Here is a 506,235-nt window from a genome sequence, read left to right as displayed (position 1 = left end):
GGTTCTCTGTACGTGGAGAAGGAAGTTTAATTCCTAGTGATCAAAGTTTGGCAGAGATACGAGGAATGAAGATATCAGAGAAGGTGCCAAGGAAAATCTTTCCTCGTGGATGCTGCTCCTCGCAGTGTCTGTATCAACTCCTCTTCTGCATCCGCAGCCCCATTAACCCAGCGTCAGCCTGTGCCAGCGCTGCGGGGCCCGATCCTGCCCAAAGCCCAGCGGCACATTCCTGCCGTCTCCCTCGCGCCGTCCCCAGCATCTGCCCGTCTGTCTGGTGGGTAAACCAGTTCAGGAACTGATGAGCCAAAATCATTTGACTGCTCTGGTTTCAGCCAGGCTGATCATCCGCCAGCTCCACTCCCCAGTGCTGCTCACCCTGGGGGCTGGCACAGCACAGGGACAGTGAGGGGGACAGGGACAACAAGGGGACAGATGGCCATTGGCAAAGCTCTCTACAGCCAATTTGGTGCTGCTACAGTGGTGTCTGCCGTGCAGCTCCATCCCAGCGCTATCCCTCTCCTGCTGCCACCGGTGCTCAGTGCATCCCTGCTTTCCCCATCCTCACCGCAGAGCTGAAGGGTGGCTTGTCCACCCTGGGGACACCCCTGTCCCTTGCATGGAGGACAGAGCCCCACTATGCAGCCCAGGACACCCTGTAACGAGAGCAGACGGGGTGTCAGCTCACAATGGGCTCACCAATGTCCCTGAGACCTGCTGCAGGTGAGCTGGGGACAGCAACTCCCCTGTGCTCGGAGGGGACGGTGAGACCCACTGGTGCAGCCTGTGCTGTGCTGGGAACCCGGGCTGGCAAAGGCTGGACCTGTGCCTGCCCTGAGCTGGGACCACGGGTGAGCCCCCAGCCCGGCCCTTCACAGCATGTGGTGCCCAAAGGACGTGCACACCCCGAAACTCAGCTGTGCGGTGCATCCCCCTGGTTCCTGGGCCATCACCGTGGCATCCAGCCTGCCCTCCAGCCCTACCCTCCTTGCCCGCGAGCACTGGTTGGGTGTGGGTGGGAAGGGAAGGAAATGCCTTTCCTGGGTTTCGCCGGCCCCTGTGGCTGTGGGGAGAGGCCGGGAGGATGGGGAAGCGCCGGGGACGCTGCTCCCAGCGCTGCCACGGCCACGGGACGCTGTGACAGGGTTGGGCCACGAAGGATGTCCCAGACCCAGACCACTGGCGGGACTGGCCAGAGCGGCACAGCCAGTGGGGACAGCGTGGTGGGGTCATGGCCGGGGGACCCCTCTGCCTCTCCCAGCACCCCACCCTGTTTGGGATGTGGGTGCAGCAGTCTCCGTCTGAGCACCCCAGATCCACCTCCATCCCCTCCCCACCCAAAAAGCCTTGATCCCCACTTGGAGCCACCTCACTGTGCCAGAGGGCTGTGGGGGCTGAGCTCCCACCCGGGACCAGGGCTGCTGCCAGCCATGGGGGATGTCGGGAAAGCCTCCCAGGAAAGCGGGTTGTCCCACTCCTCAGTACCTCTTTCAGGGGCTCCTAACAGCCTCTTGGGGTTCCTGCACCTGAGCTGGTTTAGACCCCCACCCCAAAAACCCCTCTGTGGGACCCCATCTGCGGATGCACCAAGGATGCACTGCAGCAGCCCCGGGCAGGGACATGCCCCCTCAAACCCTGCTGCTCCCATTGGAGTGTAAAATTAACGTGTCCCCCCAAAAAAGGGACATTTTCCCCCGGGGCTGCTGGCAGGGTGATGCCGGGAGCCGGGCGGGGCAGTGGAGCTGACGCGGGGTTTGGCATCTGTCTTGATTAAAGGCTTCGCTTAATGCCTGGCCGTGCCTGCTGGAACCCCGCAGCACCCCAAAGCCGGGGGGCTCCCCATTCCTGAGCCGGGGAGCCCCACCCTAATCACTGGCTGCAGCCCAGCGTGGCCGGTGATGCTGAAATTTGCCGGCACGTGGCTGGCCCCTGTGCTCAGAGCTGTCACCCCAAAGCACAACCCACCTCCCTGATCCCAGCGGCTGCTTGGGAAGGCTTTCAAAAAAATGGGGAGAAAAGCTCCTTTCTTGTCGTTCTCTGTGATTTATTTGTCTGTGATTTTCTGGGGGGTTTGAGGCTGCTTGGCCCTGTCCCCTGCTGCAGGGCTGCCTGCTGGGCTAATTACATGCGAGAAATTTAATTAAATATTGAAATAGATCTGCAAACAACCAGGGGGTAGGTAGTGCCTCGCAGCAAGTAATGCTGGGTCAGGGTGGCCCCAGGAGAGAGCCCCTCTCTCCTGGGGGGTTTCTGAGCAGGGACTGGGGTTCTCTCTGTTTTGGCCACCATGGAAGTGTGATACCACTGGGGGTGCCCTGTACCCCTCCCTAACTCCCTGGGGTTGCCCTATATCGCCCAACTACACCCCTGGGGTGCCTCCCAACCTCCCCAAATCCTCTGGATGCTCCCACACCCCCATCCCTCTCCCAGGGATGTCCATACTCCAGTCCCCCACTTCGGGGTGCCCCAGTGCCCCCCCATAACCCATACAGGGTTGCTCAGACCCCCCACCCTTGCCCCCCACCTCGAGTGTGCCCATGTGCCCCTCTCCCCTCCCTGGGGTACTCAATCCCCTCCCCCCCGGAATGCCCCATACCCCCCATCACCCACCCATGGGTGCCCCTTGCTGCTCCATCCCCCTGGGGTGTCCCATCTTCTCCCTTCTCTCCCCACCTTTGCCCCGACTGCCCCCATCACCCACCCGTGGGTTCCCCTTACTCCTTCATCACCCACCCATGGTGCCCCTTACTCCTCCATCACCCACCCGTGGTGCCCCGTGCCCTCCCATGCCCCCTGTTCCCCACCCCTCCTTTGCCCCGACTGCCCCCATCACCCACCCGTGGGTGCCCCTTACTCCTCCATCGCCCACCCGTGGGTGCCCCTTACTCCTCCATCACCCACCCGTGGTGCCCCTTACTCCTTCCTCGCCCACCCGTGGTGCCTCTTACTCCTCCATCACCCACCCGTGGGTGCCCCGTGCCCTCCCATGCCCCCCGTTCCCCGCCCCTCCTTTGCCCCGACTGCCCCCATCACCCACCCGTGGTGCCCGTTACTCCTCCATCACCCACCCGTGGTGCCCGTTACTCCTTCATCACCCACCCGTGGGTGCCCCTTACTCCTCCATCACCCACCCGTGGTGTCCCTTGCTCCTCCATCACCCACCCGTGGGTGCCCCGTGCCCTCCCATGCCCCCCGTTCCCCGCCCCTCCTTTGCCTCGACTGCCCCCATCGCCCACCCGTGAGTGCCCGTTACTCCTCCATCACCCACCCGTGGTGCCCCTTACTCCTCCATCGCCCACCCGTGAGTGCCCGTTACTCCTCCATCACCCACCCGTGGGTGCCCGTTACTCCTCCATCACCCACCCGTGGTGCCCCTTACTCCTCCATCGCCCACCCGTGGTGCCCCTTACTCCTCCATCACCCACCCGTGGGTGCCCCGTGCCCTCCCATGCCCCCCGTTCCCCGCCCCTCCTTTGCCTCGACTGCCCCCATCGCCCACCCGTGAGTGCCCCGTGCCCCCCCCCGAGCAGAGCACCTGCCGCGGGGCGGAGCCTCCCCCACCCAAGCCCCGCCCCCTACCCGGCGCCGTCCAATGGGCGGCGAGTGGGGGGCGTGTCCGGGCGGCACATGCATGTATGCAGATGAGCAGGTGCGGGCAGAGCGCGGCGGCCGCGGGCAGCGGGACGCGCAGCGCGGGCCGTGGCCATGGCGGCTCCGCGCTCCTTCAGCGCCGCCGAGGTGCGGGCGCGCTGCGCGGAGGGCGCCTGCCTGGTCCGCTGCCGCCGCCGCCTCTACGACCTGAGCGGCTTCGTGCGGCTGCACCCGGGCGGGGAGCAGCTGCTCCGGCGGCGGGCCGGTACCGACGTGAGCGCTGCGCTGGACGGGCCGCCCCACCGGCACTCGGCCAACGCCCGCCGCTGGCTGGAGCAGTACTACGTGGGGGAGATGGAGCCCGGCGAGGAGCAGGTACCGCCGGCTGCCCCGGGGGCCGGGCTGTGCGGGGTCTGTGGGGCTGCACCGGGTCTGGGATGTACAGAGTCTCTATAGGGTGGTCCAAGCCCGGAGTGTCCTGGGGCTGGGATGTACAGAGTTTATAGGGTGCCTTAGGTCCGGAGTGTTCAGGATGTATGGAGTCTGTACGGTGCCTCGAGTCTGAAGTGACTCAGGTCTCGGATGTAAAGGGTCTGTAGGGTGCCCCAGGTCCAGGCTGTGTGTGATCTGGACAGTGGGGGGTCTATAGAGCACCCCAAGTCCGGGGTGCACAGCGTTTGAACTGTACAAGGTCTATATGGCACTCCGGATCTAGGCTGCGCAGGATCTGAGCCATACGGGGTCTATAGGGAACCCCAGGTCTAGGCTGTGCAGGATCTGAGCCATATGGGGTCTATAGGGCACCCTGAGTTCAGGCTGCACAGGGTCTGAGCCATACACGGTCTATAGGGTACCCTGGGTCTGGGCTGTGCAGGGTCCAAGCCCTATGGGGTCCATAGGGCACCCCAAGTCCAGGCTCCAAGCCACACAGGGCATACAGAGGCTGTATAGGGTTTGGGGTGTATGGGGCATGTAGTCTTTGGGGCGTATGTTGCATATAGGGTGTATAGGGCACCCAGGTCCAAGTCTGAGCTGTATGGGATGTGATGTGTGTTGGGTCTGAGTGGCACAGGATGTTCGGGGTCCAGGCTGTGGGTGTGGGGTGTGTGGGGCAGGGGATGTTTGAGGCCCCCAGGGTCTTGCATGGGTGGTGCCTGCACTGTACAGGGTGCAAAGGTCCCACACATGTGGGGCACACTGGCTCTGGGGAGCTCTGTGAGGCTGTCAGTGTCTATGGGGCTCAGGTCTGTGGGGCCTGAGGTGCAGAGGATCACGAGACACGTAGGGTCCAGGCTCCTCAGAGCCTGAGACGGACCGTGTGCCAGGTGCGCAGAGCCTGGTATCTGTGGGGTCCCACCCCACCGTCACATCCTGCCCTGGCCATGCTGGGAGGCAGGGCTGATGGGTGGCCCTGGTGTGCTAGTGCAGTGAGGAGGTGTTGGGATATTTGGAGGGGTGTGGGAGATGGGGACATGCAGCTCAGCGTTGGTTTTAGCAGAGCCATGTGGCACAGGGTTGGCGATGGGTCGGGGCACCGTTCCTGGCACTTCCAGCGCTCGGCCAGGGCGCTGGGCACCAGGACTTGCCGGAGATGAGCAGCCGCTGCTGGGGAAGGAGCCCAGCCACGTCCTGAACTGTCTGAGCGTGGGGTGAAGTTGACGATGACTCAGTGCCGTCCTCACCACGCCAGCCTCGTGCTCGCAGGAAAACACCCCAGGGAAGTGCCGCTGCCGCCGGGTGAACTTCCAGGAGGCAGCGTGGCACCGGGCGCTGCCGCCCCGATTACCAGCCCTCACCGGCACACCGCGGGCAGGATTCCTGAGCAGCAGGGCCAGCTCAGCCCCCTTTGGCAGCCCAGCGGCTGCTTTTCCCTGCCGCACATCCCGGCAGGGTCGGTGACCCGTCGGTCCCTCTGGGCTGGTTGTTTGCTCTTGCTGGTTCTGCTCCCTGTGGCGCAGGCTCGGCCCCGATCAGCGGCAGCGCCACAGACAAGGCTTTGTTCAGCCTGGGTGCGATGCCTGCTCTTTCTCCAGATCCCAGCGATGGCACCTCCTCTGTTGGGACACTTGTTGCTGCCGCCTCCTCACAGGCGTGACGAGCCCGACGGGTTGGGGCAAAGGAAGGTACCGGACAAACGAGTTCTCGCGCTGAGGGGAATTGCCGCCATCCCAATGCAAATACACGGCATGATAACGTCAGGGTGCAGGGAGATCAGACCCTGCCTGGCACTAGATAAACCATCCTGGGTTGTAACACGAAGGGGAGGGAAAAAAGCTGACTGCTGCACAGCCAGGCTGGCCGTGCTGTGTCCGGCACACACGTGATGTGTGAGCTGTTCTGCTGGTCTCGCCACCCCCCAAAAATCCCCTTTGGAGGGAGACAGGGAGAGCAAACACCCTCAGTGGCGCTTGGGTTCTTGCTTTGGCTGCTTTCGGGCAGGCGTACCCCAAGCAGCAATTTGAAGGAGGTGTTGCATGGGCCCAGTCTGTGTTTGGAACCCCACAGCTTTGCTGGTGCCTCTTCTCACTCGTTGGAGGTCCCAGGGCTGCACCATCTCCGTGCCAAGGGATGCAGGAGCATGTGGTCCCGCAGGCATCAGCATCCTCTCTGCTTACACCCAGGGACTTCGAGGATTTTGGAAAGTGGGAGAAAAATGCATTAATGCAGAAGGGGTGAAGAGGAAGATGAGAGCCAGCCTTCATCCCGCCAGCACGTCTCTGTGCCCCTTCGTGCAGCCCTCGGGAGCTCGGCTCCATCCTTCAGCCACAGATCCCCCTTCTGTGTCACCCAGCCCTGTTTGGTTAAGGACAAATTAACCCCCAAACCTTTTATCAATGCAAAGAGAATGCATAGGGGAGATCAAAGTGAGAAGCAATAATTACCCAAACTAGACAGTGGATTTTTAAGAGCCCTACTAGAGGGAAACTGGATCATCTAATTACCTCACCAATTTAAGCAATGAGAGACTTTCATCACAGCCTCTTTGGTGTGTGTGACGTGGCCATGAGTCACAGTAAAACCCCCATCTCTCTTGGGTTGGTGTCCTCCCCTTCCTCTTGCCAGCATTACCGCATGTTGGGCTTGCCCTGGCTCTCCATCCCAGCCTGAGCTCGTTTGGACGTGGGCACTCGTGCGTTATTTGGAGGCGTCGTAAAAAGAAGTGGCTTTGTTTTATTATTATTACCATCAGGACAAGTTACCTTCAACCTCTTTTTAATAGTCCTGCTGCACCCAGTGCTTAATGGGCTGAGACGCGGCCCTGTGGGGCTCTGCCAGCTGCCGCCCAGGCATGGTGATGCTGGTGGGATGGTGATGTTGGGATCATGCCAGCATGGGCGGGGACCTTGCTGGGGCTCCCTGAGCCTCATGGGGTGTCCTCCTGCTACGTGCCTGAGCCTGCATTGCCGGCACAGCTTATCCTGCGTGGACATCGGCAATTCAAGCTGTTTCGGAGCTTAGTGAAGGTGCTGGAGGCTCCGGCGTGATGCTGCAGCACAGCAGGGCTCCTGTGGGGTTTGGCTCACTGGGCAAACGGGCACAGGTGGAAAAACCAGGTCTGGGCTGCTGGTGGAGCAACTGTCTGTGGGCAGCATCACACTGCTTGGGACAGAGGGACGTTTCCAGCTTCTCTTGCCTGTGTCTCGGGCACATCGGACCCTGCACTGGACTGTCTCTCCTGCAGTACCTGCTCCTGTCACGGTTGGTTTTTTTTTTTTTCTTTTATCACCCTGGGCTCTGATGCAGCACGTCATCGGGGTGGTGTAGCTGGCACAACACCCGTGCTGAGCTCCCCACAGCCCTGCCTGTCCCGCACAGGGCAGTGGGACGCTTGGAGGCAGATACCAGGTCACCCGGTCACCGCATCACGCCGTGCCGTGGGTGTCTGGTCCCGTTGCTTCACAGCAGGAGAGCCGACACCTCACCGGAGCTGCTACTTGCCAGGGTGGTGTTGTGGGAAGATGTCACTTCATAGGCGTTCAGTTTCCCTTCGTTACATCAGGCCTCTTGCACACCCTTCCCTGCAGGACCTGTTTGCCTGGGGACGGCTTGGATGCATCAGCATCACCCACAGGCAACAGGCAGAGCCCAGCGCTCGCAAAGACCCTTCAGCCTCCTTCAAACCCACCTTTTTATTTTGAGGAGGACGGGCAGAAACCCCAGCGCTGGTGCGGGTGCTGGTGGGGGTCAGTCCCTGAGGGTCCCCGTGTGCTCAGGGCAGGCAGGAGTGTGCTGCCACGCCGGGGAGTGAGCCGAGGCATGCAGATGTGGCTTGCGCCCCGGTTGCGCCCCGGTTGCGCCATGGCTGCAGGTCCTTTCAGTTCACCCCTTTGCCCCAGGGTGAACAAGAGGAGAGCCTTCCTCCTCAGCCGAGGAACATGAGGAGGTGACTCAGGTGAGGCTGGGTGCTGGAAGGGAGCTGTCGTAGCACGCAGAGCGATGGCATTTCTCTGGTGACACCCATCCTCCCCAGCCCAGGTGCTGCCGGTAAGGTGGGGTCTGAGCCCCTATCTGCCTCCCTGAACTGGGAGGATGGGGAAAGCTCCAGCCATGACATGGTGCTTGGGCGTCCATGGGTAGGACACTTGGAGGCATGTGGATGTTTTGGAAAGGGGATGAGAAGTGACAGGCTGTTGCGTCAGCCCGGCTTTCTTAAGCATCCTTCCTGCTGCTGGCGAGGCTGCAATGCAAGTGTTGAGGTGGAAGAGTACAGGCTCATTTCTCAGGGGACAGAAAAGCTGCTTCTATTGCTTAAAGCCAGACTTTTTTCCAAAACACCTGTGGGGAGGAGGCAAAACCATAACTTGACTATCCTCAGCTGGATTTCAAGGCATCCCACCTTCCCCAGGGTTTCAGGATATCTGGCTGAAGGGCAGAGTGTGCAATGCTGAAAATCATATCATCACAGAATGGTTTGGGTTGGAAGAGCCCTTCAAAGCTCATCCAGTGCCCCCCCTGCCGTGAGCAGGGACATCTTCACCCACATCAGGTTGCTCAGAGCCCTGTCCAGCCTGGCCTGGGATGTCTCCAGGGATGGGGCATCCACCACCTCTCTGGCCAACCTGGGACAGTGTTTCATCACCCTCACTGTAAAAAATTTCTTCCTCATGTCCAGCCTGATCTCCCCTCCTTTAGTTTAAAACCATCACCTCTTATCCTATCACAACAGGCCCTGCTAAAAAGTCTGTCCTCATCTTTCTTACAGGCCCCTTTTAAGTACTGAAAGGCTGCAATAAGGTCTCCCCGGAGCCTTGTCCAGGCTGAACACCCCAACTCTCTCAGTCTTTCAAAACAGCGGTGGGGACCAGTGCAGAGGGAGACGTGGTGGCCCACAGCATCGGCTCACACTGCGCTCTGCCTGCAGTAAAACTGCTGCCCACTGAAGTCCAACCTGGCTGGAAATACCCCCAGCCCTGCCCGCCCCCCCCAGGGTGAGGAGCTGCCTCGGGGCTGGGTACTGCAGCTCTCATACCAATGGGATGAGGTTTGAAATCCAGTTATTATTAGAAAGGGGGTGGGAACCCAGCAAGCAAAGAGTGTCTGCTGTGGGCAAACAGCACCTGGCTCTGCCTTGGCGTCACCAACGGAGTAAAGTCCTGTCCGCCCCAGGAGGTGACACTGGTCCTCCTGCATCCGGGCTCCTCCTCGGCTGCTAGGAGAGGGTTTGTTCCCAACAGGGATGCAACATCCCTTGAGGGAATCGCATCCCTCTTGGAGCGGCGGGGCAAGCATCCATCGAGGAGCCCTGCTTGCCAGGGGAATGTCGCTCACTGCCAGGGACACAGCTGGAAACCCCGGCAGGCCTTGCTGTGCCGGGGCTGCTGGGTTAATGGCTAACTCCAGGTGACAAAGCGGGAGAAAAGGCACGTTTGGCACGTCATGCCTGGGGAGCCACCGGGCTGCTGTAGGGTATGGCCGGACTGGGGCTTGCATGGACACGCTGTGGCCTCGCCAAGCCCCCCGCCAGCGGCAGGGCCAGCGCTGGAGCTGGCAGGGCCGTGGGAAGGAGGCCGGTGCTGGCAGCCGGTGGTGCGTTTGCTTCCAAGCATCAGAAGATGCAAGTTTCTCCTGTTTCTCAGCCAGACCTGGCAGCAGGACCGCAGCCTGCGCTTTGTCCTGCCACCGCCGCACCAGCACATCCCCCGAACCCAAGCGTGCCCTCTGTAGCCAAACCCAACCTTCCACCCCACCTTGCACTGAAGGTGCCCATCCCAGCATTGCCCTGCAAAGGGCACTTGGTCCTTTTCCCCGGCGCAAGTTCCCTCTTGCTGCATTTTTTCCCCCGTGCCTGGAGCCAGGGTGGTGGCAGCAGCCATGCCACACTCCCTGCTCCGGCAGCCTGTCTTCCTTGGGGACCAAAACGCTGAGCTGGGCTTTTGCTGGAGAGCAGCGGGGTGGGGAGGCGGGGGCCTGGTTGTGAGCACTGCCCGGCGATGCTCCTGGCTTTGCTTGCAGCAGGGCTGGCTCAGGCTGGTTCTCGCCAGGCTGCAGCACTGCCCGTTTGCAAGGGCTATCGCTGGCCAAGGGCCCCGGAGCCTCCGCTTTGCAACGCCCGAGAACCAGCACCCAGTGCCCTCCCAGCAGTATGGTGGGGTGGCCTGAAAAGCCGGCTTGGGGGGAGGTTTCCAAAAAGGTGGGAGCGGGAGATGCTCAGTGCATGGTTCAAAGGGCAGCCCAGCCCAGCTCGGCAGCAGCCGCATCCCTCAGGAACCTGCTCTGCAGGAACTGACTGACTTAAATTCATTAGATTTTTTTCCCCCTTATTTATTTATTTAGCAGGCAGGCACAAGCTTGCCACCCCACCACTGTCCCCAACTGCGTCTGCCACTGGTGCTTCACTGGTGATTTTCCTTCCCTTTCTAGATCCAGCCCGAGCTGGCGAATGAGCAGGAGGTGGATGCTGCAGCTCAGACCCCAGCACGGATGGATCCCCGCTGTAAAACGGTGGATGTGGAGAAGGTAAGAGCTGGGGTTTCTCCAGAACGCTGTTTGCTGGAGGGGTCCCAGAGGAGACTGGGTCTCCTCTTTCCCGTGAGAGCTCTGGCTCTCTGCTGACCCCTGGGATGGGAGGGATGCCGGGAAAGAGCTGATCCGGCTGCTCCTGCCCTTTCTCCGGGCACAGGTGAGATGGCTCATGCTTTATGGCCCAGGCGCGGCCACACTGGCAGGCTCCTGCGGTGGCGGTGTGGGCGGAGATGGCTTTCTCTGACAGCGGCTGCGCCTTTTGAGCAGGGATGTCCTGCCAAGCTGCACCTTGCTTGCTTTATTTTCTTTATTTATTTTTTTCAATTTGTCGTCGGGACTGAGCACCTGTAATGAGCATTAAGGGGTCCCCCAGCCTGAGCAGGGCAATCCCCATGCACGCAGGCTGCTCCCTGCCCTGCCTGCTCCTGTCTGAGCATGCCACAGGAGCGGGGATTTGTCCCCAAGGTCCCTTTGGACATTCCTGCTGTTTGTGGCACCATCTTGCACAGCCCCTGCTCCTTGCCAAGCATACTTTTATCATGCAAAAGGACTTTTTTTTTATTTGAGCAGGAGAACACCTTTCACCCACCCATCTTAATATTTTGCAGCTGATCGTGATTAAAAGAGGAATCTGCCATCCCAAAGTGACCTTTTTGCTTTAAGTTTTCCCCTACCTCCCCAGTGGAGGGTGACTCCATCCCTGTCCCATGCACCTGCTGCAGGCTGGGGTCGTTTCCCCCTCTGGGTGATCACATCTATCCCTGCCTGCAGCAGAGCCCCAAAAATACCCATGGCCACCACAGCTTTTTGCCCTGAAATGTCCCAAGCTGAGCTGCCCCCCCCACCCCCCACACACACCCCAATGCCAAATGACCAGCGGCACAGCCCTGGGCCCTGGGTTGCCTGTGCGGTGCAGGACGGCCGGTGCAGAGCTGCCAGGCTGGGGCATGGCCGGGCGAGCAGGATTTCTGTCCTGGGGTAAGGGTGGGACCAACAAACCACCTTATCTGGCCAAGCCAGCAGAAGATGTGTCCGAGGATGCTGAGCAGCAGCGGAGATGGTGCTACTGGTTCGGTCTATCTATTTTTGGCCTGTGCAGACATGTGTGCCTGCATGGATCCCTTCTTGCTTTTGCAGCTGTCTGAATGCAGCCATGCATTTGAGGGCTACAGAAATGATCCGAGGCTGGAACAGCTCTGCTGGGAGGACAGGCTGAGAGAGTTGGTGTGTTCAGCTGGAGAAGAGAAGGTTCTGGGGAGACCTTATTGCGGCCTTTCAGTGCTTAAAAGGGGCCAATAAGAAAGATGGGGACAGACTTTTTAGCGGCGCCTGCTGTGACAGGGCAAGGGGTGATGGTTTTAAACTAAAGGAGGGGAGATTCATATATGAGGAAGAAATTGTTTACAATGAGGTTGATGAAACACTGGCCCATGTTACCCAGAGAGGTGGTGGATGCCCCATCCCTGGAGACATCCCAGGCCAGGCTGGACAGGGCTCTGAGCAACCCGAGCTGGTGAAGATGTCCCTGCTCATGGCAGGGGGGGCACTGGGCAAGCTTTGAAGGTCCCTTCCAGCACAAACTATTCTACAATTCTATGCACTGGAGCAGTGACTGGCATTTGCATTCCCATCCTGCATCCTGCTCCCCCATCCCTTTCTGCTTTGCTCCTCGCTGCCAAAGGGCTTGAATGCCTGCAGCCATCCCGCACATCCTCTCTGCAAGGAGAAAAGCCCTTGGCCAGAGCAATGCCACAGGGACAGACTCTGTGTCCTACCAGTGGTTTGCTGGCACAGCTAGCAAGTGGGAGTATTGCCGCTCGCTATCTAATCTTGGCAGGTCCCGGGGGGGTACAGAGCCTTGGTTATCAGGGCCTGATGCTGAGCCACGTCCTGGTACAGTTGCCCTCACCTTGAACCACGGGCAGGTACCTGGTGGCACGGCAGTGAGCCCAGCCCCACGTTCCTGGGTCGATGGGGCTGATGCGTGTCTGGCTCTGCTTGTCTGCCCCACACTGGTGCTTGTGGGGAGCTCAGGGCTGCTGGGAGCAAGAAGTGGCTGCTCCTGGGGAATGGGAAGGGGTTTGCAGCTTGAAATCCCGCGCTGTGGCACAGCTTTGTGCCGGGTATAGGGATACAACCGCTGTCTGCTCCCCCAGGACCTGGTGGACTGGCAGAAGCCCTTGCTGTGGCAGGTGGGCTACTTGGGGGAGAAGTATGACGAGTGGGTGCACCAGCCCGTGGATCGGCCCATCCGCCTCTTCCACTCGGATTTCCTCGAGTCGCTCTCCAAGACAGCATGGTGAGCCCCCGGGGTCTGCGCCGTGCCCCGGCCGGTGCCTCCATGGGGAGGGGGATGGCTCACCACCCCCTGGGAGGGTCCCTCTGACATGTCCCTCTACCCTGTAGGTACGTGGTGATCGTGGTGTGGGTTCCCGTGGTGCTGTATCTCAGCTGGGTCAGCTACACCTCTCTTGCCCAGGGCAACACCAGGCTCTTCTCCTCCTTCACCACAGGTACGTCTGGTGGCAAAGCCTTTGGGTTCGGCTCACTGCCCCCGCTCCGTGTCCAGGGGCATGACAGCCATGGGTAGGGGCAGACACCTGCATCCCTTCCCCATCCCTCCTTCTGTGCATGCAAGCTGCATGCAAGAGCAGCAGGTGAGCCCCTGTCCCCACCGCCACCAGCATGTCCCCTGCACGAAACCGTCTGCGCTTCTGTAAAGCCTGAGCTTGCCCACCTCCATCCCCTTCTCTCACCCCGCGATTCGGTCCCTCCAGGGGAATGGATAGAGACACAGAGCCCACTGGCCTGGGCTGCAGCCTGTTCCCTCTTGCCTCCCTTCCCTCCACCCGAAAAACCGAGCCGCACCGGCGCTGCGGTACGTGCCACCCCCCACTGACACCCACCCCAGGCCGTGGCTGAATGCCGGCGTGGCGGGTGAACAAACCCGGCTCTCAGCATCGCCAGCATCGCACAGTGCAGGGCTTGTTTGCCCGAAGCGCCTGCCCTTGAATCTCCCACTGTCTGCTCCCCCGGGAATAACAAGCGTGGCCAGGGCAGGCTGTCTTCTTTGTTGTGCCTTTTTTTTTTTTTTTTTTTTTTTTCCTCTGGGCTCCCTGTGTTTTTTGCAAGATGCCACCCGGTGCCAGCTGTGCCCGGCTGCAGGGCGGAGCGCCCGCTGCACCGACACCCCCCTTGCTCCTGGTGGCATTCAGCACCTTGCTGCCAAAGGGTTATTTATTTATTTTATTTCCCCAAAATGAACAGATTTTGGAGGGGGATCCGAATTCTGCTAGCAAGGATGCAGGGCTGGCAGCTGGTCCTGAAAGGAGGAGGTGGCTGAAAAATGCTCTGCGGGGGAAAGTGCCCAACAAACCGATTCTTCATCTCAAAAATAAAAAAAACAACAACAACAACAACAATGCCAGCAACACTGTTTAACTGTTATGAGTGTTGCCTGCGCAGATAAAGCCCCTCCTGCATTTTTCTGGTGGGCGAAGCAGCTTTGTAAGGACAGGGCTGTCCCTGGAGTGCATGTCCAAGCCCACATTGGCATCTGGGATGAAGGGAACCCCCCCTTGCCAGCTCCTTGCTGCAGCGAGAAGCCGACTGTTTCCCTAGAGAGTGTAAATTAATGGGAATCAAAGGAAAATGTAGCTCCCTGGAGAAGCTCAAGGCAGGATGTAGGTGAGAGGGAGGATGAGGATGGCGATGGATCAGAGCACCCATGTGTCACCTGCCCTGCTGACCGCTGCATGTCTTGTTGTGTAGAGTACTCCATACCCATCCACAAATACTTCTTCCCCTTCATCTTCCTCATGGGGATGTTCCTGTGGTCCCTGCTCGAGTACCTCATCCATCGCTTTGTCTTCCACATGAAGCCACCTGCTAGTAACTACTATCTCATCACGCTGCATTTCTTGCTGCATGGGCAGCATCACAAGGTGAGTCACAGCTCCCGCCGGCGCCCGCCGGGCCATGGGAACGGTGGCTTTTGCTCAGGCGGAGCCTGTTTGTGCGTGTTGGACGTGACTTGTGGCATCTTCACCCAAAGCCAGGCCCTTACCTAATACCTGCGAGGGCTGTAAGACAGGCTCAGAGGAGCTGGAATTAAACCTGCAAGCACTGGTTGGGCGAGGGGAAGACCTAAAAAGCCATGGGCTCCCTCTAGCTTCGCTGGAGGAAATGTCCCTGTGGCACTTGGGGACCTGCCAGCCAAAGCCACCAGCTGCCTGGCCACCTTGGTGTGGGCAAGGGGCTGCTCTTGCTGGGTGCATCTTTTGGGGAGGGTTTCTGGGGGCTGCTTTGGTGTTGGCTTTTCCCAAGTAGCAGGGATGTTCTGGGGGCTGGGGGACATGGGGTGAGCTGAGAGTTGCCTGTCCCACTGTCCTTCTCCGCTTCCAGTCTCCCTTCGACAGCTCCCGTCTCGTCTTCCCTCCCGTGCCGGCCTCACTGGTGATCGGCTTCTTCTACGGCGTGCTGCAGCTCCTGCTGCCCGAGGTGCTGGGGCTCTCGGTGTTCGTCGGGGGGCTCTGTGGCTACGTCATCTATGACATGATGCACTATTACCTCCACTACGGCTCACCAAAGAAAGGCACCTACCTGTACGGGCTGAAGGCTTATCACGTCAAGCATCACTTTGAACACCAAAAATCAGGTAGCACCACCTTTCCCACGTGTGCCAGTGGGGCCAAGGGCTGTCAAAGCCCAGCCTGCCTGCACGTGTGCAGCTGATGCTCTGAAATATTTGGGATTTGGGGTGGGGAAGCCCAAGAGCTGTGTCACTGGGGAAGCGATGTACAAAGTGCTGCAGGCCCATGGATAGACATGAGGAAGAAATTCTGTACACTGAGGGTGGTGAAACACTGGCCCAGGTTGCCCAGAGAGGTGGTGGATGAACCACCCCTGGAGACATCCCAGGCCAGGCTGGACGGGGCTCTGAGCAACCTGAGCTGGGTGAAGATGTCCCTGCTCATGGCAGGGGTGGGACTGGATGAGCTTTGAAGGTCCTTTCCAACCCAAACTATTCTGCGATTCTATGATTCCTCAGCCCTCAGGTTGAGTTTGGGGAGCCAGAGCAGCACAGGGACGAAGGCAGCAGTCTGTCTCGCCGACGGGCACCAATGCCAGCCGGGGATGTGGGTGCCTTTCCCCACCCAGGACAGCATCTCCTCCTCCCGGGAGGCATTGGCAGGTGCAGGGAGAGGCCCTGGGCTTTCCCGGGTCCACCCCACACCTTCCCCAGCCTGGCACTTGCTCAACCTGCCCTTTGCCCGGTTTCCTAGGAGAAAACACCCTATCCAGATAAGCTATCATCAGTGGGGCTGGTGGCATGGCCCAGCCAGCTCCTGCTCCCTCCTCACCCTCACCTTGCCTTCTTCCCTCCCCAAAACATGGACACACCTCCCTCACCAGTCTCTTTGAAGGCACTGCCTGGCCCTGGCACCACTGTCAGCTGTTGTCACCATTGCACCCAGCTGGGTGACGTCCCGTCCTGGCCACGTGCACCTCGTACCGGCTGCTCCCAGCCCTGCCAGTCTCGGCAACAGTGGCACTGGCACAGTTAACATCGAGCGAGCTGCGCCCCGTCCCCAGCAGCATCCTGGTGACGGCGGCACCGCGGGCTGAGCGCTCTCTCCTCTACCCACAGGCTTCGGCATCAGCACCCGCTTCTGGGATCGCCCCTTCCGGACGCTCATCCCTGAGGAGACCTTTGAGAAAGAGGACTGATGGCTCCAGCACAACTCCCAGCTGCCAGCTCCATCCTTCCTGGGCTGGGGCTGCCATCTGTCCCGGGGGCTGTGCCACAGCAGTGGCCCCACGCCGGAGCATCCCCACGGTGTGCTGTGGTCCTGCTGCGGCACTGCCAAGGGGGGCGAGGATGCGGGGAAAGGGGAGGAGGAGGTTGTGGGGCTCCCTGGGGGACTCCCACCCCTTCCTCGCCGCCCTCCCGCTCCAGGTCACGGATGCATGGGCAGGTCTGCTGCCCAAGAGATGAAGTGCCTGATGCCGCCCTCCCTCCTCCACCCCAGCACCTCCCCGGGGTGCCCAACACACTGCAGTTAACCCCATCCCCTAACTCATGCCGAGGGGCTTCTGTACCCTGGGTCCTTCTCCCGGCCTGATCCCAGCACGGGGCTTTCTTGACCTGCAGCCCTTGGGGTGAGGATCCCGCAGGTCTGGATTTTGCCTTTTTCTAACCAGTGCACCCGTATCTGTCTGCCAGATTTATCAGGTTCATGTTTTTTGTAGACATTGGCTACTTGAAACTCAAACTCCAGTGAACAGAATTGCTACAAGATGCCTTTTTTTGCTGATCCTGTGATTTTTTTTTTTTTTTTTCCTAATATTTACTGCAGCTATTTAAAGGTTTGGGATACATTTATATGTAAAACTGTAGACACTACAATTGTAAATAAACTGTATATTTTGAAAAATAAAGACTTTTAAAAAGGGTCTGGCAAATGTATTCCTTGGGGCTGCTCCCACGTCCTGCCACCCTTGGTGCATCCCTTCCTGGGCACCGATGGCCCCCGGTGCTGTCATACCCTGCGGTCACTTTTCTCAGCTCTGCATGCTGATGAAATATGTGCTGTTGACCACGGCGGTGGTGGGAAAAACGCTCTTTGTAGAAGGGAACCACAGTGAATCTGCGTGACCCCAGGCGCTCAGCAAGCGGAAGCTGGTTGGAGTAACCGCTCACTTCTCCGAAGTTGGGCAACAGCATCACGTGCTGCCCTGTGCTTCCCAAAATCAGCCTGGTGCTCTGACGAAGCCAGCTGCAAAGCTTCCTGTGCTCCAGGCAGAGGTCAAGCGTAGTTTCCAGCACTTTTTTTTTGGTGCCATCGGGTACTGGGGCTGCAGAGATGAGGAGGGGAGCGGAAGGTTCCAAAGGACCAGCATCCTTTGTGTGGGATGGGTGCGCTCCAGAGGGTCCTGCTGCCCAGCGCTGAGCTGATGCCGAGGGTGTCACTGTGCCCTGGACAAGCCTCACTGCAGCCGGTGGCACAGCAGAAGGGGTTGAGATCCTTGAAATATCAATATGGGGAGCACAGCCTGCCCTGTCCCCTTCTTCCCAATGCACTTCCTGCAGGCAATTTCTTCTTCCAACGGGCAAAACCCAGCATGGGGAGACGTGGCTCACCTGGGCCCTTCCTCCGCCACCCCGAGCAGTTTCCTGGAATAGGGGCTGGGTGGCAGGGGAACCCGGGCGCGTTGCACAATGTCCCTTCCGCTTGCTGGGGAACCACAGCCAGAGAAAGAACCCTATAAACTCACACTCATCCTGCTGTGCTGCTCCAGTCTGCGGAGACAGCCAAAGCGGAGACGAGCAAAGCAGAACCAAGTAAACCCAGCGGATTTCTCTTAGCAAGCGGACAAGCTTCTTCCTTGGGGGCCATGCTGGAGACAGCCTAAAGAAGAAGGGAGCGTGTCTGCAGCCTGTTTCTGGGTGCGTTTCTCTCTTGTTTCCAGCTGGCAGAGCCCAGCATGCCTCTCTCAGTGCTGGCTGTGCCAATGGCATGGGTGGCTGCTGCTCATTTCCCTGCAACCGGGGCAGTTTTCTACCCCTGCTGCCTGGATGCGGGCTGAGGAGTGGGGACCGTCTCTGCGGGGATGCTGAGCACATAGTAAGAGTTCGATTTAAAATCTTCAGTGGGCAATACAGGGCTACAGGGAGAAAATATGGAGCCACACTGTGGCTGTGAAGGGGTGAAAGCTCTTGTTACATGGGTGATAATAGAGATGTTGACAATAGATCTTTATGGTCAAGAACATTGGGTCTGCAGGCGGGACCCCAGGGTGGCATGGGGTCGGTGCCGTGGAGGATGCTCCTTGGGCCATTGCTGACCCTGCTTGTCTGCGTGTGAGCTCTCTGGTATGGCTAACACTAAACTAGCTTACATAAATCAAGCCAAAACATTTCTTGCTAATGCAGACTGAGATGTGCCAATACCGCTGCTACTGATGTCTCTGTGAGTGCCCGCTCCAGTCTGCATGAGTAGCTGCAGTGCTGGGTGAAGTGGAGAAAGCAAAAAAGCTGGAGGAGATCTCAGGGGCTATAGGAGACCTGGGGGGTGGCATGCCACATAAAGGCTTTTCTTTAGGGTGGAAGGTGTGGAAGAGCCGCAGCCAGCTGATCTTAGATTGGTACCCAAGGCTCACCTCCACCAGCCGCCGCCAGCCCACGTCCCCAGAGACAAAGCTCTTTGCTGCAAGTATGGACATCGTGGAGAGGGTCCTCTCTGTGGCCCAGGCCATCCACAGCCAATTCGAGCAGGTGAAGTGCTGTAAACACCAGTGCCAGCGCCTCGTGGAGCGCATCCAGATCCTGCTGGAGCCCGTGAGGATCCTCAGGGCTCAGCCGCCAAAGCACATCTCCTGCCATGAAGAGGAGCTGTTGAAAAAGCTGCTCTGGGTGCTGGGGGAAGCTCAGAAGCTGGTGATGAAATACAGCCAGACCAGCTGGATACAGAAGTTCCTGAGAGCCCACAGCACCAGCGAGGAGTTCATCTGGGTGAACGAGAGCCTGGAGGACATCGCCCAGGGGCTCTCGCTCCTGCTGCAGGCAGAGCAGAAACAAGCTTTCCTGGAAGCTTTCCAGGCAAAGACCTGTCGCAGGCAGGACGCTGAGGACCTGAGGGACGACAGGGCTTTCTTGAGCCAGGTGATCGCAAGTAAGTGTGCATTTGGCAAACCCTTTTTCCTTGGGACGGGTGGTTGGCACCTCCCTCCCAGCTGCTGCCCAGCTTTGGCTTCATGGCCATGGCCAAACAGAGCCAAAGAGACATTTGAACCACAAGAAAAGCCAGCCATGCCAGTCCTGCATGTTCAACCAGTGGCCCCACCTCTGCATGTTTCTCTTCCCAGGTACCGAGGAGCCCAAAGATGTGGCTGGGGAGATCTACATTGACAGGGAATGTGTGGAGAGCAAGGTGGACTGGATGCAAAGCGAGCTGAACAAAATCGTGCGCGTGATGGAGTGTAAGTTGCCATTACACCTCTAGGCACTCCGTGCACTGTGTCCTTTCCCCGTGAGCCCTGCCTAACCTGTCCCTCGTTCTCTCCTGGCACATGGCGGGCGCAGGCTTGAAGAAAGTCAACGTTGATAAAAGAGAAGATATCACTGAGATCGAGCGGGACCACCTCACCTTCTACAGACACCTGCAGGACACCGAGAGCTATGACCTCTACGAGGGCGAGTACCTCAAGTACCCCGTTGCCATCAAAACCTTCAAGAGGCCACTGACCACTGACCCAGCGTGAGTTGTCCATGGGGCAGCCAGGAGGCAAGGGTGGCATGGTGCCATGTCACGTGGACCTCACTGTGCTGTCCCTTTCTGTAGGAAGGTGAGAGACATCTTCGAGAAGGAGATTCAGACCCTGAAGAAGTTTGAGTCTCCAAACATCCTGCGCATGTACGGGATCTGCATTGAGGAGAAAGGTAGGGGGTGGCAGAGGGGTTGTCATGGTCCCCTCCCAAGAGGTTGCACAAGGTGGGATGCTCAAGGTTTTGCCTTGCAGATGGGAGCCCCTGCTTCTCCATTGTCATGGAGTACTGCAAGCACGGGACACTGCGGGATGTGCTGACCAAGCAACGGCATCTCTCCTGGGACATCCGCATTCGGATGGCCCTGGGAGCCGCCAGAGGCCTTTACAGGTGAGCTCCTGCCTAAATCAGTGACTAAGTCCACCTGATGTTCCACATGCCATGCTCAGCTTCCTGGTATCTCTCAGTAAGCAGTGGTAACCTGTTAGACACTGTTTCCACCACCTTGGGACACTGGGATAGTAGGCTGGTGGAGATGTGGGCAGTGGGTTTGGATGGAGTAGTGCCTGTTTCCCCTGGTCACTGGCCCCTACATCTGGCTTCATGCCTGCAAAGGCCCAGAAGGGAGAACACCCCCTTGCCTGCATCCATAGGGCACGTCCAGGAACACCCTACAGCATGGCTGTTCTCCTGATGGGTCTGCTCATCCACAAGGCTCGTTATTTTGCCCACAGTGACTCTTCCAGCAGCTGCTGAAAAGGTTGGCTTGGCAGGGTTGGTCCACCAAGACACGCAGAGAGATGCTGGCTTCTCTGGGTTCATGTCGGTCCATCCCCTACACAGCACGAGGAAGCCCCAAGGTGGGGATGGGTCCGTCACCAGCATGTGTTGCCCTTGGTTCTGTCTGACTGCAGGTTACACCAGACAGAGGAGAAGTCCCGACTCCACGGCTGCATCTGCAGTAGCAAGTTTCTTGTGGCCGGGGATTACTGTGTGAAGGTAAGGACCACGACTAGAGAAGCTTTTGGGCATCTTGCAAGTTGTCGTGGCTGTCTTTCACCAATACCGAAGGGAATTATGATGGTCCAGAATAACACCTGGGGTGGAGTCATCTCCCCTGTCACCTTAGACAACAGCTCAGTTCATCACCATCTCTGTTTTATTAGCAGCAAAGCAGAGCATTTCTGAGCCATCCATCCTGGATGAGCTGGAGCCAGGGCAGTTCACCTGCCCCCACCTATTGGTTTTGCTTGCAGAAGGAGCCTCGTGCCAGGCAGCACACGAGGCTGCACGCCAGCCTTTGCTGCCCTGGGCACCGCGCTCTGTTTTCTCCAGCTTGGGGCAGTCCCCAGCCATGCTATAGGTTCCTGCAGACTGTGTTTCAACCACTTCTTCTCTCTCTCATTCTCTCAATCAGCTGTCGGGATTCGAGCTCTGTGAAACGGAGTCATCCATCAAGAGGAAAGCCAAGAAGAACTGGAAACAAGTCTCTATGCTGGCTTATATCGCTCCTGAGAACCTGAAAGACATCAACTACCCCTACAAGAGACCCTGTGAAATATACAGGTGTGTCTGTCCCTGCCGGGAGAGATGCCCACAAGCGGGCAGATGTCTGGCAGGGTAGTTGTTGAGTTACGGAAGAAGGCCAGGTTTAATCAGACACATAAGCAGCCAGTTGTGGTTGGCGTAGCCTGACAGTCCCCTCCATTAGAAGGGAGGACGACATGGTGGGATGAATGCTGAGACTCTTGCTTGTCTCCTTCCAGCTTCGGGATCGTGCTGTGGGAGATTGCGACCTCCAAAATCCCATTTGAAGGTAAGACAGAAGTTGGGTCGGCTGTGTAAAAGCCACACATGTCCCAGTGTGGCTGCTGTCTGGCGTTGGCTGCTCCCTGCTCCTTCCCGGAGCATCCCACAGCATGCAAGTCCCAGCGGTAGTGCCTGGTGTGCCTGGCTCTGCACAACGGCTTCATAGCTTCTCCTGGGACTCCAATACAGCAAAGTGTTTCAGTGACATGCTTAAACCACAAACTTGCAAGTAATTTTTGTCACTATTTGATGTTCCTATGCATTGAAGCATGAACACATCTCCTTGCTCCACTGGAGCCCAACGGTGTCATCCAAACATGGGAGGGTTCATTGCAGACACAGTTTGGGTGGCTTCTCTGCTGGCTCCTCCATGCTACAGGCTGCAGGAAGGCTCTTGGCCGGGCTTTGCACTGGGTTTCCTCCCCAGCACCCTCCTGTGGCAGCAGAGCTCTGTCCTGACGCTCCTGTTTCCACACGTGTTGTTTAGGCTGCACTCCCCAGGAGATCACGGAGAAAATCTGCAGCCACCATTACCGGGACCCTGTTGGGGAAGATTGTCCTGCAGAGCTGCGGGAAGTCATCGACCAGTGCCGGGCCTTCGACCCTTCCCAGCGCCCGTCTGCCGAGGGTAAGTGTCCTGGACACCCGCTCCACAGCCCTTTGTGTCCCCCAGTCAGCTGTTTCAGGGGGCAGTTTGCCCCTTATTTTACTTATGCATTTGTCTGACTTTGTGTTTCGGGATCTTTCCTTGTCCTGCCTTCTCATGCTAACGAGTCCCCTAATCCTAGACCTCTCTTTCTCCTGTAGCGTGATGGTTCATACTGTTAATGTTTATCCATGGCAATAATCACCAGGCTGCTCATTTGGCATCACGTAAAAGTAAGCTGTTTCTGTCAGACAACTGCCGGACGGGGAGCAGGGGTGTGGGGGTTAATCCCCACTCGGGTCCTGCTGACCCTGCAAGCCGGAGGAGCAGCCACAATGTGGTGCAAGGATATTTCCTACCTCGGGCTTTGAGCAATAAATTGCAACCTCGGGAAATTGCTCCACAGTGGGGAAGATTACTGTGTCTGAAGCTGATTTGGGTCTGATCAGATAAATAATTGGTCTCCATTGGAAGATTTAACAGAAACAGCTGGAAAAGATAGAGGAACCCTTCCGGTGTGCTTGAAGGCACAGGGATGGTACCCTGCCCTCAGTTCACCTCCCCAAGGGGAGAAAGCTTCTTTCAGACTCACCTGCCCCATCCTACGGGGCTGGTTTCCGCACAAGAGATGTGGAGACCGTGCGTAAGAAACCCCCTGGCTCCTGCTGTGTGCTGTGCTCTCTGTGCCTCCCTCTCCCAACAGCAGCTCCCCCAGCAGACCCTGCTGCAGAGAATCACTCGGCCAATGCCAAGACACCAAAAAAATGATCAGAGACGTTGGCAAAGCCTCACTGAGGATACAGCATGTCTTTATTAATATTACCCTAATCCTGGTGCTGAGCTGGGAGGACGTGTTCTCACGGCTGCTTCCAGGCACTTCTCCGTGTACATGGCTGCTTCTCCTTGGGCTGCTCACCCATGTCTGCTCGGGGCTGTCCCCTGCTAATGGCCTGGGGAGAGCGGGACTGCGTGTCCCTGTTGTTATCAGTGAGGGAGAAAAAGCCTACAACCGCTATTCTGTTTTGATTAACATCATCCTTGTTTTTTACAGAGATTGTGGACTTGCTGGCCGACCTGGAGAAAAGCAGGAACCAAGGCAGTTAACTGTGGAAAGCAGGGCCGGGTGACCGAGAGCAGCCAAGGGCCGCCAGCCAACCGAAACCAGCGGGCTTCCCTCCCGCAGGACGAAGCGTTCGGCTTACCCCTCTCCCCTGCCTCGCAGAGACTGATGGTTCAATACATGTTAATTTGTTCCTGTGTGCCCAGGCTGCCATGTCACCTCTCCAAGGGGCCTGGGTTCGCCTTGGAGATGGCTGGCGGGCAAGGTCACCCTGTCACAGGCTTGCCCCCAGGGGACACAAGGGGAGGCTGGCAGGAACCCCGGTGCCCGGGGGGACCAAGAGGAGGCGACAGGCCCAGCTCCTGATCAGCCCCACTCCCCCATGGCGAAGCGGACCCCGTCGCCATGGCAACGCCCCGCCCACCTCCACCTCTATTTGAATCGTCTCGCGCTCCCGCTCATTTCGCCGCAGCGGCGGCTCACCCAATGGAAATGCGCTCCCCGACGTTTTCCCCGCCCCTTGCCTCCGTTGGAAGTCTCGCCGCCCAATCAAGCGGGCGCTCCCTACGGCGCTCTGACCAATCAGAGCAGGCTCTACCTCCCCTCCCCTTGCCCCTTCACCCTCTGTTCCCCCGGACAGACGGACGGCGTAGTTGGCCAATGACAAGGCGGGCCTGGCTCCGGCTCGTCCAATAGAACCGGGGGCACAGGTCGTGACTGGCCAGTAGGGCGGCGGGGGCGGGGCGGCGCGGAGCTCGAGCGGGGCGGTTGGGCCCGCAGGCAGGTGAGCGGGAGGCGGCGGGGCCGGTTCCCCCCGGGCTGCGCGGGCACGGCCGGGCCTCCGCCGCCGATGGGGGGTGCGGGGTCCTGCCGCGGACCGGCCTCTCGGGGACCGGGAGGCCTGTGCGATGGCGGGCCCTGCCTGAGGGCTGCGAGGCGCCCCCGGGGAGCTGGGTGCCCGCGGCTGTCGGAGGAGAAATCTCCCCCGGCCCGCGCCGTGTGTGTGGTCGGTTCTAAGTTAAAATAAGCGAGCTCTGTAAAAAGCCAGAAATAAACGCGTGCTTGTGGAGCGTGCGCGCTTAATTTTAGTCGTGTGTGGTGTTGTGGTTTTGTTTGGGTTTTTTTGTTTGCTTTGGTTTCTTTGTGTGTGGGTGGGTTTTTTTGTTTTGGTTTGGTTTTTTTCGTTAACTCTGTGTTAAAGCGGGTGCAGTGTAATAACTCGTGGAGATGCAGAGCAGGGCCCAGGGCAGCGGGCAGGAGCCGCTCCGCAAGGGGAGGCTTGTGCTTCATCATTCAGCTTCTGCTTAGTGCTGCTGAGGCTTCTGAGCAGCTGCTCAAGCCCTGTCCTGGGGCAGCGCTCTGGTTTTTCTCCTCCGAGCCCAAGACGCTTATTTACAGAGACCTTCCATCTGTGGGCTCCTCCAGTGACTGCTGGGGACAGCTGCTGCCCTTTGCCCCTTGCAGGAAGACTCCACGGTTTAATGGTGAAAATGCCAGTATTAACATATTTGTTTTAATCAACAAATGTGTAGGTTTAGTTAATGCCCAATAGTGGCTGTTTTATTAAGTTTCACAGTTAATTTATGTGGAAGATAAAGGGTCTGTTATAGGTGGCAATTTAATCGTGAACATGAGTTTAGGGCTACAGAAGTAGTAATTGATCATTGAATATTATTATATCTTGACTGTACGACTGTTCTAGTGGGAGGTGGCATTTAAAACCTATTTTTGGCCTAACTGGGGCTGAATTGGTAATTAGGAGCAGAATTATAAGATGCTGTGTGAGTTAGAATTTCTGAAAAGGTCTATAAAAATATTTGAGCCTTTGTATATTCTCCTCTAGTAATTCTTGTGTACACTTTCTAGTTAGTCTTTGTCCTAAAAGCAGCCTCTGCTCTGTTTGCACAACGCCTAGCTTAGTAAGCTTTGGTGTGTGCTTTTTGCTCTGAAGTAATGCTAAAGGTCTATAATTCCCAAGGTCTTTCAGGTTTATGATTGCCTGAGTGTTTTTTGAGAATGTAAATGGCCTTCAGCAGCTTGCAGAATTTAAACCACACCACCCTGCAAAAGAAGGATGATTTTTTTTTTATGGGGGAGGGTACACTTATTTATTCCGTTAATGACATCCTTTTGAACTTTTTTTGTGTTGTAAGACTACCTGTAGAACAGCGTGACTAAAGTGCTCTAATTAGGTGGCTGACAGCTGTGTAATAATTAGCACTGCACCGACTGTTGCCTCCTGTGTTTTTTCTTCCAAATCTAAGGTAGTACTTCTATTTAGGAGATAACGTGAAATCTTTAACCTAATATGTTTGCAGGGCAACCATCCGTAAATAATACCTGTGAGGTTTTACTGCCAGTTTCATGTTTATCTAGTCTTGGGCTGAATATGGATCCACAGAAGCTGCTGCTGTAGGTAACTCGCTACACATAACATTCCATGATACCCTTTCTGGATTTGCGTGGTGTTGGTAAATATGAAGTACCTGCAAGGCCTGTTAAGCAAGCAGTGGGTAAGGGTCAGAGTGATCTGTTACCGTAATGGAATTTGATTTGAATAAACTTGAAAATAAGCCTACCTTCTGAGAGCAATGCAGCAGACAAAGGGCTGTATTGTCGAGCTTGTTTCTGGCTGTATTTATGGGTGTTTGTGAAGTGCTGCTCACCATGGAGAATCTCTCAAATATTTCCAGACTCTGTTCTCCAAGATCCGCATGAGTTTACTGGCAAGTTAATGATGGCAGCAAGAAATGCCTAACTTTGTATATTTGTGTGAAGGCTTGCTTAAATCGATTTTTTGCAATGTGCCTTTGGTGCTTGCTGCTGGTGAAACAAAGACTTGGAGCCAAGGACTCTGGGAGGCTGCTGCCTGCTGTGCCAGCTCACATACTTGTATTGACTTGAGAGGGTTTAGCCCTGCTGCAAAAGGACAATTTTCTCTCGAGTCTGAATTCTAAAGGCTTTTGTAGTCACTGACTGCTGCACCTGATTCTTGCCACTGTCAGACTAGAAGGAGAGTGCAGACTTGAAGAAAACTAGTATTTATTTTCATCTCTTTGCAGAAATGGCTCAAGAAGAGATGGAAATTGATCTCCAACCAGTGGCTGGTTACTCTGTAGAGAACTTCGGGACGCTTCCCACAGAGCCCTCTGTTCACGCTGTTCCAGTGCTCAGTGAAGGAAGAGGCAGCATTACAGTTCTTCCTGCTGATGACGCTGTTGTCACACTGAATGCTGGTGCAACAAGGGAAGCAGCTGCTGAACCTGACCTGCAGTCGGGTCCTGCCTCTGCTCTCAACGGGCTTCAAAGGCTACAAGGGGCGTTTGATCCGCATCGACCATTGCCACAGGCCACGCAGCGTCCTGGAGTGCGTCGAGCTCGCAGGCAACAGAGAATTGGTGGCTCCCAGAGAACAATCAGTGCCAGGTAAAGCAGAAATGAAATTGGCTCTGAGCTGCACTCTTATCAAGCCTGGCATCAGTTTAAAACTGCCCGGTTTCTTTTCTTACAGAGCCCAGCTCAGTCCAGGTGTGTGGTTGTGGCCAAATTCTGGGCAGCTCACATAACCTTTTAAGCTCAATAACAGCACAGCGCTTTCTGAACTCTTCTGGCAGGATCTTTGCCCTTGTGAATTGAATCCCCCTGTTTTTTACGTTGGCAGTGGCTGTGTTGACTTCTGAGCCCTTCTGTGCTTTCCACCTTGCCTGCAGCTGCTCGCACCGTTCCCTCTGCTCTGCCAGATTCCCGTCGGTGCTCCCTGCAGCAGCGCTGACTCTCGGCAGTTCCAGCCAGCATTTAGCTCAGTGGAGCTTGTGCTCTGTTTTGCATTTTGCCTTTGATTTTTGGGACTGTCTGATTAAGTTTTGTGGTGACAATTGCTGCAGAAACTTTGACAAACATAAAACTTAATATTTTTCTGTAGGGGGGAGGATTGTTACCTCCAGGCAAAGAAAATAAAAATTCTGTGTTTAATACCATTTGTAATACCATTTGTGATGGGTTTAAAGCGTGATGAGTGAAAATGCTCTCTAGACAGAAAGAAATCCCCATTTCTGGTTTGTTTGGTTTTTGTCTCATCTCTGTAACTTTTGTAAATGCCAAGGGTGAAATTTTAATTAACTGGAGCATTGCCTTTAAATTCAGCATGACCAAGAACTCCTTTCCTCCCAGATGATTAAACATAACTGTACTGTTTGCCTTTGGATTGCATGCGAAGGTCACTGTAGTTCTTAGGGCTAGAAGGCAACCCAAAAAACTTCTCATTTGAATATGAAGGATAATTGAGATGATACCTGAACTGATGGGAGAAGAGGGGAGGATGTTTCTAGGTAGGGATGAAATTCCAGTAGAGAAGGAGGGAAAGCAGAAAAACTAGGCACAAAGTAGTGAATGGAGTGAGACTGATACAAGCCTTGGGCATCTAATTTCACCAGTGGTTTTGGGAACCAGGTCTGAGTTAGGGTTGGAGGTATCGGTTAGGAGTTCCATAGGCTATTAGTGAGCAATACCCCCCAATATCATTGTTGTAATGAGAAGGAGATTTTCTTTGTGCTGAGCAAGGTAAATGGCTGCTATATGATACCGCTGATTGTTCACGAAGTGAGCAGGTTTGGGACTGCCCTTCTACCAGAGCCAGTCTGTCTTTAACTTTGATACCTTGCTACTGCAGGAATTTTACTGCAAACAAGCTTAGGGAAACATTCTGAGTCTTTAGCTTACCTGAAATAACTGTGGCTTTTATTGCTTGCTTTTCTGGATTTAGGGCAGCGTTGGACAGTTACTTTCAAGTCAGCAGGACCCAAGAGCCAGCTGCTGCACCAGTTCCACATCTGGAGCCTTCGCATATTGCAAGGGATAACCAGGAACACAGCTCAGACGAAACAATAGAAGTGAGCGACTCTGACAGCAGCTCCTCTGCTGAGGAGGAGGTGGCGGTGGAGGCTGCAGCACCACTGCTACCGTCATCCCAGGAGACACCTCCAGCAGCTAGTTCAGGAGGTTTGTCCTGTGTTTGAGCTTTGTAGAGCCTTAATTCAGAAACTCATCTTGGTCCTTCAAAACTCAGTGGGGAAATCCTTTCCAGCTTCACAACAGACGGTGCTAAGAGATCGTTATGCCCACAGCTGACAGGAGCAGGTTGCTACCACAAGGCTTTCTGGCAAGTGGTTCCTAAGAGCAGTAACAGCAATAGGTGATTTGTACTGTAACGTTAAATACAATATTTTTACTATGTGCAGGCTGCTACTTATAAGTAATCCTGGAAATGGTCAGAATAACTTCAAGTTTAGAGATTAGTGGTTAGAATGCTTCCTCTGTTTATATTATCAAGGAATATTACTGAAGACATCAAGTCACATCTCTGGAGATCAGCAGTGCTTTCAATTTTCAGAAAAGGATCTGATTCAGTATTTTTTCATTGTTTGGGATTTCAGTCTGCTTCAGTTTAGAGTTTTATTTTTATTCCTGTAACTTCTTGTGACACTTAGCTGAGGGGGTAGAGATACTTAGGACAGCGGGGTTTTTGTTTGTATTTTTCTTTCCTCAGCTTTTTCTGGCTTGCAATCTTTTATCCAGACTCATGTTCACAGGCTGCCATGCACTTCAGTGACATTGTTTGTGATGAGCATACACAGTTTATGTAAGAGTGACAAATAGTTAACTTGCTAGTCAAGGTTATTGATGCCCAGAGAATACAAGAACAAGATTTTTTTTTTTTTTTTTTTTTTTTTTTTCTTCAGCCTCTAAGCAATATCCTTACGCTTCACTCTCTGTACTTAGTTTTGTTTTCGACTGGCCAGCACACCTTGACACCTTTTTTTGAGGGTATATCTATGAGGTGTCTTTTGAACAGGTTTATTCTGCTTCCTCTGAGCTAGTCTTACATGTGACAGGAGCTCAAGCTGTTAAGTGCTGTCTAATACTGTGTGAACATATGCTCTCTGTAGGGTTTTCTGGAATTCCCTTGTCTTTTTTTTTTTTTTTTTTTACTTATATAAGCCACTAGTCTCTGTTCAGCCCAGGACCATAGAGGCTGAAAATGTTATTAACATTAGCCAGGGTTAGCTGATACCTCTCTACTGCACTGAGAATATCTGCCTCGAATACTAAATGTGAATAATAACTCTTTTGTTTTGTCAGGAGGTGGGGGGAGGCAGTGATTTCTGCTCCTTTTTTTTTTTTTTTTTTTTTTAAAGTATGCTAGTGGTGGTAATCCAAACACAGCGTTTCTGTGTGCCCATGCTTCAACAGAAGGGCTAACAGAGGCCCAGCACAAAAACATATGGCCCAGCAGAACTGATACTTTGGATAACTACCAGCTGGAAAACTGCTTAAGTCAGGGTGAACGGACAGATAGCATACGGTAAACTCTTTCTTGGCGCATGAAATATGCATGCTTAGATTCCTTGGCAAAATAACTTGTGCATATTAGTGTCTATCTTCAGGCATAACGATGCAGGGTTCTGTCTTTAAATCAGCCTAACTCTAGACCTGTACGCAGATATATTTGTTTCCAGCAGGTCAGAAAATCCTGATAATTGCTTCCTTTAAAAGACCTCTCCTTTTTCATGGAATATGCTTAAATTCTACAGCTTTCTATAAAAGAAAGCATAAAGTTCTTCAGCGCTCTGGTTGGTGAACAGAAGGACTTGCACACAGACTGCCTGACCTTCAGTGTCGAGGACACCAACCTGAAGCTTTGTATGTAACCTGTGTTGTGTTTGCACTGCTCACCTTATGCCCCAATGATTTCAGATCAAGTCAAGGAGAACTCCTTTTCCCCCATTATGTGTCAGTTAATTTAAGCAATGCTCTCTTTAGTTTCCAGTCAGGTTGAAACGGAGCCACCGCAAGCTTCTGCAGAACATGGCAGTCATGAAGGTGAAGAGGCTGAAGTCCAGCAAAGGAAGGTAAAGTGGCCTAAATGCTTTTGGAGAGAGATTAAATATGGTCAGTGCTGCATTTGTCTAAAAAAGTTGTGGGTTATTTTTGTGTGTGTTTGCTTTTGGTTTTTTTTAATTTTAATCCTAGAGAACTCCACTAAAGAACCCAGAGGCATCAGTTCCTGTTGCTCCGCTGGATGAGGAGGAAGGGGATACCTGCACCATCTGCTTTGAGCAGTGGACCAATGCCGGGGACCACCGTCTCTCAGCATTGCGATGTGGACACCTGTTTGGTTACATGTGCATTGAAAGGTGGCTCAAGGGACAGGCAGGGAAGTGCCCCCAGGTAAAATGGACGTTTATGTGCACTGGAGGGGACTGGCTATCAGGTAGCTTCTGCTGCAGGTGTGGTCACAATCATCATTAGCTGTTACAACTACTTGTTGTGTGAAGAATTCACCTTTGTGTGCTGTCAGAGATATCAAAATAATGGTGAATTTTGTTATAACTAGGCCAGGAACAGCTAGCACTGCTTTAAAGGGAAAATTCTGACTTGGGTTTTCTCGCTGAAGTAGAGCATTTGTGAGCAGCAGGCTCAGAAGTTTGAGAGTTCCAACGCTAAACCCGTAAATGGTTTCAGAACACTGCACTGTGGTCCTGGAGTGTGGGAATGGCAGACGGATTCCTAGAAGCAATTATCTAAGCATAAAGGACATGTTATTAGACAATAAATCTGTTTGAGAACTATTTTCGGTCAGTTAATCTTCCATTTTGAACTATGTCTGCTTTTGCAGCCTTTAAGCAGACCACATTGTTTAGGAAACTTGCAGAGTGAACCAAGAAACAAGTTGTATCCTTTAATGTCCGTTTGCAAGTGGTAGATCTGCTTTTTAAGGCGCTCCTTTCAGTTTTCTTTCCATGGCTAATACTGATCTCTTTCGATGAGATCTGTGCTTCTCTGATGTGCTTCCATTCCTTATTCCTTTTCTCCAGAAAGGAATGTTGACAAAAAATAGGTCAACGAGTACCTTGTAAATAGGATACAGTTCTGCTGCTTTCTGGGTCAGCACCTGGAAGCCCAGGATTTCTTTGGCTTTGTCATTTTGAGAGCCTCCATGGTCCTGCTTGACTTTATGCAGCATTCTGTCCTCTCAACAATAAACTTCCCATTGACGTGCACTGTGATTAAACCTAAAGAATCACCGTTACCATAGCAAAGGCCCAAACCTTATTTCTTCTATCCCTGTCAAGTTTGTGTGAGCTTTTCTTCACCCGGTTCAGGCCCAGACAGAATTCTCAGAGACTTTCCCAGCATCTTTGCTCTTTGGAAATTTGTGACTGCTCTCTTCTTGCACCCTACCAACTCATAAGGGCTGCTTGCTCCTGGCTTTTCTTCCAGTGCTGTAATTACTGAAAATTCCTGGGAGAACTCCTTGTTCTGGAGAGAACCTTGCAGCTAAATCATCTTCCCTTCATTTTCAGTTGCTATCCTTTGCAAATGGGCATTCTCTGATTGAATAGCACAGGGTAGCTGTGTGTGGTGCTCTGTATACTAAGTGGCTTCAGTGCAAGTTACTGTGAAATTGCAGCATTCCTGATCCTGCCAGTGACGGCTGCTGGCTGCCAGGAAAGCTGTCTTAGCCATTTGCTGCTCTGCAAGGCAGTTCTTTACAAAGTGAGGGGGGTTGTCTGGTCTGAAACTGTTGCCTGTGATATCTTCGTGCTACTAAATAATAGAAAAGTCTGCTTTTTAAGTGCACATAATAATTTAATGTTCAGCGGAGGTTACTTGATCTGAGTATTCACCACCTTCTTTCTGATCAACAAAGAGTATTTGCAAAACAGCTTGCAGATGCCATAATTTCTTCCAAGTCCCAACTCAGGGAGGTGTTATCCCTTCTATTTAAGATGAATCTAAAGTACTAAATGGTCACAGCCAGATGCACAAAATTATTGAAATATCTGACTCCCTGTGTATCACTGGAATCAGTGTGATGTTGGTATTTCGTACTGACACTGGAATGCCTTTATGGATTTGGGCCTATAAGATTTGATCAAAGGAACATAGTATGTAAATAAGAGTTGGGTGTATACTTGGGTTCTCAAAGCACCCAGTCTGGATGTTTGCAGAGCAGAAGTTGGGCCAATGTTTTGGTTTAGATACTTTTTTCACCCCTTTGTCTGATGTGGTGGTTTTTTGTGTGGTTTTTTTTTTTTTTTTGGTCCCTGGAGTTTAGTTATATATATATATATATAGAGAGAGAGAGAGAGTTATATGTAGTTACATATAGTTATATATAGGGGTTTTTTATATATATATACAGTTTTTAAATATATATATATATAACTATATATATTTTTATATATAGTTTATATATATAAAAACCTATATCCTGATTACGCTCTGTTACTGGTGCTGTTGCAGAAGAAAGTTAGTGGGAAGCAAGGAGACGCATTATTAACGGTGCAATAGGACACACAACCTAAACTGTTGTAGCCATGACTAGAGCTCTGGTGTCCGTACGAGAGACTGTCTTGCAAACACGCTGGGTTACATTTGTGGTTTTGTGGATTTGTTTTCAAGCAGACCACTCCACCCTTCAAAGCGATAAGGGTTTTTCAAAATAATACCTAGCAACTTGTAGAGATGTGTAATTTGGATAGTTAAATTCTTGTAGATGAACTGAACTTGTCTTTTATTTCAGTGCAACAAGAAAGCGAAACGTTCTGATATTGTGATCCTGTATGCTCGCACCTTGAAAGCGCTGGATACCAGCGAACAGGAGCGCATGAAAAGGTAGAGTCTCCACAGAAAGATACGCTGTCACTGACTGTGTGCCACTGAAAGCTGCAGTCGGGCTTCATCTTCTTCCTTTCATTTCCCATATTCTCTAAAGCAATTTGTGCATTCTCTTGGGGATTACTGTGAGTATGGCTGGCTTAACAAACCAAGGCCTTGCATGTGGCTTACCTGGAAGGAGAATTTTTCTTTTGGAAACACAATTCTTGAGTTTGTCTTTGCAGCACTGAAATAGCAAAAGCTGTCTTGGGCTGTATCCTGAAATCACATGAGAACATGCAGAGTTGTTGCCAGAAAACTGTATATTGCTAATTCATCATTAGATAAGAAAAGCAAGGCGTGGTTAGAAATGCGAGGGAGGAGAATAGCTGACCTTTTCTGCCATCTTTTCTGCATGCATTAAACAGAGTAATCTCTCATATGAATCACTTTCCATCTTGCTTTGTCAAACTCTTCACGTAGCTGTACTTACAAAAGGTCAGAAAGCATTACTATGACTCTACTTCCCCCTCCACCTTAAATGTAGACTTTTTATTGAACAAAGGAAAAGCAGGTATGAAAATGGGGACTAATTTCTTTTCAGTAAGATGCTGTCAAAGATACTATTCTGAAATGAAAAGGCTGCAGATACCAGAGTTCTCCTGAATCTTGTAGTGAATAGAATTTAATTGGGGTCTTCTTCACATATCTCTAACTATGCTGCTGTTCTTTTAATGCAGTCTTTCAACAGAAACCTTGCTATCTGGGTAATTATTAATCAGAAATGATTGAGGAGTAACTCATGAAGAGAAAAATCTTCTGTCCAGATTGCCACTGCCTGATGGTGTTTGAACCGTACCTTTAGAAGGACCATGCTTCTTTTACTAGATTGATACTACAAAACAAACAATAAATGAGTTTGTTTGTTTTTTCAAAAGCATAAAAGGTATTTGGGTGTTTAAACCTTGTTATCTCTCATGGAGAGGTAGTTGTCCAACTGCTGCTTGTCTTAGAATCTTGCTGCAGCCCTTCCCCACTTGCCCTGCACCTCCTTTGCCTCCTGTTCTTGTTGGGAGGCAGACAGCAGCGCCTGCTTGTCAGTCCGGTGGAGCTGCTGGCAGCGGCTGCTCTGTGGCACACAGCCACAAGTGGAGGACAAATGTCAACACTGATGCATACATCAATATTATTTGCACATAGCCTTGAATTGGGTATAAGATCATGGTGTTTGTTTTTCACATCCAAAAAAGCCAGCCTTCAGGCTCTGGGTACTAGTGTAAAGAATGTGTTTGCAACTGTTAAATACAGCATTTCACCCGTTTCTTCTGCAGAAAAACAAAAAAATTCTATGAAGAAGCTATAGGGAAATGACAGAATTTTGTGCTTGGTGAACATGCGAGGATAGGTCTTCATATTAAGAAGAAACTTAGGCAAGCTAGATTTCCCTGCACCTGAACTACTGAAATAATGGAATATTGTAGCTTTTGAAGTGCAGAATGCAGTGGTCGACATCATAGACCAAACATGCTGATAATTTTAAAGAATGCTGTTGTTTCTTTCCCTTCTTTAACTATTCCTTCATATGTAAAGCATATATGAAAGAGAAACTGAAGTATATTATCAAAATTGCTGCTGCTAAATTGTGTGTATCCACTTTTAGGCCCAAGGCAAGGTAGTAAGTATGGCATTCACAGATAATTTATCTCTGTCTGATACAGCTATATTTTCCTGAAATACAAAATTAGTTACTGGTGGTAGAAACAAGCTTGAAGATCTTGTTGTGTTATGACTTGCTGTATTACTGACATGGTATATTACATGGACATGGATGGTATAGAATTTACTAAACTGTTTCTGTAGGATAAAACCCTGATTTCTCTTTCACTGTCCTCTACTAAATTCGCACATTTGGAGAGGGTGAGGAGAAAGGCTGTTGTTTCTATGGAACAATACTTGAGTGAGTCATTCAGTACGATTGCATAACCAAAAATGTCCTGACGTACATGTACTGGATGAGAGTGGTACCAGATTTTCTGTTACTTTTGCATTTACCTGAAGAGGACCTGTGTTGGGATGAAGCCTGGGGATAGAGGCAGGCAGCCCAGAGAAGCATCTTGGGTAATACCTAGTCCTAAGAATTGCTTTTCTCTCATTCCTCCAGCTCTTTAGAAAAGGAGCAAATGTTGCGGAGACAGGCAGAGCTGGAATCTGCACAGAGTCGTCTCCAGCTGCAGGTTTTGACAGACGAATGCAGCAAACTCCGCAAGCAGGTTCAGGTGAGTCTCATGCTACTAATACACAGAGGATCCTCTTTATTTTCAACCTGTCTCTTGCATGTTCCCGTAGAGAAGATAGGCTTCCAGTTTTAATAAGCAGCAAGATATAGTAAACTCAACTGGTAGATCATCAGGAGTAACCCAAACATCTCAGGCTGGCATATTCCTGTATATGACAACACTGACTTTTTTTTTGATGCTTCTAAGATTTAATCAAAGTTGCAAGTACAGCTTAGCAGTAGTGTGTTTTGGCTGCTGATGTTGCAGGTTCCTCTGCAGGTTCTGTGGTATCTGGCAAGGCCTTGTAATACAGCAGCAAACTTATTCTGCTCCTCTTTCTCCTAACTGCATCAAAATAAGCTTTGAAAGTCTCTATAGTAAACCTGTAATGAGACCTATTATCACTTGTTAGTCAAGAGCCTTTGAGAAGTAGTTTGTGAAGAGGTATGGCTATTTGCAAGATAAAAACAAAAAACCCCTAATATTTTGGTGAAGGTCAGGCAACATTGTCCTTAAGCACCTTCTGGTACCATGAGGCCTGGCCTGTCATTAGGTTGGCTATACGCATGGGCCAACAGCTGCTAAGAGGCACCTCTGGCCCCTTAGAATAAAGTACAGAATATAAATGACTGGTTGCTAAACAACTGCTTCCTTTCTGGCTTATGCAATACTGTGATATTTTGTAACCCATCACAGCTGCTTTTGCAGGATTCTTATAAATTGTGGACTCTACTGGTGCTTCCAACTGTGAATTATCTGGCATGTTCCACCAGTGCTAGCTTTTCTAAGAGCCTGTTTCATAGCCAGTTTGCTACTTTTTTGTTGTATGAAGTAGATGACATCTAATCTCTCACTGTCTAGTAACACAATTTTATGCATTTCTCTACTTCTGCATTTTTTTTAATAGCCTTGGCTATTCATGTCTGCACATTAAGCAACATTCTCTTTGCTGAAGTCTTCCTGTGTGATGTAAGATAAGGCTTTATAAACTGCTTGCCTCGGTTCCTGCATGAAACTGTATGCTCATCAGAGCTAATAAGAAAATTGGTCTGCTTTAAACTTTGTCTTAAAGAAAATGTGAATAAGATAAAACTGCAGGTCCATAACATCTTCCTGCACTTCTTTTCATGTTAAATGATAAAGGATCCAGTCTAACTGAATTGAAGTCCCATGTTATAAAGATTAAGTACCCTGTGTTCTTTAAGCTCTGTTTCAGTATTTATACTGCATTCATCACTGTCCCATAGTGGTTAATGTGAATGCTGGAAGCAATTTTAAAGTGCTTGTTTATACTATGAATAAACTAAAAAATAAAACAATTTGCTAGGGAGCAGAAAATCAGCAGGAAGTCTGGAATAAGTCTCTGAAGTTGTTTGATTATATTTTGAGTATATATGTCTAACTATTTCCTTATCTTACAAGCAGTAACAGTAAAGAAACTACTTGCATAGAATCATTTAGATTGGAAGGGACCCTACTTGGGTGACTTCAGCATTGGATTGGGCTGTTCAGGGCACTGTCACACCAGGTTTTGAGTGTATGCAAGCAGATCACACAGCCTCTCTGGGCATCCCATCGTCTGACCATCCTCAATGAGAATTTTTTTTTCCTAATACGTAATCTGAATTTGCCTTGTTGCATCTTGAGCCTGTTGCCCTGGTTCTTTCAGCAATCAAAAGTACTCACGGCACAACAAAACATGTTTAACTGGCTTACAAAGCTGTAAGTCAATGTAGAAAACAAAGTGCTGTGGGACTATAAATGAAATGTGTGAAGTGTCCGTACACCCTGAGGAACATTCATTATGGCACAGTTCAGCTGCATATAACTTTACGGGAATAGTTATTATGTTCGTTGCTCGCATGCAAAGCTTTGTGTCTGAAGCTTTACAGAAAGCAAATGCTATCGGTTTTCTCCCAAAAGTCATTGTGTGAACCCTTTTTTGTTGCTAATGAGCTTGAGAGCTGCTCCTCATCAGCAGTCATGTCACTAGTTATGACCTTTTTTTAGGTTTGTATGCATTTTTCTGTGCTCTTGCGCATTAACAATCTTGTCCATTGTACTTTGTTGGAGTATTTAAAATGTTTGAGGCTGGAAAAGGGATGGTTTTTAAGTGTTTAGCTAAATGAAATATATGAGGGAAGGAATGTGAAACTGAGGGGAGAGAGGGTAGCTAACTAAAACTCTAGAAGAAAACTCTCAACAGCTTTTCTATACGTAAACCTGCAGTGTGTGCTGTGCTGAGCTATATGCTGCACACTGCCAGACAGGTTCAGACTTGCACTTTAGAAGCAGGGCTACCGAAGCCTTGCTTTTGCATAAAGTTTTTCCTTTGTGAGCACAAAGAACTCAGAAATCGGATGTGAGCTACTGCTGTACTCCTGAATCTGGCAAAATGTTCAGTAGAAGTTGGCTAGTGATAAGCAAACCATCTCTGGCTTCTGGCATTAATACCACTCATTAGCTGGGATAGGAGATTCATTTTTGCCAGTGGGAAACAGTAGCTCTGTTGGCATATGGAGCAGGAAAGGGAGGACTGGCAGGGAAATGACAGGAGGTTGCATGCTGCTGTGGAGAGGAAAGCAAGTGTAATGGTGAGCCTTGTGGATGTCAGTTTGTATTGCTTGAGGTATTGAAAAAGCTTTTTTAAAATAGGATTTTTCAGAGCATCCAAAAATAATTGGATGGCAAAATATCAATAAAAATTTTTGAACCCAACAACTTTAGAAAAATGTTAGGCTAATGATTTTATTGCATGAAAATCTGACATCTTTGTGTTCACCTCCAGTTGATTTCTAGGGAAGATCCATAAGGAGTAAATACAAGCTGGTATTTCATTCAGCTGTTACTTGCAGTGAGGCCAATTAAAAATGCTCTGTGGCCGTTTGACTGAATTGGAACCTGCAGCAAAGGAAGGTGGAAAGCCTGCAGTGCTGCACCGCAGCTCCAGGTTGCAGAGTCTTGTGTTGATCTCCATTAACTGCAGGGCTGGGGCTGCGTCGTGTGAGACAGACGTGGCTTCTGCAAGAGTCTGTGGGAGTGCAGCCGCAGAGTGACAGTCATCTGATAACCACATTTGTCTTTAAAGCCTCATATTAGCTATTAAGACTGTAACCTAATACTCAAAAGAAAACTATTCTGAATTTCCTGTAGCTGGTTGCTTTGCTTTCTTATTCATGCTGCTCTCCTCAGATTTCTCATGCATGCGCCTCAGGAAGACTTCTTTCTGTATGTCCTCCTCTTTCCCCAACCTGTGTTCATTCAAGCTGAAATCCAGGAGGTGGCCATAGAGTATGCAGAGAGATAAGTGTGCCCTCGAGGCCCTGAGTCAACACCAGGCATCAGGAAAACTCTGCAGAGCATCTCAAAGGAAGGTACAGGCCTACATTACCAGAAGAGTGTTCTTTGGAGCACAGTTAGTGGAATTTGTTCTGCAGTGCAACATTTTTAATCACCTTGGTAGCGTGTCTCCAGTAAGACTTGCTGATTCTGCTGGGTTTGTCCATTGTGTTTAAATGTAAGCATTGTACTAATAGTCCTTGTGGTTTTAATTGCCTGGTTTCCTTTTTAATAAATTGTGTAAAAGTTGAATGTGGAGTGCAGGTGATGAGGAGAGTTCGTAAACTCCTCAGAGCAACAAATAATTTTGGTTTTTGATCCTTGGTGGTGGTAACTTTCTGCCTTTCAGAAGTAATGAGTTTATTAATTTTTTTTATTAAAAGACATTTTCTTTTAAGTTACCTGTGATTTCACTGACTGCTTACTCTAAGCCTGAAGATACATTGTAAGCATCCTGGCACCCCCCCACACCCCTTTTTCCTCCCCAGGTTGTTTTGTCTTCGCTTACTCTAATGGGATCATCTTGAGTCTTCAGCTTTGACTTTTGTTCCCTTGGGGAATTTGCAATGAGCTTGATGCAAAGCAGATCAGACCTCTGTAAAATAACAGAATAGCTCTCCTCTTGAGCAGTTTTCAAATGTTATAGGTCTTGCTGATAACTATTAATGTGGAGCTTGATCTTTGATCTTGCCTCTTTGAGAGCTGCTGCTTTCGCTTAGATGTGAGTTAAGTGGTAGTGGCTGGTTCAATATTGAAGCTAGCTTGCAGTCTACTAGTATATTCATAGCACTCTTGCGGGCCTTCATTGTTTAAAAATTACATAGTATTTGAAGCATAATCCATGTTGCTCAGACAACAGAATGCAAGTAGCAATTTTCTTTATTACGTTCCCTCTAATATCCCTGGAGTTCTGTACTGTCCAGTTTTGCCCTTGGATTACAACAAGTTGGTCAACATGCTTTTTTGAGGGGCATTTCTAGTTGAGTCACAATGTGCCAGTACTTGCATGCCCACCTCACCCTTGATGATCTCTGCAGAAAGAGGAATTTTAGGAATGCTTTGTTGCTGATGGAAGCTGTCCTTGGCTGTGTCTCTGTGAGCATCCTTGAACATTCATCAGTTGAGGTGGGGGAGGCAGTGGTGGAAAACAGGGCTGGAGCTCTTGAGAGTTGTCTTGTTCCTGGAATTTGCTGCTCACAGTTTACAAGAACAGGGTCATCTTCATTAAATAGACTGACTTGTTTCCTGCAACACCCTTTGTGTTGAAACTTGGGCTTTTATTTTTTTTATGGGGTATTCTGGAAATTCTGGAAAATGGTTCTAATTGACTGTCTCTTGTGGTTTAGCTGCATGTAATACTTGGCAGTTCATTCTCTTCTAAACAGCATTGATCTGGTAATAATTGTTATTGGCTTTTTTGTGTTGCCCAAGAGCCCTCTCATTCACAGGGTCTAATACATACAATAACAGACTTTGAGTACTTTCTGCCAGAACTTGCATAGCCTTTTGAATGCTTTTGTTGCTCACTGTCATAATCAGTGGACTTGGAAATTCAGCATTTCAGGAACAGCATGGAAATGGGACCATATTTTCTCTTTTTATGTGAGAACAAGTACAATTGGAGCATCTGGAACAGATGGTACAGAAGGTTACATCGCCAGTGATGCATTAAAGCTCTATTGGGTCTTTTTCTTTGCAGGAGCTGAAGGCCCTGGTGGCCCAGCACAACACGAGTGCTTCTCAGCAACCTGGCAGCTCCCGTACCTGCCCCCCAGGCAGCCTCCCCTCCAGCCAAAGCCAGCGCAAGTACCACTTGGAGAAGGTTTTTGTAGTGTCTCCGACTGGGAACTGCAGAGTAATGGCATACTGTGACTCGCTGAGTTGTCTCGTGGTATCGCAGCCTTCTCCACAATCTACTTTTATTCCTGGTAATTAAGCAAGTCAAGATTTGGGAGTTCATAGGTAGAAGTTAAATGTGTTTTCTTCTTGGCTTCCCCTTTCTCTTGCTTGACTTTTGCATGTGCCCTGTAAACTAGGAATACTCGTAAGACTGCCTCTGGTTCATCTGGCCCCTGCACTGGGAGCTTCTGCCTAGCGAAGTAGCTTGTTTCCCCCATCGCTTCTAGGGCAGAGTCCTAGCAGAGGGTCTCTGGCTCTTTTGCTGCAAACTGCCCCATCCACAAGAAGGTAAATGGTGGTTCTGGTACTCTGCAATGAAGATGACCCTGTGCAAAAAGGTGGTTCTCCTGAAAGAGCAAGGAGCCAGCGCACTAGGGCACATGGTGAAGCTTCCAGTGCTTGAGTGAGAAACATTGCTCTCCAAATTGGAGGTGGATTGATTCACACGCAGCTGAATTGTCAATACTCTTAAAAGGAGGGGGTAGGGAGGGCAAATACCTTTCAATATGAATGACAGAAGCACTGTTTCCTCAAGAAGTCCTGGGCAGCCTTCTTTCTGTCTCACTGTTACTGTCAGGCACAAGTGACCTGACATCTGGACCAGCACCAATGTACTTTTTCACTGACATAGATGTAGCATCAGGAGTCAAAGAGAGTTTATTTGCAAAGTACTTCAATGCTTTCTGAATGATGAAACTTTATTTGGTTAATGGTTTGGAGATTAATATGCCTTGTCTGGGCATAACAAAATTGTTTTCTGCATTCAAGTGACCTTATTTTTCTGGCTTGTGGAGCCAGGGAATGAATCTCTGAATAGAGGCTTTGTGATGACTCTTGTAGCACACAGGTCAAGTTCACCTGTAAGCGTTCTTTGCAGTGACACTTGTTCTCTTAAATAGCCATGTAATCCTACTGTGTGTGTTTTTATCTAGGCAAGAATGTCTTTGAAGAAAGTGGCTAAAGAGCAGCAGGCTCTTGTAACAAGAATTGTAACAGTGATATTGAATTTTCTCTTGCTGGCTGGGATCCTTAGGGATTCGGCCCTGTTGCCATTTGAACTAAAGAATGTTTTGTGGCTGTTCTTACCCAGAACAGGAAATAACTTTTATGTGTGCATCCCACCACAGGCTTCAGTACCGACACTGTAGCTCTGGCATAAAACTGCTAGTTCTGTGTGTATGCTGCTTCATGATAACTGGCTTTATCCTTCTCCTGTGACAGGTTGTGGTGTTAAGATGATGAGTGTGGCCAACCTGAAGAGCAGTCAGTACATCCCCATCCACAGCAAACAGATTCGGGGACTGGCTTTCGGCAGCCGAGCAGACGGCTTGCTGCTCTCTGCTGCTCTGGACAACACTCTCAAACTCACCAGGTGAGCCTACTGGTTTGGGTTGCACCTCTCTGTGTACTACTCTATTCTTCCTTCCACAAACTGAGCTTCTAAAGAATTAACACTACAAATATGCTTTTAACTGTCTTTACCCCACTCACTGTCTCACTCTTGCTTAAACTGGATTCTCTTGAGGAGTAAGCACTGTTCCTCTCATGTAAAAAGAGGGAAATAAATAATGAGAGATGTAATCTGGAGAGGTGAACCCTGTGATCTCTGGAATATGCGATATTACAGGATTACACCAGAGTCACTTCTCCTAATTGTTTCTGGAAAAGTAACTTAGCTTTCTCTTTCCAGTAAGGCAGCTGAGCCCCTGTTCTGAGATTTCCTTTCCTGGTCTCCAAAGATCAAGCTGGAAAAGGAAGCATTGGCCTGGAAGAATTATAAAGCACTTGACAATATCCAAGTGATTATTCTGTCTAGATTTTCCAAATTCATGTCTGGAGTACAGGAGGAGTTAATTCAGAATTCAGTCTAGAGGGAGATCCTTCTCTTTAAGACTTTAAAAAGCTAGATTTGCTTACCTTAATTATGCTATTTTCTCATCAGTAGATGCTTGTACAGTGGGCCAACACTTTGCTTTTCTTGTGCAGCTTAGCAACAAATACTGTGGTGCAGACGTACAATGCTGGCCGTCCTGTCTGGAGCTGCTGCTGGTGTCTTGACAATACAAACTACATCTATGCTGGATTGGTCAATGGCTCTATCATGATATATGATTTGAGAGACACGAACTCTCACGTCCAGGAACTGGTCCCTCAGAAGTCCAGGTATGGCATAAGGATCTTTCATTCCTCTCAACTTCACTAATGTACATTAAACTAAACGTAGCTTCTTCCATAAGTCACACAGCAATTGTAGTATTTGAAATTGTTCTATGTGAATCTGTTCTTCAAAAATTCAAATGTAGCACAGATATGAGAAGTCTCTCATGGCTGCATGGTATATGTGTAACTTGGTATGAGTGCTTGTCCCCTGCACATTTTTAAGGCACACAGTAAGCAGAAATGGACCCACTAGTGCAGCCTAAGCAGGAGAACTGACTTTGTTTTGGAGCTGGGTTTAGTATTTAAAGGACAAATTACAAAGAGGTGTGCGATGCTGGCATCTCTCTTACTCGGGGAATCAAATGCTGATTTATAGACATCTGATCTGTGCTGTCTGATGCTCCTTTAAAACATGAGCTCAGTAGTTAAGTTGAATTTCATTTATTCTTGACAAACCCATTGAGGTTCCTTGCTTGAAGGATCATTTTGTAGCTTAGCCCCTCGCTTTGCAGTGTGGCTGGAGAGACCACAGCTCAGAAGCGGTGAGGCAGAATGCCTGTGCTGACTCTCACCAATCATACTTCCAGGTGCCCCATGGTATCGCTGTCCTATCTGCCCCGGATGGCTTCAGCGTCACTGCCCTATGGTGGAATATTAGCTGGGACCTTGGAAGGCGCTTGCTTTTGGGAACAGAAAGCTGGTAACTCCTACCGGCCTCATCACCTGCCACTGGAACCTGGAGGATGCATCGACATTCAAACGGAGATCAATACCCGGCACTGCCTTGCGACGTACAGGCCTAGTACGTAACAGCGTGCATCTGCAACGTGCTTTTTGGTGCCACTCTGGCCTCCTGTTTGAGTTCAACAGCAGCTTTGGTGCTGAGGGCACAGCAGAAATGCAGTACCTGTCCTAGCCAGAGCAGTGGGTGTCTGTACACAGATAAGAATTGGGCGAGGACAAAAGGAGGCAGATGCAGGGTGGTGTTGCTTGTGTTCCTACAGTTAAAAAGTTGTTTGCGATTAAATTTTCCAAAGGTTACCTTTTATTTTCTGCCACGCAGGTAAAAATAACCCATGTGTGCGTTGTGTGATGATGGAACTGACTTGCAGCCCACTGACAGAGGCCTCTGAAGATGTGGTGTGTTCTTCTAACCCGGTTCAGACCTTCAGTGCTGGGCCCACCTGCAAGCTGCTGACCAAGAATGCCATTTTTCAGAGCCCGGAGGAGGACGGCAGTGTCTTTGTGTGCGCTGGTGATGAGGCATCCAACTCTGCCCTGGTATCTCTCATTCCTTTCTGTGTGGTGGAGGGGTTTATTGCAATTCTTAGGTGAAGGTTTTATTGCAGTTCTTCAGCGAGAAACCTTATCAGTCACAGCATCAGTGTGTTTTGGTGGGAATTGTCTTGTCATGCACATTACCCTGTGCAGATTGGCCTGTTGTACTTGCTAGAGCAGGTGTAACTTTGATAGCATGGGACACTCGATATTAGCCAAGGCCTGTGATCCATGTCCATTGGCAGGAACATGGGCAGCAATCCTGTTGTCCACCAGAGGAACGCAGTTGAGCACACTGGCACAACTGGGCACTGCAAGTGGTGCAACAGGCTCGGTGGGAGAGCTGATGGTGGTACATGCTGTACAGGATGGATGCAGGCTCTTCAGGAGTGACAGGGAAGATGAGCAGAAAGGTTGCCCTTTATATGAAAAAGCAGCTCAGATGCAGAGGATGGACAAGAGCCTGCATGAGAGCTCATGAGTCAGGGTCCGAGAAGAGGGCAGTTGGAGTGACATCATGCTGTGAGTCAAAGACCACCCAGGCAACATGGGACAGCAGAGAAAGGGTCCTGTAAATACCTCAAGGAAAGTCTTTTCTCTAGAGAGAGGAAGCTGGTTTGGATGGGAGGGGAGAACCCTGCAGTCTGTGACCTTGTCTGTCCCACAGCTCTGGGATGCTGGAAGTGGCTCCTTGCTGCAGAAGCTGCAGGCTGACCTGCCTGTGCTGGATATCTGCCCTTTGGAAGTGAACCAAACCCACCTCCTGGCGACTCTGACGGAGAAGATGGTGAAGATCTACAAGTGGCAGTGAAGAGCAGTCCCTGCGCCTGCCACAGAGAGACTTTCCAAAGATGCTGCTGATTAACCCTGCACAACTGCTCAGTCCCAGGCTCTACTGTCCTGCACATGCTGCTCCCAGGAGGTGGGAACCACTCCAGCACCTTCCTGGCACTATTGGGAATGGGGATGTGCTGGTGCCTGGAGCAATTCCCTTCTTCCTCCATCTTCCTTTATTAGGTCTGCCCTTTATTTCTTCTTTGGTCAGTTTTCTTCAGTCAGACTCTGCAAGCTGCCTCAGCACAGCAATAATTCTTGGACTGTCTCCAGCATGTGTTGCTGCACTTTTTTTTCCAGTGTGAATACAGCACAGGGACTTGCAAATCTCTTCTATGAATCAACAAAATTAGAGGAACTTGAAGACCTAAGACTCCCACTGCACTTTCTCCTGGAGTCCTGCTGTGATTGCTGGATGATGAAAGGGTGGCAATACTGGCATGGCTGATACTCAGTGTAAAAGCAAATTCATTGCTTTAGGGAATGTACTCCCGTGTTCTTTTGAAGGTCTAAGGTCAATTGGCAGTTATTCCCTGATGAGGACAGACCCTGTTTTGTGGCCATGGAGAGAACAGGCTTGGAAAATCTACAGAGAATTTTTTTTTTTTTCTCCACGAGCATATACTTTGCACTGTAATTCCTTAATTCTCTGTCCCCATTTCCTTCCCCTTCTCCCTTCCCTGCTTTACCCACAAGCAAACTTGGACAGTTTGGTCGTGGAAAATGAAACTCTAGTACTGGAGAAGTACAGGTAAAGAGCTTGGAGATGATTCTTGTCCTGTTGGCTGCTGCAATCCATGGTGTCCTTTAAAGACAGCAATGGACTGAAACAGCCAGTACCTTGGAAAAGAATGCTGGCTGCTTTTGTGGGTTGGAGTTTAGTTTTGGTTTTGTTTTGGTTTTGTTTCCCCCCCAACACCTTTTGAGGAGCTGATGGAAACTCAGGGATTTCATCAGCTTGCTTTCACTGACCTTTTGCCTTCCTTGAATCATAGTTGCCAGTTCACTGGCTAGTCACAGCTCACTTCCAGTTGTATTTGTATGGAAGCGTGCTGCAGGCTTGCTGGTTTATGTCAATCTGAGCCCCTGGGGTGGGATCACAGCTTGGGGGATGTGCGCTGGTCTGGTGGACGCTGAGCACCCTTACCATAAAAATGCTGAGGGGTGCGAGAACGTTTATCTCCAGGTCAGATCATGAAACAGGACTTTGGTTTCATTTTATGTTTAATGAAAGCAAACTTGCAAGGATGTTGGAAGCTGCAAGACCAGTTCCCTGGGCTGGAAAAGCATCCCTTGGCTCACCTCTGGCTGTGGAATGCAGCTTCCGTCCTGTTGGGATTCAGTGTGCCACCTCTTAAACTGCCAGAACAATTTTATTTTCTGAAGTCTGGGGCTTGCACAGTATGATCCTGTTTGTTTTACCTCTTAAATGAGATTGAGAAGATCTCTTCTTAAGTTTATGCTTTTCTGTATAGTATTTTGTTGCTCTATTTTTATATACTGTAAAAAATAAAGCGTTTATAGTTACCAAATATAACTGGTGCTGCTGTTCTTTAAAAATACATCTCAGCAGTGTACACTGCGTGTCTTGTGAACATAAACAGGCATCCACGTATGCAGGTAAGGTTTCTCATGCTTTGTAGTATTTCCAAGTCACGCTGAGCTTCAGACTAAAATAGTGGAGGCTTTTAGTGAGCGAGTCCTCACTGAGCCACGCTGCTCTGACCAGGTGAGGGGAAAGGACGGGGTTGAGTATGGTCAGGCCGTGCACCTGGGACATCCTTTTAACTGGAAATAGACTCACTGGTGTGAGACTTTATGGCATTTCAGCAATGATCAGGAACAAAGCATAACACTGTGAGACGGTCTCTGGTAACACCAGCTAAACCAGAAGAAGCAGGCTCTTCTCTGCCAACTCAGTGCAATGAGCTGCTTGTTCTCAGCCGTTTTGGGGCATTGTTTATGCTCAATCAACTCCAACTCTTTATTCCCCACAAGAAATTTGGAAAATTTTAAACATAGGAATAGCAATTAAAAGACCTCTTACCTTTGGTTTCCTAGGTAGCACTTGTTTTCTACTTCATACTGCCCTACAGGAATAGAGGTACAAACTTAAAAGCTATTAAAATAATAATGGAAGATGATACTTGCATATTCTCTGTTTTCAAAGCCAGATTTTAAGAAAATTTTCAGAGAGTTGAGATGTGAAGAACGTTGTCATACTATCCTAGTCACAGGTTTGCAGCAGGCTCTGGGAAAGAGCACCTAAATTGTGTGCAGAAAGCCACAGCATCAAGGGCTGATAAAAGGTCAAATGTGTTAATGAAATATTTGCTCATCTCTGCCTGGAGTCAAAAGGGCAGATTCTGGGATGGAAGGAATTAAAAAAATCCCTGTCTCTGCACTTGTGCAGGGTAGCTGTCATTGGAGGCTGAGCTGTTTCGCTGGTGTTTTAGGCAATAAGCCACAATGTGGCTATTTCTGCCTCTGTCTCTGGGAGGATTTTGTTATTGTGGAGCAGGGCGGCCCCTTGGCAGTTCCTGTAGTAAATCTGATGTGAGGTGATAGGTAAAGCCAGGCAGTGCTGTGGCTCCTGCAGATGGGGCCTTGCTTTTAGATGTGCACAGGCATTTTTAAATATTTTTTTTCCAGGCTGTTGTGAGGAAACACCTTTCCTAATTTTAATTCTCATAAAAGCAGACCTGAGGGACAGCACCGTGTTGGCCATCGCTGGCTGCGGTGGCAGCTTGGCAGGAAATCCAGGGGCCAAACACAATTCAGCCTGGGCAGCCCTCACTGCTCCCTGTGGAGGCGTTGGGGGCTGGCAGGGTTTGTAATGACTCGGGGGTGAGACTTCAACAAACCTAACCAAAAACGTTGCAGATGACAAAGGGTAGCGCTAAAGAAGTTGGAGCAAAGACATGAGCACAGCTTGGTGTGCAAGGCAGGACCTGCCAGCAAGTCGCTTGGCTCTGGTTGCGCTGACTGCTTCCTGGAGGACAGAAAAGCGCTTATTTTATGTGTCCTGAACCAAATTGGATTAAAACCAGGTGATGCAGCAAGTGAAACAAGCAGCTTAAGCTGAACCTTGTTATGGTGAGGTAGCCAGAGCATCCCTGTAGGATTTCCCTTAGTTCTCCTTTTTGGTTTGCAAGGAGAGGTGGCAAGATTTTTCTGCTAATATAGATGAGCAGGTTTTCTACCAAGGCAGTAAAATCCTTAGCCGACCTGGCTTTCTGCTGGTTTATGAAGGAGAGAGAATGAGGAAAAGGAGTTCAGGGAGAAGAAAGTGGGGGGGGGGGGGGGGGGCGGAACACAGGAACGAGCAAGCAAAAACTAGTTTTCTGTTGGGTTTGACTTGCATCACATACCAGAACTAGTAACTGTGAAATAACAGATTTTGCTGCTAAGACAGGGAGGGAGAAAGGGGCAAGGTCTCCCCTGCTGGGCTGCACTTTCAACTTTCTAGTAGCAAATCTGAAGTAAAGGCTTTTCCCAACTAAAATGTGATTAGTTGAGAGCTCAGACACTCTGTGAGTCCAGCTGCATCCCTAAGTGTTGTGGAGTTGCCCGCAAAATCGAGCAGAGGGGTCACAGCACTTTGGCAGCAGGACTGACCCTCTGCTGAGCAGCTGTTGTCTCCTGCGAGCGCTCTTGGCCTGCAAGGTCAAGCATGTTGGTGTGAACAGTCTCCATCGCTCAAGATAACAATATTTATCATCATTTATTTGCATTTGTGATAGTTAAAGATATTTAGAGATGCTGTTGAGAGGCAGAAACACCTCGTGTTCGCGGTACTTCTCTTCGCTAAAGAAGATGGGCTGTGTCAGAGCTGCGGGTGCCCTGGCGTGACACAGTGCTGGGTGCTGCAGGGTGGGTGCCCATAGGAAACCTGTGCTCTGGTACAGGGGAGTTCACTGATACAGTCTCAGAGCCTCAGCAGCACCCCTTGAGAACACCAAGGGGATGTGGGATGTTGCTCCTATCCCATCTCTTGCAAAATAGTGCCTCTAAGTAGCAAAAAAAATGAGGGAGCTTGGGCAACTACGCTTTAGACTTCTCATCTAATCCTTGGGACAAATTTAGCAGGTAAGAGGCAACATACAGCCTGTGCTGATTAAGAGGAAAAAATGCCTTGAACTAATTTCAGTGATTATCCCACCAAACGAAGTGTAATTAATTTGAGAATCCAGGGGGTTTAGTCTCACATCAAGTCCAATTTGGAGCTTGCACTACTGTCAGAGGGGGTAGAAGGGGGAGTGAGCCTCCCACACTTCCGATAGTGTCATGCTGGGAGCAACTATGTGTGCTTGGGAAGGCAGAAGCAGGATTGGGAAAGAATTGTGGCAGGTTGGAGGAAGGGTTGGAAAATTGCCCTTTTTTTTGTAAAGGTAGGTGCTAACTGTAACACAGAGCTGCATAAACATTTGCAGAGCAGCAGGCTCTGCAGGAATGACCTGGGGCTTCTGATGCTTCACGAAGCAAAGATGTGTCAACGGCATGGCTCTTTTGTGAAAAACACAAATGTCACATCAGGCTGGATGAAGAGTTGTGTGTAAGAGGCACCAAGTTCCCCTTGTGCTTGACACTGACAAGGTTCTAGCTGGAACATAGTCTCCTGTTTGTCCACAGCTTCCTCGGAAGCTAAATACTGCTGTGGCCCTGTGGTTACTTCCCAACATGGATGAGCAATGGTGCTGCAGGACTCTGACCTACGAGAGAAACTGAAACAAAGTGGGGCTGAACTTGTGCAGGTTGTGCAAATAAAAGATGGAACTCCAGGCTAGTGCTGCTGCCTTAGCCATCAAGAGAAAGCACTGAATGGTGATGGTAACGAAGCACGGGACTAAGCTCTCTGCAACAGCATTTGTTGGTGGAGATGCTTATCAGTTGGGAAAGGCGGTGCTGAATTTTGGGGGACCCATAGCATTGGAGCGGGGCAGCTGAGCCAGTCTGCGTGCAAGAGGGCCTCAGCGCGCTGCCTGGGGGCTGTGCTGAGATTTGGAGCTGTGCCTGTGGCCACATGGGAGCCGAGCAGTTTGTATCCAATTAAAAGCTGGAGCAGCTCCTCTGCCTGGACTGAGGAAGAGCTTTTCTTCTCCCTGAAGCAGTGAGCTTGAGGGTGAGGATGCTGCAAGAAGGAGCAAGGGTGTCCCAGCAGCTCAGCTCACCCCTCCCTCGGCCTGCAGAGCTGGGGCTACATAAATGCATTTTATTGCTTGAAATGGTGAGACTAAAATGTGCTGCCTGCTACAAAAGCAGACAACTGCAAGCACTTAATGCAGCACCCAGGGTCTGAGAGCCTTCCTGGTAAAGAGCCTTCCTGGTAAAACGCTTAAAATGTGGCAATAAGGGAATTTCCACCAAGCCTGTGCCAAGGGAGAGAGGCCACAGTTGCCATGAGTCCCTGGGGTTATTGCACAGGAAAGATGTCGCTATGTGCGAAGAAATACCTCTTCCTTGTTTAACTTGCTGCACGGTGAGTGTCGGGCTCTTTTTGTGAAATGCTTATTTAATGGCGGGTGCCACAGGATGGTAAAATCCAAGGTTGGGAGGTTTCCCGTGAGTGCAGGATGCTTGACAGAAGGATGTGGGCTGCTTGTCAAAAAATGAGTCTCCGGAGAGCTCCCAAGGGTGTGGGAAGGAGAAGGGACTTGCAGCCAAGCTCTGCTGCTCCCGTCCATCCTCGTCCTGCGCCGGATGGATGAGCGGAGCCAGCTCTTGCACTGGGCAAGCTCTTCAAATAACTTCCACCAAGCCAAACGGGCTGCCAAGCGCGGGCTGGATTTTGCTGGCTTTTGTTCTTAAGTGTTCCCAGATGCGCAGCCCCTGGGTGCCAGCACAAAGCGACTTCGCCAAGTGCCGTGTCCCAGCGTGACACTCGAATGCAAGAAGCACGGGGCCTTTGCCAGCTGAGCCCTCTCCTGCCCTTGTCTCCACCTGGATGACGTGGGCTCCAACTTGCTCACAGTGTCCCACCACTGCCACCCACCCAGCACCCACACAGCCAGTGTTTTTACTGTGAAATTCAGAAGTCTGGCTGCCAGGGTGGAGGGCTCACGGCATTACCCAAACGCTGTTCCGATGGAGGCTGCGCAGTTGCAGACCTCGCTTTTACACGATCTGTCCCCAAATTCAGCATCCGGCTCCCCCTTGGTGGCCTAGGAGGAGCTTGGATAGCCCATGTACAACGGGATCAGCTGTTGTAGATCCTGCTGTAGGGACAAGATCACTCTTACAGAGTGCCCCTCTCCCTCCATGCCCACGCAGACAGCCCAGAGCCACAGCGGAGCACGGCGAGCCGAATCCCGGCCCCAAACAGCGACCCCCGCTCTGGCCACCACTTCCTCGTAGCTTTTCATATATCCCCCATCATCGGGTCAGCCAAGAGCTTCTCAGGCTTTTAATGACTCTCCCCAATGCCCCTTTGAGGAGGGCGGCACCACACGCTCCATTTCACGAGTGGGAAATGAGAGATTTAGGGCAAAAAGGGCAAAAACTGGCCACAGTTTCTGGATACCCAGGGAGGTGCGGAGCCAGGCTGAGCGTGTCCCGGGGCACAGCTCCTTCAGTCCCCTGCCACCAGTGCGGGCTCAGCAGTTTGGTAAGTGCCGCCCTGAGTGACTGACAGTGTGGGGCACTGCGGGGCTGTGATGGCGCCGGGGTCTCTAATGGCGCCTCAGGCTCCTGAGGCGACGACAGGCGGGGCGGGGCCACAGCGCGCGCTGGGGGCGGGATCAGAGCAAAAGGGGCGCGGCCCAACGGGGGTGGGGGGGTGGGGTGCGGCGCGGTGACGTCACCGGAGCGCTGCTTTGCATACGGCGTGCGTGCCGCTGGGTGGGCGGGCGGTCGCGCCGGAGGTGGCGGATTCAAGATGGCGCCGTGCGGACGTGTCCGGAGCCGCTGCCCGGGCCCGGCGCTCCTCCTGCTCCTGGCGCTGGCGGTGCGGCCGGCGGCGGGCGGCCCTCCTCCCGCGGGCCCCGCCGGTGGCGCCAGCCTGGGCTTAGTGGGGCAGCAGGCGGTTGGGCCGGGCGCGGCGGGCCCGCGGAGTCCCCGCGGCGGCGGCGGCGGCGGCGGCTCGGGCAGCGGGTGGAAGCTGTCGGAGGAGGCGGTGTGCCGGGAGGACGTGGTGCGGCTCTGCTCCAAGCACAGCTGGGCCAACAACCTCGCCGTTCTCGAGTGCCTGCAGGACGTCCGCGAGGTGAGGGCCGGGCGCCCCGCCGGGCCGGGCCTACCCGGCGGCGAACAAAGAGCGGGGCCCCGCGCCCCTGGGCCCCGCCGCTCCTCAGGGCAGCGAGCGTGGCCCGGGCCGCCGCTCCTTCGTTACCTCACGATTTTTTATTTTAAACCCGGGGTTCGTGTGCAGGCCGGCGCCGGCCGCGCTTCCCGCGCTGCGCCCCCGCCGCTGTGGAGCTCGGGGTGAGGGGGACGGGCCGGGCGGGGCCCCGGGAAAGGAGCCGCTTCTCCTGCCGACACCCCCTGTTTGCACCTCGGGCTCTGAGCTGCCACCCCTCGCATCGCCCTCCGGGGAGAGAGAGCTCTCGGTGGGGTGGCTTTGGTGCATTACACGGTCATTATTTCTGGGGAGAGGTGCTTTGCTGGTAGCAGCAGCGACCTGGGAAGACTCTTACTTTTCAGGTTCAGATCCTTACCTTTGCATAGAGCTCAGCCGCAGAGGTGGCTGGTTTCCAGTGCTTGCTTTTATCAAACTAGATACACAATCTTTAGACCTGGTTTAGTTTATGTTAGGAGGTTGGCTGGGCAATCTGCTGTTCCCAAACATCTGTTGTGAGTGGTTTAAGTCTAGCTCAAGAAAAAAACTGAGGTGCTATCTCAGAGTCTTTTCTAGCCTGATCTTTTCATTCATTCCTTGATGTTTCATGCTCAGTTTGAAGAAGGAGGAAGTGTCTTTGGTGTTGAGGTCTGTTTAGTTCTTGGCTTTTCTGCTGTGAAGCCCAGGAATGTCAGGCTGGGTCAGTTTTAATGTTGTTTTATCAAGTGGAAATGCAGTCAGGGAAAACCTGTGCTCATTTCTCATCCGCTATTGCAGAGACAGCAGATGGCAGTGACTTAATGGTTACTCTCATCAAGGGGAGTCTTGGACCAATAAGTGTCAGTGATTACTTCCTGGCTTAAAATCCAAAAATAATTTAGGGGTTTTTTAGTCTAGCTTTATGTTTTAATTTTGGACAGGTAGCTTAGTTCTGGCAGAAGGTGGCTCACAAGCTACCAACCTGCCAAAAAGGCAAGCTCTTGTTGTTCCTTTCTTTCCAGTTGTGTGGCCCCTCCCTTCTCTTTTCATAGTTCCAGTGCTTATTGGTTTTCTGCCATTTTAGCGAAGTGAACCTTTTTATCAGCTAGTTTATCGGCTTTCTACTGAAATAGTTTTATTGTTTTACTGGGAGAGGGGGTGAGCGCAGGGCTAGGACACAGGGGTGTGCAGGGAGAAGCAAAATATGAAGGGATACCTCGCATCGCACTTCATTTTCAGCAAGTACAAGCCATGCAGTTGGTTCTGCATATTTCATGAAAACTCCACTCTCTTTTGAATATTATGTTTTGCTTGTGGTTTCCTATGATTTTCCTTTTCCCCTTTCAAAGCCAGTTTTGTTGTCAGTAGCTTGCTGGCTGTTAGTCTTGTCTACCTGTAATGCTGATTGATATCCTGTGCCAAAGGTGAATCTTCTCCTGGGTGACATCCCAGGCATTGGTAGGACATCTTGGGGTTGTTTTGGATTGAGTTTTCTTTCTGAAGGTGTCTTGTCCTTATTTGTCTGTCAGCCTATAAAGAGGACTGTCAGCTGATCTTAGGCTCAACAGTTCTCATGCTGTAATGCAGATGTGATGGGCTGGATCCTGACGTAAAAGTGACTTCCCAGAGTACTGCTCTGAGAAATGAATTAAAATAACTGACTTGTGTGTATCCCTGCTGTTTAACTCTTGATATTTAGACTGAGTAAAAGTCATAAGTTGTAAACATTGAGTGGCACATTGGGTGACAGGGAAAGGGTCAGACCTTGTCTCAGATGTTACCTTTGCATTGGAGGTGGCAGCAGAGGAAATAAGTGACATATTTGCCGTTACTGTTGTTGATATATAACTTCTCATTTTGATCCTAGAGCATTTGACAGCTTGTTTGGACAATATCAGAAAAGTGACAATTACATTGTCAAATGGGTGGGGAACTAGTCTAAGTCATATGAGTCCATTTAAAAAAAAAAAAAAAAAGTCAGGCTACAGTAAATGAAAGATTTGGGGGAGTTGCTGTGTGTGTGATAGCGTTGGTGAGGACAGTATTTGGACATTGCTTTACTACGAGTACCAGGTAAGATTTTTAGATGCAGTTAGGCTGCAGAAGCAGACTTTTTTCCATAGATGTTTCAGATTATTTTACTCTTCTCATAAGAAATATTCCTCTAAAGCGGAGAAACTTTCAGTTTGAAACTGAGAGCATTACTGTTAAGAAGAAAAGTCAATGGATAATCTTAATGTGAGACAGAAAAGCTAGGGCACTTTTCAATTAGAATAACCAAGGGAAACAACTACTTGAAACCTCCCTTTTGAGTCCATAAAGCACAGAGAAAAGCAAAGATGTGCCTGTTTGGTTAGGCAGTGTGAATGCGATCACATTGAGTATCTGCTGTTTTGTTACCATGGACGTCTTTTAAGTCTTTAATTGCTTTTGCAGGTAGTTCTCTTGAATCTAAAGAAACAGGAGTATTGAGTCTGTGGTTGACTGGTACAGGAGCCTAGAAATGTTGAGAAAAGCTGTTTAACACAAATATTCAGCAAAGAATAGCTTGAAGCAAAATAAAACAGTTAAAGAAAAAAAACCACCAAACATGAAAACCCCAACCAACCAAAATCCACCAATTCAGACCTCCCTGCTCCCCCCGCCCTAAAACCCAGAATCATAAATTTAAAAGTTTTGCTTCTGAGAGGTTACTTGTAGACTGTCAACTTAAAGTATTATCAACATAGATATTTAAATACTGCATATTTTTAGAATTCTTTTTTAGAAAAATCAGGCCCCCAGACTGATATCAAATACTTCACCACTGATTTTCCACTAAGTCAATGAAGTGCTTGATTGACATAGTGCAGACTCGACTTCTGCAGGTGCAGAACTCTGCTGCATTTCAGATTGTTGAAACGTTTGAAAGATAGAAATCAAGGGACAATTGTGTTTTCTGCTTTCCTTTTGTAGTAGGAGAATGGGAAGGATGCTCCTTAATTGGAAGAGGTAGTGGTCAGAGCTAGTCAGCTTCAACGTCTTTAACTGTAATCAGAAAATCAGAATCAAAGGCATGTTTTGGTGTGTTTTCCAGGTGAATTAGTTTCATTCTAGTTAAAACCATTTCTGCACCGGATACATTGCTGTTTTGAGGGACTTAAGTTTTGTCATCAACTCTTTAATTGTTATCCAAATAACTTTGTGCCAAGATATAAAAAGGGTAGAATGGAGTGGTGTTTGCTTTTGTTTTTCAAAAATATGTTTTAGAGTTCTTTTTTTTTTTTTTTAAAATATTCTGGTTACTAGCCTGTTTCTAGAGAGACTTCAGAGTTTGCATTTCACTCAGCATAGACTGCAGCCTTTAAGCCCTTTTTTATGGACTACCTATTAAACTAATTTTCATGGTTATAGTATAAATAAACCCATGAAATATTAATATGTTCGCTAGGTAAAAATTTTGCATGATTAATGATGATTTGCATTTAAAGCACGACTGAGTTGTTGAATTTGAGGTAGGAAACATTAGGAGGTATGAGAATAACTTAACCAGTGTAGCTCTGTTAGCTGGCTTATTAGTGAAGCATAATTTTGCTATTAAAACATACGTTAATTCATGGATTAATCAGATCTAACTTGATGTTGCAATTGTTAAACTTCACTTGCATTGCCCTTGTAAAGATTATGTAATATTTAAAACATTATATCCATTATATAAAGCTAATGCTGCAGAAGGCTGAAGATCAAATTATCATGGTTAGGTTGGGATTAGAGATCAAAGTTTTGGCCTCCTGCTGTTTTCTTTACCCTGAATGGTTCTGTTTCTTTGGTAGCACCTTTATGGCAGGAACAGTATAATTGAGTCTGAATGCTCTGCTCTCTGGGAAGAGTAAGACTCTTAATGTTGAGGGTTGGGTTAGGAACAAAATGAGTTAATCTTAAAAGCTGTGTATTTTAAGAATAGTATTTTTTTTCCCAGATGCATAGTCACTGTAAAAGGCCAGAAAATTCATTTGTTTTGACTTACAGACTAGGAAGCTTGTCACATTCAGCAGGTTTGGAACTGGCATGTTTTTTCCATATAAATGTTTTATTCCTCACCGTGTATATACCTGAACTCCTTAAGTGGTCTGATAAAATAGTACCAGTGAAATTACCTACGTTTTAATCTTATAGATGGAAAAGAGAAACCAGACGGTAATGAATGCTTGGAGTCTTCATCTCTTTTGGTAATGCTGTAGTTGCAGGAGAGGTCAGATGTGCTCAGTCCCTCTACTAGTTCTCTAGTTTTTCTACTTTCTTGATGCATGAATTGGACCTGTGAAAGCCTCCCTGGAGTTTTTTGGTTGCACTGAGGTGCATAAGTGTGATCTGTCACAGTAGCTCGATTTATTTTATTTTTTTCCATTTTTATCTCTGCAATTTATTGAGTTGAAGGGTGAAGGTTTTGTTTTGACTCAACATGTGACGTTATCTCATATTTGAGCAGCTCCTCTGTGTTATTTCCGTCTCTCACAGCTTTCCGTGCACAAGTGGAGCCTGGCATTTAAAGTGCCTTTTTTGAGATGTCTGGGGTGTGGCAGCAAATGACTGTCCAGAGCTGTAAGTAATTGAGGTCTGTGGATTAAACATAGCACAGGAGTAGGCTAGTTTTTAGGAAATACAAATAGTGAAGACACTCTACTAAGTTGACCATCTCCTTCAGTGTTTATAGTTTGTTTTTGTCACATGAAACCTCCAGGCATTCTCCTCAGCTTTCAGGCAAGCTCTTTTGAATGGGAACGGCCTGTTTCTCAGGGTAGTAAGTATGTAGTTGTGGGATGGAGGCTGTTCTGGTTCTCTAATCATCACTCTTGCCATGGAGTAGGCAGTTAGTATTCCAGTGATGCTCTTACAGTGCCTACAGCATTATCATCTCGTTCAGATATCAACACACAAAGGGATTTTTTTAAAATGCGATGATCAGAAACCTGGAAAATGTACCTTAAGCCTTGCCAAAGGCTTTGCTTACACCCTCCTTTTTTTCTAAGGGATATTGACTTGGTGAGGAGTCAAAGCCATCTGTACGGGGCAATGGAGTTAAGGAACTCTTACATCCTTAAGGAAATAAAAAAAAAAAAGATAATTCTTACCTGTAGTTGAAGTTGAGCTAACTTAAAGTAAAAATGTGCTGCAATTTTAAGGGATTGAGTTAATTATTGGGCTGTAACTGGATGCTAGACTCCGTGTGAGTTGAAGGCTCTGCATCTGTGTTACGAATCTCCAGATACCATTCTGTCTGAAACAGAATTTAATGAAGAATTTACAGTGGTTTGTGGCAGATGCAAATTAATTCGAATGGTCAAGACTGGTCCTTCCTGCTTCCAAAATTCATAAAATGGGAGATGGAGCCACCCCAGTCAATGGAAGGGAATGGCCAGACCTAGGAGGAAGCGACTGAGAAGATTAAGGTTTGAAAAAAAACATGAGCAACAACAAATGCAAATGATGGAGACAAGGCTGAAGCTTTTTCTCCTGAGGCTTGGCTTCTTAACTGAGATTAGTCACATTTTTATTCTGAAGTTCTTGTTTTTCCTTGTATTCAGATAGCGTAAGCCAAATTTCATCCTGACTTTTGTAGTTGTCTTAAAGTAAAATTCTAAATAGACTTAAATCTGATTTGTGCGTGGGTTATTTACTTTGGCATCAGCCTTTGGCTTCATCTTAGGATGTAGCACTATTTACAAGTACCCTTTTTGTCTTCCTGAAGCCTTGTGTGAGCTGACTAGAGGGTGAGATGGTCTCTCTCCTGCTAGTTCTTGGACTTAGTGTCTTGTGAACAGAGCTTTAAGCACAGGTTCTTAGTTCTCCATATCCTTAGTGATCTTAACAGTCACTGAACTTCTTATCAGAGAGTGTTATTTTTGTGGGGTGAGGGGTTTTTTTAGTTTTGTGCTGTTCTCGGCATGCTGATACTTGCGGTAGCTGGTTATGCATCAGTTGGGCCTGTGCTGTTTGGTTTAATAAAAGGGATTATGTTACAAGTCTGTTTACTCTAGCGAGCTGGCGCTGCTGGCCTGCTGTGGCTCGGAATACCGAGGAGAAAAGCATCGGAAATACAAGGGGCCAGGTGAAGTTTGATGCAGGCTGTCCAGGCTGAGCTTGGCTCAGGATGAACAGAGCAAGCTGTGTTGTGCACAGGTCTGGTTCTGGGGAGGTGATTTGCTGAGCCAAACAGCTGACTGTTTTGAAAAGCAGAGACTCGGTCTGCGTGACAGCAGAGACAGGTACAGCTAGATTGTGTTTTCTCCACTTGCATCTGTTCCTCATACTGGAGGAAAGGAGATCTCTCCAGCTCTGATGCTGCTCTGGGTTGTCATGTTTGAAACAGAATGATTTGAGGAAAGATTAGGCGAATTATGTTCTGTCTTTATTCTCTAGTATAATGTCTAGACATTATGGTGTAGCTTTCACGCATGCGAGCACCACTTTCTCTGTGGACTCTTGTTTTGGTCTTTGGAAAATGTATGCTTACTTTTGAAAAAGCTTTGCAGTTATTCTTCCTAATAATAAATCCCAAATAATTGGAAGAATGAAAGGTTTAGATAATTTTTTTTTTATTTGAAATATTGTGCCCAAATAGCTTTTTTTAATCTTCTGACAAATTTAGTTCTAAGGTCTGTGAAGTTGATTGCTATGGCACTAAAAAATTAATTTCTCTTACTTGGTCATTTTTTGTCGTCATGGGATACTTTCATTTTCTGGTTGTTCAGTTTATCCATATCCATAGCAGTGTGCTAGGTGAGGAGCAGAGATCCTCCCTTCCCCAGGTGCCAACATAATTGCAACCTTTCTTCATCAAGACAGTAGATGAAAACCCAAACTGTTCTACTCCTGAGCAGAGGTGGCATTTATACAAACTGTCTCCTGGCACGCTGGTGTCTCAGTGTTTGCACTTCAGACCTGAGTAATTTCCTTCAGTACTTAGAGAGAGGAGTCTGTTGTGTCAATGCGGTCGTTTTGGGAGTGTAGTGCCTGAGTTTATTTTATTTTGTCCTTTGGATTAGTGTATCTTGTAGTTCTTTCAGCGTTGTGAGCTCAGATTTCACACGTTTGCATTAGAGGGCGTAACTTGGATTTTGATGTCTAAAATTTTGCCGTAACTCAAACTGTACATTTGACGTCTTTGCTATTGTCAGTGCTGTGGCTTAAGACTAAAGGTACACATCTAATACCTCTTTTGCCAGGTAACAACGTACGGGCAAACAAACATAAGTCATGCAGAACACGAATGTTCATTTGCTGCATTTGTTGTTAATTGCATCTTTTCTGAAACAGTGCATAAGAACTGCTGTGGTGACAAAAAGGTAATATTTAATGTAATAAGTATTTGTGATTTCTCTACATGCCTGGAGTATTTTCCTCTTTTGAAGTTAGTGGTAGAACTGGGTTCTTCTGTGAAAAACTTCTAGTTTCCTTATTTGATTCTCTGGAGTTTTGAGTTTCTTCTAGAGAACCCAGCTGGTTATGTTGATAATTAAGAACTTACATGTAACAGGGTAGGTTAATAACAAATAGCTACTGCAGCCCTGCTATGCGAAATCATTCAGGCATGTGCGCTGCCTTTTGTTCAGATAATAATGCCTGGTTTAATCTGGTGGCAAGTTTGCTGTCTAGATCTCTTAAATCTTAATAAGATGCTCACCAGTCCTCATCATGCTCAGTAGCTTTTTAATTGGGACTTTCTTTTCTAATGTGTCCTGTTAGTGCAGGGTAAAATACTTTCCACCAAATGAACTGTAAAACAAACTTGGCAGACTGTGCATTCTTTTAAGTGTTGGAGTAATTGCCCTACAGAAAGTTTTGATAGAATTAAAAAACCAAACAAACCAAAACCCAACCTGCTTGGCTTGTAGACTTTCTGTAACAGTCCAGGCTTGATTTCATCTGAGTCAACTTTTGTTACACTGTTCTCAGCTGAGTTGAAATAAGATCTGGAAGAAGCTTACAGTAATCTCATTCATTATCAAATTAATTTGTTGCTTTTGTTGGTGTCTGTGTGGCCTATCCACATATGTCAGAAAATCAGAAAAGCTAACAATCCTCAAGTAGAATCACTGCAACACCACAGCTGTCATAATTTACAACATGAATTGTTTATGAGTGCAATTTTTAACCATGTTCATGGTGATTTAAACAAATCTATATTAATGTGATCCTCTTATTGTTGAATTCAGACAGGCTAGTCGAAATCTGATATGAGGTCCTGAGTAAATGCAGGTGGAGAGAACTGTTGCGCCAGTTTTATTTGTCAAGCGTTTTGTATTGCTATTCATGTGTGACACTGTGGTGACCCTGCTGCTTTTTTATTGTTACTTTTGAACTGGTGTTATCTATGAGCACTGTATTTTTGGTGCTTTGGTACTTGAGACATGGGAGTTGCTGGCTCTCTTGCCATAGCACAGCTATTCAAACTCACAATGACGTCTGTCTTATCTTACTGAAGCCTGTAGAGTCGACTCTGTGAAAGCAGCAAGTGTGCTGATGCCGCCTTTCCTGCAGCCAGTCTTCTGTCCGAAGGTTCAGCCTGCTTTTCAGTAACATACATATGTTGCACCTAGCGTCATTAAAGTGTGGAAAAGTCTTTGAGTTGCACGTTCTAGTTGGCAACCGGAACTGCATTCTTAATGAGGAGTGTAGAACAACACACAGGAGAGTCTTTTTAGTCAGCATGTAACTGGAGAAACTCAGTGTGCTGTAAAGCCTGGTTTGAAAGGGAGATTTCTTACGGCAACCGGAACGATCCATTTTTTCTGCTTAAAACAGTGAGGTGAATTTTCTGAACTGCTTTTCAGGCAGGGATTCAGTGGGATACCAGGTCAATGCTTGCCAGAGGGAAGTACAGGTTAGAAAATGCTTGACAGTGGTCGCTGTTGGAAAACACAGAGCTGTTTGAGTCACTGTCTGCAGCAGAAGTCAAAGATCTTTTGAATGTAGTAACATTGCTTATTTTTTTAACTGAAGGCTTCCAGGCAGCAATCAGCAGCCATCTTTCCTTGTTTTGTTTCTGATAAGTCACATGAAGCAACATTATTTTTTAAAGCTGAAACACTAGTTCATGGTTTAAGTCTTCCCTGCATTTTTATTAAACTGAGCGCTGGAATGGACTCTTGTGGTGAATGCTTGTACTGTCTCTAGGAGTCCCAATGATAACAGCTAATAGCATCATCTGGGAAGGTGCGGTACTGGGGAACATACTTTTCCATCGGCTGAATCTCAGCTCTAAAGGTGTATGCTCATTCTAATGTTATTGTTAATAGCCTTAATTAGAAGTACATGTGCAAAATAATAGTTGTAGGAGGGATGTTCCTTGCAGAACACAAGCAAAGCATTGCTGTGTTTCATATTTTTGCTTCATGACCCTTTACCTATGCTTTAGCAGGCACTGAACACACAGCAAACCATCACTGATAATAGTCTCACCTCTGACTGCAGATGTAACAGCAGTGTATAGGGCAGACTTCCCTGGAAGAATGCAGAGTTTGTTCTAGCTCAGGTACTCAGCAGTGTGGCTTGAGGTTGTCCACATCAAACCTCCTTCACCTGCTATGTTGGCTTCCTTTTGATGAGCAGCTCACAGGTGAGGCTTACACAGGAGGGAAAGGTGTACAACAAGCCACAAGCGACAGGGTTTTGTTTCTTTCCCCTCCTCCAGCCATTTGTGAACTCTTCCAGCCTCCTGTTGTACAAAAGCATTGTCTAAACTTGTTCTGCTAGGGAGAGTGTTGATGGAATGTAAATTCTTCTCTTTTTATGTAATCTTTTCCCAAAGTAATTTCCCTGAATACTTTCCTCCCTTGAGATATTCCAGTGAAATCCATCATGACTTTATGATGCCCTCAAAGATTATTTAATAAATGTTGTCTTCTAATGTCTAATTTACTCATTAGGGTTCACAGTGTCTTAAACTTAGAATACTTGAAAAAGGCATTTTCTGAAAACTTTCTGGGAATACTGGAGAGCTCAGGTAGGCTTTGTGGTTTGGGGTACAATTGGGAGGAGTATTGAACCTGAATTTGTTGTGTAACTACAAGAGAAGATGAGAACCAGTGTTCCAGTCACTTTACTGGCTGTTAGCTCACCACAGCTGTATTGTCCAGTCTGGTGTCTGAAGTGGCTTAGGGCAAATGGAAAAAGGCAAAAGCCTTCCTATGGCTTAGTGCTGTACATCGTGAGTAACTTTAAACAATATGGCAGCATATTGTTTCCATCTTAAAGTGATCTCTGGCCTGTTGAGAGATGGAGTTTGATCTCTGACTGTAATCACTTCTGCATTGCCTAGTGGGATAATTAATTTGGAATTGAGATCTGTTTCAGAGATCAAAGTTTTGCCTTAAAAAAGGAAAAGCCCCTCTGTTAACCTAGTATAGAGACACTCAAGTAGAATGGTAAAAAAGGAAGATGTTAAAGCAAGGTAGTAGAGTAGCTTATAGCCTGTTAAATATTGAAATGTTTGAAAATACCTGTATATCTTAAAAGCTTTATTGCCTCAAGTTTAAGGCAGAGTATTATTTCGTATGCTTTGATTGTTCTGATCTTAAATTGAGCCATAAGAGTCTTTCCCAAGTGAACTTTTCTTTTCAGGAACCACCTAAAATAAACTTGTAGAGGCTGGCTGATAATAGAGTTCACTACCTTGGGAAACCATGTTGCTGAAAGTACTTCTGAACAACCCTTTGGTGGTTTGGCATGGTTTTCTGTAAGTTGTTTGTATGTTGCACACTTTTTGTAGCATTAAAAGCCATAAAATAAAGTGAATCAAGAGGTCATCTTTGAAAAGTATCTAAAATTGAGCCTTAGAGCTGTTGAAACATTGCATATCAGTAAAATTTGGGCAGTGCAAGTACAGTGTCATTTGCTTCCATATTTGTAGAGCTTATTATTATTTTGTTTTGCCTTTCATAATAAGCTCATCAGTTTGAGTTCTATGCTTTGGTAGCACTATTTTGGGTATGTTTTACTGTACATTCAGGCCTGGATCCAGGACGTTAGTAAGATTCCTTCTGTGTACACTGGTGAATCTGAAACCATGTGGACAGGTGAGCCGCATGGGTTGTCAGTAGGTCAGCATCATTATAGGAAGAGATCGGTGTAGGTGAAGAACTGAACAGCACAGCTGTCTTCCCAGTCGTGAAGCTACCTGGAGATGAAGGGCAGGACAATGACATCAGGGTTATTCTCCTCTCTGCGTCTAGAAGCTGAGGTGCTGAAGCTGAGAGGATCCAGTCTCAGGCAGGCAGTGCACTTTGCCACTGTTTTCCTGCTAGAACTGACTTCTCCTGGGGTACTAGAGCAGTAAGTAGGCTTGTGCTGAGCATCTGGGCATGTAGCCATTCTTAACAGTCAAGGTAGACACTCTTGCTGTTTTTTCGTGTGTGTTTTTTTCTTTTTTTTTTAGCATGGAATTTTTAATATCCCTTATTATTCAATTGTGAAACCAAAACTATGCTAGCTAGATCACCTTAACTAACTCTTTCCAGGTCAAGGTACAGGAACTATTATTCTAGCTTGCCCTTGTGTGGAAAGAACTTGTTTTCCTAGAAACAGACTGTAATATTCCATGATGCTGATAAAATTACAGTATTGGCCTGATGACAGCAGATACAGTAGCTGTGTATTCAAATGATTGATTTCATAGAGAAGCAAATAAGAGGTTTCTATTAGAATCTCTCCTTGGATCACATGGCATATTGCTGGGATTTTGACAATGGAAGTATTTATCTTGAAGTTCAGATGTTTTTGGTTGGATGCAATAACAGTAGAAAGATGCTGCCTTTTCCTGGCAGAGGTACACAATCAGGTGAATCTTTTAGAATAACAGTGACTTGAAAAGGATGGAAATCTTTCCTATCCTGATGTTCCAGGTAGCAGCAGTTGTTAGCGGTCACTTCAGTAAAGCACATCTCGCATCTTGTTCTGAGGACTGCTGCAGCTCTGGTGCAAGGGGAAGAACAACTTCTTCCACATCAATTGCCATTCCTGTAGTGTTATCCCTGTGGATAAGCTCTTAATTTGCAGCTTTGTCTGGTGTGTTTTTTTTTTTTTTTGTCTTACTGGGTTGCTCACATTTGTTCTTTTCTGGGTATGGCTGTCCAAGCTGAAAAAGGTACTGTAAATCTGACAGGTGTCTGAGGTTGGTATTTTGGGCTGGACCTGGATGAGAATTGGTCCTGCGTCACTTTGGCAGCTGCTGGTTAAAATAACTCTGCTTTGGTTTCCTCAGCTACAGTACTTGGCAACAGTAGAATAGTATACAGGCTGAAAGCGTGGGCCAAACAGCGAGTCTGTCTCGGTGCCATGAACAGAGGTGAGGCGTGGTGGTGGTTTTGTGTGTGGCTTTTTTTTTGTTGGTGTGGTTTGTTTGTTTATTTGTGGTGTGTGGTTTGGTGGTTTTTTTGTTGGTTTTTTTTTTCAGCATTATGTGTTCCAGAACAGTTGAACTTTGCCTGTATAATCTTGGGAATTAGTAGCATCTCTTAATGGTCAGCAAATTGTATTTTTTTTTTTTTTTTAGTCTCTCAACTGAATGAGACATAGCTGTGTTTGTTCTTTCTTAAAAAAAGTGAACATGCTTAATATTTACTGGCCAGACTTGCTGAATTGAAAGGTAACAGTGCATGGGGCACAGATCAGAATTACTTGGTGTTTTGCATCCTTTAATACTGTCTGTTGCTAGGTCTAATCCATGGAAAGTGCTTTGTGAAAAATACAGAAGAATTTCTTTTGCCTGTAGTATCTGAGTCTTAAAAACATTGTGTGGGATTGAAACGTTGCTTCATCCTTCTCAAGCAAATCTGCAACTTGTTTTAGTCCAAAAGGAATTCTAGGACTACAGGAACACCAATATGCTATTTTTGTACCAAAATGCATGAGAGTCTCGTAAAAGAGAAGTGTGCCCTGAGGAGCTTTTTTGTTCTTAGATTCACTATTCCCGTGCCTGGTAAATATTTGGTATTGGGTTGCCCTAGGCATTCATCCTTCAGAAACCTGGAACTCCTCCTTTTAATGTGATGGAGACCCTGGGAGCAGCTGTGGAGGAGGGAAGGGACATGGGCAGTTTGTCCGCAAATTCTCTAGACGAGGAGTCTTGTGAAGTTTCTCGCACATGGTTATGAAGTTGCATGTAATGTGCAACAAGCTGTGGATCCATTTGCGAGTGTAAGAGCCTGAGGTACGTGTGTGATGGACGCTGTGACTTTGGGAATATTGCAATGCTCCCTCTTACCCTTGCCTGCAAGACCGTGGACACAGGTGCTTTTATCAATGAAACTCACAGCTTGCTGTTGAGAAGAAAGTGCTCATTGAGGAAAACAACAGATAAAAGTTATCAAAATAACCTTTGGTCCCTGGAGAGCTGCCAGCAGAGCGGAGAGGGAGGCCTGTCTGTCACACTTGTGTTAGAATAACATGACATGAAACAGTTTAGGATGAAGGGAGCAGGAGGACTGCACTTCCAGCCCCTCAGGCTTGCTGTGTGTTAGAGCTTGGTTGCCTGGCTAGGGAGTATGGGATCTAAATGTAAACCAAAGCATGTGTCAGGCTTGTCCAAGCTTAAGTAAATTAAGTGTTGAACTAAAATTATGTACATCTCTTATGTGGATGTGTTGTAGTTGACTCCTTGTTACGTATGTGTTCAGGGCCTTATTTTTTATAAGGTGTTGGAACTTTTACAAAATGTCCTAGTGAACCTATGCTGAAATTTCCTTTCTGAAATGTTTAACAAATTGTGAGTAATCTATTATTGGTTTTGTTTATTTGTTGCCTTTGTTGTTGTTGTTTAAAAAGACTCCCCAGTTGACTTCATTTTGACTGACCATTTACTTACTGTTGAGGTACCCATGTCCTCTTCCTTTCTTAACCAAGCATTTTGTTTATTGTGTGTCAGGGGAAGATGATTGAAAGGTTCTAATGAACTTTTCCTGGAGAGTTTTTGTGCTTTTAGAAATGCCTTTTCTGTAAGGTCAGTGTTCCCTGGAGGTTTTCATGCATCAGCCAACCCCTGACACCCAGCTTGTGTCCTACTTTTTATGCTGTCTTTGTGTTAAAACCTCAGCAGAGTAGTTCAAGGGAGAGCATGCTCTCAAAAGCCACGTCTTGCTTTATTCTGTTATGCTTTGTGATAACTCCTAGGAAGAGTGGTTTTGGGAGAGGCTTGCTGGCTAGATAAGTTTGCTTCAGGTGCTCAGTGCTCTGAGAGTCTCGGAACTGATGGGAGAGAGGATGCTCTAAAAGAGCATGTTAGCATGATCATCCATACATAGGGAGGTAAAACTGAGGCATGATCTTGTGATTGTGCCCTGCAATTTATTAACATGAATCGCAGTGATGGTTAATAGTTGGAGGTCTAGGCAATTGATGAAGTGAGCCCTGATTTTATTTGCAGAAGCAAATCAAATCCAGGAGTACTAAGTTTTTAACAATTGTCTGCTTCACTGGTGAAGGTTGCTGCTCCTGTGGCAGAAAATAATGCAGCAGTTTTTGTACAGGGAAAATGGGACCTAGTTTTGGTGTGTTTCAGTGGTCCCTGCTCCAGATATCCTCATCCTTGGAGAGACTTGGACAGTGTCAGCTCATCCAGGTAAAACCTTGGTGGCTGAAGGTGTGGGTCAAGTCCCTTTAGAGAAGCTCGATAGTAAAGTCAGGAGGAGGAAAAACTTTGATTCCATGTAATAGAAATAAGGCAAAGACGTGGTGAGGCCTTGATGGGAAAAGATGTCCATAGTATGGGAAACTGGGCTGAACAGGGTTAAAGTTTTGCACCTGTGGCACATGGCTGTGTAAATGAATTCGGATTAGATATCTAGGGAGGCTAATGGAAGCATGTTTTAATGAATCCTGGCTAATTACTCTATTAAGTTCTTGATCAATACCCAGGAGACCTCAAACTACTTGCAGATTGTTTTTTAAAAAAACTCTGTTCTCTCTCTATATATTTTAAATCTTCTGCATATAATCAAAACAACTGGAGGCAGTTGGTTTGCAGAGCTCTAGTTCACCAGGGCTTTATGTATTCAGAGGCTCTTTGTGAATTAAAGCTGAAGACTTGAGCCCTTCCAAATGTATTAACTAAATTTTTGATGGGAAGTGCAGATGAATAAGTGGGCTTAAGAGACCAGATAGTAGGCAAGAACAGGAATTTTTGAAATAATTTTTGGAATAATTGTATTGAAATGTGTGGGACAATTAGTTGGGTTGCTTTAATGTGGTCTTTTTTTTTTTTTGCATTAGGGTTGGAACCCATTTCACATGCTGGTGTAGATCAGACAAGGCAGATGTATATGGTTTTATAAAAGAGGAAAGTGTTCTCATGAATACTTGCTGGTGTATATATGTTCTTAAAACGACCTCTATCAGAGTGACCTCTTATGTTCAGAAACTTGGTTTTCTCTAGAATATTGTGTATGAATTTCAGTGGACTCAACATTAATATTAAATAAAGATGTCAAGCAGGCAGCCTTACCCTTAAGGGATAAAGTACTGTCTTTAAATTGGCTTGTTTTAAGGAAGTAGGAGTATGTTTAGTCGTTTCTCCTTGAGCTAATTAGCAAAACTGTATTGCGTGTTCATAGTTAATATTTCACTGTGTGTGTGCAAATGGATAATGAATGCAAAACCGAAATCAGGCAAAGTAACTCTTCAGCAAACAGCCTGCAACACCATCTCCTTGAGTTTTGCTCATGAATTCTTTGCAGCATTCAGTGAGAAATGCCACGTCTGTCAGATGGCTTTTATTCTTGTGTATATTCAGCCCATTGCAGCTTCTGGTCTCTGTTGGTAGCAGCACTGATTGTATCAATGGAAAAGTAGCTGTGCAGCCTCCTTTGACTTGCATAGTGAGGGAATGGGGATGCACATGAAGGCTTTAGGCAGCACACATTAATGCCGTTCCACTTGAAGGGTTGCTCTCTTCCTGTACTTTGGTGGCAAAGGGGTATGAGAAGAACCATGTGCCTTGTAAAAATAAAGTGAGGAGCCTAGTGGTCTCATAAAAGAAATCTCAAGTAGAGCATTCTCTGTATAAATGAACATCAGGTGGTGCTAACTTAAAAACACCCGCAAACCCCAAGTTGTAGGTCTTGCTGAAGATATAAACCTTTGCTGACTCCCACTGAAATGATTAAAGTGGTTAATGGGCTGACTGAACAGATCCTTTGCCCAGGAGCTTTTCTGAGCTGAAACTGGTAGGCAGTCTGGGAAGCTGGTTCCTGAGGTATGAGCAATCTGCTTAAAAAGCTTTTTTATTAGACCTCAAACATTTGTTAACTTGGTAGAAGTCTTGAGAGGGATATTGTCACAGCCAGAGAAACCAGAGCCCAGCTGGGTCTTGGACTTAGTAAGAGAGAAGTCCCTGGAGGAGCAGTTAACAAGTAGGGTCAAGAGATAATATGGAAATCATGGGACTTTCTGGGGCAGAATCCAGCTCTTCCCCCTCTTACAGAAAACTGAACACACCCTTTTCATAAATTTGAGATTCTCCATCCTGTGCTATCTGAAAGCAGCAGTTGTGTAATGTGTTAGTGGCCAGTTTCCTTGAAGTTTTCGGGAAGATGACAAGATTCAAAAATAGCCAACAAACTTCGTTCTCCATATTCCTTCAGAAATGAGCAAGCAAGTTGGAATTTTATGTTTTAGTGTAATTTTAGAGTTTGCTTTCTGTGTTCTCTTATCTTCCATTTAATGCTGTTGCTTTTGTGCCTAACCCTTGTCTGCTTTGGTTCATTGTTGATACAGCTTTTGTTTAAAAAGGGAAAAAAATCCCTGTTACATTATCAAGAGATTGTTCAAGCATGACTAGAGATAAAATTAACTAGCAAGTCAGTGCTATGTGCTCTGAGGAGTGGCTTCAGATGATGGCCGCATTCCTGTACTAAAAATGACCCTAGGCAGTGATATGAAAAGACAGGGGTGGGCAAGGGTTATCATTTGGAGTGAAACTTTTCATCCAGTGGTGGATATAAAAGGACAAGATCTAACCTTAACAGAGGGGTCAGTTGAAGACTACTTTTTTTTTTTAATGTGCAGAAGTTGTAACAAATAATTATTCAACGTTTGTCACTTTTCAGTGCTTTCTGTGCTCATATAGGGCATAGCTGATCTGGCCCGTGGCCTTTACAGAGCCTTTACTGAGCAGCTTCAGTAGATGATTGTAATCACAGTGACTCTTTCTTGCAGTCTTGTAATTAGTCTCTGGCAAGAAGGTGAGGATGAAATATGAACAGGATTTTTGACTGCTGAGTTTACTGATTTATTTTTTTTTTCCCTACCCTTTTCACCTAGATTCTGCTGGCTATGCTAGAGGAGGGAAGTAGCTGCTGTAAAGCTGTGGATCGTATCAAAGGCTTAAAATACACTGGCAAATCTTTTGAGAACAGGCAAACACATTCTGTAGCTTTACTGCAGTGAATTCCTAGTGCAGATCCCATGTACAGGATTTTTTGCCTGTGTGATTTGGTATCTGCTTAGATTTCCAACAGCACAGCTGTGCTGGTGAAAAATCATGTGTCTGGTTCACATCATCCTAGGAAACATGTAGAAGAGACCATAGCCATTTAGACAGACTTCATAGGAGCATAAGTGGTGAATTAATACAGTAATAGTAGCAGGTTTTCATCCCTTACTCCTTAATTTTGTGTAGTTCCCTGGCTAATAACGTAATTGAATTTTAAGTTTTCCTCAGCCTCTCAGGTACTTGAAACAAATGCAGAGGGTTTTTTTAATGGGTCAGCTACTGGCAATTTTATTCATTGATGTAAGTATTATTAAAGAGGCAACACGGCTGGTGGTCCACAGCTTGGTATATTGATGGTTGCGTTCAGAAATCTGCTTAACTCTGTGTTAAAATTGGATGTCTGGATGTGTTGCTGTATGTAGACTCCTTTACAGACTGCCTGCAAGTAGTTCAAAAGCTGTTCCTTCTTAAAAATCAAAGAGAACCTTGCAGCCAGCTGAGCTGATATAAAACCCTTTTCTTGATCTCACAGCAGATTTACATTCTCCTGCAAGGGTGTCCTGGACCATGTCTTTGGAGCTTTAGTTAATTCAACTAGAATGTGTTTATATGAAATGCTCTCTTTGCTGGTTTCTGAGGAGCCTTCTGTGCCACAGCTTGTTGCTGTGTGCTGAGTTATACCAGTTGAGTTCCTTGCAGGACCAAGCTGTGAGCTGAATTCCCAATTGAGCTGGAGGTTGTGGGGTGGACCCAAACCTTTGAACAATGCAACTCCTCAAACGGTTGCATTTGGAATGGCATTCAGGGTGTCAGCATGAACAAAGAGCTGGAGGTGACGGGATGTGTGAAGAGTGGAGCAGGGTGAATCCTTAAGCCTGGTTTGAACAGCAGCGCTTCAGTGTGTTTGGTCTCCAGAGTGGCACGTGAGATGTAGCAAGTCCCACAGGCAAAATGTTTAAGAAGTCTTGCCCAGCTCCTTGAACAAGTCTGTCTCATTTAAAAGAGGTACGTGAAGCTCGAGATCTGGAAGTCTTAAATCAAGTCCATTGGCTGTGACTTTGCAATAACAACTGAAAACTGAAAATACAATATAGTGTTAAACTGAGGTGCAGGCTGTAATAGTATTGCTCTCTGTTTTGAAACCATGCAGTTATTGTCTGATAACTCCCAGGTGATCAATCTTGGAGGTTCTGGAGAAAATGAAATGAATTCTCAGAAGCTGAGGTGCCTATGAGTCTCATGTATGAGAAACAGCAGCAATAATTTAGTTTTATTAGACTTGGCAATGTAAGACCCTAAAACTAAGCTGAAGGGACATTTGATTTAAGCATAATGCTATAAATATTAGCATATAAAAGAAGCCTCAAAGATAAAGGATGCTACAGAGTGCGTCTCCATGTAGTTAAAATGGCTGTAGCACCTTCTTTCCTCACCACCTCCTCTCTTTTTAATCCTGCCATTGCCAGTGAATGTGACCACAGAGCAGAACTAGGTGAACATGCAGACTTGAGAGCTGCACACATTTAACCAGTTGCTAAGCCTTCCCTCTGGCATAATTGTTTAATTTTGTACTGTGGTAAAAGGAGGCTTTCTGGTTAGACTAATTTGCCATTATTTTCTCTGGCGTTGCTCGGACTTGCTGATTTGTTTTGCAAGTCTCAAAAGATGTCTGATCTGAAACCAGCTTTAGTCATCTGAGATATGCATGTGTTGAAACGGATGCTCTCAGTCAACAAAGGAGCACCTTGATAGACAGGGAACTTCTGCGTGGCTGACAGACAGATGGAAATGTGCTTAAAAGGGATATAGACTTTATGGAAATGCTTCCTTGTCCTTTCTAGTCAATACAGAGAGGTTGTCTGGTGCAATTTTCTGGTGACCTGTTTCTAATTAACATGCAAATTAACTGCTTGGTGCTGGAGATCAGGATTGCAAATATGAAATGCTAATAACTGTTAGGCTGGGAAATCCCCGGCATCTGTTAAAGCTCCAGCTCTGTCTACCTGCGGAGTGGTTCCCTTTGGAGGAAGAGAGCTACTGCAACCTGCTATCAAATGGATCCTTTGTTTCACTTTAAAGGGAATGTTTTTTAATTTTGTGATGTGATGCTTGCTGCCCCTCATAGGGTGTCACAGAAGTTTATTTACAGCCAGGTTCACCAAAACTGGCTGTTGTGAAATGAGCAAAATGGAGGAGTGGCAGTGTTCTGTGAAGTAACTTACTTCTTCATACTAGTGTTACAGATGCCAACTAAATGAAGAAATTAGCATATTTATTAATGCTTGTCATAACTTAAAATTTAGTTTTTCATTAAATGCTGCTGTACAATTTATATTTAGAAAGCGTCTTTGATCTTAACAGGTACAGATGATTAATTTAGTACAGGTCTGGTCAAAAAGTGAGGTTGTACCTTTGTCCTTGAGGCGTCTGGTTATTTTGATGTCATGAAACATCTTGTCTTTCCTCTTCAGTGTTTTTGTGCCAACATTCCCCATTACCAACAATTGTAACAGCTGATTTAGTAGCACATTTTGGCACAAGGTATATAAGGTACAATAAAACTGCTCTTGATTTTTCAGATCGCAGCTTGTTTCTAGTGCTGGCAATTAAGAGAAGGATCTTTTGTGCAAACTGAGCAAACTTGAAACGGAAAAAATGAAGCCAATAAGTGCTCAAAAGCCCTTTTCTTCTCCAAAATGCAACAAAGACTTAAGCTTTTTAAGAGAATTATGTTGAAAGATCAGACAGTCAACAAAATTGCATCTGTTTTAAAGTGGAGGGAAAATGACTTAAAGTTGTGTATGTTGGTTCAAAGAATTAATAACCAAATGGTTTGGTTGCAGATGGTATCAGCTCTTGGAAGCATCTTGTCACCTGGTCCCCTGTGAGGTGGCTCCAGTGAAGACAGTAGGACCATGTGTGGTTAGTGGCAGTAACTGCTCCCTCCTAAATGGCCCTAAACTGCACCAGCAAAGGGGGCTGGAAGTGAATCTGCTGGAAATTTTGTGCTAACTAGGTTGAGGCACTGAAGTAACAAAATTAGTTTTGTAAAAAACTGTAGCTCAAATAAGCATGGAGGCTATTAATAAGCCTAATTAAAAGGAATGACTTCTGAAAAACCAACATGAATGTCTTTGAAATCCAGGGGTTTTCTTGCATAGATTGTACTTCATTTTTTCAGAAGAGATTGTGAATCTTCCGTACAAGAATTAAAGCATTTCAGCAAACTGCATATTGGTGCCTTACATGATGGTGATGCTGTGTAAAACCTGAACGCTGCGCACCTTTCCTGGCTCTCCTGTCTTTACAGTGTAGAGCCTCGCTCTGCTAATCTCTTCCACTGAAACTTTAAATAGAAGATGAGGAAGAAGGATCAAGTCTTCCCATTCGAATAATTGATGGATTAACTCTGATTTGCTTATCTCGAAGGGCAGTAAGAACTGGCTTTCAGTGCTGAGCCCCACCTGTGTTAGTAACATCTTGCTTGTTCTGACAAGGTTTCCCACTGCACCGCAGAGTCATTGAAGGGGGCAGTCTTCCAGAAATGTGTGGGAAACTACCTGGCTGTATTAGAGTGCATCTTACTGCAGAAATTCGGCAAACTCAGTGCCAAGTCTGCGCAACTGTCTGCTCTGTTTTTGAATCAATGGGTAGGGAAATTGGCTATTCCAGATGTTTGGTACTTCTATCCAGAAACTCTTCCTCCAGTTCCAAAGCTGAACTGAGCACTTGTGATAACTTGCTGAGCTGAAAATAGCAGAGTTAGTGTTTTTCTCCTTAGACTGGACAAATCGTGTTGCACCCACCTCCCCTTTCCCTAAAAGGAAACCACAATTAGTCTCCACAGAAGCAATTTTTATTTATGTAGCTGCAGAGCTCTCATCCGCCTGCTACTGCAAGTGCTGTGTTCAGCAGCTTATCCTCGTTTTGTTTGCTCTTTAGGAATGGGGAGGCTGGGATCAGTCAAGAACAGTTCACTGTTAAGCATGAGAGAAGAATATATGCTTTAATAATATGTTTTCTTCCTGGTTTTGCAAGAACAAGTGGAACAACTTAGTTTTCTGAAGGCCATTGTCTCCTTGTGCAGTAGCAATTGGTTACTTGAGGATGTAGGACCGTCATTGCTGAAACGGGGTAGTATCGCTTATACTCTGAGAAGCAGCTTTGTAAGTTCAAATGGGCAGAAGCCTTCTATCTCTTAAATTACTTGCAAATGTGTGGATCTGTGGGAAACTACAGTGTTAGTACTTGTGGTAACAAGCCTGGGAGCTCAGTCAGAGCAAAACAGCCTTTCTCACAGCGGTTTGAGTTGGGTTTGGTGTAGGGGCTCCAGTGAGGTCATTGCATGTCTCGAACAACTTGGTTGCCTGTAAAATGCTAGGTTTGCAAGGTTTGGGCTCTAAAATATAATCACAAATATAACAGATAAGGAACAAATTAGGTTTTTTGCTTGTGCCTTTTTTTTTTTTTTTTTAAGAGAAACCCTAGTGCATCTAGCACAGTATGGTGAAGACTTCAGAGTAAGTCCTGAGACTTCCTGATTCTAATACATAATTCTCTCTCATTTCTCATCCAATTTGCCTGAAGAATTGGCAGCCACTCTGGCACGGTGTGAGTTTTTTTATTTACAAAAATTACCCTTTTGAGAGTCAGCCAAGTTGTTCTGTCAGCCTGCAAGCATAACTTCTTTGCAGGTTCATGCCCTTCTTTGGCCTCTTGTGGTAAGAGCTACTCCCAAGACTTTTTTTTTTTTTTTTTTTTGCTAGCTTCTGGCCTGTTCTCGGGTTGAGCTGAGCCTGGGGATTGGTTTTGAGGAAGCAGGTCTGTGATGTGTCAGGTTGACCTATATTAATTTTGTACTTATCCTGTGTCATCTTTATCCTTCCCCACAGCCGCACTGGCTCTGGAGGTTGTTTTGAGTGGCTTCAGCTCAGCAGAAAGCAGGAAACTAGCAGAAAACTCTCTACACAGGTTGCTAAGCAGGAGCAAGAAGGGAGGTTTGGGTTTTGTTGGTTTTTTGTTGGGTTTTTTTTGTTAGGTTTTTTAAATTTTTTTTTTCCCCTCCCTGCTCACATGGTCAACTGGTGCATGTTATATTTCACCAACTATTCACCTGCTTCTTGAGTTTTGATAGACTTCACTTAAGTACACCTAAAAGGTACCCAAAACCTTTTGCTTTGTAATACAGATGCAATGCAGAGCTCTTTATCGCTGAGAAGGGTTAGATGGATACTTGATTGTATTGCCCCTCTATAGTGATCCTTCTGTTGCTTCCTTTTAAATGCAGGTGACAGTGAAATGTCAGTGTTTCAGCAGCTTGAGAGCTGTGAGGATGAAGTGAGGATTCCTTGCAGTACAGCTACACTGATGTAGTTATGTGTAATACTTCATTAGTGTTTTATTTTGGAGTTAATTGTTTAAACTCATCTGTTTCCTAAGACAAAACCTAAATTAGAAATTTTCTTGTGCAGAAACTGGTTAAAATTAAAGGTATTCCACAGTACCTTTGTGACCTCAGTGTTAAGGCTAGTTTGGTAATTTGCTAGATTGTCCATTATAAAAATATCCTTGTTAATCTGGTTGGCTCAGGTCATCTAGTAGATGCTGTGTTACAGCTAGAAATGTAAACATGAATTTACTAAATTCAATTTTGCAGGCTTCAGGAAGCCTAAAAATGTTGCTTTTGGAATGCCTGGCCTGTGATTAAATGAAAATTATTTGAATGTGGCAGTTCTTAATTTGCTCTAAGGCTTTGCTGTCCTTGCTGCTTGTTTTCGAGGGCAATGAGGATGGAGGTAAAATATTACTCTGTCCTCTAGATCGTCTGGGTGAACAGCAGTGAACCGCTCTTGTTGGTGCCAAGCCTAGCATTCACCGTGAGCTACGTATTTTCCAAATGCAGCTGATAACAATGCACACAAAAGAAAAATATCTTGTTCTCACTGTGTAAAGTCATGTCTCTTCCTTACCACGCCATCTGAGTTCAAATGTAGTTTATAGAAAACTGTGTACAATAACTTTCCATTTATTACAAAACCCCTAAGGATTGCATCTGAATGCTGCATAGTCACGGGAGAAGATTTTGCTCTCGAGTTCTTTATCTGCTCCTTTTTTTAGATGCCTCAAAGTCTTGTCGTGTCACACTTGGGCTCTTACCCAAACGGTTGCCAGTGGAGCTTTGAATGCTCACTTTTAGTATATATTTTGCTAAGATTTAATTTTCACTAAAAAAGAAAAAAAAAAAAGCTAGTATGTGTCTCATAAGAAGCAGTTGCTACTGTGCCAGGTATTCTTTCTCCATGCACACCTACCAGGAGTGCTCCTACCTCTCAGTGTTACTTGGAAATATCTGACTTGTTTCTGAACATCTATTTGCATGTAATACCTCTGGTCTTCTGGATTTTATATTTCTTTAAAAATTGTTGTGGGAGAATCATATCTGCAGCCTCTTCTCTACTCTGTATTGTACGGTAATCAAAAAATGGACAGATAAATTATTTGGTAACTTAGTGGGTACATTTTAAAGTTTTCTTGTTTTGTTTGAGGATGGACAAGTTTGTTTACCCAGCAGTGTTAATTCTCACCCTGAGCAGAACTCTTCAAGGCTAGTCAAAGTCATTGTGGGAGACCAAAATAGGTGAGTTTTTGTTGCAATGTTGACCTGTGCTTAAAGCATTCAGAGCTCACCTTGCTGTTGCAAAAATTGCACTACCTGGACTTTTTTTTCTTATCATTCAGATAGAAATCTGCATGCAAGGGATTTAACTGCTTGCACTGGGCGGAAAACTGCTTACCTGAGGGTACTGCTGTCAGCTTTTCCCCTGCACATCCCCAGAACTACGCCACTGCCTTATTGTGGCCGCACAAACCGCATTGTGTTCGCACGCCACTTGGATAAGAAGAGATCAGACTCTTCAAATCCTGTTCTCAGGTGTTACCTGCTGGGGAAAATATGTTTATTCTGCTTATTGGTTGGGACAAAATAATCTCCCTGTGTTACCAGGTTCTGCAGCGAGGGCGGTCTGGGCTTTGCCATCAGCAATACTAGAAGTAATCCTGCAAACTAGGTATTATCTGTTGGGCATTTCCATGCCTGTAGAGACCAGAGATTTATAACTATTTTTTCAGCCACAACTGGGCTTCAGATGGTAGGAAAACCTTGCTTTAGTGTGTACCTTCAAAAAGGTTAATAATGCATAACTATATACAGACCACTACCATTAGCCAGAGACTAGAATAAAGTATTTTCTATCAAGTGGCAATTATTGCCTACTATGTACTTAAACTCTGAAGTTTTTTTAGGTGTAATTGAAAACGCAGGTTACAGCAGGAACGTGGTGCAGTGCTGCCTGCGTCCTTGCCTGCAGCCCAGCCTGGTGCAGGTGGCTGGCTTGTAGCTCTGTATTCCTAAGCCTTGCAATTGATTTTGCTGTTTGTCAGAAATAATCAGGAGGAAGAATAACCAGCCGTTTGTAGAGCAGTTGAATTGTTGATTAAATTCCTATATTTTGGCAGGTGAAAATGGTTAAGCAGTGAACTGGTAGTGGTACCACGTGTGTGTTGGTACGGAGCTGTCTGCAGCGGCCCTGTAGCATGGCAGTGACTGGCTTATTGCTTTTCTCCCCTCTGCCTCCCTCCCCTGCTATTTTTCTCTCTGTCCTTATTAGCAGAGAAGCTGTAGGTGTGCTCAGTCTTTTTAATTGCAGCTTGTCTTTATTCATAGCTTTTTAAGTAGGAGTTATGGAAACAGTAATTGAAAGGATTTGCAGGCAGGTGTCTGGCTCTCCGTCATACCAGTAAGACATCTTTCTACCGATGTTGCTCTCCAGAAAGCTCTTCAAGCTCTCTTTTAAAATCCAGCATCAAACTTTTTTTTAAAAGTTGCTCATCTATGCAGAACTACTCATCTGTAATTTCTTCATTTGGCTTAAGGGAAACTGTTACTGATCTGGCTGCTTACCGTGGTATCAATTTAAATCCTCCATATTACCATTACGGTCAGAATTTTCAAGCAAAATGCTTGGCTTAACAGCTCTGTATAGCTATTGAGTTGAGCAGTTCAAGCTGAAAAACGCTAGTGCTTTTTGGAAAGGAGCTCTCAAAAATACAAAATGCATTAAAAGCCAAGCTTCTATGGCAGAGAAGACAAGTATCTATGGAGAAGTGTGCTGCAGCTCAGCACCTCGGGCTTCTCCTGGGAACAAGGTTAATTTAAACCCATATCTGACCACATGAGGAAGTGCAGAGCTTAAATAAGATGTATGTACAGTCATCTTTGTTTTAATCATTTAATCAGTGTGGTGAACTGAAGAAAGGTACATGGTTTCGTCCTGTAACGAGGCTTTTGTTTGCATGTTCTGAAGGCAAGCAGAATTTTTATTTGGTAGTTTGTTACTAATCCCTTGGAAACCTTGCATTAGCAGTGACTGTAAAGACTTTTGTTCAACAGGAAAATCAACATAATCCAAGTGATTTTATCCAGGGTTAAAATAAACATTAGAATATGCTCTTCTTCCAGTTACACAAAGAAAACACTATGATTCATCCAGGTGAAAAGTTCTGTGGCTGTGTAGAATACCATGCTTGTCCTGTGCTTTTGAAGAAATTGTGCTCAAGCAAAGGAGGAAAAGAATGCATTTAAATTAGTTTGTGTTTTATATCTAGTCTCTTAAAATGACTTGTGGCTTCCATCTGCCTTTCCCCTATATTCTGTATACAGATTCCTAAATAGCCTGAGCGTGTGCGTGCTGTGAATCAGGCCTGCCAGAGGGTTGGTGACTCATTTCCTTATTGGTGCAGATGTGTATAGTACATGTTTCTGGAGAACTCCTTTCATATGAAATGCAGCTCACCTGTGGGAAACTAAAACACAGCAATCACTTTCATTTGGTGGACACAAATACTCAGTCCTGAAGAGAAGCCCAAGTGGCTTTTCTCTCTGAAGACTGTGCTGTTAGCTCGTGGCAAAGGGTAAGTCTTGGAAACTGCTGTGTGATGTGGCTTTAGGGTTGTTTTTATTTATTTTTTAAATTTTCCTTCTCTTTCAAGCTTAGAAACAAGCTGCCATGTATACCAGCACAATTCTTTAGGTAAATGCTCTAAGAGTTTATTTAGTCAAGTATGTTGTGCTTTTCAGTTAGACTTACAAGAAGGAATGATGTGCTCTACCTTTTGGCCAAGCAGGAATGAAGTGCTACTATATTTCTCACATCAATAAGGGCATGAACACTGTAAGTTTGCTGAAAATCTGCGTCATACACTTGCGCATGTAAAATCTAGGCGTGCATTGCTGAAGTATAGCTGAGATGAAGGTAGTAAAGGAAAATAACGTGTGTTAGCTGTGCTGCGTTGCATGAGACTCCAAGAGGAAAAATGGTGTTTGTGATGGTGATGCTGCTGCTGTGGTCTGGGACTGGGCACTGTGCCCAGCGGCTTCCGCGTGAGTCACTCTGCCTGACTACCTTTACTTGCCGAGACATTTATAACTTGGTTTAGTGTTGTGATGTATAATCTGTCTGAATGCAGAGTGCCTAACGATGTTGTGAATCAGATGATTTCATCTTGTCTTTCTGGTGTTCTCTCTTCTCTTGTCGTGGCTCTTACGAAAGGAGAACCAGACGCTAGGGAAATCAATTTACCACAATTTGTGTGGCTCCCAGGCAGATTGATTTAAACAAGCAAGAAGCTTAGATTTGAATAATTTCAGTCTTGCTTGAACACTCCAGTAATTTTTCTAGAGTTTTCTAGTCTGGTGATATTATTTTGCAGCTAATTTTAGCTTTTATTGCCAGGCTTGGTATATTTCCTGACTAAATTGATATGATCTGTAATTATTTAAATGCCTGCAACTTAATGTTTCTATCTTTTTTTAATAATGTTTAAAAATGGCAAGACGTTATCAACTGAATTAGTTTTCCATGCATCAAGCTGCTTTTGGATAGAAATGGAAACTTAATTAAAATGCGGAAGATGAGTATTGTTAAAGTAGAACTGAAATACTGAACTTAAATACTGGAACAGAACAGTTGTTTTACGTGGAAAAATTGTTAATGCATCAGTCTAGCTTTCCTGATCATTATGACCTTTGAGACTTGAGAATAAATGTTTGGGTTTTTTTCTTTCTAATGATTAGAAAAAATTATTCGTTGTCAGTTCCTATTCAGCTCCTTAGCTTTGAGATATTGAAGTGAATGCAGTTGTAACTGAGACCCCGTTTTGTTCACATGTGTGGAAAAGGCTCCTCTGTCAGCAGTCGATGATGAGTTCCCAAAGAGGAAAGGAATGGGAAGGTTTGCCATGGCAGTGTGCTGGCAGAAGCACCCACCGCGAGTCCCCCGTCACACAGCAGTCCTGTGGTGTGGTTTCACCTGCATCCTCGAGAATGTTGAATCTGGTGCATCTTGCCCAGTCTTGTTGCTGGTGGTACCATCCGTCAGATGGACTTGAGGGTTTTTTTTGGTCCTCCAGTGTGTGAGGAGAGGGGACTCGACTTCTTCTGGCTGCTTGCGCTCTTCTGAATTTCTTCAATTTCTTGGTCAGGGAAGCTGGTGGTGTGTACCTCTTTGTAAGCGAGGCTTTGGTTGGTTTATCCTGATCAGTGTTTTTTGGCTGGCCCAGATTGTATTTAACCATAATTCATGTTTCTGAGGAGAAATGCAAAAGAGATAACTAGTGCTGTTTAATTGTGCGTGTAACAGGACGGATGCCCTACCTGGCCACCCTAAAAAGTTTTGAAACTTACTGTTGAATGCCTTCTAATTGTTTTTCTTTATAAAGAACATAAAATTGGTGGTAGATTATTGTTGGCTGTTATTTGAGAAATGCAACTCAGTCCTGCCTTGTGAAGCACAGGGTCGTGTAGGGAGCAGGGGGTATTTTGGACCTGCATCTTCCAGGCCGCGCTTCGCGTATGGGAGGGACTGGAAATGGAAGCAGGGTACCGTGCTCGTTCTAGGACTCCCTAAAAATAGTCTAGAGGCTTTTCCTGCTGAGTTCAGCAGGTGATGGGGAGAATCCAGCAAGACAGATCTTGTGGGAGAAGCTTCTACAGGGCTGGAGAAGTCCTGGCGTGTTGGGGCAGTGTCCTAATTCTCTGTAGCAGAGCGATGCTGCTTGCAAGCTGCCGTTGTGGGCTGTGCTGTAGACCTTAATATGCATTAACACTTTGCTTATTTGCACGTATTCCCACTGTGTACAAAGGCAGTGCTGTTCTTCAAGTGAATTTATAACAGCCTCTCTCTGTGACTTTTGCCTCTCTAGTGTAACGGGATGTGCTATTTTGAATAACCAGGAAGTTTTCGACAGAGAAGTTTCTTTGGGAGAATTGGGGAATTAATTAATGTAGCAAGTCCAGCTTTTTTCTAACATAGGTTGATCTCTTAAAGTATTTTAAAATCTGGACTTCTGGGCCCTGTAGGTGGTGTCAAGTCAAGAGCTTGTGCGCAGCGTGGCTCTTCTCAGCTCTTGTGTTTGACATAATGAACTTAAGTTGGAATGTGTTCTAACAGTGTTTTAAATTGCTGTCACCCTAGCATTGGGGAGCCCCAGGTCACCATTGCGTTTTTCCAGCAGCCATGTAGTACCTACATCTTTTTCAGTGAGCTCGTGAGTGTTGTAATGAAGAGAGGATGGACGCAGCCAAGGAGAGGGCATGGTTGTTAAGCATTTGTGGTATAGGTTTTTTCATGTCTTGACTGGTACTGTGATAAAATTGATGCATACGGGGTGATAAAGTCAGTGATTGTGGTTAACGCTGAAGTGTGAGAAGAACTGGAAGAGTTTATTTTAACAGCAGGAAGTTGCCCAGCTCAGAGCTCTTGTTCTTCACCTGCCTATTACTGCGGGGAAGAAGCAAGAGATGTGTTGGGGCCCTGCAGATCTTCTGAAGAAAATTCCAGGGTTTTATTTCAAATCCAGCTGTTAGAAGTGGCTGAACACTACCTATGCTAAGGCTGCTCCGGCTTTTCAGGGAGAAATCCCCATCACACTTCATCTCTCAGGAAGGCAACCGGACTGACAGCCAAGGTCACAGAATCATAGAATCATTTAGGCTGGAAAAGACCTGTGAGATCATTGAGTCCAACCATAAACTTAACGCTGCCAAGTCCACCACTAAACCATGGCACTATGCACCTTGTCAACATGTCTTTGAAATAATTCCAGGGATGATAACTCAACCACTTCCCTGGACAGCCTGTCCAGGAGACTTTGTGCTTTCAAGTAATCTCTTGTGGAGTAATAGTACTACAAACCTGGCACGTGGGGTCCTTTAGTTTATCTTGCCCTCCTTTGGCATTGCAAGGTAACAGAAGAGGTGCTGAATATTGTGTGCGAATTCAGGAGGACCTAAGCCACACAGAAAGCTAAAATAGTTCTTTTCTTGTAACAGCAAGGGACTAGTGCTGGTATTGCACAATAACTTTCGCAGGCCTCTTTATCCATGTGTAATGTCCAGCACTTCTTGGCTGTACTGCTGTGAAAGGTAGTTGTGCCTCCATTGCTCTGGTCTGAAATACTGACAACTGTGCTGGAGGTAACTCAAGGTTTATTTTGTCTCAAAGAATTCAGGCAGGTAGTGGGGGAAGGATAGAGCTCTCACTGCTGTCCTGAAGGAAAGCTTCAAAATAAAACTGCTGTTCTTGTGGTTTGTGGTTAAGGCTGGAGTGACTTCTTTGAGGTATTTGCTTTTTATTGCCTCTAAGTAGAATAGCTGGCGGGAGTTAAAAATAGCTGAATTGGCTTCCCACCTGTTTGGATGCTCGTCTTATTTTGGTTCGGAGGTGGAATGTATGAATGTAAATCACCAGGATTAAAGCAGCACTGCTCGTGCCTCTGAATGATGGGCACAAGATGCTCATTGCTCCTTCGTGAGGACAGACTCTGATTGATGTGAGACACGTGCCTTGTTGAAAGAGCGGGAGGAAAATGCTCCTGGGGAGGGATCTTTAAACTTTCAGTCTGGAAAATATGAGTCATGAGCCCACATGTTGAATAACAAAAATATGAATATTGGCTGGTTGAGAGTTTAGAGTGTTGTTCTCCGGTTATGCTGAGTGAAGCAAGAGCCCTTGGTTGGGGAGCCTGGTTGTGATTAGAGATCCTCTCCAGCACACGAGTGACGGTAGCAGAAACATCCCAGAATAACTGAAGAGTATTCTAGTATAGAGGCGTAGCGTCATGAAGCCCCCTGCAAGTGGGGAATGTTGGAGCTTGGTTGCTTTGCTTTGCAGAATAACACTTCATTAAGTTGTGGGAGTGGAGAGATGAGTAAGCAGTGTTTGCTCTGGAACCCGCGCTTACATGCTGCACTTTCCCTGTGCCTTGGGACACAGAGTTTGTGGTAAGAACGTTTTTCTTAGTTTCTGTACAAAGTTAATTTAGAAAGGATTTCTCTAGTTCCAGGCCATTTACATCCAAACCATCGTTTTCTGAGGAGCAGAGTTTGTTTAGGACAACATGCTCCTCTTGGGAGACAGGCACTTGTCCATGCCATGTACAAGAATCTTGTATTTTGTGTAAAACTGAATCTTGCTTATGAACTCCTTATGGCTTTTTGGAAGCTTTCTGTCAAGTTAAGCTCAACCTGGAGCACTGTAGGGCACATACAGTCAAAAGAGATAAAGTCTCTCTATCAAGAATAAGTGATTAAATTTGACTTATGAAGAGATGGTGAACACATTTAATAAAAGTGTTTTCATTAGCCATTGCACTGAAATTATTTGTTGGGATGTCCGTTCCTTTCTTCACTTATTTCTCCTTGGTATCTCCCAGCAGACACTGTGCAGTACTGCCGAAACCTGTGCTGTCGGTTTTTGCCTCTATACTGGAATACTCTTCAGTTATTCTGGGATGTTTATGCTTGGGGTTAAGTCATCCAGGAAGGTAGTTCCAGAGGTAGGTTATCTCAGCACAGCTTAAACAGGCGTATGGACCGGCTGATGCTGCAGAGGGAGATGCCACTGTGCCTTCCCAGTAATGTGACTGGTGCTGGTGGGACTCCTTGTAAGCCCATTTGTACTAGCCTGGCAGAAAACTCTCAAACGGTGAACAGCTTTTCTGTTATTTGCTGAGTTTCGACCTCTGCCATGAGCAGGAGCCAGCGGCAGGAGTGAGGAAGGGCAGCAGACTCCCTGCCATCGGTGGGAGATCACGTTGGTTAAGCAGCCTTCTGTGGTTTCACCCTGCTCTTTCTAACAGCTCTCTTTCTCCTTTCCTCTGCTTTTGTGACACTACCAGCATCCCTGCATTCCTTTCAGTCTCTGAAGTTTTTTGCCAGTGTTGTAAGAGAGCTTTCCAGGAGCAAATCCTGAAACTTCCTGGCTGGATCAGCAGCTCGTTGTCAGTGCTATGGTTAGTAGCAGAGCTCTGTTGTGGAGGAGTGTTATGGGAAACATTATATCTGCTAAGGGTGCTGCCAAACTTCTGTGGCAAACACGTAATTTCAGGGTCTGTCTTCCTCCACAATGCATTGGGACCGGCTGGAAAATCTCCAGGAGGAGGAAGACGGGACTAAGGGAAGAACAAACACACATCTGGGACGAGTTTGCTTTGATCGTGCCAGCTCTTAGAACATGCTGTGATGCGTGGATCAGCATTGAAATGAGAAAGGTCCCTGCTAAGAGGGCCTAGGGGCTTGAGAGTCCCCCATGCAGGGGGACAGAAGCAGCAGGGGTGAGAACAGGTCGTGCGAGAGGCTGTTTGCAGAGCAAGGTGCATGCAGCATGGAGCTGCCACGCAGCCCCAAGCCTCCCAGCACCCGCCTTGCAGCTTTGCACAGGATCAGCCAGCGGGGAGAGAGTGATCTGCTGGTAAGAAATAACCAGCAAAGGTATTTGGCTTATGTGAATGGAATTGGTGTGTTTCCTTTAATTGCAGCGTGATCTGTGGTTGCTTTTGATGCATCAGAATTAAAACTTGAGTGTGTTCTGTCATTTTACTACCTCTGGTATTTGCACAGGGAGGGATCTCTGCTGTGGAGGAAAGGCATACAGCCTGCTGAAGACTGCAAGCAAACGTGGAACAAGCATAATGTGACAATTACTAAAATTCTGTTGACTTCTTATCAAAGCTACATAGCAAAGGATAAAACTTGCTGAACTTTTTCTTGGTGTTTGAAGCAGATGCTGAACACAGGATTGTTAAAGTACGAGTGGACACAGCCCAGTTCATCCTTGGCCCCTTTTTTCCTGGCTGCTGGTCAGCAGAACAGGCAACATGTTATGCTGGGTTTTCTGATCTTGCTTTGTGATCTCTTTTCTGAATGAACATACTTGTCTTCAGGGTGTCATACCCATGGAGGATATAAAATGTCAGCATAGATGGAAAAGTTTGTGGAATCTAGAATTCAGTTAAACCAGTGAAAAACATTTGCAGAATTTGGTGTCTGGGGTGATTTGCTACTTGTGCTTTTGTGGGGGGGGGGTGGCTAAAGAAATTGCTGTGTGTCCTGATAATTTAACTTTCACAGGCAAAGTTCTGTGTATGTTTTGGAGGTGGTGGTTAGGCGTTTGTGTATAACTTGTTAAGTTTGCATAAACTGGGAGTGCCTAACCAATCTGGAAATCGTTTGGTCGAATGATTTTCAGCATTGCAGACTTTGGCTGTTTGTAAGTGGGGGAAAATTATTTACGTAAAATAAAAAAAGTATATGGAAGCTAGGATCTTGATAACTTTGCATGATAAACCTGGCTTTTTTCAAAGAACGAAAAGTGTAGGGGTTTTTTGCTGACATGACAGCATTGGGTTTGTTTTTAGTACCAACAGTTCACTGGCGTTAGATAATATTTCAAGCTCAGCTTAACAAGTTTAACTTTCATTGCTCACTGAATGTGTAATTAAATTACGAAGTCTTCTCATCTGTTTTGAACTTAAATTATCACTGGTTTTAACTTTTTTATCACACATGACTTTTCCAGGATTGCAGGATGTGTGAAAACGCATTACTGTAGCCATATGCTTGTTGGCACATATCTCCAGGATGTTTCAGTAGGTTTGAAGCATGGATGGCTGTGTTATGTGTGTTTTTTCTTTTACAAAAGCTGTGTTAATTCTTGCCTAGACTACTGTATCTGCTCTTGTTTTCACAGATTCTTCTGCAGCATCATTTCTAGTGGTTGCCTTGGGAAGGGATCAGGATAGCTTGATAAACCTGCAGATTGAATTGCTTTATTGTGAGTTTGTCCTGGCTGGGTGTGTTTGGTGCGAAGGGATCCCTGTGACCGGTGCGAAGGACACAGCTAAGAAGTCAGTTTTCCCTTTATCAGCTTAATAGGCTCCTTGTTAGCTCTCCGGTCAGCAGGCCTGCTCTACCATTTCTCAACAGATATTAGTAATAAGTGTGTTTGTTTAGGTCGGAGTGGAAAACCTCAATGCTGTGGCTGGGAACCATGAGGTGCCTGTACTGCGTATCCATATGTACTATCCCCTGTAGTATATTGCACATATGACAGTGTAATAAACTGGGGAACACTCACAGTCTAGGCTTCTGCCTACCCTCTCTTTCATCAGAAGGTAGCTGCTTTAATTAACATGCTTTCCTAATTGTCCTGCCTGATGTTTTTGCGATCTGTTCCTGAGTTTATGGAGAGAACGTCTACTGGGTTCCTCCCATCCACAGGCCAATTGCCTTTGTGTTTTGCTCGTTTGCTCCATGCTGATTCTTGGTGTTTTTTACTTGAGCGGGTCCAAAGTCTTGTCTTCAATACCTGAAGATTATCCATAGTTAGAATCAGAGATATACCTAGTCCTTACTTTTCAGCAAGTGAACTGTTACACTTGCCTGAGAAGAATAGTGGAAATGTCCGCTGTCTTCCTCTGTTCTGCTGTGAGGAGGGATTAAAATCTGGCAATAAAGGCACTTGTGTGGTTGACTTCAAACTCTTCTGTTTGCATGATGCTTGCAAGGGAGCAAAAGAAAGTAAAGCCAAGCAGCTGCTGGTGATTAAAATAATCCCTGCAGAGAGTTCTCCCAAGACCTTGAGTTTCATCCACAGTAGTTGATTAGGATTCTTACCTTGGTTTTCAAAATACAATGGTGTGGATTATTTTTTTTAGGATGTGGTGAAATGACACTGAATCAAGTCTATTTTGTATACACAGCTGAAAGGGGCTCTGATTCAGCTGTGGGAGTGACAGTAATTGCACCCCAGGCAGTGTTCTCTTCTCTAGATGGTGACACATGACACCAGTTCCTGATACAGCTACGACTAGAGAAGTATTGCTGGGAACCAGCACGATGATGGTCCATTTCTGAAGCTAAAACACCAATGCCTTGTGCCTCCTCGAGCCTGAGTACTGGTGGTGGGTTGCTCATTTGCTGTATAGTTTTGACCTAGTTTTATGTCTCTGCTGAAGCACAGAGAGATTTAGAAAGGGGTGGCTGTCGCAGCTTGTTTTGGTGAGTTGAGATCTGGTGGATGAGAAAAAGCACTTTTAAACATAGTGATGTTGACGACCTCGTAGTCTGGTGGTGATATCACTTCACACAAACCTTTGAATTTCTCTTTAGAGTTCACAATGGTAACGCAGTATGATTTATGCCTGTTATATGTTATTGAATGGAAGGAAATGTTTTTTCTGTTCAGGTTTTCTTATAGCTGGTACTTGTTCTAAACTTTGCTTTTCCTGGGAGGTAGGAAGTGGTGTTCATACTCTGGAATGTGAGTGTTAGTGCTCGAAGGAGTTTGGAGAGCTTTTTAGAGAACTGCAAAGGGAGGCAATATATTCTCACCAAAGCTGCTAAACAGCAAAAACTGCTGTGAGCCCAGAGGCACACGTACTTTCTGTAAAGTCTATTTTTAATCCTTCAATTAGGAGATGTAAGAGGAGTCCTTCTCCCTCACTAATCGGTGGAACATCCTGCTTGCCATCAGCTTTGTCATAAAAATCCTTGACTAGCACGTGGTGCCGGTCTGGGCTGTTCTCCTCCTTCCCCCTGTCCCAGGGGTCTCTGAACATCCGTATTCCTCAAGCTCACCATGTGGGAATGGCACAGTGCAGCTTTTCTTGCTGCTCAACTTCTCTTGGTGATAATTTGAAATTTACCCTTTTTGCATGACTCTTACAAGCGTATTGTTCTGAAACTGCTCTTCTTTGGAAGGTTTCTTGGGAGGGATGTAGTGGATAAAGGGCCACAGGCCACCTCCTTAGAAAGGCAGAACTAGTGTGGGTTGCACTGGGGAGATTTTGTTCCCTGTCATCAAACTCAGCCCTTCATTTTACCAGACACAAAATAAAGAGGATTGTTTTTCTCTTTTGGCTTCACTTCAATGGGGGGAAGCAGGTCAGTGTTGCCACTGAACCCACCTCTCTAACACTTGCAATGGTAAGAGGGAAGAAGGATCACAACTTCTAGCTAGCAGGTGGTCATCTTGTTCCACATTTAAAGGATTATTGGCTAGATCTTGTACTTTTCCATATTTAAGTACTGAACTGTGAATGGATGCTGTACTAAAGCTTAGTTAAGGTCCTATTTAGCTTCCATGGCTCTTCTCAGAAGAGTGAGGTTTGGTTTCTCAGAGCTCAGGTTTGCTACAGAGCACAGGGAAGGCTGGTATTTCAATGTGCAGTATTTTAATGTCGTGTATTTCAAGAAAAGCTTGTTTAAGCTTCCCAAGTCAGTGAGAACCAGTCAGTTATCTTCTTGGGCTCATCTTTCCAGAAAACCTGAGCTTTAACCTTTGGTGGATGCAAAAATAACTGAAACAACCAGGAAGGGTTTTGGTAGAGTGCTCTCTGGCTCTTACAAATTCTTCTGCTTGCAGATGTGTTAGTGAGTCCTGTCCTCTAGAGAATTACAGTGCTAGCCTATATATTTTCATAAAGAAACTATCCTTGACTAAAAGACTGAGACAGCAACTTTAGCAGAGGGCATTCTGACTCTTCAGCTTTTAAAATTAGCTTAGTATTAAACCTCAGTCTGTTGCTGAATGATTAGGATGGGTCCATAAAATTAAGGAAAAAACACCTTGTAAGTCATTATAGGGTCAGACTTAGAGGCTGCTTTAAAATAGTGTAATTTGCATGTCATCTTAATTTTCGGTTGTGAGCATCAGTTCTGCAGTCTGAGGATAATGAGCAGGCATCTGCTAGCCTTCAAAAAAAAAGTTGATATCCTAATTTTCAAATTTATGATGACTTTGGGAGATATGGTTTTAGATGGTCGCAGTCTAACCAAACTGCAATTAATTACCGTGGTCCTTCAGGTACCGTTTTCTTTTTTATGTTCTAAGTGGGGAGGTAATTTCCGCCACTTCCTGCTATACAAAATAAAAGTGCTTTAGTTAATAATGACTGTAATTAAGGACTTGGAAACATTTGCTATGCTCTTTTTTTTTCCCTCCCCCCCATAAACTTGTGTTCGTGCTCTCCAAAGCAGTGCTGCACTGAAGAACTCATTGCGATGTAGATTGCTTACATCCCAAACTGATGAAATGCCAGTTCTCTTATGTCAAACATCTGAGATCTAACATGTTAGTGTCAATGATGTGTTTAAGCTTTGAGTGGTTTTGAGTGTCTGTGGCTCTCGGAGCACATCTGGCATCTTAAATATCAGTGGAAGCAGAGACTTTGTGAATCAGGGTTGATTTTTCTGTGGGTATGATGGGCAGGTGATTTTGTCCTGCGTTTGTGCCGTTTTGTTACGGAGATGAGATAGGGGTTTGTATGATTAACCTCTTTTAAGGAGTTCTCCGTTGCGAGAGCTGCTAGGGCTGGAAGGACAGGATGGTTTGCAGCTGAGTTCTTTCCAAAGCAGCTCCTGGGTGAGCATGGGTGTTTAATACGCTGCCTGGTCTGGTGCAGACTGTGTGTTGGGACTTGTCGGCTGGATTGTCGTGAGGACGTAGCAGAACTTGCATTACTATAAAACAAAGAATATAGCAAATATTTTGAAGTGACGTATGAATATCAAATGTTACCAGTTTCTCGGGGTTCAAGGTGTAAGTCTTAGGGCTGCTTTGGACCGGCCCATTTATGGCACAGCTGAAAGATAAGACATTGCTTCTAAAATGGGGAATGTGAACACTTCGATCTGGGGGAGTGAAGCGAGTCCTACCTTTGTCTGACAGTTGTATGCATAAAACTTATTTTTCTTAAAAACTTTACATCTTTGGGGGGTTTTTTTGCCTTAGTTTGGGCAATTGGGCCAGGCACAAGCACATTCATTATGTTTTTGCAGAGTCTACATAAATGCTGTTACTCTTGTCCCGTTTGTGTTCTGTAGCATTCAGACAGCATTGTTTGTAAAGTACCTGTTATTTTGATCTTTTTGGTACTTAGATGTCATCACTCTTATTTTGCAGGTTTTAAAATTTTCTATTGCTTCTGTCAAATTGGTTTTTACAATGAAAATGTGTTGACAGTATGTTAGTTTCTGTAAGTTTATACTCTTCTGTGTGTTAAATGCATCACATCAGTAGTGAACTGACATTCTTGTTTTCTCTTTTCAGCCAGATAATGAAATCTCTTCAGACTGCAATCATGTAAGTATCGCTTTGTTTTATTCAGTTTCAGTAGGAATAGTTACATTTATACAGCCCTAAAATTACATTTGGCCCTTTGAAGGCAACTGCGAGGCTGATGTGGCTGCTGGTGAAAACGAGTCTGGCACCCCTGCTCTGTGGTCTTACTGGAGACTTCAGACTGGAACATATCTAAGAGCTGTATAAACTGTACTTATATATCAGAGGAGGACAGCAGACATCTTTCCTATTTTGTAGTTGGGAGGTGATTCCTGTGAGTTACTGGGAGCAATATGATGTGCTCCTTTTGGGAAAGATGTGAGCAGCACTGAATTTAAACTCTTAATTTCAGCTGTTAAAGCATTCTGTATTACTTTCACAGCTGCTAAATCTAGATTCCTAGGCTCGCTTGGAAAATGCTGTGGGGGTGTGATATTTAGAGGCAGTTTGAACCACTTGGCTGGTTTTAGAACAGATTTCCTCTCGGCACTGTGTTTAACGGTGAATGAACTGTTAGCCAGTCAAGCTGACTCTTCAAATCCCGATACTCTAAAAAAAATATATATATATTATATATTCAGAGCTAGGGTTGGTATTAGGTTTCCTTTGTCTTCTCTCATTTGCATTCTGTTAGAATACACCTTATCAAGATCCTGAATTGTTTGGTTAGCCTTGGACACAGACAGACAGGTGCATGCCTTAATGATGGTCTTGGTTTCAGATGCTTGAGAAGCTGTATTTTGGTTTATTATTGGAAGATATGTTCCAGAAAAGAAATCCAGCCATGCCGTACAACTAGTAATTTCCAACTGTGTTTATAGATTAATGTTTAGCACTGTGCTGCCTGACTGCATGGCAGCTGTAATTCTCTGTTGTGCTGGGTTGGATCAGATGAGGGGCAAATCATGTTTCTGTTTAAGTCTTTTCTTGTTTAGCAAAAAGAGAGAAGTTTAGTAATTAAAAAGTGTCTACGTGATATTTAAATGTGCCAATGGAAATTACCTGAATGAAAAAGAAATGGAGAATTCTAGAAATCAAAGTCTGACCTTTCCTCTGCTGGATTAAATGACAGCATCTCTGCCACCAGGCAGATGTTGGGCTGCTGTGGATTGTAGGAAACATCCAGGAATAGGACATGTGGGCAAAGTCTCATTTTCCCAGGCAGAAATTGGAGGAGAGTGATCAAAAGCTGAACTGCAGAGGGGCATCTCACATCCAAATGCTTTCTTTGCCTGTCTCTGCAGTCTTTGGTAGTACAAGTGCTGATCATCTTCTGGGAAAACACTACCTAGTGCTAAAATTTGGATTTTTAAGCTGCAAGTTTAACCTTCCTCCTTTCCTTTGGAGACCATCTCTATTTCAACTCAAGTTCAAGATCACAAATGCATAGGGGTATTCTTACAGTGTCGGACCTTATTCTTGTCCTTCCGATCCTGCCTGGCAGAAGTCTAGAGCACTCTTTATGAGGATGGGTTCCCTTTTTATTCGCATGTATCTATGAAACCCGAATATATAAAGCAACTCCTTGCTCTCTCTGAATTACACTGCAATCTCATCTCCTTTTTTAAACTTTTCACAATTCCGTGATATGAGGTGTGGAAGGCAGTGGAGCTGTGCTGGTTCCATTTTTAGTTCCCTTTGTGTGCTTCCACCCTCTTGGAGATGATGTAAAACTGCTTTCCTCATGTATGAGCATGTTAGTGTTTTCTTAGCATTTTGTGTACAATTGAAACTCCAGAATAAAATTTGACCAAACTGTCGTCTTGATACTGATTTGATTTTTTTTTTCTTCACAAAGGCAGAGTGTTTGAAATGAGATTTTAAAACTATTTAATCTTTTTGTTAATGAAAAATGTTTAAAAGCAATTTAAGTTTCTAGAGAAAAACAGATGAGCTAATAGAGCTTTTCTCGGGCAACACCTCAGCTATTAATTTGCTGAGTTTTTGCCATCTTGCCCTGTATTTTTACTTTATGGTGCCTCAGGAGGATATCTGGGATGCGCATATATCTGCAGAGTGAGACTTGCCCAAGATTGATTCTTGCACGATGACCCAACACATCCAGGCTCCTACATGAGCTAATCGCTGGCTCCTGGAAGAACCGTCATCCTTACCCTCTAATGTATCATTGTGCTTAGCAAGAGAGAGAACCTCCTATAGGTTTGAAATATACTTGCATCCAAAAAGTTGTCTGGTCACAGCCCCTCACAGAAGGAAGCGAATAAGGGACCAGCTGCATTGTCCCCCTTCCGTTTTTGCTAGGCTTTTATTAGTTTTTCAGCATAAAATCTGCTCAAATAGAGGACTTCGTTTCTGTTAGATCATCTGCATCTGGCAGATGAGCCATGGCACAGAAAGGTGCAGTGGGCTAAAGATGTTGCTAAATATGCTGCAGGTCACAAGTTACAGTTTTCATTGTTTTATCCTTTCAGTTATGAAATTGTCTTCATTAGATATATTTCCTTTTAATGAGTTGGCTCATGACCTTATGGAGAGATTGTTAACGTTCTGAGTTTGTTCAAGGTGAGAAAATTACTGCAGAAATGAAGGGACAAAGTTGTTGTCTAGGAGACTTTGCATTGATTGTTGCACTGTAGAAAGATGACAATACAGATTGGGAATAAACGATGTTTCATTCTTTTCTGAAGCAAAACATTTGCCATTCTCCATGGCAAGCAATTAAACTCCCTTTCTATAAATGCTCTCTCTATAGCTCTTGTGGAACTACAAACTGAACCTGACTACAGATCCGAAGTTTGAATCCGTGGCCAGAGAAGTCTGCAAGTCCACTATTGCAGAGGTAAGCCAGGAGAAAGGCATAGCAGCTATTGTGGAACTAAGGGATTTTTTTCATTTCTTTGTGATAGTGAATTACTGTGCAAGTGATTTGGGGTTTGGGGAAGCTCTAGTCTTACATGCCAAATTAGTAGGCATATGTATTTTGCCATTTGGTGGGTGATTTTTATTTAAAGAAAAAAAGAAGATGCATTAGTAACAATAGCCTCCTGTTTTATCTTCTGATACTTAATACTGAGGCAGGTGCATAAACTATTCCACTGATTTTAAAAAATATTTCTAAGCTGCTCTTTAAAACTAACATTTGTAGTGGGAATATATTGCTAACATACAGTATTAGCCTATTAATATTTTTCTTTAGTTCATACTAACAGGTAGGTGTTTTCTTGTTAGTGACTGGGCTCTAATTTTAAGTATTGCTTTGTATTAAGAACAAAATACAGCTAGAAGAGTAATTTCTAGTAAAAGTCTTTGGTGAATTGGTGACTGTCCCAACTGGGTACACTCTGAAAAGTCCACCTTTTAATTTTATCAGCTAAATGTAGATTTAAATACCTTTTTTTTTTTTCCTCAGCTGTTGTGATTTTATAAGTTCTGGCAAGAATTTTCATCTAGAATTATAGTTGGCTACCAGATAATGGTGGTTGTTTCAGAAGCAGCCAGGCAATAATGTGATTGCTTGGTCTTTTACGTAGGTCACTGGCTCAGGCCATAGAGCTCTGGGGCTCTTTCCAAAGCTAGGCTCTTCTAAAAAACACATGTTGCCGTTGTGTACTAGTTTGGCTCGCGGTGCTTGAGCTGAAATAAAGCCAAACCTAAGATGCAGCTTTCTCAGAGGAAGCTTGCTCAACTCTCTCCCTTTCACCTTGTAATGAATCAAATGTGTTTTCATTTCAAAATGTATTTTATGCTTTATCTGTAACAATTATGTTGACCTTAGTAGCTATGTTTTTCTAATAGCTATATAGATTAAATATAAAACGTTCTACTAGCCTACATCTGCCTTCAAATAATGGTCTTTAAAATGTTGCATGTTTTTATTATATAGAAAGTGGTGGCTTCATCAGCTGAGGCAGAGAGAGATCTATTTTATTCGTCTAGTCTGACCTATGTGAGTTTGTCACAGGATGCCCTGGCTTAATTTGTGTTTGAGTTAGAATATATCTTTCTAGAGATGGCTCTCCATTTAAAATTTTCTATATAAAGATTCCAGCTTGTTGTTTGAGAACTGATGAAATGGTTCCCTGCCTGTTCCCTTAGCGCTGCCCTTGCTTGGCACCTGAACCCTCCTGGATTATTGATTGTCATGGATCTCCCGTTAGATTGATGAGCCCTTCAATATTTGTACAGGAACGAATCTTTGATGTGATTCAAGTCAACCCACGTATCTGTTGCTTGAAAACTGTCACCACTGAACTTTAGTGTCTGGCTATCAAGCCTGCTTTCTGTGTTATTGTGGCTGCAGGTTTCAGTGTTTTCCTGAACAGGGGACACCAGAACTGGGCAGATATTTCAACATGGGCTTCCCAGGGTTAAAAAGAGTCTGTAATCTCAGTAGTCCTTGGAGCAAGGCACTGCACTGCTCCTGTCACAACATTCCAAGGGGGAGCATCCTTAACTGATAAGCAACCATGTTTTCCACTTCCTTCGGAAAGATGCTGTCAAAACTGCCTGCGTCTTGTACTTCAAAAGGTGACGGTTTTGGCCTTACTGTCTGCTTCCCTGAGCAGTGCAGGCTTTGATTTATACTGGGGACCTGTCTGTTCGTGTACACTGCTTTTCCAATCCCTGCAGAGCTTTCAGCTTTTGTTAGCCAAGATTTTTATTTTTGTTGGACCACTGAGTGAAATAGTTTGGTATCAACAATCAGTCTCTATAAGAGCCTGATAAAAATCATTTGATGAGGATTTTCCTTTATAATGATTTTCAGCTTCCAGCAAGTTATAAACAGTTCAATATATATTGTGTTGACTTTTGAATCAGTCTCACTTCTAGCCAAAATGTTATATTGTACGAGGTCAGGTGGCTAATGGGGTCCAAGTATGATTTAGTGATGTTGTAACACGCTCAGCTTTCTAAATAAAGGTTTGTCAAACTAGCGTTTTTCCTACAAATCCACTTGATTGCAAGGGTTCAATGTGATGATTATGAAAGATGATTATTAAGCAAGAGGGTTTATAATCCCCAAGGTTGCTGTGTTTGCTTTCTTCAGATATCGGCACGCATGAGGCATTTCTCGTTTCTGAAATATTTTCAAGTATTTTGACTTACTGAAAATCAAACTAAAGCCTAGAGGGTTTCTTCACCAGCAGATTTTGAAGCTACACATGCAAGCTACTTTGAGGACTTTTTTTCTTTAAAGGTTAAATTCAGTAGCTGCAGCCACTGCACTTTTATTCTTTTTTTTTTTTTTTTTAAACAGATCAAGGAATGTGCAGATGAACCAGTTGGTAAAGGCTTCTTGGTGTCGTGTTTGGTGGATCACAGAGGCAACATCACTGAATACCAGTGCCATCAGTACATCACTAAAATGACAGCCATTATCTTCAGCGATTATCGTTTGATCTGTGGCTTCATGGATGACTGCAAGGCTGACATCAATCTCCTGAAATGTGGCAGCATTCGACCTGGAGAAAAGGTATCCAGAGAACATGTAGATTGTCAATAAGCTTGTAGAAGTCCTTCACTTACAGAAACTTATGTGAAGACTCTGCGATAGTATTACTGCCTTTCTTGCAACTGAGAAAATACATGGCGTATTTTATCTGTCTGAAAAGGGTGATGTCCTGATTCTGTGTATTTCCTTTTTAATAAATATGCATTCGTTCCTCTATGAGGGACTGCTGTTCAGAGACAACTTTAATTTGTCTTTCCTTCCCACACCACAGGTCACCTCGCAGGTAGTTGTCTTTTTGATCACGCTCTGTCAGGCTTGGCTCAATACGATGAATCCAAACAATAGATTTAAGCAGACCTATTGCTAGGCTTATTTCACAGTCTAGTCAGATCTGATGCAGGAAGGTCAAGGTGATGTGGTCTCTGCATTAACCCCTTCTGCTTTCTCAAGCTGTATTTGATAGACGGGACCAAGAGCTTTTATGTGTTTGCTTCCCCTTTCCCCTGCCTGTCTGAAAATGGCTGAAGGGCACAGGTACCTAGTGTCACATTTTAGTAGTACAGACTTACTAATACCATACTGGTTTTAGTAAATCAATGTTCTTTTGCCACATGAGACTTAAGCAGAGGTTGATGCAAAGAACAGTTTGAAAATAACCCACATCTAGTCAGCACAATGTGCTTTCCCCATCTTATTCAGCACAGCTAATGTGGGTGCAGTGATGTAGTGCTGCAGGAATGAGTGGCTGCTTTTATGGTAAGTTTTTTTTGTTTAGAGATAAAGCCTATCAGCTATTAATGAGGTGAAAAGATTTTTTTAAAAAAACCACACCAACTTTTTTGTCGTTTTGAAAAAAAGTTTTCCTGGTTGTTTGAGATGTTAGCTGCCATAAGCAGCTTCACATCTGTAGTATGTGAAACTGAAGTGTTAGTGTATTCCAGAAGACTTAGCTGAACAATGGAAAGCACAAAAAGTACTCGCTTTCGAGAACAAGAGTGGAAGGAACTTGCAGGCACCACATGTACAGACTAGTAACAGCTGAGTAACTTGCTTTCTCCATAAAGTAAAGGTTCTCTTCTAATCCTGGCCTGAAGGACCTCATGAAATGAGAAATTACTTTTAACAGTCAGTATAGAATCAGAAGAATAATATGGGAGTCCTGGTTGTCAGGTCTACATATTACTTGTGGCCTGACCAAATTAAAATACATTAAAATACTGATGGTAGCCCTGAAGGGAACAGAAGCATGGATTTAATGAGCCATATCCAAATCTCATCTTGTAGAAGTGAACCCAGTGCTGGCAGCTTGTATGTGTGACTGCGTGTTGGTCGCAGAAGTTCAGATGGGCTGGATGGGGATGGCTGAGGGGGTTCAGGTCACCAGGTGTATGGGGGAGGAAAGCAAACACGAACTTTGGGTCACCGTGTTTCTGTGGGATAGCAAAGCGAGCTGCTAACCAGCCTTTTACGGGGGTTAGTGTGGTTTATGCATATTCCTCACATTCTTGGTACCCAACCCAGAATATTTTGCCTTGGTTTGTAAAAGCGTTGCAGCCTGTTGTATGATGTCTTTTGTTATACTGTCATCCTTGGCACTTAAAGCAATTGAAGTATTTTATACTGCTATGGAAACAGCTATAAATGGCTATGCAAGCGTTTCTTTTGTTGTTCTGTTCTATCCATTTTGTGCTTTGGAGAAATCTCATCTAATATACTCCCATCAGCTGCTGGTTCAGATTTCATTTCCATGCTGTAGCTTCTGAGAGTTGCCTGTAGAGAAGCAGTCATTACCCTTTTATATGAGTGAATGTAACTGTGAATTTAATAAATAGGACTTGGACACCTGAGGAGGAAGATGGGGGAAGAGATTCATCTCTTTTTTTTTTTTTTTTTTTTTAATGGAGATAAGCACTGCTGGACCACTGACTCCATCTACATCAGACTGCTAGTAGATTGCAGTGTGACGGCTTCATTGTAGTAATTGGGATAAACTGGCTTTTTTAACTGTAAAAGGCACTTCAGTAGGTATTCTGGAATTACGTTGCTTCTTGAAGCCCCTCTGTTAGCTAACAATTTTCATTTTTCTATACTTCCTTTTTTTGTTTTAGTTTGCTTTCTACCCTAACTGAATTCTATTCATGCTGGGTTTGTTGCTTCTGATGTGGTGTTTTCTGTGCTTTCTTTTCCACGTTTCTTGCTGGTTTTCTGCTCTGTAAGAGCAATAAAATACAGCTTAGAAGTCTCGATCTGACTGGAGACTTGATTTTGCTCTGTAACGCAGAAAGGCTGTAGATGTGTCCTTTGAAAGCATCAAGTTTTGTAACATGTCTGTAGGGTTGATGTGTGTGGTGTGTGGTTGTGTGGTTTTTTTTTTTTTCTCCTCCTTCAGTTAATGGAGAAATATTTAATAGTAGTTTCAGTCACCTTTCCAATTGGCTGTTGTGCTTTATAGTGAATTCAGTCTCCTGGTAGTTCAAGCTTGCTTTGTCTTCATGCAGTAGGGATCTAATTTTAAATTGAAATTGGTAGTTACAACAGAGCTTTTCTTCTTGGGCCGTCTATCAGAATGAGCTACTTTCCCCATCCTGGTCATGTCCGGGATTGTATCAAACTAGTGGGTGGCTCACAGGTACCCAGGTGATGGATTTAGCTGGGATGTCTGAACGGGTGTTGATTATTTGCCATATTGAAGGCTGTGCAAGCATCAGCTGCTCATCTGTTGTAGTACTTTACCAGATAATAGTACTTTTCAGATTCCTAAAAAACGTCACAATATGAGACAATTGTTTTCTTGATGGTTTCTTTTTTCGCCCCCCCCCACTCCTAAGTGCTTCCAGTACAGTCATTCTCACTCTTTCCCTAGTTTCATAGAAGTACTGGACACAGAGGGGAAACAAGTCTAAATGGGAAGAGAGATCATTCAGCTGAGTCTTTTTTTACTTAGTGTTGTATTATAGCAGCGTACTATCAGGTGGAGTGCTGGGTATTACCTAATGTAAGAGCCGTCCCTGTAACCCCAGTGTCCGGGTTAGCCAGCTGGAATGCCAACCTGGAACTCACGACACATCTGCTGCCTGGTTTTCCACAGCACGGCTGCTCAGCGCAAGGTGCTCTGCTGTTAAGACAGGTTGTGTTTTACCTGCCGCCTGCTGCTCCTTTCCGTTCTTGACTCTTTTTCTCGTCACTTTTGTAGCTTCTCTCTGCAGGTCTGCAGCTAGGAAAGTCATGAACTTTAGGCATGTCAGGTTTCAGACAGAATAAAGTCTTTTCAGGGAGAGCTTCTGAAAATGTAAAAAAAATAAACAAGAATTACAAAACCTTAACTATATTGGGGGGGATGTCTGGAAAATGGATAGTAAGGACAAGACTTTCTAAATTGTCTTGACCTAAAACTGTGTGACTGGAGTTTGAATTTTAGTGATAGGAACCCAAGTCTCCCGAAGCGTTGTGCTGAAGGGAGTTTGCTTGGGCACATTTAGAACTTAGTTCCATTTCTCTGTGGCTCAGAGTGCCGTGTGACAGTATTGGAAAGCTGCTTTTATCCTTTGTGGATCTAAATTTATCCTTTCACAAAACTACACAGAGTTTCAAGGCACTACAGACTAGATAACAGTTTAACATGTTAAAAATGTTTGCAACCTTCAGTTAAAATTCTCCGTTGAAGACTGATAGTGGGGGTGAGGCAACAATTCCAAGAAGTGTGTGTGGTTTTTAGATTCGATCTCTTGTATTTCAGCGTGTTGCACTGGAGAAACTAGGCTTAGACTCTGTCAGCCCCCACAGCAATTTTGGGGAGTCTTGACTTGTGGAATGAACTTAGAGGTTCTTCAACTCTATAAGGTAGAGACTTTTTGACAACAGGGTGCTGGATGGAGGAAGAACTTTGGGATTCATTCCACAGCAGAGCTGCAGCTGGTGTTTATACCTTCGTACGCCAGTGCTGTAGCACAACTGGGAGAGCTCAGGCCCTGGGATGCTGACCCTCAGCTTTGGTGCCTCCAGAGCTGAGCTGACCCCACAAAACTGGTGGCACGTGGAGTGATCCAGGTACTGCAAATGTGTGTCAAAGCTGTCCTGCCATCCTTCTTAGGACAAGCCTGTCAGACTTTTGATTGCCAGCTGCTTTAGCAGCTTCCATACACACATTTGTTTTCCCCTCCAGTCTGCAATAAGAGGTTGTACAATCTTAAATATAAAAGGTGTTAGCCTATCGTTAAAGCTTGAAGTGATGTTTCTCTAAACCACATTAGTAAAGTCCCAGCTATACTCTGTTTGCTCAGGAGGATGGCTAGTTTTGTGCACTTTTGAATAAACGAAGAGTTAAGACCTCCTTAAACTGGCTAAACTAGTCAGCACTAGCACTCAGGGACATGATCTGCCTGAAAATAAAACCCAGATTAGGTCATGATAAATCTCCCAAATAGTGTCAAATGGGCACAGGAGCACTAATGGCACCACAAGACGACCTATAAATGCTTGGAGGTAGGAGGAAAGGGCAGGACTGCGTCTTTCAGGAGACAGCTGTGTTGAGTTGCGTGTGTTTCTATTTCTGTTAAGTCTGATATGTTTTAAAATTGCTCTTATACAGGGCAACAAAGTAGACAGTGCTGGAAGATGATCTACCCAAATGTAAAAACTGTATTTGCGAAGTAATGCAATAAATTAATCATTTTGTGTCGTGTCCCTTAAATGCAACAGCATTCAGCATCCAGCATATGGAAATCTGCTCTCACTATACTATTAAAAATAGGTTTACTTTCATATATAGTATGACTCTGACCCATGCTCCAAGAAACGAGGAAACTTTATTTTCCGAGCAAGAAAAGCTTTCCTGGTGCCATCCTTGCTGTCTTGAGGGTGAAGGCTTCAAACAAGTGAGAGTAATCTTGGCCTGTCTTGCCTCCCAGCTGGAGCAAAAAACTGCCAGAGGAGCTTAAAATGGTTATTTTCAATCATTTAGGCTTACCAGCTCCTCAGTTGTAATTACTGCCTGTGACTGACCTCAAGGATTTGCAGAACAGTGTGTGTGTTTGGTGTGGTTATGGATAAATAGCAATTTTAAGTAATGTGGGGAACGTACTACTAACTGGTATTCCACAGATCCCTTTTGGGTTCAGTTCTAAAGGAACTGTTGGTATATAACTATTTCTTCAACGATGCTGATACTTGGTCAACATGTTGGGTTGGCCAGTTCCCACTCAAAGAAAAGACCAAGACGAAATATGGAGGTTTAGGTTGTGTGGTTTTGGGTTTTTTTGCCTTTTTTAAGGGCAAGACTAGTTTTAGCCTTTTTAAACTGATGATACTTCTGGGTTGTGTTTACAACTTTGCAGTCAGCCAAATTCCGCTTGTGCTCCAAGTGTAGCTGAGTTAAAACAGGAGAGAAAGGCTGCCTGCCTGAGGAGGCATGTCAGAACAAAAAGATTTGGAAGAGTTGCATGGCTTTGAATAGCGATGGTTGTGTTTTCTGGAGCCTACTCTCTTACTCATGCTACTGCAACAGCAATGGATGAACCTACTTGACAGAGCGAGCGGAAGGGATATTTCCTAATGCCATGTTGAGTGATTGAGGTGTGTGCAAATCTTCATGACCTGTTGTTTACTCCAGGTAGTCTGATATAAGTTGGTAGCAATATCCTTTCACAGCAGAGCAGTGTAGATTAAGGTGATCTTCACAGGAAAAACTTGCAGAAGCCTTGAGAGATCTGTTCCAGAAGAGTTCTTGTTTATTGGAGGAGTCAGACCTTCTACAGAGGAACATGTAAAAAGGATGTAGGAAACTAAATGGAGCTTTGCTCTGCCTCTTCTGGGCTTTCATAAAAAGCACAGGCTCTCTGTGTTTATTGGCAGTCACTGGTCATATTCCAAAATCATCTTCAGGTTTGCAGGACAGTGGATGTGGTGTACAATAATGGGCAGAACGGCTTTGATTTTTTTTTTTTTTTTTTTTTAATTCTCTAAGTGGGGGAATTAGCATTGAGAAGGCTACATTGGTCAAAGCTCCTTTGTGGCCTTTCTAGCATCACTAATTATCACCACCCAAACTGAAGGCTTGTCTCAGCATGGAGGAACTATGATTTTTTTTTTTTTCCTCCTGCCAAGTGTGTTCTTAATGTGATGCTGTTGCCATGGTGTGAAGAGAGCGATGTCAGATTAAAGATAATTTGGCTGTTTTCGTAAACTGCTCTGAGCAGTGTGACTAAGTAGTGATAATCTCATTAAATCACATTAAAACAAACTCAGAGCATTAGACAGGGGGATTTCATGGTGACCATCAGCAGGATGGTGTTGTATAAAGTGTGTGGATGGTACAGATATTAACTGTTGCCTCTTCTGAATCTAAATGCAGTTTAGGCTGAACTTTTGCAAGTCTATACGTAGACTGCTTGTTAATTTACATGGTTCTTATCCAGAATCACAGATCACTTAATTAGGTAAGTAGTCGATTACAGATGTCTTGCTCTTCTCATGCAGGATGCCCACTCGCAAGGAGAGGTGGTGGCATGCCTGGAAAAAGGCCTGGTAAAAGAGGCGGAGGAGACCGATCCTCGAATTCAGGTTTCTGATCAGTGTAAGAAGGCAATTCTTCGTGTAGCTGAGCTCTCTTCAGACGACTTCCACTTGGACCGGCACCTCTACTTCGCCTGCCGAGATGATAGAGAACGATTTTGTGAAAATGTGAGTAATTTCCTCTTGCCTTCTGTTTTACAGTAATACATTTAAAAACAAACAAAAAAACACACAGTGGAAGGAGGAGTGGAATGGTAGAGTGGAGCCTGAGTGCGATAGTGTAATACTGAAAACACACACCATGTAGCTGTCATTTTGCAATAAATCTAGTATTAAATTCACTCACCCAACAAACAAGCATTATTTCCAGTGGGTTAATGAACTGAATTGGCATAAATGGTTTAATGGGCATTGGAGCTGATGCGACAGGGAGTGGAGCTGCTCGCGTGGGGAGGGGGCAGTGAAGGTAAGTGACTGCTCCCTCTGCAGCGGTAAAGCTGCTGCACAAGGTCAGCCTGGGCTGGCTCTGCTCACAGCGCTCCTTAGCCCTGGCACGATGAGCTGGAAAGCTGCATTGTTCAGTCTGAAATGGCTTGTATCAGCTGAGCGTCATCTTACTGAAAGGGTGATGAACAAGACCAGATTTTTGTATTAATGCAATAAAATTTAAAATATTTTTGTAGTATAGAAGCTATCACTGTCATTTGAAGTATTAACTTTAAAATATTTCTGGTTTAAAAAATAAATCTCTTTAGGTGTATTTTAACCTGCTCGTTAAGCATTACAAGTCTTATCTTTAATGGCAAATGTTACTGTTCTGTTTCACAGACTCAGGCTGGGGAAGGCCGAGTCTACAAGTGCCTCTTTAATCACAAGTTTGAAGAATCAATGAGTGAAAAGGTAGGTATCTGTCTTAGCAAGACAAATCCTTAATGCAGAAATCATCGGATAATTCATCAGTCCAGGCTACCTTATTCTTTTCCAGTGTGAGGAAAATCCATCACCCACATAGTCAGATAACCGACTGCTTTAACAGATGCTTTTGCTTTGATATGTTTGTATTTCCAGCTACGTGCTGATGGCTTGAATGAATTGTACTCAAGTTACAGCCTTTAAAGTGGAAGATTTAAATAAATCAAAGCTTTTGGGTGGCTAATTTGGGAAGGTAGACTTGGAGCTCAAGTGGTAGCACTGTGGCTGAGCGTTTAAAGTAGAAGTTGCACCATACGGGGTAAGCTGTGGATAAATGCTGTCGTAATGTACAGATGAGAAACAAAATGCCCAAATGCCTCTGTGCAGGAAGCTGTGTGTGTTTAACTTTTGCTTTCAAGACTATGAGTGTTGGACTGTGAAGCAGAAAATCCTGTGGGAAAGATGCACAGTTCAGTTACTGACATTTTCCTTAACTTTTTCCCTGAAGACGTGTTTTTTAACAACAACAAGAAAGTTTTTCTGCAAAGCCAGTCCAGAAAAGAGTTTGTACTGGTGTAGGTGTTTTGGGAAGGCAGCAAGACCTTCAGTGATTTCAGAAGCAGCATCATAGTGTTTGGGATTATATGGAACTATATAATCTGTCTGAAGGGATAGAAAGATGGATATCTGTAAAGCCCTCCTTGGAGAAGCTCTGCTGAAGGAGCCAGATTCAGAGGCCTGGAGGGATCAGACTCATTCCCTTTTCTTTAAATGCATTAGCTATCTGAAAGCTTAGTTCCAATTAACAAATTCAAAACTGGGAGTGTGATCCCTGGGGGCTTGAAACAAAGCTTCATTTTGTACAAGCACATTACTGAAACGGACTGCTATTTTTGATTAACCTGTTTTTTGTTGTACAGGGAACAGTGGTGGTTTCTGAGGGGTCTTTTCTACGGTCAGCTGTCTGAGATACGAATGTAAGATGCTGAGGGGTTAGACAAAACTGTAGCAGATGACTTGGTATGGAGAGAGGTGGATGCTCTGGGGGTGCAGTTTGCAGAGCAGGAGGAACATGAAATCTGGTTCTCACTCTTGTGGCTGCTGAGGTTGGACCATATGCAGAGTCACTAGTTTTGTAGAAACTGCTACCCAGTAAAAAGTCCACCACATAGCTGACAATAGGTGCCCAGTGGGTGGCTCGCTTTGTGTAATCCAAAACTGCTCACCCTCTTTCAGGGGAAGGAAAGTCAGAACCCTGGTGTAAGGAAGGGGAGAAGGATATAGGGCTTCTCTCTTCCTTGTGCCAAGATTGCTCCCTGTTCTCTCCACCCTACACTTGCACAATTTTCCTTCCTTTCAAATAGTCCAAGAATGGACAAATTTGCCTGAGCTATTCTGAATTATCTGCCACCCTCACAATTTTTATATAATTTAAACCAAAAGCTATGAAGCATAGCAGTGTTTTTACAGGCCCTTTTTTGGATGAAATTAAGAAAGTTGTTCTTGCAGCTGCTGGATTTGGGTTTGATCATACTGCATCCTCGTGAGCCTCACCCATTGTGTAAAATGGCTAGAAATTCCTGTGGTTGGACTCTCTTATCTGCTGTCATCTGTCCTGCATGTTGCAGAACAAATCAAAAAACTACAGTATTTTGTAAATACGACTGGAAAAAATTGTTTCTTGAGGGCATAGGGTGAGCATGTACCACAGCTGGGATAGATGTCAGCAACTGATCATAGTTGCTGAGAATGAGTCACGCGCTCAGCCGTCGCTGTTCACAAAAAGCTGGATGAATGTGCAGTTTTAAGAAGCGCTCTGCAGAGAGCTGCTGCCTTTAAACCCCTTGATCTGTTCACCTCGGTGCATGTTGTTAACTGTGTGGTTTCTATGAGACAAATGAAATTTAACTGCAGTCCAGCTTAAATGCATTAATTTTAAAGCATCAGTCATCTTTTGAAACGCAACCTAAAAACTTAACAGCAGCAGGTTTAGCTCTACCGCCCTCATTCAGAAGTTCCTTCAGCCACCTCCGTGTGTCTCCCGCAGTGTCGTGATGCACTGACAACCCGCCAGAAGCTGATTGCCCAAGACTACAAAGTCAGCTACTCGCTAGCGAAGTCCTGTAAAAGCGATCTGAAGAAGTACCGCTGTAACGTGGAGAACCTCCCCCGGTCTCGGGAAGCCAGGCTTTCCTATCTGCTGATGTGCTTGGAATCTGCTGTGCACAGAGGTAAGTGGAGTTGAATCAAAAGATGTGTGACTTGCTGGGACCTAGATTTAAAAGCTTCTCTTGGACCTTCGGCTTGAACATGTATTTACAGTCCCCTCTCCAAGTAACCTTTTTCAAACTTGGGTTCAAAGGCGGGTTTCCTCATTGTGATGCTTTCATCTGCTGTTTTGAAGATCAGGATAGCTGAGTAAACCTCTGATGCTGACTCCTATTGTGTAGGCAAGGAGTTTAAAATGCAAAGTAGCAGATCTGGTTTGGACCGATGATGCGTAATTGCAAATCCTTCTATTCACTGTGAATTCAAACAGCTTTTCCCTCCTTTATGTAGTAAGCATTACATATGCTATTTGGTTAAAACATAGAATAGAGGACCTGTTTATCCTCACTCAGGGAAAGCCAGGGATAGTCAGTCCTCTGCTGCTCATAAGTAATGTTCTTTCATTGCAGTTCAGTAGCTTGGGTAAGTGCCTTAATTTCTCTAACTCCAGTTTTTCCTATGTAGAATGAAGTGTGAGAATATTATTTTTGTTCATTTAAGTTAGTGTAAGCCAGAGATGTCCTAATACCAGCGGCTGTCCCAAAGGCATTAGAAGGATGCAGCAGGACCATGCTAAAGATTCTCTGTGAAATTACCATAACATGTAAAATGGCACATTACATCCTGTAGATTTGCACTGGAGAATTATTTGGTTTTCCCCTTGGCATGCCGCTGGGTGGGTTCTGATTCAGCAGCAGGACTGCATGCTGCAGCGCCCCTGGCACAGGAGGGAACAGCTGCTGTAAAACCATAAGCAATCTGTGCATTTGTGAGGTTGAATAACTCATTGCTTCTGATTGATGTGGAAATGATGTGTGCTGTTTGGGGAAGAGTTGTGGGTGGTTGTTTTTTGTTGGTGGTGTGTGGTTTTGGTTTGTTTGTGGGGTGATTTTTTTTCCTTCTCCATGCAGTAGCACAGGTGCTTTCCTGAATTACGTGCAGAAAACTGCTGTACAGTTACTAATTTCTACTTTCACGGTGGAACAGGTTCTGCAGTGTGTGGCTCATGCACCAAAGCATAGTCCAGGAGGAACACGAATTATTCCTCACACCTCTGTGTCTCTGTGTTATGGTGCCTGGGAGCCCCTGCTGGGGTGCAGGACCTCCAGTGCATGGGGTGTTCCACAAGTAGAAATAGGTTGTGATGGGGACTAAGGGGAGGGCATAACAAAACAGATACGTTCCTTTTGATTTAAAAAAAAATGTCTCCATGGGGACCATAGGAAAGCTTAGAGCAGATTTAAACATTGATTGAAGTTACGTTTCTGTGCGATTGCAGTGGTTTGTTATTCCTGGTAACATTCTGTTCTGTGTTTTGGCTTCCTGAGCAAGTATGTGCCTATTGCTCTAGAAAACCTTTTCAGCTGTTCTTCAAAAGCACCTCCTGTGATGTGAAATCCAAAATAAGATTCTCCTAATCTTTCGGGAATCCCTTTTTTCAAATCCATGTATTGAATCCATAGACTGGCTATTTTAAAGGTTCAATTACACGCCGGGAGCTTCCTTAACAACTGGTTTAATCCTCAGCACATCCGTTCTGGCGCGTTTGTTGCAGTCTGGTGTTCTCCAGAGTGTGGACATCGTCCCTGTTGTTCCAACCTGATGGTAGCGTAGGTCAAGAAGGGCTCTGCTGAGCATTAATACTAAATCCTGCTGTCTTCTCTTGGCTCAGGTCGACAAGTGAGCAGCGAGTGCCAGGGTGAAATGTTGGATTACCGGCGCATGCTCATGGAAGACTTCTCGCTGAGCCCAGAAATCATCCTGAGCTGCCGAGGGGAGATTGAGCACCACTGCTCGGGCCTGCATCGCAAAGGTCGCACCCTGCACTGCCTGATGAAAGTAGTACGGGGCGAAAAGGGAAACGTCGGGCTTAGTTGTCAGCAGGCGGTAGGATGCTTTTCTATCACTTCACTTCTTGGTTATTCAGTTGGTAGAAGCACTGATATGTCTGTTAATGTTTTTTCTTGCGATGGAGATTCTTCTGAAGGCAGTCTGGCTCTGCCAGGTGCCAGCGAATGCTGGAGGCAGTTGTCTAATTGTCATGGTATGAAGTGTAACTTTACAGCACATTAGTAATGTTCTTTTTTTTTTCTCGAAAAATACATTTTTAGGTGGTTTAGTTCTGGATTTTGTACTGGATCTCCAGTAGTTCTTCTCCAGCAACTCTCAAGTCATGGAAGTCTCTCCCGGGTGCAAGATACAGGGAAACCTCCTTTTTTATAAGTGTTAAAACATTCCCTCTCCTTCCCTTTTCCCTCCTGTCTTGGAAATGCACTGTATCTTCTCAAAGCACCTTTCCACTTAGTTTTATTTTTGCGATTTTATTCAGCTTAAATGTTAAAAATGGAACCTCAGGGACAGGTAGGTACAACATACTGCTGCATGTCGTCGTAGTTGCAGCCACTGAAGGAAACGTTGTTCTCCAAAATATTTCTTTAAAATGGGATTATTCTTTTGCCTTCTTAAAATTCCATTTTGGCCCAGATGCATCCTGTTTGTAGTATCTTTAAATTGAAAGCAATTGTTTAATATTTATTCAAACTCAGTAGTGCTTTTTAATGTAATATTACATTTTTATACTTAATACCTGCTTTTAATGACCCATGAGCCTGGAAAAGTGACATCAATGCCAAAAATGGCTGGGGAGTGTTAGTGCTAATGTGGGAATTTGGGAAGATATGTGCTTTTGACCTCCTGCAATATGCAAAACCACAATAGTCTGCTTCCAGTGTAAATGTGGCTTAAAGCCTGAGCCCAAAATGTTGACAGTTTGTGTATGTTAAAGATAAATGAGTATCTGTTAAATTTTTGTAAGGGATAGGATGCTTTTGTGATGAAGCTTATTTCTCCATAAATAACAGGTGTGTTGGTACAGCAGCTGTAAAGTTTGAGTCATTTCTGCAGCGAGCTGTAGTGCATGATGTATGCTTTGCAACATTCATGTGAAAAACTGAATACTTGTTTCCTTTTAAACATAAAATCAAACTTGCTGCCTCAGAACTTGATTATTTGCAAATTGTCGGAAGATCAGTTCACCTTGGGAATAACTTCCAGATGGTGGAGTGGTTCAGAACCAAGTCATAAGGCAGGGGACCCCCAAAAGTGATAGAAGATTTCAGGCTTCTGTGGAAAAAGAATGTCTGTGGAAATCTGTGGGTGGTGCTTTTTTTCAGCTTTCTTATACTTAAGCTTCTGCTTTATTTTTGTACAGTAAGTTGATGCAACAGCAAGGTTTGTCCGTGACTCCCCTTCAAGGTGAATGACCCATGTTCTGTTCTCTATGCAAAAGGCAGCAGGAGCAAATTGCGTTGATTTTGTAAAATATTATTAGTTTGTCCATATTTTTATGGGCAAGAGGAATAGATGATTACAAGAATAGGATAAACATTCCAAGCTCTGGGTTCCTGAGGACTGGCATGGTGCTATTATATAGCTGCCTGTGACATCTGAGGTACTAAATCATTTATTATTAATATTTTTAATGTGAATGGTGGTGGTTGTCTCAGTGGTCACTGGTTTTGCTCTGTTTTGATTTACTTTTAGTAGCATCAGTACGTAACGCTAATACAGCACTTCAGTTTCTTGGCTGCCTCAAAGCAGTAGGACTAGTCCTGAAACTCTTCAGACATGCTTGCCTAGACAGTTTGCTTGAGGAAATTGGAACAAGAAGCATCTAATTTGAATCTGTTTTTACTTACTGGCCTGTCTGTCAAGGTTTGCTCTGATTCTGCTTATTTTACAAAAGGAAGATGCTTGCCCATCTGCCAAAAATGACATAAAGAATCCCAAAACAACAAAACATAACCAAAGAATCTCCATAATTTAATTTTCCTGCAGGAGCATCTGCTTGTACCCTTTCCTGCACAAGGAACACGAGCGATTCTTTGTACTTAAAACTGTCAATGAAATGCGTTCTCAGATCTTCTGCAACTCCGATTTCTTGATCTGAGAGTTTCAATTTCTTGTGATGCCTCAACCAGAATCATCTCGCTTGTGAGAGTCTGCGCTCACGAGTAAGCGTGCTGTTGAGCAAGGGGCATGCCTAGACCCAAACATCTGAGAGCTGGGGGGGGGTTTTGTCTCAGTTTTTATCGGAGAACTTAGCACAATGTTGAAGTTCTGCAAATGGTAGAGGAACAATGGCTTGCGGTGTAACGTAAGTGGTTCAGCCTAAGTTACAAAAATCTCCTGGGTGTTTGGTCAGCCTTCTCTTGCCTAACTGTAGGCTGAGCTGCCTTCCTCACCCCCCGTATCACAGGTACACTCTAACAATGTGCCCTCTCACAGGCGGTCTGCACTTTCGCTTTGCCATCTCAGCGAGCGCTCTGCCTGTTCTGAAGCAAAGGATAGGGCTCCTATTGTTTTTACGATTGATGTACTTCTATAGGGGCCTGCATTTTATTAAGAAAAAAAAAAATTACCAGAAGGAGAGACTACTTCTGGAGCATGTCTTCCCATGTAAAAGAAGTTGTTCTTTGCTTTGGGGAAGCATATGCTGCTTGGATATGTTTCAGTCATTAAATGGTCTTTTGCAAATATCATTGTCGTGTTATTCTTCAAAGATGGAGATCCTGTTCATAGGGAGGGTGGGTCTGTGATGCTGTAGGTCATCAGACAGCAGATATACATGTCCCTTAATGGTGAGCATCAGCCCATAAAAGGTCCGCAGCTCTACTGGCGGTGTCTAGCACCTATGCTTTGCTCAGTGGAAGCAATATTTTATACTCGAGCTGCTGGCAGACTGTTTTTCGAACGCATGGCTTTTATGTTTCTTCTGTTCAGTCCCTTGAGCATATAAAACTACAATCCTTGCTAAAAGGGCACGTATTTCTGCTTCTGATTTCTAATACAGCTAATAAATTGATAGTTAATTTTTAATTTAGCTCCACATCAGGATAAAAATTCAGAGGATTATGAAGTTTATCCAGCTGCTTTTCAGCTGCAAGGGTTTGTTGTGGGAGGGAGGAAAAATCCGATAAAACCTTTACTTTTATCTCTGGTGCCGAATTATTCCCTCGCCCTTGCAGCCAGGGCAGCCGGCTCGCTGCTGCACATCTTGTGTGCGGCTGGGGGTTGGGACCGTGCAGGCTTGTGTGAGTGTGCATGCCAGCAGAACTTAACTGTGCTGTGTTTTTCTTCTCGCATTGACTCTTACGAAGTTTGTAAAGGATGTATCACTTCTCACTTCTCCTGCTGATTAAGGTTTAGTTTCCTGTTGTGAACTGGACCCTGTATTGGCTTCTGTTTGACCACTGTCAGAGTTGTATAAAATGTTATTTTTTTAGTGAAAGTATCCCAAGAATTTTTGAATCAATAGCTTGTGCCTGCTAGGCAATGCTCTTGCATCCCTTAGAAGCTGAGGCTGGGCATAATTAACTTTGGCCAAGCGAGTTGCAGGAAATCCTGTGTTCCTCTCAGGCAGTCCATGGTCTGTGCTCTTGATTACAAGTTTCCTATTGAATAAATAGCGCTGGCTTGTATTTTCTCCAATTCTCTGGTGCTTTTTTGTTCTCTGTGTTTTGTGATGTTAGGGCTTTGCACCTGGAAGTTTCCTGAATGGTATTTAGGTGCAGACTTTGAAAGGTGGAGGTTAAAATTGTAATTGTCCTTTTTGATTTAGTTGGGCTGGGGGTCAGTAACAAAAATCATTAAGTGTCAAGGTGTTAACAGCATAGGCCGTTTGATGTCAGTGTGCAGCTGCCTTCTAAGCAAGCGCTCTCTTTTTTTTGCTCCAAATTTGAGAGATAAAAATATTTGCCTGTTGAATGATGATACCAGTCTGCCCTGTGTCAGTGCTGGGGAATTCACAGCTTGGTGGGAAATGAAGTGGGGTGTGGGGATCCTGGGCTAAGTGGTGGCCCAGAAAGTTACCCTGCTCCCCGAAACTGTAGATTGAGATGGAGATTGACCCAAATTCCCTTTATATACATATATGGGGAAACAATATAATATAATACAAATAATAAATTGTGTGCTATAGACTGAAGTGTGTTTAACCTGGCTTCCAAAAGCTAGAGCAGGCATACTTGAGGAAATTATATTTCATGGGCTAGCAGAACAGAACATTTTATACTGGATTTCAGTGAAACTTCTGTGTCCTCTCCAGGCAATTAAAAAACATTTTTAAGCTTTTTTTGTAGTTAGGCGACTGGTCTTTAAACATTGATTCGGTTTTCAGTTTAGAATAGTAGATAGTCTTCATGAAAATGTGACAAATTTGTGTGTTTGGTATCATCAGCCTTATGGAATTGAGGATGGATTGAAAATATAATACGATATTGAAATTTTACTGTTTCTGTTTTGTAAATTGGTATGTAACTGGTCCAGGTTTACAGTTGACCTGCACCGTGTGACTGGTTTCATCCAGTGTTGCTGGGCTGCTTCATAGGATAATTAGGGTTCAGCAACACTGGCCTCCCGTGTCTGGTAATTGAGTTGGCAGCACAAGCACTTAAATAAGCAACAGTAGAACAGAGGTCAGACCTGGTAGTGTTGTTATTGCTGTAGAATTGCCACGCCAAGAGGTTGCAAGCATGCTCATTTTGTTCGTTATAATTTGTTTTCCTATGCACAATTTCTTTCTTCCAGCTTCAAACGCTGATTCAAGAAACTGACCCCGGTGCAGATTATCGCATTGACCGAGCGCTGAACGAGGCCTGTGAGTCGGTGATACAGACTGCCTGCAAGCACATACGCTCTGGAGACCCAATGTAGGTGTCTCCCAGTTACAACTGGGTCTTGTTTCTGTTCAGCACCCATGGAGGTTGTGTGGCTGACCAGTATAGATACAAAAACCTGTCCAGAAAGGATGGACTCCCAACTAGCTATTCATACTGGGTCGGAGGGGTGAACTGGGCTCTATCTTCATTCTTGCTGTATAAACAGGCCAGTATTTTTACAACAGGGCTGGTTTAGCACTGGTGAAGGACGTAGCTGTGTCAGGCGCTTAGATTAAGTTTGTAACTTTTCATGTGCTAATTTCTCAAACTACATGAGTCTTCAGCAATATCACAAAGAAAAGTTACCAGCCTTGAAAGACCAGTATAGCCAGATCTTATATAAAATATTCATTATGATTCTGTTGTATGTCAGGCTTGCTGAGAGAACTAGACCAATGGAATTTAAGAGGGTACAAATGTGGTATACAGTTGATTTTTTTTTTGGTGTAAACTTTTTGAAGGAAGAGAAAGATCTTTTCTGTGTTTGAACATCTTATCTACGGTGTGTTGGAAAGACTGATTTGGTAACGCCAGCTGTTACAGGGAAGCTCAGCATGATTATAACAGTCTGTTACAGTATAACTTTTCTGTTTGCAGGATTCTGTCTTGCCTGATGGAGCACTTGTATACTGAGAAGATGGTAGAGGACTGTGAGCATAGGCTCCTGGAGCTCCAGTATTTTATATCTCGTGATTGGAAGTGAGTACTGTAAAACAGGATTTATTCCTCACTTGATGCTTGTATTTAGTGTTCGTATGCATTAGCCGTTCCTCGTAAAACAGAATAGCTTATTCTTGTTCAAAAGAGGACTTCTAAGCATGCCAGGCCTGTAGGGCATTAATGTCTGTCCAGAACAGTAGAAGCAAAAGCTGCTTGGAAAAAATAAGTGTGGTGCCCACTTGAATCAGGTATACAACCCTAAAAAGTGTCTCAAGCTTGAGCTCCGAAATTCAGCGCATCTTTAAAAGAAGTCTCTCCAGCCATATTGAAGTAGAAGGCTGTTTTCTGTGCAGGTGGCAGCCAGTTTTATCTGCTCTGAGCACAATATAGGAGTTAAGAAAACCAAGCTACTAAGTATAACAAAGACACACTGTGTGAGAAGCTCCCTGCTTCCATTTCTGCCTTTTTTTCCCAACTTCTTTAGATGTGACTACAGCCTGTAGAGCAGATGTAATTCCCTTTGGAGCACTGCTTTTCCAGCTTTCTCATCCAAAGACGGCAGTGCTTTGTTTTAAACATACACAGAGCCCATTGTGTCTGTGTGAGTTGAGGAGAGTATAAATTTTATAAACATGACCAGTGAGGAGAGAATAAGTGTTTGACTTGTGAAGAAGATTGAGTGGTGAGGAAGTCGAGTACATCAAATGGAGTTACTGCAAGAAAAATTGAATTAATTGTTCTCAGTGACCACAAGGAGCATAAGGCAAGAAGTCATGGGCTTCGATTACTGCAAAGGCTATGCAAATCAAACATTAAGGAAGTCTGACTCATAGCTGTGTCCATGGGCGGCATTGCCAGCAGTTAAAAGCTGACATGCTCTGTGAACCGTCTGCTTTTAAAATATGTGGGGCTTCATGGACCAGAGAGTTCAGGGCTTTGTGGCTGCTTATTTAGTGATCCCGACCACTATATCTATAGGTGGACAAGAATACTTAAGTTTTTTTACCTCGTCTTCATGTTTCCTTTCGTTGCTGGTTCTCCTGCATCTACCATGTTTCCAGCAAGTAATTAGTTGCTTGAGCCAAACTTAAATGATTAGAAGGAAGACTGAGTATTTGCATTTTGCTGGAACTAAAGATAATTTCAGTTCATATTGTAGGCTGGGCAACATTAGCTCATCTTTCTTGTTTAACAACTGTTACCTAGACCCAGCTTATAAAAACTGTGCATTGACTGTGTGCCTAGCATAGATGCATGGAGGAGAAATAGTTTTCTTACTACATTTATCATTATCTATAAAACTGTGTCCACTGATATCACTTGATGCTTGCCTTCTAAAGCAATGTAGAAATAGGAAGTTTCCATCTTGGAAATTTGGCAATATCTCTCTTAGCTTTAAAGTAATTACACATCATTTTAACAGATCTGCACTTGCAGTTTTCTTGTATGCAAAAGCAAAGGATGCTGAGTCTTCAGTTAGCTGAAATCCAGAGCAGACAATAATTAATCTCAGATTTTTATGAAACTGGCATTTCAAAACGGCGGCAGTACAAAGTACATGTAAGGTATTATACAAGCGAAACATGGTATGTACCTGCCTTTCTGCTGCTTTAGGACATCAAGGAGGTGATTTCTTTTCTCATGTGTCAGCATTCAGCTGATGTGCTATGCAAGAGAATGGGAGATGCTTCAAGAAGTTTTGAAGATTTAATCTGTAATTAAAGATCTTAGTGTATTTTCGCAAGGCTGGGGAGTTGATTCCAAATTGAGCGACAGGCATTTTGCCACCTGTTGGTTCAGCTGGTTAGACACCACTGCTAAATGATGTAGATTTTCCTTCCTCGAAAGCATTTCAGAATATGAAGAACAGTAAAGGTTTGAATAAAGTGACAACGATAACTTTTCTGTTTGCAGATTGGATACAGTCCTTTACCGCAAGTGTCAGGGAGATGCTTCCCGTCTCTGCCATACCCATGGCTGGAATGAGACTAGTGAGCTGATGCCTCCAGGGGCTGTTTTCTCCTGCTTGTACAGGCATGCGTACCGCACAGAGGAGCAAGGAAGGAGGGTGAGTGCTAAGAGCACAACTTACTGCTCTTTGTAGTAGAAGAGTTGTACATAGGTTCAGAATTTGGAGACGCTGTGCTAAAGCTGCAAGAACTCAGCAAAAGCTACTTAAGAGCATTTACCGTGGGTGGTACTTGGGCTGCTCGGGATGCCCAGCTCCTCCTCCAGTGTGCCTTGAAGTTCTGTGTTGTTGTTCTGGTTAGGCAGAACAGCCACATCAAGATGTGACAATTGCCATCAGGGGGAACTGCGTGCTGACAACACACAGTGCAAGTCCTCCCCGCAGTCTTTCCAAAGAGGAATGTGATTCTGTGTAAATAGTCAGCATAGCTGCAAAACTGCCTTTATGCAAAAAGGAGTTCTAAGCCCAGCTTTTCTACGCTGTTTCTAATTAAGTTTTGGTTGGAGTACAACTTCAGATTATACTCCATTAATTTTTTCCTATTGATATAAAGCATCTTTTTAGTTCTTTGGAGCCTATTGTACTGGTAAATGTGCTTATGCTCTCTTTAAAGAAGGCAGTAGGGATCTGGCTTGCTGCCCTGCAGCCTGGAGATCCACCACAGTGACATTTGTTTTGTTCAGGGTGACTCTTTTCAAGTTTGCTGCCCTCTCGTGCCTTTATCAAGGCACTCCCATGAAAGCCACAGGATACTTGGTTCCATTTCTCTTGGCACTGTACTGTACACAGCCCCTAGGAGTTGGTGGGTTTACACAATGGCTTGGCTTAAAAATTAACTTCTACAGTTTGATTTTAAAAGGTCTCTCGTGGCAGAGGTCAAGTATTGATTGAAAGCATCTCTCTTTCAGGAATAATTTTTTAAATGCAGTTTCTTAGTCTGCTGGGTTGGGACTTCTTAATTCCATTTTATATTAGTGCTGACTAAAGAAATCAATAGCCACCCTGCAAATAACCTGTCAGAGAGAGAAAAGGCTTTTAAATGTATTTTTCTTGTGGAAAGTAGGCTAAGGGAGCAGCTGTCATTTTGCTTGAAAGCAAACTCCTCAGAGATTAGATCTGTACCTTTTTTCAGTGCTGTCCACAAAATGCTAGGTAACCTCCGGTGCTTTGGATTTCTAAATGTATGAAGTTTTAAGCTTCGACCGGTCCATTTTAGGTCTGCGATATCCCCGGATTTTCTAGAATTCGTCTCTTCCTCAGTCTGGGCAAATGCTGGCTCTGATGTGTAGCAGTGGGGAAATTACAGCTGGACCGTTGCCTCATTCTAGGCTTCCGTTTTGGAACTGAGGGCGTGAGCTGGTTTGGCTTCTTCTCCAGAACCAAGTCTGTAGCTTTGAATGAAGGGAGCAGTGCAGCAGATAATCTAGGGACCTGCTTTGAGATCTCGTTTCAAAAGCAAAGTGAAGGTTTAAGAATGTAAAATTTATTTTAGTGGAATGAAAGGAGCCTCCTTCCAAACTAAATGACTAAGCCCCAAACTCCTTTGGAGCCTGGGTTACTTGTGGGTGCCCCAGCGGGCTCGTGTGGAGCGACACAGCACTTGTTCTGTACTTCCTGGGATTGCTGATGGCATTTGTGGTCACGCTCAATGCTTCACCTTACAGCACTTTGTTTGCATTGTATGAATTTAGAGATCCTATATGCTAAACGCGCTTTGTCCTCATTGCAGCTATCACGAGAGTGCAGAGCAGAGGTCCAGAGAATTCTCCACCAGCGTGCCATGGATGTGAAGCTGGACCCAGCCCTCCAGGACAAGTGCATGATCGACTTGGGGAAGTGGTGCAGTGAAAAAACAGAGACGGGGCAGGTGCTGTACACAGTAACTCTGCTACTTCGTTTGCAAAGCTGGAGGGGATGGAAGGACAAAAAGGGGGTAGAGAGACATTTTTTTGGTTAGCTGGCTCTTTATAGCTGAGAACGTATTAAAAAGGCATGCAGTTTGAAACATCTACACTAGACTGAGGGACAGAGGTAATATGAAGAAGCTTTGCACCTTCCGCATGGTTTCAGTAGCTTCAAATGTGTAGTGGAATGAGAAGGGGAAAGGGGATAGTTAATATGAAGAACTTAATGAAGCAACCCTACCCCGCCCTGACTCTTCGTTGTAATATTCTAAGTTTGACATTTCCCACATAAACTTTATCCCATTTCCATTTGGCAAATACTGACATGCTTCCTGTGTTTATACAGAACTAAACTAACATCTGCTGCTACTTAAAGTTTCAACAAATACTTTCATGTTCAATTGCTGTGCCCCAGCAGAGCTGTAGGGAAGGAGCCATTCAACAGCAGATGCAGTAGAGCATACACCGCTGTCTTTTTGAAGTGTGCATCATAGGTTGTAGTTTGGGTAATAAATCTCTCATTAAGGTTATATGAAGGGGAAATTAAATGTGATATTCCAGAAGTGAAAGCACATCATGCAGCTTTTGAGAACAAGTGGAAACATCCTAGACCAACATTCTCAATCACTACTACGTATATGTGTTCTGGGAGTGCCAGTAGAGCTGGGATTAAATGAGATTTAGAACTTTACAAGGAGGATGGCAGTTTCATATGTATTACAATATTTCAAGCCCAAATTTTCAGCTGGAGTTCTTGGATCACATGCTAAAATGTCTGGTTTTTTAGGAGCTGGAATGCCTTCAGGACCATCTTGATGACTTGGTGTCGGAGTGCAGAGACATAGTGGGAAACCTCACTGAGCTGGAGTCTGAGGTGAGTGGTTTTCAGCCTGAGATGAAGGGAAGATTTGAGCATGTCTGGTTAAGCATGTCATTTTGATAGCGAGGAAAAGTGAGGTTAGAGTAGCTGCAGAAATGCAACTCTCTGGGATGAGAAACCAGCCTTTTTACCCCATACAATAGAAGTTTTCATGGGGCTTCTTGAGGAATAGAAATGAACAATAATTGAGGATTTTAGGCTGGTGATGAAGTTTCTCCTGCTTAAAAAACTGGCTATGGTACTGAAGCTGAGATTTCTTGCACAGGTAACCCAGTTAGCTTTAGTGCAAGTCAAGATATGTCATGGGACTTTATTTTTTGGTCTTGTTTGCAAGTAGTTTTGAGAACCATATTGCAACCTCCCTACTCTAACCCAAAAATGTTGCCAGAAATAACTGCCAGGTGCATCATTAGAGGTTTTCAGTGAGGCCAGCAGCTTTACTTATTTTATGAAGTTGCATGTTTGACTATCTTGCCCCAGACTGTTCCCCATATCTCTTAAAAATTTACGTTGTGCCCTCAAGAAAACTTTCTTCCAGTGATTACAGAATGGTTTGCTCAGAACTATCATAAATCTTTAGTTCCCGCCTAGGTGTAAGGTGATTTTTAGTGCTGTAGCATCCAGTTTGAAGAAGATTGGCTGAATTATCCAAGTAATAAGTTTCTGCGGAGACTAGGCTCTTCTCTTAAGCTGCAAGGCTTGTATTGCATTTGCTATGTTGTCAGCAAGAGTGAACCCTGCAGTTTCCAGAACTGAAGGGTAAAGCTGTCTGGATTGCATCTTTCGAGACCCTGCAAACTGGCTTGAATTTAACTTGTTATCACAGGTTAGTTGTTTTTTTTCAGAGCTTTTTTCTTGTCCATTCACTGTGAAAATGAAATATTGCATGTTTTCTGCAGGACATTCAAATTGAAGCCTTGCTGATGAGAGCATGTGAGCCCATTATCCAGACATTCTGTCATGTGAGTACTCAGTAATAGCTTGAATATCTCTGGGGAAAAAACACTGTGTGGGAAAGGTTAGAGGTTTTTAATATTAGTTCTTGATGTTCTTTCTGCACTTCAAAGGTAAAATCAGAGGTAAGCAGTTACAAAAGTCTTTTAATTTTAAAAAAACACCCTGAAACAAGAATTCTTAGTTCAGTTTAGTATTTCTGCTGCTGTCAGAGACCTAGCACAAAAGCTAGAGGTTTAAAGATGAAAATTGCCCTGTAATTGGAAAAGTTACTCTTTACAGTGAGTTAAAAACTAAACTCTTTCGTTACCCTGCCTGGCAAGCAGTACGTTGAGCCGCTCCACTGTGCAGCTGCTCAGCATTGCTGAAATAACTTCTTTGATTGCTCTAGGGTTGAGTAGTTAAATAGCAATGGAGGCACCTCACTGTAATACTTCATGTATCCATTGAGTCTCTGCGGTATGTTCTCCTGAGTCTAAAGTGTGTATGTGCCTGAGATGATTCTTTCCCAAACCATATCTATAAATACTTGTGTGGTACAACTCTCGGGTGGTCAGTTAAAGCTCACAATAGAGAGTGAGACTGCAAGTTCCATTATTTCTTGATCACTGTGGGCTAAAGGCACATAAAAATCATGACTTGTAAGAGTAGCTCATTTTTAAGCCTTTCATCTGTTTTGCAGGAGGTTGCAGACAACCAGATTGATTCTGGGGATCTAATGGAGTGTCTAATACAGAACAAACACCAGAAGGAAATGAATGAAAAATGTGCAATCGGAGTTACTCATTTCCAGCTGGTAAGCAGTGCTTTTGTCTGCTATCCGTGGAAGCCTGTTCTGTTCGTTGAGGGTGTTGACAGGAATTAGCTAATAATGAAACCCCTCCTTTGAGATTGATTTCCCCCTGCATTTTAAGTGCTCTTATGAATTCGGACAGTTGTACTTGCATGCCTGGTCGTAAATGGTCACTTCTGGAGATTATTTTCAGTCCCACCTTCCTTCCCTGCGTGTGGTAGGTAAGGTCCCAGCTTCTTCAGCAGTAAAGTGGCCCCCTTGCATCCACATTAATAAGTTGTGGACAAAAGCATCTGCTGATTGTACGATTCAACAATTGTCCTTTTCGGCAGCACTTCTTTTTTTTCCTTCAGGTAACCGAAGTTGTTTTTCTCATTTCTTTCTTGTAGGTTCAAATGAAAGATTTTAGATTTTCATACAAGTTTAAAATGGCTTGCAAGGAGGATGTGCTGAAACTTTGCCCCAACATCAAAAAGAAGTATGTAGCACCTGAGCAAACAGCGATCTGATTTTTATAAACATGTAATAAAGTTACAGGATATTTCATGATAGGACAAAAAATGCTTCAATTCCTTTAAAGGCTGATTGTTTTGTGTGTTTTCCTATAGTTACTGCATTCTGCAGATGCTTAAGGTAGAGATTTGCATGCCTCTTTAAAATTACTTCTGCTTTACTCTTGCATACATGCCTGTCCTCTTTATTTTTCTTGCTCCGAAAATAGCTAATGATGACAATTAGTGGACTGTATGTCCCAGAGTGTTTTATGTCCTTGCTTGACTCACCATCTTCTAAGATGCAGGCTACAGTTGTTCCAGTTGCTGATCTGGGAAGGGAAAACATGCCGCTTGTTTTAGGTGGTTTGTTCATTTCAGTATAAGGGGTTTTTTAATATCATACTGCAGTGACATAAGAGTAAATTACATGCAAGGCCAATCCTGTTTGTGGATTGCAAGACCATTCACATTTTATGACATAAATGTCCTTGCCATCATGGGAAAGGATTGTTTGCAACGCTGTGTAGGTATTGACCTTCGTCTATCTCTGAGATTAAGTAAAGCTTTTCTGAAGAACTCACATAACTTAAGAGCAGAGGTCTTGCTGGGCAGGGGTGTGGTAGGATTTTGGATATCTTCTGTCTGATAATCTAGACTCCAATGAGATAGCATCAGATTTAGGTTTCGTGATCCAATTACTCTGCATAGAGCTGTACCCAGGCTACAAGTAAACACAGATGCAGAAGGACTTTGTGTTGTCTTTGGATCCTTGGGCTCAGTTTCTCGGATGTGATGATCCAACACCAATCTTGGCTGGTCTAAGTAAAGGGTATATGAGTAAAAAGCTGTTTTCTTGCCTGCAGGGTGGATGTAGTGATCTGTCTGAGCACAACTGTGCGCAATGATACTTTGCAGGACGCCAAGGAGCACAGGGTCTCTCTGAAGTGCCGCAAGCAGCTGCGTGTTGAGGAGCTGGAGATGGTAAGCATGCATGAAACTCTTGATCTGCCTGATCTTGTAGCGAGGTCCTTGAATGAAAGCTTCCTGGTTTGTCTGCCCTGGAAAAAAAAGGAAGCTCGTTTGTAAGATGTATCTAATTTATTTTTGCACCCTTCTTACAACATGAGACTGAGTTGCCCTTCACGGTGAAAGACATGATTGTCTACTTTAATGTCTTAAATAATAGTCTCATGAAGGCCAAGGCAAGCAAAATGGTCATTGGAATTTCAGCTAGCAGTGATTATGTTTACTGTTAGATAGCAATGTGCTACACATGCTGGTGTCCTTAAAGTCCTCTAGAAGAGAATAAAAGCTTCATTTTACAGCCTGAGGAAACAACCACAGATGAAGCAACTCGACTCCAGCTGCTCCAAGTTGCTCAGCGGATAAATAAGAGCAGTGTTTGTTCTGGTAGACAAGGCTGTCTCTCAACTTCCTGCTGCAGCGCTTCCAGCAATAAACTCCTGAGATCTTTGTCCAGTAGATAGTTGTTTGAGTTTTAAAGCTTCACCTTAAGTAGGCCCACGTCAGAAGATGCAGCACTCTTGCCTTTGTATGGAAGAATCCAAATGCTGGACATCACAAAAAGCAGGAAACTTCATTCATGTCCTCCAGATCACTCAAGAGATGAGTGGTTATTAATGTGTCCTTTAGCTTTCACAGGAAAATATTTTGGTTGTCTTGAACATTTGTCAATGCCCTTTTAGGAGGAGCAGTGGCAACAATTTGCCAGCTCTAAAGTTCAATTTAAACCCTTTTTTCAGTATCAAAAGCTACTGTATGGATTTGCAAAGTTGATTTCCCACTAACACCACTTTTCACACCTAAGACTCTTAAATTCAAAGAAACTGACACACCTGTTGTGGGAGTTGCTTGCTTGTTGCGAGTAGAGGGCTCTAGCTAATAGATTGACAAAGTAAAATAGTCCTTAGAGTCCTACTTAAAAGTTCATACTGTAATTTATCCTGCAGACTGAGGACATCAGACTTGAACCAGAACTGTATGAGGCTTGTAAAAGTGACATAAAGAATTACTGCCAAAACGTGCCCTATGGCAATGCTCAGGTAATGGATTTTATTAATAATTTGTGATTTAATTTGTACTTTCATTTCAGAAAACTTTTGAAGAATGCTTTTGTCCCTGTGAGGGCAGTGTTAGATTTTCATTTTGATACCACTGAAATATTTTGTTAGTATTTTGGGACGTTCTTCTTTTTTTTTTTTCCCTCCTCTTTTTTTTCTCCTGCTGGTTCCCAGGCATTAATATCGGGTGGGTACAATGCTGTGAGCACTTCATTCCTCAGTTAATGCTGGTTATAAGCTATTAGTAGCTGGTTACTGCAAATGCTAAAGATTTCTTAGGCATAATGGCTGCAAGATGAGGTTTGGGGTTTTGGAGTAAGTCCTGGTGGCCCTCTTCATCTCATTAAATCTTTGTGAGGATAGATGAGCTTAATGCAAGTCCTGGAAATAAGCATTGGTAATGACTTCTGATAAAATGGAGGCATTGGGAACTTACTTTTGTAAATCAGGTGAAGACAGCCATTAGGGGAACACATAGCTCTGCATTTTGAGCAGTGTATGACAGAATCATATCAACAGTGTCTGTTGTGGTTGTAATACTGTGTTGTAGATTATTGAATGCCTGAAAGAAATCAAGAAGCAGTTGAGTACCCGGTGCCACCAGAAAGTGTTTAAACTGCAGGAGACAGAGATGATGGATCCAGAACTGGACTACACGCTCATGAGAGTCTGCAAGCAGATGATCAAGGTAATGGTAGTGTGCTGATTGAAAAGGGCAAAGTTGGGATACAAGGACTGTTGGTTTTGAGCTGCTCATAAAGGCTTGTATACAAGACTGCTGTGTTGTTTTACAAGTATGATTGCTTTTGTGCAAAATAATCAGTTTCTTAACTCTGAGTCAGGCTGAGGTTTCTTCAGGGCTCTTCTCTTCAAATTTGCTTCCTCTGAATATCTGATGAAAGCCTGTGCACTGATGAATTTCTTCCCAACTGCCAGCAGAATTGAGGAGGAAGTCTGTGCTGAGGCTTCTAACACAGTTTTCATCCAGTCGGTTTGGATTTGGATTGGCTTTTAGCAAAGGCGAAGTAGTTATGATAACAGTGAGGAGTAACATCTTCAGTTCACTGCTGACCTGGTGCACACAGGCTTTCATCAAACCGATAAAGCAGGCCAAATCTTAACATTAGTAATGCTGGCTTAAAGTGTTACCATGTGGAAAGCAGCAGTGAATGTTAATATGAGAAATTCTTGTGCAGCAGCCAGAATCGCATGCCCTGAAATGCTGGTATATGTGGTCTGGATGCAGTACCCTGGGTCTGTATTGTGGCTGAGGCAGAACATCTTGAGAATTTATTGCTCTTCAGTACAAACTCATGCTTTTAAAAAAAGACCTGCAGTCCCACCAGAACGGTGAGGACTAGAAAAAGCAACAGACTTATCTTATACCCACAGAATTAGTTTCTGACAAAAGAAATGAGTACCTTGATCTGAATTGGGGTAAGCCAGTTCACTTTTGACTATCTAATTCAGGGTGGGAATGGGCAAATTGGCATCAGTGAGCTGTTCTCTTTCTCATCATGTATGGTCTTGCTTGGTCCTGAGCGTTACTCATGAAGTCCTTACCTGTCGCTTTGTCCAGCCAGCACTTATGCAGAACAGCAGTGTGTGTGTAGACTGAAAAGATTCCCTTTTTAGTTTCTAAAATAAAGGGAAGTGAAAGTAGTACGAGATCTAATTTGGTGGGTATTTCTTGCAAAGTGTGCTGTAACTTAAGAATAGAAAATAAAGGCAAATTGATTTTGATGCTGCCAACACAAAATGGAGCCTAGAAGCCAGTCAAGGCTGTACAGCTTCGTGCTCACTCTGAGCAGAGATTTTTGTGCTCGTAGTCAATTTAGAGAGTAGCGCTGTTCTTTTTAATAGGAGGTGTTGGAGCTGGGGAGTGTGTGTCTGTATACCTCTGGGTTGGGCGAATGGTTATTCTCTTCCATCAATATAGTTGCACTTTTTTTCAAGTGCCTAGTGATGAAACTTGTTGTGTATGTGTACATTTTTTTTGTAGCGATTTTGCCCAGAAGCAGACTCAAAAAATATGTTGCAGTGTTTGAAACAAAACAAGAACAGTGAAGTGATGGATCCTAAATGCAAGCAAATGATTACCAAGCGCCAGATTACCCAGAACACAGGTATCATCTTCTGAAAAAAAACTTCATTTGCCTTGCTGAGCTGTTGAGTGGTCTGCATGGCTGAAAGAATACTTGCTTTGTTTTATTCTCCTTCCGGGTTGTCAGCCCACACACTGATGTTATTCAGTCAAGTTCTTCAGGGTCAGTGTGTGTTATCGGATCCACTTTATTCCTGAAGTTCTTACTTCACAAGTTAGTATTTTTTCACAACAGAGTTTTATTTTTCCCCAAAATTAAATTTATTGGTGGTACAGTGTCATCCAGGAAATTTCTATCAAATCTCATTTGGTGCGTTATGGTCTGTAATCTGAAGAGATGTGTACTTCAATTAAATTTCGTCATCTTTCCCGGTTAGATTACCGCTTAAATCCAGTGCTCAGGAAGGCCTGCAAAGCAGACATACCGAAATTCTGCCAAAATATCCTGAATAGGGCCAAGGATGATACAGAGTTGGAAGGACAAGTCATCTCGTGCCTGAAGTTGAAATATGCAGACCAGGTGAGCGGAGCTGGAGTGTGCAAATGAGAAACTGGGTTGAGCAACACTCAGTGAATGACAGATCAGACTTGGGCTTGTGGTTGTTCAGTGTATGTAACAGGCTGCACATAATTGAGTTTTTATGTTCCTATACAAGTATTACAGAATATATAGAGATTAAAATGCAAGGTGATTGATTTATGAAAATAAAGGTCATTGAGTTGGGTTAATTACTTTCTCCTCTTAATAGCGTCTCTCTTCAGACTGCGAGGACCAAATTCGAGTGATAATCCAGGAATCGGCTCTTGATTATCGGCTGGATCCCCAACTTCAGATGCACTGTTCTGAAGAGGTAGGAGAAGTAGCTCTGCAGCTGCTTTTTCAGGATGAAAACTCCCTTCATGAAAAGATTTTGTTTCTTAAAAGATGAACTATCCTGATAATTAAAACAAGCAAAAAACCATTTGAAGAGTGTGTAGCTAGTCAGGTTCTCTGCTTGTGACTTGTCCAGTGTGCAAGAATTGCAGTTACCTGTGCAGTGCTAATATGAAGATAATTTTTACATCTGGGATCTCATCAGTACTTGTGACTATGGAAAAATACTGCTTTCCTGTTGTAAAAAAAAATCTGTGTTAGTTCTCTGGTCTTGTCAGCCTTAACTGGAATACAGTCAGATCTTTGAGCTTTCACTTCTGATTGCCAAATCAGCCATGCCTCAAATATTGCTTATTTCATATCTTAACATTATTTCTATTCAGTTTTCCCCCTGCCTTCCTCCTCAGTGCATCAATATTGACTTCTTGCTGTTGGGTTTCAAAGGGTTTTTGCATATTGCATGAGCCAGACTGCGTTTGGCTCTGGGGATTCTGGAGGTGAAGTATCTTGTCATGTGTTCTCTAGCTGTGCCCTGTGATGAAGTAATGTATTTGAGATATAAATGTGCTAAAAGACAGAATGATTGTTGTGAGTGACTTCTGTTAAAATACCTTTTTCAAAATAGATTTCCAGCTTGTGTGCAGAAGAAGCAGCAGCTCAGGAGCAGACTGGGCAAGTGGAAGAATGTCTGAAAGTGAATCTGCTGAAAATAAAAACTGAAATGTGCAAGAAGGTAAAGGAAATAAATTAAATGTGCTCTAAAAGGCACCTCATCCCTGCAGAAGTCTGTGATTTTTCCAGATCACAGCCCAGGCCATGTTCTAACTAGTATGAAGCCAGAGCTCTATAAATTTCCTTACACATCTCAGTTCTGGCCTGCAGCGATTCAATTCAGTTTCAATTTGCCAGTGAAAATTGTGCCGACAATGCCTCCTTTGCAATTCCAGGCTTGGATCCTTTCTTGATTATGGTTGCCAAAGTTTCTTGTTATTAATCTGTTTTCTATTGCTGTCTCTATTGCTTCCCGAGTGTTGGGTATGGCCAAGGGCTGTATGGCCCATGGCCGTGGCACCTTATTTCAGTTCTAACTGAAGTAACCCTGGCATATTGACTTTGTATTTTAGATTAATGTGGGTATTTTAATGAACGTAGCTGTGGTAACCCTTATAAGCCAGGACATTTTATCCAGCCTAAACCAGCATTCATAGCCTCATTCGGGGACAGTGCTGTTTTTTCTCATGATCTTGGATTTTTAAAAAATTATGCACCTTTCAGAAATATTGAGCAGTATGAGTCTTGTAATTTCCCGCTCCCCAGGAGGTGCTCAACATGCTCAAGGAAAGCAAAGCAGATATATTTGTTGACCCAGTGCTCCACACAGCCTGTGCCCTGGACATCAAACACCACTGTGCTGCCATTCCACCGGGGAGAGGACGCCGTAAGTGCTCGTACTTTACTTGTATAACCTCTCGGTCCTGAGGTTCTTAATGCTGGTAAGAGAATGCAGCTTATCCTAAGTACCAGGTCTTTCCACCAGTTCTCCGTGGGTAATGAAGTGGAATGGCTGTAGAGGTGGTAGATGCCACTAGAAGATGGCTGTCAAGAAGTCCTTCCTTGTGTCAGAGGTGGGACTAGTTCTTCAATCCTGATGTAATATCTGTGCAGCCTTATCTGCAAATTTAATGAATATATTTAATATTCCATCATTCATATGATTACTCACAGTAGCGTGTGATACCAGATCCATAACCCTTCTATAAAATCCCTCCTCAGTTAAATCCCATTGAAAACAAGCTCTTAGTACACATGGACTGAATTACATGGACTCATTTTTCTGCAAGGTTTATTTCCCACCCTCTGTCAGCTTCACACAAGATACAGCTCCTGAGCTTGCTTACGACAGTGTTATACCAGACTGCATCAAAAACTTCCCTGAAACTAAGCTGCTTCTCTTACAGAAGCAAATCAACTTGGTTTTACAAGATTCATTCTTAGCTAATCCCCTTGGTCCTTCTTTCTTTATGTCAGTCTTTGTCCATGGTTGACTTCTTTGTTTCAGTATTTTTGACAGGCAAAATTAAATTGAAGTCCTTTGATCTTATTTTTTCTTCTCTACTTAAACATACCGGTTTTTTTCTTTTCAAATATTACAGAAGGTAGATAATCTTTACTACATTCTTTAAGTACACTTAGCAGCTAAAGGCTCTGAGACTTCATCAACTGTTCCAAGTCCCGTAAGACTGAGTTCAGCAGGTTCAGACCACTTGAAACATAATTTAAGTATTTCCTAACCCATTACATTCCTGTTTGAGGTCAAGCTCTTGCACTTTGTTACGATTACATTAGCTAGCTGGATCGTCTGTATGGCTGTTTAAGGAAAGCTAGTGGAAAAAAAAGGTTCTGAACTTTCCCATCTTTCTGAGTTTAGATGGCATTAAAAATAGCAGCCAAGTGTTTTCCTGATCATTATCTTTTGTGCTGGTTCCTGAATGCCTTTCTGAAATTCTGGATATCCTTTATTTATTCCTGTTTTGTAGTCGTTCTTTTGATGTGTGTTCTGATGTGTTTTCACTGGAGGATGTGTAGAAGTCTGTAGCTGAGGGATTTGACTGAGTGTTTGAACTGACAGTTGTGTTTAAAAAGTGAGGAATTAGTTTAAAATTTGCAGCCTATTTGCTATGAACAAAACTCTTCACTGCAAAGCAGAAAGCATCTAATGAGGGATTATTCAAGTAAGGTGGTGTAACCATAAAATACAAAATTTTGTCGGTGTCTCATACGAGCATGTAAAAGAGCTTATGAGTTAACCAAGCTACTCTGTAGGCACCCAGAACATTGTGATCCCATTTCCTTTGCACAGGACTCTGCAAAAACTGAGGAAGTTAATCCTTTCCCAAACGTTTTGTTGATCAAAAGAAACTCTTAACAAGCCTAAGGAGATAACACTCTGTGTTTTCCTGAGCTGAATTTGATCTTCTCTCTAAAGGATAGTGGCACAGAATTTAGAGTATAGCCCATTGAAGGTACAAACTTGTAAGACTTTATAAAGCCTTACGTAAATCACATGAGGTATATCTTGGATGTGTACTGTGATTTATTTTTGGAAGTCAAAATTCCTTGTCCCTCAAAATTCAATATTAATAATGAATCTTGGTGAAATTGCTAGCTTTTAAGGGTACAACAGGGCTTTGTGTATAGTCTGTCAGGCTGGCTAGTCTATTCAGAAAGCCATGGGACCACCAGCCTTTATGAGAATTGAAGTGTCCCTTTCCAACAGCCTTTCCATAGCATGTTGTTGAAACCACCTTTTCCATTTTGTAACACCATTTTCTGTGTCTTACAGAAATGTCATGCTTAATGGAAGCTCTGGAAGATAAGCGTGTGAGGTTGCAGCCTGAATGCAAGAAACGCCTTAATGACCGTATTGAAATGTGGAGCTATGCCGCAAAGGTGAATATGTAAAGGTTTTCCTTTTTTTGTGTTGGATCTTTGTTGCAAGCTATTTATGAAAGACTTCAGCTGTAATGAAATTCTTGTCTCTGAATGAAGTTTAGCATGTCAAGTTTGGTCCAGAAAAACTGAAATTGGGTCTCCTTTTTTGAACTTGTATATCTTACTCTCTCAGTGTCTGGGATGCATCTTCAACAGTGCAGAATCAAAATGTCTTTTGTGCACACAAGGGTTGGTCTGGGGCAATGAAGTGGGGTCAGCAGAACTTGTGTTATGACACTGTTTCCTGAGCAGCAGTTCCCTCGGATGAATCGTTGCAGTCTTGCTTGTTGGTGGTTCAGGCCAAGTCTTATGATGACAGGAGGCAACAGCGGTACCAGAGACTAAACCTGATCAGTGCTGAGAGTCATATGGAAAGCACAGCTTGGCTCATTTATTCCCTTGTCTCTTCCAGGTTGCCCCAGCAGAAGGCTTTTCTGACCTTGCCATGCAAGTTATGACCTCTCCATCCAAGAATTACATACTGTCTGTGATCACGGTTGGCATCTGTGTACTCTTCCTCATCGGCCTGATGTGTGGACGCATCACCAAGCGGGTGACAAGAGAGCTCAAGGACAGGTAGAGCCTGGATTGCCTGCTGAAGAAATGCCTGCCCAGTGCCCAGTTTTGTACAGCCCTTCTCTGTATAGTCTACCCACCCCCTCTTGTGAGAGGAGAATAAAAAAAAAAAAAAAAATTAGAACAGCAGCAGGTGTTGGCTCAGTTTTCCCATCCTGGATCTCATCCACAGCATCTTCATCCTATGAAAGTTTGTGTGCAACATTGGCAGCCCAGCCAGCAGCTTTTGTTACCCCTTTGTTAGCACACTCTCGTTTACCTGCCTGTAGACAAGTCTCTATTGTACTGTTGGAACTGCCTTCACTCTCCAAATCAGACTGATATGACCTGCAGCTCAAGCAGTTTTTAAGTAAATTTTTAAAGAAAGACATATATCTGCATACCGACTACATGATTTAGGTAATGGTTCGTACTAAAATCTTGTCATCCTCTGTGGCTGGGTGAAATTGAGGCAGGAAATTAAAGGGTAAATTGCATCTTACACCACAGTTGGCCTTGTTTTGGACATCTTGCTGATGTTATATAAAGCATCTTCAGAGCATAGTCTTGGACAACCTAAAGACACCAGTCACTGGTGTCATCTTCTAGTGAATATCCTGCTTTTGTTGCCGTGGATTTTTTTGGCTGAAAAGATGTCCTCCCTTTCTTCCTCTGCCACTCGCAAGATAGAATAAAATACTGACCAGGATCAAATACTCATGTGAGCTGTACAACTTGTATTTCAGTAGATTGAAGACATGGTGTAGACGCGAGGCACATGGAGCCTGTCAGTAGTGCACAGTACTGCTGTCAGGGCACTAAGTGCCATGATCAGTTACTTGGTCAACTTTTTTATTAGGGATGATGCAGTATAATTCTAACACTCCTTTTATTTTTCCTTGCTGCTGCTAAGCTATTACCCTTCCGAATTAACTATCTGCAGATGGTATTGACATGCTGGCAGTATGTTGCTTTGTCAGTGATGCAGAAAGCGACTGAACACTCGATGCTCTCTGTCTGTGCAATGGTTACCTGTGGGCTAGTGCAGTGGTTTGTAACTGGTCTGTCTGGGTCTTAATGGTTTGAATAGTAGCACTGAAGGGTGTGTTTAATTTCCACAACTACAACTGATACAGATAGCAACTGGTGTTGGCTGGAATGTAGGACACAGGTGCTGGTCCAGAAGGCCAAGCAGGAGTGGATGGAAGGATTATAGTGTTGTATGAAAGGCAGAAACATTTGGATCTTTAAGGCAAGTAGCTTTCACGTTATTACCATCAGTGTGTGCACTTAAACTATATGTAATTACAATTCCAGAACCTTCTACTTATACCAGAGAGCCTGAAGAAGTTCTTTTCTAAAAGCTACACCAGCAGTTGTGGCCTCTTCTTACCATCACCTTTGTTCTTCAAGTACAAAGAGGGGTGGAGGTTGTGAGCCACATGCTTTTGCTGAAATATGAGGACAGGTTGAGTATGTTGGTGAAATCCAGAAGTGACTGCACGAGAGTCCATGTGTACAGTAGAATATATTTTATTCTCTTTCTAGATGTGCTCATCTGTATTTGCTGCAGTAAAAATCATGTGCCTGAAAGTGTCCAACTTAAGCTGATGCTTGAACCATAGCTTTGTTTTCTCACTCAGTGCACTGCTAGGTAAGACCTGACACTTCCTGTTCGCTGCGTTTTTCTCTAGAACAGTGGAGGTGGTTTTGAGACACTTTGGAGTGTGGACCAGCTGATTCTGATGATGCTGCTTGTACAGAATGGTATATACAAAATACTGTGAGCTTTTGCTGCAACTGAAGCTTTTCGCAAACGTAGCTTCATCCCACTCTGAGGATGGACAGCAAACTATTACACAGTTTTAGACTTCCTACGCTAGTGAGTCTTTCACAGACACTTCTGGTTTTATATCAAAGTATTATGAACACAAGGCAAGCAGTAGAGAACATCTGAGCGATGAAGGTTCAGTGGGGAATTAGTGCATGGCAGGATTCCAGTTAAGTGATTAGTTAGAACAGAAATTAAGCCTGAATTCTTTTCTCACCCCTCGGCCCTGGTGCTAACGGAGCTTACCTGGCCCTCTGTCAATGTGAAGTAGAGAGAAGAACAGTTGATCATGTCTCTAGAGGTAGCACAGGTGTATAATGCCACAAATGTTAGTTTGGCAATTATAAGTGTGTATTGTTTCCGTTGACAGAGTGCTGAAATTACTGTGGTGTGTTCGCAGAGCTGCCGGCGAGGGAAGCGGGATCTTTGTGCAGCCTTGCTTGTTTGGCACAAGTCCTGCTTCTCAAAATGTCTATCAGGCATAATTAAATCGCTATTAGAGGGCTTTTTTAAACTGTTGTGACTTTTTGAAAAGGCATTTTGTAGCCTGATTAGCTTGAAAAGTCTAATTAGATGGTTTGTCTAGAAAAAGCATCTTCCACTAAATTCCAAAAGACACTGCAGTGAAAGTTGTAGGTTTGTAGCCATAGTCCTGAATGTAAACCCTGTTGAGCTCTGAAGATGACTTTCCTTGCTTTCAGATATAAGGCTTTCTGTTTTTTTTCCTTTTAATTTGGAGGAGGTTAAGATAAGGGTGCCTGGAGCGCTGCATTAGGAGTCTGGTTGGTGGTGTTTCTGATTGGGTTGGCATGCTCACCTGAGAATTCAGTGTCAGTGCAAATGCTCTGGGATGGTGTCACAGGTATGCGTCTGGAGGCCGTCTGAAGCAAAAGCAGGATACTAAATTCATTTCTGCATGATTCCCTTGGATGTTCTTTGTCACTGTAAGGGCACAAACCTACCTGTTAAAGGTATTACACTGGCAAAGAGTCCAGGATGTTTTATAGTTGAGTGAGACATTCTCTTCTCAATTTAAAATGGGGCCTCCCGCCACTGCTAATGGCCAAATTTGCCTTTTTCATGATCACAAATCTGCCAGTCCCAGTCTTGAGACATCCTCTTCCTTTTCACAAATACTTAGCACAGAAAAAGCACAGAAAGCCCACACAAGTACTCTTTCAAAAATAACCTGCTTGTGCTGTTGCCAACACAACCCCTGGCCTGCAGGTGACCATTTTCCATTGCGAGGAAAGGAAGAAATGGTTGTAAGAAACACTGCTGCTGCCTTGGACTCGAGGAAACCTTTTTAACTTCTTGGATCTAATTGAGAGTACTAGAAATAGCTGCCATCAGCCAAGAGAAGCCTGTTGGTGTGGCAAAACCTGGGGTACTCCTTCCTCTTCATGACTCTTCCCTCTTGCTGGAGAAGGCTGCCTTCCACAGAACGCAATTCGGGAGGTGTTCTGGTTTTTGGGGTTTTTTTCCCTCTCTCCTTGTCATCACAAAACCTTCTCTTGGAGAGCATATTCTTGGCACAGTGATGCTGATGCTCCTGGCGATGGATGGAAGGCGTAGATGACAAGGCATGCAGCGTTCTGCTTCCCTCCTGCTGCTGCTGCAAGGGTTAACGAGTTGTTTCTTAAACGATGGTACGTGTTTAGATGATATAGGTAAGGGGGACTGTGCATGATGTGCACCTCCTGACTTCACTCCTGCTAGTCTGTTAGTGTTCATTCTTGTTGACCTTAATAAGCTTATTTATTGTTTACCTAGTGGATCTAATCAAGTCCTTTTGCTGAGTTTCAGCTTGGGATTCTCCTGCCTCGTCTGTGCCGTTCAGGTTGCTGGAGTAACTCATCTGGGTAGGAACAAAATTCATGGCACTTCAGGTACTGTCCAGCGAGCTGTGTACCCATGTCTGTGTCACTGCAAAGGGCTGGAAAAGCCCTGGTGAAGTTCAGATAATTCTGTAACAAAATTGAAGCATTTCATCCATAATCGGACAGTTAAAAATCTGTGCAAATAGAATCTGTCTTGTTCAGAAGGAATCTGCAGTAAGCATATTGCGTGAAAAATAATGGAGAGGGGTGAATGTCTCTAAGAACAGCAAATAACTGTGGGTGGGCACAGAGGGAAGAAATGTAAGCCAGAGAGGGATCACCTGGATCCTGTAATGTCGTGGAGGAATTGTGTTCAAGTTGGATGGTGATTTCTGTTAAAACACAACTTTTATTATTTAGTTGGAAGAAGATTGTAGTACTTTTTACGTTATCAGTTTTGCTTAAAAAAGGTAGTTTTGAGTTGTGTGTGAGTGCATGAGTGTGGTATGAAACTGGAACATTTCACCCAGCACTTCTGTCCCTTTTTGAGATACAGCTCTGTGGACTCAAACAGCTACAGTGTCAGTTTGTATGAAAGTACATCCTTCATTATGGGGTTCAAAACCTTCAAGGCAGCTCCCAGGTACTGATCTTTGTGCCGTCTCCCTGCTTGGAGGCTAAACCGGCGGAAGCCAACTTGCTTCCACCACTGAGTCGTGGTTAGAGGGGACCCAAATCACCCATGTATGGGAGAGAATTCAACTGGTGCCGCTGTTTGTCTGGTACTGGTGGAATTTTGCACCATTATTGAGTTCCGAAATGCTGCCTGTGTGGGACAGGGAGGAGTAATCACATATTGCCGCTCGCTGGCCAAAGGCAGATTGCCATTTTCTCCTTTGCAACACCTGAATTTCATTCCATAGCTGACCGAAAGCAAGAGATCCCTTCCTGGGTGGATCACTGCACCCCAAAACCCCACTGACCCCCGGTATTTACTGAGCAGCTGTTGTGTAGCTCTGACCTTGGAAGTGCTGAGCTGGGGGCGCAGGGAGAGGTGGGACTGTCGTCCGCAGACGCTTGTGCTGTGCGGGGGTGATCAGAGGCTGTGACTGATGTTGGTGTTGGGCTGGGAAACGTAGCAGGGAACCCAGAGCCGGGATATTTGGGGGGGTTCCCCAGCACACCTGCCATCCCCTGGGATGGTACTGCAGCCCCCCAGTGTACAAACACCCAGCGGGTTCCTGTTGTACAGCAGAAGCTGTTTGAACTTAGTCTCTTTTTTTTATTGTTATTATTTTTTTTAAATGTGACATTAAGGAGACCTTTTTTTTTGTAAATTGTTTTCCCTTTCTGTGTATAAATCCTGGCTGCTCCTTGTTTTGGTTTGTTTGGGTTTTTTTTTTTTTACATGTCCATGCTGTGTAATTTTGAGATGTTACTGAGATTCTGAACATAATGTGCATTTTTTTTTTTTCTGTACAGATGAAATGGGAGAATTTAATAAAAAGAGTCTGCAGGTTTTTACTTGTTGTAGTTTATTTCTTAGGGCCGGTCGCGCGCCCTCCCCCCGGGGGGCGGGGCGAGGGGCGGGGTTACGTGCGGTCACGCCCCCCACCGCCGCGGCGCTGGGGATTGGCCGGCGGGCGGGTGACGTAGCGCGCAGGGGGGGGGGCGGGTGTCGCGCTGCCGCTGGCGGCCGTAAAGCGCGGAAGGTCAGTCAGGCCTCCTCCTGCCCCAGGTGAGCCGGCGCGGCCCCGCTGTCCCCGCGGCCCCGGCCCGCTGTCCCCGCACCCCCATGCCCTCATCTCCCCTCCCGGCGGCCCCGCAGCGCTCGGCCGCGGGCCTGCCCCGCTCCCCGGGTCGGGGGCTCCGGCGGAGTCAAGCAGGCCCGGGCGGCGGTTCCCCCGCCTCGGGGGGTGCCCGCGGGGCTGGGCCGCTTCCCGCCCTGACACCCGGCCCGTCCGGCGCTGTGTCCCCTGCTCGGTGCGGGGCTGCGGGCAGGAGAAGCCGCAAACCTGCAGCGATAACGTGCCCAGCGCAGGCTGGTGTGAAATGGGTCCCTGGGCTGAGCTGCCGTGCGGTGTCACCGCGGTCAGGGGTCCTGGTAACGTCCTGTGGTAAAACCAACGTTAGCAGAGAGTGTGTCTCTCATTTCTTGTTACTCTGACCACAGGCTTTGTTTCCTTCCTCAGGTGGAGGCCTGACACCATTAATATCAAGCTTATTTATGCTGTATTAGCCTTTATGAAAGATGTCAGAGCGTGTTCTGTGCCTGCTGGTTTTCTCTGATCTACCTGTTGGCGTGAGAGCGTTCTCACCATTCTTTTACAGCTTTCATCTGGTTCTTTGCTCATTGTCAAGTTATGCTGCCATCAAAGATGAAGGTGTAATGCTTTGTACCCATTAATTATATGATCTAAGTTTAAATCTTAATAGAAAGACTGTTGTTTCAGGACAGAGTAACTGCTTTCCTATTTGTTTACTCATCAGCTTTCCTGTGTCCACTGGTACCCAACGCACCATGTGATGTTTGTTGCTGCCAACCTTGTGTTTAATAAGATAAGTGGTAATGCGATTCTCATCTTTTCCTTCCTAGAAGGAGTGGTACTGAGTTAACGTCTGAACACATCTAGGTGGTGCTTTAAGAAAACTGACAAACAGCTGCGGGGATGTTCCTCCGATTACTGTCAGATGTGCGGTGGCAGGCGGCTCACCCGAAATGGAGAAGAATTACCTGCTCATGGCGCAGTACCTCAAGTACAGCAGAACCTGCCCCGGTTCCCTTGCCAGCAGAGGCACAGGTTGTCATCTGCGGTGGTGGAATCATGGGTACCTCTGTGGCGTATCACCTTTCCAAGATGGGTTGGAAGGATGTAGTCTTACTTGAGCAGGGCAGGTGAGGATTTCTGGTAACAAACCCAAAGAAATAGGACTACTGTGCGTAGTACTGTCTGCTGTAACAAGTTGTTTCTACCTTTTCACCTGGTGTTGGAGCCATGGAATAGGCTTACTTGGAACAGTAGTAACAGCACTTACTACTACTTCACAGCACAGGGCAGACCTGCAAGGTGAAGGGTGTCCCCTGTGTGATTGTGGTGGGTTAGCCTTGGTTAAGGGCCCAGCTCCCACACAGCCACTCGCTCTCCCTCCTCAGCAAGACAGGGAGAGAATAGGCTGAGGAAGCTCATGGATCAAGATAAAGACATGGAGATTGTTCAGCAGCTACTGCCATGGGAAAAACAGACTTGCGTTAGGGAGAATTAATTTTAAATAATTAAAGAAGTACTTTGCTTCTTGCTAGTTAAAATAGATTCAGGTAGTGAGAAACCAAAAACCAAACATTAAAACGCCACCTTTCCCATGCTCAGCTTCACTCCTGCACTCTGGGGTCTTCTGCTCCACCCCCATCCACCTCAGGAAGTGCAGGGGGTGAGTGGTGGGTGTGTGGTCACTTCTGGGCCCTGGTGTGGGTCCTATGCAGGCTGCAGTTCCTGGCAGGTGAGCTCTGCCCTGCTGTGGGTTTTCCATGGACCACAGTTGCTTCTGGAGATATCCATAATTATTTATGCAATCACGTAAAACACAATGCAGCTGGCAAAGATGGACCAGTTTAAGACAACTGAAAATTGCTGTAAATTATCCGGCCCCTGTTGACTGTCTCTAGAAGTAGGATGTGATACGTATATGAAGCGTTACATCACTAGCAGAGCTCAAAAGCAATTGCGGGAGATGAGGAGGTTATAAGCGGACATCACTGAATCACCCTGTAAGCTGGTTAAAGGCTCGGATTATCTAGTTTGTCTGTTGCAGGATTTAGCGCCTGTCTGTAAAAAGGCAAAGGCCGTTACGGTTTGGCTGAATACCAGTCTGTGTGCTCCTGGGTGAGCTGGGTCTGCAGGCTGTGGCAGAGCACAGAGATCCTTTTGAAAGTTGATGTGCAGCTCTTACCTGTTGTTTACATTTCTATTTCAGAGGTGGATTCATGGTGTTGTCATTAATCAACTTGGTTGTGAGACAGTGCTTAAGACTTAGGGGGTTTGATGAGGTGTTTATTGCAGCAGCTTCTAGCGTTGGAAATAGTTGCTGGACTGAGAATATTTACTGTCTAGCCTTAGAGCTTCCTACCTGCTGGTGCCTTCAAGAACAGTAAGTTGTGACTTCTTGACTTTGCATGGCTGGGAAGCAGGTAATAGCGAGCTCTTCACAGTTGCAAAGAGAGGAAATTGGGCTGTCTCATCTGAGGCCTTGTGAGCGTTGTCTTTCTGAGTGAAATTAGCTGCAAGGCTTTGTTTGTCAGGAAACATAATTGTTACTAGCCTGGAGTGGGGTATGAATACCCGGTTAGAGATCTTCATTGAGTTAGATGTGCTAGAAACTCAGTCTGTGTGCTCAGTGAAAAAGAAGAACATGTCATTAGCAGAGACATCTTACGTGAAGCACAGCATGGTGAGACCGTGCTTCAGCTGTTCCTGTTGGGATTGAGTAGGGATGTAGCAAAAACCACACCTGACTCACCTGATTCTTAGGTTGAATTGTTGAGAGAATATGGACACACAAGGCCAAGGGCAGTCTGCTCCAAGGCTTGCGTAGGCAAGTGGGAAAATGCAGGATTGCTTTAGCAGCAGGAAAGGTGACTTAGAAGTATCGTGGAAGCAGGTTGCAAGAGAGATGCTTAAAACCGAATTGTCTTGTCTTCGCCTGTCTATGCTGCAGGGAGATTTTAATAGGTTTCTATCTGTACAACAGCCTTTCACCAAACAGCTAGGAGGACAGTGGTTTAAGGGCAGTTTAAAAAGGGACAAGAAATATGTGTACCTATCTATGGCAGTTGCTGCACGGTAAGAGGGACTTTTTGCTGTAAACTGCAAAGTTGCAAGACTCAAATCCAAGTTAATTTTCATTTGAGGGAAATCTTGATTTGGAGAAAGAAAGAAAGAATCAGGCAGGTTGACTTAAGCATAAGATTTTTTTTTAAAGTGCTTTCTTTGAAAAAATTTCACTATTTAGGACTAGTTAAAGAGAAATTATTTTGGAATACAATGTGTTTTCAAAACCAAGCTAAAGGAAAGAGCATTCTAGTGGTTGTGTTATCCCTGCATCATCCACCTTACAGCTTTTGGCCTGGTGTATTTGGAGGAGAGGTTGCTGTCTGGTTCGTGCTGGCAGCACCTGCTGGGGAGTGCTCACCTCTGCCTGCCAGCCCCATGAGACCTTTGCAATTTCTCCTGCAGATTGGCCGCTGGTACCACTCGCTTCTCTGCCGGCATTGTGAGCACAGGCAGGCACCTGTCCCTAGAGCTGAAGATGGCAGACTATTCAAACAAGCTCTACCAGCAGCTGGAACAAGAGACAGGAGTAAGCACAGGTATTGAAAGTGCAAACATTGAGTAGTCTTTGGGAAACGGAGTCAAATTACTGATATTGAAATACAAATGTGATTCTCCAGTCTTGAGAATTTGTGGTTCCTATTCAAAAAGGGTACATTTGGACTGAATCAGATACAAAGGTATGTTACTAATGCGACCAGAAGAATGAGAAGAAGGGTATGAGACGGGCAAACCAAAGGCAGACTGTCTGCAAACTCTGACAGTTGTTATGTTGTCTGTAACTTGCTCAAACGTAGGTGAATTTTCACAAGGACACTAAAAAGTATATTGCAGTAACTGGAGCAAATGGCCGATTTTCTGCACTGATTCACTTTTCGAAAGAAGGTTAACAGAAGCACTAAAGCTTTGGCAAAGCGAGGTGTCTTACTCTGGTCCTGCCATGGAAATAACAAGAAAACATTGTGTTGAAATTCTCCCTCCCTCCAAAATGCTCAGACATGTACCTGAGAGGAAGAACTTGGACACTGAAAGTTTTCTGCTGACAAAGACTTGTGTTATATGTCAGGCTCAACAGAGGTTAATATCTGCCTGTAATTAAGATTAGAATTAATCAGTTGCAGGTGGTGGAGTCACAAAATGTGTGTGTTTAGTTGCTTTATTATTTTGAGTAGTTATTAGATCACTTTTTTTGCCAGTAGCCTCTTTTAATAGGTACCATGTGTGAAGTTTGGTGGGGTTTTTTTGTGGTTTGTTTTTTGTTGTTGTTTTTTTGTTGTTGTGGTGGCTTTTTGGTGTTTTGTTTTGTTTTTTATAAACACGAGAAAATGTAGTGGAGTTAGAACACAAGTCAAAATTAAATAGCTTTTTGAAAAGTTGACTAATGCAGTTTTTAATTACTACCTGATAAGAGTTTAAAGTTATTTGAGGACCTGGGATTTCCAGGCTCCTGAGTAGTGGAAGCAACAGGTCTGCAATAATATTAGAGCAATGGGTCTGAGATTAAAAGGAATTGAAGTTCCTGTCCAAATCTGACTTGACTTTGGTCACTGTCATAGGGTATGTGAAGACAGGCTCTATTTCCCTGGCGCAGACTCAGGATCGACTAATCTCTCTGAAACGCATCGCTTCGTCACTGAAGTACGTATAAGCAGGAAATATAACTGATCTTAAGTTTGCACCAGCTCTCCTGCAAGACCGATGATGGCATTTTTCTTATGTTCTGTGGCAGTGTAATGGGGATCCCTTGTGAAATTATCACCCCAAAGCAAGTGGCACAGCTCCACCCACTGATCAACATCCATGACCTTGTGGGGGCCATGTATGTGCCAGAAGATGCGCTCGTGTCATCTGCCAATGTGAGTCTGGCTCTGGCAACCGCTGCCTCACGGAATGGTATGAGGTTTCTTTATCTATAGAGTGCTCTCCTGTATGATAGTTCTCTTCTTTCCACAAAAGACAATTATGTTTTGTATCTCTTTTGATATTCTGAGGACCGAAGACCAAAACTTGGTTATTTCTATAAGTTTCAGATTCTTTAAAAATCTGTTTTTTTCCCAAGAGCGAGGCTGTCCTTTTTTTGAGCATACTGAATCTTTACAGATCTGCTAGGATAGATCAAGCACCAGTTCTTACTGGTTATGTATTTCTCTGAATAAGGACACACTCTTCTATCATAAAAACAATCCTTCATAGGACCTGACTCAAAATTACACATCAAAAGAATTTTAATTATCTACAAATGCAAAGGCATGACTGAATCCTTGTAGAATATTTCATTAGGCACATATGCTTTGGAAATGGGTTTGGAAGTGTAGTAATAAGTGATGTTTGCCCAGCACTTTGACAAATTTGGAGTGATCTAAAAGTGGTAGAAAGGTTAGATATGATAACAGAGGTGAAACTCATTAAGGATGCAAGTCCGTCAGATTGGAAAAAGCTACTTAGGAAGATACCTCTCTTAGTTTCTTTTAGTCCAGCTTTTTTTGCATACCGTTAATTGATTTTTTTTTTTCACAAAATGACCGATTTCCTATAAAAGAGCTGGCCTTGCGATGTGAAACTACAGACTTTGTTATATAACTGAATTGTAATGGAAATAAATCCATAGCTGAGACTCTTTTTTTCATGTTGTTGATACTAGAGTGTATTTATCACTCAGATTGTCACATAGGAAAAAGTACTGTAACTCTTCATAGTACTGTAACTCTTCATAGTCTCAGCCCTTAAATTATGTACAAATTGTATGCAAGATATTTTACAAATAAGAGGGTTTCGCTTAAGAATTGTTTGGTCAAGAATAGAAATTTTGTCTTAAAGAGAAAACAAGCATTTAGATGGAGTTGAAAGGTTTAATGTTAGCGGCCTGACACATCAGAAAGAAGGCTTGTCATATACTGACTTTCTTCTGTCCTCTTCAGGTGTCCAGATTCATGAACGGACGAGTGTCAGTCATGTCTCAATCCAGAAGGGTCGTGTGACTGGAGTTGAGACTGACAGAGGACAGATTAAATGTCAGTACTTCGTCAACTGCGCTGGCCAGGTTAAATTATTATTATTTTTTTCTTTTGTTTTTTCTTTGGTTAAGAACACATGCACTTTCCTCGGGGTTGTATTCTTTTTCCTTTTTTTTTTTTTTTTTTCTTTTTTTCTTTTTACAGTTTGTGCTTTTGTTTGGTTTACTAGAGTAGATCAAAGTCATGTTATTCAGTCGCTTAGACCAGCAGGTTGTGAAGGAGGAAAGCAGTGCTGGCTGTGTGCTTGGCACCAAAGGCTGGATGTTAACCTGCTGAGGAGCACCCTGTGGCTTGTTGGTACAACTCTGCCCATGGTCTCTGTCCTGGGGATGCAGCCTTCTGACAGGAAGAATTTTACTTTGGCTCTTAGTGAGACAGTTAGGTCTCTCTCTACCCTTCTTTCCTTCTCTCACACACACACTGAAAGACCTTTTTTCTGTTGTTTTTCCTAGTGTTGTGTCTTCTCCAGTTTGAAAATACATCTGACAATTGCTGTTTCTCAGCTTGCAGCTGGTTGTTTTGTTCATGTTTGGCTTTAGCAGTACAGGCACCAAAATCCTGACTATTCTGCTTCTAGAGGCTTAGCGTAGTGTTGACTTTGGTGTACGGATCTTATTTTGCTTTTATCTTGTAAATTGATACTTCTTAGTCTTGAACCAGGGCCTCACTTTTCTAGATCTTGTATGAGGAATAGAAGAACAGTCTTTGTCCTAAATGATTCAAATCCTAAGCAAAGAGGAAAAAATGTGTGTCTGTTTAAGGTTTAGGGGACTAAACCAAATCTTATATGGCCTTTTATGAAAGCAAACCCCCAGAGAGGACCTGTGCTTTTGTCCTGCCTTTTTAAAATTGGAATTAGTTTTCTTTTTGCATTTTAACGTGCCCTTTTTTATTTCAGTGGGCCTATGAGTTGGGCCACTCTGGGAAGGAACCAGTCCATATCCCACTCCATGCCTGTGAACACTTCTACCTCCTGACACATCCTTTGAAGGAACCTCTGGCAAGCAACTTACCAAGTAAGGATTCTTCAGCTCTACCTTGCTTTTCTTGGTGAATTATATCTGCCTTGCCAAGGTGACGCATAGTTTACAACATAAAGGCCACCTAAGGGCTATCAGTTCTCAGCTCACCTGGGATTGTGAAGTACATTCTAGCTGAATTGCTCTGAATATCATCTTTCAGTGGTAGAATCTCTTGCCTTACTCTTGGGGAAGCTTTTGCTGCAGAAATTGATTTTCAGAGTCAGTCATCTTAGTAGGTGAATGACCATGATTCTGTCTTGACTGGTAGGTGTGTCTGAGACTTGGATTGTTGCGGTTTTGGGCTGGAGAGGGTGCTAGCCTTGGCACTGTGTTTTCCTTGCAGGCTGCTGTCCCCAAATGGCCCATCTATTCCTTTCCTCCAACTGAAGCTAAGGCTTTACAATGGCATTTACATGTCTATGAGCTGTAGGGGCAACCAAAGCACTTGAGGTAATTGCTCCTCCCCCTCATGTTCTGGCTTTTGGATCCCTTAAAGAAAAGCTCTTCTGTTTGAAAACTGTGGTTGGGAAGTAGAAAGCTTTGCTTATTTAGTCTCAGTCTTTAGAAAGACTTTTTGCTTCTAATAAATAATGTATATACTCTCCAGGGAATTCAGCTCTGACCAGAGACCATGAGTGCTTCACTTTTACTTGACCAAGTTTTTTCATATATATATATATATATATGTATATATTCACAGCTTTTCTGTACATGGGAAAATTTGCAATGGAACATGTCAGGTGCAGTATCAGAAATGCTTCAAGTTGACACTACCACTGGGAGAAGCAATCCAGACCTGACTGCTTGTCCTCTCCCCAGTGCTGCCCACCTGCTTTGTGCTGGTGGCCTGCAGCACACTGGATCAGTGATGCATCCCCATTAAAATTAACTGTTCTTAATATAGGAAGAGAAAGAAGGGGAGGGCAGGACATCTATTGGTGGAAGGTCTGGTCTTGAGTGCAGTTCCAGTGGAACTAAGCCAATATAATATAAGCTTATCAGTGCCCCAAGGGATCTGACTCCTTTTGTGTCCTCCTGCTCCTGGTGACACTGTCCTGCTGGCTTGGGTGCTCTTCAGATTCGATTCAGTTTACTATGCTACCCAAAAGTTAACATGCATGGTTGTGGTGGGAGTTGGTGCTGGTTTAATAATCTAAACTGGCTCACCAAGGCGTCATGTAAGAACCAGGATGGTGTGAAGTGTGGGATTGTGGAACTGACACTGTCCCGTCTCATGTCAGGGGGCCACTAGCTTGGCCCAGCCTGTCACCAGACCCCATCATTGGTGTTTGTGGGACAAGAGATAGCTCTCCCTTCTCTCAATTCCCTTCCCACCTCTTCTCTTTCCTCTGCAGCTATTGTAGACCCAGATGGCAGGATCTACATCCGCAACTGGCAAGGTGGCATCCTCTCCGGGGGCTTTGAGAAAAACCCCAAACCTCTCTTCACAGAGGGACGGAACCAACTGGAGATTCAGAACCTTCAAGAAGACTGGGATCATTTTGGTACGTTAGGGAGGAAAGGTGTCCACAGCAATGAAACATGTGGCTTCCTGCAGAAGGTGGAGTTAGCAACGATGCAGGCTGTTGTTGACCTGCGAGCATGTGTCTGCCTTTACCTGAAAGGTGTGGGAGAGGTGAACATTCTCTCTAATTTATTCATCTCTTCGTTTGTCAGTAATTTGCGTAAACACCTTTACCAAGGACTACTTTGATATCTGTGTAGTGTTTAAAAGCACTCGCTAACCCTCACTGTATATTAATTTCTTCTAGTGCAGCAAGGTGTTACATAAACTTTCCAGCTCTGTTCTTCTACTTCATTTGATTTTTGACTGTCAGTGCCACATGCTGCTCCTCTTGTGACGCTGCAGATCAACACTGTTGACCTGCCATGTAGCTGAGGTATTTTGTTTCTGCAGCTCTTCAGCAGTGACTGCCAAGTGCATTTCCATCGGTGGCAGTTGCTTTGTGGGCAGAACTTGCTATTGTTGCTTCCCAGACTTCATCCCACCATTGACAGTGGTGGTTTATTATATTCCAGATGTTCTGTCTTTCTCTTCTCTTCCCATTTTATTAGATTCTGGTTTTATATTCTGTATGTACTTTTACAGGGAATGCTATTTCTGCAGGAAAGAACCCTGCGTGGTTAATGAATCTTTTTCTTTTTTTTTTTTTTTCCTCTTTTATGCCTTGTGTGTGCCCTCTCATCTTCAAATTTGCCTTTTTTTCCAGGGATCCAGTTTTCCCTTGTGTCAGAGCTCTTTGCATCGCTTGTGAATGCGCATGCCTCTCTATGTAACTCCAGGCATGGATGGATTTTCACTGATTTCTTTCTGCAGTGGTAGTATGTTCTTCTAGCTACTCCTCAGGATAAATTGATTAATTTTACTTTCATTTCTATGGGATACTGTGTTGGTACCATCAAAGTTTAAACTCCAGGGAGTGGAACCAGGATGGGGTGCAGTTTTGTGCTGGCATATGCTAAACGTTTTTAGATTGATAGATGCCTACAGACTTGCTTGAAGATATTAGCTTCACTAATGAGTGGCCTGAGCTCTGCACCCACTTCTACTGCTGAAATGAAAAGACACTGCTTGCTGGCACCCACAAATTGCCCATGTGTTGGAAGCAGCTGCATGTTATGTTCCAGCATTGCCCTTTTATCAGTTCAAACATGCCGAACAGTTGAGCAGAGTCAGAGCTTACTGAGCCAATATTTGATCCTTTTCTAGGGCTGTGGTTCCTGTGGTTGGAGCTCTTGCATTAGTGCTTTGATCTCTTTTGTTGAAACACCTTTTGATTTTAAAATAACCTGTACAGTTGCTTAAATGTTGGGCTGGATATGATAACAAGTCTAACAGTGATCCCTCTTTTTATCAAAAAAGAGTCTGTAACTACAGGCTCTCACTCTGGAATTCTAGTGCATGTGAGAGAGGGAAAAAAGGCAGGTCAGAAAGACTGATTCTGCTTATAACTTCTTAGGTAATGTGAAATCTGATTATTTTACGGCTTGCCTGTAAAGCTGAGGAGTGTTATTAGTGCTGAATCTTGAAGGCTTTTATCTGGAGTACTCTGCAAGGTAACTTCTGGACAAGAAAAACAGGGTAGATAGCTTATCGCTTTATTAATGCTCTCAAATGTCAGACTGTGAAGAATTGCCGAAGGACCTTTCCAGCATGACTGGGCAATGAAGTGGCAAGGAAATTCAATGAGGATAAATGTGAAGGGACGGAAGTGAAACGGGCTGGTCTTATTTTCACCATACAAGATGATGGGCTTTGAACTGACCTTGGGGTTGTATTAGTTCTGTGAAGATGTCAGTTCAGTAGCAGTCAAAGCAAAAGACAAGTTAGGAATTATTAGGAAAGGACCAGTAAACACAATCATTATGCAACACTAAATCCTTGGTTTTCCAGATACTAATTGTTCTAGGCTCCCTGTAACCAGAGAGTATCGCATGACTGGAGAAGACCTGGTGAAAGAGCAGCAAGAGGCTGATGAAAGCTTGGAACAGTTTCCAAGTGAGGAACAAGGAATGACTGAGAGGGCTGGGAAAAAAAGAGATGACAGAAGGGAAATAAAGAGAGGTTTGTGAAATCTTGAATGAGACGGACAGAATAGATGGGGATCTCCTGTTCCTTGTCTCCTCTATTATGCCAACTGAGAGGCATCAAAAAAAGTTGAGTGTGAATTTCAAAATGCAAGGGGGTGATTCCTTATACAACAAATACTAAATATGTGGAACTCCATGTCAGTGTCTGTTGGATATTCTCATGAGTTTGGGGAATACTGGTCAAGTACTTAGATGCATTTAGGGGTTACTAAATAGGGAAAACATAGCATGAGCTCAGAGGATTTCCTAAAAACCTGTTAAGTGGAGGCTGGTAGAGTGCGTGGGACAAGTGTCATATTGATTTGCCTTTTCTTATTCCTCACCAGTATCTATTTGACGTCTATTCCTATTGTTTTTGCTAACAAAACTGAACACGCTCTTGCACTGTTGAAAACAATCCTGGGCCCTTTTCTGGTATGCTGTGTGATCCCCTTCGAGTAGTTTGATTCCAGCAGGTCCTATGACTGTATTGAAACATGGAAGCAGTTTCCATCTGTTCAGATACCAGCATGCCTCTGTCTTGCTGTCCACTTTGAAGGTGAAGTAGCTGAAATGCATTGAGACTGAAGGCTGTGACTTTTTGTTTGTCTTGGTTCCTAGAGCCACTTCTCAGTGCCCTTCTGCGCAGGATGCCGGATTTGGAGGCTCTGCAGATCATGCAATTAGTGAATTGCCCGGAGTCCTTCACACCAGATATGCGATGCATCATGGGAGAGTCGCCCACCGTGCGAGGCTACTTCGTTCTGGCTGGCATGAACTCAGCTGGTATCTCATATGGTGGGGGAGCAGGCAAGTAAGTGGTTTATCACTGTTATGTGTGTAAGTAGGGTTGTAACCAAGAAAAGAGACTGCTCAGGTGATCCTTCTGTGCAGAATGTTCTATTCGATATTTGTCACCTCCTCCCTGACAAAGATTCCTCTTCTGTTTCCAACTTGAGTGAAGGAGAGGAGCAGTTGCCATGTTCTGATTATGTTCTCCTGCATGTATTCCAAATCTGTGCTGGACTCTTCTCCTGTCCTGCACACCTCCCCACAGGCATCACATCTCAGTGATCAGCAGCCTGCTGGGGTTCACATAAGGTTCCTTAGAGCTAACCAGCCTGATTTTTTTTTTCCTTTTTTTTTCTTTTTTAAATCTACCAGGAAGAGATAAAATCTTAGGAAAGCATATATTCCCTCATCTTCTGTGCTTCATGATCCCCTTTATATTATTTGATTGAAGTCCTTAAATCACTCAAGTTGACACAGCAGCTAATTTCTCTGAAAGGAGAGTGCATCTGATGGAGAAGCAGCACCACATCTGTGATGCCAGTGCTGTCAGTACTGTTGAAGACTGTCCTCTGCCAGTGAGCTAGGGATGGAATAATTTCCCAGTAAAATCCAGTTCCTATGTTAATGCAAATACTTTGACAGGCATATCAACGTGATCCTAGCAGCAAAGTTGCTTGCAGAATGGTCAGTACTCCCTCCGATTGCCATTTGGTTTTGGCAGCACAGCATCCCTTCTGCCATACAACCTTCTTAACAAACTGCTCATTTTTCATGGCAGGTGTTAGTGTCTGCATCTGTCTCCACTGGTTTCTGTCCATTATCTAATAATTTAACTCACCAGGGAAGCAACTTGTGATTTTTTTTTCTTTGTCGTATAAAACATAGCAAATCTTTGCAGTGAGGTTCTCTAAGAATCAAAATAATTTCTGAAGGTAAAAGCACTATTTGTCCGTTTGTTGCTACAGCCTCAAGATAAGCAGCTTAGCTTGCTAACGTAACTTTTAATGATCAGTCTCAAACGCCTTTGTTTTTCTGTTTGCTGACTGTGAACAGATCCTTCTGCTCTGCTTTGGTCTGAGCTGCCTTTGTCCTTTAGCTCTGGAGCATGCCTTCTTCCTTCACTGCTAGAAGTGTAGCTAAACATAACTTGGCTGGCACCTCGTGCTGAAATGAATGCTGTCACTGATGGTTTGTGGCTGAGCCTACACCAGGTACTGAAAAATGACAAAGCTGTCAGCCTCCTAACTCCAACATAAAGGTACTCGGCACCTCCTTTTGTAGTGTCGCCCAAGGACTTGACACAGTGTCAGCCAGGCTACCTGTCCAGGCTCTGGCTCCATTTACCACCTGTCCTTAACTTCCTGCTGCCCTGTATGTTCCATCCTAATGGGAAATTAATAATTTGGAAATCTGGTGGATGGGTGTTACAAAGGGAAACCTTCTGCTAGTATTTAGAATACCATGTTAGTTGTCTTCTTTCTCCCTACTGCAAGAAATTCTCATGTCCAAATTGCATTGCTTCTGACTTCAAGCTAGACTCTTTGCTTTAGGGCATTGGCAGATATCTCAGTCGTTCTTTATTTCTTCTGTCAGGTACCTGGCAGAGTGGATGGTAAATGGGTATCCGTCAGAAAATGTGTGGCCTCTGGATTTGAAACGTTTTGGTACCCTTCAGAGCAGTCGCACTTTCCTCCGGCACCGTGTGATGGAAGTAATGCGTAAGTGAGTTCTCTGCATTCTGTGCTGGCCAGGCTGTTCAAGATTTCTCTGTTTGCTCTTTGCTACACTGTCTCTCCTCTGTCATCACTCTGAGAACCATTTTCCTTCTTCCTGGCCTCCTTTGGGGCAATACAGCCTCTCCTATATTGGCTGAAAAGGTATAGGAGCTATTTGGAAAAGCTTCAATAATCAGAAAAGGTTGAACTGCCAATATTTAAGAAGGTAAATTAGATGATCCTTGTAGCTGTGGGCTGCCTACCCCAGCATTAGTATTGTCAAAATGATAAGTGTCTGATATTGTGTGCTATCAGAGAAGGAGTGTGCATAATTAATGCTAGTCAGTGTGACTTCATGGAAAATAGAGTTTTTGTTATCTTAACAGTATTGTCATGAGACCATAAGTATCTATAAATATAAGCCTTCTGTGCCAATATTGTTACTCAGATTTTGAATAGCTATCAACAGATCAAAACAGCTTTGTCAATTTTCAAAAACAGAAAAGAAAGGTCAGAACTGTTTTGAGGGAATTTCATTAATGATCCAGATATCAGTAAGTATCTTTATTGGTAATCTGGAGGAAAATTTTAGATAATCACTTTGCCTAATAACGGATCTTTGTGATGATTGCAGCCCTCATGTGTGATCTGAAAGTTCCCCGTTGGGACTTCCAGACTGGCCGGCAGCTGCGTACTTCACCACTGTACGACCGCCTGGATGCACAGGGAGCTCGGTGGATGGAGAAGCATGGATTTGAGAGAGTGAAGTATTTTGTCCCACCTGGGACAGGTGAGAACATATTTTCCTCTGCGTAGTGCATCCCTATTGGTCTCTGTGAGATCTTAGTTCATCCAGTTTATGAATTGTCCCTTTGGTTCTTTTTTTACATTAGATCTACTGGATTTGGAACAGAGCAAAACCTTTTACAAACCAGACTGGTTTGATATTGTGGGTTCTGAAGTCAAGTGCTGTAAGGAAGCGGTTTGTGTCATTGACATGTCATCTTTTACCAAGTTTGAAATAAGTGTAAGTACCTAGGAAGTGACAAAGCATCAGCCGGTAAAGATGGCCTTTAGTTTATTATTGACTGCTGTTGCAAAATTCTGTTTGTCCTATTGAGGACAGATAGAGGAGGTCAAGCTGTATGACCAAATGCACTTTGTACCACAATATTCAGCATAGATTGCTTTTTGTCTGTTGAAGGCCCAGTTTATAGAAATACCAGCTCAGTCTATAAATAGAATTTGACCTCCGGCACTGTGACACCGTTGTATCCTATTACACTCAAGACATCAGTGTCACTATCTTTACAAATGGAAAGAATTTGGGCCAGGATGTTGATGTGATCTTAAAGTGCCCCAGTGGATTTGTTTTGCTCAGACAGCTTGTCTGACTTCCTCTCCCTCTCAATTCCTGCAGTCCACAGGAGACGAGGCCCTGGAGAATCTGCAGTATCTCTTCTCAAATGACCTGGATGTGCCAGTTGGGCATGTTGTGCATACAGGCATGCTTAATGAGAAAGGAGGTTATGAGAATGACTGCAGCATAGCACGGCTGAGCAAACGCAGGTGAGTCTGCAGACGGCATCTTTATCTGTCACCTTCTGGGTGTTAGAGCCTTTAAGAGCCTCTTAATGGAGGGTACCAACTTTTTTCCCATCTGTAAAGCAAAGAGAAAAGTCTTGTTCTCCACTTATGTTCCTAATTCAGTAACTCAAATGAGAGGAAGCTGCTGAATTTACCAGTATTGGGGAAAATATGCCTTTTCCTGGGACTACAGGTGAACATAGACTTCTACAAAATTTTAGGCCTTCAGATCTTTCATTTCTCAATTGAAAGACGAATTGTTTTCAGCAGTCATTGGAGTTTGTTAATTTAGGTAATCATTTAAAGTGCAAACCAAATGGTTCCTCACTGGCTCCTGGCCAATGTCCTCATCGAATTACATGCTGGAAATACCCCTTTCTGATTATTTCAACTTTCATTGCAGTATGGGGACTCTTAATTCTCAGCTCTGCAGTCTCATGGTTTGTTTTTGTGTTCTCTTGTGCAAACTGCCGTAACCACAGGATCTCATCCTTAGACTTAACGGTCTGGGCTCTCTTTGGCATTTAACAAAAAAACCCTCTCATTTTTAAAAACCTTTGTGGGCATGTCCCAGCTGAATGTTGATTTTATTTCTCTGGACCGTTTTCTATGTGTGCTCTCATTGTATTAGTGTGAAAGCATTCCTTGCTGCTCTTTCAATTAGAAACAGCTTTTCTTTCTCTTCCTCTTCTGTCTGCATTCATGTATTGCTTAAAAGTATTGTCCTTCTCTGTGTGAAACCAGTAGCCTTCCTCCTTGCCTAGTCATTGCTGCAGATGTTATCTCTGTCAATAATGTACTTTAAATCGCAGTTTGTATGAAAGAGAGTTACATAACAAGTAGCTCATTTTCACATATCAAGTGGAGTTCTGTTTTTGGAAACTGTTAATAATAACCACCATTGTGTGTGAAAAGACTTTTGCTGCAACAAGAAATTGCTGTGTGAACCAAACACTCTTCTGACTGTCAGAGCAGACAGTGGGGAAGAGCTGTGAATACCTTCTGCAAAATGATTGTGACTTTTGAGATACCTTGTGAACTTTCTGTAGAGCTGCCTGTCTTCCGCTTCTAGTCACTTCTTGTCACCAGACTGCTGCTAACGCTGAAGGCTGGGGTTTCTTGTCATGACAGATATGATAGCGTTGAGCCAGAGACTTTAGCTGTGGTTTTTGCAAACCAGCTTGTTTTGGTCTTCTGTAGCTTGGAAGCTCCTGGATGGCTTCAGTAGTTCGTGGACAGAGAATGAACCAAATAGTTTTGTGGCTTGTCCGTTCATTGTTTCTTGGTTTCAATGTGTCTGTTCCAGTTTCTTCATGATTTCCCCTACTGACCAACAAGTCCATTGCTGGGCCTGGCTGAAGAACCGCTTGCCTGATGACAGCAACCTGACCCTGGAAGACGTGACCTGGAAGTACACGGGTGAGAAATCACTGAAAGCAGACCTCTGTATACAGCCTGAAATCACAAATAGCGTGTTGTGCTGCATCCAGTTAATTGTTTAAGGTGTCTAGAGTGGTGGCTGGATCTCCTTTCCAGTTGGGTGAAAAGAGCGATTCAGAGACTTCCCTCTAGCAAGCCATGAGCTGGGAGACAGCATTCCTTTCCTTTGGACTGTCAGGAAAGAGAATTTAATGACTCTTTCCTCTGCTTTTAAATGTAAATGTACCTATTAGTTCAATGAACACTAAGACTTTAGAAATTGGGGGATGCATATGTACAAGTTAGACACCGGGCAAGACCTGTGCAATCTCATCCTAATACCCTTATCTTCCCCTCTTTAGCTCTCAATCTGATCGGCCCCCGTGCTGTGGATGTCTTGTCAGAGTTGTCATATGCCCCGATGACTCCAGAACACTTTCCCTCTCTGTTTTGCAAGGTGTGTGACTGCACTTCCTTCCTCCTCACCCTGCTAGGTTTTTCAAAGCATGTGGAAGGAGGGGAAGAATTATGTTTTGGGTAGTTAGAGGGGAATTTAGATTTACATATAGAATTACTGCAGTTACTGAGCTAGATTGGTAATGTACTCACTAGGCTCACTTTAACTATTGCTCTTTGGGTTGTTCTTGCTGAACATATAGGTAAATATGCATTTGTTTTCAATATTTCACTCACTGTAGGCTTGATGCCATTTGATATATTGGCGTATATTTCATATAATCAGTTATGAAGGTGTCAGTCAGAGGGGCAGCTGGGATCGGTGACTCTAGGAGTCACTGTCTCCTGTCATGTTAAAAGGCTGAGTAGAGAGCTCAGTTCTGTCTTGTATCTAGAATACAAGCCTGTGTCCTGACCTAGTTCCAATGCTTAGTGCCAAGCATCCTGAAGTGATTATGAAGTCTGGATAATGTGATGTCACTATTTGCATTTTTAAATTTAAATTCTTTGCAAGTATTTGCCCGTGGTGAACTGCAGTGATGAAGGGGAGAGAGAGCTGGTCAGTGTAGTTTGCGTTACGCATTGTGCTCCTTCTGGGTCTCTGTGCTGTGTTCCAGTCTGGATGATTTCACCCCCTCTGATTCCGCAGGAGATGAGCGTGGGCTATGCTAATGGCATCCGTGTGATGAGTATCACTCACACAGGAGAACCTGGATTCGTGCTTTATATCCCCATAGAGGTAAGAGTACACTGTAGCCTTAGCTAATTAAAACAGTTGCTGGCATGCATAATCAGAAACACTTTCTGAGTTGACTCAGGATGATGAAATGTCTGGTCTGTACCATGGGGAAAGCTGCCTGCAGGCACCAGCAGAAGTTTCCCAGCTACCTATTGCCCTCCAGTCGGGCAGATGTCTTGTGCTCTGGAGGCAGGGCACAGTAAGGGCCGTGGTGCTGTGTCAGATGCTGTTGCCCTCTCCTGGTGTTTGTCCACAGCTCTGCGTTTCACCCTTCCTTTACAGTACGCCCTTCACGTCTACAACGAGGTGATGAACATGGGACAGAAGTACGGGATTCGGAATGCCGGTTATTACGCACTCCGCAGCCTGCGCATTGAGAAGTTCTTTGCGTTCTGGGGCCAGGATCTGGATGCTTTTACCACTCCTATGGAGTGTGGACGTGAGTTCCAGGTCAAGTTGGAAAAGGTACAGTGGGAAACTGAAATCCGCTCCTGCACTAGGGTCTGCCATTGCAGCAGGGGTGTGTGGGAGAGCAGCACTGAGCTGGAAGAGCCACCGTCCAATGGGGTAGATGTATGAGGTCCCTTCCAATCCCTAACATTCTGTGATTCTGTGCTTTTTTGATGGAGCTGTGCACAGTGTCTAACCACAACCTATATTCCTGTACTTCATGAAGGTGCTACAAATATCAAAAATAGTCTGTCTTCCTCCTTCCTGGACAGCATTCCCAGTGTTCTGTGTAGTGTCCCGAGTTGCTCATGTGTGCAGTGCTTGGTGTGAGGGTGCTGTGTACCTTACACGTGCTCAGCATTCATGGTTCTCCCAGCTGTTTTCCTGGTCTGATGAAGTAAAAGCCAGCCTGTGCACCAAGTGGCATGTAATGAAATTAAATATGAGGACAGGCGCCAAGAACAGGTGTTCTCTGTTTTTACTAAAACAGGGGAGGTCTCTATTTTTATTAAAACATAGAACAGCATGGATTTGTGTCCTGCTTATTGTGGTGGCAGGTGCCATCTCTGTCACTTGCTTGTTGTCTTCTTTCTTGCATCTTTGCATAAGCCAAAACAAATGTTTGTATCAAATAATTCAGAGAAGGGTATGGAGTGATTAGGAACACAAATTTCATATGTTGTTACAGTTTCTCTCTGGTTTATAAAACATGATAGATTTATGGAACCAGAAGAATGGCGAAAACTAGAATAGTGACATGTTTTCACTACAGTGAAAATTAGAATGATTTTTTTAAAGGCCAAATTCACAAATGGTTTTGTATCTAGAACAACAAACGTGACAGAAAAGCTGCTGTCTGAGCTGGGCTTCTTGCCTATAGAAGCAGCCTGTCTTGACAGGGCGTTATTTCCAAGCGCAAATTCACCGTGTGTCAGTAAGTTTGTCTGCTGAGGCTCAGCAACTGCTACAGTTCATGTTCCTTTCATCAGCTGACGTTTCCTTTTCTCCCCAGGGAATGGAGTTTATTGGCCAGGAAGCGCTGTTGGAACAGAAGCAGAACGGTGTGTACAAGCGCTTTACCATGTTCATTCTTGAGGACCATGACACAGATACGGACCTCTGGCCCTGGTGGGGGGAGCCCATTTTCCGCAACGGCCGCTACGTGGGCAAAACCACCAGCAGCGCCTACAGCTACACCCTGGAGCGGCACGTCTGCCTCGGCTTCGTGCATCACTTTGATGAGAAGACGGGAGAAGAGCTGGTGGTGACAGCTGACTTCATCAACAACGGCGACTATGCGATCGACATCGCTGGGCAGCGCTTCCAGGCCAAAGCCAAGCTCTACCCCTTCAGCTCCCTCTTCGCGCAGCGTCGCCGCAAGGATGAGGAGGAACTGAGCGGCTACCAGAGGGAGTAGTGCTGACTAGACCTGACTCCTTTTCCCAAGCTGGAGTCTTCTGCCACCATCTTCCAGTCTTCTCACCCCATATATTTCTTTCTTTTCCTTTCTTGTCTTGCAACTTTTAAACTTTTTCCAGTGTGTTACATTTTGTATATTTTAAAACTTTCATTTTCGAGCTTCCTCGATCCTGTCCGTTTCCCTCCTTCACCCCTTTGCTTGCCAGGAGCCCCAGTGGATGAAGCGCAATGCTCAGCATGCATCCAGAAGTCCACAGGGATGGGAAGGGTTCAGGTGAAGCCCTGAGGACTATACCCTTCCGCTCCCCTGTCCAGCGTAAGGACAGCAGGTATTTGCTGCCTGTGGTTCAGACAGACGCTGTGACTTCACCCTGCTCTTGCATATCACATTGTAGAGGGGTCGGTACGTCGATGCACACAGCAATAGAACGATCAGCTACCTCACTGGCACGAGACGGAGCGGTGTGTGAACAGCAGCCAAGGGGCAGGTTTTGGTATAGTTCAGCCTGTCACTGCCTCCCTTTGTACGTTATTTCTTTACCCTAACAGGGAGTCAGGTAGATTTAATCATCAGATCATTGAGGTGACAGTAGCACTGGTAAGTTTGTTGTTGTTGCGATTGGATCTTTTGTGTGGAGTCACTGAAATTAGATGGCCTATAAATGTAAGTGAAGATCAACACCTGTGTTTCACTTCTATAAAGGAATGGGATTTGTTTGGGTTTTTTATTAGCAAAAATACTGAATTTGAACAAAGACAGATGTTAGCATTTAGCAGTGTTGAAAAGCTGCTTCTGTTTCAGCTGCACAGTATACAGTCTCTTTGGGGATTTTCTTTCACTTTATGTGACTTGGTCAAGCTCCTCTGGCAAGGTTTGTGCAGTGAACTCAAGTTTCATGTAAAACTTGTGTTGGTTTGGGGAACTTGAACAGCAGGAGGGGACAACATCTTGTGTTTTCAGCTGCCTGTGGTTGTTTTGAAAGTCAAAGACCCAGATTTTCTAACCTGTGGTGCTGGCAGTATTGCAGGAAACACTGGGTTTTCTTCTGGTGGTGAGAGCATCTCAGCAGCTCCTGCCAGTCTTGAGAAGTCCTCTTCTGTTCTTCTTCTCAAATCTGTTGTACTTCTTGCTTCTCTGTCTTGGTAGTACCTCAGCTGGAGGGATTGAGTAGAGAGAGAATAAGGAGTATGACGGTGGGACTACAAATTGCTCTTCTTCAGCAAAGCTCTTTGCTGTCATGTTCCTCACACAGATGCTGCAGACGTTGCAGCTGGGATTCACCCCTTGTTCAAGTGTCCAAGTGAGCTAATTCAAACATTGATGGTTAATGGTAAAGAAGTGGGGAGATGCTGAATTGTATTGCACACATTTTTATCTTCTTCTTTTTCTTCTTCCCATTGTGACCCACAGTGAAAAGCAAAGATTCTCTTTATTTACTTGACAAAGGTCTGTTAAACATTTCCTCTGCCACTCACATGCTCATCATGGTGTTTCTGCTCCAGCATCTTTCTGTCTGGAGTTCAAACACAACCCCACACCGATGTTTGCCCTGACAGTCACAATGAACATTTTCTCTATGATCTAGAACCTGTTTTGGGCACTTTCTTTTCCAGGTAAATTGTGTACATCAGTAGTGTAAATAGGAGCTCAAAACCTTGCCTTATTCTTGTTTGAAGTTTGCTTTCTGCTGCTTTAGTTGCTTCAGGTCATGTCTTCAGTTGAGTCTGTGGTCTGTGGGCTCACGAGTCAGATGTTCTCAGGATGCAGAAGGAGTCTGATGGCCCAAAGGCAGCAAAGGTGGAAGTGCAAAACCTTCACACTTTAAAGCGGGTTGTCAGAGCAAGCTCCCCCATCCAGGGCGATATGGCAGCTGTGAAACCAAGGAGTGAGAGTAGGGAAAGGGTTAAGAGAATCAAGAATTTGAGCATGTGGTGTAGTAGGTTGAATGTAGATGTCACTTCTTCAAGCTCCTCTTTGTGAATGGTGAATTCCTTTGTAGAGTGTGACCTCTTTGAGAGTTTCAACTTTCAAATTGACATGCAAAAATTCCCATCTCTGAAATGCAGTGACCAGAGTAGGACAGCTTTTTCTTGTTGGGAGTCCTGCAGCTGAGAGTTCTCTGTGTGGCTGCTGGAGGTGGAGATTCCACTTGGTTGCCATTTCTTCCAAACTCCCCTATTATTGCTGAGTAAAAATTTTGCCTGGTGTATCAGGATTAATTGCTTAAATGAAAGATTCATAAGGCATCTTATAGCAGCATGAAATCCAGTCGCTTTTTACTTGTCTTTGCCACATAGAGGGATACTATGATCCGACAAGGAGGACCTCTGCTCTACCAGCCTGTCACCTGGGAATAGTGCACCAGGTCACTCCAGAATACTTGTCTGTCCTCTTGTCCCTCCAGTGGTTTTAAGGGACATTGCTGTGCCTTCCTTATCCAGGGAAACAGGCACTCAACCAAAGAGTTTTATACATTACATGTACAACATCTGTTAGAGCAGCCCTTCTGATTAGCATTTATTGACCATTTGTTGTTGCTGGTGAGTCACGATGCTTCTTCAGGAGAAAACGAAGTATACAACTGAGGCGTGTACTTCATGCAGCTCCTGAAGAGAGACCTCGGCTCGAACCCTTCCGTTTGTTCTCTGCAGAGTTAGAACTCGTTGAGACCAAACAGGAAAGTTAGCATTCTGTCCTCTACCAACCACTTGTTCCTGAAGTATCATTTGAGTTGCAGCCAGATTATATTCTTCCTCGGGATTTTTTTTTTTTTCCCTGATTTATAGGTGCCTTTTAGTTCCTCAGACAACTTTTGATATGGGTGTCTCTTCCCACAGCAGTTCTGACAATTAAATTGTGTTTCATGAGCTACTTTTGTCATTATGTCTGCTTGGGTTTATTTTATGTCTATATCTACTGACTTTTCAGTACCAAAAATAGAGAGTGGAAATAGTTTTCCATCATGCCAATAGAGAGAGCCACGCTTTGTGTAATGTTATGTTTGCTGTTTGAGACTTGGAGATAGGTGGTTTGATAATTGCCAGTCTTGCAGCTCATTAACACCCACTCTGGCTTTCCCTGCTGTGAATTCTGATTCTGGATTTATATCCAAACCTGTAGCCTTCAGCTGCCATTCAGGCTTAGTTGATTTAGTGTCCGGCAGCTATTTTTAGCCTTATAATGTTAAAGAATAGTTTGCCTTCACCAACTTGAATGCTCGTCAAGGGGACAATTGGATAGCATGTTTTAAAATAGTGCTAGATCCCAGGGAAGGTCCTTCTAGCGTAGTGTTTTCTTCCAGAGGTATTAAACGGTGATGTAAGACTCTAATGCCTTTATCTGATAACTAAAAGTAGAGCACCTCAAAAAAGAACAAAAGCAGTTCAAGAGTTACCACCTTTAGTACAACTGGAAAGTAGAAAATTAGAAATCAGATCTTGGAAGCTGCTCTGACAGCCTTAGCATCTGAGATGGTAAATAATGTGGACTATAAAATTGTACATCATGATTCTCATCCTTAAAATTACCTTAAAATGCATTCTGCTGAGAAAGGCGGTTTGTTCTCATTCTGAGTGGTAAGAAGATGAACTTTGGTTGGGAAATACTAAAATAGCATCCCCCTCCTCTGCAGCGAAAGGGGCGATGGCCTCGTTCTGTGCAGCAGCAGCAGCTCTGCCCTGTGCCCCTCGCACGTGGCAGTTGCGGGGACATTATCAGTTCTCGGACTTTTGCTGTCCGGAATGGGAACAGCCCCGTAGATTTTGTTCACACGGGCAACCTTGCAAGAGAAACACTTGAGGGCAAGCTAACTGGGGATTGATAAGAGAAAATATTTTCTCTTTTTGGCTAAAGTGTTATAGGTTGAGCATAGCCCATTTTAGGATAAACTTATTACCCATCAGTCAGAAATGTTAAGGCAAGTGCGGCCTGTGGGCGGTGTGCACTTGGCACGTGTGGGATTGTTTTTTCTTACCACAGAAGTCAGCATCTGAGTGGGTTTGCTGGCACGTGGCGGTGGTGAAACTCTGAATGTGCAGCGTTCCTGTACGCTGGGCAGGGCTCGCTTGCCCCGATGTCATCTGTAGCGCGGGGAGCTTGTGTAAGAGGTAGCACTTGCTGGGCAGCCTCTTCCATTACATGATTTTTCCAGAGGTATTGCGGTGTCTTACACTTGTTGTGTCCTTTCCTGAGTTCTCATGTTCTGTTAGGCCTTGAGTGAGTACTGAAAGGCTTGAGTAAAAATGGTATTAGGGAATAAGGAGTTTATTGTTCATGTTTAATGATCTGAGGATAAAATTAAAGCAGTCTGTTTAAGAATTGTTTTCTGTTTCAGGAGCGTGTGTTATAGCGATTTTCACATGTATCTTTGCCAGACTTAGTTTCTTCTTGTTTTCCCTCATTTGTTTTCTCTGTGCTGACTCCAGTGTCCAGATTTGATGTGCCTTGTTGAACAGTTTCTTACTATTATTTTGTGGGAAGGAAGGTAGGCTGTGAAACCTGCACCGCATCTCTGAGTCTTGGTGCAGGCTTGGTTTCCTCCTTTCTACTTTTGCATTCAAGCTGCCACCAATCATGTCGCTGTTCCTGCAACACCTCCAAACTCCAGCCTGTGCTGCTGTAGGACCTCTCGTGCTTAAGGTTCTTCTCTTTGTTCCACCAAGTGCTTCATCGTCTGAGCCAGGTTGGCTGTAGATCTGTCTCTCTGCCTTGGTTTAAGCTCTTCAGCTTCTAGATGGTGCAGGTACCAACATCTGAACTCGCAGGCAGGTTTGTGGCCACTGTGTGTTCCATCCCCTATCCCTGTACCAAGGTTTTCCCACTCTCCTCACCAATTCTCTCATCTCCTGCCTCAGGCTGAACACATGAGTTCCTTTTGTCCATCAGAGAGTGAAGCACAGAGAAATAAAACCAGGAAAGGGGATGGCAGAGTGGCTGAGCTGTGGTGAAAGGAGAGACCACTTAAGCCCAGCCTTGGAGAGATGATCAGCCCTGATTCCCAGCTCAGGAAGCATCTTCCTCTGCAGAATTAGTGCTGGACAAGCGCTGGGTGACAACAATGGCTCTGGACAGAATCGGGACGGCGTTATCGAGGAAGCGAGAGCGGCGCTGGCACTTGTTTTCCAACATATGTTTCCCTCTCTCATTTTGGGAGAGGTGGGGAGTGTGAGCACCACTTTGCCCAGAACACTTGTCTCTCTCTGGCATGTTCTTGCAAGTCACATCTAAGTGTAAAGGTACAGCACTGACATCGCTAAACTTGTCCTTCCAGCACACTTTAACCAAAATGGTTACATTTTGGGAAGAAATCTATGAAAACAAGGTAGTTTCCATGCTTGGATAGAAGGGGGCAAGCTGTTTGTAAGGGCAGAACTTGTTCTAATTTCAAACAGAACACTTGGCTGCTGATTATGTCCAGCAAAACTTTCACAACCTCGAGATTTGTCTTCCCAAATTATTTCATTATCATACTTCATCAGGTTAATTTCCCCCCACTTCAGGATGCTTTTTTATTTTAAACTACCTTTTCTTTAACTGATTGTTTGGGGTTTTATTTTTAAAAAACACCTTCAGTCAGAGAACAGGACTTGGGGAAGGAGAGGTTAATGTCATCAGATGACTTCAGCTGTCTCTAAAAGCATTGGAAAATTTTCTTTGCACTTTAAACTTTCCTTAAGCATTACGATTGTAGTGTGCTCATAGCCTTCAGCAAGAGTAGTCTTTGCATTTGATAGAGGAAAAAAAAAACCTTTAAATATTTGTAAATGCCTTAAAGCATTAAAGTGAGGTGTTTGGGCCCTGATTGTGCCTGCCGCTTGACTTTCTTCCTGGAAAGCTGTGTGCTGAGCGTTCAGAGCAGACACAAACGTCAGCAGATATTTTTGAGCAAGTCCTGGGAACGATAGAAGCTCCTGTTGCAGTTTGCTGCTGGTCTGAGGCTGGAATTTGTATTGAACTAAACTAAATGAGCTGGGAGCCCCCGTGCCTGTACAGCTGCCTGTGTTGATGCCTTTCCTTCTTTTTTTTTCCCCCAGAAATGGATTTATTCACTATATCACTCATGCTATAACAGGTTTTCTTCTTTCTTTAAAGAAAGAAGCCTGGGCTGGTGTAGAATACTCTGCAAGTGTCCTGTTGCAGTACAGGAAACAAAATTCTCTGCTTGAACGCCTTCCTGCTGTACCAGCTGCGTTTGCAGGCAGGAGTCGGGAGAAGCGGGAGTGGAGGGATGTTCTGCTGCCCGTGACGTTTGTTGAGATGGCTCTGAGACTTCTCGTCTCCCATTTGTCTCAAAGCTCTGCCGGGTTCCTGATGGTCAAGCTGGCTGCTGGGTTCCAGCACAAAACAAAGCGCTGCTTTGCAGGGATGACACGCCACACTGACTTACTTTGTTCAGAGATATCACCTGTTTGGAATGAGGTAGTGCCATGAAGAGGAGTGCTAAATTACAATGAAAGAGGCACCAGAGGAAGGTGTTCACATTAATGTTTATTGATTTGTCAATGCTGGTAACAGCTGATCTTCCCACACAGATGCTTGACACCTGCTACAAGCAGAGCAGATACTTGGGAGCCTTCAGCCGTCCCAAGTGGGGCGTGATCCATTCTGTGCCTATGGAGAAAAGTCCTTCACTGTCACCTTCCACCGTGGCACCGCTGAGATTTCTTCCACACTACAAATAATTTTCCCTGCTTTTCCCATAGTGGAACAGGTTTCACTTACGCCTTTCTTCCAGTGTAACTGGAGGCACAGGAATGTCCCTGAAGTCCTTCATGTGTTCTCCTGTGCCTCGTGGTCAGGCTTGCATCAGGGCACATCTGTGCTTCTGCCAGAGAAGCGACCCAGGCCACGTGTGGGGTAAGCAGCACATCTGGGTGCGAGGGCGGGTGTTTCCAACCCTCCTGCCAGGTGATGTTTCCTGCATCTTCGGGAAGAGTTGGGGAAAACCCTCCTTGGCCCAGACTAGCTCCTTGCTGCTGCTCCTAAGCCGACTTGCTGGCTTTCTGCTCTGGTCCTGCAGCTCCCGCCATGGCCCGTTTGACAGGAGACCTGAGCTCTCTGGGAGAATCTGTCCTGATTCTTGGACAGGTACTTGGTGCAGGTCTCCTGAGCAGGGACTGCCATCTTCTGAACCAGTACGTCCCATCCCCACCATCACTTCTGGTTATCAAGTGCACCAGTTTCATTGTCCGAAGCCCCTTCATGCTTTTAATCAATCTCCCAAGAACAGATTTTAAAAGGCTGGGAGGACTTCTGAAGTGTGCTACTGCTGAAATTTCAAGAACAACTGAAGTCTGAACCTGTGAAAGCATTTTTCTAGTGCCTTACACTTGTGAATGTTGCACTATGGACATAGCTGAGGTGGAACAGAGCAAGGAGCAACTTCAGTAGCGTGGTTCCCCGGCCTCTACAGCCATCTCCATCTTGCCTTGTGGGGTCACGGCAAGCAGACACCAACAGATCATCTCCAGCAGCGCAGGGATGATGCTTTTTAAATCCCTTTGAGCTCTGGGCTTGTAGAAATGTTTAACTGGAAAACCTTGCAGCGGGTGGCCTGCCTCTGAGAGGAGCAGTGGGCTCACCTCTGCCGGTTTTGGATTCCAAGGGGTTTAAGAGAGACAAAGCTGCTGTGACCATGGTGGAGGACATGGACAGTTGTTCCCAAGCGCACAAGTCGGGGTGAATTTGCTGCTCTCCACTGAGGCCATGTTGTTATGTATGCTGTATTTATATTAGGCTTTATTTCATTTAATATTTTGGTTGGCTTAAATGTTACTAGGTTTGTATATTAATAAAGAGGTGTTTTAACTACTCCTGAATTTGGTGATTTGTTATGCAAGATCCATGTGTGTCTTTCAGGATCCAAGCCCCTGGTCGCCTGGATGGATCCCACAGGGACACCCGACCTCTTGCAGGGTCCAGCCTTTGGCACTGGGAGCTGGAGCAAGTTGTGGCCCAGCTGGGTCACTCCAGGGAAAGCCGCTTCCCCTGCCTGCACCTGCCTTCAAAATCACATCCTAAGAGTTTGTCTGTGTCCTTCCCTGTGCCCGTGTGGGATTGGAGCCTCTATTTTAGGCTCCGAGGATGGTCAGGAGGGATGTACCAGAGACAGAGCCAGGGTCTGTAGGAGCGGCACCATCACCGAACTGTGGGCTCTGCCCGTAGGGTTGTGTTGGGCTCTGCTGCCAGGCACCTGGGGTGAGCTCAGCTCCTGCTCTGGGGGACGGGTGTTAATTGCAGCCGGTGGCTGATGTCCAGCCCAGAGGGAGAGGGAGAAGATCCTCCCAGCCCCACCAAAACTCCCACTCCTTTTCCCTCCTCTCCTGACTCCACTGACACCTGGGCTTGTGTGCAGGCGAAGGCACAGCAGGCAGGACTACTGAAAGGAAAGCACAGAGCGGTACCGATGCATGGTTTTTATTGACTTTTTTAGAAAAAAAAAAAAAAGTTGTTTTAAGACAGTTGTGTGCAGAAGTACCCATGTACACAGAGGCTACGGGCGAAGCCACCCGCCTGCTCCTAGCCCTGGGTCGGAGCACTGGCCTGTCCCGGCAGGGCGGGAGGCGATGGGTGCTCCGTCAGGCACTGCGTGATGAAGACGACCTCTGCCAGGTGGGCAAGGACGGGCACCTCCTGCCTGCCCGTCCCCTGCCCGCAGCCTCTGCCTACATCTCCTCTATGTACAGTACAGTGGTGCTCGGCAGCCCCACCGGGCGTGCAGGCTGCTCCTTGCACCGGCGGCCACTCTGCCAAAGAAACAGAAGTGGTTGCGAGTCCTAGCGGGACAGCTTAAATAAAAAATAATAATAATAATTAAAAAAAAAAAAAAAGTGCGTGGGGAAAGGAAAGTAGACAAAAAAATACTGTCAGGGCAGCAAGGAGCCGTGACTGTGCCCTTTGCCAGATGCCGGCACGGTGCTGCCGGCGGGTTTGGTGCCCGGCGTCTCCACTCGCCCTGTGATTGTCTGGCCTGGCCCCGCTCAGCTGGGACAAGAGCTGGTCCAGCCTCATCACGCTGGATTTGGCCTCCCTGGCCACCGGTGTGGAGGCCTGGATGTGTCCATGTCTCCCCCAGCAGCACATCCCAGTTAAGATCCAGCCCGGCGCAATTTGGGAAACAGGTACAGCTGCCAGATAAATCGGCCAAGCCCCCAACACCAGAGCGGCACAGCCTGGCATAGCCGACAGGAGATGGTCAAGGCACTCATAGTTGCTCGTGGTTTTATGTTTTTAATTTTTCTTCCCCTAAAAAACAACCCAAGAAGGTGGAGACTGGGGCTCACTGCAACCTGTCTCCATGTCCCGGGGCTGGGAGGGGGCTCAGGCTGGCTGTGGTGGCCGCGGGTTGTGGGCAGGCTGCTTGTGTCGGGGCGGCGCTGCTTCTACTAAAACCCACCACAAAAAAAGATTAATTTCCCCAGCCCAGGGGATGCTCAATGCCTGCTCCAGGTGACCCAAACCCTTGATGATTGCAGAGAGAAATCTGAAAAAGAAGAAAACTCTGAAAAACAACCAAACCGAAGCAGAGAAACAGGTAAAGAGGCTGCTACAGAAAAGCCAGATACAAAAGGGTAAAAAAACCAACCTCCAAGCCCAAAAAAACCCTACGGTGATTGTTCCTCAAATACCTATTGCAACCAGGCAGGGCTCCCCACAGCCCCTGCCCCAGGCACCGTGGGGCTCACGCCCCGGGCACCCATCGCCGTGCCAGGCACCCAGCGCCATCGCCGGCTGCGCAGGCAGAGGGTCCCTCTCCAGAGGACCTTTCCCATGATTGCCTTTTTCTTGAGCTTTCCAGAATCTTCTAAAGAAAACCACCCCACCCACCTGATTGACCCAAAGAAAGTGGTTTTAGTTACACCTCTGGGGAGGCAGTTTCCTTCTCCATCTCCCTGTCCCGTGCCCCAGGGCAGCCTGTCCAGCCCGAAAAGCCGCGGGGACCCCGAGGGCACTGGCTGCACCAAGCTGGTGTAAACCAAGGCCCACCCTCACAAACGGAGCAAAGACTTTGGGATTTCAGCTTCTCACCAAAGCTGTCTCTTCATAGCAACACAAAAGCACGGTTCATTCACCCACTAAAGCTATCTCTAATCTGTTTTTTTCCCAGCCTGAAAGCAAAAGGAAATCTCAGCTCCTTCCCTCTGGCGGGGCAGGACCCGCTGCTGCATCCCGCATCCCTGGAGCATCCTCTGAGGGAGCCCAGCCGGAGGGACCAGGCTGCCACTCCTGCGGGTTTCTTAGCTGCCTTTTGCCTGGTCACTCCCAAAATCCATCCTACCCTTCCTCAATCCAAGAGGAGCAGGGATGCCCGGCCCCGAAGCCAGGGTTCTCTCCATCCCCCAGCCCGCGACAGAGCATCGGCCGGCGATGGTTGGCTTCCCACAGCCACCAGCTCCTCTTGATGGGTCCATGTGCTCGCAACGACGCTGGGACCTGCCTGTGTGCCAGGAGCCTTCCCCAGGGAAGTGACGGCAGCGGCTGCCCCAGGTGGGTAAAAAAAAATTACCAAAATGAAGAAAGAAGCAGCTGGTTCCTCTGGCAAGGCTGCTTGGCCGCCACATCTCCCTTGGCCCGGACACGATTCTTGGGTGCTCTCCAAAGTCACCCGGCTTCGGAGGGTGGGGGGGGTTGTCTTGTTTTAGAAAGAGCAGCATTTGGTTTGACTGTAAAGAGATGCAAAGCGGACACCCCCGCCGCTCGGTCCGTCGCTGATTGTGTTTACAAATGCTTTCTCAGCTGAGTTTCTTAATAATAATAATAATAATAATAATTAAAAAAAAAAAAGCCAACAGTCTCCTTTAGCTCTGAACCTGATTGGCTGCTGGAGGCACCAAATATTGCTGAGGGTGGCTCCGTGGGTGGCGCGGGGCTGTGCTGCCCACCCGGCGCCCATCGCCCGAGGCTGCCGGGGAGACCCTCTGCCCCCGCGGGCAGCCGGGACTGGCCAGGGCCGGGGAGCCAGAGGAGCCGCATCCCTCAGTTCCCCCGGTAAACCTCGATCTTGCTGGTTTTGGCCAGCATGTCGATGATGTGTGCCTCGAAGTCGGCATCATGCACCCCTGTCTTCCTGAACTCCCCGGCGTAGCGGTTGTTCTCCCAGTAGTGGTGCCAGTTGCCCCGGCTGTCAGCGCCGAACCCGAAGACGTTCACCTGCAATGGGGAAGAAGGGGGTGAGCCAGCCCCGACCCCCCTGCCGGGCCTGGGAGCCCCTTGGCCAAGCACCCGCTGTGCTGCCAGGGGGGATTTCACACCATATGTCCCCCTGCACAGCTGTCCTGTCCTTCAAGGGTGCCCATCACCATAGGGAAACTGCTGCAGCTGGACAAAAGGAAGCTACCTCCCTCCTTAACCCTGTGAGGCTCAGGATCCCAGCAAAGCCACTTCCCAAGTAACAAGCGATAAGAAGAGAGGAAATGGCCTCAAGTTGCACCATGGGAGGTCTAGATTGGATATTGGGAAAAATTTATTGGTGGATTGGAACAGGCTGCCCAGGGAAGTGGTGGAGTTACCATCCCTGGAGGTGTTTAAAAGATGCATAGATGAGGTTCTTAGGGACACGGTTTAGTGCCAGTGTTGGGTTAGCAGTTGGACTCAATGATCTTGAGGGTCTCTTCCAACCAAAATGATTCTATGATTCTGTGCCAGCCAGGAACCCACAGCCTGGGGGAGGACCCCAAGGAGCCATCACCCACCTCGTCGCAGACATGGAGGGCGAAGAAGAGCACCAGCATGCCGGTGGAGGGGTAGCGCCCGTGGTGCTCCGTCCAGCGGTCGTGGATGTACTTAAAGAAGGCAGGGTTGTAGATCTGCACCTGGGAGGACGGGCTGGGGTTAGCACCACATTCCCTTCAGCATCAGCACCAGGGGAAGGAGCACCAAGAGGTGGGGTGACCCCTGGGGAAGATGGGGTGACAGGGGCCGTGGCCAAGTGGGCACTCACTGCAGTGGTTGGGATGACACCCGCTCACCTTTTCTTTGTCCACCCGCAGAAAAGGCTTCACAGGTGCGTATGTGCTGGGGAAAAAGCGGAGAGGCAGATGAGCTCCCTGGGGTTCTGTGCCCCCAACCCCAGCCTGAACTGCCAAGGGACCAGTGCCGTGGGATGCTCCGGGAGGGAGGAACCGATGGATCCCACAGCCCCCGGGGGAGCTGGTCCTGCGGCAGGCGAGCAGCCGGCCCGGTGCTGCCAGTGCCCGCCAGGTACTTACAACCTGATCTGGCCGGTGGAGAGGGCACTGGCGATCCAGAGCAGGTCCAGGGTTTTGAAGGGCACCAGCACGAAGCTGACGTTGGCAGGCAGGTTCTTGGCACTCTCAGGGTACATGAAGTGGTGTGTGGTCCGACCGCCCACGTCACCCTCAAAACCCACCGTGGGGGCCTGGTTCATCCTGGGGAGAGAGCGAGGAAGGTGACACCCCCTCCCAGCCATCTTGTCCCTTGCAGGTGACACAAGTGTCCCCTAGGAGCTGTTGAATGCTGCCAAGGAGCAGTTTCCCAGCCTGCTGACGCTCAGGGTGCTGGGATCAACTGAGGACCCCCCCAACCAGCCAGCCCAGGGTGATGGCAGGGCAGGACCCATGATGGGCTCCTTGACCAAGATACTGGAGCTGGGCTGTGGCGTATGGCACAGGGACAACCCTCTCGGTGTCTCCTGACTCACAGCAGACCCAGAGAGACGCCGCTGCAGTGCACAGCGGGAGCTCAGCACCCACCGGTGCTGCCAGCATTGCCCCGTGCCTCTGCACCGCGCGTGGGGCTGAGCAGGCAGGCAGTGTCCCCCCCACACAGTGCTCCCCTGCCCTCACCGCATGACAAAGTCGTGCCCGTCGATCTCCGGCCCGTAACCAGAGCCGCGCAGGTTGCCCGAGTTGCCGACCACGGCACAGCGGCGGCAGCGGCGCGGGTCGCGGGAGCGGTAGGGATCCTCCCCCGGCACGATCTGGAAGAGCTTGCTCAGGACCTCGTGGGTGTTGTGGGACTTGAACTGAGGCTGCAGCATCTGCCGGAGGGAGAAAGTGGTGGCATCAGCCAGCAGCCCCCTCCTCGCCCGTGGAGGAGAAAACTGTGTCCCCACACTGCTAGGGGACCTGGGGAGTGGAGGATCTGTCCCTTCACTCACCATCCACCACCTCTGGACGTCAGGTGGCAGGTCCATGTTCTCCTTGGTCCACACTGGGGACACGGCACCATCGTAACGCCCGTCAAACCATTCGGCAGCCCCAGCCTCCTCGGCCGGGCAGCGGTGGCAGGCGCAGCCCCGGGGGTACGGCCCCCCCTTGCTGAGCCGCTGCAGCCCCGCGTAGCCGGGTACCAGCTTCACCCGGTGGATGCCACCCAGCCCGCCAGGGTCCAGGTAGGCGATGCTGTGGTGGGAGTAGGTGAAGAGGAGGGACATGACGAAGACGAGCAGGAAGGCGGTCGAGAGGAAGCAGAAGCGCAACGAGCACTTCATGGTCGGCGGGCGGCTGAGCCGGGGAGGGCGCCTGCTCCGGCATAGGGCTGGGATGTAGGGTGCGGGATGGCGTCAGCCGGCCAGCGAGGCTTCCTGAGGGACCGAGAGCTTTAGATCACCGCGGTGGCGGCGGAGAAGGGGGACGCGGAGCCCCCCGCCATGTCGGGCTCCTACCTGCCGGGCTGCAGCTTTCCATCCGCGTGGTCCAGCCGCGGCGAGGGCCCCCGGCGGCTCCACGTGCCGGGCAGAGAGCAGCCACCGCCGGAGTCCGGCACGGCTCGGCACGCCGGCCTCAGCCGCGGCACCGCACCTCCGTGGCTCCTCCAGGTCCTGGTCGGCACTCGGCTGTGACGGTTCTCATCATCCCCGGGCTTTAGCTGATCCGCTGGCACGCTGCCCTCAGCCGCTGGCTCGGGGACATGGCCGTGATGACACCAACCTGGATCGGGAAGGAGGGGTATGGTGTGTTCAAGGACTGCGACGCACGTGGCAGAAGCAGGGGGGCTGCCCCGAGCAGGAGGAGGGTGCTGGGGAACCGAGGAGTTTGTTTGTTCCCCATCGAGCTTTTCAAAAACATCACCCAGCCTGTCCTCACGTGTGGGGCTGCAGGGGATGAGCTGTCCCCAAAAGGGACAAGCAGGTGCAGGGTTGCAAAGAGAGCTGAGATGCCGGTATCGCCCGTCACCAGCAGCGCCAGGGGAGCTCCCGGCAGCTCCCGGGCTGTGCCCTCCCTCTCTCTGCCAGACAAAGGCTCAGCCATGAACTTGCCTCTGGAGCTGAACAAGCGGCTCCTTTCTGCCGGCTCAATCCTCCTTCTCTATCAAGCCACAAGCAGCCCCTCCAAAACGCTCTTCACCGGCTGCCACTGCCGCCACGACAGCCGGGAAACAGCCGTTCCGCAGCCCGACGGGTGCCCCGGTGCCGGCGGCTGTCCCCTCCCCGCGCGGCAGCGTCCCTCGGGGAAGGTCACCCGCTCGCTTGTGATCCCGGCGGGTAAAAATAGCCGAGGCAGAGGTGCCGGTGCCTGCGCCCGGGGAGGGACGGGGGGAGCAGCCGAGCTCCCTAAGCTGAGGGGACAAAGCCAGACCCCACTCCTCGGGAAAAAAAAACCCAAAAGGCTGAAAATCCCCTTTTAACACAGTTGCTGAGCTGGGACAGGATCCATCACCCTGGCAGGACGGAGATGTGACCCATCTGGGGCTTTTCAGGGAGGGGGATGCTGGGGTAAGAACCTCCCCAAGGCCAAACCCAGCAGCAGCATCGCCTCCGCGGCTCAGCCCTGGCCCCAATTAGGCCAGCCATGCTAATTAAGAGCCGGCAGGCATCTGAGGATGCCTCTTTCCTACAGAAACCACCCTCCAGAAGCCACCAGCTTTCTTACCGGGGATGAACCGCTGCTGAACCCCCCAAAAAGCTTCTTGCCAGGATGGGGGGAGACCTGAGCATGGACCTAAAAATCCCCCCCCAGCCTATCACGCTGCAGGCACAGATGACTCCTGCACAAATCATTAACCCGCTGTCAAATATTTGTCCAAGTGGTGACGGGCTTTAAAGAAAACAGAAAATAGATGCACATCCCAGGCACAAGCACTGTCCCCAGTCCTCTTCCCAACTCAGGGAGGTTTTAATACGCCTACATGGCACATGAACGGCCGGCGAGTGACTACGACGAGTTTCTTGGGTTGCTGCCAGGGGAAAAAGCAGGGGTGGTTGTTAAAGGGAGGGTTTTCATCGAGGGGAATTTGGGAAAAAGCCAGTAAAAAGCTATAAACCCCCTCTCCAGATGCACAATGCTGGAAAGTTTTGGAGGTAAAAGGTGATTTTGGGCTTTTTTGAGCTGTGACGTGGCAAAGATGCCAGGCGGGATGGGCTGAGCCCCCTTCCCCTGCTCCTGCCGCTCTCTGTCCCACGGGGCTTTTTAAAGGCTAAAGGAAATCGGTTATCACGTGCCTGCGGTATTTCAGTTCCCGGTGAAAGGGGGAAAAAATCCTTTTCCGGCTCCTTGCCACATCCCAGCCTTGCCGGCATCTGGAGCGCGTTTCGTCTAGCCCCATCCCAGGGCCTCCCAGAGCTGCCCCTGACCTCAGGCGGGGAAAAAAACCATCCTCCCACCCAGGTCCTGTGTTACAGCATCCTTAAATACCAGCAGCTCATTTGAGTTATCACTTCCCTAGCAGGGGCTGGTGGCTGTTTCCATCTGCACTGCTCCTCACAGACCCCAGCATCAACTGTCCATCCCTGCCAGCTCCCAAAGTCAAACCAAACCTGCCTCCGCCAAATCAAACCCCACCAGCCATCGCAAGGGCTCTTTGCACCAGGTTTTGATGTTTCCCTCTTAAAATAACAGGGGATTCCAGGATTTTTTCCATGGTGAGAGAGCCCAGTAACTCAGCAACATCATTAAATAAAAGTTCATCCCCTGGTCTCCTTAATCACCTCCTGAAGACCACGTGCTCATCAAACATGAGTTTCTCTTTGATTGCAAGAGCTAACGAAGCGAGGCTATTAAAAGGTCCCGGCAAATCACTCTGCTGCTTTTACAGTTGGATGATTTTTCCAATCATATAATCTTTCATTTCAGGATGTATAATCTTTAATTTGGGGATGAATGCTGGAGTGACAGACTCAGGGCCTGGTGAATGCCTTCCTCTTCTCCATCGGCTGTAACACCTTTGAGTGCATCCCCACCCAGCTTTTTTAGTTCTTGTTGGCTTTGTTTGCTCATTTCTAAGATATCCTGAGGTTGCTGGCACCAATTTCCTTGCTGGAAAATGACAGTCGCTGACCGGGTGCTGGAGCAGCACCCAGCTTCTGCAGGTGAAGGAGTGGGAAACGCACAGGGACCCCTTATTCCAGACCTGCATCCCTCCTGTGTCGTGGATGGAAAAAAGAGATTCAGGAGGGTTTTTTTGACAAGGAAGGGAGTGGGTGTGAGTCTTCTCCCACCTCCTTCAGCCCCAGGCAGAAAGAAACACCAAGTGGCAATCTGTCCTCGTTTCAGGCCTGGCTTCAGCGAGCAGGATTACTACAAAAATTCATAAAACTGCTCAAATTTGCCTTTTTTCCGTGGCCCGAGTGGCTGCCCAAGGTTGCAGCCCTCCCCCACGCTGCTTTAGCTGTGGAGCTCATCCCTGCCGGGCCGTCAGCTCGCGTTAGCTCGCTGCAAATGGGGGATGGCAAACGGGAACCTGCCCGGGGCAGCGCGGGAGGGGACGATGCTCCCATCCTTCTGCATCACTTGGCTTCCAAAGCCAAACTGAGACCCAATGAGAAAAGCACGGTTAATTAAAATGGGCTTTTCCTGCACCACCCATCCAGAGGGATCAAATTTTCCCCTAGGAGCAGAGAGCGAACCCGGGATAAGGATATTTCTCCTGCTATTCAGCGATGCCATGAAGGATTGACCGGCACCAGGTATTAACAGGAGAAGCCAATTCATGGGTTAAGCCATCAACACAGCCCGATGGCAGCGAGGACCTGGTAACTTATTCTTCATCCTTTTAATTAATCATACTCTTATCAGCTGGCTCAATCAGCTAATGGAGCCGAGTTAATTGGGTTTCCCATGCTTTAAACCCTTCTCGCACCCCCAGCTGGCAACAGCAGTGTTTCCTCGTGCCCAGCATCCCAAGGGGTTATTTTGGGCTCATCCCTCAGTGCTGGGATGGGGCCAGGAAAGAGCACAGGAGGCCAAATCCCCAGCGCAGAGCTGGGATGGAGCCAGCCACTCCCGAAGCTGTTTCCTATGGGATTTGGGGGCACAGAGGAGGTCCCAGCAGTGGGAAAGCTCAAGAAGGGATGCTCCCACCCTTTGCTGGTGGATGGAGCTTGCAGGGATGCATCCAGCAACATCCCAAACCCCTCAGCTTGACCGCAGCACGGTGGGGACCCCGTGGGCACGTGCTCCAGCCCCAACACGCTGCGCTGCCCCATGGGCGATGCTGGATGTGGGGGGCTTTGGCTGCAGAGCCCATCTGGCCATCCTCACCCCTCCGAAAACACCCACTGGCAGAAGCAGCCAGCGGCCCCTGCAGCTCACATGCACGGGCTCACTGGGACAGATGAGCCACATGCACCACCAGCCCACACGGCTGATGCCCCTGTCCCCGAGAAGGGACACTGCTCGGCCGTCTGCCAGCGCCGCTTCCCCCCCCTACACCAGCCCCCTGCAGCCTGCCAGCGCTCCCTCCCTGGGCTGCTGGGGGGACAAGGGGACCCCCAGCCCCTGTGCCAGTGCTGCAGGGGGGTTGATAAGCCCAAGGCCACATCTGTTGTGTGGCCTTGTTACTCCTGGCTCCCTGCACTGGGACAGACGAGGAGGGGAAGGGCACTCGCTGCTCAGCCTGATGCAGAAGGGAAACTCTGCCGCCTCAACCCCGAATTCCTGCAGAGCCCAGCAGAGCCATGGGGCAGACCCAGCCGTGCTGCCCTGCACCCCCCAGCGCCCCCAGTTTGCACCAACTGCCCTAGCTACTGGGTACCACCGAGCCACCAGGCCAGGTACCACCAGATCAGATACTACTGAGCCACCTGGTCACAAACCACCAGGTAAAGTGCCACCGAACCACCGCGTCAGGTACCAGCAGGTCGGGTACTGCTGGGTCAGGTACCAGCGAGTGATTGGGTTGGGTACCACCACATCAGGTACCACCACATCAGGTACCAGCAGATCAGGCACCACCAGGCTGGCTCCCACCAGGCTCAGGGCTGGCTAGCAGGCAGGGTGCTGGCCAGCCCACGCCAGAGCCCAATTCTCACCACCCCCCTGCTGCCTCCTCCTGTTCCCATCCTCCCCAGGCTCTGTCGGCGCCCAGCTGCCTGCTGCTGGATATCTCGTCCTCCCACGGCTGTGGGCTGGGGTCAGCAGGGTCTGCACCCCCAAATCAGTCTCCCCACATCCTCAGCCCCCTTTAAGGAGGTGGCCACGCTGCAGGCGGGTGTGCTCCCCAGCAAGGACAGGGCCCCCCACTCACTCTCTGTCACCAGCACCCAGGGAGCCGTCGGCAGCACCCTGAGCCCCCCATCGGCTGCTGCAGCTGCTGGGGGTGGAACCGCTCCCCTTCCACCACCACAGCTCATTCTACTAGCCCACACATGTTAGGTTCACACTCAATGCCTCACTGGGAAAATATGTGCAGGACGAGCGGACGCCGCGCCGGGGAGGCACCGCTGCCACCAGCCGTGGCCTTTTGCCCAGGAAGGCAAGCAGGGGTGCGGGGGCCCCCTGTGCCTCACTGTCCCATGCCCTGGGGCTCAGCAGCACCGAGGATGGGAGGTGGTGGAAACCGAAAGGCTTTCAAGGGCTGGTTGCTGGGTGTTGTGACCCAAAGCCCCCCTCTACCCCCCAGGACACAGCCTGAGCAGAGAACTGAAAACTCAGTGCATGTGTGGGGAAGCCCAGTAAAACTGCCCAGGGTTTGCTCCATTTGTAGGTGGTGCTGAGAGGCTACAGAACTCATTAAGAAAATTCTGCCTACGAGATTTGATTGCAGGGGTGTTACGAAAGGCTCCCCCGGCCAAAGGCCGTCGGTCCCAACATAGCCCAGTTACTGCCAGGGATTCCCATTAAATGTAAAATTAGAGCAGCTCCCCTGGCAAAGGAACCCAACTTCTCATCTCTGCTAGCTGAGGCTCTGCTCAGACACTTAGGGAGAAGGGAGAGCACTTACATTTTCCTAATTAGCCCAATTACCGCTGAAGATCAAAAGTCCCTTGCTGGGGACATGGTGGCACCCAGAGCAAAGTGACTGCACCTTGCTCTGGTTTCCCAAGAGTGACTGTTGTGGGGGTTATTTTAGAACCCCAGCACTGAGCTATTCGTCCAGTAAGAAAAAAAATAAATACCCATATATCACACATGCAAATATACATGTATTATTTATATATATTCACCATTCATTCCTGTGCATTTTTGGGGGTGTCTTTGGGAACTTTGCTGAGGAGCCAGGGTCCAAATCTCCTGCAGTCTCTGTAAAAGCTTTTGGGAGATGCTGATGGCAAAGACAGATGCAGAGCCAAGAGATCACCCAGAGCCCAACTCAGAGCCCAGCATTGCACAGAAAGGAGGTTCCCAGCCTCTCCCACCACATCCCAAGCCCTCAGGGATTTGTGGGCTCTGATAAATCACAGCTTGTTGAGAAGCATCGAAGTCAGCCAAGCTGCTGGAGAGCAATTAGCAATTTGCACTCTTGCAAAAATTAAATGCAATGGGAGGAGACGAGAGCCGTTAAGCTGCTGGGTCCTTGGCGTGGGCCAAGCCGGGTGGCATCCGGCGTGCTGAGAGCTGGTGGGGAAATCATTGTGCTCTCGCTGCCGCTGGAGCCTTGTGCTGAAAAGCGGCAGTTTGGAGCTTGTTTGGGCATGAGAATTCAAGCCTGAGTCAGTTTCCCTGTTGTGTGGCAGCCGGGGCTCTCCCTGCCTGCGCTCCCAGCCTGCTCTCCCAGCCTGCTCTCCCTGCCTGCGCTCCCTGCCTGCGCTCCCAGCCTGCTCTCCCTGCCTGCGCTCCCTGCCTGCGCTCCCAGCCTGCGCTCCCTGCCTGCGCTCCCTGCCTGCTCTCCCTGCCTGCGCTCCCTGCCTGCGCTCCCTGCCTGCCTCCAGCGCCGGCGTGGCGTGGGCGGACGAGTGGATCGCGTCTTTGCCATTGCTGAGAACCGCCATGAGCTCCTCGGAGGAGAGGGAAACGCTTTTGACAGGCAGCCGCTGCACATAACCGGCAGCAGGGCCGCTGCTTGCTGCCAGATGAGGACAGACAGACAGACGTGCAACGTGCATGGCGGGATGGGAACAGCAGCCAAGGCAGCGCCCTCCCACCCCCACCCCAAGCTTCACTGCTGCGGATGCAACATCTGGCTCTGATGAAAGGAGAAGGAAAACGAAAACCGAGCCCAAAGCACTGAGCAACTTCCCGTCCCCACTTGCCGCCCTGGCTGGGACGCGGTTGGTACTGCTGCTCAGGATGGTGCTGATATTGGGGAGCCCCACAGCCCCTGGCTGGCACCCTCAGATAACAGGGGGCAAAACCACCTCTACCAGCTTGGAGGTCACCCGTTTTCCTGCTGGGAAGCTCAGCAAGTTTTGTGGGGTTGATGTTATTTGGTTTCACCCAGCTGTGTTTTTTGCAGCAGGAGAGTCACAGCCCTTCCTCTGGTCTGAGCTCACCTGCTGCCCTAGCACCATCTTCCCCCCACTAAATCCTCTTGCTAGGATGGGGAGCCCTTGGCTCAGGGGAATATTTGGGAGCTTTGCAATAAGTGCTCTGGCTCTGCAGCTGGAGCCTGAGCAAAACCTCGCCTGACCCTGTGCTGGCAGCACCCGAGCCCCCCGAGTGCATGGGGACCCCTTGCATCACCAGGCCCTAAAAACCAGGCACTGGTACCAACCCCACTCTGGCAGCCTCGACCAGAGAAACACTCCACAACACCGGGACAGGCACACACCCTGGCAGGTCAGACGCTGATCGGAAACCATGACAACACCCATGCTGGAACTCCGCAAGCATAGAAGCAGGGAAGGGACATTCCCCTGCTTGGCGACACAGTTTCCTATCCTGTCCCCAGGGATGCTTGTGCTGTGTTTGTGAAATCCTGGCTGCCGCTATGCAAGCAAGGGACGCCGTGTGTCACACAGCCATGTGTCACGCTGCTGCTGAGGGACCTTACACACACACACAGAGGCACTGGTGGGGGCTGGGGGCACCCACAGCCAGCCCTGCCATCCTGGTCCCCTTTGTGGCCACCCCAGCTCTGTCCCCAGCATCTCCCTGGGGTCTGGGCCCCATGGCACCACCCCGGGGCACACAGCTGGAGGGAGGCAGCTCCCCCGGGCTGCGGGGAGCCACACCAGCCCCAGCCCCAACATTCCTACCGGGGCAAGCTCCCCAGGGTGAGCGCATCCTCTGGGGGGGAGCACCCTGGGGCTGCACCCCAGGGCTGTGGCCACTGCATCCTCATCCTCCCTGGGACCAGCACCGCAGGGCCTGGGCCAGCCCCCTCGGCCAGTGCATCTTGCCGGAACCAGCACCCTAGGACTGGCAGCCAGGACCGGGGCCAGCGAATCCTCCCAGGGCCATCGCGTCCTCCAGGGGCCAGCGCATCCTCCCAAGGGCCAGAACCCCAGGACCGGGGCCAGCACCCGGGGCCAGCGCACCCTCCCGGGGCCAGCGCATCCTCCCGGAGCCAGCACCCCGGGGCTGAATCCAATCCATCCCGGGGGCGTGCTCCCCAGGGCCAGCACCCAGCACCGGGGCAGTTCCCCGCCAGCGTCCCCCGCTCGCAGCCCACGTTCCCGCACTCCCGGGACCGGTCCTTCGAGCCGGGCCGTGCGCGCATCCCCCTCCGGGCCCGCTCCCCGCCGCGGTACCTGGCTCGGCTCCGGCATGGCCCCGCCGCCGGGCGCACCCGGGCCCCGCCGCCGCCCCCCGCGCCGCGCCGCGCCCTCCGCGCCGTGCGGGGCCGGGCCGGGCCGTGCCGCGCTGTGCGGGGCGGGGGGCCGGGCCCGGCAGCCTGGGAGATGTAGTCCTCGGCCTCCCGCCGCCCGACGGGGCTTGTGGGACTTGTAGGAGGCGAGCGGGGCCGCGCCGCGACCACCCGGCGCAACGACATCCCCGGTATCTACTCCGGTATCCATCCCCGTACCCACCCCGGCACGCCAGCATCCCTGATAGCTACCCCGGTATCCACCGCGGCTCATCGGCATCCTTCGTATCTACCCCGGTACCCACCCTGGGACATCGGCGTCCTCTCGTACCCACCCCTGCGTATGGGCATTCCCCGGCACCCCGAGGTACCCACTCTGGTAACCCCCGCGGTGTCCACTCCGGCACATCGGCGCTCCCCGGTACCCACCCGGTGCCCACCCCGGCACATCGGCGCTCCCCGGTACCCACCCGGTGCCCACCCCGGCACATCCACACCCCCCCGATATCTCACCCCATTGCCCATCCCGGTGCACCGCCTTCCTCGGTACCCACCCTGGCACTCACACCGGCGCTTCGGCACCCCCGGTGTCCAACCGCGCACCCACCAGCCGCCCACCCCGGCACCCACCGGTCACCGGCACCCACCGCCCGCACCGGGGCACCCCCACTCCCCTGGAGAGCCCTTGGGAGGAGCTGGGCTGAGGCCGGGCGGGCTCGTGACAGGGATAGCGCGGGGCACTTGGGGGTACGCGCGGCCGCCGGCAGTCGTTTTGGGGCAGAAGAACGTCAAAACCTCTATTCCTCCCCTGCAAGCCCCTCGCCGAGGGGACAGCGCCGAGGCAGGGGTACACTGTACCTTTAAGCAGCCCGGGGCCTGTCTGTCCGCGCAGTGCACGCTGGGAGATGTAGTCCCTCACCGGCGAGCCGCCCACAGTGGGCGCGGGGGCGCTGGCGGGGCTGGACTACACCTCCCAGCAGGCACCGCGCCGCCCAACAAAGGGACGAAGGGCAGCGTGGCCGGGCCGGCGCAGCGATGGCGGCGGAGTGGAGCGTACTCCTCCTCACCTGCCAGCGCGGCGGCTGCGTGTCCGCCTTCCAGCGAGGCAAGCGGCGGGGCTGGCGCTCGCCCTCTCCCCCCCGGGGCGGGGCGGGGGGTGCCAGCCCTCAGCGCCGCCGGCCTCTCGCTTGGCAGAGCTGGAGGCCCGCCGGCTGAGGGGCAGCCTGGGCCCGCGGCCCCCCCCGCTCCTCCTGGCCGTGGAAGACCCGTGGGCCCGGCTGGGCAGCGGCGGGGCCACCCTCAACGCTTTGCTGGTGGCGGCCGAGCACCTCAGCGCCCGGGCGGGCTGCACGGTGAGTGGCCTGTCCCCGGCCGCGGAGGGGCTGTGGTGGGCCCGGGGGGGCGGCTGCCCCGGCCGCGGTGACTGTGCCCTGCTCTGTCCTCCCAGGTGGTGACCTCCGATGTCCTGCGGGACGCCCGGATCCTCATTCTGCACATGGTAAGAGCCGACCTGGGACCCTCCAGCACGGAGCCACTTCACACCCTCTCCCTCCCTGTGACCCCCTCCTTGTTCCCCGTACCGCCAGGGCCGTGACTTCTCCTTCGACGACTGTGGCCGGGCGTTCACCTGCCTGCCCGTGGAGGACCCCAGCGCCCTGGCTGAAGCCCTGGTCTGCAACCTGGACAGCCTGCTGGGGACCATGACACACCGGGTCTGTGTGGCCTGGGGGACGGGGCACTGGGCTCGTGCCGTGGGATGCTTGGCACCCCAGCATGGGGGTGGGTTCGGCTCCCCATGAAGCTTTCGGGGTGCCTTCAGCAGTCTCCCAGTAGGGTGAAAGGGTGGTGGGTGCCCCACAAGGGCCGGACCTGCCCTGTGCCAGCCCAGGGAATATGGCCCTTCTTTCGGCAGCTCTGTGTGGGCTCCCCGCCTGGCGTGTGGGTCTGCAGCACTGACATGCTCCTCACCGTGCCCACGGTACCAGGTGAGTGGGCACCAGCCTTGCCTCCAGCCCCCGCTTTGGCTCAGGACAGGAGTTGGAGCTTGCAGTGGCACAGCCGGTTCAGCCTGTGCTGTGCCCCCATTTGGGTGCATTTTCTTGGGTGTTGCTGATCTGTGTGTTGTTGGGAGCATCCGTTGTGCCCACAGCAAGGTGTCCGAGGCTGGATGCTGCTGTCACCGCCTCTGCAGTGAGCCCAGTTTTCAAGCAACCGTGCCCAGTGGGGGTACGCGTGCTGCCCCAATGGGCACTGGTCTCTATCCCTTTCTCCAGGGATCAACTGGGATAGCTTCCAAGGTGTCAGAGTGATTGCGGTGCCCGGGAGCCAGGCGTATGCCAGGAACCACGGGGTTTACCTCACCGATGAGGAGGTCGGTAGCAGCTCCCCCTTCAAGGGGCATCCCTTGGAGGTGCAGGGGTCCGTGCCCCTTTGGTCCCTCAGGTGCTGAGGTCCCAGCCCTGCCGCGGCTGCTTGGCTTGGGGCTCTCTAAGGAGCTCATCTGGGTGTTCTCGCTGTCAGGGGCTGGTGCGCAACATCATCTACAAAGGCACGGAGGCCCAGATCCAGCAGTGCGCAGGGCCTGACGGCACCGTCCCGCTGGTACGGCACAACTTGGGCGTTGGTGGCCCTGCCAGCCCCATCTCTCGTGTCACCATGGCCATGGCCTCAGCCCTGCTGTGCTCTGGCAGGTCTGTGGGGTGGTTTTCTTCTCCTCGGATGCTGCTGAACAGCTTCTGGCCACCCACGTCGTCCCTCCCCTGGATGCCTGCACCTACATGGGGCTGGACTCGGGGGCACCACCCATCCAGGTGACAGCCCTCTGTGGGGGACGAGACCCCTCACCTCACAGGTGTCAAGCATCTCTGTAGGGCCTGTTTGTCCCTGTACCGCCAGATTTGGGTGGAAGAGGTGGCAGGAGGGGAGCACCCAGCAGCATGGTGGGGGTCAGGGTGGCTGCTCCAGCCAGCCCGGCTGCACCCAACAAGTCCCTTCTCTCCCCAGCTCTCTCTCTTCTTTGACATCGTGCTGTGCATGGCAGAGGGGATGACAGAAGAGGAGTTCGTGAAGGGTGGTGGTGATGCAAGCGTGAGGAGTGCCCGCTCTGTCCTATGGACAGCTCTCCGCACCTTCCCTCTTAGCATGGGTGCGCAACACTCTGACCTGCATGTGTGACATGACCCATCCCTGAATCCCCTTCCCCTGCATGGAGAGAAATGGGGTGGCTGGGGCCTGGCACCCGGCTGTTTCTCCCTGCTACGGCGGGTCCCCAGGTCTCCTCAGCTCTTTGGCTGGGGATGTTCAGCCGAGCTGCCCTTGGCTCACATGGGTGTCAGGCACCCCCACATTTGCCATTGGGGCGCTGACAGCTCTCCTGCCTTCCTGCAGCCTGCATCCCCAATGCATCCTATGACTATATGACCACCTCTGCGAGTGACCACATCCGCAGCCTGACGCTCCTGCCCGGCTCTGCCAGCCACCTCCGCTTCTGTAAAACAGCCTATTCTCACGTGGACGTACGTCCTTCTGTCCCCAGCCTTGCTCGTGCACATTTTTTGGGGGTTGCTCCAGGCTGCATGGCTGGACCCTGGTCCCACGTGCCTCTGTGCCCCCGGCAGCAGCCCTGTCTCCTGGAGGATGGCTCTTCGGTCACCAATTGCCTGCTGGAAGGAGCTGTGCGGCTGGCAGCCGGCAGTGTCATCCAGCACTGTCACCTCCAGGTATGTGGCTGGGGTGGGAGTGACCCCGGGTCCTCAGTGCATTGAACTGGCAGTGGGGTGGGATGGCTGTGGCTGGGATGGGGGACCCATGGCTGTGAGATTTGGGGTGCCCTTCTTCCTGGCTGCCTTTTGGCTGGTGCTGGAGACTGTGGCGCAGTCAAGGAGAGGATGTTGTCACCTCTGGACTGTCCCTCCCTGGGGACCAGGGCAGACACTCTCCTTGGGGGCTTTATTGTGGCAGATCTGTGAAGGCTGTTACCTGGCCTGAATTTATGCAGTCCATGTCCCCACAGCCACATGACAAAACCCAGGGTGGTTGTCGCCTTCCGAGGTTGGGGGCTGGCTTTGGTTTGGGGGCTGCTGTGGGGCTGGCTGTGCCATGTCATGCCCTGTTGCCTCTTCCACAGGGTCCCCTGGAGATTGGTCCTGGCTGCCTCCTCTCAGGCCTTGCTGCAGACTCCTCGCCAGCCCTGCAGGGCTGTCCTCTGCGTGACATTGTCCTGCAAGGCCACCATGTCCGGCTGCGTGACCTGCCCTGCCGCGTATTCACGCTCACCGGCCGCCTTGACGATTGGCAGGTACAAGAGCAGTGAGGCAGCACAAGGCTCCCCATGAAGCCGAGGTGTAACCATCCCCTCCATCCCCCCGCAGAGCCCTGCTGACAAGGCCACCTACCTGAACATGCCCTGGGCTGAGTTTTTCCACCGTACAGGCATACGGTAAGTGCCACGTGCCAGGACAGGACAGGAGACCCCTGCTTCTCTGGGGATGGCTGTAGTGGGAGATGGCACAGCCACCCCAACCCATCCTGCCTTCCAGCTCCCCTCCTGGAAGGTGTCCCTGAGCCCTGGGACAGTTCTGACATGCTTTCCCTCCATCAGGGAAGGAGACCTTTGGGACGCTGAGATGCCGCGGAGGAGCCGCTGCCTGCTCAGCGCCCGGCTCTTCCCAGTGCTGCACGCCTGCGAGGTGCTAGGGCTGGAGGATGTACTGTGGCTGCTGGCCCCAGTGGCCAGTGAGCGGCTGGCGCGTTGGCGGGCGGCCTGGCGCATGTCGTGGCAGGAGCTGCTGCCCTGCCTGGACAGGGTGACTGAGCTGGGCACCCGCCGGGACCTTTTCTTCCTGCAGGGCCAGCACAAGGTGCGGCGGGTGCTGCTGGGCTGCCGGGACAGCAGCCTCCTGCCCCTCACCCGCAGCGCCATCCACGAGGGCTACCACGAGGCCGTGCTGGGCACGCTGGACGAGGGTGAGCTGGACTTGCTGTGTGTTACATCTCTTGAGTATCAGGGCTGTTTGTTTCTCCCCACCCCCTCTAATGACTCCCTGCTGCAAGAACCCATGGGGTCCCACCGGCAGGGTGGGTGCAAGCTGTCCAAGTCCCCTCACCCCTTGTTGCAGAAGTGGGCTGCTGTGGGGTGACCTGCAGCCTAGCCATGGCTTTGCAATCTCCTTTTATTTTCTAGTTGCCTCCACGGCTGGTGACGCTGGCATCGCAGCCCGGGCACTCGCCTGCATCGCTGACGTCCTGGGCTGCATGGCGCGAGGGGAAGGAGGCTTGCGGAGCGGCCCCGCTGCCAACAGGGAGTGGGCCTTGGCTTTTGGGCACCTGGAGAGTGGGGACATCGCTGGTGGTGTCCGGGAGCTGGCTGCTGAGCGGCAGAAGTGGATGAGCAGGTGAGGCTGGGGCTGGTGAGGGGCAGCTGCCCCGTCCCGGGCATCATCACGTGCAGGGGGCCATGCCAGTGGGCTCAGCATCCTTCTTTTCCCAGTCCAGCTCTGCTGGTGAGAGCGGCTCGGCATTACGAGGGAGCTGAGCAGATCCTTATCCGGCAGGCAGTGATGTCCTCGTGCCAGTTCGTCAGCGTGGGGCAGGTGGAGCTGCCACCCTTGGGGCACTGGGTGCAGGTGGCGTGTCCAGCCCGCCTGGACCTCTCCGGTGAGCGTGTGTCCCCCAGACGGATGATCCGTGTCTCTCTCCTGTGGTGCTGGGGGAAAAGGAGCTGGGGTGCTGCGGGGGGCTGACGGTGAGCGTTGGCAGGCGGCTGGAGCGACACCCCCCCCATCACGTACGAGCATGGCGGGGCTGTGGTGGACGTAGCGGTGCTGGTGGATGGGTGCCGGCCCATCGGCGCCCAGGTGCGGCGCATCAGCGAGCCGGAGCTGCGCCTCACCAGCCTCGGTGGGATGCCACAGAGCGAGGCGGCGATGGAGCTGGTGTGCCGGGAGCTGGAGCACTTGCAGGATTACTGCCAGCCGCATGCGCCAGGTGAGGTGTCACCATCCCCACAGCTCCCTACCTGTGATGTCCCCTTGGTGTCCTGACCCCATGGTACCAGCGTGGCCCTTTTTTCGGACAGTGGGGTGAGGGAGCAGGTAGCGCAACAGGCATCAGCTTTGCTTTCTCTGTGTGTTTTCAGGAGCGTTGCTGAAAGCTGCCTTCATCTGCACCCAGGTGGTGCAGTTCCCCTCGCAGAAACCACTGGGGGCCCAGCTGATGGAGAACTTTGGGGGCGGATTTGAGGTGCAGACCTGGTCCAAGCTGCCCCATGGATCTGGCCTTGGTAAATCTGCAGGGAAAGGGCTGGGGAGTCCCTCCCTGGTACCAGGGAGTCCCTCCTGCTTCCAGCACCAGGTTGGTGTGTCCTCCTCACTGCCCTTGGCCCTACTTGTGCTCCCTGCAGGCACCAGCAGCATCCTGGCGGGAGCGGTGATGGCAGCGCTGTACCGGGCGGCCGGGAAGACAGCCAGCACCCCATCCCTCATCCACGCCGTGCTGCACCTTGAGCAGAGGCTCACCACAGGTAGCAGCCGGGGGAAGCAGATGGCCTGTGGGGTGGGGGGTCTGGCGGTGGCGGAGGACCCTCTGCTCTGCAGGTGGCGGTTGGCAGGACCAGGTGGGTGGGCTTGTGCCTGGCATCAAAATCGGGAGGTCGAAGGCCCAGCTGCCGCTCAGGGTGGAGGTGGAGAAGATCCTGGTGCCAGATGGTTTTACCCAGACCCTCAATGATCACTTGCTGCTGGTGTACACGGGGAAGACCCGCCTGGCCCGCAACCTGCTCCAGGTAACACCTGGGTGCCCATGGGTGCCACAGGCTTTGGCCTCTGCTCCCCTATGGTCTTTGGTGCCCATCCCCTTAATTGGTGCAGAGCTTTCCCACCCCAATGGGAGCTGGCACCGAAGGCTGCAGCTGCGACACTGCTTCCCTGGGTGCTGCTGGAGCCAGCTGGGTGGTGACAAGGGATGGTCTGGCCTCTTGCAGGATGTGGTGAGGAACTGGTACGCCAGGCTGCCCTCCGCCGTGCAAAATGCCGACGCGCTGGTGAGCAACGCAGAGGAGTGTGCCCAGGCCTTGAGGCAAGGTGTGAGCCCCCTTCCCTGGGATGGGACCCTTTGAACTACTAAAGGAACACAAACTTTCCCAGGGAGGGTCTGTGCAGTCCTGGGGGAGGAAAAGGGCTGGGGGGTTGCAGACTTTTGCAGCTGCAGAAACCTCAAATCCTCCCCCCAGGCCTGGCATATTACTGGCAGTACCTGAAAACCAGCACATTACAGGCAATGCCCTAAAATTCAGGCTTGAAGGAAGACTTTGAGGAAGCGGGGGTTAGACAAGCTAAGTCCGGCTGATTTTCCACAGGCCATCTGTGATGGGGCTGGAGGCTGTGCCGAGCCTGTGCAGTGGATTCATTTGGCCTTTAGCTGCAGTAGAGGGGAAGCCGGAGCATTAAAGCACGGAAATTCTCCCCCTGTGGAGGATTAAAAATAAACAGCAATGTGATAGGGCTGGGTTTCCTTTCCAGCAGGCAGAGCTGGGAGGAACTGGGTAGATGAGAAGGTGGAATTTAGCTTGGGCTGAGCAGCTCAAGCAGATTTTACAGGCAGAGAAAGAAAAACAGGAGCTACAATACCAGTTTTAACTGCCTGAGCTGCTTAATAAACAGGCCAGGGAGATACAACAGCTCAGTTAGACTGTATTAGGTGTTTATAACTAGAATCTGGAGGAAGTGCATTAATTCATAGCAAGTAATGTGACAGGGAGGGATTACTAGAATGAGTGTTGGTCTCTTTTCCCAAGTAACAAGCAACAGGATGAGACGAAATGGCCTGAAGTTGTTCCAGGGGAGGTTTAGATTGGATATTAGGAAAATTTCTTCACAGAAAGGGTTGTCAGGCATTGGAACAGGCTGCCCAGGGAAGTGGTGGAGTCACCATCCCTGGAGGGGTTTAAAAGATGTGTAGATGTGGTGCTCAGGGACATGGTTTAGTGGTGAACTTGATAGTGTTAGGTAAGGGTTGGATTTGATGATCTTAAAGGTCTTTACCAATCTAAACGATTCTGTGATTCTAGGAGAGGCAGTGACAGTTTTCTGCCCCTTGGGCAAGAAACAGAGGCAAACGGTTTGCGATCTCCTCTCCCTTGCAGGTAACCTGCCGCTCCTTGGCCAGTGTCTGGAGCGCTACTGGCAGCAGAAGAAGTGTATGGCCCCTGGGTGTGAGCCGCTGGCCGTGAGGCGCATGATGGCTGCTCTCCAGCCCCACGTCTACGGGCAGTGCTTGGCTGGTGCTGGTGGCGGTGGCTTCCTTTACGTCTTGACCAAAGCCCCTCGGCAGAAAGAGGCTTTGCGCCAAATTCTAGCAAAAACCGAGGTGAGATGTGAGCTCTCAGGTGGTTTGCTGTCACAGGCGGCTCGCAGAAACTTGCTTTATCTAGCACAAGCACTAGGAGCACCTTGGAAGCAAGAACAGGTCCCTTGATGGCTCCTGCCCAAACCCTAACTTTTTTTTTTTTTCCTAGGGACTGGGCAACTTCAGCATCCACAGCATTGAGGTGGACATGGGCGGTTTCTCTGTGGATGTTGTGGGATGTGATCTGAAGGATGGTGCTCACTCCAGAGAGGACGTGGCTGTGTGAAGGTCTTCAGCCCTGACCCATTCCTGGCAGACGTATGGGGCAGAGGAGGGAGAAGTCTCTGCTGTGTTAGGGGCAGCTCCTTCAGCTGGCTCTAGCAGGTGCCTTAGGTCTTGACATGGCCTTTTTGTGCTGCTACTTGCCCCAAAAACCAGAGATGATGGAGAAGTTGTCACGAGCTGGGCAGGCAAAACCATCCCCAGAGAGTGGCCTTGCTGGAAGGACAGTGTACTAGGGCCTGCAGGCTGATTTTGGGGTTTCACTCCAGTTTTCATGGCTCTCCAGCGAGAATAGAACAGCACTTGTGGTGCTGCCTCTAGCAAGAGCCCTCCTGCTCTTCCAGCAGCCCAGGCCTGCGCTGCCCATTCAGCATCAAATGCTCCTACATGTGGAATCAAGTCCCTGACCTGTGCTGAGAGATGATTTCTGCAGTGAGTTACTAGTCCCTGCAGTCTCTTTGAATAAAAAAAAGCTTGTTCCCAGCATGTGTTTGGGCCGCTCTGTCCCTAGCTCCTCCCTCCTCGTGGGACAGCACTAGCCCAGCAGTGCGGGGGCAAAGCCCTTCTCGGGGTGGGTGAGGCAGAACTGGGGTGCAGAGGCCAGTCATCACCCTCTGCAGCCCTGGGGACAGAGGACAGCAGGGGAGCGCTGCCGCAGGGCTGGCACCAGGTATGATCTCAGGGGTGTTTGTACTCATGCTGGGCCAACGCCAGCTGGGGGGGAAGGTGGGAAGATCCTCTTGAGGCTGTGGCACAGGGTAGAAGCGGTGAATAGTTCTTGTCCCTCATCTCTTCAGCTCCCTCTGGGCTCACAGACACACAACTGAGATCGCTGCTCAGCCAGGTGAGGTTTATTCGGAGGGTAGCTGTACAGGGCACAGCGAGGCAGCAGGGACACAGCCCTGCTGCCTACAGCAGGTTTCTAGGGATTTTCCAAGCACTCTCCCCATAAGGAAATAATTCCTTTTCCCTTCTACACAATGGTCCCCATGGCGCCAGGAGAGCACCAGGGCTCAGGACGGGTAAGACTCCAGTAGCTGACCCTTGAACTGGTGGCAGAGAAGGAACATCACTGCAGCCAGCAGCACGGGCAGAGGTTGCTGTGCACCCATATTTGAACCATTCCGCAATGGCCCCCAAATTTCCTGACCTGTGGCCTCCCGCAGGGCACCAGGTTGAAGGGAGTTGGGAGCTGGCAACAGCTTGTCACTCAGACTAGGACCAGCTTGTCGCTCAGACTAGCACATATTTTCAGAAATAGTGTCACACTGTTCTCAATGTGAGAGATTCCTCTGCTGCCTTATTTCTGCTCCCACAAAAGGATGGCAGCTCTTCTTCCCAGGCCCAGGAAAGCCCTTTGCTCTGAGGAACATGAGCAGAAGGGCGGACATCACCCCATCCCCACACCATGTAACAGCCAGCCCCAGGGCAGTCGCCAGGGCTGCAGCTGTCCTGCCGTTGCCTCCAGCACGATGCTGGCCCAGGCACTGACTAACTACAGGCGCAGCCGCTTGATATCCTCGCTGCGGAAGTCGATTCTGAGAGCCAGGACCTGCCGGACCTCAGCAGGGGTGAGGCGCCAGGTGAGCGGGCCAGAGTTGGGGCCCCAGTAATCCAGGATCTCTGTCACCTGGAGAAAGAGGAGAGCTGCAGGGGACAGCTGGGCACCAACTGCCCTCGCAGGTGAGTTCAAAACTCCAGCTATGGTGATGGTATTTCTGCCACTAACCCCTGCAGGCAAACACCCATCGAGCACAGGGCAACTTTTCCAGCTTCTCCATGCCCCAGGGGATCTTATTTATGCTTGTAAATATCTTGAGGGTGGGTGTCAAGAGGATGGGACCAGATTCTTCAGTGGTGCCCAACAACAGGATAAGGGGCAATGGGCACAGACTGGAACGTAGGGAGTTCCATCTGAATATGAGCAGAAACTTCTTTACTCTGAGGGTGCCAGAGCCCTGGAACAGGCTGCCCAGAGAGGCTGTAGAGTCTCCTTCTCTGGAGACATTCAAAACCCACCTGGATGTGACCCTGTGCGATCTGCTCTGGGTGAACCTGCTTTAGCAGCGGGTTGGACTAGATGATCTCCAGAGGTCCCTTCCAACCCCAACCAGTCTGTGATTCTGGGATTCTGTGACTTACAGGTGTGACAACATCTGGATGAGCCCAATAAATCCATGTGGAGTCCAGCTGGGCCTCCTGCAACCCCCCCAATAAAAGCAGGCAAAGTGCAGCTCACCCTTTCCAGATTGAGGATGGTGGCCATCTGGGAAAGACGGGCAAACTTGTCACGGATAGTCCAGGTGGTGACTGTGGTGAGATAGGCTATGAGAGACCTCAGCTCCTTGTCAAACTGCAGCCCGCCAAGCTGTGGGGACCAAGGGAGCTCTGTTAACTCTTCATGCCGGTCAAACGCACATTTAATGCAAGTGACGAGGAGCAGGGGGAGGTCTCTGAGCAGAAGGGTTCCAGTTAGACCATTTCTTGCAGGTTAAACTGGCTTATGCTTAGACACACCTTAAAAGCCAGCCCCCTTATTGTTGCAAGCTCTTCCCAGCCCCATCACAAAATGTACCTTCTCCCTGTGCGCGCTAGTGCAACGTGTCCCTGTGCTGGTGGCAGAGCTTCTCCGAGGGGAATATTTGCCCATGCCCCATCCCTTCACTGAGGGTTTCCTGGTGGAGGGTTTGCAGTCCAGTCAGACCACAGTGTCTTGCTTACCCTGCTGAAGGTGGATTTGAGCAGCACTTTCTCCAGTTCGATGGCTATGAGACTGGTCATGAGACCAGTGAGGGTATCGTAAATCACTGGAGACAGCCCAGCCTGGAAGCAGAAACCTGTGTCATTCTTGTCAGGAACAACTGAGCACAGCTCCACAAAACCCAAGCCTATGAGAGCTTTCAACTGAAGACCCATCACTTGTGCACTCAGTGAGTGGAAAGCACCAGCAAAAGTCATTCAGGTATATAGGGCCTGCAAGCGGGCTTTGAAAATTATAGGAAAAGGGGTGATTGATCTCTAAGAGCCCTGCAAGGCACCAGGGGACATCTCTGTGTGCCGATCCTGAGCAAGGGAATAGTTGCGAGATGCTCCGTGGAGGATTGCCAGGCTGCCGCGTCCTCTCTCTCACCTTGAACTCTGTCATCTGCTGTTCCAGATTGACAATGAACTGCTGGACCCACGGATCGTTAGCTTCATAGTCGCTGAACTCTTCCTGACATTGAAATACAAAAGAGGGTTGTTTATGCGGCCTGAAGAGCAGCAAATGGTAGAGGACAGGGAGGGAGGACCCTCCTGGACCAGCACTGCACTCCTTCCATTTTCTTGAGCTCCTCTCCAGCCAAATGCCCCTTTCTAGGCTCAGATGCAGAGCAAGTTCTGGGTATTTTGCTGTTACTCTGTGCCAAGGAAATGGGGAGAACCAAAAGGAATGAGACAGCAGTTGCTCTGACTGTGCTGCTGGGCAGAGGATGGAGAGTATGGCAGTATGGCTGGAAGCAGAGAACACTGAGCCTCACCTCCTCGATGTTGTGGGAGACGGAGAGGAACAGGTTGATCCAGGGCTTCACCTGGGGTTTGATGGCCGTGCTGTTTAGCTCGTTGAGACCTTCCTGAGGGGGACAGGAAGAGAAGAGAGTGACTGAGCACAGTGAATGTCCAACGACACACAAACCCTGACAGTCAGGCTATTATGATGCTGCCTCACACCCTCACCGCAAGCTGGGGAAACCGACCCACAGACTTGTACAAGACGCTGAACCCACAAGTCCCAGATCCCACACTCCTCTGGCGCTGGAGAGCTCTGAGTACACCACGACAATCAGAAGAGGAAGAACGTTGGCCCAGAAGGTGCCATTGCACTGACTTGCAGCCTAATCTGAAGGGTTGGTGCTTCCCCTGCCTGCAGCTATAGAGGTTTCCTGGCAGGAGAGAGGTGTTCGGTTCACATCCCAGCAGGGAAGGAATGGACACAAACACCAGCCAGGACACTGTGATTGGACTCAGCTGATGCCTCCCGCTTCCAGTGCAGCTTAGCTCAGTAGGAGAAGCTATAAGGAGAATAAAAGCTGTAAGCACAGTTAGTTCCCTGAATTAATCATAATCCCAGCACATGCCATCTCCCCCGAACAGCAGGTTGTCGGCAAAGGCTGTTCTGTCCGCTTAGATGCTAGAGAGCTCTCTGAAAGCCCTCTCCTGCCAACCACCCCCGTTTGGCTCACCAAGATGTCAAGAAAGCTCCCTCAGCATGGGAGTATTCAGGTAGCGATACTGCCTAACATTTGATGAAAGTTCTTAACTAAAATTGGCATTTCTGCACAGGTCCTGCTGGCAATTGCCCTTTTCCAAGGCAAATTCAATGCGTGTGTGACTCAGGCAGTGCAGGAGCTTGCTGCTCAGCTTCTTGATTGCTTTGCAGCCAGTTTTAATTCTGCACTAGCACTAGACTGGTGTTTTACTCCTTACTGATGAGCTCTTTGGTTTCGATACTGACCACAAGCCTCAAGAGAGTTTTCTGGCAATATTGGTCTGAAGGCATCTGGCTGCGGTGAACTGCAAAGCCAAACAAAAAATGGTCTGGCCCTCTGTGAAGTACAAAGCTGATGGCAAACCTCGTTCAAAATATTCTGTTTTGCTGTTTCTTTCCACAGGAGATAGCAGGTCTTCCTGCTTATGCCAGAGACCACTGAAATTTTAGGGTGACAGGCCCCAGCGTGCCACGTGAGACAGTGGATTTAGCCAGAGAGCCTCTCCCCCATGTTGGGGAGTATTTCTTTCCGGGAAAGGAGGAGACACCTGAGAGAGGAGCAGCTGCTTTGCTACCAACAGCCCATCTGCAGTGTTACCTAGTGAGGTTCTGGACAACTCAACAACATGCTGTGCCACAAGGGAGAATGGAGGAGATGGAAATGCTGTTCATATTTCTTCTCCTGAAATGCTTAACCAACAACTCTGTGCTGAGTGAGGACAAATGGAGCTTTTGGCTCTGCAGCTGCTTCCAGTGCTTTTTATGCAGCTGCCAGCTGGTGTGGCTGTGCAGACGGGCTGGATCTGTTTCCATGCCTCAAAGGTGACCGATTTGCTCCCTCCTGTTTCCCTACCCAGACGTGGCTCAGGCCTTGGGCTGAAATGATTCCTGCCTGAGCTCACCCTGCAGACACCAGTGCTGGAAGACAAGAGCAACTCAGCAAGACGCTCACCTGCAGCAGGTCCCGAAATTTGTTGGAGACGGCAGCCATGTCAGCGAGGCAGCTGTCAATCTTGGCCTGTGCTTGCTCACCCCCGAAGCCTTGGCTAAGCAGTTTGCTGCAGTCACTCTGCAGGGAAAAGATCCGTGACCAAGATGCAAATTAATAAGCTGGACAGTTTCTGTCTCTTCATGTTTCTAAGCTCTGGCTGCCCACCAGCATGCTCGCAGGCACCAAACTCTTGCCCCTGTGAAGGTGGGGGCTGCTGGCGACAGGACAGCAAGAAAGGCAACTGGGGGCTATCTATCTAGCCCAGCACCGGAGAACCACAACCATCCAATGATGCACATTTTATTCCACTTGCTCCTGGCCTGTGCCAGGCTGGTCAAGCTGGAGGAACTGGTATTTCCAGCTACAGCAAGTTCTGCTACTCATGTATCAGCCGGAGATTGCTCTGCAAGCTCAAAATTGCCTTCCTAACGCTGGAGGGCAAAGACCTCAGGAATTTCAGCAGAGCGAAGTCCAGGTGGTTTATTTGACCCACCCCCAAGGGAGGATACTACAAATTTGATTAAGGAAAAAAACAGTAAATAATCCAGACTGCACCTCCAATGTCTTCTTTAGGGTCATGATGTTTTCACTGCAGACCTCCACATTGTTTAAGGTCACCTGGAAAAAACAAACAAAAAATAAAACAAACCCAAGTAGAATTCATTGGATTTTCACAGCACCTCAGCCCCCAAATCCTTCTGTTTTCTCCATATATGTCACACTACAGGCTAAAATGCAAATATTTAAGTGGACAAAGGTGCTACTGTGTGATCAAAGTACTGCAGATTCATGGAGCTGCACAAAGCCGAATTACAGTAACGAAGCACATGTGCTGAACCTGCAGCTAGTACAAAGTCTGAGTTTACTTCACTTCTTTTCCTCATCATTGTGTTCACGATGTTGCGGCAAAACCCCACTTGTAGGTGACTGGTAGAAGACAGGACATACACCCAGCTTTCTGTGACAGAATGAAGAACAGAGCAGGAGCAGCTGGAGGTGATGGTTCATACGCTGTGTCCAGAGATGCAGGGGAGGCCGGGAGGCAGCCGTGTCTAGGCAGGAAGAATCAGCACCCCCTCCTGCCAGATGAGTATCTGTTCTTCACCGAACAGACTGTTCTCTACCTGCTGAAGCTGAACTAAATGCCAGTATAAGGCTGGGGTTTGTGCAGACAGGGAAATGAGGCAAGCTGACAGGTGAGTGAGGAATTCCAGTGGGAGAACTGACGTTTTGACTTTGCTTCAAAAAATGCAGAAACCTGTAACCAAGAATTTAATGAAATGGAAGAGTTTGGTCCCTCTTGCTTCCTTTGTTGCCTTCTCTCCTTGTACAGCAAAAGTCCCAAAGACCCTCTCCAGCACTGTGTGTTCACAGCAACTTCCAGAGAGGGAGACAAGCCAGGGTGAGCCAGCCCCTCTCCAGGCCTCTCAGATCCAAAGTTGCTCTCCCAGTGAGATCTTTTCCACAATGCAAGGTCTATGCAGCATCCCACTGTGGGGAAGGATGTGTTACGCTGCAGATAACAGCAGTGACAGCCCTTCAAATGCTCTCCAAGGGGTCTGTAATGTTCGCTGCCATGTTCTGGCCTGCTCGAGCGCGCAGGGTGTTGCAGTGCTGCTCTTTGGAGAAGGCAACAGGAGGATCTTGCAGGCCAAGCCGAGCAGACAAACCTGCTCTGATGGAAACACTGATCTGGTAAGCGAGAATGAAGGAGCCCTGAGCTTGGGCCACGAAACTTTCTCATCCAGAGGAAGGTACGGATGAGATCTCTCCTACCACCTTTGTGCAGAGCCTATGAAGAACAGGATTGACGGATGCCTCAAAAAAGCACAGACCCTTCCCAGCCCAGAGGGAATCATCATCATAGCAGCCCAAGAGGCAGTCACAGGATTGTGCTTGGACAAGGATGTTGTGGAAGCCCTACAAACATGAGGTGAGGCAGAAGCACCTACCAGACATCCAAAGCCAAGCCACCCATCACACCTGAACAGGTATTTGGGTTCTCTGAACATGTGATGGTCACACCAATCCTGTTCCCAAGAGCTGCCCATTGTCTTTCCCCTCACCCCAAATCATTCTACACCAGAACAGCCACCAAACTCACCAGAAAGGACTGCTTGGCCTCATCGGTGCTTTCAATGCCTTTGGTATCGAACTTGCCCTGCTGCAGGCTGCTGTGCATGATGTTCACAGCACTGGTCACCCCTCTCTGGAAGTCCTGGAAGGTTGTGGCTGGAAAGCCCTGCTTCAGCTTGTTGTACAGAACCTCCCTGTGGGGCAAGCAGAACATACCAGGGCTTAGAGTAAATATTGCAGGTCACAGCAGAGTTGTGCTCTGTGACAAGAGAGAGCACTCTGGCTGAGCTGTGACCTGAACAAGGTTAAGTGGAATTTCATGGGGACAAAAGAGGGTGAGCAAATATCTCCTGACAGCATCTTAAGGACAAAGGCTGAAAGAAAAACACAATCACCCAGTTCCTGAGCTTTCCCAAAAAATCCTGCCTGCAGCTGTCTGCTGTCTTCACAGTCCCTCACTTCCATGTTGGGATGAAAAACAGTAGCAGGACAATTTCTGTAGGTGCACCCCAAGTTCAAGTCACAGCAGAACTAAGCAATCTCACAGGCAACCCACACAACAACTAGGAGTGACGGTGTACCATCAAGCAGGGTGGAACTCCAACACTATGTGATGACTCAGTCTCAGGGATTTTGGGCCATGAGGTTGCTTTTTCTTTTTTCTGTCTGTCATACAGGTGACCACCACTACCGCAGAGAAAAGCACATCTGGCTCCAGCCTCCCAGCCCACATCTGTGGCTGCCTCCTGCAAGCATCTTCCATGGAGATGAGAAACCAGAAGTTCAAAGACGGAGAGCAGAAGGAAGAGCATCTGAGAGCAAACACTGTTTGCAGAATGTGAGGTGGAGGCAAGTTACAATGAACCTGGAGTATTTTCATTACCTGAAGTCAGACTCCAGCTCAGTGGTGGAGTGGTTGATCATGGCACAGAGACAGTCAATGCTAGAGCTGGACAGAGCACGCCCAATGCACTTCTTCACTATATAAAACACATCATCCACCATGCTGGAGGTGAGCTGGCCCTTCTCGTAGCTGTCCATGGCAACGGCCTGCAAAGAAATCTGTCTCAGTGCCCTGAGCTCAGCGAGCGAAGGTGCCCCCTCAGACCAGGAGTTGGACTTGACCATCCTTGTGAGTCCCCTCCAACTCAGGACACTGTGATTCTGATTCTGTGATTCTGTGAGACCAAACCGCCTGCCTGTCCCTTTCACCCTGAGCTGAACTTTACCATGTGTGGGAGGGCGCCACTCATCCCAGTTTTCAGCAGCCCCCAGACCTGGAAGATCTGGCTCAAGGGTATGTTTGAAGTCAAAGTTCAGAAACAACCACTTGATTTTCAAAGCAAGGGAAACAAAAGACTTTCCTGACAACAGCAGACTTGCCATGTACTCATGTCCCTCCCTAGGGACACCCAGCAGAGGACTGTGGAGCAGACGCAGAGCTCTCAGCTGCTGGCAGAGCACAGGCGACTGGCAGCAGCAGTCTGAGCCCTACCTTGTTGACCGTCTCCCTCATGAAGTATTCCTCCATGGTGATGTAGTAGCCAATGAGCTCTTGCATGGTGCGGCTCAGCAGACAGTTATTGAGGAGCTTGTCCAGGTATTTTTGATGCTCTACAAACAAACAAACAAACAAAACAGAACTATCAGGAGGGCCCAAATGCCAGAAGGCAGTTCCACCTAACCCGCTTGCTGCCTGTCTCACAGACATTTAACAGACACATGCCTGCAAAGCCCAGCCTTGGAATAATCACAGGTCTCGATTATGGAGCTGAAACATCTGAGCCTGTTTTCCCTGTGACCTCCACCTTTAGGATCTGTGCCTACAGTGACGAGAAGCCCCTTCCTTTCTTTGGGGACCTTGTTTATTATGCTCTGCAGTCATTCCTAAGGTTGGTTTCCCTGTTAGAGGGAACAACTTGATCTGTTGGGACTAGAACATTGAACGAGGAATATTCCTGCACCAGTCATATCAACTGCTGATCAAGATCCTTCTGAGAAGTTTACCCTTCTATGTGCCCTCCTCCCTAGTCATACGTTTCCTGAGTGTGGCTTGCTCACGCAGGCATCTCATGTGGCAGCCGCAGAGGCTTTTTCCTAACAGCTGTAGTCATGAACCGCACAGCTTTCCAAGAGGCACTAAGATGTACCAGAGTTTGAACAACCTCAGTGCAGAGGACCGTTATGGTAGGACTTTGTCAAGAAGCCAGTGCTGCAAACAGATTTGGGGAGGCCAGGCTGCACAATCCTCTTCCACAGAGTGCTCCCAAAGTGTCTTTGCAGATTCTGTGTCACTCTCCTCTGCCATTAACTCAGATATATTTCCACTTCTGGCTCCAAGGAGCAGAAGATCTGCAAGTATTGGTATTCAAGGTGTTACCTTGCTTTACCTCCTCCGAGGCCATGGAGTCTCCCACCTCAAAATCGGATATTATTCGTCTCTTGATGAACCTCAAGTACAGCTCACTGCGGGCGTTCATCAGGGTGACTTCTGTTAAAATAGGGTCAAGTTCCCTGGAAGGGACATAGCACAAATCAAGGTGGCAAAACTATAAAAGGAGAGGCACTAATTTACCTCCTTTAAGTATTGTTTTCTCTGTTCTCTTACTATGAGATTAAAACTGCCCCTTTCCATCTGTCCCGTTGAGTGGCAAAGCTCAGCAGAATAACTGGTATGTGCAAAGAATGCACACACAATCAAAACATCCTGAATAAATCATTACGGAGAAGCTTCTTTTTTCCTCATGGATGTGAGAACAACCACATTAAAATCCCAGCAGTGAGGACTGAAAGACTCTAAGCAACCTGATCTAACTTCAGAATTAGCTCTGTTTTGAGTGGGAGGTTGGACTAGAGACCTGCGGCAGTCCTCAGCTTTGCTGGGATTCTGTGAGTCCTACATGGCTAATGTTAGAAATGCCAGGTCCCTGCCACCTCCACATTTGTGCTCATGAGCACAGATTCATTTGTTTCTCTGAAAACGATGAAGAATCTGTTTAAGCTCAACAGCTCAGGAAACATGAGACCAAAAAATCATGTGACAATGCAGAACACAGTGTTTAGATCAGAGATGACTATGAAAAAAAGACTGTCAGATAAGCAGCTTTTTCACCAGCGTGCATAAAAGAACTTACAAATCCTGCTGAAAGCCTCACAACACACAAGTGGGACAAGGAACCATTACTCCTTATTTTACAGATGAAAAAGCAGAAGCTCAGAAAACCTGGGATGCATGCACAGTTACTCAGAGCAAATGGTAAGTGGATCTTTTGTATTTCTGCTGAAATAATTAGTCATGTAGGCTCACAGGCAGACGTTGCTTGAGGAATGTTAAGTTTTCTTTAAAGCCATGTTTAGAACTCATGCAATGCCATAAGCGCTGGGTGCACTTTCAAATTGCCTTACTTTAGGGCTATATAAATACTTAAGATAAAAAGGAGGGAGATTGAAAGCACTTGGGCTCATTAGCAAGAAACTGATGTTAAGAGTTGCTGCAGCAGCAGTACAGACTAAATAGGACCCAAAGATCTGTTCCTGATTCTGTCACAAATTATCTGCCCAGGGAGCTGCTCCATTTCCTGGGCTCTGAAGACCATACTCTGACCATCAAAAGGTGGGCACAAGCAATTAAAGTCTCAGTCCTCTGTGTGCAGTGATACTGTCAGCACTCCAGCAACGTTTAGAGCAAAGGCTTAAAAGTAACGAGTAAGCAAAATAAACCACCACCACAGAAGCTGCCTTTACATAAGGGCAGTGAAGGGCCGTAACAATTGGATTTTATGCTTTAGTAGTCACAAACCATCTGGAAGACCAGGAGAGTTATCTAAATGCTAAGTAGTGTTAATAACAGCTCAAGAGTGGAAGGTTAGAGAGCAAAAAGAGGTTTTGTTTATACCTTGGTTCAATCTTCTCTGCAGAAGAACTTCTCATCATGCTATTCTGAACTTGCTGAAACTGCAATCACCAAAAAAAAAAAAAAGGGAGAGTCATCAAAGTCTTTGCTGATGATGTGGAGTTAACAGTCCCTTCTTGTGCTGTAGCCTAAGGAGGTGCTTACAGGGCGGGGGGTGACAGGAATGCTTTGCAGGAAGCACAGAGAGAGGGTCACCTCTTCCTCCAAGGCAGAGCTCAGCCTGGCAGTCACAGCTGCCCAACGTTGAACAGACAGAAGCAGGAATGACAGCACCTTCGGACCCACAGAACCCTATGCCCAGGGTCCATTTACCATCCTCCCACTGAATCCTTCTCCGCACCAGAAGGGCTGGACCGACAGGCTGAACCCCTTCAGCCATCAGTGCAATGTTTCTCTCAATACACAAGGTCACACGTTGCCACCTCTACAGCAGTTGGAGTGCCAGGGAGCTGGATGGAGGCGGCAGTTGGCTGCATCAGGCAGCGTGACACCCCTCTTACCTGCCTGTGATAATCCCTCTCTTTGATGAATTTGTCCACCACTTTCTCCACCTGCCGGTCGCACTCCACTTGCAGGTGCTTGATGAGGTTGTACAGCCTCCCCGGCCCGTAGTAGGTCTCCACGATGGGCTGGTGGGTCTCTACAACACGAGCAATCCCTGCAGGGAGAGGGGAAGCACAAGAGAGAGACTCAAGCAGGAATACCCATTCAGTCTGGACCCAGAGCAGAGCTACACAGGTCCACATGACCTAACAAGGGATTGTTCACTCCACATGTGAACAGTTTAGACTCTCTAGACACTCTCTAGTGCCTCACTGGAGGTCTGTTATCACCCCTTGTCCCATGGCACCTTCTCTCTGCATATGACACCTTCCATCCTCTCTGCTGTTTACTGCAAGGCTCCTGGAGTAAAACTCGTCTCTCTTCCTGAAGAGAGCTCCTGCCATGCCGTGTGTGCCGGCTGCCCCAAACTCAGCAAGATACAAGCTATGAAGCTTCCATGGGTGAAAGCCACGTGAGCCAAACCTGGCAGGTGACATAACTGCCATCCAAATTCACTCTCAGCTTTCAGCGCCTACCAGGTTACAGGAGAAGAGCAGTGCTAGGAAAATCAGCCTAGGGAAAGTTCTGCTCTTATCTGTCACGCAGATGCCTAAGAGAGTGTGAGCGAAGGCAGGACCTCCTTAGAGAAAAAACGCATCTCCAAGGACATATCTATCCAAGATTGCATTCTTCTCAAACCCTCTACTCCAAGAGTTAGCAATGCTCCCCCTCTTTTGATGCAACTGCCAAGAAAGCCTCAGCAGCTCTAAGGACCTTCAATAGCAGCAAGGGTGCCAGGCTGGGAGAGTGACTTGGCAGTGGTGCAGCCTGGAGTTACAGCAGACTTAACAGAGAAAGCAGTTAATCACCATGGAATCTCAATTATTGCCTTTGGCGACATTCCCACAGAGCATTCATATTCCCTTCCCTCTCTGCTTTTAAGCTCCCATGGTCCTGCTTGAAGAACTAGGCCTGGAGGCATCAACAGCTGCTCAGTCTGAAGGGATTTGATTTGTTTGTCTGGAGAGCTGCTTGTCTGAAAAAACCTTCAGGGAACACCCATTTGTTTTGAGGACACAGAGAACAGGAAGAGTCTGAGTCCTGGAGGAAGCCAACAAATCCTTTGCAAATCTATTTCGTACCTGCGCAAGCTGTACACAGAAAAGCTTGCTTATGTAATGCCCTCTCCTGGCTGGGAAAAAAGTCTGCTAGTTGTGTCCCTGTCCCTCTAACGTCACACTCCCACAGCTCAAAAGGAACGGAGGCATTTTGTGATCTCCTGGAGCTAAAATTAAAAGCATTTAAGTCGGTGGACAATCTCATCACAGACTATTTTCAATCCATCAGCAAAGAGGAAAGGAAGATCACCTTCGAAGAGAAGTGTCAAGGTGTCTGCAAAGATGACAGCAGCTCGACGATCACTCATGTCTGTCCCCATTACCAGCTGCAGGTTCTCCTCTGCTTTGTTGGCCACCTGCATGACAACAGGACCTGTCAGGTGGTAATGCTCAAAGGTATCCTGCATCCCACCAGTGCAGCTCTGTCCCCTGCCCTATAGAGCTTTTGCTGGCTCTCCCATTGCAAGAGCTATTGCTGTTGTTCCTCCTTTGAACAGGGATCCCTCCCCTCTCTTGTGGAAAGCTCAAGGAAAGACAGAAACTTGTTCTTCTCTTTCTAGACTCCCTTGTATGAGCTTTAAGCACAACAAGCAAAGCACAGGAGGAGAAGCCAGGTACCCAGTGGGGTCTGTATTCACACAACAGAAAGACCATCCCAGGGCGCAAAACACAGGGAGAGAGACAAACTAAGGCTAGTGCTGGTTTCTAAGTTCACTGAGCCAGAGCCAGGATCTCCCTCTGCAACATCTGTTGACAGAGCCTGGGTTTTGCTTTCCCCTGGAAGAGCAGACGGGTCCCGGGATGTTTCTCAGAAGCCATTACCTGCTTGCACAGGTACTCCGAGAACTTGCTCAGCCCCTCTTCATGTAAGCCCAGCAGAGGAAAGATCTTGAAGAACCGTTCCACCTGGGGCAGGTCTCCCTGCTTCATGGCTGCGTCAAATTTCTCTGTGACAATGGTCTTCAGGCGCTGCTCTGCTTCCTGCAGGAGCTTCAGGTTGGCATCAATTATGCCCCCTGGTCAAAAGGGCAAAAAAGAAAGGGAAAAGTGACAGCACAATGTTATTACTGTACCAAGGGCTACCTTTTTCCCAGCAGAGAGGGGATATGTACATATCAAGGACATTTCTTTATTGATGGGGCAATTTACTCCTTCATTTCCACTTGGTAGCACACCGTAACGCTGCTACAGTTCTCCCAGACAGAGCCTTCTCCCTCGCATCTTTTGTCCTGCACATTTTGTCCTTCACCTAGTTGGCACCTGAAATGCTTGTAAAGCCATGTGCCAGAAACTCTCCTTTCAACTAATCATAATTCAAACCTAAAACCACTTCAAAAACGTTCATCTCTATGTCACTTTATAACATACTAAGATCTTTGGCTAGCACTGCATCTTGAAATCATGCAGCCTTCAGTTATCTTTCTGGAACGGTGACTTACAAGCTTCTCCTCATGACCAGTACCCACCTTCCTTGCCCTGACGACTGAGCTCGATCACTGATTTGTCCAGAGACAGATAGCGATGGATATGAGCTGCTGCTTGTTCATAATCTTCGTTTCGCAGGGCTGTCTGAACTCCATCCATGCAGAACTTCAGGTCGAGGATGTCGTCAGCTCTCTGAATGGCCTGATAGAGTCGGTTCTGCAAGAAAGGCGACCAGTAAGACTTCCTGCTGCAGGCTGGACCAGGGAACGAGAATTATGAGGAGAAGACAGAGAATTACGAGAAGACAGGAGAAAACAGACTGAAGCGATACTTCTCTACGCAATAAACAACTATGTAAGCAGAAAACCCAAACTAGTTAAAAAGTCATAAGACCAATGACTCCGAAAGATGAACAGCAAAGCTTGGATTGAACTCAGAGGCCACACTCCACTTTAACAAACAGGCAGAGACCAGAGACACAACCACACATCATCTGTTTCGATTTAAGCAGTGGTGCTGGGTGCTGGGACTTGACATCCCTCAGTCTATCTCTGTACAAAGAGTATGACAGCCTGGATTCCTGACCACTCCTGGGTGAGAATGACCACCTTCACTGTCCTCACCACTGCAATAGTTGACAAACCAGTGCTCATGAGGACTAATCCCAGCTTATTCACCATGTTCTACCAGGAGCCGCATGGACAGAAGGGGATGCTGGAGAACCAATTGCTATATGGACAATCATATGCATTATTTACACTTGTACCCTACAATATCCAGGAGCCCAGAAAGATTCTGTCACCTTACAACACTAGAAAATGCTAAAACAAGAAATGGAGCAGTTTCCAGCCCACCTGTCCACTGAAGAAAAGAGCATATTTCTCTGTTGTGCTGTGTGCACATGAGCAGACAGAATATGGATTCATGGTGACAAATCCCGAATGCCCCTCAGTCTGGTTACCTTGGCAAGGTCGAGCTGGCGGACTTTACTGCTGACGTTCTCGGCCAGGTTACAGGTGAAGGTGATCATCCCCGCCAACTGCTGGGCATCCCCCTCGATGAGCTGTAAATTAGGGCTGGAAACACAAGCGAATTGAACATGAGATGAAAATATTAAGTAGTCGGATAGTCTGCAACAGCAGGATGGCTCTTCCTGCAAACCCAATGGCTCCTGTCAGCAACAGTAATCTCTCATTCCATGCCTCTCCTACAGGAGCAAAGCATCAAAATCAAACAGGCTGCTTTGGAAGAGGCTGCACAGACTGGTGACTTTCTGATGCCCACATAGGGTATGAACGAGCCACCGAGACTTAAGGATACTCCCCACTTCCAAAGTGGAAGATGGAGTTTGTGAACTTGTGCTCCAAACTCCTACTAGACATGGGGCCACGATGACTTTCCAGGCTGCCTGCACAAGCTCACCACAAAGAGGCAGTAAAATTTGTCCATACCTGTAAACAGCCTGACAAAAGACATCTGATCCAAGCACTGAAGCTGAAACCTAGCAATATGTGGGGTGAGACCTCCAAAGAACTGCTCCACCTACACTAAAATTAGTTGGTCACTGTGAGGGTGCAGCAGTTCCCTCCGTCAGTGCTGCTGGGATGAACCAGGAGCCCAGGGATGAGGATCCAACTACTCCTCCCTACCACAAACTGATTTGAAGTCTGACATTTTCTGCAAATTAGTGTGCTTCCATCACAACACTGGAATAGATTTCACATCGTGAGGTAAGCAGGGAGGTACTGAACAGCACGCAGGAGCAGAAAGAAGGGGAGCGGGTGGGGATCACTGACCCCATGCGATGAAGTGCAATCATCTTGTTCTCTATTGTGCTTTGCTGTTCCAGGAGGGTGTCTAGCTCTTCCTGCACGACTTTCTGAAAGAAAAGGACAAAGGCAGTGTGAGCTCAGCTCTCCTCCAGGCCAGCGACTGGTCACAGACCGTACATCCGAGTCAAGCACACGCAGCCAGCAAGGCGTTAGTGCTTCTAAGAGTTCACAGGACAATTAAATCCTTCCTGAGCTCTCATTTTAATCCTTCAAATATTTCTATTCGTGCCATTTTGAAGCATCAGTTATGCAAACCTCGCCACACAACTTTTAAGCCAGAGAACCCACGAACTCCTCCCCTGGCCGAGCTTTCAGGGCGTGAGGGCCCTGAATCCGCAGAGTGCTCTCGATTGAGGGACACCAGCTCCGCGGGGGCGGCTCCGTCGCCACCGGGCCCGGTCGAGCCCCTGTTTGCTCTCACTGCAGAGGGTCCCAACGACTAAGGAAGTCGCTGCAGCGAGGCACCCGCTGTCAGCACAGCAGCGGGCTGGAGCAGCGAGGGACCCCGGGGACCCACCGGAGGCCCCGCCGCCTCACGGGCCCGCCCCCACACACGCACCTCCTCCTCACACAACCGGCTATAGGCGGCCTCCAGGTCCGCCAGGTCGGTGAGCGACTGAATCCGTTCCATGGAGAGGGCGGAGGCAGCCGAGCCGCCGCTCTCCCCCCCCGGCGCCCTCGGGCCCGGCGCCGTGGCCGCCGCCATCTTGCGATGCAGCTGACGCGGTGCTCACCGCCGTGAAGCCCATTGGGGCTGCCCGTCGCAGTGCCTGAACGCTTGTCGCCGCTCATCTCCGCCTGGCAGAGCAGGAGACTCACGCTCCCACAACACTCTACACTAAGAAGGGCTGGATTTTTTTTTTTTCGGAGGCTCTTGGTCCGGGGAGCGGCTGCCATCTCCACGCGATTATTCAGGCGCCGCTCCGGGCAGCCTCCACCCCCTCCACGAACGGCGCGCGCGCGCCGGGCCTCACAGAAGGCCCCGGCGAGGAGAGGCGGGAGGGCAGCGCGCAGGCGCGGGGCTCATGGCGGAGAGGGCCGGTGGCGGGCCCACCTAGGCAGGAGAGCCATCCGCTGCCATCCGCCTCCGTCCGCTCGGTAAGGGCGGCCCCGCCGCGCCGCGCCCACGCGGTGGCGGCCTTTCGGCTGGGGGAGACGCGTTATGAGCCGCCATTTTGGCGGGGGGGGACCCGCCGCGGGGCCCTCGGGGCCTGGCCTGTGGGGAGTGGTCGGGCTGGGCCTCGATCCGCGGCCGGTTCCTGGGGTGTGCGGCCCCGCTCCCCGCAGGGCGTGAGGAGCTCGTCCGGCGTGCGGGGCGGTGCTGGGTTACGAGCCCCGCGGCGGCCTTGGCAAAGCTTGGGGCCGCTCCGGGCCCGTTCCCGCCGCCTGCCGCGCACGGCGGAACGAGCGCGGCGGCCCGTGTGGAGCTGGGGCTCCCTCCCGCCTTAGCTCCGGGGAAACGGGGCCACTCAGGCGCTCCCTCGGAGCTGTTGTGGGTGGTTTGGCTCGCGTTAAATGGAACGGTGAGGTCAGTGAGATGTAACGGCGCGGGGCACCTCTAGAGGGATTCCCGAACTTTGGCTTCTGAATAACTAAAACCGTAAGAGAAGTAACGAGCTGGCAGTGCTGACCAGTTGTGTGGCAGGATGGAGCTCAGGTCCTGGTTATCTGTGGGAGAGCTTTTTGTCTCTCGGTATTACTAAATACCAAATAACTGTAGCTGGGTGGCAGTCGGTCTGGAGAACAAGTCTGATGAGAAGCGGCTGAGGAACCCGGGGTGGTTCAGCCTGGAGAACACGAGGCTGAGGGGAGACCTTGCTCTCTGCAATTCCCTAAAAAGAGGTTGTAGCGTGGAGGGGGTTGGTCTCTTCTCTCAAGTAACAAGTGATAGGACAAGAGGAAACGGCCTCAAGTTGTGGTATGGGAGGTTCAGATTGGATATTAGGAAAAAATTCTTCCCGTAAAAGGTTGTCAGGCACTGGAACAGGCTGCCCAGGGCAGTGGTGAAGTCACCATCGCTGGAGGGGTTTAAAAGACATGTAGATAAGGTTCTTAGAGACATGGTTTAGTTCCAGTGTTGGGTTAACGGTTTGACTCATGATCTTGAAGGTCTCTTCCAACCAAAATTCTATGATTCAGTCTTCTAATGTAAAGTGATACGTGCAGACAAACGAGAGGGCAGTGGTTCTCTCTATGTGCTATGGAAGGATTTGTTTTATAAAGTATACATTTATATTCTTGTGGCAGACTCACTGGAGCTACAATAAGGTGAAACAAACCGGTTGCCAACATGTTCCTCTACAACCTGACGCTGCAGCGTGCCACTGGCATCAGCTTTGCTATCCATGGCAACTTCTCAGGTAATTTTCTCCTCCTTTCATGCATCTTGGCTAGAGCTCTTTTGGTTAGTAATAGAAAAAAAGGTGGTTGCTGAAGCTAGTCTGCTTCAGTGTAGTGTTTTTTTTCACTGGTATATTATCACTTCCTCTTGAGTGTGTTACTTGAGCTGTTGTAATTTGTGGAAAGATCAAAAGAAGTCTGGCTTGTTTATCTACGGATTTAATTTATTATTTTGTCCACTTTCCTGGTCTGTTAAAAGGTGCTCAAACAATAGTGGTGCCCAGTGTGGTAAATAAGTTGCTTTGAATTTTTCCATAGTAATCATGAAGCTCTTTGGCGTTTAGCAGTTTTATCTATTCTCTTACGGTGCTTCTGGAAGTCACATGTTCTGCTTTGTTGTTTCTAACTCTTTATCATGTTTTGGGTTCTTCAGGAACCAAACAACAAGAAATTGTTGTTTCCCGGGGCAAGATCCTGGAGTTGCTGCGCCCCGATCCCAACACAGGGAAGGTTCACACTCTGCTGACCGTGGAAGTGTTTGGAGTCATTCGCTCCCTCATGGCCTTTAGGCTGACAGGTGGGACCAAAGACTATATTGTCGTGGGCAGTGATTCAGGACGCATTGTTATTCTGGAGTACCAGCCCTCAAAGAATGTGTTTGAGAAGATTCATCAGGAAACCTTTGGCAAGAGCGGATGTCGCAGAATTGTTCCAGGCCAGTACTTGGCTGTAGATCCAAAGGGCCGCGCTGTCATGATCAGTAAGTCAGTCTCTTGGCTTCTATTCTCTTTATTTTTTTTTCTCCTGTCTTGTGGATATTTATTTTAGAGCGAGTTTCTGACAGGTGTAATTGGAAGTGTTTCTTCTTCGGCAGTTTATTAGGCTATGAGGCATGTCAAGGAGAATGCAGGCATTCAGAATAATTTCTTGATGCTGATGGAATTGCCCAGATTCTAACACTAGGCCAAAACAATTTGGAAAGAGGCCGGCTTGCTCAGCGGTGTGCAGAGCCCTGAAACGTGTTTGGGAGAGAAGTTTGGATCGCAGCTGTTTGTGCTACAGCATAGGCTGTCAGCTCCCGTAGCCTGAAATGATGTTCTGAACTCATGTCTCTTCTGAGCTGCATTGTGGAGACAGCAAGATGCATTTCTGATCAGGCTTATGATTGGGTAATTTTTTATAAGATTTATCATGAGGTGCCTTAGTGACTTGGTACTTGAACTTACCCAGTTTGCCAAAGCCAGCTTTGTGCGATACTGCTTTCCTGTGCATTGACAGCAGGGACTTGTAGTGATAGGTAGTTTAACAGTGTCTCTTTATATTGGGGAATAACAATAAATAATATTGTTTCCTTTCTAACAAGTCTTCTTTTCATGAGCGAGAAGGTGTCACAGTCACAATTGTGCTATTTGCGATGATGGTTAAGAATGGTGTTTGTTATCTTATGCATGCTGTCTATCAGGCAAAAATTGTTTGGTTAAAATATTTCTGAGGAAAGGTCGTCTTGCCAAATAGCTTTAAATGGTGGAACATCTGGCTGCTTCTTGCAATTAATTTTTCCTTCCCTGCAGTCTGTCATCTCTTGTGTGGTGGAATGAGTGAATAGATCTGCCTGTAGCCATTGTAGATTGGATATTGGGCTAGATGAACATAGCTCAAAGTGCGTCTTTGGCTTTAAAGAGCTAGAGCTATCATTTGTACTTGCAGCGTGAAACATTTAAAATGAGACATCTGAAGTTAATTGGTGGCACAGAGATAAATACCAATAATGAACTTCAGCAGAAGTAGCGCTGACATCGTCTTGCTAAGTTATATATTGATATTGCATGGCAGGTATGAGCAGGTTTGATCACCAGATGTGTTTCAAGGGCTGTTGTCCTTTTCTTACAGGTGCAATCGAGAAGCAGAAGCTGGTGTATATTTTGAACAGAGATGCTGCTGCTCGTCTCACCATTTCCTCTCCGCTGGAAGCCCACAAGGCCAATACCTTGGTCTACCATGTGGTGGGAGTCGATGTGGGATTTGAAAACCCGATGTTTGCTTGTCTGGAAATGGATTATGAGGTGAGAAGAACTTGATCTCCCTTTGCTGTCTTTTGAGCTTTGTTGCTCCTCTTCTGTTCTTTGTCCGTGGAGGCAGAGAAAGTTGGCTGCTTTTGCTGCCTGAGACAACTTCTTTTGTCACGAGCTTACTTGCTTTTTGTCTTGTGTTCAGTCAGAATGGGCAAGTCTTTTCTGTCTTGGTTATTCTTCTTGCATTCTTGCTGTTGAACTGCAAGTGTGCATGTTTTCTTCGAACCTTTTGTTCTGTATCTCCTAGCAGGTCTTCTTTGGGACTTCATTCTAATGTTAATCAAAACTGTTTCCCCATGTGTCAGCTTTGTTCCTCCTTTAATACCTTTCTTGAAAGACACCTTCACATGTTCTGTTTTAGGAAGCAGACAATGATCCCACGGGAGAAGCAGCAGCCAACACACAACAGACATTGACATTTTATGAACTGGACTTGGGTTTGAACCATGTTGTTAGGAAATACAGTGAGCCCTTGGAAGAGCACGGCAACTTCCTTATAACAGGTACTGACCACCTGCCCACTATATCATTTTCCTGTGGATCTTCTTGGTTCCAGTTCCCTAGGAAAAAAGAATTAATATGATTTACGTCTTAGGAGTTGGTTTGATGGAAGTCTGAGGCATTAGTGTAAATTAATTTACCTTGGAATCAGGTAATGAGTGGTGGTTCACACATGGAAATATGCAAGAATTCATTGAGCTGCAGTTTGAAAGTGCTCCTCATCTCTTTCTTAGATATATTCTGGATATTCTCTGGGTTCTGAAGCTACGGGATATTAATTGAAATCAGCTGGTAGCAGATGCAAAAGCATGTGTTTTTAGGTAAAAACATAGATGCTGTTATACTCTCTTGCACGGGATTCTAGCACCTAATATACATTCAGAAGGCAGTAGATGAATCTGTGGACTTAAAAGCCCACTTTCAGGGATTGGATTGCAAAGCCAACCTAGCATCTTTGACCTGGGAAACCGCTGAATTGCCGCTGATTCCTCTCCATCCACAAGGAAGCTGAGCTGGGAGAGCATCCTTGTATGCTTTCCCTCTCATTGCAGCTGTCAGGCACCAAATATTGGGCTGGATCTGACTACTACTACTATTTTGACATCTTTTGTTACGCTGGGGTTTCAATAGAAGCATTTTACAAAACACAATCTAAAAATGAAAGATATGTCAGAAAACATCTGGCAGATTATTTTTTTAACAACAAGCAAACATGTCAGTAACCCAAGGGTAGTGTTTAACTGACAAGTTGCTGCTGTTAGGCATGTTGTGGTTTTCTAGACGAGAATAAGCCATGAAGGACAAAACATAAACTGTCTGAAGTTGCATCTTGCCTTTTTCTCCATCTTGCTCCCCTAGTTCCATCTACCCTGTTCTTATCCTGACCCGGAAAGCTGTACTCAGTGTTTTGTCGTCCTCTTTGATAAGATTAAATTTATTTATGCAGGGTAATACAGAGAAATGGAAACTGTTGCTTTAAAGAAAGCCACAATAAATGTTCTGCAGTCAGTCATGTCTGTGGTACGGGCTTTTTTCACAATTGTTTCTTTCTTGTGTTTCAGTTCCTGGTGGTTCTGATGGTCCTAGTGGGGTGCTGATCTGTTCTGAAAACTATATTACATATAAAAACTTCGGTGATCAGCCTGATATCAGATGCCCAATTCCCCGGAGACGGGTGAGAATTTTGAGATTCCTACCCTTTCTTTAAGATTATCTTTGTCATTGCTAAATGAATGCTTGGCATTTGCCGTTAAAGGTGTCGGGGAGGTTTTAAAGTAAGCAAAAAGGAATTGAAAGTGTGTTGGCCTGTCATCTACCTCCTGGCTGCACGTTACTTGTGAGGCAGGATGAGTATGGGCATAGCCTGAAGTGATGAGCTTGGTTCATGTCTCTTCTCTGAGATTTATGCTGGAGATACTCCAAGAACTCTGATCAGGCACCGCGGTGGCAGCACTGTTGGTGTAAAATGGGATTACTTGAGATGATGGGTCACGGTGGTCATGGTGTACACAGATGAATGCGACAGCTGCACTGTTGTATCTGAGGCCGCTTCCTCCTCCTTTGGTACTGTGAATCTTTGTGTCTGAATCTTTGTGTCCTTTGTCAGTGCTTTGAACACCTGCCAAGGCTCAGGTGCTCAAAAACAGCTGTATGCTGATTACAGCCCTTGCCTCCGTGTTTGGCTTTGATATGGGACAGAGTTGTTCAGGGAGGAGGGCAAAAGGAGGTGTCACGCTTAGGTGCGGTGTCTTAGTGTCTTAGAAATGTATTTCCTTCTAGGGCAGAGATATACTAAGGGTTAACTGTGGGTGTAACTGGGGGGATGTGCTTTATGTTGAAACCGTCCTTGCATGCTGTCAGCTCTTAAGGCACCTGTGAAATGGAAATACTTCAGTTGGTGAAATCACATCTGCACTTGCCAGGTAATTCCACCAATGACTTCTACTTGCCTTTTTAACAGAATGACTTGGATGACCCGGAGAGAGGTATGATCTTTGTCTGCTCTGCTACACATAAGACCAAGTCCATGTTCTTCTTCCTGGCCCAGACAGAGCAGGGAGATATCTTCAAAATTACTCTGGAGACTGATGAAGACATGGTAAGCATCATGTGAAGAACAACAAAATCATTCATTAAGGAGAGTCCTTAGTCAATTATTTCGATTCTCTAAAGCGGTAAATATTTAATATTGTGGTTTTAGCTATATAATGGCAGGTGTTTTACATGATTTGTAATACAGTTACACCCACACTTGTAACTGTTGCTTACTCATACAGAGACACAGCGCAAGGTTTGCGAAATCCTGTGAGAATTATACTGCAGATTCATTCGGGCATATTTTAGATGTTCTGCAGGCAGTCCTTTCTTCAAAAGCTGTGTTGTAAAGTGTGGTCCATTAACCTGCTAGAGGGTATTCCAGAAACTAATTCTGAGGAGCTTAGTTTCTCTTGATCACAGTAGCTGCTCTCTCTTTCATCTCTTAATTGAATATTTCCATGCTGCAATCTTTTTTTTTTTTTTTTTACAAATTGAGATAGACAGCTGATCCACGAGTTAAAATAACAAGCTTGAAGTGGCTTGCAGCTGCTTGTCGTAATATTGGTGATGAAAAGATCTCTGCTGCAGTGAGTCAGTTGGATTTTTTGAGTAAATGTTGAATATTAGTTCCTCTTTCATCTATACATGTCAACTTTGGTACAAGGGATGATCGTGTAGCACCTTTAAGTGTCTTAAAATTGTTCTTGGATGTTTCACCAGGAGCTATTACAACCATATCAAATGTAGGAATTTGGTCAGGACAGTTAATTATTCACGTGTTGGGAAGTGGCTGGTGTTCAGTGAAGCAAATTTCTTCTTGTTTTAGATAGCTTGCTGTTTTTGCAGCTGTTTTGTTGGTGTGGGTTTTTTTGGTTTTTTGTTTGTTTGTTTTTCCAAACAGACTCAATGTTATCAAAGCCAAAAAGTCTTAGAATAAAACAGGCAGCCTGACGTGTTCAAAACAGTCTGCTGGATTTTGTGATTTATAACCTGCTGCCCTGGGCTACTGATGTGGTTATGTGTGGCCCACTCTTGCGCGCTTTTTTTGTTTGTTTTGTTAAATCACATGTATAGCTCTAGTACTTTACTAGTACCAACACGTCTTCCTCTGCCTTTCAGGTAACAGAGATTCGACTGAAGTACTTTGACACTGTTCCTGTCGCAGCTGCCATGTGCGTGCTGAAAACAGGGTTTCTCTTCGTGGCATCTGAATTTGGAAACCAGTGAGTAAATAGTTTTACATCAGCATTTTTCTCCTGAAATGGACTGTTTCTGTTCAGGACTGCAAACTGACCCTTGAACTTATTGAACGTAGAAAGACAACACCTCTGTAACTGGTAAATTAGTGCTTTGTTCACATGGCTTGAGCAGAACAATTGGTTTAGACTATGACTGAATGGGGGAATTTTCTTGTTGTTTGAACACAGGTTAGATATTGTAGTGCAGAGAACAAAAGATTACATGCTGTCGCAGTTGGTTTTTGAAGAATTGAGCACTTGTAGTTCTTATAGGGTTCATCGTGTATTCAGGTGAATTATCTCTTAATTAGTTTGATCAGTTTTCATTGAACTTTTGTGTGTTTTGGCTCACTCAGAAGTAGATAAGGAGTTTTAATCTGTAACCATGGTCAATAGGTGTGTACTTGAAGGCTTTCTCAATTCATGTTTGGGATTCTAGAGTATTCTAGAGATTCAAAGGAGACTTTGTGCACCTTTGAAGATGGCTTAACGATGTCTTAAGTGGGGGATTCACTGGAACGGAGATTACTTTTTTTTTCTGACCACATCTGTAGTTGGCCACCTGAGGGAGCTCCAGGCAGATTACTGGAGTGAATCTGAATTCAGCTGTATAAACCAGGCTTTTGAGGAAGCCATATTCATTTGAGCTTTATTAAAACCAGGAAGTAATCAGCCTATTTTTGTAGTCTTACCTTCTTTTCATCTGAAGTTTAACTTGATTGTAATGATATTTAGGCTGACAAGATGGAATAGGGAATGCGGTTAAAAATAATGAGACGAGAGTATTCTAGTAAAATAGACAACTGTGGAACTGCGGTTGTAGCCATTGGCCTTGCTTGTGGCCTCAGCTGTCAGTTGGTGCTTTGGCTCTAACACAGGAATATTAAATATTTTGTCACAAAGAAGGCAATCCTTAAGGCTACGTTTTAATAGCTGTGTAATGTAGGGGAGGGTTTCTGTCCACCCTCCTGCCGGAATATCCACGTAAGCCGTACTTAAAGAAGGCTACATGAGCTTTGCACTGAACATGCTGTTGCTTTTGCTTTCTGTCTCAAGTTACCTGTACCAGATAGCTCACCTGGGTGATGATGATGAGGAACCAGAGTTTTCTTCTGCCATGCCTCTTGAGGAAGGAGATACATTCTTTTTTCAGCCACGACCTCTCAAGAACCTAGTGCTGGTAGATGAGTTGGATAGTTTGTCTCCTATTCTGTGTTGTCAGGTATGTTGCCATCAGCAAGCTCCCATTCACCATGTGTTTTTTGATTACAGAGGAGATGATCATAGATGCATGACTTTTTTTTTTTTCTCCGCTTCTCTGCAGAATATTTGTGTGTAAACAGAGTCACCAAAGCTGCATTCTCCTAGGTTTCCAAAAATACTTCTCTATACTAAATACTGATAGAAAAGAAAGTCTGCTAAATTCACAGACAGCTGCCAAAGGCTGGTCCTTGGCCTGGCAGCCTTTGATTAATGCGATGATAAATATATCTCTGGACGTGGAGTGTCAGCCAGCAGACCTGTGTGGCTCCTCTGACCATCAGACCAGCTCTCTGTTCTGCAGAGAGTTTGGTTAAAACTTGCCATGATTTCAGGGCAGCAGATGGTACCCACTATGGTGTCTCCATTGTCTTTGTGTTTGAAAAAAAAATACTTAAAGCAGTAGTGTGGCATATATAGTTTAGTTTATTTTCTCTTCCCATGGGCACTGTTTGACACTATTTCTCTGTGCAGATAGCAGATTTGGCCAATGAAGACACACCCCAGTTGTATGTGGCTTGTGGTCGGGGGCCCCGGTCGTCTCTGAGGGTTTTAAGACATGGACTTGAGGTAAGACTTCCAGCACTTTAGAAGAACAGCTTGAGAGATGAAGACAGTGGGAGAAAATCCTTGGAATAAGGGTACTGAAATGAAGGGATTCTCCTTTTGCCATAGTCTGGAGAGAGAGCAGCTTTCTCTAGGCTTGCTTCTTGCAATTTGAAGGGTCGTGCTGTTTATTCTTCGTCTCAAAGGTTTTTTGTTTAGTTGACTCCAACCACCTGCATTTTGTCTCTTCTAATGCTTGAGTGTATTGAGCTGGAACATTCCCGGTGTCTCTGCCAGCTGCTGCTGCTCCCTTTGGTGGGGGCGGGTGACCTTGTTGTAAAGCTGAACATCCAGAGCTCTAATGCTGTCGTATTATTGCTGAGTGTATTCTACCCCACAGCACATCTGGCACAGGGAGAGAGCATCAGAATTGGGAATTAGTAGCTTTCCTGCCCAGTTGTGGGAAGGCTTAAAAACTGCTGGTGGTTTGGTAAGTTACTGTACTAAGTCTAAACATCTGTTTGCAAAAGAACCTTGTTCCTGTTTACTCTTAGGTGTCTGAAATGGCCGTCTCAGAGCTGCCTGGTAACCCCAATGCTGTGTGGACTGTGAGGAGACATGTTGAAGGTATGCAGTATTTTCCTAAAACATAAGGAGGTGCTAACGTTTTTTGGTGTGTTTTGTTTGTTGTGGGGGCATTTTTTGGTTTGTGGGATTTTGGGTTTTGTTGTTTTTTTGGGGTTTTTTTCTGTACAGGGAGTCAGGAAAGGCACTGCATGATGGTTGTATGCCATCCCCAAAAGTTATGTTTTGAATTGGCAGTTTGTACTTAAAAGCCACCCTCTGGTCCCCTAAAATTGTCACATGTCCCTTTGACAAAGAAGCACCTGCTTGCAGCTGCATCCATCACTCAATATGCTGGGACAGCTATACATTTGCAGCCTGAAGCTGCTGAACTTCTCATCCTTTCCTACTTCCTATAAGTTCTTGCTCTGGCATCAGCAGGCAATAATTATGCTTTTCATTGGAGCATACTTGCTATTCTTTGTATGCGTGTTGACAGCTACAGTAATCAGCTCTTTGTGAGAGTGTGGGATACAAATTATGGAACAAAGAAGATAAATCAGCAACAGTATCTGTATTTTATTACTTCCTTCTATGCATATCTGCAAAGAAAACAGTCTATTTGGGCTAGGACATGCTCCCTATTCAAAAACCTAGCAGCGTTATAGAATGCTGCTGATTCTAGGAAGGTCAAGATTTAAAATTGGCAGAATGTGCTGGATTGTGGACTTGGGGGTTTTTTCCTGATCTGAAATAATGGGCTTGCCTCACTGAAGTATAAGAGGAAGTGTAATCCTTTGTCCTGCCTTTCTCTTGGGGGTGAGAACAGAGTGCCTCAGGAACACCTAAAAAGCCTGAAATGAATCTGTTCTGGGTACTGACAGTCTCAGTGATTATTTCCGAGGCAGTGCTTTGTATAAATCTCGCAAAGACTTCCTCTAGGTTTATGCACTGGATATAGAAATGCCAGATTGTTGCAGTGGAGACCTTAGCCTGCTGTGGTGACATGGTATCTTATTTTTAAGTAATCAGAGTAGTCTGTCTTCCAGGGAGCCAGTAACCCTGTGGGAATTTCAAACGTTGCTGTGGGATTTTCCCTGCCATCTGAAACCTGTTGTCAATTCCTGTGGTCATATTCTGAGACTTGTGCTTAGGCATAAGCAGCATGGAAGGAACTTTGAGCACAGAGTGCCTTCATATTCCCTGGAAATACAAGAGTTGGGAGGAAAGTATTTTCACAGTTCATATTAAAAAAAATGTGCTTTTCTTAAAAGAGGCATTCCAGTTTGTTAGAGACAAACGTTTGCTTCTCCCTTCTGGAAAACGAGTTGGTAACACTTGGTCCCTCTGTGAGATGGAAGCTTCTGACATGACCTTACACTTTTAAAACCTTTTCTATTGGGGTTCCAGAGTACTCCTTTGACTTTTCAGGAGACGGAGGACCATTGCTAGCGGATATGAAACGGACCTGTCTCGCTGCCTTCTCTATTTTTCCTCCTTCCAAATTCTCCAGGTTCCTGCATGAAGATCTTCTCCACTATTTCAGAAAGGCTGGATTCTGTAGTTGTTGTGAACTATGCTACGTTTTGAATGCAGTTTAAAGTTACGTAAAACCGATCCCCAGATTACAGCTCTTTGAATTCAGAAATGGTTTTAGTGGGTTTTAAACAGAAAGACTGTAGAACCTTTTCAGACATGTAACTAATCTTGAAACTGCCCAAGTTCTGGTTTTTGAGTGTTCAGTTTGCAGTGTTGGGCTGCCTGGCTCTACTGCAGTGCCACAGTGTGTGTGTGCTGCAAGGCCTCTGTAAGACACGTACAGTTTTGTAGCCTTCGAAGCAAGTACTAACCTTGGCTGGTACGTGGTGATACACACTACCAATACCAAGCCTCTTTTTTTCTTTCACAGGTGGCTGGTGGTGGAGGTGCTGATCACCACAGGTGTGTACCTACTGCTAGGGGCTACTGTACTGTCCCACAGGTTAACCACAGAGAATCCCAAAATCATGGGGCTACTTTTATGCTAAGTTTTTAGGTGAATTAATTCCAGAAGCTGTTGTGTTGTTTGGGCATAGTTGCCTTTGTAGTTCAGTAGTTGAAGAGTAGAAGGCAACTCCCATTCCATCTTACAGTCGTTTGGGGAGCAAAATAATTCACTGTGTCTCTGTGAAAGGGTCGGTTCTTGCTAAAATCGGAGGTGTGCATTTCAGGGGTGTTTTCAGCTCCCTCCTACACAGAGGATTGGCTCCCAGCTGCTTTGTGCAGATCTCGAAGAGAAGATGATTGAGTGTGCTTGAAGCACTCATAGGTGTTGCTGGCATGGGATTGCCCTCTCGTTATGGGATGCGTCTGCCCATCAGACAGAAGTGGATGGGATTTGGACCAAACCCTCTCTTGCAGTTAAATATCGAGGTCAGGGGAGCTCAATGGCTGTGTGCTTTGCTGTGGAGATAGACGTGAGCTGAGACCTAACAGACCATGTTCCCTACCCAGCACTCTTGCATAAAAAGCAATGTGCAGTGAGTCACAGCTGCAGAGTCCCCATGCAGTAGTGAACAGAAGCCCAGGAAAATGTCCTGTCATCCCATCAATATTGTTTAAGTGAGAATAATCCTGAATTTTGTCACTGCTCACGTGTTTGTTCACCGAACTCCTCTGAGCTAGTGGTGACTAAGTTTGTATTGGTGCAAATTCACATGCTGCAATGTGTGAAAAAACTATATCAGGCGTGGACTGGCATATAGGAATCGCATTCTCATAGACTTACTCAAACCAAGCCTGTGACAAATATCAAAAAGGACAGCAGTAGAGAGTTCATGGACCGAAATGTTTTCATAACTGGTCATGATGTGTGCATGAAGCTGCAGAAAAATTGTAATAAAGGCACAGGAGAGTGAGTCCAGCTGTATTTCTTCAGAGTCATTAAAATGTCTCTATTACTTGCTGAAAGGAGCTAACTGGAGCAATTAGAATTGTAATAAGCATCTCTGAAGTCTCGTGTCTGCATACAAAATAATGTCTATCTGCTCAAAACTCTGGGCAGCCTGATGTTATGCTTGAGATTGTGCAGAGCTAAGTAGATATCCTTTTCATGTTAAAATCTATAGAGCTCTTTTACTAACAGAAAATAGTTCTCAGTGTGCCCCAGGGTTTTACTCTTAATTTCAACTAGGCTGCTATATTTTCTAAACCAAAATTGTATTGTTTGAATCTAGATGAATGTATCTTATTCACTGACTTCATTCTGGTAAATCAAACCCTTTATTTCAAAAGCTCCAGCAGAGAAGCATTAGGCAACACTACTGGACTTCAAGCAAAAATGCACTTGTCACTATTATTGACACAGACTTAAAGGCATGCTCTAATATAACTGTAAGCCAGTGAAAAGAAAGAACTAAAAGAGTATTAAGAGGTAGGAATGAGTTTTCATTTGGAGTAGGACTAAGGGAATCTGTTTCGCTTTCAAATGGGAGCTCTTTGTCCTGCTCCAAATCACGTGGTTAAGCCTCCAGCTGGGACATGGTGGTTTATCATGAGAATGACAGCCCCCAGGGAGGAAAGCAGCAGCTCTCAAGAACTTTGGAAAGCGACGATGGTCTTTGAAAGGGAATTTTTAGAACATCCTGTCTACAGGATATTTATGAATTAAATGCTTAGCCTGTGAACCGCTAGAACCTCTGTTTAAAGTGATCGAGGAATTCTTGTAGATTTTTGGTGCTGAAAAGTCATGCAGGCTTGTAGGAGAAGCTGCTATTTAGTGTGGAAAATAACCAGTGTGCAATGGTGTACATCTTACTGAACTCTTACTGTCTGGCGTTAATGGTAGAGAAATTCTTCTGTTAAGCCAAGTGTTGAAGTAGTTGGTGTTTCTAACCACTTTCTGTGTGCAGGTTCAGTTCTTGTTATTTCCCCAAATGGACGCGGTTCTTGGGGGGAGGGGTTCAGGGGCATATTGGAGGTTATAGGCTGTGACCGCTTGATAGAGTAGTAATGGAGTTTATGCCACAGACCACTGTTGGAACGGATTTAATTATACAAAGCTCTTCAGTTTGATCAGAGCTGGGGTCTGTGTACCAGATGTTGGAGAGAAGAATGATGGTTTTTTTCACTTGCATATTTTCAGCTGTGTGTAAGAACTTTGTTATGAACGTGACACAGCAGGTTTGGCAATGCCTCTCTCTAAACAGGGAGGATAAGAAAAGGATCAGTTCCTGAAGCATTTGTTTCAGTTAACCCAGTTCAGTTTCTTTAAGCTGCTGCAAGTTATTTGCTCGCATCCTGTATTCATCCCAGTGAGAGTTCTCTATTTCCTTTCTCAGAGAGTCATTAGCCACTTCTACATGTTTCCCACATTTGCAAATTATGGAGAAACTCTGCTTAAGGCCAAAAACTGTGACAGCTCTCTTATACCCTCACCTCTGCTAATTGTCTTGGGCTGTGGTGCATAAGTCCGAGCTTTGGATTAAAATGGGGATTTTTTTTCTTTTTAAGAAGTAGCACTTGCATGACAACAGCAGCAGAAGCAGAGTTGCTTCTCTGAAGCAATCATACTTTTCCACTGGGGCTCCTGGCTCCATTTCCCAAGAGACTTTCTTTGTTTTGCTTTTGTTATTCTGTTTTAATGAGACTCTCTTCTCCCTCTCTTTAATGCCTATCATTTTATGCAGAGTGAAAATGGACAGCAGTAATCTGGGGCATTCCCTTTACCCAGTCCTACTATCCTTATTTCCCACAAAGTTTCCTTATTTCCAAATGAGCTCTTAAGACTCTTTTGATTAGCATAGCTTTGCCCTGTCCAAGCTACTGGACTCCTCTCCCAAGCTGTTCCCTTTGGGAGAAACCAGTACTGGAGATAATAACTGAAATCTTTCACTTATTCCAGTAGAAGTAAAGGTCAATGTTTGCTCTATCTTAAAAATGTAATTGTTTCTCATCCCAAGAGACTGTGTACGGGTGGCTGTGTGAATGTAAGCTACTTGAGCTGCTGGCTGAGGGTAGAGCAGGCTAACCCCGAGCTGCTCTGCTGCAATGCACCCTAATTGTTCCCTGCAGCCTTTTATGATGTGGATACTAGACAGAGGTGTGGTCCTGCAACCTCCTGTTTGTAGCACCTGTGGTGCAGTTTCTGCAGATGGGTTCCTTGTGTGCAGATTATTGGAGTAGAGCATTTCATTTCACTTCACTGGATGTTAAATCTGGATTCAGCTCCTCGTGTGAGGTGGGGCAAGTATCTTAAAGGCTCCTAGACCTTGTGCTGTCTTTGAAAAAAGGAGGCAGGAATCTTGCTTGCCAGAATCCAGAGTATCGAGAATTGACTCTGTATTTGGATCACCATTTGATCCCTGGCTCAGTCTTGCATTGTTTGGAGTCTAGCAGTGGCTGGCTTTTGGACATTGTGTCCTAAAACGAACTTTTACAATCCTGCCAGCAGCTGTAATTATCACAGGAATTCTGCTGAAGGGTAACTGCTAGACAGCTGTCAGACTGCTAATTGTGATGGGAAGCCTTGCATTTATTTAATCATCACCCCTTTTTTTTCCCCTGTCTCCTTTGACCAGATGAATTTGATGCCTATATCATTGTGTCCTTCGTAAATGCCACATTGGTGCTGTCTATCGGAGAAACTGTAGAGGAAGTGACTGACTCTGGATTCCTGGGTACTACACCCACTTTGTCCTGCTCTCTTCTTGGTGATGATGCTTTGGTACAGGTAATGGAAAGCTGCTTATGACATGTGTGTATGTCTGCCGCTCTCTGTTTGCTGAACAGCTGTGGTTTCTGCAACAGTGCAACATATGTCACGTCTAAAGGTGTGGATTGGCAGAGAATGATACTTACTCAGCCTTTCCCTTCTTATCGCCTGCAAAGTGAAACTGGACCAGCTGAAGATGGTCCTAAATGCCTTCAGTGTATGCTCAGTAATTCCTTATAGTTCAAAGATGCGATGCTTCCAGCTGGCAAGTGGCGTTGTGCTAGTTCAGCCTGTTGCGTAGCTAATGGATCACCGCTGCCAGGAGCGGTGCTTGCCTTTGGCTTTTTCTGTGTCAGAATCACCAGTGAGATGGGAATTGTGATGGGATGGTAAATACAGAATTGATATGACCTTTTTTTTTTCACTTCAGGTTTATCCAGATGGGATTCGGCACATCCGAGCAGATAAGAGAGTAAATGAATGGAAGACACCAGGAAAGAAAACCATTGTAAAATGTGCTGTGAACCAGAGACAAGTAGTGATAGCACTGACTGGAGGAGAACTGGTTTACTTTGAGATGGACCCGGTAGGTGTGTTAATGTTGTGAATGAGTTGGGAATAGCAAGGCAGAGTGTAGGGCATGCCAGAGACTGATCCTTGATCAGACCTGCAGAAAAAGGATTCTGTAGTGAAACATCCTTCTAGAACTGATAGATCAATCAGTGTCTGTCTGAGATGATTTAATGGCTAATTGAAGTCTCTGAAGTTCATAGGTAAGGCTTGGAATTGTGTATTTATCCTATTGTTATTCTGTTTTTTCCAATTGTAGCTGAAATAAGACTGTAAAAAATGGCTGTAAAAAAAAAAAATCCAAAGCACTATCTTGGGCGGGGCGGGGGGAAAGGTGTATAGAGAGAGATTTTGGTGCTGGTTTGCCCCATTGGTTTGTTGATAAGTCTCTTGTGTTTTTCTTTCTCAGTCAGGACAGCTGAATGAGTACACGGAGAGAAAGGAGATGTCGGCCGATGTTGTTTGCATGAGCCTGGCCAATGTTCCCCCTGGGGAGCAGCGCTCCCGGTTCCTTGCTGTTGGGCTGGTGGACAACACTGTCAGAATTATTTCCCTTGACCCTTCGGTGAGTAGCTGGGCTGCTTCCACCTCTTCCACTGGCTTGAACTGCTCAGAAGAGAACTCCAGAGGTGAGCTGTGTCCATCCAAGCTGTCTTTCCATATTCAGGTGGATGACCAGGAAGGAATAGCTTGCATGGCTTTTCTCTGCTGGTTGGGAGGAAGCATGGCCTTTGATCCTGACCTGTAACAGATTCCCTTGTTTGATCTAGTTTTACCCATGTCTGGAGGTTTGGCTGATAAGATATGAAAGCATTTTATTCTTTCTTTGTTTTGGTTTGGGTGGGGTTGATTTTTATTTTCATTTTTGTTTTTCCTCTGTCACTGTCACTGTTTATATACCCATAGTAAAAGCAGACTCATTCTGCAAGCATGTCAGCGGCAAACCAGTATTATCATTCTTCTACCTACAACAGATGAGTCTTCAAAAGATGACTGAAGTAACATAAATGTTACTTGGGTCTCTCCATGCTAAATAGCTGCACACTGTGCTGGAACAGTTTGGAAGGATCCAGTTTATCTTCTCCAAACCCCAGGGCTGCAACCACTCCTGCTTGCCAAAATCCCCAGAGCCAGCGTCTATTGTGACTTTTTTTTCCCCATGCTGAATACTTCTTTATGGAGATTTAAAAGGGCGTCTTAAAGCCCCTTTGATGGAGCTCGAATCCCCTCTTGCCATGCCAAGCCTTGCTGACTGGTCTGTTACCTCTTTTCTGTCTCGCACAGGATTGCTTACAGCCGCTGAGTATGCAGGCGCTTCCCGCGCAGCCCGAGTCGCTGTGCATTGTGGAGATGGGTGGCACGGAGAAGCAGGATGAGCTGGGGGAGAGGGGCTCCATCGGCTTTCTGTACCTGAACATTGGGCTGCAGGTGAGAGAGGCCAGCCTGGTTCTGACAGTTCTTGGTGAGCTTTCGGTTGAAAGGTGGATTGCTGTAATAATAGTCTTGTCATCATGCAGTGCCACACAAAACCTGAGTGTCCTTTCTTTGTTGCAGCATGCCTAACAATTGTGGCTAGGGAATTTACTGTCTGACTTAGTAGAGGTGCAAATTTCCCCATACTTTCCTAGACTTGAGACTAGTCAGAAGACATCATATTGTCCCAGACTTCGTATAGGAGAGATTGTGCTTTTTCCCCCTTCTGGGAAGAGAGTACATTGTTAAAAAAACAAACAAACAAAAAAAACAACCCAACACTTTTGGGTGAAATGTTGTTGGGCAGTTCTTTAAAAACTGCCTGTAGGGCAGAGTATTAAAGAGATAACTGCCCACAACCACAGGCTCTGTTCTATTAACTACTGTTACACAGCTTTTTGTTGCATCCAGTACTGACTCTGATCTTTGACCAAAAAAATGTTGTTTTGACCGTTCAACATGTGGTAAAAATAATCAGAGCAGCCTAGGTTCTTTCACATGCCTGGAGTTTGATGCCAGAATGCAAGCTCTTTTTAAGCAGCATGAGTTTTTGGGTAAATGCTTTGTACCAAGAGGGATTATGATCTGGAATCAGTCCTCAGGTTTTTCATGGCTAATGTGATGCACCAAACTTGTTGATCTGTTCTTTGGCTTTTTTGTTTGCTTTGGGGGAGGTTGGTTTGTTTGTTTTACAGTAATTCCTTCCTGCCCTGCAGGAGTGTGCAGGAGCTATGCTCTTTAATATTAAGAGCCAATTTAGATACAGTGTAGTTGTAGAAGGGACTTGTACTGGAAGCTAGGAAAATAAACACCTAATTATTCAGATATTGCCTCTTGGTTTTGAATAATGGGCTGTAGCTCATTATTTCTTATCTGGAATCTTGATCTAACTTTTTGGTTTGCTAATGTCAAGAACGGTGTGCTGCTGCGAACTGTCCTGGATCCTGTTACGGGCGATCTTTCCGATACCAGGACCAGATACCTTGGCTCACGGCCTGTGAAACTCTTCCGAGTCCGAATGCAAGGCCAAGAGGCGGTAAGGGAGGCGAACTCTCGGAGCGGTGCACATCCAGTCCCCAGACACAGAATCCTGGTTTTCCTTATTTGTGGGCAGGGTGGGGAAGCATCCTTGCAGCACAGCAGGACCCTCTGGGTAAGGGTGGAAAGCAGAATGACTTAATTATGGAGCCATCTGGCTCACAGTTTGCTCTTTGACAAGTGGCCTTGTTCTTGTTGGTATTCCCCCTTACTTCTTAGGAAGTAACATAGTGCTGCCCTACCTCCTTTGAACTAGGACTCACTGACCCATGGCCTGTGTTGGCAGCATGTCTGGAAAGCTCTGAACAGATTCTTGGGCTTAGAGACACCGAAAAACCTCATTCTTGCCTGCCTTAGTGCGCAGGGAAAGAGCAAATCTTACCCACTGCTTGATGCAGTGGATCGTTGTCCCCTGTGCGTACTGAGAATGGCTCAGCCAGGGGCTGAGGAAAATATTTGCAGAATTTGGCATAGAGGGAAGAATGTGTTTCATCAGAAGTGCCATTTCCAGCCCTTCTGATGTGGCACTGGGGAGATCAGCCACCCCCTGCTTGACTCATTTTTGGATGACACCCTCAGAGTTGAGAAATATTGCTGTTCAGTGGAGGGGGCTGGATATGGGAATGTGGGCTCTCTTCTAATGTTATGGTACATTGGGTGAATCTCTTCAACTTGCTCCTGCCAGTCTGCCAGCTGTGCCTGGGAGGTGAGGTGAGCTGCAGCTATGGCAGAGAATGCTTCTAGAATAGCCCAGTGCTTTTCTGTTTGATTACTGAAATGTACAAAGCTGAAGAGTTTAGAAGGCGATCTGCTTCCTTTGCTTCTCTTAACTTGATTGAAAATAGGCTACTGATTATTTTAAGTAAATTTCCCTTACAGTGCTACAGCATTTAGATTGTGTCAAAGCAGTAAATATTTATTTTAAAAGACCTGTTCCCATTAAAACAGGCTATTTAAAAAAAAAAAAAGATACGAAAGTATTTGATCTTGGCTGTAACAGATAACAGTTTTTATTGAGCCTCAGTTTGAGTATTCGTTGTGTTGATAGAGCTTTAAAGTTCCTCGTCGTGTCATACGTATTTTCTAGATAAAACTCTTGAAACCAAGTAGTATCTGAAGGTATGCTCTGAGCTGGGTAGAGTCCACCCACAAGAATTCACTTTTTCTAGCAGGCAGGAGCCCGGCACTGTATATCCATTCATGTTGCCTGGAGTGACCTAATGAATTTGTTGTCTGCCTTTCCCAGGTGCTGGCCATGTCAAGCCGTTCCTGGCTCAGTTATTCCTATCAGTCACGCTTCCACCTTACTCCTCTGTCTTATGAGACACTGGAGTTTGCATCTGGTTTTGCTTCTGAGCAGTGCCCAGAGGGCATTGTAGCCATCTCCACAAACACCTTGAGGTAAGAACTAATGGGGAAAAACTGAATACTTCTGGGCCAGGATGCCAGGCAGAGGGAGGGATGTGTGAATCCTCATTAGACATTCAAAAGGAAAAAGGTAAAGTGACTTACCTTAAGAATTAAGGGGGTTTTTGAGGTTATTTGATCATGGATAATGATTCAATAGAAACACTTGGATGGCTTTCAGAAAACAAGTAGAATACAGGGATAGTTATGCTGTCAAAAAGAAAGAGAGTGTACTTCTCTGATTTCTATTTTCCAGCTTTTTAAAATAACAAATGTAATTCAAGTTATCCTTAAATTCTCTGATCCTTAGAGAGGAGGGAAGCTTTTAATAAATGTGAGCCTATTGTGTGGTAAGACCTTGCAGTTTGTGATCTGAATTAGGTAGTCTGCAGAAAATAAGCCACATGACTTAAGAAATCAGAGGCATGATGGGTCTGTTTGTTGCCTTTTTAAAGTAGAGCTTAGATATTAAAAAGATAAATGAAAATAATAGAGGAACACAAATTCAGGAGCTCTGCTTTATGCACTCGAACAGGCACTTTTTTCATATCTGTCCTCATTGAAATATTACAGCATTCACTGCTTTTAAAGGACTCATTCTTTCTAGAGAGACTTGCGGTTTTTAGTCACCAAATGCCAGAAGAACTGGCATTTCAGCTGGCAAGTCACGGGAAGAAAGCATTTTTCATACTCTTTTAACTAAAGTGCCTCTGAGGAGCATTTGATTATGTGTCAAAGTCTGTGGCACATTTAGATTCAGATGATGTGTTCCTCAAATATGCACTTTCCCTTTTCCGTGTGCTCTTTGTTCCTCTCGGGATAGACTTGCTTTAGCACCACAGAAACCTGTCCAAAAGGAACAGGGTGTGTTCTGAGAGCCCTCAAGTCAGGGACCCTATGCTGCAGAGCACACCTGTCGCGCAGCATAAGGTCCCATTTAGGAGCTGGTTTTGCCCTCCCCTCTGGAGCTGTTTGCAAGTTGCTCTCTGGCCTGAGAAAGGTGCTGCTTGTCTCCAGCACCAGCTAGTTTCACAGATATAAAGCTCAACTCCAGTGGTGTCCTCTTGAGCAGTTGCTTTCCAACCTTGTTTGACACATGTCACATCTTTGTCCCCCAGGATTTTGGCATTGGAGAAGTTGGGGGCAGTCTTCAACCAGGTTGCCTTCCCGTTGCAGTACACACCCCGAAAATTTGTCATTCACCCAGAGAGCAACAACCTGATTATCATTGAGACAGACCACAACGCTTACACCGAGGCCACCAAGGCACAGAGGAAGCAGCAAATGGCTGAGGTACTCAGGGTGGGGGCAGGTGCACGCATCTATTTCCCAGAGGTGACTTCTGCAGCTGGAAATTCTCCTCATGCACTAGTTCCCAGCTGCCATTGCCTGGAAGTTTTTGTGTTCTGTGTGAATGCAGGAGCTGAAGGAAGCAAAGATCTGCCTCAAAACAAAATTCAGCAGAATACACTACTTCCCAGTGCTACTTTCACTGCATGTTATTATGGCAGACTTTAAAAACCATGTACTGGGTACAATCCTGCTTGTGTAATGCCATTCTCTGGGTTTTCTGTGACCGAAGATGATTAGATGTCAGTGGGTTATTTTCTTCTCAGTGTTGTTTCCAGAGTTGTTGATTTGGAGACAAGTGCCCGTTGGGCAGGGAAGAGCTGACGCTGCTGTGCCCTGAGCTGCAGAGCCTCCCTTGGGAATAAGCTCAGGGCGGGTGGAAAATTTAGGATTTGGTGGCTTTTGTCTTCACAGTCAGTACCGTGCCCTGGAATACCTGGGCTTAAGGGAAATGGGCGCTATATTTTACACAGCATGTCTGGAAAGGAAATCCACTGACCTGTTGTTTTCTTCTGTCCTTTAATGTGTTGTAGGAAATGGTAGAGGCTGCGGGTGAAGATGAAAGGGAGTTGGCTGCAGAGATGGCTGCAGCCTTTCTGAATGAGAATCTTCCCGAGTCCATCTTTGGTGCTCCAAAGGCAGGGAATGGACAATGGGCCTCTGTTATCAGGGTGATGAACCCCATCCAGGGAAATACGTTAGATCTGGTCCAGCTAGAGCAGAACGAAGCTGCCTTCAGGTAAGAAGCAGTCCCAGATGCAGCAAGAGGCTCTGCTTGTGATGAGTCTTACGTGGTTTTTTTTTCCTTCTTACGCTCAGCTGTTACTGAATTGAAATCAGATGCAGCATGTTGTCAAGAGACTGGCTGGAAATTCCAGAAGCGATTGCCACATGCTTCAAGCTTTTGTCTTGCCTTCCCTTCCCACCCTGATTTGTGTGCATGTGACACTAAGAGCTGGTGCTTCAGATATGTTTGCTGGACCCCAGTGCTTAAAGAACAACACAGGGATGTAAATGACAGATAAGAGAGCTGGCAATGAGAGAATGTGCTATCTCTCACTTCCCATTGTCATCCAGATAAACTGAGCATAGATTGAATGGAAAGGAAGTGTTAGAGGGACTGGAGGGGAAGACCACCACAAAAATCATGAAGAATAGCAAGTGCCTCAGCAGGTGGAGTTAGGTCATGCTAGTCCAAAAGGCTGTTTTGTCCAGGATTCCCAACCTGTCTGAGCTCGGCCAGGAAATAACATTGGAAGATGAGGAAAGTTATATGTACGTGTCCAGATTGAAACAGCCTTTGAAAAACAGCTTCCAGTGGAGCTTTGTGCATTGCTAGGCAGTGTCCAGCCTGTGAAAGCATAAAACTAATGCTTTCGGAATATGTAATGGCTAGAGCACGTTTGTGGTGGGTTTTTTGTTTTCGTTTTTTTTTTTTAATGGGGAGTGTGGAAGAATGGGGAAATCTGAGGTAAACATCTCTGCAGGGAGGAAAAATGATCTCTGAAAATGTCAGTGCTGGAAGGTTTGGCTCCTGAATCTCTACCTGGCCGAGTACAGGTTGTGCTGTCAGGGAATCCAGTCCCTGTGTGCAGTGTTTGTTTGTATTGTGATCACACTGATGTCCTGATGTGTCTTCTTGTCCCCAGTGTGGCCGTGTGCCGGTTCTCCAACACTGGTGATGAGTGGTACGTGCTGGTGGGTGTTGCCAAGGACCTGATTCTGAACCCACGCTCAGTTGCTGGGGGATTTGTCTACACGTACAAGCTGGTGAATAGTGGTGAGAAGCTGGAGTTTCTGCACAAGGTGAGAGGGATGACTGGATCATTTACAGGCAGAGTGTTGGAATAGCTGCTGCTTCACCCTGAAAGCTGTAGTAACATTGCAGTACTCAGTGAATCCTGGGCAAGATCATCATGCTGATGTTACGCACTAGAAGCAGCCTTGGCGAAAATAAGCTGCCGCCTACAAAATCATTTGGGATATCTTTTACAGAGCTGAGGATTGAACACAGATGTCCCGAGAGTCCCAGTCCTTTGCCTTGGCTATGATCTTATCCATCTAATTGGGTAAATAGGAAGGAGCAGTGTTTTTCATGTGCGTGTTAGGGAGGGGAGAGAAACAGCTCCATTTCCTTTTTGGAATATGAGCTCAGATTGCTGCTCTGAGCATTTGTTTACAAAGCTAATTCATACTTGGGTCACTTGAGCCCTAGTGTGAAGGCTCTCGGTCCGTAGCTGACCACATGAAGCTGGTGCAAGCTGTCATCTTTCCTCTGCTGATTTTTTTCCTTGAAGAAATGATTAGTCGTGTGGCGACCAACTTGCTTGACAGGTCTCTGGGGCTTTAGCAAGGGCTTCAGCAGAACTTCATTAAAACAAAATTCTGTTCTTCCCACCTGCCTCCAGAGTGGCCAAGTTTTGAGCAGATGAGCACACGGAAAGGAATGTTGTGGCTGATTCACTTCCTACCGTTCTCATGGCAATGAGTGGGCTCTGTCCTGGGCCAGGGCCTTTTCTGATGCCACTGAACACCCACTTGGAAGTTGACAGAACTGATGCTGTGAGAACTTGTTTTAGCCAGTGCAACCAAGCTGGGGACGCTGTAACTGGAAGCTCTCTGCATGTTCCCGTTCTCATCTGTGGCTGATCCTTTTGGATTGATTAGTGGTGGGAGATTTTTTCAGCCCCGAGTTACTGGAATTGTTCAGCTATAACACTTCTTCAGTGGCAGCTTCAGAGCGTCGGTGGCAGATGGCTGAATTAGATTCATGCCTCTGTTTCAAAACAGACTGTCTGGATGTATTTAGGCAAAGCATAAGGTGTTTCTGTTGGGGATAAGGCGAAACTAAGAACCAAGGCAACAAGATCCGTGCCTTCCTTTGCTGCCTGCCCAGCGTGGGGTTCTTGCAGCAGCCCCACACTTCAGTTAAGGTGCACTAGCAGCACTGTGGTGTCTGTGTAGTACCCAGAGATGTTAGCACCACGTATGGTATGTGCTGCTGTCAAAAGGCCTACAGAGGACAGACCTTTGGCCCCTCCTGTAGAAAAAGATTGTGATTAGCCTTTTGCGTTGAAAGACTTGACTCAGGCCAATGAGCTTCAACTGAACCATTAGCTGAATCCATTCTGAAACTTGGTGTAAGGTTAGCTCTGTTAATGGGGGTCTCACAGTTGTCATCTTCTCTCTCTAGACCCCTGTGGAGGAGGTTCCTGCAGCCATTGCTCCGTTCCAAGGTAGAGTCTTAATTGGAGTTGGAAAGCTCTTGCGTGTTTATGACCTGGGCAAGAAGAAACTGCTTCGGAAGTGTGAGAATAAGGTACTGGCTTTTGTTCTTGACCAGGGCTGTTAACTTGGAGTTGAGTGATGCTTTGCAGCAGGAGTGAAATGAGGGTTTAGCTACTGCTTCAGCCCAAGTGTATCTGCGCTTGGACTTCAGAGCTATGTCTGTGCCTTGCTGGTGTGCACATCTTTGCCATCTCCATTCAGACAGTAGTGTTGCAGGTTCCTTTTTGTACCAGCTCAACGCAGGCTGTTAGTGGATGTGTGCAGGAGTTTTGCAAGCCTGTACAGACAGTGCTTTTGGCCATCTGCTGCAAATGTGTGCTGGAAATGTTTCCTTAAGTTAAGTGATCAGCAGGCTGGGGACAGAAGTTGGAGAATGCATATCAGCAACTCTTCAGATCCCAGAATCTTGAAAAGGAGGTTTTCTCCTTGAAGTAGATGATTCTTCTTGCTCAGCATCTCTGGTACTTCAGGAAAATAAATTGCAGAGCATAGTTTTCTAACTCCTAATTGCCTGGTCCTCCCTCTCTTGTGCAAGCTGCAGAACCCATGCCAGTTCCTCATTACCACACAAAGGAATTCCAGCAAGCTCACAGGAAGACTGGGAACTTGTAGGGGAACATTTTTTGTGTGTGTTGGGTGTTTGTGTTTGGTTTGGGGGTTTTTGTTTGTGTTTTGGTTTTGTTTTTTTCTAAAATATGACTCATGAAAAGATTGAAGCTTTCCTTCTTGGATCTTTCGTGGCCACAATAGTGAGGGGATGCTGAAGCAATGCCTGTTTGTAGGACTGTCCCTGTCATCGTGGCTCATAGGCTCACCAGCAGTGCTTGTTCTCTGGACATGACTTGTATTCAGCAGGCTGAGAATGGTGTGTGGTGGGTGTTAAGCTGCGAGACCCTGTATTGACAGTGTATTTAGATTGGGGCTGCGGCGTGCCAGAAATGGGAGGTAGTTTTGGAGGGAATGATGGGAAATAGAGAGTGAGCCATAGTTCAAAGGGGAAGTAGTGTTTCAGTTGGAGTAGGATAGAGCTAATTGGTTATGCATCCCTGTTTGAAGCACTCAGATTTTGTACTTTCTCTCTCAAAAGCACATTGCCAACTACATCTGTGGGATCCAAACCATTGGGCATAGAGTAATTGTTTCAGACGTTCAGGAGAGTTTCATCTGGGTGCGCTACAAAAGAAATGAGAACCAGCTTATCATCTTTGCTGATGACACTTACCCTCGGTGGGTCACTACAGCAACTCTCCTGGATTATGACACTGTGGCTGGAGCAGACAAATTTGGCAACATCTGCGTGGTGAGTGTGCCTCAGAAGTTGGGGCTTTTTGGACATGACACATTTTTTCTTAAAACATCCATGATTTGTCTTAAAAGAATGAGGATCTGTGCTTAGCTGGAGACAACGCCCTGTACCATTCCCGTGTTTTTATGGGGTGGCTAGCTGTCGTCATAGCAGATGGCTGCAGTTTATCAGTTTATTAATTAAACCAAACAAGCTGAGGCATCAGCAGGTCAAACCCCATATTGCTGAAGCATTCAATAACCTGTGTTGAAATTGCCATAAAACTTGGCTGTGAATAAGCTTTGAAATGAAGCTTGTGACTGTGAAAGGGCCCATGTGAACCTGTGTCAGGGTTATCACTCTTACTTTCCCTGGCTAAACCTCATCACTGGCATTCGGCTTTCTCTGTCACTTCCTCTCGAAAGCTGGCTTTGTCCGTGCTGACACTTCCCCACTTGGCTGGATTTCAGCAGGGGAGGAGGAAAGAATAGAAGGTCATTCTGCCAGAGCTTTGATCTCGTTCTGAAGCGTGCTCGGATGCTTTGGAGTGCAGAGTTCAGCAAGTGTCAGGTGCTGTGCTTGCAGGATTTGGCCGATGCACACAAATCAATCCTCCTCAGTTTTCCTGCCCCACATCCATCAAACTGTTTCCTTAGCGGGAACCACCTTCAAACCATTTTGACCATACCTCCCAGGGTGAGCTGCAGGTGCTGGGCCAGGCAGAGGCCAGTCGTGAGGACCTGCCCATGTTTTTTAGTGATGAGCCATCAGTCTTGACAACACAGTTGTCCTTTAAAGGTCTTGTTTGAGGGACAAATAGATTATTTTGCTCTAAACATAAAATGATTTTTGTAGGGTCCACAAAAGCGGCCTTTCAAAGACCACAAGGGTTCCCCAGAGTGCTGTTCCTCTGCAGCTTGTTGACTCTTCCTCCCTCTTGCAATGCAGGTGAGATTGCCTCCCAACACCAATGATGAGGTGGATGAAGATCCCACAGGCAACAAAGCACTCTGGGACAGGGGGCTTCTTAATGGAGCATCACAGAAGGTAATGCTTCATGGGAAGTGCATGGTTACTGTGGAAGAAGAGTACGCTGCTTTTCTCTGAAGTCCTCTGCAATGTTGTCCAGGAGATGTATTGGCAGTTTCGCTCCTACGCATCTACTGTGCTGTGCAGGATCAGTTTTCATTGTCACTGGGAGCCAAATTCAGCTTCTGAAATCACAGCTGATGCCTATTCGGTGATATTTGATTGAAGCCACATGCTCATTTCCTTTCTGTGCTTTCCCTTGTTACTTGCACCCATTTGTCCAGCTCAAGAGGATAATTCAGCGGCATGCTGAGTTTTGCCATCTGGTCACAGGTGGACAGCGCTTCCTCTTTAGAAGGGCATTTCAGAACTAGCAGGTGGCTGAATTTATTCTGCTTTCCTCTCTCCAGCTTTTAGATGTTTTTTATATAAGCTAAAATAAAAGCTTGCTTCTGTGGTTGACTTTCAGGCTGAAGTGATTATGAATTACCATGTGGGAGAGACGGTGCTTTCCCTCCAGAAGACCACGCTGATCCCAGGAGGCTCTGAATCTCTTGTCTATACCACCTTATCGGGGGGGATAGGTATCTTAGTCCCTTTTACTTCACATGAGGTAAGCAAGTGCCATTATTGTATTGCAGACTTGCTGCTTTTCCGTGTACTCATCCCTGGCCAAGTATATTAACATGCTATATCCCTTGAGGGTAAATCTAGGGCTCTGCAGTGCATGAAAATTTAGGCTGCAGGAAAGCCCGTGGCTGTGGGACAGACTGATGCAAAGGGGAAGGAGCCTCTTAACTCCTTCTTCTGTGTTGGTTCTGTGAAGAGTTGAGGGCTTTTCTTGTTATACTGCTGTTCTAAGTCTGCTTGTGTTCCAGAGGAGCTCTTGGGTGATTTAGTGCATGCTTTGTGTGGGGGTGTGTCGCCTGTAAACTGTTGATCAGGCACTGATGCTTCAGCTCCTGAAGATGTTTTTTCCCTGCTCTGTTCGCTGTGGCCTCCTGCAGCAGCAGGTGCCAAAACATTTCCTTTCTGAGCTGCACCTCTGTGCTGCACAGCTGCTGTGTGCTCCAGTTCCTGGGAAGCTGATCCTGCCAAGGTGGCACTGTTGCCTGCGTAGCTCTGCTGTGGGTGGAGGTGGTGGGGCTGCTCTAGCAGAACCTGGTAACGGCTGTGTTTCAGGCACTGGCGTGCAGCAAACTCTTCTCTTACCGATTCTTAATCTCCCCAGGATCACGACTTCTTCCAGCATGTGGAAATGCACTTAAGGTCTGAGCACCCTCCTCTCTGTGGACGAGACCATCTCAGTTTCCGTTCCTACTACTTCCCGGTGAAGGTAGGTCTGAGGATTTAGGATCAGTTAGTCATGGGGATGCAGAGACTTGATCTGGGACAGGGAACAGGTTCGAGGTGTGGCAGAAGCAAGTCACAGTTGCTGTTCAGTGGGGAATGCTGGTGCAATGTGAGCCATTGTGTAGTGACTGGCAGGAACTGAAGCCAGCACTGTAAGGAGAGCAGTGCTTAGCACTAAATATCACATCTGTTCTGGTTTATTAACCCTTGTAATGAGCCTTCTGAGGGTTCATCTTGAGACCCAAGCCCAGAGGTGCTGCTGCTGCTGTCCTCCTGCTTGCCACAGCATGTCCTTTTTCAGGAGAAGCAGCATTACGTTGCTGGTTGTATGGCTGGGTCAAACTGCATGTTGCCTGGGGGATAGATTTTTTTTTTTCAATTTTTTTTTTCCTGCTACTATTGAAAAGAGAAATCTCATAAGAAATAGCTCTTCCTGCCTATTTCTGCTTTTGAGGAACTGTGTTTAAAGCTGTTGGCTGTTAAATGTTGTGACCAGAAGGGTCCAGAGGACTGGACCAGAGTAACCATGTGGTAACTACTCTCAGAGTATGTAATATCAGTCAGGAAACTGTCCCAGCTTCAAGTGCAGAGGGTGTTCTTGCTCTAGATGATCTTGAGGCTGATGTGCAGCCTGCACAGCCTCAAAGTTGTCTCGCATCTGAGTAAAGATGCTGTCCAGTCATCTTCTGCAGCTTCCCCCAGCCTCCCCTACACAGTGCTTGGACCCAAGTGTGATCTGTCTTCCCTTATATTGATTCTTCAGTTGCACCCAGGCTTTTTGGGTTTCTCCTTCGTTAATCAAGCTGGCCAGTAATTAATTTGATGCTAACTGCTGCTATTCAGCAGATGAGGTCACTGAGCATGGTCTTGTTTCCAGGACAGGATTAAGAAGCTTCTGGGAACGAACTGTTGCTATTTTTCCCTGTTTAGGCAGGGTTCAGTGCCTGTGTTGTGTCGATTCAATGCTCTCCTCCTTGCCCTCTAGAATGTGATCGATGGAGACCTGTGTGAGCAGTTCAACTCCATGGAGCCTAACAAACAGAAGAATGTAGCCGAAGAGCTGGACCGGACCCCACCTGAAGTGTCCAAGAAGCTGGAAGACATCCGTACGCGCTACGCTTTCTGAGCAGCAGCTGGCAGGAGCAGAACTGCTCGCTGGCTCCTATGGATGCTCTTCCAGGCACAGTTGGGACGAGGAATATGTGCTTTTTTCCCTTTTTAAATATTGGTTTGCTCCTCTTGGTTTGTGTTTCAAAGTAATGTGACTCCAGTAAATACAGTATCAGATATTAGGTCTCCCAACACAGCCCGCTGCTTATGTGAGGGCTCCTGACATGTTCTGGGTTGCAGCCAGAGAGATTCCCTCTTGGGAAGTGCCCAAGGAAGGGGTGCAGACTGACCCTCAGCCCCATCTGCTTGGCCCCTCTTTAGGATGGGGGAGCCCGAGTGTATCTTGTGCTGGCCTTGCAGGAATCCCCATAGGGCAGATCCAGTTGAGCCTTTGTAGGATCAAGTGGGTTTTGCAATTTCCCAGCTTTTTGGTAAAGGAAACAGCTGTGACACAACTGGGGCTTACCAGACTCCTTTTAGTAGTTGGTAGTGAGAAGCTCTGGGCTTCCAGCAGCTCCAGGAGCAGCTGATGGGCAGCCTGGCTGTGTGGAGGGTGTAACTGTCACACTTGTCTTGAACGTTTTATTCTGAATTGCAAGGGAGTTTTGGACTCACTATTTCTGACTGTTTTCCCTGTAAATAGAGTTTTGTACAATGTTGACTCTCTTGGGGGTGGGGAAGAGTGAGGCCTGAGTCTGGGACTTTATTTGTTTCATAATAACTTTGGCAAGAGCAGTGTCTCCAAGTTGTGACTGTGAGCGGCACATGAAGAATAAAAGCCTGTTGGTTTGTTTTTTTTTTTTTTTTAACTAGCCTGACTCCATGGCTCTGCAGCAGCAGCTGTTGCTGACCTGGTAGGAGCAGGAGGGGTGGAGGAGAAGGACTAATGCGCACACCCTCAACCCTGTGCCCTGTGTGGATACTGGGGCCATGCTGCACCCCTGCAGGTGTTGGCCTGTGAGCCCCTCTGCACCCCCTGTTCTGCTGGAACTGGTCCTGATCCTGGCAGCATGTTCTGCAGCCAGAGCTGCCCTGGGACACACACAAAGCAGGGTATGTGAAGAAGAGGTGGGAGGGAAGAGTCTTTCCCCCAGCTTCTGTTTCTCCAGCCCTTACAGGGCCTGGCTGTGCCTCGGGACTCCCTTGTGTAGCCCTGTGAAGCAGCTGCACTGCAGCTGGCTGCCAGGATGGCTGGGGGAAGGTGTTTCTCCCACACAGTGGGTGCTTCCCGGTGTTGCCTCCAGTCTCAGCATTGTCTCTCGCTTACTCCTGCCAGGGGTCTGCTCTGGAGCTGGAGCCCTCCCTTGCTGCGGGGCATCTCCTGGCTGGGGCTCGGAAAGGCAGCTGTCCCCCCAGCCCAGTGCTGCACTCAAACAGCCTCTGTGTTCCTCTGGTGTGTGTGCTGCACAGGGTGAGGGTGAATGTGCACCCCACTCTCCCGTTTTGGCTTGTCACTGTGAGCCTGTTTCGGCAGGGGCTGCAACTTTTTGTCTCTGTGGCACCTGGCCACTGCTGCTCACCGCACCCATCTTCTGCCTGGGGGTGAAGGGCTTTGTGCCACCTTCCTGTACTTTACCAGGAATAATGCCTTCCCAGCACAAGGTTTTGTTTCCTTAGCCCAGCCTGCATAAACAACCTGCTTCCAGCACAAGGCAAACCCTGGGAGGGGTTGAGCCCCAGCCTAGAGGAGCTCCCAGACCCTCCAAGCTGTGGCCCCACCAGCCTCTCAGTGAGGGCTCTGCCCTTCCCCTGGGACCCTGCAGCCACAGGGTGCTTGGCTCCTGCTGATGCCTGGGAGCAAAGCTCCCGGGGATGGTGCCCTGTGTCTGGGGCTGTTTGCCTTGGGCTCGCACCAGCGGTGATTTCCAGCCTGGTGCAGCCAAGGAGGGCAAACTGTCCCCAGCACCGTGCTGTGCAGCTCCACGCTTTCCCTTTTCTTCCTCACCCCATCCCAGCTGCCAAGCTGATGACTACATGGGCAGGGAATGTTATTAAATGGCTTCCTTTTAACGCCTGCAGCAGATGAGGGCAAAATCCCTGTAGACACCAAGGTGAGGAGCTGGACTGGCTCCTTCTCCTGCTCAGGGCTGAGCATCGTGCCCCCAGCCCAGCCTGGAGCTGGGAGGGAGGTGAGGGCAGTGCCCAGGAGCTGGCTGCAGGGGAAGGTTGGCAGGAGAGCGGCGCAGCCCTGACTCCATGCCAGGGGAATCCCAGCGCGCTCTCCTCGCATGCAGAAGCACATTCCTTCCCACGCGTTTCCCTGGGAGCGCTGACCCCTCTTTGATAGCTAGTTTCTATCCTCGACCCCTTGGGTGCCCGGCAGCTCCCAGCACAGAGACAGCCAGTTTTCCCAAGGGGCTCTTCGGGGCAGTGGAGGGAAGGACAGTGTCCTGTCCTCCCTGCTTCTGGCATCGTGAGAAGACAGCATGGGCTTGGGCTAGAGGGAGCGGGACTCCTGCTGGCCTGGAGGCAGCCAGGGACCCCCCAGCCCCTCTCAGGTGGGTCTGGGCAGCCTCCCCTGCACACAGCACAGGTGTGTGCTGGGAAAGGCCAGGCTGATGCCAACTTTTAGTGCCCCAAAATGCACCTGTGGGTGCCCAGCCCAGAGAGTGCCCTGGGACATGCAGCTGAGGGAGCCCAGCACCCTGGAGCTGCCAGTGCTGGTGGAGCCCAAGGGTGTGAAGTGTAGTTAGCATGTGGGTACCCAAATGGGTGGGGTGAGCTCCCTGGGAGTATACCACAGAGCTGGCCCAGCACCCTGAGGAGCAGTGGGCATGCAGCATGGTTAGCTTAGCACCCCAGGGGCTCCCGGTTGGGGCAGCCAAGCAGTAGAGGAGGACTCAGGAGAGTTGGCTGAGCACCCTGGGAACATGCAGCCTGGCCTAGCTGAGCACCCCGGGGACACCCAGACCAGGTAAGCTGAGCACTCCAGGGACACCCGGACCAGGTAAGCTGAGCACCCTGGGGACACCCAGACCAGGTAAGCTGAGCACTCCAGGGACACCTGGACCAGGTAAGCTGAGCACCCTGGGGACACCCAGACCAGGTAAGCTGAGCACTCCGGGGACACCCACCCAGGCTTTCCGAGCGCCCCGGGGATACCCGGCGGCGTCAGCCGGACACCCCCGGCAGGGCAGGGACAGACGAGCCCCGGGCCGTGCGGGGCGGTCGCTCGGTCCCCGCTCCCCGCCCGGCCCCCGGCAGCCGCCCCGCCCGCTCCCCGCGCCGCCGCCCCCCGCCCGCCTCCCGGGAAGCGCGGGCCCGGCCCCGCCGCCGCCGCCGCCCGCGGGGAGACGCGTCCCGCGCCCGCGGCCCTTCGCGCCGCGCCAGGTGGGTCCGCGGGCCCCTCGCGCGTGGGGGCGAGTGGGGGCGGGTCCGCGCGGAGGCAGCAGCGGGGCGGCGGGGGGGGGGGCGGGTGGTCACGCACGGCCCCGCGTGGGGACACGGCACGGACACCCCCCCCCTCCGCGCGTGGGGACACGGTGTGGGGACGTGGCTCCAGGGACACGGCACGTGGGTCTCTTCACGTGGGGACGTGGTGTGGGGACATGGGACAGCCACCTTTGCACGGACACATGACATGGCTGCTTCGCGTGGGGATGTGGGGTGGGGACACGGTGTAGGGACACAGCATGGCGCCTGTGTGGGGACATGGCATGGGGAGACATGGCACGGTTGCATTCCCCTGGGACATGGTGTGGGGACATAGCGTGGTCCCCTTCGCATAGGGATGCAGAGTGGGGACACAGGAGGGGCCCTTTCTGTGCTGGGACATGGCACGGCCCCTCCTGTGTGTGCACCACACCATGCAGGGACACGTCGTGCCCCCTTCATGTTGGAACATGCCATGGTCCCCTTACCGTGGAGTGACAGCGTGGGGACACGGCACAGCCCCCTTCACATGGGCGTGGGGACATGACATGTCCTCGTTTGCAGGGGGACCCAGTGTGGGGTGGCCTGGCCACTTTGCCAGCCCCATCCCCCAGCGCTCCTTGGCTGAGCTCCTGCTGGGGCCGGACAAACTCGTTGCTGGGATAATGGTGCTGGGCTGGGTCGTGTCCATCCCCCCGCCCTGGAAATCCCCTGGGGGAGGCACCGGGGGAAGCCCTGGCAGCCCTGCCCCCAGTGAGACACAAGCACCCCTGGCTCCACGGCCACCCACAGCCCTCTGTGGCCACCCAGGGCTCACGTGCGGGTGTCCCTGTCCCACAGCCCCCGGGGCTGGAGCGGGTGCCCTCCCTAGGGCTGCAGCCGGGGCTTTCTCCCCCCTCAGATTCCCTCTTGCAGGGGGGTCCCACACCCCCCGGAGTGCATCCCTGCCGGTACCCTGTGATGGCCCTGGGACCTGCTGCCTCCCCACAGCCAGCCGGAGAGGAGAAGCCAGCGGGGATGGCAGGAGAGGGGGACTGACCCCCCATCCATGGCAGGGGGCAACCACCTGGGGCTACTGGAGAGCAGCCCAGCACCCAGGGCCTGCGCTTGTCCCTTGTCCCCCTGTCCCGCACACCACTGCCCAGGAGGCTCCTGGCGAACTCCAGCCATGTAGGCGCAGCCTGGGACTCTGCTGACAGCCACCATCAACATGCAGCAGGGCTACGCGGCTGTCCTGTGTGAGTACAGCTTGGGGATGTGGTGGGGGGATGGCCTTACCCCAGTGGGTGTCCCTGGGTGGGGCTGACACCTCTCGCTTTTGGCTGCCCAGGTGTCCTGGCTGTGCTGGGGCTGGACGCGGCTGCGCCGGGCGAATGCGAGCTCACCCGCCTGCTCCAGGACAAGCTGCAGTATGAGATGCGCCTGCGGTACATGGTAATCCCCAGTTTTGTTGGGGGTGGGGGGGACACGTGGCATTGCAGGGCCTGGATTTGCTCCGGGGGCTGAATGCAGCCAGGGGCTGGGAGCTGGCGGGAGCTGGGGGGTGATTTTCTTACTGGGGCCAACTTATGGCAGGTGGTGCCCAGAGCTGCTTCTGCTGGTCCACCTTTGGTGGTTGACCATGTCAAAGGGCTTTTCCACTGTTTTGCCAGTGTCATGCTGAGGCTGGCAGAGATGTCCCTGTCACTTTGCTGCCAGCCCCTGTGCTCTTCTCCACCTTTCCAGAAACACTACTTCCCCATCAACTACACTGTCCAGGTCCAATATGAAGAGGTGCTGAGGCCGTCCAACATCACCCGCCTGGTAAGACAGCGGCAGGGGACAGCCCCATGATGGGGACACTCCAGGGACCCACAGGGGCTGTGTGGATCTCACCCAGGGCACCCTCTCACCTGCAGCGCAACGGGACGGTGTCCGAGGCAGCGCTGCGGTACCTCTGGTTCCACGTCAGCTCTCAGGCGGTGCTGCGGATCCGTGAGGTGCTGCCGGAGAAGCACCCATCCTGGAAGTACACCCAGGAGCTGTGCCAGCTCTTCGATGCTCTGGGCAAGGAGTACAGCAAGTACCAGCAGGTAGGGAGACCTGGGGACCCCTGTCACCCCAGCCCCGCTGCATGCCCGCACTCAGCCTTGCACAACCCTTGCAGGGGTGCTACAAGCACATGCAGTGTGCAAGTACCCGCCGCCTGTGCATGCAGACAGGCGAGGGGGCACATGCACAGAAGTGAGGGTGCACAAGCGGTACACACCTCCCCATGGCACACAAATGTGGGGGTGCACAAGCAATACACACACCCCTGTGGCACACAGATGTGCTGCGAGGACACGCACCAACAGGCATGAGCACCTGGGGGCATGCACACCCTCCTGCATGTGGGTCTTGTGGCATGGATGGGTTGCTGAGGGGCAGAGGTTGGCATCTGAGGTGTGAGGCCGTAGGGCAGTGCAGAGAACTGTTGCACATCTGGCATTGGTGGTTCAGTGGTAGAATTCTCGCCTGCCACGCGGGAGGCCCGGGTTCGATTCCCGGCCAATGCAGCAGGACTTCTTTTTCACACCGCTTTGGCAGGACTGGCAGGGCATGGGGAGAGAAACGGAGACCGTCACAGGCAAGGGGAGATCCCGCGTAAGGTGAACCCCGAATTCATCCCTCTTTTCCCAATGGCAGTACCTTGCTGCTCTAGTAGCAGAGGTCCTGCTGTTTCTCCCAAGCCTCTGCTATCTTGATGGAGCCACTGCACCACTGAGACAGCTGTGTTTGGTTCAGGGTGAGGGTGGCCTGTCACACCGGGGTCTCCAGGGTGAACTTGAAGTGTATCTGGGATGTGCTGTGCAGGTTCTGCAGCCCCTCCAAGGTCTTCTCATCAGAGTGTTAACTCTGAAGGCTAATGACAACCGGCCCTTGCTGGAGGTGATGGCTGAGGCAGCAGGGAGAGGCGCTCCCATGGCTGGAGCCCCGGCATGAGAGCTGTCTGTTGGGGGTCCCCTCTCTGGGGGTTCACAGACGGCAGTGCCTGTCCCTGCTGCTCCCACCCCACTGGGTGTGGGGTGTGGGGCAGGGCTGGGGGGGTGGTGCACATCTGGCATTGGTGGTTCAGTGGTAGAATTCTCGCCTGCCACGCGGGAGGCCCGGGTTCGATTCCCGGCCAATGCATCAGCTGCAGCTTTTTGCACCCTGGTGTCCATGTGGGACACCTGGGGCTGCTGGTGTGCCCGTGAGGGGTGTCCAGAGGTGTTCCCTTGGGCACCACTGTCCCCTTGCCCCATCCCTATGGCCTCTGCATGGGTGCTCAGGCTCTGATGCTGGCAGCACCAGCTCTGCAGTGAGTGTCCTTGGTTTGGTGGCATTGTGGGGGCAGTGAGAGGAGCTGGTTTGGTGACAGGGAGCATCTCTGCTGAGTGACAGGCAGGGACACTGGCTCGGTGGCAGTGAGGTGAAGGTCCATGGCTTGGTGGCAGTGAGGATCTCTTGCTGTGTGGCAGTGTGGGGTGCTGGCCCCTGTCGGGATGCCCAGGCCACAGCGCCATTGGGCAGCTGTGTGCAGCCCCACATCTGGCACAGTTGGCTCAGTGGGACAATTGTCATGCTCTCGATTCCCTCCCCAAGAGTCCAGGTTTTGTTCCTGAGCAGCGCACACCTGATGTCCTGCCCTTCGCCTCTGCAGCCCTCGGCCCCTTCACCCACCCTGGGCTCTGTGTGGCCACGGGCTGCTTGGGGCTGTGGGTGCTGCTGCACTCCAGAGGCAGCTGCATTTTGGTACTGGACAGGGGTGGCCTGTCACAGCTGGGTCTCCAGGGTGAACCTGAAGTGTATTTGGGTTGTCCTGTGCTGTGGGCTAGGTTCTGCAGCCCTCTGAGGAGTGAGCGAACTCTGGCTGTTTGTCTAATCAGAGTGTTAACTCTGAAGGCTAATGACAACCAGCCCTTGCTGGAGGTGATGGCTGAGGCAGCAGGGAGAGGCGCTCCCGCGGCTGGAGCCCCGGCATGAGAGCTGTCTGTTGGGGTCCCCTCTCTGGGGGTTCACAGCCGGCAGTGCCTGTCCCTGCTGCTCCCACCCCACTGGGTGTGGGGTGTGGGGCAGGGCTGGGGGGGTGGTGCACATCTGGCATTGGTGGTTCAGTGGTAGAATTCTCGCCTGCCACGCGGGAGGCCCGGGTTCGATTCCCGGCCAATGCAACAGCTGCAAATTTTTGCACCCTGGTGTCCATGTGGGACACCTGGGGCTGCTGGTGTGCCCCTGGGGAGCGTCCAGAGGTGTTCCCTTGGGCACCACTGTCCCCTTGCCCCATTCCTACGGCCTTAGGGTGATTGCTCAGGCTCTGATGCTGGCAGCAGCAGCTCTGCAGTGAGTATCCTTGGTTTGGTGGCATTGTGGGGGCAGTGAGAGGAGCTGGTTTGGTGACAGGGAGCATCTCTGCTGAGTGACAGGCAGGGACACTGGCCCAGTGGCAGTGAGGTGAGGGTCCATGGCTTGGTGGCAGTGAGGATCTCTTGCTGTGTGGCAGTGTGGGGTGCTGGCCCCTGTCGGGATGCCCAGGCCACAGCGCCATTGGGCAGCTGTGTGCAGCCCCACATCTGGCACAGGTGGCTCAGTGGGACAATTGTCACACTCTCGATTCCCTCCCCAAGAGTCCAGGTTTTGTTCCTGAGCAGTGCAGACCTGATGTCCTGCCCTTCGCCTCTGCAGCCCTCGGCCCCTTCACCCACCCTGGGCTCTGTGTGGCCACGGGCTGCTTGGGGCTGTGGGTGCTGCTGCACTCCAGAGGCAGCTGCGTTTCGGTGCTGGGCGGGGGTGGCCTGTCACAGCTGGGTCTCCAGGGTGAACCTGAAGTGTATTTGGGTTGTCCTGTGCTGTGGGCTAGGTTCTGCAGCCCTCTGAGGAGTGAGCGAACTCTGGCTGTTTGTCTAATCAGAGTGTTAACTCTGAAGGCTAATGACAACCAGCCCTTGCTGGAGGTGATGGCTGAGGCAGCAGGGAGAGGCGCTCCCACGGCTGGAGCCCTGGCATGAGAGCTGTCTGTTGGGGTCCCCTCTCTGGGGGTTCACAGCCGGCAGTGCCTGTCCCTGCTGCTCCCACCCCACTGGGTGTGGGGTGTGGGGCAGGGCTGGGGGGGTGGTGCACATCTGGCATTGGTGGTTCAGTGGTAGAATTCTCGCCTGCCACGCGGGAGGCCCGGGTTCGATTCCCGGCCAATGCAACAGCTGCAAATTTTTGCACCCTGGTGTCCATGTGGGACACCTGGGGCTGCCGGTGTGCCCCTGGGGAGCGTCCAGAGGTGCTCCCTTGGGCACCACTGTCTCCTTGCCCCATTCCTACGGCCTTGGGGTGATTGCTCAGGCTCTGATGCTGGCAGCAGCAGCTCTGCAGTGAGTATCCTTGGTTTGGTGGCATTGTGGGGGCAGTGAGAGGAGCTGGTTTGGTGACAGGGAGCATCTCTGCTGAGTGGCAGGCAGGGACACTGGCTCGGTGGCAGTGAGGTGAAGGTCCATGGCTTGGTGGCAGTGAGGATCTCTTGCTGTGTGGCAGTGGGGGGGTGCTGGCCCCTGTCGGGATGCCCAGGCCACAGAGCCATGGGGCAGCTGTGTGCAGCCCCACATCTGGCACAGTTGGCTCAGTGGGACAATTGTCACACTCTCGATTCCCTCCCCAAGAGTCCAGGTTTTGTTCCTGAGCAGTGCAGACCTGTTGTCCTGCCCTTCGCCTCTGCAGCCCTCGGCCCCTTCACCCACCCTGGGCTCTGTGTGGCCACGGGCTGCTTGGGGCTGTGGGTGCTGCTGCACTCCAGAGGCAGCTGCGTTTCGGTGCTGGGCGGGGGTGGCCTGTCACAGCTGGGTCTCCAGGGTGAACCTGAAGTGTATTTGGGTTGTCCTGTGCTGTGGGCTAGGTTCTGCAGCCCTCTGAGGAGTGAGCGAACTCTGGCTGTTTGTCTAATCAGAGTGTTAACTCTGAAGGCTAATGACAACCAGCCCTTGCTGGAGGTGATGGCTGAGGCAGCAGGGAGAGGCGCTCCCGCGGCTGGAGCCCCGGCATGAGAGCTGTCTGTTGGGGTCCCCTCTCTGGGGGTTCACAGCCGGCAGTGCCTGTCCCTGCTGCTCCCACCCCACTGGGTGTGGGGTATGGGGCAGGGCTGGGGGGTGGTGCACATCTGGCATTGGTGGTTCAGTGGTAGAATTCTCGCCTGCCACGCGGGAGGCCCGGGTTCGATTCCCGGCCAATGCATCAGCTGCAGCTTTTTGCACCCTAGTGTCCCAGAGGGGACCTTGGTGACACTCTGGTGACCTGTCCCTGCAGACAGATGTTGAGGCGGTGGTGGCTGACCTGGTGAAGCTGGTACACAGCGCGGGCATGGAGAGCCGGAGGAAAGCCGTGCGCCCCAAGGCTCTGCTGGACAACTGTCTCAAGGTCATGCGGATGCTCTACGGGGTACCCTGTGAGTAGGGTTGGGGGGGACCTTCAGGAGTCGGGGTGTCATGTGTGAGGGTCCTGTCTCATGCAGTGACATCTGTCCCCTCTGCCCAGGTCGTTGGGAGTCCACCTAACACCGCAGAAGACCCCTCACTTGACTCCTTCTCCTCGCTCTGGAGCCTGGGATGCTTCCTCTGCTCTGCGCCCCCAGCAGAGCCCCTTGTGGGGTCATCAAGGAAGGTGCAAAGGGGGGACAAATGCCACCCTCTCTGGGACCAAACACCACCCCCTCTGGGACCCTGGGACTGTGCATGGACACAGGGTTGGCTCCCTCTGAAATGCCAGGGAACTTCTGCACAGGTGCGGGCTGGGGGGCGGCTCATACACAGCCCTCCACTGTGGGCGGGTGGCTGCCAGCTGCTTTTGTGGGGGGAGATGGATGCTGCCCTTCTCTGCCTGCAGCAGGGCCAGGTCATTGCCCGTTTCCTCTTGGTTTCTATTTTTTTCCTCAGCTTTCATTAAACACCAGGTAATTCTCTAGCGCTCAGTGTTGCAGCTCATCTTCCGACCAGGTCCTGGGAGCCTCCAACTGTCCCTGAAATAAAGGACCAGCAGAGAAAACCCCAGCTGCCTCCACTGCCTCCTCTTTTGGGGTGTCAGTCCCCTCCCTCAGCTTGCTGGGGGAGATATTCGCGCTAAGATACAGAGCCCAAGAACAACCGCCTGCCAAGTTGCTTCCATCAGCTTCTCCGGCAAGAAAACATCTGGATTTGTTTGTTGTGCTTGGCAGTGTAGTGCGGGCGGTGTGCCGGAGGGCCTGGGGACTGGCCGGCTGCCTCCCCACTTCCCAGCTCAGTTAATTACCTTAAGCAGCTATTATAGCCCTTAATTGGTGTATTCCTGGCTTCGGGCTGCTTAGGCTTTCAGGTCTATGAGAGTGCACAGGTGAGGCTGTGGGCACTGCAGCGTGAGCAGATGCAGTATCTTCTCCTCCTCTTCCTCATGGCTAGTGATGGTTCATGTTTATATAAAGCCCATGCAGAGCTCATTTAAAGCCCACTGACTATTATCTGTCACTTGATAAAGGACTTTAATTCGAGGGACTCCCCTCGCCCATCGCTGCTGGTTGTAACAAATAGCACCCGGGGCTGAGCTCCCAGCTCCCATTCCGTCACATCAAGCATGGAACGGTCCCCTCCTGCTCATCCACCGTGGGAAAACTGAAGCTGCCCCAGCAAAATGACCCCAGCCAAGCTTCCCAGAGCATCCCTGCAGCAAACGACCGGGCTCAAGGCTTGCCAAAGCCCTACGTTTCCAGCTCAAGTGCCCACTTGAGATGTTGCAACATTTTTTTTTTTTCTTCTGGTCCCTCTTTCAAGGGATGGGTTCAAAAATGTCAGCTGAGAGCAGCCGTGAAAACTCACTCATGCGATGGGGACCTGGAGCCTGTTTGCAACATCTCGTGGTGACCCATGCGATGGGATGGATGCAGGTACAGTCAGCCCTGGGTGAAGTGCAGACTTCCCAGAGGACATATCTAGGGACATGCTGGGGCCTGGGAGATGCTCCTGCTGTGAAAACTCCTGGAAAAAGCAGAGCCTTTTCTGGCCTTGAATCAGCAGAAAAAGAGCCTGTCAGCAGCCTCAGGATGGGCACAGAAAGTCCAAATGCTTTCAGGGAACGCTGAGCTCAGTAGGGAAAGAGCTGGGCTCCACTAAGGATGCCCCATGGCCACAGTTCTGGGGCTGTGTGGGATGCCACCAGTCCCCAGAAGCCACCAACCAGGCCACTTTCCAGTGTGGCTTATGGCCATAGAGGCTGTATCCAACGAGCAGTGTCAGGATGCCCGAGGGGACCTCCCCAACCCCCGGGGATGCCCCAGCAGAGCCTGATACCAGGATGCAGGACCTTGGAGCATCCTTCCCTCTGCAGCCCCAGCCCAACTCAGCATCCTGGGGCAGGGGCAACAACTTCAGCTCTCACCCCACAAGCAAGGGGTCCCTGCCCTCATCCCACAGAACCAGAATGAGCCTGGAAATGACAATTAATTAACTTTATTGAGCTCAGCGGTCTCACCAGGGCAGGCTCTGCCCTCTCCAGTCCCAGAAAGTGCCATTGCTGTTGGCCGAGAGCCGCGCCAGCAGCCTCAGGATGCCCTGCACACTCTCCTCCATCGTCACTGGGCCCTGCCGGACTCAAGGACATGGGGACAAAATCAGCCCAAACCCGTTCCCAACACCCCCAACCCCAGGTGCGGTAGAATGCCAACTCCAGCTGGTGCAGGCTGGGAGAAGCTGGAGATGCTCTAGTATCTATGGGACGCAGCTTTGCACAAATTAATCATCCCTAATTCAGGTGCTATAGGGATGGATATTAATTTTATGGTTCCTAATAAAAAAAATCACTCATTTGTTGTTTCTGCAAGCCAGTGCAGGGTTAAGCCCTGCCCGGCGATGCTGCAAGAGTCTGCTCATCACCAGCCTCACCTCGGCAAGGGCAGAGGAGAAAATTAATTTGGGGTAATGACAGCCCGGGGTTGCGTGGGGTGCTGGGGAAGCAGCACTCTGGGTGCAGCCTTCCCTCCGAGGCTGTGAGGCTGGGGTGCCCTCTGCTGACACGCGACTGGGATGGGAAATGAAGTAAGAATTAGGGAGGAAATAGGATTTTCTGGGGGGAGAGCCCAGAATCGGCTTTTTGCTGCTGTGGTGCAGCTCCCTGGGAACGAGGGGAGGCACAGGGGTGGGTGTCCCCAGGAAGGGGTGTCCGTGGGACTTTGCTGAGCCAGAGTGGCTGTGCACCTCTTGTCACTCACCGTCCCCTGTCCCAAGGGAGGTGTCACACAGCCGGGGTCCACGGACACGCAGAGGATCCCACTGTCCCCGTACTCCAGAGCCAGGCACTTGGTGAGCATGTTCAAAGCAGCCTGGGAGTGAACAACTCCCATCACCACCATCATGGAGTGGCACTGCCATTGCTGGTGGTGGGGGAGAATCCCACAGGAGCTTAACCCCCCCCCAAATTCCTCCCTGCTTGCCCCGTGGCGATACCTTGCTGCAGCGGTAGGAGACGTCCTGCCTCTCCTCCCAAGCCTCCGCCGCTGCGATGGAGCCCAGGATGCTGGAGATGTTGATGATGGCGGCTCTGCTGCAGCTCATCCCCTGCTGCCCTTCGGCCTCGGCTGCCTCCCTCAGCAGGGGCAGGAATGCCTGCAGGGGTTGGGCACTCAGGCATCACCATCCTCTTCCTCCCTGCTCCCAGCGTTTGGGGCAGGGGGTGCCTGTGGCCTCACCTGGCTTGTCTGCAGGGGCCCGATGGTGTTGGTGGTGTAGACGAGGGTCATGTTCTCTGCCGTCTCAGTAGCCAGTGTGCTGTGGCGCCTGGTGCAGGTGTTGTTGATCAGGACATTGAGGCCGGCGCTTCCCACCTTCTCCTGCACCTTCCCGACTGCTGCCTTGATGCTGTTGGGGTCTGTCACATCTGCAAGGGGACAGGAGGGCTTGGGGGTGAGCTGGTGACCATTATCCCAGGCAAGAAGCTGTAGGAGATGGTGGGAGGCAGCTCCCGGCCACTGAGCATCCTCCCGGTCCTGGCAGTGGCCTGGCTGTGATGAGCGAAACCGAGGGATCTGCATGCTTGGGTGGTGTTTTCTGGAGCCACCCACAGGTGCCATTAAATCCCAAGAGGCTTTGTCCCCTTCCCACGCCAGCACCTACCTAGAGGCAGGACCACGACGTTGGGGAAGCCCAAAGCCACCTCGTTGACAGCCTACATGGAGAAGGGGGGGCGGTTCAGGTGGGGGGAACTTGCCGGGAGGGTGACCCTGTACTGTGCCCACGTGGGAACCAGATGGCCCCATGTGTCACAGCCGACAGGTTTCAACAAGCCCTGGTGGGAGCAATGTGGGGCATTCTCTGCATTCTGCTGAGCCCTTGGCAGCTTCAAAGCCCCCAGCAGTGATGCCTCCAGCATGGGGGCTGCCAGCAACCCTCCCACCCCGTACCTCCTGCCATGCACTTAGCTATGCCAAGAGAAGAAAAAATTAAATGTATACAAATATATGTATTTTCCATGCCATTCACAGTGTAGGACACTGATGCTAAGCCCCAAAGCCAGGTGGGGATGGCAGCAACCCCCAGACGCTGCGTCTCCCAGCCCGTCCTGGAGCTGAGCCCCACTTAGCACCCTCCTTACCTTCCCCTGGGGGTCCAGGCAAGCGGCGAAGAGGTGCTGGGGAGGGCTGGATTGCTCCAGCAAACCCTTCAGCAGCCCCAGGCCGAGTCCCCCATCGCAGCCGGTCAGCAGGACGCTGCCCACACTGAGCCCCTCCATCCCCACCGCTGCCGCAGCCGGTTGTGCCGCTGCGGCGAGGTTTGGCAATCGGCCTTGGTAATTCGTAATTTGGGAGGTGCCGACGCAGGTGCTGCTGGGATGGGTGGAGGCGGTGGGGGGCAAATTGGGTGTTACCACGCTGGAGGGGGGGTGGGGCAGGGTGATGCTTTTCTGCATCCCAGGTGTCACCCATCACCTTGATCATGGGGACACCTCACCACTGTTGTACCCCCACAGCACCAGCCCCCTTCTCAGCCATGCGCACCCCAAAGGGGTGGTGGGACCTTCTCACCTGTCCCCTATTATTGGGGTGACCCCAGGGGGGACCAGCACATCCATAGGACTGCAGGCAAGGCCATTAATTACAGTACAACCTTTATTAATACTGGAATCTTCACAGTGCATTCGTTACTTGTAGCAGTGACTATGGAAATCAGGGAGTGGGGGGGCCAGGTGGGAAAGAGGGGAATTACCACCAAAAAAAAAAAAAAAAAAGAAAAAAAAAAAGAAAAGAAGAGAGGGAATGAAAGAAAGAGAAAGAAACCTGGTTGAGAAACAGGGGAAGCGGCAGCAGAGGCGGGACCACGGAGGGGAAATAAATTAAAAAAAAAAAGGACCAAGTTAACAACAGCACCAGAAAAGTTACTTCAGTTGAAAGACAGGTCTTTTTTTTTTCTTTTCCAAGGAATTTTCATTTTCTGTACAAAATAAGAGACTCCCCCCTCCCCCAAACCCAAACATTTGTCACTTGGCATCAGCGGTTCTGGGCAGGAGAAGGTGAGGGGGACTAAATCGAAGGGTGGGGGGACTAAATCGTTATTCCTAAGGGTAAGAAAAAGAGGGGGCTGCGATGCGACAGACGGGGGGGGGGGGGGGGGGGGGGGGGGGGGGGGGGGCTATGTACAGCGGGGGGGCCGGGGGGGTTGTGCTTTCCTCCAGCCGCCGGCAGAAATCAGCTGCTTCATTTTGGGAGGGGGGTCTGGGTGAAACCCCCTGTCCCCCAGACCACCCCTCCCAGCAGGACCCCACGCAGGGTCTGCTGGTGCTGAGGGAGAGGGAGGGGGTTTGGGGGGGCTGGGGGGGCTCCCCAGTGTTCTCTGGTGGGGCAAAGAGGAGGTTTGGCATCCTCAGCCGCTGTGCCCCGGTGTCCCCCGAGCTAGAGGGGGCTGTAGTGCCTGCCCCCGCTGTCCCTCCATCCTCTCACACATGTCCCCCCCACACCGCCCCCTCCCCACTGCTTCTGACCCCCAAAATGGGGCTGAGCCGTGCTGGCCCCAAGCAGGCAGCCGGGGGGGACGGGGACGGGCCCCCCCACTCCCGGTGCTGCTCCTGCCGTGGCCCTGCTGGCACCGTCCCCTTCTGCTGGGGCTGCGGACAGCTGCCTGCGCCCGGGGAGGGAGAGAAAAGAGAGGAAGAAAGCAAAGAGAAAAAGCAAAGAGAAAAAAGGAAAAAAGGAAAGAGACGAAAGGAACGGAGGGGGAAGAGAAAAGAAAAAGATGGGAAGAAAAAAGAAAGAGAAGAAAGAGAGAAGAAAAAGAAGGGAAAAGAGAAAAAGACAAGAAAAGAGAAGAAAAAGAAGAGAAAGAGACGAGAAAGAGACGAGAAAGAGATGAGAAAGAGACGAAAAAAAGAAGAAAAAGAGAAGAAAGAGAAAAAAGGAAAAAGATAAAGGAAAGAAAGGAAAGGAAAGGAAAGGGAAGGGAAAAGAAAAAGATGGGAAGAAAAAAGAAAGAGAAGAAAGAGAGAAGAAAAAGAAGGGAAAAAGAAGGGAGAAGAAAGAGAAAAAAGGAAAAAGGAAAGGAAAGGGAAAAGAAAAAAGACGGGAAGAAAAAAAGAAGAGAAGAAAGAGAGAAGAAAAAGAAGGGAAAAAGAAGGGAGAAGAAAGAGAAAAAAGGAAAAAGGAAAGGAAAGGGAAAAGCAAAAAGATGGGAAGAAAAAAGAAAGAGAAGAAAGAAGAAAAAGAAGGGAAAAAGAAGGGAAAAGAAAGAGAAGAAAAAGAGAAGAAAGAGAATGAAGAGAAGAAAGAAGAAAAGCAGAAGAAAAGGAGAAGTAACAGGGAAAAGGAAGGGAAAAAGGAAGTCAAAAAGAAGTGAAAAAGAAGGGAAAAAAAGAAGTAAAGGAAGAAAGAGAAGAAGAGGAGAAGAAAAAGAGAAGAAGAAAACAGAAGAATAAAGAAAAGGAAAAGATAAAAAGAAGGAAAAGAGAAGGAAAAAAGAAGAAAAAGAGAAGAAACAGGAAAAGGAGAGAAAAAAGAGAATAAAAAGAGAGGGAAAGAAAGAGAAGAAATAGAGACTAATAAGAGAAAAAGAGAAAAAAAAGAAAAAGAGAAAAAGCGTGAAGCGAGAGCCAGTGCAGGGAAGGCGTCAGGACAGGGCTGGGCCAGGAGGGGCAGCGGGTGCCGGCGGGCGGGGGCTCCCGGGGCGGCGCAGCAAGTGCCCCCGGGGGGTCCATCGGCCACGGTGGGGCCCGTCCCCGCTGGCCGGGGCGTCATCACAATATCCGCGGGGCCGACCTGTCGTTGGTGACGGTCCTGCGGAGGCGCACCCCGCGCCGGATGGCCACCAGCATGTCTTCGGCCGGGGGGTCCATGGAGGCCGCTGGTGGGGGCGCGGGGGTCTCCTCGCCGGGGCCGGACCCCACGAGGGCAGTAGGGAAGGGGAACTGGCCTTCTCCCAGGGCATGAGCGCCGGCCACCAGCTCGCCAATCTTCTCCACCAAGCTGTGCCGGTTGGCGGCCAACTGTTGGTCCTCCTCTTCCTCCGCGGAGAGGTGCTGGGCGGCGCCGGGGTAGACGGAGATCTCCATGGCACCACCGCCCCAGGCCGTGTTGGGAAGGCTCAGCCGCTTGGGCGAAGCTTTGGCAAAATCCAGGGGGTTTGGTGAGGCGTCATCAGCGTAGAAGACGCACTCTTCGCTGCCCACCCGCGTGGGGCCGGTGTAGCCGGGGGAGTCGGGCACCGTGGGGGTCTTCACAGGGACGATGGGGGGTCGGATGGGGATGGGGCCGGCGTTGGAGAGGGTACGGCGGACTGAGGGCTTGGTGGAGGGTGTGCGGCGGATGGTGGCCACCCCCGGGGTGGTGCCGGCCGGTAGGTTGGTGCCGGTGGGCAGCCCAGCGGTGGAGGCGGGACGCTTGGTCTGGATCATCCGCCGGTAGTTCTGGGCGATGTTGCTGTTGCGCGGGATGGTGGAGGACTTGTCAAAGTCGCTCTGGGGGTCACACTCCACGTCGCCATTCACCGAGTAGCAGTCGTAGTCAGAACCTGGGGAGGGGGCAGCACAGTCAGCCTGGTTAGGTGGGTGGTGGGCAGCACAGCTGGCACTGCCAAGCCCAACCACTGCCTTCACAACACAATCACAGCCAGCCCCAAACAATGCTGTTGCAGTGCAACCACAACCAAACTCAGCTGCCACCACGGCAACACAATCCAAACTGGCTCCAACCATTGCTGGCACAACACGCTCCCCATCGAGCCAAACCATCACCATCAGAAAGCAACCACAAGCAAACCCAACCATCACATTGGAAAGCAACCACAAGCAAACCAAACCATCACATTGGAAAGCAACCACAAGCAAACCCAACCATCACCATCAGAAGGCAACCACAAGCACCCCAACCATCACATTGAGATCACAACCAAACCCAGCTGTCACCATTGCATCATGATCAAAACCATCACAACTGGCCTCAACCGTCACCACCGCACAGTTGTAGTCAAACTCAACTATCACTATCATAACCACCCCAAGCACCACCATCACAATGTGATCACAGCCAAACTCCACCATCACGTGCTCACAACTGGCTCAGCCAACACAATCACAACACGACTGTCCCTGTTGTTACTTGATCTCCAACCACCATCTGCCACTGTCTCTGCCTGTACCCAAATGCTGTGCACAAACATGTCACCACAAGCCATCACCAACCACACTCCACATGGTGCTGCCTGTTATTGCACTGCCATGCACAACTGTAGCCATCAAGACCAAACTAACATCCAGCTAAACAAGAGACCTCGTGGTTACCACGTGGCATGGAGCTTGCGCCGCACACTGAACCCCCACCACGCACAATCATAGAATCACAGAATGTCCTGAATTGGAAGGGATGCACAAGGATCATTGAGTCCGACTCCCGTCCCTGCACAGGATACCCCAAAATTCACACCATGTGTCCGAGGGTGTTGTTCATTTGCTTCTTGAACACTGTCAAGCTTGGGGCTGTGACACCTCCAGGGGAGCCTGTTCCAGTGCTCCAGCACCCTCTGGGTGAAGAACCTTTTCCTAATGTCCAATCTAAACCTCCCCCGCCCATCTTCCTGACATTCTCTTGGGTCCAACTTCATCCCACCAGCCCCCATATGACACAACCGCAGCCCAACGCTAGACACCCAGCGCACGCAGATGTGCCTCAGGACCACCAAAGCCTCTATCATCCCATTCCCCTCTCCAGGTGCCACTTCAGGTGACCCCAAGTGCCCCTTGCCACCGCAGGGGGTGGGTACCTTGGGAAGGGATGGTGTCCTCAGAGCAGGAGGGGGTGGTGGTCTGGGTGCTGTACCCGCTGGAGTACTGCAGCGAGTCCCGGCTGCTCTTCTGGTGCTCCAGGCTCAGCCCCCGCGTCAAGACCATGGCCAGGTCACTGGCGGCAGGGGACACCTCCTCCCCATGCTGCAGGGAACAAGGGACAACATCGGCACTCTCGTTCCTCTCTTGGGATACCCCCCAAAAGCCCACCACCTCTGTGCTCTCCCACCAGAGCCAGTACCTTGGCAGCAATGGTAGCCGGTGACATGCGAGGCCTGGGAGCGTCCTCGGTGCCGATGGCCAGGTATCCACCAGGGGATGAGCCCATCTCCGCTTCCCGCAGGTGCTCCACGCGGTCCTTGCGCCGCTGCAGCGGGGGGACCACTGGCTGGTCGTAGGGGCTGGCCTTGGACCAGTCCTGCAACAGGCAAGGTATGGGATGATCCTGGGGACACTGGGACCAGAAGCCAAAAGCAGGGCAGGAGGGGGCATGCGCTGTGTACCCCCCATGAGACACGGGTGCTGCCTGCGATGCTCTGTCCTGTGGGAGGATGGGGTGAAGGGGATCTGGGGGCTGAACCCCATGAGGTGTGGGGGGACCCACGTGTGAAATGCATAGAATCACAGAATCATTTTGGTTGGTTGGTTGGAACAGACCCTCAAGATCATTGAGTCAAACCATTAACCCAACACTGGCACTAAACCATGTCCCTAAGAACCTCATCTCCATGTCTTTTAAACCCCTCCAGGGATGGTGACTCCACCACTGCCCTGGGCAGCCTGTTCCAATGCCTGACAACCCTTTGCGTTAAGAAATTTTTCCCAATATCCAATCTAAACCTCCCCTGGTGCAACCTGAGGCCATTTCCTCTCATCCTGTCACTTGCTACCTGGGAGAAGGGACCAGCACTCTCCATGCTACAACCTCCTTTCAGGCAGTTGCAAAGAGTGAGAAGGTCTCTTCTCAGTCTCCTTTACTCCAGGCTGAACCTCCCAGGTTCCTCAGCTGCTCCTCATCAGACTTGTGCTCTGGACCCTTCAACAGCTTCATTGCAACCTCGGTGGGATGGGGGACAGCACCAGGGAGGGGAGGAGAGGAAGAGGAAGGTGCTGCTGCTGAAGGCTTCACCTTTCTGCCACTGGCCCGTGCTCCAGCACTCACCGAGGTGGGGGAGCTGCACTCGCTGACCGACTGGCAGGTTTCAGAGGCCTCTGAGGACGCTGAGCTGGAGGATTTCTGCCGTGCCGGGCAGCCATGCCATGATCCAGCGGGGAGAGAAGAGCCGGTTAGTCAGCACAGCCGTGACCCCAGGGTACAGCAGCACCCGCGGCCCCCCCAGGCCCCCAGCCCGTGGCAGCAGATGTGGGTGGGCAAGCAGGATCAAACCCAGCAGTGGGGGCTGCAGAGCTGGGGAGATGCCAGCTGGGGGATGCCGGGATGTTCAGCCCCTTCTCCCTGCACACTCCAAGACCCACAGAGCCAGAAGTAATTTTTGGGGGCAAGGATGGTCCCCGCAGACATGGTGTTGGGATCCACAGGGGCTCAGGCAGCACCAGGGATCAGCAGCTCTCAAGGGACCCAGAGCATCCTCAGCACTGGGGAGGGTGCAGGGCAAAGTGAAAGCTTTGCTCGATGCTGCCTGCTGGGGAACTGGGACAAACTGGGTGTTACCGGGCTGGGGTGATTGGGAAATACCCTGTTTACACTACACGGGGGGGGACACATGTGTCATACCCCTGCAGGGGTCACAGATAGGGTTTCTCTTCAGTGTAGCCTATGGTGTTCCCAGGCAGGGCCGGCACCCCATAATATTCCCAATATTTATGTCCTGTGAGGCCAACACAACTGGAAAGACACCATCACCTCCGCACCAGACAGACCCTTGTGTTGCACCAAGCAGCACCCACTCATTCTACAGAAGGGGAAACTGAGGCACAGGGTGGGGGGCTGGTGACGCTGACCCCCTCCATACCTGGCTGGTGATGTCTGAGGGCATGGGGGATGGTGGTTTGGAGTAAGCGGCGTCCTGGGAGATGAAGCCGGAGTCGTGGGAGGAGACGCTGGAGAGGCGGGTGGTGGCGGCGGGGGGCTGCGCCAGGCTGCGGTAGCGATAGGTGGAACTGGGTGAGCAGGTCTGAGCCCCGCCGGGCCACGCCACACCACCCTTGGCACTGCTAACGCTGCTGGGGGGCGCGGGGGGGCGGGACGGGGACACGCCGGTGGGGAGGACAAAGGAAGGAAAAGAGAGTTTAAGACGGAGGTTTGGAGGCGGTGGAGGGTCCCCGGACAGCAAGCCCAGCACCCTGCCCAACACCCCAGCCTGGGGAAACTGAGGAACACGGTCCTCCCAGGGCATTCCTTTCCCTTCTGGGGTCCCCCAGTGGCAGGGGACAGGCTGGGGAACATGGCAAAGGCAACGTATTTGCCGCCAGGTCCCCCTGGGCAGCTCACATTGTCCCCAAAACTTGGAGGACGGGGCACGTGCCAAGCACCCGTCCTGCCCCACAGATCCACTGGCCCCGACCCTGCACCCATCCCAGCGTGCCAAGACCAGTTCCTCCACATTACTGGGGACCAGTCGGCCATATGGATATATGGAGGTGGACATGCACTTCATGAGTGCCCCCAAAGGCCATAATTAGCACCATTAGCCCGCTGAGGTTAACGAAGGGAGCTGGATTTCCTGGCAGCTCCTGCACTGTACCTGCACATGCTGGACTTGCGGGAGCTGGAGCTGCTGGGCGAGGACGGGGGGGTCTGGTAGGACCAGCTGTAGTCAGAGCCCTTCAGATCCTTGATCACCTGCAGGAAGGATGGGGTTTAAGTCCTCAAAGACATTCTCTCCCCCTTCCCTCCCCTCCATGGTCCTCCCCGCTGACCTGCTCGCTGGCGGGGGGCAGCTTGTGGGGCTCGGCAGTGAGCACCACCAGGTCCTCGATGATGCCCTGCAGGTGGGTGATCTCCCCCAGCATGGTGAGCTCCCCGTTCTGCGGCCAAAGAGGAGCATCAGCACCCACCGGGCCGCAGCAAACGCCCCCTCCCACTCCCCCAGCGCCCTGTGCTCACCACCACAGGCTGCAGGAAGGTGATGAAGGTGCAGAAGCGGCCCCGCTCCTCGATGAGGGCTTTGCGGACTGCCTGCTTCTCTGTCTCCTCCAGCAGCAGGTACATGTCATTGACGTCCTGCAGCGCGTTGTCCAGCTGGGGCTGCAGGTCCCCTTTCCCTGCAAGATGGGGTTCCATCAGCACTGGGCTCCCCCGATGCCCTCCCCTAATCTGCTGGGGGTCCCACGGCTAAGCCAAGGCCACCCCCAGGCTCCCAGTGTCCCCACCACCCCATCCTTACATCCCAGCGGGTGCCACAGGGTCCCCCCGCTGTATCCCAGGAGGGCCTGGGGACACCCTCGCCCTATGGCGGCCCTGGGGGGGCTCCTCTGCCACCCTGTCCCCATCCCTGGTGGCACTTGAGCCCAGGGATCTGCTGGGTGCCACCGTGGCAGGGCTGGTATTGTCCCAGGATGGAGGGTGCAAGCTAAGCTAAGATAAAAGCCGGGGGGCGGGGCGGGGGGCACAGGGAGCGGATGGATGGACAGACAGACAGATGGATGGAGGCAGCCCCAGCCCCAGGGAGACTTGTGAGGGGAGCAGATGAGGAAGCAGAGAGGGGTTGGGCAGGGGGGGCAGCGGTTCACTTACCAAGCAGCTCTACAGGAAGGATGTGGAGGGGAGGGGAGAGAGAAGGAGACAGAGAAAACGTGTGAAAAGAGGCTGAGGGCTGGGGCGTGTGCCCCCACCTCCCTGCCACCCCCTTTTTTCTGTGGGGGGAGCAGCAGGACCCCCCAGTGCCCACCATCCCTGGGGGGGCAGCCAGGGTGCCCCATCCAGGATGCCCGTCCTGGCCAGGGGTGCTGCGGAGGGGCTGGCAGGGGTACCCTCCCCCCCAGAACACTCCCCCTCACCTTTGCGAGCTTTTTTCTGGAGCTTGAGGGTGTCGGAGGATTTTTTCTTGATCTCATGGCGGGCTCGCTTGTACTCTGGGGACACAGAAGTGCTGTCAGAGGGGACCCCCCTGCTGATCAGTGCAGCCCCCCAGCATGGATCCGGCCCATCCTGCCCATACCTTTTGCATGGTCTTTGTCCAGCTGGTTGGCAGTTTTCTTCCAGTCCTCAATCCTGTCCTGCAAAGGGTTGATCAGGCTCTCCATGAGGGCACTGGAGCAGGGAGAGAGAGAGAGAGGCAGGGAGTGTGGGAGAGCGCTGGAGCTGCCGGGGGAGCCGTGCACCCCAACCCGGCCCAGCTGGCATCCAGCATCTTCTTCATCAAGGCAAGGCTGAGCCCGGCCAACTCATGTCACTGATGCCCTGGGCGCGCTTACTTGGTGAACTGCCGGAGCTTGGCCTCGATGCTGCGGTGCCGCATGCACATGCGGGTCAGAGCGGAGCCAATGTCCCTGGTAGCACCTGCGGGGAAGCGGGGGGAGCGTAATGGTGCTGTTGAGGGGCAGGGGACACCCCCACACCAGTGCCAGCTCCGTTTGTATACTGGGACCAGGCTGGCTCACAGCAGGGACAACCAGTACTGGGATGCCCTGGGCTTTGGAGATGCTTTGGGTCAGGGATGTCTCCTTTTTCCCCCAACAAATCCACTAAATAAATAAATCAACATCCACTAATAAATAAAGCACTAAATATCCCTTCCCGTTGCTTCAAAATGAAAACTCGCTCCTGGTTTTTCCCAGTTTGTCTCAAATCTGGTGCTGGGAGGTGGACCAGGGAAGGGAGGGGGTGAGTTACCGCACAGGCACAGGCAGAGAAACTGGCCGGCTGGGAGTAAATGGCTCCTGGACCAACGTCCCTCCCCAGCTCCGTGCCAGGCTGGTGGCTGCTCCGTCACCTCCAGGCACAATCCCAAGGGCATAGACAGGGAGTCAGAGCTCTCTGGGGGGACATTGGCCAGCAACGGAAAGCAGGAGCATCCCGTTTTGGTGAAACTCCTGTTCACTCTGAAGCCTAAGGATGGCCACATGGTGGCAGTGCTGCTGGCAAATCCCAGGAAAAGCAGCAATCCAAAATCCCTGGGTGCAGGCTAGGGAGTGATATTCTGCTTTTCTCTCCTCCCCCAAAAAGCCTCCAGAGACACTTCCCACCCTTTGCAAGAGTTTTTGGCACCCCCAGACGCCCCCCAGTGCTGTGGAAACAGGGAAGCCCATGGGCTGAGGGCTTTCTGCACTGGAGTATTCTCCTAATCCGGCTCCTAATGCTCTTATCCTGGCTCCTCCTGCTCCTAATCCGATTCCACCGCTCGCTCACACGCCGTGTGTGAGGCTGCTAGCCAGCCTCCACCCAACGCCCTGCCTCAGTTTCCCCATGCTGCCGCTCTGCCTCCCACCACTCCTCCCCCAGTAAAAGCAGGGGTGTCCCCAAGATGCCACTGCTTAGTGCAGCATGACAGGGTGGCCCCTGTGACACTGACTCCCGTGGTGCTGGTCACCAGCTGTCCCCAGCATCCACCCTGTGTCCCCTCCCTCGCATTTGGTGCCTGGGCTGGAGGGGAGCTGGAGGAGCCCTAATCCCCCCAGTGCAGTGGGCTAGTGGGTCTGGAGGCAAAGCTGATCTGGGCTCAAGCTGCCTACTACTCCTTCTCCTCCTCCTCCTCCCTGCGCAGCTCCAGATGGCCTGGATGCTGCCAGTCTGCAAACCAGCCCAGGACCATCTGCTTGGCAGAAGCCGAGCGGTGGGAAGCGGCTCCTCGCCATCAATGGGCACCCTGAGTGGGTCCAGAGGTCCAGAGGTCTAACCCCCATGCAGGAGGCCCCACCTGCAGCCTCAGCTCTTCACGTCACCTCCCCAGTAAGTCGGGGTTTATCCCAAAAGTGGTCAAACGTGGGCTCCTGCACCTTCTCCCTCCAGCTAACGCCCCTTCCACAGAGCCCCCCGGAGAAGCCAGGACTCCCCAGCACCTCCTGTGTGGGTGCAGGGGACAAGGGGCACTTTGGATGGTGGGAAGCAGCACCCACGTGGGTGCCCACCCCACCCGCTCCCCAGCTGCACCCCATCTTTCCAACCCTGCTTCCGAGGGGAGGCTTCACCTCAGAGTGGGGACAGGTTGGATATGTCTCCATGGATGGTGGAGCTGCTGCTTGAAGACCATCCCAGGCATGCAGGCAGAGGACACCCCACAGGGGACACTCGCCACCCATTCCCCTGCCCAGCCTGCGGACACCCACCCCTGGGTGGGGAGGACCCTACCTCGGGTGTTGGTGGCCATGTCGGCCACTTTCTGGAAGGCATCCAGGAAGGCGACTGCAGCCAGCACCGTGGTCCTGGGGTGGAGAGCGCGAAGCGGGGAGTTCAGTGGGTGCTGGGCACCCTAAGATGGGCCCATGGGGAGGAGGAGGTCCCTGTCCCACCCCCACCACCCCGGCCACCACTCACCTGAGCTGGGAGTGCAGCTTGGTGGCCTTCGAGTTGAAGTCCTCCCAGATGGGGTAGGAGCTCTGCAAGGAGGGAAGGCGACAGTGACAGCCGGAACCCCTCACCCCCTGTCACCCCCTCCCCAGGCAGGGCAAACCCCCTCTTCACTGTTACAGAGAGATGGGGCAGCTTGGTGGCCGTGCCTGGCTGGATGTGGCTTCTCTGATGGCTACTAAAGGCTGAGCACAACTCTGTACCTTCCCGGATTTTTCCTCTTGCAGTCTGGCCATGCAAACTCACAGACCATGGAGACCTCAGGATTTTGGGTGAACTCTCTTCCTTTTCTTAAGGGGTGATGACAGTTTATGGGTTTGGAAATTTGAGGGGAGGAAAGGAGTTGGTGCACAGAGAAGCTCTGACACCCCAGCCAGCAGCAGAGCAGAGCCCTCCAGCGCCCGCAGCCTCTCGCAAAGCAGAAGTGTCCAAAGCCATCATCACGGAGGGCTCCGGTCCCATAGCGGATTGCCCCAGTACCCAGCTCCCCCGAGCCCACAAGGGCTGACAGGGCAGGAGAAGAGTGCTGGGGTCCTCCCCAGCCATGAATGGGGCAGTCGTGTGGGGACAAGGACAGGTCACAGGTGCTGGGGAGGCCACCCCAGTGATATCACGGTGAGGCCACTCCGGTGCCATCCTGGCCAGGCCACCCTGATGCCATCCTGGCGAGGCCATCCCAGCAAGACCAGTCCCAGTGCCCTTGTGGTGAGGTCATCTCAGGGCTGTCCCGATGCCACTGTCCCACCGAGGCCATCTGAGCGCTGTCCCAGCGAGGCCATTCTTGGCAAGACCAGTCCCAGCGGTGTCTCGGAGATGCCAGTCCCAGTAAGATCATCCTGGTGCCATCCTGGTGAGGCCAGTCCCAGTAATGTCAGCTCCAGTGCCATCCCAGCAAGGCTAATCCTGGTGTCACCATACCGCAAGGCCATCCCAGTGAGGCCAGTCAGTGTTGTCCTGGTGAGGTTAATCCTGGTGCTGCCTTGGCGAGGTCATCCCAGTGCCAGCTGGGCACAGCCAAGCCTGTGCCACCATCCTGGTGAGGCTGTCCTGGTGCCATCCCAGCGTGGCTGGTCCCAGTGCCACCATCCCAGCAAAGCCCTCCCAGCAAGGTCAGTCCTGGTGCCACCATCCTAGCGATGCCATCCTGGTGCCACCATCTGATGGCAGTGCTGGGGGCATGCAAACTCCCCCCAGAGTGGCCACCAAACTGGGATATGGGCACCAGAGCCAGCTTTGAGGGATGTGGGTCACTGCACAGCCCTGTGAGCCTGGCTTGGTGGCACCTCTGGGGACAGAGTTTGCACCGAGGTGGCACAGGACCAGCCCAACATTTTGGGGACCATGAAAGCCCCCATTTCCTCAGGAGCTGGCAGTGCCCTGGGGACTGCCATTGCCAGAGAGTAGGGCCACTGTCCCAGGGCTACCTTCCCCCAGCCACCCTGAGAAGTGTGAGCAGATGCCCCCTCCCAAACAAAGGGGCAGGTCACAATGACCCCAGCCCTGCCATGATGCTGGGCAGGAGGATGGGGACGAGGACAACAGGGACAAGGACATGCCAAGGTCACCCAGGGACGCTGAGCACGCTGGAAGAGAGGCAACAGGAATGAAGCTGGCTCAGGGACGGGGACACTGCCAGCTTGGGGGACTGCCACCAGCCTTCACTGCCTGAGTCCTCCCCAGTGGAGGCCGAGGGGTGCCAAAAAGCCACTCATCACCGAAATAAGGTCCCTTTGCACCCGTGTCCAGTGCAGGGGACCTGGCTGCAGGACCCTAAACACATCGTTGCCATTCAACGCTGTCACCTCCTGGTGCAGGGGGTTATTTTTCCGGTCCCGCAGTGCCGGCGCCAGGACACCCACGTGGCTGGGAGATGGGGACAGGGACGATGTGCTCTGGGGGCCACTGGTGCTGGGCGGGGGCTGTGCAGGGTACGAGCCAAGTCTGGTGAGGCTTTTTTCTTCTTTCTATTACTATTATTTCCTCATCTTTCCCACCTAAAAACAGCACAAAAATGAATCCAGCCTGGTTTCCTCGGGCATGCCAGTGTGTGACACCATGGTGAGGGGCTCCCGTCTCAACGGGGCCAGCCGGGGAGGTGACAGCTCCGGGCTGGCTCATGCCCTCTGCAACCTCAGCGGGGGAATGGGGAAACTGAGGCACGGGCTGCCTCCACTTCCACCCTGGGGGCATGGGGCTCAGCAGGGCTGCCAGGAGGGGTTGGCTGGGGTGAAGGCTTTTGGGGGGACTGATCACCTTGACACGCTTCCCCACCAGCCCAGGTTCCCACCGCCCTGGGGCTGGTGCCTGGGGAGTGCCAGGATTTTCTCGCTCAAGGGATTTCTCCCAGTCCTGAGCCGGAGTCAGGCCCCGTGGAGTCACCACCGCCCCTCGAAGGGGTTAATCTCCTTCTCAGCAAGGCTTTTTTTTTTTTTTTTATCCCCCCCTCCCCTGCTTTGGCAATGACAGCATTGTCTGGACTGGGCTGCAGCAAGAAGAGAGGAAGAGGAGGAGGAGAAGGAGGAGGAGGAGGAGGAGGAGGAGGAAGAGAGCTTTTGCCTCCCAAAAATGACTGGGGCTAAACCCCAGCACTGGAGCAGCCGGCAGCAGGAATTTTGGCCCCCGGAGATGCAGAAATCCGGCTGGTCCATTCCTCCCCACTCAGCCCCCGGGGAAAAATGCCCCCCAGCATTTTTTTTTTTCCTAATGAAAACAAACAAAAAAGCCTTTTTTTAAACATAGCCCCATCCTGCTCCCAGGGAGGGTGGAGGCGATGTCCCCTCCCCAGGCTGGGAAATGGGATTGAGGAGCCAGGGGGGACCTTTTTGTTCCATTGGTGCAAACCCAAGCGAGTCCGGCAGAAATCCAGGCTGGGGAGCGGAGGGTGGCAGGGACAACATGATGCCCCAAATGGGTGGCGATGCCCAGTGCGGGGCTAGTGGTACCTGCCGTGGGGTAGCAGTGCCTGGTCTGTGATACCTGACATGGGGCTCTGATACTCACTGATGGCTACAGGGTTGATACAGGGCTCCGATACCCGATGCGGGGCTCCGGTAGCCAGTGACGGATATGGGGCTGATATGGGGCTGCGATGCTCAGCATGGGGTCCGATGCCCAACACAGGCCCCCGATGCCCAGTATGGGGTTGATGTGGGGCTCTGACACCCAGTGTCGGTCTCCAGTGCCTGAAGTGGGGACCCGATGCCCAGTATGGGGTTGATGTGGGGCTCTGACACCCAGTATGGGGTTGATGTGGGGCTCTGACATCCAGTATGGGGTTGATGTGGGGCCCTGGCACCCAGTGCTTGTCTCCCATGCCTGATATGGTGGGGCCTTTATGCCCAGTATGCGGTTGATGTGGGGCTCTGACACCCAGCGCCAGCCTCTGATGCCCAATATGGGGCCCCGCTACCCGACGTGGGGCTGATGTGGGGCTCCGATACCCAACACAGGGCCGCGACACCCGGCTCGGGGGCTGGACAGCGGAGCCCCGGTACCCGCCGCGGGGCTGATGCGGAGTTACGGTCCGCGATGCCGGTCGGTCCGCGCTCGCAGCAGCGGCGGGAGCGGGGGCTGCCCGGTGCGGGGGGAGCGCTGTCACGGCAGCGGAACGGTGGCGGTAGCGGCGGGGGGGGGTCCCTACCTTCATGTCGTTGATGATGGCTTGGAAGAGGCCGCCGAGGGCTCCGCACTCCTTCTCCGCCGTCTCCATCGCGGCGCTGCGGCAGCCCGGGGCGGGCGGCGCCGCCGGGGGAGGCCGCGGCGGCGGGCCAGGCTCAGCGGCGGCGGGGGGCGGGCGGCGCCCGGGCGGCGGGGCGGCGGCGGAGCGGCGGGAGGGCCGGGCGGAGCGCGGCGCGGCGCATCGTCCCCCCCCGCGCCTTCCCCGGGGGCTGAGCGGGACCCGCCGCCCCCCTGGGCCGCCCCCTTGGCGGCGGAGCGGAGCGCGGAGCGGGGAGCGGAGCGGGGAGCGGAGCGGAGCCGGGCGCGGAGAGCGGCGCCCCGGGGCGGTGGCGGGGGCGGAGCGGGGCGGGATTTGCGCGGCACATGCGCCGCCCGCCGTGGGGCCGGGCGGGGGGAGGTGGAGGACGGAGTGGGGGTGCGGGGTGTTGCGCCGGGATGCCGGCGCCGGGGGCAGGCCCGGTGGTGCTCGGGGATGCTCCGGGAGCTGCGAGGGGAAAGAGCTCTGGGAGCCCCCAGGGCTGCAGTGGAGGGAGCCCCGAGGGATGCTTGGGGACACTGGGACTCGGGGGCAGCCCCACTGGTTGGGGTAGCACCGGAGCAGTGGAGGAACCCCAAGGGATGCTCTTGGGCAGCACTGTGGGATGCTCAGGGGCACCCCCAGATCCCTGGAGGTCTTGGGGGGATGCTGCCTCCAGGCCAGGGCTCTGTTTAGCCTCCCTCCAAGGGCTTTTTGACCCCCACTGCATCCCTTACCTGGGGAAGGCACATGCCCTAGGTGTGCTGCAGGCAACCACCTTGGTGCAGGCTGAAGTTTAACGCCCTCCGGGGTGATTATATAGCAGCTCTGAGACATCTTATGGCACTCGATTACCACAGAGCCGTGGGAAATGTGTGGCCTGTCAGCAGACGAACCGTTCCCCGTCGCCATCCCGAGGCCTCATCCCCGGCCTCCTGGGATCTCGAGGGATGGGCTGAGCCCCCACGCACCTTGCTGCATAGAGCTGTGAAACGATGCTCAATCGGGCTGAGGGGCTCAGCCTGAGCCGCCTATTCCCCCTCCTGCCAGAATAGCAGCCCTGATTCCCCGCCGCTGCTGCCCCGGCGGCACCGCGCTGCTCTGGCCGCTGCTGGTCAGGAGCCACCCATAAGGAAACTATTATGGTTCAGTGCTCTGGCAGCTGGCTGGAATTTCTCCCCATAAACCCTGTCCCTTGGCGTGGAAAGAGGCCGCTCAGCGGTGGCGAGCACAGCAGGAGCGATGGGCAGAGCCCTGGGACCGGCAGCAGCCCTGGACCATGCTGGCAATGACCCGGCAGCAGTTGGGGACAGGCAACATGGACCCTCTGGCACCCTGAGCAGTCGGAGGGCTGGAGAAGCCACTGTTCACTCATCTTGAGTGTTAAAATTAACCCGCCATGACCGGGTTTGGAAAGCCCTTTCCTGGGAATGACAGGAATGTCTTTATCCCAGCCAAAGCAGCGCTGGTGCAGGGCTGTTTGGGGAACCCTCTGCCAGAGCCCCACTCCACTGTAAGCAGGCCAGGAGCCATAAAAACTCCACAAATTCCTTCAGCTCCCTGTTCCTGGGGATCAGGTGAGGGCCTGAAAAACACCAGGGATGGAACTGCAACCTCTTGAACCACGGCAGCCCGGCACATGCCGGCAGTGATGGTCCCTCGGCACCGCGGGACAGGGCGAAGGCAGCGCCGGCGGCTGCTTGGGCTGGGAAAATGCCTGTCACCACTCTGCGGTTTCATGACCATGGCCTGGAAGAATTTTGGTGGTGTTTTTTTTTTTTCCTGCTGGGAAGAGGAGCAGGCGGAGAAGCCCCTGCTCACTGGTGAGCCAGCGTGGCAGGGCTGGGTCTGCCCAGGGCTTGGGGTTGAGTGAGATGCTCCAACGCTGCCCTTGCTGGGTTTTTGGCTCCCCTTGGGGGTGGATCCACAAGGATGGGGCACCCAGTTACCAGGAACGGCTTGCTCTGCATAATTTGTGTATTTTATTGTGGGGAATTTAATGTAGGAATAAAGAATTGAGTCCTGGGCTGGCTGCAGTGGGGGTCTGCACCACCCCCCGTGCCCCTGGTGCTGGCTGGGAGCTAAGGTTGTGCCATCATCCGTGCCAAGAGCTGGGGGCTTGGGGAGGGTGGCGGACGCAGGGAGGGGACTGAGTGCCACGCACGGGAGTGTGAGTCTCCGGGTGAGGTGCCAACAGCAGCCTCTGGCACAGCCTCAGAGCTGGAGGGTGGAATTTGGGGTGGCGAGAGGCGGCCGGTGGCCCCGCGTGCTTGTTTTCCAGGGCGGGAGGCCAGGGGTTGCTCCCGTCTTCCCTTCCCCTCCGGTCTCACTGGCAGGAGGCTGGGCACTCAGCTGACAGTCACGGGGAAGGCATTAGCAAAGCAAAGGGGAGTTTCCTTGCCCTATTGCAAAAGAAGATGAGGTGCCTTTCCCTGGCCCTCGCCTCCCGCGACCCTTCCCCACGTCCCTGCATCACCCAAGGGAGAAGTTGAGCACAGCCCCAGGGTCCCCCATCATTCACACACACAGACTGGGGAGTAAAACCAGCCCCATGCCAAGCGCTTGCACATCTCCCTCTGCCGCTAAGCCCACTGCATCCTCCGGTGGCCAGCAACCGGTACCCCTGCCCCCTGGTCCATGTCCCCTGGTCCCTGCCCCAGCAACTGTGCACACCCGCGGCTGCCGTGGGGATGCTCAGAGGACCACCCGCCGGTCCAGCTGCTCTGCCCGCCCTGCTCGCTGGTGCCGCGCTTCCAGGTGCTTGTTTTGGACCTTCTCAAAGTGCTGCAGCAGCTCTGTGTAGTCGATGTTGGAGGCTGCCATCCTCTTGAAGCCGGTGCTTGGTTTGGTGCTGTCCCTGCAAGAAGGGAGCAGAGGCTGAGGGCAGGAAGGGGCAGGAGATGCCCGTACCCCTGGGCGTCCACCACGGGCAGCACGAATGGCTTGGCCCAAAGAAGCTGAGCCCAGCACGTCCTAGTGATGTTGATGCCTCATTAAACACCCCCAAATACCTGCTTCCTCCCTCCAAAGGCATGAGATGGAGCCCAAGAGATCCAGGGACAGGAGAGAGGGGACAAGACACATCTGCCTCAGTACCCTGACCCCACAGGGGAGGTTTAACCCCTCCAACATGGATGCTCTCCCCAGTCTCAACTCATTCTGACCAAAAGCAGCGAAGACTGGCCGGAAAGAATGCCAGCATTACGTGCCTCAGTTTCCCTGCCTGGTTTTACAAGCAAGCAAACAATATCCATGTACTACGGCACAGAGGAGGGCTGGTGGCAGTGGAGACAGCTCTGGAGGATGAGCACCCATGGCTGGAGCCCCCAAATAGGAGGAACCAGCCACAGGACATCCATCAGGGACATGGGGGAGCCCACAGGAGGATGGCAGGCAGCTCTCAAGGCCCTGGCATTGCCCCGGGGAGGGGGCAGCTGGGGCTGGTCTGTTATGAAAGCCGACTTCGGTGTTTGAGGGAATGTAGGTCAGAGTTAATCAGATGCTCAGGCCGTCTGACAGCTCCGGTTGCTTGAAAAAAAACCCCGCTGCCGGGGCCAAGGTGGGGGCAAAAAAAGGTGGGGGGAGAAGCACATGCAGCCCCCCATCCGCCCCCCCCCCCCAATTAAAATCAGTGCTGGGTTGTGGGTGCGAGCTCAGCGCTGGAGGGCATGAAGGATAAAAGCCAACCCAGGGGAGCAGTTAAAAGCCAAGGAGCAGCGACGGTGGGGGGTTAATTCAGAAACCTGCCCATCTTGTGAGCTCTTCTTTTTGTTCCCAGGGTTTTGCAGAGGCAGAACCAGCTTCACCATCAAGCCCTCCTGCTCATTAGCCTGAGGGCCGGAGAGCAAATCCCACCGCTGGTGTCTAACGAGCTGGGTGGGCAGCAGCCCTGGGCAGGGAGCAGGAGGTCCCCAGGGAGATGCCATCCTTGCACATCGCTGCTTATGGCTCCCCGAAAACCAGGGGTGGGGATGGAGCAGCCGGCCTCAGGCATGCACAGGTGACAGGGACCTTTTGGGTGCTGTGAAGGCTGTTCGGGCTGGGGGGAGGACACACTTTGGGAGCACTCCCCAGCTGCCGGCGTCTCTCTCTCTCTCTGTAAACCTCCTTCCCAGCTCTGCTCGTTTCCATAGCGACCCCACAAGTGAAATTTTCCATCCCAGATGCCAAATGCCTGTGGATGAGGCACAGCCCTCCCAGGGTTACCAAATATAGACACAAAAAACCCCCCAAGCCAACACTCCCGGCCACGGGGCAAGGAGCAGCCGTGGCCGCAAAGGAGCCGGGGGGTGACGGAAGAGTGTGGGGCTGAGCCCAGGATCATGGGGATGCTCGACTGCGGGAGGGGGGGATGGCTGGTCCAGCCCTGCTGCTGATGGCCCGTCCCCATGGCACTTACGTGGTCTGCATGAGCTCAGGGTTGGGGACGCACTGCAGGCGGTGGGAGAGGAGCTGGAAGGCGCTGCTCTGGGGCAGCAGCATCAGGAGGCCATAGAGAGCCTTGATCAGGTAGGGGTTGTTCTTCACATCCAGCAGCTGCAGGCGGAGATCTGGGAGAGGAGAGGAAGAGGACGGGGAGGTGGGTAAAATGCATTTCGTCTCCAGCCTGGGGGACCACAGGTCAGGAGGGTTGGGTGACACCTTCCCAGGGACTCACTGGAGCAGAGGGGATCTTCTCCACTTGGCCTTGATGGTTATGTGTGCTGGACCATGGTGTTGCTCCCCAGAGGGGAAACCACCTTCCTGCTCCATCCCTCATGGTGCTCAGGGGTAGAAGGGCCTCCTGGAGCTCTACAGACCATTGAGGTCCCTCTCACCTGGGGTAGCCCAGGGGGATGGGGTGAGAGCTCACCGCCCCAGCATAGAATCATATAATAGTTTGGGTTGGAAGGGACCTTCAAAGCTCATGTAGTCCAACCCCCCTGCAATGAGCAGGGACATCTTCACCCAGATCAGGTTGCTCAGAGTCCCATCCAACCTGGCATCTCACCTCCTGGTTGCTACAAGCACCTCTGGTGTCTCCCAGGGAAGGGAGAGCCACGTCTGTCCTCTACTCCAGGTCTTGGAGATTAAGGTGAGCGGGGTGGAGAACCCTCAAGGAATAGTTTGGACTGTGGAAAACCACCACAGACACATGGGTGCCTCACATGGTGGGAAAGTCATCCTCGAGATGAAGCATAGGGCACCACGGGAGGGAGCATGACCAAGGGCTACCCCACCTCTCCACTGCCCAGCTGCCCTAACTCTCTTTCCCTGAATCTTCTCCAGCTCTGGACCTATATAGTCCCTTCCCGAAGCCATTTCTGGGACATTTCCCAACATCCCCCATGTCCAGCTCTACCTCCTGGGAGAAGGAGCCCAGGAGCAGCCAAACACCATCACCATCATGATTTTTTTTAGGGCTTAATTTCCAGAAAAGAAACACCTTCTCTCTTGCTAAGGGCCCCAGCAGTACCCACGATGCCCCTCCACAGGTGGCACATGTGGCTCCCCACAGCTGCCACCCTACTCGTGTCCCCCCTGAGATGCTTAGTGTGGCGCAGGCTCCCCCCATCCTTCCCCTATCCAGTTGTTTGGTGCCAGCTCTGTTCACTCCCTTAACCTATATCTGGGGGGGTGAGCTGCCTCCCCTGTGCCCACACCAACGGGCAGCTCCAGCACTGGGCAAACCTCCCGGCAAGAAGTCTCATAACTTCTGCTCTATTTATTCGTGCGGCGGCTGCCGCTTGTGATGGAGGAGAAGGGAGGGGGATGTGCCTGGGGTGGGGGGCGGGCACCACGCACCCAGCCCTTCCCCACACAGGGTTTCCTCCTTACATGTGAATATGGGGCACTCGATGAGCTGCACCAGCTTGTCCACCTCGGTGAGGAAATCCACGGTGACCTCCAGATCCCCGCTGGATGCGGCCGTTAAGGACATTACCTTGGAAAAGGGTGGCCTGGCAGCAGCAGATCATAGAATCATAGAATAGTTTGGGTTGGAAAGACCTTCAAAGCTCATCCAGTGCCACCCCTGCCATGAGCAGGGACATCTTCACCCACATCAGGTTGCTCAGAGCCCCATCCAGCCTGGCCTGGGATGTCTCCAGGGATGGGGCATCCACCACCTCTCTGGGCAACCTGGGCCAGTGTGTCACCACCCTCACTGTAAAACATTTCTTCCTCATATCCAGCTTGAATCTCCCCTCCTTTAGTTTAAAACCATCACCCCTTGTCCTATCACAACAGGCCCTGCTAAAAAGTCTGTCCCCATCTTTCTTATAGGCCCCTTTTTAAACTAAAAGAGGGGAGATTCAGGATAGAGACGAGGAAGAAATTTTTTACAGTGAGGGTGGTGACACACTGGCCCAGGTTGCCCAGAGAGGTGGTGGATGCCCCATCCCCGGAGACATCCCAGGCCAGGCTGGACGGGGCTCTGAGCAACCTGAGCTGGTGAAGATGTCCCTGCTCATGGCAGGGCTGGCACTGGGGGAGCTTTGAAGGTCCCTTCCAACCCAAACTATCCTACGATTCTAATTCTACGATGGTGTGGAGGCAATGCCGAGTGTTCCTATTCCCCAGGAGAAATGCCGGTGCGCATTGGGAAGGGAATCCATGTGCGTTATTAAGCCTCTTCATATGGAAAGCTGCTCAGGGAGGCTCGGCATTTGCCGGCACATGAAAATAATTCTGCTGCAGGCACATGGTGAGCTCACCAGGAACCACATGGTGCAGGGTGCTGCCTGCTCCTCATCAGGCCAGGAGGCCAAAGCCTTCGTTTTCCTGGGAGGAAGAGGATGCTGATGAGCCTCCCCTGCCAGGCAGGGGAAGGTCAGGGCTCAGCCAGCGCACGCTTTCCTCTTTTAACACCACAAAAAAACAAGGACAACACAAGGGGAAGGGAGCTGGCGCACAGCCAGCACAGCCTGCCCTGCCCTCTCATGGTGGGGACACCACCCCGGTAATGATGGGCTGCAGGCAGGAGGTTGGGCTGGCCTGTAGGGTGACCTCAGTGGCCACCGGGGGACCAGGGACCAGCCCAGCCACAGGCCTTGCAGAAAACCCCCAAAGGATACAATTTCTGGATGAGGTCGTAGGCGTGCTTGTAGTTCTGGGTAAGGAAGCAGAGGGACACGGTTGTCACGGGGTTGTGACACCAGGACCGGTACAGGCAGCAGAAGAGGTTACGGCTTTCCTGGGGAAAGAGGGAGCCATCAGGGTCGGGTCACCAGCAGGAGCAAGGACATGGCACCGAGAGCCCCAGGTGCCCGACACCAACCCACCAGGCTGGCAAGTGCCACCAAGACACGAAGGGACATTTGTGGAGCCACCACGGCAGCCTGGCTCTGATGTGAGCCCATTGGCCTTGGGAGATGGAGGCCAGGTGGGTTTTGGGGTGGCCCTGGGGGATGCTGCATCCACCGCAGGATGAGGGGCTGGAGGACGGTGGCTGACCCAGCCCAGGGGACACCACTGTATCGCTGGCCTTCCACATGAGGAGAAGTTTTCCTCTATCTCCTCGCCTTGCTTGGGTGTTGCCAGTGCTGGTCGCAGCTGCTCGGCAAACCCTGTGGGCGCATTCCCGGCAGGGACAGCTGAGGGACCAGGGGTCTCTGCTCCTGCTGTCACCTGTCCTCTGGCCTGTGTCAGGGTGGAGGGAGGTGGCAGCTGCTCGAGGGCTTGGGCAGCCTGTTCCCACTCTGGGGGAGAAAACCAAGAATTGGGCATGTCCTCCAAGCCCCCCTCAACTCCTGAAGAGAGGAGGAATGAAAGGGCCACCCCACATACTCAAGTGCCAGCCCTGGGACCTACCAGGTGGGGACTGAGCAGCAAGACGTGTCCCCAGGTGGCTCCCAGGTCCCTACCACCCCCATTACATCCTCTGCAGGAGCTGAGCCTGCTCCTGCTGCCCATACCGGGGTCCTCAGGTCCTTCAGTTGGTTCCTCAGCTGGAAGAGCTCAGAGGATGTCAGCAGGATGGTGTTCAGGGTGTGGACCATGGTAGAGGCGAACTTGAGATCCTCTTCCCGAAGCAGTATGTCCGCCATAGAATGGAAGATGTTCTCTGCGTTCAGAAGTAGACAAAGCTGCCTGGATAAAAACCAGGGGGGAGGATGATTAATAAGCACAGCTGAGACCCTGACTCGAGCCTGCACATCACCCCTTTCCTGCGGAGAGGACGAGGGATGAGAGACACGGGTGCACTAGAGGTCAGGCGAGCATGGTGGCACCAGAAAGGAGCTGTTGTGAGGCAACACCAGGGTTTGCATTTGGAGGGTGCAGCTATTCATATCAGGGCAAGGCCAAATAATGTAGCTGGGCTAAGAGACATCCTCAGTCATGCTGCTCTGGGACTTCCCTGGTGCCCTCGAGCTCCACCTCACCTCCCTCGGTAGGTTTCAGCATTGCTTTCCACCCGGACAACTGCATTGCAGTTACAGATTGTATGTGATGGCCCAGTTAGACCAGTATACCTGTATACTGGTATACTCCTGAGCGCTGGCCAGTGAAGCTGCAATATGCCCCTGCTCCGCTGGACACCCCGCTGGCAGAGCTCTCCCCAAAATACGGCACAGCCGGCGCCACAGCCCGTGCTGATCCGCCTGGCCGGGCCTGGAGGGTCACCGCAGGAATGTTCTGCTTAACAAACCTTGGGGCGTTCTCAAGGTTTTCAACATTGTAGACCAGAAAACAAAAACTTTTTTTTTTTTTTTTCTTCCATGTTTGTTTGGATTTGGGGATTTCCTGTTTTTCTCCAGGCTCCTGCCTTCTTGGGCAGTTTGTCTGAGGACATCTGAAACGCTGCCCAGCGCTGACTCAGCAGTCTGGTGTCCACATTGGGGGGACCCCAGGGAGCCCACCCAGCTCCCCAGCATCCACAGATTCTCCTGAAATGGGGATCCTCCACAGGTCCCCACGTCTTCCCCATGGGCTGACAGGGAACCTCAGCACCAAGGGAGATGCTGGCATCCCCCAGAACATCTCTGCTTTCCCCCAAGCACTGTTCCTCACCAAATAATCTCAGCTGGCAAACAATTCCCTCCCTGGAGGCATCTCAGAAGGGTTTAGGAGGCAAAACAAGGAGCACCCATTTGGGTGGCTGGGTGGGAAGCATTCACTAGCTACTTCGTGGGTCTTGGTTTGGCCGGGAGGTGGGAGACACACCTGAACCCCGCCTGGGGTCACCTTTACACCTCCTGGGGTGAGGAAGGACGCGAATTTCTAGCTCCTGTCCTTGCGGGGAAGGACTGTCGGAAGACAATACAGCTACAGAGAGACACCACAGACCATAATCTAAAGCCTGGTGTTTTAGGGGCACAGGAAGTAGACAAGGAAGGAAGAAACATGTTTTTCCCTCCCCAACACATGGAGGAAGAAACCCCCCATTTTCCTCCCACCTCCCGGTCCTGCCAAACAACCCATCCCCTCCTCACCCAGCCCCGGTTCCTCTCCATCCCGCATCCCGCGTGGCCATCACCGGACAATGAGATGCTCTGTGTGGGCTTTTACGTAACCCAACCCGGCGATCGCCCTGGACCCCATTAAAATGGAACGGGCCGGGATAAATAAGCTCATTTATCCCAATTATTCTTACGTAACCGGCTGCATTCATGGGGATGAAAACGCTTCCCCGATTTCTCACTGCTTGGACACGGGCTGGTTGGAGGAGGGAGAGCGATGGGAAAGCGAAGCATCGAGGGAGAGAAGGGGAAGGGAGAAGCTTTTAGTCCAGCCTGATGGAGCCAAAAGCAAATCAATAGCTCAGCATTGCAGGCAGGATCCGGTCATCGCCAGCTGCGGCAAAGCAAACCCAGCCTGGGCAGGTCCCCAGGAGCGACCTGGCTCCGTCCTACCCTTTCCCAGTAAGAGGGGATAACTGGATGCCCCATCCTTGCTGGGTTGTCTCCAGCAGCCGTGCTGGAGTGGGCACCAGGCACTCAGACCATGAAGTGGGATGATTTACTGTCCCCAAAAAGGGGATAAGTCCTCCAAGGAGAAACACCTGGGAGAGTTTTATCCCCATTCCAAAGTGCCTGGTGTGCCGGTACAGCCGGGGACCTGCTGCACCGTCCCCAGCCGCTTGGGGCTGGCGAGGAACCGGTGTTTGACACCTTCCAGGTAGAAAGGCTATAAAAAGAGCTCGAACAACTCAGACAAACCAAAAAATTGTGCCAATGAGCGTCAAGGGCAATTCAGTGACCTCCGGGGCTGCCCTCATCCTCCCATAGCAAAGATGCTGGTTGGGTTCTCCCTCCGACGCTCCTCAGTGGAAAAGGAGGGCTCTGGCTTTCCAGAAATAGGAGCTCTGACATTTGGCTGCCTGACGCCGCGTTCCCGGCGAGCAGGGGGCTGAACGCGAGCTGCTTTCTAATTTCAGGCCTGGTTTTGATTAGCAGGGCAAGGTCGGGTTTGCTCCCCCTCTGTTTGGTGGCACTTGGAAACTGGAAACCGTCGGGGTGTTAATGGAGCAGCTGTGCAGAGCCTGTCCCTCCGCTTCGAAGCCAAGTCACCCCCCGGGGATGCTGCCCCATCAGGGTGCCTACCCCCTCCAGCTGCCCCCAGGCAGGGGCTCTCTGGGAACCACCAGCAGAACGAGTTTGCCAGTGCTCAGCAGCTTGTCCCAATGCATCCAGAGACCCCAAACTCCACATCAAAGCTCAGAACTGATCCCAAAAGGAGGGGACAACTGGCCGGCCATGCAGCTGCTGGCCTCTGTGACAGCAGCCAGCAGCTGAGCCCAACCGCCAGCACCGGGCGGCTGCCAGTGGGGCGGGAGGGTCCCCCGCAGCTGATCCCCCAAGAGGCTTCGATGGCACGAGGGGAACGCGAGGCTGGCTGGGAGGAGGCAGGGGACGGGGCCACACAGGGGACAGGTGGCTTCAAACTACCCAGACAGCAGCCGAGATGCAGGAGTGGCGGCTGTGGAAGGGGACGGGGCACAGGAGACAGCGAGCAGGAGACATACCCTAGAGATATACACCCTAGACATATATACCCCATAAATGTATATACATATACATCCATGCTTTTGTAGACCTTATTCTATGATTCTATAGATCTTATTGTGGCCTTTCAGTACTGAAAAGGGACCAATAAGAAAGATGGCGACAGACTTTTTAGCAGGGCCTGTTGTGACAGGACAAGGGGTGATGGTTTTAAACTAAAGGAGGGGAGATTCAGGCTGGACATAAGGAAGAAATGTTTTACACTGAGGGTGGTGAAACACTGGCCCAGATTGCCCAGAGAGGGGGTGGATGCCCCATCCCTGGAGACATCCCAGGCCGGGCTGGACGGGGCTCTGAGCAACCTGAGCTGGTGCAGATGTCCCTGCTCATGGCAGGGGTGGCACTGGATGAGCTTTGAAGGTCTTTCCAACTCAAACTATTCTATGATTCTATAAATATATATATCTCAGATATATACACCCCCTGAGATACACACCCCATAAATACATGTACATAGAGCTCAGCTGTAAGACTTAAACCCCCAGTTACTAAGGGGTCTGGCTGGGGCTCACTCATCCATCCACCTGCCCCCACTCTGATGTGATGAAGGAGCTGGCTAATCCCTCCCAAAACATCATCCCAGTGAAACGCCTGTCCCTGGGGCTCTCCTGTATCCCCCTGGGTGACATGTGCATCCCCTTGCCCATGGAGACCCGGCAAGTCCCCGAACACCTCCCAGTGTGGGAGAGGAGGGGAAGGAGCAGCATCCCCGGGGAAGCAGCAGCGCCGAACATCACCGCATCGCTGAGATGTCAGGCAGCCCTCGGCGCAGGCACACGGCAGCGATAATGAAGTGTGGTATTTAGGCCATTAAAATTTAACTCCTTAAATTAAAAGGGTTATTCAAGCCTTTCCAACACCGCCAAGGAAGGCGGCTGTGGGCAGATGGGAGGCAGCGCCTGTCTGCAGCGTGGTGACAGGGGAAACCCCCCCTGCCCTTTGCCTCGGATGGGGCCAGGTCACGGTGGGGCTCCCCAGGGACCCAGCGGGTCACCTCCAGCCCTGGCCGTGGGGAGAGGACCCTGCCCTCTCCCCAGCCTAAAGGACCCCTCCGCAAGATGATGCTGACCAAGGGAAGAGCCAGAGAGGTCACCACCATCCGTGCATCCCCGTGCCACCCCAGGGCCCCTCCACGTCCCCCATCTGCACCCCAGCAAGCACCACATATCCCACCCCGATCCGGTGGCCACTGAGTCGCCCGCACAGCAATGTCTATCGCAACTAATTCCCATCACGTTAACGATCGGTGGGGTGGGATGGGGTGGCCATGTACAGGGACAAGCTGAAAGCCTCGGGGCAGGGAGCTGCTGGGGGGCAGCGTGCCGGAGCCCGCGGACGTCAGAGCGATGGGGCGGCTTCAGAGCCACATCTCCAATTAAGGGCAGGCCTAGGCGTCCCTCCCCGCTCTCTTGCTTTGACAGCACGATGATGATGCCTGGAAACCCGGCTAATCTAAACATCACCCTTGCAGGGAGCTGTCGGAGCTCCCATCCCATCCGCTCGCCCCTTTAACCACTTCAGCCCCGAGCCACCACGCAGAACATGGGGCGGCAAAGGGTCGGGGCAGCCTAGTGCTTGGTCAAAGGGGGTGAAAGTCTGGTTTTCCATAAAGTTAAAGAAAAAAAAAGATGAAATCCAGCCCCACTGCAGATGGAGAGACCGAGCCCTCCACTGGGACCTGTGGGGAGCGCCAAGAGGGAAGCACTGCTGGCCCCCTCCCATCGCCTGGCCAAGCTGAGCACCGTCCCGCTGCCCTCAATTAAGCAGGTGCTTCTTCATTAAACACCAGCGATTTGCTTTATTAGCTCTGAGCAGACACGGGGCCCCAGCAGGGAGAGAATTGTGCCTCGTTCCACTTCCAGCAACTGGGACAGAGCCGGAGCTGGGGAAGGAGCCAGAAAAGGTCAGGGGGGAGCGATGCTCCCGGGGGCTCTGCCCTGCTTTTTGGCTCACAGGGCCGGATCATCGCCTCGCCTGCGGCTGCGAGGAGGGCAGAGCCACTCTGACCTTCCTCTCCACCCTCCTCTTCCTCTGCTCCCTTCCCTTCTCCTCCCCAAGGCTTTTTTCCACCACCCTTCCTCCCTGCGAGATGCTCCAGCTGGAACCACCTGCCCAGGGGACCTGCAGCCCCTGCAATGCCCATCCCTGTCCCCCCGAAATCCTACTGCCGGGAAAAGCGGCATCCCCGGCCCAGCCCAGCAGCTGGGATCCTTTAGGAATTTGCAGAGGAAGCACAGATAAAATTAGGATGGATGAGAGAGTGAGGAGAGAGCGGGGAAAGCAGAAGGATGCCATTTCCCTGCCGTTCCCCACCACAGCGGCGAAGAAAATCCCAGTCCTCCATTTTTCTCCCCTCCACTTTGCTGAATCCTGCCTCCGGAGCGTGCTCCTCTGGGCAAGGGAAACCATGGCAACCCTGACAGCTCCCTCTTTCAAAATCCATAGCGTTTAATATAAGGGATTGGGAAGGGTTTGGGAAGTTTAGGAGAAGTGGGGGGTCCTTCTGGAGGAGGCAGAGGGACGCTCTGCCCCCCCACTCTCTTCCAGCCACCCGTTCCCATCTCAAAGCCTCTGCTGGCACTTTTCCCTAACAAGCTCAGGTCCTTGTAAAGAGACAGACAGAACCCAGTTGGGGTCTTTCTCCTGGGGATGGGCTTGCAGACACCGAGACGGAGTGAGGTACATGGTGGAGCATCAGCATTGGCTGGACATGGGAAACCATAAAGTGCAACTTGGCCAACGAAAGCCCCGGAGAGCATAGACAAGTCCTGGGAAGGGCAGCTTTGGAGCTGGGAGCTGTCACAGCTCGCCCCAGGTGAGCAAAGAGCCTGCTCGAGCAGGAAGAAAACGTTAGCAAAAGCAGGACTCATGTCTCCTTCTTTACGTGGCTTTTGGACTCTTCTCCATGTCCTGACATTCAGGTCTTGCTCTTTGAGACACCAGGAACAGGAGTATTGGATCAAAGGGAGCCCATCAGCAGGAAGGATGAGGCCCTTTTGGGGAGACCTAGTTTAACATGTGACAAAGCCTGAACTTTCTTTTCAACCTCACCAGGCCCAGTTTCTTGTGATGGTTATCAAGTTCCCCCAGGAAACTCAGTGAAAGCCACAGACCAGACATAGGTGGATCTGGGGAGATGTGTGGATCTCGGGAAGCTGGAGACAAGCCCTGCGATGCCTTTGCTTGAAAAGGGAAAGGTGCAGAGTGTTTCACTGCAAACAAGAAAACCCTCCCACGGAACGTCTGCTCGGCAGAAGCCGCCAGCGTGACAACTGCTGAAGGAGCCGTGGTGCCAGCCTGGCACTGGGCCAGGGCTGTCTCAGCCCTAAGGTGCTCTCCAGGCATCCCCAGGGACCCCTAGAGCAATGAGGGGGATCCCTGAGAGAAGCACGGCGCCTCCTTTCCTGCAGCACAAACCTTCGTGAGTATTTCAGACCAGAACAGCATTTCAGTCCTGCAGAGCCTCAGCCCGCGGCTTCTGCTCCTCGTGATATTCCCCTTCGGACACTGGGACCAGCGGGAGGTCCCTGTCCCGGCTGGCAGGATGGCTTCCCCACTGGGAAGTCACCTCCTGGGCATGTCCACCTTGACTTGTGATGAATCCAGCTTTGTCCCCACCCCGGACATTGGCTGCCTGGAAAACAGCGCCCTTGGAAGAGGTCCCCTTTGGTTTATAAAGCACATATCCAACACCTCCAGGCACTTATCAGTGAAGTCCCCACAGTTCCAGGCCAAACTGGGTGGGGGGGGAACAAGACTGTACCAAGGAGAACAAAGAGTTTCTTCAGAAGAAGTTTCTTCAAACTTTTTCAGTTTCTTCTGATCACCTACAGCACAGAAGATGACGAACTGCTAATATCCTCTGGGATAGGCCAGAAGCTAAAAGGCACCTCAATTTGGAAACTAAATGGTCCATTCAACCCAAGGCATTGCCCAAGTCTCACACATAACACAGATGAATGTGACAGCTCCTCCAAGGGCAAGCCCACATCCAGCACCAGCCTTCACCCACCCAAGTTAGTGTGTCCCACAAGTTTCCTTGAGGAAACCTTACAGTGACGCATGGATAAAGCTCTTCTGCCTGCAAGTGTGAGGGCATCGATGGCCTGCAAAGCTTACAGGACGCTCTAGGAACATCTGAGCACCTACAGCAGACAGCTGTCCTCCCCAGAACCCTCCAGGAAACCAAGAAAAATAATGCCCTGAGACGCGACTTCTCTGACTTTTAAACCTGCCGATGACTCGACAGCCAAAAGGAAAGGAGTCTGGAGCCCCAGGCAGGAGGCACAGGCAGCAGTGTCGCAGCATGTGCCTGGCTCCAGCCCACCTCCCCAGCTGAGGGACACGACTCACGTCCAACCGAGCCCCCCAGAGCCTGACCCCAGAGCAGGAATGACACTGAAGAGCTATGTTTTCAGGCAAGCATCCTCGATTTCGAAGGGGAAGAAGGGTAGAGGCTGGCTGAGGAGGGGGGGAGATGCGTAAAGCAGCAGCAGATCCTTCCTTGGAGATGTACGCTTCCCTTTCTGGCTGACAGCTGTGGCCTAATTTTCAAGAAAACTGACAAGCGCCTTATTTCTCCCCCCTATAATTTCTCTTTGCTGCAAATAAAATAGGTTAAAGGAGCGGGCGCAAAGCTGTGACAACAGGAGCTGGGAGAGGCTGATCCGGTTTGGGGCGTGCACGGCTTGCAGAGAGATGGGAGCCACAGTCCCTGTGCTCGCCCTTCCCCTTCCCTCCCCATCGCTTTGCTTTAACATAAAGAAATAGAAGTGCTTTCACTCCTAAAAGCGTGGCTGAGGAGCAGGCTAGAGGTGGATGAGCTTTTGCATCCCCCTGGTAAGGACAAGTTGTGTTTCTCCCTGCAGGGCAGGACCCAGGGGGGGCAGCTGTGGAGCCTGCAGCTGGGCAGAGCGCTTCCCGGGGCAGCGTCCAGCCTCGAGCATCCACCTTTGACGGAAACCTGCAGCCAAGTGTGACTGTGTGACACGCCGGAGCATCCTCGCCCGCCTGCCACTTGTGCCCGCAACCGTGAGGAGGGAGGGTTGTGCACTCATCGCTGGTGGAAAGCGATGGGCTGCGAGATGCTCGAAAGCAGCCAGGAATGGAAAAAAAAAAAAAAAATCCCTTGATGAGAGCAGCAGGAGGCAAAACACTCAGCCTTGCCTTGAGGTTTTTAACCGAGCATGCCCTGCGCCTTGGGGATAATCCCAGGCAAGATCTACTGTAAGAGAGAAGGAGGGAAAACGCTGTTATTCAGCCTCTCCCAGACTCCTTGTCCTGGCTTTTCACTCCGCAGAGATGAATAAACTGAGATGTCACATTTGCAGAGCAAGAGAACAAAACACCATCAGAACCCCCAAGCCTCAACCGATGGGATCAGACAGGTTAATTTAGCAGCTGATGGGTAAAACCACCCCCCTCACCTGTACCCACTGTCACCTCCCCACAAACAGGCTCCTCACCCCATCAGCCGGGGAAGGAAAATCTGGGAAACATCTTGGAAGCTGCTCGTGCTGAAACCCTGCTCTGGGGAAGGGATGGTCAGCAAGCAGAGGAGCTGTGGGCTCCTCTCCCCGCTGCCCAGCCCACCTTTTCCCAGCTCCCCGCTTCCCCAGCCTGCTTTTCCAGAGCACTCCTGCTGGGAAGGAGCAAATAACCCCCTCTGGTGACCTGCCCTTTGAAGAAACTTGGCCATTTTGGGAGGATTTTCCTCCCCTACGCACACTTCCCCTTCCTCCCCTCCACCCTCGCGCTGACCTGAATTAGTCCCAGCCCACTCCGGCGCTGCCGCTCACATGTGGTTCCCATTTTTCTACAGGAAAATCCATTAAATCCTTCCAGGCAGCTCCGTGTACGGCTGGTCTTGGAGCAGCTTCGGTGGATAGGACAAAGAGCTGGTCTCCCCCAGGCTCCTCCAGCCCCCATGGCTCACCGGAGGCATCTCCCATCCTTCCAGGGAAGGGCTGGCCCAGCTCCTGCTACCCCATCGCTTAGAGCAACAAGGTTCCTCCATCACGCAGGTCACATTGCTGATGGCTCCCAGTGCTTTGCGACCCTAAATCCAACCTCCAGCCTGGGGGAAACTGGGTTTTCCCCCCTCCAGCTCCTGCTCCGTGGGGCTGTGGAGGGTATCGGAGAGCCCCACACCCCCGATGAATTAAAACCTCATTAAGCACATGCTTCCTGGGGCTTGCAGAGCCATTGCATGATGTAAAACAGGAGATTTGAGAACTGGGGGTACAGTGGGGTTGGTGGCTCCTGTCCTAAATTCACATTAAAGCCCGAGAGGAGTCTGTGCCCAGCTCAGGCAGTGGGAGACACGTAAAAGCAGAGCCTGGGTGTCCCCACAACACTAAAACGCCACACTGGATCTCCAGCCACGGGGTTTCCCATGGCTGGGTGGAGGCAGAGCTGGGGAGAGGAGATTTGGGGGAACAAAAGCCACGGATGCTCCACCACCCCATGCCTGGCTGGGGGCTTGGGCGGGAGGGAGCCCTGCTTTCTGCTTTGTAAACGGGTGGAAAAAAAAATAAAAAGCTTTCTCTGGTTCTTCCTTTCTGCAAGGCGCTGGGGGGATGGAGAGCACACAGTTCATTAAGCCGAAGGGCAGGCGGCCAGCGAGCATCCTGGCAGGCAGCGCAGTGTATTTTCGCAGGCTCGCTGCCTCCCGACACAGAAGCTTCCCTTGTAGCGCTCACAGCTGTTTGGATTTTACCCGAGTTCATATCACAGTTTATCAAAGGGGCTGCATTTTTTTTTTTTTTTTTTTTGTTTTGCACTTTGCTGAATACAAGCTGAACAGCTCCCGCAAAAACAAATGCAGGTTTTGTTCTGCAATGCAGCGGTACGGAGGGTGGGAGAGAGGAAGAGGTGACACGTGTGTCCCCTGGGCCCTGAATCACTTGCTGGTGGAGGGATTTTTGGGGCACAGGTTTGGAGCTGGAGGGGGCCCTGTGGCATCAGCACACGCAAAGGAAGGAGGAGCAGGAGGGGATTCCTGCATCCCAGCTCTGGGAGCATCCAGCTCATTGGGAGGTATAGAGATGTTTGGCCAAGCAAACCTGGTGTCCAGGGGAGCCCAAGAGCACCCAGGCTGGGGAGAAGAGGAGGATTTGGGTCAGCCCCAGCTCTTGAGCATCACCCGGCGACGGGCAGGTGATAGACTGGGAGGTGGCATAGTGAGGCAGGAGGAAAGGATGAGGTTAAGGACAGAGTGGGGGTGCAGGATGGGGCCAGGGGACAGTGCATCACTGCAGGTGGTGGCATCCTGGTCGAAGAAGGTGATTCTGCAGCTCTACTCCACTCTGGTGAGACCCCCCTGCAGTGCTGGTCCAGCTCTGGGGTCCTCAGCACAGGACAGACATGGACCTGCTGGAGAGGGGCCAGAGGAGCCACAGAAATGATCCGAGGCTGGAACAGCTCTGCTGGGAGGACAGGCTGAGAGAGTTGGGGTGTTCAGCTGGAGAAGAGAAGGCTCCAGAGAGACCTTACTGCGGCCTTTCCATACTTAAAAGGGGCTGATAAAAAGGATGGGGAGAGACTTTTTAGCAGGGCCTGTTACAACAGGATGAGGGGTCATGGTTTTAAACTAAAAGAGGTTGAGATTCAGGCTGGACATGAGGAAGAAATTTTTCATGATGAGGGTGGTGAGACACTGGCCCAGGTTGCCCAGAGAGGTGGTGGATGCCCCATCCCTGGAGACATCCCAGGCCAGGCTGGACGGGGCTCTGAGCAACCTGAGCTGGTGAAGATGTCCCTGCTCATGGCAGGGCTGGCACTGGGGGAGCTTTGAAGGTCCCTTCCAACACAAACTATTCTGCGATTCTATGATCCTGGGGCTTCAGCATCCCCTTACCACCAAAACAGCCACCTCCCAGCTGTACAGCATTCCCGGTGCATCCCTCACTATCCCAGCCTGTGGCTAAAGCCCCATCCCACTCCCTTCCAGAGCCCTCCCCACTGGGATGCTGCCAGCCACCCTTCCCTTCCCACCCCCCTAGACCCCTGGGAATGCTGGGCAAGCTGAGCAAAAGCGATTTAACATGCTCCTTGCTGCCTGACTGCCAAGAGCATCGGATGTCTGCGCTCTGTGGGACGCCCCAGCCCTCTGCTCCCTCCCCTCTCTGATTTCCCATCCCTGCTAGCAGGTTCAAACCCACTTTGCTTCTTTTTCCTGACTTTTTGGGGAGAAAGAGTGTTGCACAATCAGCCCCAGACTCTCTCAGAGGTAGAAAAGTCCCCTCCTGCCCCAAAAGAGGGGATTGGCTACCCCAGCCTCATACCAAGGGCATCATGGTAAGCCCTTCACACACCCAATGTGCTGTGTTGGTGTTTGTCCCCAGCTCTAATCTCTTCACCGTCCAGTTCTCCGCTGGCCTCATCCCCACCTGACTTTGAGATCTTAAGGAAAAAGCAGGATTTCCAGCCAGGTGAACTTTTCCCATCTGCAGGAGCCATAAACCCGTGGCTCTGTCACGAGACTTGGGATTTTCCAGCTCCCCAGCTAATGCCATAAATTAGCTGAATAACCTTATCTGATCCAGCCTACATCTTACAGAGCGGATGGAGAACCAGCCCACCCTCCTGGCCATCCTCCATGGGGTTCAAGCATCCCCCAAAAAGCCAAGGACCATCCTCATGTCAAACAGCCAAGCCCTGCAACATGCACCACACAGGATGTGGCTGAAAACTCACCCCAGGCCCCTTTCCACACAGCTTAACCTCAGAAAACACCCCGTAAGGGGGTGCCAGGCAGTGGGGAGGTGTATTTAACAGCTCTACAAAACAAGCTGAGACAAACCCTACACATGGGGTTGCTAAGTGCTGACTCAGGTGTCCTCTCACGCCCCAGGGTGCCACAGCTCGGCAAGAAAATGGCCTCTCTGGTCTTAAAAGTTAAGCCCTGAGCTTCAAAGCTTCTGCACACAACACGCACAGGGATGTCTCCAGCCCTTCGAGCACATCCCGTACCCCGGAGGGTTCATTTTTCGTCCTGGCTAGGTACATCAGCCACGAATGCCTAAGCTGCTCTATCTCAGAGAACAGCAAAAAGCCAGCTGCTTTGGCGCTAGGCTCGGCTTAGTGAGCTAAACCAGCTCTCAAAGCTCAGACAGACGACGAGAACAGCATAGGGGCTGTACAACCAGCCCTGTGGAGGGAGGAAGAAGATGGTTCTTTCCCAGGGCAGTCAGCCCTGTCCTCAAGCTATGCTCTGAGCAGCAAACCTGATGTCCATGGGGCAGGGCTTAGCCTCACACTTAATCCCCCCATCCCATAGTGCTGGTATCAACAAGCAAGCATTAAATTCAGTCTGTAAATCTTGGTGTGAGCTGAAAAAGCTCGGTGCTGCTCGGCTGCCTGCCTCCTGACCATCCGAGCAGCTTTCCCCCCGCAGGGTTCCTGCCCGGAGGACAGCCGTGCTGCTCCAAGGAGCCATGTGATGCTTTTGGAAGCTCCACCGCATTTTTCTGCTGCTCCAAGCCATCGTCGGGAGGCCAGCACAGCTGAATAGGAATATCTGCTTCTTGCTTAAGGGCCCTGTTGAGTCCAGGACAGCCACATGCCAGCTAGGGCAGAGAGATCCCAATTAGCGAGAAGGATGGAAGGTCTCGGGTCTGCTCATCAAGGTGAGAGGTAACACTGATGCTCCTGCCTCCCACAGCCCTTTGGGAGCCACCTTTGAGTGCAAATATGCCTGGCTCGAAAGGAGAAGGCAGCGCTTTGAATTCTGAGTTTTGAAGGCAGAACAACTTTCCTGGCTTCCAGCTTAAAAATGTCACAAGTGACGGCGAGAGAAGCCGACCCTCAAAGGAACCCCCCGTCTGCTGCGATGCCGGACACTGATGCCAAGCCAAAAAAATCCTTGGAAGAGACAAGGGGAGTGGTTTTGCCACCTCTCCAGTGTCTCAAGGGGAGAGGGGTGGAAAGTGTGAGACTCTGGGCAATTTGTACTGCTGGAGCCCCCTTGGCATGTCCCTTCACAATGAGGATCCTTCTCCCAGGCATTCAGGAGGTATCTAAGCAGCTTTGAAGAGCCAAGAGCCGTTTCCTGGGTACTCCCTTCCCTTCTCCTCGTGCTGGGGCCCAGCCCCATCGCGAGCTCCGCCGTGGCTGTGGGCTCTCCCTCCCTGAGGTCCCCTGGGGCGGTGACACGGACCAGGCATCATGCTGTGGTTTGATCTGGTGATGCCACGCTGGATCCTGGCAGGGGGGTGGCAGACCAAGAAGGGCACCTCTTGGATGCACCAGCAGATGGACCGTGTGCTGGTGATGTGTTTGTTACCCCTCAGCCCAGATGGGACAACGGAGAGGAAACGATTTGGGTTCTTCCTTACAAATAGAAGCTTTCAGAGCTGTTTGCCCGTTATTTTAAAGGTAGTTTGTGTTTCTACTCTGTCTTCTCTGGCAAACCACCTCAAGATACCCAGGTTGGGACCGGGGTCACTGGCGGTGCGACCACCCATCACAGCCCCCACCTCTGCCCAGAAGGGCTGTGAGTGCTTCTCCACGGGACCACATGTCCCTACAGAGCAAGGGACGGTCCCACCTCCATGGGTTCCTGCAGAGATCTCTGCTCAAACCATGCGAGGTACCGTAACCTCTGCCTCTGGGACTCTGAAGACATACCAGCAGAGAGACTAAAGTCCTTTTGGAGTCAGCAAACTAGGAACGAACAGGCCTGAACTGGGTTAGAAAATAAACTACCTTTAACCGTAGACCCTCCGCTTAACCTCATGGACCTTGGAACTTGCCCACTGGCAACATGACAGGGAAAATTGCTGCGCTGTGCTTTAATAAAATATCCATCCCCTGTTTCCCTTTCCCCTGAGCACTCATCCTTCGGCTGGAAATCATTGCCTAAACTTAACAGGTCTATTTTCCTTCCCTGCTTTGCCATTCCAGGGCTGGCCAGGAGCAGAAAGGGCAACACTGGTCCCGGAGGGGAGGGGAAGATGACGGGGACAAGGGGAGCAAAGGGCTTGGGCCAGTGCTGGGGGAGGACCACGCTTTAGCATACACCGTCCCGGCCTCTCAAGCATCCCCCTCGTGCTCTCCAAGCCCAGAAGGAAACATCACCAGCATCTCCCAAGTCAAACATGAGGTTGGCTTCTCACCCCGCTGTGCAAAACAGCTGAGCGGGGTTGTGGACAGGGGAAGGATGTAATGTGGGAATGCACATATGGCTTCAATTTGAGAAGCGGCTAAAAATAGCACCACAAGGCTCCCACATTCACTGGGTCTCTACAGCAAGACATCAATCTTTTCTAAAGAGTCCTGTAAAAGTTTTCCTCTTCTATTCCCACTTTGCTTTTTCAGGAGGCAACAGATGTAGTTAACACCAGCACTTTGACCACCGTCAGTAGGTTTCAGAGTTAACCACTAGTACCCGAAGGCATGGCTCGCTCCTCCAGAACCACCCCTTGGGCTCCAGACCTGCATCTACCCCACGTGAGCCACTATGTGACTTGAAAGAGTCTTTTTTTTTTTTTTTTTGCTTTACTGGATATTTTGGGGCATGAGTCACCGTAAGAAGCCCTGGCAGGATGGCCCCACTGCCTTGCAGGCCAAGGCTCATCCTGCCAGAGCCGGAGGGAAAAATTTGAGAAGGCCACAATACAGAAGAGCTTTTAACTAGGACCCTGCCCAAGCTCACTATTGCTCTAATTGTCCTGCTCCCTTAACAAGGAACCGGGCTGCCTGCCTGCCAAGGGCTGCTCAAAGCAGGGGCTGTGCTGACCAGGGAGAACAGGGGGGACGCGACAAGTGGGATATTTTCTCTGACCTATTCTGAGATCCTCATATGATTAAACCAAACGTTTCCAGACTGCTGTCAGGAGCAAAAAACCATACGCTCAACTAGATTTTTTTTGGGGGGGGAGAAATGTAATGTATTACGTTAAAACTCAACCTAAGTGTGGGGAAACCTCTGAAAACAGTGGCTGCAACCCTGCCCTGCCCACGTTTCATCATTTTTGCAACCTGCCACGCTTCGCCTCGATGTTCATCACTCATGGGATGAATCCAGTGACAACTTTTCAGAACGCTCTAGGGTTGCCCAAACACTTGGGCACAAACTGCTGCCCAAGCAGGTACAACTCAACACCTGGCTCAGCTTAGCAGATTCTGAGAGCTCTGCACACTTTATTTTCCAGTCGCAGTGATGTGACCCCCCCATCAGTACCTTGTGCCTCCGGAGAGGCAGCTGTGCTCTCCCACAGGAGCAGGGTTTGGGTTTCATGCTCTCCCCACGTTCATTTTGATGCCGCCTCCCTGAAAGCAAGGGAGGAAAGCCCAGGGTCCTGCCCCTTCCTCCCACCGACCTCCTCACCAATTTCTCCACCCCGCCTCGACTGTTAAGCCCGTTATTTCCCAGCGAGCTGATGAATTGGTGTCCCTTGCCCCAGATTTCATCACATTACGGGTGATGCGCTGCCAGCTGTGACCATGCTTGGCTTTCCAGCCTCTGCTCCTTAAAAAGCTGAAGCAAAACCCACCAGCTCCAAGCACCAAAACACACGACTTTGGAGGATGAGGCTTTTGCCGGGCAAGCATCTCACTGAGCCAAGTGGAAAGATTCGCTCGACTTGGCACCCTGAACGCAAACCTGTCCTCGTAGTCTGGCTGGTCTAGTTGTTCTGTAATGAAACGGGCTCTGACAACGCTATTTAATAAGGAACTACTTTGCCTCTGGGGATGGGACGAGCAATATGGTGCCTCAACATGTGAAAGGCAAGTCCCGTTTCTCGCTCTGCTGGCAAGCAAGGGAGGCTTGCAGAAATGGTTTTGGCTCCGAGGGAGCTGCTTGACCCCATCATCCCCATCCCACCCTGCCTGAGGGTGCTCAGGGGCTTCGGCGAGGCTGGTGGGGTGCTCTGACCTGATGATGAAGGCGCCTCTGGTCTCCAGAAGTTTCCGTTCGCTGCTGAAACGCTTCAGCAGGTTGATCATGAACTTGTAGAAGTAGGAGTTCATGGTGGGGGTGGAGGGCGAGCACTCCAAGCCTTTCGTACCTGGGGAGGCAGGGGAAGAGGAGAGCAAATTAGAGCAGCCAGGGCCCTCCTGCCAAGCAGTCTCAATCAGAGAGCAGACACCTAAAATACAGTCGCAGCACTCAGCAGAGGAGGGTTGGGGCATGAAAAGATTTCCAAGCCTCGTATAACCCCATCTGCCGTGTCCACGCAGAGCCGGCCCTGCCGCAGCTCTCTCCATCCCAGGGGAAAGCGTCTTGTGGCGGCCCCAGCCCTTGATGCAGCACATGGGGGTGAAACAGACTTTTTAGGAGATCATCCCAGAGCAGCTCAGCCTCGGTAGTTGATAGCAGAAGGGTGCCCAAGGCTCTAGATCAATAGGCATTCCTGTCTCCTTGGATATAGCATGTACACTTATCCCAAAAAACAGACTGCTGGTGAGTTGAAGAGCCTTTAATCCAGCCCCACATGCCATGGATTCCCCGAGCCCAGCACGCACGTAGCAGCAGACACACATGTTCAGCCCTGGGTCACTGCACGGCCACTGGTTTACACTTGGTGACGTGATTCCCCCCAAGCAGGAGCCACTTGATGCAACAGTGTCATGTACAATGTGCCCCGGGGCCATCATAAAGTACTGGTCAAAACATAGCAGAGCTCCAAGCTTAGAGATTGTACCAAAAATTGTGTTTGTTTTTTTTTTTTTGGTGTTCACTGTTTGCAAAAACCGTTTATAAGAAAAGCAGCTGAAGGGTGGGGAAGGGAGACTGGCACGAAGGAGCAGTGGTCCCTCCAGGCTGGAGCATCCCTGCTGGGTCGGGGCACAAACCCTCTCGCTGCTTCTGCAGCAGCCATGGTTTCTGCTCAGAAGGCAAATAAGACTTCGTTTTGAGGCGGCAGCTGTCAGAGATCACATGTATAAGTCTCAAAGGCAGAAAATTACAGTTAATGAGAGTGGCAAGAAGGGCGTGGGAAGCGCCTTGGCCAGAGGGAAGGCGCAGGGTGTGAAAGCAGAGAGAGGAGAGATGGCCAGAAGAGACAGGGTGCTCAGGAGAGCCCAGATGCGCTCTGACACACTCAGACCCAATGCACCTCCAGGACGCAAAGCTTTTGTGTTTCCTCCTTAGGCACTTTGCTTGAGGCTGGGGATTTCTCATGGGGAAGAGATGCTCTGCACCCTCCTGTCGTGCAGGGCACCCGGAGATGAAGCCTCTGCCAAGCAGCCAGCATCCCCCTCTGCAGCCCTTAGGGCCATAAATTCCCTTGCGATGGGCTCCTATTGCTCGTTTAACAGCAAACGGTGCTCCAGGGTGTAAGGTGCATGGGCTTATGCCACAAGCAGCTCTCACCGCTTGTTAAGACGTCCTATCTTGGTCTGAGACTATTTTCAGGGCAGGTAAGCCAGGGAGGGCTGGCGAAGGGGCATCTCCCAGCTCAGGGTACACAGAGAACGTCAGAAAAAATACCCCTTCAAACCCACCAAGTGCAGGGAGCTGTCAGGTAAAGATTGCTTTTCCCACAGTGAAACTACAGGGGAGATGGTTTATTTAGCAGGATGGTGCTCAAAGCAAATGTTTGCAGAGAGGTTTTAAAGGTGGCTTTGCAACAAGGGGATCTCTCTCCCTTAATTTCTCCTACGGAAGGCTCATGTCTAACCCTAATAGGGAGGGAAGCCGGCACACAAGAGTGTCCCAAGGTTATTCCCCCCATCCTGAGGACAGCCAGTATTTCCATCAGATCACTGAAGGAAACCTGAAGAGTTTGATTTATGTGTGTCGTCTGCTTCTACTGAGACTCAGCAGAGCATGGAACAGCCAATTAAAGACGCAATCAAGCCGCCAAAGCCCAGGAAAGCTGATGGGAAAGCCACTGGGCTGTTTTCCACCCTGCCTGTCCCAGTCATACGCAGAGATGCAGACATGGGCTCAGCCAGGGCAGCTGCCCCAGGCTTGGCTTTCGCATCCAAGAGAACATACACAAAGGAAAATAAAATACGAGGTCATTCACACCAGAATTCAGTGTCTCCTGCCCGCTGGAACCATGTGTCCACCCTGCCTTGGTGCATTCGAAACCCCAAACCAGGCTTTGAAGCAGGGATCTCCCAGAGCACAAGTGTTTGCTGTAGCATCGTGTTTCCCCTCAGCTGCAGGGAAGATGATCCGGGCAAAAAAAAAAGAAATAGGATCTAGCTGAGCCGATGTGCTCCAAAACAAAGGTGTGTTTGTTTGAAGGCAGGGGGTACCCGGCGTGAAAATCCAGTCGCGCCCCTTGTGTCGTCACTCCAGCTGCTCAGCAAAGCTCAAAAGCTGGTTGAGAAGAGACACGGTCTGGACAAGGTGACACGGAGCAGCTCTGCCTTCCCACCACGGCTCAGCCTTGTGTCTCCCAGCCTATACCATCGGCAGAGCCTCAAAAGGAAGCCCTGGTCTTCTGTCTGGTGCCCAGGCTGGGGAGGGGAGGTGAAGAGTAGGTGGAAACCATCTTTCAAAGCTGCAAAAGTGATATTTTTTTGTCTGTTTTGTCAGCAGTGATGAGGCAGCCAAACCAGAGCTGTGCTGCAACCCAAGAGCGAGGAGTGGGCAGGACATCACACCTTCATCCCCACCAGCTAGTAACGCCCCAACATTGTAGCTTGGCCAGGGGAAGGTCTGATCTCGGAGTTTTTTCCTTTTCAAGACCTCAAAATCCATCTCTGATCCCTTGTCTCTGTTGGCAGCAGCTCCTGCCCAGCATTTGCTCTGTGCAGCAAAGCCTCAGCTGCCTTCCCACCAAAGCCCAAACCATGACAGATCCCAAAATACATCCCAAGGGAAGAAACAGGAGCAGCGACGTGCATATGAAGCAGCCCAGGAGCCACACGGCTGGGAACATCAGTGCAAGACAGACCAGGCAGAAGCAGCCTCAGATCTGCACTCCCGAGGTGCTGCCGCATCTCCTGCATCTCCAGCTGGAGACTTGAAAGGACCCAGTGGGTCAGCTGAGCATCCAATGGCCTCAAAGATCAGGTCCCAGCTGCGATCTGCAGGATGATCAACCTCCAGCCTCCGGTCCTGCCACCTTCTTTCATCAACTTGCTGCCGAACCTCTGACCCTCCTGCCCAGCTGGGGTCAGGGAGCCGGGAGCAAGGAGGGACTTAGATGCAGACAGCAAAAACAAGTCTTAGCCCTGTTGTTTTAGGAGAGGAAAGTGTGATGTGATGGTCTGCACACCCCAGGGAACAATTTCATCATCCTTTGCCTCCGGGAGTAGCCAGACCAAACTCAAGAGGGATCATTTCTCCATCCCTTGCCCACTCGGCGTCCAGCAGCTACATCTGCGTGTCCCTAAGGAAGGTTTCCACCACAGCATGCCGTGCTGGACCAGCCTTGCCAGTACTCTCTAGGGGTAACACTAGGGGTGAGAAACCAGCGTGTAGGAGCCTCCCAGGCTGCAAAAGGCTCAACCAAACCTCAGCTGGAGTTTAAAAGGGCAATACTTTTTCCAAGCAGGCAAAACATTTCTCTTGCAAAACCTCCTGATTCTCTAAACTTCCCATTTGTTCTGCATTTATGGGATGTCTAGGAAGCGGCTGGCACCTTGTTTGCCATTGCGTAACCCTTCCCAGCATAGCCTGGAGCTCAGCTCGTCAACCCGCAGGTTACAGCTCGGCACCACGGCGTCCCCGGCTCGACAGAACCATAGAAGCAGCTTGTCAAGTGTTTCTACGAAGCATGAGAGACAAGCAGAGAGAAGTGTTAAGAAAACTGTGGCTTAATTAATTGAAGCTTGCACCTCTCCCCGTTTCCCTGAAGCGAGACTTTGCAGATCCGTAACCTGCCAGATCAGCTGTTAACGTACCCGGAGCGGGGCTGGTGGCACGTCACGCCTCTGCTGCCTTTTTTTTTTAATCTAGCATAGAGGAGGGAGCTGGAAGAAGAAAGATCTCTGCTCAGAGGAATGACGAAACTCAGCCCGGATATCAGCTATAATGGGAACAAACAGGAATTTTGGGCCCACAGAAACATCAGAGCAGTGAAACAAGAATCAGTAGAAAAAGGCTACGAAGGCACATGGAAATTGCAGCTCCGTGGCTGAAATGAATCCACACCATCCAGGCAACCTGGACCCTTCTCAATGACTGCAGCATCCTCCTGCATCCCAGGATGCTGGGCTGACAAATCCTTTCCCGAGGCAAGCTTCGCAGCCTGGGGGAGAGCCAGGCACACAAGTGCTTCTTGCACCACCTAAACCAGTGCAGTGTCCATCCCCCCCACCCATGGGTGACAGCTCAAATGGAGCGCGGCGAACGCCTGCCCAAGCCCCCCCGTGCACCCCAAGTGCTCACCGGCGGTTCGTACTGTTCCCATCGCTCACGTGGCCATCCTATAAATCAACCGAGACAGGCAATTAGGGATCCATATTAAGGCCCTTATAAATATATATTGTATAGCAGCCTGGAACATTCAGGCTGCCTGGCTGCTTGATGGGCTGAGTTGTCTCTAGACCTACGGTGGCCAAGGTGTCCCCAAATTGCTCCTGGGGACCCTGGCAGAGTCTGACATGAACTTGGATTTTCAGCTGCAAGATGGGGAACTTCACCCTAGCAGAAAATGCAACTTCCACTAATTTACCATAATTGGTTTCAAACTGGTCTTAATTAAAACTGGTGTGGACTTGCTTAACTCCATTTAAACCAAATTTAAATAAGATTGGACCAGAATTGATTCCTTTCTGAAGCAAGCTAAAGCTGGGTAAGCTGGTTAAAGAATATCCACAGGGGTATTTGTGGCGGTTTAGCTAAAATGATTTACCACAATCCCTAATTGAAGCAATTTCAGCTCGGATATAGTGAGGGTGAGCTAAGAGCTGGTGGGGGCTGAGCATCCTTCCTACCCCAGTGCCTTCCTTGGGGCATCACATTTCCAGCTCAGCCGGAGAAGGATCTCCCACGGCTCCTCCGGGAGCAATTGGGATAAACCCAGCGGCAGCCAGAGCTGGTCCAGGAGCCTTCGACCCGCGCGGGGCTCGTGGGAGTCGGCGCTGCCAGATGGTGCTCAGTGAAATCCCGGGCGGCGACGTGGGAATCTGCGTGGCATCTCCCCCCCGGCCCCCGCGGCAGCTTTCCCCAGGATGTTTTGAATTTTAGCTTTTGCAAACACGGGGTGGAGAAGCCTCGTGGAGCGGGATAAAAATAGAGCCGTAAAAAAGGCAAATCCTCCCCGCCACTCCCCCCTAAAAACCCGGCGCAGGGCGTAGCTGGAAACAGATGCGAACGTGTCGGCAGCTCAGCTGGGCTCTCAAAACCGCTGTTCTCCCCTCTCTGGAGCACAGGATGCTGCTGAGGAAATAAAACCACCGAAATCCTGGACCATATGGCCTCGGGCTGTGCTCAGCTGCTTTTGCAGGGCTGTCCAGACCCAGGCACGCTTCCTACCTGGCTAAAGAGCTCTGAGTTTGCAATTCCCGAGACTTCAGCATCTCACCAGAAAGGGGGTACCCAGATGGGCCGGGGTATGTATTCTGATGCCAAATGAGGCTTTTGATACACTGATCCTCCGGCTCCCCCCACTCAATGCAGGGTTTGTGCTTGTGCCTGCCTAGGAGGAAGGCAGCAATGATAATGCTGATGGGTTGCCTAGGAACGTTAGCAGTCCACTACTGGATCATTTTTCTCCGTTAAGGTAAATCAATAAGTAAAAATGCAGCAAGGGTATAGCTTAGACAACGTACAGGAGAAGAAGATCCCCAGCAGAGCTGCAAAACCAGGAGCGGTTAAGCTTGATGGCGAGTTTAGGGTAGACTGAGGCTACTGCATGGAAAGGTGAGGCACATGGAAGATAACCTGCAAGCAGGAATGAGAAGAAACAGGCCTGCCAGGCAGTTTCTGCACCAATATTCATTTTTCTAGTTTAATTGTTTTCATCTCATTCACCCCACTTTCCAATTCCCTTGCAGTGCCTTGGGGAAACAGAGGCAGCTCAGCAAAGTACACAGAGGGTGTTTGTCAAGAAGTGATCTTATCTACATCATCATCACCAGTCCCTACAAACCAGCAATCCTGGCTTTTATTCGGGAATCCCCAGCCTTTCCAACCAGCCACATACTGTAGCTGTCTCAGGAGGAATCTAAACCTGAAGGTGCTCCAGGGGAGTGGTAGCTCTGGTGTGGATAGTTTCTCCAGGGGTTTTCTGCAGGATCCCAGCACTGTCGTAGCAGAGCATCCAGAAGAAGAAACAAATCACCCATTTCTTCTTATCCCTCTCTAAGAGACAGGAGAATGTTTTGAAAAGTCAACCCTGTTGCACAGCTCCGTGCCAATAGGGCAGAAGATGGCAGAGCCACTGACCATCAGAAACCAGAGTGCCAAGCTCAGAGCATGCAGGAGCAACAGGTCTCCTCTCTTGCTTGCTCGGCTCCTCTGCTCCGTTCTGTCGCACTCCTGATCCTGGGAAAGCTGTTGGAAACCGGCTCCTTCAAGAGCAAGAAGTCCACGGTGCGACATCGGCTGTCACCTTGCCCTCCATGGAGAGGATGAGTATGGAGTGGTTTCCCTTCTACCCTTGCCAGTTTAGCAAATCCAAGCCATCTGACAAGGGGACGGCTTTTCTTTCCTCCCTTTTGCAGACCCCATGCACCCTACAGACTCTCTCCCGGTGTTTTTAGAGGCCAGCCTAACATTCTCCAGATCATTTGGAGGTGGAACCTTCATGCTGCTCGGCCATCTCTGCAGATCTGTGATTACAAAAATGAAGTGACAGACAACGTAAAGGGAATTGTTTGGCTCACTGAGAACAAAAGCCCTCAAAGAGATGGCGACAGGAAACCCCTATTGCAGCACATCTCAAGCTCGGTCCAGCCACTGGAGTACCACATGTTCTCCCATGGGGATACAGCAAGTCTGAATTCAACAGATGATGTTTCTCAGGGAAACTCCTTCAGAGTAATCCACCGACTCCTGCAATATCCATGCACTGCCGGTGGAAATCAATGACCTCACATGTGTTAGTGCAGCCACGTACAGAGTCAACCTCCCAGTAAACTTCCTACAGCGTGAGGTGCTCAGGGGGTTTGGCACCATCCCCATCAGCTCCGGCAGCGGATGGTTTTGGCATCCTTTCGGAGAGAGCTTTCTCCTCCTGTGCAGTGCAGAGCTGGAGACTGGGCTGGAGGGCTTGTCCTTGTGCTATCACAGAATGGTTTGGGTTGAAGGGACCTTCAAAGCTCATCCAGTGCCACCCCTGCCGTGAGCAGGGACATCTTCACCAGCTCAGGTTGCTCAGAGCCCCATCCAGCCTGGCCTGAGATGTCTCCAGGGATGGGGCATCCACCACCTCGCTGGGCAACCTGGGCCAGTGTTTAACCACCCTCAGTATAAAACATTTCTTCCTCATATCCAGCCTGAATCTCAACCTCTTTTAGTTTAAAACCATCACCCCTTGTCCTGTCACAGCAGGCGCTGCTAAAAAGTCTCTCCCCATCTTTCTTATTGGCCCCTTTTAAGTATGGAAAGGCCGCAATAAGGTCTCTCTGGAGCCTTCTCTTCTCCAGGCTGAACGCCCCAACTCTCTCAGCCTGTCCTCCCAGCAGAGCTGTTCCAGCCTCGGATCATTTCTGTGGCTCCTCTGGCCCCTCTCCAGCAGGTCCATGTGCGTCCTGTGCTGAGGACCCCAGAGCTGGACCAGCACTGCAGGGGGGTCTCACCAAATTGGAGGGACAGAATCACCTCCCTCGACCTGCTGAACTTGGTGACAACCACTCTTGGGTCGTCTGCTACTTGTCCCAACTTCTACCTGGCTGGCAAAACAAAGCAAAGCAAGCAGCTGGATTGCCATCGTACAAACTTGATGGGTGCTTGTACCATCAGCCCAAGAAGCAGGAAGCTCTTGGGCACAGCCCTGCAGATCTTGTCACAGAAAACTGGGCAAAAGAGACCCAAGGACAGACTGATGGAGCTCAGCACCCAGCCAGCCTCTCCCAGGGCAGCTGGAGCAGGTCAGGAGATGTCGGGTCTCCCAAGCAGCGCTTGGCTGGGTTGGCCCCAGCTCATTGTGTTTGGAGAAGGCGTCGAGGGCAGCTGACCTTACGTAACTGGAGAACAAAGCGGCTAAATAAAAACTGGAGCTGGGAACAGGCTGCGGAAGTGGGACACGGCTTTCCTGACTAATCAACCCAGCATCTGAAGGAAACCGAACTCAATGGCAGGGAAACAACTGCATAAACACATCCAGAGGGAAGAAAGGGAGTGAGAGGAAGCTGGGGGGGAAGACCACGGGGGCACCGGCCCCTTCCGCCCCACTCCTGCCCTTGCCACTCGGGTGGCAAAGCTTGGAGCGCCAAAACAGGGAGCCCAGCACGGAAACCCGCTGTGAGCTCAAAGGTTTTACGGGGTGCCCATGCTTGTCTACCTGCAAGCCACCGACTGCATCCTTAGACAGGCAGGAGAGGAGCAGACCCGAGCACTAGCAGCTCCAATAGCATCTTGGTCTAAACTGTGGTGATGGGAATGGAATGATTTAACCCTGGGGAGAAGCACTGGTACCCCACAGCCGTCCCTCCAATGGTGCAATAGCACCCTACTGCTGAGAAATTGCGGTGCTAGCCAGGGAGATGTGCCTGGGGAATGCTCCCATGCATCCCAGTACAAAACCAGTGACCCTAGAAAGGGGAACACCCTCTTTTCAGTACCAGCGTCTCATGTTTTTTGCCTGGGAAGGACTGAACTCACAAACACATCAGCCTGCGGGGCAGAATTTGGGTTCACTAGCTCTCACTGTCCATCACTATCCCAGGACCATGCACAGACGTAGGGATTTCCACTAGCCACTCTCCTGCTCCAAAAAGAGCCCCCGCCTTCAAACAACCTTCCTTCCGACAAAAAGAGTCTTTTCCAAGAGCCTCTGCTTTTCCAGGAGTAATCCAGGAGGGTCCTGGCCCAGCTGCGACCCCTCGATTCCCCCTGGAGCTGGAGCCCAGCAGCTGATCCACTCTCAGCCCTGGGTGGTCAGAGCCAGACAGAACTGGGGCCGCGTTACACGTCCAAGGCCAACGACTTGACTCGTCTCCCCTCCCCAAAAGCATCTGCCTTTGGGTAAAAGCCAGCGACTCTGCAAAGCTCAGCTCCAACTAAATTTCGAAAAAAACAATTTTCCGATGCATTACAAGGAAGAGGAAAGCAGGTGAGGAAGCCAGAGCCTGTCAGGACCTGTGTGGGGGCACGCTGCCCCCATACTGGGAGCTCCAGCTCCAGCAGATCTGCTCGACGTGGGGAGAGCCAGACTCTTTTCAAACGTTAACACTTCAACATAAGCGAAGCCAAGTTGCTCTTCCAGATAGCTCACAGGGGCCACGGCAGCCGTTAGGATCCACGCCATCCCGCCTGCTATTTTTAGCTCATCCACAAGGAAGGAAACCTCAGACAAGCATCAGCGTGAGCTGAGCTGCAGCTCCTCAGCTGCTCGGCCAGCGCCGCGGGAGCCGCTCCACCCCGGCGGTCTCACTTCTGACCCTGGGAGGATAGAGGAGACTTGTGGAGGGCTTGGATTGTACCCCCACCCCTCCATCACAGAGCCTGCTAGCGTGAAACAGGTAGATCTGAAAAAAAAACCCAAACAAAAAACACCCAAACAACCCAAAACCTGATCTGGTTGCTGGCACGGACATTTTTAAGCCCAGGGATAGGTGAGTGATCCAGGATCTTCAGAGAAAACAAAGCCTGGGGAGCAGAAAGCAAAGCCTCCCTCTCCGACAGTGATTTTGCGAGGCCTCGTGGCCACGTCCTGTGCGGGGAGAGGCAGCCTTGGCTCTGCGTGCGGGTTGCGATCCAAAGCTGACATGAAATGTGCTTTTGGCCGAGACGACCTGGCCCAGGGAGTACAACAGGGACGCCCTTAAATAGCAGCAGCCGAGCAGAAGGGGCAGCCAAGCAACCGCGAAGGATGAGCCACAGACAAGGGAATGTGGAAAAAACTTCCCAATGTGCCGGGATAATTAATTAAAGGTTTGGGTTTTTTTTTAACCACTCAAGTCCCCAGAAAATAGGATTGTCCCTCTTCATCTCTCTCCTGAGGTCTACTGGACACAGAGAAAAAGAGCAGTCCATAGTCAACGTGGGCAGCCTTGAACAGGCAACATCATAGGCACCGACTGAACCTTCTGCAGATCTGTCTATAGTTTGGACACCTGGGCTTGCAGCCAGCATCCCATCCTGAACCGGTTTTAGAGCTCTGAGTGTTTTTACAAGGAAAGAAGCCGCTGGCACCCAAGGTCCTGTGAAAAACAGGACAATGCCGACATCGCTTCACATTAGCCCCTGCAGCATCCTGCTGCTAAACAGAGTCCTAAATCCCCAAAGCAGAGTCCTAAGTCCCCAAAACATGAGCCAGAGCTGCAGCACTCACCGGAGGAGCTCAGCTGGCTGGTCCTGGCTGGGATGTGAAGTTCCACCGGGCCAGGTCGCACATCGGAGCCGTCAGAGGGACCGTGACCCTCTGTCTGTCCTGCCGGGGAAGACGCGATTTCAGCCAGCACTTCCAGGTCCTTCAGGATAACCTGTGGAGAGAGGGACGGCGTGGGGTGAGCAGGCACAGGGGTGGTGGCAGCTGGTAGGGTGACCTTTCCTTTCCAAACCCACGGCTGGAGAGGGCGAGATAGGAAGCAAACAGCAAATCTCAGCGCATCGAGAAAGGCGTAGGGAAAAGAGCCAGACAGAACCTCTAGGGTTCCAAGGGTTCTTGGAACCTCTAGGGTTCCAAGTGGAAGTTTCAAGTGATTACAGAGGGGATGGGGCAGGAAAGAGAAAAGGGGAGGGAAAAGAAAAAAAAAGTTTCTGCTCTGGGAGTCCCAAGGGAACATTTGAAATTAAATCTAATTTATGCAACCAGGAGCAGGGTTTGCTTCTCTCTCTTCCCACTTTGGGGAGGCCTGGGCTTTACTTCCACACTCCCCTTCACAACCGCAGATTTGGGACAATCCCAGCAGGAGGACAGGGATGCTCTAGGGGGCAAACATCTCTCTGCCCCCAACCCGGGTCAGCTGCCTACACTCAGGACAACGAGGCAGAGCTGCCATTCGGATTTCATAGCTCTTTCCTTCCAGAAGTCACCAAATTAGTCTAAATATAGCATTTCTGGAGAAGTTGTTACAGGGTGGGTGGGTTTTTTTCGTCTTCAACCCTTCTCATGTCTCAGGCTATTTTGGGCCCTGCTTCATTCAAATGTCCTTGGGTCTAGATGTTTCATCAGCCATCCCTGATGCTCAGAGTGTAGCAGGGCTGTGCAGAGCAGAAAGGCTGCCAAAAAGGGCCGATTGCCATGTCTGACCAGTCAGCATCCAGCACAGCACATCCCCGACCACCCCTCACCCAGCAGCACAGTGTTCCAGGCTTTCCATGTATTCTCACATGGCATCTTCCTGAGGAGCTGCAGTTACAAGGGAGTTTAAGCTCCAGAGTTGTGCAAAAAAACCCTTACACCCTGAACAAAAAAGCCAATTACTCTTTTTTTGATAGTGCGGAACTTGAAAATATGACCTCTAAAGATCAGAGATACAGGAGCCCCTGGGTTTTGCTGTTGCACAGATATCTTAAGCTGTGGAGGTTTTCTGGTTGTTGTTGGTTTGGTTTTATTTTTATTTTTTGGGGGGGGGGGGGGGGTTTGTTTGGTTGGTTTTGGTTTTTTTTGTGTGTATGTGGTTATATCTGGTGTTGGGTTTTTTTTGTGTGGGGGGGTGTTTGTTTGTTTGTTTTAAATTAGGGCTGATTTTCAAGCCCCTGGCAGTACTTGAGCAGGCAGCGAGGTGCCCAGGCTTAGGTGCAGCGCTGGCTGTGGGGAAGCAGCCTTTTGTGGGCACCACGAAGCTCCGGCACGCCGGGGAAGACCCTCTGCTTATAAACATGATTAAGTCCCAGTTTGCAGCTCCCCAGGGGAGGAAAAAAAATAAGACAACAACAACAGCAATTCGTACTGCTGTCCCTGAAGAATATGGCACCTCTGTGATGCTGTCAAGGATGGGACCTGGTTGCCAGCACAGGAGGTCACTGCCATCGCCAGCCTCCATCCTCTGCCAGGGAAGGGTCTGTGGTCCCTGGCAGAGGAAAGACCTTGGTCCTCTCTCTCCAACCGGCTTTCAAGCATTGGTGGCTCAGATAAAGCGATGCTGACAGCGTTTTGTTTCAAGCAGAGGATGCTCCTGAGCTGAGCTCATGATCCCTGGTCTCCTGAAGGCCCATGTGGATTCTCTGGTGGTTAATCACATGGCTCAGCTGAACTTTCAGCCTTTGAGCGGGGAAAGGCAGTAATTTGGGTCTCAAACTCTCACAGCTGGGAAAATAACACCCGTAGATGTTTCTAAGTCTCATTGTCTTTGGCTAAAACTGGCAAATGAGACTCAGGACTTGGCTACCAGGGCCAGCAAGCGGGTGAGAGCTGGGACTCATGTTCATGCTACTGATTTTGCCAAAGCCAACACAACCAGGATGACGTATCCTACCATACCAAGGACATAACAACACATGGCTGATGTACAGCATGAACCAGCCACCCCTGATTGGCACCACTGCTGCCCTGATGCCCCTTCCCAGCCCTCCCATCTGGCTGAGGGCTTGGGCTGTTGTCCAGCACAGACTTCACCAGCAGCTCCCACAGCATCGGGAAACAGGACTGAGACCCTAGGCTCGGCAGAAATCACTCCTGCTGCCTCCCAAATCATTTAGAGCCATGCTTATCCCGTGAGGTTGAATTCTTGATCCAATCTTCCAGAGCCATGTGCCAAGCCCCATCTCTGAGATGCTGCTTGGGCTCGGGATGCACCGGCAGCAAGGGCATGGCTGTACCTCTTGAGCTTTGCAGAGGTTAAGGGGTGTCCCCACAAGCCAACTGCGTAAGTCACAGGCAGGAGGTGGAAAAAAAACCAGCACAGGCTGGATTTTACAACTGGAAAACTTAGAGGAAATAAGAAGCAGGAGGGATAGGTGCACGAGCATCTGGAGGAAGAGGAGGAGCAGGCGGCCGTAAAGACCCGGAGTTTTCCAGCCGTGGGAAAGAGGCAGAGAGCTCCAGCTCCTGCTGCTTCTTCCCTGCACGCTCCGGAGCGGGTTCCCAGCTGGGGACAGAGGAGAGCCAGGAGCGCTTGGTATGCACCGCACATCCCTGCGCAAAGCAAAGCTGGAGCCGGTGGCTGGCTTTGTGCGAGCGAGGAGGCTGTAAGAAAGCAATATCCTGCCATTGCCATGGCAACAAGCCGGCTGCGCCAGGAGCCAGCGGGTCCCATCCGTCAGGAGCTGAGCGGCCGTCGGACCCGATCCCGATGGCCAGCCCAGAGGAGCAGCCAACCAAGGATGTTTTCCCAGCCCGGGAGGGATTTCCATGAAGGTTTCTGAGCGGTGGTGAGATGTAGGGCAGTCTGCTCCTGCTCCGGGCAAGCGTGGGGCCGGTTAGCATGAGCTGGAAGGAGCAGGGAAAGCAGCATCGTGATGGAAGTGGGGAGACCTGACTGATGTCGCACGGGGATGAAGAGCAGCATGGAGAGGGAAGAGCTTTTTGCACAGCCGGGGAAAAAGGAGTAGGTTGTCAGACAGTTATAAATGAGCTGTTATAAACAAGCAGCTATTTCTCCTCCCTGGGAATAGGCAAGATTTCTTCCTGTATTGCCCCCAGAGCACAGATTTTTGAGGGCATGCAGAACTGTTGGTCTCTCTGGCTTCTCCAGATTTAGGTCAGGTTAATTTGCCACTTGTTCTGGTTGAATGGAGCCAAGACCAGCTCTGTCGGCGGCGGCAACACAGAGGAAGAGCAGGAGAAAAGCAGCCCCCGAATGGCACATGGTGGATGGATACACCTCCCATATGCAAAGCATCACCTTGATGCTCCCAGGGAGGACTTTCCCTCTGGCCAAAACACTGGGCTGGCCCTGGCACATTGCAGAGGAAAGGGAGGTGACCTCAAATCCTGGGGAGCGAGACTCAACACCCTGCAGTACACACTGCCTACCAGGGCAGGTGGCAGCAGCAGCTCCTGGGGCGCACACAATGGCAAGGACAGGGACTGAGCTCCTGAAGATGCTGTCCTTGCTGGTATTTATGGAAAAATTAAAAAAATTATCAAAAAAAGGGAAAAGATTAAAAGGCCTGTGTGCAGCAGGGAGGTGCTCAGAGGTGGCCTTGGGTGTCCCAGGGCAATGAAATGGGGCACAGGACACCAGGACGAGGTTATTCTTGCCAAGGAGAAGACGGGAATCCAGCTAAAGAAAGATGCCATCAAGAAGGAGAACAGGAAGGTTAAGGACTGCAAAGCACTTCTTCAAAGGAGACCAAGATCAGAGTGGCTGTGGAAAACCCCACGGCATTACCGGCAAGGTAGCGGGCTGAGGAGTGATTCGGTGGGGACCAGGAAAACCGAGGATGCTGCTGGTGTTTCCTCCTGCTCCAGCGCAGCTCCTTGCTGCTGCAGCAGGCACCGAGGCTTCCCCAGAGGCCTTGGTTTATTTTATTTTTTTTTCTCCCTCCAAACCTTTTAGCCGTAGCCAGGGGAGGGGAGGTGAGCACAGGCTGGCAGTCCCGGAGCCAAGAGCGGCCAGCAGCGAGGCTGGCTGAGCCCCAGACACACACGGTGTGAAAAGCAAACTTGCATCCCCCCCGCCTCCACTGGCTTTAAAGACAGCAAAAGAAATGAAAAACCACCATTAGTCTTCCCACACCAATTTAAACAGATCTCTTTTCAGGTCCCCGGCACAGCAACTTTTATCCCATGGTCTTGCCAAGACCTGTTTTTTTTTTTTTCACCCTGTTACAGCCGCTGGATTTCAGCCTGTGGCCAGGAGGGGATGGGGAGCAGAGAGGCGGCAGCGAGGCTGGGGGTCTCTCTTCTCCTCCCCACCGTAAATCCTGCCAGGTTCTGCTAACACACGCTCACAGCATCAGCAAATGCGGTGGGGGGGGTCACTTGGTATTATGGCCATAACCACCCAAAACCAAGCTGCAACCTGAAAAATCCCTATCTCCTCTCCTGTAAATCCCCTATTTTTTCCCTGCTGTGGGTGTGTGAGGGCAGGACCTGCAGCATCCTCAGTGGCAGGAGCACGAGCACTGTCACAGCTCAGAGCACCTCTAAAAAAAGTGTTTAATTAGCACATGGGCAGCTTAACATGCATGTTACCTGATACCACTCACAGGATGGGATGCCAATGAACTATTTCTTCACGCACCAGGGGGAAGGAGGCAGGACAGGACCAGCCAGAGGGACAGGCCTGAAGAAAGCCAGAGCTGCCCCGGAGCATCCCCGCAGGTCACGCTGTGGCGGGTCAAATACCTGCAACCCCTTCAAATTCAGCACCCAGAGTCCCAGCACTTATGACAGGTGAAGGGTTTGCTTTTATTTGCTGCCCTGTCTCCCATCCAGCACCTCCCTCTGCACCCCAAGGAGCCAGGCAATCGCAACCCACCTGAGCCAGGTCTCTGGGACAGCGATTGCCTGCGGCAGGCAGGTTTCCTGTGGTTTTGGTTTGCTCCACGATGTCACCCGGGAATGCTACAGGCATCACCTTGAGCCCAAACTGCCAATTTACCACTAGTTGTTCCGTATAAGTATAAACTGTATATGCATACATACACGCTAGCCTTGCAATTACAGTCTGGAACTGGTGCTGAGCCAAGAAGCTCCCTGTGGATCGTGCTCCCCTCAAGGAACTTCCTATTCCTGCACGGTGCAACACACAAATTATCCTTCAACCCAGTACCCTTGCAATGCCTCAAGCCCTCAGAGAAAGCATCACCCCACCCTGCCTTCAGACTTCTGCTTAGGGGCTGTTTCCACATACAGCAAGCTGGGCTGACCACATTTTCCACCATCCAACTGAAATTATATACCTCTCTCTATACCCCATCATTTCAGTCCTGAGCTCATCCTCAGCTTAACTTCCCTCTTGAAAATGTGTAGCCTCTCTGCTTCAGTATTGTGTAGCTTTGAGTCTCTCTCTGGAGAAGCTTTAACAACAAAACAATGAAAATAAAAGCCAAGCACATGTACATTAGAGTTCTCCTCTTCGCGGTCTTTAGTTTACACCCTCTGCTTTGCACGGGGTCACAATATTTCGGCTGTGGTGAATTAAATGCCAGAGTACAATGGCTCTAAAACCAACAGAGCAAAGCTCTAAACCAAACCACACTAAAGCAGATATTCGCTTTGGCACAAGTTTTTGTCAGCTTCATTGTACTCGGAATTGGGCGTGATGGGAGAAGTTCGCCAGGATTTAGCGGGACAGCACAGCTCAGAGAGCAAGACAGAGACCTGGGCTTCAAAACCCTGCGGTGCTGCAGCAGGACACACGGGAGAGGTGTACGACTTCACAGCAAAGGAGAGAGATGAATACCAGTATACCTGGGGTTCATAGAATCACAGAACAGAAATTGCTTACAACCCCGTCTCTCCTGGCTCCTTTTGTGAGTTCTTTTTCTTTTTTTTTTTCCTTCCTTCCCTGCCCCGCTCTTTTCCCCCCATAGAATCACAGAATGGTTTGTGTTGGAAGGGACCTTCAAAGCTCCCCCAGTGCCAGCCCTGCCATGAGCAGGGACATCTGCACCAGCTCAGGTTGCTCAGAGCCCCGTCCAGCCTGGCCTGGGATGTCTCCAGGGATGGTTCATCCACCACCTCGCTGGGCAACCTGGGACAGTGTTTCACCACCCTCACTGTACAAAATTTCTTCCTCATGTCTGGCCTGAATCTCCCCTCCTTTAGTTTAAAACCATCACCCCTTGTTCTATCGCAACAGGCCCTGCTAAAAAGTCTCTCCCCATCTTTCTTACAGGCCCCTATTAAGCACCGAAAGGCCGCAATAAGGTCTCTGCAATAAAGTTCTTCTTCTTCTAGTCTAATACTGGAAACCCAACAGAGGGGCAAAATGTTTCAGCTTGCCATGGAGAAATTGGCTTGATGGTCACACAGACGTTCAAAGTCCATCACGACCTCCACAGGCAGCGGTAGCCCAGGCTTAGCTAAAGTCTCTCTAGGAAAGGGCACCAGCTCCTGTCCAGTGCCAGGAATAGATTTCTGCAGGATGCTCTAGAGATACAGCTGCAACAGCAAGCTATGAAATCATTTGGATCTTCTTGCTGTATTCGAAGCCTTGCCTGGGCACTGCATAAACACAGGTAGGTTTTCACTTTAGCAGAGTTTGAGAGGAAGCCGAAGTCTACCCTCCTTCACATCCAGCTCCACCTCATGCGTCATTCCTGCATGAGTCAGATAAAAGTCCCAGCACAACTTCCAACCTCCAGCAAGATTGAGAGCAGCAGATAAGCAAACAGGAATATGTTCAGCTGTAAAGAAACAACCCGGTTTTGGAGCCAGAGGAAGGAAAAACAAAGAAAGAAAACCAGCAGCGTTGCTGTGTCATGGTTTTCTCAGCAATACCCTCACTGCCTGTTGTGTCCACCTGAACTCAGCACCTGGGTCGAGCTGGGAAGGACTGAACAGTTACTTCAGAAGCTGCCGTTGCACCAGGAGGTTGCCCAGGGAGATAACCCGAAGAAGAACAGGTCTGCTTTTCAGCAGTGCCTACCAGCAGTGGTGCTTTTAACCTGTGGGGGGAAAGGGACAACCCACTGCTCCCAAAAAAAAGCATTTGGGCTTTGACTTTTCACCTTTTCTAACATCAGTTCTTCACCCAGGTGTCAGGGCTGCAAGACTCGCTGCGATGAAAGGAGCAGCTTGGGCAGAAAAACCCCCACTCCCAGTGGGGTCCTGTTAGTCTTGCAGCTGTGAGGAAGTTTTTAAGCACATCAAAATTTAACCAGGGCTTTTAAAGATTGTCTTCAAAACCAGGTCTCGAATGCAGGCTGGAGCATCTCCCCGCTGGGGAATCACGGGAACTGGCGCGAGGTGATGCAGTGCAGCATCTGACAGCCAGGAATCCTTGTATCCTGACTTGTCTACATATCAAAGGGAACTGCTTGCTTCAGCTTTGCTCCAACTTCTCCGGGCTGCCTTTGTGAATCTTAACTAGGTCTCTTGTCCGTTTCTTTCTTGGCGCCTGAGAACTGGGTAGGAAGGGTAACAGGAGAGAAAGCAGAGATGACTCAGGACACCGCGGATGTACCATGAGATACTGGCCCCTGTTCAGCATGGTGGAGGTGGTGCAACACCTTGTGCTACTTGAACGATAAAAACAGGTGTGACAACTGAAAGGGCACAAATCCAGCTCCATCCAGTGCGAGTCTCTCCTTGCTTTGGGCTTGATTATTTATGGCAAGCGCACAAAGAGACCTGGAGCAGCTCAGCGAGACCAGACCTTAAAAATAAGGTGCCTGAGCACAGTCTTTCAGTCAGGTGCAAAGCCCTGACTAGCACTGACCCTCCAAAGCTAGATTCTCCTTCGGTGAGACAAGATAGCGAGAAGTGACAGCTTCAGGGTGCACCAGGAGAGCATCTAAATTGTGTTTGGGGCCAGGGGCTCTGCAAAAGGATGTTCAGCCTTGCTGGGAAGAAAGATGGTATCGGCACTGCTGCCCAGCCAGGCTCCCTCGAGGAGGGCAGTATCGCAGGATGAAGACAGCAAAAAAGATACCCTGAAGATGCGTGTACACCTTGTGCTACATGATACAACATGCGGAGACTTACCTGGAAAGGGGATGGAGGTTCTTCCCCATAAGAGAACTGATGGGTTAAGCTCACATAGGACCCCACACTAACCCAGAGCCCCCCAGCCCATTAGCCAAGAGCTTCTGGGGATCCTCATCCGCTCCAGGACAACGTGAATGTGCAGAAAATACTGTACTGACCAGGGAGTAATGGCTGAGAGACCACCCTGCATCCCCTTTTCTAATAGGCACTGACACTGCAGGTTTGCTAGCTCAGTCTGTCCTCATCGTTCCCAAAAACGCCCATGACTATTTCCGTCATTTCTATTTCCTCTGCAGAGAGCAGCAAATCTGGTTGGGAGCCAGCTGAGCGATGGTGTTTAATGGATTGACTCGTCTATGGATTTCCTTAAACCCCCCTCCCCTCCAAACATTTAAATAAATAGAAGACAGGATTAAATAAATCAGCTTAAAATTACTTTTGAGCCATTCCCAGTTATGTCACATGGAGGAAATGCATCACCAGGGTCCTTTCTTCACTGCTTTTTTCAAATATTAATAAGCAGTGTAATTGCAACATGACTCACAGCAATCTCCTGCCAAGCTGAAGAGACTATCTGCAAGATGCAGGCTTTCTAGAGCATTGCAAAGGCAGATGTGTGCTTGGGGACTCTTTTGGAAAGGTTTGCATCGTAAGCAGCAGGGTATGGAAAACAGCCAGGCAGTCGCTTGCCTTTGCAAGTGCAAGTCATTCCCTCACTTGCTTACTCCCTCCCCTCCTCTCTCAACAACCCCCTCGCACATGGGATTTATTGCAGGGTTGGGGTTTGATGCCCTAAGCATGTAAGGCAGAGCGGAGAGCGTGTGATATTTATTCCACGAGGAAGGTCTGGCCCAAAAACCCAGCCGGGATCATTGGCAGCTCAGGGCATGAGGTGTTCGGCTGACGGCAGAAGCGCTGCCGGTGCCCGGGCCAGCTGCGTGCCGGAGCTGCCAGCCTCCCACCCAGGCACTAGAAATGCCCCAAGGTGTAACGGAGAGGGGGCGAAGACAACAAAGATGCCAAAATTCAGATGACTGGAAGGAAAACAGAAGGGTGAGGAAGAAAGACAAGGAAATTGGAAAATGGCGCAGCACCTCAGGAAGGGAGCAGTCTGGGAGATGAAGAGCACCGTGGTGGGGCAAGGCACAGGCAGGAGAGCGAAGGCAGAGCTGGCTCACTCATAGAATCGCAGAATGGTTTGAGTTGGAAGGCACCTTCAAAGCTCATCCAGTGCCACCCCTGCCATGAGCAGGGACATCTTCACCAGCTCAGGTTGCTCAGAGCCCCGTCCAGCCTGGCCTGGGATGTCTCCAGGGATGGTTCATCCACCACCTTGCTGGGCAACCTGGGCCAGTGTTTCACCACTCTCACTGTACAAAATTTCTTCCTCATGTCCAGCCTGAATATCCCCTCTTTTAGTTTAAAACCATCACCCCTTGTCCTGTTGCAACAGGCCCTGCTAAAAAGTCTCTCCCCATCCTTTTTATCAGCCCCTTTTAAGTATGGAAAGGCCGCAATAAGGTCTCCCTGGAGCCTTCTCTTCTCCAGGCTGAACGCCCCAACTTTCTCAGCCTGTCCTCCCAGCAGAGCTGTTCCAGCCTCGGATCATTTCTGTGGCTCCTCTGGCCCCTCTCCAACAGGTCCATGTGCGTCCTGTGCTGAGGACTCCAGAGCTGGACCAGCACTGCAGGGGGGTCTCACCAGAGCAGAGCAGAGCGCGCCTTGCTGCCTGATTTTCTTTGCTCGCTTCCAAGTAGAGCGATTCCCAGACAACCTGATGCCCCTGGGCATCTCCTGCAGCCCCATCAGGCAAGGCTGATGCTGCCCTGCTATCACTGGGCGCTGCTTAACCATCCCATGACTTGGATTTTGCAGCACTGGCCAGAGTATGATCCTCTCGCATCTCTACAGAGCTGTCACAAGGCACTCAAATTCCCCAAGGACCTGTCTATGACCCAGCCCCATGGGGAAGATACCAGCTCTGGGACCTGAAGCCCCAGGCGTCTTCCCAGGTAGGCAAAAAGGATTTTTAGGAGTTGGCTTGGAGAGATCAGCTCTCAGAAAAGGAGAGGAAGGTTTATACAAACAGAGGATCCCAAACACACCAGCCTGAGACAGCCAGGCTCCAGCTAGGCAGTTACCTGCAGGCTCTGCGTTGGGTCTTCTTTAGTTTAGCCAACATGGTTAAACCCCCAAGTGCCAGCACTGGCCAAGCCTCACAAAATCGCTTGGTTCAAACAAAACAAAAAATCCAAAGCCCAGCTGGATGTGGAGACAGTAAGCTTTCAGAAGGACTTCTGCAGCAGCTGCAGCACTCACCTCATCCGACTCGTCTGAGAGGGTCCGGAGCAAGATAGGGAAGAGGCTGTCAGTGTGTCGGAACATCTAGAACCAGAAAGACAGAGGGCATCAGTCCTACAGGCCTGCTTATCCTCCATCACGGGACCTCTCGCCTCAGAGGAGGCTGCCGAGAGCTTCACCAGCATTTTCCACCTAAGCTGGGTACCCAGCAGCCAAAGCCTTCTCAGAAAAGGCAGGTGGGCCCTTGGTTGCAACGCTGCCAAGATAATTGCAGCCAATTCAATGGCACGAAGCAGAGTGGGAGCAGACAAGCGCAGTCCCATGGACCAAGCAGCAGGCTTGTATGCAGAGTCCCTGACCTACCTTACGAGGAGTCTTGATGTACAAGTGGTAGAGCCATTTCAGGACTGCAATTCTGGTCATCATCCCAATGGACGTGTCATGAAGGTGGCAGTCCAGCACCTGAACTATTCCATCCAGGTTCAGGGTCACCTGGATCCTCTCAGAGCTGCATGGAAAAGAGAGAGGCTGGTTCAGCGCTGGATGCCTAACACACTCCTCCCATGGTGGCCAGGTCTACAACATACCAGAGGCTGCATCCAACATTTCAGCTCAAACCCTAAGAAACCTCGACTGTCCTCTTGGTCTGCTCCTGCCCCACTCAGCCCAGCCACCCCCATTTCTTATTCTGTGCATCCAGATCTGCCCATGGCAAACCCAAGAACTGTGCTGATGTCTTCAAGAGTTATGACAGCTGGGAAGCAAGCTCTGGGCTCGCAGGCTGTGAGGTCACGGCTGGGCATGGCCAGGTTTGCCCATGTGGCATGGGTAGCTTCTGAGTGGCATCACAAGCTGGGGAAGCACAGCAGCACACCAAAAACTTGCTCTGGAATCAAGAGAAATCTTCCAGATTTCAAGGTTTACCACTTTCCCAAAACAGCTTGTACCCGTACATGAAAAGACTCTGTGCTACATTAATCCAGTACTGTGGCTGTGTTAAGAAACCGGTCCATATTGCAGTCATGAGGTTTTGGGGTTTGAAGACTAAAGACCCATAAAACACACTCAGAATCCAACTCAAGTTTGATCAGCTCAACGAACTCCAGAGAACGTCAACTCACATGTCCTCAAACTCCACTTGTTGATGCTCCTTAGCCAGGCGAGGACATCCAGTCTCTGCTAATCCCAGCAGACTCATGCTGAGGATGCCCTGGCTGGCAGGTTTTTGGGATGCAGCTCTCTGCAACAAGGCTGCCTTGAAAATGTCATCTTGTTTCCCAAGAGATGAAGACAACTCTTGGTCATCAACCAGGGATGAACAAGTCCCTTAGTTCAGCAAGATGTTGCCTCTTCCATAACACCAACAGCCTGCAGATCATCAGCTCTTACTTGGGTGAAAAACTCCCTACTTCTCCAAATAGTTGGGACCTGCATTTAGCACAGACAGGAGACCCCAAAGCAGAAGAAGTCACGTAGCGGCATTTTCTGCCTTGTTTGTGATCCCAAAGTCTACCTGATGGTTTCCCACCTCCTCAATAGCAATGAGGTGGGAAGGTGACAGGTGATTACCTGTCACAGGAGATCAGGTTAAGGAGAGACGCTTGGACTTGAGACGGTTGAAGCAGACCTCCAAGAGGTAGCTGCACTGAAGAGCTAAGTCACTCCTGTCCTACCCAAGCTACTGAATTATTCAAGGCTGGACCAGACTCCTGCCAATTTTCCTAGCACACGTGCCCAGAGCTGCTCTGCACCTCGTTTGATAAGAACTCCTAAGGGGCAGATTTCTCATGGTATAATTTGCAAGTAGAGTTGCAGCTTAATAGGATTTGATCTTCCCCAGGACACACATTGTAAGGGCGAGACGAGGAGGCTGCAGCCTCTCACAGATATCTGACGGCTTGATCCGCCTCACGTAACAGATGCCGGGGGCTACAAATTGCATTTTGGGTTGGATTAAGTTTCGCTTTGTTCTTGCAAACAACTGCTGAGGGCCAAACACTCAGAAGTGCAGAACCGAGGGGAAGGAGGGACCCAGAGCACAGGGAGTTTGGGAGAGGGGATGTCCAAGGGAGCAGCGTCCCAGGCCATTCAAGCTACGCTGAACCAGCCCCATATCTGGTTTTCCTGCAAAAGCAGCTCCCGCTGCAGTGGCACAGCCTGTCATGCACCCAGCACAGGGCTCCCAATGGAGGAGGAGCACAAATCCTTGACCCAATTACACCTCCATGCTGAAACACACATCACCTGTGCAGGATGGGGGAAAAAACACCTTAGGGTAATGCATGTTTTCAGAGGGAAGCAGCCACCAGGACGGCACAGAGAAGTGGCAGGTGAAGCCAGCCGGTTTGGAGGTGGCCTCAACAATGTCACATCCAGCAGCTCCACGCCGCTGTGAGGCAGGCGGGAGGACGCAGGGCGGCATCGTTTGCCATGGCACGGTTAGCGGAGGATGCTGGACTTCTGCCAGCACAGCAACAAGCCCTTTCCAGCCCAGTTTACGCCAACATTGCTTGTGAAAACTCCTTCCTCAGTCATGCAACACCTGGGTGGCTCAACCCAAAATCCACCTGCGCTGAGCCCAGGATGTGGCTGGGCAGCACCGGGCTCACCTGGAGCCAACCAGCCCCCAGCCATGACATGTCCCACCGCCCCACCGGGCTCAGCTCCTGCTGACGGCGCTGGCAGCTGTGCAGAGCTCCTCGGCAGCTGTCCTCTCCCCGCATCTGCTGAGATAAACCTGTCAGGGAGGTTGCCAGAAGAGAAGCAGCTCATTTCACAGAATCACAGAACGGCTGGGGTTGGAAGGGACCTCTGGAGATCATCTGATCCAACCCACCTGCTAAAGCGGGGTCACACAGGATTGCGTCCAGGTGGGTTTTGAATGTCTCCAGAGAAGGGGACTCCACAACCTCTCTGGGCAGCCTGTTCCAGGGCTCTGGCACCCTCAGAGTAAAGAAGTTTTTCCTCATATTCAGATGGAACCTCCTGTGCTTCAGTCTGTGCCCATTGCCCCTCATCCTATCATTGGGCACCACTGAGAAGAGCCTGGTCCATCCTCTTGACACCCACCCTTGAGATATTTATCGGGATAAATAAGATCCCCTCAGCCTGCTCTTGTCCAGGCTGAACAGACCTGGCTCTCTCAGCCTTTCCTCATAAGAAAGATGCTCCAGACCACTCATCATTTACTCAGCACAAAACCTGGGCGCTACCCTGAAAGGCAAGAGGTCTGATGAACATGTGAAACTGGGGTAAAAATCTCCCACCAACCACGTTCCTCTGCCCCCGAGCTGGAGCGGCACCAGATTCCCGTGGGCAGCTTCCAGGGGGAAGGCAGCAGCTCTGACGCAGGCTCACAGCCCGCCCCGGCTCTCCTTAATCCCCAGGCAGGCCGGAGCGGGAGCAGCCGTGACGGAATCGCGTTAATGCGATCCTCCGGGCCTGCCACGCTGGCTCCCAGTGCCAGCATCTGCAGCGGGACAGATGTCAGATGCAATTGCTTCCATCTAACCCACTACCCTAGATTCTCCTCTGGAGGATGAACGTGGCCCTGGCGCCGCCTCTGTGGTTTGCCTGTGACAGCAAGAACATGCTTTTAGGGCAAACAGAGCAACAACAGGAGCTGTACCAGGCTCTCATCTCTGGATACTGGTACCCTTTGCTCAAGCTGAGCGGTGGGACAGGAGACCCACCCCCTAGCACGTCCCCCCACCTCAGAAAACATTCCCCAGCACAGGAACAGAGCTCACCTTCCCACTGCCTTCAACCCACAGCAATGTTTTTGACCCCATATGTCCCTTATCAACTCATTTTCTCAGTTCTCTCCTTTCTTCAAGGGCTTCTACCATCTCTCTCCTCCATGGTTGCCTTTTCTGTGCCAATGCCTGAACTGTCATCTCCCTCCTGGCCTCCTGCCCAGCCCAGCTGCTTTCCTGACCCCATTTTCAGACAAGGTTAAGGTCTAGGCCAGGCTCTAGCCTTTAAGCGGCCTTGCCAAGGGTAGAAATATCCAGGTTCTTTCATTGTGGTCCAAGTCACAAGGGCAGCTCCCATACGGGCTGGCAGCTGTGCTGCTCAACGGGCTCGAGCCAGCGGCCAGGAGGTAAATAGCTCCTCTCTGCTATCGGTCCCACAAGCTGTCGCTTTCTCCTCCTCCATTGCTTTCATTTCTGTGCTCTTGGCTTCCTTCTGCTCACTGCGGTTTTCCAAGCACTGGAAGTGCCCGCGGCGCCAGTGCAAGCTCATCTCCCAGGGCGGCGATGGGGCTGAGGACTAGGCAGAGGCATCCAGTCCCACGAGCTGTAGATCATTGTGAAAAAGGCTGGGGCAGCGTGCCTGAGGTTCTCCTCCAGTCCATCCATCCAACAATGAAGTGGGAGCAGGGAAGGGAACCCATCTCCTCGCTCCAGGCTGCAGAGAGAAGCCAGGAGGAGCCTCGCCAAGAGGAAATCTTGGATCTGAAAACTGCAGCAAGGCAAACACCACCAGACAAGCTGCTGGAGAAGGGAGCCTCAAGGCAGGCTTCGTGTGTGAGCTCAAAACAAGCCATGGTGCTGCCTTCAGCCAACCATCCCCTGGGTGCTCCGGGGCACCCAGCACCATCCCCACCCTCCACTCAAGAGTTCACCATCTCCGTGAGCTCTCCAGCTTGTTGGGTGCACCCCTGAGGCGTGCCAGGCTCTGGGCACGGGGCTACAGCGACTTCCAGCACAAGACAAGCAGCAGCAATTTTAGCTTTGTACTAAGCTCTAACTACCACCTTTAAAAGTCTGGTCTAAATGTAGCCTTGGGCAGCTGAGCTACGTGGCAGCCAACTGCATTTTCTGCAGAGCAACAAGTAGCTTTAGGTGTCCATGTACTGCTGAACATCACCTAAACCAAGAAGCCTTCTTTACATCAGGAAGGACCACAAAGGCTCCATGTCCCTTACCCGGTTTGGTGAGGGATCGTGGTCCCACCACCCTTGTCCAACTGCTGCGCACCTCACCCTGGCAGCCCTGCTGACGATCTGCCCAGCAACGTGGTTAGGAAGCTGTCTCAAACCATCCAGGTCTTGTATTGAAACACCGATAGTCACAAGAGCCTAAAAAGGCACTTTCCAGCTGTTTTGGTCCAGTGAGGCAGGACAGATGTGTCTGCATCTCCTCCTGCAGCAGCTCGGACCAGCAGGAGGAAGCCTGGGCTGTGCTCCAGCAGCCTCGTGTCCACCTCCCCTTCCCGAGCAGGGCTCACACCAGCCATCGCAGCCTCGGTGGGGTCAGCCGGGCCACAGGAAGGCTCCAGTGCCTCTGAAACTCACTTCTGGTCTACTTCCAATGGTGTTTTTTTGCAAAAGCTGGAAGCAGGGACCCCTACTTTCACAGGGAGCCCCACAGCCCCTCCAGCCCCACGCAGTCAGGCTCTCCCGGGAGCCAGTTCCTGTCTTGACACAGACACTGTCCCAATTTCCTAGCAAATGCCACCGGGAAGCTGGCAATTACTCTGGAAGCATTTTGGATTGCCAGCAGCATGTTTTAGGAGCAGGGAGGTGCATGCATGTCAGTCTGTGGCCACGGGAACGTGCCCAGCATCCATTTATGGAGCATTCAGACCTCCTCATCTTCTTGGACAGCACCTTCATGGAAGAACATCTCTCTGCAGACACCGGGGCCATGAGCTCGCCACCCCTGCTGACTGAGGTCCTCCTCCTGTCCCTGCTGCTGCAGGGCTGTCCCCCTGCCGACGGCTGCGCAGGGAGGGCAGGAGAAGGGGGCATGAGAGCTGGACGCCTGGCGCCGGGCCACGCTCCATCACTTGCTTGCCGGGGAAGACGGGGGGAAGCAGGGGAGGGGAATGAACAAAAACACAAGCAAAGGGTGACTTCATCTTAAAAGGCAGCTGCGACTTCCTCCGTCTGCAGGCTTTCACAGCTTTTCAAAGCAACGCAAAGGTTTCCTGTGGTCCTGTCTTGACACCCAGTGGGCATTCAGCGTGCAGGCAGCTGCCTGCTCCCTGGCGTGAATTACGGCTACAAGTGGCTTCAGGTGCCAGCTCTTGCCTTCCTCCAGCTCCAGGACCAAGCCAGACAGACTGAGGGATAGACAGAGCACCAGGCAGATGTCCAGGGCTCCTCTCAGCCATGTACGGCCCCCCAGCACCATGCCAGTCCCCCACAAAGGGCACCACAGTGAAAATCTTCCAGGTCCAAACATTGAGCCAAGCACAGAGATCACACAGGATGGGGAAATGGGCTTCAGGGCAGGTAAAACCTCAGGATAAAACCTGGCATCTCCTGTTTAAAAGGGCTTAGGACAGCTAAAGAACAAGTCCCTCTGCAAAATCAGGTGTTTCAGAGACGCGAAAGGTCTCGCCTGCTGTCCCAGATTGCTTTTCCCAGCACTTCAGCTCAGGCAGCTGTTCTCCTGGCTCTCAGTGACACTGCGACTGAGTCACTCCAGCTCCCCTGCTTCTGTCCCGTGTTTCATCTTCACTCCCTCTGTCCCCCAGGTGTGAGCTCAGCAGCACAGAGACTCAGTTATCACTCGTCCCCCTGACTTGATGCTTCTCCTTTTCCTTCCCCTTCCCAATTTCAACCTTACACACACCTGCTACAGCACCTGCTAAACTTCGAGGGCTGAGCAGGGCCAGGACACAGCAACCACAGGAAAGCTGGGGAAAACCATTTAGCAGCCACAAAATGAAAACTAGGCACAAATGCAAAGACCTCTACTTTCAAGAGATGAAAAAATTAAGAGCACCATTAAGACCAAGGAGTAGCTGGGCTTTGCAGGAGTGCACAAAAGGAACGGAGTGTACAGACAGTCAACCTGAAAAGCTGACGCTTGCATTGCTCTGGGATGTGTTGTGATGGGCATCACAGATCAGCCTCGCTGGCAGGATGCAGCTAGAGCAACGCATCCTATTTTGAGTACCACAACAACAAATAAATACATGCATCAGCACAACAAAAGTGTTGGAAATCACGACCTCTGAGGAAAGGAACTGCAGGCAGCAGGAGGAAAGACGCATTATAAGAGTAGATGGATTTGTCCCCAAATTCACCGACAGCTAGATGGGAAGAAAGGTGTTTGCAGGAGAGAGAGTTTCAATGAGATATTGGGAGAGATTGTGCTGGGCATGGAGCTGCTCTCTGCTGGCATGGGGATGACTAATGCCCTGCAAGGCTGGTAGGGGGACAGGCTGGCAGCAAATGCTGCCAAGACCCAACGCCCCTCACCTCTCCGGCAGCTGAAGCCGGACAGTGCGGCCCCCGGCGCAGCCCCACAGCCGTGGTGGGCTGCCAGGACTGCAGCACAGGGGGCTATGGGGCCCAGAAGCAGGGTTAGCACCCTCCAAGCTCTTCTGCCAGCCCTAGACAGTTCATGTACCACCTTTCCCATGAGGTCTCTGCACCTCTGGCAGACCAGCACACCCGTTCCTCTTGGTGCCTCTGCAAAATGCCTCCTATTTTGTCCAAGATAGAAGAGCCATAACCAAGACAACCATCCACCTTCCTCTATCTTTCAGCCACAGTGCCCAACCATGGGGGCTTGAAGACAGGCAAGGTGCAGGACTCTGAGTGCACAGAGACTCGTTGCCTCACCAGACCTCCCTGGGGGCTTTGCAAGGTCTCCTGGCGGGGGGGGCAAACACCTCAGTTTACCATAAAGTCAAGACATTTTGGTGCAAATGCATCAGAAAGAAGCAGTCAACTCCCAGAGCATCCCCAGTCATCCACCCCATTGTGAGCTGGGAGATCACTACTGCTTTCCAGCCCAGACCATCCTTTCCCAAAGCTTTGCCAGCATCTGTCAGTTGTTGTCCGCACCCTGAGAATCCATCCCTTCGTCTCAAGCCCCTCCAAAGCAATGAACAGACCCTACCTGGTCACAGTGAAGACACTGCTGTTGCTGAAGTTGGAGTCACCAGATGCATCCAGAGAGCCTGGGGGCAGATAAATTGGAGACACAGTTAATGGGATGGCAGGGAAGGCGGAGAGCAGGACTTGAAGGCTGAAGAGCTACATGACCTTCTGCAAAGGCACCACCAGCCATCATTCGAAGGTCCAGGGTCCCTGGGAATCCCTTCTGCCAGCTTTTCACACTGCTTGTCAAGCTCTTCTCCACTGATAAAGGTACGGGATGAAGTTGGTGCAGGACTGCACTTACCCAGCAAAATGCAGGCTGCACAGGTTCAGACCTCTGCCCCAAACTGGGTCTCCTTTTCTGTAATGGAGACCCAGACACATCCTTCTGAGGGTTTCAACCATTCTCAAAGAAGGAGCTCAGACCGCAGAGCTGCCTTCCATCGTCCAGATTTCAATGCCTAGAGATACTGACACAAGCACAGCAAAGGCTGAAATCCAGACCAGGACATTTCCACCTGGCAAGCTCTCCCGTGGTGTGACTCCACGTGGAAGCCAAGTGACTCAAACAGCTTTCCAGCCTCTGCTCTGCTCTTAAGCTAGGTCTTACAAGCACAGCGACAAAGCACAACAGGATGAACTTGACTCTTCATGCCCCCTTGTGCCAACAGCCTCGACTCACACACACAGTGGCACCGCCACATCAGCACAATCGGGAGCAGAGCCGAGAGCTGGCGATGCAAAAGTGTCACAGGTTTGTCTGCTCTCACCTGCTTCGAGGTGCAGTCTCACCCAAAGGGGTAGAGAAGAAAACAATTCAACTTTCTGTTGATGCTTCAAAGCTCTTTTGCAATAGATTTTAATAAAATGAAGTATCCTTGGGACGAATAGAGAAAATGTTTTGCTGCTGGGTGGTAGCACTAAGTTTTTCCCCTCTATCCTTTCCAAAAAAACACTGCTGCATTGGCCAGGAATCGAACCCGGGCCTCCCGCGTGGCAGGCGAGAATTCTACCACTGAACCACCAATGCTGCCTGCATGCTGCCTGCAGGCCCTGGCTGCCTGCTCCTGCCTGTCTTGCCCGCTGCCCCACGCAGGTCCCTGCCTCATCTTCCACTCCCCTGCTGTTGCACAATAAAACCCTTCAGCCTTTTAACTCCCGCCTTCGCGCTCCCTCTCATGGCAGGATTTTCCAAAAGCCACTTGCAGACCTGTTTCAGATGAGCAGTGGGGTGAACGTTCAGCCCCAGAAGAATAAAACAGATCAGCCCACATGATCTAAATGTTACACTTATTTCACATGCCTGGACAACACAGATGTGCTAGAGGGAGCATTTAGTCATCCCAGGACAACGGCATCAGAGGGATGCTGGGAGGCAAAAGTTGCTGTTGTTTTCAGGCATCGGTCCACTGGGACCTTCTCCATTTAGTGTCTTCTTACATGAACACTCTTCCAGGCCTCCCACCATGCTTGCAAACTTTTGCCTTTTCTGTTTTGGAAATTTTGAAGACAGGGACAATACCTACATGACAGTCTCAGGAGCACCATGAACTCGGAAAGCAACAAAAATTCTTCTTCTTTCTGCTCTCTACCCCTCCTCAATATATGCATCCTCCAGGCACAAGAGGAAGAAATTTTTTATACTGAGGGTGGTGAGACACTGTCCCAGGTTGCCCAGAGAGGTGGTGGATGCCCCATCCCCGGAGACATCCCAGGCCAGGCTGGACGGGGCTCTGAGCAACCTGAACTGGTGAAGATGTCCCTGCTCATGGCAGGGATGGCACTGGGGGAGCTTTGAAGGTGCCTTCCAGCACAAACTATTCTATGATTCTATGTTGATGCTCTCCCAGGACTAACATAGCTCTCGGAGCTCCTTTGGGTGACAGCAGCTTCTCCCAAACCGCTGCAGGACAGGTGGGCTATTCTCTTCCCCTCTTACGTAGTGAGACACTAAACATGTAACTACAAATCAACTTTTTCAGGTCAATTCAATGACTAAGTTGAAGTGTGCTGAGGGGATAGGGATAATCGACAAGTAACGCAGCACTGCAGCACCAGATCAGTGCTGCTGCTACGTAGAGAGCACCAAACGCGTCTGTCTCAGCAGAGGATCATCTGTGAAACAGGACTCCAGGGCTCAAAGAAAGCAGAGAGGTCCCACGTGCCCTCAGCCGCCCCAGGGCACCAAACCAACTCAAGAACTTCTCCTGAGGACCTTCCCTTGACCTTCCTCACTCCTCTAAGGGCTCAGCCCAACAGGGACTCACTGCTGGATGTTGCCTCTGTCTTGGAGAGGGACTCCTGCGAGGTGGGCTCTGCCGGTAGGGTCATTGACTGCTTGGTCTCATCCATTTCATCGTCCTCTGGGATGACCAGCTTCATCAGGCTCTGGTTACACACGTTTGCCACCTCCTTGATGTCTGAGTGGAGCACTGTAAGGAACATGCAGTCCCACACATAGCCAGGTGCCACATCTGGCCAGCCACAGGGAAGCCACTGCAGCCACACCACCCCAGCCCAGCTACTGCAACTCCCTCATGTCCGAAGGACCAGTGTGGGTTTTAGGACTTGGTGGGGGGACTTCTCCTGGCCCTCTCCAGCCACACAGCTGGCCCTGTGCTCCAGGGGCAGGAAACAGGAGCTTCCCTGCAAGTTGCTGCAGCAGGAACGGGAGCAGCTCTGAGTTACAAGGATACTCTTCTTGCGATCGTCGTAGGAGAGACACGGCAGGACAGCAGTCAGGATCCCTGAGGAGTAAGGCAGCATCACCCGGCCAGCCAGCTGGATGAACTCCCTCATCCAGCACATGGCTGTCAGCTGGATCAAGTCATCTGCAAGACATGGGACAAAAAGGGTGAGGGGGGGGACAGCACTAGCACCTGAGCCAAATCCACAGGACCACTGCAAGCAGAGAGCTGCCTTTGCTCCATTCAGGGAGACCCTAGTCCAGGACACTCTAGTCCTAGAAGAGGTAGACAAGACCTGAATCTGCAGTGACATTGAGATTAAACACAATCATTAGGTTTCAGAGTTAACACAGTTTGATTCATAATCTGGTTTTCGTCGTTTGCCAAGATTTCTGTCAAGCTTCTCAATGCATATGGATATTTCCTCTGTCACACCCACAGCAGTTACGTGTCTGGATCAAGCATCAATCCTAGACCTGGGGTTTTATTAACCTCCCTAAGTTCCAAAAAAGGGAGCACTGCTGGGGCAGTCAGCTGATGCAAGGCCAGACTTGGGGCTTAAAGAATATAAACTCATTGGGCATCAGTTTAACCAAAGCAAGCAGTTTTGACTTATTTCTATTTTTCTGTCTCAGAAGAAACCCAGCCCTGTTCAGCCATGTTTAAAGAGCAGTTTAAGCTGAACAAGCACCGTAACCCGCTGTCACTGTCCGCACAGCACTAACACAAAGCACCAGGCACATGGTGTTTAACCATCCTGCTAATGCATCCAGTGCCATCAGAAGTTAAAATAAAGCCCTAAGGACACTCTTCTATATGTGTTGGATATCCACAGGTGCCCTCCACAGCAAGATATTTTATTCTCAAGCACCTCTGGTTTGATGGGTTGCCAGACCTGTATTTGAGGCTGAGGGATCAGTAGTGCCAACTGTGGGAGAGCTGCCTGTCCCCTGTTTCAGCAGAGTTTGCATGCATGATGACAAAAAAAGGGCAAGTGGGCAAACTGGTGGGAAAACTTCTGGCCTGAACCAGTGGCTGGCACTGCAGACCCAGAGGCGGATGCTGAAGCTCGGTCCTGTGCACTCACCCGCCGCCTGGCAGTGGATCACCAGGATATTTGCCATTTCTGCAAATTTGACGCTGGAGGGATTCTTCTTGATCTCCTTGAGGAACTCCCCAAGAGCCACTTCGCACCTGCAGAGAGGCAGAGCAGGTGGTCAGCACTCTGACACCACGGAGGGAGAAGTTACAGAGACCAGGCTCCTACACAAACACATCGTAAGGATGCTGGTGGCACGACATGTGTGTCTACGCACAGGGGCAGGAAGGATGAGGCTGACAAGCTCGCCCTGCCCCAAGGCTGAGACTGTGCACAGCTGTGAGGATGGAAATCATGACTGCCCAGAGCTCCTGGCATCTTCCCACAACTCCCCAAACAGCCACACAGGCTCTGCTGAGGTCAACATGACCCTGGGATGGGAGAAGAGAGTGGAGCAGGGGGGCAGATGATCCTCAAAGCTTCTGGTGCTTGTTCCTCGACATGTGGACACAGGGAAACAAAACAGCGGGGAGGATCTGGTAGGGTTTGGCAGTGGGATAGACCCAGGCCAATCTCAACCACTGACTTGTGCCCGACAAAACAGGCCCAGTTCTTCTGACCTCCCTGAGAACACCCAGCCACTCCTCTGCTTCAAAATGCCTCTATCTTGAGACCAGCAATGGATCTGAGGGGCAAGCTCGCAATAAGGAAGAAATTTTTTTACACTGAGGGTGGTGAAGTACTGGCCCAGGTTGCCCAGAGAGGCAGTGGATGCCCCATCCCTGGAGACATCCCAGGCCAGGCTGGACGGGGCTCGGAGCAACCTGAGCTGGTGAAGATGTCCCTGCTCATGGCAGGGGTGGCACTGGGTGAGCTTTGAAGGTCCCTCCCAACCCAAACTATGCTGTGATTCTATGACAATGCTCGCTTTTCTTCTGCACCCAGGAGGCGCTGGGTGGATGCTCTACCTTGCTGAGGGAGGCTCGTGTGCTGTAAGCTTGTTCCCAGAGCTCATACCCCATCCTAGCAGCACACATGAGCCTCTGAAGCTCTGATATTGGATGCAAGGGCTGGGAAAGCAACAGCTCAAGCGAGTCAAAACAGTTTGCCCCCCAGCATAAACAGACCATGGTGTCCTCCAGAGCCACTCCAGCCACAACAAGCCAGGGAAGGGAGGTCCTTGCCAAGGACACTTTGATCCACCAGCCCAGCCAGCCAGATTGCTCTGTCTCCCACCACACACATGAGGTTTCACTGCAGTTATACAGAAGAATTGCAAACAAAATAAGAGGGTGATGGACAGAGAGCAACCGAGACACAGCCCTTGCACCCAGCCAGCCTCCACACTCACATTTTCCGTATCTCCTTGCTGTTGTCTCCCAGGATCTGGAAGAGCCCGTCCAGGATTTCTGGCAGGTAATCCAAGAGGTTGATGTCAGGCACAGACTCTAAGACCAGGATCTAGCTCAAAGGAGGAATAAGAAAGAAGAGATGAGTTTCCGAGAAGCTAACTAATATCAGCAGCCCAAATCTGGTGTGAGACTGAGGAATTCAGAGCTGAGCTGTGTGGGACGGGGGAAGGACAAGAGAACAGTGTGGAGTTGCCCATCTTGGAAAGAAGCTGGGCTAGCACAGGAGGCAGATGATCGGCTGGGTGACAGAAACCGGTCTGGCACTGTCCCTTAGGAGACCGTAGCCTCTAGATCATGGTGTATCTACTTATACAAACAACGCTTTGACCATATTTTCTAACTTCATGTACAAAGTCCTGAACCAGGTTGGTAAAAGCGCAGTATGACGTCCCTGCAACTGAACAGCGAGATGACAGGGACCCATCGTTTTAAGAGAGCAGGTGAAAGACTCTGCTGGCTTAAAAAACCTGCCCAAGTGCATTCAGGTGCCTCAGCTCACACACCACTGCGGATATCTGCAGTTTAGCCAGACATCGGATGCTGACGGATCACGGTATTTTGGAGTTTGGAGGCGCAGGAGCACGTGGGGCCATTCACACCTACCCAGGATATGATGAACTGGCGGGCGTACTGGTTGTTGGAGTAAATCCTCTCACGCAGCAGTGGGATGAAGCCTACCAAGTCAAACTGGTTGCTCTCAGTCACGATGTCCTGCAGAGTCGAAGCACAGGATGTCAGGCCACCACCCCACGCCCATGCAGCCACCCCCGCCCGGTCTTTTTTGAGGCACATGACAGGAAAAAAGATGACGAGCAGTTGATGCAAGAGTCTGTGGGCTGGTAGACCAGAGAAGGAATCACACGGTTTGCTCAGGCGATGAGGCAGCAATTCCCCTTGGGCAGGGACTAACGCTGAGCAGGACCCAGAGGAAGGTTCCTGCCTGCTCCTGTGTGCCAGCCCTGCTGAACGGGAGGGTGGGAGCTTCTCCGATTCATCCTCAGTGGTACGTTGCACAGATGAGCAAGCACCCTTGACATAACCATGCGTCTCATGGGCAGGAGAGTCTCCTGGCCTTCCTTTAAAGCTCTTCTTACACGCTTGGTGGATTTTGCTACATGGCTAAGTCTCTTGAACCAGTGCAGTGGAGCAGATCTCCCAGCAGGAAGGTTTGTAGCTGGTGATATGGAGCCTGCGTTAACTGCTGGGCTAGTGAGGAACAAGGGCAGGACCTGGCAGGGAGCCACTCACCTCCGAACAGCAGAAAAGGAACTGGGAGGTCTGGGAGAGCACAAGCCTGTCAGCAAGCAGAACAGGAACCAAACCCCCACCCCGACGCAGCGAAGCAGCTCCGCTCATGTTGCTACTCGCTCAGGCAAGGGAGGAAAAGCAGAGGAACAGCCCTACTGCTGCCTGGGACAGGGCTGCAGCCCTGCTCGGACTAAAACCTCGTTTCCCCAGACACCCAGCTTACAGGACCTGAATGCAGACATGGCACTGCGATAATCTACCTCAACCCAGCTGCCTGAGAGCATTGAATCATAGAATAAAATCAAAGAATGTCCTGAGTTTGAAGTGACCCACAAGGATCATCAAGTCCAACTCCTGTGTCTGAGGATGTTGTCCAGTCTCTTCTTGAACACTGTCACGCTTGGAGCTGTGACACCTCCCTGGGGAGCCTGTTCCAGCGCTCCAGCACCCAGATGGGTGAAGAACCTTTTCCTAATGTCCAACCTAAACCTCCCCTGGCACATCTTCCCGACATTCCCTTGGGTCCTATCACTGGATCACCACCAGCCCCTCAATTTAAGAGACTACGGTTGATGAGAGAATTAAATGTTTTGACAGTAGCGACAGGACTGAGCTGGGATGGTTTTAGCAGCTGCAGACTTGGGGACCAACACGTCCCCAGCCAGGACGTGCCTGCAGCCTGCACCAAGGATTCTCAGCTGGAGAGGAAAAATACCTTGAGAAGCCGATCGAGAAGCTCAGAGCCACTTTTGACGTTCGGGTCAGGATCAGCAGCCAGCTGTGAACGACAGAAACAAGAGCCATTGCAGCATTACAGGAATAGACACAGAGAAGTCCCTTTATCTGCAATTCCTCATTAGGCTCCAAGAAATTCTGCTGAGAGACTCCCTGACAGGGATATCAAGCATCCATCACCTCCCCCAGCTATATAGGTTTTCATGGGTCAGCAGCCATGCTCTCAAGTGGCAAGGAAATAAAAGTTTCCAGTGAAAAGCTGCAAAGACAGGCACATATAGACATGGTTTTGGCCCTACAGACCCAACAAAACTGTAGAGCTGCAGAGCCACTTTGCCTGCAGCAATCCTGTCAGCCTTATTTCCTAATAGCACTCAACAAGGAGCAGGAAAATCCATCCTGGAGATGAGGACAGAGAAGAAGGTATCTTACAGTGAACTTCAGCCCCCACAACACCAGTGGCCACTGTTGCTGCTGCAGAAACTGCCCATTTGGTCCTTCAGACCTGCCTGGGTCACAGCAAAACAGTTTCCTTGGAATGATGACCTTGGACAACTTGGTTTGTTTGACCCAGAGAAGATGAGGACCAGGGAACAAGCCTTAATTCTCTAGTGTGGGACAGAAAAGCACATGGGGGTTGAGAGGAAGGTTCTTACCTTGCTGAGGCCATCGAAGAGCACGTTGAAGTGTGGGAGGACAGAGCCCCTGGCCACTTTGACGATGTTGTAGAGGGCCTCGCAAGCGTAGTACCGCAGCCGACTATCAGCGTCGTTGAAACACGTGAGCACCGGCTCAATCAGCTCCTTCAGGTAGAGCCCGGAGTCCTGGTGGACAGGAGGAGACTGGTGAACTAAGGACCAAGCCACAGCGAGAGGGAATAGCTGGTGCTGCCCTGGAACATACTACAAAAATTCAGGCCCATAACGGCTTAGTGCTCCTCAGCTGGACAGGATTTATTAATGAACTTTGAATTCTTTTATTGAAATCATTGACTCTGCCCACGAGTAAATATAGTCATTAATGAAGCCACACCCCAGCCCAAAAGACTTTTGCTTAAGGTTTCACCAGCACAGCAGGAGTTTCACACAAACTAAGAGGTGAAGGCAAGGGTTTGGCTTGTTTTGAAGTTAAAAAGCCCTGCTTTGGGGACACAGGCTGGCATTTCCTGAGTGTCCGGCAAAGGAGATGGTAAGAAAATCAACAATGCATGGACTAGCAGATTAAAGAGCTGAACTCCAAGTTTTATCAGTGCTCCTCAAGCCCACCAAAAGCAACTCCTCCATCCCCCAGAGCGCCTGTTCCCGTGCTGTGCAGGAGAAGGTGGGTAACATGCAGAGCAGAGCTTTGCTCATCCCGGGAAGGAAGATTTTGCAAAGAGATTCTGCATTTGTATGAGAGCATGAAGACAGGAACGCTGCTCAGAAGCCCCCAGCTGCCAGAGTAAAGGCAGGCAATGAAAAAGCCATCAGGCTTCAAAGAATCCACTCAGACCGATTGTGACTCTCATTAGAAGGGGAATGATTTAAAATCTACCTCGTAGCTCTTCCAACAGGCACAACCTGCTCTGCATTCTTTGACTTACACTTACTATGGACCAAAACAACTCCTTCCCTTGCAGGCGCTTTCAAAACCCAGCCTCACGGTTTAACTCAAAAAGCCTGATGGAGCTGTGAGCATCCAGAGTCCGTGCTCCCCACCATGAGGACCTGGATGCTCTTGTCTAGTCCAGGAGACAACTTACTGAGTTTGTTCTTATTAACTAGAGAAAAGTTACAGAGAAAAACCCCAATCAGGACAGAAATCAGAGGACTCCCATGCAACAGCATAGATATAACCCCTCTAGAATAGGACCCAGCAACCCATGTATTCAGCAGGTAAAACTTCTGACAAGCCCAACAAAAAACTACTGGCTCAGGCTAAGGCAGCTTGATATCTTATGCCTCTTGCTTACTTGGACTATGACTCTGTTGCTGTTCAGCCCGTAACTTAACCCCGCTTCCCAAAGGCCCTGACTGCGCTGCCGGAGTCAGCTGAGCTGGGGGTGGGAAATGGAAAAAGCTGCACCTCCTCTCAACGCTGTTAACACAAATTAGTACTCGACCTGCTGAGTTTAGTTCAGCTGCTGGAAACAGAGAATGGACAGATGTGCTTACACCACACTTAGGGAGCTGCCAAGATGCAACTCAGACCAGAAAGTGCTCCTGTGCCCAAGGGATGCAGCTGGGTGCCACGGGGAGACCCAAACACAACCCAGCCACACGCTGCAAGGCAGGGAGGGAGCGGGGGGCCACCAGCCTGAGTCTCCCCATCACTCATCCCCATCAGGAGAAGTCCTTGTTCTCCCACTGCAACCCCTACAAGCCAAAAAAAACCCTACTCGCACCTACCTTGCCCAGGGCGATGGAGCAAGCGGCCAGGCCAATGAGGCCCCCTTTCCGGCTGTGGGGGTGCTGAGAGAGTGCAAATTCCTGCGACAGGATCTGGATCACATGTTTGATCTGAGATGTGTTGTTCTGAGCCACAAACTCTCGCACCAGCCTGAGGAGAGAAGGGGGAAGTGCCCAGCCAGCTTTAGCCTCTGCCGGATACAAACGCTCAGGTGCTGGCTCCCTGTGGCTGTCAGAAACAGGGATTTTCAGCCACAATAGATACCAGAAAAAGTGATACTAAAATGAGGAAGGTTGAAAGAACCCGCAAGTAAAACCAGAGCTCTCCTCCCCGCTCACACCCTGCAGCTGCTCGCTGCCCTCCTGCTGCTCCCAGCCTGCAGCCTCCTGCACCCTCCACCAATTCCCAGCCCAGGACAGGCTCTCCAGGGCCACTCCACCAGGGCTGCGTGCTTGCAGAGAAGAAGTCACCAGGTTTTCAAACACCTTCTCCAACAGGGCAGGTTATGAGAGTCATCTACCTTCAACACGGCATAAGACAGCAGCAGAGAAGCGCTCGGCATGCCCAGTGCCAAGATTTTGGACCTTTCCAGCACCTGTGCATCACCTCAGCTCATATTCCGTATATCATATGTACTCTTACACAGCACAAACCTTAACAAAAGCAGACAAGACTTCTGCATGCAATACCTGCTCCCCTCTAGGAACTTGCAGCTCATTACCCAGAAGTAATTAACACATCAGCCACACTTAAATGAGAAGACCTGTAACCCCGCTCCGGCCTTTGCAACCGCTTCAAGGTCCCAGGTCACCCAGCCAGCCCTTCAGCCTCAAGCCTCCCTGCAGCAGAGCCACCGGCCAGCTGTGCGGCCAGCTGTGCAGGCAGCAGCACACAGCTGGAGCATTGGTGGTTCAGTGGTAGAATTCTCGCCTGCCACGCGGGAGGCCCGGGTTCGATTCCCGGCCAATGCAACACTGTTTTTCCCCTTTTTCCTTTGACTTTTACCCATAACACAGAGCTAGGCATCTCAAAATCTCAGCCCAAATAAGAATCTTTACCTTAATCTTTGATAAACATGCAAAAGTTTCCGTTACTTAACTCCATGCAGTGATTTTTTTGGTGCTATACTGAATCTCACGCTGCTCTCTCCCAGACAGCTACCAGCAGCCGGTCACCCACTTTACAATTCCCTAAAAGCAATTAACACCCACTCTGTTCTCACCCTGCAGCTGCCCCTTTTCTCCCAGGGACTCTCACGCAGCCCCCACTTGCTCTCCCCCCTCCAAAGCTGAGTTCTCTGACAGCTACAGCCCGACCCGCTCTCACAAATTGCTGCCTTATGGCAAATGGCTCCATCTCCAGTCCTGCTCCAGCAGGAGAAACACACTAAGCTCAAGCAGCATGGACTGCCAGGGTGATCTTTTTACTGCCTAGATTTAACAAACAGAGCTTTGTTTGAACAGGAATAACTTTACAGACCTCCTTCAAAAGTTTAAAGGGCTTGAAATTTAACTAATGAGACAAAAAGCAGCAAAAATCAATGTACAGTGCCAGAGGGTCTGCAGGCAGCGGGAGCTGCTCCTACGTTACCAGCCAGAGAATGAGGAGGTACCTGAGCTGAGAGACAGCGAGACCCAGGAGAGAGGCAGAGAGACATAGGAGCTGTTCTGTGATGGGTTTAAACCAATCTAAATCCACGTATCTCAGAAGGAGTTGGCCCTTACCTTCCTCCTCCTCATACCCTTCCCAAATCAGGTTCCAGCTCAATCAGTTGAACTAGCTGAACCCAAATCAGACTTTGGTTGGTATAAGCCAAGCACGAAACCCTAATTCTGGGGCACAGTAAGTTGGAGCAGAGCTGCCTGGAGAAGGAGCATCATCTCACACAGCAGCGAAGGAACAGGTACCAAAGCTGTGAGGACAGTGTGGGGCATCCACGACAACCCACCCTTAAGAAACTATTCTCGTGAAAAAGAGAAAAAAATGAGGAAAAAGTAAACACGTGGAACAGAAAACAGAACTAGATGTGTTGAGCTTTGTACCTGAGCAAACACGCACCCCATCCCAAAAGCCATTCTGCTCTGCTGGACACATACACCCACACAGACCCTCTACCTTTAAGGCCCACGGCTCCCACCCCACATCCCTCCTGTGTCTCCAGCCCAAACCCCAGCAGAGCAGCTCCATCCCCATGTCACTGGCTGCCTCGAGTGGTCGCTGTAGCCACGTGTCCCACCTTGAATTCACCCTCCAGCCCAGATTGCCGCCCCCAGCCCCACGCTGGGCTGTCCCCGCAGGGGATGCTTCGGGTCCCCCCATGAGCTGAGCCATCAGGCAGTGCCCAGGGATGACACAACCCAACCCAACCAGGGCAAAGCCATGGAGCAGAGCAGCAAAGAACACCCAGAGCAGCACAGTGAGAGCAAGAAAACGCATGGAATGTGTACAGGTAACACTAGAGGGGGCACGGCCATGCCAGCAGACTTTGGTTGGGATGCTCTGAAAGGCCTGAGCTGTGCCAAAACAGAGGTGATACAGGAAGAGATAAAGGAAATGCCCAAAGAATGGGGGTGACAGTAGGGGGTGACAGCAGGTGCTTTCCACCTCTGCAGCTGGGATGGAGTGTGGGACGAGCTCAGGAGAGACTCGGGACAGGTAGGATGGCACCACGAGGTGACAGACCCCAGCTGAGTCAAGACGGGTGCTGGATGACGGGCACGGCCACCCCAACGCCAGCCCGCTGCCTGGTGGGGCTGTTGTGTCCCCTGAGCCGTGGCCAAGGCTGGGCACAGAGCCACCGCCTCCACCGGTGTCACAGAAGAGCAAGAGCTGAATTTCTGATGGGTTTCTAAAGTCACGCTGCTCATGTATTTATTTCACACGGCGCTGTGCAATGGCACCAGGGTCACACCGGGTGTTCTGCAATGGGCTCCCCAGCACCACTCCTGCCCCGGCACACACCCCCGTACCAGTGGGTACCGGTGGGTCCCGCCTGCGCCCCGGAGCTGACGGGCACAGAGATAAACTTCACTGACCGGTGGTACAGGGCTGGGAGACATGGAGCAGCGTGGGGGAAGAGCCCCTGCTGCCCGGCACTGTCCCCTGGCAGGGTCACTGTCCCACCCGCGTCCCGTCCCGGGCTGCAGCCCCCGGTGCTCCGGATCCCCCGGGGCGACCCCCGCCTCCAAACCCGCAGCTCGCACTATGGTGACCCCCTCCCCCAGACTCTCCAGCTCCCCACGGTTCGGCCCCGTCTCCCGAAGCCCCCCGCTCCCACCGGGGAGCCGGGCCGGTCCCCTCCCGCCGCCGGACCCCCGGGGCACAGCGCGACCCGCCCCCAGCATCGCACGCCGACTCCCACCACCCTGGAGGCGCAGGTGGCCCCAAGACCGCCCCCCCCCCCCAGCCCTCCCCGGGGTGCCGGACCAACCTCCCCCCTCCCGGCCCCGGTGCAGCCCGGAGCGGCACCGCCTCCGTTTTCCTCCCGGTTACCGGCGCCCCCCGCCCCTCTCTCCGCTCACTTCTCGATCTCGAGGGCCGCCACCTTCCTCTTCTCGTACAGCTTGTCGTTCAGCGCCCGCACCACGCTGGGCGCCAGCGGCGCCAGGTCCCGCTCCGCGTTCATGGTCCCGCCGCCCCCCGGACCCGCCGCCACCGGCGGCCACGTGACCCGCCCGGCCGGCCCGCCCACGTGACGCCCTCCACAAACCCTTCCGCAGCGCCCCCGCGCGGCGCGGAGGATGCCTGCTGCACCCAGCCCTGCCCCCGGATCGGGCCCCTTCCCACCACCTCAGCACCTGGGTTTGTTCCAAGTAGAGGCTTTAATTACCCCTCTCCCTCAGTTAATTAACAAATTCCCACTGTGAGGGGCAGCTTCAGCCACAGACCGCCTCAAGTCACTTGTGAGAGGGGAGGCCCCGGAGGTAATAGACCCAGGAGACCCCCGCCCAGCCTGGGCAGGACACCACCAGCTTGCTGGTGACAGGGGCTCCATCAGGGGCTATGCCACCCTCAAAGGAGACAGTGATGAAGATGTTTTTCTTGGGACGCAAGCTCTCGGGGGCCCTGACGGTGAAGGCTGGGTGCTCCACTGTGTACTGGAAGGCCACAGGCTGGAGGAAGATGTTTTTGAAGGGGATGGACGTGGTGCCACCGGCCTTGATGGAGAAGGGGCCCTGGGGCTTGGGCGGGAGGGCGAGGCCGAAGAGGGGGATGCTGTAGTCGCCGCCAAGCGGGGAGGAGAGCTGCAGCGTGGCCCGGGCTTCGCCCAGCTGGTAGGGCTCGTAGGTCACCTCCACGCTCACCTCTGAGCCCCCCGGGCTGGCGGGGGCCACGCTGATGGTCTTCTCTGTCTGGAAGTCAACACAGTTGGTCTGCACAGGGGAGACAAGAAACCATGGAGGAGGAGAGAAGAAACCAGGGAGGGGAGAGTCACCATAGCAGATCCAAAAACTGATGCTCTCCCACTATCACACTAGCCAGAGTTCCTTTCCCTTGCCTGTCCCATCCCCACCGTACCCCTGGTGAATCCCCATAAGGACTGTCCAAATATGCTGAGTAGGGACAACCCTGCAAACCCCAAGAGACTTTACTGCCAGAGCTGGGGTTTCAGGTGAAAACCCATGCACCATCCATGGGACCTGCAAAAGCAGCTCCAACAAGGGCAGAGAAGGGTCTGCATGTGAGGACAGTCCAGGTGGGGACAAGCCCAGCATTGGTGGGGAAGACCCCAGGGCTCACGCAGCCACCCTGGCTCTGCCAGACCAAGCTAAAGGGGCTTCCCCAAGCTAGAGGGGATCCCTCAATGGGAAGGGCTGATGCTGGCCAGATGAGCTGCTTCCCAGTAAGAGCCCAGGGCAGGCTGGAGTTACCTGGAGGAAGTAGTCAGTCTTCTGCCGGGCATAATTAATTATTTTGGTGGTGATGGTCTGACTAGAGCCCAGCGTGGTAGAGAAGTAGAGGGGCTTCTCAGGGTTGCTCACACCAGCTTTCAGGTGCAGGTTGTAATAGAAACAGCCCAAGTCAATGCTCTGGAGCAGCAGGCGCCCAGTGCTCTCACCCACTTTCAGGGGCTGGTACTCCAAGACAAGATCAGCCTGAGGGGAAAAAAGGGAAAAGCCATTGGGTCAGAAAGAGACAGGGAAAGCAGGACCAGGGAAATCAGCCCCTGGTGCACTCACGCAGCACTGGAAGGCAGCCCAACACCCTCCCTCACTTCAACTCTTTCTCTCTGTGGCAGAGCCCTGCTGCATGTGGGGGGCTGTCCCCAACAGGTGAGAGCCCTCCAGCACTATCCCAGAAGCTTTCCACCCTAAAATTCCCTTACACTCCCCCAGGGCACAAAACAATCCAGGCTGAAAACGCCCTCCTGGTGGGGTGAGGCAGACCCTGCAGCCACTCTAAACTGAAAACACTCCCAACTAAATAATGAACATGGCACAGGGACCTGCTATGTGAGGCCTGATGGGACCGTATCACAATGGGTAGCATGGCTGATTCCACCAGCACAGAATGATTCAGATATTCTCACACACTGCTTCCCCTCCAGATTATTAGCAGGTCAGAGCTGACACCCTTGGAAAGTAGCCCCAGGTGGTTCATGTTTACCTTTCGAGAGTACCCACTCCCAGAAAGGCTGCAGGGAGAGGAGAGCAGTACTGGATGAGCTTTGCTCCTACCTACCTCTGACTGTGCAGGAACAGTGAAATGCAGGGGAACACTGATGTCAGGCGCTTTGCAATCTATGGTAAACCTCACAGAGGTAGGCAAAGGGTTGTCCAGCTTGATAGTGGAAGACACTCTCTGTCGAACAGCAGTGGTTATTTCGATGGTGCTGATGGGTCCTGAAGCAGTGGCCTTGAAAGTCACCATGTAGAACAAATACTCCTGGGTCGCCTCGTTGAGGAAGGTCACCTGAATCAGAGAAACTGGGAATCACTGGTCATTCTGCACATAAAAATGCTCCAGATGCGTTAAGCCAGCCCAAAGAACGCCCCCCAGCTCAGCACCGTATCTCCAAGAACAACCATAAGCAGCCACAGAGGACCAGTGCAAGACCAGGGAACGCATGTGCAGTATTTCCACTTTGTACTCTCCCCATCACCCATTTCTTCCAACTCACCTTTGTCCTGACCCACCCGTGCTTAGCAGCCCCCAGTGGGACTCACACAGAGACTGACATGTGAGTGGGGTGTGTGGAGAGGCATCTGCTCTTCAGTACCCACCCAAGACACCTACAATCCCACCAGCAGGCACATGGAGGTATGAAAACAGGTGTGTAGCTTCTCAGTGAGCCAACAGCTCCTGGAAGGGCCCCACAGCCTGGTGTCCACACTCACTATTGCGTTGAAGACTCCTTCCTTGTAGGAGTGGAACGTGAGCTTGTAGTCCTTCTTGGCAGAGCCTGGCACATCAATGTATTCCAGCCCCTGCAGCACGGAACTGCTTTCCAGGTTTTCTGGTTTGATTATGTGGACTGTCACGAGGAACCTGTGGGTGAGAAGGATGCAGTGAAAGTCAGCATAAAGGATTCCCATGGTATACCCATCGTGTGGGGGTAACAACACAGCCTATCTCATCCCCAGTGTCTCAGGCAGAGGGAACCAGCTCTCTTGGGTCTGTTCAGCCTGGGGAAGAGCAGGCTGAGAGGGGATCTTATCAATGCTTATAAATATCTCAAGGGTGGGTGTAAAGAATCTGGTCCATCCTCTTGACAGTGGTGCCCAACAACAGGATGAGGGCCAATTGGCACAGACTGAAGCACAGGAGGTTCTGTCTGAATATGAGAAACATCTTTACTCTGAGGGTAACAGAGCCCTGGGACAGGCTGCCCAGAGAGGTTGTGAAGTCTCCTTCTCTGGAGACATTCAAAACCTGCCTGGACGCGACCCTGTGCGATCTGTTCTGGTGACCCTGCTTTAGCAGGTGGGTTAGACGAGATGATCTCCCAAGGTCCCTTCCAACCCCAAGCAGTCTGTGATTCTGCTCTCAGGAAGCAGATTCCAGGCAGTGAGTGTGAAGCCTTTCCCTGCTCTGCTACGGGGATTGCTGATGAGATGAAACTTCCTGGGCCAGACTCACCTCTGTGGCCTGTTCAGCCAGTTGGAGACCGGGATGAGCTCAGTGTAGGAAGTCCTACACGGCACCTGCCGGGAAATGGTCCCTGAGCACTTTGGTCCCCCAGCAGTTCCTTGCAGTTGGTAGTACAAGCCTGTCCCATCTGGCAATGGGAAGAAAATGGAACCCTAGAAGACAAGAAACAGGGTAAGTGAGCTCTTCTGCTGTCTATTCCAGTTACAGGCTCTTGATCACACCTGCACAGTCCCAAGTCTCAGGTTGTCACTCCAGCAGCTTTAAGCAAGTCCACCTGGCAGAGCTGTGACTGCAGCCCCACATACCTGATGCTTCTTGTTCTCAAAGCTCATGGTTAGGGGGCTGTAAGTGATCTTATAGGGCTTTTGCTGATTGGCCTCTAGATGGAAAAATTCAGGCCCCTTCCAGTGTTCCCCCTCAATGACAGGTTGCACAGTCCAGGCCTCGTTGCTGGGGTTGGACAGGAGGATGGTCTGGCTGTGCTTCTCACGCACCTCGCATGCGAAATTCAGCGTCTACAACAGAGGAGCACAGAGGCTGCTTGGTCATACTGAGGAACCCTTTCCACTCTCACACACTCTGACTAGCTCTACACCAGGACCTGAAGCCCAGGGAGCAGCTTTTCCTTGTCACATAAAATTTCCATTTGAGCCGTAGTTTTTGGTGTAAATCAAGTTGTTGATTCTTAGGGAAGGGAGAGAAATGGGTCTTTTGCATGCTGGGTGAAGGGGGCTGCCACCTCCCAAAGAGGAAAGAAAATGGGGAGTCCCGGAAGGATCTCTCTCTTGTGCAAGGACAAGACCTGCAGCCACACAGCCACTTTGTGGGCAGGCTGAAGAGCAGCTCTAGGGTCTCTTTTGGGGAGCAAGAGCCAACACCTCCCAGCTGCACCCTCTTGCAATGCCCATGAGGGCCAGAGGTCCTCCACACTGCATCCCTGTGCCCCAGGAGCTGGATGCAGATGCTCTGCCCACTCCCAGCACCAAATCATAGAATCATTTTGGTTAGAAGAGACCATCAAGATCATAGAGTCAAACTATTAACCCAACACTAGCACTAAACCATGTCCCTAAGAACCTCACCTACACGCCTTTTAAACCCCTTCAGGGATGGTGACTCCACCACTGCCCTGGGCAGCCTGTTCCACTGCTTTGCAACCCTTTTCCATCAAAAAGTGTTTTCTAATATCCAATCTGAACCTTCCCTGGCACAACTTGAGGCTATTTCCTCTTGTCCTATCACTTGCTACTCAGCAGAAGATATGTCCTCCCCTGCCCCGGCAGAGAGGAAAAATGCAGCTGTGGGTGCAATAGTGTGGATACAGCTTGGGGCTCTGTGTGGGGGGTCTCAGAAGAGCCATGCAGGGTGTCCCCACAGCAAGGGTGCTGCAATGCAGAGCTGGGGCTGACAACGTGCTCACTGGAGGAGCAGCGGCCTTTAATAGGGCAGGAAAGCAGTAACAGGGCTCAGGATTTGGGGAATCCTGCCCAGTGGTTTTCTCCGCTCTCTGGGATACCCAGGCAGGAGTGAGTCTACACACTATGTTCTCCTGCCCTGGAAGAGATGTGGTGCAAGTGGTGGGGCAAGAGGTGACCCAGTTACCTCTTTGGTCACAGGGGTTTCCATGCAGCACCCTGTCAGCGTAAGCCGGAGTGGCTCACTGCCCTGGATGAAGCACTGCAGACCCTCATACTGGATAGCGCGGCTCAGTGTAGAGGGGTGGAAGGTCACAACAAAGAGGACATCCATTCCTGGGGAGATGTAACCCTTTGTGGGACGGATGGAGAAATCTGGTTTGAAGCTCTCGATGTCCCACTTAAACCTTGCCAAGGAAAGCACAAGGACAGAAGGGAAGGATTAGCAACTGGGAAAGCTGTGAACGCCACATGCTGTCCTTAGTCCTCTTGTGGGCTTTTCCACAGGATCTCAGGCATGGTGCTGAGCCTCCTGGCAATAAGGCTCCAGGCTGGACAGGAGTCAGGTGCACCCATCTGTAAACAAGCCTTCCAGGACCTGTCTGCACAATCTTGGCTGCACAACTTTCCCCTGGGACAGGAAAGCAAAAGGGAACTATCTGGGCAAGCTACAGCTCCATCCAACCCTCATCCAAGCTCTCAGCCCTCAGAGAGAATAGGGTTTTACATTACTTGGCTCCTATGTCGCCCGTGTTCTGCATGACTACTCGCTGGGATGTGAAGCTCTGCTGCACCACTGCTCCAAAGCTGAGGTGTTCCTGGTCCAAGCTCACATGGATGCCATGGCAGGAGCCCCGCACCATGAAAAGGGAGCGCACCAGGCCGTTGCACTCCAACATCACCTCCGTGGCGAATGGCTGGATGCGGCACTTTGGGGAGAAGGTCACCTCCACTTTACAGGTATCTCCTTTGGGCTTCAGACTTAGTTCATGGCTGGGGTTCAAGCTGAGAATCTGCCCAAAGAAATGAGTGGAGACTGCTTCATCTGGCAACTGAGCTGTGAATCCTCCACAGAGCCTCCCAGTTTCTCCTCTGTCCCCATCAATATTGCCCCAATCCTACTAATTCCCTGGCATGCATCCCTAGGTACCAATTTTCCTGTGTCATGTCCATCTGGCCATGGTGAGCTGGACTACATCTTCCAAAATAATTTCACATGAGCTCCAAGAGAGCTGTAACTCTTGGTCTTTAAAGATTACCTTTCCATATCTAACATGCATGGCCATATCCTAATGTATGTGTCTAAAACAGGTGAGAGGGATTGTACCTTCTCACTTCTGGCTATTAGGTGGGGTCCTGACACCCAGCTCAGATGAGACATTCACATTGCATGTATCTGCTGGCAGGGCAGTCCCAGCAGGGAGGAACAGACAAGCAACCAGGACAGCACGCAATTGTAATTAGCTACTAGCTCCCAGCCAGAGCAGCTCACAGCTACCTGCAGACATCCCTGTAGGCACAGCAAAGTCTTCTCCAGTGAAGGGAGGGAACTTACCCCAGGTTTTTGCAGCTCTGGGCTGGTGGACACAAGACTGAGCTTAAAAGTGAGAGGGGCAGCACTGTTGTTTGCTATGGTGACCATCTTCTTCACTGTCTGTCCAATGGAGAGGGCTCCCAGCTTCACCACCTTTCCTTGTGGTTCCACAACATCAACCTGAGGCAGGAGGGATTAATATAAAGTGAAAGGAAAGAAGGAGAAAAGGTTTTCTGCCACCCTTGTAGCAGAAAACCAAAACATGGTAGGCTGGGGAAGAGAGATGAGAAAAAAGAGAGAGAAAGCCATGCTGGCTGGCTGCCACCCGGAGTTTTAGGGTTTGGATTTCATCTCACCTTCATTTCCGTGCCCCTTCCTCGGACCTCAACAGTCTGCTGGTAAAGACCATTGATTTCAAAAGGGATGAGCTCATGGTAAGACGCAACCTCTCTTGGATAGAAAGTGATGGGCACCTCCATCATCTGTCCTGGGGGCAGGATGTACCCCGGGAAGTTCATCTGCAGATGCGCAGTGCTGGTGAACAAGCAGTTCAAACTGGCAGAAAGCACAGGAGAGGGGAGCAGAGGTGTCACAAGGTTGTGTGTGCTCAGATGACAACATCAGGGCAACTTAGGGCTCTCCTGTCTCCTCTCCCCGCATCCTCAGGATTTCACCCACAGGGGTCAGGAGGACGTGCAGCAGGCACGTGCTAAGCAAGGGCCAAAGGAGTGTGTGGAGGAGGAGGCCTACCTGACATCCTTGTCTGCCTTGTTTGTGATGACGAGGGTCTGCTGGGCAGGCAGCATCCCAGCGTGGTAGATGAAACAGGCTCCAAAGTTGAGTCTGGTGGTGGAGAAGTGGACAGTGGGCACTACCACGGTGGCAAGTAACACGCAGGTAAACGTGGGACCCTTGCTGATCTGGTGAGGAGAAAGAGAGCATGAGTCAGCTGAAGAAATGTGAACTACAACTGCAAACACCAGAGATGGCTGAGGAAGAGGATGGGGGACAGCTGGCTGCAGTGACAATAAGGAAGAGCTGTGCCAAAGGACTCCAGAATGAAAACGGGTGGCAGGCTTGGGCTGAGAGGGAGAGGGTTTTTGGAGAGTCATGGCCCTGCTGTATGCAGCCATGTGCTGGCAAGACCTTTCTGAGCTGTGGGACACGATGCAGAAGGGGCTGCCAAAGAGAAACAGGTCCACCCCCGTGCTCATCTAGGGCCCCTCCACATTAGGGGCAGAGAGGCCTGGGGTATACGTCCTGCCACAAAAGCACTTCCCAAAGTCAACCTAGATAAGCACTTAATAAAATATTCCATCCTGAAACTGTCAGGCTCTTTACTTGGGCAGCAGGAGACTCTTTGCCTCATTCAGGCTCTTCAGGTGATGGAGCTCACTCTCTGGGCTCCTGCTGCCAAGCTGCTGCATAGGGAAGGTGAAGGTCCCATATGAAGTGCTGGTGCCTCACCTGCAGTGTCAGTTCTACATCCTTGAAACAGCCCAGCTTCTGCGGGTGAAAAGCTAGCTGGGTGTCTGCCTTCCCCTCTGCCTGCACAGTGCCTGTCCGAGGGGTGATGGTCAGGACCTCCTTACAGGCTGCGGGGCCACTCAGTTCCCATGAGAAGGTGAAGCTGAACTTCCCGTTATTGTAGATGCTGAACATGCGCTTGATGTTCTCGTTTAACTGTACCTGGGGGGAGAAGGTGGTGAGGACCAGGGCTTGTAGCACACACAAAGTGCCGGCTGGCCCAGCAAGTGCCTCTTTGTCTTTCACATTCAGCTAATGACCTGTCTGAAATATCAATCTCCCTCCCTCTAGGGACCCATAAATGAAGAAAAAACATTCCATCTTGTTCATATGTATCTGCAAAGCGTATGCTTAAGGCCCAACCTTGCAGAGCTTCGTGGGACAAATGGTTCAGGGACCCAGTGCTGCTCACCTCGTTGAAATCAATGACGTTGATCTCTCGTGCACTGAGCTCAGTGACACAGCCGTCACTGCCCTCACACCTGACAGACACGTTCACGCTATAGCCCGTGGCCTTGATATTCAAGGAGAGGGGCCGTGTCTTCCTCTTGACATTGCACTTGACGTTGAAGACCACCTCTCCTTCTAGTGTTGGTGTGAAGAAGACTGTAATAGGAAGCCTGGGGAGAGGAGGATCCTTTTTGCTCTGTTCATTGGCTCTTAGCTTTCCCAGCCCCACATTGCCTGCTCTACTGGAGAGCTGTTTGTGCAATGGCTGTGGTGAGACCCCAGGGGAGACCCTGGGAGAAACCAGGAGCAGCACTCTGCCCTTCCAGGGCCTTCCACCATGGAGCAAGCCCTGGTGAGAACTGTGTAGGGTATGATGATCCCATGCAATGAAGTGGCAGAGGACAAAACAAAGCAGCAAACCCTGAGCTAATGCTGCCCTCACTGCCCTGCCCATGTGCTATAGGGCAGCACTGGTCTGAGACCCAACTTCTGCCCCAAACACAAAGCAGGGCACCCCCAGAGGCCCCCAGTCTCTCTGATCTATATGACAAGGGTAACATCCTCTTTGCAAAGAGGAATCATCCAGCTCCCGTGACAGCTGTGCAATGTGGGTGCCACCCAACTGCCTCTTTGTAATTTCTATGAGTAATTTCTATGTAATTTCTGAGTATATTATCAAACGCAGACAGATCTGATGAACTACCACTTCTCAGGTGAGCCACAGGAATTGATGTAGGGTGCTCTCTTATCTCACACCCAGTCATAAGCCAAAATTCAGCAACTTTCAATCCACAGCAAAGCTGTCTGGAGCTAATGCATTCTCCTTACGTGCAGGCAGGTGAGGAGTGGGCACAGGGACATCCATGGTGGAGCAGAGGAGCTGGTGACCTCTTACACTGCTTGAACTCATGATCATGTCTGATCACAAGTCACAGCTGCAGCTTACAAGAAAAGAGTATTTTCTGACAGGTGATCCTGCAAAACAGCCTGTTGCTGTCCCACACAATGGGCTTAAATGCTGCTCATGTGCTTTGCTGCTCTTGGTGACCTTGCACAGACCATGCGTGGTGGGTTCTGTCACTAAAGGAACACAGAGGAGAGAGAAGACCTTGCACACTTAGGGCTGCTGGCTCGGGGAGTCACAGGGTTCAAACCTCAAAACATGTTTTTGTCATCAAAATGATAAGGTCTAATGCCTGAATTTCTCCAGGAAGGGAGCCTAGAAGACTGGGGTAACCTGGACACAGCCACATTATACCTGGACACAGCCACATCATAGCTGGACACAGCCACATCATGGAGAAACCTGCAGTTTCATGGTGTCCCCATTGGGAAGGAATGAAAAAAGGCAGATGTGTGCTATGGCTGAGAGTCACCTGGTGACTGCAGAGGGGAGAGAGCCTCAAAAGCAAAATCACAATGCTGTGTTTGGCACATGGGAGAGGGAATCTGGCCTGTGAGCCCTGTTACCTTGAAAGTGGAGCAATGGAGCCTTCCAGGGGCTCTATTTTCACGGAGGAGTTGCGTCCCTCTGAGAAGAAAGAGCCTTCTCTGAAAGCAAAGCTGTATGCTTCCTTCTCATTGTTGATCATATAGAGAGTCTGGTGTACCTTGTGCCCTGGGGAGATGACGGAACAGCTGCTGAAAACATTCTTCTCCTCTGGCCACCAGACCACCACTGCCCATGGTGGTCCTGCCTACTTCTGACCCCTGGCTCCCTTGCATCACCCTCAAACCCCTGCTTGGAAACAGCTTCAATCACATGCCATGCCTCTGACACACACCTTCCTCCCCCTTGTACACTTGGGTGCCAGGAGCTGAATGCTCTGCTCGTAAGAGCCCATTTCCATTTCCGGCTTCCTCGTGGGAGCTGCTGGAATAACAGGAGTGCTGGGCCCCTGGAGAGGCCCATTTCTGAGCGTGTATGGTATAACCAGGGTGCTCACCGATTAACAGCAAGTTAAAGTTCAGGTGGGATCTGTCCAGAGTCACTAGTGGGTCGGTGGCATTCCCCACCAACAGGAACGGGACTGAAATGCTCTGCTCAGGGATCGCAAAGACCCAGGATGATTCTGTGATGTCCAGGTGCCGGGGGATGAATTCAAACTTCATCTGGGGGAGAAATAGGCAAATGAAGGAAGGTTGCTGCCCTTGGCAGGGTCAGGGAATGGGGATACAGTCTATACCACCAAGAAGCCCCAGGAACCTCTATTTTATGTTGCTGTGAGCTCAGAGATAGGCTGCTGTGCCACTTACACCCCAAAAACATGGCAGATGTGGGGTGCAGGTTCATCTGCCAGCTCATTTGCACTGCAGTCAAAGGTTTCTTCACGGTCTTGGCAAGCTCACAGCAACATGGGACACCCAGTAGACACAGACATAGCTGGTGTTAAACTGGCATACATGTGTACTGGATTTACCTTAATTTTCTGCACCCACCTCTGCTTTCTTCCCTGGCTGGATCTGACCTCTCTCTGTAAGGCAGAAGAAAGCCACCCGTTCTGGTGGGGCTTCAGGGTCCTGGCAAGTCCACTGGAAGGAATATGCGAAACTGGTCGGGTTCATAACCATGAAGGTCCTGGGCACACAAAGCAAAAAAGACTAGTGAGGTGGCGTTTGGACATTAATGACTCCATCCTGCAGTAGACATCAGGCACTGCCAGTCTTGGACACCACCTGGAAGGAGTTATTTGGTAGAGGGGAACAATGCCAAGCACCAACATTTTACCTGCTTTCTAGGGGCCCTGTTTGTTTCCCAGGGGGCTACAGATTAACAGCTATCAACAAAACAAACAAACAAACAATCAGCAAGAATACAGCCAAACTCTTGCACCTTAAGATGGTAAGATCAAGTGAAAAATGGAACAATCAAGTGCAGCAAGACACCTTTGGAAGATGGTGTTCTCTGATGTGGTTGCAGCCTTCACTGATCCTGTCTGACTGGTATCTCTAAGGAGCAAGAAGGTCCCAAGGATGCTCTTAAAGGGACAAAGGTTGTATTTGCCACAAAGCACAGGCTGGGGACATGTGGGCCTCCCAGACTGACCCATACCTTATTGAAGAAAGGGACAAAGAGAACAAAAAATTGGCCAGTTGTTTTTCACTGAACAGCTTATTCCAGCCCCAAAACAGACTAGTGGCCAAATGTCAGCAGATCACAGACAGGTACAGATGTGCCTTGGAGCTTGGAAAAGTTGTGGTTAAAGGGGATGACCAGGAAACCATCAACAGGAGAAGCCATGCCCACACCTACCTGCTGTTCCTGCTGCACACTCCAGCTGCTGCAAACTCAATCACTCTTGTGTTGAGATCCAGCTTTGGTCCCTCCAACTCTGAGCTGCGCCTTTTTGCAGTGATGTAGTCAGAGTCTTCCAGCTCAAAGTGGCAGTTTGTCATCAGGCTTCTCCCCTTCACAGTCACCTCTGGGCCTTTCTGATTTGGTTTTAGATTAGGAATACTAGGAAGAAAGAGACTGGTGTTAGCCAGATTAACGTTTCTAGACAGCCAGCTGCTTGCCTGGCTCCTTGTACAGCACATAGCATTGCATCCTTTCTCCATGCAAGCACTGAGCGGCATATCAAACAGAATTGCACTCCCCACCATGGAGGCAGCAGAGGTGAAGTAACAGAAACATGAACAGTTACGTGTCTAGAGAACAACCACAGCACAGAGCTTTCTATGTAGATAAGGAGACCATGCTTGTCTGATAAGGAATCATAGAATAGTTTGTGTTGGAAGGGACCTTCAAAGCTCATCTAGTCCAACCCCATTGCCATGAGCAGGGGCATTTTCACCCAAATCAGGTTGCTCAGAGCCTCATCCAGCCTGGCCTTGAATGTTTCCAGGGATGGGGCATCCACCACCTCTCTGGGAAACTTGTGCCAGTGTTTCACCATCCTCAGGGTAAAAAATTTCTTCCTCATGTCACTTGCCTCTTGACAGTCTTTCTGGATCTGGTTCCAGATTTTGCAACCCTCCAGGAGCTTAATATTTCATACAATGTCTTTTCCCGGTGTCTCCTACCTGCTTCTACCAAGACTGGATGATCATCTTTCTTTGCTCCTGTATGTCAGTTGTTTCTGCTGCTTCTCTGGGGCTGCCTGTCCCCAGGTCCACTCTCCCACCCACCCCAATCAGAGGCAACACCACGAGTATCCAGCAGCAGGATGAGTTGAAAACCACCTGGATGATCCCTACCTGCAGAGCATATGGCTCTCAAAGTCCCCCACACACACCGGAGAGAACTTCATCTGGAAGAGCTGCTCCTGCCTGGCAGGGATGGTGCCTCTGCGGGGCTCCACAGAGAACGGTGAGGTGGCACTAATGGCGTTCAGAGATGAGCTCAGGGAAGAAGAGACCTGCTCCACAGTGCGGCCCAGCTGGCTTGAACAACGGCTGGACTGGAGCTTCACAGTGCTACCAGAAGTGAAGGAGAGGAAATCCCCTGTAGCAAAGAAGAGATTATAGCAGGACATCTTTCAAGGAGAAAAATCTTCTGTTTCCAGCACCTCAGCCTCCTGCTGCAGGTGGACAGAAGGGAGCTGGGATGCATTTGAAGCATCTCAGGCCAAATGCTTTCAGAAGGAGGGCTCCCAGTGAAGAACAGGGAGAGCAGTCTGGTTGCTTTTTTTCTTCTGTGTTACTGCTTGCTAAATCATAATCCCAGGAAGTCCTGGGGACAGGTGTGAAAGCGAGAACAGACAGGAGGGAAAACTGAGGATTGGGGGCAGCAAATACAGTGAAAAGACCCAGTGGAGACCCAGAGAACAGCTTGAATCAAAACACGCCCCTGAACATCTGTTAAAGATGCTTGGATGACAGACAGGAAGGATAATATGCCCAGGACAGTAGCCATCCGCTTTGCTCCACACTTAAACTGTCTCCATCTCCAGGATCAAGATGAGGACAAGGAGAAAGTCTCCAGCTGCAACTGAGAAGATGCTGATGAAAACAGGAGACTGGACAGGGATGAAGAGGCAATTCATACTCATGGTCTTCTCCCAAAGCCCTCAACTACCAACTGAAACACCCCAGACACTCCCAGCTGCCACAGAGAGCCAGTGCCTCACCAGGCAGACCGGGCAGGAGCAGCTCCCCAGTCTGGCTCACTGCCCCTTCATCCTCCGCAGCCGCCATCCAGGTGTATTCCAGGGCCACATTCCCTGTATTGGACAGCTGGAAACTGAAAAACAAGAAGGAGAAATAAAATTTCAGATAAACACAAAGTGAGTAGAAAAGTTAACACTGCATGGTGGGCTCCTGGCACCCCTTTATGCCAAATAGCATCTTCTTCCCCAGGCAACTCTGCCACATCTAGATCACCGCCTTGGGCTGCCCCAAGACAAAGTATTTCAAAGTCTGGAAATTAAAGAGCAAAGGGCAGACATGGTGCCCAGGAGGCTTAGTCCAAGGGTGTTATTCTAGTCTTTTGGTCTTGATTAGACATTGTTTTGATTGCAAACTCATCCTCGAGGAGATGAGGGCAGACAACACACAATGAGAGCAAAACCATGGCTGTTCTCAGCAGAAAGGCATGGCAGAATTGAGCCTCTCCTGGCACATCTTGGCAGGATGGCAGCCAGCTGCTTGGCTTTGTGTGCAGATATATGGGCCCTGGCACCAGGACTTGGAAAGGATGAAGCAACAGATTATTTAAGTGATGAACAGCAGGTGAGATAACGTAAAGCCCTAGAAAGTACTCAGGTCCACATGTGGGAGACCTCCAGGCCCTGAGATGTGCCAGAATATGTGTGGAAGCTGAAACCTCACGACCCAGCAAGCAGCAGCATCCCACTCCAAGGCCGATCAGCCTGTTTACAAATTAAAATAGGTTTATTAAGTGGCCAAACAATGAGCATGTCAGCATAACCTCTGTGACAGAGGAGCATGAGTAGAAGGAAAAGTAGAGGCCACCTGAGAGCACAATGTGGCTCTGGGGAAGCAGCTCCCACTCGCAGGTCCCTGCCTGGCCTCCAGCACCCACCTGAATGTCCTGGTCTGGAAGAGCAAGGTCTCTTTGAACTGAAACATGCGTGTATCCAGCTTGAAATCGGCATAGTCAACGACAGCACTGAGGCAAAGCTCCACCTCGCGGCTGCTCTTCTCCAGGATAGTGTGAGCTGGTTCTGGGTCTGTCTCAATCACCTCCAAACAAGACAGGGAAGAACCACTGAGGACAGCCCAGAAAGCCAGGCTGAGCAAGGAGTCTTTTGGCTTCAAAAAAATCAGACACATATAGAGGCTAGAAAGGACCATTCACATTTATTTCCCTGAAAATATGACGAAATTTGACCCTAGCTACTGATCAAAGCAATCGCCTCCATGACTGTGAAGACACACATGGGGACTATGACTAGGTATTAGTCCCTGTGTTTCAACCCTGTTATACTGTTCAACTTAGATTGTTTTCTTCAAAGAAAAAACACTGCTTTAAAAAATTGCTATAAACAGACCTTTTTTCCTGGGCCCCTATAAGTCCAGCAGACCCCTAAATTAAGATTAAATTCCCCTGCTGGAGCTCTGTGGATGGAGAAGCCCAAGAACGAACAAGCCTAGAAAGCACCTTTTCCTTCTTGTCTTAGGAGAAAGTGCTTTTCAGATGTCATGTGTGGGGCAACAGTCACAGCTGGGGATGGAAATGAACTCACTAGGAAAGTCTGCAATTGCTGATGCTCTGCTGGGGAAGAAGTTTTGTTTAAAGGTCTTACAACAGTTCAGAAACTAGGGAAGAATGATCACCCAAGATAAGTATGTTTGGCAATAACAACAGTAAAAGCAAGAGCTTCTGGACATGATACTTTTCTGGACTCCTACACAAGTGCCATACAGCACCTGGGCTGCCCATAATAAGATATCCCACACAATATAGAGACCACATCCAAAATCTCTGGGATCAGTGCAGAGAGAGCTCAGAGCTCACTCACTATGTGCTGGTGGGTTACCCAGCATACACAAATAAGTACTAGTTTTGCTCTCTACTTCAAAACAAGAGACAGAATGCAGTGAATTTAACTCCTTGTTGGTGAAAAGGCACTGAATAACAAAGATTTTAACACCATAAAACGTATTATCATAAAATGTGACCTCCAGTTCAATGCAGGCTGCAACACTTCAGCTTTTGGCAGAGACTGATAGGTTGCATGTGGCTAAACATCTCGTCAGAAGATCGAGACACTGTACATCCAGATGTCCCCTAAAATGCCCTGCTGGTTAACCTCACAGATGGACTAAATGTCAGAAGGAAGCAGAGATGCTGGTCTGCTGCTGTTAGCAATTCTTTTTGTGGAAGTTTGGTTAGCTTTTGCTATTGTGCTTCTTACCTTCTTCTTCACGGGCCACGTGGCTGCTGGGCTCTTCCCGGCATCCACCCACTTGACAGTGCGCAGGCGGTCGTCCCAGTCAGTAACCTGCTCTGGTGGGTGCTGGAAAGCGATCCTGGCCACCTTACACTTCACAGGGTGCATTTTGAAGGTGACCGCGACATCCGATTTCAAGGTCACTATGATGTCCTTAGCACAGCCAGCATGAAGGTGTCCCACCTTGAGAGAAGCAGAGAGCCAAGACCAAACTGGAATCACTGGCAAGGGCAAGATTGACAGCAAACGGGTTGATGTGGGGGGATCAGGGGGGATCACATGTGCTGTGCCAGGGATCTGCATCTTACTGTGTATTGAGTTTTGATAGAGAAAAGCACAAACAAAATATGGCACCAATGCATAAGCCATCAGTGTGCCCAGGGGGTCAAGAAGGCCAGCAGTATCCTGGCTTGTATCAGGAATAGCATGGCTGGCAGGACCAGGGCAGTGACCACTCCCCTGTACCAGGCACTGGTGAAGCCAAATCTTGAACCCTGTGTTCAGTTTTGGGCCCCTCACTACAGGAAAGACATTGAGGTGCTGGAGCAAGTTCAGAGAAAGGAATGCATCTGGGGAAGGGTCTGGAGCACAAGTCTGATGAGGAGCAGCTGAGGGACCTGGGGTGGTTCAGCCTGGAGAAAAGGAGACTGAGGGGAGACCTCCTCACTCTCTACTACTACCTAGAAGAAGGTTGGAACATGGAGGATGTTGGTCTCTTCTCCCAAGTAGCAAGTGATAGGATGAGAAGAAATGGCCTCAAGTTGCACCAGGGGAAATTTAGATTGGATATTAGGAAAAAATTATTTACAGAAAGGGTTATAAAGCACTGGAACAGGCTGCCCAGGGCAGTGGTGGAGTCACCATCCCTGAAGAGGTTTAAAAGACAATTAGATGAGGTTCTTAGGGACATGGTCTAGTACCAGTGTTGGGTTAACAGTTGGACTTGATGATCTTGAGGGTCACTTCCAACAAAAATGATTCTATAACTCTATAACATGGAGCAGGGTTGACAGCCCTGCCCCAGCAATGCCAGGGAGCACATCTATGTGGTGGGAGCCTGTCTCAGTGCCGGTACGTGGTGACTCTCAGCAAGCTCCCAGGAACCTGCCAGGCAGGGCTGGAGCAGCAGGGAAAGGCAGAGCCTTTCAAGCTCACCTGGGGAGAGAAGTGAAATGGGGAGTCCACCAACCACTCGAAGCGCATTGCCTCCACCCTGCTGCGATTGGTGATGGTGAAGGTCACAGTGTAGGGTGTCCCGATGTGACAGTCCCCGAACTGGATGTGATCCGCTCTGGCAGCTGTTATGAATGACAGCAAGAGATGTCAACATGCGGTGAGGACAACCCACCTCCCACAGGTATGTCCAACTCTTCCTCGCTCCAAGCCTTCCTCCCTCTGGGAGATGCAGCTTCCCATCCTACCGTTTTCAGGGAAACACTGACACGCCCCTGAACACGTGGCTGTGTCTGGGCAGAGACACACACAGTGCAGCGTGCCCTGCCTCTGTGTACATGGCAGCCACACTCACAGACACCATGTCCGGTGGGCAACAGCACAGGCCTCATTACACAGAGAATGCAAATTATCACACGTGATCTTCATCTCCATTGCACACCATGGGCTGGTAGATCTCCTTTCACAGATACTCAGCTGAATGCTGCTATCTCTGCCCCTTCCCTACCAGCCTGCAAACTTCTCCCTTGACAGAGGATTTTCCCTTATGTTCTCAAGCATGGCCACTCTGTAGACTATGAAAGGTGACAGGATGTGTCTGCTAAGGCTGGACCACACCTGCACTGGCACAGGGTGAGGAGAAACATTTATTTTCCTGTCCCTTGCTCCATTTTGGCAATCTCTGCCCTCTTACCCTCAATTACATCTTCCTCCGGATTCCCCTCAGTGTTCTCCTCCTTGCTGTCTGCCACTAGTCCATGGATGTTATCTAGCGTGAAGTCATCCTCATAGCCTTCACCCACCAACTGAATGTTGGTCTCTTCATATGGATTGCCCACCACTGACAGGTGGATCTTCCCTTCCACACGTTGGGCCAGGGTGGGTTTGAAGAGCACGTCAAACTCTGCTAATTCCCCATGATGCAGGACCAGGGACACGGTGTGAGGCTTTCTCTCTGCGCAGCAATGGAGATGAGACAAGTGAACCAGCTGTTCAGAAGAAACATTTCCATCGGGTATAAGAGGAATAAGAGCCTGAAACCCAGCTGCCTCTAAGCACAGGCTCTCTCACCAATGGCTTCAGACTATGGTTCACAAGACTATGACACCACCATACGTATCACTGCTTTAGTGCCTTAACCTCAGGTTAACACTCAGCTCTCACTCAGACTGCATCCAGCCAGCTCCAGCCACATGTAAAGCTGAGTCAGAGAGTGGTTTTGGCTTTTGTTGGCTGGCTGTGGGTTCAAGGGCTGCCTCTGTTCGGGCTGGTAACTTCCCACATGCAGCAAAGACCTCAGGCGGTCCATTGAAGTGGTGATGGTCCCCTACAACTCAACCCACCATGTCTAGAAGAACAGAAAAACTTCCTACGACTTGCTAGAAGGAAACCCTGCAAAGAACCCACATGAAAAATTACAGGTACAGAGAGCCCCAGGAAAGAAACTATGTCTAACATCTGGCTGCTGCTTGGCCAAACCGAAAGCAGGGCACACATTTTCCCTCTGTAGGTGACCACACTTCATGGTTAATTAATTTACCTTCTCCAGGAGAGTCCTCCTTTGAACCCACAGCTTGGTAGATGCAGTGTGTGGTTGGCCTGACTTTCAAAAAGAAAACTCCCCCTTCATCCAGCAGGTCTAGCATCAACTGAAAAAAGGGAACACAGAGCAGGACCACACTGGTGTGGGTACAGGGTAGCAGGAGGATTGGCACTGCCCTGCTGCTGGTCCTGCATCAGGAACCCAGCATGCTTCCTTGCTTCAAACACAGCTCTTACCACAGATATTAAGTAAAATCAGACAGGAACAAGTGTTCAGAGGCATTGGAATATAATTAAAATATAGCAAAATAGGATAACGTACTAAAAGTAATGAGCAGAATGTAATAAAACTACAACTGAGTTTAAATAAAATGTAGTAAAATGGGATCGAATACCATCTACTGTGACTAGGACATCACACATGCCCACATGAGAACCAAAATGTGATAAGAGAGACAGGGAAAAACATCCCACCAACTCCCTTGTGTTGTGTTTAACTGAAAAGGATAGACTGGTCAGAAAATCACATTTCCAAGAGGAACTCCCTTCCTGGAAAGTCAAAAAGAACTTAAGCTTAAAAAGAACTTCTGAGATCTATTCCCAGGTCTACCATGTTTTCTGGGATGGTTCCTCCATGGGACAAACACTAGTTCCCAGACCAGAGCATTCCCTGAGGAGGTCCTCACCTGGACAGGTATGATGCCACTGTTTTGAAGGACCAAAGGGAGTTTTTCCAAATCACCCAGCAACAGCTTCTTGAAGAGCAGCAGAGGGTTCCCCCTCTTGTTGTGAAGGACTGGGCGCAGGACCGTCACCCGAGGCAGATTGCCATCTCCGCTGATATTGAAGGTCAGACTTTGTGCTTTAATTGCAGCAGGGCTGCAGGAGAGGCAGAGGAGAAATCATTAGGGCTGGTACCAACCCGTTCTCTACTTGGTGAGCAATAAAGTGAGTGCCACCCGCTGCTTTTTCCCTGGCTAGTGCTCCTGTACCCCAGAATACATTTCTCCCTCTCCTCCCAGTCCAAACTGGGGCCATTCACAATAGGAACTTGCTCTGAAGAGCCAGAGCCTTCCAGAACACCAGTTAGAAATCATTTCACTTAATCAAATCATGTGGTATTGCAGGTAAATAATGAGGCAACAGATGAGACATGGCAAATTCACTGGCTGCAGTGATATGAGACATATGCAAAAAGCACAAGCACAGCATGAAAACAGTATAAAAGCAGGAAGGGTGAATTAAATAAATAACACTGCCAGTAAAGATTATTTCCGAGGACACTAAGCCAGGAATTGCTTATCGGGGCAGAAAGCTGACTCAGCTTGTCCCAATTCAGCCACTAAAGGGTTGGGGAAATGCAGGTCAGAGCCCCAGTACAGAGGAACTGGGCTTCTCTTTTAGAAGGGGTTCAATCACTCCTTAACATAAAATAACATAATATACCCCAGGTAATCACATAAGATCATTTCACTGTAACTTAAACAAGGAGGAAACAATGCATGCTGACTTGCTGGCACAGAAACCGCTTCAATCTAATCACTTGTCCTTGGAAAACCCCAGCTCAGCTGTTGCACATCTTTATTTCTTTCTGATTCTAGAATTTCCAGTTAGTACCTAATGTTACACTGTCTTCACAGTTACTCATATAGGCTAAACTTTAACTCTTATTTTTCTGCCCTGTTATATCTAATAGTTACTGCCTCCTGGATTATCTAATGCTAAGTACTCTATCAAAGGCTGCTGAAAGAGTTATCATTAACAAAAGGTCTACATGCAGAGGAGAGGCAGCTATCAGAAAGTCAGCTCCAAGATTTCCCAGGGTGAGTTACCTTGCCTGGACATCAAGGGAAGCCTCAAAAGTGCACTGGTAGTTCTGCATCGTTTGTGGAGTGAAGGTCACTGTAGCAAAGGTGTGCGAGCGGCTGGGCACCTGCATCCGAACAGGATCCACCTCGAAAATGTCACTAATGCGGCTGTTATGCTTGAGAGAACCCACAAAGTGGTGTTAGGAGAAAAAATCCTTCAATGTGATGCACTCTTTTTCACATATGCATCATGGGGAACAGCCCCAGACAGCATCTTCCTTCCTGCTTCCCTTGATGGGCTCCTTCCATCTCAGGGGGTGACTCCATCCAAAGTGGTGCTGACATTGCACAGGGACCTGCCATAAAGCCCAGAAGTGCAAAAGCTTGTTCTGAGCACTGGGCAACCACTCCAGCATACATGAGAGGTGGGGACTGCATGGGATACCCTGCAAATAATCTATAATTGACCTTTAAAGAGAAGGAAAACACCAGGGAGCCTGAGGAAATGGTCTGCTTTGAGCCCTGGCACATTAGTTCAGTAGAAAAGCCCCCTCAGTGTGTTTCCCAGAGATATTCTGAAGGGTTCAGGCTACATGTAGCCTTTAAAGAGCAAGAGTCACCTTGGCCTCTTGTTCTTACCTTCCCAGGGACAGGTTTGATGGAGAGGACCACATCACAGGGGACTTTGTTCACATTGCGGATCTTGAAGCGAGCTTTGGCCTTGTGCCCAACCAGAACATTGGTGAAGATAAACTTGTTCTCATCTGTGATGAACACGCCCTTGTCTTGCACTGTCTGTAGGATCCGGCAGAGGTTGATGTTGCTGCAGATTCGATGCTCCTCAAAGATGGACTCTATGTCATCAACCACAAATGCTGCAAGAAGACCAGAGGGAGGCCTGAGGAAGAAGCAGCCTTCCTGCTGGTTTCTCTGGACCCTCTTGAGTTCTCAGAAGGTTCGATAAGCCCTTTCTACCCAGCTCACTGCAAAACCCAAGCTTGGGTGGGGGAGTTGGTTGTGAAGATGGAGCTCAGTCACTCTCAGTCTTAAAGGGTATTGTTTTCCTTTGATCCTTCCATGCATCCCTCCCAGCCTCTACCCACTGGTGGACTTGAAAAGGACTGGAACCTCTGAGAATTTTAAGATGAGACTTCAGGGTCAGGGTGCCTCTCTAGCCAAGCAGTAAGTTTTGGTACTGATCAGCAGCAGGTCTGGCCATGGGAATCTATGGACAGGGCGTACCTGGGATGCAGGACTCGGCAAACAGGGTATAGGGGATGCCAAGGGGGTTGTCCTTAGGATCTCTGCCGCTGATATCGATGCACAGGTGCTCCTTGCATGTGCCCAGTGGTTCTGCCTGGCAATCCACCGTGATCATCTGCTGGCCTCCAGGAGGGAGGGAGCCAAAGCCAGGGTACACCGTGAACATGCCAAGAGTAAAGCGAGCCTGCAGAAAGAGTCCCAGGAGAGGCTGATATCTAACAGCCTGACCTAGAGCATCCCCAGCAAAGAGTACATCAATCTTTGGCCTCCAGCCAGGCCCAAGTCCCGAGTTCCAGGGCAGGGAGGGATGACTCCATTGCCAAAAGGCAGCCCCAGATGAGATGAACAAGCCAGGAGGAGCTGCAAGCCTGTCCTGAGCATCATAGAGAAAGAAGTTTGGGTGTAAAGGGTGAAGATGGCAGCTGGGATCCTTCAGCCTCCAGGGGTAAAACAGGAGAGCAGAGCTGTGAGAAATGACAGGAGAGGGGAGGACCAGGAAGAAGAAAAAGCAAGGTGATCTGCTATCTATGGACTGGGAGTTCAAACAGGGACATTCTGTATATGTGGTATTCACAGACCTGCTTTGGCTAGCAGGTACCAAACACAGACCTGCTCCCCTCTCCTGACCCTACAACTCCAGGTCTGAGCCAGAGCATGGGACAGTCACGGTGACTGAGCAGCTCCTGCCTCTGCTTGTGGCTGAGAGATGATGGACCTCCACCACACAGACCACATCGCATCCCGTGGTGATGAGCCTCCAGCCTGGGCACAGCAGCATCCTCCCACGCCTCCTGCAGCTGCATGTGTTGGGGAGCAGGAGCCACTCACCTGCATGGTTGGGTTTGCATCCTTTGACAGCGAGTTCTTCCTCTGCCTGGCTGAGGAGGTCGTTTTGCTTAAGTTATCATTCTCGTGGAAGCAGTCAGATTTCATTTGATTCGCACTGAGAGGAGAAAGCAGAAAACATCCATCATGCTGAGCTCCCCCTGCCTTTCTCTGAAGTTAAAGCTGTTTTTCCTCCCCATGGAGGAAATCCTTCCTGCTCCCCACAGCTCCCTGGCCCTGCCTGCAGCACCTACTGCTGTAGCTTATGGATACATCAGCTATATCACCAGCTTGTCCTACACATGGGGATACTGAGGCATTTTTCTGCTCCCTGTTCACAAGCCAGTGACACAAATGAACAATAACCCAGGTGTCCTGGCTGCTTGTCACCCACCAGCTGTGCTGTGGTGCCTCCTCAGGCAGGAAGGCTGGTGCAGGTCTTCTCTCACCTTTTCTTTGGCAATACAGCTGCATCCTGCTCTGCTCGGTAGATGTGGAATTTAAAGTCGAGGATGCCTTTGTTTTCCAGCCTGAAGGTGCAGGTTTTCTTGGTGCCATTTATTATGGCACCAAAGCTGATGAGTGAGGCAGGGCAAATGCTGTACTTGCTGAATGTGGCTCTTGCTGACACTCTCACTGGGATGATGGCGATGGTCTCGCCTCCTTCACCAATGCTGGGCTCAATCACCTGCAGCCGGAGGAGGGGTTGGTAAATACAGCAACGAGGCCAGTCTCTGTCTCTGTCCTCTGGCCCCATCACCTCACCCTCCCTGTTTAAACATCTCCTCCAGAGCCAGATTTTTCAGCTCTGCTTAGGAAGGATCACAAATGGTTTCTGAAAGACTTTGTTGTTCCTGTATGAGAGAGGATTCCCCAGCTAAAGCCTTCCTTCCAGAAGACATGTCCTGCTCACACTCTCAAGATTTGGTGTGCTAACATCACCTGGCCCAGGCAGCTCACCTGGCAGTGCAGGATGGGTTTGTCCTCAATATTAATTTCCACCTTGGGGTGGAAGAGCACCTGGACCTGCACAGGGCGATCTGAGGCAGCCAGCAAGCCCTTCTGTGGCTGGACAGTGAAGTGGGATGCCAAATCAGGTATTTTGGTATCTGCAGTTTCCAGCTTCAAACTGGGGAGAAAGGGAAGGAATGAAGTTTCTGCAGTTAAAAGTACAGGTGCCACCAGCACAGCCAGGACTTGGCATAGGACCACAAAAAAATATAGAAGTGAAAGAGTCCAGCTCTGCTTGGGGAATCCTAGATCTTGACACAGAGTACAGACAATTGCAAGTGTTGCAAGCTAACCTTGACCCCAAATTTCTTCATTTCCTCCTTTAAAGAGTCTCATAAAGAGAAATGAGCTGACCCTCCAAGGAAGGCAATAAATCTTAGCAGTGAGCAGCTTATATTTCAGGGTCTCTCCATCTGGTTCCTGCTGAGTTGTGAAGAACTGCTGGACTGTGGCTGGATTCTCTACTAAAGTATTTGAGATTAGAGAGCCCAGGTTTTATATTTTCCTAGACCATGAGACAGGCATCATGGAAACAGGTTCTAGTCATGGACAGCATGAGAATGCAGGCCTGGGCAGATGGTGGCACCATATGTTCACAGACCAGGCAGCTGGACCCACCTGTATCCAATCTCATACTTCCCTTTGTTCTTCAGGGTCAGCACTTGTTTTGCATCATCCAGGACCCTAAGGATTCCAAAATCCACACCACCATCTGTACCTGCAGAACATCCACAGAGCAAGGTAAGAAGTGGTGAACATTTGTGAGCTGCTGCAGACTACACTAAGCGACAAGATACATGTTTGGAGTTTTCAGGTGGCACAAAATCCTTCTCAGCAACTTTCTGTTCCTGAAAGTTCTTTCCAGCTACTTTGCTGCCCTTTCTCTTCTTATTTAGAGAACATCTGCAGCTAAGGAGTTTGGTTTCCATCTCCTCCTTTCCAAGGGCGGATCCAACAACTTTATGTGCTGTGCTAAGCCTTCAAGAGTTGCCAACTGCTTGTTCCCATCACTGTTGTTTCAAAGCCCCCAAGTCAATCTGCACTCTCCAAAGTTCAGAGGTGGGAGACTCGAGGCTCTCTGTGCCCTGACAGTGCTTTACTCCCCACAGCTTGCAGGATATGTGCCTTATGTATCCGTGCCATGCTTACATACTATCCCATCCCAAGTGCTTTGGTTGTCCACCTGCCAAGGCAACACAATGCACCCAGACTACTTTGCTTTGGTAGTAGACCTGGTGGTAGTAGACCACTGACCTTTAGAAATGGTGATGCTCAGAGCAACATCATAGGGCTCCGCAAGGATTTGGATATTTTCAATCTGAACAATTCCCAGGACATTTTCTGCATCTGAAACCTAAGGCAGCAAGAAACAAATACTGCTTAAACCAGTCTCTTAAATTATTTTGGTAGACAACATGAGTCCTTGTCTCTGCCAACTGCTTCCACCATTGCCTCCCCTGTCTGACAAGCATTTGTGGACTCCCAGGCTTTCCTAACCTGTTCATCTCATGGGCTGACCCAGTGGGATTCTGCCACAGTAAGAAACCATCTCAGCGCAATTCTGCACTCCTACAGTAGGAAACGCTGATGCTAAAGCATCTTGGGAGACACAGTGATGTAAAAACAACCACAATAAAGTGTGAGTTGTCCCAGAGCAGGTGGCATTAACAACCAACCCTCTCCTCTTCAATTGCCCAGTGTCATCACTGAAACGCAGCCCCTAAACCATAGGGAACAAAATCCCAGGGTGAAAGTTTGTTGCTCCATGTTAAGAGTCCCAGAAGGAATCCAGGATGGGTGCAGGGAACACGCTAAAGTCTGGACAACCAAACAACAGTGTTCAGCCATGCTAAGAGGCAAGTTGGGTATAGTATGGGCTCAGGATACAGCACCTGGTTATCTGGGGTGTTCTGGATGCTCCGGGATGCACCGAGCATTCTGGTGAACCCAGTCTGAGACAGAAGTTGGGGCTGTAGCACCTTTGTGTCCATCAGGTGCACCCTCCCTGACTCCACAGCATACTTGCCCCATGATGCTCAGCTACCAGAGCACCCTGGTAGCCAGTTTCCAAAACACGATCCTTCAGTGAGAGTCCCTTGCTGCTAAGGGCCTGCTCCCCCCAGCAATGCAGGCAGAAAGGAATCTCATGAAGGCTCAACCTTTTCCCCCTTCAAGCACAGTTTCCATCCCTAAGAGCACCGCGCTGATTGCTCTGCCCTGCTCTGCCAGGGTGGGCACAGACCCCCTCACCTCTAGTCGGATCATCTTCTTAATGCTGACAGCCTTCGTGGCCTTCAAATAGAGATGCACGACAAACTCTGTGCGAGGACTGACGATTCCCATGTCTTGCGACGCGGAGAAGTCCTCCCCGACGTATTCCAGCCCACTGAACCGCCAGGCCATGGGCAGCGGGGTACGGTTTTGCAGGACCAGGGTCCTGCTCTCCCTCCTACAGAGACAGGAAGACACTCAGTACCAGCTGCCTGACGGTCATGCCAGCCTTGCAACTGAATGCAACTTGGAGCAGCCCTATCCATGTGTCTGAAACACAGTTAAATGATTTTCTTTGTCACAAGTCTGGGAGGTGAGGTTCTGGGGGTGAGTTGGGTGCTAGAAGTGTATCCAATAGAAGGGAGACAAGGAGGAACAACTGGACTGTTCTCTGAATGAGCAGACAAGATATCAACACATCAGGATGCCCATTGCACAACATTGCTGGGGGGCTACAGAGCTTGTGGCTGTCACAGGATTCCCAAGCCAGCAAGGAACAGTGAGCAAGATACTGGGAATGCTGGGAGAAAGAGGGATGTGAGCCCAGCCTCCGATCTGAGCGGGCACCCAGCCAGCGAGAGAAGCAGAAGGGCAGCTCGCTGCCAGCTCTCAGCACTGCAGAGCGGCCAGGGGGTGACTGACCTGTGCAGGAGCAGCTTGTTGAAATGCACCTGCCTGGGGCTGACCCCCAGCTCCACCTGCACCCCCTGGCAGCACAGAGGGAAGATCACCGGCTCGGGGTTCTCCTTAATGCAGCACACAAGGTTGTCTTCCAGGAGTCCAGCTGAAGTGGGGTATGCCCAAATGGTCAGCTCCTAGCCCCGTCCCCACAAAAAGAAATAGAGAAGAGCATTCAGTGAGCAGGAGGAACAGCTCCTGGGAACTTCCACCAGTGCCCACCCCACCTGCCTGACTCCTACCTGCTTCTCCTTAGGTTTGAGTGTCATGCTGGGAGGGTCTAAAAGGAACGTGTCCGCTTTGAGATCACGCTCAAAGGAGAAACGCACCTCTGCTTCCAAGGGGGTGACATTGAGGATGGTTAACGTCTCATAGTTGTTGTGAAATTGCGGTGCCTTGTACCTGTCCACAAAAGGGGAAAAGGCTGCAGAGGAGACAGTTGCCATTATCACACAGAGGACAGCACCATGTCCCAGCAGCGGGAAGTGGCACTGGGAGACCATGGTCTAACGAGCAGGTTAAGAAAAAGGATCACTTTTGGGGGCACATTACATGGTGTGTTCAGCCTTGCAATACTTGGATGTCTGCCCCTATACTCAGTGCCTCCAACCCTGAAGCATGACAATGCTCAGGCCACTTAAAGAGCATTTAACAAAATATAAATTTGAAGGCACCTGGAAAAATAAAAGTACTCCAGGCACATGGGTTCTTCCCCCTTTTTTGTCGGGTTTCCTTCTCTGCAGGGTATAAAGAAATGGTTTTGAAAAGAGGTTTTAAATATAGTTTAGCTTATCTCTTCCAAAAAAGTCATGAGACTGCCTTGTATTTCATGGTTTAGCTCAAAGCCTGAGGGAAGGAAATAGAAAGGATTAATTCCCAAGAAGAGTGTTAAATTTAACAAATGTCCCTTCTTTAAGATATGGAACAGAATTTAGAGTTAAAGGGTTAAAAAAGCAAACAGAAACCTGAGACTATTCATCAGCCTAAAGATCCTCTTTTGTTTTTTAAACTGTTTTAATTTCCTTGGGTTGTCAAAATACCACCAGCTCTCCAGAGCTTCCATGAATACAAGAATTTATTTTCTAATATTAAAAAAAAATGTTAAAAATAGAAATATGCCAGCAGCTCCAATGACGACTTTTTTAGGCAGACTGTATCCAGCAGTAAGGATCAGGAAAATGTTATTCCTATTTTTACTCCTCTGCAGGTTCCCCCCGCCTGCTCCCCCATATTGGCAGGGCAAATCAAAGTCTAACTAATATTACAACAGACTAATGAATGGTTTACAAAACTACCAGCAGAATAATTGCTCATTCAGTCTACCTGTAGAGCTCAAAGCACTTCAAAGAAAAGCACCATAAAGTTAATTTCATAGGTGGTGAAGCTGAGATGTGGAGGGGGGACACATGTTGCTGCAAGTCACCTTCAGGCTGGAAGAAGCATGTGGCTGTGGCCACCAAGGCACCCACCAGGTAGGAATCACAGAATCAGACTGGTTGGGGTTGGAAGGGGTCTCAGGAGATCATCTAGTCCAAGCCACCTGCTAAAGCAGGTTCACCAGAGCAGATTGCACAAGAATGCATCCAGGCAGGTTTAGAATGTCTCCAAAGAAGATCATCAGCTCCATCTGTCCCCAGCTCCTCCAAGATTCATGTGCCTTTTATCTCCTCAAGTTCACACACCTGTGGCCCTTCAGCCCCATGTATCTCCCAGGTCTCTGCCTGGGCCTGCCCTGAATTGTGCCACTGGGACAGCACATCCCCAAGCATGTCCATGAAAGCACAAGGCCGTGGAGATTCCATCCCAGCATCTCACTCCAAGCAGGCAGCACATCAGGCTGTTCACGTACCAGTCTCTTGACTTCCCACACAGCAGAGGTCCAAAGTGGAATACACCCGTCTCCATGACATATTGCTTGAAGATGATGTCGTCATCTGCCTTGCTCTTCCTGCAGTGAGGAAACACCAACCTAGGCAGAGAAAACAGGGAATGAGGAGCTGTGAGATGCTCTAAATAGAAAACCTAGTCAGAAAGCCATGACCCTTCTTGGTGGCTGAGGTACCAGCACTCATTCCCAGTTCTAAGCACAGGAGGAGCTGCTGGGCGGCTCAGGCAGCACACTCTGCCCAAGCCAGAAGGTCACTGGGGTACGAGAGGCAGCCCTGGCTCTGAGTTCAGCCATACCGTGGGTCCTTGCTGATGGTGGGGTACAGGCAGGTGCCCCTGCAGTGCAGCTGGTACAGTCGGTTTGTCCCCAGGATCTCAAAATGCAGCGTCTGGTCAAACTGGCCCTGCACTGTGGAGCTGAAGTGGACCCTCAGTTCCACCTCGCCGCCAGCAGGCACTATCCATCGGCATCTGCTCAGTCTGGTAATTAAAGAGGAGGCGTCAGACATTGCTAACAAGCAAATGAGACAAGGAAGAGAGTTGTGGACTTGCTGTCCCATGGAGGCACTGGCAGAAGAGCTGGAGACCGTGGACCTCATTTGACAACACGGCCATGGAGCAGAGGGGTCACCTCCCCCCACACAGCTCACCTAACGGGTCTCCTTGGGGATGGGATGGTGTCCACACCACCTTGGTGCACCCTGGTGGGACTTGCGGATGTTGCTGAGCCCGACCCCTGACGAAGTCTCTTGCGGCCCGAGCTTCGCTTTCGCTTCTCCTTCCCGGCCTCCCGGCTGCCCGCGACTTTCTCCTTCCTTGACCAACTCCTGGCTGGGCTGACCTGCTGCTCTGAGGTCTTCACACCAAGGGGAGAGAGAAAAGGGAGAGAAAGGTGAGACCTGCCCTGAGACATCCCCATCCTGGAAAGCAAGCTGTGGGTCTGTTAATGAACAGGGGAGAGAATAAGTAAACAACCAGCATCTACTGGTTTCACATCTGCCCAGAGGCTTGGTGTTCCTGATTGGACTGTGTTTTGCCTACAATATCTCTCCTGGTCCAGAACCCTCAGTGTACAGCAATGGTGCTTCTTGTTCATTATTCTGAATACTATTTCAATATTATATTGCTTCTCTCCCTGCTCTCATTGATCCCCACCTTCTGTCAGCAGAGAAATGAAGTTGAACCACAACGGTTTAGAAGTTGATGATTTTAGGTGATTTTTTTTTCCTCGTCTTACAGAACTGCCCTATGTCTCAAGCAGAGCTGTCTCTTCTGGCAGACAGAAGGGGTGTCTGCCGGTATGCAGCCCTGTCACATCTTCACAGCCCTTCCACAGAGACCCTTTTCCATCCCGCCTGCCCCCCACACCGAGTCTGGCCGCTGCCCTGGCACCTTCGTTGTGGGCACAATGGCGAGATCCTGGAGACTTTCAGTGTCAGTCTTTTCTTCTTCTGCAGTGGCAACTTCTGGCACAACAAAGATGAAGTGCTTGAGGGCTTCTCCTGCTGCTGTGGCCGACCGCTTCTCCGGGTAACGGATCACAGAGTAAAAAGCGGTCGGGGGAATGGGAGGCCCCGAGAGACCCAGTCCCAGGTCATCCAGGATCTAAAGCATAAGAGAAAACCCTGTTTATACTCCTGACACCTTCATCCTCACACTTCCTTAAAGGCACAAAGCTTTCGTCAATGTTTTGATTTTGTGCAGAGGCATTTTTTTGTTTGTTGTTGTTTTGGTTTTGTTGTTTTTTATTTTGGGAGAGTTTTTTTGGTTGGTTGAGGTTTTGGGGTTTTTTTTGGTGTTCGTGGGGTTTTTGTTTGTTAATTTATAAGAAATACAGTGCCTTTTTATGCCTAGTGGGGTGAACAGGCTCCAGAGCAGGGCCAGGACCTACAAGTGGGACCTAGAGAGAAACCTCTCCTCTGAGTGCCTCAGCTGAAGAAAACAATGACCATGAGCTGTGCTGCGACCATTTTTAATGATTTCCAGACTAGGAAACTCTTGGAACAGGTAGGATGCTTAACCAGAGAGCACTCCCTCTTTCCACCCATCCAGGGGATGCTGAGAACCTCCCCAGCCACCTGGCTGCTGTGGAGCCATTGTGGAACATCATCAGTGGCCTGGACGCTCTGTGCCATTGTCACCTGGCAGGACACAATGCACCAGGGCCCAGACCACAGCAGGCTCAGCATCTGAGCCTTGCAGGGCTTTACCTGCTCTGCTGTGGGCAGCTTGCCACTCTCCAGGATCATCCTGGTCACGTCTTCTGAGCCCAGCACCTGGATGTCCAAGCAGGGCACACCAACATCCTGGCCTCTGGACAACCCTTCTGCACCTTCCCCTTCCAGCTGAGAAAACTCTGATTCCTCGAGAGCCTTCAGTTTTTCCAGTCGTTCCTTCTCCAGTCGTTCCTTCTCCAGCCTCTCCTGACGCTCCTTCTCTCTGTCCTTTCGGGTCCTGCGGCTGGATAAACGCTGGCGCTGGTCTTCTGCTTGTTGCCGCATTTCCTCGTAGTTCAGAGGGAATAGAAGAATACCCTGGACCCTGTCCCAGAATGACAAAATATGCATGACGTTCTTCTGCGATGCCTCGTAGATCTTAAACCTCAGGGCCAAGTTCTTCTCGCTGTCACTCAGGGTTGTGGTTTCCCCCTGTCCTGGGTCTGCAGGTTCCACAACCAACACCGGACAGGTATCTGTTGAGGCAACCTTGTTCCACTTCTTATCTTCCTTGTCACCTGCCACAGAGCCTGGGCGCTCCTTTACAGATGCCTTCTTGTCTACCCCCTCAATGACATCAGACCGGTTGCTGGCAGATGCATTGGTGGTGCTGGGAGATGTCACATTCTGGGCAGGAGGAGCAGGAAAAAACAGTGAGCATTTCAAAGCACCAACTCAAATGCTGTAGGACAGTGACGAGTTTTACAATAGCAACCCAAGCCTCGCCTGAGACCTGTGCTAGGTGCTCTACAAATCCCAGTTCAGAACACAGCTGGTACCCAGTGTAGCTCAACTGAAAGCAAACTCCCCAGTGCCAGACTGACAAAGAGTCCGGCAAACCAGCTGAGAAACAGAACAGCTTCCCAACCCAAACAGGGAACTTGAGACACCCCCTTACTACTGTGCAATCTTCTGAGCTTGTTTCTGGTGTGCTGAGCACTCCTGCAGCAGGCTGACTCTTTGGAAAGTCTGGTTGCTAATGAATACCTAAGGCCTGGTGCTATCTCCTGCCAGACACGTAGGAAAAGATAACACATCCCAGATGGGTCAGTGGCTCAGAGGTTTAAGTCACATGCAGAGCAGGGAGAAATGCTGGACTATAACTCCCTAGGGCTTCACAGTGAATGTATGGAGTTATGTGAAGCCATGACTCAAAGGCAGCATGATCCAAAGAGCAGGTCTGCTACAAACCCATGGGAAAACATCCCCAGTGAAGCAGCAGCATGATCCAACACCAGCTGCTGTTTCCCAGCACAGTCCCACATGTTACTCATGGCCAGATCCTTGTCCCCAGCACTGTGTGTGGCTGCTGGCTTCTCAGAGAATGGTACAGCCCAGGAGGAAGGTCTCCAGGGCTTTTACTCATCTCTCTAAACACAACCACCCACCTGTCTGACTGCAGACAGGCTTTTCCTCCTCAAAGCATGATCTTTGTCTTTTCCAAGATCTTTCTTTCCCCGCTTAGACTTCTTCTTCAGCTCTTCTTCCTCCTTCAAGCGTTCTAGCTCCCGCTGGTGCTTTTCCTCAAGCTCTCGAGCCAGCCGCTCCATCTCCCTGCAGCAAGCCAAACAGAAAACATGCCTGAGGGTCACCACTAGAAATCTGGGCTCGCTGCAATCCCAGCTGGTCCCACATTTCATTCCTTGACCCTGAGGCCAGGCAGAACCATTAGACCATCTCCATGGGCATCCCTCAACCTGGGGAGGCTGGGAACATCCAAACTGTGGGAAGGTGGGAGGGAACCTCCAGGGCCAGCCAAATCTAAGCCTTACTGTTGTAAGGTCTAAATGGTGCAACTTCTCTGGTAAGGTCCACCTGGACACCTCCAGCACGCTGTCAAAGACTGATCCACCCTTTCTCTGCACGGATGCCTGAAGCCCTCTCTTGATTTCTCAGTGTAAACCAGCTTGCAAATCACTAACACCTAGTTATCCCTGCACCAATACTTGGCTTTTCCAGTCCTCCTTCTCCCTGGGCATAGTCTGCTCCTTTGAGAGAATAATCACACTGATCAGAAAGCAAAGGCTGCAGTAACTCCCCTCCTGCAAAACAGGCTCCAAACAACCAGGTTTCCTGCTGGAATCCAGCCCTGATTATGGGAAACTTGCACTGTCTGATCTGGAAATCATGATTTAGATCAGTCCTAGTGATCTCCTCCCAGTTAAACTTCAGCTCGGGCTGAAAGAAGTGCTGAAATACAGGCTGTTTTAAGCAGGTCCCCCTCCCAGTTTCACACTTATCCTATGCATCCCCCCGCTTTGCTGGATCAGAGCTTCTCCCAGGCTCACCTGCTGCTGCAGCTGAAGATAAGCCCAAGAGACACCAGCTTTTATGGTTGGTGTCAGTGAGGAAAACCCTGGGAGATCAGTATTGTAAGGACTTCACCTGCAGCAGGGCTGGTAGATACACCAAGCCAGTACAGCTGCACCTCACACCAACCCACACAACAACCCCTCTGGTTTGGTGAAGAAGGTGAGAATCAACATAATTAACTTACAGATGCTTATAAGTGCAGTGGCAAAGCAAACCCGGAGCCCAGCTCCCTGCAGACAGCATCTAAGCTGGAGGGTTCATCATTAAAATGGAGAGAAGATGACGTCATTTCGCTGGAAGAAGGTCCTTCCTCTGTTGGGAACCAGGGAGGTGGAACTAGCCATCCTTGTGCCACTTGTAATGGTTTTGGCCTTTGCTCTGTAACCCCTCTGAGCTCAACCAAGGTGTCTGGAGCATGGAAACCCGTCAGGGACACTATCCTGGTGAGTAATCCATGGAAGGCTTACATACCTCTTCTTCCTCTCACGCTGGGCTTGTCGTATACTGTTATTAAACCGAGTTTTCTGCTCCTCAGTAAGGGCATCATACTCATCCTCATCCATCTCCAAGAAACGTGCTTTTTCCCTCCTGGCAGCTTCTTCCTGCTCCCGCTCTTCAGTACAGACCAGAAGAGAAACCATTAGTGACTGCAAACAGAGCTTGATATTCAGAGTGAGCTGCAAGGACTTGCAACTCCACCCCAACCCAGCCTATCATCCTGCCAGGAGATACTGGGGAGCTCATATCTCTGCTCCAAAACTCAGACAATCCCCTAAACTATTGCCGATCAGCGAGTTCCCATGCACCAGCATTGTGGATAGCTGGCTGGTGGTTAGTTATTGAGCCACAACAGGTTGCACTTGTGCCCAAGCTTTAATGTTAGAGACTAAGATAAGTCTTACTGCCTTAGCTCTGCTGTATTTTAAGCAACCATGAACTGAGTGCTGGCTACATCGAGGCAGAAAGTAGGAGGATTAATGAAAACATTTCTTACAAGCTCTGCTGGTTACGTAGATCCCACAGATAAGGTTGAGGGCTTAAGAGAGAAGATTTGAGAGGTATGGAGATGAAGAGTTTTACCTTCCTGCTCTTTTGCAGCTTTCTCCCTGGCTTTAAAAGCAGCATAATCCTGGAACAGGTTCACAAGATAAATATAAGGCCGATTTCCAACAGCTTTCAGCAGGCAGAGGAGAGCAGACTCTGTATTGCATGCAAAGAGGGTCTCCAGACCATCAAACACTACTCCCTGGTAGCAGTCACTCAACTGCAAATGAAGTGGAAAAGGAATGGAAAGTCAGCTATCACACACATTGGGCTCTCAGCTGGACAGTAAAGCCACATGTCAAAGGACACCAGCCATTGTTGTTCCATGTGCATCAGCTCAGAAAAGCTCTGAACTTTCCTTATGCTCTACCAACTTACAGCATCTGCAGCTTCACCCCAGGATCCCTGCACACAGCCCAGGACTTCTGCAAATGCAGATCTACATCCCTTCCTCTCCAAATTGTACCTTGCTGCCTTTCTGTAGCAGAACATATAATTTGCCCCCACCCCATGTACCTGCAGCCTTTCAGACAGGATGGCCACCAACAAGTCCTCAGGCAGCACGCAGCTCATGAAGCCTGGTTCTCCCACCGTGCTGCTGCTGATGGTCAGCCATTGCTGCGTAGGAACGCAGGGAAGGGAAAAGGTGGGATGAGAGCCACACAAGCCCTGTGACATTGAACACCACAAGAAAAAAAATCAAACACTTTGGAAACTCCAGAACTCCAACTGCCATGCTTGGAGCTGGGGTCTCTCACTAGCAGGTGACTAGAACAGGACTGCAGGCCGGCAGCTCCAGGGGACAGCCCTGAGGGATCACATCCCTCGGCGAGCAGAGACCTAAGTTTGTGAGCTCCTGGTGCTGCACCATACCGCCATGTTAGCCAGGACTGCACTTTGTCAACAAACTTTAAGATCCAGTAGAGTTTTTCTGCTGGACCACAGGGTTTTGTTCCCACCCCACACAATCTCCAGCCTGCCCAGCTGGCTCACTGCACTGCAGAGTCCTGCACCAGGTTCTAGGTGACAAGGAGCCTCCAATAAAAGCAGCCCCTTCACTTTTACTAAGGCCTGTAGCAATAAGACAAGGGGTAATGGTTTTAAATGAAAAGGAGGAAGATCCAGACTAGATATAAGAAAGAAAGTTTTATGATGAGGGTGGTGAAACACTGGCCCGTGTTACCCAGAAAGGTGGTGGATGCCCCATCCCTGGAGACATCCCAGGCCAGGCTGGATGGGGCTCCAAGCAACCTGAGCTAGTGAAGATGTCCCTGCTCAGGGCAGGGGTTCGACTGGATGAGCTTTGAAGGTCCCTTCCAACCCGATCTATGATTCCCAAAGCAACAGAAAGGTCCCATGTGTAAACCAGTGCAGATCACACTTCACCTGGGAGCCTGTTGGATCCATTAGATGCTGTCTCTGTGATTGGGATGTGTGGACACTTGTCTTCCTCTTTCCTGCTGCGATGCTGCCCTGGACTCGGGAACTGATGGACTTCAGGCTGACTTGGTCCACAGAGCTGGACTGGCTTACCCCTGGGCTCTGCTTAGCCTCAACGCTGAGCTGCAGGCCGAGGGAGACATCTGTGTTTTGACCTGCGGAGGGGACAGACAGCTCAGCAGGGCTGGGGACAGCCCTGTGCTTTGGGGAGCAAGCAGGCACCTGCAAGCCACTGGGGACAGCCCTGTGCCCTGGCAGGGACACCGCCCATGTCCCTCAGCCTGCCAGGCACTAGCAGCACTGTCTTCCAGAAGCAGCTCCTTCTTTGCTTCTCTTATTAGCATGACAAAACACACCATCAGATGGGTTTTAAAGCCAGAGAGTTTTTAATGCACTGCCCTATGTCCCGCCCAACAAATAGGTGTGCACGTGACGCCATTTGCACAGTAGCTCCCCTGTGGATCAAGCCAAGGGTTTATCTTCCAGGACGATCATTTCCATACCTTGCACTCATCCTGGTTTCTCACATGGAGAGTGTAACACAGCCCTGCCCCACCTGCATCACCCATCTCCACTAGAGCTAAATCCTCTGTGTGGGATAACCCTGTTGGTGACCCAGGCCCCTCTTTCTTCCATCAGCTCCCAACCCAACCAGGTTCAAAGCTGAGCAACACAAAACTTCCCTCACAAGAGCCAAGGTCTGGCCTCACCTGGCAGAGTTCCAGGCATCGACTGCCCAATAAAGTTTCCTAAAAGTCTCCAGTCTCAGGTGGAGAACAGCACAACACACACGAGCTGCGTGAACTGACAGCATGTATAGGAAAATCTTCAGAGAAAAGAGCTCATCCACAGTGTGTCTCGTCTGAAACTCCCCTGGGAGGTTATTCTTCCCTTCCTCTCATGTTTGTGAAGCCACCCTCAAAGTCACTTGTCTAGTGCTTAGTGACACTTCAGAGGGCTTTTTCCTCATTAAATAGGGCAGTGGTTCTGCCTGATGGCCATGAGAAGCAAGCTGGATTCAGCTTCAAGGAAATATTAAAAACTCTGAGAAAGATACAGGTGTGCTTCGCTGCTCCTAGAAAAAGTAACATGTGCCAAGAAGCCCAAGGGCAGTAAAAGTGCCTTTGTCTGAGCCCTTAAAACAGAGATTGTTTTTAATAGCCAGAGATGCTTTATGAAATGGCATTGCATTTCTACACACTACACCCATCCTTTCTAAGAAACCCAAGGGCTGTCAGACTTCTTCTCTGAAGGAAGCAGAAGTGGATGGTCATGGGGGGTTTCTGAAGTGCTGCTCTGGGTTCAGCATTTCTCCTTACCGGCCTCTTCTGTCTCCTTACGGCTCTGTTCGATGGCAGCCCTGACGCACATCTCCCGGGCACGGAGCCCTGCCGAGCTGCTCCTGTCTGAGATGGCTTCTGTCACCACGGTGTCAATGGACAAGCAGGCAGCGCCATAATATTTCGACAGAGCAACCACTGCTGCCGTCTTTCCTTGAGGGAGAGAAAGGCTGCTTGGTGACGCTTGCACATGAGGCATTTTCAGGGATAGGCTCTGGAAAGCCCCCAAACAGGGCTTCAAAATTTCAAGAACGGTCAAAAAGCTAGTGCCCTGTTAGGGGGAAACCACAAGGGAGGCACCTTGAGCATGGTTACAAGTGCTGAACTCTTCAGCCAGGTGGATCATCTCCACCTCATGTTCAGCTGAGGACTTTGTCCGTTGTGGTGACCTCAGTCCTGGGCCAGGACATTGTTTGGAGCCCTGTCCCACCATCACCCAGACTGTTTGCCAGCCTGTACCGGTCAGTGTTGTCTCAGGCAACACCTGGGCATGGTTTGGGGGTCAGTACCCCAGCAACTGCTCCCATGAGGCAACATGGACACTGAGCAATGCAGTCCCACAAAGCAACAGGGACATGGCCACCCTGTTTGGGGGAACAAGAGCCCAGCTGTACAGACGCAAGATGAGCCAGAACACTTACACCAGCCGGGTGAAGGCCTGGGACCGTTTCATGTACTGGCAGGGCTATGGCTTCCGTTGCTTTGCTTTGGCTGGTCAACCAAGCACCACAGTCCACCAGGATGTGTCTCTCCTGCTTCCTCCACTCCTGCAGCCAAGGGCTGCAGCTCACCTACCTGTCAGGGGTGCCCCATGGACAATGACAACAATTCCTCTGCGGTTTCGGGCCGCGCGCCCTTCTGCAGAGATGTCGATGCCGAGGTGGCGGGCAATGGCCCTACAGACAGGGCCGTCATCCAGTTCCCCCACGGTCGCCTTGCTGCTGACAGTGCTTCGCCGACACTCTCCTGAGCAGAAGTGGGTAGAAGTCAGCCTGCTGCCTACCTGTGATCCTGATCACCCTCCCCATCCCTTCAGGTCTTGGGAGAAGAGGCACTGCTGAAACCAATGTCACACCCGAGGTCTCCCCATGCCCTTCCTTTAGGCTTGTGCAGATCAGGATCTGCCCTAAATGCTGGTGAAGATGCCTGTTCAGAGTATAGTAAATGGAGTGGCAGAAAGAGGAAAGAATGAGCATCTGGCAATACCTAAAAGGACTGGGCCAAATCTCCTTCCATGTACTGTCAACATGGTCCTCATGGGAGGTAGGTCCCAGGTCCTGCTGAGTAAGGGGGGCACAGGCAGGACCTGGCAGTTTAGACAGTCCCAAGGGAGAGGCTTCATTTGGGGATCAAGCAATTATCCAAGAGCTGGATGCTTTAGGAATATTACACCAGGAAATGTGTCTGGGCTCTCAATTCACCATAACAGCATTTGGAAAGAGCTCCCAGCTCTGCCCTTAGGAAGTCACCAAAAGCCACCTCAGCCTGCAGTGCCAGAGGACAGAGAACATGCTGCCCTGCCTAGGAAACGGAACAGCATCTTCCCAACCCCAGCAGCTCCTGAAGGCAACGGTGCTCATTTGGCAAAGCTGGGAAAGACCTCCCTGGCCTCTCACTTGTCCCTGCCCCAGACTCTTCTCAGGATCCTACAGACTTCATATAGAAGAGCAGATTCAGGGCCTACAGGAGTAAAGATGGCACAAGGCTGCAGTGAAGTGATGGAGATGACACTGAAGTCCTCCACCGAGGCCCTTTTGTCACAAAGGATATAAAATAAGTTAAGAGTTTAGGGTTATTACCTGTCCCATATCTCTTCTCAACACCTTCCTCCTCCTCTTCTACATATTCAGATTTAGAGTCCACCTTGATGGACTGGCTTTCATCAAAAATGGTGGAGGGAACAACTGAGCTATGGGATGAGATGGTGCGAACGATCCCAAGTGGGATCTTTCCTCCTTGATCTGGCAGAGACTGGACATCTTCTGAGTTTGCTGAGGAAGAAGTACACAGGGAAGGAAGAAGACAGTGAACATGGCCAGGCAACCTGCTCTTTGCCATTCACCACTTTACATGGCCACATGCAAAAGATTAAATGTTTCCCAAGGAGGGAGACTCCCAAGGCACTGAGAAGCCTGTCCAGGCTGTCTCTGCCCCCAGGGGGATTTTGAACTTGTGGTTTTGTTTCTGGGAAGGGGCAAATACCAAATAGCCAGTGACGTTAGACCTGGCTCGACTGGCTGAAGAACTCATCCAATCTTACTCTTCGTGGCTGAGGGACACAAGGGGATATCCTGATTATGTCCCCATTCCATGGCAGACAGGTATGAGTTTCCTCTGGCTGCACTCAGGGCTGGTAAAGGATGCATGTTACAAGCCACAGACTTTCACCCAGGAATTCCTCCACCAGGCTGAGGAATTGGCAGCTGCTAAAAGCATGGGCTTTCCACGGAGAAGGAGATGGTGGAGAGCTCAGGATATGCGGGCTGGACTCCCTGCTGTGTGCACACTCACGACAGCCAACGTCAAACCCTCACCATTGTCCTGGCCTGCTGATTCCCCAGTCTTGGACTTTGCCTGCTCATCCTGCAGTCTATTCTGGTCCTGATAGTACTCCAGCAGCTCTGGAGGCAGCTTCTCACCCGGGGTGCGCAGCGGCAGCAACAAGGTGTTGTGGCAATCATAGTCCTTAAGCATCCGCAGGATCTGTGCATGTAGTGAAGAGAAACCACATACAAGATGTGTTACTTGACCCTCATCACATGAAGAGACTCCCCAGCCAACCTACCTTCTCCCTCATTTCTTCCTCCCAACACCACGAACTATACAAGCCCCTCCACAGCCTTCCAGCAGAGCTGGATGGCCCTGAAACACCACCAGGCTTTGCCCTGGGGATGTCTCCATCATCCCAGGATAGGGGATAGAGATGATCCTGGGAATGCTGGAGCACTGTGAAGCTACGGGAACATGTGCGTGGGGACCAGACCTTCCCTCTCACCTGCTCCTCAGCAAGGTACTGCTCGTCAAACTCCAGTGAGTAAAACTCGATGGGGAACTCACATGGGTTCCTCACCAGCACAGTCCCCTCTGCCCCACAGCTGTATGGCAGCAACGGTCCCAGCTCGAGCACAGTGGGGCTGAACTCCAGCTGTGGCTCCAGTCCCCGGCCTGACACCTGTAGCCAGATGTGCTGGCTGCTCTGGCAGATGTTAATCTTCAGCTCATTTCTGTAGAATTTCTGAAAGAGAGAGAAGTGCAGAAAGTTCCACCATGAAGTCACAGGTGACAGGGTCACAAATTCAACCCTTGCCCCAAGGTCAGGGCTGTTATTGGTACCTCTAAGGTGAATGGAAAACAGGTATTTACACACAGCAGAGGCTACAGCACCTGCGTGCTGGCTCTGAGTAACTGGGATGAATTGTGCTGTGAAGTGTAACTGGATATTTTTACATCAGATGGATCTAAAATGGTGTATCAGATGTTTTCACTTAGTCATGAGGGAGCTCAATGCTTATGAGAAAGGTCCTCAGGGTTATGTTGCCCAGACAGAGTCCTTGCAAACATCAGCTGCATGAAAGAGGCGGATGAGCTCTCACTGGCCAGAAATAAGGGTCATGTTCTCTGGTCAGAATTTGGCTCTGGTCAAAGCCAGACACAAGATGGTGACATCTCTACAAGAGATCTTTGGGACTGTTCCCAGGCATGGAAGCACTTGTGTCCGCACTGTCACACACTGCCAGTTTCCAAGTCACAAGTGGCCACACACAAACTACTTCTGGGAATGCTCCATCATTTAGGCGGATTCCCAAACTGCCTGGGAACACACAGGCTGGCTGGGCCAAAGCCACAGGGACCGCTGGCAGCACACCATGGCAGGTGACTGCCCTGCTGTGCCCAGGAAGGTGTCTAGTGGCTGTTTTGTCTGTTGGTACCAGCAGCAGGATTAACCTAGATTAGCCTTTTCAAGGTTATCCCCCACAAGTGTGCCAGCTGCTCTGCACCAGGGCATTGCGGCCTGCAAATACGCCCACACAGTGGGGGAAGGCAAGGGAAAACAGGCAGATTTCCCTCCACATGCCAAGAGGGAGCCACACCACAGTGCCCTGATGCTCTCTGTGCAAGCTCCACATGAGGACTTCAAAGCACCTCTCAGAAGAGTTTGCTGCAGGGTAAACTGAGGCATAGCGTGTATGGGGCTTGCAGAAAGCTCCTCATCTCTTCCTGCCTGTGCTGGGCTCTTGTTACCACACTGATCTGCCAGACCTCCCGGGAGTGACACCTGCTGATCTCACCTCTTCTTTTGGTGAAAACCTGACTTGCACATGGCATCGCTCTCCTGGAGCAAGGGCTCCAGCTGAGGGCAGCACTTGGAAGATACAGGATTTGGCGTTCAGCTCCTGGAGCAGCCTCAGACGTATGTTCGCTGGCAAATGTTTGTCCACCTGAGCACAAAAAACAATGGTGTGAGGGCTCCTTGGTCTGCGAGGACAGAACTTCAGTTCCTGCAGTGCTGAGATACTGTCACGGTGCTGACAGCAGCCACATCCAAACCAGCCATGGCCACTACTGGCCTAGAATTGGAGGGAAAACATGCAGGCAGGGCAGACAGATGGGGAGGCACTGTCCTCAGAAGAGGAGGAACAGGTGAAGGTGGCAGAGAAGTGAGGTATCGGCTAACAGGTTCAGGTGAACCAGCCTTGCTCTGTGCCCTCCAATGCTTCCTCAAACGAGCTGTAGCCCAAGTGCTCGGGCAGCCATAGGGGCAGAAAAATGCAACAGAGACAAAACCCAACCAAGAAGGTCTATGTTACACGTTGTCTGTGCTTTACCTTCTGAACAGGCTCATTCATGGTGATGAACCATTTACAGGGGACCTGGAACTGATTGTGGAGCTGGACAGTTTCTTCCTGACACTGCCCACACTGGATAGTGGAGAACTGCAGTCTGTCCCTGGAGAGGCAGAGGGACGGCACAGTCACGTTGGCACGGAGGCGGAGGTGAAACGTGGGGCCTCCCGCTACCTAGTGAAGGACAGAGCATCCAGCTGAGAGTCAAGGTGACACCTGCTGCTGTGTCCAACCTGACAGCTGCCCAAGAAGGCAGTGCAGGCACAGGGAGGTGAGGAAGCATGTGGTACCTTGATGGGCATGAGCACGTCCACCTCTTCCCGTGGCAGGCTGGCACTTTGTGGGTCAAAGCGCACTTCGAATGTCTCGGTCTCACAGTAGGGCAGGTGCTTCACACGGTCAAGCTCCACTCTGAAACCTTAAACAGATGAAAATAAAGCAGCTGAGATACACAATCGACATGAATGTGTCATAAACACATTAAGAACATATGGGTGTCCTGGCTGGCAGCTCTGTGAGGGATCCCTTTTGCATTTGCAGAGAAACCTGCCACTCTTTCTCCTTTGTCACCACACAAGGAGAAAGAGTGTTCACAGCCAGAATCCAAGACCCACATGGTAAAGAGGAAACATATCAGTTGAGCAGCTCCAGCAGTGCCTTCATCTGGCATCCCTGGGAAGGATGCACAGACCTCCCCAAAGGAGGATTTCCAACTATGATTCCCCCAGACTGTGGTGCTCCCTGCAAAACAACTTAGACAAGACACCTGAACACCCTTCAGACAGTGAGTCACTGTCTGATGGTACCACAGCCTTACCTCAAGGCCTGTTTTGATACACCAGAAGACCTCTCAGACTGTTTTCTCAATAAAGGCTGAACAGAAGTGCTATGACATCATGAACTCTAAACAAAGCACTTCCAAACCACAAAGGGTCCCATCTGTTCACAACACAAGCCCGCAGAGTGCGCAAAGAAACTCAGATGATGCTTGTGGTGGCCAAGAGCAGAAGATGTTGAGAGGTGACCAAGGTGATGAGCCCACCTGGCCCATGCAATGAGGTGTTCAGGCAATCGCAGGTAGGCCAGGTCTCTGGGCACTGCTGGTCCTGAGAACTCTGGCTCTAAAGCAGAAAGTCCCAAGGAGGAAAAAGCTACATAAGCTCTCAAAAAAACTCCCCACGGCCAGTGGATTCAGCTACTCTGCCAGAGCTCCTCCAAGCCCACGTGAAGTCTCTCCAGCACTAGTTACCTGTGTCATGCAGGACCCGTCCGTTGGCATGGAAGGACACCGGGAACTGCCCGGTGTTGGTGATCTTCACTATGTGTGTGTGGATGTTACCAAGAATGACGTAGCCAAAGTCCAGGACATACTCAGGCAGCTGAGCTCTGAAAGGAGGAGCAAGGACAGTCAAACCACAGCCTGGCTCTGTTTCCAAGTGGGTGGAAAAGGCAAATAAAGTGGATATTTCTGTATCCACTGCTGTAAAAACTCAGCTCTAGGCAGTGAAACCCAAGGCCTGACCATCTGGTAATAAGACTTCAGAAGGTCACAGGGAGTGTAGGTCTTCGGTTTTACCAGCTAGCAATGGGGCATTAAAATAAAATTAGTTTAAAATGGATACTGGTCACAGCTCCTCTGCTAAGAAAAGCCGTTGTAGATAAGTACATTGGACCTCCACTGGTCTCACTGGAACTGCTGAGCCAGGGGTACAGCCCAAGCCTGACACTGCTTCAGAACCTTGTGATAAAATTTGCCCCACAGGAATCTTCACTGCTCTGCAACAACACCTGTCCCAAAAGCAGCATCAGTAAATGCAGTAATCTACAACTATGAGATTCATGGAAAGATCCTTTTCCAGAGTAATCCCACTAGAGAAAACACATAAACCATCTCATTTGCAGAGCATCATCTTCCTGAACTGGAGCCTATGGTTCCTGTGCCTCATCATGAAGAAGCAAAAGGAAGGACCAGGTTACCTAGGTAAGCCCTGCAGTCCCACCAGCATCCAAGCCACCTGATTTAGCATATGTCAAGCTACTACCTGTGCATCACCCTGCTCTTTTTGCTTAGCATGATCTGCTTGTTGGAAAAAAATTGCCAGCTTTGAGCTGCCTCTTTCAGAGCTGGTCAGCAGGGCTGGTACCCATGCTGTCTGGATGGGCTTGATGGTCTGCACTGGAGTTGTCCGTGGGGAACTGAGCACCCCCAAAGCTCAGGGTGGCACTGTAGAGGTGAGGACACTCAGTTGCTCACAGAGACCACGTCAAAGCTTGCAGGATCACACCCTTCTGAAGGCCCCAGCTATGCCAAGCTCTGCAGGAACAAGGAACTCTCAGGAGCTGATGGGTGCTACCCTTGGGGTGCCTGGAGACAGTACGGGAGTCCCCACTAACTTGAGAAGCCTCTGACAAGCACGCTGGTCAAAGGCAGCGTCCTCTGGGGGAGCGGAGGCGAGAGTTTTCTGCTGCTCCAGGGCATGTTCCTCTATCAGCATCTCCTCCATCTGCATTTGCAGCAGAGTGTCGAGCTGCAGGAGGAAAGCAAGGACGGTGGCTGGTTAGCAAAGGCCCTTCCCAAAGCACAGGCTTGTCTCTGAAAGAGGATCCCACCCTGCTCTTGTTGAGAGGGGTGGCGGGGTCCTCCTGTCTCACTGCTCAGTGTCTGTGACACCTCCTGCTCTCTTAGCCAGGACCTTATCTGAAGGGAAATGAACTCCAGCATCTTCACCTGCCCAGTGACTCCTTTAAAAGCTGATCTGGTCAGACAAGCCAGGAACTTCCAGTGCTCCAAGTACCTGCCTGCCTCCAGCCACTGCCCAAGCAGCTTGGACAAAAGCTCTCTTGAAAAGGGAGCTGCCACTACTAAGATCTGTAAACCTGGCAGTGCTTGGGTTGTGAGCAACAAATACCCCAGAGATAAACCTGCATCTCCTTCAAAGTACCATAAATTCAGTCAGGATCTCTCCTTGGGACAGTCAGGAAGCTTGTGCATCTACGGGAGAGACAACTGCCAGAGGTGGGCAGCCCCTGCAGCAAGGCTGAGCCAATGCATGACAATGGTCAGAAGTGGCAGGGAGGTCTCAAGTGCCAGCAAGGCACTGGGAACCTGCTGCAGGGCACAAGGGGCCCAAGTAACACGGCAGGAGGGTGGCACATGCCAAACAGGGCAGCAGTTGTTCTCACCACAGTGTCTGAGTCATCTGTGGGCGGCTCTGTGGCCACAGCCTCCCCCGGAACAACAGCTTCGTCTCTCTGTCTGTCTTTTTCCATCTTTTCTTTTGCCTCCTTGAGGACCTTCTCATATTTTTCATTTCCTAGAGGAAGAAAACATCCACAAATAGGGTGGGCGCAGCACCATTCCCATTTGAGCTGGGAAGTCCCACTCTCCTGACACTGTCCTCTCTCAGAGAACACAACTCCTTGAGCAATCTATGGAAAGTGGATGCTGCTGCTCCTCCCTGAATCCTGATGTTCACTCCCACTCATCTGCCTCTCCAAGTATTTTTGCAACATGATGCAAATCCAACCCTGCCAAAATCCCTGCCAGCACACATTACAGCTTTCCTAAGCATTTCTGTCCAGCCATTGTCTTTCCAGGACTCTGACAGATACGCTGGCAAGCTCTGCAGGATGGTTCCTGAGGCAAAGCCCACACAGGCTTGTCTGTGAGAGACTCAGGAAGCAACCAGAGGGTTGAGTGTTGGTCTGGCAGCCCTGAAATCTCCAGGCTTGGGGGAGATGGGTGTGAGCTGCCCTAGGGATGTATGACATGCGGCAGGAAAACCAAACCCAAAACCAGAGGACTTTCCTCAGGAGCAGACAGGCAGTGCTCACCTTTGATGTTCCTGGGAAGGTCCAAGCAGATCCTGGGAAAGCTTGCCTCTCCTTTCAGGGAGACCTTGTCTGGCTTCAGGTGACCCACTTGGATCTGAAAAGTCTTGCAGAAGACTCCAGGCACTCCTGGCAGGTAATAGACTTTCAGCACTTGCTCCTTGCGAGGTTCGATGTGACCCTGCAGGGTGTGGGAGAAGAGGAAGGGATGGCTCAGACAACAGACACACTGAGACTAGAAGGAAAGTTCTGAAAGATAAGAAAGCATCAGACAAACTCGCCTTCTGGCTTCCTCGTATCCCAAAGCTGAAGTCTCCCACACTAGGGTGCAGTATCCCTTCAGAGGGCTTATAGGGATCATTCCCATGGGACAGACCTACAGCACAGCTCTTCTGTCACAGTGTTTACCCTCTGCTAGAAAGAGCCAGATGCAATAACAGGTCTTTTACCATTCACTATGGAAGATGAGTGAAGTGCCCAGGCTCTGAGCAGGGCCAGCAGTTCCTGTCACAGCACATCAGTGGTTCCCAGGCTGGTGTCGAGGGGCCTGACCCCTTATTAACAGATCCCAATCAAACATCTCCTGCCTGTGCAGTTACACTGAGGGTACACAAGCCTATCCAGACTGACGGTGACTAGCAGATGTAAATCTCTGGAAACATGGGCGCAGAGACTAGGATGAGACCCAGGGAAGGTGTTGTAGGGAAGGACACCTCTTCTCCAGGCTTCCAGAAGAGCCATCTGAGCCCTGCGTGGGCTCAGGCCAGCCAGGTAGAGAGCAAATACAAGCAGACAGCAACACTGGGTGTTGTCACCGAGTGACAGGACACAGCCACAGCTTTTCTCAGCACGAAGGGCTGAACCCGCGGCTTCCTGCTCCCCTCCACGCTATAGGGAGAAGCTGCTGAACGGGACAGATCCTGGGCAAGCTACCAGGGCTGGTGATGCTGTTACAGCAGCAACTGCACAGGTCCAAGCAAAGATGTGTCTTCAGAAGCTCACAGGAAGAGGGCAGCAGTGTGTCATTCCTTGTGGGAGACACGCACGAATAAATGTGAAATCCATTTGGCTTCCTTTTCCCATTGCAAAAAAGGACACAGGAACACCGCTTCGGCTCGAAGACATCCAGACAGGACAGAAAAGGTGGGATGGTGGGAAGCTGCAAACTCCTCTTCTTGCTATTCCAGCCCCGCAAAGCTGGAGAAGTGAGGGGCCAGTACGGGGGCTGTTAGAATTTCTGGCAGAGGAACTTCATGCCCACACAAGAGAGTATTTAAGTCCTGCTTAGTGCTGGCAGGGGGTAGGCAGGGTTTGTTATAGGCAGGAACAAGCAGTAAGTCTCATCTGACCGCACAGCCTGGGTAAAGTGACCCTCAAATGCCTGCACTGTCCAGCTCCAGTGCCAGCACCACCAGAGAGCCCAGCAGTCAGGGTCCCAAGAGCTACCAAAGCACCAGTGTCCCTGACAGCAGCTGCTGTGTGACAGCAGGGCCACCTGCTGGCAAAGGTCATCATTAAGGAAGTCGATCAGGACTGTGCTTACTCAACCTTCTCTGCCCCCCAGCAGGAATTCTTACAGCCCTGTCTCTCCTGGCTGTGAGTGCAACTCTCCTGGCAAGTTGTTTTTCTCCTCTCCCCATCCCTTTTTCTTCCTGTAGAATCATAGAATAGTTTGTGTTGGAAGGGACCTTCAAAGCCCATCCAGTCCAACCCCTGCCTTCACCCACATCAGGTAGTTTAGAGCCCCGTCCAGCCTGGCCTGGGATGTCTCCAGGGATGGGGCACCCACCATCTCTCTGGGCAACCTGGGCCAGTGTTTCACCACCATCACTATAAAAAAATTTCTTCCTCATGTCTGGCCTGAATCTCCCCACTTTTAGTTTAAAACCATCACCTCTTGTTCTGTCACAATAGGCCCTGCTAAAAAGTCTCTCCCCATCTTTCTTACAGGCCCCTTTTAAGCACTGAAAGGCCGCAATAAGGTCTCCCTGGAGCCTTCTCTTCTCCAGGCTGAACACCCCAACTCTCTCAGCCTGTCCTCCCAGCAGAGCTGTTCCAGCCTCGGATCATTTCTGTGGCTCCTCTGGCCCCTCTCCAGCAGGTCCATGTCTGTCCTGTGCTGAGGACCCCAGAGCTGGACCAGCACTGCAGGGGGGTCTCACCAGAGTGGAGGGGCAGAATCACCTCCCTCCACATGCTGGCCATGCTCCTTTCTCTGTAACTCTCTCCTGACCCAGGGTTCATCCCTGGCACTACTCACCGTGCTGGGCAGGACCAGGGGCACGCCAGGCACAGGGCTGTCTGCAGGGGCTGTGCTGGGGTTCAGCACCATGTAGGTGAATCCAACCTTCCCGCTGTTCTGCAGGGTGACCTCTGCTTCGGTGACTTTGTTAAACAGCTGAAGAGAGGGCAGAGGAGTGGGAAGCTGAAGACACAGGTTCTGCTACTGAGAATCTCCTTCTGCTTTCATTGGGATGGGAGCAAATAAACACAACGCAGGAGAGAAGCAGGAAAGGAGGAGATATGGGCACTTGACTCTCCTGGGTTAACGTGGGGAACCCACAGGGCACCTCTTAGCCCTACAGAGGAATAGATATTCATGGCAGTGTGCGGAGAGGAAACACCAACCACAAAGTTCAGCAATAAAGAAACCAAAGAGGATGTAAATCCTCTGCCCTTCGAGGTGTCATCCAACAGCCAGCTGAAACAAAGGAAGAGGCATCAAGACATCTCAGAAAAAAAGGTGCCTACATGCAAGTATTTGCAGATCTTGCAGTGACAGCAAAAGCAGAGACAGTGCAACACGTGGAGGGCCAGCAGCTGGAAATATCTGTGGGGTTTTTAATGGAAAATAAGTGGGGATTATTCTGGGACATTCTCTCCAGCTACGGTGATAGGGAAGCAAAATTTAACTCCCTGGACTATTTCGTTGATTAATCAAGACCACTCACAAAGAGCATCTCCTTGGACCTCAGGCTTTAGGGACAGATCAGCAGATGGATGCCTTGGGGATATGTTCCTCTGGAGATCACCACTGGGATCCTGCCTGCCATACAAGGCAGCATTAGCTACCTTGAAGAGGAAGAATTCCCAACTTTGGCAGGGCTGGAGAAGCCATTAAAAACCAGCTTGGATACAGAACATATCACTCAAAGGTTGTACTTCCAAGCCATACGGCCAACAAAGTAACTGGGAATGGGAGAGAGCACTAGACCTAGGTGGGCAACAACCCGCTGGTGATGGTTTCAAGACAAGGACATCTACTAAGAGAAACACATGGTACCTGCAGCCCACAGTTGATCTCCGTGATGTCTAGGAGGTAGTTGATGAGCGAAGCCTCCCCACTCAGTGCGACCTCATAGGTTGGACCTCCCTCCACCCTGCACAGCGCTGTGACACGGGTGACAATGTTTGCGTGGCCAAAGAAGGTGAATGTGACCTGCTGGCTCTCACCCGGCTGCAGCATGCCATACAATGGCTGGATGTCAAAAACCTGGAGGTAGGGGAGGATAGATTGAGATGTGGAGGATCAAAATCAATGCAGAAGAGCAGCCATGGCTTAGAGCAAAGGGCAGCCATAGCTGGAGGGGCCTCTTCCTCAAACACAGGCAAAATCATCCTAATCTCATCCTGCATCCATCCTACTTACCAGTGGAGGGACCATGGGAAAAATCTTCTCCCATACTCACTAATTAACGCATTAATTAATACACTACATTAAAGTAATATGGGAGGTCTCTTGGCAGCAAGAAATTCTCTTTGCTGCAGAACTTGCCTTTAAAAACACTTTTTACTGCCTCCAGAAAACACACAAGACACAGAGGTGAGAGCCCTTGGAGCCAGGAGAGGACTCCAGCCCAGCTCAGCTGACTCCTGATGCTTTTCACTGTCTCCTTGATTTCCACACTGCTCTCCCAAGATGCTACAAGCAAAAGCTACTCCAGAAATTTCCTGTCAACCACTTGATCAGTTACAAGATGAGTAATGCACTCCAAGGGTGCTGCACAGGTAATGTCCTTGGTCAACCTTATGGTATGTCCCACACGGCCTTTCCAATTGTTTCAGCGTTGCTGGGTGATGTGCTTGGAGAGGTGAGGCCACTCTGAGCAGCACTGAGGGCCACCAGTGGAAGCGGGGGCTACATAACTGCTTGCCACTCTGGAAATGAAGAAGACAGACAGATTCCCACTTACCTCCTCCACTCCCAAGGCAAGGGGCTCTGTCTCCACAAACTGCATCAATTCCTTGATCCTCACTGGGCGCTCAGTCTCCGCAGCACTTCCCAGCTCTGCAGCACCTTCAGCCTCCCCAGCACCGTTTGGCTCTGCAGCACCTTCAGCCTTGCCAGCACTTTCAGCCTCGCCAGCACCGTTTGGCTCTGCAGCACCTTCAGCCTCACCAGCACTTTCAGCCTCCCCAGCACCGTTTGGCTCTGCAGCACCTTCAGCCTCGCCAGCACCCTCAGGTTCCATGGCACCTTCCAGCTCCACAGCACCTTCCAGCTCCGCAGCACCTTCAGGCTCTTCAGCAGTGGATGTTTGTGGCTGGAAAACAAGCATCATGGGCTGCAGTGAACAGCTGGCTGGTCTGGGCAAGACCACTCTGCTACAGGTTCCACCATCTCATCAAGCTAGGAGCAGCCAAGATGGGACCTGGGCACAAATCGAGTAGGGTTATGTCCATGCCTTCAGTTGTGTGTGGGTCCAAGCCCATCCACAGATGAGACACGGGCTCCATCCGCACTTCCCGCATGCAAGCTTGCAGGAGGGAAGTTGGGTGCATCCAGCACTTAGTCCTGGCAGAGATCTCAAGGGCACTTTCCACCCTCGTGCCAGTCCAGCTTTACTCACTCCTGCCCAAGGAACACGCTGAGAACCCCATGCCTGGACACGTTAGGCTTTCTGTGACAAAACCAGGAACACAGCGGCAAGTGCGAGTAATTAAAAACAGGAAAATAAGGACTTCGAAAGTGCTTGGCACAACTATCCTACTTCAGATGGTGCTTAGGTTTCATCTCATGCACTCATCACTGCTGGAGAGCCGAGGATCTCCAACGTTCTCCTCCAATGGCATCTTTCAGAAGAAAGCTTCTGACCCCTGTTTATAAACTAGGGCTTTGTGATTGCTCTTGAAGATTAAGAATACTTGCTTCTTCACTAACGTGAAGTAGTGTTTCGTGTTGTGGCCTAGACTTCGGCAGAATCCGCAAGAACGCTAACAGGACGTCCTTAGCCCTAATCTCCCCAGGAGATAAAGCACATGGGAGGGAAGATTTTTCTCACGCAAGTGTTTCTCTGTTGTCTCCATGTTTTCAAATCTAGAAAAGCTTTGCCAAGTGTAAATTCCCAAAGATGCTAACCCACATCTTTCCTAGGGCTATGGTCTCCTACCTCCCCAGGGAGATTATACAGACATTGCCTTGATACAGTGACACAAGCAGAAGACAAAACTACAATCCAGATGTATCCTTAAAAGCAATTTTGGATCCTACTTATCCAGGTCCATGAGTGTGGCTTTTCAGTAGGAAGCCAAGGACAGCAGCACAGGCAGTAGGTGTAAAAGAAAATCTACCTTTGCTTCCAGAGAATCATCTGCATGTGCTGGTTCTTGGGCATGATCCCCTGCCGCTCCCAAGGCTTCCGCTGGCTCCTCTGCATCCCTGTCCCTGCAGCTGCTCTCTGCAGACACCGAGCACTCTGACCAGACTTCCTCCTCCTCTGGTGGTTGGGGTCTGATGAAAAATTTAGGTGTTGGAGGGCTGAATCTGGAAAATAAAATGTTTGAACGTGAGGACAGAGGTGTATCACAGAATCATTTTGGTTGGAAGAGATCAAGATCATTGAGTCCAACCATTAACCCAACACTGGCACTAACCCATGTCCCTAAGAACCTCATCTACACATCTTTTAAACCCCTCCAGGGATAGTGACTCCACCACTGCCCTGGGCAGCCTGTTCCAGTGCTTGACAAGCCTTTCAGTGAAGAATTTTTTCCTAATATCCAATCTAAACCTCCCCTCATGCAACTTGAGGCCATTTCCTCTTGTCCTATCACTTGCTACTTGGGAAAAGAGACCAACACCCTCCATGCTACCACCTCCTTTCAGGTAGTTGTAGAGAGCAAGGTCTCCCCTCAGCCTCCTTGTGAAGGCAGAAAGCACAGAAGGAAAAGAGACACCACCCATGTGAAAAAGTGAGACTAAGACACAAAGGAGCAGATCTGAACGGCCACAAACCAGTACAGACTCACCAGTGCCCTCCCGAAACACCCACTGCCACAGACCGTGCCTTCCCCACCCAGAATCATCAAATGTCTTGAGCTGGAAGGGACCCAACAAGGACCATCAAGTCCAACTCCTGTCCCTGCACAGGACAACCCCAAAATTCACACCATGTGTCTGAGGGCATTGAATTGGTTAACCCCAGGACAAGGCAACAGTATTGCAGAGCAAAAGAGGGACCTGAGGAAGAGGAGAGCTGCCCATACTGGGACACACGAGAGATTCTTATTATGGGCAGCCAAAGCACTCTCAAGTGGTGGGATCTGAGGATGCACAGAATGCACCAGTGAAATGAAGGCTTCTGAGGAGGCCATGATTTCAGCACTATCAATTTTTAGTTCCAGAGTCATCTTTTGAAGGCATTTTGGAGATCTCTATGCATCAGAACTAAGAAAGAAGAATTTTTACAATAGAAATTTAAGTATTTCCAAGGCACAACACTATACTACAGAGGTCCAAAGGAAGAAGTTTTGCAGCTCTATTAGATATTTATCCTGAATATTTCCCCTGACAATTACCTGTAGCTGTAAGTCAGCTACCAGCATTGCTGCTTGCTTGTACTTTCTGTAAGTGTGATCAGGCAGGAGCAGGGCTGGAGCCGCAGCCTGTGGTGCCCTGACCAGACAGGCACCCATGGAGCCCATCAGGGGACATCCTCACACACACACAGCAACGTGGAAAGACACGTGGAACAATTCCAGGCAAAGGCTCACAATTAAACCGCCCATTGATCCTGATGAGTGCCAAATCAGCAGCGATTAGTACTCTGAGGAAAGAAGCTTTAGTCATTTTTAATCAATATACTGCAAAATGTCAATGACAAGATGCAGCTCCCTGCTGCATCGCAGGTATTCCGCGGTTGCAGAACTGCTCCAACAGCACCTATTGCTAAAAGGGCAGCAGCTCTGCTGAAACAAGGTTGTAACTGACATCGCACTTACTGACAGCATGATTACCCGATTACCTCCCCAGCAGTCTCTAAATGCAAACCGTTTGAGGACCAATTTGGCAAATGATTCAGCAAAGCAGCTCAATGGCTCATTTTCCGAACAGAGCTGAGTTTATAGTTTGACCAACATCTATCGGTAAAAAGTATGTGGTTGAACATTTTCAAATGCTCCCAGGTGACTCAGATTACATTCCCACTTTTAAATCACAGCAGGTGCTCACAGTAATTCTGCTTGTCTTTCTAATGCCACACAGATGGACACACTCAAACCACGCCTGCCTGTCACCATGTCTGATTGCAAGTGTTCCACATCAGCAAACGAGGTAGATTTTTACAGCAACCTGGGTGCTTCATTCCCAGCTGGGAGTTCAGGACCATTAATGAATATTTGTCTTTAGCTTCGTAGATTATCTAAAGCTGGTTTTCATTTCTGGATTAGAGGTTCTGCTCTTCACAACCCCCAAGAGGTCCCAGCAGACTTGTCCTTCCTGCAAACACATGCAAGAACAACGCTCAGCCCAGGTGAGCTTCCTTGAGCAGGGACCAACGCACAGCGGTGCTGTCACCCCTCTACCTGCTGCTGGGACCCCAATGGCAGACCCCCAGCAAGACCTTGGTACTGTCCACATGGAAGAACAAGCCAGGACTAGAGGCAACGAAGGTGTTTCGCTTGCCCCTGCACAGCATCGCTCATTTCCAGCCCCATCCCAGCCAAAGCAACTTAATACGTGTCAGGGTGCACTTGTGGGTGTCCGAGCTGCTCAACAGCTCCAGCAGCCACTAACTTGGGCATCTGCATAAGGATGAAGTTAAATTTAGCTCTGCTGTGACAAGGCAGCAGAAGGTAAAGCAGCAATCATAACGAATGCAAAAGAAAAACCAAAAATCTTAATATACATCCTACAGTTGCATCCCACAGCCACCTCTGGGTAGCCTGCAGCCAAAGACTGCTTCTCCAGGGTGATAAGGGAGATGCCTGCAGCACAGGGGTACAAATATTCAGGGCCAGGAGCACCATCAAATTCCCCCAGCTACTCACCAGTCCATGCACCAGTTCAGCGCATGGGTCTGGCCATCACTGCGGTGGCTGTCCCAAAATCACTAGCTGTGATCTGTCCTAGCAGCGAAATTAAACTGCAGCTCTTAGAGCTGCTTGTGATAAATACTGCGGGTTAATAACAACTCCTGAGGAGAGCTAAACTGCCAAGATGGAAAATCCATAATCATTTATTAAATTACCTTTAGTTTTATAGAATGGTTTGAGGCAACTTCACGGGACTGCGGTGCCTAGACAACAACAATATTTTTCACTCTAAACTAGAAGCCCTCTGGGACCTGGTGCTGGGAGATGATGTGATTAGCGAGTCCTGCTGCAGAGAAGCACAATGCACAGTGAGGGACTTTTTCCAGTGGGGGAAAGTCAAAATAAATAACAAGAAGTGTAACATGAAAATGAAAGGAGTGAGGAACCCAAGGCATCGATAGAAACCTGACCCTTGGGACAAGTAATCTTCCTGGCACTGAAAGGGATTGTCTTAGAAAAGGAGAAGAAAGGGGAAGATAAGATGTTCGGCATCAGGCCAGGCTTTAGGCAGCTCTTTCTCCAATGTGAATTGGCACATTCTGGCATCTTCCAGCACCTTCAGACAAAGGTGGTGAATGCAGGGATAAAGAAAAAGAGCAGAAAGCAGTTCCTCTAGCTGCAGAGAAGACCAAACCAGAGGGGCCAAAGGGCTGTGGAAGTGCCTCCACCAGCACCGTGGAGCTGAGACAAGGAGCCTCCTGACATAAGCAGGCCAGCCTGGAGCTGGAGGAGCTGAAAGCAAGGTGTTAACCCCTCTGGGTCCATCTCGTCCAACCCAGTCACCCGTCACATGAGACAAAACACAGCCAGGAATGTAACTGTGGGGATTTAATGGGAGCACAGGGAGATCAACACCAGGGAGAGTGGAGTCCTTCCTGCTGGGGCCAGGACAACCTTGTGCCACCCACTGCCCCCAACATCTGAGACATTAGCAAAAAAAAAAAAAAAATCTCAGCCTGTCTCTTGCTTTCTGAGCCTGCTAGGGACACAGCTTCACACCGCTTCCCACACCCACCTCCCAGAATAGAGGAGCTAGAAATCACACTGCTTCTGCAAGCTAGATGTGAAAATTCATGCAGGAAGACGTGACCCTGCCAGCTCAGGCTGCGTGAGAGCCAGCAACATCAGGACAGGCACCCCAAAACAGTAACGGTAATGCCAAGGTCTCCGTAGTCCCTGCCAGCATCAAGGACACATGCCAGAAGCCACCATCCCTTCACACTGAATGTAAGAGTTTTAACAGTGCTGAGCGGCTTTCTCCAGAGCACAGCGCCCTCATCCTGGCCCCCAAGAACCAACCACTCACTGGTGCACCCCTTAGGCACAGCCACAGCGCTGCGTGAAAATAAGGCTCCCAACAAAGCATGAGCTCTTTTCAGGTTATCACAGGGCTGAGCACTGGAGACCACATGCCCATCAGGCATCTAAACAGGCTTATGGGCCCCTATGATGCACATTTATTTCTCCTTCAGGCCATCAGATGAATATTAAAAAGACACTTTGGAGCAAGGCACAGACGGCTCAAAGATGCTTGTAACTGAAAGTAAAATAATATAATATGGGAGTAAACTGAGAACCTTCCCAGTGCCCTGTGTGGGAACACTGGGCTTGAGCTGAGACACCTGGCCAGCAGCTGAGGAAGTCGGTGATGATGGTTTGCCCTAATCAGCAGTGACTATTAAACTGTATTTCATCCAAATAACCTATTTCTTTGCTGGGATGAATCCCCCTGCTGAGCTAAGGTTTGTCTATTTACTGAACCACCCACTGATATTCAGACCAGGCAGTGGAGAGAGAGAGAGAAGAGAAGCAACATGACTGCAGTGAGGTCTGACACCTCCAACTTCTGTCTTGCACATGCTGGAAATGATTAAGCTGGATTTGGATTTTATCTGAATGCAGCAGGTGGTCCTGGGGACATCCCACTGTGGCGAACCACTAATTAACTTGAAGATAACATGCAGTTTTAACAGCCACTTACTTGAGAAAAAAGCAAAAAAAAAAAGCAAAAAAACCCCAAAAACACAAAATAAAAAAACCCAACAAACAAACCAACCAACCACAACAAACAAAAAAACCCCAACATTTTGGATAGGTGAGCGAGAATATTGATTTCTTGTTTGAAAGCAGAAGTTGTATAGGAATGGAGGTAGAGATGTTACTACTGAAAAGAAGCAACATCTCATGTTTGTGGGGCAGCAACAAAAACTCTCCAGCACCTTTTAGCAGGAGCCACAGGATTTCATTTTGGGTGCACTCAGAGTCCTCGGCTCCTGCTGAAGCCCACAAACCTCAACTGCACCATCACTTTCAGCAAGAAGAGTCAGGGGAGGCTCTGAGGCCCCTCAAGCTCTTTCTGACACAGCTCCTGCCTCTCACAGAGTATTTCCAGGGGATGCAGCTGGTCTGGTTTTGCAGGGTGCAGGTGCTAAAGCTCCTCAGACGCTCTGGTCCAACCTAAACTGCAGGTACACAGCAGGTCTTCCTGGAGATCACCCTCAGGCAGCAGTACTCACCTCTCTTGACAAGTTATAGCCCTAGAAAAAGTCTCCACTGACTTTACCAGAGCTTTTCCTGATTTGCACCAATTTTACAGATGGGAAATGTTACCTATTAAGTCCTTCCTCATGGATTGCATATCAGCCAGGTGATTTATAAGCTCCTGATCCTCCACCAGATAGAAAAATGCTTCTCAATCAGACTCTGGCCAAAGGTCCCTCTGAACAAATCAGTAGCTCTAATGACAAATACAATTCATAGTCTATTCAAAATTAAACAAGCCCTGACAGCTGTAATTGGGAGATACTATTTAAAGTAATGAGCACCAATTACAACCTCAGCAGCTACTTCAAAAATTGGTTCTGCAAACAGACAACTGTATTGACTCCTGTGACTGATAGCAAAGGAAGAGAGATGTGCTCCAGCTGCCTTTGTGGCAGGGATCTGGACACTCACCATTCTGAGATGTCTTCACGGGGTCAAGCCTGAGAGCTTGGCAAAGCACAAAGGGTATGGCTGCAAGGGTTGAAAATGCTAGGAAGCAGGGGGAACCAAAGAACAGGTTGGGAATAACCAGTTGAGAGCAGCAGACTGGTCCTGAGTGTGTTAGACAGGCAAGTAGAAGGCTCCAAGCCATAGGAAGAACATATTTCTCAGTCCGCCTTCTCCTTGGGGCAAAGGCTGCAGGAAACTGAAGCTGGATCTCAGCAAGGTTGTGAAAGGGATGAACAGGACACAGCCTAAGGTCATAAGGACCAGGCTGCGTGGGTTTGGCAAGCCAGCTTCACCCTTCAAGAAGCCAAAAAGCAGGCCAAGCCTCAGCTGAGGCATTCTGGGGGTCAAGGACCAGCATGTGCCTGGGCTCTGCCCAGGCATCTCTGTGCTCCAGGTGCCCTGTTGCACCCCACAGCAGTCTGCAAAGAGCTCAGAACACCTGGCCAAGCAACCTCTGGAGCACTGTGGCTTACAGCTGCACCATACGAGAACTAAACCACAGGGACAAGCTCACAGCACGGCTGCCAGCCTCTCTGCTCACCAGCTGACATCACTGCCTCTCTGCAGTGTCAACCACAGAGTGAAGAAAAGGAGAGATATGAAATGATGGAGTACATCCTGAAGTCCTCACCCAGACAGAAACGTCCCTGCTCATCTTGACTGCTTCTGCTGAACCCCAGAAGGTGTCTCCACTGGCCCATGCTGATGCAGGCTGGCTGGCATGTCCCAGGCAGGCAGCGATGCCACAGCCCAGCACAGCCTCCCAATGCGACTCTGCAGCAGGTCACCGCAGGGAAAGGCAGAAGAAAGTAAAGCAGCAACAATAATGAACACAGAAGAAACAAACGAAAAAAATCCCTTTGGTTTAATATACTTCCTAGGGTCACATGCCAAAATAAATCAGACAGACACTGCAGCTCCAACCCTCTCAGTACACAGGCATCATCATCCATCCCCTGTCCAGAAAGAGCAGGGCTCCTCACGCCAGCAGAATCACAGATTTAAGGTTGTGTGTGGCTTCTACCCTGTGTAAAAGGCTTGTTAACATCACTGCTCAGTTATTATTAAAGGTCACTCACATAGTACAAGATCATTATCTCCCTGCTTCACAGAGAGCAAGGCAAGATGTACTCCTGGGAAATGTGGCCCCACTGAGCTGCTGGGGACAGGGCAAGGGATGATCAGACAGGACTGGCCTGGTCCAGGCAACATTGGGGACAGCTGAGGACAAGTGCAGGGTGATGGAGACAAGCAGGAGAGGGGACAGTTACCATCAAAGAGGAAGGAAGCAAAGCAAGCTCACAGCTGGAAAGGTTTCCTGTGAAGGAGAAAGATGACTCTCCCGAGCGCAGAGAGATTTGAGAAACAGATTCAAGTTTGGCTTGAGCCCCTACTGCTAAGAGTTGAAAGATTTCTCAGCCACCCTGTGAAGCCAGGGATGCACCAGCAAAGAGTACAGCGATACTAGGAATGACACTCTTGAGCAGAGCGATGCCAGTGGGTTCAGATGGATTTTCCCTTAAGGAAAGCTGTTTGATGCACAGCTTGCAGGAAGCAGAGTAAGAGTGAAGAGTGAGAAACAGCTGGAGAAATTAAAAGAAACAAGGACTGGAAAACTATGCCACCTTACTCATCATTGCCACATGCAGTGACAGCAGGTCAGCAAATAAAGAAGAGAGCCTATTCCTGCCACCCAGATTTAATCCGATGGCTTCCTTAGTCAGTGCTCTGCCAGAGAAATGAAGTGGAAGCGACAGCGGCGGTTCCTAAATCAACACTCTCACTCTGCCTCAGCCAGGTTATGACAGCGAGCTGTTCCCACAAACCAAAAGAAAAAAAATTTAAAAAACCAACCAAATAAAAATCAACATTTGTTTCATAAACAGTAAAGCTCTGCAGAGACAGGCCTTGAGCAGCAGCCCAGAGGGAATTAAAGCACAAGCCACCCAGCAGCGCAGGCGTAATGGCATTTACAGGGAAAAGGACACTGTTTGCAGAGCAAATGCAGCTCAGGTTCCCACTGTGTGCCTCAGGTGATAAAGATGTTCAGAACACAAAGACAGAAGCTGGCTGCTGCCCAGGTTTGCAAGCTAAACATCACTGGCAGAGCAAGAAGTCACCTTCTAGCCAGTGTTTGCTATCTGGCTATAAAACCAGAAGAACCACCCAACCACAGCCTGGTCAGAGTGTGCATGACACATGGACACCTCCCATATTTTGTCCTGATGGCGCAGACAACCCAAGTACAACAGATAAAGTGATTCCCATGCAGCCTTCTGAGCTCCAATCTCTGTTGCAATAGTCTGGGTAAAAGTCCTCCAGGTGTGTAACAGCATAACTGGTGGTCAGAAGCCCTGGGGCAGCAGAAACTGTCCCAAACCTGCAGCTTCACAGCAAATGAGCTGGGAAAAAGCAGAGTTGTACTGAAGACATGGAGGTGAAGGGTGGAGAGCAAGGATCACCGTGCTGAAGGTGAAGATAGAGAAGCTTAGAGATATGTTGCAAATGGGAAACCATCACCCACCCAACCTTCATCCTGATAAGGCATCACCATCCCACACCCAGTATCTGGGTTTTTGTCTCTAATATAGACTGGGCAACAGCATTTTTGCTTACTCCTGACTCCAAACCCCTCCTTGGCACTCACTGTATTTACTTTTCGTTCTGAGTGGAACAAGAACCAAATTTCCCTAAGTTTCCTTTGCTTCAGCTCCCCAGCATCTCTGTCCACAAGCACAGAGCTGGACTGCCATCCCGAAGTGATGCCTGCCTGGCACCCAGCCCTTGCTCCCCTCCAGAGACTCCATCGCTGAGAAACAAGAGGCCACTTCTCTGTTACTGTGAGCAAACCATTTCTCCAAGGCTGCCAAACCACGCGCAGCTGAAGGACACACTCAGCAGCACATTTCCATCATGCCTCAGCCTCCTTTTCTAAGTTACCCATGGGATTTAAGCAGGAAAAGTGGCACCCATGGGGATACCAAAGCCCAAAACATACTGTCCGAAGGAGCCGATAGCTCTGGGGGGGTGAGAAGGGGATGTGCTCTGCTGTCACTCATTTGACACTCCCCAGCACCAGGGCACAGTGGACATATATTCTGAAGTATATTCTTGCTGCTGATGTTGCTACAGCTCTCCTCCGGTGGCTGACAGAGCACTGCTGTCAGATTTTTGCCTTGCACTGTTTTTCACTGTCTGCATTTTCCATTCCTTCCTTGTTACAGAAACAAAGCAGCAGAAAAAAAATCCATCAAATATAACAAAGAATTGGGGTTTTTTTTGGTCAGTAACAAGGCTTGGATCTGGCTCGCAGGGTCCCTGCAGTGCAGCCTGCCAGGGGACATGGAAGGACAGAGGGCACAGGCTTAAGAAATTATTAATGCTATAGGAAGACCCATTTGGGAAGAGAAAGGCTCCTAGTTTGTTCAAAACAAATTGGCAGAGAAAATCCTGGATGGGAAAGGAAAAAGTAATTTTCAACATGTTTAGCTCAACAAACCCTTTCCCCAAAGAATCTACTGGCAATTCATTATGCTGGATGTGCAGCCAAGAAGTTCCCACTCTCCAGAGGTGTCAGATCAACACATGGATGGGGTTTGACATGTGCCATGGAGATGCAGATCACTCCGTATGCGTTAGCTCTGTCCCAGACAGGGAACACATCTCAAGGGGGGCACAAAGAGGTGATGCAGGAACAGCAGCATTCAAAGTCAATGACAACTCATAGATCCTTAATAAAGGACGAAAATTCTAGAGAACAGCTAAGTTTGGGAATGAGCCTTTGGCAGCTTTTGTCAGAGGTGTGTAAGAAAATCCTTGTATGTCCTTTGGATTTAATGTTTTCATTCTGATGGGAATCCCAAACAAAGCTGAAGAGTTGGACACTGCCCTTAGAAAGGGGGACAAATCAGTCTTTCAAAAATAAACCTTTAAGGTAAGAAATACAATGAAATGTTTTAATTTGACTTCAGATCTACTGTCTCCTGCTGGACAGTTCTGGAGATCCGTTCCAACACTGCAGAAAACATTTTGGTGCAAAGGCTTTTAACTCGGCTCTGAGCTATCAAAGGTCCAAGGGATGAGGGACAGACTATTCTCAGTCTGTCTCTAACCACATAGGTCTAGAAGAAGAGTAACCACAAGAGATTTATGGCTCAGCAGTGTCACAGAAGGGGCATGGGTTGGCGTGACTTGGGCATGTCCAAACACACAGCAACGGTTGGATTGTGTTGCTTACATGACTAGTCTGCTCAAAGTAGCAGCAGTGACTAAAGAGTAAGGAAGAAAAAATGGGTTGTACAATTCAAAGAAAAAAAAAAATAAGCACAGTCTTGTCCAGGCAGAAAAACAACATTTTTCTTTCCTGGTCAAAATTAATGTGTGTTTGATTGACGCTGGGAGTCTCTGATGATCAGCGCCAGCAAGGTTAGATGTTTGGATGGTTAAATTCTATTGATCTCACTTTCATGAGACCTGATGTTTGATTCCCTCGATGTCAGACTTACTTAGTTTGATCTGATAATTTAGAATACCAACATTGCTTAATGTGGACCAGAAATAATATCTGACATGCTGCCCTTCTGCCAGACTCTTAATGAGCAATTTAAGGTGTTAATAGCTTGGAGACTGTCTTCATTTCCAGCTCTGCCACAGAGGATCACATGGTGTCTGCTGATAGACCCAGAGAGAGTACATTACTGCTTAATTAACATGCAGAGCAGAAAAGGGAGCTCTCATAACGTCCACAGCACTAACGAGCCAGCAAAGGGGCTACGGCAAACCCTTTGGAGCAGAGGCTGCTGTCTCCTGCCAGATACTCAGGACCCTCAACTGTCACCGATTCAAGAGTTGGGTGACTCAGCATCCGCTGGAAGAACAAGCACCTGCAGGCTGAGGTCCAGCACAGCCAATTTAGGTGGAGATCAGGTAATTAAAAGCTAAAAACTGATTCAAGCATTCACATTTCCAAAACCCTAAACTGGTTCTAAAAATAAATAAGAGTAAAGATAAACAGGCAACCAGCCAACAAGTGGCCCCAGAGGAAATTAATTCCACACAGGCTTCGCTCTAATGTGCTTGTTTCTCTGTTATTATAAAATATATGCATTGTTCTATCATCAAAATTAGATTTTCCCTTTAGCTTGTAATTAAACCTTAATCTAATTTACCAGGAGATGACATAGGCCTCCAAGCAGAACTTACAGCCCTGCTCCTCTTTCCCTGCCCACTTTCCTCCACCTGCTTTGCAGACTTTCCACTGCATTTCAGGGTCTGTTCTTGAAGGTGCTCTACATCAAGAATGGCCACAATAAAGACTTGCTCTTACTTGGTAAGACCCAGCTGTGAACAGGCTCCCCCAGTGCCCGGGTCTTCTCACCCCTCCTCATAGCAATAGCTAATTTCCAGTTCCCAATAGGTCATGTCCTCTGAAGCAGATCCCAGTTCCCCAAACAAAACTGTTTATTGATGATCTCTATTATTTGTAATAGCACTTCAATGCACAATGGTTAAACTTTGCTCGGTTTCCTGGGGCATTATGGAAAAACCATTTGCTACTGCAATTAAAACTGCCCTGACTAGACTTTTATACTATGTGGAGAGGCCACAGAGGGAAGACAGGCTATAAATGTGTTTACAGATGTGCTGCAGCATGACTGCAAGGTTGCTCTTGGGCTTGGAAGCTACAGGCCAGCACTGGATGGCCCTGGCTCCCCAGGAACGCTCAGACAAGGGCTCCCATCAACATCTACAGCTGCACCCAAAGCCACAGCAGAACCTGCCATTTGGCTGTAAAACACTATATAGCTGTTTCGTGAATGTGACATGCAGATGGAAACTCACTTCGCTAAGGTGGTGTTTGCCTCAGGCCACAAAGGTCTGAAAAAGTGGCTTTCCACACCAGCTTTCCTTCTCAGGAGAACCAGTATGGGCTATAGCAAAGTAGCAGCAAGAGACTGGGACATCAGCACATTATGCAGGTGACAGTGCCTGTGTAGATTTTTAGTATGAAATCACAACAAACAGGGTTGGCAGGGAAGGAAAAGAGGTCATGTGATACATCTACTTGTCCCAGTGCCTAAGAATGGGTTTGTAGCTCCAGAAATAAAGAGTGACTCTAGGTTATGGGCTGTGCAAAAAGTGTTGGTAGTATGTCACAGCTCCACCTTGGCTGAAGAACATTGCCTCCTTCCTAGCATCAAAATGGTGGAAATCACCTATTCCCTGAGCTTCTGGCAGGTATTACTTCCACATAGGAAAGTTGAAAGCAACTTGGCAGATCCCAGGCAAATCACCACCTTGGTCTTCACAAAGTACAAACAGGACACCAGGAAGCAAAAGAGCTTCAAGGAGAGGGCAAAGGTGCACATACCTCATCTGGCTCATGTGGTTCTCTGTCAGGAACGACCAGCAGTAGTGGACAAGAAGTGGGCTGCAGTTGGTCATCTCAATATAACGCACATCTTCAGTGTCATTCAAGATGCAGCCGAAGTCCAGGGCCATGGTCTCGATATGAAGATTCGGAAAGTAGACTTCTCCCCGAATGGTGACCTGCTCCTTGTGAGGATGCTCAAGAAACTGTATTGTCAGAGCCTTCTCTACCACCCTGATACTCAAATCCTCCTCATGAGCAGGGTTAAATCTGATGGAGAGATGAAGTTCCTCTCCTATCTCCAGCTTCACAGGCTGCAAGGAGATGAAGAGTATTAATCACCAGTGTGATGAAGTCCCAAGGTCTGACAGCATGAAACGTGTAAATGTTCAAAGTGTGACCCCCACATATGCTGCTCAGTTCATCCTTCATTTTCTTCACAGCATGCGCCTGACTGCAAGCACAACACGCTTGTCTGAGACCATCTCAGGCTCGGATCTCTCTGCATCAATACGAGAGGGACATAAATATTTTTCTACTGAATTCTGGACCCACAGACTCCTTCATCCTCACAGCACAGGTGACATGGCATTGCAGCCTTACTCTCGCAGGGGCCAGTCGCTGGCATGGCACAGAAGTTGAGTAGAGTCCATGTCCAACACCTTCCACTAACAACAGGGCAGGTGCCAGGCAGAGGCTGGAGGAGCACCCTCACCCTTTCTGAAAGCAGGGCTGCCCTTGAAGAGAGCAACCTGCTCTTGAGGTTATCTGAGAGTGGCTGCTGGGGAGCTGGGATGGCTTCCAAGAGACACCGTCACTACACTGCTTGCCCAGACCTAGTTGCCTGCTCCACTCTCCTCATGTCTTAGAGCCAGGATGGATCTTCCCAATTCAGATGATGTTTTGTTCCCTTCAGCAGCTCGTTCCAAATCTGATTTAGTTCAGGCCAGTCTACTACTGACTCTAAAGAATAAACTTCTCTGTTAGAGGGTCCCCCAACAGAAACATACCACCACACTCCTCCCACTCCAAACCCCACCAGCAGGAAGGTCTGTGGTTGCTCACCTGAACATCTGCAGGGAGGGGTTGCTGGTCCACATTGCAGACTAAGAAGGGTTGCTCTAAGGCCAGGACAAGGCTGAGTGGCAGGGAGGAGATGTTTTTTAAAGAAAGAGGCTTGTACTGAAGAGTCAGGACATCACTGGGTTGCTACAGAAACAGCAGACAAAAAGAAAAAAGCAACCTGAAGCAGCCATGGACCTCCTTTCCCTTTCTGATGCTTTTCAAGTTTTTCAACCCTGAAAGTGCATACATCTCTATTTACTATTTTTATTAGTTTCCACCCTTCTAGAAGGCTTTTCTCAGAACGTATCAGATGTTATTCATGTTCAGACATCACAGCATCCTCCGGGGGACAAGGAAACAGTAGTCTCATGTACAGATGAGGGAATAGGACCCCAAAAGGAGGCAGCTGCTTGAACAAGGTCAAATCAGAAAGTGAACCCAGACCTTTTGTCTCTGGTTTTGTATCTGCTCTTGGGCAGAAGACATTTTTCTCTCATATACAGTAATTTCTTGTAACCATATTGGCTCCAGTAGCCTCATAAAAGCAGTGAGTCTTGTCAGAGGAAAAAAGCAAGTAGGATTTAGCTCATAATGGAGAGCCTGCAGCAGGCTAAGGTTCACTTTGAACATTTACATGCACATAAAGCCAGCTAGAAACCTCAGCAGCCTGGTCACAACGTGTCTCCTGCTGCCCTACTACAGTGACAAGGCACCTGTAGCCTCAATGCTAAGCTCAGCCTAAGCTATTTCTTCCTGTTTATGCATTGATCTAGGCTTCCTATATGGTTTATATAAACTAGACAGTGTTTGGGAAACTAGTTCTGGATGTATTGATGTCAAACAGCTGCAGTGTCACAGCACTCAATAAATCGGAGCGCATGGCATCAAGCAGACCACAGGCAGACAGAGATAGCTGAAAAGCTTCTAATTAAATCTGAACTGCCTGTTCACAGGATTTTGTGCTTCTCTGGATGCCTGGGAACTGGAGGAGAGACTCGAGGGCGCAGAAACTAAATAATGAAATATCTTCTCATTTTCAGACACCTCGTGGGAGAGAGAAAGATGACGCAAGAGTCAGGATCCAAAGACTAAAGGGCACCTGCTTTGCCCTGGTGTTACCATCACAGCAGCTGGAGGACGTCTGCGAGTCCTTTGAAGGAGGTGAGGCTTGGGGAAATGCAAAGAGCTAGCAGCCATACCAGCTTCAGAGTCAGCACAGAGAGACAAGAGATGACTTTTTCCCCATCAGCCTGAGGATTTGACAGCAATCTCAGTTTTTCTCAGCTTCCCTGCAGGATCAGTGTTCAGACTTCACTGTGCCTTGGAGGATCCTCAGAAATCTCCCTTAACACTGAGTACAGAAACTGGTGTTCCTCTAAACATGGTCATGATCCTCCTCAGCGGAGCAGCTGTAATCTCAATTTTTGATGAAGATAAACAGTCCCATCTCAAAAAATCCTCGCTTACTTTACAAAGGGTCTCAGGAAAGGTGAGGACAGTGTTTAGCATCCCTCAGCTGCAGCTCTCTGCTCTCCCACCCGCAGCCCCAGCACATGAGGTGGCTCCACAAAGCCACCCTGTTCTGGTGGTCCAACACATCTCACCCTGTGCCCTTGGTTCAGCAGCTCAGTTCTGTCTCCACATCAAGAAAGGCAGAACAGAGCTGATGAAACTGGTCCCAGCTCCAGAGGAACAAAATAATTATCTCAGAGTTAATAGCAAAAGCTTGGTCCTGCTCAAATCAATAGCCAAAGCTCCATGAACTCAAAGAAGGTGTTTATCTTCCTCCTTTGAACACAAGCACACACACCGCCCACAGGCTTCTAGTCACCAGCCATGCTATTCAATACCAAGATACAATCCAGAGACTTACCTTCTCCACCCGGAAAGTGATTTCTCTGGAGGACATTTGCAGCACAGGAGCAACGAACTCGCAGGTGACATCTACATGCATGATCCGTACCTTCCCTGCCTTGTTTCCCACGATGGCATGACACAGCAGCCGCTCCTTCACCACCTGTGGGCACGAGTCACTTGTCACCTGGCAGCTGCTGGCTGGGCACCCAGAAAACACACTGCATTTGTTAGCCACCCAATCACAAACTGTATTACTGCCATAAAGTTACAGTCAGTGGTCTCCTCAATAGCTCCCTTTTCTTTTTAAAATGCTTCCTATTTATTCTGGACTTAAATGTCTGCAATGCTACATCCCAACATCCACAAAATGCACTTGTGAGTCATGTGCTGTCTACAGTTGTAATAATCCCTGCCACAAATTATCATCTTTTCGATGTACCCCACTGCTAAGCATAATGCTAACAGAAAGCTGTAGGAACTGATTAAAAAGATATCTAACTATATTAAGGTAAACAGGTGATAAAAGGGCCAATACCAGCAAACCCTCCCTTGGAAGCTTGGTGGAAAGGATACACAGCAAAAACCCAAACAGCCAGTCTGCCTTTGGGTAAAGAGGGGGTCATTCCTTCCTAGGAGGTACTGTGCTCTTCTAGAGCTGGTTTTAAAAAAACTTCACAGGGAAGACATGTCTTGCACTTGACATGAAAAGCCTCTCCTTAAGCTGAATGCTCTTACATTCAAGACTTTTTCCTGATTTCTCACAGTATCACTTCCCCAAAATCCTCCCTTCATTTCTCAACTCTTCCTGCTGGTACAACAGCACAACCCAACTCCTCCTCAGAGCCTACAGCCTTCAACATCATCTGTGTTACATGTGCAATGCAGAGAGTTCAGCTTCTGACCAACCTGAAGCGTATTAAGTTCTCAAGATCCAAGGCAGGTGGAAAGCCCACTCCCTGGGTCTTGGCTTTAACTCCAGGAGCCAACGAGCCACAGCTCTGCTCACAGATGCCCTTTCAGCTTTCCATGCAAGACACCCTCACCAGCATCCTGAACATTTTATTCCCTTTCTGGTACCTTTTTCCTCCTCTTCAGCAAAACCTTTGGGCTTAGAACTGCACATGGACAGTCCCAAGATTAGTAATCAAGTCTTCTTGAAGCTACCACTGAAGCAGTCTTTCAAAACACCTTTCAAAACTCCAATATCAGCAGGAGCTTAATTCACTTTTTTTTTTTTTTTTTTACACTCACTCAAGTATCTGTGCCCAGTGGTCCCAGAGCCAGGGAATGCATACCAGGGATAGCTGGCAGCTTCTCTGCAGAACTGGATTTCCCCTGGAATGAAGGGGCCAGGGAGGACTGAGCTGCCATCCAAGGGTGCTGCAAGACCCGGCTGCCCTTAGGACACCAGGGCTGGCTGAGATACTAGGGCAAGCTGTTATGGAAATATTGACAAAAGTTAAACTGTCAATTATAATGATCCCTGGGAACAGTTTTTCACATGGAGAATGTCACTCTGATCATTAGAGCTGGCACACTGTGCTTGTTTTTCTCCTCCAGGACTCAGTGCTAGACAAGCCCGCTGCCCATGTTTGTCTACAGAGGAAAAATGATGCTGCTCCCAGACACTCCCTCCCTTCACAAGTGTTTTGTTTTACTTTCCACTTCCCTCAGATATATTACTGTGCATTTATTTACTTTCTGCCTGTACTCCTAGTTCAAGTGTAACTTATGTTCTCTGCCCTTTCTGTCTCAGCACATGACACCTCAGAACCTGCCACGTGCCCCTGAAGCAGCAATACTTCCTTCAGTCCGTTTTTTGGTATCAGCTACTTGGGTTCACAGTAGCTATAGAAACACAAAAAAGCCTTAGCAACGGATGGCGGCCAGCAAGAAAAGCAACTGGTGCTGCCATGGTAACTTCTTGCATTTTAAAACAGTTTCTTGAAAGCATTTGCTCAATTTTTCAGGCAAATGTCAGGCGGCTGCAGAAGCCCCAGTGGAGGGGATCTGGTGGGGAAGGCTCAGGCTTCGTGGGGACCTCACCTGTGGAATGCTGGAGGAGCCTTCCAGCATCATCTCCATTGTCTTGCCCGGCATCAGCTCCATTCTCAGTGGTCGAAGCTTAAACACAGGGCAGGCAGGTTTGGAGCTCTGTGAGGAATCTTTGCCCTTGGTGTTACTGATGGCAGGGAGACTGCCACGCTGGCGAAATGGGGCAAAACCTTCTGTTGTCCAATAGAGCTGATGGGTGCGCCGTCCTTTGTTTGTTATCTTGAAGTGGTAACAGCAGGGGTCCAGGCTAGAAGCGAAGCAGATATGGAAAATGTCACAGGAGCTGCTATTCCCCAGTGGTCACCCAGTTTCAGCACCCCGATGGTGTTACCTGACTGCACATTCAGCAACAAAGCCACCTCTGAAAAGGCCGACCTAGCTCAAAGCTTCAGCAAGAACCAGACCTTGGTTGCCCCTAAGTTTATCACCATCCAGCAGCTGGTCTGTTTGCATACAGCAAGGAAAAGCTTTGCGAAGAACATCATCTCAGCTGCCATAGACAGAGCACCACCAGCCTTTGACGCTTAATACTCAGAGTTTTTCCTGAGGTGTTTCCTGCAGGTCGCACTCCATGAGACGCTAAGCTGGCCTGTTATGGCTGGAAGGGGATGGAGGAACAGGTTCCCTGCTATTTCACCTCCCCCTTGGGAGCTGCTGCCTCAGCTGGTTTCCTCTGAAGATGCTATTTGGAAGCTGCAGGGTAGAGACTCATCTGGTGAGGCCCCTGCCCTGGCACACGTTATCTCCCTCATCTCTTAGGGACCAGCCAACCCTTGTCGCCCCAATATATCACCTTTTGCCTGAACGGTGCAGATGGTTTATTTCAGGAAGATAGATGAGCTGTGAGAACACAAGATCAACAAAAGCTTCCCCAATACAAACATGGCAGCAAGACCAGGTCCCACTGCTGAGGGAGTGGAGCAACAACAAGAGGTGAATAACTACAGCGAGACATAAAACAAAACAAATATTCAATGCAAATTGATTCCTCCATGTAAAGAAATACTAACCGCAGGCTAGTCTGGAGTAATTATTTTACCCTCTATAAATCTGAGCATGACCAGAAAATGAATTGTTCCTCGAACAGTTATTGTCTTTTTGAAAGGTACAGAATATGTGGCTTACAAAATGCATGGGTGCCATAAACAGCTGAATACAAACACAGAAGTGACAGGATAGGACAAACTAGTCTTTGAAACAGACTGTTACAAAGTGATGTATACAAGTTCAGTATGAAATGGTTTATGTTGTTGACAGCAACAGATGAAAGCTTGGAACAGCTCTGGGTAGATGCAGAATTTGTGGCTCTGGGAAAGTCCAACTCATTTGAGACGTCACCCGGGTCCCATCTCAGCTCCCTCAGTGGCAGCTCTGCAGCCCACAGCAATGACAACAACTCCAAACTGAGCCTGCAGAGCTGGGGGGCACAGTATGGTGACATGCGTTGTGTAGCCCATTTGTAGCTGCACAGAGCACAGGAAATGCTAGACAAGCACCAACCTCCCTGCAACATCCCTGCTTAGGTAGATGGCTTGTGGGTGCATATTTAAATCCCTCAAATCTATCCTAAAGCTTAAGGTATGATTTATCTGCCCTTTCTACCCCAAAAATTTATCGGAGCACTGTTGGTCTTCTTTGCAGCCAGGGAAAAGAATAGGCACCTCAAGACAACTCTTCTCATCCCAAGAGGTCTCACACACAAGGCAAACAACACCTTGAAAATCCATATTTTTCTCCTATTTACAAGAATGTACCTGGTTTCAGACACATGCATAAGAATCAGTGAATCCCCTCCTTCAAGCTAAGCTCTTTCAATTAACAGTGCCAATTTCTCCTGCCCGACCTCAGCAGACTTCTCCTCCTCTCACTTAGAGCTGATGCTGCAGCCACCCTTGCTTGCCCGCATCCTGGGCTGCTGCTGTGGTATTGACAGAGGAAAGAGTGAGGAAAGCAGGTGGGAGAAACAAGAAAGGAGCGAGTACATCTAATGAAGAGCAGCCCAGCAGGGGAGCTGGGAAAAACAAGTGAACTGAGGAATGATACAGGGCTAAGACAAATTCTGCTGCTCCTCCAGGACTCCCAGGCAGAGAGGAAATAAACCAGCACCATTAATTTAGTCGAGGAGTTGCTAACAAGCTACCACCACAGTTTTCTGCTGTTGCGAGATGATACTCCACAGCAAGTGGAAAAGCAAGCAACATTATTGCAGAGGGAAATATGTTTATACTTGTAATGGAGCATTTTTCAGCTGGAGGCTTCTGGGACCTGCTGTTTTCCTCCAAATCTTTATTAGATAAAGTGAGGAAATAAATGTATTATAACTAAGGGCAATTCAGTGACAATTTAGCAATTGGTTTCCATTTGGGTGGGTTTTGAAGATACCTAATGACTTTCAAATGGCCACAAAATGTTTCTAAAGTAATTCCTGAGGCTTCAGTGCAGACCCAGGACCTGGAGCACCGTAGGAGAACCAGCCTGAAGGACTACAGCAAAACTCCTCCTTGCTGAGCCCACGGGAGAAGCGGGAGCTGAAAGATTCCTTACCTGAAGTGGGGTCCCAAGTTGAGCGCTGGAGCAAAGGGCTTATCTGTGACAATCGTGGTGCCGATGCCAACGGCACGGACAGGGATGACATACGTGTGGCTGTTCTCTATGAACAGGTTCACCTCGTCCTTGAATTTCTCAGTGTCATCCAAGTTGGCTATGACAGTCACAGACACCTCGGTCTCAGGGGGGATCACTCCTTTACTGGGTTCAATCCTCCAGCGTGAGCATTTGCCAGTCTGTAAGACAAGCCAAACACTAACTTCGGTTGGAAACCATGGACCCTGGTCTCTTGTAGGGTACAGGAAAACAAAGGACTGAAGATAAGAGGGTAAAAAAGAGAAAGGCTTATTTTACCTCAATCTAAACTATGGTGTCTGGAACAGCAACTATGCAGGAGCTTATACAATCTCTATTTTACCCTCCTTCAACAGACTCGCTTCATTAACCCAGTTTTGCTCAGCCCAAGGGATGCTCATCCTCAGGAGAAGGTTATTCCCCCTCCAGTATCTCCTTTGGACTATGCACCAAGGGAAGTTACTTGATCTCTCCTGACTTCCCAACAACGGTGGCCAGGTTTGCAGAAAGGCTCAAGGCCAGAGGAAACCAGGACTTGCTCAAATCCCACCACAGCAGCCACATGGCTGGGGGATACTGCTGAGAGCTGGCAGAATAACTCTGACGAACTGGTTGATCAAAACCCCAACACCAAATACTTTTTTCCCCAAGAGTTACGCAGTGCTTCTCAACAGCCCCTAAAGGACTGAAGCACTTGGGTCTCACCAATCATCAGTTGCAGCAACACCCTCACCTTAGGAAAATTCAGCTATAAATTATTATAGCAGAGCAGGGTTTTTTTTTTTAAATATAAAGCAATGATGTGCTTGGAGGCCTGACAGATCCAAATACTGCTTGATCCAGGCACACTTAGCTCAGGTTTCCATCCATCAGGCTGGCGGGACTGAGCTCTAACAGCCAGCCCAAAGGAGAACAACATCAGAAAACCAAAAACAGCACTTCAAAGTCATTTTAACTCCCAAAAATGACCTCTGCTAATGCAGGTAAGAGTAGCTGGGGGGCAGGGAAGCGATAATTTGCTGAGCACTGAGGGTCCCAGCAGCATGTGTGCCCCAGCTACAGTAACTCCTTGGGCTGACTGTGTCCTGCATGGAGAGCAGGTCAGGTCTGCGTGCCTGCTTCCCAGGTTGGAGCATGCCAAAGGCAAAATTATTCCAGGCACTGGCAAAATTAATAAACCCAGCTCCATTTCATTTGTCCTCTAGAGTTGTAAGAGAAAGTCTTGGAAAAAAAAAAAAAGAGCAAGATGAGAATGGGATGGAGGAAGGTAGCTGGCACAGGGTAAACACTGGGGCTCTGCTTCTCCACAAGGACCAGTGAGGCTTTTTTCACTCCTACGTCTTCCACATTCATTATTATCCACAATCTATTCTCCATTCTTCTGGTTTGGGACCTCGTACTCAGTTAGGGAATATTCTTACATTCCCTTTGAGGTCTGGCTAGTTATAATTTTGTTTTCTGCACTCCTGACACTCCTTGGTTGCAGAGGAGCAGCAGTGCTCAGAAATTAGGCTGAACTCAGAGTGTTTAGCTAGACAGGAACACAGCAAACAAAGCAAAACCTGCCAGCAGAGCTCTGCCTGCTTACCCACAGAGACTACAATCACTGAGCCTCCTGAAACCACCCAAAAATCAGCACCAAATTAATTTCTGTCTCAAAGGCCAGTGATGCACACAACCCCGGGCAAGTAGGCGAGAGAAGCCTGACCTCACTGACCACATCGGATCCCATCAACAACTTCTGTTGTCCCTGCATCCCTTACGTAGCCTCAGAGGCATCCACTGCGCTGCCACCAGCCCAGGGCTACCCAGCCAACATATTCACACCGAGCTGGTGGGTGTTGGGTTCTCACTGACATTAATGTACAGCTTCTCCTCTGATTCATGCTGACACAGGGTAGCTTGCTTGAAAAGGAGACCCGATAGCTCTGCTCCAGAGGTGAATCTGCAAGTCTGCTATCTGACAAAGCTCATTTATCAAAGTTTGGCAACAAGCCGGGCAGTAAATTGTACCCAAGAAACTATTACTGAGGAACAATGATAGGCTGTCTCAACGCAGCCAGACTTTGAATTTCCCAGAGTGACCCAGTGCAGACCTGTCATGCACTGCCAGGCCACCAGCCCACTCCAGAAGAGCGTGATTTGCATAGTGTTCTCATTCCCTCAGTTAGATTTGGTGTGGGTCCAAGGGGCAGCACAGTGCATCACTGCACAGGAGACCTGCCAGGACCAGAAGGCTCTGCCAGGCCAGATGCACTCAGGTTTCTAGGTCAGCTTCTGCCTGCACCCATCCAAGCTGCGTTCCAGAGACTAGAAATCTCTTGGAGCCAGGCTAAAAAACTCCATCACTTCAGAGACCAAGATCTAACTTGTCATAACATCCCTGCTACTTGCTTATCCCCAAATGCTCTGAAAAATGATGCAATAGCTGTTTGCACTGGATAGACAAAGACAGTGCCTATTTCTGTCCCAGTAGAAGCTTGCACTATCAGACATCAGAGTCCCTGAGTGCTAGGCAAGGGAAGGGATCAATCACTTATAGAAGTTCAACACCAAAATCTTTAGTTTCTCCCAGGACAGATCTCCATTATGAATAAGAGCTGCCAAAATTTGGCGATAACGGACACCAGCACGTGTCTGAGACGGATGGCTGGCTGCCCTAAGGGATGACTGAGGAGCCGCCACACTCAGTTCTTTTGAAGCTACTTAAAGCCAGTTAATAAAAAGCGACCTGGTTGTTCTGGCCTTGCACAGGTGAAAAAGGAAGCAGAACTCAATATTAAAAATGCAGCTGTGCTTTACCAAGACATAGCTCTAGTGAGAGAGGATTCGCACCTTGTCAGGCTGACCCATCGCTCCTCGTGGAGGCTGCACATGAAGGAGAAATAAAACCCCATCCTACATCAGTGGTGCACAGAGATTTGTCACAGGTGTTTCAGCATTCCCAAGGTGGGAGACACTGCAATCTTCATTTCAAAGCTACTCTTTATCCGCACAAACTGTCAGTGGCAGAAAACAGCCCCAAAGCATCGTGAGCCTCAGCAGGAGGTGGGGACCAGAGCACGAGGCTGGGAGATGCTTCCACCAACCACCAGCCCCCACCTGGCATCTCAGCACCAGCATCTTCTCAGCAAAAGCATGGGGACCACTTTGGTTTAGCCTCTGCCCCAGAGCACCAGCAAGGGGATGTGTCAAGAAATAAAGAGGCAAAGCATCTAAAGCCAGTAAAAAAAAACAAACCAAAAAAACAAAAAAACCCCACCCAACCTCAAAGCGTGGCTCTCACTGCCACTGACAATGGAGCCTAATTTGTAACTCTTAGTTCAGCTAATAGCAGACTGCTGAATGAGCTGACAAAGCTTGTCTCCATCCGTGTCCCCTGTCCACAGCTCACCTCTCCTCCCCGCTGGGCTGGGGAGACCAGAGCCACTGCTCCACACAGGACATGGGTACAGCTTGGCCACATGCTGCCAGCACAATGTTTAATAACCAAACTTCTCTGGCTTTTCCTTTGGGAAAAGCATTCTGCCGAGTCACTCCTGCTTGTAGGAGCATAATTTCCTTGAAGACTGCTACTCTAATTTAGTTGGCCAACGGGTGCAGCACAACACAACAAGCTTAGTTTTCCCAGACGAGCAGAATAATAATTTCTTCAATTATGGAAATACAGCAGTTTTGAAAGGGCATGAACTCATATAGATACCGCATCCCTGGAGACATTCAAGGCCAGGCTGGATGGGGCTCTGAGCAACCTGATCTGGGTGAAGATGTCCCTGCTCATGGCAGGGGGTTGGACTAGATAAGCTTTGAAGGTCCCTTCCAACCCAAACTATTAGATGATTCTATACCTGATGTGATAAATACCCCTCTTTCCTGTGGCCAGGTTTCAGGCACCTTTCCCAATGTCTCCTCCAAACCTCTGCTCCCCTTTTTAAGAGCCACATGCCCCAGACCCTGGGAAGAACACAACCTTCCACCTTCCTCAGGTTTTCATACAAACAGCCACCAGCACAACACTGCTCACTCCTGGCCCTGAGACTTGTTCATGGATGACGCTGTGAGTTTTCAGGCATGAACCAGCTCTGGCAAGACCAAACTGAGTGCAAATCAGCAAACTGATATTGCTGTGTTAGCAAAACATAGCCTTTAAAAAACAAATCAATGGTTTAAGTCTAAAGGTGAGCTTTCAGAGCACCCTGAGGCTCTGGTGGGACAGCTCTGGAAAGAGTTAGGCTTATGTATCTTCTAAAGATCTGCTCGTCTTGGAAGATAACACATATTTGGGTCCAATGCTGTCCATAACCTGGAAAGTTGATTTAACACTCATTTCTAAATAGCATTGCAGATATATTTGAAGGGCACGGTACTGTTTGGCTGTGTCTTGCTATGAGCAAACACTGACAGGCTGGCTAATTATTCAGATGCTTGGGGAAGAAAAAAAAAAGTAATTTACAGTGGATGTAAAAACCACCCTCTTTCCAATTCAAGTCTGCTCTGACTTCAGTGAGAGCAGTTGCAAAGAGCTACAAACAATGCCGACACACACTTCAAAGCCTTCTCTCCCCACAGCCAGCACAATTCGCCCAGATAACAACAAAATCACCTATCAGCCACAACAAGAAACAGAATCACTAAAGCAGCATCCCTTTATCAGCACTGTTTTTAGGTTTATCTCCATGTTTTGCTGTCTCTCCATATGGCTGTTTCTTCAATAAATGGAATGTCGTCAAAAGCTTGAGATAATAAGCAATGAAATTAGTAAATGAAACAAATCCTGCGCTAATGAGGAGAGAAGCAAGTAGGGGAATAGGAACTGCATGTTCTCTCCTTCCTTATGCTGAGTTTGACCAGGAGCCTTTATATGCTGCCTGGAAATGATTTGATTTTCTCTAGTGAATCCCAGTGAGAAGACAAACAGTTACAGCTTTCCTTTTTCCTTAAACAAAACTTGGACTCTTCTGCAATGCAAGCTCCAGTTAAACCGGATGGCAGCTTATCCCTGGGAACATGGAAGGGGACTTGCTCGCCAGGCACTCTCCTGAATACACCGCATCTGGCTGCATGACCACATCTGGCTGTACAACCACATCTGGCTGTACGACTGCTGCTGGAAAGCAGGCAGCAGCCAGCTCCATCAGGAGCACAGGGCTCTGGATTAGGGAGCTCAGGGATCAGGTCAAAGGAGACAGAATCCCAAACTAGGAACCAGAGCACCATCACTAGAAGAGAAAGTCGCAAGTGAGGTTCTCTCTCTCTTCTCTCATCACAAGGCACCAGGAAACCACTGTTTGCCTCCCTGCAGTAGCACATAACAGACCCAGCATGGTGGTTATGCAGGCAGAAGAAAACTGCCACTAAAAATTACACCCTAAGCCTTTGTTTTCTTTCCTGATCACACAGGCGTGATATGCAGCTGCCTTCTGTGATGCTGAGAGATGTCATTCTTAGCAGCCAAATAAAAGATCCTTGAGAAGACAGAGAGACAAAACACAAGTAGGAAATGATCGAAGACAGACACTTTTTCCTCTCTGCCTTTCTGCAGGGAGAGCAAACACTTCCACTAATCAATACAACTCTTTTGCACCTGTCAATATGGCAAAAAAAGGAAAGAAGATGACAGCAGCAGCAAGGAGGGGAAACCGCTACTTTTTCCAGCAGGTTGCATCAGCCCTCAGCTAAGCTGCAGCAGCTCCTTCATGCTGAACTTCACCAGTATCTTCTACCCACAAAAAAGGCAAACTCTCCCTGTGCTGGATCCAGAGGATGCTCTCACAGGGCTGTCTGGCAGCTAGGAAAGCAACCTGACAAAGAGAAGTACATCAGACAGCCAGGATTCAGCAGACGAGCAAGGTCTCAAGGGTCACGGACTTACTGATACCCCAGCAAGCAGGGGTGAGCCAACAGAGGACCAGGGTATGAAATCCCTACACTCCCCTGCAAACCCAAAAAGCCCACCTCAATGCAAAGATTTGGAGGTTTTTTATTTCTTCCCTTCTGGCAGCGGAGATGCTCAGTGCTGCTCTCCCCACAACTCATCCAACAGAGAAAAGAGAAGATGGATACAGGGAGGCCTGTGCACACAGGGCACTCCAGGTAATTCCTTAAGTCACTCTCCCAAAGTGAAGTTATCTACAAAAAAGCATCTTGGCTTGCTCAGATAAAGCTCTTTTCTCCCACAAAGCTAGGAGGAAAGCTTGACTTGACAGGAACAGCCATTTGCATGTGATGGTTAAGACCACCACCAAAGTGGCAGCACGGCCATCTGTGTTACAGCATTTTCCTTTTCTGTTTTGAACAAGATACCACCCTTTACTTACTCTGTTGCTGCCCCTGAATTTAATCTCATTCAGTTTGTTGAGCTGCCAGTCAGCGTACTGTAACATTGCTGATCCAACGCTGCTGTGAAAGTTTCAATCAATAGCTTTTTCTTTCGAGTGGGGATCGTGATCTATAAGCCTAACTGCAAACAGCCACGGTTTTGAGATTAGCTATCAAATGGGAGACAGGGAAATCACAGCTTGCTGTCCTGCAGCCATCTCCAAGCAGAAAATCAAAGCAGCAGCTTTGGCATCTTAGAGAACACAAGACTTGGGTTCAAGGGCACAAGGGAATGGAGGATGCCCGAGTCACCCACCAGCTGGAGCCAGTTCTGCTCTCAGATGTACATGTGCAGTTCACCCTGACACTCAACTGCATCTCAAATTTTAGTTCCAAAATTATTCAGTCCTCTCTTCTCCCCATCAATAAACCACCAGGCAGCCTAAGGCAGCAGCAAAGGGCAAAACTTCAACAGAAGCGGCAAAACAGCACCAAAGGAGGCGGCTGCTGATGGCAAGGGAGCAGCTGGAGCACATCTCGCCTGCTGCAGAGCTGCTCCCATCAGGCAGGCTCAGCATTGCCGTGTTGAAGGTCTGAAGAGCCCTTGTTGAAATGGCTGATTGAGCAGGTTCCCAGGACCTGCCTCCTTGAACATCTCCGTCACCTCAGCAGCTACCTTGAGAAGCCGAGATGCTCACCACAGGGTAACTCAACCCTGTGGAGTCAGCAGGGGGGACTATGGAGCAGCGGAGTCCATCTTCACTACCGGAAAAGAAACCATCCCTAGATCACTTCATATTATTGTTCTGTTTATTGATTAGCCACAATATTTGCAGAGATTGCTGGGAAGCAGGATAGGATTTATTGCCCAACCCCATAAATGAAGGCACTAAGGCAAGGGAGGGACAGATCTACCCCTGCAAGCCCCCTGGGGAGGACAAGCACAACACCAGGACAGCAATACCTAAACAAAGCTCTGCAGGACAGCCTTGGCTACAAGCACGCAAAAACTGCCAGTACCACCCATCTGAGGTGGCTTGTTCCCTGCCAAGACGGAAAGCAGATTTTCACTGTGGAATCAAAGAAAGCTGCCCTGAGTAACCCCCGCTTTGAGGTTACATTTACTCTCCTGGTTACAGAAACTGGAGTGAAACAGCTGGAAAAGCAGCAAGAGTGAAATTCAGCCTGGGTTAACCAGCCCCAGAAGTTCAACCCACCTAGCACAGAGAAGGACAAACCTCCCCCAAACACTGGTTTTTGTGAGGAGCACATCTCACCCAGCCTCAGCACACAAGCCCTTCCCAGCTGCATCCTCCCTGCTCCCCCTGCCAGGGACATGGCCAAGCTCTCCTTCTGCTGTAGAGCTTGTCGCACTACCCAGCCCTCCATGAATTATAAATCATCTGTATAGCTGGTCTCCAGAGATGCTCTGCAACACTACAGGGTCCACAGACTCCACAGGGACACAACCCTTACAAGTATACTTTTGTGCAACAATCCAGCTGGTTTGACTCCCAGTAGGTGTGAACCTCACCTCATCACAAGCAGTTTGAGGACAGACCTCACACCTTTGTCTTGATCATCAACAGTTTGACACAAAGCAAATGCAGATATAACAGGGAGATCCTAGGGAAACCCATGCCCTTTCAGGAGCAAAGGGCCACACGGTCCTCTTCATCTCCTAGAGCTCCAAGAGCATGACTCTCAGAGCCTTTCACAAAATAAAGGGAAAGTTTGTAAAAATGATCCAGACTAATTTCTGCTCAAACATCTGCAAACTCTCTCTTTTACTGGGGAGTGCCCCAGCTAAAATTGCACTCAGAACCATGCTCCTCTTGCTACATTGTGATGGAATAACTTCCTTTCTCTCTCAGATAGCAATATGAAATTGTTATATATGTAAATCAAGTCACCAGCTACTATGGACAAGTCATTTTTGTTGGAAAATAGCCCCACAGATACTTACCATCTCTGTCAAGAAGGATGCAGGGATGACAGTCTGATTGGAGAGGTGGAGAATTCGGGAAGCATCCTGTAGAACTTGGATATTGCCAAAATTTATCTTGCTCGGCTGCACGTAGACAACTGGTCCTTCTCCAATGCTCACTAAGTGGATTTTCTGCTCCAGGAAACAGGTAGGAAAGATCAAAAAGAACGGGGAAAGTTTAAAAAGATTAGACAGCTTTAAGGGTACTCCTAGACCGAGGGATAATTACAGCTGTTTGATGTTTTCAGTGTTGTAAGACTGAAACAAAGCCTGGAGCAAGTGTGGGGTCTCCAGCAATGCCATCTGAAAGCCACAAGCTCCCAGTTGCCCGTGTTTGCTTTTTTCACAGTTGCATTCAGAGCTCCTCCACATATTGGCTCTCATTCCTCTACCCTGTGCCTGCTCCCATTCCTTTTACATCTTAGTCTTGCCCCAAACCACCCTCTGACTCCTGCTGCTGCACAGCCACACTTGGAAAGTAACTTCTTCAACATTCCCACAACTACGTCTGTAGAAACCAGCACAAGCCCAAAGCAAAGCAGGCTCTTGTGAGCAGGGATCATGCAAGTTAGTTGCCTCTGATTTGTGCTTATGTGTATTACTAGTATTATATGCAGTATTTTTTTCTTTTGATAGTCTGAGACACCAAAGTTTTGTTCTTGCAGAACTGGCGCAGACTATTAGAGAAGGAATGTGGGATCCCTTTGATAAACCACCTTCTCACATCATTAAAAACAATGAGAATTTATCCACTCTGGCTGGATTTCATCAGTTCCAAACACCCCCAACTTTTAAACAAGATCTGAATGCATAAAACTCCCAAGACTGACAAGCTGCTGCACGATTCACTGGAGGGCACAGGGTATGATTAAACCACAAAAGAAACCAGCCTCCATGATGCAAAACCTTTAATGATGTCTGACTCAAGGAAATGGCATTGACAGCTATCAGAATCACTAGCCAGAAGGAGCAGCATCCAGAAATGTTCATCCCTTGACAGGACACTGTGGAAGAGTGAGCCAAAAATCACGCACCAAGGCTGGTACCTCAGAAATAAGGAGCTGAAACCATGCGTGATGATGGACCTTTTATCCCCCTGGGTGAAGGGAGGCACAGAGAGCTGCAGTTGGGGTGATGCTGCTCAAAGCTCCCAGGAATAGGGAGCTGGGGGGAAGAGCTGTGCTGGCTTTGCTTCCAGGTGGCAGTGGTACAAGAGCAACAAAAGCAGGACAGAACCCTCTAGAGACGGGCAGAACAACTTCTAGAGGATGCCCAGGCTAGCTGGCTTCAATAACTGTGTACTAACATGATAGACATATCCTCAACAAGGAAAGGGCTCATAAAAAAATATTTCCAGTCTTAAAAGAGACAAGAAAAACCCCATTCAACAGTGTTAAGGCAATGTTAACACATGGGGAAAGGCAGTAACAAGAATTGACAACTTTGCCATCAGTAATATTGCCACACATACACCCCGTCCTGCCCCCAGCAGCACTGCTGGCTTTGTCAATGGTAATGTCATATCACATTTTATCATTTAGGAATGAAGAGCATCTGTCCCTGGCAGACAGATGTGGTTTGAGTGACCACTTAATTCTGACAGCAGCCAGCTGCCCAATCTCCTGCCTGTGGCACATGAAGCTTCCCTTCCAGCAACCCCAGGGCTGGGTTTTACCAGCTCCTTAATGCAGGAGATTACACACAAACTAAAGCTGGCACACAGTCACCGGCAAACAAAATACCAGGCAACAGACCCATGGAGGGACCCTACGCAACCTGGATGAAAGATCTGTACCACATTTCACCTAAAACAGTGTCAAGACTCGGTCTCAATACCAGATGGCATAACTTAAGACAAGAACAAGTTTATATTTTGCTTTATTGGAATACATTGCGGCAATTCTCCCGAGGTCAGATTTGCATCAAATGATCCACAGGGGCAGGATTTGCCATCAGTGCAAGATGTATAACAGGATGGTTAGCTGTTCCGCTAGCCCAGAAAGCTCTGGAGAAGGCAACTACTAAAACCACACACAAACTATAGGGCAGTCCTATAGAAAATGCAAAGAATCTCACCTGACAGCCAGAAACTCAGGTCCGTGCTGTTGATACACCCAGTGAGGCTTCTACCAGCACTCGCTGGGTTCTAGCAGCAACCCAGCATTAACACTGCACATTAAAATTGACTTAATGGGCACAAACACTGGCTCCACCTCATGCTAATCATTTCTTTGGGGACAGTTAGGATTCTCCGGCTGAAATGCTCATCCTTTGGGCAAAAAACTGACATATTCATCTCCAGATTAAAAAGATTAAGGTAAGGTAAAGTTTGAAACTATAAATTGTTAGCCCAAGTGTAAAAGCTTTGCAAAAACACTGTAGTTAAGCAAATAGTTAAATGGCTAGGTTATTCTAGCAGAGAGAAACCCTCCTTTTCAAGAGAAATGTGCCTTATATTTATGAACAATTTTTTTGTTTAACTTCAGTCTTCCCTGCAAAGCCCACATTGCCTGGCATTCCTGTTGACTGGTTTCCATGTACATCCACAAAGACCTGAGTTGAGATGTTCAGTGGTGTCCAGGGGCTTCAGCAGCATCATTTCCATTCATTTTAATAAAAGTTTAAATCCCTGTGACTACTTTCAAAATGTCAGTCTTCCTTTCTGTTACAGAAAGCTTAACATTCCCAGCAATCCTCTGACATCTTCTTCCGTGCTCAGGGAGACAACAAGACACTTTAAAACAGCTGCTTCAAAAGTTAATATCATTTTAAATTAAAATTTAATTGACTAAATTTATTCTAGATTTCAGCTATGCAAAGCCAGGACACTACATACAACTTTCTCCTGCCTACAGTTTGTTGTCATTGCTGCTGATGCATATGCCTGAATGCAAACAACATATTTCAGGAGGCCCTAGCCAAGGAATGCTTTGCCTTATCCATTTCCAAGCTTGGTAGAAAACAAAAGTGTGCTCCAGATGTAAGCAGTGTGGAGACTCGTGTCTTTGGCTGGGGATTTTGGTAAAGAGATACAATGGATATTTCTCAGATGCGACAGACCTGACTTTCAGTATGGTTTTTTACACAGAGCTCGCTTTAGCAGGATTCAGAGATGCCCCTGTGTTCTCCTGAACAAAAGCCCTAATCAAGCAGCAGTTGCTGTTCATCTAATAACACAGCAGCATATAAGACCCATGGATTGTGCTGGGTTTCAGACTGAGCTTGTTGTCCTGTCTCACATATCCGTAAATTAAGCACCATGTCAGACTCTTAGATTATCACCTGCCTAAGAAGATACCATCCTCCCTCTTCTTTAGACATTAACTGTTGCTCATGCCATGAATCCCTTCTTTCCTTGTCCCCAGCAGTCATACATTACAAGCCATTGTTTCCCAGCAAGGATCCTTGGAATTAGCAACCCTGCCTGTACACTTTACACTCCACCAAGATGAGTCGCACAAAGACTCACATCCCCAAGGACTCACCAGTGGAGATTCTTCGCTCCCAAATATCGCAACACGAGCGACAGTGTCCTGCTCTCCCAACCTCTGGGCTTCCAGTATCAATGGGACCTCCACTGAGCTGTGAGGCCGGATGACCCCACACGGCGCAGGGCTGGAGTACCACACAGCAGCACCCTCCTTGTGTTTCTATAAAAGGACAGAATCAAACCCAATTTCAGAGCGACCTCTGAGGAAACTTTAAACTTCTTGACATCTACCACAACAGCAATTCACACATTTTTTTAAAATCCCTAGGAGAAAGCAAAAAGGCACAGAACCAGATGTAAGACTAGTACGGGCTTAGCATCCTCAAAGGGTCCAAAAGCTGACGCATCTGTAAACACCAGCTCCTGTGCTGGTAGCCTCCTTGCAGCAGCTATTCACACTCCTATAAGTTCTCCTGCCTGAAAGCAACCCAAAGACTACGATAGAAACTACTTCCTAAAGAGTTTAAACTGCTTCCTAAAGTTTATATTCAGGTAGGTTCCCATTTAACTGCTTCCTAAAATTTATATTCAGGTAGGTTCCTGTTCTTAAACCTTTATGTTTGCTGAAAACAGGAATCTACCTGAATATAAACCTGCAAGGCCTTATCCAAACTCCTTTTTCCTCCTAATGAACACCTCAGTAACATTTGAGGGCAAAAGGCAGATGCGATGCCAAACCTGAGGCAGAATCTTGTAGCAGCCTGGAAGATCACTGTCGTTCACAAGGGTCAGCATCTGCTGATAAGGGAATTTTAGAAAGCACCGTCCAAATGTCATGACAGGGTTGAGCACTTGCAGCTGAGGAACTATGCATCTAGAAAGAGAGATGACCAAAAGGGAATTAGAGATACTGAGAGAATGTAAATTTGTTTACTCCCTAAATAGCATGAAATGGAGCATAACACATTTGTCACTGTCAAATAGACATTCAATACCCCTACAGCAATAAATCACTTTTAACTTCTTTATATTCACTTTTATTCTGCAATTTCTGGTAAAGAAAGGACAAACCGAGTCTCAGTATTGCAGAGGCTTGCCAGCATGGCCAAGTGTCCAGGCAGAGCAGTGTCCTGTCCCAGAGATGTCTGATGGGCACCTTCACCCCAGGTGGCTTGCAAGGACCCTCCCAATGCTCCCAGCAAGACATGAGCTCTGGGGAAGCCTTCCCACCAAGGACCAGTGCTCACCAGGGCTCAAGGAACACAAGACTACCAGTGTCTCACTGAAAACAACTCCCTCCTTTCCCATACCGCTGTTGCCCTGCCTGAAAACTCAGTCATTTGCCCCAGCAATGGAGGAAACAAGCCACCACCTGCCTTACACAGTGGGTGATCACCCTCTCTCAGTTCCTGCAGCTACCTTGGTCCTTTATCCCCACAGGTCCCATTTGCACTTATTTTATAGAATTGCAGCCCAGGCCTGGGAGAGAGAACAGCACCAGTGAGCTGCATCCCACTTATAATTAAACTGACACCCACTTCAGCACAACAGGATTGAATCCAGCTGCAGCAAGAACAACTTTTGGCTTAAGTCTGAGAACATAAATGCCCAAATGAACCAGAGGGAAGCAGAGAAATCTGAACTCACCTTCCACACAAAGAACTATTTTCCCTTTTGTAAGATCTTGCCTTCATTTTTCTCTCACCAGTCCCGCCACAAGCCCTTCCCCATCTGCACGTGTCTTCATTAACTGAACCAGACACGAGCTTTCAGCAGGCTGCTTGCTGTGTCCCAAACAAATTTTGCCTTTTGGTCACAACTCAGCACAAGTCCATCACTTGCAGGAAAGAAGAGAGGCAGCCCTTTGGAAATTTGCTACACCTCAAGCACCAAAAAACAGGCCAATAATGAATATAATTACTGTTCCCATTAGAAAAAGGCTCAGGGCTGTGCCTGTCCATTGAACACAGGTGCCTCTCAACATGAGCTGCTTCCAGAGCACTGCTGTTCTCATATCTAGCTGGGCAGAACTAGCTCATTAAGCAACATTTGGAGCTGGAGCCAGCAGACCATATGCAAGGCAGCAGATGCACAAGGAAGGACAATGAGCTGCAAGGGAAGTGCTGGTACCTGGCTGTGAGGAGCAGCGCCGACACCTCCTTGCCAACACCATCCACATCCACCACCAGAGCCAGCTCGTAACTCTTCACTGTGTTGGAACACAGGGTGACCTAGAGGAAGAGAAGAGCATCAAACACTTGATCACTCCCAAAAGCCATTGTCCATGTGTGGTGGCCTCTGGTTCTCGTTCCACAGTAAGGAAGGGAAGGTTTTTGCCCTAATTCTGCTGGCCCCTGTGTAGAGCACAGTCTCTGGCAGTAATAAAAGCCTTCTGACAATATCTTTGTTAAATACACTGTGCAGTTATCAGGGCATATGTAAGCTAAATTAAAGCACAATTAGGCTAGTGCTCTACTCACCACGGTATTAAAATTAAGGGACCAATTTTTCATCTCAGCTACAATAACAAATCTAGAGAAAGTCTGTTGACTTCAACAAAATTAGTTCAGCTTTACAGTGGGATGCTTAGGGCAGTTCACTGCTGCCAAAGCTTTTTCCGTCCCCACTGGAGATCACCACAGTGAATACAGTTCCTTCTGCTTCACAGGAAAGGAGAAATAAGACCAGAAAGAAAAGCAAACTGCTTTATACAATGACATCTCTCTTTTTAACAGCCACCTTCTGTCCTCACCCTTCCTCTGCCTACTTTAAATCAAATAACTCTAAGCAGTTCTTGAAAACACATGAATGACTCTCTGTACTTGGCCATATGGTACATGATCTTCAGGTTATGATTTTGGAAACGAAATGGTGCTCCTTCAAAAAAGTCCTAGAGTAACCCAGCTAACAAAAGCCTAACCCTAGTGCATATATGCTTAAGCCTAGCAGTGCTAAAGCTCTCTTGTACATCAGTGAAGCTTCAGATCGACCTGTTGAAACACATATGGCCGGAATCTTCCCATACCTGGATGTTCACGTTTCCCTGGGAGCGGATAGTCCCTCTGCGGGGCTTTATGATAAATTCGTTTGGCTTGAAGTGACGCTGAGCTGCCCTTCTCCGGGGTAAGGGAGTGGTGTCCGACATATGAGCAGAGCTGGTGACACTGGCGTCCCCCGAGCCGTCCCCAGGAATACGAAGGTTGAAGGTCATGGGCACCAAGGAGGTGTTAGTGAGGCAACATGACAAGGTGCGAGGAAAGCCTAGGAAAATGACACAAATGAATTTACACACCTATTACCCCACAATTCCTGGTGTGAATATCCTGTTACAATAAAACTGCTCTCAGAGTTTAGTTCTTTTCAATCTGAATTGCAGCTAATTGAGAAGCTAAGCAAGGAATTAATTGACACTTCAGTTCCTTTTTATGCTGAGCACAGAGACTGCTTCCTTGGCAATGTCCACTCTTAGTGATGCTGAACACTGGAAGTTTTTCTCCAACTATGAGGAGCACTATCACCTGCCTCAACAGCAAAATCAACTATTTCCTCACTTACGAGCGTGCATTCAGACAGACCATCTATTCTGAAAATTCAGTCCATGAAATTCCCTGTTAACTCTGAACACTCCCAGTTTTCAATACATAAGAATAGTGCGGTGTCATCAAGGATAAGCTACAGTAGAAGAAAGGATGGATGAAAGTAGGAGCTATAGCATGATGCAAAGCACTCTAATGCAGTTTCTCTAGGCAGGATCCTTAAGGCATCTCCAGTTTTGGGGCAACCAGACTGAGCACGTGACAATTTGCAGCCCACTTCACATCAGGCAAGCCTGATGCTTAGAAATTATCAGGAACCACATCCCACCTTACCTAACAAATGGGGACATCACATCCACACTGCACACTGGCTTTTATTACTGCCCGCAAAGGTTTACATCACTTCAGCTTTCATGCTTTGCATAATGGAAAACCAGTGATACAACCATATCTGAGACAGGACATCAGCCTGTAACCTGTTCTGAAGCAGACACCCGGCTTGGCTGGCCAGCTTGGCAAGAGCAAGACATCTCCCGTGGCTGCTTCCCAAGTGTTATTTGAATACAGATGGGGAGGAAAACCAACTGCAGACAACAGGGAGTTTCTCCAGGCCCATCTCCAGTGCCCACTGCCCACCTCCAGCAAAGACTCCAGCAGGGAGGTGGGAGCTGCACAGAAAGGACAAACACAGACTTAATCCCAAATGAGACTGAAGTCACCAGGTGCAGACAACAGCCAACAGTGCATTTAAAAGCCAAAATACAATAGCTGCCTTCAGCTGAAAAGACCTTATTAAGAAAATCAGATTAAGTAGGATGAATCTCCTATTGCATAACCATATTTCTTGCCTGGTGTGTTTCTTGTTTTATTTATTCAAAAGGAAACAAAGAAGTGGCAGAGTGGTGGTGTAGGGAGGGGAGGTAGCAGCTCAGGAAAGGTAATGAGTTTTCTTAAAAGTCCACAAACAGCATGAAAACACAGAGGCATCCTGGGCACAGAATGATAATGGCCCTTCAATCAATCCACAATTGATTTCACATTTAAACTTTAGATCATCTCAGTAAAAAGCCCTTTGTAAGACTGAGATGGAGAACCCAAATTTGCATTTCAATAGAGACACTCTGGAGGCTCACCAGGGCTGTCAGCAGAGCTGGGCTTTTGGTGGGGAAGGAGAAGGAGTCCACATCTCTGGGGACATCAGTGCCCAATGCAGAGCTATTACCCGGGCATATTACCTCATATATGATAATGAGGTACCCTCACAGCACTAATTAACATCTCACATTAAAGGTCAGGTGGGTAAAGAGCATCCTTGCCTTACAACAGGAACATTTACCCAGAGCAGCTACAGACCAGCATATGGTTTCAACTCCCCTTCTCCTGCAGTCCCATCCCCTTGTGCCCTCCCAGGACAAGGACTTTCACAGCCATTCTGCTGCCAAATATTGGGAGGTTGGGGCTGAACAGAATATGACACACACCACAAAATACCAACCTGCTGTTCCTTTGGTCCTATTTGATCTCATAATGGCAAAAATACTGCCCAAGCAACCAGTAGCCCTAGTTTGAACACCCCAAAGGCTGTTTTGGAGGAAAATGAGCGACAGATGCTCTTATGTTCAAGTGCTCCATTTTGGTAATGCACAGACCTCCCAACCTGCCCACGGCACACTCACCAAATGAGACATCACCGAAGACGAGGGAAGGTACATTGAAATGAAAAGTCGGTCCAATGACACAGCCCCTGTGAGGACAAAGGCAGAGGAGGCACTGGCTTAGTTAAAGAACTGTGAATCTTTCAGCTTTTATTACCACTTGGATGGATCAAAGCTGGTCTCAGAACCATGGTGGGGATCAAATCAACCCATCACCCTTGTGCTCAGCACAGCATCCACAGGGATAGGAGACAGTCAAAGCAAAGTGGTTGGCAGCTGATAGCTGCTGAAGTGGTTGAGGGCACCACGTCAAGGCAGGGGGACAAGGGTATGTCCCCAGGTTGTTGCTGGCTAAGTGAAGGACCATGAACAAGTGATGGCTCTGTGCCTTGGTTTCCCCATCTGTAACATGATGGACACAGAGGTGTCCACACCAAAGTGGACTCACTGTAACTCACCTTTCCAGCTGCAGGTTCCCCTGCTCTGGTATTTCTTAGCTGGAACCAGTGCTTCCATGGAGTATATCAACATGTTTCTCAGATCTTGATCCAAACAATCATTATGCATGCAGGATTTTGAGACATACATCCAGGGGAGACCCCAACATCCACTGAGAAAAGTAGTAACAGTTCTACACAGCAGACAGTTGCATCTTGGAAGAAAGTATCAGCTAGTCCCCAATGCACCAGCTGACACATCCAAGAGAAACACGTCTTAAACTACCAAACATGCTTGTCCTGAGCCCACCACACTTTGTTGCCCATCCTTACATTCAGCAGTCAGGCTCCAAACTCCTGAACTCACCAACATCCACTGAAATCAGCACTTGGAGCTGCACAACATTCATTAATTTACTTCATGGTTGATGCCAGTCAATGCTGGCTCTGCCTGTTAGTTCAAAATCAAGGACCACAGTGAATAGTGCCTTCTAGTTTTCTTCCCAGGACTGCCACTGGGTCTGTTCTGCACATGAACAGACCCCAGCATCCCGCAGGAGGGACCCGGGTTCATTCAGCATACCTTTCTAAACACCAAAGAAACAAACATTCAAGACCTTGTAAAGTTGGTTTCCAAGTAGAGGAAAGAATCATCACCCACAGTTTGGGCGTCTTCTGATTGCATAGTCAAACATCAGTGAGAAAAGTTAACTTTTAGGAGTTTCAATCCAATGTTACTTCTTGATTCTTGGAGCTGAATCAGTTCCTGAGAATAAGTCAGGTAGTAAATCCCTGCTGCTGAAGTTCCCTCTCCAAGGATCTCATATAGTCACACCTAACCCCTCAAGCCCCAACAGCTTACTTTGGATGGAGCAAAGGGAGATGACTGAAGACTACCTCCAAACCAGCCATGACTGGGGATCACACTGGGAAACTGCCAAGGATGAGCCTTGCCAGGCAAGTGGGGATGTGATTGCCATTTCTGCTGAGTGCACCACATCCAAGCGACTGCCCAGAAGATTCAGGCAAGGAGCCAACCCAGAGCTCTGTGCACCACAGCTGATAACAGTGCGGCTTGCAAGAGAATGGAAGGAAAGGCAGTGGTTTTGGCAACAGCTGTGTTTTACAGTAGCACTAAATAATGCACTTGTGAAGGGAGATCAGGGTCCTTGCAGAGCAGGAAGGATAACCCAAGGTGGGAGAGGAACCACTTGAACTCTCATCCCTGTTCCCTCCTCTGCAGCCCAGTGTCCCACCAGTCATTTCACCTTCATTCAAAACAACTGGGAGTTTTTCCTCCATGGAGGACTAAATCCAGTGTGCAGAACTTCCCGAAGAGGGAGGCTCAGGTTGACTCAGTGGGTGGACATCTCAAAACAGTTTAAAAACAAACAGCTTGAATTGTGGGGCTACAAAATGAGAGATAAAGGATCCTTGAAACACAGGCAAGACAGACAGCAAGGAGGCAGATGACAGAGAGGGGACTGCAATGGGAGTTACTACTGAGGGACAGCTGTATGGGAGCAGATGGGGACACTGGGTTACTGTCAGATGGGCTGCACAGGAGCCACCATCCAGAAGGAGAGGAATACAAGGATAAAGAAGAAGGTAAAGAAATGAACATACATCGTCTTTACTGAGACAGAAGGTCTGCACTGAGCTCAGGGCTGGGCTGGCAGAGAGTGGCCACAGAGGAGGTGGTGCTGGGCACTGGGAGCCAGGGCATCAGTGGGAAAACAGGACCTTCTCATTTGGTTGTGGGGAAGCCAAAAGACAACTCTGACAGCTCTTTCCTTCCCCAGGAGCAAGGCCACTGCGGGGCAGAGGCAGTGGGCACAATCCAAGGAAAACTGGTTTTCCTGTGATAAGCACATCTTTACAAATGAAACCTGCCCTTGCTCAAGGAGAAAGCTGCTTATGCAATAACACCCCGTGACCAATTTGGGGGAGGGACAGAGGAGAATAAATTATTTGATTGTGAAGTGTTCCCTCTTGATTTCCAAAAAAAGCAGCACTTTCCCTCCAAACACAAAGCCAACGTAATTGTTTCTCTACTGAGGTCAACAGACCTACTCACCTCTTTTCTCTTGCAAAGTAATAACCTTGTTGTTCTTTTTTGTCCATTTCCCTTACCTTATTGGTAAAATCAACTGTAGATTCCTTTCATTTCTTTAATACCTTGATCTAGTGCCTCCCAACAGCAGCAGCCAGCCCCACAGCTCCAGAGCACACAGTATCAGCTTTCCTGCCTACAGCATGTTATCCCACCAGCCCATGGTTAAGACCAGCTTGGATAAGTTTGTAAGTGAGCTTTGCCTCTCCTACCCTATCATTCAGCTTATTTCCCCCCCGCCTCCTCCCCTTTGCTTGGTGAGGATTATCTTTTGCAGCAGCACCAGCCCATGGGATGATGCCCAAGTCCTTGTGACAGTTCTTGCTGCAGAGCTCCCCATCACCCACATCAGCACTTTCCTGGCTGCAGAAAGGAGGTACCGTAGCACTCGCTGTGCAAGAGCCAGGAGGACAGCTTGTCCTAACGCATTAGAGTGAGAGATGATGAGGCTGCGGCCACCCATTTTGTAGAGATTAACAGAGGATGTTAAAAACACTGCCTCTGGCTGCGGAATCATCCAAGGCCAGCCCATCACTCAACCATCTCCAAAGCTCTGTTGGCCTTGCTGTGTTCAGGTGGGACACCCCAGACCATCTCCTGCCTTAAGCCGATACCATCACTTTGGCCATGGCGCAATGAGTAACGAGCTACCTGTAGGAAGGAGTCACCCCAGCTCCTGGGTTCCCACACTGGGCAGTAGGCATCGCCACACCTTTCCTGTCAAACTTTTTTCCAGCATAGTTAGTCACTTAAAGCCCTGGGGTTCTCAAAGAGAGACAAAGGGTCACAAAAGGAAGCTGCTGCTGCCAAATTCTGTGCAAACAGCGTCCTGGAAACTCACAGAGCCACCCTGGTTCAACCATGAAGGCAAAGCTGCTTCCCAGATGAACCCAAGACTTCAGAAGTTAAACTGGGTATTGAGAGCATAGGAGGCATGGTCACAGGTGGGCAGCAGGTTGAGGGAAGTGATTCTGTGCCCCTGCTCCACTCCTGTGAGACTCCACCTGCAGTGCTGGGTCCAGCTCTGGGGTTCTCAGCACAGGACAGACATGGACCTGTTGGAGAGGGGCCAGAGGAGCCACAGAAATGATCCGAGGGATGGAACGCAGGCTGAGAGTTGGGGTTGTTGAGCCTGGAGAAGAGAAGGCACCAGGGAGATCTTATTGCAGCCTTTCAGTACTTAAAAAGGGATGATAAAAACGGGGACAGGCTTTTTAGCAGGGCCTGTCACAATAGGACAAAGGGTGATGGTTTTAAACTAAAGGAGGGGAGATTCAGACCAGATATGAGGAAGATATTTTTTACAGTGACGGTGGTGAAACACTGCCCCAGGTTGCCCAGAGAGGTGGTGGGTGCCCCATCCCTAGAGACATCCCAGGCCAGGCTGGACGGGGCTCTGAGCAACCTGAGCTGGTGAAGATGTCCCTGCTCATGGCAGGGGTGGCACTGGATGAACTGTGAAGGTCCCCTTTAACCCAAACTGTTCTGTCATTTCTTCTCACAATTATGCATGATTTACTGCTGCAATTGCAAGGTTCAAACTAAAGCTGAGGTTAAAAAGCCTTGGCTCTTAATCTTATTTCTGATCCTAGTATCCGCACACTAAGACCTTAAACAACATCATTTTTTTCTCTGCTCAATCATAAAATGAGGTAGGCAGGAGATGGTTACCCAGAGACAGCCACAGATGTGCCCACTGAACTCCTGTAACCCTTCTCACCTGATAGTCAAGGTCACAGGCTCAGGGGATCCATTCACCTTGAACTTAAATTCTTCTGTGAACTGCCCCAGGACAGTGGAACTGAAGGAGATCTGGATGACTTGGAGCCCATCTGGCAAAATGGTGCCCTCCTTGGGGAGAAAGGTGAAGGAAGAGCCCAGAGCTGTAGCTGGAGGGACCAAGCTGAAGATACCATCAATGGCTCCTTTATTAAACATGACCGCCTGCAGCAGCAAGAAAGCAAAACAGAAATACATAAGGAATTTCCCGTTCTTACAGAAGGCTAATGTGTTTTCTGATTTAACAATTAACATCTGTAGGAGACAGAAGATGCTGTGTGCTGCTGCTTGGCAGAAGTCAAAGAAAATACAATAGGATGAGTTCTGCCTTTTGTTTTTTTCATGCAAAGCAGTGATAACTTCACAAAACCAGAGTCACTTTGGGTTTATTCCACTGACACAGAGCAGTCCACTTGAACTTCCAGTGCAGAGGACCTGCTCAGCATCACCAAGTTGATTGTGACCCATCCCTAAGAGCAACAAAGAGCAGTTGCAGCATTACTAGTCCATCACCAACAACCGCTTCTGCTCCAGACGAGTCCAATCCTGCTAAGCACAGAACATGTTCAGCTTCCCTTGCAGGCAACACATTTATTGCGTGCAGAACACGACACCTCAGACCAGCACCATAACCAACCTTAGAAGCACTCCCCAACTCCACTAGGGTATATAATTTAGGTTTATTTTTTCTCTTATCTGATAGTTTCTTAGTCTTTGCTCAACTGGAAGTGTCAGGAAAGGACAAGAGGGAAGTGCACAGCAGCTCCCTCTACTCCAAAGAATTTCTCTTTCCTAAATATTCACCGCCACCATCTAAAATTTTACCATTATTAGAATAAACCACAAATTTAGAACCAAGTCAAATTTTGTTGAACATTCAAGAGGTCTAATGCCTCAAACAAGTGAGACAATCCCACAGCACTTGTTGAAGTTCACCTTTTATGTTGATCGAGAAGTGCCCACGTCTGCTGTGAGTACTGGCAATCAGTCACCAACAACTTATTGAAACCAAAGCTGTAAAGTTTCTGACTGCTGCAGGGCAAAATCCTGCCATTTCCACGGACTTAGCTGCTTCAGATTTCTTTTCCACACTTTTTATCCTTGCAAAATCAGTCAGAAAAACTGAGACAGGAACATAGAAATGTCCCTTATTTTTTTAATTCTGGGGCTGCTGTTGAAAATATTTGTGTATTCAAACTCCGCAATGGTAATCTGAAAACTCCTCTCTCTTCTCATGTGTTTCACACCTTCGTTACAAATTGCACTTAGGGATGCTGCGCTGAGCCAAGGTTTACCTTCAGTCTAGCTGCTTAGTACAGCACTAAGTATCACCTACTTATTCACATTTTGTCAAGTAATGAAAGTAATAAATTGATATAGAGAGAATCAATAAAGTATCAGCATTAAAAATGCATAGAGAGCACAATATTTTGGTAAGAAAACACCTTAATGTGTCCTTCCCTGACACAGTCAAGCTTTTGAAAGTGTCTGGCATGATGTATTGCCTCATTTTCTACCTCTTTCAGTTGCTCTTAGTTTTTTGCAGAAGATTCGGCACCACTGAGGGGGAGGCAAATATGTAGAAAATTCCCTTGCTTCATTTCCAGAAATGCTTTGCTCTTTATAGAGGCAGAGATGTACTCAGTCCAAAGTGTGGCGAGAGACTGCTCGGCAAGGGAAAACACTGCCCATTTCTTTGCGAGGGGCAGCTCTGAGCCAGGAGGCTGCACAGCTGTCCTCTGACTCCCAGGAATCAGCAGGATGCATTTAACTCAAAAAAAATGCTTGCGATGGTCTTGAGTTCAAACATAGTAATTTGCTCCAGCTCCTATTCAACAGCCAGAGTACAAGGGCGCATTGCATCTTGGGCTGGAACAAAAGTCTCCGAACACTTATCTTTTTGACCCAGTGTTGCTTTCATGTGTCAACAGGGTTGTTTTTTTTTTTTTCTTGCACAAAGCCTCCCAGCTGCTCTCAAGAGGAGGTTGCCAAAAAGCAGGGATTAGGACTTCATGAGCAACATACACACCTTTCAGACCCCATCAAAAGTATACAGATTCTGTGAAATCTCCCAAATTTGACTTTTATGTCAAGTATTCCCTGCACACAACTGCCTGAGCTGCCAAAAATCTCGCAAGTGCATGATGTTCACTGCTGCCCCGGAAGCCTCCAAGATCCAGTCCCCACTGCTCACCTCGTAGCTGTGGGCTGATCCGACAAAAACCTTCCCGATGTCCAGCTGCTCAAAGTTGAAGCGGAGCCGGGGCCCGATGCCCTCCCCTCTGATGCGCAGAGGTAGCCTGGTCTCACGGCCTGGGGAGAGATTTCCATTTCAGCACAAGAAATCTGTCTTGGATTTTACAGGCTGCCTCAATGTTATTCTCTGTGCTAGAGCTCTAGATGCTCCAGGAGAAGATACAGGACCCTTCTCTTTCCTCAGGAGCTATGTCCTTGGGCTGGTTTCTAATTTTTAACCAAACCCTGGGGTTGGTTTCTAATTTAGCGATCAGTTTGCACCCTGAAAAAAGTGATGCTGAGTTTAAAACACGACCTCTGAATTTCTTCCTGCGTGATTAGATGAGCTTTGAAATCCATTCAGTGAAGGCACAAAGCTCATGAAACAGAACTGAAGATAAAAATACACTCTCTATACTGATGCAATCAGAGATGACAGCACAGGAGCGGAGAAGTACGAGCTCGAGCAAGGTGAAGCTCCCTGGTAATGGTGATATGCACATCTGAGGGCTGCTTAGAGCAGGCAGAGCCTCTGGCCAACGTACAGCTCCATACTTGGGTGCTCCAGGGCTCATCTCTTGCAGCAGCACCTAAATAAGACAGGGCTTTACGATCTCCAGGGAGGAGGAGAAGTCATCTAGTCCCAGCACGATACCAAGAGCTCAGCTTTGTAAAGACACCTGACCTGAAGCATGCTGAGCAGATATGGAAAACCAGCTTCCTCACTACTGAGATCAGATGAGCCATTAATATACTGCTAATACACACATTCCTTCCTGCAAAAGTAACTGAGACCACAAAGCTTATTGTTTAACTCTAACGTGTTAATTTTCTTCCATAAGTCTGCTAGGATGACATAGCGCAGGATGTTTTAGTCTGAAGGCTGTTCTGAACAACTGGAACAGCCCAAAGCACCTGAATCCTTGGTCGAATTTCAGCTTGCCTCTCCCTGCCATCCCATTCTACTCTGCAGTGAAAGCAAGTAGCACAAGGAGAAAAGAGCCCCAAAAGTTGTATATAACCTTTGCTGTAGCTTTTGTGCAAAAATATTCCTCTGTCCTTCAAGCTCCTTCTGTGTGATGCTCACCACTTAAAGATTAGAGATTGAAGGCTGCTTTTTTAAAAAGTCTGCTGCATAGTTATTCTAGAAATTTCCAAAATTACTTTTTATTGCAAAGAGCAGCCCAGGTGTGACAACACAGTGCTGAGATCACAACTTGAAAAAACTCTCCTGGAACAGCCTTTTTGAGGATTACTGACTTTTTGATCTTGCAACCATGGCATGAGGATGTTTAATAATGTCCAAAGCCAGAGAGGAAGAGCTAAGGAGCTTTTGTTGAATTCAACATTTTTGAAGTGGATGTAGCCAAAGCCCAGCTGGTAGAGATGAGAGTTATGTTTCACAGCTCAGGCATTAATTGGAGGACTATGTATTTCCAGTGCATAGATATTATAAAAGAGGCAGTACTGGGTGCTCTCTGTCAAAAGATATCTCCAGCTTGCATCACATGTCCCAGAACACACAGACCACAGGCACAGAAGGGCTACACCCTCCTTGTCCTCAATCCCAAATCCATATATTATACTGTGGAGTGAGAATTTGGATCTCAGAGGGAATAATATCTTGGCACATCATGCAGGGTGTACAATTTGGAATTGCTGTCTTGCTTTCAAACACCTAAGGGTGTAGGTGGCCCAACAGCACAGGATTTTGTTGCCCAAGTCCTTAACTTCTGCTGGTGCAGGACAGTTCTATCACAAGGTAAGGGAGTGATTGTAATTTGGGGTTTTGCTTCTTCCTGCGAGAGTGGCTTAGACAGAGGTTTTGCAAAGTGTAACCTACTACAGTTCTGTGTGCAGACAAACCTAAAAATGAATTTTAGGTGTTTGAGCCCCCACTGTGTGCTTCCTTCCAGCACTCAAGAACCACAGCTTTATTTGCCTAAATAACTAAGAAAGTTCATTTTGAGCTTAAATATTTGCCAAGAGCAAATTTCAAACTACTTCTGAACTGCCAGCTTTGCAAACTGTACAATGCTGATTAGTTCTGTAAATCACCTGATCCAGAAGCATCTGCTAAGCAATTTATGGAGACACCTGCAAAAAAAGTGGAGGCCAGCAAAGCCCTTTTTCAGTGGGGCATGAGGTCCAGCTGCACAATTCACAGTGCCGCACTGGGGCAAAGCTTTCAAATATTCCCAGCAAGGGGCAGGCATCTGCACATCACACTCCAAAGGGATTTGTGACTGGCATGCAAACGCATGAGGAATGCAGTCACGCTTCTTAAGAGGAACGAAGAAGCAAAATTAATTGACTCCCTAGTTAAAGACTGTTGTTTTCTTTAAACTCTTTTTGCACCCAGGGAGCTTGACTCTGGGACAGTTTCCATCCTGACAATACAGTGGATCTGCTCTCGTTTTTAAGGGACAAGGTGCGGGAACATCATTTAAATAACCACCTCAAGGTTCTCTTCCAAGGAGCCAGTGAAAGAGTTAAGCTCTCCCAAAGGCCCATCAGGGTCTTTCAAGAGCAGGATCCTCTTTCTAAACATAGATCATTTGCCCAGCTCTGTTTCCTATAACTCCCAGATTTGCTCAAGGGTTGCATGCAGGTAGTTTTCCTATTTCTCTGCAACAAAAATACTCTCCTGGCACAACCCCTGGAGATTCCTGCAAAGTGATGGACACCTGCATCACCAGAGCAAAAATCCCAGAGCAAGGAACCCCTTGGGAGCAACTTTTAAAAATCAATCCTTTCCTTCCACAGCTCTAGCAACTGCAGCTGGTAGGCAGGAAGACAGTTTGTTAACACAAGCCCTGTATAATTACTGTAGGTGGCATTTGCCGAGTAAACTCTGCACAATTACTGTATAAATAAAAAGCTGTTTCGTGACATTTCTACCCATCAGCTCAGAGCACTAAGAAAAGCAACAAAGCAGCTGGGTTAGTGATTTCCCCACTCTCCAGAATGGGAGCCTGGCTGCTGGAGGACCATGAGTCCTGCACCTCTTCCTCTTAGATGGAGAAAACCATGATGATCCCTGGATAGAAATCTGACAGCCATCTCCCACTCTTGAAAAACACCTTAAGCAGCACCTTGCAGAGACACAGAAGAAGGACAAGGTAACCTGAGCCAGGCAGCTTGCTGCAAGCATTCCCTGCCCCATGATAGCACAGCAAAGTGATCCCCTCTGTAAGGGTAAAGATGGTATAACTCAGGTGGGTCAAGGATAACCACTCCCAGAAAATGACTTGACAGCATTTCTGTAAGACAGGATGAGCATAAAGCTTGTCTAGCAGACAGCTTGCACTCTGATTTCCAGGGAGGGTGATCACCCTGCTGAGTACAGCAAGCCCTGTGCAACGCTATCCATGTGCACCATAGACTAGGAGCCCCAAGGTGACAATTCCCACGCAAGGAGAGAAGCACGTGCTGGCCAGAGTTGGACCTTTTGCAGACACCCCACGTTCAGCAGGGCTCAGCCACCCGAAATCTGGCAGTGTCTGTGCAGCGGGAGGGGATCCAGGGTTTGAGAGCACGCTGGAACTCAGCTCATACCACCTCAGGAATCTGATGATGCAATCACATAATAAAGACTCATCCTGGAGTTAAATGGTCTACAGGAGCTTAGTGCTCATCTGCTAAAGCTGTTCTGTTGTGTAGCTCTGTCTTTAGAGACACCTCGCAGCAGAGCAAATGCTGGCAAACCCATGGCATGAAAACTTGTCCCTTCACTGCCTTGGTTGTTCCAGGATAAGCGATCGAAGCTCAGCCAGGCATCCTGAGGGCTGGCCTTGGACAGAAGACCCCTGGAGACCCCAGGGACAGTGGGCATGAGGCAGCACTGCCCTGCTGACCACTGACCCTTCCTGGCAATTACACAACAACCAAGTGGGCTGGAAGCCTATTTGTGCCTTCGCTGTACCTGAAATGTCGCAGTAGACCATTTCTTGATACACCCTGGCTTCTTGGGGTTTAAAGATGACATTAATTTCAGCTGAAGAATTTGGCCAGACATCTCCCTCCTAAAACAGAAGCAGACAGCAAACCATTTATCTTCAAACGTAACATTTCTTGTTTTCAGCCACAGCCCTGTAGCCTATATTTAGAGCATCAATGAAGAGCAAGGAGCAAGTAACACTTATCAACAAAAGTTATGAGTTTGGAAGCAGCTGCAAAAAAACATTAAGTCCCTTACCTTTAGTGGCACCCAGTACAGGCATTGTGTTAAATTAGGGGTACGATGGATCAACCAAACTGGCTCATACTCCAGAAGATCAAGCAGGATTTCTTCAGAGATACCAGCTGTTCTAAGGAAAAGGTACCTCTCTCTCCAGCAAACCTTCCCATATATCCCTGTATTACTATGGCTACAAGACCACTTTTACTCTGACCAGGAGAGATTTAGCAAATCAAATGGGTTTTTCTATTCTTAGTTAAGAAGGTCCAGCTTCTTATACCCTTCACATGCATGTGTATTTAAGTATATAATGCACTCTGGTGAGTCGGGGATCAGTGAAGAACAGACACCTTCCCTGCTGCTGGCTGCTTCTGCCCCGTGCCACAAGTGGTCAGCCAGCACACAGGTTACAAAAGATCTGAGAATGAAGTTGAGAGTTGGACATGTCTTGTTTGTCTCTGCTAGGTGAACACACTCCTGTTTCCCTGAACACAGGCTCAAACAAGGAAAGATGGGATTTGCTTACAGCTCCACACCTCTTTCAACCAAAAATCAACTAAAGTAACTTCTCCTTGTCATGCTTTGAGATTTAAGTCTGGGCCACGCTACCAGTGTTTCTGTAACTGCCTGCTGCTTCCTTGGGAGCCTTGTCACTCATTTTTGGAGGCATCCCTGGTTTGTAAAGCTTCTTACTTCTTGCAACTAGTTTAAATAAAGGCACCACTTATATCCCCTCAACTCCTATATTACAAATGTCTGTTCATGCATTTATTGACAAATACATGCACCTCTGACAACTCTAATAATACTCTACCAGGAATGAAAAATGTAGCTTCTAGAAGGAGATAAAAAGAACAGAGTTATTTTTCTATCAACAAAGTGAAGCTTTGATTCTACTTGCTGCTGGGTATCCTCAGCACTTTGTCCAGGAGAGTCTAGAACTGACTGGAGCCTCCAGCACTCCTGCAGCATAAATATCAAATAAAAACAAGACTTCTCATCGACTTAGCACTTATAGCTCAAAGAACAGTCCCCACAAAAATTAAAGAGCTATGACATGGTGAGTTATTGGGCTGCAGCTGCAAATAATTCCCTAATGCACAGCCTGCTCAGAGTCAACAGAACAGAGGGAAGAATAGGCAGAGAAAACTGTTTCAACCACCAAACCAATAATAAGAAAAGGGAAGTCTGAAAGAATAAAGTCACTTGGGATTCTTCTCAAAACCTAGAGCAAACACATTTGCCAGATCAAATGTACTTCAGGTTTGTATCCAACAAGCAACCGGATGAAGATGAAGCCTTACGACAACACATTTGCTTGAGGAAGCAGACTAGGGACATCAGCCTGCAACCCACAGCCAGCGTGCCAGATATCAGATCCCCAGGTCCCACAGGGGTGCTGCAAGGAGTCACAAACATCCAGAGTTATCTTGGATTTACAGGAATAAAAAGCATTTGGGGTGCTCTGAACAACATAAGCTCTGCTACAGTGCCTGGGGCTTGCCTAAGCCAGGCCACTAAGGAAAAAAAAAAAAAAACACTCAGGTGACAGATTTCCCTAGTTTGGTTAATTAGAGACTAATAACTCACCAGTGCTCATCACCCAGCTGCTTGCTGCACATTTAACAGACTGAATTCAGCGGTCTCACCCTGGGCAGACGGACATGCACTAGGCAGCTGCTTGTATTTGCTTCAAGCCCAACAGCTGCAGCTGAACACACATCTCAGCTCACCAGCGCTCTGTGCTCCTTGAAGGGTGCTGAGCTGCCCAGTGGTGTGTTTTGATGCTCCAACTGCTGTAGACCTCTGCCCAGATAACTGCAGACAGCCCTTGTTCGGTTCCTGCCCAGCAAACAGTGCCTTGCCAGGCTGACCAGCACCATCAGCCACACGAACCATCACTGCTGATACACTGGGGAAGGACATTAAGGAAATACTGAGGGCAGTGATGATGCTTGAGATCTTCACCTTATAGAGGAGCATAAAGGAGGGGAGGAGAGCACATCCTGAGCCTTAAAACCAAAACACAGGCATGCTGTAAAAAGGAGGGAAGTTCAGCAATGGGTGGGAAATGTAATGAATCAAATTTCAGAACAGCAACCCAGATCAGTCTCCCTTTTCTCCGTAGAGCCTCATGTGCCAGATAGCAAGCCAGGGATAAGGTATTTGAATGAGCCAAGACACCAGTGGCAAGGCTGAGGATGAAAACTGATGCCAGGCTTTGACTATAGTTCTGCCATCAGGCTTATGAGGGCTGTACAGAGCCAGATTACCAGGGGCAGGCAGCTCAGAGTTTGCGCTGGCTGACAGACAATGTCTACCATAAACCAAGCATCCGGTTTGTTGGGACTGTGTTATACCTTGCAAGACTTTGGGATCTATCTGAAAAAGCAGTGTCAAATTTTACACCATGTCATCATTTAGCGCAACACTGGCTGCTCTAAAGCAAAGTTCATACAAAGAAGAATGAGGTCTCAGAGTCACATCATTCCTGGGAAACTTGGAGAACATCCCTCCTTCCACCAAGGCCAGAAAACAAATTTCTTTGAGCCTAACACAGCAGTATCAGTCTTTCAGCTCAACTATCTAACAAAGTACCGTTTTGCTGCTTGCTTCTGCTGGATCACAAGCTGATGGTACTTACTGGTCTATTTTATGTGCTACAATCAGATATATTGGCCCTATGGACACTTGGGGCAGTTTGTTCATTACTAAGAGGCTGACAAACGCAATACATCTCCCGTTAATGGAAGCAAGTGTAACACAATTCATAAGCAAAAAGGAAGCTAAGCAGGAAATGAAGAAAATTGAAAAAAACTGTTGGCCTGATGAATATGTATCTGCTAACAACAGTGCACTTTTCTAGCTGAGTGAGTTTAGCTGACTTTGGGATTCAACAAATTCCAAGGCCAGCACATCTGCGACAGAAATATAACCAACACAGTGATCTTAAGCCACTGTTTTGGAGCACAGTAAAAGCAGCGATAGGGACAGGCTTGGCAGGGGACCTAGGAAGGTGGTGCAGAGCCAGAAGGTAGGGACAAGAGTGGGAGATTAGAAACAGCCCATGTTGGGTGTTCACGACAGCTCTGTCCTGCTATGAGCTGCATCCACATCACCTGCCCTGCTCTGGTCACTGCCAGTGGAGCTTTGGGTGAACAGGACTAGGAAGGAAAACTCGCCTGTTCCTTCACTAAACTCTGGCAGACAGACTGATACTCTGCATGCCTGAATACACACAGGTGAATACACACAGGGAGATACTGTGACCAGGGAGAGGGTAACAGAAATAGAACTTAATTTTTAAAATTAAGTCAGTAAATTCCACTTCCCATTTTACAGCACAGAGAAGCAGAGGCACAGCAAGGCTTTCACCCACTCCAGAGTCCATCCAGGCTCCTGTGGTACTTGCAATGCACCTCTCAGGGCAGCAAAAACCCTCCAGGAGCTCCTTGGTGGCAGGGCAGTACTGTTAGTCCCAGTTTCTCCAAGAAGGTCACAAGGTACAGAAGGAAGAAGGGCTAAATCTTCAAGGTCTGAATGCCCAAGCAGTCAGGAGATGTGTGAATATTCACATTTATGAACTTGATATATCTAGCTCGGATCATCTACAGAGAGCCTCAGGCTACAAAGCCTACATCCCCTTGAATGCAGAAGCTGGACATCCCAGCTTCTCCACCAACCCAGGACACCTGAGTTGTGTGTCCAAGGCAGGCAGTGAGGATATTTATCCTCCCCAGAGCAATGTAAAAACCTCTGACAGTCCTCACACCACAGCAGCAGTGTGCCAGCCCCAGGAGTGCACGGCTACACGCTACCTCATAGTTCAGAGAGCAGCCTCTGTACATGCCTTGGACTCTCTGCTGACACTGAACTTGATACCAAGAGCTGCCCCATGGAACAATCCCTGCCGGTCATTGCAGTTTTGGATTAACTTGGTTTGGGATTTGCAACAACAATGCCCACACTTATCCTGGCCTCAGGGGACAAGTCCTCTTGCCACAAAACCGTCTTGTGCAAACAAGTCTACTTCAATATCCCCTCTCTCTCCTCTCTGGGACCTGTCCCCAGGAAACCCTCATCCTCAGCAGTCCCTGCACATCTAACAAGCACCAGGTAGTTGGACCCTGGCAGTGATACCCTGCCTCCCACTCAGTGCAAGCGTCCCAGCAGGATATCTCAGATCAGCTCCTGGAGAGAAAACTGTGCCTGCCTTCATCTTCACAGAAGATATTTGGAAACCAGCTGGCAAATGAAGGCAAGACCCTGTCAGAGAGCTGGTTTCCCCAGCTGGGACTCCCTGTCCATGGCTCCCTCTGCTTACAGACAAGAGAGCACAGAAAGCAGGAGAGCAATATCAGGACTTCACAATCTGCTTTGGCTTCCTGCTGGTCTCCATGTGGGATATGGGATATCACTCATGACACAGAAAGCTCTAGTTGGCCTGGCCTCCCCCCATACCTGCATCCCCATTGCTGTTGGAAGCGGAACCAGAGCTGGGTCAGTGTCTGCATGGCATTTGTCCAATGCTGGAATTTGATCCTGGCCCAAGGTAACCCAAACTGAACAAACCTGTGAACTTACACCACACCAAAAAAAAAAAATACAGCTTCAGAGAGAACCCAGGAGAACACCACAAGTGTACATCTCTAAATAGTGAGGGAGTGGAAATGAGTCCCTGCAGGTGTTACTCAGAGTGGCCAAATTCCTGGTAGGACAATTTGCTCAATAACACTGAGACCACAGTGACTGCTGCAATGTTACTGGGATCTCTCTGTACACTGTGTTATTAACCAGTGTAGGAGGGAGCCTAGAGCTTTGGGCCCACATAATTTCTTCTTTCACAACCTAAACAGACAAGGGTGCAGCACACAATCCCCCCTTACCACTCAGTGATGCACCGAGATCCAGAAAAGGGACAGATCTCCCAACATCTGAGGAGCTGCTGGATCCCAAGGCACAGTCAGATGAGATTCCTCTAAGGCACCAGAGGAAACAAGCCTACGGACTGACAGTAAAACCCATCCTTTTATATGCATCAGCACAGTTCTCTCGAACAATCCTAATGCAGCATTATTGCCAGAGCCTTGCACTCATGTCCTCACTCCCAAGAAAACCTGCACCAGCAGCTAATAGACTCTGTCTCTCGAGCTCCTGATACAAAATCACCATTCTGCAGAACTCCATGTATTTTGGCTGGAAACTTCTGGCCGTAAGTCCACAGACAGTGTCCCTGTATTGTCTGTGAAGCTATAAACCAGACCATTTGACTGCAAAGGTAGAGGGCAAGAAGAAATAATCGGTTACACTTTATTCTACTACTCCATAGCTAAAACTAATTCTTTAAAGACATAACTCTTCTGGGACACTTCTGTCATTCCTCCCTTCATTACTGCCGTATATCAGCCTATAAAACTAGAAAAATATTGTGAGTTATTTCTCCTGGGAAATGAAAATAGGCTGTTGAAGAGGTTCCTCACATTTCTGCTACCCAAAAGGGAAAAAAAGAACTGTTGGTTAAAAGGATATTCTTCATTACCCACCCTCACAGGCTACTGCTACACGCGTATGAGCCTTGGGACACCTCGGGAGCCAGTGAGCTGCCTGGACTAGCATGTTCTCTATAGGATGGCAGCTGAGTCAGAGCATGGAAAACTACCATCGATGCTAACCAGGACAGAAATAAAACTATGCAGTGCTGTGACCATGATATTGCAACACTTCTAGCTTAACATCAGCCTCAGACAGGCTAAAACTGGCAGGTGGCATAAGATACAGACAGTGGATGTCTGATGATACAGCACAAAAACTCCAGCTGTTGTACTCTGGCTTTGCTACAGTGTAAAACAATGTGACACAGGAGGGGATGGCATACCATGACTCAGATACAGAAATTATCTCTATGCAAGAGCTCAACCGTAAATACATTCAGATTCTATTTTCCCTCCCTCTGCTCCTAAATAATGAGAATCTGCTAGTTCTCCACCAGCCTGAATAAGAAAAGGCAGTCTTGAAAATCTGGGCACCACCAACTGCTGGCCAAATCCCCTGATTTGTTTTGTAGCGGGGGAAGGTGATCCACAAAACAGAAATCACTGCTCAGAGCAGACAGAAAACCAAAGACTAAGCTGGCAACAAAAGTACCAAAAAGACTCTCAAAGTGTATCCTGCTAGTTCAGGGCACTTAGGAGAAAGGCAGTGCCAAAGCCAACATCTGCCTCTTTCCACAAATAACTGAGCCCACAGCGAGCAGTGGGACGGACCACAGCTCCCACAGGAGATGGTACCTTCTGCCAAAAACTGAAGCGCTCTGCAGTAACCTCTCATTTGGATGGGGGCCAGCTTGGTTCCCCAGCTGACATGGAGGTTTGCAGGAACAAACACCACTGTTAGCTCCTGGCCCAACCTCTGGATCAAAACCAGCAGCAGTTTGCTAACAAGGACATCTTGAAGACCACCTTCACCAGCTCAGAGTTAACACATGGCACTGAGGAGTCACTGCTAGGCAATGACAGGACAGGGATGACTTGTCAAGGTCAGTGGAATGGTAACAAATCCTTGTCCTCCCTTTCCTCTGGTTTCCATTTCCAAGGAGTCAGCTCCCCCATGCCTGCAATGTGACTTACAGCTAAGCTGTGGTGGGGAGGATGCAGCAAAAAGCAAGGCCTTTGTCCTTTGGTAGCCACCTGGGCTTCTGTCACAGCTGCTTCTGCTGACATATGTGTATTTGCAAAAATAAATTAAACCAAATTTGAGATGCGCTCAGAAAGTCAGAGTTGCATAACAGCTTGTTTCCCACAGGCTTAGATGGCTGCTCAAAATGTTCATGGTCACATGGTTATTCCAAAAATCACTGCCTCCTCTGTTTTGTTATTATTTTCCTCAGTGATTTAACCCTACACAGACTGCAGTGACCTGCTGCAGCTTCTACATACAGCAACACATGAAAAAAACCAGCACCTAACGGTCCATTTACACAGCAAAACTTCTGCACAAACCCTGCAAAGCCACCCTGCCCAGAAAGTGTTTCCAAGACTGTCCTGCCATCAGCTCCCCAACCTCTGGAAACAATTATTTCCTCTAGTCAATTGTTAGCAAGGTTTGTTTATTTCTACAGGGTGCTCCCAGACATCATGGGTGGTTAGTCGCAAGAACAGAGCAGCCACTTTTGGGCAGAAGGTCTGTGGGGCAGCAAGGCCTCCGCTTTGGAAGGGACTCACCAGCAGATTTACATGGCAAGAAGGGTGTCTGTCTGGGCTAAAGGTTATGGGGCCATCACCAGAGAGAACATTATGGAAGTCGATGGCACTGTGGATTTTTTGATTCCACAATTGATAAGGAGGTGCAAATACTATCATTTGAGGTAAAGACACCCATACATCAGGGAGAGAAGAAAAACATAAGCAAAACTCTGAATGTGAAGCTGATTGTTTCATAAATAATTGAATTAATGGAAATCAAAAGGTTGATAATGCTGGACAATACAAAAGGAGAGAGCCTCATCTAGTAGCCCACTTATATTCAGTCCTAGAACAAACTGTAACATTAACATAGCATTTAGGAATAGTTTCCATCAAGACTTGAGGCCAGGCTACACTTCAGGCCCGTACATCATGACAGTCCTGAGTACCAGGACTCAGTACCATGGACAGCCAGACTTCTGGACCTCACCTTAATGCACCTCAGGAGCTCAAGAGCAGGTTAAGCTCATTGTGGAGACATAATTTGACTAATGAAGCAGGAGCCCCAGGACACAGGCCAAAACCAGCTCTGATACACTGCAGGATGTTCTTTCTGCTCAGCTGATCAGCTCCCACTCTCAACAATATTCCAGTTGCTCTGACACAATCTCTTGGTCACATACTGCTGTCAGCTACAGTGGTATAAAACTGCAGTTGTGCTGACACCGGTAACTCTCAGCCTTATGTTGGCTATAAGAGTAGCCAAGAAGGGAACATTATCCCCTTCCTTCAGAAAAAAAAAAAGTTTCACCTATTTTGAAAGAAATAAGAGGTTGGAATTATTTTAGTATTTACTCCAAGATGAGAGATTTTGCACTGCTCAGACAGTAGGCACTCTTCATCTCAGACCATGCAAATGCTCACGATGAGGGCTCTAGTTGATTGAAGGACATGGGGCTTTGCTTGCATAAACAGAAAAAAAATTCTCTGCAAGAGAACTCAAAAAATCTGCTGAAACTTGCCAGCCTTGTGTCCGGGCTCACAGATGACACTGGGAGGGAGATTCAGACATGATGTAAGTCCAGGTTATATGAAGGGATTGGTATTTCTGTGATTAAACTTGAGCTGAATTCAGCCTCCTTTCCACAGAGGACCATTTCATCCTTCAGGTCAATACACGAACTGACAGTGCTCTAATATCCTTTGTTAATCCCCATACAGTATGTGCAACGCGGGCCCTTACATATAATCAATATCTCTGAACACTGTAAGGACACTTATTAAGTGCCCTTAATTTATAGCCCTTGCAGCAGAGCTCAGCTTTAGGCAGGTTTTTGCTGTCTGTTGAGAGCCCACAGTTCAGAAATGCTTTTTGCAACCAGCTCTCCCAGCCTCACTAGAATCCTGACGTCTTCTCTCTCAGCACATCAAGCCAGCTGATGCAGGGATCTGCCAAGTGACCTCATTCAGGGAGGAGGAGGAGGAGGAAGGGAGGGTCTCAGCTATCACTTACCACTGGCTCAATGGCAAAAATATCGTCGGAGAAAAGCATGGAATCTCCTTGCACCTTTGCCCTCTGGTTCTGGAAGGTGCGAGAGAGAAGGGAAAGGCGTTCTTGGAGAGTGGGGTCCACCATGCATTCCTTGAGAAAATAATCCCTCTTGTCCTCTTCCTGCCTCTGCAGACTGCGACACAGCCTGCAGCCATGTGGAGAGACAAACCAAGCAGATAATTTAATAAACAACATATTTGCAGGGACTGTCGTGTAAGTGCAGGGGCAGCAGCGCACTCGGGAGGAACAGCAGCACAACAAGGGGCTGACCCTGAGCCACGGGGGCCCAAATGGATCAGATTATCACTTGTTGCTTGCTGGTATAGCAAGTAGCTTTACTCCACACCTACAAGAAGAGGTTTTTTTGAAAGATAACAGTCCTCAAGAGAACCTTCTGGTGCAAAGCTACTGCCACAACTGATGGAGAATTCACCAAGCAGCTCAGCTGGCTTTTCCTACTATAGAGCTGCTCAGGGGAGGCAAGGAGCACCCACTGCAGAACATCACTGGAAGGCGAGAGGAAGCTGGGTTTCAGCTGCAGCTTACTGGCATCACTCTTTTTCTCTTCCCTTTTGGACCTGCAGGGATAACCAAACTATATTTGCTCTCTGTTCCCTATACTGCTTTCCACCCGAGGATCCTGAAGCACTTTAAAAGCAAACCAATGGATTCGGGCATTGCATCACTTAGGTTAAATTAATGGGTTTATACGTAGGAAGACAAAGGCTCTGAGCAAGGAAGAGACTTGGCCTAGCATTCCCCAATAAAGAAGTCAGGACTTCTGACTTCTTTAAAGCATCTGTGAATCCAAACCTTACATCTACCTTTGAACCACCTTTTTCCTCTTTTTGGCCTTCTTTGCAGAGCTTTGACACAGTTAATCTCTCCTTTACTTGGTAGTTGTGGCAGAAATCATTCCGGTGTTTAAAGATCACAACCAAGAGATGAGAAGGGAATGGTGCTGCAGAGGGGTTGCTTCCTAGCTGGCATATTGCTGTCCTCCCTTCACGCTCCAGTCCCCTGGCCATGAAGAACCCGCAGGTGACAACTCTGGGGGGATGAGCGGAAAGCTCCATATGTACCAAATTGAGGCAATGTAGTATAAACAGGATAGTGATCATCACCCAGCTAAATTCAAATACAGTTAGAAAGGAAATACAGTCATGGACGTTACCAGCTGCACACAGACAGAGCCTCGGGCAAATGCTGTCGCCAGTACCAAAAATACTTGCTGCGGCTACAGCTCCCCGCGGAGCGTGATCGGAAATGTGTCTCCATGGCTGACCTACCAAGCTGTGCATGACGAAGGTGTCCAGCCACTGAGATGAGCAACCCTCAACTCCACCTCCACCAACAGACAACAATTCCACCATTACCTCCCAGAAAGCCCTGCAGGAGGGAGACAGAGCAAACCCCCAGATAGACTTTCTAACAATTTGGGCCTTTCGGGTCACATCCCACTGCAGGGTCCTGTGCTGCCTTCTCCCACAAAAAAGTCCTCCCTGATCCAGAATCCCAAAAACTTCTCTGACAGCAAGACAGTAACCTTGGAGCTATGACCACCCATAAGACTTAAAAGTAAGGAAGAACAAAACAGCCTCAGAGTCTATGACACAAACTGGCACAAGATAAAATGTGATTGGAAAAAAAAATCAGGTTGAATTCTGCTGTGGGGAAACCTGGTTGTTTCTGAGGGGAAAGAGGATCAGTTGGGGTTGAGACCGAGACAGGCAGGTGGGAAGAAATGACAAAGGAATGGTCCAGGGAAGTACCAAGAGAAGGTCATGAGATTTTCTTTTAATAGAGTGAGCTTGCACAGAAGTCACACTGTGTAATTAAAAATAGAGAACAATGGAAAACTAGTTTTGGCCTTCAAGGCATTTCTGACCTAATTATGCTGAACTTTATTTGCTCAGAAGCCCTTAAAAAGTGTTCCAGTTTAAGACAGTTTCCTGATCAGCTATGGGTTCTGACTAGCTCCTATTTACCTTACCTACATCCATCCAAATCCAAAAAGTCACACAAGGATTCCCTAAATTCTCCAAGCTTTTAAGTGCAGTTTCCCATCCTCTCCCCACCATGGGCTGGGTCTCTGCTGCCTGAAACAGGAATTTGAAAGCTTCAAAGACACCCTTTGAAGATCCTGCTTCATCTGTTACCACCATGAAAACACAGGTTGCTGAAGCCCAAACACACATCCCAGGTCCCTGGGCTGCCCCACCTTCCCCACAGAACCCTCCACCTCCAAAATTCTCCCCAGTATCCAAGGAAGGGCAGAAACACCTTGTTGTGCTGGAAACCAGGACAGTGCAAGGGAAATCAACAGCAGGGTGGGCTCAAATTTCTGGGCCAGTGCAGCACTCTTCCTTGCACATTGCTGGAAAAAGAGGCTGCCATCTCAAAGCTGAAGTGGAGGAAATTGCAGGGACTATCATAATAGTTGTGTTACTGGCAGCTACATTAAGTTCCAGGTAATGAGTGCTGACACTTTCCTCAGCCTCATGGACCCTCTATAGCCCAGGGATCTCTGGACCTCAGTGGTTTGTGCTCCCACAAAACAAATTTGCTACTCAGTCATTGCAATCAAGCTTTCTTCCTCAAATCATCATCCTCAGCTGGAATATGGGTAGAACTGGGATAGGAAGCACTGAGCTCTGTTACCCTGAAGCCCAAGGACACATACCCTAACACTGTGGATGGTTTACTTGTCCTAAACCATTCAGAAGTACCAACATCCCTCTGAGGCCATGCATTAGTTTTACCCTTGAACAGTGTATCTTACAGAAATGAACATTTCAAACAAACCTCAGCTTCTGCTGATTCTCCTCTTCCTGATTAACAAAGGCCTTCCACTGGAAGTGGGCTATTATTTCACTTCGATTGTGGATGACCACGAATCTGTGGTTTGACAGCGCAAGGTACGTCTTCTCAACTGTCACAGAGTTCCTGTCTAGCCTGATGTTGACATCTACAGCTGCTCCATAAAGGCTTGTGTGAATATCTTCACCTGGAACAAAGAGGAGCCTTTGCTTATCTTGTGGAGGGAAGTACAAGGAATAGAGCAAACCACAGGTAACAGAAGAAAGTGTCACAGCTCTTAACAGTATTAACAGCTCCACAGATCAGTATGTTTATCACAACCTGATAGCTGCATATGTACAGCATGAGGATATCCTGGACACCACCTTAAGCACCTTATTTCTGGATATGTTTGTAGAGATTTATCCCCAAGGTGACAGTATTTACAGTGAGATTTTTCAGGTGTGCCCAGGTGGCCTTTGGGTTGCCATCCTACTCAGGTCAGAGGGAATTCTGCATCCAAGCCATTCAGGTGACCGAGGAGTCCCACGTGGGTCACAGCTCACCCAGGGTCTCCTGCAGACACAGCACCAGTGTTTTGTCTCTCCTGATCACCTGTTGCTGACAAACAAAGGCACCCGGGGACACGCAGGCAGAAAAGGGAGGTTCAGAGGAAGAAGTGAAGTGACAGCCCATGGCAGGATGAATGGTCTGGGAAATGTGAATAAGGAAAAAAATTGTCATGATTTGCCATAAAACAGGAACCCAAGGGCCCAAAATAGTTTTATTAGTAAGAAGTTACACAACAGTAGTAATACTTTTGCAGAGAATACTCCTTCCTTTGTAACACACTCCCACTGGATGCTGCAGATGCTAACAGCTATAAATCCAGAGAGCAACTGGACAAATTCTTGGAAGATGAAGCCATCAGAAGCTATTAGACAAAGATGAGAATAAAGCCTCCAGCACAGAAAGACGCTAACACCAGAGCCCCCAGGGCAGAAAAAGCATATGCACCGCCTGTTTCTACATGCTTTACTAAGCATCCCTTATAGCTGCTGTCCTGGAGCTGGGGACACAGCCAGCCTCATGCTCCTGGCTGCAGGACTCTTTTGAAGGCCAGAGGGTTTGCTGGAACGCTTTCCACCACAAAGAGAAGTATTTGATGTCTTGCTGAATATATAAACCCAGAAATTGCTCGGTACAGTAGAGCGTGCAGAGATGCCGGCGAGTCAGGAGGAAGGCGTAGAGCTGTCTGCCAGGCAGATGAACCAACATTGAGAGCAGAGCTGTCAGGGTTGGCCAAGGGCAGCTGCAGACTTCATGTCTTGGGTGCTAAATTAGATGTGACATTTCATTTAAGACTCTTGGTTGTTTAATATACAAGTTTTAAAAAAAAATCTCTGTACTATAACAGTGATGTAGCACTAGGTATTTCACTTGACAGCATAATGTCCACAGTGTGTAGTTTGGGATGCTTTGCTGTCATGAAAGCACATTTACTGAATTGGAACATATCTGCCCTATCATTATTTACACAACACAATCTTATTACAAGCTGTCAATTCTCTCATTCTTATGCACTTTTGATACCTTTCCCACCAACGGCAGGACATGCTCCTCCTCTGCAACCCAATCAAAGCAATACCTGAACTTGAAATTAAAAGCTAGACATTTTCGTACAGCAGTAGAGCAAATGCTTTGGGTTGTGCACTCCTGAACGATGCTCTTTGACACAGCAGAAACCCCACCGTACTTTATTCCAGGACCCATCTGCACAACTCTGGACGTATCTCAACTCATCATGATAACTTTTCGTAATCTTCTAGAGTGAAATCTATCTTTGGGTCAACCTCTGTGGTGCCTGCTGTGCAGGAAAAAAGAGGAAATTTACAGAAGAGCTAAAACATCCCTTCTGAATTCTTCTAATACTACATGATCAGTCTGGTGGCAAGAGGGAATAGTTTTCAGAGCAGCACAAATTGTTTTCTAATAGAAAGACAAATCTTGTTTAGCCTGAAAGTATAGCTCAATGAATGGATGAGCAAACCCTTGAATAAGATTTCAAAACAAATTTTGGGGTTTATGAAGAATGGTTTGCTAGTATTCAACAGCTGGTACTTTCCTTCATTGATTTCTGCTCTAAATACTAGGAAACTGGTAGCCAGATTGATTAGACTGAATAGAAACAAGATAGCACCCTGCTGCATTTTGTCTTCACTGAGAGGTATTCTTCCTTTATCCCTGTCACTCCCTCTTTGCTGAATTTGGATTTTAGATCTTTCAAGTGCATGACAGCCAAATTTGGAATATTTGGGGAGCATGGAAAGCAAGTTTAATTTCATTTGCCCAGTTCATCAGAAGACTGTCCCTTGCTCTCATCTTTTCTATGAAGACAACTGAAGAGAGACAAGTACTGCTGCTTTTTCAGTGAAAATAAAAGCAAGCAGCAAAAGCAGAGCTCTTCACTCTAAGGAGTGTTATTGTACTTCCACATCGATCTATGATAAGTAATTCTTTTGCTCCTGCTACTGTCATACCCAACTGCTTCACATTCTTGTTTTGCACCCAGCATGCCAAGGACTGCTGTTACCACTTCGCCACAGGAGTCACTTCACCAGGCTAAGTGACCCCTGAACAACTAGAGAAGTCACCTAGAGCTGCATCCAGCCCTCCCCACCAGATGCTTCTGCTGCACCTCCCGCAGAGCCACCATTGGATCAGAGTCAGGAGCATCAGTAGCATCACCCAGGAGGTGCGCTGGGGCTCTGCCGGCCTGCAAACTGCCACCTGTCAGCCCCCATGCTTGGATTTCCAGCACTACAGCAAAGCACACAGCAGCAACAGGCATTTTTAAGTGTTTCTTCAAGGCAGTGTTCACAAGCTACCTTCAGACACTTAAATCATCACATTATTTACTCCAGCCCTGAGAGCAGCTTGTTTATAAATCTCACCACTAAACAACTGCTGCTGCTAACAGGGATGTTTCTAAAGAATCATTCCCAGGCTACAACAAAGATCAGGGCACTCTAATCATTACTACTGACACAATTATTGCTGTTAACAGCCAGAAGCCTCTAGCCTTAGCAAAACCCCCACTGAGTCCATGCCACACATAGCAAGAGGAGAGTCTCCACCCCAACGACAATGCAAGGAACCATAAGAAAATAGATGGGAAGGAAGAGGGAGGTAGAAAACAACAACCAGCCAGCAGCGGTCTATGGGACAGGTTGCAGGCTCTCCAGGCAGCTTTCCTGCACATTAGAAGTCATCTCTTTTTCAATCAGGCTCCTAGTTGTGAATCCTTCTGTAATGGGGCACCCAAAGTACTCCCTGTTACCTTCCCTGCACCATGCTTAGGAAGATCTGTTTGCCTTGTTATAGGATGAAATACTCTGGCACAGGAATATCTAGGAGCCAACACAGAGCCTTTGTTCTGCCCAGCATGAAGGAGCCTCGCAGAAATGTATTGAAAAGAACAATGAAACCATTGGATGATGAAAGGTTGTGCTGCTGCATATCCAGGATGCCGCAGGCTATTTTTAATCATTATCGCTACTAAAATAATTATACACAGAGGTACCTGATTGGCTGAAATATTGCTTTTTGGAAAATAGTGCAGGAACTTTCACTCTGAATGCCTGGCAAAGACATGCCCAATATACCACTTAATAAATCAATAACCCTTCAAGCTGCTCTTCTGCTTCTCAGCAGATGCTGATTGATCCACAAGGAAAGGAGGCTAATGAATGGTCAGTTCTGCCCTGAAACGCATCCAGAGTTAACAACACTGAAGAACATATTAGCGATTTCTACTGATAATAGGGTAGACAAACTGCAGTTGAGGATGACCTGAAACAAGAGATGAAAGCCACATTCTTCCAGAAATCTTTCACGTGCTAAAAATGGGATATGTGCAGTCACGTGGAAGTCAGTTTCTGTGCATATCTGCAGATGAAAAAAAACAGCTAAAAGGAGATTTTTTAACTTTCAAATGACCCTCGTAGTACACACACCCCAGTCTGTGCTCATGGAGTAAACTCCATGTGAGGCTTCAGCAGGGTTTTGTCAGGAAGGGTGTTATGTAGTTGTGAAGCTATAAAGCTGTGCAAAATAAACCTCAAGCAAATGAAGCATATACTTAATTCCCCTTCTTCTACCCTCAAAGTGACAGACCATCTGTCTTGAAACACAAGGCCCTGGAGAGCAAACAAAGGCCATACTCTGTTTGCAAGAAACAGAACAACCTTATCTAAAGCACTGTAAAAAAATCATTACTACAAACAGTTCTACAGAAAGGGAAAACAGGCAAGAAACAGTTGTTACCTATTAGCTGTTTTGACAAACATTTGGGAGACCAATTAGACTACCCATCAATCTCATTGATTTGGACTATAAAAGCCTATAACTAATCAGTTGTATAAGTTATTAGTTACCAATCCTCAGTCTGTTGCAGTGCTGCTACTGTTACAATGAAAAGTCAACATATAATTGCACAAGCACCTATTTACACCATTTTTGCCTACAATATATGCTTCCCTCCACTCACTCTGAAGCAGACATACAAGAACATAAAAGTCATAAACCAGACACACTGCTGGGAATTCTCACAAGCAAAGAAAGAAAAGCCCAATCTGCTCTCACCACCTGCAACAAGCACAAAGAAAAAATCCGTTAGCAAAGTTTTTAAATGCCTTATAGTCCAAGGAAAAGCTAAAGAAGCCTCTTGATTAGTTGCAGAATCAGTCTGGCTTACACCTTAAGGTAACACAAGAAACAAGATCTTATTTGAAAACTCACAGAATAAAGTACGTTTCTAACCACCCACCACCACTAAACACAAATTAAAAAGAATACATCACTTAACACACTACAGTGAAGCTTCAGAGGCAAAAGAGGTGGCTGCTTCCTAGGAAGCAGATACCCCCACCTCTTAGCATTTGTAAGAAGCTCCTATAAATCTGCCTGGTGTTGAAGGAATGGAGAATTGCATGAACACTACAAACATGAATAGCAATGGCACACAACGGTGGCCACAGAAGCTCAGGGTCTGTAGCCACAAATTTAGCTCAATAGTAACTTAATGCTACTCATGGCAACATTAGAGCCCTGGTAAACACTCCCACAAGATTAAGATTAGAACCACAAAATGGTTTTGCTATTCCTACCCTGGTATCCCACAGAATACAAGGAGGACTCAGATAAGTATCTAACAAGGGAGCAAGTTTGCTCATGCAAGTATTGAGTCTCCTTCATTCCACCTCCATTCAGGCTGAAGTCAGTACAAATTGAGAGCACTCAGCAACTTGAGTGATCTCAGGAACATAAAATGCAACACAATGAGGGCTAAACCTCAGTTAAACCCTGCTGCCTATCCACATCCATCAGTGGATTTACAAAGAAGAAAAAAGAAAAAGGAAAAGGCTTGATCTAGAGACTAAATCAATAGGATTTTCATTTCATTTTCAAACAAGTTCCTGGAAGCCATTGATTGCAATGCCAGCCTTGCAAGACAGATGACAAGACCTTTGGTAGAGAGGGGGTTCTTAAAGGAAAGACAACAAAGCAATGCAAAGGTGGATGTTTTCTCCAAAGTCTACACAAACAGATGAATATCACAGCAAGGCAGCACTTTTCTCAGATGCTTTATCCTTGTGGGTAGCTGAGATTTGCAGAGGTGCTGGCACATTCCTGCTACAGTCACTTGTTCAGCCTCAAAGAGCAATAAACAACCAGGGCTGGGATTTAATGAGTTTCCTGCATGTGTACAGGGATCACTAACACCACCAAGCCCTTGCATGGGTGGCCTCATTTACCAAAGTTAAGTCGATTCGGCTAAACCCAATATCAAGTTAACCTAAAGAAAGGGATTCAGCATCCCGACATGTTTACATTCTCAGCTGACAGCCCCATGCTGATCCAGGCAGGAGCTGAACAGTCACGAACACAGCTGATGACTCCCCTTGGCCTCTTTGCAATGTGATGCAGCCTCTACAAGAGTTTGTCCCCATCACCAAGATGCAAAGGCTTTGCTTCCCCTGCTGCCAGTCAAGCACACCCGGTTCTGCAGTTAGCCACCGTCTTCACCAAACTCAAATGGCTCTAATACATCACGTCAAACTCGCTGTCATTCCATGGGTGACTAAAGAGCTCCACATAAGCTCCCTAATTAGTAGTTTTTTAAATATGCCTTGATTTTTCCAGTGATCTCATGCCTCATTTTCCCTATTTGAGATTAAATGTCAGTGTTTTCTCCAGCTGGCAGTTATCACACATGGCTCCAGAGGCTGCTGCAGCTCAGAAAAGCTGTTGTCTGTGGTTAGACCAAGAAGGGCAGAAGCATCTCAGGGCAGTGGGTCAGGGCATCCTGTGTAGGGTAGAAGACCTGGATTCACCTCTGATACCCCCCAAAACCCTGAGCATCGCTGCCACATGAAGTACAGCGATTCCCATTCACCTCGAGATGTACCCAGGAATTTTTCAATTCTTTTTTCTTCTTACATTGCCCCAAGGAAATCACATCTATCTTACAAGCATTCATGCTGGCTTAAAGGGGAAGATCACAGACCTGCTAATCTCACTGCAGACACCAAGAGGGCTAATGGTCATAGAGAAAGTCCACGCAGGCAGATACTGCTCAACCAAAACTGCACAACATGGTAGTTCTCTGGTGCCAAAATCCCCTGCAGCAATGCCCCTAGCACAGCCTAAGTACCCGGCTGTTGGCCAGCCTGTGGGACTGGAGAGGACCACAGGAGAGACTAGAGGGACATCCCAGGCCAGGGTTTCCTTTGCCAAAGCTGCAGCCTAATGCTATGTAATATGAGGCTGATGTTCTGCCTCACATCGAAAGCAAGCAGCAATGGGGGGGAAGAAACAATGCTGGGGACCCAATACTTTCAGAGTCAGCCAGCAAAGCTCCAAGGCAGAGGAATAAGACAGCCAGATCCTTCCCTGACCCAGGGCAGGGCAAAGCTCAGCTCCACATCACCTCCAAATTTGGAGTGTGCTGCACTGGAGAAACATTTAGCTGCTCTCTTCTCCCAAATAGGAATAACCTGAATTTGGCAGAGAGCAAGCTTTGCTCCCTCGGGCTCAGGAGGGGAGACATTACTTCATCCACTTCCTACAAGGACAGTAACTAAACCAACGCAGGAAAATTCATCCGATCTGATTGACAGCTACGGAGCTAGAGGCAGAAGCTGCCCACATCTTCTACCTGCCTTTGGAGTAATTAATTAAGGAGCTGAGGCTGAGCTCTGCCTTGCCCTGGGCATGCAGAACCACAGAGGATGCTCTGGGTCTGGATTTGTGATCCACAGCAAACACACTGATATTTGCTTTAGGAAAGCTCCTGCTCAGGAACTGTCAGCCCTCCTGTAAATTGTGTAGGAAGTCAGGAGAAAACAGGGTATTAATCTGCCAAACACCCAGATGGTTCCTCAGCAGGCTTTTAGCACAAGGCTGGAGGCTTCCAGCAGGACTAAAACCACTGAGAACTATTCTGGAGCCACATGTTATGTCTCTTCTGGGGAAGCTGCTTTCTGGAGCTCTGCATCAAGGGGAGACAGGACAGTAATGGAGTAGACATTCCTGCTCGAGAGCTGGCTCTTCTTAGTTATGCTGTCTGTTAAAATTCACATACGAGTACTGGCTCTGATCTCTCCCCTCAAAGAGGGTGAGATCCTGCCCCCAGGCTTTTGCTTCTATGTTATAGTCTCACAGAGCCACTGAAGGAAAACGATCTGTATAATTACCCTTATTACAGACAGCAATAAAAGCATCTCAATATATAGTGTCTGTCAGGCATGCACAAGCTCAGTGGGGCTTTGCTAATTACTGAAGTTTCCTGTGCTGACAAAGGGATCCCAAGGGATGCAGCAACAGATGGGAAAAAAAACCACACCCCGTAGAGAGGACTTCCAGTGCCGCACAGCAGATCTCCTAGTCTTAGAAGCACGCTGTAGCCCTTGCCACAGGGTCCCATGGGCACTGCGGGAACCCACAAACAAGCACAGAATCTGGCCTTACACCTTGAAGACTACCCATCATATCATCCTTCGAGACAAGAGTCTAATGTAAGTCAGGGTTTAGTGAGCTCTGAGCAGAGAAGTGACTCTCCTTCCAAAACTCCAAGCATTTCTTCAGCACGTCCTGTCTCTGGTAGCCACCTTTACTTGCATGGAGCATCTGCTGTAGCTGTTATTGTTTCTGGGTGCTACGGGACTGGTGAGTTTGTTTCTCACCTCCAGCACAGCTCTGGGAAGCTGTCACACATCTCCTTAACCAGGTGTCCCTGAGCAAAGCTCACGCTCCCACACCAAACTTGTGATATATGGTCAGGTTGCAATGAATGTTGTAACTGCAGCAAATTGGGTTTGATGTACAAACAGCAGCACTCAGGGCAACCAGCTTGGGCATCTCACTTGAGGGCTAAGAGAATATCTAAGCTTCATGAATACTGACTTGTTTGAAACTAGACTTAACTCCATAAACTAACTTTCCCTCATCCACACGGGGAGAAAAAAAAAATATCACCTGGGAAGGGCAAAGCCACGAACCAGACATTCAAGTGATCCTGAACACAGAACTCTCTCCAAATCAGTATGTGTGCTTGGCACCCAGGCTTCAGAAATCCCTTCTGATGCCATCACCTGATCTTAAGGTGATGACTAGGGATGTGCTGTAGCCCAGAAGATTCTAAGTCACCTTCATTTCAGGATGGGCTGGGATTTTTAATATCCAGACGCATGTGCATAGGGGAAGTGGACGCGTTTGGACATGTAAAGCTCTGAACATCAAGTTTTCATCATAATTCATTACGCTTTTAGCAGCAAAGACATTTTCTTCACACTCGTCTGTAAAGTTTGTAGGAACAGGACTACCATCACATGTACAGTCTATCCAGGGACAGTACCTGTATTCCTAACCAGGACAGTTTAAATGATGCACAATTTAAATCAACCAATTAACAGGCAAAAGGAAAATTGCATCTTATTCATACTGAAGAGCTCTGTGTTTGCTTAAGCAATGCCAGGGACAGATTTGACCCAATTTCAGCAAAAATTCAACCACAGTAACATGCACCTGATCCTGTGTAAGTCACACTGAGAGCAGCATGATTCATTGAGAACTGCCACTTGTGAGCTGAGCAAGTTAATAGAGATACAGAGTAAAGCCAGGAAAATGCCACCCAACATCCTAAACTGCTCTTTTGCTCATAGCACTTCTGTTTCATAACAAACAGTCTGTTGGTGGCTCTGAAAGAGCAACACAGCTGCTTTTTGTATGCAAGTCACAGGGAGTCCGACTCGGTGCAAGACAAAATAGCCAGGGCTTGCCATGCAAGGTTGGGTAATATTGTCTGGTGCTCTGCTTTACACTTGCAATAAGCAGCTTTTAGGACTGATTGATTAAATGTTTCAGTTTCACTTTAGCAATTAATCTCAGCAGCCTTTTACTTATTCATATGCTTCAAAGCTAGAGAGATAATCCCTTAATTATTCCCTTGCTCTCCTTTTTAATCTGTGGTTTATTTAAAAATAACTACAGTGTTGTACTGACAGGTGGGAATGAATCCTGGGTTCACCTCCCAGGTAGCTGCACATGTTCCTGGGAGGTCACCCCTCTCAGAGCCAGCAGGTAGTTTGATCCTTGTGGCCTATCCATGGAAACCGCTTTTGCAAATATTAACCACAGAGGAACCAGGTGTTTCAGCCCAGTAAGAACAAGACTCAGCTTTTCAAAGCAAGCCATGAGATCCTGGGCCTGATTATTCACCCAGTCTTTTCATTCAAAAAGTATAAACCCTACAGCCCTAATCTCTAGTGTTACTACTGATTTACCCTAAAGAAAGATCTAGCCCTCCGAATTTTATCCTATAGATTCTCCATGTGCATACAAATAAGGCACTTTTTGTGCTTCTCTATTCAGTAGTTCTTTCAATAAAGTGTTATCCAAACCCATGAGCTTCTCAGAGTGAGCATCAACCACTCACTGCAAATATGTAATTAACTGAAATATTACACAAAGCTATGATAACTCATAAGGCTACAAAGAGCATTTACAAGATAAAGGAGCATTTCTACAACTTCTACACAGTCAAAACAACTAAGATGTTCATTGCTATGCTAAAGCATCACAGTAGCACCTAGGGAAGGATATCATGCTTTCCAGGACCAAAACAAACCTCTCTCAGGTAAAAGAAAACGCACACCAAAAGCATTCATGCAACTGAGAAAGTGTCTCATTCAGCATCACAAGATACCTCTGCTGAACCAAGGCTGACAGAAGCATTTTAACATCACATTTTTAACTTGAACGTTCCCCATGTACTCTTAAAGTGACTTACAAAGCTATTTCTGTGGCCTGACTTTGGTTCCTCACACCCTGGTATGAATTTTACACCTATCTCAGGAGGCAGCGAGCACTTGTTGCCAAATCCCAAGAGCCCTCAAGTCCTGATGCTGTGAAGTGTGGGATGCAGATGGGCAGATGGCAACATAGGAAAAAGGGTTTGTGGCAAGACAACGGAGCAGCACATGTGGGACAGAGCTGTGTAAGAGACAGCGGACATTGGAGAGAGAGTCTGTCAGACATGCGTTTCCCATGTTACACTTCAAACAGCGTTGTGTAGGAATAAAACTTCACACATGCATACACACACTGCAATGAAGAATCAATCTCTCTCCTACTCAGCAACTCCCAGCAAAACAGGATGCCAAAATCTCATTCCTCTTCAATGGGATCTACTTTAACAATCTCCTAACCACCAACTGTTTTTCACTTCTACTTGAGGTAAAGCTGGGACAGGGGAGGTACGCCAGGGAATTCAGGTGGCTGGGACAGTGGTGAATGATGGTAGACGACTGTCACTGGGGGTGCTGGGTGGAGCACACAGCAACACAGGACATACAGAACAAGGACAGACTCAGCCTTTGCCCCTCACTTCTAAGCACTGAAGCACACAGAGATTTTGAAAGAAAATATTTAAAAGTAGTTTGCAAAGCAAGTAATGTTATTCTGCTTAGAAAGGGCTCTGTTTTGAAGGATGCAGAGTGCGCACCGTGCAATGCCCAGCACTTACCTGTGTCATAGTGAACTATCAAGGATCCCGAATGATCCCTGGTCTTCAGCGGGTGAAACTCCACTGTGACTTGCATGGTGTCCCCAATCCCAAGAGTCCCGATAGAGGGATCGACAGAGAAAGGGCTGCAACACACAGAGATATCAGGACTTTTGTGGGAGAATTGAGGACTATATTCCTTTTGCAGTCCAGTTTAGCTCACTTGTGCAAGCAAGCAGCAAACAAACCACAAGTCATCAGAAGAAAATCAAAACATACAGGATCAGAAACAGAGCTACCAACTCTCACTTTCAAAGAGATCCAGCCCTCAGAAGATCCTGTGGTATAAAAATCACCTCATCTCCCTCATACTCTGCATCTAGTTCTCTGCAGTGAGGCTCAAGAGTCTGACTGCCAGCAATACAGCCAGAAAAAGGGGTTTTCAATAGCACAGAGATGGTTAAGAGCTATTTGCATGCACAACTCAACACTGACTTCCTCAGGAATCTGTCTTTTCCTGCCATCTATAAACCTCACCTCAAGAGATGCAAATGTCAAGGCAATACCTGTTCCAATGAGATTACAGCCTAGAAATCAGGGAGAATAAAAGTCTTTCTTGAAGACCAGAGAATTGTTATGGTTTAATTTGCAGAATTCATTTTTTACCTTGAAAACATACTGGTTTAGTCTAAGAAAGGGCATGTTTTATCAGCATTTCAATGAAAGCTGCTCTAAGAGGAAAAGGAACAATCAGAAAAATCTGAATGAGTGCAAATGCAGATTAGAGTGATACTATGACATGGCAACAAGACACAAAAGGAGTATCCCATTTACAGTGTGAAAGATTAAATCCCTAGCTAAAAGAAGCACGATTAGCAAGAACATAACAACATGAGTTTAACAGGAGGTTTTCTATAATATGTATTCACCAGCAATGCAGTCTGGGACTCTGGGTTGTAATCCAAGCTCCTCAGTAATGGTTTGCTTGGCCCACCAGACAAATTCTGTGCAATGTGTTGGTGTATTTTGGATTTAATGTGAGCAATTATGGTCTGTCGCCAGGTAAACAGCTCTTGGCTGATAAGACGTAAAACTCAGTACTTCAGTGCTTCAGGGTAAGTCAGGTGAAACATGCTTCTGCACAACAGCAGCTGGGCTTTGCGGCTCTTGTACAGCCCAACTTGGAAAACAGAAGTTATTGTTTTTAGTGCTTTGCTGGTGGTCAATTTGTCACCCTAAAAACATGTTCTGGAGAGTTTTACCGTGATTAGAGAACGCAACACACACAAAAATAATGAGAACTGGAGCCATGCACAAACTGAACTTTGTTCACATAAGTAGTGACAGCTGATGAAATTGCTGGAGTTTCTGCTCATTAAGGAGATATTGCTGCAATTACGGGCCTGACCTGTTCCCATTACAACTAGTGAGAACATTGCTACTGACTCTAATGGAGAAGCATAGGGCTTGCACCGTTTATGTGCTGTACCCAAGACTTTCCAAAGAGAGGAGAGAAGACAAGGCACCAGCAGCCTCACAACTGAATTGCTCGACCTGGTTCTGTATCTGCACTGATGGTTATGCCAGGACTGCTGCAGGTGGGACCATTGCCTGGTGTGGAAGAGACTATTTTTTTCCCCAGAAATGTTGCTAGAACAGAAAAGCTGCTAGTTAAGAACAGGGATTCCTGGCAACACGTGAGCACTACCTCCCATCTCATCACCTTCCTAGACCTTCCCCGTGTCTACATACTCCTGACCTCAGATGGCTGGGATGGGAACAACACTCCTGGGGGTGACTTCAGGGGATGCCTGAGTAAGAAGATTTCTTCATATTTTCAAATTATTAGAAGGAGAGGATCCAACCAAGTTCAGGACTCAGTTCTCAGGACTGAGAAACTGAGCACAAATCAGAGACTATCTCCTACATCCCACCCCACGCTGTACCCACAAGACAACTGTTACTGCTGTAGCAAGAGCTCATTATCCTTCACATAGACCTGGTTCTCCAAGACCCAAAGATACAAGCTCCACGGTTGAATTTAACTCCTTTGAATTTCAGTCACCATCACTAAGCTGTTCCCTGCAGCGTACAGATAAGAGGAGATGCTAAGGAGACATCCCTGACATGAAATGAAAACCACTGCCAAGAGATGAAGCTGGGTGGCTAAACTTTGGCCTTTTATCCATTAATTGTGAGCTGTTCTTTAAGATAATTCTGGTCCTGTTAGATCTATCCTTTTAATGAATCACTACTGCTCCTGAACAAGAGAAAATGCAAGGTTTGGAGGGTTTTTTAACAGCTTGTTTTCTTCTGATATGCTTTTTAACTATGGCCATTTGGATTTTCTCTTTGTACATCTAAAATTTCAAAGGTCTAGATACCCCGATGATACCTTGCAATCCCCAGCTCATACAAACTCATCCAGCCACACCAATTTAGGAGACCAGTACCTGCTGAGATCTCACCTATTGTTGCTCTTTGGAAAGAGATCCACGCTAGATTTGTAAGCAATTTCATAATTATATATTTTGGCATTTACATCTTGCTTACTGTCACAGGCATCAGCTCCCTTCCTTTACAAAAGAAATACAGGAACTTCAGAGTAATCCAAAAGAAATCTGAATGAAAGTGGGGGCAACTTAATTAGAATAAAATTCTGCTTATATTCAAAGATTTAAATCATCTGTTTGAAATTTCAAACTGGCTTTCAAAAGTTCATAATGAAATGGAAGAGATGACAGATGCCCTCAGCTGACAAAGGAAATCATATCAGCTTTTGATCTCCATACACATGCAATCCAGCTATTCAGAATTCTGGTTTTTTTGTGTAGTTTGAAATAAAACTTTCGTAATGCTTCCCATTTTTTTTCTTGCAAATCAGGGCAAATATTTGGTTGCTGAAGTTCAGAAACTCTTAAAATCCATATCAAACAAGATTCAACATACACTGTATCACTCAATAGTTGGTAAGCATTTTGCAAAAAGATACTAGACATTTAGTAGGTATTATTTTGGTGGTGACAAGTAGATCTGGAAATCCCAGAGGAAATCTGTACAGTGATTTACAAGTTCCAGCCTATGTATTTTCCACAGTGAAAAGGAGCAGCCTGCTTAAATAGCTTTGCCAGGCTTTAGTGGAAGCTTCTCTTGGACCCTACAGTTCACAGGAGAAAGGTAAAGAGTCTTCTTTTGAGCCCTGTTTTCTTGGGGAAGAAACTGAAGCAACTCAGGTTGTCAGACAGCAGATCTTTGCTGCATTCTTGACCTCAGCTCCTACACCAAGACCTCTGGAACCAACCAACTGTGAACTAATTACCAGCCAACTGAACCAGTTTCCTTGCAGATGTGGTGTCAAAAAGGCATTACTCTCTCCAGTTCAGCAAACTGGAAAACTGGTGACAGTCTCATGAGACCAAAAGGAAGAGTACAGGCTGTCTGCAACACAATTCACACCAGGCACTTGATTAGGGGACCATCATGTGCTTGTGGCCTCCCAGAGAATGCATGCATTTGCCTGACAGTGGTATGTAATCATTTCAGAAGGTACTTATGACCAGAAGGTTGCAAACTAGATACTAACATATCCTAGCACTCTCAAGGAAATCTGGGAGACAAAGCTCTAGTAGAAAAGGCTCCCAACCCATGCACCAGATATTTGCTGCATCTTTTGCCTGTGCCCTCATGAGCATTCTGATTTAGGGCTGTAATGCAGTTTTGAAGCCAGTGTCTTGCTCATCTACACTTAAGAGCTCAGAATATATGGTTCTAGGGACCAGACCAAACCTATTGGAAAATAAAGCTCCTGGACCACCCAGTGTTATTCTCAGGGCTTCAATATCAATTGCTTTGATCTCCAGTCTCTGATTGCACTTGCTAATATAGACAAAGCTGCTGATAAATTCTTAAATATCTCTTTGGCCAGCTCCTAACTGGCTATTTCCTAATACTGCATTTGGTCCACCTGACCTGAGCTCCTGGAGCTGTCATCTGCCACGCAGTATCCTACGCAGCCCAAGGACAGTCACGTTGCCTTCCTGTATTTGTTCTTTCAAACTAACAGAATTGGTCTTGCAAGATGCTGTGCTGGAGACCCCACTGCAGTGTAAATCTTCACTGCAGCTTGCAGAATTTTATCAAAGGTTGCACCACGCTTAAAATACTGTCAGCAACTGCAAAACTCCCATGTCCTGCCTATTTCCAGCTATGGCTGCAATACAGCAGCTTGGATGCTCTGGTTCCTTTTTGTTACTGTTTATCAACTATATCATCACACAACAGCATTTTGCACAAACAAGATGTTGAGCTGCTTTACCTCTGAGTGCTGATGCTGTAGCGGGCCTCCCGATTACCAATGTTGCGAACCAGCAGAGTTTTCTGGGTGCTGTACTTAACTGGACAGACAGAGAAGTTCAGCTGGTCTGGGAAGTCCAGGATAGCTCGAGCACCTATAGCTCTGATCGGCACAATAAACTTTTCCCTTTCTGTGATGCAGGTGAGCTGGTGGAAATAATCCTGCAAGGAAAGAAACCGTCTCAGCACACTGCATTTAGTACCGTCCCCGTGGCAGGAGAAAAACTGTTGTTTTCTATGACTCTAACAGTAGCATTCAATAATGTCATAGTTCTTTTTACCTTAATGACCCTTCACTCCAGCATCGTGACTTGGACAGGGCTGTTAACTTGCAAGGAAACAACCTCATTGATTCACCTGCATTTGCAGCAAGCTGGCAGAACCAAAATTAGTTGATACTTTGATTCTGAGGCACCAAAACAGAGTAATTCCATGTAAGGGATTACAGCAGTAACAAGAACCTGCTTCGATCACCCCTGCAGACTGTTAAAGGCACTGCTAACAACCCAGTTGTGCCATAGCACAAATTCCAATCCCAGCAATGCGCAAGTATCACTAAAGCTTGGCAGGGGATGCTCAGGTACATTTTCAAAAGTATTTCACCACATGCAGACTCAGTCAATCTTTGGTGAAATACTTAAACTGGACACAATAATTGTTTCAATGTGAGTGTAGGGTATGTGTGTATTTCCCACCCCTTCCCATAGCATTACAGGGACAAGACTGAGGAGACACAACCTTAAAATCCACCTCCCCAGCCCAGAACTCGCTCAGCTCTGCACTCAAACCATTCTTGAGATGTTTGACGAGTACGTAAAAGCACTAACAATTTCACCTCTGCCCTCAGCAGCCTATTCCAGCTCTACCCTAGACTTACAGAGAGTTCTTCCTGCATCTAATCTCGATTTCCCTTTACATCTCGTCATAGCCTCAGGGGAGGCAGGCGAGAGTTTTGCTTTCTCTCTGCTGCCTGTTCTGGCATTGCTGATGCCTTAATCACATCTCTCTTGTAAGGTCTCTACAATAAGTGACTTGGTGCCTTGTTAGCATGTCTACCTGAGGCAGGTGGTATCAGGAGCTGCAAACAGGAGACACCCAGACACACCTACAAGAGCAAACTGTGCTATTCCCAACCATTGGTTTGTTCAGAAAAAAAGCCAGACAGTCCCCCCCACCTCAGCTGTCTGGCATTTAGCAGTAGGAAGGCAAATGAAATCACCAAAATCTTTTACTGTAGGGCTGGGCAGATCGATCTCCAGATGTACAGTGTGGCATCACCGTGCTGGAAGTATCACCTTGCCCTGCTGAAATCAGTGGTAAAACTGTTGCAGCGGGCCCAGGAGCCATTGCCTCCAGCAGCTTTTATTGACAAGCGGATAAAAGCTCTGCCTCTCATCACTCACTTGCTGTCCTGTTTTTTTTTCCCCCCCCTCAGTGCTTTTAACTCATTTGATATTTTTATGATTGTTGAAGCAGCAAGCAGACAATTTGATTTAGAAACTGCAGAGAGCAGCAAGCTCCTTTAACCAGAAGTGATTCAGATTCCTCCATGCTTGGGATTTCCTGCTCCTGTACGTGTCTTCTCCAAGCCTGGAAGGGACCTAAGGCAGGCAGACGAGGGACAGACACACAGCTATTGCTTTATCAAAACCAGCCCTACCAACCACCTGCTCAGCCAGAGTTTAAGGTTGCAGTAACAGATGCTGTCACAACTAGGACTTCAAAAGAATAAAGAAGGATTTTTCTAGACTTCTCAAATATTCACACCGGAAATTGCAGAAGGGCTTTTGCTTCTCATATTTGGAAGGTAAAATACCAGGAAGGGAACTGCAGCAAACGACCCAGAGAATTGAATATCACATTTCAGAAGAGCGTTTCATCTTCAGCAAGTCTTTCTGAATTAGCAATTTTGTACTCAATCTTGCAGCCTAAGCCCTCTAAAATGAAAGCTATGGGCAGCCCATGGGAATTTAAAGCACCTATTATCTGGGTACTTCACGTCCTGGACTCTTTAGATCCTCAGAAACTGCATTAGCAAATGAAGAATGCTATTTACTTTTTTTTGTTATTTTGGCCACACTACTGTAACAAAGGCATTGTAAATCCATCTGAAAGCTGTGTGCCTTATTAAGTCTTGGCATGCCATATTTACTTATCTCTCCCTTCCAGATGCCAGGTAGACAGAGGAGGATGCGGGGAGTTCAGATCAGCAGGAGGATAAAGAAAAAAGAAACTTCAACAATTGGAAGTATTTGAAGGAAGTTAAAGGAAATAATTTTTAAGTCATTGTCATTGCAACGGGGCGAGTGGATTAACAGCGATGTAAATAAGAGCCCAAGGAATAAATTCCCCCAAAAACAAGACACAGGCAGCCGTCCCAGCTCCACTGCCGGTGAGGGTCAGTGGGAAAGGGACTTCTCTGGTTACGGGAGAGCAAGGTTAAAGCAACGAGAATTTGGCCTCATGGAGACAACCATGGCCCTTAGAGAGAGAAAGCTGCACCTCTCTCTGCTGTTTGAGTCTATGGATGAGCAGAGCTGCACATTGTGTGCTGAGCCTCTTCTCCAGGGACACCACTTCTCATACAACCACACTCGAGAACTCCAGCGTGCGACCTTGCATCATCAGGCCAAACCGTGGGGGAAACCCGAGGAAAGAGGGGTGCTAGACAGAAGCTGGCTGCTCATGCTGCTGTGAACCCACGGTCCCTTAAGCTTTTGAAAGCTAAATCACGGTCCCCTGGGAGAAGATAAAGGCTACAGTTCTCCACTGCAGCACTGCCCTGTGCTACCAGCTCTGCTGTGCACTGGCTTACAATCTACAGGTACAGGTGAAAACAGGTTACAGCCTCCATTTACTTTGCAACTGCAAACCCTTAGACTGTTTGAAACCAGGTTTCTAAAACACACCTGGGTGAGAGAGGGGTTGCATCATCTCTGTGCTTTAAAGGTTGTGTTTAGATGCAGCTTCAGGCTATAGATTTTAATGAAAATATTACTTCATCTTTCATACAGCTCCCCTCTCCATTTCACAGAAAATGCAGATCATTCTGTGATGGTTCCTTTTCACTTATTCCCCTTTGATAATCAGCAAGTTACAGTCTCTGGCATTACAGGTATCTACACTGGCATTTGAATTAGAACCCACTGAAACTAAAGCAACTGCTTGTATCAGCGATGGCATTTCAGACTCTTTGCAAACTCAGGTTAACATTTATTACTGCCAGAGTGAGACCAACATTAACTGCCCAGTACAGCAGCAAACTGATGTTTTTGCTGCATAACTGATCTTAAATAATTCACTGAATTCCTTGCAGCAGACAACTGCAAAGCAAAGATCCTTGTAGCACAAGGCAGCAAAGTTGAGCAGGGAAAGCTCCCTGCTGAAACCAGGATACCACAACAGGCTGGAAAATACGGGCAATTAAAAAGGATGGGGGAGACTGGAGGATGAAGATAGCTTCACATCAGAAGGGGTACCCCTTTCTCCTGCCTCCCTCAGCTACCAATTCACAGGATGCTTTGAAATTAGTCACTTTGCTCCAGGTTCATTTTGCACAGCGCCATTTGCCTTGATCTTCTGCCCCTTTCCTCCACTCAGGAGTCGTCTTAAAAGTCTACTTGGAATTGCTGCTGTGTGCTACAAAACATCTCTAACAGAGCTCGACTGAATTTTAAAAGAGTTAATTTCAGTAATGCAATAACTCATCGTCCTGTCATATTTCATATTATCAGTGAGCATTAATTCAGTCTCCACGGAGCATCAATAATGAATTTTGCAAACCTTACAGACTGAACTTGTATTACCTGAAAATAGTGTATTGCTACAGTGAAAAGAGCAAGGAGACAAAACAGAATAAGCTGTGCTATGTTTTTATGCACTTCTTGTTTCCTTCTTCCTTTAAGATAATCTATTAATAAGCCTGAAGAACATACAAATCTAAGTAGTCCTGTCTGTTGTCTGTTTGCCAGTCAGTTCCACCATGGTTTCCAATTAGGCAGAGACTGTCAGACCATAATGCAAGAACACCTGGAAACACAGGGCAGCACAAGAACACCCACACTACAACCAGAGCCATAAACCAGAAATGTGTAAATCTGAAGCAGCAAGAGTAACTAATTGGAAACGTTGCCCAGCAGAAAAATTAGCATTTCATATTTATAACACAAGTGTCAGTAAACAAAGACATGTCAGCTCTTTATTTGCTTTCTGACAGTCCAGTCATGTGGCACATTCCCAAATGACTGGGAGACAATACAAAATTACTCATTTTTCAAGAAAGGGCTGCATGGCACATAGCATTTCAGCTACTAACTGCTCGCTTGGCCCTTTTATTTAGGACTTAGCTAAAATTTTACTCCTATGAATCAGGAATTACTTCGCTGAAGTCAGGCTTACTGCAGGCAAGAACAGATTCAATGCAAGAGAATTACATAAACCAACTCCATACCAAGAGGACTCTCCAAGCCTGACAGAGGGGTTTGTACCTGCATCCCAGTTTGCTGGGTTATCCACAATCCCTCCGGATCATGGAGCAGCGGAGATGCAGAGGTTGTTCAAAGGCAGCACTCATAAGCCTTCCACAACCAGAACATGGGTATTCTGCATGCCAGTGACTGCGAGCACAAGGCATGCGGCTTTACAGAACCATTTCCCAAAGCTGCCGCTTTGCTAAGGGATTTTCAAGGTGCTGGGCACCTCCTGACCACACTTATTGATGCATTTCAAGTGGAGCTACAGCACTCTGGTACTTTGCTGACTCACACTCCATCAAGTACAAGAGAAAACGTTCGATTTGTACAAAATTCCGATTCTGCTGGATAAATCCCACGTGCTCCTCACTGAGAAGTGTGCATCCTTCTCCTGATGCCCTGCACGGAGCACAAAACCAGGTCAGCAGAAACCACCAGGCTGTTGCTGAAGCTGTGCAGAGGACCCCACGCTGGCAGAGCTCCCTACGCTGTACACTCACCAGTTCATGGGCAAGACAAGGGACAAGGTATCAGACATTAGAGCCGTTGAGGGTTCTCTCACCCTACTTGTATTCATGGTGGTGTTCATGTGTTGCGCTCTAAACTTGGAGAGCAGCACTTTGCTCTCCATGGACACCAATTTACCTCTTCCACACCCAAAATGAAAACTAGTTAATACCAATAAATCACATTTTAAAGGCATCAGTGTACTTTGCAAAGCCTACCTCTGTGAGATTAAGCTCTTGTGTCACTTGTGTAGTATGCAGAATTGCCCTAGGCCAACATAATTTTTACCCTAAATATTAATGACATTAAATAATTCCTCAGTCCCTCCAAAGGAACAGATTATTTCACAAGCATGGGGAGCTAGGGACCATGGGGCATTCCCTCTTTAGTTTTCTATATATGTGCTGTTTAGGGATAGGAGAAATTGTTAAACTAAATCTAAGCAGCAAACAGATGATGAGAAAACAGCTATGCCCAAAGAGATCTTCCGTCTCTGGCCTGGTGCAGAAGCATCAGCTGGCTCAGAGCTATCCCCTGACCTTGCCCCTCCAAAGCCACACAAAGAACAGTGCTAAGAGATAACAGGATGCTGGTGGAAAGAGTCAGTCTGGCCATCTTTGTTTCCCTGCAGCGCTTCCTCCCTTCCATGCCATGTTCTAAACACTTCTGTATTAACAGGCCTCCAGATAACAGCATTGACCTTTCACATCACAGCACTGAGAATCAGACTTGCCAGGGCCACAGCATCAATGTTCAAGCCTCCAAGCAAAAGCATCGCACATTTGGCATGGAATAGATACCAGCTGACAGAGCAGCCACAATAGCATGCATGAAGACACAGCCACACCACAGGCTCTGGGGTAATATGTCTGACTGCAGATTGTACCTGCCTGTTTATTCCTACACCTGCTGTTCCAGGGAGGTGTCTCAGTGATCTGCAGCACACAAACCTCCTGCTGCCTTAAGAGCATCTAGAGCTCAGTGTGTTGTGCCAGGCTGACTCCCTCTCCCCTACACTCACAGCTGGACCGCAGGCAGGCAAGTGTCCTCATGAACAGCACAGCTGTGGGGCTTGAAAACAGAGTATGAGAAAGCATTGTCATTTCTCCGGTCCAGGGTGAGGCAGGGAAGCAGCTGCCAGACGGGAAAGAGAAAAGCTCTCTGGATCTGTTTGTTCATCTAGTGTTTTCCACGGTAATTAAATCCCTACCACTGAGTACAGAGATGGCTAAACATCTTAACACCCCTCCTTGCCGTCTTCCTACTGGTCCATGTGCATCTTTCCTCCCAAACGCTCAAGAAAGCACAAGGAAGGAAAGCACAGCCTTCCAGTCCCTGCTGCACTGGCCAGCAGCATCTTGCAATGCCAGGATGTGACCAGCTGCAGACTGCTGGACCACAGCCTAGAGCTGACCTCACAGCAGGGCGTGGGCTACAACCAGTGTGCAAAAAAGTGATTACTTTAAACATAATGTTCAGCTGTCTCACTACTGTGTCCAACATAACAGATTAAGGTGACTCTAGTTTTCAAAGGTGGTGGTCCTCACTCTGATCAGGCTCACTTTGGGTCCTCCAAATAGCAGGTCACTTTTAAACAGACTTCTGTGTTTATAATTAGTGGAGCAAACCCATAATTCTATGGCAGCAAACAGATATTAGAAACCAACACCCTGAGAGGCTGCCCACCACAGACAGTAGACTCTCTCATTCCTAAAGCCAACAGACATTACATTAAATGTTCCAGCACCACAGGATAAAAATGGTCTGACACATGCAAGAGTCTCCAGCCTACAAGAGCATAATCTTCACCATGGGGAAAGAGTTTGCCCCGGTTCCAGATCCAGTGCAACCCCACTGAAACCAGGACAGCTCCTCAAAACCCACACCAGATGCTCTGTTCTGGATCCAGCCCTGCAGGTTCAGCTACTACTGAAGGCAACAGCCTCTCGGGACCTCCAGTCTCACCTTGTTCTCCTCAGGGGTGAAAAGGATGCGGAAAGTTGAAGACATGCCAGGTGCTACTTTACAGCACATATCATTGGGGCTGATCAACTTGAAATAAGGTGAGCTCTCCAAGACAACCTTCACCAGCCGAGGAACCTGCAGGAAAGACATGAAAATATAATTTTGCCACTTGTGGAAATATGAGAAGAGATCTGGCCATGCCCTGGTGACATCCTGCCTTAACCTACTTCCCAAAGCACTTTTAGCTCTGAAGCACATAATACACAAGGGTGGACTTGAATCCCTTCTGTCTGGGCAAAACAGCCCTAGACCAGAGGCAGCAGGACAATGCCCTGCTGGGAACAAAGTGCCAAGCAGTATGGAGATATTATACCTGAATTGAGTTATCCACATATTCAACAAGCCTAAAGAACCTGCTTGCTTCTGCCTGCACACATCCATGCAGTCATGCCTCTAGAGGGGAAATTATTATCTGAAGGCAAAACTGTATTTGTTATACCAGGGCAAGGAAGAAATTCACTTCTTAGATACTGGGTTCCAGTGGGGCGGTCAAGCTGCAGAGCTACAGAGTCACACAGGCAACCAGCAAGAGAAGGAGACAGACACCGAGGCCTTACTGGGAATAAAAGCAAGTTAAAGGAGAGCAAGAGGAGGAACACAGGAAAACAGAGACAACCCCAGAAAGAGGGAGACGGCTAAGCAAATTTAAAGGGGGCTGTAAAAAAGCATGGAAGAAGTACAATAGTCTACAAGGAAAGGCTGATGCAGAAGATGAGAGCAGTCAATTTACCACAATAATGGAAAACCAGACAACCCCCCCTAGGCTGTGCCTATCAATTATGGGCTTTAAAGTCATTTTCTGCCTTGAGATACATGACCAGCACTGACTCACTATGTGGATTCATTATTAAAAGCCAATCTCAGCTCTCCAGGGCTCTTGCTGCCTGGTGATTGTAGCCAGGCAGCTGCCAGTGCAGGCAAGGCAGATTTCTGGGTGTTCCTCCCCACAACCAGGAGTGCCCTGCAGGCACATTCCTGCAAGTTTCTCTGGGATACACAAATGATTTTGACTAACAGGCAGCTTCACTGAAACCACAAAGGGCTTAGGGGTAGGAAGATTCATTCTGTACCACCCAGCTGAGCCTGATAACCCATGGCCAAGGTAGTGCTGAACTCTCCAAACACCCTTTGCTCCCAGAAATATCCTGAGGCAGCAAGTTCCAGGCACCAATTTCACACTGCAGACAAATGTTTTGGTCACTAAGGTCCTTGAGAGATGAGCATACATGGCTGAAACCTTCAGCAAAAGCCACCCAGAACATCTGAATGTGCCTGAAGAGAGAAAAGCAATTTTACAACACACAGGTAAGAGCAATAAGTATATACCAATGTACCTCTGTACCTGAATGATTACAGAGCCTCTATTTGGAATATAGTTTGCTGTTACCTGGAGCAGAACCTCAGGCTACCGTGCAGCATAAGTCAGTATGACCCAGAGGAACCTGGGAAACTGGTAAGAAAACCTTGAGACAGAGCACAACATGGCTTTTCTCCAGGACATGACCAAAAGCCAACAAAATTAAATATAATAACCTCTCTTGGGATTATTTCTATCTTCATGTACTTAAATGCGCCAAGGATTTTCTTAAGAGCTGGTCTTTTATACCAGTGCTGTCCAATGGTTGAGGTCTTACTAGCTTCAAAACTAACTCATTTTGGAAAAAAAAAAAAACAGCTCACACATTGTCTCCCCTTTACAGGGCATGCCAACCAAGGTGCAGCTGTATATGTTTATTATTTTTTACTGGAAATGGCAGAAATGTTGATGCAGATGTTCTTTTCCACTTGAGGAAGCATGAATAGAGCAAATTAACTGTTTGCCTGTTGGCTGGTACTTGGCAAAGACAAACACTTTGAAGTGCCACATGGATAATGGAGCAGCTGAAGCCAAAAGACTTAGTGGGAATGAAGCAGAACCATAGGAAAAGAGAAACTGAGGCACATTTTAATCAGGAAAGAGGGTACCTACACCAGAGAGTGCCAAGCATCAGTGTGGACCACATAAATGGTATTGGGCATTGACATCCAAGCTCCATCTCTCCAATATTCCCAAGCTAAATGCTAGAACAGGAATGGTGCAGTCCTCTCCAGGAATAACTGAGGGACCACACCTGCATCCTTCCTTGCCAAAGAACCTCCCATTTTCAGCCATGTCCCTGTCAAAACCTGTTATCTCAGAATATACTTTGAGTTCTTTTCCTGTTCCTCCACCTGCCATCGGCCCTGACAGTTTTTTTATCCACCTGTTTGTTTCCCCCAACAGGTAGGTTTGGAGATGGGGTTAATTCACCTGTTCTCATGTACACTGCCATCTCCCCATCCTGCCCTCCTCTCTGTATACATTTTACTCTTCCTTATAGAACAGTATCTTTAATTACACCTTTCTTTTTCTGACCTTTCTCTACTTCCAGTACACTGACTGTTACTTGTCTAGAAAAACCCTTGCGTGTACCATGTTCTCTCCCAGAGCACTTTCTAACTCAGCTCCTTTCCTCTATCCTGTCTCTTCCCACCAGCTTGCTCTTGGCACATGCCTCATTCCAGCAAATCTTTCCCCTGCTGAAATTCAAAAGGTCTCCATTTTCCTATTTACAGTGGAACAAAAAACGCTGACATTTTTCAGCTCTTCCCTTAGCTTCCTTGGGAAATCTCAAAGTGATCAAAAAGTTTTTTTTCAACTAAAGGTGAAGACCTTTAAGCACACATTACTCTGGATGCACTGCAGTTCTCCAAAGGGAAAGCCGAGTCTTAGAAAAACCTCAGCAGAACTGAATTAAGCTTAGCATAAGCCTCAAGTGGCACCCAAAGGCCTCCCACTACTACTGCTAATTCAAAACACCTTTCCTCAAGTGCTAATGCCATTAATTATAACTTATTTCAGCATAAAGCAGTGAATGCTCAACCCCTATGCTTTGACAGTGAGCTGCTCAGAGGCAGCTAAAGAGGCCACAAGAGGCAGAGACGTCCTGCCAGGAACCAGGACTAACCGAGCAGCCACCAGGATGAGATGCACACTCTCAAGCTAAAGCATGAGATCAGGTAACTGTACAGCCTTCAACATTCCCATCCATCCAGGGCTTTCAAGTAGAAGGACACTGACTAGAAAAGCTCCTTTGGGTTAGATATCACCAATGCATGGCCAAAATCACAGGGAGAGTCTCCAGCATGGGAAGATTTCCACAATCTTGCAAAATAAAGACATTTTATTCTGGATGTGCCTAGCTGTAGCACTTGCCATCCTGTATAAAATGTAAACTGTATTGCTCTCCCCTTCCAGCACAATATTAAACCTCCACATCCCGGCACTTACCTTGTCATTGTTCCTCAGAATCAGTGGCACTTCGTAGACCTTGCAGGGGACATACCTCTGAAATACCACCTCTGATGGGAAAGGCTGAAACAAGCTCTGTTCCAGGTCAACTGCTGAGAACTGCAGATACAAGAGAGACAGCAGTGAGAGGTTCAGCTGCTGGGAGGAAGAGTCATGAATGAGTATCCAACACTGTGCTAGTGTGGTCACACATCTCCAGAGCACTTACTAAAAGAGCCACAAACACTCATGGAGCAACTGAAACACAGGAATTTACATGAGACTCCATGGTGTACAATTTGGGGATGATCTTTACTCTGAAGATTAATGGACCAAGTCCCACATGGTCCCAAATGTCTTTTTTTTGATACAGAGCCTAGAAAACAGTAAGATGAGAATAGCAGCCCAGAAGTACAGCCAAAAAGAAAGCAACACACTAGTTAGGAAAGACAAGTGAGGTGAATGCTGTCTGGTGACTTGGTATCTCCTTTTTCCATGAGCTTTAAATAGATGCTTTATTATATTCTATTATTGCTGTTTTATTCAATAGCACTGCAGAAGCCTGTCTGAAAACATACACAGACAGCGAATGTTTACAGAGCAGAGGCATCACTTAGAGAAAATTCCTCCCTGCTTTGTCTCCCCTCTTCCAGCTGGGGTGTTCCCACTCCAAAGACACAGGCAGGTCCCCTGCTCCTCCCCAGAAGTCACATTCACGCTGAAGCCAGTAGCTGCAGCACACTGCCACTTATTTGTGCACTTGTCTGATGCGTTCCCAACCCTTTGGTGCTGTCTAGGGAAATCCTTAACCAATTTGTTACAAGTCTCTTGCTGGCAATTTTCTGCTCAACAGACTACCTCAGTCATCTACTCATTTGGACTGCGTTATACTGAGCAGTCCTGCAAGAAAAGCAACTTTAAACATATATTTAAGTAAACATTGATCCAGATAAAGCACATCTACCCACGGCGATTCCCCTGTATATCTGGCAGGATCCTGCAGCCTGCAAACCTAACACCCTTTTCAAGGGTCACACATGTTGTTCCAACCCAAAGCATTAATACAATTGGTTTTGTTAAATTCTGAGTAATTACTCTAGGGCCCACAGCCTTCAAAGGCCAATGCTGCCATTATTGAGGGAGTCATGACCCCAAGCATTTGGCAGTGACCACACCAAAGCAAGAGAGGAGGTGGATGTTTCAGAGGGAGGATGGAAGATGGCAAGCCTGTGCCCCTGAGTCCTGTCCCAACCTACCCCCAGTATCGTGCTTTAGCAACAGCAGCTGAACTCCAGCAAAACCCTCCAGTTTCAACAGAAGTTACTTATATTGGCTTCACGCAGATCAGGACTTCAACATCTGACTGAGGAAAAATGTTTTACCTTTCCTGCAGCAGAAGGAACTCCACCACCAGCAGTTCAAAAGGACAACAGGACCTACCCACCAAGGTATTTAGACACGCTGGCGGCAAGCCTGTCACAAGCACACTCCTCCTTCAAATGTCACATCAAACAGCAAGGAAAAGGGCAGGAAAAAGCTACCTTTTGATGTGAGGTTTCACTCATGTCTAGAAGCTGGATAATCTGGGGCCGCCTCATCTCCCGAGCGCTGGCCAGCCTCTGCTCGGTGGTGAGAGACATTTCCTTCAGGAAGGCAGAGGGAGTCAGCTGAAATGCAAAACACCAGCAAGAGCTACAGAAATGCCTTTGTTCAGAAAGGCTTTTCTTGTTCAAGTGCCACTGATGAATAATTTGTCATCACAGCCACTAGGATAGTCCTGGAAGTCCTGAAAGTTACCTGCTGAAATATTTAGCATCAGTAAATTAATGATATAGAGCGGAATACACATGCTCTAACCAAGTGGCTCTCTCCCATTAGCTTCTCTGTGATTTGATGTGACATGTTTGGGGATTTCTGTTCTTCGGGCATTTGTTTCCTCTTTAGTTTTGCTGGATTGAGCCAGTGACCTTTGAGGAGAGTGGGGAGGAGTTATCAGAAATCCCCTAACTCCATCCTTACACAACGCTCACAACCAACACACATGTGGAGATCTCACCACTGGGTGAGTCAGAGGAAGGCAGAAAAGCAGCGTTGTGCCAAGACTGATGTGGAAAGGAATGAGTCCAAGTTTTAGTTATCTTTTTTTAATTATCGCTTGTTTTCCCTCTGTTCTGGCCTCACAGAACCCTCAACTGAAGTATACAGAGATATCTCCTTGGCAGAGCCTCAGCACTGGGTCATCTCCAGTCAAGTGAGCTCCAGTCAACGAAAAGGACATCTGGGGATGGGAAGGAGGAATCTCCCTGACTCCACTGCTGTTTTCAGGGCTGGATGTGTGCTCCACACAGGATCCAGGACATAAAAACTGGTTTGGAACCTGTTCTAGCTGGGACCAGCCATGTATCTCAAGCTTTCAGGCAGAGTTTGAGCAGCCCACCACACACCCAGCTGCCTGGAGGGCGGGCATGGTCAGAGCAGCCCTGGCAATCATGCCTACGTGACAGAATATATTACTGCCCACACAAGAATGATGGAGAGAAGCACATACATGCTTCAGCTATCCCAGCGCAATGCCAAGTTTAATCATTTAGCTTGGCTCCAGTGGCACATTCAGACAAGGCCCTGGACCTTCCCTGAAGCAGCACACAGTTCAAACACCACTGCACCATGACAGCCACCTCCAACAGCAGCGTGGCAGAGAGATGAGGAGGTGGTGCCCAGCTTCACAGCGCTGCTGGACAACTGGAGAGGCAGGCAGAGGAGGGACACAGCGGGGTTTCCAGCCTTAACACAGCTCCTACCTGCCCACAGCAGTACTTACAGTTACTGACTCCTCTGCCTCTCTGACTAGCTTCGGGTTACGAGGTGCTACCACTTTGCTCTGGAATCCATCAGCTGTTTTGGAGGACCCCATGGACTGACAGAGCTTGCCAGCAGCCATGTCTCAGCTCACCTGGAAGGAACAACAACAGGAGTTTTAGAATCCAGAATTCACAGCAGACTCAAAGGATCCACCTGTCTCTGCAGACTGTGCCATGCTTCATCAGTGGAGAATATAAGCTTCTATTTCATTATTAGACCATATTTAAGTGGCAGAGTTGAGAATCATAGAAGTAAACCCCCATAATAAACATTCCCTGAGCCAAAACGGAGTCAAACCAGCCTTTTGCTGTGTGCGCAGTCCCATGAGCCACAAACACACACCAGTTCCTGCTCACATATCTCACCTTCCCCGCTTCCACTACTTTCGGAATCCCATTTACTGGAATTATTAACCAAATCCCTATTAACATCCCAACTGTCCCTTATTACTCTTTGACAGTTTTTTTGGTGGGAACAGAAGGAAGGTAAGTGCCATTAGCTGCTTCATTTTGCAAAAGCAGGTGGCCTGATGTGACTTTGTGCCTGACCCTACTAAGTGCTCAGAGTATCATGAACAACTTTAAACCCAGGGATGGCTGCTGACCCAAGCATTAACAGAAATCAGACCACTTTGCTACTTTGCAAACCAAATATCCACCCTTTGTGCAAGGAGCCTGGCGATGTTTCCAGCTAACAAAGCACAGAGTTCAATATTCTGATTAACAACTATAGTTTCTCAAGGCTAATTTGCTTGGTTCAAATTACAAAAGTTATCCAGTAAGTATGACTCCTTCCAGGCATGAAATTACCACAGTGCCCAAGCGCATTTCTCCATGGAGAATGAGGGCCCTAATTTTCACTTAACACCCAAGCTCCAGGCTCCCTACAGGCATTAGAAGCTGTAACAGCAGAAATAAAAGCATGAAACCATCAAAGGAACATGAGCAATTAGCTCAAATATAAATGTGATATATGTGAAAGCAGAGCCACTTAAGACTTTATCCTAATGGCAGTTCTCCAGCATCCTTATCCCACAAGTAGCACAGGTTAACAGGTCCACGGGCCATTCTTCTAATCACCAGCCTGCCAACCACCTCTCCACGTGTCACACAAAGCACGTGTGCAAGAAAGGGCAAGAAGAGAAGAAAACCCCAAAAACTGGGTTTCAGGCACCAATAAAAATCAAATATGGACATGCACAGCATTTGCTAAGCGCTAGTCTGGACTAGAAATAGTTTTCCCTACCCTTTCTGGCTAACTGGACCAAGGAACAGTTTATTTTCTGGGATGTGAAAGACCAGTGCTCTCAAAACCAGCTCTACCCTCAAATGTTTCACATCCTGACATTAAGTAAAATCACAGATCATATTCCCTCCTGCTTCCTTCTGTTCCACATCATCTCTTTTTGGTGTAGATTTGCTGTATTCAGCAAGACATTTATACAAATGTGACCATTCCCTTCCCCTCAAGTTTTACCGACATTCTGAAAAGCAGTAACTTCATTCCTTTACTCTCCAAACAGCTACGTCTTCATATGTGTTCATGCTGCTGGGCCCTTTAAAATGTTAGGAAATGACAAGGTCACTGTTCCCTTTTGCTCTTGCAAGAAACACAAGAGCACAGCACTGTCCTGCGGACGCAAGGACATGCTGTAGCAAGAGCTAGGATTTAAACCTGGAAATAACTATTTTTCAAGAGAAATCTAATGAGGATGATACAACATTAATCTGAATTTCAATGTTTTATTATTTGGTCCTGAGAATAACTGGATTATTTGTTCCAATTTTCTAACAATAATTTCACTTCACTTGAAATTAATCCTGTTCATCATGCACATAATGCTTATTTCCAGAGAGTTTCCAATTTCCACACCCTCAGCCCAGTTCAGCAGCTTCCCCCATCCTCCAACAAGATATTTTCCCAGCCCCACAGCTCCATTTCCTTGGAGCCTGCAGGGATCAGCCTCCCAGACTGGGGGAAAGAGGCAGAACTAAGAAATGAGTCACATCTCCCTGTCAGGGCAGGAGAAAACGGTAGCCAGGACACAGCACACCTCTAGCCCAGCATCCCATCTGGTGGGGGGAGATCTTTATTTTCCCCACCTCAGACAGCCCTCTACTCACCCAGAAACATAAGGAAGAATTGCAATTCCCCCTCTGCTCCAAGCCCAGGGCACAGACAGCTCTGGCACCGCAGCTTTATGTTCCGAGCACAAATGCCCTGAGTCTGGGCAGAGGAAGCAGCTGTGCCAGGACACAACAGCTAATACCACCTAGAAAAGAAAGGAAAAAATGTGCCCAGGGCTGGGGCAGGGATTCCTGACGTGTCTCAGGTAACTCACAGCAGGGTGCCAAGCTGAAAATCACCAGGGACATCTGAGCTTCAGCCTCCTCCCCAAGGCTCCCTTTACTCCAGTATCTACCATCCCTGCAAGTGGCACAGCAATTTTAGAACCCAATGAAAACCCTTCTGCCTTCCCAGACTTCCTCTTAGACCAGGTGTATAGTTAAAAACCACCGAGTGACACACAGATGGTGCATCCCTGCTGTTGGCCCTCCTGTCCAAGCTGCCTCTTTCCCAGCCAGTGCCCAGACACTACCTTTGGACAGTAATTCAGGCTTCTCTTACAGGATTCACTCTGTGTAATGCCCAGTCTTGCCTCCTGAATCACTGCGGGCTACTTGGTGGCTGTGGACAGCCTGGAGGGACAGGAGCCGGCCAGGGAACCGTTGGCGTGACCGTGCTCGACCAGTACAGTAATAACTGACATGGGGCTGGTGGCTTCAGACAGCCCAGTGGAACCTGGAAGGCAACTGACAGGACTTGGGGTGCCCTGTGTCCCCTCTCCTCAACTGTTACAGCCTTGCCAGACAGAGCAGAAGGATTTTAGCAGGATCCCAAGGAAGGAGAGAGTTCAGAGCTGGACATTAGCTCAAGTGTGCTCATCTCTGCTGCTGAGCTCCTCCTGCTCTAACACAGGGAGATGCTGCTCTGTGCAGGCTCAGGGTGTGTGTGGAGAAGCTGCTCAAAACAGCAGCATCTCATCCTGTAAGTAGCACAATAGAAAAGATCCACTAACCCAGTAGAGACTGGGGATCTACCACCCTAACCAGTTCCACACCAAGGGAACAGATGCGTATTCAGACATTTGCAGCTTTGGGATTTTTTCAGCTCTAGGCTGGAGTGGAGACAATGCTTTCTGCTTTCAGCTTTCTCAGTATCATAATTGGTTGACTTGGTCTCTACTCTGGTGGTTTACAATGCCACCAAAATGCCTTGATAAAGTTATAGCCTTGCAAATCACTGCAGCCCATCTATTTCTTAAACATCTCACTCTGCAGTGAATGATTGCAGCAGTATTAGAAAGTACGCCTTAGAGTAGCATTTATTAATGTTCCACAAGCTTCAGATGAATTAATTTAGCCACTGCAGACAAGTTAATCATTTCTTTGTTTAAGGAGTAAAGAAAAAGTTTCCATGCTGACTTGCAAAGCAAGAATTTAATTTCTATTTTGCTCTGCCTGCCCAGGGAGGGCCTCAATCACACCAATGCAGAAGAGAGCAGGCAAATCGCTGTGTTGCTGCAGCCTCAAAAATGCCTTTGGGGGTGTCCTCTGTTGTTGCACCCACCTAATGAGCTTGTTCCAATTAACCGTGCACACATTTACACACACACACACAAGCCAAGGACGCTCAACTTAGAAGAGCATCTCAGCTGCCAGGGAGCTTCACACATTTTCAGCTCAGCATATGCTACAAACAAAAGCTTCTCATGAGACTCTCTGCCACAGGCAAACCAAGCCATCAGATCTGCTTGGCAGGGAACAAGGAACCCTCAGTCTGAAAACCAATAATTGTTATTTAGGGCTTTACAATCTAGTCAGGAAAGATCTGAGCCCTGAAAACTAGCTGGCTCTCCAGTCCACTAGCCTGCCCAAACTTGCTCCAAAATATCTCCCACATGGTGTCCAGCCACAAATCTGAGCAAAAAGAGGAGAGCTGCAGGCAAAGAAACCTCAGATGTGACACCCTTGTGAGCTCAAGGCACCAAGACAGAAGTGCTAAAAGGAAAAGAAACTGGATGGTAGGTGATGCTGCCTGTCTCAGAAGGCAGAACTTGGAGACAGATGTCAAGGTGAGACCAATCAAGTCTCATGCTTGGTCTGAGATGCACTCCCAGGGCTGCCACCTTGTGCTCCTTCCCACAGCTCCAGCACCTCAGAAGCAAGGTGAGAGCCTCACCTGCTCAGCACAGAAGTGACTCAGGCAAATAGCACACCTGGCGCCAGCTTTCACACTCAGAGGACTTGCCAGAGAAGCCTCAGGTGCTTCACAAGGGAAACTGCTGTCCTTAGAGTATCTTCAGAGCTGCATTGTAGAAGGGACACAAAACCCAAACACAGCTTGCAAGCATCTCAGCACCCCAATACTGAACCTGGTGCTCATACCTCAATCTGCTCTTGTCAACTTCAACACCCTTGCTCCATGCTTGGCTGCACTCCTGCTATTGAAATCACCATCTGTTTTTCCAGCCCAAACCTTTCTGCCCTCTCAGATAGACGGAGAAGACCCAAGCCATTCCTTAGTCCCGCTTGTCAGTCCAGACAAGGTCACTTCCACATCTCCTAGCACTGCTGCATGGAGAAAACAAGCAGAAAAAAGCTTGATCTGCAGGCTGGCAGCTAGAATCCTCAAGCTAAGGAAAAGCCTTGGTTGGGGGGCTCTGCTCCCTGGATTACAAAGTCTTTTAGCTAATGATGATTTAATATGCAATGCATAAGCAGTCTCAAGAGGAAAATATCAGAGACCAGGATGATCTTCAAAGTGAAGGAAAAAGGTTTGTTTCATGATGTGGGCTTGCAGCTACTATAGACTCCTTGCTTCAGGCTAGGCAGAAGAGAAGGGTCTGCATGGGATTGCTCTGCTCCCAGGCCATGGAGCTACATTAAGGGTAAAGAGAAGCACCTTCACCTCTTCAGGGCAGCGGTATTAACCTCTGAACACTGCCAGGCTCATGATATGGGCTGGGGTATCTGCAGGCACGACGCAGGGCTTTGCACAAGCTCAGTCATGCCAGGGCCTGGAAAATTCAGAAGGCTCAACAGCACAACTACAGGCAAGGAGGGGCCCTTTGGGGCCTGTGAGCTTGGCAAAAGCTGCGCTGAGGAAAAAGTTGATGCGAGCACTTAGATATAGCCCTAAAGCATCCAAATCCCTTTGTGCATATGTCCAACAGCTTCCCTCTAAAATAAAACAGAACAGCTCTCTGATGATACTGTGCTGAAAGAGACAGGAAATTAACAATAAACAGCAAATTTCTTAATGGACATTAAGAAAAAAAAGGGAGTTTCATGCAACAGCACAGCTTCACATCCATGCAGATCCTGTGGCTGTCACTATGCCACAAGCCAGTGCTCTTATTTCAAAGGGCCTCATTGAGCTGGTCTGATACCAACTGATCACCCTCTAAACTTGAAGGCTGGGGAGATAATTGGCACACTCCACACTACAGTACACAACACCCAGGTTTTCTTCTAGGAGCACAGACTGGTGGCTGCATTTTGCTTCAGTGTATGCAATAAATAATCTTTTTTTCTCCAGCAAATATAAACCATTTTTCTCTGGAGTAACTGGTTAATTTGCCTTTCTATTACAATTTGCTGAAATAGTAAGACAGGATATCTGTTAAACATGAGAGTCAGGATCCTATTGAACAATTTCGTTCAGCTAAATCACCTTGCCCTATTCAGACTTAAGTAGTTAAGATCACATTTCTGGCTTAGAAATCACCTGCTTAGCTATAATTACCATATAAACAGCATTTTAAGGAAGCCAGGAAAGGAGAAGCATGATTTCCAGGACTACTTTCTTGTCCCTTCAGCCCACTGCTAAGTGGCTGAGTGCTTTCTAAATCAAGTCTCACTACCCAGGAAGCTTCACCTGTCACCTTAATATTCTAGTCCCTCTGTACTTCATCACTTTCATACCATCATCCTGCATTTTATTACAAAAGCTCTACTGCAGCTGAGATAATTAATAGGAGCCTAGTGTTATAACTTCCTATTATTTCTTTTAATAAACTTCAGCTGACAGTAAGATGGACCAAGCTCCCTTCCAGGGGTCTGCTGGAGATTCCCCAGCTCCACAGACTATAACTTACAACTGAGGCTCCCGCCTTAAGTATTTACAGTACTGATTTCCTTTTCCCAAATGCTTCTCCTAGCATCTGATCTCTGCTATCCTGGCTTTACAACTTCCCAACTCCTTTTTTATTTACTCTTTCTGGCATCTGGACCCCATATCATTTTGGTCCACACTGCATCTGAGCTCCCATGCAGGTAGTGACTTTAGAATGGAAAAGGAGAAAGCAAAGGACTATTAATGGATCCCCAGGTCAGAAGCAAGTGCCCATACACCAGGTCAGAGCTGACTCTGCAATGGTGAGTACTCTGCAGTACTACTCTTTAGTAGCTACCATCAAGACCTCATTGAAAGTTGATGGAAATCATAAAAAGTCTCCTGTGGATATCGGATTGTTTCCACATGGAATATCTTACTCCACAGCAAGTGCTTGGACATACCACTTACACCAGCCTGCAAGGGAGAGTGAAGATGAAACAAACAGTTCTGTGCTCGCTGGGGACTTGGAGCATGTGAACCTCTGCTCTGCTGACATGCAATGATTTATCAATCTACCATTTAACTGCACATCCAAGCTGGAACAAGAGGCACTGCCAGCAACCCTAAAAACCATCCTTTCTCCCTGTCTGAACCATTTCTTAGCTTCTGCATCATCGATTCACAGTGCACAGCACAGGCTGCACCACGTTCACATCCTGACCAGCTGCCTCCACCAGCCAGGACCCTGAGAGGTCCAGGCATCAGCAGAGATGTCCGCAATGCTCCTGTGAACCTCGAGCCAAACCATTTCAATCTCAATCTTCAAAACTTTCTAAGTGAAATAGTTATGCGTAGTCATGCCCAGTTATTACAAAGAAGTTTCAATCTCTGGAAGAACATAAACATAAATTGAATTCAAAGCTGCCAAACTGGCGACAGATAAACAACCAAAAGCATGGGCAGAAATACCACCCCCCAACCTGCCCTTGGCTAGCACCAGCCTCATATCCAGTTATAACCAGCACATACGTTACTGGCTGCCAGAATAGTAAATATTCTGTATTTACTAGATTGCTATGGCACTAGCTGTAACCCTAAGGAGTTACAGAGCAGACTTGGGCTTCACCAATTTATTTCCCGTCCTTCAGTCAAGAGACAAGGCTGGACAACTTGTTATGAGCAATCTGCACCCTCCTGGAGTAGCATAGCCTTTGTGTTTTCCCTAGATATATACAGGAATCACTTCTCAGAAAAACACCTACGGATTTAAGACGCAAGGAAAGTATAGTTAGGGTGCATTAGCTTTGCAGTCAGTTCTAGCTAGGCCATCTGTTGCATTTTTCATCATAAGCCTTTACAGCATTTTGTAGACAGAGCAAGAATAATCAATCTCATTCCTCATTTACAGACTGGGCAAAGATTTAAGGCCAAAACATCCAAAAGCCCACATGCAAAATGAGGAGGGAAAGACGAGCAGTGGCAAGACAGGTGGCCTTCATCACCTCCACAGTTAACCCACAGCTTGAACACAGTCACATCTGCATCCTGCAGCAACAAAGGAAGGAATTTCAGAAGTTTCTCTTTCAGGGAGCAAAGTTTGCTCCCAGTCCAGCCCTGGGAGAGGGAAGACAAGGTTCCGGCTCCCAGTCCCCAACATGGAAAGTGCTGCAGCCTCCAGGTGCCTCTCACCCAGCACAACAGCCCCCACTTTGCTCCACAGCCAACCTCACCCCTAAAACCCTCCCCTAAAGAAGTCACTTCCTTGCAGGGAAACAGATCTCGCAGAAGGATGAGCACAACCTGCTGCCACAAGATGTCTCGCAGGACCCAGGTGGCCCCGTCCCACACGCACCCCCGCCTCCCTCCTCCATGTTGGGTGTGTGGGGCTGAGGGTGTCACCCTCCCCGAGCTCCCCTGCAGCCCCAGGTCTCCGCTCAGCCCCGCACCCAAGCCCTCCCTCCCAGGCTGAGCAGCCTGGGTGCACCCACACCAAAAGCCACCTCCGTATTTCAGCCAGGGAGGGGACACAGCCACTGTCACGCCAGCACAAGGTGGTCACGGTATCCCCCACCTCTCCCTCTCCTCAGGGGACGCACTCACACTCGGGATCCCCGCTGCCAGCCGGGCTGTTGCCCTTGTTCCCGCAGCAACAGGGCCTCCCGGCAGGCCCCAGCACCACCATGGCAACAGAAGGAACACAGAGAGGGGAGGAGGCGGCTCAGGGACATCATGGTGGACACTCAGGCAGAGGGCACACGGGGGTGTTCAGCGGTGGCTGCCGGCTGTCCCCCTGCTCCAGCACAGCATCTGCCAGCTCAGGGGAGACCCGGAAAGCATCAGAGAGGCCCAGGCCTGGCAAACTGCTTCAAAAGCTCCCACAGCAAGCTCCTATCCACCTGCTCCTGCCCCAGTGTAACACGGACCAGCTGCATTTCCCTCAGCTGTCGGGGCACAGACACAGGAGATGCCTGGCTGGCAGTGCCTTATCCCAAACGAGTAGTAGCGCCTCAGGAAAGCACACAATATCGCAGCAAGCACGCAGTGGAACTGCCTCCAACACCCCCTCTCAGAATCAGCACAGCCACATGCCCGCGTGCATTACCCTGAAACACAGCAGCAGTTAGAGAAATTCAGGGCAGAATTCAAACTGTTTCTCCCAGGTCTAAGATAAAGCAAGCTAGCACACAGGACTGATCACGAAGAGAGCCGCATACCACCTGGAAACACACAGTATATCAAAATACCCTAAAAAAAAAATCAAATCACACAGAACCCACGGAGGTGCCAGCACTGCTCTCAAAAGGGAGCATCTGCCCTTCTCTCTCACTCACTTTGTGATAACTTGCACCCCAGTTTGACCAGCTCACCTGCTTTGCTGCCATCTCGCACGTCCCAGTCTGCCTGTGGCTCTCAGCACGGGCTGACACTGATGCACAAACCAGCACAGCCAACCTTGTCATTTCTCAGGGAAGCTCTGTAATAAATAAACCCTGATAAGCACAGCCTAACAGACACAGCTCTAAACTCTTTACTGAACCTAAGCTTCCCTTTTGTCCCTCACTGAGGAGCTCCAGACAGGCTCTGAGCTCCATCCACCTGTGGTCCATTCAAACAGATGCATTTCACCTGAGTGCCCTCACACAGGGTCTGACACAGCACTAAAGGGAGATCAGCACTTGCTGAGTTCTACTTAAATCCCTTGTGCTCATTTCAAGGCCAGAGATGCTTCTGCAACTCAGAAAATGGAACTGGTTGTTTCCACCACCATGGAAAACTAAGTTGCATAAGATGACAAACAAGAACACTTCCAAATCAGATATCTGGAGATTAATCCCTGCTTCATAGTGAGCATCACTGTTATTAAGAATCCATCCAGGACACCTCAAACTCTGAGCCCTGGGCAAATGCCAGGGGATTGCAAAGTGTGAAATAACTATCTAAAAAACACATGTTGTCTATTCATCTTCCCTATGCTTCCTCTCAAACAAAAAGCCTCCTGCCTAAATAACTACACCTGACCCAAAGTCATTAACACACTTCACCTGGGAGCATGAGCATTGTGCTCCTGGGTGACAGCAAACCCTCAGGCAAGGCTCACCCTGTGTTACAGGAAGGTACACAGCGGAATGTCCAATTCTCAGCACACAGTCTCTTCCAAGGACTGAGCAACAAAATACAAATACGTGCAATAAAGAGTCACCCCTGGTATGCTGCACATCACTCCGATGCCTTCAGCACAAGCACAACCTGGGCTCATCCTCTTCCCACTGTATTTTGACCTCAGAGTTACATGCTAATCATTTTTTCCTTATGTTTCCTGAGCCAGTCATTAACTGACAGATGGAAAACCAGGGAGCTGACATCAGGTAACCAGGGCACAGTGTGACCTGCAGCTCTCCCCAGCCACTGCTTTCCTTCCATCAGCCTCAGGTCAGCAATGCTCAGCTTTTTCACCCCCATTTTACCAGGGGGACATTGCGATAGTCCCAAGCCAGTAGAGAGAAGATGACACTTGCACTCAGGCCAGCACAGAAGCAAGCCAGCCACCCGAGCACTTCGGGCAAGCCACCCTTCTCCATCCTAGCAGGGTCTGGCCAAACCAGGCTGTTGGCCATGCTCTCTTCAGAGGCACAGATAACTGTTAGTCCACGCAGGGAGCTGCTTGACAGGGCTGAAAATCCTTCCCTCCGTCCCCTGGGAAATGCTGTTTACACAGCTCTTATCCTCCTGCAGAAACAAATGAGCATATAGTCAAGGGCAACAGGCAGGTGTCTTGCTTTATTAACCCATCCCTCACTGCAGAGTTCAAAGGACAGAGAGCACTATCAGCCAGCATCCCCCAACAGCCCTGCTGCAGGCTCTGACGAGACCTGAGGGCACAGGTACTGTCTGGCTTCTGAACACCAAAACCAGAGCTCCTTATGGGAGGGTTGAAACAGGCACATCAGAAGCATAACTTTCCTGTCACCATTGCTGCTCTCACCAGATGAAACCCACAGAATAACTGGGCATGTTTGGTACCTTGCAGAGGACACAGAGCCGCAGCAAAGACAACAACAAGGGCTGCAGTGAGGATCCAGGGAGAGGAGGGAAGCGCTGGCACGGCTTGCATGGTCAGATGGGAGCACTCACCATCCCCAGCACTCAGTTAAAGAGAGGACTGACTGCGGCACGCACATAATTTCAGATGCTATCAAAACATTTCCTACCGAATAACTGCAGTGAGATCACTTACCAAACGGCAACTTCATGAAGTCCCAATCATGAAGTCTCAAATATGCAGCCCATAATCCTCTTTAATCTAAGCAGGCTTTGTATGGGTTTTTTCTGTAAAAGAAGGAAAATCAAGTTGGCTCCTTTCAGTGGTGTTTCCCCCATCTTCCTCTGAGCAATGCAATCCCCATTTCAGGGGAGAACATTGATTTTTTTGTTAGCACAGACCTCAACACACAGCCCTGGGTTTGCTTTCTCCCTTTTTATTCCCATGTTGGGAATCAATTTTGTTTTCTCACTTTTTGTTTAGTTTCCATCTCACTTCCAATGCCTGAACTGATTTTCTATTCTTTTTCTAAATCAAGGCAATATTTCAAATGCATCCGTTTTGGAGACCCTGACATTAGCTGTACAGCCATGAAATTTGAAAAGAGTAAATTGTTTTTTCCCCCCCACTGCTTTTTAAAACAAAGTCCTTGGCTTCAACAACTGTAATGCCTCCCAAGTTTTCTTTTTCCTTAATACTATGAAACCATTTAATCCACCCAGCTGTCTTAGTGTAAGTGCAGAGGAAAATTTACAAGCCTCGAGAAGTTAATCACAGTTCAAGGAGAATCTCTGACTTGGAGGTTAGCAAGGCAGTAACTGAGACTGTGATTGCCAGGAGGTGACACCACAGGAAGATGGGTAGGGTTTGGATGGAGGTTCAGGCCTGACTCAGCAAGGTACTGACACAGCATCTCAGTCTAAACAAGAAAGTGGACAGATGTCAAGGGCACTGATCATCCTACACAGTTACTGCATGGTTCAACAGTAGTTCCTGGGGCTGACCCTACCTTAATCCATAGTCTTGGCCTTATGTCTCCTCTGGCAGCTAAAAACCACTGTAGTCACCATGATTTTGAGGACAGAAACATGCTGCAGTACCACCACACTGGAGGATGAGGGCTTAGTGGTCTTTCGTGGTCACAGAAGCAGAGCAGGGGTCAGCCTCTCCTCCAGCTGGCAGTGTCCTGCCAGGGCATCCTCCATCCCACCCAGTGCCAGGGGGCACCACAGGCTGGGGAGCACCAGGCCCTCTCCTCCAGCCAAGATGCAGGACCTCCTTCAGTGCTTAAGCACATGGCAGCTCTCTACTACTTAGCATCACACATTTAAAACCATGGCAAAATACTTGAGCACCCACGGGAAGATCCTCCCAGGGTCACACTAAACACCACAAGCAGTCTTTCTCTACAGCTTCTCCAGAGCAATAAAAAAAAAAAAAAATCACCCTCATGTGCTTAACCCTGGTCCATAAACAGTTTGGCATTTGCAGCTTCTGGCATCACTTGGCAGCTTCATTTGCAGTAGGACTGGTCTCCTTGGCTCCTGGCTTCACAGCAAGTTGCTCATCCACAGCCCCAGCAGCTCTGGTACATCTCTTGCAGGGCACATTCAAACACCAGCATCTGGTTCTTTGATTTGAAGCACAGGAGAGGAAAATTAGGAAAAAAAACCAGTTGTAAGCAAGACACAGGGAAGGGACAAACCCAGCCCACAACGCACATTTCAACCTGAGCAACCTGGCACAATCATAGCAGCTACAAAGCACCACAGGGTGTTCAGAAACAGTGCTGTGAAAGGAGTAGTGTGTTTTATTTATCACTTGTGAAGCACTGAAGGGACAAGCTGGTCTCCTCGCCACTGGCAGGCCAGCTGGTGCAGCTCCCTACAGCACACAGGGCTGCACTAGGAGCTGCTGGGGTCTGTGGGCAACAGCTCTGTTCTGCAAGGCACTTACAAACTGAGGCAGGCTCCAAGAAAAAAAATAAAATCAAAGCTGGATGTGGCTTTACCTGCTCTGGGCAGTTGACTTCACAGGCCCAATACAACCATGCAACAGCCACAATTGCTAAGCTTGAACTCAAGCAAAATCCTGGAGCAACTGCTGGCTTAAGGATGGACTACTGGATTGCCTTTTGCTTAGTCAAATATTTGGCTGCATTTGTATCTGAAAGTCTTTTGCCAAAAAGACTGGGAGTTTTTTGTTAAAGAATAGCCACAGAGAGGCCATGCTGGACTGGAATCTGAGGCAGGGCTTCCAGTTCTTTAAAAGGGCACCTAGTACATCCCCTACAAAGAATCTCTGCCTTCCACCCTGAGGCAATGTCACACTTTACATCTTTTATGTGATCAATGTCTCCATGCTGACAAAGCACATCACATTTTGGCAGTGGGAACAGATTTTCATTTTCCACATAGAGATTGTCCGAGCCAAACGATTAAACAAACTCCTCAGGTTCTTCCTTTGAACCTCTTCTCATCCTTCACACATCCCAAGAACCACCATGAAATCAAAGAGACAAAAAAAAAGAAAAAACCACAAAAACACAAAAAAACCCCAGCCCCAAACATCTCCTGCAGATTCTCCTTGAGAGAAACCTTCACACTCATGAAAGATCCGCTTTGTAATAAACATATGGTCTCAAAAGCAGATGGGAAAACCCTTCAAAACACAAAGCAGGAGTGGAGCCACTAATGAAATATGAAATTAGTGTGGTTGATCAGAACAGCTGATAGGTCTGTGTAGGGAGAACCAAAGGTCTGAAAAAATGAAGTTGTCAAGCCACTGATAACATTTAAAATATCTGGGGTTTTACAACATAGTAACATTTAAAAGTAAAAAAAAAAAAAAAAAGCCCCCCTCCAGTGGGCCCAGGAACAGCCAGGTCTGTGTCTCTGCAACCATCAGCACAAGGATCTCTGAGCTGCCGGGCTCAGCTGCAGGACAGACCCAGCAATGCGGAGCTGTCAGCCTCCCGCAGAGCGCTGGTTCCAGTTACTGGGGCTGTTCCGGGAGCGGCTCAAGGGGGTGCAGGTTTGATTCAAGCAGCCTCTCTCTGCCAAAGATGAAAGCAAGGACCTGAGAGCCCCATTTGTGACTTCCTCTCACATTGAAAAGTCTTCCCAGTGCACTCTGGCACCTGATCTCATTAGGAGGGAAAAGTGGGAACAGATGGAAACACAAAAAGACACTGTCAGCTGCCAACCACTGGCCCCATCCTGACTCCATCCCACTCCCCACTGCGGCAGGAACACAACTGGCTGCTCTTGGAAGGACAAGAAGGCCAGCAGGAGATGAGAAGGATTTCAGGTGGGTAATAAACAGCAAGAGCAGATGAAATCTTGTAAAGAGCTCCTTTTGTCAGGAAGAAATTTGTCTGCAATCAGGAAAGATGATACATGAGGACCATGCATGTCCAGGAACTCTCCTGTCTCTGCAAACAATAAGAAGTAGGGTGTCAGCTGAAACAGCCACGATATCCGAATCCTTTCCAGCACACCTCTGCCTCCAGGCACCAGCAAACCCAGGAGCAAAGTCCCAGTACATGAGCTGGGATCCGCAGCAGAGCCTGCAGCGATCTCACTCATCTCAAGCCTGCAGCCTGGGTACTCAAGCATTCTAGGAAGCCTCAGCAGACCCAAGTGATGTCCTATAACCAAGAGCATCCACATATGTATCCACTACCCTTCCTTCCAAGGTATCTGCTCCATTCCTGTCCCCAGAGCATCCCCCTGGGGCTCCACCACAGAGAGCCCAGCAACTTTCCCTTACAAAGCAGCACAGGGACTCCCAGGGCAATGAGGCAAGCAAGGAAACCTTCCCTGTTTCCTTAACCAACCCAAAACCTTTCCCTCTTTCCTACAGGTAGAAAAAATGCCTCCCATGCCAGGGGCAGCACATAACATAGATTGACACTGAAGGTCACAAATTCACACTCATCTAATTTCAGTTCTGCCAGAGACCACGCAAGGTATTTGATTTAACAGAGACTCAACTTCCCCACCTGCAAGGGGAGTCCAGCAGTACTTATCCAGGAAAAGGCAAAGTCACAAGGGGAAGCAAACAACTCACATTCACAGTGTTTGAGTACTATGGAGAGGCTTATCTAGCTCCTCTCTGTAATTAGCTCCTCTCTCTGAAACATCTGAGCAGCTTTTAGCAACATATATAAGTTGCTTTTAGCAACATATAGAATAATATAGAATAAACTTTCTTAGTAGAATATATCTTTCACCAGAATAACTTGATGGAAACAAAAAGTATTATTGACAAGCCTTATCGATATCCTTACAGCATGCTGACTAGATCAACTTATCTTTAAAACATGTGCCTGCAGCAGTCCTGAAAGGCAGGGGAAAAACACCTCAGCTTTATGGATAGAATGTGATGCAGATTATAATGCACAAGAAATAAGTTTATCATGCATCAGCTGTTCTCCAGCAACTGCCTATGAGCAGGGTCTTGTCCCATAGAAGACAGGAGGCACTATACTCCACATTTGCTGTGGGGTTAGATGGCCAGCACACCTGCAGTCAGGCACAGCTGCCTGCCCTCATCACCCACCTAAAAACCTTGAAGAGGGAAATGGGAGGGCACTAAACATCTAGCTGACGTGTTCAGCCCTCAGAAACCTCTGTCTCTAAAGAAAAACAGAACAGGGCAAGTAAACTTATGCCCAAGCACCACAACCTTCTAGAGGCATCCGTCACTTTAACTGAGAAACAAATATCTGCAGTTTCTCTTTAGCACAGCCTCAAGGCAGATACCTTCTTTTAACTCTGCCTGGCTGCTGCTCCCACCTTTTTAATTAGGAACTGGATGCTACTTTCTCCCAGTCAGGATCACCAGAACTTGCTGGGCTGAGTGCAGAAAGGTGGCTTTGGTTTAATTTTCCTATGACTAGAAGACAGAGTTTCCAAACCTGATTGGAAAATAGTTTTTCTTTCCTGGCTGGTCTCACTAGCAGCAAGAACTCCTTTTACAAATGATACCTCATTAAAGATACATCTGGGATTAACCAAGCTAGCTACATCAAACCTTCACAAGGAATAGCTGGGCTGCAAAGGGGAGCTGATCTATCTCGTTATGGAGCAGATCTGGGCAATTAGCCCAGCAATGAGACTGGTGAGGAAGCCAGCTTCTGAGTAACACTTCTCCCTGAGCAAAAGCAGTGACAGCTTTGCAGGCTGACTCTGGAAGGCTCCAGCTGCTAACAGAGCTCAGCTCCCTCCTCCACTGGCTTGCAAGCCCTCCCTCCCCAGGCAGAGGCAGCAGATGAGACAGCAAACCTCCCTTCAGACAGGACATCTGAGTCTATAATGGCATCTTCAGGCCCTGGGCTCAGCTTTCCCCCTCTCCACAGCTCAGAAAGCTTTTCTGCCTTACGGGACACACTGGTCCCTCCCTGCCCTGAACTCAAAAGGGGACCCTGGGGAGGCCAGACCAGCCCCTCTGTGCTTTCAGGCTTGCTGGGCTGCATCTCTGTGCATTCCTCAGTCCCTGCACATAAGGGCTGCCCTTTTTCAGTCTCACTAGCAAAGTGAGCTGAAAAGCAGTCAGGGAGGAGCATTTATTTGGGAGGGCAGGATTTCTGCTTCCCAGCAAGCAGCATTTGCAGGGCAGCAGACAAACTGGCTGACATTTGCAGAGAGCTCTGAAGGCACGTAAACCTCTAGAAATGCCCATCATTAGTCCTGTTATTCTTGGCCCACAAAACTGGTTTGTCTCACATAAAAGCTACGACAGAGCACAACTCCTGCACATATCTTGTTTCCCTAGGAACTAATCCTACACTTGGCCTCCTTAACAGTCCATTTGAGCCCACAGCAAAATTTCAAGGCCTAGAAACACCTGGCATGAAATGAAAACAAAGATCAGATATCAACCTCTCCTGGGGATGTATGCCCACAAAAAAAGAACCAACCACCCTCTCTTATTATGGGCACTATCCAGGTAAACCTGAAACAGCTGCTCTTGAAGAGAGAAGCAATCCAAGGAACTCTCCAGCACATCCCTCCCAAAGCCCTGCTCAGTCCCCTGGCAGGGCAGGGTCTGCTGCCAGCATGGGCTCCCTGCCTTCCTAAATTCCCCCCTCGACATTCCCACTTGCTCCAAATCTATGTTCAGGTCCATCTGGCAACTTCACAGCAACAGCAGTTGTCTTTCCAGTAAAATAAATTCATCTAGGAGAGAAAAGGCAGCTAACATCTGCTCCCCTGCAGAGCTTGCAGCAGACAGGAATACTGCTATATTTCTACGTGTTTTATAATGCTTTTTTCTCTTCCTTTCACTCCTTATAAAGCAGACTGCACAGGTCATCAGTGGGACCAGGCATAGAAGCATGGAAAAATTTAGGTGGAAGAGACTTTGGATGTCACTGGTCCAAGCCCTCCACACAAAATGGAAAATTTCAAAGTTAAAACAGATTGTGTGGAGATGTATTCAGCAGTGTTAAATATCTCCCAGGATGGAGATTCCCCACCTCTCTGGATCACATAAGCCTTTACCTACTTTTACATCTAAAGACACACATTTATCCTCAAGCACAAGCACAGCACAGGGTCCAAGAGATTGTGTGTTGTGATGCTGCAGCCCTTGTTGTGGCTGTTAACCTCAGCACATGCCCTCAAAGTCCTTGGCTCCTAGAAAAGAAGAAAGTCTCCCGTTTCATATTTTGTTTTTAAGCAGCCATCTGTTGAACTATTGTCTGAGACCAAAATGCCAGCTGCTTCATACCAAGGAGGAAAGCCAGTGCACAGCAGAATGGCACTGAGGTTATCTGCCTTGTGCACCTGAGTGCCAGAAAGTGTGCAATGGACCAATAATCCCATGGAAACAAAAGCAACCCTTTTTAAGCAGCCTTTTTCTTTGGTTCTGCAAATGTAACAAAATACCTACCTCTTCTTCATGGTCTCTTGCAATCTGACAGCACCAAGGCGGCCAGTCTTCAAGGCCAGGGCATAAACACAAGCACATTCCTCTGTACCTGGGGTGCTGCCAAGGATGGCGAGCAGAGAAGCTCTTGGTTACACACCTGTCAGAGAAGCTGCATGTTAAGATGGAAGAACCACCAAGGCTCTCAAAACTGAGAACGACATATAGTTGGGTAAAAGAATACTAAGAGTCACTGTTTTAAGGAACTGCTGGATCTTTACCTGGCAGCAGGAACCATCGTTATCCAACATACTCCCATGACAAGCCTTTGCACCTTGCTCTGAAAAAGCTGGCTGCATCCAGCACATGGGTTAAGCAAAACTTTACCACACCCAGACTGGGAGCTCTGTGCTCCTTGGGCTGGGGAGGCAGATGATGGTGACAGAAAGGCCACCCCGGTGGCCAATACTACACACAGAGGGTGAGCATGTGTACCATACCCTAAAGCCTGACAGCAACAATAACTTTTGAAAGGGTACTTAATTCAACCCTGTTGCTACTACAAGGTGAATAGGCACCATTCACCTTTAAATAGGGGTGATTGCAACAAATTGGTGCGGACTTGCATCTGCTCCAAGCAGATAAGGTGCTCTAAAATGCCACTGTTTGCCCTGGGAGCTTTCCAGTAAGAAGTATATGAAGACACAGGCTTCCAGACCATCCCAGTGAGAAGAGGAAGGGTCAGCATGTCAGTGATTCTTGCTGAACTGGCTTTTGTAACAAAGCTGGGAAAAAGAATCTGGTTTTTGGTGGTGTGGTTTTTTTGTTTGTTTGTTTGTTTTAATGTTGTGCTACATCTCTTTGTGCTGCTTCTCTTTCCTGGAAAAACTAAAGGTGATCATTGGAGCAGTAACACAGAAAGGGCACATCCCAGTCTCAATGATGGTTGCCTACGTTATAGAAATGGTAGGTTCTGGTCTCCCAAAGCCACCCAGAGCTCCCTGCAGTGGTAGGAGGGGGTTAACTGTGACATACTGCCATCTCTTCTGCTTCCTGGTCTATCAGCTGAATACAAACACTGCAAGTCAGAGATGGACACCCAGACAAACAGTTGCTTATAAAACCCAAAGTGTTTCAGCCAGAAAATACTACAGAGAGGCCAGCGTCCCAAATAACCCTATAGAACATGTGGTAAATGGACTGATGAAAATGAAAGAAGAAAAAGGGTTCCCAAAGAACCCAATCCACCCCAGGGAGGAAAAGTCAGAAAGCAGGTAACCTTCCTGAGTCAGGCCAGCTGCGAGCAAACCCAGTTCATGGGCTCAGAAAAGCAAAGCCATAACACATACTGAGTGCCAAGATTTGGTCAGCCAATATATGCCAAACACTCAATAAAACAGCAGCTCTATTTTTTTTCCACTGTATGAATAATCTTTTCTATCAGGACACAGTCAGGAGCCCAGCTCCAATTTGTCTGGGTCAGCCTTTCCTCTGATTGGGAATCTGGCAATCTCCGCACAGCCACTCACAAGTTTCTTGCTTGCAGGGAGATTGGTTATAAGAGTCCAGCAGATTAAATACAATGGGCATTCACTGCAGAGATCAAAGCAAAACCAGAGCCGCTGCTTGCCTATTCATACATCTGCAGAGCATTTTAGTAGAGAGCAGCAAGGAAAGGATCATGCTTTCACTGGTACCTTAAAATTAAAAGTATGCAACTGCTCCCCATCACTCATTTTCATCCCAATTTAAAAGACTGAAGGTGTTCATTTCTTTCTGGAGTAAGGGCAAAATAATGGGGCTTGTCACCTCCACACATCTGCGCTTGGGGCTTCTCCACTTGTGACTTACACGACCACTGCAATAACACAGTGCAAAACCAGCAGTCTATCCTAACACGCAATAACCAAGCCTGGGAGGGTGCAGCTCACTGAACAGTAGGGCCAAAACCTGAAACAAAGATCTGCCCAGGACATGGGCAACAACAGGGAGGAAGATGCAGTGCTGGAAGCACTGGGTTCCTGAAGCTAATACCACCATGGATGCAATCTAGACAACAAGCTCTACACGTTGCATTCCCATCAAGTAACTAGTGGGAGGTTTAGCTTTCTGTAGTTAAGGTTGTCTCGTACCTTGCTAGAATAATACTTGCTAGAGGAGCATGTCGCCTACAGATCTTAAGTAGAGGATGTCTCAATTCACTCAGCCGTGGCAAAACAAAGCTGTATCCCAATGATAAAAAGCAGACCTGAGCTGAAAGATGGGACCACTGTGAAAGCCACTGTCTGAAGTCCAGGAGAGAACAGCAGAGGTCTCAGGTTTCCATCGAAAGGGGCTATTGCCAAAGTGTCTCCTACTTTCTGGTCAAAGCAGCAACTTGCAAACCAACCACATCTTTGGGAAGGTCTGAAACCTCTGCTATGAACACCAGACAAGCCCCCAATGTCTTCAACACAGGGCTGGTTGAACTATTCACAGCCAGGCTATCAGCTAAATTATTTTGTTTGCCTGCTTAATCTAGAATGCTTTTAAATCTGCATGTATTGATCGAATTGCCAGAGGTATCTTAACTCTTGAGACCCCAAGATGCTAAACACTGGTTCAGAAAGCAATTTTAAATACACAAATCTGATTCTCTTCAGTGTTTAAGTGACTCTGAATGAGCTGCTCACCCATCCTTGCTACCAGCTCTTACTAGAAGGAGGATTCATTCAGCTCCAGATTGCATGCGACGCCTGCTTACAATACTGAGCTGGATCAGCAGATCCTGTCCTGGAGGAATAGGGAACACTGCCCCAAACCTCTGTGCATCACACAGCCTCTGCAAATTAGGGGCCAGAAGCGGGACAGAAAGAGAACAATTAATAAGCTGGCATAAGCTGCTGGCTTTTGAGGCCTGACCATTCCCCTCTCAAAAGACACATACAAAGACACCTGGACTAAAGGATTATTCTTTCAAGTACAAGTAGTAATACGGTAAACCCTCTATTTTTCTCCTGGATTTGGTCAGAGAGCTGTGCATCAACCCCTGGCCAGAGAAGCACACATTGTAATTAAAGGCAACACATAAAAGCCCAAAGCAAAAAAACCAGAGATTAATTGGTGGCATTTAACAAGTGAAATAAATACAGAAGCTTTTGGTAACAATTATTTGCAGGGAAAACTAAAGTTTATAGGCATCACTGATGGAAGGCTCTTACAGAGAAGAGTGTTAAGTATCATCAATTGGCAGATTTAAGCATCGTCTGGGAAATGTCAAATGCTGTCAAAATACAACAAAGCTCTCTGCAGCAAAGCCCCTAGCGAGGGACTCTTGTGGGCTCATCTCTGGGAACAGATGCTGATGGGCCATCGGCCCTGTCAACAGGACACAGCGTATTAGCAGGTGGTACGCAGAGTACAGCCCGCTCAGAAGAGCGGGTCAGCCCGCCGCAACGGCCACAGCTCCTGCCGTCCAGCCTCGAGTCCTCTCGGCCCGGCCACCTCAGTGCTCCCAGGCTTCCAAACCCCGACTTTCTGAGAGCTGCACTCAGCCCCTTTCGGGGAGGGAAAAAAAAAATTGAGACATTCCTTAACTCCAGACTTCCAGGAATTCTCCCACCTCAAGGAAAAGAAAGTGAAAGGTACATTTTTGTTCAGTTGTTCCAAAGCAATCTGAGCAACCTGATCTAGTTCAAGATGTCCCTGCTCATTGCTGTGGGGTTGGACTGGATGAGCTTTGAAGATCCCTTCCAATCCAAACTATTCTGTGATTCTATGATAAAACCAACCACTGCAGCGACTGTCACCTTCGAAGTCCTGAAATAAATAGCCTTGCCTCTAGCTTCCAGCTGCATGGGATTGCTTTATACCACCTTATGCAAAACCCAAATAAAATACCTCCTACAAGTTATCAAAGAAACAGTATTAAGGTCGTCCACAGGATTAGGCATTGGCTTCTAAACCCCCCATTCTTTGGTACCTTCAGCAAACCTCCAGGTCTGATTCAGCCCTAGGCTGGTTTTCTGAAATGGTAACAAAAGCAGCTTCAGCCAGATCAGAGTTAGACCACAAATCCTTCCTTCCAAACCACAAAAACCTTCCTTTCAAACCACAAAACCTTCTTTTCTTGATAGATCAGCCCCTACTCTCTCTGACCACCTTGAATCCCGCAACAGTCACTTGACCTGCAGGAAATGAAGAGCTCCAGAGCCCGGCCAGGGGACCAGGCAAAGCTTGGGGACAAAGGCCAGTTGTGAAACAGTTTGACAAAGAAGAAAGAGAAAATGTGGGGCAATATATCTTCCAAAGGAGATGGAAACCCACCCATAATATAGACATTTTTCTATCTGTACAGATGTTACTCTACTTGGAATGGCATAACACTAAAATCCACTGCACACGGAGAACAGAAAAGCTGTGGAGATGAGCAAAGTATGGTGCTATGAACTCTGTAAGAGCCAGCAGAGCACATCGGGAGCTCTAATTGCCACATTGCTTCCCAGTAATGATGGGGGAAGAGAGGCAGGACAGCTGCAAAAAAAACCCAACAAACTGAGACTTCTCAAAAGGGTAAAAAAGGAAAAAGAAAATAACCGAGATCTTTTTATAATGCTGTTTGTGACAAGAGTCATCAAAACATGAAAGTCTAAGATGGACAGTTGGGGAGAACAGTCAAGATTCAACAAAACAGTTTGGACAGCATGAAATCAGAATGGAAATTAATATTTGTCCAAAAAAAAATTGCTTAGCAATTTACTTCGCCCTAGAGATACCTCTGTGTCACACAGTAAATATCCCATTCTGCTGCCCAGGCAACCTCCAGAGCTCCCAGGCAGGGTGAGGATGGGGCACCGTCTGTTTTCCAGCTGACAAACCTGGGGAAGAGGAGCTCCCTCCCAATCCGACACGCTCACTTTCACAGGTGCTAGAGTGGGCTCTGCTGCTCATGGTCATGTATGGTAGGATGGGCAACTGCTCATGGGCTTGTCAAAGCCACAACAGAAGCTAAATCCAAAGCTCAGTCACCCCAACCTTCCTCTTCTGCTTTGGTTCTATAGAGGTAATCAACATTTTGAAACTAACTCCACACGACTCACCTTTTGTGTCAGTGATCCTGTCTTCATTAGTATTTGTCCTCTTTCCTTAAGTAAAAAGGAAATGGCAGGGGAGAGACTGAGAAAATTGTTTCCCTTCTGTGTGGAGCATTTGCTCGGCCCTCCAGCACTGGGAAGCAAATTATTTCTTGGTGCAAGGGCACAGAGTTCAGCACAGTTCCACCAGCAAAAAGCTTGGCCCAGGTCTCTCTCTTCTTGATTCCTGCTTTCTAACAAGCATCCCACTGCCGAGCCAGGATTAAAAAAAAGGGGGGGGCAACAACACAGCTGAGAAGACCCAGGCTCTCATTCCCTCCTCCTGCCTTCCATAGCAGATCCAACACCCAGGAAAAATAAGATATAGGAGTCAGACATAACATCTCATTTATTCCTTACAGATGCCCCTGTTCTTTCCCCCATATCATTATGGTCAAAATACATGGCAATTACAGTCCCCCCTGCGGGTACATCCTCCATGAGGTTTTGAAGCGCAGCTGGGAAGCAGAGCTCCATCTGAATAGAGCCAGATTTGAGATCTGCATCCCAAAGCTCAGTGGGGAGCAGGCAAGTCCTTGACAAAAGAGTCTTCCCCAACAAGCCACCTAAGACAGAGATTTCTGTGCCCTCTGCTCTGGCAATTCCCTTTGCCACAAAGGCCTGCGATCTCTGATGGTGTAATTTGACAAATTGCTCCCTCTTGTTATTTTACAGCACTCCTACTGTCACAGCATTGCCTCCAAAGCCTCCCATTCCCCCCACAGAACAAGATTACTCCAGCATTTAAACATCAGACAACAGGTTTACCTGAAACTTTACAGTCAGCTGAGGCACAGAGCAAGCCCTGCACAATTTAAGGTGCTACTGGAAGCTGGTGGATACAGTTCAGGTAGCTGTGCATTTGGACAAATCCTTTCTCCAGGCACAGCCCCTCACACCCAGTCCCCTGGTCCCAAATGCACATTTTTCATTGCCCCTCTGAGACCCAAACTCTAGAAGTTCCCAGTCTCCACTTTCTCCAGACCTCCATGTGTCCAGGAACTTTGCAGCTCCAAGCATTTGAAACTATCATTATCCACTCAAATCCCTGCTTCACTGCTGGGGCTGCGCTCCATCCCCCTGATTCAAGGGGACACATCTCTCCCATTTTCCTGCCCAAACATCCCCAAGTAACCAACCAGCACTGGGCTCACATCTGTTTTAGGGAACCCTCTCTTTCACCCCAGCTTGCTACAGCCACTTTTCTAGGTCCCCTAAAGCATGCAGCTTCGCTCATTTTCTTTTGCATCCCAGATTCAGGAGATCCCACACCTTTCACAAGGCCAGCTGTGCTGTGACAGTCCAGAACTACATGTCTGTACCACACTAACACAGCAGGTATCTAAGCCCCAACTAGTGCCCCCAGCACACAGCAGACAATGGTTAAATAAGCAGAGATTTCCCATTTCTTCTTAGCAAGGAGGGGTGTGTTTTTAAACAGCTTTCCTGCTGGCTCACTACAGCAGATCTGTGGCCTGCACTTAACTCATTTCCCAGTACTTGCTGCCATATCACACTGGGAACATTTCCTGGGTCAGACAAGTCAGGGCCAGGTAGGATTCATTTGCTTTTAACATCCTGCCTCGATTTTGCATTGCTGGTGAGGTGTTCAAGCAGCCCACGTAGTAACTCCTTGTGTGAGGACTCAGCGGTTAAAACTGATCCCAGGTTTATGGTACAGGATGTCCCAGTTGGGCTCACAGACAGATTAAGCAGCAGAGGGTATCACTGATTTCCAGAGTTGTGGTTGCCCTGGAAACCCACACCAGGTATCAGACTCTGCAACAGGTACCAAAATAGCATAAAAGATAACCCCTGCCCCAGAATAATCAGGAACTGTGTTATGAGCATGAAGTCAGAAGACGACATCTAGTTTTTACCATAAACTACGTTATCATTAAGGCATACAGCCAACTTCAGAGAAAAGGTCAAGGCTAGAACAGAATCCTCTAAGGACACAGAGTGACCCTGGATGTAGTGAGGGAATAAAGAGTCAGAAGCATAACACCTCTTCCATTTAGGTTCCAGAAATCTTCGACAATGGAGAATTATTCCACTAACCAAGTGCATTCCTACACAATAACTTCTGCAGCTTGGGGCAATGAAGCCGTGTATTTGAGCATATGCACATGCAGTGCACACAGGTTTGTAGCTGAAAGCTTTGCATCCTTCTGTCTTCATTGCTGTTGAAACATTTTGACTCCCCGACCTTAAACTCTGGTTCTGCAGTAATTCCCCATACAGTCCAACTACAATTTCAGGCATAGCCCATTACTTGCTGAGGATGTGTGTGACTCTTAGAGATTCAATTTTTCCTGTAAGAAGCAATAGGATAGAGGGATGTGTCCTGATGCTTCAGAAATGTACACAACCTAAATACACAAGGACAGAATACGTGACATGGAAGACAGAGATAGAAGCAAGACCAGTGGGGTTGTCAGCTGCCAATTCAACATCTGGTAATCACAAAAGTAAAGGAGATTCTAACTGCTTTAAAAAAAAAACCCAAAACCAACAAGAACAAAAAAAGCCCACGAGAAATAGCTGCTTACTGGCCTGAAGTTTAGGGTGGAAAATCTCTTTATAACACAAAATTAAACTTCATGATGTCCTGGTGACCCTGTCTGACCCATCTTCAAACAGATCACCATCCGAAAGATCTCAGCTGCTTCACCTGCGAGACTGAACACCTGACAAATCTCTCACTGCCAGTGGTTCTGCTGCCTCTTCCAATCCATTACATTTTCATCATCACCTTCAGATGCCTGCTGCTCACCAAGGTCAATTAAGGATGAAGGATGAAGAAAAACAGGACAATGACAACAGTAACCAGTGCAGTGTACAAAATAACTGACAGCAGGCTCTGAAGTGGAAGCAACAGAGTGAAGCATTACTGTACACAAGCTCTCGATGCAAACACAGTATATATGGGGTAACAATCTGTAAAACCCAATCCCCTCAGCAGCAGCACTATTCATACCAGCAAGTTTCCTTCCACAAGTTTGAAGGACAGAGGAGCTTCACCTTGACCCAGATCCAGCCCCTGTGAGCTGTACTGCCATTTGGAGGTGGTCCCTCTGCTACGGAGCATTCTCAGTATCAAGGCACAAAACCAGAGACCATTGTATATGCATGGAAGGCTGGGTGCAGCCATCCTGACTTACTATTCCAAACAAAACTGCAGAGCAAGGAAGTCTGCCTTATCCTCAGAGAGCCTGCAATAAGCACTAACAATAATTGTGCTGCCACTTTTTCTACTTGGAAAAATCCTTCACAACCCCCCTGTCCGGGTCACTAAGAAAATACCAGCTCTGGATCAATCCCTCCTTATTGTCTTCTTTCTCCAGCATTGCCAGTTCCAGGTTGGACATCATTGTTCTCCAGTCATGACTTGTCTTAAAAGTGTGGTGGGTTTTTTTGGGTTTGCTTTTCACATTCTATATTTGCTGTGGTACTTCATGATTTTAGGTTTATGCTTTAAAATTCTTCTTAGCAGTTATAGACACTAACCAAAAAAAACCAAACCACCACAAAACCACATAACATAGAAAACCACAACAGAACAGTTTCCCAATCGTAACATGAGCCAGGGCTTTCACGAAAAGTCTGATACAGAAAGTGAACAAGATTCAAAAGGCTGTTCTGCAATTCAAGCAGAGTCTCAAAAATAACACAGCAGAACCGCAGAGGGTCCCATCAAAACATGCAAAGCCCTAATTAATGACTTTTTTTTAAACCCTCAGCTTCACATGCAGATCAGAGCCCCCATCCATGCCTGCCAGTCCTCCTCAGCAGCAGCTTTCAGACCTGTGTCTCTTCCACCGGGTTTGCCAGTGAGGCCCATCAAGGAACCCTGTCCTGCTTCAGAGGGCCAAAAATGAGCATATTGATGTGTCCACACTTATCACCCACAACCGTATTGCAGAGGCCTGGGAAGGCTTCTTGGGATAGAGACAGCTCCTCTGAAACAAATGCATCTTGCACCAACAGCAGCTAGGCCTTAATATTTCAGTAGGAATCAAGATTTCATGTGCTGGCCCTATTCCAAAAACTTGTGCTTCTTACATCACATGTGCTAGAATCAAACAAAGCATTATGGTTTAGTTAATTTTTTCTGCTCCATATATCTCAACAGGCAAAAGAAATAGGCTTCTGAATTTGAAATAGAATCTCTGAAGTTTCTGCAGAGCTTCATTTCCAAAAAAGCAAATATTTACATCCACTAGAACCATCTGCCTCTTTTATTTTCTCCTCCATTTCACTTCCAGATGCATTGTTGGTGCATCTGCTCTATTAATTAAAACTGATTTACACAAGACAAAATTGAATCCTTAATACAACCCTTCAGTAGAAATGAGTGACATCTAAAATTGCACTTACATCTTCCAAAATTCCCAAGTCCCATTTTCTCACCTTTGCTGCTTGAAAAGTGTTTTGCTCTGTTCAAGTCCATAAGGAATTCCTATAGCTGAATACAAAATATAATTCAGCCTAATCTGACCCTCCTGACTTGCTCCTGGCTCCTGCCATCAACAATTAAGAAGGTGGGGGCTGAGGGTAAGGCAGGTGTTGTCTGGCTATTTGTTTTCCTGATCCTAACTATTTTTCAGGCTCATCTTTAAGAGAGCAAGGAGCAGTGATGTAAGTTTGGCTTCTGACCTGAGCTGACTTTCCAGCACTCAGCAAAGCATAAAACAGCACATGACTGGTAAAGCAAAGCGGTACAAGAGATCTGAGGAGCAAGCAGCTTTGCCACACGTGTCTGGGGTTTGCCTGTTAGTAATCCAGTGGTAACTTCAGGTCAGGAGGGTTACATAGCAATCCTTACAGATCCTGTGATAATGAAAAGCAAGAACTTGACATCTTCCAGACACAGCTCAGAAGGGCTTGAGGCAGAAAGCAAAGAGAAGAGCACACAGATGGCAGTTTCAAGTTGTACACGCTCTGGAAAAAAAAAAAAGATAAGAACCCTTTGCAAACTACAAAGGAGGTGCTGTCCATGTTTTTCCCCAGTTCCCTTCTGAGACCCTGCTGGCTATTTTAACAAAACATCAGTCTCCCAGTTTTCGCATGACACATCAGTCACAAAGACCACTCAGCCCTCGTATCTTAACCCCGGCTTCAGTTTCATCTCTGCTGTGAAACGCCACAGAAGTGGAGTCCTTAAAACCTCATCTACCTTTGGGGGAAAAAAATAAATATACAAGTTGGCTCTAAGAGCAGATGGTGTCTAAAGGAAATTATGATAATTAAGCTGCAGACTTGTGGATTTCCAAAGGACTACTTCACTTCACCACCATACCTCTAGGACAGTGCAGCAGTTATTAAAATTACAAGTTTCACCACATTTTATTAATTGCTAATTACTGCCTCATTACTTCCACTCATGCTCCCGAGGCTGCTGCTGTCACCATTTCCTTCAGGAAGCAGTTCAGGTCACTTCAAAACTGCAAAGAGTGATGCGATGAGTAAAGTCAGTTACAAAAACCTAAGTAGGTTTTCTCAGCCACTACATGTGCTCAGAACCAAACCTGTTCCAAGGTCTGTTACACATGCTAAGCACTTTTTACCAGATCACACTAAATATCCAGAGCTTTGAACAGGTTTCCAAGTCTAAAACCCATATTTAAGTACAGAACTATATTCATATAAATTCATGAACTTATACTACCTTGTTTCATAATGGAAACAAAGGCAATTTAGGTTTTATTCAGTGTCAGTGCTATTAGCTGCACATCTTAGATTTATAGATAAGTGCAGTTATGCCTAAATTTCATTAACACCCTGAAATCTATTAGTTTGTGACTTACAGCACTGACAGTTACTAACCACCCAACTTACTCTGGTATTCCACACAAAGTGCAAGCTCACCCTACTTGAGGACTGGGCTCTCCAGCATTTCCAGGGAGCAGAGGGAAGATTTTGAACCAGGTCTCCTTTCTCAATACATGAGCTGGATCCAGGTCCCTCTCAGTTCAGGCAAACACTCAACACCAGTTCCAAGAGATGCACCAGTCACTGTGTGTTCTTCAGATGCAACGGCAAGTCTCTGCTGCTGAACATCACCATTTCCACCAGCTGGGAATCCTATAGCCAGCCCAGCCCTAGGCACACTGATCCCAAACACATCCTGTGCTACTGACCCATTCCATGTAGAGAGCTCTATACGCTGTCTACACAGCATGTGGCGTGGTTTTCTCAAGGTCCATAGCTGGGTACCTTCTACTGGCATTGCTGCAGCAATGAAGGTGTGGAGACCCGGGTGCTCAGGTGGCCTGGAGAAGGCTCCAGTGAGACCTTCTTGCAGCCTTTCTGTACTTAAAAGGGGCTGATAAAATGGGGATAGACTTTTTAGCAGGGCCTGTTGCAATAGGACAAGGGGTGATGGTCCTAAACTAAAGGAGGGGAGATTCAGGCTGGATATGAAGAAATTCTTTACACCAAGGGTGGTGAAACACTGACCCAGGTTGCCCAGAGAGGTGGTGGATGCCCCATCCCTGGAGACATCCCAGGCCAGGCTGGACAGGGCTCTGAGCAACCTGAGCTGGGTGAAGATGTCCCTGCTCATGGCAGGGGTGGCACTGGGGGAGCTTTGAAGGTCCCTTCAACCCAAACTGTTCAAGGATTCCAGTGTCCCCAGCAGCAGCAGTCCTGCCCCAGACCCCCACTTCTCCACCAAACACTCGGCTGTTGGAAAGCATCGTTATTTGAGGGACCATGTAGTTATTCAGCAGCCACCTTGAAGTTGAGTTTAATTGTGACCCCAAGACAGGTTTTATGACATTTCAACTCAACAGCATTGAGTTGTGCTCTGTCATCAACCTGGAGCAGTCAACTGATAATAAAGCAAGTATTTAATCACCTTAACTCTCTAGAGATTTAAATTAAGACACTTCACTACCACAGATCCTTCAGTCCTCAGCCTGAGGTTTCATTACTGACTGGCTACTGGGTCATTGTTTTGAGGCACAGGTACCTGACAGCTTAGGACCTTGGGGTACCCCCACATGAGCTTTAATTTATATCAGGCTGCATTCATCTCAGCTATACAGATGATGATCTCTGGCTTCAGCAACAAATAAGATTTGAATATTGAACCACTTCTCCCTGCTGTCCCCCAATTTAGACAAATCAATTCACCAACAAGTGACAGTCACTCTTCCCTGCTATCCCCCAATTGAGACAAATCAATGCTTTAACAAGCAACAGTCATCTTCACTTAGTAAAGCACTATGAAGATGGGCTTTAATATATGTGTTCAAGTTTCCTATGGAGGAAAAATATTGTTTTAATAAAAAGGGCCACTAACTGTGGTGCACTAGTTCAAATATGACTTGTATTACAGGCAAAGTTTCATCTCCCAAATCTTGCTGGGGGATACCAAGGACCTGACACACCACAGTAAAAAAGAATTTGCTAAATATCTGTTCTGGCAGGGAGAAAGCTGATTTGCTTTGTGCTCAGTGATTTGGCTTTGCTTTCAACACCAACTACTTGAACTCAAAAACTGGCAGGCATGCTAGAATATTAAAATCTATCAAAATTCAAACAAGATTTATAATCAACATAATGTGTATAAATTGACTTTAAGGACTGAAGTCACATATGCAGTTTTGAAGATCTGTAACAGCAAAATGAAGACATCCACATTTTCCCTTTAATTTCTAAACTGCCATTTCACAGTTTTAGGCACTGTTTTTATACTGTTATATTGGGAATGCAAATATTTCATAAGACTGTTTGAGTTTGAATACATTTGAGCATTTACATTTTCCTATAATTCAGTAAAACCATATTAAACAATATTTCCACCAAAATCAACCTAACAAGCCTTCTAACATGCTCTTCCAACCCAGCCCCTCATTTCAAAGGTCATTCACTTCCAAACTCCTCACATCTCCTGAAGTACATTTTGACATTAACAGCCAATGATTAGTATTGAGCTTCAGGAAAATCAAGCGAGACAGCCCTGTCCTGCATTCCAGCATACATTCAACACCACTTCTAGTTTAGAGATTTCCCCAACAATTACCTATTAGCTATAATGAAATTAAGGTATCAAAATGATATTTCTTGTGTTATCTCATACTTTTAGGACATGGAATGGTTTTCCCCAGCTCCCTAATCTGGAGTTCACTTCCGAAGCAGAAAGGCAATGAAAAAAAGATCAGCATTAATAATTGCAATCAGAACTAGTTAGCAAGCAGTCTCAAGATATGCACAGCCAAGCCAAAGACAATCAGCTGGAACCCTCGTCAGTGCAGCAGAGCCAGCCCTGAGGAAATCAGGCACACAGCTTTTTCTCAATAATAACATTCAGTCAAGGCAAGGACTTGGAATGAAAACATTTGGATAAGAATTAATAATAGACTTTGCAGACAAAAGTGCAGTGTATAACAGCCTTGTCCTACCAGAGTGGCTGTCACAGCCAGGAGAAGCTGAAGATCATTAAGACAAAGTCCTTGCTGTAAAGTAGGTTCCAGCAACCACACAAAGGGACACAGATTGTAAAGCTTGGTGACAAGGCCAAGGGAACAGTGCAAGCCTCCTACACGCTGCTTTGACCACATTTGCGACTGAAGTCTCTCTTTGAACTGGTAAACTGCAAAGTTAAAGACAGTTAAAGTGAGAACCAAACACCACCTCCACTGAACAGGCTGCTCCAATGACCCTGTATCCTTCACTCATTAAAGATGGATCCAAACAGCAAGATGAGGGAACCGTGGCTCAGAAAAAATGAAATGTTAAACCTCCCCAGACTTCTTCCTACTGTGCTTCATTGGTTTGTTGCATGTTTGGTAAAGAAATATGTAAATAGAAACATTTTAAACTTAAAATAAAAGATTTTATTTTCCTGCAAATAACATTTATTTTCCTTTCCCCTTTTTTCATTATAAAAAATGGTCTTTTAACACTCATTTGCAGACCAAATGAAAATATGCAATAGCCATGTAAACCAACATCCCTTCATCTACTTAGAAAATACATACATCCCTCCAACCAAAAGCACACATGGATTAGTTACAAATCAAAAGCTTCATGGCTGTACAATCCTGCAGGTTTCCACACATGCAAACATGAACATACCCATGCGCACAAGCAAAGCAGCACACAACTGGTGAACTGTTTGTTCAGGTGGTTATGCCTCAACTTTTTTTTTTTTAAGAATTTTTAGCAAGGAAAGGCTAACAAACTCCATCAGCTGCATGTTACATTAGCCTCTCCTGGCTGGTAGAAGAGTTTCCTGCATTTAAATGTTTCCTGAAGGTCCTGCTTGTTTTAAGTGTCTACAGCCGCCGGCTAATTCTTTTAGCAAATTTCATTCTTAAGACTTGAAATCAGCTCGGGACCCATAAGGAGTCACAAGAGAGGGCTCGATGGCAATCCAAATTATTGCCTAAAGAGTAAGCAAAGAACAGCCACAGGCTGAGCGCTTTTCTGGCATAAACAGCTCCATTTGATCTTTCTGTCAAGTGACTGACACGCACAAAGAACTAAGGATACCAGCAGGGCATTCACAAAAATAGTTGCAGGAGCAAGATGGAGAAACCATTACCAGACTTTGGCAAGGAAATTCTCATCTCAGTCTTCACTCGCTAGAGTGCTAAAAAGGAGACTAATATTCAAAGGCTATAAGGTGAAATTTAGACACTCTTGTTTAAAACTGAGAAATGGGGACAAGTACGGATAAACACCACCATTTCATAGCATCCCACATGGTAAGACAAGTTACACAGGATTGCCCCCACTTCACCATTAAGAATCAAACTAACTGTAAATTAAAGGGACAACAAAAGATAGTTTTTAGGGACTGTAACAGAGGCTGAGGCTTCAACTTATTGGTCAACCCTTCCTTCCAGTGAACCAAGGATTCAATGTTGTTCTGCATCCTAAAGCACCCAGCTCAGTGGCCAGAAATCCAGGTGTGTTTTTCTTTTCTCTTGCTTTCTACACAGGCAATATTAATCCCTTTACCCTTAAGTACCAAGTTGTTTTTCTAATAGAATACAATTCTGTTACATATTTTACTTTTACAACCAGTAATTTGATAGATCCATCTTAAATTAAGACAAATACACACCAATTAGTACTGTTTTAATAGACTAACAGATTTCATACTATAAATCTCATTATGTTTGTAGAAATCAAATTGGAAAGCCAGTGGCAAGAAAACATACAATCTGTGCACATCCAAATGAATCTAAATACAATACAAAATCAGTAAAAATAGTAGCAAGTCTCTTAACTTTAATTGAATTCAACTTAAAAAAAAATCAGTATTTTCACTCACTGGAGTATCCAATAAATACAGCATTCGTGCAGCTGATTTCAAAACACGCTGCCTTAAAACAAAAGATCCAAAAGTTTCCAGAAAAAATAATGTAGTTCATAGCTAGTCAGTGGGCCTAGATATCGGTCCTGTATTGGAAACCTGCAACAGCAGGATTGTAAAACTACATTTACCTTAAGTTCATGTGAATCTCAATCACATCATCACCAACTTATTCTCCCCACACCCTCTATTTTCCCCCTGTGTGAAATGTGAAGCTCCCAATTCTGAAAACCAATACCCAGTTCATCTTCAAACAGGTTAAAAAAAACCAACTTAAAAGCAGCCAGGATACAAAACCACTACATCAAGTGTCAACCAAAATCAAATCAAAATGGCAAAAACCTGACAGCCTCAATGAAGGCAGGAGTCATCAGCCCCTCTCCACAAAGGTCAATACATTCTTCCCATGTATTCTTCCATATTCCGTAAGTCACAAAAGAAATTAGGTGTCACTTCTCTCAAAGAAATCTTTGGTCTAAAGACAGCTTGGACAATGCAGGATACTCATAATTAAAAGGACAAGTGTCACTCCTAACTTTGAAACCCCTGCCGTTAAAACAATGATAAATAATAATAAGAAAAAAATAAAACACCTCTCCAAACCACATCCTTTCTTTTTAACAGGCACAGCTGCTGTCAAAGCATTTCTCCCATCATTCCCCCATGTCTGCCAAAAACAACAAAAAGATCAAGATCAAATGGGGCATCAGGACCCACAGGACACTGGATTTCCTTCAGTTTAGAGACCTGGCTTTCCACAGGAGGGTGTGCACACATTTTGGGGGAGTACTTCCAAACAGATGGGTTATGTTTCCCCACCAGTTCAGCCTACTGTATCTTGAAGTAGACAGTCCTAACTGCCCCCAAAAGTTCTGTGACCATCTGCAAGATTTTCTCCTAAAAATTTATGAAAAAAGGAAGACTGTCTGATGGTATGGGGAATGTCAGGATAGGAGGAATCTCAAGTACATCTCCATAGGTCATTAGATGTATAGAACAGACCAAGGAAAGCTTGAAAAAATGGTCCTGTCACCTCAGGATTTTACTTCGCTATAAAATAATAATTTAAAAATATTAGACTAATGTTAGTAAGAAAACATTTAAGTACCTATTAGACAAGATGATTCTGGCTACTCATGCCTCCATGGCAGAATATCACAGTGTAAGCACAGCCACGCACATGAAATATCCCCCACACTGCTGCTTTATGAGATCTTTTCAAATGCTTCAGGTCAGTGGAAGTTCCAGAAGCATTCATCACCTCTGCAACAGTGGCAGGGGCATCAGGGTGTCTTTGGTGGACAATACCATTATCCTGCTTTTTGTTTCAGATAATGACTTCTACAGATGGTCTTCGATGCTGTCTCATCATTCATTCTTTTACAATATTTCTTCCCCCCTTATTTTGGTTTTCAGTATTTGTTTCAATCCCTCAGTGAAATTCATCTGTGGCCCTTCTGGCACTCTTGAGTTTACAGGTACAAAAGATTATTTACAGGAGAATCTCTTATTACATATATCTCCCAATCTGCAGCCTCTGTTCCCTTCTTCCCTGGTCAGAGAGGAAGCATGACTCAGCTCACCGCAAAAATGGCAAGTTCATTTAAATAAATTAAAACGGACAACGACCAATCCCAGAAGCTTTTGTTTAGGCAGCTTCTATTTATGTGCAACCGTAAAAAGCAAGAGTTTTTAGAAAATGTTATGAATTAGTCAGACCTGAGCCACTAACTCATTCACCTATGAAGTTCTTAAATAAAAAATGAACTGTTAAATGCATTAAACTCTGCCCCAATCAACGTAGCAAGAAAGCCTATTAAATGTGCAGCACCTCCAGACGAAATGGTTTTTCAGCAGTGCTTTTACTCCCTTACCAGTCATCAATTATCCTTCAAGCTCCCACATTACATAATTAGAAGTGCTTCCAGAAGGTGACTGGTAATTCATCAGGAGACTACATTTTCCTTTTTACTAACTCCACTCTTTCAACCCTTTTCTATGAGATTTTGCACCTATCAACAAAAAAGCCATTTTTTCTTTAAACATCATTTCTCCCTCTGAGCAGGTTTTTCCACATATACTACAAACTTAAAACTAAATGTTAACCTACACAAGTTAGGCCTCAAAACTTAGCTCTCAAAGGAGCAATATGGAAAATAAAATCTGACTCCCTTAAAGGAACAGCTAGTTACCAATTTCAGCATTTTCATCCTTAAGGGAACCAACTGAAATCTTAATCATACTTTCCTAAAGAACATTATCATGTATTTCTTCAGCTTAATGCTCCTCCAGTGGTACCCAGAGCATTTCTTGATACACAAGAACCGTGAATATTCATGTTTTTAGCCCCTCCCAAATTTGTAGTTCCTCATTAACAGTTGCTGCCATTGACAGATGTAAGTCTTCACTTGTACACAGGAGTCCCAAATAATTTTATGGACTCCTAAGCCATATAAAAATAAAGTTATAACAGCCCATTCATTGATGGGGGAGACAAAGCCACACAATAACATGTCAAAAACCATACACAGCTGGCTGCTCTTCAAACAAAATTAAAATCAAAGAGCATCTCTCCCTGGACATCTCTGCTACTGCTTACAGGCAGTCATTTCTAATCCAGCCTTTGTGAGACAGCTGCCTGCTCATGAGATACTCATCCCTCAAGTATTACATCAGGTTTGCACACTGCTGAGCGGTCTGGCCCAAACCTCACATTTCAGCTTCTACAAACCCTGAAAATGTAGGCAGGCAAGTCAAAACTCCCACATTTTGCTCCGTAGAAGAGGGCTAATGTCACACAACAGAATCCGCCATCATGTGGCCTGATGCAAGAGGCAGAGCTCACCGTAGCACCTCTCAGCATGAAGGCCACAGTTCTGGTCTACATGGTCCGCAAAGAAATTTGCTCTGAGTGCACCGGGACACTTCAGTCCCTGACAAGTCTCCCATGCCTGAGATCGAAGCCTCAGGTCAATCCAACAGGCCAATAGGGTGCATGTGGGATAGACAGCTCAAAGCATCCTCCCAACACTAAAAATGTCACACTAAGGTTTTACAGCAACATTACTTTCTCATTAACATTGTTTTTAACACCATCTATCTGCCTGTGACATAAGGTCTAACAGAAGCAACTTGCTCTATTCTAGAATTATTCTAAGGTGAAATATCACTAGTCATTTGCTGCTGCTTCGCTTGCACAATCAAGTGGAGCTGTCTCTTTGCAATGGCCGTGTTCAAATCCCACAGGAACTCCAACAGCTTGCCCTGGAGGAGAACCTCCATAGGCACAAACTGCAGAACTTGCTGGGGAGATTCCGTGTCTAGCAAAGAGCTCATTAGTTTATTCAGATGCTGCAGATATTCAACAGCTGGATTTGGGAGGCCTCGGTACCCAACGCACAGCAAAGCAGCACTCGTCCTTAGTGGCTCATGGGAGATGGGACAGGCAAACGTGATGTATCTAAAGCAGCAGTGCAGTATAAAGACCAGGCCAGCTGTGAAGCGTGTAAAACAAGAGAGGACAGGCAAAATCAACGCATCTCCCATTGTAAGCCGATTCAGAGAATGCAGAACACACTCCAAAAGCTGCTGCTGGTATTTTGGTTCTCCGTCATAAAGCAAAGAGGAGCTGAAAGTCAATAGTGTGGCTGAATCCAGGAGCTTTATTTCCATACTGGGTTGGCTTCCAGTATCACAGAGAGATGGCAAATCCACCACAAGGCACTTGAATCGGTCACTACACCTTTCATTTACAGCTTCCTGATGACACCTGGCAAGATCAGACACTTCTGCCAGTATCAGTTCCCCAGGGAGAACTTCACACGAGTGACAAGTCTGTAGCGTTCTTTTGCTTTTCAGCTTCCCCTCCACTAATTCATTCATAGCTTCATTAAGGTTTTCCAAGACTTGGCCATCACAAAATGGAGAACATTTTACCACTGGTAGTCTTTTTCCTTCCAAAATGTACCACAAGCTACACTCAAGCTTAGAAGACGATCCTTCCAAGATGCACATTTTACCAGCATTATTTAAACTATGTTCTTCAGCCCAGTGATTAAAATAGCCCTTTGCCACTTTATCATTCCATGTAAGTGTTTCCAGCATCTTCCTCTCATTGTATGTACCAAAATATTTATTTCTTTGCCCAAACCATTTTGCATTCATGCTGCAACCAGTCTGAGATTTCTTGACAAGCCAGTTATTTCTGGCAATGGGTTTCATGTGAAGTCTTTGCATGAAGAACTCTACTGCACAATCTCTTAACGTGTTCAGTTTCATCTGCTCTGCTTCTTCCATGCACTCAAAGAGATGTATGTTCTCAGAGATTGTCTCTACCTGGCACTTGTGGAAGAACATGCAACACTCCTCATGTATTTTAAGAAAAGATTCTGGTATTGCATGCTGGGGAAAGAGTGCTTTGTTGACCACTTCTGTTCCAAAGTTCTCTAGCATCTTAGAAAGCAGCAGATAAATGCTTTCTCTGCCCATATAACGAAGACAAATCACATAAGCCTCTGAGTTTCCAGCTTTGCTAGTGGCTGGCTTGAAAACATGGACCTCCTCAAAAGAGCAGTTTAGCAGAAAGAGCAGATTGGTAGAACAGTGTTCAAACAGCGTGAACATCTTCAAAACAAAGGATCCTCCAGGGCCCAGGATCATTAAAGCAGTGACTGTTTCACAGTAAAGAAGGGGTGAGACAAGAGCCTCCTGTTCCCCTGGATTTCCCTGGCAATCAAAGCTGCCATCAGCAGTTACCAAGTGAACTGTGGCCATATTACTTATGAAGTTCTGAAGTCCTGTTAGATGTTTCAATGTCATCACATCACCTGTGTTATCTGGGCCAAAGTACCACCAAGGCAATGTATTCGCTATGAGACGGTCATCCATGATCATCATAAGGGTGTCATTTGCTTCATGATACGGGTTTAGAGTATTAGCTACCCAGTTCCAGTCACAAGGGACCTGGTGGGATTTCAAGTAGTGATTGAGGCTGGCTATAAAAGCTCCAGGTGCTTCACAGAGGTGGACAGAATTCAGTTCTCCATCCCGAAGAGCTTCTTCGGGGAGAAGAGGAAAACTGCACAGGATCTCATGAAACTTGCACCAGGCCTGGGTGCACAGCTCAGCATTCACAGATTTCTTCACATGGGGAATTATTTTCCCCGCTTTATTGGTAAACGAGGTGTGCTGATGCCATTTATCCAGGTTCTTATCACTCAGCTGATTCTTCACATCATTCATTGAGTCCTTCAGAGCCAGAAGGGAGTTGAATTCCTTGTGATCACACATAAAAGCATCACTGGGATCTGGGAGCTGCCACTCATTCTCTGGCTTAGTGTAAGTAAACTTCTTTGCAAAGAGCTTCTCAATTTCAGAAATAATTTCAGGACTGAACTTTTCAAGGTTTGTAGTCTGGTTAACATAAGGCTTCTTACATTTGTTCATTCTTGGATTGATTCACAACCTGGACAACAGCAAGGCAGAAGAAACAATGTCACTCCAATCACAAGTATATAGAAATACGCAAAGCTTTTTTAAAAAAAAAAAATACAAGTTTCTTCTGCTTAACTTCTGTATTATAGAATGAGAGAGAAATACTTTACAGAATCACATACCAATGAGGAAAACAAATGAGGGTTGCCATGGATAAGGCTATTTGGAAATTAGGGGGTTCACAGGTTCCATCACCCTTCATTCATTACACAGAAAGAGTTGGCTGCTGCTTTGGCTCTTCACTTATCTCCGAATATTCTGCTGACTATATAGCTCTAAACACTTATACTTAAGTATCTTTCAGTCACAAAAGAACATACAAGCCATACAAATTAAACAAGTGGCCCAGAAATATTTCCATCTGATTATGGCAATATTAATCCATCTCCCTCAAAGTACAGGGAGTGGGGAGCCACAAGCAAAGGCAGCTTTGCAAGGGAGCACTCATAACAGCCAACCCTCACACCTCCTTCCACCAAACCCTGTGTGATGCCGGGAGAGCTCCCTTGCTGGCACCCTCAATAATATCCCCTTCGCCAATGGGACCCTGGTGATGGGTTTAACATCAGCTTGCAAGCAAAATCCCTTTCCTGCACTCAGCATTACAGCTCTGGCCACTGCAAATCCTTAAATCCAGCTTTCCCTCATGGAAAAACAGTGATAAATCTGAAGGGGGAAGAGACTTTCTTGCATCTGTGGTCAGTGCTAACTAGTGCTTGATATTAGAGAAGTAGTGCAGAGTGTTGTGTTCTGAGCGGATAAAGGCAGACTAACATGAGCATACTCAGCACAAAGCTGACCAGTCTGCTGTCCTCTGCTCCAGTGCCCAGCACGAAGCACACCAGGTAGAAGTTCGGCTCACTAACCAGAAATCAGCCAGCAATCCACCCAAAACTAAGGTGTTCATTTAAGAAAAATAATTCCATCAAAATTACCACAAGAGGCAGGAAATCCCTCAGCATTTTAACCATCCCATTCCCTCGGAAGCAAAATCCAATTATCTCAAGTGTTACAAAACAGTTTAGTGCAAAAAAATATTGGATTAAAACTGAAAGGGTTGAAAAACTTCAGAAGCAAACAGGACAAAGAACACCCAACCTCAACACTTCACTCTTCCCCTTGAAACACAGCTGTCTCCTCTCATAAGCATCAGCCCACTGAGAGGCACATGGTTAAGTACATACACGTGAAGTTTCATTTCCTCAATTTGACTATCTTTCAATAAACATATCTAGTTTAACTTTCCTTTATGCAGATGTACTTCAGTTTTAATCTAGTCCTTTCTCACAACATGTGCTGGGGAGAAGAGGAAAACTGAGGGAAACACAGGAAAGCACTGTGCCCTGTACTAGTTTCACTTCGTTTTAAATACTAACTATGAGCAATGGCCTTTTTATTACAGCCCACACCAGCAAATCCCTGAACAAGCTATCACTCAAAGCCTGACAAGGAAACAGGCAGTCACATGCTTTTTCTTTATTATTTCCAGTCCCCATAGGCCTGGTCTCGACTCGAGCCTGCTTAAGGGCTCTGGGCTCCTCCCCACCCCGCAGCCCCTCGCCCATTCCCGCACACCAGCTCCCGCTCGGACCGGCCCTACCCCGCAGCCAGCCCCGGCACACACCGGGGGCTCACAGGGCCTCGGCTTCCCGGGAAAACCCGCCCTGCCCTTCCCGCCCATCGCCATGGTACAGCCGCCCTCCCCCCCGGCTCCGCGCCATTGCGGCCCGGCCGCCTCCCTCCGCCCCGGCCCGTCGTAGAGCCGCGCCCGGCCGAGGCGTCTCCCAGCGCCGCCCGCTCACTACGCAAGGCCGCAGCTTCCGCGCGGCCTAGAGGAGCCCCCCCTCGCTCTTACCGGCGAACTGCGGCGGCGCGGCAGCAAGCGAGGCAGGCCCGGCCCCTTCGCTGAGCGGCCCGACCCGCAGCCGCGCCCCGGCCGCTCCCTTCCGCCCTGCCCAAAGGCGCCTCCCCCGCGCCAGCAAAGCTTCTACTTTTTTTTTTTTTTAATAAATATGGGACGGGCTTTAGGAGCAGGTTGAAACAGGGGGAGGCACGGAGCTCGACCCATCACTGTTATTCCTGGGAGAGGGTGCGAAGCATCGAGGTTTGCCCAAGCAAAGGCTGCTCGGGCAGGAGGGAGGTCACCCATTCGAGGCAGTTTCATTCACAGGAGCTAAAAAGCAGGATGCTTTTCCCCACAAAACCCCGTTCATTCAAGCTGGCTTGTTTCCGCAGGGTGGGGAGCAGAGGAGTCATCTCCCAGTAGTGACACAAGTAGTAAGAAACGTTCACGGAAGTTATTCAACACACAGTAATACGCGTTCTTCAGAGAAATACAGGGAGGAAGGCTTTGTTGCAATCTGCTAGCACTGCATTGGAGAGGACAGGCTGGGGCTGAGCGCCCTGCCTCTTTCTGCATGAAGACTTGGGACACCAGCCCTGCGGAGCCAGGTGTAGCTGACCGAGCAGCCGGAGCAAAGCACCATCACATCCCAGCCCTGCAGATACCACACCTCACACCAGCAGTGATGCTTCTTGATAGTGCACTTCAGCCTTTGTGACTCACAAGCACATACTAAAGACTCTTGCATGCAATAATCCACTTTACTGCCCTTTGTAAATCTCCAGGAGACTCTTCACACCCAACTTGCAATAGCAGGAGACAAGAGCCTTCAAAGATTAACAGAGCAATAATGAGCAGAATTGAGCATCTATTGCAGCAGCATCCGTGGAAACACACATACACTTTCTAGACAGCAAAACAACAGCTAATCTGCAAAGGGAGGAAGGAAAGTTAAAGCAGATTAATTGCTACAGCAGATAGAGAATGCAAACTGTTCTCAAAGTTTTAAATAGTGTCGGGATTTTCCTATAGACAGGTTAGGAAATGAGGCACTTGGCAGCTCATTTGGGAGCAAACATCCAACAATGTAGCATGAGTTAGCAGAAATCCTTTTGCTTTAATGCCAGGCTTGCTACTATTGACTTTTGCACTCTCATGTATTCCTCCTTGATGAAGCACAACCCAGCCTTAAGGCAAAAGTAGTTTTAGCACAGAAATTCAGTCCTATGAGTACAACAGACTCCAACACTGATATGGTGAGGGAAAGTTTTGTTAATTGGTAGAAGGTCTTAGCATGCCCACCTTAAGGATGTAATAACATATAGGTAAACAATCTTTTCTGCTGTTCTATGTTTATTAGAGGACTTACATGTTAAAGTCATAACTGCACATGTAACTCTGTAAACAGACAACCTCCCTCCCCCTTTGTACTTGCTTGTTTTCTAAAGTGAAGGAATACTGCTATAAAATAAAAAAAGCTTTAAGTACAGAAAAAAAACCCCTGTGTTACCTGTTTGCTCAAATAGAGCTCTGAAGTTTCTTCTTTAAATTCATTTTTTAAGGTAACACTAGCATAGCCAACTCAGATTAAAAACTGTGCAACAAAAATATACTTACAGGCTCTTTCATCACAAAGGAGTTTTACCTCACTAAGAAGGTGCTTGGTCTGGATGGAAGGTTTATATGTATGTCTGCAATGTCTCTTCACTCTTTGATTGGCCTGTTTGAAAATGACTTTCCAATCAATCAATATCTTTGGCTACTTAAGCGGGAGGGGGAAGCTGGGGTAAGTTAGTTAAAGCAGATGAATAGCTAGTGAGGTAGGTTGCTGAAGTTGTTGTGGTCTATCTAGTGTCTGTTGAGCTCTGTATTTAAATTCAATTATATAAAGCATGTAATAGTATTATTGCTAATTTTTTTCTTATACCTAGATTTGACAAACTTAAAATTAATGGGAACGTTTAAAAAAAATTGTAAGTTTCCTAGCTAAAAGAAGTATAAGTGGATAGCATACTTGAGAAAAATATAATGCTTTTTCTGAAATTAAACTCTTAACTCAGTTTCTGAACTTTGGTTTTCTTCTGTGTTTTCCAAAATTGTTGAAGCAGAAGTTCAAGCGGATACTTCTATATTATGATAGATAGCATCTTTTCTATTTATGTGAGACACTCAAAATGGGAAAACACCACTTCCTGAGGAACTAATCTTCTATCTGCTGATCTTCTATCCTTTCTATCAGATCAGAAGATGTGTGCACAGCTGTGGCACCAAAAGCCCTGGACAGAAGCATCTGTTTTTAAGGGAGTGTTGTGTAATCAAACACTGGCAGTTAAACACGATTAAGAAAAAAGTAGTCTTGTTTATGCCTCTGGCTTTTTTTTCTTTTTGGCAGTTAAAAACCCTATACATATATATACACATAACAGTGTAAACATGCATGTGATGGAGCTGAAGAGTGTTGCTGGAGCATTTGGGAGTTCTTTTAATTACATCAGATATGCAGGAAGGCTGCTGGAAGGACTATGCTGAGCCCTGGAAGGAACCTCATGGATCCTACAGGACACTAGTACTTTTCACCGTTCTAAAGATTGGCACCAAACCTGTGTAATTTTGCATGAGATCTTACTGTGTTTTTAGTGGTCACTGTGCAGGATGCAAGATGTTTGTAAGTTGGGGAGATAGCACTGGTCTCTAAATGTCTCTTTAAGACAGGCAGGTAACAGCCTTCTGTTTTTGTAAAACTGCAGATCATATACCAAAGGTCAAGTAAAGATTTACAGGGTTAGTTGGACCTAGTAGTTTCCTCAGGGGGATTTGCAAAGGCTCATCAGTTGCACAAATCCCACCCAGCTTCAACCTTCTTAAGGCCTCTAGAGAATCTTGCCATGCACTTACCTGTAGGCCTGGCTATGCCAGTGCGGTTTTTTAAAAGTTTTTTGTAGGCATTTCTAGAGGAATACTTTGAATTAAAACTGAAAGGC

General features: G+C 48.8%; 15 protein-coding genes and 8 non-coding genes across 34 annotated transcripts; 15 read left to right on the top strand and 8 right to left on the bottom strand.

Moving 5' to 3' along the window:
• Nucleotides 1–3,656: 3,656 nt before the first annotated feature.
• Nucleotides 3,657–16,363, top strand: FA2H (fatty acid 2-hydroxylase). Its single transcript, XM_065641118.1, has 7 exons — nucleotides 3,657–3,963; nucleotides 10,450–10,545; nucleotides 12,708–12,850; nucleotides 12,958–13,064; nucleotides 14,323–14,495; nucleotides 14,956–15,208; nucleotides 16,202–16,363. The coding sequence occupies exons 1-7, from the start codon at nucleotides 3,703–3,705 to the stop codon at nucleotides 16,279–16,281; spliced, it is 1,113 nt and encodes a 370-aa protein (XP_065497190.1). The 5' UTR covers nucleotides 3,657–3,702; the 3' UTR covers nucleotides 16,282–16,363.
• A 2,406-nt stretch (nucleotides 16,364–18,769) lies between these two features.
• On the top strand, nucleotides 18,770–23,480 carry MLKL (mixed lineage kinase domain like pseudokinase). Its single transcript, XM_065641147.1, has 10 exons — nucleotides 18,770–19,226; nucleotides 19,420–19,533; nucleotides 19,637–19,811; nucleotides 19,896–19,993; nucleotides 20,074–20,209; nucleotides 20,734–20,818; nucleotides 21,237–21,385; nucleotides 21,586–21,635; nucleotides 22,116–22,256; nucleotides 23,326–23,480. Exons 1-10 carry the CDS (start codon nucleotides 18,770–18,772, stop codon nucleotides 23,376–23,378), a joined length of 1,458 nt encoding a protein of 485 aa, XP_065497219.1. The 3' UTR covers nucleotides 23,379–23,480.
• A 608-nt stretch (nucleotides 23,481–24,088) lies between these two features.
• On the top strand, nucleotides 24,089–44,847 carry RFWD3 (ring finger and WD repeat domain 3). Its single transcript, XM_065640999.1, has 13 exons — nucleotides 24,089–24,118; nucleotides 26,397–26,760; nucleotides 28,097–28,332; nucleotides 30,154–30,242; nucleotides 30,364–30,561; nucleotides 32,921–33,012; nucleotides 35,156–35,270; nucleotides 40,309–40,537; nucleotides 41,730–41,880; nucleotides 42,495–42,671; nucleotides 43,256–43,470; nucleotides 43,732–43,949; nucleotides 44,614–44,847. The coding sequence occupies exons 2-13, from the start codon at nucleotides 26,399–26,401 to the stop codon at nucleotides 44,755–44,757; spliced, it is 2,226 nt and encodes a 741-aa protein (XP_065497071.1). The 5' UTR covers nucleotides 24,089–24,118; nucleotides 26,397–26,398; the 3' UTR covers nucleotides 44,758–44,847.
• Nucleotides 44,848–51,647: 6,800 nt separating this feature from the next.
• On the top strand, nucleotides 51,648–133,714 carry GLG1 (golgi glycoprotein 1). Its single transcript, XM_065640593.1, has 26 exons — nucleotides 51,648–51,981; nucleotides 89,947–89,979; nucleotides 92,672–92,758; nucleotides 95,177–95,392; nucleotides 101,846–102,049; nucleotides 102,710–102,781; nucleotides 104,841–105,024; nucleotides 106,734–106,948; nucleotides 111,650–111,771; nucleotides 112,378–112,479; nucleotides 114,355–114,508; nucleotides 116,139–116,276; nucleotides 117,101–117,187; nucleotides 118,093–118,155; nucleotides 118,830–118,943; nucleotides 119,330–119,418; nucleotides 120,298–120,415; nucleotides 121,405–121,497; nucleotides 122,066–122,203; nucleotides 123,518–123,641; nucleotides 123,997–124,139; nucleotides 124,369–124,470; nucleotides 125,119–125,226; nucleotides 125,811–125,931; nucleotides 127,837–127,943; nucleotides 128,398–133,714. Exons 1-26 carry the CDS (start codon nucleotides 51,655–51,657, stop codon nucleotides 128,563–128,565), a joined length of 3,429 nt encoding a protein of 1,142 aa, XP_065496665.1. The 5' UTR covers nucleotides 51,648–51,654; the 3' UTR covers nucleotides 128,566–133,714.
• A 141-nt stretch (nucleotides 133,715–133,855) lies between these two features.
• On the top strand, nucleotides 133,856–161,017 carry PDPR (pyruvate dehydrogenase phosphatase regulatory subunit). Of its 3 annotated transcripts, XR_010606665.1 has the most exons (19): nucleotides 133,861–133,929; nucleotides 134,788–135,087; nucleotides 137,423–137,556; nucleotides 138,574–138,655; nucleotides 138,747–138,910; nucleotides 139,936–140,057; nucleotides 140,930–141,047; nucleotides 142,409–142,558; nucleotides 145,266–145,458; nucleotides 147,030–147,154; nucleotides 147,786–147,941; nucleotides 148,045–148,178; nucleotides 148,572–148,720; nucleotides 150,045–150,157; nucleotides 150,520–150,614; nucleotides 151,263–151,352; nucleotides 151,635–151,817; nucleotides 152,815–153,550; nucleotides 159,313–161,017. XR_010606665.1 is itself a non-coding variant. In XM_065640710.1 (18 exons), exons 2-18 carry the CDS (start codon nucleotides 134,861–134,863, stop codon nucleotides 153,217–153,219), a joined length of 2,640 nt encoding a protein of 879 aa, XP_065496782.1. In that variant the 5' UTR covers nucleotides 133,856–133,929; nucleotides 134,791–134,860; the 3' UTR covers nucleotides 153,220–161,017. The 3 variants fall into 3 exon arrangements, 2 of the variants coding, with proteins under 2 accessions (XP_065496782.1, XP_065496781.1); XM_065640710.1 differs by having other exon boundaries at nucleotides 133,856–133,929; nucleotides 134,791–135,087; nucleotides 152,815–161,017; XM_065640709.1 differs by having other exon boundaries at nucleotides 152,815–161,017.
• Nucleotides 161,018–161,628: 611 nt separating this feature from the next.
• On the bottom strand, nucleotides 161,629–175,107 carry ST3GAL2 (ST3 beta-galactoside alpha-2,3-sialyltransferase 2). Of its 2 annotated transcripts, none has more exons than XM_065641150.1 (8): nucleotides 175,031–175,107; nucleotides 166,847–167,111; nucleotides 166,340–166,765; nucleotides 166,026–166,219; nucleotides 165,429–165,608; nucleotides 165,189–165,234; nucleotides 164,913–165,032; nucleotides 161,629–164,370 (listed from the first exon to the last, which is right to left on the bottom strand). In XM_065641150.1, the coding sequence occupies exons 3-8, from the start codon at nucleotides 166,670–166,672 to the stop codon at nucleotides 164,197–164,199; spliced, it is 1,047 nt and encodes a 348-aa protein (XP_065497222.1). In that variant the 5' UTR covers nucleotides 166,673–166,765; nucleotides 166,847–167,111; nucleotides 175,031–175,107; the 3' UTR covers nucleotides 161,629–164,196. The 2 variants fall into 2 exon arrangements, with proteins under 2 accessions (XP_065497222.1, XP_065497221.1); XM_065641149.1 differs by lacking the exon at nucleotides 175,031–175,107 and adding an exon at nucleotides 167,441–167,676.
• A 930-nt stretch (nucleotides 175,108–176,037) lies between these two features.
• FCSK (fucose kinase) lies at nucleotides 176,038–184,194 on the top strand. 3 transcript variants are annotated; one of them, XM_065641078.1, is made up of 24 exons: nucleotides 176,039–176,191; nucleotides 176,281–176,438; nucleotides 176,534–176,584; nucleotides 176,673–176,798; nucleotides 176,999–177,071; nucleotides 177,360–177,457; nucleotides 177,607–177,687; nucleotides 177,777–177,896; nucleotides 178,090–178,231; nucleotides 178,474–178,601; nucleotides 178,704–178,805; nucleotides 179,213–179,383; nucleotides 179,457–179,524; nucleotides 179,687–179,774; nucleotides 179,934–180,051; nucleotides 180,269–180,479; nucleotides 180,575–180,741; nucleotides 180,844–181,071; nucleotides 181,223–181,366; nucleotides 181,487–181,606; nucleotides 181,680–181,867; nucleotides 182,066–182,165; nucleotides 183,227–183,450; nucleotides 183,599–184,194. In XM_065641078.1, the coding sequence occupies exons 1-24, from the start codon at nucleotides 176,122–176,124 to the stop codon at nucleotides 183,713–183,715; spliced, it is 3,093 nt and encodes a 1,030-aa protein (XP_065497150.1). In that variant the 5' UTR covers nucleotides 176,039–176,121; the 3' UTR covers nucleotides 183,716–184,194. The 3 variants fall into 3 exon arrangements, with proteins under 3 accessions (XP_065497151.1, XP_065497150.1, XP_065497149.1); XM_065641077.1 differs by having other exon boundaries at nucleotides 176,040–176,191; nucleotides 179,687–180,051; XM_065641079.1 differs by lacking the exons at nucleotides 183,227–183,450; nucleotides 183,599–184,194 and having other exon boundaries at nucleotides 176,038–176,191; nucleotides 179,687–180,051; nucleotides 181,759–181,867; nucleotides 182,066–182,158.
• A 362-nt stretch (nucleotides 184,195–184,556) lies between these two features.
• COG4 (component of oligomeric golgi complex 4) lies at nucleotides 184,557–200,576 on the bottom strand. The gene is made up of 19 exons (XM_065640600.1): nucleotides 200,415–200,576; nucleotides 199,820–199,902; nucleotides 198,985–199,099; nucleotides 198,065–198,239; nucleotides 197,421–197,614; nucleotides 196,849–196,954; nucleotides 195,438–195,595; nucleotides 194,920–194,978; nucleotides 193,405–193,538; nucleotides 192,520–192,638; nucleotides 191,908–192,074; nucleotides 191,053–191,218; nucleotides 189,504–189,566; nucleotides 188,910–189,026; nucleotides 187,230–187,322; nucleotides 186,842–186,925; nucleotides 186,433–186,534; nucleotides 185,951–186,079; nucleotides 184,557–185,341 (listed from the first exon to the last, which is right to left on the bottom strand). The coding sequence occupies exons 1-19, from the start codon at nucleotides 200,559–200,561 to the stop codon at nucleotides 185,207–185,209; spliced, it is 2,346 nt and encodes a 781-aa protein (XP_065496672.1). The 5' UTR covers nucleotides 200,562–200,576; the 3' UTR covers nucleotides 184,557–185,206.
• Nucleotides 200,577–200,843: 267 nt separating this feature from the next.
• SF3B3 (splicing factor 3b subunit 3) lies at nucleotides 200,844–230,815 on the top strand. Its single transcript, XM_065640941.1, has 26 exons — nucleotides 200,844–200,953; nucleotides 202,103–202,215; nucleotides 202,629–202,955; nucleotides 204,086–204,258; nucleotides 204,629–204,770; nucleotides 205,830–205,942; nucleotides 206,729–206,866; nucleotides 207,925–208,028; nucleotides 209,100–209,265; nucleotides 209,778–209,873; nucleotides 210,404–210,476; nucleotides 215,972–216,123; nucleotides 216,536–216,691; nucleotides 217,085–217,240; nucleotides 217,960–218,103; nucleotides 219,062–219,184; nucleotides 220,433–220,587; nucleotides 221,712–221,886; nucleotides 222,477–222,682; nucleotides 223,593–223,749; nucleotides 225,137–225,262; nucleotides 226,319–226,531; nucleotides 227,465–227,563; nucleotides 228,015–228,158; nucleotides 228,777–228,881; nucleotides 229,884–230,815. Exons 2-26 carry the CDS (start codon nucleotides 202,146–202,148, stop codon nucleotides 230,022–230,024), a joined length of 3,654 nt encoding a protein of 1,217 aa, XP_065497013.1. The 5' UTR covers nucleotides 200,844–200,953; nucleotides 202,103–202,145; the 3' UTR covers nucleotides 230,025–230,815.
• On the top strand, nucleotides 206,128–206,207 carry LOC135992261 (small nucleolar RNA SNORD111). The gene has a single exon (XR_010606710.1). It is a non-coding gene; the product is annotated as a small nucleolar RNA SNORD111 (small nucleolar RNA).
• Nucleotides 230,816–232,468: 1,653 nt separating the features above from the next.
• IL34 (interleukin 34) lies at nucleotides 232,469–240,500 on the top strand. Of its 4 annotated transcripts, none has more exons than XM_065641056.1 (7): nucleotides 232,469–232,506; nucleotides 234,282–234,618; nucleotides 234,711–234,814; nucleotides 235,106–235,183; nucleotides 235,279–235,452; nucleotides 239,672–239,810; nucleotides 239,900–240,500. In XM_065641056.1, exons 2-7 carry the CDS (start codon nucleotides 234,591–234,593, stop codon nucleotides 239,917–239,919), a joined length of 543 nt encoding a protein of 180 aa, XP_065497128.1. In that variant the 5' UTR covers nucleotides 232,469–232,506; nucleotides 234,282–234,590; the 3' UTR covers nucleotides 239,920–240,500. The 4 variants fall into 4 exon arrangements, with proteins under 4 accessions (XP_065497128.1, XP_065497127.1, XP_065497130.1 ...); XM_065641055.1 differs by lacking the exon at nucleotides 232,469–232,506 and adding an exon at nucleotides 233,270–233,338; XM_065641058.1 differs by lacking the exon at nucleotides 232,469–232,506 and adding an exon at nucleotides 233,275–233,338 and having other exon boundaries at nucleotides 234,371–234,618.
• TRNAG-GCC (transfer RNA glycine (anticodon GCC)) lies at nucleotides 235,847–235,917 on the top strand. Its single transcript has one exon. It is a non-coding gene; the product is annotated as a tRNA-Gly (tRNA).
• Nucleotides 236,463–236,533, top strand: TRNAG-GCC (transfer RNA glycine (anticodon GCC)). The gene has a single exon. It is a non-coding gene; the product is annotated as a tRNA-Gly (tRNA).
• On the top strand, nucleotides 237,485–237,555 carry TRNAG-GCC (transfer RNA glycine (anticodon GCC)). Its single transcript has one exon. It is a non-coding gene; the product is annotated as a tRNA-Gly (tRNA).
• On the top strand, nucleotides 238,507–238,577 carry TRNAG-GCC (transfer RNA glycine (anticodon GCC)). The gene has a single exon. It is a non-coding gene; the product is annotated as a tRNA-Gly (tRNA).
• On the top strand, nucleotides 239,529–239,599 carry TRNAG-GCC (transfer RNA glycine (anticodon GCC)). The gene has a single exon. It is a non-coding gene; the product is annotated as a tRNA-Gly (tRNA).
• Nucleotides 240,501–241,823: 1,323 nt separating the features above from the next.
• Nucleotides 241,824–244,123, bottom strand: LOC135992068 (C-signal-like). Its single transcript, XM_065641006.1, has 6 exons — nucleotides 243,977–244,123; nucleotides 243,499–243,550; nucleotides 243,075–243,262; nucleotides 242,833–242,991; nucleotides 242,598–242,708; nucleotides 241,824–241,971 (listed from the first exon to the last, which is right to left on the bottom strand). Exons 1-6 carry the CDS (start codon nucleotides 244,112–244,114, stop codon nucleotides 241,858–241,860), a joined length of 762 nt encoding a protein of 253 aa, XP_065497078.1. The 5' UTR covers nucleotides 244,115–244,123; the 3' UTR covers nucleotides 241,824–241,857.
• Nucleotides 244,124–245,942: 1,819 nt separating this feature from the next.
• MTSS2 (MTSS I-BAR domain containing 2) lies at nucleotides 245,943–258,913 on the bottom strand. The gene is made up of 15 exons (XM_065640602.1): nucleotides 258,757–258,913; nucleotides 255,084–255,145; nucleotides 254,898–254,971; nucleotides 253,025–253,109; nucleotides 252,769–252,860; nucleotides 252,608–252,682; nucleotides 252,345–252,353; nucleotides 251,715–251,872; nucleotides 251,528–251,635; nucleotides 251,353–251,450; nucleotides 250,621–250,831; nucleotides 249,810–249,884; nucleotides 248,889–249,065; nucleotides 248,626–248,791; nucleotides 245,943–247,377 (listed from the first exon to the last, which is right to left on the bottom strand). The coding sequence occupies exons 1-15, from the start codon at nucleotides 258,823–258,825 to the stop codon at nucleotides 246,605–246,607; spliced, it is 2,232 nt and encodes a 743-aa protein (XP_065496674.1). The 5' UTR covers nucleotides 258,826–258,913; the 3' UTR covers nucleotides 245,943–246,604.
• Nucleotides 258,914–260,784: 1,871 nt separating this feature from the next.
• Nucleotides 260,785–324,675, bottom strand: VAC14 (VAC14 component of PIKFYVE complex). Its single transcript, XM_065640858.1, has 19 exons — nucleotides 324,532–324,675; nucleotides 321,010–321,160; nucleotides 319,279–319,446; nucleotides 318,603–318,665; nucleotides 317,243–317,350; nucleotides 316,579–316,688; nucleotides 315,276–315,382; nucleotides 314,198–314,332; nucleotides 313,769–313,921; nucleotides 311,521–311,581; nucleotides 304,022–304,166; nucleotides 303,677–303,742; nucleotides 293,144–293,294; nucleotides 282,676–282,808; nucleotides 266,706–266,880; nucleotides 265,866–265,984; nucleotides 264,628–264,707; nucleotides 263,210–263,360; nucleotides 260,785–261,667 (listed from the first exon to the last, which is right to left on the bottom strand). The coding sequence occupies exons 1-19, from the start codon at nucleotides 324,633–324,635 to the stop codon at nucleotides 261,505–261,507; spliced, it is 2,343 nt and encodes a 780-aa protein (XP_065496930.1). The 5' UTR covers nucleotides 324,636–324,675; the 3' UTR covers nucleotides 260,785–261,504.
• TRNAG-GCC (transfer RNA glycine (anticodon GCC)) lies at nucleotides 312,461–312,531 on the bottom strand. Its single transcript has one exon. It is a non-coding gene; the product is annotated as a tRNA-Gly (tRNA).
• On the top strand, nucleotides 321,911–321,981 carry TRNAG-GCC (transfer RNA glycine (anticodon GCC)). Its single transcript has one exon. It is a non-coding gene; the product is annotated as a tRNA-Gly (tRNA).
• Nucleotides 324,676–324,906: 231 nt separating the features above from the next.
• Nucleotides 324,907–463,020, bottom strand: HYDIN (HYDIN axonemal central pair apparatus protein). 3 transcript variants are annotated; one of them, XM_065640590.1, is made up of 85 exons: nucleotides 462,901–463,020; nucleotides 461,621–461,746; nucleotides 460,080–460,199; nucleotides 456,710–456,844; nucleotides 449,728–449,927; nucleotides 445,434–445,558; nucleotides 434,354–434,555; nucleotides 431,510–431,693; nucleotides 422,561–422,660; nucleotides 418,595–418,713; nucleotides 416,342–416,565; nucleotides 412,093–412,160; nucleotides 409,906–410,141; nucleotides 409,011–409,111; nucleotides 407,619–407,754; nucleotides 406,936–407,100; nucleotides 403,430–403,582; nucleotides 395,068–395,306; nucleotides 392,515–392,770; nucleotides 390,485–390,628; nucleotides 388,612–388,755; nucleotides 387,547–387,860; nucleotides 375,441–375,633; nucleotides 374,311–374,413; nucleotides 374,063–374,202; nucleotides 373,153–373,362; nucleotides 372,130–372,267; nucleotides 369,873–370,050; nucleotides 369,222–369,352; nucleotides 368,433–368,566; nucleotides 367,288–367,424; nucleotides 366,329–366,456; nucleotides 366,021–366,212; nucleotides 365,484–365,633; nucleotides 364,190–364,429; nucleotides 363,729–363,897; nucleotides 362,994–363,185; nucleotides 361,990–362,160; nucleotides 361,174–361,347; nucleotides 359,801–360,009; nucleotides 358,931–359,083; nucleotides 358,451–358,634; nucleotides 357,842–357,983; nucleotides 356,446–356,611; nucleotides 355,052–355,684; nucleotides 354,234–354,446; nucleotides 353,492–353,697; nucleotides 353,139–353,321; nucleotides 352,804–352,923; nucleotides 351,197–351,356; nucleotides 350,919–351,091; nucleotides 350,256–350,454; nucleotides 349,260–349,359; nucleotides 348,624–348,723; nucleotides 347,955–348,123; nucleotides 347,444–347,682; nucleotides 346,998–347,112; nucleotides 346,149–346,353; nucleotides 345,546–345,781; nucleotides 344,931–345,082; nucleotides 343,785–343,977; nucleotides 343,097–343,205; nucleotides 342,251–342,511; nucleotides 341,539–341,681; nucleotides 340,348–340,566; nucleotides 339,012–339,172; nucleotides 338,098–338,210; nucleotides 337,226–337,472; nucleotides 336,282–336,485; nucleotides 335,468–335,606; nucleotides 334,975–335,140; nucleotides 334,499–334,646; nucleotides 332,991–333,198; nucleotides 332,519–332,740; nucleotides 331,802–331,971; nucleotides 331,408–331,606; nucleotides 331,073–331,231; nucleotides 330,250–330,530; nucleotides 329,705–329,924; nucleotides 328,408–328,617; nucleotides 328,091–328,254; nucleotides 327,349–327,499; nucleotides 326,693–326,923; nucleotides 325,882–326,106; nucleotides 324,907–325,383 (listed from the first exon to the last, which is right to left on the bottom strand). In XM_065640590.1, the coding sequence occupies exons 1-85, from the start codon at nucleotides 463,018–463,020 to the stop codon at nucleotides 324,907–324,909; spliced, it is 15,468 nt and encodes a 5,155-aa protein (XP_065496662.1). The 3 variants fall into 3 exon arrangements, with proteins under 3 accessions (XP_065496662.1, XP_065496663.1, XP_065496664.1); XM_065640591.1 differs by lacking the exon at nucleotides 374,311–374,413 and having other exon boundaries at nucleotides 374,063–374,191; nucleotides 375,414–375,633; XM_065640592.1 differs by lacking the exon at nucleotides 374,311–374,413 and having other exon boundaries at nucleotides 361,990–362,157; nucleotides 374,063–374,191; nucleotides 375,414–375,633.
• A 31,425-nt stretch (nucleotides 463,021–494,445) lies between these two features.
• On the bottom strand, nucleotides 494,446–503,344 carry CMTR2 (cap methyltransferase 2). Of its 2 annotated transcripts, none has more exons than XM_065641208.1 (2): nucleotides 503,267–503,344; nucleotides 494,446–501,382 (listed from the first exon to the last, which is right to left on the bottom strand). In XM_065641208.1, the coding sequence occupies exon 2, from the start codon at nucleotides 501,361–501,363 to the stop codon at nucleotides 499,072–499,074; it is 2,292 nt and encodes a 763-aa protein (XP_065497280.1). In that variant the 5' UTR covers nucleotides 501,364–501,382; nucleotides 503,267–503,344; the 3' UTR covers nucleotides 494,446–499,071. The 2 variants fall into 2 exon arrangements, with proteins under 2 accessions (XP_065497280.1, XP_065497281.1); XM_065641209.1 differs by lacking the exon at nucleotides 503,267–503,344 and adding an exon at nucleotides 503,036–503,055.
• Nucleotides 503,345–506,235: the final 2,891 nt, after the last annotated feature.

The sequence above is a fragment of the Caloenas nicobarica genome, chromosome 9 (assembly GCF_036013445.1).
Source record: "Caloenas nicobarica isolate bCalNic1 chromosome 9, bCalNic1.hap1, whole genome shotgun sequence".
Classification (NCBI taxonomy): domain Eukaryota; kingdom Metazoa; phylum Chordata; class Aves; order Columbiformes; family Columbidae; genus Caloenas; species Caloenas nicobarica.
The sequence above is the reverse complement of the archived record's forward strand: the minus strand, read 5'-3'. Positions and strand labels throughout refer to the sequence as shown.

Bases quoted from the DNA above. Each gene is read 5' to 3' on its own strand.
- FA2H (XM_065641118.1), top strand. From the start codon at position 3,703: ATGGCGGCTCCGCGCTCCTTCAGCGCCGCCGAGGTGCGGGCGCGCTGC. The intron at 3,964-10,449 runs GTACCGCCGGCT...TTCCCTTTCTAG, and splicing joins TGGAGCCCGGCGAGGAGCAG to ATCCAGCCCGAGCTGGCGAA. The intron at 13,065-14,322 runs GTACGTCTGGTG...CTTGTTGTGTAG, and splicing joins CTTCTCCTCCTTCACCACAG to AGTACTCCATACCCATCCAC.
- MLKL (XM_065641147.1), top strand. From the start codon at position 18,770: ATGGACATCGTGGAGAGGGTCCTCTCTGTGGCCCAGGCCATCCACAGC. The intron at 19,227-19,419 runs GTAAGTGTGCAT...TTCTCTTCCCAG, and splicing joins CTTGAGCCAGGTGATCGCAA to GTACCGAGGAGCCCAAAGAT. The intron at 20,210-20,733 runs GTGAGCTCCTGC...GTCTGACTGCAG, and splicing joins GCCGCCAGAGGCCTTTACAG to GTTACACCAGACAGAGGAGA.
- RFWD3 (XM_065640999.1), top strand. From the start codon at position 26,399: ATGGCTCAAGAAGAGATGGAAATTGATCTCCAACCAGTGGCTGGTTAC. The intron at 41,881-42,494 runs GTGAGCCTACTG...TTTCTTGTGCAG, and splicing joins AACACTCTCAAACTCACCAG to CTTAGCAACAAATACTGTGG. The intron at 43,950-44,613 runs GTATCTCTCATT...TCTGTCCCACAG, and splicing joins AGGCATCCAACTCTGCCCTG to CTCTGGGATGCTGGAAGTGG.
- GLG1 (XM_065640593.1), top strand. From the start codon at position 51,655: ATGGCGCCGTGCGGACGTGTCCGGAGCCGCTGCCCGGGCCCGGCGCTC. The intron at 105,025-106,733 runs GTAAGTGGAGTT...CTCTTGGCTCAG, and splicing joins GGAATCTGCTGTGCACAGAG to GTCGACAAGTGAGCAGCGAG. The intron at 125,227-125,810 runs GTAAAGGAAATA...CCCGCTCCCCAG, and splicing joins AAACTGAAATGTGCAAGAAG to GAGGTGCTCAACATGCTCAA.
- PDPR (XM_065640710.1), top strand. From the start codon at position 134,861: ATGTTCCTCCGATTACTGTCAGATGTGCGGTGGCAGGCGGCTCACCCG. The intron at 145,459-147,029 runs GTAAGTGGTTTA...TTCTTCTGTCAG, and splicing joins TATGGTGGGGGAGCAGGCAA to GTACCTGGCAGAGTGGATGG. The intron at 150,158-150,519 runs GTGAGAAATCAC...TCCCCTCTTTAG, and splicing joins CGTGACCTGGAAGTACACGG to CTCTCAATCTGATCGGCCCC.
- ST3GAL2 (XM_065641150.1), bottom strand. From the start codon at position 166,672: ATGAAGTGCTCGTTGCGCTTCTGCTTCCTCTCGACCGCCTTCCTGCTC. The intron at 165,033-165,188 runs GTGAGCGGGTGT...CCGTCCTCCCAG, and splicing joins TGCGGGTGGACAAAGAAAAG to GTGCAGATCTACAACCCTGC. The intron at 164,371-164,912 runs GTGGGTGATGGC...TCCCCATTGCAG, and splicing joins CCCTCCATGTCTGCGACGAG to GTGAACGTCTTCGGGTTCGG.
- FCSK (XM_065641077.1), top strand. From the start codon at position 176,122: ATGGCGGCGGAGTGGAGCGTACTCCTCCTCACCTGCCAGCGCGGCGGC. The intron at 176,192-176,280 runs GCAAGCGGCGGG...CTCGCTTGGCAG, and splicing joins CGTGTCCGCCTTCCAGCGAG to AGCTGGAGGCCCGCCGGCTG. The intron at 178,602-178,703 runs GTACGTCCTTCT...TGCCCCCGGCAG, and splicing joins CAGCCTATTCTCACGTGGAC to CAGCCCTGTCTCCTGGAGGA.
- COG4 (XM_065640600.1), bottom strand. From the start codon at position 200,561: ATGGCGGCGGCCACGGCGCCGGGCCCGAGGGCGCCGGGGGGGGAGAGC. The intron at 193,539-194,919 runs GTATAAACAAAA...TGTCCCTTCCAG, and splicing joins GCAGAGAAGATTGAACCAAG to GGAACTTGACCCTATTTTAA. The intron at 186,926-187,229 runs GTGAGGCTCAGT...TTTCAATGTCAG, and splicing joins TCTCCCACAACATCGAGGAG to GAAGAGTTCAGCGACTATGA.
- SF3B3 (XM_065640941.1), top strand. From the start codon at position 202,146: ATGTTCCTCTACAACCTGACGCTGCAGCGTGCCACTGGCATCAGCTTT. The intron at 216,692-217,084 runs GTAGGTGTGTTA...TTTCTTTCTCAG, and splicing joins TTTACTTTGAGATGGACCCG to TCAGGACAGCTGAATGAGTA. The intron at 228,159-228,776 runs GTAAGCAAGTGC...TAATCTCCCCAG, and splicing joins TCCCTTTTACTTCACATGAG to GATCACGACTTCTTCCAGCA.
- IL34 (XM_065641056.1), top strand. From the start codon at position 234,591: ATGCAGCAGGGCTACGCGGCTGTCCTGT. The intron at 234,619-234,710 runs GTGAGTACAGCT...TTGGCTGCCCAG, and splicing joins GGGCTACGCGGCTGTCCTGT to GTGTCCTGGCTGTGCTGGGG. The intron at 234,815-235,105 runs GTAATCCCCAGT...CCACCTTTCCAG, and splicing joins AGATGCGCCTGCGGTACATG to AAACACTACTTCCCCATCAA.
- LOC135992068 (XM_065641006.1), bottom strand. From the start codon at position 244,114: ATGGAGGGGCTCAGTGTGGGCAGCGTCCTGCTGACCGGCTGCGATGGG. The intron at 243,263-243,498 runs GTAGGTGCTGGC...GTCCCCTTGCAG, and splicing joins CGTCGTGGTCCTGCCTCTAG to ATGTGACAGACCCCAACAGC. The intron at 242,992-243,074 runs GTGAGGCCACAG...CAACCCCTGCAG, and splicing joins GGCCCCTGCAGACAAGCCAG to GCATTCCTGCCCCTGCTGAG.
- MTSS2 (XM_065640602.1), bottom strand. From the start codon at position 258,825: ATGGAGACGGCGGAGAAGGAGTGCGGAGCCCTCGGCGGCCTCTTCCAA. The intron at 252,861-253,024 runs GTAAGCGCGCCC...TCCCTGCTCCAG, and splicing joins AAGCTCCGGCAGTTCACCAA to TGCCCTCATGGAGAGCCTGA. The intron at 249,066-249,809 runs GTGAGTGCTGGA...TGCCTGTTGCAG, and splicing joins AGTGCAGCTCCCCCACCTCG to GACTGGTCCAAGGCCAGCCC.
- VAC14 (XM_065640858.1), bottom strand. From the start codon at position 324,635: ATGAACGCGGAGCGGGACCTGGCGCCGCTGGCGCCCAGCGTGGTGCGG. The intron at 315,383-316,578 runs GTGAGTGTGGAG...GCCTCTCTGCAG, and splicing joins AGCAAGGAGATACGGAAAAT to GTGCGAAGTGGCTCTTGGGG. The intron at 265,985-266,705 runs GTATGGGCAGCA...CTCTTTCCCCAG, and splicing joins TGAAGGACCTGAGGACCCCG to GAAAGCCGTAACCTCTTCTG.
- HYDIN (XM_065640590.1), bottom strand. From the start codon at position 463,020: ATGGCTGCTGGCAAGCTCTGTCAGTCCATGGGGTCCTCCAAAACAGCT. The intron at 354,447-355,051 runs GTAAAGCCCTGC...CTTATGCTTTAG, and splicing joins AGCTGCCCACAGCAGAGCAG to ATCCTGGATGACCTGGGACT. The intron at 340,567-341,538 runs GTGAGCTTGAAA...GCTTCTCTCAAG, and splicing joins CATTTCACTTCTCTCCCCAG to GTGGGACACCTTCATGCTGG.
- CMTR2 (XM_065641208.1), bottom strand. From the start codon at position 501,363: ATGAACAAATGTAAGAAGCCTTATGTTAACCAGACTACAAACCTTGAA.